Source organism: Ascidiella aspersa, chromosome 7, assembly GCF_963924565.1.
Source record: "Ascidiella aspersa chromosome 7, kaAscAspe10.2, whole genome shotgun sequence".
In the NCBI taxonomy this organism is placed as follows: Eukaryota; Metazoa; Chordata; class Ascidiacea; order Phlebobranchia; family Ascidiidae; genus Ascidiella; species Ascidiella aspersa.
Genome location: NC_139453.1, coordinates 30584972 through 31042857, shown reverse-complemented (window position 1 = coordinate 31042857; position 457886 = coordinate 30584972). Strand labels below are relative to the sequence as shown.

Here is a 457886-nt window from a genome sequence, read left to right as displayed (position 1 = left end):
AAATTTAAAAGCAGGGCAAATAATTATATGTAGCCTACCATTAATTAAAACTGTTTACGTTAAGGTTTTGTATATAAATCATCTAGGTTTTGTAAAAGTAGTCTACAAGCGTGTGACTAAGCCCTGGTTGAAAGTATATCCACAATTGCTTAATGCAAGATCCTGATTTAATATCAAGTTCCATGTAGGAACATTATGCAGCAGGCAATGAGCCTATGGTTGGCCATCAACCTGCTTTATAGGTAAAGGTGTCTGATATATTGGATTAAATCATAGCTGTAGAGCACGGGTTCTTGAACTTTTTTTACCGTGGACCCCTCTCTAATTTTCCTTTTGCTTCGCGTCGACCCTGGGAGGCGAGAAATTTTCAAAAATGACTCACAATTAAATAGACTTTAAGAAATATGCTGATGATTTAACCAAAATGGAGTCAAATACATTCAGTTGTAAAACGTTTTATTCTACATTAAACTATTTTTATGTAAAATTGATTACTTCTTAAATCTACATTAACTATTCAATTTGAATTAGCCCAAAATTAGTTCACGGACCCTCAAGGGGTTCATGGACATGGACCCCAGTTTAGGAACCCTTCCTGTAGAGTGTAGATGATACTATCCACTCATCTGATACCAGGGTGTTATGATTGCCAATCCGAAACTAAATTGAACTGATTGCAGCCATAATTTTTGACGAATCGAAGTGATTTTAAACTTGACAGTAAGTTTAACAAACTACAGTAAGTTAAATAAACTTCTTGTCATTAGAGCAACGTAGGGCCTAATATTATTTTGGAAGAACTAGCTTTGTACAGTTTAACTTAATCTATTTTGCTTGTTTGAGTATAAAAGCAACAATATTTGATTGTATTTGATTTGGCAGTAGTTTTTACCTAAACTATCAGGTTGGAGTATTTCAATGAAAAGTAAATTATCGGACATTGTCATTTCTGCATAGCTCAATCAGTAGAGCTGCGCTATAACCAAACTTGTGAATCCAACCTCAACACAGGTTAGCTGTTTTTTTCACCATGTGTGTCAAACTAAGTGTTTTTGAATGTCTATTTTGGAAACACATTTAGAATTAATTTAAACAGGAGATGTTTATTTTTTCGGTGGATCGAAATCTCGCATTTAAAAATCACAAAAATTGTATAGAAAACAGAAATTTTCTCACAGTGGAAATGTCAGGAAGAATATTGTTTATTTTTGTCACGATTTGGGACTTCGCGATGGCCTGTCTTTTTTTCTTGATTTTTCATCAGGGTTTCTTGGATCTTTGCGACTTTGTGATTTTTTGTCAGGATGCTTTGGGGTTTTGTCTGGATTCTTTGATTGCTTGTCAGCTTTTACTTTCCGCGAACCTTTTTCTTTAGTCTGTAAATGAGCATGATTTTATTTTTATTCTGTCAAACTTAACTGTGTATTACAACAGAGAGACATTACAGTTAAAAACTTAAGGGTGAAAATTACTAATATATAAATTAAAATCATATGGTGGTGACAATAAAATTCAATTTACATTTATTTTACAAGCTAACACCTTTGGCATAAAGATGCATTTTTTTCATATCAATTAAAACCTGACCTTTTTTGCATCTGCTTGCATTCTCTCTTCAGCTGATTCTAGGCCTTGTATGTCAGTTGGTTGCTTTCCTTAAAACATAACATTAAGATTAGGGATGTCTGATAATACCGGATTGGATCAGATACCGATGCCAAGTGATAATATCGGCGCTCGTCCAATAATAGTTTGCACCAGTACCAAATTAGTTTGTGCATTACAACCATATTTTGCAAACTAATGTGGAGTTTTGAACTTAAAAGTAAACATTATGGGTTAACAATAAAGATTAATCACTAAACCAAATGTTGGCCAAATAACTTGAATATATTACCCTTGAAAAGTTAAATTTCATCTATTTTGGTTTCTTGAACATTAAACAAAAATAATGACGTCATTTGGTCATGGATCAAATCATGATAATTTTCGTCAAAAAATACCAGATATCGCAATAAATGTCAAGTATGGGATTTTGCTACTTATGAATAAAGTGAAGTAAAAAAAACTTCCTACTAGTATATTATTGACAATATTTAAACATAACAATACAACCTCTAGAAGTTTTTCTAGCATTGCTGGGTCTTTTTGTCCTGAAATAAAAAGCAAAAACCAATACATATATATATATATATATTTTTTTTTTTAAATCATTTTCTTAGATGATCCTTTCATTAATAGCGCATATTTTACTATTCTTGGAGGTAGTCAGTATGCAGTAAATTAAAGATATGCTATTTACTTTGAACATGATGGAGTTTACATTGAATAGCCTAACTATCTAGTAATCACCTGTAACATAGAAGTGCTGCCACTCCTCCAAGCAGAAGAACCACACCTCCAGCCCCTCCGATTATCGCAAATAATACTGAAACAAAAATTCAGTAAAATAAGCGCTTGTGGAAAAATAATAAATTTAGTTTTACAACAAATAATAGAACCTATTAAAAACTTTTCCTCTCATATATATCACTACTGAGTAAATTTCAAATTAAATCTTGGTTAATTTAACACAAAACAGGTAACACTCTGCATCACATTTTTGATGTTTAAAGGCGAAATGGGTTTCTCAAATTTGTCCCAACTGTTTAAAATACAACCTTATTCTAACACAGAGAATTAGCAGTTGGTTTTGGACGAAATAGCAGTGTTGTAAATAATTACGATAATGAGAAATAACTGAACTAAAAAATAAGCAAAACACAACATATGGCAAGCTAATGTGCAAAAATTAGGATTAACAGCACAATTTTATAAAAAGATACCTAATAAAAAGATTTGATTTCAATCAAAGTCATGTGTCCCAAAAGACTTTGATCAAGTCAAGTAATTTGAAAACAGTGACTTAAGTCAAGTCGTTGAAGTCATTATACACTGCAAAATAACTGCGATTTAATTTCTCACTGGTCACCCAAGCAAAACCTTAAACACCCTGGAGATACGGCAGATAATTTGCTTACCATATTTGTCATTGTTTGTGCCGTTTGGAATCTCTATTATGTCAATTTCATCCTCCCCACTTTGAATGTTGATGTCGGTGAGATTTGCATCACCTGTGCCGTTAGCTGTGGAATATCAAGCCATTAGTTAATAATGGAAGCAATATAGGTTAAAAAACATAAGGTAATGGTAGAAAATCAAGACGGTGCGGAGCACAATGGCTGGAGGTTGTAGTTAGACATAGAATGAATATCAACGCTCATAAAGAAGTTGGTAGCATTTTTAAATATTTTAAACAAGTCTTTATTTAACAACGCTTACTACTTATGCATGGGCTTTCAAATTGTTTTCTAAAATGGTTATTTAATAGCCAAATTAATCTTCAGTTTTGACAAAGGTTTTCTAAACATACTTTGAAAAAGGTGATTAAAACCGGAATTTTACTTAAACCTTTACCGGGTTAACGTTGCTTAACTGGCGCAAATAGAGCGGTCTACAAGGACCACAGGCAAACATTATTTTAATAATTAGGCAGTTTAACTAAAGATTGTGGATTTCAATAGAACTTCAGAGACCTTTCTAGGACATATTTCTTCAATATTTCAGCAGAGCAGCACAAATTGTTAAAGAATCCATGAAATTGGGCACAAAAAAGTTAAGAAACACTGTTTTACGCAAAGCTTACATATTTTACCTGGTGTTGTTTCTACAGTTGTTGCTGTGCTGTTTGTTTCTGTTGTTGTCATGATTACCAGGGAATGCGTACATTGACCTTTGACCTGTATAGGGTTGCTTTGGCCTTCGCACGAAAAAACTTGCAGCTGGAATTAAAAAATTGGCAGTAAATATTTGTAATCTCAAAACCGTAAAGTCAATTAATTATTTTGAAAAGTTTGTTTGATTAACAAAAACTAAAAAGAGGTAAAATTAGGTTTAAGAAGCACTCCACTTTGAAATAAAATCAGTCAGCAAGGTTTTACAAATTATAAGTATTTTGCCAGGTTGGTTATAAATCTTCAGTATTTTTTTAAGGTTTTTTTAAATGAACTTTCTGACAGAATTCTGGGGTGTTGGGCAGTAGTTAGCGAAATCGGCATACTTGATTTTAAGTGCAAAATTTACAGAATATCATATGTTGGTTACTGTAATTCCTTACCGTGATGTTAATGAAGCTCCCCTTTTCATGTGCGCTTGTGTCTACTTGAAGACTTGACAAGGTGCTAACCCCTTCGCGTGTTCCACTTGTCGTAGCACTCTCACTAGTGGCTATCAGCTGAACAAGCGTTTATATATTGTATTGCAAATTACTTCCTGTTTACCAGTAGAATAGGATTATCAAACACTAATATTTTAAATTTTAGCCACTTTCAAAATGATACTTTCTTCTGTATGGCCTTTGAAACTCATTCTGTGAAAAAGTTTGTCTTCTAGTAACTTTTAACATTTTATTCTTTTGAATTTTTGTTGAGGTTTTACTGAATTAACAGCAGTGAAGTTAAATATGAAAATACATAAAAAGTAAAAAAAACAAAAAAAAAACTTTTTACCAACTCCACTGATATTTGCCTAACGGAACTAAAACCAAATTTTAAAAGACAAAAATGTTAACATAAATGGGAAGACGATTTCTCAAAAATAAGTTTCGAAAGCCATACAGAATTATGCAGCATTGAACAGTTTGAATAATAATTTGTTAACATTACAATCACAAACACATTCATACACAAGTGTGTACAACCGAGATTCGGCCCTTCAGAAGTTGTACTGCCCAATGATAACGACACACACACATTATGTATGCGGCGAACCTTCAAAGGCATCAACATTTAAAAGAACCGTTTGCACTTTTTTATTTCAGAAAGTTTTCAACCGCACGAAACAAGCACAGTAAGTTTGCAACCTTTAGTTTTCCCTTTTTGTGAAATACCGATATAAAACAGATAGCTTAATCTGCAATGAACCATCGAGAGACTAAATTACTGTAACGCATAATTGGGCGCACCAGCTTAATGGTTACTGTATTATACATAATGAAAAATGATAATTTGCACCATTTTCAATCTGCACAAGTGTGCACCATCCCACGGATTGAAAAGCACTGGCCTAACTGATAAAAATGTTACCGGTTGCCCCTCGGAAAGCTCCTGTTGTGACAATTCCTTATATTGCTTGCCTTGTATGAGAATCCTTCCACTTGATTTGAAGTAAGTTGTACAGTACAAGGGGAACTTATGCTTACAATTGCGTTGGTTGTGTCTTCTGGGATGCCTACTCCTGTTGTAAGGTTTAAGCTGGTTTGTACTGTGAAGTCGTTACATCCTGTGAACTTGGCCATCACCTTTGTGATAAAGTGTTTCTAGTGTATGGCTACAACTTTTGTATTTCCTTCCAATACCAATTTAAAACATTTTTGGAAAAAGGTTTTATAGAGGCGAGCTAGGAAACAATGTCACCGCCGAATAAAAAACTCAAAAGGAGAAGCCACAAATATCATATCACACCACGAGCCTTCAGCAAGGTTATTGTTGTGTGATTATCCATGTCATGTCAGTTTAGAGCTGATACCTGATGCCAAGTGCTAGTACCAGGACTTCAGATGATACCAAATAATGTTATTTGCTTGTTACAGCCTCTACATTCATCATTATGACAGTAACAACATTTTTTTCAATGAAAATGTACCTTTTTTAAAACAAAGGGACATTTTGAGGTAACTAGTACACTTGAACAAGCAATAACAATAAGGTAAAATGATGTAAATGACGTAATTCAGCCATAGTTGCTTGAAATAGTCTAAATATTTTTCAGTTAAAATAGTCTAAATATATATTTTCATTATTCTGACAAAAGTACTATCTCAAGATAATTTGCTGACAGGGTATAGGACCTGCACAACACAAGTATTAGACAACTTTAAATACCATGCTATGAATTATCTTGGATTTCATAATGTCAGAGCTTTAATATGTTTGTAATTTAGTATCAGTGTTGTAAACAAGGCATTTTGAAATGACTCAAAAGTCTAAGTCCAATTCAAGTCTTTTAGGAAAAAGTCCAAGTCATCAGTTACCCAAAGCAAGTCCTAGTCAAGTCATTATTAGAGCAAGTCAACTTCAAGTCATGGACATTAAAATAAAACGTTCTATTAAAATAAATATTTATCGATTATGAACAATAACTCAAATAAAAACAAAATGCAATATGCAGCAAATTAATTGTTTTATTCAACAAATTAGAGATAAATAACCCAACTGTAATACCAAATATTTCATCAAAACATCTATATTTAACCAATGTTATTAGACACTAGACAAGAGGTGATGAACACGTGGCCCGCGCGAAATAATTTTGTGTTGGCCGCGAAGCATACGGGTGAGACCACGGCAGTCTTAAAGTTTCTTTAACCCGCTTCTACTCTTTGCGATGCGATATCAAAAGCTGATAAATGTTTATTTGTTATTTGTTATTTGTTATATTTCAATATTGCGTTAAATAATTTCAGCTGTAAGCTTCGCATGGGTTTTGATTAGTTTCGTTTGGTGAACAATTGTTTATGATTTTAACAGGTTTTATAGTATGAGTAAAAAGTTGTGCGACACGCTTGCTCAGCGGTAACTGACAAAGTGGCTCGCGACAGCAAATAGGTTTATCACCCCTGCGCTAGACCAAGTCGATTTCACAAGTCGTTCGAAAACAGTTGCTCAATTCAAGGTATTGACCTAATCATTACAACACTGTTTAATATAGACAATATTTACCTTTATATTATAGTAGGTCCGTGGTTTAAGTTCACTTAGCCAGCCTTGCCCATCACTAAGTAAAAAAGTTCTTACAGAAAATTCATTTTTAGCTTCTGCTTGAACTTCAATGTTCTAAAAAAATCCAAGCAGGTTAGAAAAATGTTTTATTTTGGATCATAATGTTTGAAGGTTGTAGTAAAAATATCAAAGCCGATACAGAAGCAGGTTGCAGTTTGTGAAGGTTTGATGAAAACCAATAAAGAGTTATTCCAAACATTCAAAATGTTACCTCTTCTTTAAGGGTGTTGATATCTTCGCTTTTATTTTTATTTACAGTTTTATAATAATTTAAAAGAAAGGTTCGTTTACCAACCTGAACAGTTATGTTTTGTGTCGTATCTGCAAACAACTTATCAAACTGGTTCCTTTCCCAACTTATGAGTGCAAATGTTGCGTTGCATGGGCCGGTATCGATGCTGGCTGAAACTATAGAAAAATAGTGGGCAAATATTAGATCGATGTCAAAAAACATAAATGAACATAAAAGCTAAGAAATGACTTAAAATGGTAGATATATTGCAGTATTGGAACTTAAATCATTGGTATTAATTGAATTAAATTTGAGTCAGTTTAGCAAATACCTTAGACTGAAATAAAGTGTTTTAATTGATAACATTTTGATAAAATTTACATTTTTTACCTTATTTTTTTTCGTAAAACAGTTTGCTTTTTATCTGTTTTAATATAGTTGTTGTCAAGTGAAATGTTGCTTAAGATGGAATAAGTCCATCCATTTTTTAGGTTTAAAATTACTACAACTTTCAATTGATCTGTTATGGCAATGACTTGGACTTCAGTAAGAATACTTACAATGAAATTTAATTTTTGAATCTTTAAATCTGACGCAAAACTTTTCAGAAAAAATAAAATAAAAAACAAATGTACATAGTTGCAGAACTAGTCTGTAATCACATAAGGAAAGCAAACATATGGACGACCAAACTTAAAGTAACACTTAAACATCATAGAGCTAAACATTTATATCCAGAAGGAGAAAGTACAGAATGATAGGTTAGCATTCTCACATTCTACTTCACATGCGTAGTAAGCTGTTTCATTGCAGTACATGTTTTTTATGTTCACTCCTTCAGGAGAATAATCCAACACTTTTTGTGCACAAATTGCTGAGTTAAGTGGAATAAAGTTTGCTGGTATTCCATCACTCCACAACCATTTGTTGGAAAACCACTTTGCTCCAATAAATACTTTAATAAGCAGGTCTGAATGAAAAAGTATTTGTGTAGTTAAACTATTAGCCTGTAACTAAAAAAAACAGATATTTTTTAGGCCATAAAATTTGTTTTACCACTTGAAGGCTAAATTGCACTTTTATAAAAACACTTAATATTAGAGATTGGTCGCTATCCGATTTTTTGTACCTAATTTAAAGAATACTTCCCTTTCTTAACCAGTCTTGTAGTTTATCCTATAAATATAGTAACCTGTGGTTAGGTCGATGGGAGTTAACCCCATTATCATTTCTGTGAGTGCTTCATTGACTTCCTTGTCCGTATTAATCACCAAACGACCCCCCAACGACGAACATTGGTTCTCTGCTTGTTGCACATTCAGAAGATCATTGGAAAGTTGCAACAAACTTGAACCACCCCCTGATAAAGCTGGACTACATTTTGCTGCATTTAAAAGTACAAGTAGATGAATTATACTTCAAAATACCTAAACTATATACAAGTTACAAGTTTATTACCTTAAAAGTATATACCTTTATTGAATATTGGGCGCTGGTCTAGTATCTTATCACATTTATTTAAACAGTAATCTGTTGTTACAATTTAAATTCAAGGAAGAGATAAATAAGGGAAAAAAATGTTGAAAATTTGGTTGTATTGTTTTAAATGTGGATCAGTGTCTTTGCTTACCTGAACATTGCTTTGCAAAAATAAAGACAATCAGCAGTTTTATGAAATATTTAACTACGAAAATCATGGTTGTACAACAAGTGGCTAGGAAAGAATATTTGTTTAATCGTTCCTTTAATTGCTGAAAATTCAATTTCAACTATTTTTGATCATAGTTGCCACTTAAATTATGCAACTTAAACCTCTTTATTGTTTTTTTTGGCAATTTTAACGTTTAATTTATTTAAAACGAAAACTGAGCAGACAACAATGGATGTATTGTGACGTATTACCTGTTTAAACTGGATAAAAACATAGAAATCACGTTATTTTTTTATTTTTAAAAGGGGTAAATTAAAGTAGCTAAGTTGCTAACTTTTTTATATGAGCCTTATCTGACTTGAAGTTTTACATTTACCAGGTCGACCTGTTTTAAATCTACTACTAGCCTTACTTATTCATACACAAAATTAAAACATATCGAGGTTTTGCAAAATCGCGCGATCCAACTCATTAGCAGCTATCCCCTCCAAGAACAAAGTTATTACCTCTGTATTATGAACATAAAATTATAAAAATTACTCATATAATAAAGTTAGAAATTTTAAAATTTGTGCACAAATTTCAAAATAACAACTTACCAGATGCATTTCAAAACTTTGATTTTTTTTTAGCTGTTGCTCTGTTGTTGTTGTTAATTACTGTTGCTGTTTTTTTTTTGTTTGTTTTGTTTTTTTCATTGTTAGTTTGTTTTTTGTTTTTTTGATTTTCATTTTTGTTTCGCAGTTCCTAAGTGTAGTAACGTGTCCTGCCTATTTATATTTGTTTTCTTTTTTGTATGCAGTAAGGTGTAATGTTTTTACGTCTTGTTGTCCTTCCTATGTAGTTTATATAAAATTCTTTCCTTACAACATTTTTTAATGCGAATAGAACCACTACCAGGGGGCAGCTGACTCGATGTACCTCACGGTCTTTCGCTGCCCCCTGGGAACTCCGAACCATAATTCTCGTAGCTGTGTGTTTGTATTAATCTATTTATCTATCTTATTCACTGGGCCGCAAATTTACACAGGATATGTAGCGTAGCTTATTTATACGTTTTGGTGCTAAATTTCATATCGGATTTTAAAACAATCTTATACCACTTTATAACGACCACTCCTAGCAGCGCGTAACAGAATCTACAAACTTTGGAGCATAATGGTTGGAGGTTGTAGTAAGTCGTAATAAGAATATCAAAGCCCATACATACAATAAAGAGTTATTCGAAACGTCCAAAATGATACCTACTTCTGTATGGGCTTTGATATTCTTATTAGAATCTACAAAATTCTGTTTAAATGAAATGTGTAGGACTTATTCCGACAGGTTTAGGTCTTATTTAGACGATTTAAATCTTATCCTGTCGTGGATATTATGTCGTTGGTCTTAAGACTGGTATTACGGCAGTGGTTCTCATCCTTTTTAGCTCACGGACCGGTAAAATTTCAAAATAAATTTTGCGTGCGGCACCGGTGGACCTTCAAAAATCAAAATTAACCCAAAATGTAATTACGCAACAGTAGGCAACTAAAACTCTTCTTAGCTTTTACATACAACTGGTCTTAAAGTTTAAGACTTAAACGAGTTGTAGCCTACTCTTAAACAGTTGGACGCACAACCAAGAAGTCCAAAGTAGACCATCAACTCTAAGTTACGTCACAATGTTGCTAATTACGAAGCTGGCGAAGTTCTAAATTTGACGGATAAGCCTCCAACATCTTGAATTTTGTAATTGAGATATAAAATTGTTAAACCTATATTTGGCGGACCGGCAGGAAAGCACCGTCCGCGGACCGGCGGTTGAGAATCACTGTCTTATGGTGTGTTCCCGCTTTTTCTCCAGGGTAATTCCAACAGCTTAGCCACGGTGGAGTTCTCGCCAGGAGAAAACGGTTGCGAACTTGTAGCATAGAAACTAAAAAGCTTGAACGGGTTGACACTAAATAAAGGGTTGCCAAATGCTTTTATGAAACAAATTTCAATGTTTGTGCTTGGAGGCCACTTGTTTTGACAAACGAAAATCTGGAGTTTACTGCTAATATTGCCTAATTATTTTTTCCTTATTTTTCTTCATTAAAAATTAAAAATAAATTGCATAGAAGAGTTTTTTTTCAGTGAAATTGTATCTGTTTAAAAATTAGATTGCGCACCAATACTACTTCCCATTGTGTTGTTCTTCTAGTTTTCCTATGCATTTATATCCACTAAACACGTGAATATTTTTGTTCCCACTAAGGTTTTTGTTGCTTATTTATCTATGAGTTGCTTATTTACATCGAAAAAGCTGAGTCACTAGGTGACGTTATTGAGACAAAGCAACTCACAGTGCCAAATTGGTTGCAATTGAAATAATAAACTTCTTGGTAGCAAAACGGAAGGTAGACAATGAACTTTTGTTGGACGAACATAAAGTGACTTCCATTTAACGCCTAAAATGCCCGACAAACAGAAAATATAGTCATTGTAGCTAATTTAATGGTAGGGTCTAAAGATTCCTCCAATGAAAGCAAAAGCATTTTTTGTAAGGAACATTTTTACCTAACTTGGAAAACGACATGAATCGGTTAAAACTAGCCACTGATTTGAGTTCCGGTTGTAAATTTAAATAAATTTTATCGCGTCTGTTTTATGCGATGATTAGCTGTAGTTTATTCCATAACGTTAGGTTTTTCGGCCTTTAGATTTTCAGCTTTTTTAAAGCATTTAAATTATTTATTTTCTTAGAACATGTCACTCAACCTGCAGCTCGAAATAGAGTATTATTTTTTTACTTTAGTTTTTTGCGCATTTAACGATTTTTTATGTGATTATATTATTTTAACTTCTAAAATATTACGTAGGCTACTTTATTATCCTGTAGTGCTGTTTTTTAGGTTTTTCATTGGCGTAAATATATGTTGTCTTATATTGAACCAGAACTTGTTACGGCAAAACAGCTCAAGGCTGTCATTGAATCAAAATTGTGATAAATTTTTATTACTGAACATTTGTTTTAAGGCCGGTCCGTGATAAAGTTTTACTTATAATTCGGTCCGCAGTGCAAAAAAATTGCCAAACCCTGCTTTTTTTCTTTTTCGCGGGTAACTTTTGGGGTTGTGTGTGGGTAAGGAATCGAGAAAAGTTATCGGAATTAATCATGCGAATTTCCCCATGTTCCATCTTGGTTACCTGGCTCCAAACCAGCTTCGTGATACAAGAGTGGGTCACGAAACATCCAACTCACCACGCACCAGACGATACATCAGTTTATTTCCTGGAACAAGGTTTGGTTTCTCGCCAAAGCAAGTTCCGTTTGAAAAGTCGCAAAAATAAATAAAACAAGGCGGTTTTTAAATCACGATTTAACCAAGTCGTGCTACCAGCCGATTATTACGAATGATGAAACTGACCCGGTAATAAACTGGGCCAATTTTTTTCTGCTTTTAGGCCAACCTTTTTTTTAAAAAGGAGTTTTATGTCTTCTAAAACATTTCTTATTTAGAACCAAAAATATAATTTGTGATTTTAGCATTGCGGTTCGTTTTGCCTTGCACCAGTGGTCGGAAAATTTAAGCCGGGGCATTCAATGAAAAAAGTTGTTAAAAATTGCATTTTAGATGCATCCTACAGCAACTGGAGTTTAAATGAAATTACCATTCAATTTAGGATTCAGCTGCTATTCTGGCTGTTTACTAAACAAGTCAAAAACGCTGAAACGCGATTCCTTTCGGAAAAGTTTGAAGATTACCTTCGTCATATGTCTTTATAAAAAATAAACAAGTAGGTACATAAAAATGGCAAATGAACTGTTTGTAAACCCATAAAAATGACACAAAAAACTCTGTTTGGCACTCTGTAAAATCAATTATACATTTACGTAATAAGAATATCAAAGCCCATACAGAAGTAGGTATCATTTTGAACGTTTCGAATAACTCTTTATTCATTTTCAGCAACTGAAAGACATAAAAAATTAAGCTTAAACACTTAATAATTTTGGCTTTATCTGATCATCATTAAATACACCATGTTGGACGTTGGTGTTTTGCCAGATCACAAAACTTCACGTTTTCAGGTAAATATACGTTAAAGGTTACGAGTCGGCAAAAACAAACGAAAAAACGTGCGACATTTTCCATCGGAAGGCACGCCTGGATACCGGGCAATCCAATTGTGACGTAACAACGACTGCACGTGGAAATCGTGACGTCAATCCAGAACCAAGGTTTCTAGAATTACGATGATTCTGGTAAAAGTTCTAAAAAATTCGGAACCTCAAGGCTCCCGAAGTGCTTTGTTACGTCATAAATAAAGTAAATACTTTTAATTTCGGAAAAATTAGAAATCTGTGAGTTAAATTTTACAATTGCCAAATAAAGTTGCTGTGACCATTTTTTTAAAGTGCGAGTAAAATTGAAAGCCTTATTTTAAATCAAACTTCTAAATTACTGAGTAAAATTCTCTTATAGGGTCACGCAAAAACATAACTAAAATATTAAATTTGTCCGTAAACCTACGAAAAGTAGCAAAATCATTTTAAATAATATCATTAGCTCTGGTATATAAGTTATATGGGAATAGGATTAGCTCACCCTAGCACCTAATATAGCCCTAATGGGTCACTGGCCCAGTTAAGTAACCACGCCCCAAAACGTTCCTACGGTCATTAATCTTATCGCCTTGTAATTTGCTGCCGAGTGTTTTGGCTCCGGTTTAAATCTCGTGCGTTTTTTCGCTCCTCTCTTTAATTCATCGCTAATTGAAATCGATTTGTATTTTGCCAGAGAGATGAGTTGGTTTTAGCGCATTTTAAACGCAGAGGTGAAAGTAGAATAATTTCCTCATCGGAACGAAACGATGAAAAGTTTTCTTAGCTGAACGCATATTTTTTAGATCCGTTTGAATATATTGTTCAAAGATGTTCGATATTATCGGATCGGAGTCGATACCCGATGCCAAGTGGAATTATCGGTACTCGTCCGATACTCATCTGGTATCGCTACTGTGATCAAACGCAATAATCAATTAAAAACATCAGGATTACAACTGAAATAACTAGACTTTCTGAACTCTATGACTTCTCTAAGGTATACGTTAGATGAGAAGGCGTCTAAAACCAACCTATACCTTTTAAAACCTGAGGTTATCGTTCGATGTCCTGCACAAATATGCAACTGAAATAAATACTTTCAAGAAGATTCCAGGATAGCCTGTTTAAAAAAAATACATTTTTTAACCAACCCAGACTGTCTCAACAAAATTATTCTCAGGAACGCCGTTTTGTCTTACTTCCACCACCGCTTAAATGCGAATTAAGTGCGTACTTTTCTGCGCCAACTTGCTTATCTTCCTAGATGTTGTTTTCATGATTTATTTAAAGGAGTGTTTTTTAACATGTTCCGTTATGTGTTTTGGTGTTAACATGGTGTAACAACTTGTTTAAGAAAAAAAAAATAGTAATTCCCAAACATGGTGCTATTTCTTATGCTCAAGGGTGCCTGAACAATATTAACATTCTGATTTTTCTCTTGGTAAGCTTCTTTGATACAACTGTCAGTGTGTGATTAAAGTGCAATGAATATGTTTTTCCAACGGTATCTTGTGTAGAGTTGATGCGCGTTATTTCAGTTTCGTTTATCTTGATATTACAAATGTAAAAGCTCGTAGGGGTGCCACAATATATTAATCATTTCTGGAAGTGCCGTTAGCCATAAAAGGTTTAAAAAGCCTTGTAGTATTTATCAAGAGGTTTTAAAATGTTTTGGATGAAAGGATTTCAGAACGGTGTTTACAAAAAACAGAAGAAAATATACACATAATTTTACCAATTTTAACAAAATAGTGCACTTATCAGCAAAAATAAATAAATCTCTATAAGTTATGGTTTAATTAGGGACGCCTTATCCATGAACTGAATTTTAGTCGAATGCTGACATCATTTTAAACTAAAATAAAAATAAAATATGTAGAAGGTTAGAAGTGCTTGGCCAAGAATATCGACACGCTAGAAAGTTTAACAAAAAACTTAACTTATTATCTTGACCTTAAAACTTAAAAAAATGTCATATTTTTCGGAAGGAAGTTTATGACTGGCATCCTAACACATAAACGAGCAAATTAATGCGGGGATTTTCGCGACTTCTTGTAGTGATAATGCTGGTCATCCTGGTAGTACATCCGTGTACACGATTTATGTTCAGCAAAGCTATTAGTGGCTTGATCGATGGACCTTGACTCGTTTCTCGAACAATACGAGTGATTCTTTACAGATTTTGTCAATTCTTATGAAAGTCTTGTCAATTAGGGCTAAAAATTATATTAATTTCATTTCATATCATTGCCATAAACTCAAAATAAGAAATATAATACGTGTTTTACTCAACATTTTGGCTTACGCATTGCAATATAGATTTAAAGTGCTAACAAATTTAATTTGAAAAATTTAAGAAATTGGTTTTCACATGTTTTGTGTACTTCAGTGACTTCGGTGTGTAACATTAAAACATGCTTTCTTCTTAAAGCTTTTTTTAAACCTAAACCGCTTGAGAATGACGTATTTGACATTTTAAAGAAGTTACCATTTAAAACTTGTTTATTTGAAAAGATTTTGAGTTTAACTTTTTCTAACCTCCTGTGCACCGCACGTTTATGACGTAACAGTAAACGCGGGCGTCAAATGGCAGAACGATTTTCCCGGTATAAGTTCTGCAAACTCACCTTTTATAATAAGTAAAAAGCGAATTCACAGTGATTCCAGGAAACCTACAGTTTATCTTACAATAACCCTTCGTGTGACTAAGTTCACAAACTGCGCCAAATGATAGTTAAGCAAAGTCCTGAGACTTAAACCAAAGCGATTAGAGGCCGCAGGATTTCGCACTCGCCTAGAAATATGCTACTGTGGTGTTTACACAGTGTTTGCTTTTTTGTAGCGACTATAGAGTAGCTACTTGAGCCATGTCTTTATGTTTAATGGCCCTTTGCGTTAATTTCAGTTTTTAGCTGCATGTTTTGGAACAGTAGGGCATAATAATAAAATTATTTATTTATACAAACTACTACAGTGCTTAAATAAATAAAATTACTTATTTTTGTAATAAAAAAAACAGTTTCTAACCAACTTTGGGGTCTTTACAACATGTACAACCAGTGGTAAAAGTTCCCCTAAAAGATTTTATACAGTTGGGCTACGCCACAGTCTTACGTTGTTCATCCAATACCTGTTTTGAAAAAAAAACATTTTTTTTCTTGGTATGTATATCTGAAAGTTTACTCTTAAATCAACCACATATTAATTAGGTTAATTTTGGACATAGTAATCTGTATCTAGCTACAGCGTATCAGCTTAAGTTATAATTAATTTCAGCTTGCTTCAAAATCGGTTCGCAACGACAGGTTATTTCTGTAGCAGCGACCAATTGTGATATATAGCGTATGTCGGAAGCCCTTCTATGAAGCTGCCAATTAACGAACTGCTAACATTATCGCTGTAATATTACTGGCGGCGGTGCAGTTTGCAAATGCAGAATTGTTTCCAATTAAATTAGTTCATTATTTAACTTTCTATGATGACTGAGTCAAATTAGCCTAAACAATAACTCTTTATTACGTCACTAAGAATGCGAGGAATAAGTTAACCAGTTGAAAATACAGTTGTAAGGTAAAGTTATAGCAGCGATAAAATAAACAGTTAAGCTGAAATTACTGGTTAATTTATGACATGGTAACTAAATTATATTTTATATTTTACTTTAGTTTTACTGTAATAATAGAATATGCGGTACAGATGTACCGGTGTTGCATTTATTTCAAAATTGAGAACTTACAGTTTAATCTATAAAAAGGGGTTCATAATGCTTTTATTTAAAGGCTGGAATCGATGTCACTTTTAGAGGGCAACTAATAACTTTCAGCCTTAGTTAGCATTTACTTGGGTAGGGACTTTATAGCGTAGCTACATTATAGAAGTAAAAACATACAAGACTAGTTTAGGCTTGAAGTTATAATAAAGGCAGTATAAGAAAACGGTTTTACTTTTAACGTCGCACTTACTATAACGTTTTTAGAGCACTATATATTTATTAATACTCTACCGACTACAAAATACCGATGAATAAAATAGGTCAACAAAGGAGCTATCAGTTGTAAACGTAAAACGCATAACATAAACAAAACATGTTACGTTGTGGATTGTCTGCACGGTTCTTTAAAACGATATGTGGAGACGGGTTACTTTTAACATCGCTTAAAGCAATCACTCATTCGCAGCAGAGATACTGCAATTTTTAAAAAGTGGGGAATAATAAGGGCTGTGGTGCCTTTGGTCTTGCACAGATATTTATAGATTTCGCGTCGGAAAAAATGAAAGTTTTTTTTAATGTGAGGCAATCTTACATTTTCCTACTCTTACCAGATTGTCAGAATAATTCTATCTCCAGATATTTGGAAATTGAAATAACAAAGTTATGCAAGTTTTGTGGCAATAGCTACTTACAACTCCGTAGCCAAAACGCGCGAAACTCAGTCACGCCTTAACGTCTTACGCCGGTCGCACAGAGTAAAGAAAAAAAGGGAAAAATCCCCCTTAATTGATCTCCTCGCTGTGCCTTGTCACATTCCCTGCAACGCGCGATGCGCATTGTTACGTTACAATGCTAATTGACCTAAAGAAGAATAATGCTGATTGTTTTAGCTGGATTTATGGCTTGTAGTATTCAGGGTGAACAATGTGGCATTTGAAGCGGAAATAAATGAGTTAATTGCAGTTTGTGTGTTTTGGTGGCTACAGTGCTGCATTAGCTTGCTTTAAGACGTTTTACAAAGAGGTTTACCCTAATGTGTAGGTTTATTAAGTAGTTTGCCAGTTGAAGATGCATTGTGGCATGTTGGAATGCATATTGCATAAGTAGGCTATGTGTTTGTGGGAGTAAGCTGTCTAGAGTGCTGCATATTAATATAGTGTTTGTTTTGTTGACCTAAATTAGTCATAAAATATGAAACTGCGAATAAAATAAGTCTACCTTCTAGTATAAGATAATCTTTACAAACTCGGTTCACCTTATTATCAAATACGAAAAATACGGTCTTTAGAAAGGTTTGAAACGTGTATAAATGCTTTTTAAAATAACGCACTTTAGTTGCGTGTTTGTTTTGTTGACCGAAATAACTCATAAAATTCTAGAAGTTCGCGATGTTTTGGTTGTTGGGTGAGAATGTGCAAGTATATTTGTGATCCGCACTTTAGAAAAACGTAAACACATCAACATATAGCTGAGTGCAATTGACGTAAGTCTATCTTTAAAATAATACATAATCTTTACAAACCCGGTTCACCTTATTAGAGATTTAAAGCCACTATACAACGTTGTGGATTGCCATCAAATAACTAACGATCTTTACAAAGGTGTAAACTGTGTTAAATTATAGTGCATCTCACTTATTGCAATGAACCACGTATTTTGAAGCATAATGACTGGAGGTTGTAGTAAGACGTGGTAGATATATTAAGCGCAATGCAAAAAGTAAAACTTTAAAGGTTTTGAATAAATCGTCATTAATTTTGTTTCTCCTATTTTAAAATTGTTTTTCCATTCTAAAGTAGTTTAGTTACAAAAAACGGACTCTCGCGGAAAAAGTGAATCTTTCTGTCAAGCTTCAGTTAATTGCTCTGAACCAAACGTCGGCGCTTAATATAAAAATCTGTGACAGAACCATTTATAATTGACAAAATCTGGCATATTTTTGACGTTTCAAGACTATATTTAATTCTTTACATTGTCTTGCTTGTTTTATTTGGCACAAAAAATTACAAATTTCACAAACACTTTTCACACCTGCAGCTGGTTTTAATGCACTTTATGTTCGTGTGTTTTAAGACATCTTGTTGTTTTGAAAATTCCGTCGGCCATATTTTAGTTTGCCAAAGCTTTCTATTTTTGGCACAATTTCTGCCCTTAACATGGGATTTTAAATATGTGGAGTGAAAAAGTGAAAAACTAGAATATTTTTATCGTTTACGTGTATTAGATGACAGGCAAAAATTGATAAGTAGGTATAATGTGTGTTTTTGTGTTGGCCTTTATTTGTTTTTGCTGCTGTGGCATGGCGGCTAACGTAATCCTTTAACGCCCAATATTGTTCACAAAATCCTCAATTTAGTTATCCAGCATTTTATCAACTTTTAAACAAGATTGTCGGCTCTCGTCTACAGAGCCAGCGCCTCTTATCCCTAACTACAGACCTCAATACGCTACAAAGTGTTGTTATAAGAAAATGCACAAATCTAGTTTAAACAACTTTTACCGGTCAGCCGAAAAAGCTTGAATTTTCAACATTTTTCAGCCAAACCTTCATTAATACCTCAGAAATCAAAACTTTAAGTATCTGCATCTGAATCACTTCTGGTCATTTTCCAAACAGCCTTTTTTCAATCCGTGACCAAAAAACAGAAATCGTGAAACGGATTTTTGTGCTCACAGCGGTTAAAAATGCAATTAGCAGCGCTTTATTTGCATATAACATCAACCAAGAGTTATAAACCACGCACTCACGCAAAAAAGTTTGTGGGGCACATTTTTTCTTGACCACTGCTATTTGTGATGAGGTAGGATACTAATACAGCGCCCGTCATGAACAACCCGCATTTGCTGGAGGATAAAGGTTCACTTATGTGCTTATGTTGACCTGGCGCCTGTTTATAAGAGTCAAATTTGTTTTAAACAGTGATATTCAGTGTAATGTGGTATATTTTGGATTTTATATTGTTATACCTGAAAGACCCGCAGTAAGCATATTTAAGTATATATTTGACAAAATAAAATTTTATTTGGAGTTAGGATTTGCAAAGGCTTTACTTAGCAATAATGTTTCTTTGTCAAGTACGAAAAGCTAATAAGCGATTTTTGTTTGTTTTATAAAATATACTAAATCATTGGTAATAAGATTGCATTCTTGTTTTATACAGCTGGAAATTTTTTGATAAACCACGCGAGAATAACGCCGCGTAGAAGCCATTTCAAAAAAATATAAAACAGTTTCAATTGTTGTTTTGTTTTATTGTCGCTGAACAAATTTGATATATCTAATCGTCGCTTGCCTTGCCAATAGATAAATGTGTTACAAAATGCCATTCGTTTCAATTAATGTACTTTTCATCATATTTAGGGTGAAAGGTTTGTCTATTTAGTTATATTGGCCACATATAAACTTACCTGAATTCCACAAAACTAAGAAAAAAAAATACTTCACAGTGTTGGAATGTATTCCCAATTAGCACAAGTTGTTTTTTCCGTTTAAATCTAAATTAAATCTAAATTCAAAATGTCGAACGGTGTTATGTGGAAGTTAAACGTTAAAATATATACCCAAATAGTACAAGTTGTTTTCCCATATATTAAAAGGGTAAAAATTACCTTTTGTGCGAAATTTAACCTGAAATCCATATTTTACAAAGGTATTAGGTGGAATTTAGTCGTAAAAAGTTAAACTTTTGTCATTCCTTAATCTTTCTCCTGCATCAGAAAAAAGAAATTCGCCCAAAGCGCTCATCAAATGACGCAGGGAGCCGACTAGTTGGTGACAGAAAACGGAAAGTCGACGATTAAGCTTCTAGGTAAGCAACTTGGTGAACCGGCGACGGTCGACTTTAAATTTCTGGTGAAACGTGCGACCTTCCTGCGTATAATGAACACGATACGACAGAGCTGCTGCTTTTTTAAGTTCACAAACATAAGGCCAATCAACTGGTTTAACTAAAGCCAAAAGTCAGGTTGTGTGGGTTAAACCGGTTTGACACAGTCGACTTGCCAATTAAACATCTGAATACCCGTAAAATAGTTTTAACTCAAAACATAGACGATATATATACTCATATTTGTACAATGGCATTCCGGGTTTTGTTAATGCAAAATAAGCGTCCAAATAAGATGTAAATGCAAAGGTCTAACTCAAAAGAAACGTATATAGACATTTTTAAATTGCATTAATTCCACGGGCCTCCAAAAATCATTTTAACAAACGTTTGACCAACTTATCTACATTAAACACATTTGTATTTTAATATTTATTCTACTAATTTGTTGCATTTATTGCCTCTTTTAAATTGGATACCCCAGGCTCTAACCTCATTTACCCCCAGTTTGTTTATACCTTAAGACACGTGAAATGTCTTTTTCTGCTACTTAAACTAAGAGCAATTTGCTTGCAATCCTTACCTAATTTTTCGTGCAGGGAACTTAAAAACGAAAGCAGAACCGTTCGTGACTAAGACTTTTCCAAATTTAGCAGTAGTTTAAAATTGACCATGCTTTGCAAAACATTATATTCCCACAACAATTTGTTGAGTAATTTCAGCAAAAAAAAAAACTTTCGTGTCATTTCAAAAAATAATTTCTAGGTAATTAAACAAAACACGGTTGTTGTTCAGTAAAAACGCTCAATTTTTAGTTGTTTTTATCGTAATGCAATTGAAATTCGATTAGCTGTCACCTTATTTTAGGTCACCGCGTGATTATGAGCAACAACTTCATCCTGTCAACATTTGGGTTATTACTCTGTTCGTTAAAATGGCCTGTTGCTGTTTGGTTTCAATGCTTTAGGTCAGTCTTCCTGTAAACCACACCCACATACAGGAACACAAGGTTGTTTGTTGCGCCTGTGTGACGAAACAATGCCTGCCTGCCGTGTGCGGTTTGAATGTAAACAACAGTAAATTGTGTGGTTTAAGTTGCTGACCTTTGCGGGGAATAGGACGCTAAATTCCCGAAGACTGCCAATTCATTACCGGTGTTTTAGATGTCAGCAGAATCGTATTACACAATTATTTCGGTGCGACATGAAACTGACGAAAATTTAAAAAGATATGTTTCACAAAAAATGTGTGTTAAAAAAATGTAATTTGGAATGATTAAAATAATTGATTTGAGCAAACCAACCGAATTAAACAACAGGTTGAGGTAGTTTTAAATATTTCAACACGCGTCACTTTCTACCTAAGACAAATGGTTTTGAATGGCAAGCACAAGTGTTTGATACTTCGAGAATGAAAGCATTCAAACACCCGACACCCATTCAATGTTGTGGATTAAAATATTGATAATGTCGTTATAGTTGACATTTAAGGCCTTCCTCAAGTTAAAAGTGGCATACGCTCAAGGGCGGATGTTTGACCTTCAACCTTGAGTGATTGTGACGATTGGAAAATATGTTTGTCGCTAAAAGATGCGACATAGAAATGCAGAAAGCGCAACCTTGATGTTATGGTTTACAAAACGACAGTTTTAAATAAAAAAATAACCCTTTTTTGACAAAAGGCAAAATGATCTTATGTACATGTCTTTCTGAAAAGTGAAGTTAAAGCTTTTTAGGTTTAAAGCAGTGTCATGAAGAAAACAATATTTGCATCAGTCGTGCTATTTTTTTTAATACCTTTATATTTAAAAAGGTCTAAAACCTAAACCGAACTTAAGTTTACAGAATGAATGTCAAAGCCCAAACAGAAGTTGGTAGCATTTTGAACGTTTCAAATAAATCTTTGCGTTCGCAGACAACTTTGCCAGCTCTTTGGTGTATTTGACATTCATAAAAAGCGGACATTGTCAACAGTAACATCACGAAACACCTCCTATCCCCACATTTGACCTTATCCAACCACCTTTCCTGTTTCAAACTTCCTAGTTAAATCACGATTATTTACCCATCAAGTCGATGTCAAAAGCGTCACATTTATGGCAATAGAACAAAATAGCGATGTTTTTTTAGCTTTCCAAACCCACAAACCACGCACTTCTCCAAAATTTCCTGCAACTTTTCAAACCGTATTATTTTTGGAAGGCGATAAAGTTACACTTGATCCTTTTAGGCCTCCTGTCACACAATCTGCATCGCTTGAGGAAATCATGACGAGCAAACGCTTCCGACTCTGCTTAATCCTATTCTCAATTCTTATCGCTATTGCTCTAATCATCATTATCACCTTACTAACTGTCAAATGTAAGTGTTTGAAGTTTAAAAAGTGTTTTGTATTTCATTTATTTGATTTTTTAGGGTGTTAGATGTTTTAAATTTGACGATTCCGAAGCAGAACCATTTAGGTTTAAAACGTATAACTTTATTTTTTGGTTCAAAACTAAGGCCAAGGGCAATATGATTTTTGGTATATACTATTTTTCTAACATAAGAGGCTAAATATTATGTTTTAAACATCAAAAAACGCCGAAAAATTCAAGCAAATCACTGAATAACTTACTTAAATACAACGTATTTATTTACTTCAGTTTGAACGTTAGGCGAACTTTATAGGATTAAATGTGTCAAACTGTTTCGAGAATTTTCAGTTGTGTCAAACTAATTTGATTACAATCACATTAAAAGGATCATTTTAAACAAATTGTTATTTGTTTGAAGATTTTTTTGAAAGGCCAACAAATTTTCAATGTATTTTCGTCTCATATTTGAATATTCTTAACTTTATATTGTTGATTGTTTATTTCATTTTTCCTAATATAAAGGGTTAATTTGACACACTTGAAACTGCATGTTGGGCACACTAGCGACAATTTTATAGTTGTTTAAAACACCGAAAGGGTAAAAACAAACCACTAAATGACTAAAATACAGCGTATTTATTTACTTCAGTTGAAATTGAATATTAGGCAAATTTTAACATACTAAAAAAATCGAAATGTTTCGTAAACGTTAAAATTTTAATTGTATGCCAATCTAAAATGTTTAAAATTACGTTAAAAGGAAGCACTGTTGACAAATCATGATTTTTTTGAAGATTTCTTTTGAAAAGCCAACATTTTGTATTTTCGTCTCATTGTTTGAATATTCTTAACTCATTGTTCATGTATTGTTGTCTCATTGTTCTCGCATTGTTGACGATTGTTTCATGCTGACCCTGTTTCTCGCAGCAATTGATGACGTCACACCGGAAAGCAACTTCCTTTGTGACGTCAATGAGACCATTAATTTGGGTAAGTTATGACGTAACAATGTAAACATTGTCTCTCCCCTTAAATGTGCATTTTTGCGCAAATCAACAAAAAATATGTTTTTGTGTTACAAATGTATATTTGCAAAAACTTTTTAATTTTTCTATTGAAATTATTTAGTAAAGGGATATAAATTAAATGTTGAAAAAATAAATTATCATATTTCTTTAGATATCTGTTTTTTATTAAAATAAAGCGGAAGGAATTATGAATTATTATTTGCCTCACGTATTATCATACGATTACTCGGTTTAATTGAATAGCCCAGTAATTGCATTTTTGTGTTCTTCTAAGAAAAGTTAATTGTATTTTTATTGTTATGGTTTTGAAAAGGGGAGACAAATAATAGCAAGTTGGGTTTTCAATGTCTGTCTTAAATAAAACAAAGCGGAAATAATGATAAATGATGTATCTCACGTAATTTACTCGATTTTCTCATTTATTTACTTACCAGGCTTCTCAGTAATTGTTTGTTTGTGTTCTTTTGAGAAATGTTGATTATAAATTCCTGTTATAAGTAGCAATAAAACATCAGGGGCACAGAATGAGATTTAGTTCATGTTTATTAATAAGCGCTTGAGATATTAACATATCGTGCCATCAATGACAGTTATTGCACGGTAGTTGTCTAGACAAGATGTCAATCGCTTGAATGTTGGCTTGCTTAGGATAACATGTCAATCTTATCATGAATTTTCACTCTGTGCGAACCACGATAGGAATATAATGAAGAATTGCAGCAACCAGTGTTTAACATTAACTAAATATTTAACTTACTACAGTATTTCTTGATGTAAAAAGTAACAAAAAAAACATTTTCAATACCTCGTAAGGCAATATTTTTCTGATACGGATATTTTTTATATTAGGACACAAAATAGTTAAAAGTAATCATAATGCCAAGAAATATCAATTCCATTTTTTTATCATTATATATATATTTTTACACTTTAATATTCACAATACATTTTACGTACAATAAATAAGCCTTACTTTGTTAACGTTAAAACTGAAATACAATGTTTTGGCTTAAAAAAGAATGAGTAATTTGATATATTTTAAATTGCCTATTATGCTGCAATGGCCAATTGTTGTTTGTGCGTTTTTGCTACCGATAATAATAACCCAGTGGTTCTCAGACTTTTTTACCAGACTCCAGCTTATGAAAGAATCGCGAATTATTTTCATTTTAATTCAATAAAAATTTGTAAATTATATGCCCAGGTTATATAATCCATCATTCAGTAAATTTAATTTAAGCATTCTGTGCGGGATCGTTAAAGATGCAAGTTTAAGAAAACAGAGCTTTTTAAAATAGCACAAAATTAAGGTATAGCCCATAACTTTCTTTAAATGTGACGTAAACTGGCTAATTGTGTGTTTATTGTCACAACAAAACAAGTATCGCAATCTTCTAGTACACATTTAAAAACCTTGAATCTAGTTTTCTCACGCGAGCTTTGCATTGAAACGCAAATTATTCATTTCAAGATACGCAAGTGTTGCTTTTTTTAACCTTACTAGACGTAAGCAGAAATCGTACCGACGAAAAATAGGAATTCGTGTCCGATTAAATGAAGACTGGAATAGAAACGACAAGCCAAGTCCCGGTCATGAAAATGCTATTTATGAATTACGCGCTTCTTCAATCCATGTTTGTGACGCAGATTTGTCGTCCATTGCCGATAAAATGGCCACGTTTACATTAGGATTTGGAAAAAACGTCATTCGATCTGATCCATATGACGTCATTACTGTGATCAAATTGATCAAATTGAAAAGCGCCATGTTAATGGATTTTGAAAAACGTATAGCCTATTACGATGTTAAAAAAATATGAAAAAAATAGTACGGTTTTTGAAAAAAAAGGACGGTGTTAAAACTATATTTACTTTTTTAAATGTTATTTTTTTGCTTTAAATGTTAATGTGTTTTTTTTTTATTTTAAATTTTGTTTAGAATGCTGAGATTGTAAAAAAATATCGATTTGTTGTATAAAAACTGAGTTGTCTTTATTTTAGTACGGTGTAAAAAAACAGTATAGTTTATTTAAAAAAGTAATTTTGAAATTTATATCAATGTTTTTCAACATATTTTAAACTTTGCAAACTTGTAGAAACCTCTTCGGACTTCCACATTCCTTGTTCTACTTCAGTGAACATCGTGGAAAGCTGTGCCAAGGTCAAATATCCCACGTGGAGGTCATTCACTGCCGAGTCTCAAGGTGAAATATTAGATAGAAGGTTAAAAGTGTAATATTAAAGTCACAGCTAAGAGATTACACGAAAAAATATATTTGCACAACGTTAAAAACATATAATATGAATTTAAATAATAAAGATTGGAGATTTTTGGGATATTTACTTTTAATATATTACAAACTTAGAGGCAAATTACTGCAAGGAAATTACTTTTTGTTAAGTGAAATATATAGATGCAAGGTATACGACCACCATTCGATAACAGTTGCTGCATTCGTTTCAATAAATTAGCATTTTGCAAAATAAGTTTGCAGCAATCCACAAATCCCAAACGTCACCTTTCACCTCTTTCCTTTCTCTTTTTTTATTCCCTTCGTTTTCCCTTTTTCTTTTCTTTAAATTTATTTTTGTCTCTTGAACGTTAATCTCGGGCAAATCTGTTCCTGGTATTAACTTTCGTGGAATTACCACGCGGATGAATACGGGTGGTTAGATTAGCACGGCGGATGGATACCAAATATAGCAACCTTTGGTTTAAACATAAATAAAACGGAGTTACTTTAAGTCTGTTGTGTATTCGAAAAACAAACAAACAAGTACAGACATTATAAAAGTTGTAATAAAATGCAAATCGATTGTATATCAACACAAAACGTGTATCATTGAGTTTAATTGTATTTAAATAAGAAACAAATGGTGGTACTTTTTATCGTTTTTGCTTGATAATTTAAATAAAGTATATAGCTTTAGCATTTTATTGGCTTTTCACGCACGTTCTCTCATTTATTTTGATGGACACGTGAATATCGTGTTCCTGAAAACAGAATTCGTTCATTCGTAAATCCAAGGTTTTACATATTAATGCGATTGCCTAAAGAATCGACCCGTACACGATCCAAGGTTTTATCCAAAACTGTCAAGCAGGGAAAAAATTTGCATATAACTTTGCTTCAGTGATTAATTACTTCCAACGTCCTAATGGAATTAAGGATATAAATTGAAATGTTTGTTACAAAGAAGATGTGACGTTTTGAGAGAGGATTGATTTAAATTAGTGTTTCTCAACCTTTTTCCGCGCGGCCTTTTTTTACTAAGCATAAGTTTATCAGTGAACCTTCGGCGATTATTTCTATATTCAATGAAGTTTTTTATGGTTAAAGTGAACGGAACAAATACATCATAATTTTAAGTACGAATTTCAAAATTATGATCTATTTCTTTGTGTTGCTTTCGCAGTTTTCTTAAATTTTGGTGAAGCTCAGGACAAGTCTCAATAAATCTAATATTGTGAAATAGTGCAGTCGGCCCCCCAACCAAATCCAACTCTAGCTAACTTACCACGCCGAGATTTATATAGAGCAATATCTCCGAAAAATGCTACTTTTATTGCGAAGGGCATTTTTTTAACCTCAGCAGTTGCCGTAAAAAAATAGCGCAACAATGTACCACGGCACTTTTACAATTATTGAATTATGCGAATGTTCCTTAATGCACGACACATTAAGGGAAAGAAAGTGCGACGTTTTCAAATCTTACCAAACGCACATCAACGCAGGTGCCAACTCCCACGTATAGTTGTGGAAGACCTTTCATTGTTCTACAGTTTACGCGAGACGTTTGCACGTCATAATCAACCATGTGACTCGAACGACGGGCTGTCATTGTGACGAGATAATAGGCGTGCAAAGGTCAGTCTTTGTGCGGTAACAATTAGCCTGACAGATTCCGGAACGTCGTAACAAAGGGAAACAATCGGCGATGTTTCGAGAAGCGTAAAGAGTGATTGTGATGTCATATTTGGAGACGCGCTTGTCAAAAATGGATATTTAATGTTGAACGAAGATTGTGGGATTAGAATTCCACGGATTGTCTTTTTACAAAAAACATATTTATATGAAATCCCCATTATTTTGAACGTTTCGAATAGATTTTATTTTCAACATCTGAGTTATTTAAAGCGTTCAAAATGCTCCCTTCTTCTGTATCGACTTTGATATTATTACTACGTGAAACTACAACTCCCAACTTTTTTGCTACAAAGATTTTTATGAGATTTAGACACGATGTCCATATCACGGTTCCCATCAGCAACTAAAGTTTCCGAACAACCATTAATCTATTTTAAGCTTTCACGTGCGCTATTTAATAAAATCATCCCTTATCGAACGAACTACGTCACCACCAATGACGTCACACTTTTTATTTTCCAGAATGGAGTTCTGTGGTTGGCCTAGTGCCCCCTAGTGGCACAAACTTCACCACCTTCTTGGTCTCCCCCTACTTCGCGCTCACCAAGGAAAGTTGCTCCCTCCACTTCTCCTTCAACCTGCGATCGCAATCGCCACTTCGCGCTTTCATTGTGACGTCATCCAACGTCACAGAGCACGCGGTGGGGGCTTCTGGAACTTGCGGCGCCAACTTCTTCGACCACCGGCGCCTGGTTTCCAACGAGGGGGATCCCCGGGTCAGAATCGTCATCGCTTCTACGTCATCAATCGACGCCGACGCGAACGTAACAGTGACGTCACAATCGTGCGTCGGATTCGAGGGTTTGCGGATGAGCGGGCGGTCAGCGGCGCCGGGTCGGTCCCGTCGGGTCCGGGGGGGCACCAGGAACACTTGCTCCCTCGAAGTGCTCAACGGAACCAAGGTCAGCTGTGATTGGCTGAACGCTCGTGGCGTCGACAATGCCGACTTCGCGCGTGTCGACACGCATCAGTGCGTAGAGACCGGGGTCAACTTCGAGCTGGTGGAGACTTGGTTCCTGGCCCTGGGGCCAAACGCCCCCGGGAAAGCACCGGCCCGAGCCCTGCTGGTCTCCCCTGTTTTGGAGGGGGGAGCGTCACACCTGCTAATTTCACTCTGGTTCATGATCAAGTGCGCCGGGCCTTACTTGAGGGTGTACCTGGTTCCGAGTGAGGGACAGGGAGGTTGGTTTGGGGGGGCAGAAGTGGCCGAGGTATCGGATCCGGGGATTTCCAACGGGTGGCACGCAAAGTCTTTCAAGGTTCCGATCCCCAAGGAATACAAAAACTTCCAGGTTCGTAAAAATGTGGTTTTGTAGTGGTTACATGTATTTTTGGCATTGGTAAAGTAACAGGCATTTTCAGGAAATTGTGTTACATTAGTTTCTTTAAAAATAATTTTTAAACTCCAGTACGTTTCTTTTAATCGGAAATTTTATATAAAATGTTCGCTGAATTGATTAACTCATGTTAAACAAGTTTAACAAGATATGTCCCGAAAATAAATTTTCGGCCCATATAACTAGTTAGAAACAGGAGCAGTAATTCCGCTTAAGGAAATGTACAGTTCTGCCCGAGAAATTTTAGTGTAGCTTGATACTTAATTGCAAAGCAAAAAAGGGGGATTTGAGATTTATTATTAACCTACATTACAGATCCGTGCATAGTGTACCCAATTTTACTGTACATTTTGCCACTATTAGAAGTACATCATAACCCACTGGTTTAAAAACTTTACCCTTCTGTGTACTAAATTGTTTAATAGGCTCGTTTTTTTCCCAGATATTAGTTATATTTTTACTGGAAAATAAGTTCAGTCATAAATCATAATGTGGTTTTGTCACATTTCCACACGTGACAAGTTACCTCCTGTGATAAATGTTGTGTTGTAATTGCAAAACACGCTAATATACGCCGTAAGGGTTGCATATGACATTGTATGTATTGAAAAACTTAAACCTAGTAATCCCCAATTGGCATCGTACTTACCATGATGTCAGTATCATAAACCCCCCAAACACAAATTATGGACCACATGACAAATATCCTAAAACAGTCGCAATACACTTGCTTGACCCACAACTTACCATTACCAGGCCGCATTTAAAGCAAGTAATCCGTCATATAACAACACACAGCAAAGTGACAAGGCTTCAAGTTGAACTCGGGTGACCCGCACGCCCTTTGTTGCGTCGCTATACGTCACAAAGCGCCTCTATTGATCTCACAGTTTGATTGACGTGTTTTTTTACGCTGCTCTGGTCACTGACCTTGAAGATTGAATCGTTTCGATAGAACGAAAAAGTTCTAATTGCTTATTTTATTGGGGGGTTAGATCTTTCGCTGTTTTGTATCTTGAAAAATCAAACTTGTTTTACTAAAAAAAAACAGAAATGAAAAAAAGATGGTCAAAATTGATAAATTAAACTAATTTTTTAGCCTTAAATTGTCTAATATAAAAATTCAAGTAGCATAAGATTTTTTTTTTATATGAAAACATTAAAATATCTTAATACTACTTGCTGTTTTTCTACCCAGGTTCTACTTAATTGTAGCTTTATTAAAGTATTAATTAATTTTAAGTAATATACATTAGTATTACGTTCTAATTGGTTCAAATATTTTTTAATTTTGTTCTACCTTCATACTGTCGATTACAAAGAAATAATGCGCCAGAGTCCAACTGCCACAATGGAATTCACATATATCGCCGCCAATTTAGAATCCCGACGCTAGAAATCCAATTTATCGATTGAAAAGCGAACAAATCGATTTTTATCGTCTCTGGATCTTGTTTCCAGCGCCATTATCCTCTTGTTTTCACACAAGGGAATTAGACAAAGCTGATTTGTGACGTCACATTTGGTTTGTTGCAAATAAAGATAATTGTGACGTGATGATAAATGAAATTCGCAAGCTGATTGATATAACATCACGCAAAAGTTGTTTGATTATAAATGTGCACGAATTTACCTGATTATAAAGGATTTAAAATGTTTATGCTAAGTTATATCAGTGCTAAATTATTCTAATGTTGTTTCTTATCATATGAGGTACAAAAAAGTATCACCACTTAAACAAAATACTTTCATTTATGTTTTCCTTTATTGAAATATTGACTTTACCTAAAAAAGAAACACTTAAAAATATAAACCAACACTACAGAAAGTTATAAAATGAACTTTGAATTAGAAACCCTAAAAACCATTGACAGTTAGACGTAGTAGAGCTTTCAAAGCCTTATAGAAGTAGTGTAAATCTTTTTTTTCATTTTCAACATCGTTTTCAACACGTTTAAAACGCTACCTACTTTTAGATGGGCTTTGGTATTCTCACTACGTCTCAAGTACAACCCCCAACAAAATATGTCAATTAAAAATTGTTTTTAAAAACATACTTATTATTTTTCGATATATTGTTTCAACGTATTTTCTTTTAATATCGCATGTGGCGTTCGAACTACCACAAATGATCAAATGTCTGGTATTTAATAATTTATACTCTTAAGCCTGAAATGCATCTTTAAGTAATAAGGAAAGGTTGAACGCTTTTGCCAAAAGGTCAAATAAAATATTTACGTTTACCAACCTTGCAAAGTGCGATATACAATATTACTAAGACAACACTCGCTTTTAAGTAGCAATTCTTTCGCACGAAAACATTGCTGTAATGACATTTAGGTATAATTATATCAAACTCAGATGATTTTACCAACGTTTTATAAGTCAATATTCCAGTTTTAAACTGCGTTCTTGAAAATAGTAATTATTGTTTTACTTTTGAATATAAGTTTATAATTTCTTTTTAGCTTTTATTGGCCGAAACTATACATGAAGCCATGTTGTTAACTGAAGTAATTTTTTTCAGATTTCTTATGTTTACGTTCGTCGAACCAATGCAATTTTACTTTTCGTTTTTCTCTTTCACCTTTAAGTGAAATTGATTTAATTGAGACGCTTACAGGCAGGATTTAGGTTTACAAAACAGCATACATATGGTTTAGGCCTACGCCCTCTTTTAGAAGAATTTGTCCTTTTTTCTCAAGAAAGGTGAATGGTCGCTCAAAAATATTATTTTTTTGGTTTGCCAAGCACGTTTTATTAAACGCTCGCAGCAGATACTTTTCCTTGATTTTGCAAATTACAAATGTGATTCATTTCATAGAATTATGATAATGTCATAAATATGAGCGTTTTACAATTTCAACTCTCCCAGAAAAAAATTCTGAGAACTTGTGCAAACCAACTTCATGTATTTTATCACGCATTTGACTTTAATTATTGGAAATCGCCTTGTAGGTAAATCCAGCTTATTTTAGGTAAGGTCGTGTTAAAATTACGCCAATACCTGATTGAATAGCTCCAAAATTTACATGCAACTTCATTAAGTGCAGAATGCTGACTTGGCTAGCGGCACGATTGTTGGAAATAGAACAACGTTGTGGCGGTTGCAGTAAAACGATTAAGTTGCGCGATTAGGAAATAATTTTAAGCGATTTGACGCATTCTTATAATTACAAATTTATGAAATGTGGATCCGGTAAATTATCAAATTGCTGCCAAGGTTCTTGGAATTATTTTTTAATTACAAAAGAAACACATTACGGGCTAAATTATTGAGTAAACTATACAATTTTTGACAATCTTATTAATTATATCCTACTATAGTGATTCTTAAACTTTTCATCTTGTGACGCCTTCGGGAAATTTGTTATTCTTGCGACGCAGCACGCGATTATTTTTATGTATTTATTCACATGCGGTGTTTGAAAATCAATTGGAGCAGTTTTCTCGTAACAATGAATTAAAATGCGCATTCAGGACGCACATCATTTGACAACTAGTCACTTACTTTGTTAACTATCCCACACATTTTTTTTAAACAATTAGTTGCAGAAATGTTTGGAAAAACTGTTTTGCAAATTTATATCTTTCTCTATGTTATTGAAAACTCGCAAAATGACACGTGCTGAATCCAAAAATAACAAACTACATTTCAACTCAACCTGTTGGGTACTGTTTTTTAGTTATTTGATTTGAGAAGATTATTCCAATATCTGCAAATTAAAAAAACGAATCTTTGTAGCACTATTAGATACCAGTGATGTGAAATATATTACTTTATATGATGTTTTCGTGTTGTTCTAGTTAATCCAGCATAAACAGGACGAATATTAAAATGCGCTTATATGTCCTGGAATTTGTCAGGCAAGCCACAAGCTTCTAATATGCCACACGTGTGTGTTTATGTATCTTGCGCATTTTGTATACATACAAAGTAAAAATGCATTACATTATTCATAACACAGCTTGAAAAAGGACGATAAGAATACCAAATTATCATGCAGAATTTTTGAATAAAAAGGCATTTTGCCTTTTGTTTAGTCACACCTTTATTGTTGCGTCATAGTGGCTTTATGACATATTGTCCACAATTCCAGGGCTTTCAAACATATTAGTTTGCGACTGATTTTAGTTTATTGAAACATTCGTTAAGGTATTACGGCAAAGCAATGATCAAACATATGCAGTGCCTAATTCTATATGACGTCACAATGTCCAAACAAGTGGTGTTTGGAATCGTCACACAAGCGTAAATTAACGCATAAAGTGGCTAACGTTGGTTGCAAAAACGCTTATTGAAAATGGAGGGGAACAAAATGAAGGAAATACTTTATTATTTATGAGCTTGTGATTGATAAACGCGATTAAAGCAACGATATGAGATTGAAGTTTGATTTTGTTTTCTGCTTCTTATGTGACCTTCCTTGACTGACATCTAATCTGTTAACTGACATTTTTGTAACTCGGAAAACATTTTGTAAAACTTCAGCGTTATTTTCCTAACAATGTTTTTTTTTATATATTTTTTTTAACAAAAAACAAAATCATTTTGTTTTCCAACCACAGTTTAAATGTGATGATTTTTAACTTGATTTCAAAACATTCTATTCTGTCGAAAAAAACAACGTTGTTTTTGCTTCGTTTAATTTATCCAAAAAATATTTTTCCTTTAAAAATCGCAAAATTAATATTTACACGAATTTACTTTTATCCGCTAGGTGGTGATCGAGGGAGTGGTGCCGAGCGGGGGTTCTTGCGCAAACCACTATTGTTACGTCATAGACTCGTCATGGAGGAACGCGAGCGGACCGCTTCTGGTGTTGGACGATATTGTGCTGGAGGCACTAAACGAAGAATGTGAATTAAATGGTAAGACAATGTTTTCAAGCAGGGGCTTTAGGAAAGTGATTTAGTTTAAAATTTCCACAAATTCCAACAATTTTGGTAATAAAGTAATAATAACTGTATTTTAGTATCAATTTGTAAAAAATCTCGCCGGTTGAAAAAAATGGTATTCTGCTTTAAACAAATTCGCGAACTGATTTCTATTTTTATTTGTAATTTCCGTGCTTGATAGATTAAAACAGCATTACGCTACCAACGCATACAATATGGCATCGGCTATAATCCTATAGTATCAGGCAATACATGAACCATATTCACCAATTCACAAGAGATGTACATATGTGATAAGCAGTGTATTTGTGACTAACTGTGCATAAAACAGCATTTGTCTATGTGATACAACATTACATCAGCTATCTGTCTAATCTTGTATTATCATACAATACATTAACAGCATTTCACGTAATCTGCACATAGAGACATGTATTTCACCATAACTTGCCACTTTATCACAGATAGCAGAACCCCAGCCAAGATCGACTGTACGTTCGACGACCACGACAACTCATCTACCTACTGTAACTGGACGTCATCCTGTCCAGCAACTCCATGCTTTGAATCCTTCCAAGAGTGGCAAACCACCAGGAAACCTGGTAAATGACAGTAGTTTTTAAATACGAGAATATATCTTTGGAGCATTATGGTTGGTGGTTGGAGTTAACGTAGAATGAATACCAAATCCCATGCACAAGTAGGTATCATACGTTGAAAATGAATAAAGATATATTAGAAACGTTCAAAATGCTTTCTACTTCTGCATTGGCTTTGATATTTCTAATCAAACTTAAACTGCGCGTAAATGTTCAATTTTTTTTTGTGTATCTTTTGCGACAATGCGCACATTTTTTGTCCAGAATAACGGGTGTCGGTATTGAAAGTATCATAGACCCAACCCATGGGTGGTGAAGCTTTTCTTTCAACTTCTTACAACGTCTTGTTGTGAAATAAGTTGAAGCGATTGATTTAATTCGGAATCCGATATTTTTAATCGATTCCGTCTGTTGCTAAAACAAGGCTATGACCTCATTTCAATTAAAACGATCTGTTTGTTCAGTTTAGCTTTTTTAATCAAATTTTATTTGCAATTTGCTATTTGTCGTCTGCCAATCACAGTTTTGTTTATTAGAAACGTTAATTTTAAAGTGCAAAAATAAAGATAAATAACTCAATTTGACAAAAAAAAAATGGTTATTAAAAAGTAAACACTTCGCTTAAACCCAAGTCATTTTGCCCGAAAACTCAGGTCAAATCAAGTCATTTTGCCCAAACAATATAAGTCAAGTCAATGTGAAAACAGTGACTTAAGTCATTAAATCAAAGTTTATCATTGAATTGCGTCATTACAACACTTGTGATTGTCTTTTCATCAGAATGTTGAACACAAAGACAAGTTAAAAAAGTGTTACCGCCTTTTTAAAATTACTGTCCATTCTATAAACAAGCTACAAGCTCAGTACACTTTGTATACATCCATTGCAAGCTACATGATAATAACAACCTCTAATTGGGGTCCAAACAAATTGTGAAAGCGACATTATATAACCTCAGTGGTACGGTCGGTCGTGCGAAAGTTTACTAAAGTTCACCTTGTAACCCCAGGTCAACTAATTAGCCAATATTTGGCAAAGTTCTGCTAAACGTTAATGGTTAATCCAATGAATTTTGAAGCCACTAATTGCAACGCATGCCATACAAGATAATATGATGCAATCGTTAAATTTATAATTGCCATCTCCAGGGAAAATGCGCCAACTATAGAGATTAATGCTTCTTGTGAAAAGTAGTAAAGTCGTAAAACTGTATGCTTGTTGATTTATTTGTTTATTTTGAAATCGGTAAGTCATATTGAACTGTTAAAAGTAAATGTTTCAATTTCGACAAGGTTGCCCACAACCATTATTTGTTCTTGTATTCGCCAGATGAAGCACGGTTGTTTAAAAGTTTGTCGATGATAAAAAGTATTTCAACGGTACATCTCAGATAAAGCTCATTTACTTATACTTTATTTAAAGATAAAAACTTTTTGATTTTAAATATTGTGGCATATTTACCGATAAACCTACCATTGATAAAAATCCTAGTTGCTTTTGCGAGGTAAAGTTTCAAAATGTTTCATTAAAAAGCAGTTTATTTACCACGTGATTAACTTCCACACTTTGTTGTTGTGACGTAACAAGGCTATACGAGCATTTTTGTTTTGGTTCAAATGCGAGGAAATGAGAGTGGATTACGTCACCCAGCGGATAGATTTAGGCCATTATTGGTTGTAAAAAATTGCAGGAAAAACTTGTACTAAAAACAATTAATGTGTTAGTTTGATATGAAAATACATTAAAAGGTAATTAGAAGTAGCCAAATATTTTATTTTTGGCTTATAAAATTTGTAAGCATGCAGTTACGCAAATCTAGGCATCTTATGTGTCAAAACTTTTTCTTCTAAAGATTTTTCTTTAAATCTATCTAAATTTCGGAGACACTCTGTATGTCTGCATGGATTTAATATTTTCTTTTTCCAACCACAGTTAGAGTGGCTATTACCGAAATGAGTTGGTCTAACGTGAGTTCGCTAATAACCTTTCCGAAAGTACCTGAATATAATTGTGTTTTCAGCAGGGTTAAACCACAGAATATACACATGTGGATAGCATCATTCATCCCTCTTTATTGTACTTTTTTTTTAGTACATTAAAAAACTCATTTTTATTCTTAGGTTAAGTTCCATATTATATTATTAATATTGTGTGTATGTCAGAATTTGTTGCTGCAAGGCATAATATTGGCAGAATCGTTGGATAGTATTACTTTACCAAGGCTTTTCATGGCTCTGTTAGATCTCTTCTTAATGTATTTTTCATATTTATCTCCAGGAGGTGACCACGCTCTCACCCTGCAGAACAGATTCGGTGGATCTGAAGCAAAATACTTCCGCAGCCCCCTCGTGGTTGCCAATAGCAACTGCGCATGCACCCTCACGTTTCGTTACCTCATCAGGGGATTTTTGGTGAGTCCTATATCTTTTATGTGTATAAATAAACACACTACTTTTTTTAAATGTTCGAATCAATACAATACAAATTTACCTAAACGAAATCTGACAATATCGAACGATTTGCTTTTCTGTAATTGGGTTCAAGTTAAAAACGAAAATATGAAGCAATTTTAAGTGCTTAAATGTTTTTCAAAAAAAAAACTAAAATTTCTTGACTCTACGTGGACCCGTAATTGTTTCCCTATAATATAAAAAACAAAAATTTATCATAATTTCTATCCTGAACCTAAACTATAAAGTAGCTTTAATGAGGTTCGAACCTATACCCTTTGGAATACGCGATCGTTGCTTCGGCAATCAAGTCAAAATTTTATAAAAACCTAATTTCTTAAACTTTTTTTAAAGATTCCAAACCTTGAGGTGAACCTTGTTGTTGCTGATGACGTCAGCGACACGATGCGGCGCCGAGTGCGCCAGTGGTGGTTCCACGGGGGCCTCGGGACCGATTCCTGGCGCACCTCGAGTGTGGTGCTGAACTTGTGGCGAGGCAAGCCTTTCCAGGTCGAACTGAGTGCGACCTTGAGCGACGTCGCTACAATGACTCAAGTCCAAGTGGACGACCTGACCTTTAATGGATGCGGTGAGTCGATAGGAAGGTTAAAGTTTATTAATTTTACAATTGTTTGGAGCATAATGGTTGGAGGTTGTAGTTAGAGGTAGAAAGAATATCAAAGCCTTTTTGTAAGTTACATTTTGAACATTTCGGGTATATCTTTATTCATTTTTAACATCAAAATGATACTTAGTCCTGTATGGGCTTTGATGATTTTCCACATCTAACTACAACCTCCAGCCATTAACTTAAGATTTATTCGAAGCGTTCAAAACTTCTGTTAGGAATTTGATATCCGTACTGTGTTGTACGAAATACAAAAATGTTTATTTGACAAAAGAAAGAAAATTTTTACAACTGATACAATGCCTGGCACCATCAGCATATTTTCAAAAAGTTTATTAGTACTGGGTATACGGGGTGTTCGATAATATTGGACTAATATCGCTTCGGTAGCAATGCCCGATACCAAGTGATAGCATCGGTACTCGTCCGATACTAAATAAATAAATGAAACAACTAAGGTTCGCGGTCCAACGTAGCGATTCTACTACAAGGAAATTAATTAAAACAATCTGCAGCCGTGGCAAGGCTTGCATAAAGCACAAACTTGCTGATCCATAGCGCCACTAAGCGTCGGCTGCCTTTCCATTGTTGGCCATTTAAATCCAGTGGTCCTTTAACATTTTGATAATTTTTTTAATGAATAACCACTACCGTACTACAGTTTTTGTTGCACATTTCCTTCGTTTAACGATAATTAGATCAATAAATCTGAAAATCTGGTGGCACTGTTTACTACAAACTTTATTAAAATCTTGACAAGCTTTCGCACAACCATGCTATCAGGTTGTAAAAAACTGTTGTGCAAAAGCTTGTCATGATTTTAATAATCTTTGTAAATGGCTGTATTCATCTAATTCTAAACAGAGTGATCAGATGACACTATATAAAGACAAATCGCATTAAACTCTCGACATTTTTACTTCGCCCTGATGAAGCACGGTTGTGAGAATGTTTGTCGAGACATTTCGTCGTTGAAAAGTGCCAGCCCTGATTTCCAGATTTAGAATTTCACCAATACGGCTATCTACAAAGATTAAGTCAATAAATGGCGACACCAATTAATTTCCGGCTCACGAACGCTATGTCTTACATATCCGGCCATTTGGAATAAGTTAGAATACCCCTGATATAAACCATGCGATTGTTTGCCTTTTAATAAACCATGTTGCGCAACAAAATGATCTGTTGTGAAATTTTTGTTCCGTTTGCGTTCTAACCTTATTATATTTTCTTTCGATTTTAGACATCAGTCACTATTGAAACCAACGCACCGGATTTTACAACGAACAAAAAAAGAACAAATAATAGAAGATGACGTAAGAGCCGTGACGTCAGTAAACAGCAGAGAGTCGCGAAATCCGGACCAAAAACTCAAACTCACAAAATATTCAATAAAACATACTGTACATTCTCGGATTTGAAAAATTTCCGTAATATTTCAAGTTGGAATGTGGAACGGCGTTTCCTCAGAGTTAAAGGCGTCTATTCACCGTTTTGCATGTAACTGTCCTAATTTTTCAAGTTAATTTTGAGAAGTTGGACCGAAAGTCGTTAGAAATATCCCTGTTTTAACTGGTTTTGGTTAAACTTGTCAGCTGTTTGGTAAGGGGAATCTCCATCTATTGTTAATTACTTGTCACTGTAAAGTTCAAACTCACCTCTTTTTATTTCCGCGTTACTTCTACTTTTTGTTTATTATCTTTGATGCGCCGTATTGTTATTTTAATAATTCGAAGCAAAATGGGTTGAGCTGGATATAACAGTTGAAAACCATACAGAAGTAGGTTAATTAAAAAAATTAAGTCAGCTTTCATGTTTCCCAGCTAATATATAGGGTAGCGTTGCTTTGAATCGAGTTTCATATTTTTTACAAAGCGTCGCGACATGAATGACGTCATATATATTTGTAAAATTCGATTTTTCGTTTCATCTTGCAACCATGCGATACTGCAAAGGGTAGAGTAATTTGTAGGTAGGGTAAAGTTACTACCCTTACCTTACTATTGATATGTTAAAACAAAATTTGACGCAGTGGGCTTGCTTTTTCGCCTTTTTCTGATAATTGCGTTTAAATGTTTTCATTTTATTTGTTCTCACTTACTACCTTTTGTTTATTTTGTTATCTCTTGGTACGAATCTTTAATTTTTGTCGCTCGATCGTTTATTTTTTGCAACGCCACCAACAATTGTTTTACCGCTAGACGGCGTACTTAAGCATATAATATTGCTTTTAAGATTCTTAAAAACATCTCAACACCATATAACATTTAAAGCAACTGTCATCTTACTAAAGCTACATATTGAAAATGCAACTTCTACTTATCTACGTTTGTATACTTGCGAAAACGTGATACGTACGGCCGTACGTGGTGTCGCATACAATACGCAACGTACCTTCGTAAATGAGTTTACATTTTAGTGCCTCAATTTTCATGAATAACGATCGAAGTTTAATGCACTGGGAAAAAAATAGTTAAGCTATTAATTAACTTCGCCCTAATCTTTCTATATTATTGTATTTTCAATGTAACGGTGATTGGGGAAGTACCATCAACGCAACTTTATTTATTTTACAATTTGTCAACATTGCCGTTTGATTTTAAATGTTTTTTTGTCACATAACAAATTTAGAGTAGACGTTTTTTAAATACCAAATATTCATTTAAAATGAAATGGCAATGTTGACAAATTGTAAAATGCAACATAAAACCTGAAATGATTCCAATAGCTTCGATAAACGGCGATTTTTGGAATTTAGAATCTTTCCAAACCACAAAAAAGCGTCCAGATTGTTCCGAGCAAGTTTCAGTCCGAAGTGTTTGTTTTCCGCAAGTTCTCGCCTTTGCACTTTTTGTTCTCGGTTCATCTTCTCGCGTTTTACTCGCTCGTGCAATTAAACCTAATTTACTCGCCTATATCGCGGTTGATTGCGGTAGCAGCGCTCTTACGAATGAGGTTTCTGGTGATTGTATTTTTAAATTAAAAGTAAGCTGAATAATTAAAGCTTTAAAACTTTCTAAAACCACCTAATGATTGTATTTTTTGTTTTGGTAAAAACCTTATAATGTATTTAACAAGGATAACATTTTAAAGGTAAATTCTGTTTACAAGAAATCATATTTTTCAGCTAAGCTCTTTTTTTGAAAAACTGTTTCCAGTTTTTAAATTATAGGAGCTACACCAAGATTTCAATTAGGCTTTCTGGAACCCATAAAGCTAGTTTAAAAGAAGTCCGCGCAACCTTAACAGCGCCTTATTTGGATAAAAAATGCCAGTGCGCCTGTAAGACATATAAACATCATACATATGCCAACAGGCCTTGCATGTACTTTGCAACGCTGGAAAATCCCTCACGATAACGATTTTAACGATTTTATTCTGAGTTTTTGCCTAAAAAAAGTTCTTTTGCAACGCAAACCACACACCTATAAAGTGTATTATTATACAGACTTCATGGTCGTTTTCAGTTACCATGAATGATACGTTGCAAAGTAGCATGTCCTGAAAAGTGTAACTTACTTTGTCAGAGGTAAAATGACGTTCACACACTTTTTGTCCCCAGCCTGTTAAGAAAATAAATTTTAATTGCAAACTCTGTGTAGCCTTGAAAAAAATGGATCTAAGGTAGGACTTTCTTAGTCTAATTCAAAAATTAGCGTATTCATATATAAATAAATCTGTGCTTTTTCAAAATTATTATTTAATAAATGGCTTATCTTTTGGGATTCCCATACTTTTTGACACCTTAACCTGTCTATATGTAATTGATTGCCGAAAACCACGTTTAAGCAACATGTGGCGCGTAAAACACGGATCTATTATTAGATACAGACATCCTTAACGCCCCAAGTTGATTAATAGCTTTGACGTTTATAGGATTACAAACTTTCTTATATTGCTTAATATGCCTTGGGATGGCAAAACATATTTTAATGGATTCACCTTTTTGTTTTGTGTTGAAATAATCAAGGACTTGGCTTAAGTGCACCAAGTTTACTGTTTTTAAAGGAGTTAGCCTGACTCAGGTATTTTGGGAAAATTACTCGATAAGTCCGTTGGAATAATCATTTGGGTTAAAATTGATTGTTTTTATAAAACAATTTTTTTGTAAATTGTGTTGTTTTCTTAATCTTTGCTCCTAAAGCAAATTACCTACACTCTTGTAATCTTTTATTTGAGGTTGCTGATTATTGGAGGTTAAAAATTCACTCCATCATTTTGGTTAAAAGGCTTTTTACATCCGCATGTTAAACCTTAATACGACTCTCTATTTATATCAATCTTGCTTAGTTATTTGAAGTATTTTTACACGCAACAAGGTTTGAAACAACGTGATGCGATTTGGAAACCCCGAATCTAGCCAAAAATGCCGCATGACCTGCAGGACGTGACGTTTCCGCTGCTGTGACGTAACAGGGCGTTGTAGCGTGAAATTCAATCTTGGTTTTGTGGAACCTGGGGCGATAAGTTTAACCTCGAAAGTACAGCGTTAAAAACTAGAAAACTGGAGTCAGTTGTGTTTTTGCTGCAGGTTGATTCAGGTAAAGTCACAAAACTAGTAGAAATTTACAAAATTTAAATTGTACAAAAAAAAAAGGTGATTGAATAACACATCCATGTTGAAAAACGTATATAAATATGTGGTATTTTGGAAAAATAGTTTTTTATCAGTTTAGGTAGGATTCAAAATGTTCGGTTATAAAATCGCTTTTTTAACAAGTCAATGATGTATTGGCGATAAAACGAAATCCAAAACCTTAAAAGAGATTTGTTTTTTATGCTAATAGCAAGAGGTCTAAAACAATTCACAGGAATCCAAGATAAGTGTAAGTTATTTCAGCACCAAGTGCGAATTATTAGGAGTTTCGAGCAATATGTCATATCTCAAGTTAAGTATTATTTAAACTGAAGGTGAAAATTGTTGAATAGTGGTGACCTGACATAGAAACGTTACACAATAAAGCAGTGATTGATGATTTTCGGTCGTGATCGTTGTTTAACACTGGATGTGTAACTATTCGTCTTGGTGAGTTTAAACGCCGGTACAAGACAACACCCTGCTGTTGCCAGCACACAACCAAGGACACACCCCTGTTGTAGTTTGGTATTTTAGCTTGTTTGTGTCAAAGACAAAAGTAGGTAAACGTCAAAAAGCATTTTCGGGTGTTACACAATTCCCCACTGGTTAACATAAGATACAAGTTTAGAACGTATGTGCGTTAAAACATTTATATTCATGGCAACTCATGTAGCGCTTTAAAACATTTATAAAACTCACCATATTTTTGGTTAGTTTATTTTAAAACTACGCCTAAGAAATAGAACATTGTCCTATATTTTCCATGTTTATAACTACCCCGATTAAAGCGATTTTTTAAATAAATTTCTTATGTTTGATTGAAAGTTGTGTCAGTTGCCTTGCTTCAAACAGCGTCACACCTGTCACTTTGCTCAAATGCACGTTGCAGACAAATGATTGCAGCAGCAAGATTTGCAGCGCTTTCTTGCAGTTTCTGCAAACTTCTGCATCAGCTCCACAATCAGCCTTTGTGCCGAATATGAAATCACAACCGGCTTTGTCACGACAATGCGTGTGTGTGTGTGTGTGTGTGTGTTTCTTGTGACGAAACAATAGCTTACCTGGTTTGAATCCGGGTGGCTTTTGATTTCAAACAACAACATACTGCTATCAATTATTCAATCGTGCGCGTTCTATTGGGCGGTTGGGAATATAAGCCTAAGGAATATATACGAGACGCAGAGAGAATAATTAGGCACTAATTAAATTGCGGCAAATCAAATGTCAGGATAGAGAATAGAGGCGTTGGTGATTGGAAACAAGGGCTAGCTTTTTCGCAAATTTTGCTCAAAACTGCGCAAAAATTTGCATTTAGGGAATCAACGCGTTTAAATCACAGATATCTTCAGAACAGACGCTTTGAAAAGAAAAAAGCACGTGGTTATTTTAAATTATACCAAGAAATAACTAGCTGTGTGACAAATAAGTCTAACAGTTCCAAACATCTCGCTGTGCATTGAGAATTCAAATCCTGCCTCGGACAGTTGTATGATGCCTGGCAAATCTTGATATCCTGCCTTCCATTGAAATTCGCGCTTCGAGGAAAATGATTTGAGTACTTGAGTTCGAAAGAAGTTTCTCCCAATGCCAGAATGCTAGATTCAATGCTGTTTGTTTAAGTTAGAAGCTTATGTAGCATAATGGCTCGAGGTTGTAGTAAAACGAAGTAGGACAATCGAAGCCCATAAGTGTTTCGGAAATTCTTTATTCATTTTCAACTATTCGAAATGCTCAAAATGCTACCTACTTGTGTATGGGTTTTTATATTCTTAATAAGCCTATGTGTTTATTAAACAGTCGTGTGCACTGTAGCTAGAACATTTGGTGTCGCGTGGTTTTGATGATTTTTTTGTTTTGTATAAATTAAATTTGTTTATTTTTTGGGAATGTATCTTGCATTGTGCCACTGTAGTTTCGTTTTTAGTTTTTAACGAGCAGAGAGTAGATATAAATTCAAAACAGAATTAAAACCATTTAACGAATGGTACTTGTAAACAGACTTGAAACTACATAATGTAACGTTTAACAAAAAAGATTTAAACATCGTGTTTAACGCCATTGCATAATCCCTGCAGTTTGCAAACATTAAGTGGTAGTTGAGGTAAGGTTAGCGCCGCTAAATTAGCAAGCCAACGCTAATAAAAGTATGAATATTTTATCATTTATGAGGTCCACACGTTTTATGGGGCTATAAAGGTTTCAGTGCATTGCGTTTCAATAAATTAACGCAAAAAATATATTACAGCTTGCCAACCAAAGTTTACCTTGGTAAAAGTATAACACAACTTAAAAATATCTACCTATATTTAAAGCAACTTTAAATTACTTTTGAAATGTCAGCACTAAAGAGTTTATTTTGAAAACCGCAGTTTGCTAAAATTGTTTTGGCGACTATGCCTTCAATGTTGCTACCGTACCTTCCCCCAGTAACGCGCGACTTCTAGCGTTCTTCGAGACGCGACAAAGACATTTCGAACAACGGAAACGCGACAAAACAAATCAAGTCAGAGCACGAGAAAAATGGGGCGTCAAAAATCACAGACGGTGGCAAGAAATTTGCTCATTTTGTGGCGTTTAAAGCTGCAGGTTGCAGCAGATTAGCAGCAGTTTTGTAAGATGTACAGCAGCAGCCTAAGGGTTGTAAGTGAGTGGCCAAGAAACTACGATAAATCAAGGAAGTTGTAGAGTTGCAAGCAAGCAACACAAGGCAGGAAAGACTGCTTGCTTGCTTGATTTTGCTGCCAACAGCTGCTAGTTACTGGTAGCTAGGAGCCTTGCTATTTGCACCACTAGCCCTTCCCAGTAATTTCGACGAAGCTCAGATTTCGAGAAACAGCTCCGCGAATATTAGCGTCGAGGTTTTGAAGAAACGCTAGATTGTAGATTGTAAGGTGTTAACCTATGGTGGATTGAAATCCCCACAAATATTGCAGTTTAGCTATTCTATGCACGGACCTTTAGTGTAGCTTAAAGATCGATGGTCAAAGGCAAATAGTTCGAGTGAGTGAATCGGCAAAAAAAGACAAATTAACTGATGATGATACAAGTTCGTATCTAAACGTTTTGATGTCGATTTACTCGACTTTCTTGGCTTAGGAATTTATTTTCAAGCTATTTTAGTTTAGATTTTAGAGTTTATGTAATTAATAAGCGTCGGTTTTGGACATTAAAATAAGTTTTAGTCTTGTTGAGAAACGTATTTGTTCTATATAAAAACTAGAAAACAAGTGGCACTGTATATAAATGTGTTATTGGCGAGCTTTCACGCAACCGTGCTTCATTGATTCGGATTAAGAATAAGAAAGTTTGAACCAGTAAATCGCAGGTGCTACTCGTATTTATCAAAAACTGTAAATCAGAGGACACTATTGTAAGACAATTGTTGGAGTTTTATTTTAGTATTTGAGCTTTTTAATTTGATAATAAATTGCAAAGCCAAGAAGGTCGAGTGGATCGACATCATCTCGATTCAGACGTTTCGATACTAGCTCGTCATTATCAGTGGATGTCGATTTCCTCAAACTTTTTGGCTTTATTGCTTACCAAGCTACGTCACAGATCCGTGCATATAGTGTACCCTAGCTTCTGAATTCCCTTTAGCATTTGACCTAATAAAATGTGCTTGCCAGCTAACTTTCATAAACCTTGCTTTTCTGTAGATAATTAGGTTTTCAAGGGGATACTCGCGTTTTTCTAAAACGTTGTAGGTTTTTGTCAAATTACCAAGTTTTCAAACAAAGGTGCTTTATGTATCAACGTTAACGTTTTCGGAAACTTTACTTCGAACTGACGAAGCATATTTGTGCGAAACTTAAGCCACTTATTCGGGGTTTTTGAATACGAATAATGACGCGTATTATTTGGTTGATTAGGGTTGTGGTTTTATTGTTTCGGGGAAAATTATTAACAAGTAGTGGTTATGTCACAATATCCCGCTGTATAGTAGTATTATAAGCTATAAACTAGGTTAGACGCGTTTTTGAATACGTACGCAATAAAAACTCATTGGTATATTTGAATCTTTGGACGTAGAGCATAATGGCTGGAGGTTATGGTTAGACGTACAATGAATATCAAAGCCCTAAAAGAAGTTGGTAGCATTTTGTGAATATTTCGAATAAATCTTTTTTTGAAAATGAATAAAGAAATGTTAGAAACGTACAAAATGTTACCTACTTTGATATTTGTATTATATTATAAAGTATTTATGTTCAATCAAGAAAACGAATTAACTGATTTAAATATATATTTTAATTTAAGTTATCTGACGCAAAAATAGCGAAATAATACGTTTGATCTAAAGGAAAGATTTCCTTTTTATTGTGGTCGGTAATAAGGGATTAAATCCTGATAAGAGCTCAGTCAAAATGCCTTTTTCTGTCGCTTTTATATTATGAGCCAGCGAATCAAAAGCGAAGTAAATAAATTTTGGTTCATTAAGTGGCTTGGGTAGTTCACAAAAGATCAACCTGCAGGTGTCAGCTTTTAAACTGTTTTAATTTTTTGATTTTAATTAGGGAAGTTTTTTTACGCTGTAAGAGCGAACTATTCGCTTTTGTGTATTTTGTGCGAATTACGGTAGAAAGAGTTTTGTCCCATAACCTCTTTTGTAAACTGTGAAGTTATGCAGTTTTGTAATAGTTTTAGCTTTCCTATAATCATAAAAAGGATTCCTAGTCATGGTTTGTCTTTGGCTAATTGGCCACAATTACCTGGTATTACAACCCTGGTGGTAATTTATAACACAACGATGGAAACCACCTGCACGTATTCAGGTTCTCGGTTGAAACCGTGGGTCGAAAAAGTTTTAAAAAAATTTATGCGTATTTTCGTCTTTTATCTTGGTGGTGGAATTTACAGCTTTTCACAATACCCAAATTATCCTTAAGTTACTTAGGTTTATTGATTGGGATCTCTTTTTTATTTTTCCTTAAAACCGATTTATGGTTATTATAATTTGCTCCATTAAACTGGTATCTGCTGCCGAAACGTTGGTTTATAACTTCGTTTACAACAAAAGAGCGATTGTTATCTAACATTTTATTGTATTTTAAACCCCTAACCATGTGTTACACCTTGCAGCTTTAACCAGCATTCAATGCATAGCTAGGTGTGATCGTAATGTGAATACGCAATGACCGAGTCAAGCCAACAACCGCAGAATGCGACGAGCCAGCAACAAACAAGCGTGTTCATTACCCAGCCTAATGGCGGATTCAACGGAGGTAAGTTAAAGTACATGAGGTAAAAACATGAGAAAATAACGTGCTGGTAAAGGATCCTACCACATTTTGGTCCCAGGGTTTATATGCTAACATTATTTAAGTTAGGGTGTCGCTTAGTGTTTGGTTGATGGTGGGTCACAATTATAATTTGCGCTGGTCTAGAACCCTACTACAAGCCTCAACGTACATTATTTGAGTTGGGCTGCGAGTTAGCGTTTGGGTTTTCGTGGGTCAAGAAGTATTATTATATTTATTCCCCCATATTTATCTCTTTCTATTTAAATTTTGAAATCTTTTCTATTTAAACCTTGCAATTTAAATTTTGACAACCAGTTTGCCATTGAGATTTGAGAACCACTGCAATACATTGTAGACTTATCTTGTTTTATTTTATTGTTTCTATTAATTTTGCAGCAAATTGATCACCCTGACCCTCGTCAGTGTTTCTTATCCAAATATATATTAAGATATACTGACATTCTGTTTAAATAAGACATACTGACGATGCCTTTGCCGGTGAAAAATATATATTTGTCAGCATCTTTATAAAGTGGCCTTTACACTAGCCAGAGGCGTATCTAAGGGGGTGCGGTGGGGTACATATGTCGCCGGGCGCCAAGGTACAGGGGCGCCAAAATGAGGCTTTCAAAAGCCAAAATGACACTAGCTTTGTTACAACATTCTGGTGTTATCTTGTTCCAGATCACTTATTAACGTTCTGTTAAAACTCATTATTACCATCAACTTTGGAGCAAATTTATTTTACCCCCAGAACACAAGAGCCCCAGCGACAACCTGCTTTCACCCAGCGCCTCGATGAAAAGTCCCCGCCCCTCGGGGTACAGGGGAACCCCCGTAAGGTGGAAGATCTTGTTGGGGTTGTGCATCTTCGCTGCTCTGCTTGTCATCATAATTGTGCTGGTTATAACACTAAGAAGTGAATCGTCGTTTGGTAAGATTGGTTTGGGTGTTAAAACTGTTTGGCTTATAGGTGAACTTAGTTAATGACTATAAGATTGGCGTTGTTAGTAACAGTTTTTGCATATTGCTTATAAGGCTAAGAAGTACGGCCTTATATTTTTTTCAAATTTTTATGTATACTTTGTTGCAATCTCTTTTCACAGCAGTCACCCAAGTACTCCTAAAAACCCGACTGGTAACCTAAATAAGTGTTTGTCTACACTTTCCTGAGTTGTCCAACTAGTAACCTAAGCGACTTTAAAGTCTACGGTTGCTCACTGCAAACCCTTAAATTGCTACCCATAGGGTTTCAAATTGGCGGCTCACTTAATTTCTTTCGGCCAAAATTTGTTCGACTATGTCGTCCGCTCTTCAATTTTAGGAAAACGTAGAACTTTCAAATAAAGTGACTTCGGTTTGACTAGTTTGAATGATTTGGGGCAGTTGCCTCCGATGCGACACTCACACTACAAAAATATTTCTACAAGTTTATGTTTAATTTAAAGTGATTTATATTTTAATTTAAAGTGATTTATATTTTATTCTGTCAATATTTTAACATCCAGCATTGCTTCTCCAGTATTCAGCAAACCACCAAAGCAATTTAACAAATTGGACTCATTTTGTGCAAATCGGACGAATCCCATTCCTATAGGTGAGTCCTATTAGTATTATAAGCAAGCTTCTAATGTTCTATTACAACAAAGTAGAAGCCAAACTGGACACAGCCAAGGATTGTTGAAAGGAATAAATAGAATCGAAAGGTTGCTTGGTAAAACACCGTATCACGACAAACTTGTAGGAAAAATAAACTCTGCCGAGCTGATCACTAGGGTGTTTTGTATACCTTGCTAAAACATGTAGATCATCCCAGAACAAGAGTGCTATAAAACTAAGTTAAAAGTTACGAAACTGTGCATTCCATAGCAAAACTTAACCTCGCTAAACTTAACCAAATGCTCACATGTCAAAACATGCAATGACATATGCATTCGAAATAATTGTTTGTTACAAAATGCGGCAATTGATGATTATGATTTTCTTTAACAAACAAACAAATTAATTGGCTTTTATGTACGAATTCTAAATTTATTAAAATTTCCATTGTTTGGTGCGTCGCAAGTTCATCAAACTTTTTCAAGTTTAAAAACCAATGCCCTAACTAACTGAAGCACAAAACGAAAAGCTTGCAAAACATCCATTGGCTACAAGCAAGATTATAACGAGCATAAAGTCCGTCCATATTTGTTTAAACGTTTAGGAAAGCGTAATTAAAAAGTAATTTGCAAAAATGTTGCAGACAAATGAGGCTCCTTCTATTAATAGCGACTGGCGTCTTTAAATAATTTGCTAAAAACCGAAATTTCACGTCGAGCAATTTCTTTAAGCCACAACTGGTTTCTGATACATAGAAATCATACACAAAATGAACACTTTATTCAATTTGAACCTTTGTTTAATTTTATCTGTTGAAAATGAATAAAAATATATTCGAAAGGTTTAAAATGCGACCTACTTTTATTTAGACTTTGATATCCTAAAACCATCAACCATTTTGCTTTAAAAAATAAACAGATTTTTTGCTCAGTGGTTTACTGTCACAATAAACGAAATGCTAACATTAACTGTTTACAATATAGGAAACTCATTCTTCATTTGTAGTTATATTATTTCTTAATTTTTTCAACACAACTTGTTAACATAACAATTGTTTTGATGGCCAAAACAGCAGCAAATGAAATGTTAGTAACTGTTAAAAGTCATTTCTACATACTTGAGCTTAAGCTTGGAAACTAATATCCCAATTTTCTGTAGCATTTTACCAACCCACCCAAATGTCAGTTGCAACTACTTTAAACTTAATTTCAAGATTCTCATCAACCGCTTCCTTTGTTTACGTTTAAAATCTCGTGACCTCTTTGCGTAGTAGTGTCGAGTTCAATACATTGTTGTCATTTCAAGTATCCCTGTTATTATTGTTGGTTAAGAAAGTTCCAAGCTCGCCTTGCAATGGTCCTGGCATTTAATTGAAGACTTTTTTAACTCAAGCAGAATACTTAAAAAATCTATATCCCCCTCCCCCCCTGTTTGACTATTTCTTTTATTAAATTTGATTGAACTTTTCCAAAGCATCCGTTGTGTCAACCGATCAGTTATACTCTTATCGGAACTTTAGAAAATTAAAATCACGCTTTATACATATATTAATGTATAGTTCAGTAGTATGCACGATGAATAACTCTTTTGTGATAGCTACAGGTTGTTTTTATCGATATAAATTATATTCCTTAAATTTTGATGATTTAAGTTGGTGTACTTTAAACTTGTTTTTCTGTGACGCTTTTTGGCCAATTGGAAAGATATTTCTTCCCCTGGTAACTAAATCTTCGTAACCACCTGTTTTCTTTAATGGCTTTTGGCAAACTGTTGTTGTTTGTCAGTGATAAGTTGTTAGTGCAACTTCACAGATATGCACGTGTAAATGATTTTTACAGTATTGTTGTGTCAGTATGTTGTTTGAAAATCGCTATATTTGATTATGTTACGATATATTTTTAGCAAGACTAAAGATCTTGTCCTAAAGTTTAGGAATTTCCCGTCGTAATCTCTTCAAACACTTTGCCCACGAGCACTTTGATCATCAGTCCAACGCCTTGAAAATTCCCGAGAACGTTTTGTCATCTGCTGCATTAAAACTTGATTAATGAGTTTTTTGTCTCGAGATTTGCCCTTGTCTGCAATCATTGGGATTGTTTTTGCAATAATTTGAATTTTTTCCTTTTTTGGCGAAATTTTGCATTTTGTAATTTGTATTTTTTGGGTGTTTTTATGATTGTTGGAATTTTTTTTTAAAAGTTTAAATTTTTTCAGGAATCTAAATATAATATAAGAATGGGCCAAATTATACTAAAATATTGTCAGTTTCTAAAAATACATCTTTCAACTCTGTTCATGATAAAACTAGTTTTTTGCATTTGCACGATTTTCTTTCGTGGACGGTTTCCACTTTTTATAGTTTTTGTAAAGTTGAACATCGTCTTTAAATTGCACTTAACCAGGGTTCATCAAACTGCGGCAAGATCCACTCGGTCAGCAGAGTTAACTTTACATGCACGCGACATGTTTTATAAATAAATAGTACAGTTCAAATGTTGTCCAATGTAATCACAAACTACATTCTAATGAACCTAAACGATAATTCTTTGCTCACTACAGCTTTTGATTAAAATTATTTATATTCCCTTTAATTTACGATAAAGTTAATAAAGTTCGACAAAAATGTTATATTCTGCAAAAGTTTGCTAGCCGCTTATTTAAACCATGTATGTTATTGTATAAACTAAATCCACACGAATCGTGAGACTTTAGTTGCTTAAAAGTACAGTAACCTTCAGGGTGACCGCATATATAAACCGATTCTTCAACCTCTTTATGACGTAACACACGACGCGCGAGCCGCGTTTGATGGATGTTCCCAGGAACAGAGATTCGTCGAACTTAGACGATTTCAGCTTTTCTCAGGTGATGACTTCACGAGAAACTAGAGCAGGGTTCGAACTGACAGAATGTGTTGATTATCGGGCACAGGGGTCGAAATATCACTTGCTGTTAAGAATGTCTGATATTTGATATTTTACCCGATAATTTGGACAAAAAGTATCGCGATCCGCCCTGATATTAAATGACGTTATTTCTATGTTCTAATAAGCAATATAGATAAAAATTAAATGTTTGTAGGTAATTTTATCAGGTTATTTTGGCAAAGTTTGATTATATCCAGCTATTAACTTGTTTTTTATGATAAATTTACCTTTCAAGGTAAAATCCGCTGCATTAGATCGCAAAATAGTTGCTGAACTCCCTTTGGTAATTTGGTAAGCGACCACTCTATAGTATCGGACGCTTGGTATCGGTTATCGACAACGACCCGATATTGTCGAACACCCAAAGTTGCTATAAATTGCCTAAAATATCTGTATAAAACTGCATGTTTTAAAGAGTGTTTTTTAGATTGCAAAATGTTGTTTAAGTTTGTGTGTCAAGCGAGAATTGTGTTTCGCGCCTTATTGTTCTCATGCAAAATCGTGTCTTACCGTCACTATCAATTCACTTTTAGCCTTAGTTAATATTGCGTCATGCAAGCTTTTGGTAAATATGCAATATCACGATGTTCAAATAACATGGCATGTGTATATCACAAAACATAAATAACTGAACTAAATCAGCTTCTATTTAGCAGAATATTTACATCACGTATTTAGAACGCTCTAGCATTGCAAACTTTAACGACAATGATAAAACAAGCTCGAAGCAAGGTGACACTTTCGACGGAAATTTTGACCAGCATGTTTTTTTTCAGTTTGTGAATGTTTAGTTAGATTTGGCAAATTTAAGTAAAATTATTGTGTAATTTTCTTTCAATCAGTCAAAAGTGTTTCTCTTGCTACCCTTTACGTTTTATTGACTATCGGCTACACATTTTTTAAAAATTTAAAAGATTAATCTCTTACATTGTATTTAGATCGGGAGTTTTTGTCTAAAAATATCCCGTTTTTATTTAGTAACAGAGTATTTCCAGTGCATGTCCTCACGTTACCCACTTTTACGGCCTTTGCCCAGTTTGATTTGACCAATTCGTCCGCACTCCAGCACGTTTAAACTGGCAAGAGGTCACATATTTGTTTTCTTCTGTCCAACTCATGCAACAAATCACCTGTCAGTCATGTCACGCTCTGCTGCGCACCAATCACGAGCTTCCATTCCCGGCACTTTTCATTGCATGAGTGGGTAATCGAATGTCGTTTTTATGTCGCTGAAATCGTCACGACGCGCGAAGCGTGCGCAGTTGGAGTCTGCGCACGTCCTTTATTAAACGTGTCACGAAACTGAACCGAATTCGTGAGGTCGCGAAATTTTGTTCTGGGGTCCACAACCTCTTAAATTGATCGCGAAATGCTACAATTGTTGGGAACCTTTGTCACTGGTATTTGAATAAGGAATCCACTTGTTTAAGCCTTTTCGTGTTTTAATAAATTCCTGTACGTGTACACTGATAAAGACTTCAGTATCGGATCGGATCCATTAGTTTTCATGGTAGCAGAAGATGGTTACAGGAAACCAGTTGTAAACACGAAAAATGGCAACAAGTGCAAAGAGATCTCCACCAAAGTTTAAAGACGACTTGACTTATTCTGCATGGAAGAACAAGGTAGAAATGTGGCAGCTTGTCACGGGCGTCGTCAAAAAACCATGAAAGCTAATGGATCCGATCCGATACTGAAGTCTTTATCAGTGTACACGTACAGGAATTTATTAAAACACGAAAAGGCTTAAACAAGTGGATTCCTTATTCAAATAGAATTCAGTACAAAACAATGTTAATAAAACAGAAACAGAATCAGTAAGTTAAACATCATTGCCCAACACTTACAAGTAACTAACAAAATGAGCTCCTACCGCGACAAGGTAGTAACACCAACTGCCGTAAGGACAACTACAATGTCAAGGCACCATGTGCTCAGTGACCTTTGACCGCAAGTCATAGAATGATCACACAATTAACAGGTCATAAAGTGCTTACATAAACACGCGGTTTAGCAAGCTCACTGTTAATCTTAACAACTGGTATTTACCAAAGCGTGTTAGCCCTTAAATTGTTGAAATGTTTAGATCCAATTGGAAGAATAGTTAAAAGTAACAAGAATATCAAAGCCCATACCGAAGTAGGTCATTTTGAACATTTTGAATTACTCTGATTTTCGAAATTCGTTAAAAATGAATAAGCAATTATTTGAAACGTTTTAAATGTTTCCTACTTCTGTATGGACTTTGATATTCTTACTACGTAATAAACCAAGAATATGCTAAAGTCCACGTATCCCCATAGACCCCAGTTTAGGAACCCTGTTTCAATGTTCTTCACGCTTTAAAATCACTTCCTTTTGTTTAAACTATTTTATCCACTGGAGAGTTAAACATTTTATTTCATGACTCAATGTTTCCGTCAGGTCATTCTACGACCTTTGTTAGGCATTTGTTCAAATAAAACTGGACCAAACCCTTAAAAAACACTTTATTTTCCGGTTAATAGTTTTTCCCTTGATATGTGGCAGTTGCCTGGATTTTATTACATTTCAAAGTGTATCGATTTTCGCTGCAATTGTCCCACAGAAAGATTTATCACTTTCGAGATAAAAAGACAAACAACTCTGTTCGCTAAAAGAGGATTTCTGTTTAATGTATTTTGATCTCGCTTGAAATCGATGAAATAAACCGCGAATCGATATCGCCTACGTCGATTTCGCCAATTACCTGCGGCTGTGACGTATTCTCGATAATTGACGTGAAATTTCAAGACATTCGAGTGAAATTTCAAGACATAAAGTAAAATCTCATTTTATTCTAAATCACTGACCACAAAAATCAACACTTATTTCACCGCTTAAACGGAGTTTCCCGTCTATAAGGCATTCGCGGCACACTTGCTTAACCGTGAAAAAAAAATTGGAATTCTTTAAAATGCATTTTTTCTATTAGGTGCATATCAAGAATATTTCTTTAGTAAGCTTATTGACTTTATGAATATCATCCTGCAATATGCAAAGGTCGTCAATTTTATTCACGCTTTAATGATCGTGATGTCACAACATCCCATTTCGCGAAAAGTTTACAAGGCTGTCCAAGATATACATGCTTATGTAAACCGAAAAGTCCAGGGTTAGTTGTTTGTGCAATCTTAAATTGTTATAAATTGGACCACCGTTGAAAAACCCTGGTTTAGTGGAAGCTTTTATGATTAAATGTTTAGTTTTAGTTTTTTTTGGAGTAAATCTAATGCTGCCAAGACACTAACATTTCTGTGCCAGTGTACAACTATCGTTGGAGGATATCTAGAATATATATGTACAAAGCCAATTAATATCAATATTATAAGGTTTATCATGTTTATTCATGTTTCATTGACTGTAATGTAACAACAAACCAATTCGAAAATGTCAGTAAAGCTTCCGTAATATATATTTTTTCTGTGAGTTATTGTAAGGACATAAATCCTATCGAGCTCCCAAGGTTAGTTGTTCGTGTAATCTTTGATAATTTGTTATTTGCTTCGTGCAGAAATGACGTATGGACTTCATGAGCGATGTTCGGCCATTGTCAACGTCACAGAGGAATGTGTGAGCGAAAACGAAACGTTTCTGCTTTTGACTCCAACAACAGAAGGTGTGTGTTTGTTTGTGTAAGAATGTGTGTTTGTATGTGTGTGTAAGAGGCAGTATTGTAGTAACTTAAGACAGTGTACTTAAGTAATTCTAATCATTAAGTCAAAGACATTGGTTAAAATTAATTATTACTATTCAACTGAGACATTTTCAAGAAATAATGCAATGTTAAAGCGTTTTTTATAACGTATTGACGTATTACATTGACCAAATGCTCTCTTTCCCAAGCTATTAAAGAAAGGTTCCACCTTGCAACATACTGCGTTAAACCAAATAAATGTCATGCGGTCTTCCATTTTATCCGCCATTTTAATCGATTTTAAATTTTTTTTACATTCTTGCTAAAATAAAGCTTGTTAAAACCCACATGATACTGGTAGTTGTGCAGAAGATTATTTGTAGCTGGCTATAACATTTAACAAATTATGATTATATTTTCCTAAAAACTATATATTATATAACACTTCAAACTTGCAAAATTTTAATCTTTTAAAATAAAAATTAAGCTGTGTTAACTACCGTGCCCAAAGAGTTAAAATCCCCTTCGTATAAAAAACCTCGTCGCATTTAAAAAAGCTCCAATTAGTTTCTCGGAACATTCCAGACATTGGTGAAAGACAATCCCCCAACACACGTCTATTATGTCGTAATAATAGACTAATAGGCTCGTTTAGCTAGAAACTGCCTTTGTTCGCTCACAATATGCAGAATGAGCCAATCACATTTGTCTTTATTCCCGGGGCTTAGATTGGATTGATTCAGAGTACAACCAGCTATTTGTTATGAACCAAGCTATAAGCTGTGTGCAGCGGTTTAATGATTGGGATTGACAATTATTAACTCATTCACAAAATGATGCCTGCTTCAGCATGGGCTTACACATATTATTTGCATATTTCACTTAGCAAACTACAACATCTTACCATATCGCTAAAACTATTTGGTTAATTTAATCATTTTAAACCAATATATTTATTGTCTTAGTAAAAATATTAAACCAATGTATTTCATTTATTTAACAAACAGTTTTAAACCAATATTTTTTATTTTTTTAGCAAAACTGTTAAACCATTGTATTTCATTTTTAACCAACATTTTGAAATTTGTAATTCATTTCTATTTGAGCTATCAAAAACCCATTAAATATGTTTTGTCATTTAAACACGAATGACACGATGAATATCACTGTTAATTCTGCGGTTAGCTTATTAGCTTATAAACGTCTGCTTGGCCTAGCTTTCGTGATTGATCATAATAACTTCCTACTGTGATACAAGATACCTCCCTTCAATAGGATTTGCATCGTCTAATACGGGCTTGTGTACCACTGCGCTTGACTGAATTAATTTAACAAAAAATCTCATTTTAATGACACAAATTGCTTACCGTTTTTTGCTGATCCTTCGCTACTGTTTCGCATTTTTAAAACAAACAAAGAGTTATTGTTTTTATTTTATTTGTTTTTGTGTAAAAAGGTATAGCCACATTTTTGTTTTGTGATACTAAAGGTTGTTAAGAAAACAACACAAACAACTGAAGAGTATTTTCCTGTAAACGTAACCAATAAATAAAGAACAAATATTTTAAAGTAAAAACCAAACATGTATTTTTAATTGGCGCCAGTCCTTGTACAATACGCCTCTTACATGTTCATGAATAAAGAATTCCTTTTTACATTATGATGCAATAAATTATTCAAAGGTTTTGTGTTTTAAGAGGTCCAATGAACACTATACGACTCTGTAGATGTTAAACCTGAAGTATTTGTAATAACTTTTTCTCACTTTATTTTTTCCCGAAAGCGTGTATTGATGTAACTGTCGGGCACCAGCGTAGTCACAAACCGTTCATAAAAAGGCGACACCATTCCACTGGGCGCCAACCACATAATTTATTAAAAATATTGTACTTGTTGTTTCAGACTGGGGGAATACCCTCGACATGCTTGGCGTCGACCAAAACAAGACACAATCTCTCCTGGTATCTCCCCTCTTCACTTTGTCCCCCCAAACTTGCTCCCTACACATCTCCTACAACTTCTCCCCCTCGCAGACACTCTATTACGTCACAGAGCACAACGCGACGCTCATCCCTGCCCAGTATACGTCACAATCGGGGTGCCAATACGTCACAGAGAAGCGCTTCAGACCGGGCGTCGCGTTCTCTCTGGTGATCGCGTCGCAAACAAACGCCCCGACGTCGGTGTCGCGATTTCTTATGACGTCACAAGCGTGTGTGGGCTTCTCGAACATCGAGACAATGGCGTCGGTGTCGCGACCGAATTTTACAAAAGTTGGGAAAGCGGAAAGGAACTTTTGCTCGTTCGGTTTGTTGGAGAAGGTTTTTGCGTGTGATTGGTTCGGGGTGAGGGGTCCAGTCGACCTGGGGTTCAAACGAAGGGAGGAGCACAACTGCCCCGTGGCGGGGGTTTCCCTACAGGACGGGGGCTTCTTCGTCACATTCACCCCCCAAGAAAACCCATCCCGGGCCCTTATGGTCTCCCCTGTGGTCCAGGGGGGTATCGGTGACGTCATCTTTTCTTTTTGGCACGTGATGTTCTGCGAGGGGTTCTGGGTGAAAGTGTGGGTGGTCCCCTACGACCCGGGAAACCCCCTTTTCTGGTTGGGGTCTGTGGGGAGGGGTGACTTGGTGTTTGAGATGAACAACACGGGGAGAAATGATTATAGGTGGGCGAATACTGTGGTCAGGATCAACACAAGCAACTTCACACTATTCCAGGTTAGTTGATTCATATATTGGAAAAAGTAACTTAAAGTCCGACTCGGTCAATTTGCCGATTCCGTCGAGTCCCGACTCTACCATCTGTATTACAATCATTTTAATGTATAAGTTGGTAATGTGATGTAAATACGTTTTTAAGCAAGTTGTACTTGTGGAGGGACTGAGTTAGGAAAAGTATTGGCCGTCCTTTAACTTCTGGTAAACCTTCTTGTTTTTCTTAGTGAGATATCAAAGCCCATGCAGAAGTAGGTAGCATTGCAAACGTTTCGAATAACTTTTTATCGATTTTCTACAATATAAAGAGTGATTCAAAATAATGTTTCAAAAGAATGTTTTTAGGGGTCGCCGCAAACATAGGTTAAAAAACACTGTTTTACTGTAGAAGAACACAACAGTTGGCTGGTAACTACTTTGTGCTTTAAAATTAAAATAGAGCAGATCTGGTTTCACTATTGCACCACACATTAGCAAAACCCCCCTAAGCCCCAGAAGGTTGGAGCTTTGCTTGGATGAGTTGCACCTTGCCTGGGAAATGTCCGCTCCAAATCGCGTAACTTGAAACACGCGAAGCGCATTGTTCTAAAGGGGGGATCACCTTACTGATTGCTCACTAATATAAAACAATCTTCCAAGAAATTGATTGCGTAAAAAATTATAACAGGGGCTGTTACAACGGTCGGTGTTGGGTTATGTCTACTCTAGATTTAAGTTTTGTGAATGCGGTGCTAACAGGGTAAACAAAAAATACCTAATAAGTAAGGTATAACCAATAATAAAACTTTAGGCGTTTTTATAATCGTAATTTTAATTTATAGGTCTATAGCTGATGTAAATATGGCGAAGAGATTTTTGATTATTTAACTTTTGTTCGATGTTAGTTTGGTGTATTAAGGATACCTATTCGAAGTACGAATGCTCATTTTTTAACTTGTAAACAATATTATCGTATATTGTAGTTCGATCCAATTTAAATTAGTTCGATCAAACCCATAGCATAGCGCGCGTGGAAAAATATAATTTTTAAACATTTTTTTAAACATTTTTTATAGTATTTGACTAATCATATTCATTTCAGCCAATCAGAACTCGCATCTAAGTCACGTGTCGACAGAAACCCCGAATCACAATTTTCCACGTGGTGGCGCACTTTGTCCTTGCAGCGTCCAACTTATTTTTTTGTCAACTTGTAAACAATATTCTTGCCTATGGTAGTTATTGTTGATCATTATGACTTTTGTAAGGCTAACCACAGATTGGCACATGCGCAAAATTGGTTCCCTTACCTTCACACATGAGATATCCACTTCCGTTATAGTGAGGTATGGCCGTGAATGTGTTTTGTGGCAGCTAATCATTTCCTCTTGCGATATATTAAGCTCGCAATATAATAAGCCAGCCATGGTCATAACATGCCAATCAAGGAACTGCTAAAAACAGCAACAAAGGCACAATGCACTTAAAACTTTTTATTATCGGGGTAAAACCCTGAGATTTAGGGGTAAATTTAACACAGTGTTTAACTATTTTGTATCTATTTGGATTTAGAGGAACCCGTGTTAACAGCGGACATTTTATTATTATATACCTATAATTCAATTTAAGTAACATAAGAAAAAATTGGTTTTATCAATACTAAGTGTTTGAAAAAATAGGAATTAGTTAACGAAGAATACTTTTAATGCAACATTTGGATTCTCAGTAGACAATTTACGGTAGTAGACAATTGGAGTTGTTTTTGAAACCAAAAAAAAACGTATTTTGATGTTTTGAGAAATATAATTTGCTTGAAGGATTCTAGCATTTTTCATTTTTGTTTTCCTTTATGGTAATCTAGCTGGCATAGGTTTAGCTGCAAAAAAAACAAATGCAACTATGGAATGCAAACTGTAGCGTTACTAAATGTAACTTGTTCCAGTGATTATAACTATAACAATTTTTCACCAAAGTTCCTTCCAACTGTTGACTAAATAGCGTATGCTTAACTGAAAACATCCATATGCAAGTTAGAAATGCAAAATGCAGCAGCAATGAATAACTGAAGCTTCTGGAACTTGAATTGGTTCCAGGAAAGTGCAACTTGCGACCAAATTAGCAATCACGCCATCTCACGCCACTCTTTTAAAGCTTTACTGAAACACTATGTTGTACATTATAAGTTGCACAAATATATAGACAAAGAATAATTATGCAAACTGTAGCGAGTTAACAGAAAAGTTTCGAGTAATTCTGTGTATTAGTTTCACAACAACATTTCATTTTCGATTCTCGTCATTCTACGCTTTTAGAAATGTCATGAATGAAAAGTTAATAACTTTGTTCGAACATTTCTTTAAATAAGTATTTAAATAAGCGCTTATGAGCCGATGTGGCATGGAACGTTGCCAGGTGCGCCACATTTTGGAAGTCTACAGGTGCGCCGTGAGGTAAAAAGATTAAGAAACACTACTTTCGAAATGACGAGAATAAAAAGATACAATGTGTTAAGTAAACAAGAAGCCAAAAGTAAAGAAATTATTTACCATCTTATGACAGATGTTCAATCGCCTATTTTTATTGTCGGGGGTGAAAGTGAAGTATTGTTTATCTCAGTTTGAACTTGTTGTTTCTCATAATTTAAAATGCCGTGGTTTAAAATTCAAAATGCCGATCCAAACTTAGCAAGTATCAGAGAAACAAAACCTTTATATTTTTAATCAATGTCAAACAGAAAATCGTGATTAAATGTTGAGACAATCAACCAGCGCGCGCGTTCCATTGTTATTTTTCTTGGAAGGGAACAAACTACTTCTTGCTCAAGGATGAAGTCTTCTTGGAAGTTTTTACATTTTTAAAGTCCAAAACCACCCAACACCGCCCTTTGCTGCTTGCAAACATACTGTGTTGCAAGATGTGACGCTTAGTACTTTAATCCCTATTTCAGTCATTCTTTTTTGCCCCTTTACTAGTTGCCAGTACACAAGACCACTTCTAAATTACCAGGCTCCGTTTAAAGCAATTTTAACAGTTTGCTTTACCAATTTTAAAGTATTTTATTTCAGGCATTTTTTTCCTTAAGGCTTTAGTTCCCTTTCAAGCCACAATTCTGTATTTTTTAAACTTTATCCAGATGAATAGCCACCTCTGTAGAGGTTTCTTACTTTTGAAGATTACTTTTCATCTATTTTACGTCGTATTTAGTTTAGTTTTTTAAAAGCATCTGGTTCTTTTTTCGGCGATGTTTTTACATTTTTTCCATGAGCTACGTTTAAATAGTCCTAAAAATCAGACGGTTTGGTTTTTAGTCTATTTTGAAAAAAGTAGTCGTTAAGCGTTACACAAGTATAGCCCTGTCTAAGAAAGTGAATCGACATACCCAAGGTTTCTGAAAGAAAATCTGTTAATTTCTACATTTCCTACATGTTTCAAATCAACTCTGTTTAACATTTTGTCAGAAGCTTTCCAAATATCAACCACTGATAATAGCTTAGCAGCTTGTAGCCAAGCACATCAGTGCTTTCAGTTCAAATGTTAAACAAATGTGTCGCAAATACAACACTACACTTTTTTCTCACATTTAAATTCACCACAACCATGTTAAATAAAAAAGAGTACTTCATTTTAACACAGCTGCTTATTTGCATACAGCTAAGCATGTTTTTTTACCGGAACAATATTGCGATCTAGGAAGCACGTTTAAAACTCGCCATCTAGAAACCAACCATAAGTCTGATCTTTCATATATTTCATACAGTTTGTTTCGAATATTTTCAAACTTTGCCGATAAATGTTGAAACTAAATTAAAGCTTATATTTTGCATTTAGTTGAACATTAGTGTTGAAAACATTTATTAAATAATTTTTGCAGGTACGCCTTATCGGTGGCCAATAGCCAGACCTCCCATAATATTATTTTTTTGCCTATTTAACTATAATTGTAATGAAAAATTTAATAACATAAACGAACTGTGTAGTCTTCTTAAGATTACTGCTTTATGTGGTCACGTTAGGTACAACTTTGTGACGTCACGTTATGACGTAACTTTGTGTCATTATGCCCGAAAAAAACTCATTATGCCCGAAAACTAAAAAAATCTTAGATCTGCGCCTGATCACACATATCAAGGCTAAATGACACATTGCGCTATTTATGCAAACTATGCTCTACTATCTACAGACTTCAGTAAAGCAAAATATATATTTTTCTTACTAAATCCCTGACAAAATGCCATGATCTGTTATATGTAGATCCTGGCTGTTTTTGATATATACTTAATTTTCCATAGAATTGGTAAAGCAATACTTTACATTTTCTATTATATCTGTAGATCCTGATTGAAGCGAGTGGATCAGTGAACGGAAGTTGTGCCGAGCATCTTGAATGCGCGCAACCAGGGGATAACAACAAGCCGAAGTCACCTGTGCTTGCCTTGGACGATCTGCTGATTGAATCACTCGATGAACCTTGCAATGTAACTGCTCCAGGTGAGAGAAGAATCATGTCAAAACGATGGTCAAGCTTGTTCCGTAGCAACCAACAGGCGCCGATCCAGGATTTTTTGGGTCTTAAAATATTTCAGACGTTACATCACAAAGTTACTCCATAGGTTTTTATATTGTTTAAGTTGCAAAAACTTAATTCTCGAGCGCGCGATGAGACGCACGGCGCCTTCATGCTTGAACCCGTTTCACAAAATGGTCATATGCGTATACTAGAAGCATAAAAAGATTCGGGAGAAGCCCTAAAAAAGTTTTGCATTTACGTCGTAAAAAACGGCAAAAACGGGCATCACCTCCCACATTTTTTTTTTGAATTGAAAGAAATATTGCTTAAAACTTATCTCTATAAATATAACCATATAAAACAGTACTGCAGCCTGGTTGGGGCAAACTAACCAAATTAAACTGCGATCCAATTCGTATTCGCGGCCCATGGGTTAAGAAACGCTGTACTACACGTTCTATTGTTTTCATAATTCGACCAGAACAATAACTACAGTCTACGTCACAATGTCTTTCATCCTCAGGCTCAAACAGCTCCAGTGTGTTGGATTGTTACTTCCAAGACTCCAGTGGCTCCGGAACGACTTGTTTGTGGCAGAAGAAGGGGGGTGATGAACCAAGTGCCCCGGAAATCCCCATTTTTCCGGGGTACGAGTCCACAGAGCTGGGGTGGGCTTCAGTCGATTCGGTCTATTATGACGACACAACTGACCACGGACCCCTGCCAATACACTTTGAAGGTGATTCACTAAATGTTTGCTTTCTTTGCTAAAACGTACGTTTTTTGTGGTTTAAGAGCTTTGAACTAAATTGGAAATTCACTTATTTTGTCGACTGAAACTTTTCAGTTTCACTCAAAATAAACGGTAGTGTGAAAATTATGCTAAACTTTTTAACATGTTTAATTTGAGAGATTTAGTGGGTATAAGCTTTTTCCTAAATTAATCAATTAAACCGTTATTAAAACTTGTGCATAATGTTGAATGCATTGATGTAATAGGTTCTTAAACGTGCATACACACGATTTGTATTCTGTGGTCAAACTCTTGTAAAGTCGTACCAGCCAACGGTAACGTCACATATGATGACCAGTACGACTAACAAGGGCTTGATCACAGGATACACATTGTGCATATGTATGTTTCAGTTGTTAAATGTATGTATTAATAGATTTCTTTACATCAGTTTCTGTAAGTATATTATATTTAATTACGTTGTCCAATGTGTGTAGTTGTATATGGAACGTTGAATACCTTACTGGTCAACGATAACGTCACTCATTATCCGAATGCACCCATCTTCCTTTATCTTACGTGTGTAACAATATTATGGCAGGTCGTGGCTACATTCTGTTGTTGGACGGCAGTGGAGTTTTGGAGGCTTCAGTGTTTACAAGTTTTCTTGCTGCAAACAAAGCTTGTTCTTGTCGCATCTCCTTCATGTATCTACTCAGAGGCGCAGCGGTAAGTTAACTGTTATAACTGAACTATATTACTGATCAGTAATTTGGACTGGGGTGCGTGGACTAGTTCAAGGGGGGTCCATAAAGGCATAATTAAAATTTCGGTGTAAAAAAATCCTAATCAAATAGCTTTAAAACTCAAATTTAAACCATTTTATAAATTCCACACATGAGCGACGTCTAGCGGTTATTTTTTGGCAATAAAACCGTATATTAAAAAATTCAGATCCAAAAGTCAAACGAATAATTATAAATATAGTTTACACTGAAAAGAAAAATAAAGTCACACGTTATTGTGGTTAAAATTTAACACAGGTAAAATCCTCATTAATTTACAATAAACACAACCCCCTATTAACAAATCTAATCTTATTTTTTTATTTTCCGCGAATAAAACTTTATAAATAAAAGTATTTTTACATAAAAGTAAACTAACCACTTCTAATCTTATTTTGTTTCAAAACTCTAAAATTCAAGGTAGGGCCTAACTTACAAATCTTTCTTTTAGTCTCCTCGAATTAAACTCTCGCTGCTCACCGGCCCAGAGAGCGACACCAAGCGACCGGCCCGCATTCTTTGGTCCCTGCACGGGCACCGAGGCCCCGACTGGCTCCAGGCCAGCGTACCTCTCAACCTCAGGCCAGGGGTCAACTTCCAGCTCGAGTTCAAGGCCGAGGAGTTCGCGGATTCTCGGGGGGAGGCCGCTCTTGATGACGTCGTATTTCACGACTGCGGTTAGAATGGGATTTATATTATTTTTTTCAATTATTTCAATTTTATTTTTTATTTTTTTTAATTATCTTTTTAAACTAACTTTTTTTCTAATAGTACATTTTGTTAAAATTATTGTTTTCAGTTTTTTAATTTATTTTTTATTAATTTTTTAATTTTTTTATTATATATTTTTTGTTTACTTAACGTTTTTTTTTCAGGTTAAAAAATTGTTTATCATTTCCAACATTCAATACTCCTTTAGTCACATAAACGTATAATTTTGTATTTACGAATATTTTTTTGTCTTTTTGGGCTGCGTAAGACATTTTACTAGGTAACAAACTTACTAACGACCTTACAAACAAAAGTTTTTTAGTTTTCTTCGTCTAGTAGAGTGCTTCTCAACCTATTGGTCGTGAATTTTTTAATTTGTGTCTGTTTGATTTGGTTTGGTCGCCGACTGAAGTAGTGTCACATGCTAAGGTTTCTTGAGATTGGTTCTGTGCAAAATTTCTCCATTACCTGCAATTTACTGAAGTAATACGAAAGCATGGCTCATATTTTATTTTACATTTCGAACATATTCATGTCTTATGTTTTGTACGCTTGTAAAAGTTTAGTGAAGAGACTTGGGTTGCCAAATCTTCTCTTTCATATACTAAGAAAACATTGGTCTACACTGCTGAAGTAAATATCATTATTGGGTTTCTGAAATATTAATCTTATTCTAACATATTTATTGTATTTAATCTCTATTTAAATTTACAAATATCCTATCTTATGTTAGGGTTTTGACTTTTGTATTCTGCAACCAAGAATCATTTTTCAAGAAAAAATCTTTATAAAGGAACATTTTCATTCAGATCTTCGCCTCGCGGCCAGCCACAACAGTACAGCGGTGTGATGTCATCACGGGTGACGTAATAACAACGCAGCGATCTTTCGACGATTTGCACTCTTGTAGCAGCATTCCCATCAGTTCAAACGACGAAGAATTGGCCGCCATTTTTGTTCCATTTCCGCCATTTCTAATCCTTAGTTGTGGTATCATTAAGCCACTGTTTAAATCCTGTTTGTGTTTTCGCATTCATTTTAATATTTTAGCTTTTTAGTTTATCATTCCTGTTTTATTTGTTGTATGCGATGAACTCTACAACATTAATGTCCTTGACAAGTTGTCTAATACCACAATTAAACAGCATATAGTAAAAATGACGAGTTTGTTCAAAATATCACTTTTCATTTCTTCCATAATATGGAAAGATATTATCTTTGTTATAAACTTATTAGCAAATTATCACGTAGCTGTCAATTTGTTATCTTTAACAATTTCGTATAAATACACCTGAAGAACGAGGGCATCAAACATGCTACATATCAAAATTCACGTACACTTCACCAGTTTATTTAAATACCAGATACATAGGTTTTCAACAACGAAAAAAAAACGTTCCACTGGAGTTCCAAACCATAAATCCACCATCTTTTTTGATTTGTTCCAAGATGTCGCATTTCCTCAGCCCGCATATTATCAGCATGTACAAAGGCATGTATTTTCACCGCTATTTCATAATATCTTGCATTTACCGATGTTGAATATGACGTCATAGTATGTTGACGTATAGCAAATGTGACATCACTAACAAGCAAACCCGATTTATTTCGGTAGAAAATAGCAAATATCGATGTTCGATTTAGATTCGTTTGTTTGTATTTAACAAAACAGGTTTATAGATTGAAAACAAGTTTGCAAGTTGTATTGTCCTCAACAGTGCTTCTTGTTTTTAGTTTTTGAAATACGACTTTCAACCAATATTATTGATAAATGCTTTTCTAACACACAGACCCATTAAAATCCAATTAAAAATAGATTAAAGACAAATTATTTCAATCAAATTTCAATCCATGGTAAATATACCAAACTATCCTCAAAACTCAATATATTTTACGTTCGTATTTCATCGAGGTACAAGAAAACAATCATTTGCGAATATTATTCACCATATAATTATCGTGTCTTGGTACAATGAAGAGTCACTTCAAAATATCACCGTCCAAACATATATATGCACCCTGCACCGCTTTTAACATATTTCTCAAGTTCCGTAGTTTTTGTGCGTTTTTGTTCGGCATAACTTCTTCCAAACATTGCTTTCTTTATTTGAATTACTTCTTCTTGAATGTTAAAGTTAAAAAGGTGATTTAACCGATATTTTGTATGTTACTACCTCGTTAGAAACTCTTTCACAAAGTTTTCCAGCTTGTTCCATCGCAACCTTATTCTACGGTATTTCTTTGACTGGTTTAGCGCACATGTATGATTATAAAAACAACGACAAAAGGGGTTTCAACGCCTTGAATTTTGGGTGATTTGCAGTTTTTACACAAGGTTAAGCGGATTGTTTAAGTATGATTCTATAAATTGGTACACCTTGATATGTCACAATATGAATTAAAATATTCTAATATTACATTGTTTTTTTATAATATTACATTTGTTTACGCATCGTTTTTCTATAGATTACTGACATTTTCTTCAAATGTTTAAAGGTAATTCTTTTTTTTCAACTTGAAGATCTGTAATTTTACATTCAATACAATTTTACGTTGATTCCTTTCCATTTTTAATGTTTGTTGTGATGCAGTCTTAAAATATTCCATATAACTGCTTCAATGTCAGTACATTCCCAGCAGTTTCTGCTTGAATTTGCATTTCCCCTATCCCCGTATTAAACCGCGTATTTATTCATTGCACCTTTTGCTGCGTTTTATTCGTCACACAATCCTGCTTTCTGCGCCATTTGTGAGTTCGCTGCCGCTTTTTTGCTGTATTGATGCGCGTTTTGCTTTTTGCTTTTGCTATGTTTTTGCCACAAAATAAACCTAAAAATACTTGATTTACGTTTTGTTTGTGCTGTTCGTGCATTATTCGTTTTTTTAGTTGGATGCCCGCTATAGGAAGGATGCCCGCTATAGATATGTCAAGCCTAATACTTGTAAAAATGCAAGTAACTGTTTAAAAATCTCAAAGTGTGCGTGCTCGCCATGCAGTGGCCAAAGCAAGAATAAATAACCATTTTTTAATTGTATCACCTACTAGAAAAAAGCAATGTTTTGATATTTCTAAGTCATAATGCAGTTGTCTTATCGATGGAAACAGGGCATTGGTTATAAAAATTGTATTATTGCATCGAAAACGAATAAGTTATGTCTTCAACTTAAACGGAAACACCACATCCCCTATTGCAAATTCAATATGTTTACCACACAACAACGTTTGTATAATAAACCACTAATTACTTCTTTTATGACGTAAAAGCATGTGATATAAAGTTGAATTTGATTATATACTGCGCTTAATTACTTTATAACACTGTGCTGTACATTTTTAGTCATTTCGCGTAAACTTTACGAAGGAAACGCGAGTTGCGCTCCCCAGTTGAAATAAAGTGTAGCGCTAACCTTTCCGAATTAGGTACAGGATACCAGCGGAGGGTGGAACCTGAAAAACGAGAAATGCTATAAATTTTCGCAAGTTTGGGATTTTTTGTTTTTGCAAGCCTAGTAGTTTAGCATTTTGTGCTATATTTGGTTCTTAAATTTAAAAAAACTATGCCCAAAAGCCAAAAAGTTGAGTTTTAAGAAGATTCAATTTCACAAAACACGTGATTAAACACTGGCGTTAACCTTTTTGTTTATTTTAGTTTATTTTTAGCAGATCACATTGTTTTTGTAAAATAAACGCTTCATAACTTTAAAATATGGTAAAATAAAAGTTTTGTAGTTTAATTTTGCTATTGATAAAAACGAAGCAATTTTCTGTATCTGTTAAGTTAACCTTTTGTTTGTGTTTTTTTGTTTAATGTGGACAGATCAAACTATTTTTTTACAACTTAAATATAAAAACTACTGAATGTTTTTAGAATTGTTTGAAAATCACAATATCTCTGCAATAAATGAAGGCGGCTTGCATAGGTTGCAGAAACGTTGGTAAATAATTAGAATTACCAGAGGAGCTGTTTTTAAATGATATTCCTATGCCTGGTAACAAGTAGCAACACTTTATATATCTCTGTTATAATGTTTGTATCTTTAAAAAATTGGCGCTGGTCTAGAATGCTACCACATTTTCATCTAGGGGTTAATTTGCCAAGTTAATTGTTGGAGTAATAGTGTGAGTTTGTGTTTGGTAGGTCGGGTATTATTATCATTGTATTTATTACCCCATATTTATTTGTTTTTTGCAATAGCAGTTTCAGCAACTTGTTTTCGTTACATTGAAAAAAGTGGTTCTAGACCAGCGCCAAAAAGTGTATTTTTAGCAACTGCATTTAGCCTTATATTTAAACTAAATACTTGCATTTTTATAATTATTCCATGATAAGTGTGTTTCAATGCGAAACAAAAGTATGTGATTTAATCCCTCTATATTCAATCAAAAATGTGTACAAATTTTGCTGTATCATGACATAATACTTGCAGCGCCAAATGTTGGTGTTTGCAAGTGTGCAATTATATTTTATGCACACTTTAAGTTATGGAATTTAGAGCAGCTGTTTTTTTTTAGATTTAGATGTGTATTCTACCAATTTGAGTGTACACATAAATTAAAAAAAAATGTTATTGTGTACCGGAACAGACTCAATGGTACATAAAATCCTAATGCAAACCTACACACCTGAAAACTACCAAGATCTCTGTGATAAGTGCTATGAAATGCAAACTGTAGCCAGGTTTGAATGTTTGACCGGCAGTTGCATGCCCAGCCATAGCTGCGCATTTCTTGGAAAATGGCCTTAGAAGTATGTAGTCGCTAAATATCACTTAAATGCGCAAAGTTTCTATCGTGATTACGGTTTTCAGAACAGTTCTTTACTTTTTTATACTATAAATCTTAAAAAACGCTATTGCAGCTGCACAAATTTTTTTTTTCATTAACTTTATAACAGCCACACAATATCCAAAGTTTATAATCTGAGGGCCGAACACAACTTTATTTTACTTTATCGTATTTTAGGTAAAAAGCAGCATTAATCTTGAAACTATGGCCCAACGGATCAAACATTAAAAAAAAAAGTGTCTATGTGTGTAAAGAAAGAAGCACTTTAAAGTCTCTTTTTGGCGCCTTACAAATTGCTAATCGACATATTTATCAGTTCTAATAAATAAACAAAATATTGAGCTCTTCCCATATTATAAAAATTGGGGATTTGTGGAAGTAATTACAAACGTCTGGGATGCATTGGAGACATGTCTCACATTGCTGCATTGCACAGATTTGTTGGAACTGACAAAAAACGGCTGTAGATTAACAAACCTTTTAACCTGGGTATAACAACTTTTTCACATATCTTTTTTAAAGCTGTGCATTGCAACCTGTTAAAATATTTATGTGAAAGTATATATTATGTATGTCCTTTTGTAAGCTGCATATAGCTGCTTTATGTATGTTGCGCACTTGCGGTGTGTATTGAGGACAAGGTAAATGACTACAAAATTGTGCTGGTGTAAAACTTACCTAGAAAGGATGTAAGAAATGATTAAGCCTAACTGTGATTTATCATAACAAATAGAATATCATGATGTTTAGTCTAAGATGTTCAATCAAGCATAATAGTTATATTAGATCTCAGAACCATTGGATTTATATTATTGTTGTTTTTAAATTAAATACAAGCAATGAGTACAATTTAGACATTTTTTAGTTTATTTTTGATTTCTTTATTAAAAAATACTTTTACCCTAATTAAAATTTGCCATGATCATATAGATTTTTTCCAATTTTGTTTAAATATACAATAACTGGTAGTGTAAATGTAATAAGGATGTGTAGACTTGATTTAAACAATTTTGTTAGTACAAAAAATGTTTAGATTTAAAAAAAACATTAAAACATATTTTTTTACTTGTTTTTTTATTTCTATATTAAACAATACATTTTCACTCTCATTTAAAAAATTTCCAATTTTTGTTTTATTACATAATTTAGTGTTCCTGTAATAAAGATATGAAACTTGATTTAAACCATATTTTTTACAACCAACTCTTGTTGTTTTAAGATAGCAATGACGATTTACTGCTAGGTTTAATTTAGTTAGTTCAAGATAGAAATTGCCACTTGTCATGGTAGAAAAGACCTAAAGAACTAAGAAATGCCGCTTGTTAAGAGGTCCGTATCACCGTCCGATCTGTGCCGGCAAAAAATACCAGCAAATATCAGGAATGAACTGGAATGCGTTACGAACAACACACTATCTGGTAAGTTCTACTTGTCCTTGTTGTGTTGAGGTACATTAGCTATGGCCTGGAGACATAATTGGTTACTTGTGTATGTTTATGGGATAAACAATTTTAAAACTTCTGTGTGTGCTCTAAGTAAGGCCAAAGTTTTAAAAGTATTTGATGTGATAACTGTAGAACGGTAATTCAACACTGTTGTTTGGAAAAAAGCAAAAAAATGGTCGTTTTTATATTAAATGCATTTGCTTTATAATTATTTTAAGACATGATTGGTTACCTTTAACTCGGTCTTTTCTGTCTATATCCATATTCCATACTTGTTTTTTTACATAATTGTTGTGTATTATTGGTTGAAAAAAGCAGAACAGGGTTATTTTTGTATGTAATGCTGTTGATTGTTAAACAGAAAGTTTTTAATTTTAATAAAAGAATAAAGAAAAATGAAAGCCCAAACTTTTATATTTAATGGTTGATGGAAAAATAATATATGACAATTTTTGTGTTAGAGATTTATTTTCTTTAATTCATAACTTTACTGAGAACAGTTGACTTTGTATATATCAAAATTTCCACAACAAATATTAACTTGAATAAAAATTGAACAATATTATATCTGTGTAAATTCTGTAAAGGTGATTTGCTTCACAAAAGTTCAGGGCGCCAAATTTCAGTTTATCCAAGTTGTAAGATTTGAACAGTGGGTATTTTTCTGTGTAATTTGTGGTCACAATCTCCCTTACTGTTGTTTGTTCTCTAGCTTCACAGGTTAAATAAGGTTAGCTTTATCCCCTTATTAACTTGAATTGACAGTTGATGTTTAACAGCTACACAATTTAATTTCCAGCACATTGTAACAACTCGCAAGTACAGTGGCTTACATGGTTAACGTTTCCCATTAGGTGATTACCTAGACCAGTGGACGTTGGTCTTTTGTTTCACTTCTTGTTTGGATGCACCCACCTTTGACAATTACTGCCATCTTTTAATTTAGTAAATCTCAGTAAAACTAGCTTCTAACTGTAAGTAACATAAAAACTTTTGTTTTATCTTACTTTCCAAAGCTGTAATTTTAATTCAGAAATATTAAAAAAAATGTAAGCGAGTAGTATAACAAAGTTTTTAGTTGATATTCTTGATGTCGCAATTCACTAAGTGGCTCCTGGCATCAATATTTTATGCGTCCTAAACCTTCCCAATGAATATTTTATCTTTTACACCGTCACTGATTGTTTTTGTCTCAAAGAACCACCCCCTTGAAACATGACATCACAATATCTAAGGTCATAAATAAAATTCAAATCACAAAATACCCTTTGATTTTACAAATAAAACCGGAATGGTCATAAAAAAATCCATTAGGGCTAAGGTTTAGTAGAATCTTAATAATTTTAATTCACAATTGTTTTTTTTTTGCTAAAATGCTTAAATAAATGATTTTTTTTGAAAAACAATGAAAAAATGTGTTTGTGTGTGTTTGCATATTAAAATATCTTCTGCTTATTACCTTAGAGAAATAGAAGTTCCTTTCAAAAAGCATGATTGGAAATGTAAAAGTAATATACACAATACACATACTATGATACATCCAATGTATCAATCAACTTAATAAGGCAGTTATGTAGAGTAATGTTACAACCAGTATGATATGTACACAGCCCACTACTGGAATGTTGTTTACTTAATTTAATAGTTCAGGATAAGAATTGGGCGTGGCATGTAAGGTGACCCAAAGATATTTCCTCAACTTTAACATTTGTTGAAACCAGCACAGATGGACAGATTTTTATGTGTCTAATTGTTGATTTTTGACAGCTATACCTCCCTGTCATTTTATAAAATTAACAGCCCAATCATCCTGGAATTTTAAACAAATAGTTGAATTTAAGTTTAAAACGTTTCACTTTTAATCAAGCACCTTTTTGGGTTGTTAGGTTCTTTGCTCACATTCTAACCTTTTATTAAAATATTATTTAATTTTTTAATTTTTATTACATAGTCAAAAGTAATTAAAAAAATGCAAGAACTATGCCATCATTAGAAAATTATCTATCATTTCTTCTCCATCTCTGCATCTATTTTTAAAAGTTTGAAGTTTGTTAAATCCCACTTTAATAACAACTACTTTGATCATGCTTAGTTTCAATACAAATTGGAGGGTCATTTTCAATGGGTGTTTGAAGGTCATTACTTCTCCGTTTGTCCGTTGATTAGGCTGGTAAATCAAACTTCAATAACAACTACTTAATTCATGCTAAAGTTCAATAATAATTTGACCTCTTTTCAATACAAGATGACAAATGGTTGTATTGACTAATGTGGTTTGACTCTTTGAATATTTGATAGTAATTTAAAGCTGCTTTAAAACTTAAAGAAATGTGTTATTTTGTTAATTCCAGGAGTTATATTACAACTGTCGTCGTTATCAGTTCATGCAGAAGATGTTTTTGGCGAGCTTTTCACCGAGGCCAACAGTTTCTACTCGAGAGCCACGAAACTTCAAGACAGAATCGACAATCTTTCGGTGAAAGTAACACAACTAGATTCAACTGTGGAAGAAGGTTAGGCCTTGTTTCACACTTAAATTGCTGTGCAATAATAAACCTGTAATACTAGGGATTGTTAATTACTAGAAGGGAAATCTTTTTGAAAGTGAATTTATATTAAAATATATCATTTTAGATTGAGCAAATCTGTAATAACAAGGCTAGTGATTTGAAAAAGGCCAAACTATAATTTTATTTTAAATTTTTTTGTTTTGTCTTAAACTACCTCTATGTTACTCTTAAAGTGCCTGTGTTTTAGTAAAAGTGTAATACTGATCTATCTTAAACAAAATGCGAAATTTATTTAACTTATTCAATCTGCCATAGTTAGTGGCCTAGTTGTAACATAATATATTTATTTTTTTCCACCATTATCTTTTAGCAATCTTAAGGCACTTTTCACACTAAATAAATTAGACCAGTTGTCTTTAAAAGATCTGATATAAAAAAACAACATATTTTTTATTTTTTGTTACCAGTTTTAGACTGACTGCATTTCTATAACTAAAAAAACAAGATTTGCATTTTAAACCACTCGCAGGATACCACCATGTTTGTTGAAGTATATAAAGTTATTAATAGAATTCCTATTCCTTTATTGTTTGGCTCACAGAGTTTTTAAGCTGTAAAACACTCTAATCATTTAAATCAATTTTATCTTCATCATCCCTAATTTTATAAATCTCTTTCTGATACAAAAACAGACTAAATTTTACTGAAATGTAATTAAATTTCACACAAATAAAGATAGCTTAAGATTAAATAACCCATCTCTATTTATTATTTTAATCTGTTTTAAGTTTTGTGTAGTTATTTACAAACACATAAGTTAGCATTCTTTTTGTTGTGGTATACCCTTACACACCCCCTTTTAAATTTTATCCCCTTTTAAGTAAATGCCATATTTTGCATTGCTATTAAATATTTTTCTGCTGGTGTATAACCCCTAACCACCTGTAACACGGCTGGGTTCAGTTGTGGTTATTCATGACCGTGTACTCATGTTTCGAAACACACATTGTCGTGTACTTCCTGTGATTGTGAACGCTTTTTGACTGCTGTTAGGTATTACGAACATACCGCCAAAAAGTTCAATCAACTTCTAACACTTATGTCAAATGTTTGATTTGCTTTTAAAACATTGGTGAATGGTCTTGTGTAAAAACTAAAATGGTTGATCTGTTGGTTTATATTTTTTCTGAATATTATTGCATTAAATATAGCTTAACCTCTTGTTGGCATGTTTCCTTACAAAAGTATAAAGCTTTTATCATAATTTATTATTTTTTTATTAATCTGTGCTTTAAATTCTAAAGAAGGTTTTCCCATAATTTAAACAGAATTGTGATTCAAATTTACATTAAATTTGCTAATTTTTTCGTGAAATACATTATTTGTGTGGCCACTATAGTTCTTCCATTTGCAAACTTATCACGAAATATGCAAAACTTACTGAATTGTTTTGCTCTTTATTCACATTCTAGAGTTTAATTGCATATTTTACTCACATACATCTATAATGATTTTTTAAATCTTGTTTTTCTATACGACCCATCACTATGTTTCTTTAAACTTTGGCTAACCCACCACAGGAAACATAAGACCATTATCTTTAAAATGCCACATACAATTCCAAGAAAGATGCTAACTCCTTTACAACTTGTAACATGTTAACCACATTTTGCGTTAGTTCTAACCAAGCAAGCTGGTAAAACCTGTAGATTACAATGGTTTGGTTTGTAAAGGTATAACATTAACATTTTTTGAAATAAGCACTATTTTAAAGCTTATGTCAGGTAAAGGTATTCCCCTGGATTATTTTAATTAAGTTGTTATTGTGCTTTACAGCATAACTTCACTTGTACTACATAAATGCACTTTTCACGCTCATATAAAAATATACCGTCGTCCAATAATAAAAAAATAATATACAAAACATTTTTTTATAATATTATTTAGTATATTTACTATTATGTAATATTTTGTCATTTTGGCATTTAGATACAAATAAGATAAAGTCCAAACATGCTTTTTAGTGTCATCGATTTTTGGACACAGTACAAGATTTATATTGTTGTCTACATCACAAAACTGATGCGGCATAGTTTTTACAAAACGGATAAGTTTTCTCTTTCGATGATTTATGCTTACAAAGCAATCTGATCAAAGTACAGAAAGTGACTTTAGTCATTCTGATTTCCCTCTAGTTTTTGTTTCCTTGTTTTTGCTTGATATTTAGAATTTCAAATTCTGGAAGACTAGCTCTATACCAGTTTTTTTATTTTGTGTATAAGAAACTTCACAACCTTTGAAGAAACAATACTTTTATGTTTACATAATGCCACCTCCAGCATCACAATATTTTTACAAATAATAAAGTTCTACCAGGAAAATCAGTAAGTTTCCGTTAAGGTCTTGATATAAAACAATCACAAATGTTATGCAGTTGCCTAAAGCCTATTACAAATAAAAAAAAAAACTTCTAAAAATGCTACCAATATATACTATCCCTAGTCCCAATTACACCCATTTCTGTACATAACATGCAGTTCTTCATTTAGTGATTTTGGTAAAAAAATATTGGTTTCAACTTCCCTAAAAGTATTTAGTCTATGATGCAAGTTGAATAATTCAACTTTACTTTGTTTTATTTAAAGAACTTTTGTCCAATATATATTATGCTTACTATCTGGAAATGAGGTGACAATGCTAAGCGACAATTTTCATTGTAATTTAAAAAAAATCTGATAAAGCACCGTTTTGTAAAAGCCTTTTCAACTTTAAAAAAAAGTATCTCGTTAAACACCTAATTTCTAGATTAGATTTTCTAGATTAGAAATTAGACAAATATGTCTATCACCAAACAGTGTTTATATATGTTTTGTGTAATAACTAATGAAATATTTGAACAAGTCTTTTATTACTGTTTAGTTTCGCTTCATGATATTAACATGAGGAAAGCGTTTCACTCAAGCACGACCACCGACCAGCAAGTCGTGTCGCGAGAATCTCTTCCCAAAACCTTGATAACGACTTACAACCGCGCAAATAAACCACCACCGTTGCAAGAACTCAACAAATTCAGGTAACTTTTATAAGTTGAAAGCTTTCTAATACTAAAAGTTTTAAATCTTGCTGTATTACTTGTTATTTTGGTTGACATAACATGAAATCTAAAGGTCGGTAAAATATATATATAAACTTAAAACAGATGAATAATATTTAGACTTTCTTGTCTTAACCAAAGTCAGTCATTTATAAGTTTTTATATTTTGCCACAAAAAAGTGCCTAAGAGAAATATATATTTATAGATAAAAATAGTCCTTATCATATACTTATTGTCGTCATTAACCAGTAAGGGAGGGTGGGTTCCTTTTTTTACACATTCAGTTTGCCTTTAAACAGATGCACTTAGAGAAAAGGATTTCAAGCATTTACAAGTCACTTGCTCCAATTATTTTATGACCATCATTTAGTTAGATGCCTACATTGTAAACCCTGGCCATGGTACAAATATTTTGTCAAAGCAAAGATGATTTCAGTTTGCTAAATCTTGTTTAGAACCTGGATGTTTATTAAAATACCGTCCAAATAAGTAACAATGCATTTTTAATTGACTGCGCTCCACACAAGTGTTTACTGAAGTCCCAAAAAATGTATGAAATCACTGTTAACAGATAAATCACTGTTAATAAATTAAAGCAAAAAACGCTTATAAATTTGTTTGTTTGCAGAATTTATTTAATTGTTAACTCCTAAATACCACTTATACATCATTTCAATTGCTTTTAAATAGAGTAAATTGTTTGAAGCAGTTTGGTTTTATTTCCTTTTCATGAAATGACGTCAAATCCACTTTTGCTTAATGTGGAAGCAGTTTTCACACCTCTCACTTAACACACCTGTCACTCATTTCTGCAGTGGTCGCCTGATTTATAAATAAGCATTTTAAATAAGTATGTTTTACACTTTGTTGTTTTGTTTTAGATCTAATACAAATAACAGTTAAGCTTGCTGTAAATAAAATTTTTAAAATACAAAAAATTTTTTTTAACTTAATGTTATATATAAACAACTACTATTCGTAAATGATTTTTTGTCAGATTCAAAAATAATAAACAGAAACGCAGTATGTTCTCACTTAAGGGTTTCAAAGTCCAGTAATGGGTCGGCAATGACAATACCAATTAAAGTGTATAAACACATTAAAACTTCAAATGTATTCACAGCACACATGATAAATTAAACCACAAATTTTCTTAATTAAAACATCTAATACAGTGGTTCTCAACCTTTTTTTTTTCGTGGCCCAATTTTGTTCCTCAAAAATTCTGTGACCCCAATTTTTTTTATGAATGGACAAACTATAAAAAGGTTTAGAACAAAATATAGCGAAGCATATAACAATAAATATACGTTTCATTTACATTCCTACTCAATTCCTCCCCAAGCCATTATTCCTGTAAAATTACAGTGACACAAATGAAACTAAATTCTTTAATAAATCTAGCTTTTTTAAATTGGTCTGCGGCTCATCTAAAAAGTTTCCATGGCCCACTGGTTGAGAGCCGCAGATCTAATAGAAGACAAGACAATGAGTTTAAGTTTTTTTTATTCGATAGTGTGCATTTAAGTTTTTCTTACTTGACTGCATGACTATGTGTAATACAAAAATACTTAAAGGCACAGTTTGAAAGACACTTTTTTAAACTAGCAACAAATTATTATATAATGCATCTAAAATAGATTCAGATTTGTTTTTAAAATGTAACCTGCGAAATAAATAAACTTGTCCTACAAATTGAGCTGTACATTGGTTGTCACCACAGATTTAAGTCCTTAAGTGTGTTCTGGCCGCAAACCTTGTGCTAATACCTTAGGGACGACGACCGCGATGCGTTGAAGATTTACACCGACCCTGACTACTTCTTCAATTTGTGGAGAGACGCAATGCAGAAAGAAATGAGGGATGCTAAGGAAAAGAGAAGAGAACAAAGGAAAAAAGAGGTAAAAAATAAAAGATCTTCTCAAGAACACAACGAAAATTATAAGTTTGTCTTTTTTTTAAAAATTTTTTTTTAATTTTTGGCTTTTGAAAAACCTACTATAGCCAATAAAAACATTGCCATGATATATAAAAAAATCTACATCGACATTTTTTTTAAATTGTTTAGAATGAGTGTTATGTTTAAAAAAACCAGCCTATATGAATTAAGGAATTGGGGACAGAAATATACTTATAATTGATATGCACAACTAGCAATAAATAGTTGGTGTGGTAATTGCGGTGATATATGTTTTTGATAACATATATATTGGTTTGAATTTAAAACAAAATGCAATACACACATATTGTAGATGGTAGCAACCAAGAAGGTATTTAGATGAAACATAAAGTTGTTTCTTACAAACCCTACAGCTGTTGCCACAATTAATATGATTATTTTAGGCAACTGTGCTGGAGTGCTGCTAACTTATATTTTTTTTGCTAATATTCAATTCAAACCTTAAAATGTCCTGATATATGAACTTTTTAACCATTATTGTATCACCAAGATATGTTTTGCAGCTTAGTAGTTTGTTCTTCTTTCAACTAAAATTGTTCTGATTTTATTTTTTCTACGATAACCAATATATAGGCAGTTTTCTTATATTTTTTAAACCTCAAAACTTTGTTCTTAAATTAGTCTGAATTTTGGCACAGATCAGGAAAACATTCTTTGAAGTAGCTTCGGCACTTTTCCCCAAATATGGTGCAAATGTGATAATGAGATATTAATTTCCGATCAAGGTTCAATGGTGTTGTATCCGTTACCAAAATGACCATCAAAATTTAAAGTTTTTTAGTGAATGGTGCTAGTTGCATTAGATTAATGTGTAATTTTATCCTTGCAAAGAGAAAAATCTTTAGATTTGTCAAACCCTGTTTGATTTATTGATCAGTTAAAAAAATACAATTTTTCATATTTAATATTAAGTAATTTTTTATTTAACTAAGTGCAAAACTAGAAGCCCAAAATAATTTTTTTAATGTTAAGTTTTGTTCTATTGTGATCATAGTCACTTCATGCAACCAGGATCGTTTGTTTTTAACCATTCGCTTTAATATTCATCATTAATAGTTTTAACCTAAAATCATCAAGCAGCAATAGTCTGTCAATATTTCTTTACAGTATTTAACTAGCTGTGTATTGGCAATACGATTTTTGGCCTATTGTGCCACCGAGTCTCCACCGCTTATTGTACTTCCTGACTGCTGTGCTGTGTATAGCTGAGTCAGCCCACTAAAGCTTTGCCTGGGTAAACTAATACAACAAAGGTCTTTCGATTTGACTAAATTGCAATTGCCTATCAGACAAAAATTTTGAAACGACCTTAAATTACAAGGCTAAAAAATTGTTTTTTAAATAAAAAATATATATTCCTGCTGTGTAGATGCTAGAATGTGGTATCGCCGGTCACATAAATACACGTTCTTATGAATTTATTAAACTTTAATTTAAACTAAGCTTAATTTTTTAATAACTATTAAAATTTGTTTTATATTGTTTAAAATAGCATGTTCCCTTTGAATGACAAATTATTAAAAAGCATTTTTACTTGAAAATGTATGCATCTTGTGGATTCTGGTTGTTTCATATACTTGAAAAAACAGATAAATTGTTTGGTATAGATTGAATAATTTATCAATTATTATTCACAAGTATTTTATCCTGTTAAAGTCTTACTGCCCAGCAATAATGGCGCCTTAGTATGAATATTATTACGTGAGGCGCCTTAGTAAAACATTTCTTTCTTTTGCTTAAATATAAGGACTGGTTATTGCTGGGCGTGAGATTTTAAGTCATAAAGTTTGAATTGTTTCGAAATTTAGTTTATATTTGCGTCCAACTAACATTTCTTTTAAGAAACTCTTCATAACTATAGTTTAGCTTTATTATAAAAGTATGTGGTTGGCGAATGGATTGACCCCATAATATTTTTTAGCGCCGAGCGAACCCAAACTATCGTCAAGGCAACAAGGTGAAGGCTGCAATCCCGAAGTCACGCTTGAAAGCACAGCAGATGCAGCAGGGCGCGGAGTTCATGGACTCGAATAAACCCGAGGCACCTGCTCAACAAACCTATGTTCCGTCTAATGACACAGGCATTCAAAAGTAAGTTCGATAAAAACATAATTAATATTTTTTTAAATTTATATCATAACTGTAGAACCCAGACTATGATTGTGTCTGAAAGGATTTCAAATTTAAAAAAGTTTTGGTAGCTGTAGTTGTTTTTGTGAAGTAAATCCTAAGGGGCGTTTATGTTAAATTTAAGATTTGCACCAAATATACAATTTTTTTTTATATATAACGCTTTAAAACATTGCTCCATACCTAAAAACACTTTTAGTTCCCCTGATTTATAAGGCTCTGTTTAAAACAACTAGCAAATATTTTAAAACTTAAACAAAACTTTTTTTTTGTAATGCCATCTTAACAACCATTGTTCAGTACGACCGGAAGTGTTACGTAGCTTTATTAAAGTCCAGAGTACAATCTCATCTCCAACAAAATAAACTGAATCTGTTGAGTCCAAAGTCTGACTTTGACTTTAAAAAACTGACTCAGATTAACTCGAATCTGACTCCAAAGAAATAAATCAGCGCCACAGTAAGGCTGTTAATGTGTCATTGTCAAACTCGCAAACATTTTACAACTTTTAATAAAATTACAGAAACCACCTTTAACATCTAACCATCGATATCTTCCTCATTTCAGCTCGATGTCAACACCGAGTTTTCACCAGGACCACCCTCCCCCACCTACTGCCAACCACATGCCCCCACCCCCAGAACCGGAGCCCCAAACAGCCCCCTACGATCCCTACGCGGGCATGGCCACACCCCCTCCCCCACCACCTCCCCCCACAGACATCCAGATGGACCATTACGCCCCACCACCCCAAAACACACACTTACCCACACCACCCCCACCCCCTAGTTTCCCCAACGGGGGTTTACCTGATTACCCCCATAATAATGACATGATACCTCCCCCGCCACCGTCGGGTATTCCTCCTCCCCCCATGGGGTCCTCGATACCCCCGCCCCCAATGGGGGGTAACATACCCCCACCACCTCCTGCCCCAGGTAAGTTCTTGTTTTTTGTATATTTAAAAAAAATAATAGGTTTATTTTGGAACCCAGGTAATTTCTTGTTTATTTGTAATGTTTAAATAATTAATAGTTTGATTATAAATATCAAAGCTAAAAAGGTCGAGTAGATCGACATCCTCTTGATTATTACAACGTTTCGGTGTGAACTTGTAGTTAACTGAAGATGATACAAGCTCGTATCGAAACGTCTTAATCAATATGCTGCCCATCTACTCGACCTTTTTGGCTTTGAAATTTATTATTAAGCTACATTACAGATCCGGGCTTAGCTGTTTAGCGTGCTCAATTAATAGTTTTGTTTTAGACATAGAATGAATATCAAAGCCCAGAAGTATAGGTAACATTTTGAACGTTTTGCGTAATCTTTATAAATACACAGTTTTACTACGTCTGTCGTCTAGGCTTTGATATTCTCACTACGTCTAACTAAAATCTCCAACCATTATCTTCCTAAATGCTTGCAATAAATATCAAAGCATGAATTAAACTTTATTCAGTTTGATGTGAAAGCGAAATAAGTAAAATTTATGTAACTTTACCAAACCTGAAATAAATGTATTTTCACTTCGACAGTGATATAAACTTTGGGTATATGTACTTTTATTAGACTATAGCTGTGTGATTTGCATTTATGTTTAGTTTGCCTGGTAAACACAGTTTGTGAAACCTTAAGTACTTCAAAAAATGACAATAAACAATGTTTAACCTAATTTACGTTTTAAAACCATAACTATACATCCACGACATATGAATTGCTTTGTATAATTGTCACAGTGACAGGCCTTTATCTGAACTTGCCACTTGACTAGCGTTTGTACAATTATGCGCAACAATCGGCGGTAAAACATTAAATTATATCGTTTCCAATTACCCGAAATAAACGGCAGAATTAGCTACGAATCCAATTTAAATCTAAGGATTCGAAATACTACTTAAGGAATCCCTAATGACAACAACATTGAACCAAATCAAACTCTATTGTCCTTAAGTTAGTCTCGTTAGTGATTCATTCATAAATCCACCACTCAACTTTCGTTCTATTCATATACGATGTAACAATTGTGAAAGTTGTGATCTCATAAACGCAACAACTTTACGTCACAGCGTATAGCAGCAGCTTTAAATCAACTTACCCAGTCACAACAATGGCTGTATAATATATACATACTACTACAATAGTTAACAGCAAACTTGCCGTGTTTTCATTCTGACCATGAAATTACATGTTTATTACATTGGACTTTGAAGCATAATGGTTGTAGCCTACAACTTGTAGGTTTTAGACGTAGGAGGAATATCAGAGCTCAAATGTTAAACAAAATGTTACCTACTGCTGTGTGGGTTGATATTCTTACTATATTCGACTTTCGTAACTGTGTTGCACATCATTCAAAGCTAATATTTCAAAAACAGTTGTATGTTTAAATTTGTAGATAAAATGTAATCAGTGTTATATTTTCAATGAAATAAAGTTGTTACTGTAGCTATTTAAAAAAATTGGCTATCGTTATATGGGATTGGTTGGTAAAACATAAAAAGTGGAACCGGCATCGGTCAAAATGCGGTGTCGGCAGACCTCTGGCAGTAAGAGTAATAGGCGATTGTTTGTTCGTCAAAAGCTTAGTTATCCCAGCTCATTGCGCAATACACAGAAGGATGTCGCAACCGTCTAATTCGATTTCGTTGAAATGGAGGCCAATACTTTAAACGAAGCCAACTCATCAATTAGTAAAACAAATCTTTTCTGACAAGAAAGGTAATTGCTATAAGCAGAAGAAACGTCACGTGATCCATGAATAAATAATATCTCCTTCCGTTGAGCTTTCCACTTCAGTTGCCAAACCAATCTCACAATAAAGACTGTGTCATTTCAATAAAAATATGATCGCCATTATATTCGATTTTATTTGTTAATTTTTGCTGTCGATGTTATCGAATATAATGGCTACATTTTTCTCAACCCATGACCAAAAATGGTGCTCGTTTATTTTTTGCCCTTTTTCATATTTTTTGTCAGTTCTTAAAACACAAAGTTGCCAAATTAAATTACTACATATTAATCAACCATTGGATTGAAAACTGGTTCCCGTTTAGTTTTGGAAGCTGTCTGAAATGTCTAGATTTATTATCGATTGAGTTTGATAAAAACGATTACCGCCGTCATTTCAAAGACTCGTATGTTCTTTACCTACAAAAATACAAACAGCCGCCTAAAATGTACTAAGTATATAAAAAAAATGCGTACTCGTTACAAAATGCAGTGGTTTTCAGCATCAAGTTCAAAGTTCCGAATCGACATTTTATAATTCCATTCACTAGGATTGTTTTTATTTAGTTAAGCAGAAAAATACAACTTTTGCCCTAATTAGTTCTTTACCGAAATAACAAGCGACTTCTGTATGGGTTTAATGGTTTTTTAAGCAAAAACTCTAGCTGGCAGTTGGTAGTTGAAGTAAAACAGAATGGATTGCATTATTCAAATGTTGAGAACATTATTCATTCAGATGACGACAAAAGTCATTGTAAAAAACATTTTGTTTTATTAAATAAATTGATTGTCACAGCGGTTTAATTTGATGATTTACTTATTCATATGTAAACCTTATTCTTTACCAAATCCTTTTTGTGTGAACAACAGCCTTCATTCAGATTGTAACAACTTTATGTCATCGAGCACAACAGAGCTTGCTTCCATGCATTGATGCACTTGTGGTTTGCCGATACACACAGCTTAACTATAATAGCTTGCAAAGGAGTTATATCCAACTTGTTTAAGCATATATTTTGCTCTCTAGTGGCAGCTAGTGGTCTGGCGGGAGCGCTGCAAGGAGTGAGCTTAAAGAAGAGTGAACCTGCCCCGCCACCTCCTGTAGATGACAGAAGCAACCTCCTATCCGCAATTAGAGTTGGTAAGTTCATCAAACAAGCAATATTATTGGTGCTGGCTACTCGTTACTATAGAGCAGGGGTTTTTAAACTTTTTTACTATAGAGGTTCTTTAAGGCATTTTGCTATGGGCCAATCTCAATGAATCTAAACCATATGTTAACTACTGCCGGCGGCGACCCAACCAAACGGCCACCCAATTTGTGGCCGCGGCTAGATTGAGAAAGTGTTTTTATCTCAAAGGCAAAATATATGATTTTCTTTAATAATAAATCCGTCGTACAATGATTCATTTTCGCATTTTTCCACTGCAGATAAAACAAACATATTGGATTTCGTGTACGAATTTAAGTAAAAATTGATAAATTCATATCGCTTTGCGCGTCGCAAGCCCAACAAATGTGTTTAAAGACGTCACAAGAAAAAAAAGTTTAAAAATCACTTGCTCACTCTATAGTTAATACGTGATGTTCATGATGGCTAGACGTTGCTGGCTATTGGTTAGTTGCTACTCACACAAAATCGTTCAATTCAAATCTAACGACAAATAATTTAATTTCTAAAATCTAAAGTATGTAAGAAATACAACTGTATCCACTCATGCCGCAACTGTGTTACAATTGTTTGGCACAAAACCTTAATACTCTCTGCATTCATCTGCGAAACCTGCCCTCGACTTTTTCTTTTAATTACGTCACGTGACTTGATGTGCAGCCGTGCGTGAAGCTGCCGCGTTCCAATTGATTATCTAATTAAACGTGGTGCGCGTGGTGCTTAGAATAACTTTGGGCTGAACTATAGGCCAGCTGTGAAATCAATCTTCACAATGCGGCACAAACTTGGAATGCTTACAACTCATGGCTGTGGGCTGTTGTGCAAAAGTTAAGTAAGATTGTGGCAACATTCAGGAAAGCTGTATACTGTTGCACTGGTACAACGGAACCAAAAAACACCAAAGCTTTAATGTGTTTTTAAACTGAAATCCTTGAAGTTGTATTAAAAGCCATGGATAATATTGAGTTGCCACATCGGGATACAAAATGCTAGTATTTGCGTGCTTTTATTTTTTCTCTTGTAAGGTTTTTTCATACTGATAATTCTCCCATTTGAGTGGAATATTTGTTTATTTTACACCTAAACGAACTAACATTACTTGTTTCGCAAGTTATTGTTCTTATAATTCTGCATCGCAATTGATGTGTGTTTACTGAACATTTCGAATAAGGTTTTCTATTTACAAATTTAACTGAAAAACTCGCAACTTATAAAAAAACGAAACTAAATAATATTTCTATCGGGGGTACTTAAACTGTTTAACAGAGAAATGTTACCCCAGAGAATATTTTGACATTTTTTTGACTATATATTTTGGTCTGCATGGATTTTTCAGGTAACGTCATTAATTGACTTCAATTAACTTATGCGCAAATATGGAATTAAATCCCTGGTTTAAAAAAAAAAAAATAAGGTTTAAAGCCAAAAACTTGAATATTCACATCAAAAGAATCAACTTAAAGAAAGTCCAAACGGGATTGTATTGAAACACACAGATAAAAGTCAAAATTAGGTAACTTTAATTTATTGTAAACTTTGTGGAAAATAAGAGAAAAAAAAATTTCGCTTAAAAAAATTACAAAACAGCAGAATATAGATAAAAGTCAGAACAAGGTTTCAATCCACTCTATTTCCTATAAAATTAACCCCAAAATGTTTTTCCCAGGAATCAACTTGAAGAAAGTCGAGCAGCAAGAACAGACGGCCGCCGCAGCGACGTCTAGCGGCAAGAACGACGTGGCTTCAATCCTCGCTAGGAGGATCGCAGTCGAGTTCTCCGACTCAGAGGACGACTCTTTCGACGACGATGACGACGGTGACTGGGACTGATGACGTCATTACAACCGGTTGTGACGTCATCACACGAGCGCCGCGGCAAGGGGTTGTGACGCAACAGAGGGCGACGCTAAGACGCGAGCGCTTTTGTTGTTTTTATGCGTTTTTTTTTCTCTCTCTGAAAAGTCAACTTTAGGGTTTTTGCGTTGTTATGAGCTAGTCGCTCTGTTCCCGTAAAAAATAAAAAACTCAAAGTTGAAATGAAATGCTAAAAAAAGTAGGTAATTGGCCAAGCTGATTTTTCCTCGTTAGGAAATTAGTTGTGCTCTTAAAAAAATCCGAAAATTAGTAAATTTCGAGTTAAAATCGTGACACGTTAAAACAAATTGGTGATTAAAACGTTGCAAGTTATATCCAGGGATACCATCGCTCTAACACCAAAATTAAGGACTTCTAGACAATAATAACTATCCCTTAAAATTCAGGTTAATACAAATCTTTGTATTTCCATTGCTGCAAAAAAAACAAAAAAAAAATAAACCAAGGCGTAAAGTAAAATTTCTCAAAAAATTAGAACTATATTTTTTAAGTTCTGAAAATGTCTTTTAATGTTGACAAGCTTTCGCACAACCGTGCTTTATCAGGTCGCAGTGGAAATAGTTGCATAAAATAGGCCTACCAAAAAAATTTCTATAGACCTAGCACTTAAAGAAAAGGACAATATGGTATTCCTGGTTATATCTTATAACATTTTCTCCCAAGTTAAGCGTTTTGCTGCTTTGTGCATTTTGGTTGTTTAGTTTCAAAGACGGTTCGTAATGGTACAAAGTCACCAAAGTCTCTTCATATTTGCCATGAAATGCTGCCTCGACTTATGCTGCTTACAGCTGGTTAATCGTGTCAACCTTCCTATAACACAGGGTTCTTAATCTTAAACCTTTTTTTCGCGGCCCCCTAAAATTTGTTTGGCTTCACGTCGACCATGTCATAAATTGACGTCACAATACAAATAAACTACATAAATCTGTTGATTTTGGTCTCAAAAATTAAACTCTTTTCTTTGAAAAAATGATTGTATACTTTTTTAAATATACTCTAATATTTCAGGCCTTCATAGACCCCCTAAACCCAATTCACGGACCCCAGTATAACAACCCCTTCTATAACACAGCCCTTGACTTGTTTGGTGTTCAAACCTCGCTGCGTTAGCCCACTTATATTGTGTAAAGTGATTTTGTTGACTTATAGTGGAATTAATTAGCACTTAACCCTTGTTCGCATTATTTAAAACGCAAAACAAGACTTGCTTTTAATTAAACGGAAATCAAAATGTTTTCTTTCAACAAAAATTGTTTTTTCGCCCAATTATTTCGGTGGTAATAAATCCTCGCACATTTAAAGCAAATTTTCAAAATTTAATTTCGTTTCACCACTGATTAAAACCGTGACGTAATGCCTACTTTGTTACGCAATATTGCCGTATTTGTTGTATATTTGTCCATCAATATCGCATATAAGCAATTTTCTGTAAATAATTTAATTGTTTTTGGCTTTTGTCGAAAAAAACATATTTAATTGTGCTCGCTTATTTTTCAAGTGGATTATGACGCAACCTTGCCTCGCGTGTTGCGTCATAAAGCCGTCGTTTATCGCTAATTATTACGTCACAATCAGATCTTTGCCCTGTTATATTTTTAAAAGTTTCACCTGATACTGTTTTTTAAATGTTATTTGTAATTTGCGCGTGTGTGTAAAAGATGTGTTGTGACGCCTCACCAGAAATGAGTTTTGTTGACAGGTTTGAGTTTTATTTTATAACTCTGCCATGATTATTATAAACGCGAAAAAATGAAGTTTGCTATTTCCTTACCAAGATGTTAAAGGCCATAAACCAACACACATATAGCTCTGATCTTAATTGCCAAACATTTTGCTGGTTTTTCAACGCTTACAAATATACAGTGAAATGCTTCATTTCGTTTCAAGTAAAACCCAATTCGAATATCTTCCGTGAAAATATTTTTTACTCTGCGAATTTTTCTTTGGTGCATCGCAATCCGGTTTTCTTATAAATATTTTATTTTTAGGTCATTTGCATTTCGTCAGGATATTCATTTTAAATTTAAATATGGAAATCATTATCGTACAACATTCTTTCTTTTACATTTTTTGACAACTGATAATTCAATTTTAAAACCGCTTGATATAGATGTAATGCTGTTAAATAATTTAAAAGTAGATTCTGGTGATAGGCCATGTTTTTTTACCTTATCCAGTATGAAACAGTTTGCTTTAATTTGTTAACTCCGTCATATTAGTATTTCAATCTACCTAAACCAGAAGCTCCTGTGTTACCAATATTGTGTTGTTCAGTGTTGGGTTAAGTCTAGGTGTTGCGAGTTGCCAATTTCGGCAAAACTAATATAATAAAATTGAAATATTTATGGTTGCAACCCTTTTAACTAATCGTAACCCAACACTGACAACTGAATATACTTTATTTATGCAGTAAAACTACCAGTTTGAAACAATATAAAATTTTTGAAAAAATCAAGACTTTTGGAATTATTTTATGACATTTTGGCCAAATCTAATATAAACGACTAATTTTTTTTACGGTGTTGAACAAATTTATTTTTTTGCCTGAAACGAGGGCGCCCCCTAGCGTATATTGTGTTTTAACCGGAAGCGTAAAAATATTCTCTTTATTACCGACGTTATTCTTATTCTTTGTCGTGTTCGCGCTTTCTTTGTGTACGTCATAATACGCGCCACGGGTGATTAACAAACACTTATTATTAACGAACACAGCTGCTCTCGCGATTTGTCGCCTCTTGTTTTCCAGCTATTCCCGGCGCCGCGCGTTCCCCTCTGTGACCCAACAATAGGCAGCGTCGATTAGCGGCACGTGCGAAAATATGGCGGCCGGTAATTAATGAACTTGGATTTTTTTGCTACACAGTCAATGCGTAGGATTGCGCAACCTTCCGCAATACGGCGCGAGTTTGGTAAACTTTAAAAATCCAAAAAAATAAGTAAGGTTTTTCGCCGGAAAACGGAAAGCTAGGATTTCAGTTCCGCAGCTATTAATAGATTTAATATATATATATTGCAGCAAAGTCGACGTCATTTTAATTCGAATAAATACGGCTTAATATTAATAACGAAAGAAGCAAGCAAAAACGCTTCTTGTCAAATTGCCTTGATTTTAATAAAATTAACTTAAGTGTTTAGGGTTAGAAAAATAATCTTGTTCTATACATGACTATTTTTTAATAAAACGGCGAAAAAAACAACAAATTATAATGCAGCCAACGACCATTTACTTTTGTGTATCGCCATAAATCGTCTTTTCAAAGCCGAGTATTGCTCGGAAGTTCGCACAGAAGACATCGCGAAAAAGCGTAACATAGTCGGCAATGAATTACAAATTTGCATGAAGAAGCCGCATGCCTTTAGCTCCCTCTTGCGACGTTAAAGTGAAATTGTTATGCATGTTTTCCGATCACTAGTTAAAAACGCACGACAAAAATTCCTAGTTTCTTGAACAGCTAGCGCCGCGTAATGAAATTTTAAGTCACGCCATTTCGCATAAAGTCTATGTACTTGCTTTACGAAGATCAACTAAGACGATTGGGTTAACGCAAATAATTCGCCTAAACGCCATTTTTAAATGTCATTTCACCAACACAATCTTTATTCGACTTTTAATCTTTTTTTGTTTAATATGCAATCCGTAGCCCAGTTGACGTCATTTTATTTAATTGTTCGGTTCATTTAAACTCAGTGTTCCACAGCCCAAGGGTCACAACCCCGTAATTGGGTGTCGCTTTGATATGGTTTGTTGCCGACTGTAGTACAGGTTTACATGGTTAGATTTATTAAGATTGGGTTCGAGCCAGATTAAAATTTTAGTTTTTCGTATTTGACTGTTCAGCAACGCTTTGTTAGTTTATTATTTTAGAAAAAACAAAAAAAATTCCAAACGCAGTTGTAGAGACGGCTGCAAAAATTACGTTGCCATTAATCGCATTGACGCAAAGAATTGACGCACGTTAAAGTTATCGGGCTTTCGCAGGTGTTCAAACGCTTTCGTCACAATTAAAGCGCCACATTAACAATGGAACGCGCGCGAATGTTCAAAGGAATTGAACTAAATTAGCAGCGGAACCGTTTGGAATCCAAGTTAACCGTGGCAGGTGCGATATTAATATCAACGTTTTAAAACAACGTGGAATCAAATGCGCTTATGTAGTTATTGTCCTTAAGTAACTCAGCGTTGAACTAATTTATCGGCGCTTTTCAAAGCCAGCTAAAACAACATTGGGACCCGGGTATAAATTCATGGAAATCTCAACCAGCCCTCACTGTCCGCTGAAAGTTTTACCGATATTTTACTGGAAACAAATTCAAGATGAAGTTCTTGACTTTGGTTTTCCTTGGTGAGTGAAAGTTTGCTGTTTTTCAATTTTTGAAAAATTAGACAACCGCTTTTCTGTCCTGCCTTGTATTACATTTTATGATTGAAAACAATTACTTTTTAGTAAATTGCTCAAAACTAACTGGAAACTTAAACTAACCCACTTGATGTTTTTTAACAATTACGAAATAGGGTGATTTTATACAGTGTTATAAACATTTGCTTGCAGTTTGTCTACTTAAAAAAACGAATCAAAGAGTTTCGCACTATGGGACAAAGTTCTGCCCATGCAAGAAATTTAACATTAGGCAGCAAAATTTAGCAAACCTTTGTATTATTTTACTTTGCCTTCCAGAATGCTCACCAGAATGATACATTTTCCGGCCTTTGTTAAATACGATTTTTTTCTGATTATTAATTTAAAAATTTAACTTATGTGTTTTATTCGCAGGGATTTTGGGAGGACAACTTACAAGGTAAGAAACTTCAATTAAATTTCATTTTAATATATTTCAAGTTGTTGCTTACTAGCTGGTAATTTTAATTCTAACCTCTTTTTTACCCAGGGGTCAATTTTTCTTCGAAACTGGATCCGGAGATAACATCGGTGAGTTATTGTGTATTTATTTATATTCCCATTTTTAAAATACATTCAGGTCATCCTTCATTTCCTTCAAGTCATTCGTTTTAGTAATGGCGCCAAAAATATTTCGTGAAATTCTTTTGTAAATTAATATTTTGCTTTTTCACTTATTTTAAAGTTTTCTGACGTCGTTTTGTTAAAAAAACAAACAATTTTATCTTCAGATATCAGCGATGAATTCACCTTTGACCCCGACGTGACTTCGGAATGTATGAACGGCTACGTTGGAAAAGACTGCTCATACAGTAAGTGCATTTTATCCTCAGTGTGAAGTTAAAGTACAAATGTGGTGATTTGCGTTTTCCAGTCTGCATTCTGGTAGGTTCATACTTCACACTCGAGATTTTTTTACCGCAAAATTGTATTTTTTAGTACAGTGAATGACCCATTATTTATCATTTCGGGTAACGTTTAATAAAAATGAAGCTTTAATATGCGTGGCTGGAATAACTTTTTTGTAGAATTTTCGCGTCTCGAACAACTTTAGTTTCGAAATTTGCGCAGCTGAAAATAAAGTACTATATCGAAAACAGAGCGACGGAAGATTTAGCGGCATTTTATGTTGTTTTACACGAAATGTGGGGCTATAATTATGACTACGACTGAGAGCCTAACTTTTTAACCTGGCTTGTCTGCATTCTGTGGCAGGTCCACACCCGACATTTTTAAACTTATTTGTGTACACAGCTGAATTGTTAAATTGCACACCTGAATTTCGTAAAAAAAAGTAAAAAAAAAAACCTTAATTTCTGATCTCCGCATGAAATGCGGGCTGGCCCTGGTCAATTATATCTTTATGACCAATTAGCGTAAAACACCTCCTGCGTACATAAAATATAATTGCACCCCGGGAAATGTTGCCATTCTGCATTATGTGGCAGGCCACTGTAGAAAGTATGGCAAGTGCACCCGCTAGTTTTTTTCAACCTTTTAAAAGTGCACCCTGAAAAAATCTGAAAAAAATGTAAAACGCTTGTGGAGCTTCCGTTTACAGTGCAATGTATGCAATACAGAGTGCTTTGCAAAAGGAAATTTAAAAGTGCACCGGGGTATACTTTTTTTACCTTTGTTGCACCTGGTCACCCAGATTTTTTCAGCTCCGCACCCGCGAGATCTCGTCCATATACTTTCCAGACTGGGTGGCAAGTACCCACCCAATAATTTTCGAACAAAATTTTTGTGCACACTTTAATCAGAATATTACTCATTTAAATTTCAAAATAGGTTTAATTTTTCTCAGGGAAACCTTTAAATTTATGAAATTATTTGGTAATTCCATGGCTTTGTTTATTTCCCAGAATTTCATCTTGTGGAATGAAATACCTCGCACTAAACATCCAAATTGTAACTCATCCTCTCAATTAATCAAAATTAGACTAAAGAAAAAAATGAATTGTTAATAGAGCCACCCAGATTGAAAACTTTAAATTTTACGCGGACGAGCAGGTTTTGCAGCTTGAATTTGCGCGGCTGCAATAACATTTCTGCCCAAATTTGAGAGGCCGTAATAATGCTATTTGTAAAATTTGCACGGCTGAAAATGAAGAACTATACTGAAAAAGACTCCATTTACTTGGATTTTACATGAAATGCGTGGTTATGACCATGGCCGAGCCGGATTAATCCCCCGCGCAGGTCTTACTTTCCTGGAGCACCACTGTAGTCTGGCAAACTTTGATTAGTTTTGAGTTACCCAAACTTTATATTATATGCTCAAGCTTTGGAAAAAATTAAATTGAAAATTGTTACCCAACGCCTACCTCTGTTCCTAAATTGAAAATTGAATTAAGTTAATATGAATTGACAATAACATGACTTATTTTACCCTAGTCAACCACAATTTTGTTATATTTTCGGGTGTTAAAAGACTTCCATTTGTAATCTAATCTTTACATTTAATCGTAAAACCCTGAATTGAAAAAAATGTATGTGCACAGTTTGGATTTGACAATACCATGACTAGTTTAAGACCACACAAGAAACCTTCATAAAGGCTTACTGAACTCAGTCGGCTACTCAGGATTTTCGTGCAAGCAAAGCTGTTGTCAATGATCAGTATGACTCAAAATGGCTTTATTACTTTTTGTGTATACAAAATCCAATGTGAAATTACATGTACTAGCAGAAAAGCATTAATGTATGGTTGTTTCTTGACTACTGAGCCTGTGTAGATCAGTTGGTAGAGCGACGGTTGCGGTATAACCGAGGTTGTGAGTTCCAACCCCTCCGCAGGTTAGTTGTATTTCTAGCCTGCCTTGCTTGCATCATTGGTCGACTGATTCGGTGAGTCGGTGCTGGCTTTCGGTGTCCAGTTAGTTTTACACTACATTTACTTATATTTTTCGGATGTTAAAATGAGTCGCATAGAATCTCCAACTTGTAACCCAAGCCATCAATTTATTGTTAGGGCTCTACACCGAGGTTACTGACCGTTCTTATGGTTCTGTGGACTTCAACCAACCCACTTGTGCTATGTATGGCATTGCGTCAGTAAAGACGTTCGACAATCTTGAATATATGCACAGTGGAGTTTGCAAATACACAATGATGCGCAGAGTGGACGATGGCATGTCTACCCTGTCGGTGAGTTAGTTTGAAAGGTGGAAAGGCTAACCAAGGTGCTGTTTTTAACCTTACAATTGTTATATCAAGATGTACTAGGCATAATTATATATTAAGCAAAATGAACAAAAATCGTTTCTTATTTCATAATATAACTAATATTTGTAAGATTAATCAAAAACAGTTCCTCTTGTTATTGTAATTTTTAACCAGCGTTTCACCAACCTTGGATAGGAGATTTTAATAAGGTATTGAAACATTGGTTAAAAATACAATTACCAGAGGAGCTGTTTTTGAATAATCTTACAAAATTACTTTTATTATAAAATTTTAAACGATTTTTGTGCATTTTGCCAAAGATTTTACCAAATTTTTTTAAAGCTTTTAGCAAGTCAAAAAATAATTGCCCCGGGCATCGTATATTAATTTAAACAACTTTTTTGTCTGGTAAATAGCGCCTCCTAATAAATCTAAGAGGATTATTAGTTTATAGAAATAATACAACAAATCTTGCAATTAAAAATAAAAGTAAAATTACAGTAGAACCTAAAGTAACATTTGTGGGATTAAATGTAGGTTAAATATTAAGACAGAAATGTCTTAAAATATATTTCTCCGATTTGATTTTATTGTTGTCATTCACATGTAAGGGCGAGGAGGTATCTTGTTTTACACCAGTGATCAACAAACTTTGGGCCATGGCGCCATTTTTAGTGGGCTTTTGAATAGCTTGGTGTTATCATGTAGTTGTGGGCCGCGTGAATGCCGTACATTCATTGCACTTTATTTTAAAAGCTGGCGTGGCATGGAATTTTCAAATTGGCTCTGCTTGGAAATGCTCATGTGCCCAATGTGGTCCTGAAATTATATTTTGCCAATTAAACTGTATGTAATTGAAAATTTTTTCGCGCTTCGCGCTATTAGGCTTTTTTTATATTATGTTTAACATTATAGCATGACAGTGTTTTGGGCATCAAGGCGCCGTGAAATATTTCACCTTAAAACCAAATATTTTGAATCTGCCACTGTTTTGGTAGTTGTTGTACGTAGTGGGCCTTTAACAGTTCTGAAATAAATACTTTTGGGCCGCGACAAAAAATGTCGGCCACTGTTTTTTAAAGGCATAAATCAAAGGTTTTTTTTATGGATTCAGAAAGTAGGTTTCTTACACTTAGGGTTTGCAGTCCTTCAGAAATTGTTTGGTCCTGCATTCTTTAGATGTCAAATCTTAAATGTTTAACTTCAAAACTTGAGTGATATACCATGAAAAGTTTGGAACTTTGACAAATAGTATGTTGTAATAATCCAATCCTAATTGCGATATTTGACCTTTTTGTTGAATATTGGTAGTAGTGTGATAATGTAACTTTAAACGACCTTGAATGTTTCTCAAGATCGACGTGACTCGCAAACCTGATTGCAGCAAACACGGTGACTGCGTTCGTAGTGTGCAAATCACACATGCGATGTGTGACATCACCCTCTACCCCAACACCACGATCCTGGACTTCAGACAACAAGGAATAAAAGAAGTCGGAATCAAGTAAGCCACGGTTCTGTAACGGCTTTGAATGTCTTCAAGTAAATTTGCATATTGAAAAGTTTTTGAATGTCTTTAAATGTTTTTTAATGGATTTAAGTATTGAAAAGTTGTTAAAATTGTTTTTTTAAAAGGCTTTAAAAATATTTTATGTCCAGTTAAAATTACATATTTTGAAAGTGTCATTTAAAAAAAATATATATAATTTTTTTTTATTAAATGTGGTAATGTGTCAATTTAAACTTCATGTGTAAGCCACAGTTCTCCTAAATTGTGTATAATTTATGCAAAATCAAATTGCTTATGTTATTTAGTTTGAGCATTATCAGGGAACAAACTGGGGTTGCATGTAAATGCTAATTTTATTTTATTCACTTTGGGGTCAGTTAACTAAAAAGTTGCAGCCCACTAAAATATCTTAATTTTCTGAGTTATCTAGAAGTTTGATTTTCATGCTTGCACTTTGTTTACAAACCGGTGATATTTTGAAATTACTTAAGGGTAGTTGACAAGTTATAATGTTAGCAGAAACTGTCTCACGAAATATTATAATTTTTAAAGTATACCAAAGTTAAAGAGTTTTTGAAACACTGCTTTAAAAGCTAGATTAATTCGGCAGTGCTCAGTATGAACATCAGGCAGAATAATTCAAAAATAAATTACAGTAGCAATAAAATAAAAAGCGATTAAATTCTAGTAACTTCCGGTATGCAGAACCGCTGTCCAAACTAAAAACGTAGAGTTTAGAAGGTTTGGGCAAATTCATTTGATTACTTCTTCTTAAATATACGCTAATATTTCAATTACGCCTTAAATGACCCCTAAAAACTATTCCAGGAACCCCCAAGGGGCCCATGGACCCCAGTTTAGCAACCTCAACATTAGAGAACTTATAAACCTGTCAGTTAACAGCAGTTGACATAATTTTATTGTTTTCAGCGAGCGTTTCGAAGGGGAAGGTTTAGAGATTGTACCCGGCTCCATGCGCAAGGTCAGACTCCCCAACGCAGAAATCACGCTTCTTTATGACGGAAGGTCTGACGTCATAATCTACCTGTGGCCGGATTTCGGCGGTAATGTGGAAGGACTTTGCGGCAACCTTAACGGAATCGATGTCGACGATCAGGAAGGTAAATCTGTCACAGTAGAGAACCGTTTATTGATGTCACAATAAAGAACCTTTTAGTGTCGTCAAATAGAGAAATATTTACTGAGTTACACTACAGAACTGTTTATTGATGTCACAGAAGAAGACAATGCCATTTAAAGGTTTTGCCGGTTTAATTTTGTTTAATGGTACACAGATACTGATATACAGAAGGTTGATTCTTCTGTATATACTGATATATACTGATATACAGCATGGATATACAGCTCTTACCCCACAACCAGTTTTCTCGTGAATGGTAATCAGGGTACATCAAACTATGGCGCCGGGGATAGACGGGGTGGGGTTGGTTCTTCTGGCCCAAAAAATATGTTTAATGAACTAAAATATGTGTTTAAAATAGTTTGTCAACCGAAATGCATGTCGGATTCCAATCTAAGCTATTTTTTTTTTCAAATAATAAACAAAATGGCATTTTGCCTGTTTTTCTGTGCTTTGTGACACTAGTCTAATGTTACCCCGTAATAAACCTCACTAATGATGTTTGTGTTGCAGAAATTTCTGGCGAGCGTTTTCGTGAGTATGGTTGCACTGAATCGTACCAAGTCCCCGTTGAGGACACCGAATGCGTGGATTTCTCTACCGTAAGTGTGTCTCACTTACTTAATACTGTTCAAAGGCCTTTACCGGTTGGCTTTAAGTTTAATTTATTGTAAAGTGCTATTGTAAATACAAAAAATAAAAATGTTTTTTTTTAATTTAATTTATGCCCAGTCTAAGTGATTTATCAAGTGCCAATGTACAGTAAAAAAAAGGTTATTTTTGAAAAGCCTTTAAATCACTGGTTCTCAACCTTTTTTCACCGCGTACAACCTGAAGCATAAAATATTTAACTATACAATCATAACAATGAATGTATAGTTTATTACAATGGGAAAAAATGCTAAACTTTTTTGTAAAACTGTAATTTTATTTAAAAACATACTGCGTCCAACCCAAAATGACTTCGTACCACTAGTGGTACGCGTACCCAGGTTGAGAACCACTACTTTAAATGGTCTTCTAGTAGTTTATCAATGTTGTAAATACAAAAAAAAAATGATTTTTTTTTTAAAGTGTTTTAAATAGTCTTTAAACTTGATTAATATCCGGTTTAAGTGATTGTAAAGTGCTGTTGTGAAATTAAAAAACCTATGTTTTTTAACAAGGACGTACTCAACGCTTGCTACATAATGACAAGTGAAAGCTTTGCGTATTGCAATGAATGGATCGACCCACGGCCCTTCATAAAGCAGTGTGTGAAGGAGATGTGCATGTGCAACTACATGGAGAATGCCCACTGTATGTGTGACATCATCCAGCAATACACTAGAATGTGTGCTCTTGTAATGGCGCCCGTGTATGATTGGAGGACCAGCGCCTGTGGTAAGTTATAGGTTGGAATAAATACCTATGGAGAGAACTAAAAACAATTTTGAAAATTAATATTTTTCGACTAAAACACATTTGAAAATTTATAGATTTTTTCTAAGGAGTTTATTGCCATGAAAATGTTTTTTATTAAAAATATTAGGTAAGATTTAAAGTAAGTTACAAAACCAAATATTTGTAAAAAAAAACTACGAATTAAGGTAAATTGTATAAAAAAATTTGTTTTAAGTTTTACTTTTTGAAAGAAAAAAAACTTTTAAGTTCTTTTTTATGTTGAAAATAATAAAAACCCTAAAATGAATCTGTAATACGAAGTTACCTTTTGATTGTAGTTTAAATGTTTTTCGCCCTTTTCTCCCCTTAATTCTTTAATGAACTTATATATTTTAAAAGAACAAAACATTTTTTTCGGGAGAAGAGCACATAAAATGTAAATCTTTAAAGTAAAGTAAAAAAAACAACAACGTAAATAGTAAGAATATCAATTATCCATACAGAAGTAGGTAACGTTTTGAACGTTTCGAATAACTCTTTATTTATTTTCAACACTTATTCATTTTTCTGATGTCAAAAATGAACGAAGATTTATGTGAAACGTTCAAAGTGCTACCTACTTCTGTATGGGCTTCTATTTAGTAAAAAAAAATTGTAAAAAATAAAAAATATTTTTTTCCAATTTCTTTGTAATAATTTAATCCTATCTTCTTTATACTTTACCAGTTGTTGACAAATTATTTTCGCGCAGAGGTTGATTGTTTGTATGGAATGAAATACACAGAATGCGGATGGGGTTTAGCACCTACGTGTGCCAACAAGTACATCGCAATGGCGTGGAGTAGGAGTTGTTCACCAAGATGCGAATGCGCAGGCGGTGAGTGAATATTAACAATGTTATATTTCAGGCCACTTTGCTGGATGATTTTAGTTCGAAGCGGCGCTCTTCTCAAGTCATTAAAAACAATTCTAAAACTTTAATCAACGGCATAATGTGTTCTGTTGTATAGGACAAGTACCTGTTATTGAGAAAAATAACACGACTTTTAACCTTCCAGTTTTTCCGTGAAACAAAATGTTATAAACTTTGCTAGGTTTGACTGAAATTAACGCAGACATGTTTTTTGTCTGTCGACTTAAGAGAAAGGACCTAAAAGTTACCAAAGTAGGTATGGGTTGTGGCTGGGGTTATCGCGTCGTTTTGTTGATGAACGCCACATTTCTTGTTGCTTATTTGATTTTATTTCAAACTAAAACTAATTTTGGAGCATAATGGTTTTAGTAAGACGTAGTAAGAATATCAAAGCCCATACAGAAGTGACGTTTTTCGGAACATTAAAAATGCCACCCACTTCTGTATGGGCTTTAATATTCTTAAAATCATAAAAAAAAAAATTAGCTTTTGCAAGTAGGGCAAGGCGAAAAAAACAGACATAAAACCAAAATATTGGCACATAGAGACGCAAACCATGAAGTTTGTTAGAATAAAAGCTACAAACGACATCTTATGGCTTAAAAACAAACACATAACAAATACCACATCGCAAGTATTTGTGAGTAATCAGAATTGTTAAACTTAACAGTTAGTTCAGGGCCTCTTATAACATTTTTTTACCGCCAACCCCTTATTTATTTTTTGCTTCGCGTGGAACACGGTGGGCGAGATATATTTAGAGATGACGTCATAAATTGACGTCACAATACAAACACCAAAATAGCGAACTTCGATCCAAAAATGTTTAAGTAAAACAGAGTCGAAATGCATTCAATGATAAAACGTTTTATTTTTAATTAAACTTAAAAAAAATAATAAATACTTTTTAAACATAAACTATCATTTCAATTGGGCCTTCCTTCATGGACCCCCTAAAACTATTCCACGAGACCAAGAGTAGGAGCCCCTGGTATAGGATAAACAAGCTCAAGTGAACTTTTCTTGCCAGGCACCTACTGGGATCCTCTCTCCAACGCTTGTATCGACGGAGACAAATGTTCTTGTGAAATGGACAGTGAGGTTTTCCCACATGGACACGTCATCATTGTCGGCCGTGAACAATCGTGAGTATTAAACTCCAGTAGAATGACGCAAGCTTATGAAATCCAAAACCATTGGAAGCAGTTTCTGCTTTGGAGTATAATGGTTGGAGTTTGTAGTAAGTCGGAATAAGAATATCAAAGCCCATACAGAAGTAGGCAGCATTTTGAACGTTTCGAAATGATACCTACTTCTGTATGGGCTTTGATATTTTTATTAGGTTCGGCTTGTTGATCACTGTTCCGCTGACGCTTATATTAACAAAAGATTTTCCAAATAGTTTTTCTTACATTGCCTGAAGATTTCTAAAATGCGAAACTGATGCTTTTGAGCCTAATAAGCGATACAACTCAAAGTTTAAAAAATCCGAGTAAAACCAGGATCAGACACTTTTTGAGACATAGAAGTCTATTTGAATAAGGAACTGACGCGCAAATTTATATTCCTTTTGATCCTTGTTTTACTCGGGTGTTAAAACTTTGAGTTTTATTGTTTATTTGGCCCAAAAGCAGCACTTTTCCATTTAAATCTTTAGAGCCTGAAGATGTAGGCATAGTGAGAAAAAATAGGACAGCTCAGCGGAGTTAAACGCTGATAGATTTGTATAACAATATAAATTGTATAACAATAGCTATGTTGAAAATGAATAAAGAGTTATTCGAAACGTCCAAAATGATACCTACTTCTGTATGGGCTTTGATATTCTTATTACGTCTTACTACAACCTCCAACCATTATGCTCCAAAATATAAATCTAGCTTGATAATGAATTGCAAAGCCAAAAAGGTCAAGTAAATTGACATCATCTTGATCAAGACCTGCGATACGAACTTGGTGATCAAAACATTATTTAATAGTAGGTGGGACGCACTTCATTTGTACATAGTCAACATGAGTATAAATCTAGTTACAATAAGAAATATGGGCGCACAATAATATCGGGTTGCAACCAGAAGTGTGTACTACAATCCAACACTTTCTTCTTTATTATAGCTTTATCGTTTTTATTGATGTTAAATAGTTATTAATTGTAGAGTTTGCCGTAAACTAACCCCACCCTTGTAACTTTACCACAGCACTTGCAACGCTGGTTGGTGGGAAAGTGAGATCTTACCCCTTCCCGGTATAGCGATGGCTTACGGCCACAACCACTACAAGTCCTTCGATGGAACTTACTTCACACAGGGAGAGGAATGTGCTTTGCTATTCGCTCAGGATGAGGACGCTTCGTTTATGGTCTACATCCAGACTTACTCGGTAGGAAATGCTTCTGTCCACTAACTAGTAAATTGTATGCTGTTCTTAAACTGTAAGTCTTCAAGAAATAGGGATATTTAGAAAATTATAAAAGAAATAATAGCAAAACTCTACATCCAGACTTTTCTACAGATCAACCATTAAATTGTTTTCTGGTTTGCTGTTCTTAAACTGTGAGTCTTCATAAAAAAATAAGGATATTTTGAACAATATAAAAAAACGAAAAAATAGCCAAAACTATTCATCAAGGCTTACACGTTGGAAGTGATCTCTAGAGAGCTGCAATCGTTAGAAGTGCTACCGTCATCAGTTGGCGTTAACTTTAAACTGTTTATAATACAAGCTAGTACTGTGACGTCTTAATCAAGTTGATGTCGGTGTACTCGTTCTTTTTGGGTTTAAAATGCATTATCAAGCTAAATTACTGATCCTTGTGTAGTGTACCTAAGTATATTGACTAAATGTCCCTTTGAAATGTTCAAAAAATCGAGAATTACACCTACTTCTGTATGGGCCTTGATATTCCTGCTAAATAGTATTTGACTAAATGTCAACATCGTTTTGAACCCGTCCCACTTGTTAGGATGGAACCTGCGCGGAGACTTATACCTATACTTCCGTTTCGATAAGAAGGTGTACCATGGTCATTCCTCAGTTTATAATTAGTTTTAACTCGTCCCACTTGTTAGGATGGAACCTTCTACGCGGAGAAGGATGTTCACGTGATGGTGTTGAGTGGTGGCATCTACTACCACTACTTACTTGAACGTAACGGACTCCTGTCGCTTCATGTCCACGATGGGTCGGTGGGAATGAACAGTCAAGCGTTGCCTCATTTCAAACGTAAGAAGAAATCCATAAACTTTAGGCGTTACTTGATGGAAATAATAATTAGGTCAAAAACAATAAGAAAAATTAAATAGGTCGAAACACTAAATAAATATGTTGCAAAAAGCCCAGTATTTTAGACAGTATACTTACATCCCTTGATATTTAAAATTTTTTTAAACTATTTTAACTTTGACAAAGTGCTGCTGAAGCGATATTAATAAACAGAAAAAACAACAAAAAAATAAACAGCGTTATTTTCAAATAGGACAAAATCACTTGAGTAATGATCAATTATTGTAGAATTATTTTAAAATTAGTTTGTACAAACAATTGAGGTCCAATCTTTGTAAAACGATTTCATATCGATTAGTTTCGAAAAAAAAAAACGAACGAAACAAGACATAAAAATAATTTACGGCCATCTGGTCAAGGTGCAATAAGTAAATAAAACTCATTAAAAAACGTATTAAATATTAAATTTTTTGTTTGTCCAACAGCTTTCACTATGCACTAACATTTCAATTTGGCCTTCATGGACCCCCTAACACTAGTTCGCGTACCCCCAAGGGCTCCATGGACCCCAGTTTAAGAACCCCTGCTATACGTAATTAACAAAAACACATTTTACAGCTTATCTGTGTCAGTATTCATTTAGAAGTGCGATTTATTGAGTTTTTCTTGGCAAACAATTGCTGCTGTTCATTGAAAGCCCCATTCTATAGTAACTGACAATACAGAATTCTCAGTTGAAGCGAAGGACATATGTAAATCGTACCGTATGACATTTTGTGTGACTGTAAATTATTTCATTAAAGTTATAACGGACTCAAATTTTAAAACTTTTATAACTGGACCCTTGCTAAAGATAGTTGAGTAGCAATTAACAAAAACACTTTTCACAGCTGGAATCGCGGACATCACTCGCTTTGGTGATCGTGGTTTCGACTTGCTCCTGGTCGAGTCCAAGGTTCGCGTTCAGTTCGACGGGCTTGGTTTCGTGTCATTGGTCGTCCCCGGAAAGTACAGCGGCAAAATGCGAGGTTTGGCCGGCAACTTCAACGGTGATATGAGTGACGATATGAAGATGCCGTCTAAAGAACTGGCCGTAAGTTGTTTGGCTTGGTTAACTCGGTCAATAATAACAGAATAACGCACCACGGTCAGACTTAGACAACTAAATAATTCTAGTAATCTGATTTAATTATTTGGAGCAAAATGATTCTAGTTCTATAATCTAAATCGTGAATTGCTTGTGCGCTAATTTTAGTTCTAATCTAATTCGGATTTTAGCAAAAATCCTACTTTATCTAACGGATTTTTTAGTTAATCAGCTAAAACGAAGAATTTAAAATAAAACTCCTTGATCGGAACGACCTGTTGGTGATTTGTACATTCTTAAAAGCATAGGCTATGCTAAAACCTATAAAAATATAATGTAATTCAAATTCGTTGTTTTGTGAATTAGATAATTCTAATTCTAATCTAATTTGAAAAACTCAAATTTTCTAATTTTATGTCTTATTTAATTTTAAAATGCTGAATAAGTCTAGTTGTCTAAGTCTACCACAGTTAAGTATTATGAATCTCCAACGCAGTTCACAGCACAATTACGCAAACCTTTTTTTTCTTGCACCCAGTACACTACCGACTTCGTACGTTCCTGGAAGAAGGACACTCAGTGTGAAGGAACATTCCTCTACCATCCTTCAATCTGCTGGTGTAAGTAGATCAATCACTTTTTACACATATTTTGGTTAGATCCAGTTCGTGCAGAACAATATATATTACCCAAGTTAAAAGGTATGGCAAGCCATAAGGACATTAAAATTAGAAAGCTAAAAAGCGCCCTATAGTAAAAATATAGGTTTTTATTTATTTTTTGGAATATTGTGCATATATACATATTTTAAAATCTATAAAAAATGTATATTTATGTACCTTTTAACATATATATATGTTAAATAATTAGTAAAAAATGTCTGACCTGAATTATTAGTAAAAAATGTCTGACCTGAATTACTAATCGACATTATTTGACCGATATATTATTCAACAGCTGAAGATATTGAGGCGATTTGTGAAACGATCATCCGCGATAGTCTGTCGGAATGCGGCAACTTTGTTGACCTTGACCAGCTTCAGCAGATGTGCGTTGAGGACGCGTGCAATGCAAACTTGGACAACCAGGACGAAATAACTTGCCAGTTCGTCAAGTCGGTCGACAACTTGTGCGCTCTTTATGAAGTGCACAGCCCAACACCTGAGATACTAGAATCGCAATGCCGTAAGTGCTGAAACACTTTAGGGAGTAAGGGGTCTCCCGCAGGCAATAAAATATGAAGAAAGATTTTTTTTCTATCAGATAATCTCCAACTGTTTATTAAAACAGGTAAAATAATTTCAAAAACATAAAATAATTTCTTAAATTTTTAAGAGAAATATACATTTTGCCTATATAAGGTATCATCAGTTCCTGTACAAAAAGCAAACATTTAAAACTTCTATTATTAGCATTTTTACATGTTTGTTCTGTTTTATAAACAGTTCAAGATTGTCGTGAGTGCTGTCACAAGTTTATACCATGTTTCTTTTTTTTCTTGGGGCTTTTTTGATGTTTAATTTTTAAATTACAGATAACAACCTTTTTTAATTAAAATTTCGCGAGTTTATACACATAAAGTTTTTTTTGTGTCCTTAAATTTAAAATATTTATTTTTCCCGCTAATTCGAAAGTCAATAACAAATTCTTTATTTCATTCTTGTTTCATTTGGTGATCTCGGTAGGAAAAATACGATTGTTTTAATGTAACAAAAATTTGATCAATTGACACTAAGTTTAAAATTTTACCCTTACATGCATTTCTTGACATGTTGAACTCTTTTATTTTGGCAGCCATTTTGTGTCCCGCGAGCAAGGTTTTGAGTGAATGTTCCAGCAGCTGTCAATCATCCTGCTCCTCAATCGGACTCTTTTGCGCCACCCAGTGCTACAAGGGATGCTTCTGCCCAGAGGGAACTTACGAGAACTTTGACGGTGAGTATTCTTAAATCGACCGATATCACTTTTTGATCCAATACCTGATTTTTTACAGTTTTGTCAACTTATACCCGATATCGATTTTTTTTATAAACCTGGGAAATTTTCAAAATTTGAATAAACTGAAAATAAAATTCAAATCACGTTTTAGATGAAATGCCTTTACTAATTATTAAACTAATCTTTTGCATATTAACTTGGCGTGATGCTAAAACCCATTTTTTTAATTAAAAAAATGTATGTATTTTTTTCAAGTTGTTTGTTATACAGGAAAAATTATATTATATTTTCGCACTAAAATATCGGCCTACATTTACCGATACCGATATATCGGTAGAAGCCAAATATCGGCCGATATTATCGGTAAACCGATATGTCGGTCTATTTATAATTATTTATATCAAGTTGCAGTTTTGTGTTTGTTGTGCATCAAATTTCCACCCCGATTTAAAAATAATCTGCCCCAAGGCGATAATATCGGATCGGAGCCGATACCCGATGTCAAGTGATTCCTAATTAATATAGAAGTTTTAAATATGGTTTGTGACCAAAGCGGCGATTTTTTACAAAAGGTAAATTAATTTTGGGGTTAGTAAACTTCGTAACATTTTCGGAAAATTTAAGCTGAACAACCTTAAAAATACCTCTGAACTTTTCATTTTTTTCGCTTGTTTAAGCATAGTATTGATTTTATTTGTCATTGAGAAAAATGTCCAATATCGGACACCCTCCATCACATGTCATATGTCGTGTTAAGAAATAACGTTTGTTGATGCAAGAGATAATAACTTGTGTTTGAACAGTCCACACGTTTGTCTAGTCCAGCGGTTCTCAACCAGTGGGCCATAAGAACATTTGAAGTGGGCCACAGATCAATTTAAAGCTAGATTTAGTTTCATTTGTGTCACTATATTTAATTTTACAGGAATGGCTTGTGGCTAAATTAAAAAGGAATGTAAATTTATTGTTCAGCCGCAAGTATCTCACTAATGCACGGTTGAATAAACATTCTGTTTTGAAATATGTTCTGCTGCGTTTTGTTCTAAACCTATTTTAAAGTTTTTTCTTTCATAAAAAAATATTGGGCCACAGGATTTTTTGCAACGTAAATGGGCCACGAAAGAAAAAAGGTTGAGAACCACTGGCCTAGTCGGCCTTTTATGGCTGGAGTCCGCTATTTTGTTTATCCTATCTTAAGGTGTAAAAAATAAAATTACAATAAACGGTAACGTTTATAAACTGTATCTTGGTAGCCTTGACAGTGTTTTTGGAGTTTACGATTCGACTAGAAGAGCCGCAAAAAACATGCAGGAGAGCCGCAGTTTGCCCACCCCTGATATAGCTTTAAAGAGCTTTTAATACTGCCAGGCCTGAATTGCTAGCTTTCCTAGAGTATTCTGCTGTTCCACCTGTATTTAGTATTTTATTTTTTAATTTGTATTCTCAACAGATGTATAACAACTTGTGTTTGTCCAGGTTCTTGTGTTCCTGAAGAGGGCTGTGGATGCTTTTATGAAGGAGAATGGTTTGCTCACGAAAGTCAAAACAGCTTCAACAATGATAGCAAGGAATGGTGAGGATTTGAGCAGAATTACCGGCTTCTTCGCAAAAATGTTGTCTGAAAGGTTTACACTAAAACTGTACAAAGTCTAAGTTCTTCCTACATTCAATGAAACATATGTACACACATATGTGTGTTAACAACTGGAATCTAGCCCTGCTGAAGCTGCTTTTAGACCAACGATTACGGCTACGTGTTAGCCGGATTCAAGTAGCATTTTACGGACCACGTGAACGAAATTGCGTGTCAAAGGTTTACGAAAATTGTACAAAATATCCGCAAGTGGATTACAGCAATAATAAACGCCTTTTATCATCTGGTAGAAAACGCATCCTTTATATTACTTAATTCTCTACAAAAGTTGTACTAAAAGTTCACGTCGTTTTTCTTTATTTAATCTGTTCATTTTTAGTTGTCTGGTGAATTGTTTCAAATGTAGCTTGTTAAAATGTCAAAACCTTTACTTTTCAGCACTTGTGTTGGAGGAAAGATGGACTGCAGGGCAATATGTAAGAAACATGTGATTGTTAACGTTATACAATATCAACTAACATAAAATAATAGATAAAAAACATAGAAGAATAGATAAATCTCTCTAAACTGCGCGGAAATATACTGTTGCTGCCAGGCTTTGTTTCAAATATAAGATTGTTCGTTCCGCTAATTTAAAAATCATTTAAGAAAAAAAGTTTTGACAAAAAATATATTTAATTTTTTAAATGTCGAAAGAAAATTTTGCAGTTTTTTTATTTGTTGAAATGTACTTCCGGCCAATGTTTTTAACTTTTAAGTTTATTTTCAATATTTCCTATAAGTAAAGAAATATATAGCGACAGCAGATACCAGCTGACCTCATCAGGGTTAGAAATTAAAACGAGAATATCCTTAAGAGTTTAAACATTTCTTGCCCCCCCCAGATGTCGAGTGTTCAGGGGAGATGGAGTACTACGACTGCGCAGGCGCACAAGCCGGTTTCTCGGGCACTGCTGCCATGGCAACATGTGAGCAACCGTTCAGGATTGCGATGAGCGAAGAATGCGCTTCTGGTGAGGAATTCGTTATTTTTTAATTTATTTTATTTTCTGTTGGTTTAACGACATTCAATACCTTTTGTCCTGCCATCTAATGTTAAAGCATCTCTAAGGAAATCGCCTCGGTAAGGATTATTAATTATTCGTGATTTAACGCAGGTTTACGCGTACATGACACAATACATTCGTATAAAGAGAGTAATTTTTCTAAATTAAAAAAAAAAAGATTTTTTTGAAGTTTTCTGCGACGAATACACATATATTGGTGTTCTTCACAACTTGAATTGACGTGTTTTTTTTGTGATTTACCAAACATTTGTCAAAGATTTATTTCAGAAAACACTAATGCAAGGTTTGTGGTAAACTAACTTACGAACGATTTAAAAAATCACATCGGCTATTCACACTGAAAACAAACATACAAATGCAAGTTTTGTGAAAAGTGTTTTGTCCCTGGGAGGAACTGTGTTTAAAAGCATTTTAAATTTTACCCTTTTTCGAATATGGATTACGTCATAATGATGTATTGACTCGATAAATTTGTGGGATTTGTTTCGAAGAGATCATAAAGTTTTTTTTAAAGAGTTCATAAAGTTAAATCAAAAGCAGCTATATTATTCCATTCATTTGCATTTGCATTATGCAAACATTATTTAAATGCGTAAAGCGTATTCCCTTATTTACAATAACGTCATCAGGGTTTTTTTAAGGTTTGGTTTGGGTGACCGCTAAGTAGTTTTAAGAGACCGCAAGTGTTTCATTTAAATACCAAAAAGTTGCAAGTCCAAAATTTTGGGAAACCGCTGGAGAAATTTGGCACCTTAAAAAAACACTGAACGTCATCTCTTTGTTGTACAGGCTGCGCATGCGCACCAGGCACGTATATGACCCCCGACCACCGATGTGTTCCCCTTGCTGAGTGCGGATGTGTTGGGGCGAACAACAAATACTACCAACCAGGGGAGGGATACACCGACGAATGCAACCAATGGTGAGACTCGGTTTATTTATTTCTTATTTTTTCTCTTATACTTACAAAAATAAAAAAATATTTTTTCTTAACTTATTTTGTTTGTCTAAAATCCTTGATATATTTTTGTCCGGGTTTTTATATTGCTAACAATATTTGATTTATGGTGAGATTTAGCGTTTGGGTTTGGGTAGGTCAAGTAATATTATTATATTTATTCTTCCATATTTATGCTGACTTACAATTTAATTTTGGCAACTCGTTTCGTTACTGTGAAAAAAGTGGTAGGATTCTAGGCCAGCGCGTACTTTTTTGTATTAGATTCGTCTATAATCCTCTAAGCCAATAGAGATAGTTCACATTTGATTGCGAACTATAGTATTATATTTTTATCTCCTTATGGTCAACTTTTAACTTTCTTGCAGCACTTGTAACGCTGGTCAGTTCGTTTGCACGGACGAACCTTGCCCCAAGACTTGCTCCTCTAGTGGCGGATCCCACTACCAAACATTCGACGGGCTCATGTATGATTTCCATGGAGAGTGCGAGTACGTCCTGGCATCTGTAAGTACACATCTACCTACGACTGTATATGACCGAAGCTGTTTACCTTTTGTTAAATGAAGTTAGGAAATTTGGCGCTCGTCTAGCATCCTGCCAGGCGTACGAGTTTATTAAACCAACGCACATTATTTGTATCAGGGTACGAGTTAGTGTTTGGGTTCAGGTGGGTCAAGCATTATAAAATTTAATCTCCCAGATGTGGTAGGATTGTAGACCAGCGCCGGAAATTTAATATATTCTGAGTGGTTTGATTGTAAATCCTAAATAGAAATTTAATATGGAAAAATGAAATGCACTGTTGCAAATTTCAATTGTGCTAAAAAAATTGTTTTCGAATTTTATTCAAAACGATCCAATTTTGGGTCTTTGAAAACCTTCAGTAACAGTGTAATTAAATCAACGTTTCATACAACACATAAACCACATCCTAACCAACTAGCCGTATGCTTCGCTACGCTACCTTACCCTTGCCACTTTCACCCAGGATTTCTGCCCCAACAATCCCGGAGGTGGCCTTTTCAGCATTATCACCAAGAACCAGCGATGCGGAACCACTGGAATCACGTGTTCCAAGGAAGTCACCATCACCATCAAGGTAAATACCCTAAAGCAAAACTAAGTCCAGCTGTTAACCTTTTTTCGCCACCACCAAAATATTAAGCGTAATTTACAGTAAACTTTGGCGACCTAATATTCTTCACTAAGCATTTTTGTAAGCTTAAAGTAAACAAAGAACAAACAAGACAATTTAGCATAAATATGTTTAAATTTAATGAATATGAGCCATTTCTTCACCTCTCGCAATTTTCTTAAATTTTATAGTATTCTTGCTCAGAACGCCAGTCAATAAATTAAACCATGTAAACTTCTGCCGTCGGCGACCAACCAAAGTCTGTTAATATTTTTTTATTTATTTCATGTCCGTCTTAAGTTATAGGTTTTGAAAAAAATGTTTACCGCTTGTTTTTCACATTTTTATTCAAATAACGTCGAGCGATCCCATTTTGGTCAAAACCAACAAAATTAATTTTGAAAAATCTTTGGATTTTCTTTTTCCTATCACAAATCACAAACGCTCCAAAATTTTCCACAGAACAAACAGATCGTTCTCAGGAAGGGTGCTTCCCCCAACATCCTGACGGTTCCAGGGGCGTCCCGATTCCGCCGGGCCATCACCGGTTCCACCGACTACTCTGCGGCCGAGATCTTCCTGATCAAGCAAAAGGGTCTCTTCACGGAGATTACAACTTGCATCGGCATCACTGTGCTTTGGGATAATGGAACTAGGATCTACGTCAGACTCACGCCAGAATATCAAGTAAGTTTAAAAGTTGTCGCTTTTTGCTGTTGCTTTTAGCACAGTCGGTTTGCCAACCTTACGAGAAAACACAGAAATTTTAATGTGATTTTACTTCACGTAGGAAATTTGTGATTTATTTTTTGATATCTTGGCCTATTTTACTTCACAGAAAACACCTTAAAATCATTTTTCTTTAATAACATTACAGATTTATTGCCTAAAACTACAATTTATTCATGCTTTGCACGGACGACATGGCATTTTCACAAACTTTGTCACCTGAGTAACAAATATGACCGTGTTAAATTTTGTCCTCCAGGTTAAAGGTATAAACTTATAAGTTGTATCCCAGTTAAGTGTCTTATCAAAATAATGTATAACTAAGTTAAAATTCCGACCAGCTTAATTTTGACCCCCAGATTAGGATGTAATCAAGTAAAAAATTATTTCTAGAGCAGTGTTGTTTTTTTACATTTTTTCAACAGAACCCTAAAGTAATCTAGAGTAACGTTTAATGAATAATGACCAAGTTCTTTTTTCCCCCAGGGCAAGGTTTGCGGAATGTGCGGAAACTTCGACGGGCACGATTCGAACGATCTCACCACAAGCTCAGGAAACCTGGGAACCGTTATCCAGGCTGGGAACAGCTGGAAGGTATTGTGACGTGTTTTAAGTCATTGTGACGTGTTTAACGCTCTTGTGACGTGTTTCATGGTATTGTGACGTGTTGCTTAGTAATGCTGCTCATTTACTTTCAATTATTATTTGTAATCTAAGTATGGAAAAATATAGTAAAACTGTAGGTCTACTTTTTTATCCAGGTTATATAAAAATAAGTTTTAAAGTATAATTCTATTGAGAAACTATCTTTTCCGGCACTATTTACATGTTTGATCTGGACATTTTCTGTAATATCAGCTCATAGCCGATACCTGATGCCAAGCGTAGTATCGGTATTAGTTCGATTCCAGGGTAGCATCGATACCGACATCCCTAATTAAAGTAAGTCCTTCTTAATGTACCTTTGCCAATTTAGTCATGTCCTCGTCCTTCTCCAACTACAGTCATGTCCCTCTTACTTTTAGCCATGTCCCTCCTATCGCTTAACACTCATGTCCTTCTTAACCTTAAAATTTGTCTAAGCGTTAAAAAGTTTAGTTACCTTCAGTTTTTCATCCACTATTTTTGATATATTTAAATTTAAATTTCGCCTGGTTTGATAACAAATCGTTCTTACCCACAGGCGAGCGACTCCAGCGATTGCAAGGACGCCACAAGGTCATCTCAGGTTAACGACTCCTGCTCGTTACGTCCAGAACGCAGGGAGTGGGCTGAGAAGAAGTGTGCACTCATCCTTGACAACAAGCTCTTTGGAGAATGTCACTCAAAGGTAACGCAAGGTTTAACGTTTGGCCGCCATTTTGTGTCGCGATGTGTAAAGTGGAATATATGAACTAACTTATAATTGCTGGCGTTTTTTTGCACTTAATTAATATATTTTTGTGTGTGCAATTTGTTGATATGTTATTGTTTCAAAGTTATGTACATTGTTAGCTGTGAATAGGCCCTCTGTTTGAAAAAAAAACATCAAATTCGCAAGAAATACAAAGCTATAGAAATCTACTTATCTCCACAATTATAATATTCGGATTTTACAAAACTTTTACCATTTTTATTGCAACGCTGCCAGCGTGTGTGTGTGACATCACTGAAAGAAAAAAAAACAATAACTGGCAAACGATGATCGGCTGAAATCGGTTCTAACCCGTTTCTCTTTATACCAGAAAAAAAACATTTATTATTAGGACGTTACCAACTTTAAAATATAACTACCAAACAACCAAAGTTAAAAAAGTAACCTACAGACAAAACTATATCGAGTTACAACCATTACACATTCAATGCACCGACATTGACGCAATTTCCTCCCCCCCCCCCCCCAGGTGAACCCACAGAAGTACTACCAGGCTTTTGTGCTTGATACTTGCGTGTTAAAGTTTTACAATGTTAATTAAGCCGTTTACTCACATTCAGAAAACACTAAAAGCTTAAAATCTTTACCCAACTAACAACTGTTTAAACTGGTCAAAATACCTGTATTCCAACAAGTTAATTCAATGCATTAAGTTGCAAAACTAACACCCCACCGTAAAACGCGCAAAGTGCGCTTTGGGGTTACTCATTAACACCATTCAAATCAGTCAAAAACAACAAGAATCAAAGTTTTTTTTATCTCTTGCAGGTGAATCCGCAGAAGTACTACCAGGCTTGTGTGCTTGACACCTGCGGATGTGATTCCGGTGGTGATTGTGAATGCAGATGCACAGCTGTTGCTCACTACGCTCACTTGTGCGCACAGAAGGGCGTCGTTGTTGAGTGGAGAAACATGAAAACATGCCGTGAGTTGGTCTAATAATATATATATTATATATAGGTTATTAGATTTCCTTGGCTTTTTTGAACGGAAAATAGGAAATGTTATGCTCAACAGAGGCTTAAAAAACGATTTATGATTTAAATTTTTATTTCCTACAACTTTTTCATATAGATTTTTTTTAGGACAAAAGGTTTTTTTTGGGGGAGGATGGGGCGTATGGTTATAATTGTTTGGTTGTTTCTTGTTCACCAAAGAAAACGGAAGTTTTTGTTTTGATTTACCGTTTTATTAACTACTTTGTTTTAAAATTACCCACAATTAGTCAAAATGCAGTTTTCAGTTCTTTTATGTAAGTTTATTTTACATATTACCCCCAATCGCCGTTATATAATCTAGGTTTTAATCTTTTTACCTAAATTTCAGGTTAAGTTGCACACCACACCACAATATTATAGAGTGGTTAAAATTGCTCTAATTTTAAACAAAACCCCATTTTACGTTAATAAACAATCGTACGCTTGCTCTCTAGCGCTGATGTGCGAGAGCTACAACGAGGAAGGAGAGGACTGTAGGTGGCACTACAGAGCATGCGACACTTGCATCACAGACACTTGTTGTCCCTGTCAATCACCAAGCGATACCAACTGGTGCGTGGAAGGCTGCTTCCCCAAGTGCCCCGAGGTAAGCAATATATTTAAGCGTCTTTGTATAATACAGCTTTTCTTAACCTTTATAGCGCTCGTACCCTTAAGCTTTCATAAAATTTTCTCGTACCCCCAATCCACAATGGTCGACGGAAGTAAATAAAATTGTAACAATAGAAATCAAACTTAATGCATTTATAACTTATGTATTGAATGCATGCAATAAAAAAGTCTTGTAAATTTAACAATACTTACAACACACAAACAATCAGTAAATAATATCGGATTAGCCAAAATTCTATCCCAAGTTGTACCATCGGTGATCATCTGGTTCTTGGGTGGCATCGGTTCCAATCCGATTTTTTTTATTTGTTTTTAGCCTTAGTTTGTGTTCTAGCGCTGCGAGTTTTGTCCTGATTTGTATGTTTTCAAAAATAGTTAAACAGCTAGCAACTAAGCCTAAAAAACATCAATTTTTGTCATACAACTTAAAAAAATCGTTTTGAATGTTTCGATTTTATGTATTTTACTTATTTGAGCCCAGTAATGACGTCATTCAGTATCGCATCGCTTTAAACATTCGGCGCAACAACTAACCTAATTAAATGAATGTAATCAGTTTAATTTGTCGTTCTTAACTCGTTCTTTGATTGAAGGGTTACATCTTGGACGAGATGACGCAAAAGTGTTTGTTGAAGGAAAACGCAGACCAGGAATGCACTCCTTACTCCGCAGAGAACAAGTGCAGAGTTTGCGGTGAGTACAACAATTAATACAGCTTCTTGTGTACCTTTGTGGTTTGATACTGTACCTTACTCCAAGTGGAGTACCTTATGTACGTTATAGTAATTTGATACTGTACCTTATGCACGTTATAGTAATTTGATACTGTACCTTAACGTATGTTTTAGCGAATTGATACTTTACCTTAATAGCGAATTGATACTTACCTCCACTTTAAGTAGCTTGATGCCGTACCTTATGCACCCTTAGTATTTTCAACAGATGTTAAAAATGAATAAAGCTTAATTATCAAAATAGTATAAGAAGGTTACCAACTTGAAACTTAACTTTCGTAACACTTAGTAACTTTTGGCGTAACCACTTTAAAAAATACCTGTGTACGTTCCTATGTTACCTATTTTGCTTGTTTTGAGCATTGTGATGACGTCATTTGGTTTTGGTTCAGATCACGAAACTTTTTGTCCACAATATCGGTTATCGGCATCGGAAAAATATGTCAAATATCGGGCATTTCTATTCAAAACGCATGAAATTTAACCTACTCGTAGATGGGCTTCGATATTTCCACTATAATTTAATATGTAGGTAAATCATTCATGATTGTTGACATGAAAAAAAAGCTTTTAAATGTATGGTCGTATATATAAGGCACTAAAGCGGGAAATTGTGCTTCAGACTATTAAAAGATGTTGCATCGAATCTTAACTTGTCCTATTTTTCAGAAACTTGCGATGTTTGCAAAACCAAGTCTGGAGCAACTCTTAGGATCGAGGTTTGTGGGATTTTATTTGGTAATTAGGGGGTTTGAATTACTGTATTCTGCTATTTCAACTCCAATGCCGATATTTGACATTATGGGCCACAACATGGCGATTTCAGCTATTATTTGTAAACAAAATCAACTTTTCCATCTTAAAAATTAAATTTATCATAATATTCGGTTTATAACTTGGTGTAACTTAAGCTCTTTTAAACAAAGGATAACGCAATTTTAACTGAAACCCTTATTAAGAGCAGCTGTCAGGTCACAACCTGTGCTTTATCAAGTCGAGATAATAACCTAAACCAGTGTGACATAATTTCAAGTAAAATCCGTATTTAGGGCAACGCTTAAGTCCCAAATAACCATACTTACTTTACCCACAGCCCGGCCAAACTATATTCTTCCCACTTGACACGGACACATGCGAACGTGAATGGTGCGCCGCTACGACCGACGGTGACCTGTGCTATAACGGGACTGTAGATCTGTACATCTGCGCTGAGGAGGAGAAACCAATCCCTGACTACGACCCGATCTTTTACGAACTGACCTGTGTCAATTCGACCACGTCCGTCTGCAAGAACTGCAGGGACTGCGAGAAGAGTAAGGACATGACCTCATATGGACTTAACTTATTGTTAAATGACACGACACATATTGACGTGACACATTGTTTATTGTCACGACCACATTTTAACGTTTCACTTTGTCAAATGATATGACCATATTTGGACGTTACACATTTATTTTGACACTGCCGCATAGAGGACTTAACATATTGTCAAATGACAATGTCACATTTGGACGTCACACATTGTTTAACACGACTTTATTTGGACAATATAAGTTGTTTATTGACAGGGCTAAGTTTTGAACTTGCAGTTTAACGAATTGGTCTTTTCACTACAGATTGCATCATTCGTGAGGATTCTTGCGAAGATGAAAGAACTATCGGTGATTCGTGGAGCAAAACTTTCAAGTAAGTTGCAAAATAATATAACCTGTTGTAACTTAAACAAACAAAAAAAGGCTAAGTTTACAAACCCGAGAAAAAACAGGGTCAGACATTTTTAAGGAATATATTTCGCCTTTACCGGCATCGCCAGTTCCTTAATTCGAATCTGTTGTAACTCGACCGTGGTATTCAAAAAAGTTTAATATTGGTTTTCTATTGGCAACTAGTTTTCAAAAGCCTGACGTGTTTAAACGAAATGTTAAAGTATGGTATGGTTGGTTTTTCAATAATATTAAATTGCTCTGTTAATGTATGTCAGTGAACAATGACTAAATGTGGAAATGTGACAACACAAGCATTTAGGGCTCCTTGACGCTCGCTTGTGTATACAGATCATGAACAATTTTAGCGTACTCTTCTAAACAGACTTTTGCTTGTTTGTTTGCTTGTAGTTACGACCCAGTTCCCAGCATTGGACCGAAGACTTACTGCAAGAACTACAGATGCGTGGCTCACCCAGATGCCACAGAACCACAATGTAACAAACAGGTAAGTCAACGTAAAACTAGTGTATGCAACGAGAGGATAATGAAACCAACATAAGTGTAGCGGTTGGACGCTTTTTTTACTTTTTTGTTTTAATAGAGTAATGGTGATACAAGTGGCCAGCACAACTTTAGAATGTTTCTTAAAATGTTGTTTTATTTGATGGATTTCTTTTGCATAAATGTGTAATTTAATGTTTGAAGAGATTGTTTAATTTTTTCAATTCCTTAAACCATTAGGTGAATATCTATTGTTGAATATTCCAACTTGTGTTACCTCTTCATAGGCTAAATTTTCATGCCATGATTACCCTCAAAGCTACTATCATTATGTCTACCTTGCACTTATAGGAGGAAGATGTCCAAGGTTGTGTTGATAGCGGGAAGGACAAAGTGTGCGAGTGGTTTGAGGAACTGAGGGAATATCCAACTGGGGATCCTTGCTGCCCTGTCAAGTACGAATGCGGTAAGTGCAGGACAAATAAGGTGGTTTAACAAGGGTCTTAAAATAATACTAATGTTATTATTTATACTGTTTATATTGGACGTAAGCCTGCTCCAACAAAGGTAGTTAGTTGACCTTTAATCCATACTGTAAGATCTACTAAACAGAATCACGAAGGTTGGAAAATATCAGGAGGTATAAGAAAAATCATTTTTGAAGTTTTACATAAATATATATTTCGCCTTATAAATAGGCATTACCTAAAAACAAGTTATTATCCTATTATTAAGCTATTTTTTCTTCCAGTTTGTATTACTTGCCAATTCGCTGAGACCGGAGAAATGGATTCAACCATTCAGGTGATTAACTCAATTCTTACACGTGTTTACGTTTTAATTGCGAATGTGAAGTTGACAGAATGGTCTATTTATTATTTTGTAGGACGTTTTTGTCTATTTAAATTCAAACTGTTGGCATATTTGACCCCAGGTCAACGCTTCTCCTACTGGTGTCGCAAACTCGTCTAGTTTTAACCCCAGGTCACGTATTTAACCCGAGGTCATAATTTTTACCCCACGTCATAATTATTTAACCCCAGGTCCGATTTTAACCCCATGTCAATATTTTAACCCTAGGTCACGTATTTTAACCCCAGGTAAAAATTTTCATGATTTTTAACCCCAGGTCACGTATTTTAACCCCAGGTCAATGCTTCCCGCTACTGGTGCCGCAAACCCGCCTAGTTTTAACCCCAGGTCACGTGTTTTTAACCCCAGGTCAATGCTTCCCGCTACTGGTGTCGCGAACCCGCCGAGTCGAATTGTTGCTACACTGACACTTGTTACGAGAAAAGCACAGAGTGGGACTGCCCCCAGATCAAGAAGGTCCAGGAGGCGTGTACGACCGGCCCCACCCCAACATGCACCCCTGGGTACGTGTGGGTCAACAAGACAAGGACTGAGGATTGCTGCCCCTGGGGAGAATGCGGTATGTGAAGGCTGGAGGGTTTTGTGTTTTTTGCGCATTTGTGGTGATTTTTTATAATGTTTTTGCGTTTTTTGTGATCATCAGTTAAGTGTTTTTTTTCATTTTTTAACTTTTTTTAAAAATGTTCTTATGGTTTGAGAGGTAAATTGCTCGCAAAAATATTGTAAATTAACCAATTGCTTGTACTAAAGTTTCTAAACTACTTTATGTTTAACTTATTTTCCCCAAATTAACTATGATTAACTTGTCCCCAAAATTGACTATTTTATGTTTAATTTATATAAATTTTTTAATATTCAAACTTAACCACGGATAAGTTTATGGAAAGTTATTTGTAACATTTAATTGTTTCAACAGAATGTGATTCTTGCGTTGATTACAACATCCAGAACAACAAAGTGCTAAGAGCCGTAAGTGATCGTTTCATTTTAAACTTCATTTTACATTTACCTTTTTTAGCTTGATTTGTACAATTCAACCGACGTGTAATTTTGGAACTTCATAAAAAGCAGACATTTTTTTTATTTTTCATCAAAATAAAGCCAAAATAACCAAATAAATGCATATTTGCTATGATTGTGCTGATGTAACAAGCTAAATTCCTTGTAGCCAAATTAAGTAACTTGTTTTAAATTCTAGTCATGGAAACATATCATTTCATTCCCCAATCCATTGCTTTGTTACATAAACTAACAAAGGCCATTTTGACATAGATCGGAGTTTAAAAAAATTGAAAACTCAAAATAACTTATTAAACTGTTTTTATTTTTAAATTATTACGTTCATAATTACAAAACTAAGGGGTTAAATTCCCGAAAAAAGCAAAAAAGCAACTTGTATCCGGAAAAAGCAAGCGTTTTAAAACACAATGCCCTTAAAATTGTTTTGTCACAGTAGCTAACAATAGCCGTTATGACGTAGATCGGAGACACGTGGAACAAACAATGCCTCAAGTTCAAATGTATCCGCGGCGTCAGGGCTGAGGACGGATGCTTCAAAACAATCAACTACGCCAACGAGACGTGCTCTGCCGCCCCGGATTGCCCGGATAGAATGCATAGTGTGATCACAGGGAAAGACCAGTTCGGGTGCTGCGATACATTCAGATGCGGTAAGTTATTACAGTGCTCTTCAACCTTTTTTGATTTGGTTTTGGATCGGTGACTTAAAGTTGTAGTGACGAACTCGTGCACCCTGTTAACTTAACAGGTAAACTGAGGTAAGAAGCGATATAAAAATCAATAGGCATATCAATATCATCACGTTAATTAAACCGAGCGGAAGTTTTACACACTGTCGGTGAAAGTTCGAATATGGCTGCAGGCTGCTTGCGAGTACTATTGCATATCATACAACAGTATTCAAACTTTACACAGCTTGCGCCACGGCAGTCAGGCAAAAAAGAAAAAATGCATGTATCAAAAAGTTAGTTCACAACGATTACAGCACATTTTCTCATAGAAATCGGCAATTACTGGCAAAGATGATGTAACATTAATAGTTCACAAAATGTTGTGAATACCTCTTATATACGGTGGACAACTATACCCGACTATCAGTGCTGGAATAAGCTGGGCGTTACTCTAGCATCTTACCTTTACTAGCAGAAAGCTTGCTTAGTATTTTATCCTAAATTTGTTGTCAGTTTTTTAGGTTGGTAATTGTTTATTATAATGATTTATTATTTACCTAAACCAAGGTTTTATTAACTTTGGATATCACGTACTGTGTGTCTAACGTTTGTCGCTTTAAGTCAGTGCATCTCAACCTATAGGTCACAACCAGTGTTTTCTTTAAAGGTGTTTCCCAAATTTCTCCAGCGGTTTCCCAAATTTTGGAATTGCAACATTTTGGCATTTAAATGAAACACTTGCGGTCTCTTAAAACTAATTAGCGGTCAGCCAAACTAAACCTTAAAAAAACCTACGTCACGACCCATAATTAGGTCGGCGTTTGATTTAGTTCACATAGTTAGATTTGTTGAGATTGGTTCAGATCAAGATTCCCTAATACTTGAGAAATTGCGTAAACAATACAAAAATCATTACTCGTATTAATTGTTACTCCACAGAATGCGACGAAAAGTGCTTCGTCACCGACAATGGGACCACCAGCGTTTACCCTGTGAGTATTTCTTGTAGATTTTGAGATAATTCACTCTAATTAAAGTGTTTATGAATGGAAGTATTATTTCTCTTTGTGGAATTATTTTATTTAAATTAGTTATAAAAGTCGCAAAAAGTCGTATTTTTGTCATTAATTATTCGTTCTGTCAAAATAAAAATGTATAGAAAACGTAATTCACACAGTAACTTCCAAATTTCTACTTTTTAACAACAGTTGTTTTTTAATTTAATTATATTTACTTGAAAATTATATCGGTGTACCCAATTTACTTTCTGGACTAACAAAATTGTGAGCAATCCACAATTCTTGTTACGTTTTAACAAATAATAATAACATTTATCGGTTTTCTTAATCTAATTTTAGGCAAGATTACAAATAATGGTCCAATTAACGAATTACGCATTATGTTCACATTTCACCCCGAAACAACCATTATTTTTTGGTATTTTTTTTACACGAAGAGCAATTTCTATCTATTGATGTATTGCCTGTTGTAGATAATTCTATTTGCAACTTTATTTTTCGTTAATTTTCAGCCCAACACGGAATGGCAAATGAACGGTTGTTGGCACCACTGCACCGATCCGTTAGATGGCGCCACAGGACCTCGTCTCAACCAATCAGAATGCCCGTTCCACGAGCAGATCTGCCACAAGCCCGACCCGTGCCCCACTTGTCACGTCATAGTCGGCGAGACAAAGGACGATTGTGGATGCACGAAGTACATCTGTGGTGAGTTATTTGCGGGTTTAATTTTAGTTCTGACTTTTTTAAAGAAATTTGCAAATATTTTTAATTCTTTCTTCGTGTACTTATCTTGCACTTTTTTCCTTTTTTATTTTAGCTTGATGAATTTTCTTCTCACGTCATGTATTTAACGATGAAAATCATTTTTCTATTTTTCTTTATAAACTTATTCTTAACTTTTTTTGTCTTTAAAGGATTTAACCCAGCAAATAAAATAAGTCAAAATCTAAATGTAATTGTAAAGTGTCAAGTCTAGAAGGTAGCTTGGATTTTTTGACACAGGATGTTTTCTGTCATACCTATTATATTTTGAAAAAACAAATTGGATCCCAATTGGCGTAAATTCCAAGAATAAACGCCTTTATCAAAAGTTAGTTACGTTAACTTTCTAAGAAGTAATACTCTAATAATACCTTCACTGGAACATGACTTTTTTCCTAAAAATACTTGCCTTGGATTTAGTTCAAAATTATAGGAGAGATACGCGAGTGTTAAAGTGCTTCATGTCATAGCTGCGTAAACATATCTGTGGACTCGGTTGATTAATAACAATTTACGACTTTTTTGCGCGCTAGATTTAAAATTGCCTATATCACCACCCCCCCCCCTGTTTTAACAAAGCGAATACCCCTTACTTTATTGCAGAGGAGATTGCCCGCTGTCCCCTGATAAAGTGCGACTACCCTTACCAGCGTGACATCGTAGCATCTGACCCGTGCAAAGCTCCTTGCTACAACTGCACGTGTGATCATGTCTGCTGGGACCAGTTCGACAACAGGACATACGGGGTAAAGTATACAATAAACAATAAACAATGTGTAATGTATAAATACATACAGGATGAGTACTAAGTAAATTAAATAACCCAATAAACAATGAAAAAATAAATAAATGGGAATGGACTTGTTTTGAACTGATTCGTACAAGTTAAGTTTCTTTTTAAATCAAGGATGGCACTAAAATTATTAATTTATAATTATTTTTATTTTTAATTTATTATACTAAAATAAACTGACGTTACCTGAGATCATCATTTTAAAATTGAATTTATTTTGAATCTTTAAACATAAAATTATCTGCTGACCACAATTTATACAACAACTTCTGTAAATATAATGAGAATATGCATTTAATTTTGATATAAACTAACTTTCTTTTCAGGTCTGACGACACCTTTTATTCAAACAGGCCTATTTTATTTTCAGCCCGACGAGCAATGGCGTCGAATCTACCGCCAGGGGGAGCGCAAGTGCGAGGATTGTGTTTGTAACAATGACGAGGATGAAGATGGTTGCAGGAAGGAGGTATGTTGACCCCCTGTACATTCATATAAACAGACATACAGAGAGAAACACATACATACAAACATACACACTTACATAAGCAGTAATGAAGAACACGAAGACAGGTGCAGGAAGGAGGTTTGTTGACCCCCTCGTACATAAAGAGACGGAGAAATATAGGCTTACCCACACTTACACATAGGCATAATATACCCACGCCGGGAAACACATACACATACAGAAACACATACACATACAGAAACACATACACATACAGAAACACATACACATGCAGAAACACATACACATGCAGGAACACATACACATGCAGAAACGAAGTATGTGCCCCTTACATACAGGCAGAGACACGTTACACAAACAAACACACTTACATACGCCTACATTGCACACAGAAAAAACTCCAATACTTTGCACAGTCGCACTGAGCACATGGATTAAAAAAGCAAAATAATTAATAACAAAGGAATTGAGATACGCATACGCAGATTGATCCTGTTATTGAAATTGTGTTCATTGGTTTCCTTAAGATACCCCAAAGTCAGAACTGAAACAATACTACAAATATTTATCTCTATAATGTTAGATCTACAATTAAAATATGTAAAAATGGCATGTGGTCACGTGTCACGTGAGCTACTTTCACTCACATACTCACGGTTACTTTAGTCATATGATTGTATTTGCCGTGATCATAATCTTAATCACGAATACTCATTACAGTAATGACATAATTGTACTAATTGTGTTTAACGGCAAATTTGACTAACCCTCACGATTATTATATGATTCTATTCACATTGACGTATGATTGTACTCTCTATGTTCATATGATACTCACGATGATCATATGTTTGCAGGCGTGCACACGAGTTCCATGCAAGGAAGTCGAGAAATGCCCGAGTCCATATGATGAGGCGATCACGGATGTGGATGAATGCGGATGCACATTCCTCATCGAATGCCGTGAGTTGCATCACCATATCATATGATAAGGCCTATCACGAGGGTCAGAGGGTTTATGAATTTCAGAAACCCAAAAACTGACTGTTAGTAGTTTATTTTAGCTCTATAAAAAGACCTTTTGTGGCACAATGAAAATTCGCATTGGGTTTATGTTTCTGGTAATTTTGGTTACCTTTTATACTTTTTGTTAACTAAACTTTAGTAGAGTATTTGAAACTATGCGTTTAGTATTATGAGCTTTTTTGTAAAATTTAAATGTTACGTATAATAAGAATCTCAAAACCAATTTAGAAGTAGTTACCATTTTAAACAGTTCGAATAACTCTTATTCATTTTCAACACTTAAATGTTTTCGTGAGTGCAACTTTATTCCAACTTCATAGTCAATAACCACTCTTAACCCATATAAATCAGTATAGAGTCTCTCTATGACACGTGCGTCTGTCTGTACGAGTTAAACTATAGGAAGCTTTAGTATCTTCTGAAACCCAAGCAATTACCACAGCACCCCAACGCTTAATATAGTCTCTCTGTAACACGCATGTCTGTATGTGGCAGGCTGCCCTTACTGCAAGTTCGAGCAAGATGTGCTTATGGACAAGACGGTCGGCTCCACTTGGACTGAAGGAAATGTAGAACTTGGATGCTACGATACTTACAAGTGCTTCGCTGTTAAGGTAAGTGTTAGAATCTCGCTGTTGTAGCATCTAGAAATTTAGCTACAATGGGTTATTTCAGGTCAACTATCCTCAAAGGGTCGTTCTGGGTCACTTGGCCCATCATGAGATACATAGGGATTAGAGTTCCAATTTGAATTAAACTGGTTTTGAGTTACTTAAGTCAGTATTTCTTAAACTTTTATAAGTCACGGTGCACTATAGATCTTTAAAAATGTGGCGGCGCACCTGGCGAGCAAAACGAGTGTGAATTAATTTTTGGCAGATGTAAATGCGTAAAAAATGTTTTTTTAGTTATATATAGATAATATGGGAACCAATTAAATAGGTGGTGTTTTTTTCTATTTATCTGCCTGTGAAACATTAATTAGTTATATGCAGGGGGTCACGGTGTATATTTAAAAGGAGACACAACGAAATAAAAGTTGATATCTAATGTATTGTATTGCTTATTTGCCAACTTGCTTGTAGAACGTCGGTAAGGACAAGTAAAAAATGTCGTTGAACAAATATAGGTTTTTAGTTATAGTTAGAAAGGCACGGGTGGCAAGCGTATCATGTAAAGTAGGTCTAATACATCTACGATCCAATGTAATATATTGTACTGTTTATATAAACTTGTCAACTTACTTGCAGGACGTTGGTAAGGACAAGGAATGCCACAACGTCACTGTTGAACGCAACCCATGTCCTAAAGAAGTCGAATGCCATCCCGACTACAAGAAGGTTAAGGATGAGGAGAAGAGTTGCTGCTACCCTGACCAGAAGTGCTGTGATGTCTTCAAGTGCAGTAAGTATTGATAAACATTGTAAAAAAAACTGTTAATGCAAATAATGATTATAAAAAAAACGGATACTTATATTACTTATAGCAAATTTTTCACCTTAAGTGGGAAACAAAGCTAGATTTTACCATTATAGTAACATGATTGAAAGTTGTATTTAAACATAAAAAAATTTACAAATGTATATTCATTTTAATTAGTTTATTGCGATTTTAGCAATTAAAAAATAAAATAAAATGCCTTCTAGGAATTGTATACTTACCTGCTTAAAAAATTAAATTAATTTTGTCTTTTAAGCATAATTGTTGGTGGTTGTAGTAAGACGTGGTAGGAATATTAAAGCCCATACAGAGGTAGTCTATGTTTAAAATGAATAAATATTTATTCAAAACGTCCAACATGATACTTACCTCTGTATGGACTTTGATAATTTTGTCCTAATTTTTCCTTTTCGCGCCGCCTCACCGTTTGTCCGTCTCTTTGTGTTCCAGTCTGCAACGTGTGTATGTTCGAGGGTGAGTCGTACAAGGTTGGTGACAAGTGGACGAAGGACTGTCGCAATTACGTGTGCACCGACACCGTGGATGAACAGGACCCTGAAAAGTGCTTCCTGGAAACTTACGAAGATGTACCTTGCTTGGAACCAAAGCCTAACTGCACTGACTGCTACTAGTGAGTGGGAAACGTGTTTAGAAACTTGACTTTTATATTTGTTGTTGTTTTTAAGCCGATATACATTTCAAAGTTTTATGTTAAAACTTATAGTTTTTAAACCAAAAAAAGCCTGACTTGTTAAACTAACAACATCATGTTAAACAAAAAGTGCCATATTATTACTGAATTTGACATTTTTTTAATAAGGCCCTGCACAGAAATTCGAATGCTATTGATACTTTTGTCGATCACCTTTCGTTTATGAAGCCACGTGTTTTCGTTTATGACGTCATTTGTTCCCGTGTGTGACGTCAATATATATTTCCACAGCTCGTACCTTCGTCAGCCGCGCACAGTGCCAGAGTTCTGCTGCGATATTTTCGATTGCAAGCCTGAGTTGATCTGCAAGCATAACGGCGACAAGATTGCGGTGAGTTGGTGGCAAGTGGATCTAATAGCGACACACATTTACAAAACTTAGGCTGATCCTAAAGGTACAATGTTGCGCTCATTGCTGACTTCACATTCGGACGCCTCATGACCTAATATCTACTTATTTTAGGAAAGCATAACTTTGCCAAAAACTCTCTTATTTCCAATAACATTTTGTTTTTCGGGTATTTTAACAAAAATAGGCAAAAACAAATGTGTTTTGTTCAAAAAATATTTACAAATTGAAAAAGCATTATATATTTTAATCAGATTTGCTTATAAACGAGCAAATTAATTTAAACTTCACCAAAAAAATCTCTTGTTTTCAGAACACTTAGTATAATAGGTAGTTTAAGTTGAAATAGTGTTTATTAGAGAATAATTTTAAAAAATTGAAAAAGGAGCAATATAAATCGCATTTAGGAATGAAAAACCTACAACAAAAGCAAAAAATCATAATTTTTTTCTTTAGAACGGCAAATGTTCACAAATTAAAAAAAGTAACAATAGCAATCGCATTTATTTAGAAATGAGAAACCTAGCACAAATAACAAAAAATCAACAAATATATTGTTTCCTTCAGAACGGCACTGAATGGTACGATTACGAGGAAGACCCTAACGGTTGCGTGAAGCGTCAGTGCTACGTGTCAGATGCTGATTGGTCGGAGGGCAAGTGCCCCACCAAAGAACTTCGAGATCCTTGCGTTGTTGACACCAAAGAATGCGAGAAATGCCAGAACAAGACGATCAAGTTGGATGTGTGCGAGTGTGAATACGTCACCTGCCGTAAGTACAACTTGGAGTGTTGAATAAAGTGTGTGCGCATATCGTCGCTGGAAAACCAAAAAGCTTTATGTCCATTTTTCCACTTTTACCGCCTTCCAAAAAACTTGAAATGTGTTTTTTGAAAAGACTTATGTCCGGACATAAATCTCTTTGAGTGGTGCATCTTTATAAAGATGTTTCAGTGCCATAAAATGGCTTTATGTCCAAATATTACAAAACTACCTTAACCCAGTTTTATCAAAAATTGGACATAAGTCTCTTTGGTTTTCCAGTGACGATATAACCATGATTTATGCAAAATAATTACATTGATATATATATTGTTTACATTTTGTTTATGTTTGGTATGATTTTTTTTTCTGTGGTTTATCAAGATTTTTTTTACAGTTTTGAGAAAGTGTAACTGTTTAAAATTAGTTTGTATCTATATGTTCAGTATTTAAAGAAAATATTTCAAACCAGGTCTATAAAACTACCAACTTTTTGCTGAAGAAGTAAAATCACTATTTTTTTTTATTAAAATGCCAGTTATTTAGAATTTTTTATTCGCCTTTCTACATTTATATTCAAAGCATTGTATTTCTGTGAGTGATAACAGATAAAGTAAACATAATCTTGCGTCATTTGAAAGTAAACACAAAGCTATTATGACGTCACAACACCCTTATGTTTAAATCACGCAGCACCCCTAAACGACCCCGTACAATGCGTGGAGCCAGCAGCCAATCAGAAGATCGTTTCCCTGGCAACCGAGGACGAATGCTTCCCCAGCCGAAACTGTTGCGGTAAGTTGTGGTAAAATGCGGCAACTGCTGCGGTTGTTAGTGGTTATTAGTGGTGTAACGTTGGACTTTGTTTAAAAATGTTGCCTTATGTTGCATTTACAAAAAACAGCTGCTAGCCAGCTTTGCTGTTTTTTTATCAAAATGTTCATTTTATTTTTCAGTTTGTGACAGCCAATGCTTGTACAAGGGAATCAGACGCAAGGTCAGTAATTTATAAGAGGGAAAAAATATTTGAAAAAACTATCACAGAAAACAGGTTTATAATTTTTTGCCTTCTCCTGAAGCAAATAAAAGTCTTATGGAAGTTTGTTAAGCGAGGTTGTGAGTTTTTACCTTTGTACGGCTATTCTCACATGGCAACTCAATTTTTGGGCAATTTTCAAGCCACCCGTTCTACTATTTTTTGCTGTAAATAAACGTTTGAATTTATTTACAAACATTCATAGTTTGGTAGAGGTCATTGGTTCGAATCTCATTCAAGACTAGTTTTACCGGGCTATAAGTAAAACTTCTGAATCTCAGATTACAGTTTGTTAATTTTTTGGGGCAATTTTAGTTTAAATTTGTAACGTGACTTCTAAAGATTATGTTTACATACACATCGCATATTTTCTTGATTCGTTTTATTGTTTAACTCGCTTACCGTGTGTTTTTACATGCTCAGCCGTACGAGGTTTGGTGGGATTACGAGAGTTGCGAGCGCATGAGATGTGAGATTCCAGGAGCAGCTCTAGATATGATGCAACTTGGTCCTGACCAGATCGACGACATCAAGGATAATCTGGATTACCGGTAAGGTTCGGGTTTTAAATGAAGAGGGTTGGGTTTATCGTTTAAAATGTGATTCATTTGAGCCTAATTAACGATAAAATGCAAGTTAAAGGTGGTGCTACGCACAATTTCCTTGTTTAAAGAATATTTAATTGATTTATATTCAAATAATACTGGTAAATCTTAAAAAAAAATATTTTACATTGTAAGACGAAAATCACATCAAGTAAAATTTACGCCACTAAACAAATAGACTTTCAGAAATATGTTGATGATTTACCAAAAATGTGTAGTCTAAATACGTTTAGCGTTAAAACGTTTTTTTTATTAAACACTTTTTGAAAACTATCTAGGTAAATATTTTCTTTATATTTTCCTATAAAAATCCAGGTAGTTTCCCTGAAATGTTTCTTTTTACCCTAAATTTTAAATATTCCCCCGTTTAAACTAATTTCCCCCACTCAGTACGATGATGGAAGGCACACGCCTCGCTACCTTCATATACTCGAAGTGCCAGCAAGATCCTTTCCATCAATGTAGTCTAACTACGTACAATGCTAAAAAGTTTTTTAAAAGTTTTAAAAAGTTTTACCATATTCCCCCGAACTTTACATACTCCCCCGTTTAAACTAATTTCCCCCACTCAGTACGATGATGGAAGGCACACGCCTGGCAACCTTCATATACTCGGAGTGCCAGCAAGATCCCTCCATGTGTCCAGTAGCTCGCGCAATCGGTTGCCCACTGCCCAAGAACTGCAGCGAGTGTCAGACAACCACCATCGTTAAGGACAAGTGCAACTGCCCTGTCAGCGTCTGTGGTGAGAATATGAATTGGGGTTGATTTGTGGGTTTTAAATTAGGGTGAATTGGTGGGTTTAAATACCATTTTAAAAATTTAAAAAGATTTGGCTAACAGATTAAAGCGCATTAAATGTTTCAATTATGTGAAAACATGTGGATTGGAATTTGGTTCTAAAAATATACCAACAAAGTGTTTGTGAATTTAAATAATTTTGAACGAATTTTTAAAGGAAGTCTGAATTTAGTTTTGTTTTTTAGATAGATTTTTTCTTTGTTTAAAAGTTCGCAACATAGTCTACAGGTTTGTTTTCAATTTATTTCAATTTAGATTCATTTGCCGGTAATTGTACTGTATGTACAAACTTTTTTCACATTATCGCCAAATAGTGTAGACATTTTCACGTTAAACCTTTAAATAAAACATAATTTATTTTTTTTACATTTTACCAAACAAACCTAATGTAGGAGTGTTTCGTTATAGTTTAAAATAATAAATTACGAACCAGACCTTAGTGCTAACAACCCCTGTTTTTTCGCAGAGGACTACAAATGCCCCCCCTACCCCTTCAACCGAACCACCTGCCCTCCCCCTAAGTCAAGGGTCGTCGAAGTCACCCTCAAAGGTAATTGTGACGTCATAATGCAGACATTGTAACAAAACAATACTTACAAAGTCCCAGCAATACATTTGTTGAATTAATATCTTTGTATTCGTTTTTGACTTTATTTACTTATTTTTAGTTTTTTACATATTTTGTCAAAAATTTTAAGAGTATTGTTTTTTCCTCAAACTTTATTTTTTGCTCGTTTCTGGGCCATTATTTAACTGTGCATAACTCGACTTTTTAACAATAGGACCCGAAAAAAAAACTTTTCCCTCCAGATTTGCACGAATAACCCCCTTTTTACCCCAGATTTGCACGAATAACCCCTTTTTACCCCAGATTTGCACGAATAACCTCCTTTTTAACCCCAGATTTGCACGAATAACCCCCTTTTTACCCCAGATTTGCACGAATAACCCCTTTTTACCCCAGATTTGCACGAATAACCTCCTTTTTACCCCAGATTTGCACGAATAACTTCCTTTTTACCCCAGATTTGCACGAATACTACCCCTGCTGTCCGGTTGGAAACGTGTGCGAATGTCCTCTCGGCTGTTACGACACAAACGGAACACTCAGGGATGTTGGACAACAATGGGAGGAGTTTGAAGATCAAGAATGCGGAACTAAGAGGAGGTTTGTTGTCCTTTGTTCACGTCACAAGGGGTTTGTGTTAAAAGTTAAAACACCAAAAAGTGTTAAATAAGCAATGTTAAGTGCCTCCACATTTTATCCATGAATAATGAATATAGTAATGCATTGCTACAAAACTGTGACCAACGTTTTATGTAATGTTTATTAATAAAGATATTCTTATCTTTTTCCTGTATTTTTATATTTATTTAAATGCTACGAATTTCAATAATATACAAGAAGCCACTTTGTTGTTTCTTAACAACAACCAAAGTAAACAAAATTAGAATTTCAACTTACATTCTCTGCTTTATTTTAAAAATAAATTCTTGTTGAGAAAACCCTTCATGAGAAAATCGGTGTTTTATGCTAATTTAAGTCAGGCAAATGTTCACAGAACCCTGTTACCCCTTTAAGCTTTACAATGTAGTTTACTATCAATATGCTATTTCAAAAAAGTATTATAAAATGAAAGTTATATTTAAAATTTTGCGTACTTGGAATAAAAATAGTTTTAAAGTTTCACCCCCCTAACAGACTTTAAAAATGTAACCCCCTCACCGACTTTAGAAGTTTCACCCCCAGACACACTTGCCGCTTCTCGAGGGAGGGAAAAAGTTTTGGTCGTCTTTTATTTCATGAATATGTTTGGCAAGCTTGTACAGAACAATTAATTTTCGTTATAATACAAGCTGGACAAATACTTCACAAAAGCCCGTTAACCTTTACAATATTTTAGGTTATTATCAATTATACTTTATTGAAATTACTAAGTTAAATATAAATCTTGTTGTTTTCCAAGTGTCGTTGTTTTTAAAATTAGGTAGATTAATGGGTTTTTTTTGTATTTGGTGTTGTTTTTAAAATTAGGTGGATTAATTGTTTTTTTGTATTTTTGGTTGTTTTTAAAATTAGGTGGATTAATTGTTTTTTGTATTTTTGGTTGTTTTAAAATTAGGTGGATTAATTGTTTTTTTGTATTTTTGGTTGTTTTAAAATTAGGTGGATTATTTTTAGGTTATTATCCAAACGGACAAAACTTCTCTTTAGTAATTCAGTGTTTTTGTAATAATACAAGTTGGGCAAATATGACCACCCTCCTTTTGCCACCCCCTAAACCCACTTTTTTGCCCCCCAGATACACATGTCGCTTCTCGAGGGAGGGTGACCCCGACGAGTGCCCTCAAGTGGAGGGAGTACCCTGCCAAGAACCCACCCCTTGCCCCAACTGTCACGTCACAATGAGCAGCAAGGACGAGTATTGCTGCACACAACTTGAGTGCGGTGAGGGGCAATGTGTTTGAAAAAATTTATTCATTTTTTTTAAAGTGAGCTAATTTATTTTGTTTTAACTGGTTCGCCCGACAGAGATTTTTATCATACTTGCCGACTTTTTGTAGCAAAAAGTATATTATATATAGGAAATGTGTTTCCAGTTGAAACTAAGATAATTAAAGCGTTAGGGTACCAATCCCAAAATAGTAAGGCTAATATTATTTCACGTTTTAAATTAGTTTATTTTTGTTTGTTTAAATTAAAAGCAATGACTTTTCATCAGTGCATCTAAAAATTAAAAACGACATTTTTATTTAAAAAATAATTCAAAAGTGGCAGATTTTTTTTAGTAAAAAATCGTTTTATTAGCATCGTTTTTATAAAGCGAAAACTTAGTTAGTTAAAACACATATTTTTGCATCTATTAAAATTAAATGACATGCATTTCCTAAAGTCAAATTTTGCCTGAAGAATAATTTTACGATTCAAACAATACCTGGTAGCAACAGTATGTTCATTTAACCCTAAAAATATTGTAAAACAAAAATAATTATTAACATCCTAGTTTTACCTTTGCAGTGCCGATGGTTTGCAATGTGACGTCACAAGCGGACTGCGAGGAGAAGTACTTCCCCTTCACTGTGATGAAGACTGACGCTGTGAAGACGAAGAACGAATGCTGCCCTCACTATTGCGAGTGCCCCGATGTCTGCGTGGACGAGTTCGACCAACAAGAGCACGATAGTGGGTTGATAAGGATAAAAAAAACGTGTTTGTGCAGAATATACGGAAATAAAAATCATTTATTTACTGAATAGAAGTAATTTGAGGCAAAACAATAATTAGGCAAATAAATCAATAATTCTCGTGAAAAATCATTGTTTTATTAGTGTGCAAAAAATTGTAATTTGCGGGAAGGAGCATTGAGTAAGAAAATAAATCATTAATTTGCTAAATATATCTGTAATAAGGGATTCTTCGAGTCTTCAGTATACATGTTCTACTCTGTAATCTGCTAAAAGGCAAAAATCCATACTATACGGAGAAAAACATTTATATATGTTTTATATTTACCATTTTGCTTGATTTGCTTCGCCGAATATGGTATTTGAAAACAAAGCTGTTTATTGAGTATCACTAAAAGAAATAACCACTTCAGTCTAAGTTTTTTTTACAAATATATACAAACGCTTTCCACCCTTGTTATGCTGTTGATGAATACATTTGCGGTATAAAAGTTAAAAACTGTTTAAGAAAAACAGATAAAAGCAGGAATATTACTTGAAATCTTGTATAACACCAAAAATAAACAAGTCATAAAAAAATATTTTATACTTTTACCTTTTTTAATAAACTATTTAAATATTCCTTCCAACAACAACACACATTGTTAAATGTGACATGATTTAAATTGTTCAAATATTCACATTACGTCATCACGTTTCTTGTATTCATCCGCAGAGAACGAGAAGTGGATTCATCCGCGTTCTGAATGTTGGGATCGATTCTGTCTCGTCGACAAGTCCAAGGTCATCAAGCAAGGTTGTCCCTACATCGTCAACAAGACCGTGTGCGTCGAACCGGAACCATGTGACGTATGCTACCACAAGGTCGATGACGTCGATAATTGCGGTTGCGTGCAAAGACAATGCGGTGAGTTGTTGCGTCATAATGACGATTGTTGGGACAAATGTTTTGAAACAATGTTTATTTTTGTTTTATGCTTTAATATTACCATCAATACGAAACATACTTTCAATATTTAATCGTTTGTAATGCTATTTTTAGGTTGAACATGCTTTTTTACCAAGCTAGTATTTTGCATACAATAGTTTTGTTCAAGAACATGTAAATAACAATATGTCTTTCGATTAAACGTTTGCTTGATCGCTCATTTGCTAGCGCAATGGTCGCCTATTACAATGGTCGCTAGTTCGAATCTTACCTAAGAACTTGTTTTAAATTTGGGTTAATGTGTTGTAGGACAGAATTATTCTATAATTGTTAGAACGTTTTCAAAGAATGGTTTGTTATGTGAAAAAAAATTGTGTTATTTTATTAGTTTATTTATTATTACAGGTGGAATTTCTTAATTAGCTATTATAATGGAATTTTAAACGTCTGATAAAAATTAAAAAAAATCAAGTTTTTCGTTTATGATAATTAATATATAAAAAAATATGGTGTTTACTTCTAATAACTAACAGTAGTAAAATTTAGACTGGTCTACAGCTGCTCGTTTAATTTTTAAAGCACAAAAATACTGGATTTTTTTTATGAAATTAAAGTGTAGCAAATACACTTCAATTAATGAGCAAACCTTTTTCCTTTCTTTATAGTTAAGGATGACTGCCCACGACCGAATTGCACGCATGAGTGCAAGGAGATAGTGGACTCTGGTTTGAAGGATAGTTGTGACTGCCCGGTTCTCGAATGCAGTGAGTACACCACTTTTATAACTTGTGCGAACGATTGATAAAACTTAGTTCTCTTTATCGCGTTTTTCATTGTTAATAACATTCGATAAATGTTTAAATCGCCAACTTGTGTACATAACTCCAGTGTTTACTATTTATATGATCATATAATAGTATTCGCATTAAATCAAGTTAGTTTGCTTTAATAAAGTATACCGTTAGGATTATTAAACTCAGTGTGTATTATTTTAGTTTTTTGATGTTAAACGCCAAAGTAGACATGTAAAAAATCCATCTGTGCCAGCTTTTGTGGATTTTCCCTGTTTTTCGTGACGTTTACCCATGGCTGAAATTAGAATAATTTTCTTATTGGAACGCAAATAAATGTTCAGAGATGACGTCACAAAGTTACGTCATAACAAGACATTTATACAAGTAACCTTGGGAAAACTAAGTTGATCGCTCGGCGTAGTGCACAAATATGCAACTAAAATCTAATTTAACCACATTTGAGAAAATGTCGGGATGGACTGGTGACCGAAAATACATAACAAAAATTATTATAAGTAGACGGCGTTCCATTTTTGCTTTCATCACTTTAACCTGAATATCGCTGCAGAGTTGAAGAAATGCCCGCAGACGAACTTGACTTGTGACGATCCTGAGATGGATGTTTTCCAGTGGATGGAGCCAGACCTCAACGTTTGCTGCCCACAATTTGGATGCCGTAAGTCCAAGCTAACACAATAAAAATAATGAAAAAATAATGGAAATATATATCGAGATTATATTCGGATGCCGTAAGTAGCACAAGAAAAAATATTAAAGATAATATTTGAGAGATAAATGGAATAAACAGGGAATAGAAAGCTTCATTCCTAATTTCGTTTTATAAAAAATAGATTTTGAGAATGACTAATAAATTACTGAGGTGTCGTGAAAAATATTGTAATACTCTGCATGTTTTACGCACTTATTTTACCAACCTTTAATCCTCACACCTATTGACTCGTCACACCTACCTCTACACACAGGCTGCAACTTCACTCGCTGTGAGGAGGCCCAGTGCGCCCCAGGTGAGGTGGCGGTCAGGAACCTTACTGACGCCAGGTGCTGCTGTCCCAAGTACGACTGCATCAGTGAACCACCGGCCGGAGATTTCTGCATGATCGGGTCGAAGAAGATGAAGGTAACAATACGAGGGAGTTGGGAGTGTTGTAAATAAGTAGTTGTAGGACTCCAATGTAGTCATTTGCGCAGAATATTAAGTAAAGTTATGAACAAAATGCTTTACATTCTCGATTCTGAGCAATATTATGAAATTACTTGTGTCTAAATAACTTATTGTAAAGTAACTTTTGCAAATAATTTGCCCAATAACTCAAAGTCAACGTCTATGCGGAAAATAGCAGCTTTTTTCGCCTCAGTTAAAATCACACACAATTTGAATAAAAAAGAGCGCGTTCCTTTAAACTGCCTTTAAACTATTATTCAGCGATTCAGTTTATGTGTAGGGAATAAGGACCCAAAAACATAAATCACACATCCATTGAGCCTCATTTTTTACGTACAACTTAAAAAAGGAAGAAACGCACAAAATCTGAAGGGACAAGGTTAATCTTGCTAGCTTGGCTTTATCGCCTAGTTTTCGTTGCATCAACGACATCTTACAGCCACGGGGCTTGAGCCTTTAATAAATTCCGTGCAACCGAGCTAGTCATTCCCAGGGGGTTAATAGAGGTAAATTCAGACTTGGACAACAAGATTTGATTTTGCCTTTTCAAATTATATAGGAATTAAAGCATTTTAGTGTTTTTCAAATTACAGAATTAAAAGTAGACCATTTAAGTTTCACAATTATAATTGAATTAAAATTACCGAAAACTTAGTATTTACTCATTTCTTCTTATCATCTGCTTATTTTTTTTATTTTTTGGTTCTAAGTCTCTAGTGCAGTCATTTGCACAAAACAGCCCAGTCAAGTGATGAACAAAATGCTATACACGCCTGATTCTGAGCAATATTATGAACTGCTTGTATTTTATGTAATTTATTGAGAAATAACTGAAATTTTAAGTCAATTTCGGACAATATTTTTCGCTGACATTCACATTTTGTTGGATTTAGATAACAAAAACTGAACAATTAGATAAAAACAACGCCTTTCGTTTAGTTAGGCTACATTCTTTTCAAGATTTCAATTTAACTTACCATTTACTCGCGTGCTTATTTTCTCCTTAGATCGGTGAGAAATGGATCAACAAAGACAACCACTGTGAGATGATGCAGTGTATGTACGTCAACCCACACTCCAAGAAGACAAAGATCGACATCTTCCCTCGCCACACGTGCTCCAAGGACGGCTCAAGGTCAGCCAGGTCCACGTGTTCGAACAACGAGGACAGCTACTGGGCTGATACCAAGGAGGGATGTTGCAGGGAATCCGTATGCCCATGTAAGTCGTATGCGTAAATATCATGTAAAAATGGAATACCAATATAGTTACTATCTTTATTAAAAAATGAAAGATCCAAACACAATACACATACAAGTACATTGTACAACAACTATGATTTAGCCCTTATGAAGTGGTTGTTTGTTCGTTAATAGGATGCAAGCAATAGTGCTATGGATACCAATATAGTTACTACTGTATAAAAACAGTCTCGCAGAACCACAAAGGTTATAAATAAAGATCTAAAACCACTTTTTCAAAAAAGAGCAGATTCTATAATTACGCAAAATGCATCATCAGTTCTACTTAAAAACTTATTCAAACAGAATTACTTAAAAACTTACGTTTAAAATTTACTCATTATGTCTTTATGATCAAACTTTACAAACATTGCACAAAACAATTTTCAAGTAATGAGTCTCTAGTTGAGGTTAAAGAGAAAAAACTCTTATTAAGTTCTAATATAATCATTAATTTACATGTATGCAAAAACAAGAAAAGGTCGAACCGCATTACAATAAGCTACAAGAAAAACCACCATTGAGCAGAATGTTAGATGTTTTCTTGGTACGCAGACTTTAAACCACCACTGAATATGTACATTTTTACACTTACACTGATTCATGCAGGCACTTCTCAGTTGGACAACTGCTGTAGTCTGCATTTTTGTTATGACTTAAAGTATTATTTGTTGTTACTTGCCAACCAAATAGAGTACTTGAAAAAAATGTTAACTTTATAACTTTATCCACCCGAAACGTTAATCTATAGCTTACTGTAACATATATTTTATTACAGGCACTTGCCAGTTATACGGCGATCCTCATTACACAACCATGTTAACATATCAACCTAAAAAGACGTATAATGTAGTTTTATCGGATTATAAAAAGGGGTGGATTAAATGTGGGTTACCTATGCAAAACTAAAGGTCAATTAAACATCAGCCTTATAACTAGAAGATACTAGTTCGATTTAAAGTTGCTAATTGCAGTTACAAACTTGTGTGATGTAAAAGTTAAACCACAAAATAATAAACGGTCTTAAAAATGAAGGGCAAAATGCTAAAATGTTTTATTTGAACGCATAATTAGACTTTAAACCACCAATATTTATACTGATTTATCGCAGGCACTTGTCAGTTGTACGGTGACCCTCATTACACAACCTTCGACGGATTCAACTTCGACTTCCAAGGCAAGTGTGCCTACACATTGATGAAGGAATACAAGTACAACGAGACTGAGATCATTGTCGACAATGAGCTGTGCAGGTTCTGGTCTGCGAGGAATAAGGATCTTTCTTGCCTCAAGACTCTGGTTGTGCTTCACAAGGGAGTCAACTACACATTCTCGTTCGGTCAACAGGTGCTTTCACTAGGCTTTCACTATAACACGGTGGGAATTTCTACGCTATACATCTCATACTATTCGTGTTGGTGGAAAATTCCACGCTAAGGAGTGTTATGTCCACCTTTTTTAACATGATGGTGGCACTTAACACCATTTTTTTTACAAATTTTCACCCCAGGGTGAATAATTACAACCTCCAATGTTTACAGGTGGCGTATAACTAGTGTTGTAAATAAGTTTGACTTGAGACTTAAAAAAAATATGTCAAAAAAAGAACAAATAAATAGTAAAATATAGAGGAATGAAAATTTGACCAGAAAATACATGATTCATCCACAGTCCAGGTTTAGTCAAGAATGATGGATCTAAAAAAATGTACAACATTTATTTTCACAACCAATGGTTTTCTTAAAAGGAATTTTGTCTAGGTTATTAGGCCCAAATTAACTTAAGCGTTTGAAATCTCAATTAACTTTCGTTGGTAATTTACCATTTTCTAAATAAAATACTTTCTAATATAAAAATCGTTGATTTAGATCACAAACGTTAAAACTCAGTAAAAACAAACCAAACTTTTTCTTGTTCAGTTCTTCTTGGACGGCGTTCTAACCGTGGTCAATGATGCGTGGCAACCTGAGGGCAGTGACGTCAGGATTGAGTCGTACGGATACAAGACTCTTCAACTCAGGATCCTGTCGCTTGGGATTGAGTTGATTTACAAGACCCGGACCAGCCACCAATCTCTCATCTTGAAAATGCCTTATGAGACTTACGAAGGGAAAATGTCTGGACTCTGTGGTGAGTTGACAAATATTTAATTAAATAATTAAGCTTAACTGCTGCAGTCTTGTAATGACTCAAGTCCTCTTAAGTGATTGTTTTCAAATTACTGGTTACCCTAATTGTTTTGGGACGAACCTTGAAGTGGCCTTCACATAAATTAGGTATAACCATGACCTTAAAATGACCTTCATTACAAACTTAATTTTACAATGTGTAAAAACGACCTTGAAATGACCTTTGTAATTTAAACCTACCGCTTGCAAAACGACCTTGGTGATGACCTTAACATAAATAAAACCTAACCACGCGTAAAAACGACCTTAAAATGACCTTCACAACCAATTAAACATCACTGCGTGTAGCAACAACCTTCAATTGACCTTCAACATAAATTAAACATCTACCACGTGCTCGTGCAGGAACTTGCAACAACAACCTTGGTGATGACCTTATCGGTCGTTCGCGACAATTGTTCACCGCGGACGCGACAGGCGACATTGACAAGTTCGCGGTTTCCTGGATGGCGAATATGGAAGACCTTGACCATGACCAGTGCCTCCCTGTGGAACCAGAATGCCCGTCGGAACCCGAGTACCCCAACTGCCCCACCACCCTACCTATTGATGATTGTGTGAATTGTGAGAACAAATGTCATCTCGCGCATGAGAAGTGCCAGGTTTGCGAGGAAGATCCTTGTGAGGTGAAAACATGTTTTTTGTACTTTCAGCTAATATTGTTTGCTTGGTGTTGTTTCAACCAGTGGTTCTCAACCTTTTTAGCTTACGGACCAGTAAAACCTAAAAACATTTTTTTAGCTTTTACACACAACTGGTCTTAAATTTTAAGGCTGGGCACAACACTTGCAGCATTGTGACGTAAGATAAAGTCCAAATAGACCATTAACTCTATATTACGTGACAATGCTGCAAATTACATAACTGGCGAAGTTCTAAATTAAATAGACATTCCTTTAATATCTTCCATTTTGCAATTGGTATTTGAAATTGTAATATATTTGGTGGACCGGCAGGAAAGTTGATGCGGACCGGCGGTTGAGAACCACTGGTCTGAACAAGATTTATCAATCAAATTTTTGGTAAAAAACAACTTTTAAGTCGTCAGAAGAAATAATTTGTCAGACTTTCCAGGAATCGCTTTATGTTTTAATAAAACAGCAAGATAAATCTCTTTAACGTTTATCCCTCGCAGTAATATTTTACGTTTACTGCTTTTTCACTATTAATTTGTTACAAGTTTGGTGATTTTTTATTAGTAAGCTTAATATGATGTTTTTTTACTAAAATGTATTAAAATCCCTTATAGTAATTAACAGCAGTCACTTATTCGTAAAATAATTAAATGAATTACGCTTTCAAGGCTAGAAAATGAAGGTGAATGGAATAAACACCGCCAAACTTTGGGAACTTTAATTTTAAACTAATATTGAAGTCGCATTTTTATGTAGCGTCGTTTAAATTTATTTTAAGTGACGTATACACACCCGATTGTTTCGCTTAACCCTGGCATTGTGACGTCAGGTGATGGTTGACCACGCGGCGTTCGAAGATTGTCGCCTCCAGGTGCCGCCAGAGGGCTACCTCCCCCAGTGCAGATTTGACCTTTCCCTCGTCATCAACGTGACCTCTGTGAAGTGCGACCCTTGCAACTCTCCAGCTGTTGTTCAGTACGCCACCATGTGTGAAACTGTGGGCAAGTGCTCGTACTGGAGATCTGCTCTGGGATGTGACGGTGAGTAGAGTAATGGTTGGTGCAGATTTCGTTAAGCATGTATTTATATCTAGTTAATATTTTATATTTTTGAGCCACCTTAGTTGTTTTTTTGCCATATTTTCCACCCTTTAAATGAGTTTAAACCTAAGTCCCTTCAAATTTTTTCCTAATAACCTAAAAAAATGGCCTTTAAACATTTTAATTTCAATTCACGGTGGCAGAGGGTTAAAAGTCATAAAAGGATGTATACTGGACCACCTAATAAATTTCAGCCACCTTAGTTGTTTTTTGCCCGCTTTAAATTGGTTAAACTTAGTGTTATGGTTGGCTGAGAGCTGAGAGCTGTGACCCCCCATCGGAACCACTATTTTGCATTGATTTTTTGAATGTTAGCTTTTTTACCAATAGTTCTAACTCCAACCATTACGAAGACAAAAGTTGGTGCACAGATTTGTCAAGACTAGACATACAAAAATATTTGCGACCCGTTAAAGATGATTATTTGACATTATTTAGATAATTCCTTTTTTCAACAAAAAACTTTTTACCTAAAATATTTTACGTCGCTAATGACAAAGCCAAGGAATATAAATCATCTTAACTTGTTATTTGTCAATCAAGGAAAATTGACTGACACAAATGTTTGTTAATTAATACAGATCTTTATTTTAAACAACACTTCAAGACAATTTTACCATATTGTCTAACTCCAAACAAGCTTCACCTTCGACTTGTGTTGCTTCTTGCAGAGATCGAGTGCCCAGCCAACCAGGAGTTCCGCGAGTGTGAGATGGATTCCCTCAAGTACATGTCTTGCGACAACCTGACTGTGTACGACAGCGGTGTGAGGGTGGAAGGTTGCTTCTGCCCTGAGGGAACCGTCAGGGAAAACGCTCAATCGCAGAACTGCGTGCCAACCCAATGTAAGTGTTGTATAGATGGTTGCAATCTTGTGAGCATATGAGCGTTTGTTTGAATGTTACATACATCTTAATGATGTAGGATTTTTTCATCTTTTGTCTGACTGGTTTACATTTCTTACTGTTGTATAAGAAACAATCCCAGTGGTCAAATATTCGTTTTTGGCCTTTTTGCTTTATGTAAAGATTAATTTTAAATATTGTTTTAAATGAACAAAGAGGGGGCCCCAAAGATATAAATTCGGTTAGCCTCTCTGGAGGTCTCATATGTACGATATAACGTGTGCTGTTATATTGGCTGGTACGACTTTCCAGTTCGCAGTTGCACACACTTGTGAAGGTCTCAGTTAGAGATACCTGGTAATATCGGATCGGTGCCGATACCCGATGTCAAGCGGCGATATTGATACTCGTCCGATAATATCGGATCGGAGTTGATACCCGATGTCAAGCGGCGATATCGATACTCGTCCGATACTAGGCTGGTAATTAGTGCATCTCAGCCATGTTTTGCTATCAAACGTAGAGTGTTCTAATTGAAAAGGTAACTTTTAGAAAAATTTTTACATTATATATCTAAGGTAAACAGGCTCTCTTAGGCAAATGCAACTTTCCGCCTAATACCCTGAAAATATTGGCATTGCGCGCACCAAGTTGATCACCTTTGCTGGTTTTATCATAGTAAGAACGTCATGTTGGTCAGATTGACGGTACTTCACTTTTAGTCAAAATATCGGATGCGGAAATAAAATACTAAATATCACACGTCCCTATTCACCCTGAATTTATTGCAGGTTGCTTTGCTTGCTATGTGTACTATATAACTTGTGCCGTTATAGTTGGTCAGTAATACTTCTGGTGGATCAGTCCGCAGTTGTGAACACTTGTGTATGATGTTAAAACGTTTTTTTAATGTTAATCTCCCAGGTTGCTTTGATTGCCGACCAGCCCCCGAATGTGAGGGTGACGCCGTACTTCAAACCCAGGGTGAAGATGAATGTGGTTGCCCCATACACTACTGCCAGAGTGGTAAGTGGACTACAACAGGCTGTTAATGGGGTTGGGGTAGTAGAACTTTTTTCAAATTGACTAAAAATCTATTTTTAAAGTATTTTTTTTTTGTTTTTTCAAAAGTGTTGTGAAAATGAAGTACGCCACCCAACGTTCTAAACGACAAGGACCTCTGTTCATAAAAGGCTCCGATTTTTTAATTTACATATAATGCGCTTCAACCGACTAAGCATACATTTTCACTGGATATTTTTATTGTATATTAAAAAACACACAAAAAAACAGTTAACATATTACAACAAAAGAACTGTTTTGTAGCTTGATAATAAATTGCAAAGCCACAAAGGTGGATCGACATCATCTTCATTAAGACGTTTCGATACGAGCTTGTACCATCTTCAGTTAATTTCTACTCGATCTTTTTGGCTTTGTAATTTGTTATCAAGTTACATTACTTATCCATGCATTGTGAACCCAAGGACTGTTCTGCTATATACAATCAGTTTCTCTTATTTTCGCGTATAAAACCTATAAAAAGAAGGAAAAGATTACAACATTTCTGTAAATACTCACGGCAGCCATCTAGCGGCCAATCCTAATACGTACTTTCATCCGTTAGGTGGCGGTGGTGGAGAGGCATGTGGATCGGTTGAGCAGCGCCAGGATGCGCTAACCACATTTGCTGACGGCAATATGTGCTACACAACCGACCCTGTTACAACTAGTTTGTGTGCTGGTACATGCGGGTAAGTTGATTTATTTGTCGCAGCTGGCCTCATACTTGGGATTAGGGATGTATGATTATAAAGCAAGGGTTTATAATCAGGGGTACATGTACCCCTTGGTGGTACGATGCACTAAAGCAGGGGGTACGACATGCGGTGTGGAATTATGCGCTATTTAGGTATATATGCGAAATTTACGAAAGCAACAACAAAAATACCGTTAGTAAATTGACCGAAAGTCTGGGTGGTGTAAGTATTGTTAAATTTACAAGACTGTTTGAAATACATGTGTTTAACACAGAAGTGATAAATACACTGAGTTTAATTTCTATTATTACAATTTTATTTACTTCCATCGGCCATTGTAGACAGGGGGTGCGGGGAAATTTCATGAAAGCAAGGGTACGAGCGCTAAAAAGGTTAAGAAACACTGTTATATAGGATCGGAACCGACACCCGATACCAAGTGGTAGTATCGATACTCGTCCGATACTAGGGTGGTATCGGTGCCGATCCGATACCAGATTGATACAGCTATATCTTAAATTCCAACCTCTTTACGATATAGCAGCGGTTCCAAAACATTTCTACAAATTTTGCCTGGTGGACCCGACCTGAAAGCGCATAGCTTATATATTTTACTTGTCGCAGTGTTGTTCAACCCCTGGGCCGCGAGTCTCGCAACCACAAATTGTGTGGTTTGGGTCGCCGATTAAAGTAGTTCAAATGTTTGATTTGTTGCGATTGGTTCTCAGCAAAATTTATCTAACACTTGAATTGTGGAAGCAATACAGAGACACGCGCCATGTTTCTTAAATGTGGATTCATTTATGTTAATGCTTTATTTGTGGTTTGTTCACTTTTAGCTACAAAAAGTTCAGTGAAGAGAATTGAGTCGCAACACCTCTTTCTTATACTTACGCTTAGTATTTTGGTCTCCACGAAAAAGGTTGAGAAACACTGACTTCACTATTCCCAGGCCCTAGATAAAAATATAATGCAGGTGAATACAACATGCGGGCCTAAAACCGTAACTTATACATTTGACTTCACACGGGGTTTCCCAACGCATCTGTTGCCGACTTCATTACTATATTGTTAAATTTATTGAAATTGGTTCCGGGAAAGATTTCACCAATTTTTTTTTACTCATATGTTAGTGCCTTATCTGTGTTTTGTTAACTTTAAGCTTACAAAAATGAAGAGAATTGTGCCACCAAACCTTCGCTAACAAACACGCCTGTAGATGACATGGCTAGATTTAGTAAGATTGGTTCTAATAAAGACTTATCTTACTCGAGGAAATTGAAACCAATATAAAGACTCCATTTAAACTTCCTTTCTGTTCCTTTTCTTTCCAGTTCGGAGATAACATTGGCAGTAAGTGGAGAAATCACCCAACAGTGTTCATCCTGTCTTCCTGTCCAACTTGATGTGAAGAAAGTAACCATGAGGTGCCTTGACGGATCCAGGAAGGAACTTGAGATTGAAGACCACATCTCTTGCGCCTGCTCAGCTACTCCTTGCGAGTAGATCCGACGAGAGCGTAGAAATATCCCCTACTTTTACCCCCCCCCCCCCCCGGCGACCGACCTTAGGAACTGAAATCACGACCACGAAATCTCACAAGAGCGAGGCGATTTTAAATTTTAACTATGGTTTTAATTTAGAAAAAAAAATTAGACAAAAAGTTAAAAAATTATAATTTCTATTATGTGTTTATTGTTTCTGTCAAACTCTTGTTTTTCTCCAAAAATTTGTTCCTGATTTCATTTAACTCCATAACTTGTTATGAATTTTATTTGTTTGATGTTCCTATCTTAATTTGTTAAAACTCTTTATGACTTAAAACGTGCAATATTTTCACTTAATTCCAAAAGTTCAACTATCATTTAAGTTCCGTGTGTAAAGTTTAATCGCAATGTGAGATATTTTTTATTTTTTGCTTTATTTCGGCCTTATTTTTGTGCTCTATATGTTGTTCGTCCCCTTGCATAGCGGTGTACCTTCAAGCACTTTCTGTACATTTTGCACAAGCAATCACTAAATTTAATGCAAGCATCAAAACAAATACTGGTAATTTTTTGCAGTGGAAGTGAGTCATCATTTGGGGTGTTACAAGCTATTTTTAGGTATTTTTTTAAAAGTTATTTATGAGAAAAAGCAGTTTAAAAAGTTGTTCGTTAGTAAAGTGTTTTGCGGGTTTGCGTTAATCTCAGCAAACGAAAAAACTGTAGGCCTACCGCGAACTGTATTTATTAGTGAGGTATAATCACAGTAGATTAAAGATTCGCATTATAGGACGGTGTGTACTTAACCGTTTTCTCACCAAACCGAAACTAAATGTGATCCATCCCCGCTAATGAAATAACTTTTATCCAATCCTATAAGGCAACTCACAAAAGTTGTGGTCCGCATTAACGCGTAAAAGTCCTTTGTTCATTGCATAGTCAGATTCGATTTATATTTTTCTAATTTAAGAAAAGTGATGCGAAGTTATATTACTTAGAGCTGCATATCTCAACAAATATATATATTTAATAGGCAATAAATTACTATACAACTTCCAAATTCAACTTTTCCGCTACCTCACTTTTTGACACAAAATGGCTTCATTAGTTCAACTCTTTGGTACACGTGTTGCACAACTTAAGTTTCTATTGAACTAGATTCATTCAAATCCACATGCAGATGTTTGTATGCAATAAAAGAATTACATTTTACTGATGAAGTTCATTTTACTGTCAAGTCTGGAGTATTTTTCGTTCTTATACTGAGATTTATTAAACACGGGGCTTTGAAATCGTTTGCTGATTTTTTTGAAACTGACGTGAAATTTGTGCACAACTTTAACTTTTAGAAATCATAAAATTTGGCGTAGACCAGTCTGCATTCGTGGCAGTTGCTCACCCGATATTATTATAAGGAATTCATAAGCGCACTTAAATATCGAACAAAAGCTGACTTATGGTAGGTTTTCCAATATATATAAGTGTTCAAAAACCTAATTGCATACGTGCTGTAACCTGCACAACATAAAATTTAGTTTCTGCGCACCTGAGATTTTACTGGTTGGGATCTAGTATACAAGTAAATAACTAAAACTTACTATTTTGATTAACACCAAATTCTAAGATTTGTGTGTCGTTTTTCTAGGCCGCTAGATGTAAGTCCATTTATGCTTCAACTATGTTTTTTGCACACCTTAGGTTGGGAATCCTACGACAATTTACTTTTTTTTTTTCTAAGTTTATATGTGCAATATACCAATTAGGTGTGCACACAAATTGCTTTAGAAACAATATCAATGTGTGTCGCCACAAAATGCAGACTGGTTTACTGTAATTACATAACCGTTGTGATGTTACAAAATATTTTTTATTGACAATGAAAAAATTCTCCATTTTTACATCGTTATACAATGCATAGCGATTTTTACAATAAAATATTGCCATTGTTGACATAATTATGCTGCAGAATAAAGGCAGCATGATTTATCATGAATCTTGGCCTCCTGATTTTATTTAAACTAAATCTGTTGTTCTGTTCAAATTACATATATCTGCAAAACGTTGTTGTTTTCCCTGTTTTACAGAAATTGTGTGCTGAAATTCCCATTCTAATTATTGCATAGGAATCTGCAAATTTTTGATAAACATGGGTCGTGGAATGACTCATGGTTCGCCTTTTCGGAAGTTCTACGGGGGTCCGTGGAAACGGTTACGCTTGTTACAATCGCTCGTAACTGGCCTTATCCATTACGAGCGGTTGGAAACGTCATTCGGGAAAGCACAAGAAGCGCAGAAGTACGTCAACAGGCTCGTCGAAATTGCAAAGCGGGGAACGGGCAGCACTTACGAGAAGGACATGATTGAATTTTGGACAAAAGGGAATGAAGACATAAAAAATAAACTTCTGAATGTTCTTGTGCCAAGATATAGCGAGCACAGTGGTGAGTACACTCGCGTTGCCATTATTTCGAAAGAGTACAGAAACTTGAAAAACGACATGTACCTGAGGCACGCAGTGCTGGAACTAAAAGGCAACCCTTTGCCACCTTTGCCAATCACAGAAAAAAATCCTCACGCGCTTCAAAATGTGCTCATCGCTGCCGCAAAACAAGAATGGCAACAAAATAAGAAAGAAAAAGTGGCAACAGATAGTTGATTTATGTGCATACAGTTGCTTGTGGGATAAAACCTGTTTTGCAATACTTTTGCAAGTAAAAGACGATGGAAAAAGTGTTTCAACATTGAAACACATGCTAACTGTGCAACGATTACTTTTTAGACACTTTCATAACATTTTTGACGTACAATTTATGTTTGATTTAATTCTTATGTCTCTGAGTAATGTAGGTAAAGCATTTTTTGTTAAAATAATGTATGAACAAAATTGTGGTGACTTAATATATAAATTTCAAATTGTGTTTCTTTATCTTGTTTTCAGATTGTTTACAAAATTAGTGGCGAGTAATTGTTTAAAATGGAGGATCATTTTAAATTGCCGTTTACTAAAGAACTAGAAGAGGCTTATGCAGCAAATGAAGTCTGCGTTGTTGGAGTATTTGGTAAAAGTGGATGGGGCCACACTTCGAAAGGCTGCATCATAAACAAGCTCTCCAACAGTTCTTCGTTCATGCCACATTACCCCGACTTTCTGAAGCACAATGGAGCCAATTTAAGTGACGATGTTCAGAGCATAATGCCAAGCATAGAGTGCTACTTTGACAAGCAAAAGCACATCCTATATCTCCATCTTACCACAACTCTTGACGTGGCGACTTTATCGCGAGCTTGTGCGCTCACCGTCGACAAACTTGAAACTCACAGCGATTTTCACGACTTTTGGAAAAATCAAGAGTCCGAGATCGCTTTTGCAATCCTTTATCTGTTTTCGGTGTGCCACGTACTTATGCTTGTGCATCCGGTATCGATATTCGACATCAGCTACGACAAACTTTTTCACCATATCTCTGACCTTAGAACAAGCTTTCTTCCCTCGATTAAGGACGTTTTAAAGGGGTGTTCTGTGGGTCGTGATTGGTGGGTTAATGGTCGTCCTTGCCCTCCGAGGTTGCTTCTTGTGATGCAACGATGTCATCTTCCCAATCTTCAACCTCCAGAAGCACAAAGTGGTGAAGGAAGCAGCAGCAAGAAAAAGAAACCACCGCTGAAACGGCTGCAGCACACAATTGAGGACCAGGTTTACAAAATACTTCGCAAAAGTCACGTTTTGACGAACAGCGCCGTCAACTGCCTCTTCACGGTTCCGCCGAACCAAGCGTTTGTTCACATCATGACGGAGCAGTTTGAGCGAGTGAAGAATGATGAAGATCCGGTGAGGAGTATGCTTCAGCTTCTCAGGAAGTCGTGCGAGACACACAGGGATCCAACTGCGAGGTCCAGAGCTTACCGATTACTCACGAATCCTCCGACACAATGGAAAGATGAAGAGAATGAAGAGCAGGAAGATTCAAGCAACCCTCTTTGGACTTTCCTCTCACAACACACAAATCTCATCCTGGAGAAAAAAGGATTTAAGGACAGCGTTGGACGTAATCCGCTGCCGACACATTTTGAAGTTCCAACTTTAAAGCAGTGGCTAAAAGTTGCAAACAACCTTTACGAATTGTTTTTTCTTAAAAAGTTAACCGTTGACGCTGGGGAAACTTCAAAAGCGGAGAGTAAAAAGATGGCACAGATACGACAGGATTTTTTGGTGCAACTCGATCCAGAGTCACGTTTTAGCGAGGCAAGGTGCAGCAAACTTGTTTCACTTGCAAGCGCAGCGTACCAAAGCAACCTCCCAATGCATTACACAAGCAAAGTGCACAACAATCAGCTCGCACAAGCGCTATCGACGTACTCACTCCACGCTCGTGGCCCTGCAAGAGACAAGTACGAGGCTTGTGTGCAAGCAGAGTGCGAAGCATTCTGGAACGACGGAAGACGATTGTGCGAAGTCCACTCATTAACCGGTCGTCATTGTGTTCATCGATTCCACGATCTACCGACGGATTCAAAATCACAACCTGATTCAATTCCTCCGAAGATGCACCACTCCTCACGATCGAGGACGGTCGCCGCTAGCAGTTGCGGTAGGATCCAGGGTCCCCGTGATGACCCGTTCACGCTTCAGGAGGCAAACTATGATTTCTATCTTCGTCTTGATGTACAAGCGATCCCACCGATCTCCGAGTTAGACATTTTCAAGTTTCCGGTGCATGAAAGAGCTGATAAGGAACCAGTTATATCGCCGGCGTTACATTGTCTCGTTGAGCAACTCCACATTGGAACGGAAGCTAACAGCCAAAAGGATTTATCGGGAAGAGTGAGGCACCGAACAATCAGCGGAGACAGCGAATGCCAAGTATCGACTCAAGAAAGCGGGAACGATTCTCAAGTCGAAGAAGCAAAGAAGCCGTCGACACAAGATCGACAACGAACGACCTCAGCAAATTATGAGTTTAGTTTGAACTCGGAAACAATGCAAGAAGTTCAAAGTGTCGATTACACCGAAGAAATTCCGCAAAGACAAACTTTCACCGAAGGAATGATCCACTCCGGGTTGGACGAAGATGTTCTTCCTTTGTTCTCGTCATGGAGTTTAGTGCGACTCGGGTCCTCCTCGTCTTACATCCCAGGACACGGACTTGATCTTCCAGGATTCTTACCGGGAACCGGATTCCTGGTTTCGTGGGATATTTCACTCCAAGGAGACGAAGCGTGCGCTACGCACTGGCCGGTTCCGGGAGAAGCTCGCAAGTTGTCGCTGAAAGAAACGAAGCTGATGCAGCAGGAAATAACGAAGGCCTACGTCGGGTACGAGTACGAAACTCCAAGGGGTCAAAGGTTTATCTGTTCGGCCCCTGAGAAGCCCGTGAAGGTCGGGAACAATGGGATTGTACGAGATCCGATTCAGCCACTTCTTGACATGGATATGCCGCTTTATTGTGCCAGTCCGGTTTCGGCACGCAACGGAAAACCACTTCTTGGACAGTTGATGCGAGTTTACATTATAACGCCGCCCGAGAGCAACGTACACATCACTATAAAGCCTAAAGTGATTCCGGGACCAAACCCAACCCCGACTTTTTACCCAAGCCAGCAAGAAATAGCGCTACGTCACAATTCGATGTGGGTGTTACGCTTTCCGTATGTGTACGTTAGCGAAACTGGGTCACATTCTCCATCGAAAGACTTGAACCAAATTAGCGCGTGGCGTGTGTTGAAGATGATTTCTATTGAAATAGATCGTTAGAATAAATTGTTTTGTCAGAAATATTTCACCGCATTACTATTAAAAGGATTTAAAACTTCTAGGTATTTTTGTGTTTTTAAATCTTTTATATTTGTTACTTTTTCCAATTGTATAAAACATTTATGTTCCAAATTCTTTATTTGCGGTTCATTCCCCCTGATAATTGGTTGTTGGTTTAATTTCTAGCAATGCCTTACAATTATTCCAAATATGAGCTAGAAATTTAACAAATATTTCAGTTTCTTTCACCTTAAACTGTGTTCTGTTTTGAGGTTCAAATTGTTAGGTGTTGAAAATGGCGGAGAGTTTGAGTTTTGTTTCTCAAAAGATCAATCGCGTCAGATGGCAACCTGTTGTATCAAGTTTACAGAAAGCTGAGTCATTTGCTTGTGGAAGCTATGAAGATATGGTAAACTTTAATTATCTACCCAGCAATCTAACGTGTGTTTCGAAATACAGGATATATGCAGGCTGGACATATCTTTTAATAATTTTAAATTGTTTATGGCAAATCAATATAAGTACTCTATGCATAGATCTGTAATGTAGCTTAAAAATAAACGAAAAGACAAAAATGTCTAGTAAATCGACATCATGTTAAAAAGATGTTTCAATATGCACTTGTATTAAATTTTTTTTTAGGATGTTGATTTACTCGACCTAATTGCGTTTGACACTCTTCAGGCAAATCAATTTATTTGAATAGTTTTGTAGTTAAGCACCAGCAAATATGCATATATTACTGTTAAAAACAAAAAATAAAAATGCTAACATTATGTTAATTGGATCTTACCAATGTTCAGTTGAAAAATATTTTTATCTTGCAGAACAACAGTATTTCTGTGTGGGCAGTTGGGCACATGGCTCACAATGTCAACCAACAAATAGACAGCTACATGGATGATATTGAGAACAGCCAACCACAAAAAATATGTGAATATCACACAAACAGTAAGTAATGCAAAATATGTAGGATCATACAATTTTTAAATAATACCACTAACAATCCAATAATCAGTCTGTAAAGAGTGTTTCTCAACCTCTGGGTGGCTGTTTGGTTTGGTTGGGTCGCCAACTACAGTATTTCATAATTAGATTAAGTGAGATTATAAAATTAAGAAATACATTGACAATTAGATATTACACACCGTAATTAAATTCAGGTTTTTTCATGCCATTTGTCTTATGTTTTGTTCACTTACAAAAAGTAAAAAGAATCAGTAGTGAGAAATGGGTCATCAAAGCTTTAATGTAATTTCCACTAGTATATTGGTTGCCGCGAAAAATGGTTAAGTAACAATGTTTTAAAGGCTAATAACTCCTATTTAGAGTATTGTTTTTGATATGCATGAAAAACACATTGGACATTTATCTGCTGCTATCAATATAATGCAGTTAAAATATTGTTTTGTTTGAATGCAGGCAGTGTTGGTGGGATGGAATATGTCGATAAAGACAGTTTAGTCGTTGGAACTTTGTCGGGAAAAGTTAACATTCTAAGAATCAACCAGCATCAGCAGGTAAGATTAAAGTTAAATGGTAAAGGTTTTGTCTATGAATGTGACAAAATGTTTGTTGTTTTGGCATGATGAGAAAGTTAAGAAAGTCCTATACCATGAAGTTAATAGCGATATACTAGTTTTCAGCATTGTATTTTGGACTGCCAAAGGTTTTGACAGTTAATAAATGTTTTTGCAATAAATATAATAGATCTATTGCTTTATTGTCACTGAAACAGTCATATACACAAGTATTCCGTGATCTAGCCCTTCTGGAGTCGTTCTGGTCAACGATAACGGCATACACAATATAGTACACAAGATGCCTTCTAAGAGGCTTACTGAAATCAGTCGGCCTGTTCAGGATTTTGTGCAAACAAGGCCAGGCCAGAAAAGCAACTAGCCTGCAGTGAGGTTCGAACTCGCGACCCTTGGTCATACCGGGACCGTCGCTCTACCAACTGAGCTACACAGGCTCAGAGGGGAGCGATTCGAGATACATAGTACCGTTGCCTGCTGCATCCTGTTTGTTCAAAAGACAACCTTAACACCTACCATCAAACAACCGCAATATGTGAACGTTTCATTCGCTTTAGTGTGTTTATAATTCAATTAAACCCACACTTTTTTATGTGTTAATCAAAAGATGATAGTTGAACAGCAATGCTGGGATGACGCGCATTGTGGGTCAAAGGTCACAGATGTAGCTGCTCAGAATCCTAACGTGGCTTCGGTTGATGAAGACGGATCTATTTGCTTGATGCGAATCGACAGCAAGGAACCGCTAAGGATTTATGGTGGGATGTTTTGGTATCTTTACTTTTTAAACCCCCTGGCTAAAAATACATATATAAATATTTATAATCAGCAGAATGCAATTATTATTTTTTATTTTTTTAACTCAGGTGTTAAAAGGCTAAATTTTAAAATAATTTTAATTTTTTTCTATAAATGCGATAATTAATACCATTTGGGGGTTACTCAACAAACATGTCATGTGAGATATAACAAACTTTAGGCCAATTTGTTTATTTCAATTAGTAAAAATTGTCAATGTTTATTAAAAAAAATGTCAATGTTTATTTTTTGTTTAAATTAAAGTTGTATGACTGTTTTGTGTCATATTTTATATATTACAGACTCTGTTGACAGCAGCCCAATAACATCTGTTCATTACCTTTCCACCAATGAAATCTGCACAACAAATATGGCAGGTAATCACTAACTATCAACCAGCATTCTTTTGTCTTTAATTTATTATATTTTTTGTATCTTTACCTAACTTAAGCAACATAAAACTGAAATATCGGTAGTTAATAAAACAGATATAAATGTTAAATAAATATGTTTACTAAATTTTTATTTTGTAGTCTTCGAAATCTGATTGAAACTGATGTCCTTGTTTTTTGTACCCATATAATTTAGATTTAGTGTGAATATCAAAATCCATACAGAAGTAGGTTTTGTGAACATTTCAAATAAATCTTAAAATAATGGCTGGATGTTGTAGTTAGACGTAGAATGATATCAAGCCCATACAGAAGTAGGTAAGATTTTGACCAAGTCAGTTTTATGGATGTTAAGAATAAATAAACAATGCTCCCTACTTTTGTGTGGGCTTTAATTTTTATTCTATGTTTAGTTACAACCTCCGCGATTATGTTGAAAATAATTTAATTTTAACACATATTTTTAGGTCAGTTACGTTTATACGATGTCCGGTCACCATCTGATTCCCCATCGCGAACTATGATATCGAGCGAAACACTTGTCGGATTATGTTCGGTCGACCACCACCCTACACAGGGCCACATACTGGCCACCGGGGGAGCCGATGGGTGTGTGATGTTGTTCGATGCGAGGAAAGATTGCACGCCGGTCACCAAGCTGCAAATACACGATGAAGATGGTAGGAGTTTAATTTGTAGCGATTGTATTGGATCTATTTTGGACTTTTTTTATCCCTCTATCTCGGATTATACATTTTTTTTGATAAATGCTGCTGATAATCCTGACTATTTATTTGTGTTTTTATTCTTGAGATTTTTTTTATTGAGAATTATTTATCATTTTCTATCATTTGTTCAGTTTGAGTGGATGCTAAATTTGGATCTTTAGGTTCTCCTTGAAATGTGCTTGGGGCGCCTAGGGGGCGAGGGCATTGTTTTAAACGTTGACTTATAGAAGTGGTTCTCAACCGGGGTGCCGCGGCACTCTGGGGTGCCATTTTTAATGCTTACGGGTGCCGAGAGATATTTCAAATTATTTTTTTATTCCAATTTTTGCTCGATTGGTAAGCTTCTTTGTAGGCTCCTACAATTTTTGTGTACGATAAAAGCAGCAAAATTAAAAAGATTTTTTCAACCTTGTTGCACAGTTAATGTGCTGTTTTAATCTCGCTTATTGTAACGTTAGCTACAGTTAACCACTCAGCAAAATACGAGCAAGGGCGCCGCGAACTATTTATAATTTCTGTAGAGGACCACAAGCCGAAAAAGGTTGCGAAACACTGACTTATAAAAGTACTCTTTCTCCAGTTTGGGAAGTTCATTTCCATCAAACCTCGCCGGAACATTTATTCACTTGTTCACAAGACGGTTGCGTTCGAAGGATGGACACAAGTTTTGACGCAAAGTCCTTGTCCAGTGACCTCTCGGGAACTTCACCCATAGAAGTATCGGAACTCTTGCCCCAATGTGGGACTTCAATCAACTCTTTGGACACCAGCGCAAACCTCCTGTTGTGTTGTAGCGACGCTGAAGCCGTTTATATAATCGACAACGCGGTGTGAATTTTAAATCTCCTATAGCAGTGCTTCTCAACCCATGAGCGCGACCCAAAGTCTGGTCGCCGTTAGATTTGGTTGGATCTCCGACTGCAGTAGTTGATATGGTTATATTCATTAAGATTGGTCCAGAGAAAGATTTCTTCTTAATTTAAAAAAACTGGCGCAAGCAACACGAAGTCAATATTTAAAATAGAACTATTTAATGCTGTTGTTTTCATTGATGTATTTTGTTCACATTAAGCTTAGAGAGAATTGGTTCGCCGAACATTTAATGTTATATTTTTGCTTAGGATTTGGGTCGCCGGGAAAACATTTTGAGCAACGCTGTCCTATAGGGTAGGGCAGATTCCCAAAATGAGTCACACGTCATTGAAGGGCGGCTGTATACGACCTTAAGATGTATACGATAGAATCAGTAGAGGAGGTCTGTTTCCTGTTAAACGTGTAATCACGAACTTTTTTGTATTTTTGCTCACTGTTTTTTCACCCCCACTGATATCTGTTCAACACCCTAAGGAAAAAATACTTGCCTACCCCTGCTCTGGGGCCTAAATCAATGTTCTCAGCTTTGTGACTGTAGGCCTCTATAATGTGACAGCTGGAGTGCTTGGTCCAGCCTTTCCACCAACATATCAGGCTACAAAGTGTTGTAAGCCAATAGAAGAGGGCACGACACAGAAAAGATTGAGAAAAAACTCCTCTAAACTTTGGCAATCATAAATGTATGCTTAGAATTGTAAAGCTGTGTTTTTATAACCTGCAATTTAAGATGATATCTTTAGTTGAAAGGTAATTATAATTGGTGCAATTTAAAATTTGGAAGGCTGAACCGAATCCCTAACATGCGCCTTCTAACTAAATTAACAACAACGTTTCGTAAGTTGAGACCACTTTAGTAAAAATAATTGTGTCTTTGATTAGGGCTGTCTAGTTATATGATAGTGATATTGAAGTGCATTTTAAATTTTTCCTGTCAAAAAGTCTCTTATGACCGTGTCGTCTGTTTTTTCGTAACGAACTAGTTCTCTTTTTCTCTTGTTGCAATCATATTTGTTAAAGAAATAAAGTTCCCCTATTTTGTGTTGTCTTTATTCGAAGTCCTAACCAGTTAAAACTGGTTTATTCAGCAGTTGCTAACCTTTTTAGTGAACCATGTCACAAGATTATAAAGTTTAATTCCCCGAACGACATATAAAGAGATTTTTATGTCGTTTGATTCCCCCCATTTTTTTAATCTGACATAATAATTTATAATAAATACTCTGCCTTTGTAACACTAGGTAACTTTAAGTACTGTACAATATTTGGCGCTGGTTTAGGATCCTACCACAACGCACATTATTTGGGTTAGGGTGCAAGTTAGTGTTTGGGTGAGGGTGGGTCAAGTACTATTATTAAATGAAAAATATAATAATACTTGACTTAACCAAACGCTTACTCGCACGATAACCCAAATAATATGCGTTGATTTAATAATTGTGGTAGGATTGTATACCAGCGCCCAATATTTTAGTCAAATTAAAACAAAAAGTACTGCTACCTCAATTTAAGTAAATTCTATTTATTTTTTTAACCGTTTATCATTACCACTGGTTAAAATCTCTTCTAGTCGTCAGGCCAACCTTGATTATCGAAAGTTTTTTAGGTAAGTATCAACAGTGTTATGAACGCTTAGGAATAAACGGTATGTTTAGAAGATTTTAGTTGTTTAATAATCCTGTTGAACGACTTGTTTCGTTTTTATTGGTTAAACACGAGCTGACTAGACAAAATTGAATGAATCACTGTTTTTTAGCACAATGAGGAAGTGTTTGCGTAACGCGCGCTATGTATTGTTAATCAATCACTCAAGTAGAAACTATTTTCTTTTAAACCTCAATGTAGCTTCAACCTTGAAACATAGAACGTGTGTTTTGAAAAAGCGTTTGTTAAAAACAAAAAAAACAAAGCAATGTCAGAACAAAATTACCAGAAGAAGGTACCATACACAAAATGTTGTTAAGTTTCTGTTTTTGTGTTTGACCAAACTGACTTGACTTGAGTCTTTTAGTTTTGAACAAGTGACTTGGCGTAAAATATAGTGTTTTCATTAATTTTTTAGTTATTTTCTCAACTTTTGTACCTAAAACAATTTGCTGGCCAAATGTTAAGTTTTAGTTTAGTTAGTGTTCATTATTAGAATGTTAACAGTGTTATGGTTCAACGGTTAGTTTTTATCACAAGGACTTGACTTTGAGTTGATGACTTGGACTGGGATTAACTCAACTTGAATTATTGTTTTTTAAATGACTTAATTGAACTTAAGGTATTGTTTACAACACTGGCCAAATGTACTTTTGGGTAACTTTGAATCGCACTAGTTTAGTAATGCAGAAGGTGCTTGTACTTTTGTTTATTTTTTATTTTATTCTTCAAACAAATCTAATTGCTAGGTTAATTCCGACAGCATTTTACATTATTTGTCAAAGTGTTTTCAGTACAGAACAGATAATACATCGTAGAAAAAGTTCAAAATGACTTACCTGTATTATAATTTTTAATTTTGAAAAAAGGCAACTGAACTTGAGCAACAAAGTTGTTTAAATTGATATTTAATCACTAGTGGGTGTATGTGTACTCGAATGAGCCAGTAAAATAGCAAATATGCACTTCTTGGGGCAATTTGCCTGGCCAACAAGGTAATTTGAATAGATTAAGTAAAGAATCATGGAATTGATGGCGCTTTACTGTACTTGTTGGGCAATATTTATCAACAAATATGTTTTCTTGTTAACAGAATGTAGATTAAAGGACACCATCTGTAGCTGTGGCTTTTGTTACTAGTAAAAATATTGAGAAAAATGTTGTGCTGTAAATAGATTCTGTTGTATATAGCTGTGTAATACAAGATGACTTCCGACATGTATGAGTTTAGGTAAGTAAAAAAACATATGTATCAGCGTTTCCCAAACTGGGTTCCGCGGACAAACTGGGGTCCGTACAACAGTTTCAGACGGTCCACAAGGAGTCTTTTTTAAACATTAGTCATTAGCGAATGTTTTTAAACATTAGAATTAGGCTATGTTTAAAACATTTTTAGTCTTTAGTTATGCTTAATTATTCGATAATATTGCATGTTTGTTGATGTCTCTTGTGAAATCATAAATAATCTATTAGGCTGAACTACCTGCTATCAGCGAATCGTTGGCATTAGTTAGAAAGTTGCATTAGAAAGAATCGTGACTGCAGTAGTGTACTAAAAGAAACATGGGTTAACTGACCCTTCAATTTTTATAGGGGCGCGAAATATCAAAATAATTGCAAAGGGTCCGCCAGGCAAATTTTTTATAAAAGTTTGGAAACCGCTGATATAGATTATATATGTGTACAATTGTTTAGAATATAAAACTTACATAAAGACTAAATGTTCTATTGGCATAAAGCACATAAATGTTATAATTATGCTGACATATTTAGTGGAATCTTTAAACAAAAGTATGTTTTGTTGTCTTTTTTTAGTCTTTCTATTCGTTCTGTGAAAAGTGATGGTGTTACGGTTTTAAAAGATGAAGATAATCCAATTACCGTTGATGGTAAATTAAGAAATTATTTATATTTGTATCACTATTTCTATTTCTTTGGTGACAGAATAAATACCATATATTATTCGTAACCTTTGATATATTGAGCTGATGTCCCTGTTTTTGAAATATTTTGTGAACTATTTAAACTAAAAGGGGTACTTAGCCTTCTAAAACAATCAAAATGTATTTTTTCTTTAGGTGAAATCCGATTAGAAAGATTTTATGTACACACTTGTGCTATTTTATAATGAACATTATTTAGTTCAAATTTATTTAATTCTCCTGAAGGGCCAATAGCAGGTTGGGAGAACATTTCAAGCCTTCTGGTGACAAGCATTTTGGGCCCAAATGTATTTTTGTCTTGTCTCGATAATTAAATTTATTTATTGCACTAATTTCTTCGGTTTTCTGGCTGATTCTTCGCTGATTGCCAGAATTTTACCATACTGATACTCCCATAGTTTATAAAACTCTATCTATCCCAGTTTTTTGATGAGTTTGATACAGATGTTTTAGTTTTTTAGGCATTTTAGTTTTAGTACATTTAATTTTTTGAGAAACGTATTCCCCAATTTAAAATTAAACTGTTTGCGAATATGTTTGTTATTACCATTGAAACATTTTTTGTTATCTTTTTTATAGAAAGGGCAAAGAGAGAAAGTTTTCGAATGGCATCGTTTGAAGATTACAAAGGACCAATAGATGCAGTTTCCTTGGCAACATCTGGCTTTTACCACATCGGAGACCAGCTAGTAATGTGCTTCAGGTAAATTTGTAAAATGTGTGTAAATAGCGGTTTCCTACTTTCAAGTTTAAAACATTGGGATTGATTTGAATAAAATTAAATAAACAAATAAAATATAGATGACCTTTATGTAAATGTTTTAGATAAATCTCATGCTTTTACAATATCCAATGCTTATCAAAAAACAGACTGTGCGAAATTTCTATCAAAATATTTATTCCAGTAATTCATTTAATCAAAGGATTACTAAATATATTTAGGAAAATTCTGAGTTTTTTCAATTTTCATTTGGTAATGGACATCATTATTACAAAGGCTCAGAATGCAAATATAAAATAAAACAGTTGGCCGTTTTGTTTTGTCTAAATTAGCTGTATATGTCTTTAGATTGGTGAATAAAGATGTATGTTGCATAATACGTCATACAATGACTCCTTCATTAGGAACCGTGATTCATTTGCTTTACAATGGCTGAGTCAGTTTCTTTTCAAAATTATGTGGCAGGAGTGTTTTTATGGCCTGGTAATTATTAACTACCGTAACGATACGGTGATCATACTGGTGTGGAGTCAACAGTCATTAGATTTTAAGAGTGGGAGGCAAGTAGCTACATAAAAACAACCTAGACACATAATTATATAGCATGTGCCCATAATTATGTACAAATGTACCTCTATTTTTATTCCATTTCACAAATTTACATCTTTTTTTTTTCCAATAATAATTATTGGTGTTTTTATGTTTGTATTTTTACATCATATTGCCCAAATTTAAGAACATATATATATTAGACATATATTTATGCTTTAATTTTAATTTAATATATGAAGCTAGCTATAATTATACAAGCTTTACATATAACAAAATGCAAATTAAATTATATTAAAAAGGATAAATCATTTAAATTGACCACATTTATCAAGAAAATGTGTTGTTGTTGTTTTCAGTTGTCAGACGCGAGTGAAAGATTTTACATCTGATGACAATCCATATTCAATAAAATGGCACCAACCAGATTGTAAATATATTTTGGGGAAAGAATGTGGCAATGTTTCCATTGGTAAGTTTATTTTCCACTGGTGTATAATCCTATCACATTTTCATCTGTGGGTTTCTATTTTTTACCTTTATTTGGGTTAGGGTTGATCAAGTATTTTTATTATTCTATTTATCTTCCCGTATTTTACCTTTTTGCAATTTAATTTATGACAACTTGTTTCATTAAATGTAAAAAAAGTGGTAGGATTCTAGACCAGCGCCGTTTATTTTAGTGTGTTTATGTTGTAACTTTACCCTTTGTTAGAACCACTGGAAATTTATGAGTTTCATTTCGATTCTATGAGTAGAAATTTAAAAAACATTCCAAATGATGACTACTTCTTTATGGGCTTTGATATTCTAACTAGTACATATGTGTATATTGTTTTAATGCATTTTGTACGTTATCCCCTTTTTACTGTTTATTACCACAATAATGCAGAAAAACTAACAAAAATGTATATTTTATATTATTTGTAATGTTGGTGTAGGTTTGAAACCCCCTCCTAAACGCTATGGTACACCATCCAAGTTGGAAGTCATGCCCACTACATGGACACCTGAAGAAGAACATGATTCCAATGTGGGTGGTTTAGCACTGATTTTTAACTTCTGAATATTTTTATCCTGCAGAATAATTAATATATATGTATTATGATATGTCTCAAATGTCAGATAGCATGTCTCTATAATATATTCTACCTGTAACATCACTGTTGATTTGCTGCAAATAAATATGCACAAGTTTTTAACCAACAAATACATCTCACCAGTTTCAAAATTTGGTAAACATCCGACTGTTTTTCTAACATTTTCTATTTTTGTCATATTATCCCTGACCAGTTTTTTTTTAAGGTTTGGTTTGGGTGACCGCTAAGTAGTTTTAAGAGACCGCAAGTGTTTCATTTAAACCAAAAAAAAGTCCAAAATTTGAGAAACCGCTGGAGAAATTTAAAACACACCTTTAAAAAATACCTTAAAAAAAAGACTGTCCCTGACTATAAATGATAATGATGAAATATGTTTGTGTAAAAAATTTTGATGTCATTTAATAGACAAATTACCATGTCTCCTATTAAGAAAAGTTTCTGTTATACTTTGTATATTTCTTTGTTTTACTGCAGGTACAAAAAGTTGAGTTGTTTGGCAACATACCTCAAGATCAGAAATTATTTTTATTGAAGCTTAATTTGTACAAAGAATTTGATAGAAGGTGAGTACTGCGTAGAAGCTGTGTGCAGCTAAGTAAAATAAACATGTCATGAAAAAGTTTAGGCATTAAAGCAAATAAGATTACCACTCATCAAAATAACCTTTGTAACGTTATCTTAAATTCCTATTATTTTTACCTATTGGAAAAATATATTTACATCAAAAAAACATTCGCTTTACTGGATACCGTAAACAATTATATTTGAACTAATAGTGCGTCTGTTTAAAACTTGTCTTCTAAATTAAAAATGCTTTTTAGTTGCAAGAAATGACACAAAACAAAACTAAAGCACTTTCTCATTAAATTGCATATTTTTAGACGATCATTTACATCTGATTGGCCACTGAGTGGCAGCATAGAGTTCACTGATAACCTTGCCCGAAAAGGATTTTTTTTTGTTGGCAATGGTAAGCGCACACAATGTTTTTCTTGCCATTCTACTTTACGTTGGCTTCCGGATGATGACGTTGATGAAATCCACTCCGAAGCAAGCCCAAACTGCAGGTACTTGGTTTATCACCGTTAGTCTTAGATTTAGATTTGTGTACCTTGAACTTAGGAGCCAAAACAATGGCTGGTGAGTCACGTATTCAAATATACACATGACCTTTCCTGTGCTTGTAAGCTTGACTTGGACTTCTAGGTTCTAGTTTAATTTTGTCTAATTTTTACCAGCTTAGTTTTACTTTTTGTGTTACGTTTCTTGCTAGCTCTTTATGGCATATTGATATTTTTAAACAATGGTTATAAATGTTGTTACAGTGACGGCAATGGTATTTTGAGGCCAATAGTAGAAACCAAAGTATAATGCTGCTGCCTTAATTAAAGCAAACTTGCAGATGTGATTTGTAAAGCAAATCCAAACTATAGGTGCTTGCAATTTGCGTTCTCAACTTTTCATTATTCTAAAGTTCAGATGAGTGTTTTCCTGAACTTTTCACCTGTAAAGTATCTTTTGTTTCCTAGAAACAATGGCTGACCTCTTCACTTTTTATATAACAAAAAATACTCACTGTTTAAAAATTTTTAAGTCCCTTTTTATTTATGTACATACTTATTAAGCATTTTTGGGCGAAAAACAAAGAAGTGCGTAGTTTACTGAAACTACCTGAAAATGTTTTTTTATTGCAATTTTTGCTGTTGTTACTCTAAAGGTTTTAGATTGGTGTTATTCTAAAGGTTTAGAACTTTTTCCCTCTAGGACGCCTTTTTGTTCCCTTGAAACAAAGGTTGAACCATTTACTTTTATGTAGCCCAAAAATGTTAAAAGTCCCTGTTTACAAAATATTTTTAATAGAAAAGTTTTGAAAGTCTCTGTTTTATTTTTATATTTACATACTTAATATACATTTTTGGTAAAAAAATTGCATAGTTCACTGAAACTAGCTGAAAACCTTTTTTACATTAATGTGTTACGTTTTAGAATGCTAAATGATGATGAAGATATGAATATTCCTCTGAATCCAGAGAAAGAAAGGTAAATCAAAAATTCTATTGCCCTTTTCATTGACAAAAAAACTTTTCAGTCCCGTTTAAAACAATGACTTATGTCTTTGCAACATTGTTTTTTATGAAAATACCTCATTTAAACAAGGTATTTTTACATATATTGAAGGGGCAATGATTAGTTTACTTGTTTACTCACTTTTATAGTTAATAAATAACAAAGATTTACATGTATGTTTGTTCAAACAAGGGCATTTTGTAACCGCTCATACAGAACACACTTGTTTTGCCAATGTTATTGTGCTATTATACATAAAAACAAATTACCAACTCAAAAGTTAAAAAATACAAAATTTGTTTGTTTTTTTAAGGAAATCGTTATATATTTTCGTAGCTAAGTATATTCAGGTATTATCTGTAAACTGATATATTAGCCTATCACTACTAATAAGTGTAAATTATCTACACCACTCTTGTGAAAACACTTATTTAGAACTCGTAACAATTTGTTTATCTTCAGAAGCTCTTCTGTTCATTTGTCGGAGAGGATCCAAAAACGACCAAGACTTTCTGGTGCCCAGTTTAGTATAAGGTTGGCAACTATTTAAATATGAATACTTTGCAAGTCCATTAGTCTTAATTGCATTTCAATCCTTGTAAATTAAGCATAGAGTTGTTACGGTTATTGTGTCATTAATATTTGCATATAAATTGAAATTTACGTATTTGATTTTGGTTACTCAGTAACATTTCTTTTTAGTTTACCGCAATTTATTTGGTAGAGTTTTTTAATGTTATAATAAAATGTTAAATGTAGCAATAATAATTAAAAATTAAATAAATTGATTTTAAGTGATTCAAACTTAAAAGATTGCAAACTTGTAACTTGACAAACATGCTTTTGTATACCACATGTGTGTGTTTGATAATACTTTTTACTTCTTAGTTAAACAAAATCTATTTGATAGGGTTCACTAAATATAATAAAATAAAAAAAATAAAAAACTCAGGAAAATAAAATCTGAAAAAAAAACCGGTTCCTATTTGATTTAAAGCTAAAACATTGCAAATTTTTTCCAGCGGTCAGGTACCAAAAGACATGATGATACAAATGAGGATGTTATCGGACATCCCTGGACCGAGCGGACTTCAATCGAGGGAAGTAACTAGCCTCAAAACAGCCCTACCGTCGGGCCCGATAAGTTCGAGTGTGCTGAGCTCGTACCAACCTGAGATTTCTGACGAAGACCTCGCTGAGTTTGTTTGGAAAAAGCAGCAGCAAAATCTCCCGAGTATGTCCAATTCTGAGCGTCATTACGGCGTATTAAGCAAAAAGTCAGCTTATCAAACCCATAAAGATCCGTTTCTAGTGGATACGCTTTCGGAACGAAGTGTGTCGCGAGAAAGCAACGAATATCAGCTCACAACTAGGAAATCTTCTCCGTTTGTTCCAATTTCACCCAAATCAACTTACCCACCCTATTCTACATTCGGGAGCAAGCAGGTTCTATCACCCCTTCTCTCCCCTGAATTAAACCCACATAATGTCACCCCTACATCAAAACCCCACACTTACCCTGGTGATTCCCCTGTCAGATCATCACCCATACGTCCAGCGAGGTTCACAAGTCCAAGACATTCACCCATCTCAAGAAACCAAGGCCCCAAGTCCCCTATTCACCCCTCCACCCAGTCCCCATTCACTGTCGTTTCACCCAAACCAAGAAGTTCATCACGGAGTCCGTTGGTTTCACAAAGCAGTGCTGAAAATACAGACGAAAACATCAATAAACTAACTTTAGGTGAGGTTGGATCACATACAACTGTACCTTCAACAAAGCCGGTGCAAATTTCTACGGCTGTATCAGCTCAGAAAGTTTTACAGAAAGAATTTCCCCCCAAAAAGCGTCAACCGCTTCCAAAACCATTAACATCTGGAGTTCCTAAACAGACAGCTGGAACATCGTCCAATTTTGGAGCTCTAATGTTTTCAGAAAGCGATTTACGAAGTCAATTTCCTTCTCAAAGTCAGCCAAAAGAACCAAGCCCAGAAACTTCTCCAAACACTGACGACTTCCTTAAATCGCTGGATCCCTTACGCGCGACCCAATCAACAAGGGAACCTACTCCAACCCCGGAACCGAAAGCCCCTGTGGTGCCCCAACTGGACGTGGGTGATTACATCCTGGAGCCGTTTAAAACCATCTTAACGGAGCAGTTTCCGTGCGATTCGCCCGTTCGTCCGGACATGGGAAGGATTGGATTAAGGTTGGAAACGTTTGGAGATAGTTGGCCGTACTATGAGAGCTCAACCACCATTACTGAGGTCGCTGAAGCTGGATTTTTCTCTATTGGTAAGCAATTTTTAAACCTTAATAGACTTGATGTTGCAGTATTGGTTAACATAGTCAATAATTTTGAATAATTTCACCATTTTTTATCAACTTTACAAAATTTGAAGACTGCCAACAATAATTGTAGTATTTGTTAGCAGTAGAATGTTGTAACATTTCAGGGTGCTAAGAAAATACATAATGCAATTTTTTTGAAACGTAGCATTAGCAATAGGTTAGCTTCTCAAAAAATTGATACTCTTAACAAAACCAAAAATAAGGGTTAACTTTTACTCAATTTTTATTATACTGAAAATGTTCAATAGGAAAGGGACTAAATCTCTCTTAAGGCATTATCAGTGCCACAATACCTTGAATGAAAGTATTTTTATTTCATCCTTAACCTACATTTTGAGAAAATTTTTCAAAGTTTGAGAGACTTTTTTAGGCATGATTATAACTAGTGCAACGATAACTTGAACAAAAATATTTGACCCTTAACTTACATTTTCAGGTGACAAGGACATGGTGAAATGCTGGTACTGCGGCGCCGAGGCCATAAACTGGTCATTGAACCTTGGCTCGTGGGTTAAACACTGCTTCATCTCACCCAGTTGTGCGTTCCTACTTCGTAACCGTGGGGCAGACTACGTACAGGAGGTAGTCAGCAACCCGATTTGGATGCGAGCTAACGAAGCTGGATCACAAGTCGTCAGGGAAGAATCAAACACTGAGAGCTCGTTACCTGCCGTAGATGCTGAACAATTCAGGTTTGGAGAATTGATTTCTAAGTTAAATTGTTTATAAGTTTGAAAAAAAACAGGGTTGTAACTAGTATTTCAGTATTAGTTAGCCAAAATCAGCAGTTAACCATTTTCCAGCATTTATTTTATTTCACAAAACATAATTGGTTAATTTGTTTTACTGTAATATGTAATAAAACTATTAAATTGTGTGGATTAAGTTGTATTTACATTTTAATAGTTTATAAGCTAATTGTATTTCCTTAAAAGTTTTTTTGGTTTTGTTTTTATCAGTGACAAAGTTTTGAACTGGAAATTAAAAAGTGTTGGTAATTTGTCTAAACTTTTAAAATTTGAAATCATTAAGATAAAAAACTATTAGTTTTAAAACAAATTAAGGTTCCTAGAAACATATTTTCGATATTTTTTGTTATGTAACATAGTGTGATTCATGATTTTTTTCTTAATGTTTATATTTTGAATAATTTTTGAAAACCCAAAGAACTGCCAAAATAAATAGAAAACAATATTTCCTATGCAGGGAAATTTTGATCTCCTGCCTTCGATCGGATGTTGCCAAGCAACTGGTTCAGCTTGGTTTCGATCGGAAGACCATCGTTCACGAGATGAAAGAGCGGATTAAGAAGGTGGGGAGGGGTTTTGAGAGCGTCGATGAAGCGCTTGATGACCTTGAGGATAAAGAACAGGATCTCATTGACCTTGGATTGTCATCTTCTGATTCTGACGAAGAGCTAACAAGTAGGATTTGCGGAAGTAATAGACCCTAGTAGGGATGTCTGGTAGTTGATATTTAAACTCGGGTGGTATCAGTGCCGATCCAAACAACTTAGTTTGTGCATTACCACAGAAATCCACAGAAATTGACTGATAAAGAGAAAACCTTAATTTCATTCTTGATCGTAGATTTATTTTTTTTTGCACGCTTGTGTGTGTTCGTCCAGACCGATGGTCCAGACCGTTTGACGTCTTCTCAGAAATCCAGGGCGCCTAGGAACTCAATTTAAGTAAACTTGAAATAACTTTATTGATGTAAAAAATAATTATAAAATCACTAACTCAATTGTCTTCAGTGTCACAGCCGGGAGTTGAAGATGCTGAAAATTTTCTTAAAATTTTAAAATGCCCAAAAAGTTTATGTTTTATTGGCTGTAAACATTTTAATTACTCCAAGCCGCTTAAAGTCACTGAAGACAATATTTTTGAAAAACAACAATTCTCTTCAGTTCCAGAGCCAGAAGTTGAAGAAACTCCTGGACCTTCAGAAGAGCAGGTGGGAGCATCCGGAGCGGGAGGGCTGGGGGAAATAGCAAGAGGAGAGGAGCGTGGTACGATGTCGATGCACGAGGAGCTTGAGGTGAAGCGCGAACTTCATCGTTTGAAGGAGGAGAAGCGATGCAAAGTTTGTTTGGATCGCGACTCTTCCATGATCTTCATCCCATGTGGGCACATCTGTTCGTGTCGCATCTGCTCGCAATCCTTGAGGAGGTGTCCCGTGTGTAGGGAACAGATACAGAACTCGTACCAAACTTATACATCTTAAAATATCGATCTGTAGTCATTTTACAATAATTGCTTCAAGGATTTGTTTTTTAAGGGGTTTTCAAAGTATGTTTTCCGTTTTTAATGGATTGGAGCAGATACTAAAGTCCTTTTAAACTTACACATCTTAAAAATATGAATCTGGAGTCATTTTACTAGCATCTTAGCCATAATTGCTTCAAGCTGTTGTTTTAAAGTTTTTTTTATTCTTTTTTGATTGGAACAGATAATAAAGTTGTTTTAAACATACAACTACTAAAACTCAATATTTTTGGCATTTTGGATTAAATCCATTCAAAAATCGCAGTTAATTTAAAACCACCTAAGCTCTATTCAAAAAATATTGTGTTGTATATCAAAAACGGATTGTTTTTATGCTTTTTTTTTTGAGAGTTTTAGTCTTTTTTTCATTTTCCAATAATACTGCAAAGCATCTAGTTCAAATGAAGTCCTTCCAATTCAAACCTACACCTCCTGAAAATATTGATCAGAATTTAAAATTGTAGTTTCAAGTCTTTATTGTTTTGTTTTCAACGAATGTTTTCAAATCTTTGTTTCTATTTTACTTGTTTTTTTTAGGATTTTAGAAAAGTTTTTAGAAAGTTATTTGACTGAACAGTAACAGTAAAACTTCAAACTCAATCGTTTTTGTGTGTTGTATCATTATTTTGATTTGGGCAGAAAGCATGTGCGCTTGTTTTATTGAAGCTGTTCCAACTTTTAAACGCCCTATAGTGTGTTATGCATATTAATATGGTAGAATTTGAATTATCCAATTGTGTATATCATTAATTAACCTTTTATTAATTGTTTATAGCTGAGAGGTAGTTGCTTTCTGATTTTTTACTATTATTTGTAAGGATCATGTTGATGTAGAAACCAACTTGTTTTGTGAAATGTATCTTTTAAAATGCACTGTATTTAGTAATTAAAGTATTTTTGTGTTTGTGTTGCACCATGCTAAAACAAATGGTCTTTATTTGTCGCCTAATAATATTGTTATAAACATCACTTTATATTGATTACAAGTTCGTTTTCAGTTTCGTGTTTTTATCATTTCGGTTCCAAATGTCAATGTTTTCGTTTTTACAAACTCGAATTTTCTATTGTTACCCTTCCTTCAAAATATACCGTGTTTCCTATGTAATTTGAATTTTTTTATAAATGTGTCCAATACACAACTGTCAAAGGCCCTAAATAGACTAGTAGAGTAATTGCTGGGTTTTCTAACAGCAATCATTGTTTTGATTGGCGTCCTCAATTGGTTTGAATTAACCAGCGTAAAATTATCTGTCGGTAAAATTAGTGGAATTTGGCGAGAAATATTAAGCAGGCTATTGCCTTTGCCTTTTAATTGGATTGCTTCTTGTAGGTGAACTGTTATGACGTGACTTCTTGTGCGCGCAACAACATTTTTTTGCCTGATTACATCTGCAACGTGCCGCTTTTTATATCGGCTAATTATTTCATAAACAGTTGTGTATCGTTGGTATAACGCACAAAAAACTACAACCGCTATCTATTTGTAATCTTATTTGTTAAGAGTAATACACGAGTTGTCCAATCGTTAATATATAAATATAGTGAAAGACTGTATCAAGATACGGCCACAAAGGACTATAGTGTAGCCTAGGTATAATTATAACCCACGTCAATGCAAATGAGGTTTACTTCCGTTTCGAAAATCAGAAATAACCTTTGCTGTAATATTCAGTCCAACTATATCTACTCTGGATGAATTGGTTCAATTTTGCGCATCTCACTTCAGTGAATGGCCGAAACCAACAGAGTTTGTTTTTACATAACTGTTAATTAAAAATAATCATAGGCGGGTGCAATTGCCCCTTCTGGAATTTCAAAATGTGATAATAAAATCGTATGTACATATTAATATCATAGGTATTTAAGGTAAATTATGTGTATATATTCATATTACCCCCCAACCCTGTACTAATAAAAAAAAAAGGCCCCCCATCCTGTACTAATGAAAGCAGGACGCTAACTCCAGGATTTTAATATAATCGAACTTTTACTTTTGCGTTAGAATTCTTAAAATCCATCGTAAACGGGAATACGTTCATTTAACATTCAGATAAAAATATAAACTTCGTCACACAAATTTTTCGTAACAATTCTGGTTTGTCAACAGCAACTTGGACAGATATGGGCAACAAATATTTATCTGAAATCTCATTGTTATGTACTCTGTAAAATGAAAGCGCCCGAACCGTTGTGTCGATGGAGCGGTTCAAGCGGCGGGGTCATAGGTCACCGGTTCTTGGCTTGTGACGAGCTGCGTGTTTTGCTCGAAAAATGAAGTGAATTAAAAATCGTCTATAATCGCAGTTATTTGCCTTAACTTCGGGTTGTTTTGGCTGTTTGCGGTTACTCTAGGCTGCACTTAAGCACTGGGGCGATATTGGTGCGAGATATTAATGTTTTGCCTCGTCACAGGCATTTTATAACAGGTGAGTTTCGCTGTAACTGCATTAATTGTGTTGGTCATATCACAGCGTTATAACAATTATTAAACAACGCACGATATTTGGGGAAGGGTGTGTCCAGTAAATTTATCTTATAGTAATAATATTTGACCTACGCAATGTTCGCTGTTGTAGGAATCTATACCAGTGAAAAAGTTCGAGCCCCTGGTCTAGAATCCGGCGCTCTTTCACTATTGTACGTGAAAAGTTATGCAAAAAAAAAATAAAAATAATACCGCATACCACAACTCGTGTTGTTTGGGTTAGGGTGCGGGTTAGCGTTTGGGTGAGGGTGGGTCAAGTAATATTATGTTTATTATTAATAATAACTTGACCCACCTCAACCAAACGCTAACCCAAACAATATGTGTTGTGGTATACGGCATTTAAAGAAAAATTTTTTTTATCAATTTTTACAATAGTGAAAGAGCACCTAGAATCCTACCACAACACACATTATTTGGGTGAGGGTGGGTCAAGCATTTACTCACCCAAACGCTAACTCGACCCTAACCCAAATAATGTGCATTGTTTTAATAATTATGGTAAGATTCTAAACCATTAAAAAATAAAACTTTTACATTGCAGTGGTAACCAGTTAATCCAACTGCCAAAATGGATGCCGTTAAAGCTTTCAATGAAGAGGTAAGGATAAAACATTTTTTATCTTTTGTATATTTGTGATTGTAAATGCCATTCCCAACTTTAATGAATTGACTTTTTTAGCTTTCAAAGAGTGCAAATAGTTTTATCATTCAGCTTCTGAGATTTTAAACTTTTAATTTTTTTAGCTGTCTGGCATCTATGAGACAAAGCCTCCGATCTCGAGAGCCAAAATGACACTTCTCACAAAAAAGGCAATAAAAGGAATAAAGTTCTACAAACACATCGTTCAAAGTGTGGAGAAATTTATTCAAAAGGTAAAAGCTTTTATACATTCCTGCTGTTTAATTATCCTTGATTGCAAGTGCGTCCAGTAACCTTTTAATAGTCATAAAATTTCTTTAAATAATTTTGGCTCTATTTGGTTTTGTTAAAAGTTAGCTACAGAAATCAGTTTAGTTTTAAATGTTTTTTTAACTGCAAAGTTAGGTTGTTCAAAAAACCTTGAGCGGTCTGATTTTGAGTCTTAAAAACCTACAAATTTTCTTCAAAAATTTTTGCATGAAATTGCATGACAAGTATAAAATAGGTCAGTACAAAATAGATTTTAATGTCATTTAAATCATAAAAACGATTGCACTACTGACATTTTAAAATTTGTCGAACACTGTTCTGCTATTAAGAAGTGTATGTAAGTTGGTTTGTTATCTATAATGTATTTTTACTTTCTTTGTTTTTAGTGTCGCCCCGAATATAAAGTACCGGGTCTTTATGTGATGGACTCGGTTGTGCGGCAATCACGTCACCAATTTGGTCCCGAGAAAGATGTTTTTATGCCGCGTCTATGCAAGAACATGCTCACAACGTTTCAGCATATCTACAAATGCCCACAGGAAGACAAGGTAATAAAAAATAAATAATAACAAATTTGTCAAAGCACGAACAACAATTCAGTTGGGTTAATGAGAATCAATTGACCTGTTTAAAATCGTTCTTTTTAAATCTGAAATGTATTTAGACAGGGGTATTGTGTGAAATTATGAATTTACTTAAAAAATTGACTTGGTAAATTATGTTCATCTTTTTGTGTTTTCAGCCTCGTGTTTTGCGAGTGCTCAACCTGTGGCAGAAGAACAACGTGTTTCCTCAAGATATTGTTCAACAACTCATGGTTATGGGTGGTGCCCCTACACCAGGCGGCGCTGGAGATCTGGCGGTAGCTAAAGCACAAAACGAGGTTCGTAAACAAATGTATTACATTTACATGCAATAATACCAAAACATTTTACTTTTATTTTGTGAATTTTTAGGCAAATTTTAATCGGTATACTAACTAACTCAATTTGTTATTACAGTTATTTAACATGATTTTTCCACTCAGAAGTCCGGAGATGCCCCAACAGACCCGACAAACCTTACAAACATCCTGGCTAACCTAATTGCTAACCCTGACGCCGGAAAGATCCAAAGTCTTGCCGGACTCCTTTCATCATCGCAACAAAACCAACTACAGGAACTACTGCAGCAAGTCAAGGGCAACGAACAGGTGTGTAACTGGCTGGGCCAGTGCTTAAACTTTTTTAGTTTTGTTAACCCCTAGCATCGATCTCCAGATTTCATTCATCGTTGTCTAATGATATAATAAAACTATCTTGTCTAATGATATAACAGCACAAAATGATTTAGGTTGTTTCATTTTTTGTTAAGGTCAACTAAAGCTAAGTTTTACCATTGCAAATCTACAATATCTCAAGTCTCGAAATATAAACCTACAAAACACAGTCACCAATTTTTGTACTTGAAAATACCAAAAAACAACAGTTCAGTAGTGGATTTACTGTAGATCTATCATCCATTTCTGACGGTTCACCCTTTTTCACCCCTTTTGGTTGGTTCACCCCTGCAAAAATTTTATTCACCCTGGGGTGAACCATTTAACATTTTAAGAAACACTGGGCTAGGAGACTTCCAATAATATCAGATCGGAGCCCATTTCTGATACCAAATAGTACTTGTCTGATACCAAATTAATATATGAATTTCAACAACGAAAATGTGGCGATTTTTATTTTCTATAATGTAAAATTATTAAACATTAGTAAAGCAATTAAACATATCAACACTAAAGCAAGTTTTGGCATAATGGCCTGGAAAAATTACTTGTGAACGCTTTAATTTCATTTGTTTCGCTTGTTTAAGCAACATTATGCCTTCGACTATTGGTATCGGAATAAAATGCCAATCGGATAGCGAACCTATAACTTGCCATGTTAAGTTTTTAGTTTAAAGTTTTTTTCTAGGTTAAGTGTAGTGTCCGAACTAACAGTAGAGAAGTGCTGTCAACATGAATAATTACTAGAATTGAATTAACCTAAAATATGTGTAGTTTAACATATCTGCCACCATTTTATTCATCATAGCTGGAAAATTTATTTTGAATAATACATATTTCAAAGTTTTTCCCTTTTTGGGTTACAAGGACCTTAGAAAATACTATTACTATCGTGGAATGCTAAAGTTTTAACTTTGTTTTATATAACTTTTCAGCTGGATGTTGAAATAGAAGAAGAAGTAGTGGAAGAATATATGGACAACGAGGTTTGTTCATTTCTATAGTAAACGTAGAAAATTTAGGTCTGGTCTAAGGAAAAAGTTATAAAAATAAATGACACTTTTTCAGCCTAGCAGTTATAAAAACAAACTTAGTTTTTGTAACTCTCTGCACTCGAGGTTATCAAATTTATTATTCTATCATATCTGATATTGTTAAAGTGTATAACAAAAAGGGCACAAAGTTGAATGGCATCACTGTTATGTAGTGCTATGTATAATTCAGCAAGTGTTGTGTTTAGCATGCGAATAACATCCCACCAGCCCCTAATAAACAACACCCGATGTTTCAACAACCTCCCTCAAGTTCAGCTCATCAACCACCCTTCCTCGCACAACAGGTAAAAATTAAACAACTAATGCTACAAAAGTAAAAAAATTGAACAGGAAATATAGTGTTAAAGTCATAAGACAGGATATAGTGGTGGATTTTAACTAGGTTCATGCCTTCAAAAATGACAAAATTATGACTCGCAGTTAAATAACATACAAGAGGAATATTAAAAAAAACTAAATCCAATAAAATTGTGTAAAAATTTATTCAACAGTCTTTTACCATTTTTTAACAAATAAATGCCCCAAAATAGCATTTTAATGATTGGTAGAAACAATCTCCTAAGGGTTATTTACTAATAAGGGTAAAGCATTTTTTGACGATATTCATTATGTTTTAATTGTGACTGCTAGATAATAGTTTTCTCTGCAGTTTGTAAAGTAATGTTTATGTGTTACAGTTTGTGCCCACTGCCCACATAAAAACAAGGTTCTAATTTATTACTTCCTGTTAATAGTCAGATATCCTTACTCATTTATATGTGTGCAAATCTTACTAATTTTTAAGGTAGTATTCTTGTTTGGAAAACTATAATGTTTATAGACCAACATTGCGATTATTTTTACCTTATAGACAGGATGCTTACTTGGCGACTGTGTGTTTTTTGTCATCCGCCCCTATTACTGTTATAAGTGCAACAATAACTTTATAGTTTTTGCACCTGCTGAATCTGTATTTTTTCAAGAGTATTTTTTTACACCTGTTTTAATGTGCAGAGCATGGGAATGAACCAGAACCAACCACACAAACCTACGTTCAACCGAGCTGTTCTCGATTACGATTACAGTGACGATGAACAAACACCTCCAAACAACGTCAAAATAAACCAACAAAGTGCAATGTAAGTTGTAATATACATTAAAAAAAACACGATTGTACAGAAAAACTTTTAAATGGTCAAACAATTGTCCAGATTTTATTTGTATTCTCTTGCAAAGCATGATGAAGTTTTTATTGTGAATTATTGAATGATTTTCAATGTGTATTAGCTTCTGATTATGGCAAGAAATACACTAATAGGATAAAATTGTGAATTGACCACCATTATGCTTTAGCACTCATAAAAGATTTGTTATTTAAAGTAAAACTTAATTCCTCAGCATTTTACTTTTCTGCATGTAACGATGTACCACGAGATGTTTATCCACCTAATGTGTTGAAACTTATACCTTTCTATATATTGTTTTCCTTAAAAATACAGAAATTTAGTCTTGAGTATAGACTCATAAAGGGTGTTATACAAGTTGAGAGTATTCTAACCATGTACTATTCCACCTTTACAATTTATTGCTTGTGGCATTATTAGTTCAGAAATTTTAAAATGCGCATCGGGACTCTTGTAGTCTTAATAAACAAACTCCGTTGAGGTCCAAGTCAGAACGACTCCGCAACCCTCTTTATAAATCCGCCCATTCATTAGCTCTGAACCGTTAAATTTACCCCAGTGACCCGGATCTCCTTGCGAAGCTCCCGACCCCCGACCAAATCCATCAACTGACCGCCCCCAATGGGGGAATCCCCCACCGGTTGAACCCCGATGAAGAGAGGAGGAGAAGACTCGAGGAGGAACAAGAAAACTTTAACAAAGAAATACAAGAGTAAGGCTAGAAAGTGCTTCCAAAAAACTTTATTATAAAGCCTTTATTGGTTTAAACCTTAAGTAAGTTTTTAATCATTGTTTCCAAATGTTTTTAGTCTACTTTTGAGTAAATTATACTTTCCCAATACAGCAAAGATTTCATTCTTTTTAAATTACAAGAGTGTGTGGCACTATACTGTTTCAAAATATGGTTTTAGAGTATTTGCTAAAGCTTTAAAAGTTTTAGACAGACACTAAAGTTTAAACCCTAAATTCTCCTGAAATTGTGTTTTATGCTTCTAATTTAAGCAAGGTTCTTACCAAGGGAAATTTAAATAGTGTTTTTAAACAATTTTATTACAAATTTTAGGTTTTTTTTATATTTTCACCCTTTTTGTTTTCTCAAGAGTCTGTTTCAAACAATTGACTTTTTGAATTAATTTTTTCTACTTCTAGAAGTATTTTAATTAGAAAGTAAAAATGTATTATCTTGGCTTTCATATAATGATGGATAAATTATATGTTGACTTCATGGATGATCAATTTGTATTAGCTTCTGAATATGTAAGCCAATTCATAGTAATGCTGATTATTCCTGGTGTATCAACTTATTGTGTTGATTTTAACATCTTGATCGTCACAGAATGTCTTCAAGAAGCAGGGATCGAAGCGAAGGATCTCAACGTAACAACAGAAGACGACACAGCAGATCAAGGTAAAGTAAATTCACAGGACACATCACTATGTAAGACAAACCTTAGTAACTGTCTTACTACTGTTTGGCCTATATTTTGTGTTCGTAACTGCATTCTGTTATTTAAATAAGTTTTTCCCTACCAAAGTACACAATGATGATGTTATGATAGGGACAACTGAAAGTTTGTGATTATTTATCTGTTAATCTGAGTGTACTTTGCCGTAAAATATTATCTGCCCCAAACCCCCAAGCTCAATATACTTTATAAATCCAGAAGTAACACGTTTAGGCAATTATCACACAGCTCAATCTTTTATGAATATTAAACAGTAAAAATCTTTTGCAAAGGTTCTAGCTTTCCATGTAAGGAGAAATTAAACAAATACTTTTAATTGATCAAAGATTTAAAAGTGATCAGTGAGGAAAAATAATTTAATTATTTTAATTTAAAATAAAAATCCTTGTTTTTTTTTACATAATTTTATTGAAATTTAATTCTTGTCTTGTGTCATTTTATGTAGATCACGTGACAGAAGACATAACCGACGTGGTTCTCACGACAGAGGCCATCGCTCACGGAGGTCAAGGTCACGATCCCGAGATCGCAGCAGCCGAAGGTCAAAGAGGTCCCGCTCAAGGTCAAGGGAACGAAGAAGGGCAAATGACAAGGGAATTCCCCCAGTTAGAGAGGGATGCTACAGTGGTAAGATTTCTATGTTTTACTGGTTAAAACTTTAAATTTTTAAAAACAACTTTATTAGTTTGTTTTTTTAGGTATTTTTTTTCAAGTTTTTTTCTTTTTTATTTAAATGCACAATGATGATACTTAGATAGGGACATATGATCATTCTGATTATTTATCAGTTCTGAGTGCATTCTTATAAGTTTAATTACATTTTTACCAACAGTATTTCTAATTTTTATGAAACCATCTTGCAAACTTTAGTTTTAAGTTATGCTTTTTATTTAGTTTGCACAACTACCCTCTGGATTGGAAACATTTCGTCTAAGGTGATGCAACATGAACTACAAGGCTTGGTGGAAGAATATGGACAAGTGGAGTCCATCAATGTAAGTACAGAATTGAAATAATAATGATTTTACAATATTTTATTCTTTGGTGCATAATAGTTAGAGGTTGCGGTAAGACACAGTATAAATATCAAAGCTCATACAGAAGTAGGTAGCATTTTGAACGTTTTTAATAGTTTGTTCATTTTCAACAATCATAAATAAAGAGTTAATTTGAAGCGTTTACAATTCTACCTACCACTTAAAACATGGTATGAATTTCAAGTTATTTTGGCTCTTTCTAACAACATTCATTCCATTGTTAAATAATACACAAAGATTTCAAGTTGGCCTTTATGGACCACCAATAACTTCTCCACAGACCCATGTTTAAGAAGCCCTGATTTAAAACAAGGGTGACCTTATTATTGTTTGAGCTTCTTATACCACAGTAAAAGGGTCAGATGAAGCAGGGCATGAGTTTTAAGTTTTATTGAACCTAGTACATTGTGATTTCAGATGATTCCACCTCGCGGTTGTGCTTACATTTGCATGAAGCAACGAGCCGATGCATCCAAAGCACTCTACAAGATCAGGCACGCAAGGATGGGAGGCAAAGTAAGTGGCTTCTACCTCGTACTATGCCATTCATCATTATAATTTGCACTATAAGAATTATTTGGATATAAAATTCTTGAAAGGTGCACATTTGACCCAAATGCTTAGTATCCAACAAAAATGGTGGATAAATCTAATTTTTTTAACCAGTTTGTTATGCTGCAACCACATTTTACCACATTTTATTAGGAAATATTTTGAAATCTTGGTTTTGTTGGGTGAAACCACAATTGTTCAGAACTTCAAATTATGTTTTGTATTCATAAGTCGTTTTTTAATTACTATACTTGCCAAATTTGTTCAAATATGACGTTTTGAGCAAAGATGGTTAAATATTGCACTTTTAATAAAACTATTGAATGCTGAGTTAATTGCCCGTATTTTTAGTTCTCATTTATATTACATAAAGTCAGAAGTCAATTACAACACTTAACCTTTAACTTTCTCATTTTAGTCGCTCAAGTGTGACTGGGCGCCAAGCAAGGAAATGCCCGAAGACCAGAAACCAACGTGGGTGAAGGAAGATGGAGTCAACTACGTCCCCGTGACCCCTGACCCCAGCCAGCTGAGGATGTTGACCTTGTGGGGGTTCGTTGACCCCGAAACTGTCCCCGCTGATAAGAAAGGTCGGCAAAACATATTTCAAGTTCAACTAAACTCAAAATGTTTTTTTCAGGAGACTTCTCACTGATAAAAAACCTGTTTAACTTTCTTGAAGTCTTTCCTGTAGCAGTTAGAGAAGTTAGAAGAGCTAAATAATTTAATGTCTGTGAACTGTTCTAACCATAAAATTTGGATGTTAGCCTGAAATATTGGGATTTTCCACCGAGGATATTTTGCTGTAAGACTCTTGTCAGCTCAATATATTTTTTTAGTGAAATGCACAATGATGATACTTAGATAGGGACATATGATCATTCTGATTATTTATCAGTTCTGAGTGCATTCCAAATTCCTGTTTTATCAAACAATATCTTGGTTCGTTTCTGAACTTCGTTAGTAAAAATTGTCATATTTTTATACTTTATTTTTTAGTTTTATGACATTTTTACAGTTTTGAGGAACAAAATAAAATCTTTTTTATTTTCGAATTTTTTTGTTACAAAAAAATTTAAACATATTTTTTTACAATTCTATTTTTAGCTGAATTCACTGCCCTAACAGCCCCTGCTAATGAACTCATCCAAGCGGAACCAAAGGACCCAGTGGAACAGATGGCTCCACCCCAGGCCATGGTTCCACAGCAGATGATGGCCACCCCGGTTCCGCCAGCCAGTTTTGGTATCCCCCCGGCAATGCAGATGGCACCGAGACCGTCAATGCAGATGCTAATGAGACCTGGATTCCCTGTGGCTGGCATGAACCCATTTGAAGGTGGTTTAAATTAAATGTTTGTTTATGGTTTGGTAGTACTTTTAGTCCAAATTTTATTTAACTGTGTTTTTCGACAAAAAGCAGAACCGGAAAATAATGCTATGAAGCGTTTTTTAAACCCATTAGAGGGAGTCAACTCAAATATTTAAAACGTTTTGCAATTTTTTCAATTTAGTTGGTAATAACGATGAATAACAAGTGGTGCTTTTTAGGCAAATCTTTACAAATTATAACCTGCTTTTGTATCACTAATCATCGTTATTACCAACTAAATTGAAAAAATTGCAAAACGTTTTACACCTATTATTTTAGGCTGCATTTTTTGACGAAAAACAATAACGTTTAACACAGAAAATTTTAGTGGAGGTGATTCCAAACCGTGGTATTTTTGCCAAGTATTGCAAATATTTGAGTTAAAATGATAAAATAACAGAATGCCACTATTTAGTTATTTTATCATTTTTTGGCAACTATAAACAATTTGTTTACTTTATAAGTTAACTTTCTACAGTTCGTCAACGCCTTGGTATGCCCCCTCAACAACAACAACAACCCCCTGAGGTTAAACCGGAGCCAAAATTGGGTGAAACGACCCCCACGAGGGACGAGCAGGGTGAAGAGGCCCCCCGTCAGCCCCAGCAAGCATTCCCACCCCACTTTGCCCCAGCTTCCATGGCACAACGATTCCCAGGGCAGATGCCCGTCATTCAAATGATGCCTGGAGGTCTGTTGTGCAGAATTTTTGTACTTTTTTAAGATTTTTCAGAAGTGTTCACATGCAAAAGTCATTAAAATTATTTTTTAGTTGAAAAAATAACATTTTAAATTTTAAACCATGACCCAGAGGTATGTTATGAATAGGTTTCCATAATTTAAATGTAGTTGTAATTTATTTTAAATAAAAAAGACTGCAAACCCTGGATAAAGAGAAATCCTAGCAGTATAAAAAGGTTAAAGACCACTGCTCTAAACACCCCCATTTGGTAAATAAGATTAACAGCTTAACCTTTTTATTTAAAATATTATTTCAATAATGTATTTAAATATATTATCGGCAACAATGATGACCAAATCTTCATGACAATTCTTGAATGAGTGTTTGATCGATAGGACTGAGTTGCCAGAAAGTTATGCATTTTTCAACCAAACATTTTTAATATATTGTTTAACAAACACAATTAAGTAAAATGTTTTAGAAGCTCCTACAGATTTTGTCACTGTTATATTTTATTTCCAGGCATGATGCAGCCACGCATGGGTGTGATGCCAATAAGGATGGGAGTTCCAATGCAACTCCGACCTGGATTCCACCCTGCGATGGGAGCTAGGTAACCCTTTTATGCATCAATAACCTATTACAGATGTGTTTCTTGAAAAACGATTTGTTATTCAAGTATAGGAATGACAAAAAAAACATTTCCAAACACCAATAAATTTATTGTTTATCTGGATTTATTTTAACATCCCATAGATGTATTTCAACTGTTATTTTTTGTTTTGTAAAATTTGCAAGCCATAATTCGAAAATTATAACTTAAAGATCTTCTGTTTTGGTCTTTTTTTAGTATTAACACTGACCATTGACCAACCATCTTCATATATGTTAAACAAGCCGGCTAATGATAGTATCGTTTTCAGCAATTACAATACAGGTTTTACTGCTGGAACCTGTTAGCAGTGTGAAACTCTTTACTTGTTGTTCAGAATGCAGTTTCCTGGTGGTCCCCAAATGATGGCAGGTCCTATGCAACCCCAGCTTCGTGCAATGCACCAGGTAGTTGTCCACTTTTAGATTTGTTTTAGGGAAAATGTTGTTATAATGTTTAGTGAACAACATTTACCATAATAGTTCGTAGGACGTAGATATTCTTTGCACTTTCCTGTTTTAATTAAAGTCAGTCATTTACAAGTTCCTAAGAGAACTATTTTTCGCCACAAAATAAGGCATCATCAGTGTTTAATTCGAAATAAATGTGATATTTCTCTTTTTACGCGTTCAGTAATAATGTAGTTGTTCAGGATCTTGCATAAACGGCTAAATTGTCGACTGCTGGGTAAAGTACACTTACACAGGGTTTGGGTCGGCAAAAAAAAAAAGATGCAGATTTTTACCTTTTTTTGATGCAGATTTTTACCTTTTTTCCACTTTTTACAGTTGCCTCCCCAGCAAGGAGGGGGGTTCCCCGGTGGCATGCGGCTCCGCTTGATGCAAGTGGAACCCCCGCCCCAGAACCCCACAGCCCCCCTAGGAATGCCCCCTCATATCCGAGCCCCAATGCACCTGGAGATGGATATTGAGAGGGATGTTCCAACTGAAAGGTGACCACTAACTATATTAAGTTATTTGGAAATGTGGAAATATATTTTCACTTTGCGTGGCAGTGTGTTTTAACCTTTTTTCGCAGCACCAAAATATTAGACTTGGTGTAACAGAACTTCATTTTATAAGTTTTATTGCTTACTTATTATTCTGTGTCATTATTACCAAGTTTTAAAACAAAATCTAATAAATTTTGGCAACTATGATGACCAAATCTTCATGACTTACTATGAGTGTTTGATCGATAGGACTGAGTTGCCGTATTTAAGTAAAATCATGTAAGAAAAATTTTGAAGTTTGAAGCAAAGATTTTACACACTTTCAATACTTGTTTTTTGAATAAAAACTAGCAATCTATATTTGCAGTGATTAGATTTAGCATTAATCTTTTATCACAAACGATACCAATAAAGAATGTCCGCCAAACTTTTACTTTTGTAAACCTGTGGACTGAAAATGAGCAGCTGAATGAAAAAAATATATAAAAAAACTGAGCAGAAATCTCAAAAGAACAATAAAAATAGCAATATTTTCAACATCATTTTGTCCTTACAGACCCGACGACCGCCCTGTGCTTGAAAAACCTCCACCGAGGGAACCAGAGGACCGGCCCACCCCGGGACGCCCGGATGACTTTCCCCACCCTCGTGAAACCCCCCGGGAATTTGACCGGCCCCCTCCCGACTTCAACCGACAGCGAAGTTTCGAAAACGACAACCAAAGGCCCGAGAGGGGGGGTGGTCGACCCCCCTTTGATAGGGACCGAGAGCGCCGGTTCGACAGGGACCGCAACTTCGACCGGGGCTTCAGTCGAGGGGAACGGTTCCGTGGGGACCGGGACATGGAGTGGGGCGGAAGGGGTCGGGGGAGAGGCGGGGAGCGAAGAAACTTCGACAGAGATCGTCGCGACAGAGGAGGAAGGTAAATGACGCTGTTACATTGTTGAACTTTCTGATTAAACAGGCTAAACAAAATTTTAGAACGATTAAAAATTATATTTCATAATTATCTAAAATTCCCGTTACGTTTTTCATTTTTAAACCTTCATACCAAGAGCTGACCTTAGCTTTATGGTTTACGAACATCAAAAAATGTGTTTTGTTTTATTTGGAGTCCAGCAACTGTTGCTTGAGACAATTCTAACATTTCAAATTTAGCCGCAATTGTTGGTCTGTAGGTTTTTGATCAAAGAACATCATTTTTCGAATACTCTGAACCTTTCTCTGCAGCTTCATTCTTATTTTTATCCTTAAAATACCACAGATGTTAATACTCATTCACATCTGGTGTTCAATATCCTATTGCCCCCAACTCTTTTATAAGTCTCTTGCTATGGTATGTTTGCCGTTATCGTTGGTCCGTACGACTTCTAAAATCTTAGATAGCATTTACGTATAAGTGTATCAGCAACCTAACGTTATTAACCCCTTACTTTGCAGGGATTTTGATCGCGATCGCAACGGACCACCTCCCCGCGAGTTTGACCGAAGGGACCGCGACAGGGACGGAAGGGGCCGTGGTCCCCCCTGGGGCGGTTCCAGGGGGCGCGGGGGTGATGATAGAGGCTGGAGGGGTAAGTAACTAATGTAATAAAGTATTGTTGTTAAGGTTTATATTATACTAATTATTGGACTGGTATGCTTACGACCAGTCGACCACTCGTATTTGTCGAATGCTAAATAGGATAATCAGGTGGCACTCTGTAAATACAAATTGTATTGAAATCTCGACGCACAACCGTGCTTTGACCTAATGAACCTTGTTTGTATGAAAGCTTCTCGAGAATACAATATATACTTGTCTTTATAGTACCACCTGATTACCCTATTTAATAAACACAAGTGATGGTTGAAACATCCAGTTTAAACTTTAGCTGTTAGAACAAAGTCACGTCTGAAATGAAGTAAACGAAGGAGACAAGTTTCTCCGACATGGGTTTAAAGTTATATTTCTGATGTTTAACTCTCAACTAATGTATATTAAAAAAAAAGTATTTCTCCCCGTGCATACAAGTAGACCACGGCACAACTAATCAATGTCTTGCTGTGGGGGATATTGTGATGCAACAATACAATGAAGGGGTTTCTGTGTGCAAGACTTTACACAAGTTTCGCCAGCCCAAACCTCTTACAATAAACTATAACAAGAAATAAACCAATGTGCTTGTGATGGAAAACCAAGAATAAGCTAGACTTGTGGCAAACTTCTTATAACAACCCAGCGCTAGTCGCAGATTTTTGAAATTTACTCGATTCAATGTTTGGAGAAAACACAAGTTACGGTGGCACACTCGCGTTATTCTTTCGTAAACTGAAGACCGAAATACTCAGTGTTGACCAATTGGCACTCAACTAAACGAAATAACACTTAAAAAAATGTCGGCACGCTGTCTTTTTCGTGAACTATGTCAAAACTCATTTATTTGGAAATTGCGTGGTTCTAATTAAATACTATATGCACATTGCATATGCAGTACGCACCGTTGAGAAACGATGATTAAATATTCCGTCAAATCCTGATTTTATTGTGCTTTCTATCAACTGCACTAAAATTATAATTCCGAATCTAAACATGATCCTCCTACTTAGGAGGTCGTGGTGGATTATTATAGTTTTTATGTTCAAACATAATTATTCTCCTTCTTAGGATCTCGTGGTGGAGGTCCTCCTCGTGGTAGCTGGGGAAGAGACGGAGGTAGCGATAGAAGAGAGGATCGTAGAGATGATAGGAGGGAAGAAGGCAGAAGGAGGTCTCCGTTCGATCCTGAGGAAGAAGAATATCAGCGGAAGAGACAAGAAACTCTCAAGAGGAGACGCGAGGGAGAAGATGATTATGTGGCGGAGAATGTAAACCTCGCTTCGTTCGGCTTGCCCAGTGGATTCGGGGATAATACCGCTCCTGCTGCTGATGAAGGTAAAGTATCAAACGGAAAGAAGTAAAGTTTAAAATATAGAATCGATCTTTTTTCGGTTTTTCTATGTTTTATTTTAAAAGATTTCTCTTATTAGGGCTCACCAAACTTTTTTTGAAAAAAATACCGGAAAAACTTTTTTTGAAAAAATAACTGTATGGGCTAAAGTTCGCTGCCGTGATTTAAAATTTATGCTCAACTTTGACTTTAATGTAGTAAAAAGAAAGAAAAAAATAAATGGACCTTCTTCCCGACAAAAACTTCCATTAAACTATTAATAACGTTGTTTGATCACGATTAAGGAAATACAGTGCCGGCCGCAATAATAAATTACGTAGTCGTCCGTATTTTAATGACCCCCTTCTCCAACCAAAACCTCTGGAATATCGTGCATTTTTTCCTCGTTATCAAATTAAAAATGAATTCCTCTCCCCTGCATACAAGTAGACCACGGCACAACTAATTAATGTCTTGCTGTGGGGGATATTGTGATGCAACAATACAAACGAGAGGTTTCTGTGTGCAAGACTTTACACAAGTTTCGCCAGCCCAAACCTCTTACAATAAACTATGTGATTATCGGTGGATAAAGACGCATTACGATTACACACTACTAAACAGTATTTTCCCTTGCCCAAACCTCTTACAAACAATAAACTATAACAAGAAATACTTTATAAATATGTCTTTGGTGCACTGGTTACCAAACTGCAAGGCCTGACGATCGCCGGATTTTGTGTCAAACATTTATTGACTTGATTTTTATAAAAAAAACGAATAAAACATAAAATAGGCGATGGTTCCCTGTATAGAATGGTACGTAAGCCGTAATCGTTGCCTAAAAGTGACTTCAGAAATGCTTCCATCAAAATTTAGCTTAGCTTGCAAAAAATGTCTTTATTAATAATAATAACAGTATTTTCGAACTTAACAATTTTGAACAGTTTGTCAATTCTTTAAAAGTTTATCATCAATTTTTGTTTTTATATTACCTAAAATCTATCTAGTTTTTATATTACCTAAAATCTATCTTGTTTCAGGTGCTCCAACAGAAACGAAGCCAAAGACCAGGGTTTCGCGGTGGTCGGCACCAAACGAGTAAGTTGACTTAAAAGTAAGACTTTAACACAGGGGTTCTTAAACTGGTGTCCATGGACCCCTTGGGGGTACGTGAACTAGTTTTGGGGGTCCATGAAGGCCTAATTGAACTATTAGTATATCTTCAAGCAATCTATTTTTCAAAGAAAAGAGTTGGCTTTAGTTACAAATAAAACGTTTTGGCCCTGAATATACTTTGACTTATATCTTTGTATGTGTAGACTTTGAACCGAAAACATCAAATTTCTGAAGTCTGTTTTTATTATGACGTCATCACTCAAAATTTCTTGCCTACACTGGTCCGCGGTAAAAATAGTTTAAGAACCCTTGATTTAACAGGATTTCCACGGGGTTTTTGAATCTTTAAAAGTATTTGACAAACCCTTTCCGAAAGTATTTGAATAGATTCAGTTTAATGCCAAATTTGCTCTAAAAGGAAATTGAATTGTTTTATAAAATTGTGTGGCAACCCTATTAAGTAGCTAAAAGAAATAATTCAAAGGAAGTTTTCAGTTCCAGTTGGTTGAGTCGTCTTTCTTTACTTTCTAAAACCAAATGCCGTTAAATAAAACCTCGACAAGAAAACTTAAAAACATCATATATTTTAAACAAACCCACGAGACTTCACTTATGCTGGCATTTTGCTTATGCTGGCATCATCTGTATCTGTTGGTTTAAATAGATATTTATTTTTAACATTTTTAAGCAGAGTTTCTTATTGTTATGAAAATACAGCAGCAATTTATTTTATTATATAAGCAAATACAAATTAGTGAAATTCCTACCACTGGGTGAAACGCAAGTCCAACAAACACTTTTCCAAAGGCGTGAGAGGAAAAAGTTTAGGACAACCGGTTTAAAGTAAAACATTTGTTGTACTTTAGACCTTACCCTGATAAAAGTTCTGCCCCTCCTGCAACTACTGAGCCTGAAGCTGTCGAAGATATTCCTGACAATATTGAAGCTCCACAGCCACAAGAAGATGCACCAACTGATGAAGCCGCACAACCGATTAACAACCGTATGTTGAATAAAGCCGGTAGTTTAGTTAGCACAGTGCTTTTATCTGCCTTTTTAGTGCATTTACCTTTTTTGGGGGGCGACCCAAATGCTAAGCGTAAGTATGACACCGAAGCTATTGCGATCTAATTCTATTAAATAGATTAAAAAAGTGAACAAAAGATAAAACAGCAGAGAAATTGGAATTTAATTAATATAATCCCTTGTAAAAATAGAGATGTGAACTACTTAAGTCGGCGGCCCAACCAGGTCAAACGGAAACACAATTATAAGCCGCGACCCATGGGTTGAGAAACACTGTATTAACAGAAGGATTAATATTGCGTTCAGTCATCACTAGTTCTTCTGGACTAAAGCAGTCTCCTAGCTTATTTCATCAGTCTCTAAAAATTTGCTACGTAGCTGCAGCAGAACAGTTATTTATATTTTATATTTTAACACAATTTCGCTCCTGAAATTAACCACGCAACAGCATAAAAAATGATCGTTTTTCATACTAACATAATTAGCTTTTTTATTATTCTTGTTTCAGTTTTTAATGTAGAAATATAATGAAATCAAATTGAATTGAGAACTAATTGAGCATAGTTAAAATGTCAATTTTCCCTGCATACAAGTAGACCACGGCACAACAAATCAATGTCTTGCTGTGGGGGATATTGTGATGCAACAATACAATGAAGGGGTTTCTGTGTGCAAGACTTGATCAAAAGTTTCGCCAGCCCAAACCTCTTACAATAAGTAAAAAGCTATGTGTTTAACACATATAAACACAAATTGCACACTGATTTTTAGTCTTAGCAAATAAGGGAAATTATGTTTGTAGTAAATAAATGATTAACTTAAAGTAGATTTACTACAAACATCGAATATCCTTACATTTGATTAATTTTAGTAAGGTGATGCTGAAATAGAAATGCATTAGTGCACAGTACGACCGTGTTTTAAAATATATAATTCTTGAAGTTTAAGGATTAAGCTACGCAGAGAGTAGACAAATAAAACTACAACAATAACAAGTTGGCTTGTTTTAAATGATATTTAGACTTGTGTACCTAAACGCTTTAATATAAAAAATAACACTACCTCTTTCTGGAAGGCTTGAGATCATTTGGTCTCGTATCCGAAGTTGTGCGTTCGATTCCCACCACCAGCTAGTAGTCTTGCTCGTACGAAAATATTTTCTGGTTAATTGTTGCACCTCTTAATACATCCATACAAGTATTATTTTCAACTCTCTCTTATTTTCGCAGAACCCTCGCCACCGCCTCCCGCACAAGAACCAGCAGTTGTACATGAAGAAGCAGAACCCGCCCAAGACGTTCTAATGGAGCAAAGTCCTGGCACTCCAACTCACGACGAGCAAGCTAAAGTTAAGTTGTGCCAAGAAACAGAACTCAGTGAACCAACTGCTGAGGCGCAAGAAAGCACTGGGGACGTGGCGAGCCAAGAACCAGAGTTTAATGATGAAACCCCGGCAGAAGACAGCTGAATTTCTACACTTTTTACCGCCACTGCTGGACTGCCTCCTTACAATTCAGCTGCGTTCTGTCCACAGTTATTTTTGTCAAACGACTAGCAAGATTCTATGCCATTCTCTTTTTTAATAAAATCCATTTTTTAAGTTACAAACGTTCTGTTGTTGTATTCATTTAAACATGGATATGATAGCTTTCTTCACGCTAGCCTTCCAACAACTGGTTATCAGAAGATACTTAGGCATTCCAATCTTTCTCGGAGGAAAAGACGACTTGAAAACACACAAATAATCAGGTTTTGCTTATTTGTAAATCTATGTGCTTGGCAAAGGGCTCAAGCGAAGTTTGAAGTAAACAACTTTCGTCGGAAAGTCCAAACAAAGTGTTTGGCATCTTAACAGTGTGCTCCGCAAATGGCAGGAGCGAAGACACCCAACTTTTCTTTCGCAAAAGTCCAACAAATTGTTGGCGGATCGCCGCTAAAGACCAGGCAAATAGTCTGGCAACATTTGCATGTGCGTTTGTATTTGTGATAATATTTGTATAGAGTTATCGTGCCCTTAGTAGCAGGTCAAGATGTAAAACAGGAACATTTTGATGGAACTTCCCAACAAAGTTGATTCTGACCGAAGTAACCTGGATTTAGATTTGTGAAATGCGTAATTTTAGTGTAACTTCATATATGCACAAATTTCATCAGTTCTAGTTTTCATATGTACTGTTGTAAAGAAATGAGGTAATTTCATAGGACTCGTTTACTTCTGTTAAATCTAAATGTTACATGTTAATTTTCATAATGTACTATTGTATACAAATACGGTAATTTTATAGGAATGGTTTACTTTAAAAATCTGAATATTACAAGGATATTTTGTTTTACGTTTAGCTAAGTTCACCATTCGTCTTGTTTATCCTCTGCATGCAGTTAGCCTATTACCGACTCATGTCCACTATATTCGGCGTATATCGAGGTGTTCTGTATATATTGGAAATCCTGACTTCTACTTCGCCAGTAAGTATACAACTGATTTACAGCAATAAACTTACAACACCAAGCACTTTGTTCCTTTTATAATTTCGTGTTTCTCGACATTTTGCGGCATAGCGAAGGCTGAGCGTTAGTACAACAACCAAGCTGTGGCCATCCATTTTGGTTCACTGCGTTTTGTAGGTGAACATGATATAGAACAGATGACAAATTCTCCCATAGTATTACTAAAGAGAGCCTGTCCAAAACCAATCCTAACAAACTGCAGTCGGTGACCTAACTAATTAAAACGGCCATAATGTTTAGTCGCGACCCAGGCTCGTTGCACAGAACTTTTAATTGTTTCTTGCCCCCTCAGATGGAGAAATGCTTTGTGAAATGTTTTTAAAGGATAAAAAGAGGAACAGACTAAAAAGTTTTGGAACCAACCTTGAAAAGTCAGCAGAAAACTAAAATGTCTATCGCGTTTTAAACTTACTTTACCACGCCAATCTATATAGCTTTACGAATCAGCAAGTTCTGATTACTGTTTAAATACTAAGCTGCCTCAACATAGTTTGTAAACATGTTGCTAAAATACTGCTCTCTCTAATAAGACAATTAGCAAATGATTGAGCATCAGCAAATAATGAGGGATTCCATTATTATTTGTTACGCACAAAAACGATTGTTACGCATGAGGTTAAATTTATATCATACAGAGGTAAATAAACATAGCTAAAATGGTTTTATTGAGTCATATTGATTGTTTTGCTTTACTATACGTTTAACATAATTAAATAAAAGACAATATTGATTTTTAAATATACGCTGATTGCAGGCGCGGATCTAGGATTTCAGTTTGGGGAGGGCCATGAAATTTTTTCAGATATGACGTCACAATTTTTTCAGATATGACGTCACAAAACTATACCATTGCGTGACGTCATAATTCAGGTAAAAATAACATCGGCTGGCCGAATAAACTAACTCCTGCAAAATAACGCGAAAAACAGACCTTTTGATAGCACGAAAAAGTAATAAGGTTAGCCTCTACAGTGGGCCGGTTTCCTAGTTTGACCCGGTATGAAGAATATCGCTGAAAGACGCTACCATGTCTATTGTCTACACATCTTGCTTTATCCCGAAAAGGCGTGAGCAACCGCACATGCCGAAAAAGCGCCGAGGTCACGTCGCAATAAAATCCTAGCGTTGTCTGCTGCGGTCAGCTGTGTTTCTTTCATGACACTTCTCTCAATTTTAAGTTACTGTAGTTGGTTTTTGCCAAATAAGGTTGCTGAAATGAGCAAAACTCTATGCAGAGTTAATCCTAACATTGGATAGGTTATTCAAATCCGTACACAAGGGTCGGCAACCTTTGTGTAGTAGTCGCGGGCTAAAACCAAACTCAGAAAGGTCTCTGCGGGCCGCACAACATATGTTAAATGAGATTTTGTGTTATTACAACTTTATAACAATTGTGAATCAGGTGGGCCTCGGATTTTTTTGCAGTTTGAAAACGTGTTTTTAATTACTTTTAAGGAGGCAGTAAAGTCTTGGCGCAAATTCGCTAAAAAAAGCGTATACTTGGTTTAAAATTCCAGTCCACACGTTGTCATCCCCCTACTACTATTAAAAAAGTGTAATAAAACTATTTTGAGAAAACACGATAAATTTTATAGTTAATATATTTTAGTGCTTGTTAACCATTTGGGGCACACCTGGCTAGCGAAGCGAGCGCGATTTTTTTGGTATACCGGTATTTCTTTTAAATGTCTTGTTTTTGTTACATTTAAAAAAAAATGGTTAAAAAATATTTGTCGATTATGTTTGAATACGTTTTTCGTTTGTCCGCGACGCACTTGGCAGCTTTCCACGGCGCAACAGTAAAGAAGCGCTGATCTAGTTCAAAAAGAGCATCAAAACGTAAACACACTGGATGTATAAAGATCATTAGCGCAAAGCGCGAAAATTTTTTGCATTTACACACTTAAAATAGTCAAAAAGTATTTAAAATGGAGTCGTGTCTAATTTGTCAAAGAGGCGGCGGGCCGGATCAGGTATATTGGCAGGCTGGTTCTGATACAGATTTGCATTAACAAAAAAAGCTTTTAATTGTACTTGGATATAAGTTAGTTATTATATAGACGAGGTCAGCGTACGGTCACAAGCCGTCTCTGCAAATCTGAAAAACGCCGCTTTGCGCGAGTGCGCGAAACGAATTTTACCATTATTTTGAAATATTCATTATATGGCGCCATAAGCTCGAACACCACTACAAAGCTTAAAAATATGTCTTTTTTGGCGAAAATAGGCCATATTACCTAGGGAACCGCGGAAATAAGCTGCCTATTAAGTAAAAAAAATGTACATATTTTTTAGTTTGGGGGGGGGGCATGGCCATATCGCCCCCCCCCCTCTAGATCCGCCTCTGGCTGATTGTCTCACAACCTCTACCTTCAGTTTCAGGGGTGTTTTCACCATTTAGGCCTTTAGGCCTTAGTCTGATGAATGTAGAACTTCTTGCCAAATTTTCTAATTTTACTCCAAATCGTTTTTGATCTAACTTGGCCCCGAAAATAGATAGAACCAGTTAAAGGCGGTTCTAACCGGTTTCCGACAAAAAGTTCGGCAAATTTTCTATGCAACTTGTTAAAACTCATTGCCTAATTTTCACTTTTAACTGGAAACTTGTTTGCTTCTAATTGGCCAAAACTCTAAATTAAACCAGTTTAAGGTGGTTATAACAGGTAATTGCCTTTCATAATTGAACTTAATGTGAACCGTTTCAATATTTTTACCGAACCATCCCGTTTCTTGAATGTAGTGCGATTTCAGTTGCATATTTGTGAAGGACATCAAACGATAACCTCCAGTTTCTTAAAGTGACTTGTTTTATTTATACGCCCTGCTAAGACGTACTTTTGTGACGTCTCCAATATCTTGGTAAGAAATTTATTCTCACACTTGATTGTATAGTTGTAAAATAACTAGTTTTGCGTAACATATACACTATACAGTCTAAAAGGTAAATTAAACCACAAATCGAGTTTTCTTAACAATCTTATTCAATTAAGCAACTCCGTTTTTGGTTAATTGAACTGAATTATTTCGCGGTCGTTGGTGCATTTTATCAGCAACCGATTGTAAAAATTGCCGTGTGCTTAAATATTTGCCCCAACGTATCTCCCTCTTTCATAAGATTTACGACAGACATTGTGGTGACTGAAGTGGTGAAACGCACAAAACATAAAGTTAATGTTTGCTGTTAAAGTTTAATCCGTTGTGCTGCCGCCTACTGCTGACTACACGCGCTTGGTCTATTTTAACATTTTGCGCTAGGCGAGCCTGAGATTAGTGCGTTAAAACAAGAGTTTCATTTAAATTATTTGTTTAAATCAAGATGATAGAGCAATTCATGAATTAGATTAGATTAGATTTGTCACATTATGCTGTAACTGACTAAATTCGGAAGCAGAATAATCTAGTTGTCCCAATGTGGACTGGAGACTCTAATTTTTAAAGGTGTTTGGTAGCAGTTGCACTTCTTTTTATTCAAACATTTTAAATGTTTTACATTAATGGAAAAAAGAGGTTGTTAATGTTTCAATAAAATGTCATTTGTTATTTGTGGATTTAGACCCAGTTCGCGTTCAGGAGAGGAACTATTTTCGTTCATGTTTTTATAACACCGTGTTTTTTAAGCTGGAGTTGATCTGGTGTAATGAGATGTTGTCCTCCTATCTAATTGAAACATTTAGCTTTCCATATTTCTTACTTACTTCTTATGTTCACTTTCCTAGCTTTCTAACTTTGTTAAAACCCGATCTTCAAATTAGACCAAAAATGGCGGCCAATGAAAACGAAGCAGACAATCGAGAAACTGTGGATGCGGTAAATACGTTCGCCAGGGTTTTCGGTGTTGTAATAACTTAAGTCAAAAACTTTTTAATGACATGACTTGAATTAAGTTACTGCTGTTTTTATTAGTTGAATTATTTCTCGTAATCAGACGATTTTACCAATTTTCATTACTTATCTTTTTTATTTTTACGGTATATCAGTGACTTGACTTGAATTTGACTTATTCTCAGCGACTTGACTTGCACCGAGACTTTTTTTAATTAGTTTACGTTTTAACAGGACCCTATACCCAGTCCAAGCCAGCCGATTAACGCCCAGTATGCAATCTTGGGTGATGCATATTTTCAAACACCACCTGTACCAGAAAACCAACCAGCACCAATTCAACCAGCACGAAGGAACCAACCAAATCGTATTTGGATGGTTCCTGTTGCCGTTGGCATCTTAGCAATCCTTGCGAGCGATTGGTTCATAAATCAACCAACCCCTCCACAACCACTTCATGCACAACTGGACACATTCGACCATGGTAAGTGCGTTGTTTGGTGAATATGGGAAAATCCAACAAGAGATTCCGAACTTAAGCAACTTTACATCATTATTATTTAAAACTAGCAAATTAAATAATTAAATGATATTCAGCCACATTTTATTGTTTATTTACAGTTCATCTGTAAGTAAACAAATTTCCCTAGTCGAAAGTTTATTAAGGAATACAATGATTGGTTTCACTTACAAACAACCCAATGAGATATAAGGGAAAGCGGTGCAAAACGGACCCCTCACTTTTCTATTTAACGAAAATTGCCAGAGTCAATATTTGTTTTGCTGAACATGACTTATCGTCGAAAAATGTTTGTGGCCAAAAATTAGGCAGATTCGATTTTGCACAAACCAGGGTGCCGTTATTACTCAAGTTTATAACGACAGAGTTTACTTTTTTCCTAAATATTTGTAGGTAAGAGTCTGCTTATTAATCCGAAAAAGTTGGCTATTTAAGTTGAAAGATATAAAAGAAATCAGGTTTTCATGCGATAGATAGTGTTGGGGCAAAACGGACCCCTCACTAGTCACTCTGTTTTACTGGCGTATAACTGAACTTAAAACTGCACTGTTTGTTTTATTGATAGCTTTTCAGTAAGACATTTTGGAATTGCTATTTGTTTTAATACTGATGAGTTGGTATACATCAAGAGAAATATAAGGCAGTTTAAGTACGGCTTATTTATAACCATGTAATGTATATATAGTTGCAATGCTACTTAGCATTGAGGTTTTGTGGTTTTCTTGTGTATTTGACAAACTTTCGAAAATATTTTTAACCTATAAGGCGTAATGTATATCATTACTTAAATTATGACGTCACGTTGTGACGTAACTTGTGACAGTATCTCTGACACAAATCCTCGATCCGGCATTTTCACACAACAAAGCATTTAAATTATATTTTATTAGTCGAGTCCGTCTTGAACTGTGTAAAAATCGACAACAAAAGTTAATTTATTCAAAAGGTATGCTTCTTTTTAGTTGTTTTTAAGCATAGGAGTAACTTTCAGTAACACTTTTCAGTTGCTACCCTACTCATCAAAAAAATGTTTTGTCAAACCCGGAATCTAGCATTTATTCCTTAAGGCAGGGGTGGGCAATTATTTTTGAACGCGGGCCGCATGAGAAACTTAAAATGTTGTGGCGGGCCGGGTCAAAAATAGGATCTAAAATACACGCAATATGACGTCAGAAACTCTGATGGTATAAAACGAATAAGGTAACGATTTGTTATTAGTTATTACGTTTGAAGTAATGTGAAATTGTGCAATCTAAAGAAGGCTACAAAACGTCGCGTGAAGCGTGAAAAATGTTTGACTATGTTTGTTTTGAACTGCAAAGTTTAATTTAGATTTAGAGGAGGACGTGAAGCATTAAGAACAGACAAAAATGGTACATTGCTTGATATATTGGCGTTTATAAAGTTGTGGGGCGCGTTGACCCAAAAGTTAAGATTAAAATACGAAAAAATTTAATACAAAAAAACTAACAATGTTTTTTTGGCTTTTTAAAGCTTTAAGTTACAGATGTGTTATTTGCGGTACAATATAAATCGGATATGGCATTAACTAAAACACAACATGGCATTAACCTAAATTAGGTTAACAAAATGCGAATCGGTATATTTCAGAGTTTAGAAAACTGTCGATTTTTCGCTCATACTTTAAAGACGGAATACTTTTGATGCGCTAAAAACATATAATAGTATTTATGCTAAGGTTGTTTAACATTTTGGAGAGAGTGTCACAGTGCAGAGGACGCTATTTTGTCTGTAAAGTTGCCGAAAATATACGAGAAAGAGATTCGTATTTCGTGCAAAAGCGCGAAAACAATTTCTGTTTTAGTATTTCAAACAGGCTAAAAATCGAATTTGGCGGGTCATGAGTCATGACTACATCCGTCCATGGAAAGAGTGTTTACGACACCACCCAACATGTAGAAACTCGTCCTTGTTTTCGCTTAGCCTATGTATGGAAAATAGGCCACGGGCCGGATTAAACTGCTTGGCGGGCCGGATCCGGCCCGCGGGCCGTATGTTGCCCAGGTCTCCTCTAAGGGGTCGGTTTTGCCCCGCCTTCCCCTATATATTAAGGGTGGCCTTTGTTTGGAGACATCGAAATTTCAACCAATTAACACAGTAAAGCCTTAGAGCGGAACTTCCAAAGCAGGGGTTCTTAAGTTCGTAAATTGATTTTGGGGTTTCTTGAGGTGATTTTTAGTTATCAATTTAAAAAACTTTCGAAAGTTCAAAGTTAGTTAAAGGAAAGACAGCTTTTCCTTTAATGTAAATCTAATCAATGGTTTCATATTTGGGCATGAGTTGGACCTGAAACATCAAGTCTACTTTATGGCGTCATCAATTTTATTACGACTGTGGTACACGCGAACCAATGATTTTTAGGTATAGGTTAAAATGAGTTCTGATTTAAACTAATAAATTAACAGCATATCCAAATGCATTAAATCTGATTTGCAAATTAAGTGTTGGGAAAATCATCGAGCAAATTATTGAGTTCTCAAATGCTGTAGGTAATTTAGGCTTGTTTTTGTTTTAAGTTCTTCTTTTATTGATACAGACGAACCAATATTGTGACAAATATCGAAGTTAATAAGGAACACTTTCTCTGCTATTTTTAGCGTAAATCGTTGATTTCAGATTTTGTTTTGCAAAAATCGTTGAGCAGAAAAGCTGACGTCATCATTGAATCTCTGCCAACTGATCCAGGACCTCTTGACGTCATCAGAGAGCATCTACAAACGTTGGAGAAGTTTGGGACAAAAGAAGTGTTTTTTAAGGAAACAAATACCATTTCTTTGAAGAATCTGTTTCTTGAAGCAAAGAACAATTCGATTCAAGAAGCAAAATCAAAATATCTCGGTCAAGCAAGTTTCAATGATCATGTTGAGAAATATGGCAACACAGTTGGTGTGGTTGGTATCGCTGGTATCGGTAAAACCACACTTGTCAAGCAGTTTCTCAAGAATATTAGAGATGAACTATACACGATAGACAACTCCTTTTTGTTTTTTATCGATCTAAAGAAGCTTGACAGGAATAAGGAGATCAACGTCTTGGAATTCCTGGTAAAGTCAACCAACATCAACTGGAAACACCAAAAGGACAAAGACAATGCAATTCTGGATAAGCTATCAGAATCATCCAATGTCTACATCTTAATGGATGGTTTGGATGAAGCTAGATTAACGGATCTTTCAATAGAAGCCCCAGTAATCGGTTTGTATGATCGTGCTAAGCCAGTTGTCATTCTCCAAAACCTTCTACGAGGCGACATTCTTCCAAATGCTCACAAGCTGCTTGCTTCACGACCGGGGGCTTATCACAAGCTACACCCAAGTTTCAAGCCACACTTTACAGTCCGGGTAATCGGCTTTAATGAAATATCCCAAAAATTGTTTTTCGAACAACTTTATCCAAACCAAGTAGAAAATGAAAAGATTAAAAAGTCACTCGAACAAAACCCATCAGCCAAGGCTTTGTGTTTTATTCCAATTTTTGCCAAAACTTTTTCATCTTATATTGTGAAACATGGTTCAAGTGATGGTTTATTCACAGTTACTGATGTTTTTGCATCTTTTGTGACTGATTGTATTCGTTCTCCTAAGTTTCAACATAACCCCATTATTTTGCGAAACCTTTCGCACTTGGCTTTAAACGGAATGCTTCAAGATAAGTTAATCTTTGAAACCGAAGATTTTTATGAAGTTGGACTAAATGTTGATGATTTGGAGGATTTTATCCAATTCCAAGCTTACTCAGACAACCAAGATTTCAAACTATTAGAGGGAGACAAAAATTACTTCTTTGTTCATCTCCTCTGGCAGGAATTCTTTGTAGCACTCAAGCTCATGTTTGACACTGATATCGGGACATTTTCACAGTTGCTTCCACAAATGGAAAGTGATCAATGGGAAATGGTTGTAAAATTTCTATTCGGGTTGCTCAATCCGGACCTACCCGGTAAACTACGACCGATATTTCAGATTTCTCAAACTGAAGTTGCTGAAAAGAAAGAGTTTCTCACAAACCTCGCCACTTCACTTGCTTTACAACTGTCAGTCGATCAAAAGTGGGCGAAGTCCGACACAGCCAAGTTGTTCAAGGTTTGTGCTTTTGCTTGTGAATCAGTCAATAATGACATCATCACCTTAGTGGGGAATTCCCTTCCTGGAGAGCTAAAATTATATTTACATGAAACGATCTTTCCAAGTCACGTGACAAGTTTCAGTCACGTGTTCCGAGCAACCAGAAGAAAGTTTATCTTTAACATCAGCGCAAGACCGTCCATATTCACCGGCAACGCTTTAGAAATGCTGATGGTCACAATGAAGAACTTGCATCATAAGGTCTGTGGATGTTGTTTTTTTTGTTGGTTTTTAAAATAAGAGTTTTGCGTGAATTAGGTATTTATGCTGCGTTAAAAAGAATGTGCGATGCTTCATAGTTGATTACGATACCAAAATTTAATTTGATGAAAGAAAAGCGGACGAGTAGCGATACTACCACTAAGTATCGGCTATCGTATACTATCTCATGTCATCGGACATTCCTAGTTGGAACTTTAAAAAAAACTTTTCAGAGTGGAGAAGGATATTTGTCCGAGTGTGGATGATTATTACAAAGTTAGTGTGACCAAAGTTATATGGGGTTTGTAAAAATATTACAAATACGAACTGGTAAAACACACTTGGTATAAGTTACCAAACATAGGCACAATACAGAAAGTTTACACCATAACTCACCGGGGTGCCGCGGCGCCCTGTGTCCCATTTCTAATGCCCCAGGAGGACGATAGGTATTTGAGAAATTTTTAGAACCTGATTTCTGCTCAATTTGTAAGCTTCGTGATACAACTATTTGTGAACGATTAGAGACCATTAAATCAAATAACTTTTTCCTACATGTTTTAAGTTGGATGTGTTGTTCCAGTTCCATCTATAATGACATTTCAGTGAAATACTTGAAAATTCCAGTCAGGGTGCCGCAATCTATTTATTATTTTTGAGGGGTGCCGTAAGCCATAAAAGGTTGAGAATCACTGGTCTAACTTGTTGGCAAAGTTTTATGAAATACAATATTTTGTTTGATTTCGAATGACCTTTTATGTGCACGTTTATATAACTTTTACAGATGGGAAAAGTTCATGTTGTCACCAACAAAGCGAGTGACTTCACTGCTCTCTTCTCCTGTGCTCATAAAATCGATTATCTGTCGCTACATTGCCACAAGATCTCACTGTCTGATCTAAAAGTTCTCACTGATGGAATTAACAATTTGCCTGAACCGGTAATTAACGTTGGTTTGTAAAATAAGTTGCTTGTACTAGTGCTAGGGATGTCCGATATTTGAGATTTTATTCTGACGCCGATACCCGATATTTTGGGCACAAAGTATCGCGACCTGATCCGATAAAAAATGACGTCATTACTATGACCAAACAAAAAATATTAAAAACGTTTAAAGGCCATTTTTCTAGGTTATAGGCCGAAATTCGTTTTAGCGCAAAGAAGTTTAATTACCAACAGATTGTAACTTCTATTTTTGACTAAATCACCTTTCAAGATAGGAATTGCTGCATTAGGTGGAAATTTATGTTTATAAAACCTTTACTACTTAGTATTGGATCGGCACCGATACAAGCCTAGGACGAGTATCGATACTTCCACTTTGTATCGGGCATCGGCTTCGATCCGGTATTATCAGACAACCCTTATTAAAGTTTTTCAACCAGTGAAACAACGAATAACGCTTGTCTACCACTGCATGGTGCGTAACATCGCCGCAAAAAAAATATTCTTTTATTGATGCCGTGTCAGTGCAGCAATTATTTTACCGGACAACCGCTCCAAACCGTTCCGGCTTACTTCACCATCTGAATATAACACAAGCTGCAAACATAAACGATAATTGGTAAGTCTGTAAGCCGCTTGTGCCAAGTATGAACTAATACCTTGTTCTTGTAGATGGAGATGTTGTACCTGTATAACAGCAAGCTTGGATCGGATGAACTTGCTCTACTGGCAGAATCTATCCACAACCTAAAGATTCTGGGTTTGTGGAACTGTGACTTCTATGGACCAGATTTACGACCTCTAACCGATGCCATATCTCGCTTGGATCGGCCTGTAAGTTTACGACTACATGGTGCTTAAGTAACATTAGCTCCAAAACTGGGAGTGCAAAAAACAACCGTGTAGGGGGGGGGGGGGGGGAATGATTTTGTTTTTGACTTAATATTGTAGCCTGAGTGTGTTTATGAGGAAACTAAGTGTTGCGTATATTTCGCTGTTTGTGATGTGCTATGTATACTTTGGGAAGTTTTCCCCCTTTAAAAACCGATTGGATGGAACGATTGGAGGCAACCTGTAACAATATAAACCTAACAAACACTGGCTTATGTAGATTGAGTTATTGGTCCTGTATAACACCAAGCTTGGATCCGATGAACTTGCTCTGCTGGCAAAATCTATTCACAAAGTAAAGCGGCTGTATTTGCTTCACTGCGACATTTATGGACCAGATTTTAGACCTCTAACCCATGCCATATCTCGCTTGGATCGACCTGTAAGTTTAGGCTATGTATATTAACGACCACTAGGTGCGCTGTATGCGGACTACTCACACTGACCCCCTAAAACCGGGGGTGCACGTTTTGAAACGGGGAATCCCCAATGTGTAAACAGACACCCAAAACGTACTTCATGATTCGCAAAACCTTACTTTTGTCGTTAAGTTACTTTGTGTGGGAGGCAATTGTTGGGTTGCCCTTGATCAAAAATATTAAACGTAACTGAAATAACATTGTAACTCTGACTTTTCAACAACGTCATGAAATTTTTAGAATTCTTCCAACATCGGTTTTTTTATTGTTAGCTTGCGGATCGCGATGTGACGCTGCAGGATTTTGTTTAGGCCAAGAGACATGACGTCACACAACAATGTTATGTTGACGTCATGAATCAAATAAGTTGAACAAACACTCTGTGTTATTTTTTCACACAAAAATATTTGCTATATGTTGCGTTTTTGTTATTTTCGGTTATTTTATTTTAAAATTTTACCAAATCCGCCAAACTTACAAATTTAAATGGGTTCATAAAATTTTTACCATATTTCTAAGGATGCAAAAAGCGGTCCAGGTAATGTTTGAGATCCACTCGGCTACAGCAAAAATCCCGGTTTAAAAACAAGATCGCTCGGCGAAGCTTGTTGTTGTTTGGCAAATGTACAACCTAATTATTTTTTTAAATAAACCTTTTTTTTGTGGTGAAGTCCCAAAATAGTTCCCCTAAAACCTTCTCCACAGCTACGATTTGTGTTTTAATTTTTCTTCGATTTTAGTTCGGTAGCTTATATAATAAGGCCGTTGATCACAGACTTATAAAGTAATATTTTGCGAAACATTTATTGCGACATAAACACGTCATCATAATTGTTACGTAATGGACTCAATGTAGCTTACACTTCTAGTGTCGTACATTAACAAAAAACGTGTTTATGTAGATGGAGGTTTTAAACCTAAAAGGCAACAATCTTGGAAGTGAAGGAGCGGCTTTGCTAAGAACTTGTGCTCATAACGTGAAGGAACTGGAGTTAACTGAAAAATACATCGATAAAGATGATTTGGAATCTTTACGCAAGGTAAGTTAAACATTTTCTCATAAATACCTCACAATCAACCAACAAAAAGCCTAATTTATAAGAGCATAATTCCGGTCTAATCCGGTATTTGAATGTAGTTTTTAGTTGCAGATGCACTCCAAGCCCGTATTATACTTTGGGGTATTGCTTTCCCAAATACCGTCGCGCTATTTATTATATTCATGTTTTAAACAAATGCATCGTAAATCTCCTGCATGAAGCGAAAGGCTTTTAAAATAAACAACATTCCACTTTAATAATTGTGTGTGGACTTTTTTGTTTTCTCTTTATACGCGAAGGAAGTTTAACTTGTTTCATTCCATCTATCTGCAGAAATACTGGGTAAATGAGCTCAAGCTCACCGAGTTATGTTTTAAAGGATGTAAAACACACTGTTGTAATGAGTTAAGTAACTGCTTTTAAATGACTTGACTCGACTTAAGTCATTGAGTCAAATGACTTTGCTTGAAATTAAGTGTTTTTATTTCAAATGTGACTATAAAATTGAGCTATTTATAACAAGTTTTGTACGTAAACAATATATTGAATTGATACATGCTGTGTTTTTGTTTTGTTTTCTCATTGAATTACTGCTCATAATAATCGGACTAGTTTCCATTTTTTAATGGTTTATCGTTTAAGACTTGACTTGGACTTAATTTATTTCTAAAAACGACTTAACTCGGACTTAAGTCATTTCAAAATGACTTGTTTACAATACTGAAAAACACTCCTGTATGTTTTACAGCTAACACACAAAGGGAATTAATAACAACCTTGACATTCGAATCAACTTCGATCCACTGACCATCTTCCACCAACATATGTTTTTTAAGTTACAACAAGATTTGCGATAATTGTGCATTTAAATTATTATCACGATCTAAACCAGTGGTTCTCAAACTTTTAAAAAAAATTACGCAACGGTCCGCCCAATTTTTTTTAAATTGCTCACGGTCCCTTGAAAAAATAAACATATAAACACAAAATAACACGTTGTTTTTAATGGTATCAAAATGGGACGGGTGCACTTGCTTCTTTGCTATCAGCTCGGCTATATTACCCTTAACCAAAGAATCGCTTTATTTAAGTAAAGCAATCATGTACAATTTTAAAACCGTTACTGTACAGCTTACAGTGGCAACGCAGCAGCTGTAAAAACGTAATTCTCAATAGCACAATGCAACACTATGACGTCACAATGGACAATTTAACTCGAAGCGTACAAAAACGTGAATGAACAACTAATCAGCTTGTTTGAAAAAGTAAGTTGCCTGAAAATTTTAATGGACAAAAAATTTCTTCTTTAGAAGCGTCGTGTTGATTTTTTGTTAGGTGCTTCGCGGTCCCAGGAAATTGTCTCGCGGACCCAAAAGGACCGCGGACCCCAGTTTGAGAACCACTGATCTAAACACTGTAGGTTTAGCAAAAACTTTTCGCATATAACCTCTGATAAACCCTCTTAGTGTGGCACGAAGTTTAACTTTTTTTGTTTTAACCTGATTGCTCTTTAATGTAATTTATGGCGCTCATGATATCTACGATACAGTTGACATATAGTTAAAGTTATTCCATCAAATCAAAAAAATAATAATAATAATTTGTTCCTTTTATTGTAGCTTTATATTAAGCCTTATTTGTGTTTTGTTGTGCCTGTTCTTTGTGTGTATATAAAAAGGTGATTTTGAAGCCAATGTAGAACAAGAGGCCTTAAACATATTTCTGCACGCTTATTTTGTTGTGTTTTAGTAGTGGTTTAGAGTAGGAGAAGTTGTTTACAATAACTCATGGATCAACACATTGTTTCATTAAGTGCCGAATAACTGTACGGATTAATGATTGCGGGCCGAATTTAAAAGTTTGTGTTAATAACTTTATAATTTTATTAAACGAAGGAAACATAAAAATTATCGAATAGAACAGAGGCGTGAAACATACGGCCCGCGGGCCACAGCTCGGCCCGCGCTACCTTTTTACGTGGCCCGCACAGACTCCGTCAAGTAGCCCATTCATTTTTAATACTTTTGAAAGTAATTTTTGTAACGAAATCGTTAGCATTTTTCAATTTGTATTACGTCACACTGACGGAACCTCCATTATTGCGTCATAGTGTGCATTGTAGTAAAACTGCCTTGTTCTGCTGGCAATGATTCAGTGACATGATCTTACTTTATGGGTGGAGTGTTTTGAATATATATTAATATTTCACGGTGTTTTTTAATAAAAACTGTAAATGCTGTTCGATTGTTTGGCCCGCAGCACCATCATAACTATACATTGTAGCCCGTTGCGATAAACAGTTGCACGCCCATGGAATAGAATATATAGACTTGACTTTAAAATTAGTTTTGATTTCCACCCGATAAAACGCTTCCATTTATATGTTTAATTATCGTGCTTTAATTTACTGAGGCAATTTGCCCCGGATCTTAGTAATTAACCCTTTGGTCTTTGTTTTTGACCACTGAGCAAAATGCTTGATCGATATAATTTGGCTAATGTGTGGTTTACTTTGTGTTTATTGTCTGTTGCAAGTGATTTACAAATCAAGCTCAATTTGCACAAAACTTCACATGTTTCAGGAACTCTGAAAGTTCGCACAACTTTCTAAGTATTTCTTGTTTGGTAAATATGGAATTGAAAAAAAAAATTGGAAAATAAACACTGATAAAAGCTCTTCCCTGTATACTGTTGTGTTCAAAGATGCCAGTAACACCCATAAGAATGGCGTTTCATTTTATGTCATTTTCAAACGACTTTATATTGATGTAAGTTATTGCACAAATAGTTTGAGCTTGATTTAAATATTTTTGCAAACAGCTTACTATGACAGAGTTTAGTTTGAAAAACGATAAACTAGTATTTTTAATCTTGTGAAAATTATCACAAACTATTAGACTCAAACTTAAGGCGACTTCACTAAGACTAATGTGATTTTCAAAAATAGGTGCATTATCAAAGTTGGGTTATTTTACATACCGGTACTTAATGTTCCCGTATTAATAATTAAACAAAACATTGGAAAAATTTAAATGCGAATATTTTAAAAACCTGATGTGCGAGAATTTTTTTCCTTAATAAATAACCGCGGTTAGACGAAAACTCACCGGTTCACCCACAAGGTAAAGTTTGTATTGCATCACTTAGTCAGCAAATAAACAAAAAAATCGGCCTGGGAACTTTTTGTTACTGAATATCAAACATTCGGCCCAACTTACAGACCAGACAAGCAACCTTTGTGATCTAATGAACGTATCGTATGTGTTTACCATCCTCAGTATATTACGGGTTTCCCACAAAGATTGAGTTTTTCTCATATTTATGTTATTTATACTCTTGAGCATTTATTGGTCGCGGTCATTTTTTTTGTGCGTAAATTTAATTATCGGAATTTTCTACAACAAGTTTCGGCATTGTGTTTATTTCTTTCGTCTCGTTATTATTGTCCCGCTAATTTTTGTTTAGTTTAGTTTTGAAGGTTTAATTTCACTCGTTGCTTTGTTGTCGTTCGTTTTCGCAGCGAACATGAATAAATCAACATTACTCCTTTTTTTGTGACGTATTTTCATACATTTCACTTTTTGCTACCAATTGCCCGAAGCTGGATTGAACCAGTTTAAGGCGGTTCTAACAAGTTGTTTAAAAATTTATCGTCTATAGAATCGATATTCAGTGATGTTTCGGTGTATGAGTTTGTGTTGTGATGTTACACATGCGCGCAATATGGAACAACAAAATACTTTTAGTTAAGAAAATTTTGGTTATATGATAAAAAATCAATTTGACCAAATTCTTAGTAATACTGGTCCCAGGTGAAAGTACACGAAGGAGTGTAGATTATTAATATCAATTGCTTTGAGAACTCTAAAATAAAATAACAATTTTACACAAAACTCATTTACACTTTTTGCCCATGAAAGTACCTAACACTACTCTGTGTTTTATTGGATCTAAAAAATAAAATTAAGTGCTTAAAGGCAGTTTACCAGAAAATAATTAAGGCGCGGCGCGAAATTCCTGCGTTGATTGATTGCGCAACTGACTCGTCCAAACACGTGCGCGAGAAAAGGTTTGCCATTTGTCAAGTTGGATTTGAAGAAGCAACATGTTTCTGAGGTACCGGAGCCAAACAAACAGAAAGAAGCAGCACGTTTGGAGAATGATGTGTACGTTTGTTGGGAAGATCTCGTCTTTACGCCACTGGGGCGTACAACTATTATGAGGTGCTGTAACAAATAGTGGCTGTCGTCACGCACGTCAATCTCGACTGTGGGAGATAGGCTTTAGTATTAACCTCTTTGACGCAGGGAAACCGCTTGGGTCAAAGCAAGGTTCGGGCAGGGAACCTTGCTTGATCTTGGCGGTGCAACGTAGTTCTGGTGCCACGAGAAAGCTAAGGTGCCTTGTAGGTGGCCCATAGAAGAACTCGTGGCACCATTTTGAATAAATAGGCTGCATTTTTAGCTTCGCCTTAAATAGTGGGATATTCCGCCATTTATTTCCGTAGGATATAGTTTGCATGGCGGTTTCAACTCAATAGTTATTAGGGTTTTAGATTTCGACGGTTGTGTTCACGGGCTTGTCTTGTGTCCGTGTAATGCAAGTCAATACAAACCGGTATTGGCACCCAACCTCGCGTAGGGCATAGGATCCCCCACCCCTGGCTTTAGATTTTAAATGCAGATTTAATGCCCATTAATAGGTTGTGTTGGGGTAAAATGTCCGCAAAAAAGAACGGTGCTGTGTGGAATTCTTTTTAAGGTTGCGCTGTTTTGCAACGTTCATAAAAAAGTCGTGTTAACCAAATATTGTGTTTTAGTTCTTTTTCTATGGAGCTAAATGGCCGCATCCCGTAGGCACTGGTTTTCAAGATAGCTTAATGTCCTGGAGCAGCAATAACCAGTGATTTTGGAAAAACGTTTGCATGAAAAATGGCAAACCAAAAATACGTAGTAAAATCGCATTATGACGAGACGTTTACTGCAAAACCTCTCGCCCGGTCTTTAGCTCTATTTTCTTTGCTTCTGTCATTTTGTGTTTTTAGCAGATATAAATATAATATACAAACTCCACACCCCACAGTCGTTAATGACGTTGCTAAATGCGGTAAATGTTTACAAAATAATGTTAAAAAATATATACCAGTACTTGTACCGATATATACCGCAACTGGCAAATTCGCGTGACAGCCATGCCTTCTATTGTAGATGTTTTGCACTTATAATTGTTATTGTGTTATAAAAGCAGGAAGTGTCCGGATTGGTTCATAGATTTTCACTTAATACTGCAATTTATATTTAAAGCACACTGCACAGATTTGAACCAATTTAGTGAGGTTATCGGCAACAACACATTTTATGTAACTTTTAATGCTTCCAAAACTAGAAGTGAACTCTAACCTAAAAATCGAACTCAATTTGGACAAAATTTGTTCAAACTAGTTGTTGTGCTTAACACTTCAACTCGATGAGACGATGGAATTCTTCCCCGACGAAAGAACTGTGTGTTGTGTTTGCACTTATTAAGTCTGCCACATAATAAAACAAATCCCGCACGAACATCCGAGTCAGTTGCACTAATTTAAATTTGTTGCCGATATATATTGTGGAAGGGAAGGTCTAGGAGTTCAGAAAGTTAAGTCAACTGTTTTGTGAATTTTTTAATGTTGACTTTGTTATCGACAAAAGCCTTTCAGTTATAGTAATTTTCGCTGTTTTTAACGCTTTTCTCCTACAGGTTTTTTTTTCAGTGTTTTGCAAACGCGCACACTTATACGCATTACCAACCAACAAATAAAACTCCACAAATGCTGGCAACCCACTTGTGTATTATTGCTATAGGTTTCAACACGGCGAGGAGTTATTGGCTTATTGTGTTAGTGATGCATTTTCCAAACAAACACAAAATAGGGATTTAAACGTGTCTTTAGGAATAGGGAGTAGGGTTGTAATTGAACAAAGTAGGATCTAGGATGAAGTTGCCCCCTTAGGGCGTAAGAAATAGGAATAGGTTGTGAACCAAAACCACGACGACTAGGGGTAGGACCTTAAGGCTTAACTTAAGGTTTTAAGGATTAAGGATGAAGGTTTAAGGATAGGCGCACTAAAGTGTATAGCCATTCAATTATAGAAGATGATGTTTTAACCTTTTTTTCTGTAGTTTCATGAAACACTTTTCGAGTACGAAGATGACCACGTGACCTGAACGAACCACACGTTCATGACGTCATAGTGGCCAATCATCTCGGGGGTCCACAACGATCGACCACTAAATAAATTCACGTCCTGTTCGATCTCCATCTACGTCATCCCTGGGTATGACATCATTGATACGTCATCGTGACTCAACAACCAAGCGGACTTGACGTCACTCATGTGTTTTCCAACAACTGACGTCATCTTGTTGGGACTTTGCTCAATGAAAGATTTTTTGCTTGTTTTCATCTGGTACTATCAGTTATTTTATCTTATGTGTTATGCCATTTAGTAGTTTCGCAGTGTCTTACGCGATTTATATCCAGAAAATATAAATTTTCTTTATTATTCTTTGGTGATTGCTCGGTGAGGGTTATGATGCCATATACTGACGTCACTCATCCCAAAACGTCATATTTGACGTTTAAACATTTATAAGAGTTTTTGTTTTCATTTGTCGCTGTGTGTTTGCTGTGTGATTTATCGTCGCATTTTTGTGTAAGTGTTTCCGCGTAACCTATTGCGCTTAATATGAAAGTAATTTTCGAAAACCTGTGCTTTCTTTTCCAGCTGCAAATAATTCAAAGGGTGAATGTTTAGTGATTTTTGAAGTTCTTAAGGAAAAATTGTTTAAAACTCGTTAGGGATTTTAACTACTTTAATCAATCTTTAAAAAAAAAAAAACGCGCACTTGATAATTTTACTCAATCTTTTTTTTATAATTTTACTCATCTCGAAATAGCCTAGGTTAAACCTGTTTAAACCGCCTTAAACCAGTTTAATCAAGAATCTGGGGCAATTACAATATAAAAAGTTTATCGGAAAATATTTCCGGGGGAATTTACCGGATTTTTCAGCATAAACCGGTTAGAACCGCCTTAAACTGGTTTAATCAAGATTTTGAGGCAATTTGAAGCAAAATGATTTTTCGGTAAAATTTGAAAATTTGGCAAGGCTATATAGCCTTGGTGTTTTTTCCATTTTTGACGATTTAAAAAAAAACACATATTTCATGGGAATTTACCGGAATTTTCAACAAAAACCGGTTAGAACCGCCTTAAACTGGTTTAATCAAGATTTTGGGGCAATTTGAAGCAAAATGATTTTTCGGTAAAATTTGAAAATTTGGCAAGGCTATATAGCCTTGGTGTTTTTTCCATTTTTGACGATTTAAAAAAAAACACATATTTCATGGGAATTTACCGGAATTTTCAACAAAAACCGGTTAGAACCGCCTTAAACTGGTTTAATCAAGATTTTGAGGCAATTTGAAGCAAAATGATTTTTCGGTAAAATTTGAAAATTTGGCAAGGCTATATAGCCTTGGTGTTTTTTCCATTTTTGACGATTTAAAAAAAAACACATATTTCATGGGAATTTACCGGAATTTTCAACAAAAACCGGTTAGAACCGCCTTAAACTGGTTTAATCAAGATTTTGGGGCAATTTGAAGCAAAATGATTTTTCGGTAAAATTTGAAAATTTGGCAAGGCTATATAGCCTTGGTGTTTTTTCCATTTTTGACGATTTAAAAAAAAACACATATTTCATGGGAATTTACCGGAATTTTCAACAAAAACCGGTTAGAACCGCCTTAAACTGGTTTAATCAAGATTTTGAGGCAATTTGAAGCAAAATGATTTTTCGGTAAAATTTGAAAATTTGGCAAGGCTATATAGCCTTGGTGTTTTTTCCATTTTTGACGATTAAAAAAAAAACACATATTTCATGGGAATTTACCGGTTTTTTCAACAAAAACCGTTTGGAACCGCCTTAAACTGGTTTAATCAAGATTTTGGGGCAATTTGAAGCAAAATTATTTTTCGGCAAAATTTGAAAATTTGGCAAATATAGCCTTGGTGTTTTTTCCATTTTTGACGATTTAAAAAAAAAATATATTTCATGGGGAATTTACCGGATTTTTCAACATAAACCGGTTAGAACCGCCTTAAACTGGTTTAATCAAGATTTTGGGGCAATTTGAAGCAAAATTATTTTTCGGCAAAATTTGAAAATTTGGCAAATATAGCCTTGGTGTTTTTTCCATTTTTGACGATTTAAAAAAAAAAACATATTTCAGGGGGAATTTACCGGTTTTTTCAACAAAAACCGTTTGGAACCGCCTTAAACTGGTTTAATCAAGATTTTGGGGCAATTTGAAGCAAAATTATTTTTCGGCAAAATTTGAAAATTTGGCAAATATAGCCTTGGTGTTTTTTCCATTTTTGACGATTTAAAAAAAAATATATTTCATGGGGAATTTACCGGATTTTTCAACATAAACCGGTTAGAACCGCCTTAAACTGGTTTAATCAAGATTTTGGGGCAATTTAAAGCAAAATTATTTTTCGGCAAAATTTGAAAATTTGGCAAGGCTATATAGCCTTGGTGTTTTTTTCAATTTTTGACGATTTAAAAAAAAAACATATTTCAGGAGGAATTTACCGGATTTTTCAACAAAAACCGGTTGGAACCGCCTTAAACTGGTTTAATCAAGATTTTGGGGCAATTTGAAGCAAAATGATTTTTCGGTAAAATTTGAAAATTTGGCAAGGCTATAGCCTTAGTGTTTTTTTCCATTTTTGACGATTTAAAAATATACATATTTTGTGGGGAATTTACCGGATTTTTCAACAAAAACCGGTTAGAACCGCCTTAAACTGGTTTAATCAAGATTTTGGGGCAATTTGAAGCAAAATTATTTTTCGGCAAAATTTGAAAATTTGGCAAGGCTATAGCCTTGCTGTGTTTTCCACTTTTGACGATTTTAAAAGTATACATATTTCAGGGGGAATTTACCGGATTTTTCAACATAAACCGGTTAGAACCGCCTTAAACTGGTTTAATCAAGATTTTGAGGCAATTTGAAGCAAAATTATTTTTCGGCAAAATTTGAAAATTTGGCAAGGCTATAGCCTTGCTGTTTTTTCTATTTTTGGCGATTTTAAAAGTGCACATATTTCATAGGGAATTTACCGGATTTTTCAACATAAACCGGTTAGAACCGCCTTAAACTGATTTAATAAAGATTTTGGCAATGATTTTTCGGCAAAATTTGAAAATTTGGCAAGGCTGGTTTAAAAGCTTATTTGCCACTATTTTTAGCTTGTTAATTCATTATTTTACAAGCCAGGTCTGCAGAAAAGAACAAATTTATTTTTGAAAATTGCTTCCATATTAAGCGCAATAGGTTACGCGGAAACACTTCCACAAAAATGCGACGATAAAGGACACAGCAAACACACAGCGACAAATAAAAAATTAAACGTCAAATGAGACGTTTTGGGATGAGTGACGTCAGTATGAGATCATAACCCTTTCATAGAGCATTATCCTAACAGTATGACGTCAGTTGTTGGAAGCAAGTTGACGTCAAGTAGAGGCGGTGTTGACGTCATTCCCGCTTAGTGGTTGTACGCTGATGACGTAGCAGTGATGTCATCACACAGAGATGACATGTGACGTGATTAAAATTCAAACTTGACGTTGATGTGGTCGGTCGATCGTTGTGGACTCCCGGAGATGCGAAGTCATTTTGACGTCATAACCTGGTTTGTTCGTCATAATGTCAACCGGTCACGTGGTCCTTTCCCGATCGTACTTGACGGTGTTTCATGAAAATACAGAAAAAAGGTTAAAATATCATCTTCTACTATTCAGTGGCTTTGTTTATTGCGCCTATCCTTATCCCTAAACCTTAAACCCTAGGCGCGGTGGTTTTGGTTCACAACCTATTGCTACTCCTTAAGCCCTATATGGGGCCTTAAGCCTTACACCTTGCTTATCCTATTCCTATAGCCGTTGAGGTTTTTGTTCACAACCTATTGCTACTCCTATTCCTTAAGCCTATATACATGGGGGCAACTGTCCGCTGGTTTCCTACTACAGTGAGCAATCGCGAACATACCTATTCCCTAAACACTCTTTAAGCCCTATGTGGAAAAATGTTACCTATCAAACCTTAAAACTCTTAGCCTTAAGGCCCTATATGGGGGAACAGCCCCCTAGTTTCAACGGATGAGTGACTGTTTTTTCACGAACATCCCTATAACCCTATTCTCTTTAAAAAGACTTGTAAAAGTATTTTTTTGTTGGTGGCAAAATGCATCACTGACACCTATAACCCAAACACAATGCGGGAAAATGTTACGGAAACGTGTAGTGGTCTGTTTGTAGTGTTTTGTTTGTTGGGCGAAAAACTGAAAATCAAGCCTGTAGGAAAAATGGTTAAAAGAAACTGCAAAAAATCGCTACATTGAAAGTCATTTGTCGACGATCAAGTCGACATTAAAAAAGACAAAACATTCAACCGAACTTTCTGAACTTCTAAGACTTTCCCTTCCACAATATATATCGGCAACAAATTTAAATTAGTGCAACTGACTCAAATGTTCGTGCAAAGTGCAAACACAACATACAGTTCTTTCGTCGGAATTCCATCGTCTCATCGCATCGTGGTCACAGGTTGTGAAGTGTTAAGCACAACATTTGAGCAAATTTTGTCCAAATTGAGTTCGATTCTTAGGTTATAGTTCACTTCTAGTTGAAGTTCGAATTGATAGCATTAAAAGTTACATAAAATGTGTTGTTGCCGATAACCTCACTAAATTGGTTCAGAGCTGTGCAGTGTGCTTAAGTATAAAGTGCAGTTTTATGTGAAAAAGCTCTGAAAAACAATCCGGACACTTTTTGCTTTTGCCAGTTGCGGATTTGCCAGTTGCGGTATGTGGTTTAAACAAGAAATATTTTTTAACATTTTTGTAAAGTTTATAAATTTACCGTATTTAGCAACGTCATTAACGACTGGTGTGCGAGAGGTTTTGCAGAAAACAACCCTTCAAAATTCGATTTTACTAATTTTTTTTGATTAGCCATTTTAGTGCAAACTAATGCCAACATCACTGGTTTTCAAGTGGTTTTGTCCGGCATTTTTATGGCTACCATTTGAAGGAAAGAAAAAAGTGTATAAAAATGCACGGACAAGGCCTATTGCTCTCACATAACGTGTTTGCTAAATAAATTTCTAAGCTAACTTGAAAACCAGAGCCTATGGGATTCGGTCATTTAGCTCCAAAGAAAAAGAAAAAGAAACTAAAATGCAATATTTGGTTAACACGACTTTTTTTATGAACGGTACAAAACAGCGCAGCCCTAAAAAGAATTCCACACAGCACCGTTCTTTTTTCAAACTTTTTACCCAAACTCAACCTATAAATGGGCATTAAATCTGCATTTGAAAGCTAAAGCCAGGGGGTGGGGATCCTATGCCCTACGCGAGGTTTGGTGCCAATACCGGTTTGTATTGACTTGCGTTACACGGACACAAGACACGCCCGTGAACACAACCGTCGGAATCTAAAATCCTAATCCTTATTTAGTTGTAACCGCCATACAAACTATATCCTACGAAATTAAATGGCGGAGTATCCCACTATGTAAGGCGAAGCTAAATGAAACCTATTTATTCAACACGGTGCCACGACCTCATCTATGGGCCACCTACAACGCACCCTAACCTTCTCTTGGCACCAGAACTACGTTGCACCGCCAAGATCAAGCAAGGTTCCCTGCCCGAACCTTGCTTTGACCCAAGCGGTTTCCCTGCGTCAAAAGAGGTTTATGCTAAAGCCTATCTCCCACAGCCGAGATTGACGCGCGTGACAGCCACTAGTTGTTACAGCACCTCATAATAGTTGTACGCCCCAGTGGCGTTAAAACGAGATCTTCCCAACAAACGTACAACATCATTCCTCCAGACTGTTGCTCCTTCAAATCCAACTTGGCAAATGGCAAACTTTTTCGCGCGCACGTGTTTGGACGAGTCAGTTGCGCAATCAATCAACGCAGGAATTTTGCGCCGCGCTTAAATTATTATCTGGTAAACTACCTTTAAGCAATGGCTTATTTTTATTCTTAAGGGGCTTAAGAGTAAATGAGTTGTGTAATACTTCTGTATTTAATTTTTTTTTCGGTTTTAAATAAAAATTTGGCAAAGCCTTGACGTGCTTTCGATTTTTGATGATTTAAAAAAAATTGTTTTTTATTAAATATAGTCTTTCCAATTTGTCAAGTTTTAAAATGTTTAAAATAAGAATTTTCAGAGTTCCTGAAACATGTTAAGTTTTGTGCTGTTCGAAATGGATTTGTAAACCATTTGCAACAGACAACAAACACAAAAGTAAACACACATATTTGTGAAAAATATTTGTGAAATAACTTAAGTCCAAGTCAAGTCATTTGTTAAAGACTTAAGTCAAGTAATTTTATCAAAACGACTTAATTCAAGTCAATTAAAAACAGTGACATACACTTGAGTCAAGTCATTGGCTTCAGTCATTACAACACCGGAATCCAAACTGATTTTTTAAAGCTAAGTCTATATATTTTATTCGATAATTTTTATGTTTCTTTCGTTTAATATTATTAAAGTTATTAGCACAAACTTTTAAACCCTACCCGCAATCATTAATCCGTACAGTTATTCGGCACTTAATGAAATAATTTGTTGATCTTTGAGTTAATCTAAGCAACTTCTCCAACTCTATACCACGCCTTACTACTCAAAATCAACAAAATAAGCGTGCAGAAATATGTATAAAGGACTCAATTGTTCTACATTATTTTTAAAATCGCCTTTTTTTACACACACAACAAACAAGCACAGCAAAATAAAAATAAGGCTCAATATAAATCTACAATAAAAGGAACAAATTAGGATTTGTTAAATTTTGCCAAAATATTTTTTTATATTGACAAATTAATTTAGACTATATGTCAACTGTATCGTGGATATCATGAGCACCATAACTTACATTAAAGAGCAATCAGGTTAAAACAAAAAAAGTTAAACTTCGTGCCTCACTAAGAGGGTTTATCAGAGGTTATATGCGAAAAGTTGTTTGCTGAACCTTACAGTTTTAAATCAGGCGTTCTTAAACTTTTTTTTTATCGCGGATATCTAAATTTGTTTTTGCTTCGCATGGACCACGGAGGAAGGGAATTTTACAGATGACGTCATAAATTCACATCACAACACAAAAATGGAGTCTAAATACATTCAGTGCAAAATCGTTTTATTTAATTAAACTTTTATTTGAAAAATTGATTACTTTTTAAATATACACTAATATTTGAATTAGGCCTTCATGGACCCCGTAAACATTATACACTTACCACCAAGTTTAAACAACCCGGGTTTAGATTGTGGCAATAAGGTAAATACACAAATGCCGATTGGTGGTGAGATCAAATTATCGCAAATCTGTTGAAACTTAAAAACGTTTAGGGTTCCTAAATAAGTAAACAAGTATAAGGCGGCGAAACCAGTTGGTGGAAGATAAAACGAAGTTCATTTAGATGTCAAGGTTGTTAGTGTTCCTTTAATTCCACCGTTGTTAGCTGTAAAACATATAAGAGTGTTTAACAGCCTCAAATATAAAAAACAAGTATATTAGAGCCTTGAAATGCATCGCCATCTAAAAGCTACAAATTCTATGAAATTAGTTTGCGGGACTTATGTTCGCATTAAACGAGGCTTTTCATTTGTGAGTCTGTTACTTATTATAAAATTTGCAAACTTACCTTGCGCAAAGATTCCAAATCAACTTCACTGATATCGTTTTCACGTAACCACAGCAGCTTCACTTTATGAGCACAACTTCTAAGCAAAGCCGCTCCTTCACTTCCAATATTGTTGCCTCCCAAATCCAAAGCTTTCATCTACATAAACACGTTGTTAGTTCATCTACGACGCTAGAAGTGTAAGCTACATTGCGTCTATCGTGGTTATGAAGAAGTTTGCAGAATTATTTTGGGCAAATAACTCAGGTTTATTTAAAAAATAATTAGGTTGTGCATTTGTTCAGCTTGGCACAACTTGTTTGTTCAATTAACACGACGCCACGTTATAACGCTGTTGTGTGACGTCATGTCTACTGACCCATTAAACAAAATCCTGCAGCGCCCCTCGCGATCCGCAAGCTAACAATAAAAAGTCTGATGTTGTAAGATTATTGCAGTTTTGCGTCCGATATTTTTGTGAATCACAAACTAGGTTTTGGTTGTCTATGGGGAATTCCCTGTTTCAAAATATGCACCCCCGGTTTTAGGGGGTCAGTGTGAGTAGTCCGCATGCAGCGCACCTAGTGGTCGTTAATATACATAGGCCAAACTTACAGGTTGATCCAAGCGAGATATGGCATCGGTTAGAGGTTGTAGATCGGTTTCTTTAATGTAGCAGTTCCTTAAAAATAGCTTCTTAACGTTGTGAATAGATTTTGCCAGTAGAGCAAGTTCATTTGATCCAAGCTTGGTGTAATACAGGCCCAATCCTTTCATCTACATAAACAAGTGTTTGTTTGGTTAATATTGTTACAGGTTGCCTCCAATCATTTCATGCAATCGGTGTTTAAAAAGGGATAGCTTAATATTAACTTTAACTACTCCAAGTATAGACAGCACATCACAAACAATGAAATAAACGGGACATTTTTTCCCCATAAACACACTCGGGCGACAGCTAGTGGTGACATCACAACAATAACAAGTTAAAAAACATAATTATTCACTGCTCGCCGTTGGTGACACCCGCCCACAAAATGTGCACCCTCAGTTTTAATGGCTAGTGTTACTTGAGCACTGTGTGGTCGTAAACTTACAGGGCGATCCAAGCGAGATATGGCATCGGTTAGAGGTCGTGAATCTGGTCCATAGAAGTCACAGTTCCACAAACTCAGAATCTTTAGGTTGTGAATAGATTTTGCCAGTAGAGCAAGTCCATTTGATCCAAGCTTGGTGTTATACAGGAACAATCCTTCCATCTACATAAACAAGGTATTAGTTGATACTTGGTACAAGCGGCTTCCAGTCATCTCAATTAACGTTTCTGTTGGCAGCTTGTGTTATATTCAGAGGTTAAAGTAAGCAGGAAATATCCAGAACGGGGTTAAAACAATTGCTGCAGTGATAAACAATGTTATTTTCATGAGGTGATATCACGCACCATGCAGTGGCGTTATGTGTTGTTATAATGGTTGTAAAACCCTGATTAGAGATCGAAGCCAAGCGGTTGTATCGATACTCGTCCCAGGCTTGTATCGGTGCCGATCCAATACTAATCAGTAAAGGTTTTATAAACATGAATTTCCACATAATGCAGCAATTCCTATCTTGAAAGGTAAGTTCATCAAAAATAGAAGTTACAATCTGTTGGTAATTTAACTTCTTCGCGCTAAACCGAATTTTGACCAATAACCTAGAAAAATGGCCTTGAAACGTTTTTAATCTATTTTTTTGATTGGGTAACAACGTCATTTTTTTTTTTTTTTTTTTATACTTAATGTCCAAAATTTTGAGTATCGGCATCAGAATAAAATATCAAGTATCAGGCATCCCAACATCTATAACAAGCAAATTACGATTATTTACAAACCAACGTTAATTACCGGTTCAGGCAAATTGGTAATTCCATCAGTGAGAACTTTTAGATCGGGCAGAGCGATGTTTGGGCAACTTAACGACAGCTCGTCGATTTTATGAGCACAGGAGAAGAGAGCAGTGAAGTCACTCGCTTTCTTGGTGACAATATATACGTTTCCCATCTGTAAAAGTTATATAAACGTGCACATGAAAGGTCATTCGAAATCAAACAAAATATTGCATTTCATAAAACTTTGCCAACCAGTTAGGCCAGTGATTCTCAACCTTTTATGGCTTACGGCACCCCTCGAAAATAATAAATAGATTCTCGGCATCCCGACTAGATTTTTCGTTGAGTATTTTACTGAAATGAACTACACAATCAACTTAAAACATGTAGGAAAATGTCATTTATTAAAATGGTCTGTATTCGGACACAAATAGTTGTATCACGAAGCTTACAAATTGAGCAGAAATCAGATTCTTAAAATTTTTCAAATACCTATCGTCCTCCTTGAGCATTAGAAATGGCGCACTAGGGCGCGGCGGCATCCCGGTTGAGAACCACTAAGTTAGGCTGTATATACACTTTCTCTATTGTGCCTATGTTTGGTAACTTATACAACATTCTGTTTTTTCCCGTATTTGTAGTATTTTTACAAACCCCATACAACTATGTTTACACTAACTTTGTATTAATCATTCACACTCGGACAAATATGTTTTACCACTTTCAAATTTCCACTTTAAAGGTTGCAACTAGGGATGATAATATCGGATCGTTTACGATAGCCGATACCAAATGGCAGTAACACTACTCGTTCGCTTTTTCTCATAACATTAAATTTTGGTATCGTAATAAAATATATGTTAATGTGACCAGTAACTTTGGTATCATCGATCAAATATCCTTCACCACTTTAAAAACTGTTTCCACTTTAAAGATTGTAACTAGGGTTGTACGATAATATCAGGTCAAACATTACATTTTGGTTCCCAAATAAACTGTGGTGTATTAGACAATCCTATTAACGCAACGAAAATAAATAATTTATGCGCAACTTAAAAAAAAGACGAAAAAGAAAAAGACTAAAATGCACTTCTACAAACCTTATGGTCATTTTGCTTTATTGTGTCCATCAACATTTCCAAAGCGTTGCTGGTAAATTTGGTGCGGTATAAAACTTTATCGCCCATTCTTCCGATGTTGATGATAAACTTTCTTTTAGTCGCTCGTAACACGTGACTGAGAGATGTCACGTGACTTGGAAGGATCGTTCCATCTAAATGTAACTTTCCAGGAAAGAAATTTCCCACTGAAGTGATGATGTCTTCATCGCCTGATTCATGAGCGAAAGCACAAACCTTGAACAACTTGGCTGTTACGGACTTCGCCCACTTTTGATCGACTGGTACTTTTGAAGCAAGTGAAGTGGCGAGGTTTGTGAGAAGCCCTTTCTTTATAGCAACTTCAGTTTGAGAAATCTGAAATATCGGTCGTAGTTTACCTTGTAGGTCCGGATTGAGCAACCCGAATAGAAATCTTAGAACCATTTCCCATTGATCACTTTCCATGCGTTGAATAAATTGTGAAAATGTCCCGATATCAGTGTCAAACATGAGCTTGAGTGCTGCAAAGAATTCCTGCCAGAGGAGATGAACAAAGAAGTAAACTTTGTCTCCTTCCAATAGTTTTAGCTCTTTGTTGTCTGAGAAAGCTTGAAATTTGATAAAATCCTCCAATTGAGTAACATTAAGCCCAACTTCATTGAAGTCTTTCATTTCGAAGATGAACTTATCTTGGAGCATTCCGTTTAAAGCCAAGTGCGAAAGGTTTCGCAAAATAATGGCGTCATTCTGAAACTTAGGGGAACGAATACAATCAGCCACAAACGACGCCAAAACATCAGTTACTGTAAATAAACCATCACTTGAACCATGTTTTATAATATAAGATGCAAGAGTTTTGGGAAAAATTGGAATAAAACACAAGGCCTTGGCTGATGGGTTTTGTTCGAGTGACATTTTAACCTTTTCATTCTCTTCTTTGTTTATACCAATTTTTTGGAAAAACCATTCTTGGGATATTTCGTTAAAGCCGATTACCCGGACTGTAAAGTGGGGCTTGCAACTTGGGTGTAGCTTGTGATAAGCTCCCGGTCGTGAAGCAAGCAGCTTGTAAGCAGTTGCAAGAATGTCGCCTCGTAGAAGGTTCTCGAGAATGACAACTGGCTTAGCACGATCATACAAACCAATTACTGGGGCTTCAGTTGAAAGATCTGTGAATCTAGCTTCATCCAACCCATCCATTATAATGTAGACATTGGATGATTTTGAAAGTTTGGTCAGAAGTAATTTATCTTTGTCCTTTTTAAACTCCCAGTGTGTTATGATTGACTTAACTAGAAACTCAAAAACATTGATTTCCTTATTCTTGTCCAGCTTTTTTAGATCGATAAAAAACAAATAGAATTTGTCCTTTGCGAAAAGAATGCTTCTTAAAAAATCCCAAAATGATTCATCTCTAATATTCTTGAGAAACTGCTTGGCAAGTGTGGTTTTGCCGATACCAGCGATACCAGCGATACCAACCACACCAACTGTGTTGCCATATTTCTCAACATATTCATTAAAACTTGCTTGACCGAGATATTTTGATTTTGCTTCTTCAATCGAATTGTTCTTTGCTTCAAGAAACAGATTTTTCAAAGGAACGAGACTTGTTTCTTTTATAAACAACTCTTTTGTCCCAAACTTCTCCAACATTTGTAGATGCTCTATGATGACGTCAAGAGGTACCGGGTCAGCTGGCAGAGATTCAGTGATGACGTCAGCTTTTTTGGTCAATGATTCCCGCAAAATAAAATCTGAAAATAACTTAAGATTTTTGCAATATTGTTCTGTCTTTGTTACTGAAAAAATACCTTAAAAATACAACAAAAAGTAGCTGGAATACCCACAGCGTATCGAGAAACTCTATAATTTGCTTGCCTAATGTACCAACACTTGAACTGCAAATCTGATATAACGAATCTGCTAATGCTATAAATTCCTTCGTTTTAAACAAAACTCATTTCAACGTGGCCCGATCGTCATAAAATTGATGACGTCATAAAGCAAGTAAACTCAGTCATACCCAAATATGGAATCGATTGTATTTACATTATAGGAGGTGTTTTACATTTAATTAATTTTAAACTTTTAAAAAGTGACCATATTTTTTAAATTATAACTAAAGATCACTTCATGTAACCCTTAAAATTAATCCACATACTCAAGAACCCCTGGTTTTAAGTTACGAAATAGATTATATTTACATTAGAGGAGAAGGTGTTCTACATTTAATTAATTTTCAACTTTCGAAAACTGACTACTTTTTTTAACTAATAACTAAACAAGCCCCACGTTCAACGGATACATCTCCTTGAATTGTTTTTTCATTAAACAACACACTTACCGTGGTCGAATGTATCCAGTTGTGCACGAGGTGGTTGTTGCGGGTTTGGTTGATTTATGAACCAAACGCCTGCTAGGATTGCTAAGACGCCAACAGCAACAGGAACCATCCAACTACGGTTTGGTTGGTTCCTTCGTGCTGGTTGAATTGCTGCTGGTTGGTTTTCTGGTACAGATGGTGGATGAAAATGTGCATCACCCAAGATTGCATACTGGGCGTTGAATGGTTGGCCTGGGATGGTCGGAGCGTCCTGTTAAAGCGTAAAACGTAACTAATATAAACCTTCAATTTAATATTTGTCATTAATTTACATTATTTTATTGTGGCTGACCATCGAAAAAGGATTGACTAAAGTAAGATAATTTTTCCATGTGGACAGTTTAAGACTTTATTAAGAATAAACAGATTTTTTTGAGGGGGAGTTAGTTTTTGCTGCTGTAGGGGGGAAGAAAAAAGTAGGAGGGAAGAAAGAAAGAAAAAAAACGCTAATGTTAAGATCCACAGATGGATATTAATGTTCAAAGAAGGACTTAATTGTAACAATATCTGTCTTATAACTGTTTTTTTTTCAAAGAAATGGTCTCCAACCGTTTACCAACCGATCCAAATTTATAGAAAATGAAATCAGTAAAGGTGCGACCCGAGTTTGTTTCCCGAAAAGTAACTAAATTACATTTGCGATTGATTATGCCTTAATTATACACAATATACCTTACATATAAAACACAAAAGTTTCAATTGTTTTAACATTTTTATTATTATTATTGCGCTCATTTAAACAAACACCAAGGCGCAATAAAACCGCTTAAACTGCAGCGGTGGCAGTCCGCTGCTTTAAAGTATATAACAATAACAGCAACGAAGGAATCTGAGTAAACTGTAATAATTTTAAGTTTTAATTTAAGTCCTGCAAACCGTGTCCCCAAATCAGACGATATTTCTAGGGGTGACCCGAGTATTACTGTCTTCAACAATAATAATTGATCATTCGCTGGAGACGGGGATGCGAACATTTTTTGCACAATGCACGCAAAAATGTGCAAAAAATGTGCGAACATTTCGGCCTTAAACAATGTACGCACTTTTTTAACAATCTGCGCACATTTTTAAGTTAATTTGGTTAGGGTTAGAGTTTAGTTCTCTAACTTTAACTGTAAAAACGCATACTCTCACATTTTTGCGCACATTGTGAAAAATAACGCCACCTCCCCTGTTGATTCGCTTCTTAACACGTGATCAAAACAAAGTATGTTTCATCACGTCATAATAATACTTTATCCTTTATCACCAACAAAAGTAAAAATTATATTTACCGATTCCACGCCTGTGTTAACTTCATCTTCATTTTCACTGTCCGACATTTTTGGTCTGAGGTGGCTTATAAAAGGTTTTATCAAAATGTGAAGCAAAACTAATTATAAAAGTAATTATAAAGAATACCAAGAAAGTTAAATGTTGTAAAATATGAATGAAACAAACAAATGGGTTTTACGATATATATTTGTCAATGCACACCAGTGTAAAAATCAATTTGTTTAACACAAAATATTCAGTAAATACTACGTTTCCTTCGTAATTGTGTTAGTTTAAACATGAAAACACTTCTTGCCAAACAAACTTTCATCACATATATTTGTGCCTTTTAATCAAAAAAATAAAATTTATTTTGGATATATTGATCGATGTAACCGACATTAAAAACAATTTGTTTGATTAACTAAACACTACTTGCCCTTCATAAAAGCTCATTAAATATAGCGAATATTAAACTGACTTCACTGACTGCTACAACTTGAAACACTGTATTTCCTTACCAACTTGCTTGAGAGCAGACGAAACAAGCAAGTTACAGTTGATAGAAGTGGGAATGAGCCCTAGTGTAAAACGATGCTTTGTGAAAAGAACAAACAACTTCTTTCACGTAAACAATGGAGACGCGCGTCACCTGTTGCTGTGTGTTGGGAAAACCGCACAACAGTCGATCGTCTGTCATAAAATACTTAGACTTTTATTTCTCGCGGCAAGTTTTGAGTCAAATCAAAGGTGTTTTTACTCCCAAAAAAGGTAACAAATATTTTTCGGACTTAGGAATGAATTACCTTCAAAACTTAAAATCTATTTCATCATAAGTTAAAAAGTAAATGTAAACTCAATTAACATAACGCTTTATTTTTTTTTATCGTTTTTATTTTTGTGTTAGAATATAAAAAAATTAAAACCAGACAGACCTTACTGTATTTGTTCGGTCATCTATTTTACACGAACTCCTAAAAAAAATAATAACTTTGCTAAGGCGACAGATAACAGCTAGAACAACTTTCGGTGATATAGAACTAAGCAAGTAAAGTGTTGCTTCTGAATACATATTGTGAAAAACCGAAATCCCACAAGTTCAATTTTTCTGTTTTAAAATCCAATCACTAATTAAGTAATTTGCTACATGTTTGGCTTGGTCGTGGCCTTTTTGGTTGTTCAAAAACTCCAAAACTATGTTCAAGGGATGATTTACGCAAGACTGGAAAGCTCGGCCAGAAACTGCTGCTTTTGTAGGTAGCTGTAACGCGATCCGGTTTATTGCGTCACAATGAAACAAAAAAAAGCGCGCGCCGCGATTCCATAGCTCTTCAATTAAAAACATTATTGCCAAAAGTGTTGAACGATAAAAAATGTGGCATAGAAAATAAATAATTATTTCACATTTAAAACGAAACAACTTTGGAAGTCTGTCAATATTAATGACGTTATTTAGTATGGGATCAGAATGGCCATGATTTTTGCCAAAATATCGAATAGCTCAATTAAACAAGCATCGGACATAACTAGCAGTTAGAGGTTACTCAATTAAAACTGAGATATACTCGGCAATTCACATCACAGCAGATTAAATTGCCAAGTATAAAAAGTGCAGAATGCCCAGCAATGTAAAGTGATAGGTTTGGAGATAAACGAAGTAGTAAACAATGAAGTCAATTTACCAAAAAAATATAGTTGCGCCTATTACAAACGTATGACATTTAATGATTCGTGTTTGTCGACAAACTTAATGAATAATCAATAGGTTTTTAGTATTTTTTTTATATTTTGCAAACTCTCTGTTGTATTAAAAGTACGCTACCTAGCGGCCAGTAATTTATGTTTAGGCTGATGCGAGACTAGTGTTGCTTAGCAAAAATCACTAGCTCAAGAGAGACACCGCGTGGTTAATTATTTTGAAAACGTTGTGAATTGAAATTCAACATTACTTTCAAAATGAAGCATCACTGTTTGTAAATAACTTGACGTTAGACATTTAGAACAAGTCTATTCCAAGTTACGAATCGTTATAACATTTTACGTTAAACTAAAAAATTGGTAAACTCGTCCGAATATGAGAGAGTAACTCAACTAGAACATAACACAAATAAATATACAAGCACATTATTTTATGTGCAAATCAAGATAAATACCCCAATTTTATAAAAAAAAAGTAATTTGGACCTAAGAAATTAGCCAAGGTCCAAGAGATTTAATTTAAGTAATTTTTTCCAACATACTGAAGTCAATTCATTTACACTGCTGGTATTTCCCAAGACACATAAACATATAAATCTCTAGAACGGATAAGAAAGTCAAAAAGAACACATTTGGACATTTTTCAGTGTCTTTAAGAACCATCTTTGTTAAATTAAAAGAAGCTATCCAAATCTGCTTGCTACATAAAACAGCTTCATCCTAAGTTAACCGATTGACAAACAGTTTTCTGCTGTTACTAAAATCATGCAATTTTCTTTCGTGCAGCTGAAAGTATGTTTAGACTTGTATCCCACCTATTTAATGAGTCTACTGCTAAATATGTAAAATATTAAAAAGCAAAATAGATTCTCTAAAAATTTTTTTAAATCCTAAAAATTACAAAACATTTTTCAGTTTTGCCAGTAGTTTACGTTCAAAATAGGCAAACTTTTGAACAGTTTTGTAACAAGTCTTCACATAAACACACTTCCAACTTTTTTTTTAAACAGTAATCACACTCTGGAGGTGTACACAACACACGATACTTCAAGAGGTTGATAGGCAGGAAGTTTTTATTTTTGATAAAAGAGCAACTTGTAGTCAACTCAAACCAGCGACTTCCAAAAGTAAGTACACTCTGAAAGCGAGCGTAATTATAAAAGTTTAACAAACATGATTGTCATTGCATAGCGACCAAATAGAAGGCAGTAATAATCTGAATTTCATGTGCGGTGATTTTTTAACGATGTTTAAAAACAAAAATGTGCACAAATGGAAAGTTAAGAACAGAAGCGCAATAAAGCAAAATTTACAACTAGGGATGCTCAAAGTAAAATATCGAATCCTGGGATTCGAATCCAATTCTGCCGTTTATTTCGGGTAATTGGAACCGATATAATTTAATGTTTTACCGCGGATTGTTGCGCCTAATTGCACAAACGCGTGTGGTAAGTTGGCCTGTCGCTGCGGCGACCAATTTATAGTGCTTGCTTTAAATGTAACCTCGTAGTGCAGTGTCAGCGTTTTTTCGGGCGACCAATTACCGCGTCTCGCGATAAAGTTCGTCTAATAATTAAGTGTCAATCAAGCGTTATTGGGCGAGCGGCTAACGTGTAATGTCAGGTTTGTAGTTCGCAATTTCCCTAAATGCGTTAAGTTGCAAAAGTAACATAGCGTTGCAAAACGTGCTGGCCGTCAACAAAATGCGCTATGGGGTTACTTAAGGTCAACTTTAGGCCAATATTCAGGGAAGTTATGCAGTTATGCACAACGTAATTGTCAAGAATTCGTTATGTCAATAATAACTTTGTATTCTTTGCAGTACATCATTTGACTGCATAACAGATCATGTTAGTCAAAAAAGAAGCAATAAGACTTAACAATGCTTTCAAAATCAGGACCGAATTGCTTAAGACTTCTGTGTGGAGTGTTGCATTTTCTCACTATTGGCAAAAATATAAGTTTTGGACATAACCTGGACAGTTGACATATTACAGTTTACAGAACGGCTTCAGATGACAGTTGTTAAGAATGTTAAACATATGAGAGAGTTTTTTAATTATAATGTACACATGTTAGAAAATTGTTTGGGCGATTTATTGCTGTGATTGTGGGCCCTGTAGGGTAGATTAAGATTAATCCCTTCCCCAAACAAAATCGAGGTTAAATAATTTAATAAAAATATACTAGGATTCGCTATTCTGGATTCGTTATTCTAGATTCGAAACCTATTATTCTAGAATACCTTGGGATTCTACTTTGAACATCCCTATTTACAAAGCATATGTACAAAAAATAAAAGGACAGAGTCAAGTGATACTATCGTGGCATTGATTAAAATTGAGAAAACAAGATTGGTAAAAGTAGCCTATTTGATTAAAAGCAATTAAATCTATACGATTACATATTTTTATAAAAACATAATACATAGGCTACACAATACACATCTTTGTCTTGTTGCTGTCAAAAATGATCCTTTTTTAATCCCTTTAAAATACCATTCTGTAGTTTATTTTGCAAATCTGTAAACAATTTTTTTTTAATGTATAAAATCAGTCTATTACCCAAAGTATGAAAAGTTATTTTTTTGAAACACAAATTATAAGAAAAGTAAATAATTTTAATTATCTGTTAAAAAAATATACATACCAGTGTCACTTATTATCTTCAGGTCTAGATTCTCTAGTCAAACACTCATCTGTAAAAAAACGATAAAATTCAAACACAGCAGGGCAAGAACTACTACAGAACATATAATCTGAACTATTCTTCGAATAACAGAATCTGCCTGAATCCGAATAGATAAAAACAAACGACGGCAATTAGCTTTTAGTAGCGAAATCTAGTTATCAAATAACATCCAAAAAACTGATTATCGGTTTACTTAGTTCTGTATTTAGTTTAACCTTTATCATTTCACAAATTTGCCAAAATGACTTTATTTACATTTACAACATCAACTGACTTGAACAACAGTGCAGATGATAGTGGTGGTGATTAATGTTGACAGTCATATTTCGGCTCGAGAAGTGAGGACCATCACCAAAATAGAAACTGTCCCCGCCACCACTGGAGCTATTGCCACTATGAGGGCTGGTCCTGTTGATAAAACAAATGTAAAATCAGGGAGTTGAACCGTTTGAATTTTGCGGTTTAGTTACGGTTCGGGTTTAAGGTTTATTTTGAGCATCCAGTTCCGGATCAATTTAAAAGTCCCGATTCAGCCCCGGTTTAACCATGGTTAATTAAAACCAGTTTATAAATTTTCGGTTTCTTGAAATCTTATAAAAATGGTTCAGATAGGTTACGGTCAGGAAAACGTTAGCACGAATACGGTTTATAAAAATCCAGTTCAACTGCCTGGTAAAAATACAACAATATTAATGAAACAAATAGTTGATAAAAAATATTAAAAAAATATATCCTTGATTTTATTAGGCAATAACGATTGTTTTACAATTTTTATTTCAAACTGATATTCACAAAACCCAAATTAAAATCAAAATTTCAATAACATTGTTATATTCATTCTATTAAAATTTAAAAAAATGGTAAACAACTTGGCAATTCGTACTAACCCTTTGGAAGAATCTTCACTAAACAAGCAACTTCTGCTTCTTTTAAGACCTTCTGTGCTTTGGTTGCTTGTTGGGGTCTTTCGTTTGCCAGAACCTGACAAAAAAAGATTAAAAATGCTATTTAGATATTTAGAAGGAGGTTGTATGCTTGACCACAATGCAACTAAAGGTTGTTTCTCGACTTCAAACCTTACCACAGGTTAGTTTACGTACACGATGCAGCAGGCAACTGTGCTATGGTTGTTTCTCGACTTGCTCCCCTCTGAGCCTGTGTAGCTCAGTTGGTAGACCGACGGTCCCGGTATGACTGAGGTCGTGAGTTCGAACCTCACCACAGACTAGTTTTATGAACATGATGCAGCATGCAACAGTACTATGGTTGTTTCTCGACTTGCTCCCCTCTAAGCCTGTGTAGCTCAGTTGGCAGAGCAACGGTCCCGGTATGACCGAGGTCGTGAGTTCGAACCTTAAAATTGTTTTTGTCTGATTCGAACAAAAAGTATGCGGCTCTTTAGCGTTAATTAATCAGCACTTTGAACAAACTGTTACCAGCATGGTCTTGCTTGCACGAAAATCCTTCAAATTAACTGGCTATTCTTGGTTCAAATATTGTTTATTACCTGGTCCAGCCATTAACTTATTAGAGCAACTTATTCCACAGAAAATCAGGGTTGCTACACAATTTTATAAAAAAAAATGCAAAGATATTCTTAGACTTTCGTAAATTTATAAATTTTTTGACCTAAATTTGGATTTACTTCACCACGTGTTTTAAATATATTTGAAAATAAAACACTGTTGATCAACACATAACAAATGGTTTAAAAAAATGTTTTAACATGAAAACCAAGCTCATTAGATAGTCCTCAATAAAACGTGATTGTGTTAATTAAACCTTTTAAACTGATTAAAAACGAATCCACTAAAATGTTAACCTAGTAAAAATACTTACTTGGTGGTGCAGAGCGGTTGGGGTTGGAGGAACTTGGGGTGTTTTGGAGATTGGAGGGCAAATTTTCCAAAGCAGCCTGTTGACAGTAAAATATATAAACAATAGTTCACAAGAGCAGTTTTGTAAACCAGACGTTTTGAAATGACTCAAGTCCACGTCAAGGCTTAATTAGAGCAAAATTATGAAGTAATCTCCAAGTCAAATACCTCATGTAAAAAATGATAAATTTTAATTGTCGCCTACTTTTAAACAAATGGGCACAACACTTGCAGCATTGTGACGTACCATAAAGTCCAACGTAGACGATATATTACGTCACAATGCTGCAAATGAAGAAACTGGCGAAGTTCTAAATTTGATGGACAAGCCTTCAACATTTAGTATTTGCAAATGAGATATAAAAATTTAATATATTTGGCGGACCGGCGGTTGAGCACCACAGGCTTAGTCCACAATGATATAAGGCCTGTGGTTTTGTTTTCAAATTTACTAAAAGTTCCATTGCACGATTAGAACCCTATTGCAGAATCACTGGTTTAGGTTGAAATCAAGTTAAAATCAGAATACTGACCGCAAGGTTTCTATCAATACTTGGCGATTCGGGGATGTTTTGTTGTTTCGGAGGACAAGCTTCTTTCTCCGACAGAGAAATCGGAATATTGGTCGGAGAACCTCCAATCCTTCTGTAAATAGTGGGGGTGTTAGAATTTGACTGAATCGACTTATTGGGTTGAAAAATATTGCATATTCGGCCTTCAAGCTGTTCAGTGGATATCTACTGATCTACAGGTCTGCTCTCGTAGAATAGTTATGCCAAATATTTATGGATATATTATGGACATAAATCATAAATAAAATTACCCAATTTTTTAAGGAGTGCGATTCGTTTTAATAATGCTAACCCAGACACTGAAAAATTCATTTTAAAGTACATGAAGAAAAATAGCATTTTAATTAAAATTAGGTTTTATAGAGGGGTGTCCTAAACGTATAAAACAAAACACTGTATGAGCTGCTTGCTAAAAGTTAACTTTACTGGACATTAAACATCAAAATGCACACTTATTGGTATGAGCAAAATTTGCCCAATGAATAAGCTTGTTTAGAATGACATGACCGCATAAATCCATATATTATCTTCATCAGCAGAAAAGCATCTTATTCTCGGATTTAAAGCCAAAAAGTAACATTTTAACGCGTCATTAAAATTCGTCAGAATTTTATTGATACACCGAAAAGCCATTGCAGACTCACCGAATCTGTCGATCAATGATGCAAGCAGAGCAGACTAGAAAAACAACTAGCCTGCAGTGAGGTTCGAACTCAATTTTATTGATATATTATTTCTACTAGCAGAACAGCAATTATATAATACATGGCTTGAAGGCTGAAGTTTTTAACACAATTTTCAAAAGTAGTCAGATGGGTGGAGGCTAACCACTTTGTAAAATGCAATTAGTGTTATAATTTCTCGCAGAATGCACACAGTGCACTTCCCCTTGAGAGGTTTAAAGGCTTTACTTATTTCTTACACATTGCTAGACTAAAAAAGTTGGAATATATTTAAGTACAAACCCGCATTGAGGTGAGAGTTCTTTATGCCTTGACTGTATATCTTCTTCAGCGTGAAGCCAATCTTCAAACACATGTTTACAAAAGAAGCACTGGACACGATCCAAGTTTCCTAGGTAAAAGAAACCAGCTTCTGATAAAAGTTCCCTCGTCTTTTTGAGGAATGGAAATTCATAGAAAGTTTTCCTGCAAAGAAAGATCATCAGTTAAAAAAAAACAAAGTGGCTAAGTTAATCTGAAGTGGTTATCTCTGTACATTTTTTTTAAACATCTATGTACATTTAAAAGCAATGCATATATTAAACTTATATTAAATAATCAAAAGTAACAAACAATTTAGTTCAAACACAATGATATGTAAGACATCCCTCTAAAATGCCAAGAATAATAATAGGAAATAATTTATGTTTTTTCTAGTTTTGTCAAACAGGTGTATAGATTAAACTTACACTCTATCATCTAGGTTTGCAAGTGACAGTTTATTAACCAGAGCTTGGTGGCGGGCATATGGAATTTCAGCTTCCTCTATATTCTGTGTTTCTTGGCCCTCCTGAAAATTTGAAATAACTCAACTTTTTACCACAAGAATTAAACTAAAAATATAAAATTTGGTTAATAGACAGTTGCACTGTTTAATCCTAGCATAGTGACTTCTTAATTTGCAAAAAAATACTTAGTAGCCCATTGCAATTATAAGGTCGACACCATAAAAAATAAATTGAAAAACAAAAACATGTCACTAAATAAAGCATGCCATATAAAAAATAAGTAAGTAATACAATACTTGCTTCATTTCATGTCTATCTTTATTTTTTTACATGGTTAAATTAAACTATAACAAAAATACTGGAGTTTTTTTTCTGTTTAAACATTAGTTCTAAAATTTTTTTATAAACCGTTGGAGGTTGTTAAATTATTCACAATTGCAAAGAAAGTTAAAATACTTTTCAATGTGGGTAGTAGTTATATTACAGTATTCTAGAATTTTAGAGTTTTAAGTTTGATAATTTTTGTTTAATTGACTATCATATATATATTTTAATTTTATAAAAGATAAAATTATATCGGTTTATTAGAATTTGTTCAGTTATTTGGTGCTTGGATTGTTTTGCGCTGACACTTTTCCTGGTCTTCCTAGCAACTTTGCTGGATAACTTGGAAAAAGATTTTGAAAGCATTCCTGAGTAGAAGTCCTAAACAAACACAAACAGAAAATATTATTAACCCTAATATTTTATTTAAAGTTGGGTCTAGTAAAGGGCCACATACAGGTTATATAAATAAAATATACCCAAAAAATAAAACATTTTATGTAAAATTTGATAACTTGACTATGGTTAAATGAAGAAAATTTATACAGTTATTTTACAAAACTCAAAGAGATTATAACCATGAGGACAAACTGTGACGTAGCCCATTGTTCTACTTTCGACAGCGTTCCGCTCTAGTGCATAATAGTAAAACGTAAACAACTGGGCTTCACTTGTATGTTGGTGAGCTAAAATTTTGGAGCAATCGGCTTATATATACATTTCTGACAGGTTAAAAGTTATGTTTGAATTAGGTGTCAAACTTTCATTGCCGAGTTTCGTGTAAACACACTTAAAAATATCTGTAGGGCATACAATATCAGTTAACCATAAGTACTATATAATATGCACTCGTCGGCGCGCCAACGTCGTCTAGTTAATGACTGCGGAAGCGTACAACGCGTTTCTGTAGAGTAGACCAGTGGTTCCAAACCGGGGTGCCGGAGAGGAATTTACATTTTTTATTATTACTAGTAAGCCTTTTGGTACAACTTTTTGTGTTTGCTTTTATAGTACAATAAACAAAATATTACAATATTGCTTAAAGTTATTTTTATTGCCCCAGTTTCGTTTATTTTAGCATTACAGTAAAAAACTTAAAGAAAATTAGAGTAGGGATCTTGTAATATATTCAATTATTCTCTATTTTTGGTGTTAAGGAATATTAACATTACACATTTTGGTACTCGATAGGGTTCGGTGAACACAAACTTAGTGTGTAATATTGTTCATTGAAAAAGAAAATCACCAGATTATGCAGCTTTGTAATCTGTTGAAATTAAATGGAATAATAACCTTTATTCTTTTAATACCAGTTATCCAATCAAGTTTAAACTGAATAAAGATATATATATATTTAAGCTGTTTACAAGATGTCACCTATTTCTATACATGGGCTTAATATTCATTCAACTACATCCTCCAGCAGTTAAGCTCCAAACTTTTGTTATCAGCTATTAGGGAGAAAATAGATGAGAAGCACTCAAGGTAAAAAAATACTTTTCGCAAACTTACATTGAAAATGACAAAAAATATCTATTTCAAACAGGGCTGCGGAGTCGGTTAAAAATAACCCGAGTCCGACTCCGGTTAAATGTGGCATTTCATTGAGTCCCGAGTCTCGCCCTGACTAAACAGCCTGTTTAACAATGGATATTCAGCTATACACGTATAGGGGTGTCATATAATTCATTCATTCATAATACATGGTTGGAAAATATTCCACCACATGCTATATTCCACCTTTACAATTTTCAGTTGGCGATCATATTAGTTTACTGCGCATGTCAGACTTGGGAGTCGGGTAATTTTACATGGTCTTACTCGAGTCCCGAGCCTGACTCCAGCAAAACAAACCGACTCCTCGAGGCAGACTCCACAGTCCTGATTTCAAACCTGTACAATATGCTACCTAGTTCTGTGTGGAATTTTTTATTTACTCTAAATTAAGCCACTATACTTTTACAGTCTATAATTTATTTCCTGAAATTTATTCAGAATAAGTAATAACTCAACAACTCTTTTGACGACAAAGTAAAAATTTATAAAGATTTTATTCATATAAAACAAAACGTTTACTATGTAATACACACTTGGAAATATAAATATAATAAATCAGTGCAAAGAGAGATAATTTAATTAAATTATAAAAAACATTTGTAATATATTGGTCGATAAATTGTGTTCTTACAGACGCTGTTGACCAGGTACTACACAAAAGAGTACAATACTGAAATGGCCTCTGGAATCTAGTGTCAATCAAGAACTTTATTCATTCCTTAAATTGATTGATTCCTGCCATGTTTAACCAAATAAATTTTCAATAAACATTATTTTGTTTTGCTTGCCTGAGTTTGCATATTACCAAAGAAGTAGGAAAATAATGACACTTTTAACAAAAATTGATTACTTAAGACAGGGTGGTCCAAAACCCAGGCCAGACATCATTGTTTGTGGCCCGCGAAGCACTGTTGAATTGTTGTAATGCGTACAGGGTTTATTTTAAAGAAATATAAGTGACCAACAATCAGTAAGCATACTGCAATGGTTTGGTTAGGGTTACATTTTTGCGATTACACTATTAAATAAACCAGTTTACTATAACTTGGCAAAAAAAGTCTAATTTTTTGTGTGTGTCAGACAGGTTTGAAAGTCGCAGTGCGTCCTATATGGAACTTTCGCAAGTTATATTTGTGTTCACTTATAAATGCAGTCTTTTTCGAAATTAAGTGTTGTCAAATATGCAATTTTGCGTGTTTGGAGCGCACCAGTCTGCTAGTCTGATTAGTATTGCTCGATTTTATTTGTGCACAATTTGGTGATAGCAGAAAGTTTGTGCAGTTTATATATCTTTCGACAGTTACTTTTTGACAATGCTTTGTGCCGTCATCTGTAAACCCCTTCATGCTCCGACCTAACGAAAATCGTTTATCCGCTCCTGGCATGCATGTAGCCTGCTTTGTGGCCCGTAAAGAATATGTAAGAAATATTGTGCAACCTTGGACCACCCTGACTTAAGAAATACAAATCAAAAGCCGTCAACAATTGCCAGTAGGAATTTGTGTAAAGCAGTGTCATATGTTATCCACAAGAGAATAAAGTTTCACATTAATTAATAGGCTTCTTGCAGCACAACAAATGGTAAAAGGGTGGAAAATTTGAAGGAATTTATTGTGTTTTACTCTTTAATCTGCTCATTCTGTGACCAGAACTTTTTAAGTGGAGGTTCCCGATCAGTTTTCCAACCTGTATAATAGAAAAATAGTGTAACATATTAAAATAAAAAAATATTTTAAATAAATAAATACTTAAAATATGCCAGTAAGTCACAAACAAAACATTGGTAAAAGTACTCGGAAGTTTTGTTTAACTAGACCAGGGCTTTCCAAACTGGGGGTTGCTCATGGAGTTAAATTTTATACAAAGTGCTACATGCTACATTTATAAAATTGTTTTTTTTTGTTTGGTATGTTAATGGCAAATTATTTAATGCACATTAGCCTACTTCAATAAATACATGCCAAAGCAGACATCGAGAAATGTTATGTTTTAAAATGTTAAACCTAGTGGGTCAAAAAGTTTAATACAATAAAAGCAGTCACAGACTGAACAGTTTGGGTAGCCCTAAACTAGATAGGCCTAAACTTTACCCATGGACAGATGGCAGTTTAAAGTTTTGTTTATAAGTAAAATAAATACTCTATAATGGTTTGCATTACACTATGATCTCATTGTCACAATAATCTTACCAGAGATTTGTTGTATCTTTGAGGAATAGACTGACTATTTTTTTATTTTCCCAGTGTACTGTTGATATGTCTTTAAGCAATGTCCAACATAATCCCAGAATGGCTGAATCACAGTTATAGATGAATATGTGTTCTTATTATAGTTTAACTAGTAAATACGAGCTAGTTCTATAAAAATAAAGTGGAGAAGTTTAACATTATTATAACATACTCCAATACTGAGCAATCAAATATAATATAATTTGCAAAATTATTAACTGAATTCAGTGACATTTGGTAACTACTGATTTCGAATGTGACTACCTTTTTTAAATGTAACTACAAATGCTAATTGCTTGCTTCACTCGCACAAACAGCACACCACCAATAATATTTGCTAGTTAAATATTACACACAGCAAACTGAGGTGTAAAAACTTTTTGTTTGAACGATGTTTTCAAAGAATTTGGTATTAATTTTCAGTTTATGGTATCAATTTCAATGTGTCTTAATTTGTAACACTGGAACTAGCATATAGAAGACTATTGAGAGCAGCAGTACAGCATAAATTTATTTTGCGCACTGAACACTGGCATACTAAAGAAAAATTACTGTATGGAAAGTATTCTTTAGGATAAGGATATATTTGCGTAAAGAACATTTCCTAAATGAACAAGGGCTGTTACCATTTACCAAGCAGAGCAATTTTTTTTATTTAAATTAAATTGGTATACAACCAAATATTACTCCAACTTACTTTATGTAAGAAAACCTGGAATTACCACCAAGGGGCAGACAAAATTTGCACTTCAAAAAATTGTTCGCAAGCTGCATAGCACTACTGCGCCCCACCGCTAAATTTGGGATCTTAAACAGTAGTATAGAAATAGATACATTTGTATTCCAATAGTAATGTAAGGCAGTGGTTCGCAAACTTTTTTTGCGACGCCCTCAAAAAAGAATTTTGATTTGCGGCACACTTATCAAATTTGGAATTCTACAATTTTTACTAAAATTTATACACTAAAGTCAATTCATTTATGGGTTTGGTTTACCAAAAGTTTATTTTTCTGTAATAGGCTCTGTAGTGTACAGTGTACAATGCAAAATACCTATATCATTTACATTAAACATTAAGAAGCTAACAATTAACACCGCCATACTGTTAAGTTTAATGAGTTCGGCACCTTGAGATTAACAAGAAACTAAGTGATATTAATTTAATTTATACGCCAACTCCTCACATAAATCTTAACGTAGAAAGTAACGCAAAAAACGGTCAACAAATACCGCATACGGCAACGGGTTACGGTGCGGGTTTGAGTTTGGGTTGGTAGAGCATTATTATTAATAATAAAATAATGATGTGCGTTGCGTTATGCGGCATTTGTAGACCGTTTTTTTGCGTTACTTTCTACGTACCAAATGGAAAGAGCCCAGAAATCAACGACATAGCTCAATCGCGTACATTTTAACAGTAACACGTCTTTCAAAAAAGTACAGTAGGGTCCTAAGAAAGTGTCACGCAACTTGTGATAACCTTGCCTGTCCTACCAAGTCAATTTTGTAAACAGAAAACGGTTTAAATTAGGACTAGGGGTCATTAAACAACAAATTACGCCAAAAGCGTACATTTTTATAACAGGCTTAAATGGGAAAGATGATGTTTTTCTTATTGTGAATCAGACCGTAACGGCTGTCGAAAGTAGAATGCATTGCTTAAAGGCAAAAGAAAAAAGGCAAAAGTGAGAGTTTGTCCTCATGGTTATAATCTCTTTGACAAAACTGTATCAAGCAGCTAATAAAAGAGGGCATATATGGCATAGGCCAGAATCAACCCAGCATCTGTCCAACTGGCTGTAATTTGGAAAACCCTAATAAAAATTATTGCATTCCAAAACAAGACAAGTCCAGCTGCATTATTTTACCGTCAGGCGCTAAAACACAATAAAACATGTGCTCTTTTATGTTTTTAATTTCATGTTAGTTGTAAGTTTTAGTAGCCAGTCAAATCAAGGTAAATTATCATAGTTTGTTTTTAAAATAAAATTACCAATAAGATTGAGCTGATCCAATAGCTTGTGGAAAAACAGGGGGACACTGATTTCCAATTTCCACTAATGGTCTTACAGAGCTCTGTAAAAAGTAACAATTTGTTATGACAGGTTAAACGTATATAGCAGCGCTTCTTAACCATAACAAATAGAAAAAAATTGCAAAACATTAAACATCTATTTTTTATTTTCTCTTTCGACTTAGTTCATTTTAAACTTACATTAATTAACAAAAACCGAGTACTAGAAATACATGCAACTATGAGGCCTATGTTAAAAAAAACTTGCAGCCAATTTAAGGTGAAAGGGTATAATATAACCACAAAATATTAATAACGCTTCGCTAACTAGGTACGCAACCATGTTTTTAAAAGTCCACCCATGCGAACTGACATAAAAAGGGTAGTGTACAGTAACAGACTCTAAAAAACATGATTTATATACAACCTAAAACAAATAATGAAAAGTTTTAAATTAAAAAGATAAAATCAGTATTTAAAGCGATTGATCCAAACTGTGTTCTGCTAAACTTTTCATAAATTTACTAAAGAACTTGCTAATATTTCAAATTTGCATGTAGGCAAGCATGCACAACTATGAATTTTTGAGCGGCGCGCAGACAGTTTCCCGTTGTAAAATAATGTGGCCCGCGGTAACAGTCTGCCGCAATCCCCCACTACTTGCTTACTACGTCAAATAATGGTTATTGTAAGTTATTCTTTGGTTCTTTGTTTTGGGTTAAAATTATAGGTCTCCAGCCATAAGATCGAAATAAGAACAACATTAATGTCGGAATACCACACAGTTCCGAATAAGATAAGGCTAATACCTAATAGTCGTAGTACAATCTAAATCGGAATAAGTCACAAACCCGTCGGAATAAGACCTAAATGGCCACATTTAGGCCGATAAAACAGTTTAACTAACCCTAAACCCCGCCCGTAAGTTAATCACTAACTCCCCTAATAATTTCAACCCTAACCCATTACCCACCAATAACCCCAAAGAGGGCCAGAAAATCAGGTGCCATAACTGCGCCCTTATAAAGTAAAGCGCCCAATATTCGACACCAAAACGAACAATGCCATTATACACATGGCCCCCGATCTTCACATACCCTCGCCCTACAGTTTCAGGCGTTGTATTGGTCATTTAGGCCTTTTCGACAGATTTATGTCTTATTCAGACGATGCAGTTCTTATTCTGTCGTACATATTACTGCGTGTTTGGCTTTATTATGTCGTTGGTGTTAATACTATGGTTTTATTGATTGATTCTGCTTTAGGTATTGGTCCTTTTTAGGTCTTATCGTGTGTTCTCAAATTAGATTTAGAATTTACAATCAATATTTTCCCTTGGATTTTGCCAAGAAACGTAAAGTTGCAAATTTAACAAGGATTGGATGCCGAAGTACTTTTTCACTCAGATCGGCAAGAAAGCAGTAGCCTATGTTTGCAGTGCAATGAAAGTGTTGCCTTATTTAAAGACTACAACATTAGCTGTCATTATGCGACTTCATTTATCGATTAGGAATCCGGCCCGCCAAGTACTTTATTTTCCCATATCAGGCCCACCGACTGGAGAAGTTGCCCGCCCCTCGTCTATGTATTTACCAATGACATTGATCATGAAGTGGATGGCTGTCTTTGCTTTGCATAAACTATGTAGAAAATCAGTGCCCCGGAAGTTATAAATTTTTTAGCTTTAAAAGTTGGTTGGACTTAAAAATGTCAGGTTGGCTTACGTTTTGCAGTGTGCTACTTGAAGGTTTCTGAGAAATACGCCGACGTTGTGAAACCATGCTGTTTTCATCGACCACAGGGTGTTGTTTGTCATGTCTATCACTAAAAACACAATCAAGCTGTATTGGTCAAGAGAAAGCAGTCAAATTAAACAAAAACACAAGATTTTTCTACATAAAAGGCTGACACGTACCTGACAGAAAACCTCCTAAACAACTTACTATACAAAAATAAAAATGTTATTAAGACACTAGCAAATTTTAGAAAATAATCTAACATGTCATACATATACAGTATGCTAGTAAAAACTTTTTTCTTGATCCCAAAACAAATCTACAAAAATGACTACAAAATTTGTTACTGAACATATTATGACATGTGTAAGAGATGTTAAAAGAGTCAACTATATTAAATTTAACTGGGATATATATTCAAACCTTGTAGGTTGTTATTTAGAATTACTTTTCTGTAATGGGCCTTAAAGCTGTTACTGGTCACTCTTTAAACAACACTTTTAAAGGTCTATTTTATGTCAATTTAATAATTTCAAAAATATATAAAAAAAAAAAAAAAAATACACTTTTAGCCATTGAAACACGTCCCGGCTTGACCGGAGGTCTTGAGTTCGAACCTCACTGCCGTCTAGTTGTTTTTCTAGTCTGCTCTGCTTGCATCATTGATCGACAGATTCGGTGAGTCTGCAATGGCTTTTCGGTGTACTTTTAGCCATTATGTTAATTTCACATAAACTTAAAACAATATCAGTCCTACTTTCGATTGTTCATTTTTTCCTTTTATCCCGTTTCAAAATGACAGAATTAAGACTTGTAGGGTGGTTTCAGCAGTTTGACATGTGTAGACATTTGTTTAAAAAACTATCTACATCTAATATTTACAGCATTCTTCAGCGTAATTAATAGATAACACATAAAATATTCTATAGATAATAGAGATATATAAAAAAAAACAGTGAAGATAAAAAAATGACGCACCAAAATTTTTTTGCAGGTAATATGTTTCCGGGTCACATTTCTTTCCTCTGCAGCTTGCGTGTTTTCTAGGACATGACAATATTTGGTTTGTCGAAGGTATGTTAAACGTTGCATTTAAACTGTTTGGAATCCATTCTGGACTGCAGGTAATATAAGGAGCCTAACAACAATTAAAACAAATTTTACTTTCTATAAAGGCAAGAACATAAAACAATGCTGATAACTGTAAACTGGTACAGAATCTTATCACTTTTTTTATATAGAAAAAGTTTTCAAAATCAAAACGACAAGGGAGAGTGAAATATAATAGCGTAATAAATATAAAAATAATAATACTTGACCCACAGAACCTAAACTCACACCCTAACCCAAATAATGTCAGCCATATAAACCCCATTTCACAACGAATTGACCACCCCATCCGTCAGAAATCAGTGCAGTTCTAAGCAAAAAGGTCTACGGCAATCAGTGCATTCAAAGGATCAAAAAGTCCGACTTTTAGACTCTGAGGTCTTGGACAATGCACTAATTTGCATTAACAAATGTGCATGAGAAGATTAAGTTTAACAATACTTGACCCAACCAAACCCAAACGCTAACCAGCGCCCTAACCCAAATAATGTGCGATAATTTAATAATTATAACGCTTCAGGCCCCAATACCTCAATTTGTGACGTAATAATCTTAAATACAATGGACGAGAAACCATCCGAGTTTGGGCTTTTTTCCCCAGCATTTAAAGAATTATTAAAATAACGCACATTATTTGGGTTAGGATTCGGGTTAGCGTTAGGGTTTAGGTGGGTCAAGTGTTATTAATCCTATCTCATATTTTTTGTTATCTTTTCTGAACTTTTAATGAATATATTTAATTTATCTTCGCCGGGAGTTTACCTAAAGGTCCAAATCAGTGCATTGCCAGGACCTCAAGGTCTAAAAGTCTAGACTTTTCTGCCATTGGATGCCCTGATTGTCGTAGACCTTTGTGCTTAGAAATGCACTGATTTCTAACGGATCGGGTGAATTGACAGATTTGGTCAATAAGCTTTTAACATCGTCCATCGCTAGCGCCATTGTTTGCATGTGTATCTTACATATTTGACAATTTAACGGTGCGTTATTTGTGTAAAATTGTTACAGTGCAAGCGTCCTATGAACCTAAAGGTTTTTGTTTTAAAGTTTGGCTACTTTGGTCTAACTCAGTGGTCAGCAAACTTTTTTCATAAAGGCCCAGATAACTGTGAAAAATTACGATCGCCAACCGGACGAAACATTCTGTGTCGAACTTTATCAACTTGAATATTATCACTAAACGAAAAAAATATAAACAACTATGCAATAAAAACTGTAGTGAGCCTTAATAGATTGTCGTACTGCTGTAGCGACTCTAGTCTAGGGTTACCATATTTTCGTGGCCTAAAATCCGGATACTTTTTAGTCCAGTGGTTCTCAACCTTTTTTAGCTTACGGACCGGTAAAATTTCAAAAAAAGTTTTGCGGACCGGTGGACCTTCAAAAATCAAAATCAACTCAAAATGTAATTACGACAAAAGTATATGCAACTTAAAGCAAATAAGGGAAACGTCAAAAAAGCAATTTGCTTCGGTCTTTTCGATATCATCGGCATTTTACGTACAACACTTGCACCATTGTGACGAACAATAAAGTCCCAAGTAGACTATTAACGTTATGTTGCGTCACAAAGCATCAAATTACGTAACTTTCGAAGTTCTACATTTAATGGACAAGCTTTTAACATCTTATATAAAATTGTAATATATTTGGCGGACCGGCGGGGAAGTTGATGCGGACCGGCGGTTGAGAACCACTGCTTTAGTCCACACTAGCGGTTTTTAAAATGAGGTATGAACACATTGTCTTGTCAATATGACGTCACACTGGCAATGCTTTGCCTATCCATTGTATACCGGAGCGGATTTTTGAACATAGTGTAGTGAATTTACTAGACTATAGTTGGGTCATCTCCAGTGCTGCCACTCCTTGGGATTTTTCCCAAGATCTTGGGATTTCAGCCTAAACCTTCTTGGGATCTGGGGATATCAGTTCCATATCTTGGGAATTTCAATTCATTTCATAATTGCAAATTTTTTTTTGCTTATATTTAAGGACCTATTTTATAAAAATAATAAGGAAGTGGCTTTTTGCCTGGCTCGTGCTGGTACGCATAAACTCATTAGTGATTTTATACGTTGTGTTAGAGCGAGAAACTTGGTTTGCTTTCTATGCGTTTACTTCTGTGACGTAACAATGCTATTTACTTGCTTGTGTGACGAAACCATTAATTTATTAGCTTATGCGACAGCCTAAATGCTCCAGGGTCCATTTCACACCCAATCAAGGATAATAATGAGAGCTATTAGCAGGGTTCGGCAACCCTATACAAAATTGGGTATTCAATACCCAAAATCATTGGGTACTTTTTTGTCAAACAGGGTACGCTCGTGGGGATTCCCAATAAATATTTTTGGGTAATTGATACCCAAAATACCTTGGGTACCACTGATATCTACCTAATCTAAATTATTGGGTATCACATTATTTTACCTAAATTACATGGGTAACATAAGCCTGTACCTAATTTAATTTTCTGGGTACGCTTGTGGGGATTCCCAATAAATATTTTTTGGTATCGCTTTGTTCCACCCAAATGCTATATTGGGTAATTTTAGTTCGTGCCATACATAATATTCAAGGTACATTTGTTGAGAAATTCAACATTGTTGGGTAGAAAAAGAATTCACCCAAATAATTTTGCGTTCACCACAATTTCTAAGAAGCAAATAAGAAAGTGTATTAGAAAGAACACTGTTGTAACAAATGGAACTTGACAAATAAAAATACAAAAGAAAAAAACAACATAAGGAAAAATACTTTAAAATTACAATGAAAATAGCATTATTTTGCAAACAATAATTATAATCCACGTATCACTAACATTTAAGAACGTTTCACCAAAAAGACTATAAAAAATGAAGTGCTAAACGTACATGTGGGGACATCACTCATATTAAACACAAAATGGTATATACAGAAGTGGGGTTAGATTTTTACAACAGTAGTTTTTTTCTGCACTGACAAACACTGCTATAAATGGTTATTTGGGAGTCCTGGACAGCCCTCGTAACATGATATGTGGTTGTCTTTTTCTACAAAAACAAAATATGTCCTTCACTTAATGCAAACTAAGTTTTGTGATCCTTCTCAAAAGCCATTAGACAAATATATTCTACTAATCTAAACATATATGAATTATAAAATAAGTAATGTTAACAGTATCAATTTTAGGCAACATTAGTCTTTATTGTTTGGAGTTATTTTATTGTATATTATCACTTAACAGGAGCTATAAACATATTTCTTACCAGGAGAATAGTTCTTTGTTTTTCAATGGCGTTTGGTTAATTTGCTTCACCTGACCAGATACGGTCCGTTGTTAAGCATAGTGGACACTGCTGATAATAATCCTTGCTTGTCTGTAAAAAAACACATGAAGTTAAAAAGAAATTATAGTGCCGTAGTCTGTATGTGCCTATACTTTAAAATAATATCACTTACTACATGCATATTTGTGTTTTTATACTTAAAATTAGGAATTTCTAATACAAGAAAATTTAATTAAAATGTACCGGGATCTGATCCAATACCAAATTACGTCATTACTATATTAAAATGAGCAAAACAAATTTATAAGTGTGCATTTACAGGAAAGACTCTTTAGTGATTTTTAATGTAAAATTTTCTCAGAAATTTAACTTCAAATTAGAAAACACTACAGTGGATTGAAAAACATGGCAAAGTGCATAAATTAATATGATGAGAAGTACCGATACTAATGGAATTTGGTTTATCAGCAACCTATAGTTCCAATAAGTGCAATAGTTAATGTTACAAAACTATTTAGGTAAACAAAATTGGGCGCTCTTTCACTATCGTACGTAAAAATTAATAAAAAAAAAATTTCTTCAAATGCCGCATACCACAACACATATTGTTTTGGTTAGGGTGCGGGTTAGCGTGGTTGAGGGTGGGTCTATTAATAATAAACATAATATTACTTGACCCACCCTCAGCAAAACGCTAACCCGCACCCTAACCCAAACAATATGGGTTGTGGTATGCAGTATTATTATCATTTTTTTTTTGCATAACTTTTCACGTACAATAGTGAAAGAGCGCCCAAAATTGCCTCATGTAAAGCATTTTACTATATAAAGCACACTTGTACAAATAAAGGTAATATCTAAAAACAACATTGACAATTATTACCATATAAAATAGCAAAATATTGCAAATATTAATTTTGTACCTCTAATGGCTTTTTGTAACTCTTATCCACGGAGACAACTTCATTTTTTGCAGTTTGGGATTGCTGAAAGATGAAAATAAAAACTAAAATAAATGATTTAACAAAAGAGAAATTGTCTTTTTATTTGGATAAGGGTGGGTCAAATAGTATTATATTAATTATTTATTAACATTGCTTAACCTACAAGTTTTTGGTGTGAACTAGACTGGGTCCAACAATAAGATCACCAAAAAGGTAAAGTAGTAAATATCAGTGGGGTATATTTTCTTGTTTGTTTTTCAACATAAGTGTTGAGATATAAATTAAATATAAAACAGTAATGTTTTAACTTACCATAAAAGGCTTGACCTAGACATATCCACCTTCCTTTTCTTTTTTATCCTAATCTTTTTAAAGTTGAGAACACGATAACTGCAACTGGCTGATGTTTATCACACTTCTCACATACACATAACTTATGTGGTTCGCAAACTAACTTTTAGACGCGCGCTTGGCGAGACAAAGGCGTTTTTAGAAGCGCGCTTGGCGAAAGAATGCCTCTCGCTTAACGGAGTGTAACGTATCGCGCCGACTTTCAAAATTTAAAATCGACGCACCAATTTGCCGTTATTTAAATATTTGTACACCTAATAAGCGTTATAACAAACTGGAGTATTTAATGTATGTTAGGCTCTAAGCTACTGAACTAACTCATAACGGTATGCCTAATAGATTAATAAGTGAAATAGGACGTTATGGTCCGCCGATTTTTCATCTTAAAACAGTCGCATTAATCACTGTCATAACTAGTTATATTTCTAACATAACCACTATCGAACAAGTTTTGTGTTGATCAGTACGATGAACAATAAAATGTATGATCCATTAATTTGTTTTTTATACCCGGTGCTAAACTTTACCCAAGTTTGTTTTGGGTTAAATCTATGAATACCCAAAGTTCCCAAACCCAATTATGTGAACATTCCTTACCCAACATTCTACCGATATTATTTGGGTACATGTTGACTATACCCAATTTATTTATTTTGGGTACAAATCTCGGCTCTGAATTTGGGTATAAAATCCTACTACCCAATAATATATTTTTCTTTAATTGGGTAGCATGTTTTTTTACCCAAGAAAAAATCAAAACTATATTAAGTAATTCTACTTGGGTTGTTTTTTAGGGTACCCAAATTATTTTGCTGTTTTTCGAGGTAAACTCATGCATTACCCAAACTGAATGAAGTAACCATTATTTTTTTCCTCGCCCTTTATGTATAGTATCCCCATTTGGTTCATTTGAGGAATTTGTTTGTCCAAAATTTAGGTTAGAATCCTTGAAACAGTCTGCTTGTGTGTATTTAATTTTTAGGAAGTCATAAGTACCCAATTTGTTAATTAGGTATTTATTAACTTTACCCAATTCACCGATTTTTGTGTATTTAAGTTGACTTGATTTTGTAAATAAACCAAACTGTACGGTTTAAAATTTGCTTTGGAGTCTTGTTTTATGCTAAGCTGAAACCACTGTTTTTAGGAAGTTAAGAGTACCCAATTTGTTAATTAGGTATTTGTTAACCTTACCCAATTCACCGATTTTGGGTACATGCGTTTTGGGTATAAAAGCTCATACCTAATTCTTTTAGGGTGTTATGATTACCCAATTCGAGAAATTGGAATTGGGTACTTGTGATTAATACCCAATTTTCTTGTTTTGGGTAGAAACGTTCCATGAATAATTGGGTATGAAATCTTACTACCCAAAAAAACATTTTCTTCCAATTGGGTAGCATGTTTTTTTACCCAACAAAAAAGGGAAATTTCTTATGAAAAACACGCTACCCAATTCTACTTGGGTAGGTTTTAAGGGCACCCAAATATGTTGGCCCTGTTTCGGGGTAAACTGTTGCACTACCCAAAACTTTTTCAATGAAGTACCCAATATTTTTAACAGTGTATACGGTCGGATTCGGCCCGCAAATGTAATTCATCCGGCCAGACGCGGATCTAGGATTTCAGTTTGGGGAAGGCCATGAAATTTTTTCAGATATGACGTCACAAAAGTATACCATTGCGTGACGTCATAATTCAGGTAAAAATAACATCGGCTGGCCGAATAAACTAACTCCTGCAAAATAACGCGAAAAACAGACCTTTTGAAAGCACGAAAAAGTAATAAGGTTAGCCTCTACAGTGGGCCGGTTTCCTAGTTTGACCCGGTATGAAGAATATCGCTGAAAGACGCTACCATGTCTATTGTCTACACATCTTGCTTTTTCCCGAAATGGCGAGAGCAACCGCACATGCCACCGAAAAAGCGCCGAGGCCAAGTCGCAATAAAACCATAGCGTTGTCTGCTGCGGTCAGCTGTGGTTCTTTCATGACACTTCTCTCAATTTTTAAGTTACTGTAGTTGGTTTTTGCCAAATAAGGTTGCTGAAATGAACAAAACTCTATGCAGAGTTAATGCTAACATTGGATAGGTTATTCAAATCCTTACACAAGGGTCGGCAACCTTTGTGTAGTAGTCGCGGGCTAAAACCAAACTCAGAAAGGTCTCTGCGGGCCGCACAACATATGTTAAATGAGGTTTTGTGTTATTACAACTTTATAACAATTGTGAATCAGGTGGGCCTCGGATTTTTTTGCAGTTTGAAAACGTGTTTTTAATTACTTTTAAGGAGGCAGTAAAGTCTTGGCGCAAATTCGCTAAAAAAAGCGTATACTTGGTTTAAAATTCCAGTCCACACGTTGTCATCCCCCTACTACTATTAAAAAAGTGTAATAAAACTACTTTGAGAAAACACGATAAATTTTATAGTTAATCTATTTTAGTGCTTGTTAACCATTTGGGGCACACCTGGCTAGCGAAGCGAGCGCGATTTTTTTGGTATACCGGTATTTCTTTTAAATGTCTTGTTTTTGTTACATTTAAAAAAAAATGGTTAAAAAATATTTGTCGATTATGTTTGAATACGTTTTTCGTTTGTCCGCGACGCACTTGGCAGCTTTCCACGGCGCAACAGTAAAGAAGCGCTGATCTAGTTCAAAAAGAGCTTAAAACGTAAACACACTGGATGTATAAAGATCATTAGCGCAAAGCGCGAAAATTTTTTGCATTTACACACTTAAAATAGTCAAAAAGTATTTAAAATGGAGTCGTGTCTAATTTGTCAAAGAGGCGGCGGGCCGGATGAAGTATATTGGCAGGCTGGTTCTGATACAGATTTGCATTAACAAAAAAAAAGCTTTTAATTGTACTTGGATAGAAGTTAGTTATTATATGTCGAGGTCAGCGTACGGTCACTTAAGCCGTCTCTGCAAATCTGAAAAACGCCGCTTTGCGCGAGTGCGCGAAACGAATTTTACCATTTTTTTGAAATATTCATTATATGGCGCCATAAGCTCGAACACCACTACAAAGCTTAAAAATATGTATTTTTTTGGCGAAAATAGGCCATATTACCTAGGGAACCGCGAAAATAAGCTGCCTATTAAGTAAAAAAATGTACATATTTTTTAGTTTGGGGGGGGGGGGTCATGGCCATATCGCCCCCCCCCCCTAGATCCTCCCCTGGATGATTGTCTCACACCCTCTACCTTCAGTTTCAGGGGTGCTTTCACCATTTAGGCCTTTAGGCCTTAGTCTGATGAATGTAGAACTTCTTGCCAAATTTTCTAATTTTACTCCAAATCGTTTTTGATCTAACTTGGCCCCGAAGATGGATAGAACCAGTTAAAGGCGGTTCTAACCGGTTTCCGACAAAAAGTTCGGCAAATTTTCTATGCAACTTGTTAAAACTCATTGCCTAATTTTCACTTTTAACTGGAAACTTGTTTTGGTTCTAATTGGCCAAAACTCTAAATTAAACCAGTTTAAGGTGGTTCTAACAGGTAATTGCCTTTCATAATTGAACTTAATGTGAACCGTTTCAATATTTTTACCGAACCATCCCGTTTCTTGAATGTAGTGCGATTTCAGTTGCGTATTTGTGAAGGACATCAAACGATAACCTCCAGTTTCTTAAAGTGGCTTGTTTTATTTATACGCACTGTTAAGACGTACTTTTGTGACGTCTCCAATATCTTGGTAAGAAATTTATTCTCACACTTGATTGTATAGTTGTAAAATAACTAGTTTTGCGTAACATATACACTATACAGTCTAAAAGGTAAATTAAACCACAAATCGAGTTTTCGCAACAATCTTATTCTATTAAGCAACTCCGTTTTTGGTTAATTGAACTGAATTATTTCGCGGTCGTTGGTGCATTTTATCAGCATCCGATTGTAAAAATTGCCGTGTGTTTAAATATTTGCCCCAACGTATCTCCCTCTTTCATAAGATTTACGACAGACATTGTGGTGACTGAAGTGATTAAACGCACGAAACATAAAGTTGATGTTTGTTGTTAAAGTTTAATCCGTTGAGCTGCCGCCTGCTGCTGATTACACGCGCTTGGTCGATTGAATTTAACAGTTTGTACTAGGCGAGCCTGAGATTGTGCGTTAAAACAAGAGTTTCATTTAAATTATTTGTTTAAATCAAGATTATAGAGCAATTCATGAATTAGATTTGATTATATTTAGTCGCATTATGCTGTAACTGGTTGAATTCGGCAACAGAATAATCTAGTTGTCCCAATGTGGACTGGAGACTCGTAGCAGTTACACTTCTTTTTAATCAAACATATTAAATGTTTTACATTAATGGAAAAAAGAGGTTGCTAGTGTTTCAATAAAATATCATTTGTGATTTGTGGATTTAGAACCAGTTCGCACTCAGGATAGGAATTATTTCCGTTTGTGTTTTTTTTATAAGACCGTTTTTTTTTAAGCGGGAATTGATCTTGTGTAATGAGATGTTGTCCTCCTATCTAATTGAAACATTTAGCTTTCCATATTTCTTACATACTTCTCATGTTCAATTTCCTAGCTTTTTAAGTTTGTTAAATCTTCAAATTGGACCAAAAATGGCGGCCAATGGAAAGGAAGCAGAGAATCGAGAAGCTGTGGATGCGGTAAATAACGTTCGCCAGGGTTCCGGTGTTGTATTAACTTAAGTCAATGACTTTTTATGACGTGACTTGAATTAAGTCACTGTTGTTTTTATTATTTTAGTTATTTCTTATAATAGAACGATTTTATCAATTTTCATTATTTATCTTTTTATTTTCCCGGTATATTAGTGACTTGACTTGAATTTGACTTATTCTTATAACGACTTGACTGGAACTTGACGACTTGCACCGAGACTTTTTTTAATTAGTTTACGTTTTAACAGGACCCTAGACCCAGTCCAAGCCAACCGATCAACGCCCAGAATTTACAAATCGGTGACAAACATTACCATCTTCATCCACCAGCAAACCAACCAGCAGTTCCTGCAATTCAACCAGCACCAAATCGCAGTTGGATGGTTCCTGTTGCTGTTGCCATATTAGCAATCCTTGCAGGCGTTTGTTACAACTATCCAGTCGACCACGGTAAGTGTGTTGTTTGGTGAAGTATGTGAAGCAACACAAGAACTTAGATTCGTATGTTAAAGGGGTGAAGCTTGTTGGGGAGACATCAAACTTTTCACAAACACACTGGAGGCTTGGTCTATGAACAAGAGTCAATAAAAATCACATTTAAAAATAGACAAAATTCAAATTGAAAAAAAAACTAGACGGATTGCATCAAAATTTAGCTAAAATGTCCGGATTGACTGATCCATTTATATATAGTCTAGCCTTGCTTGCATTATTGATCAACAGATTCGGTAAGATCGCTTTCGGTGTACAAACAGTTTCAACTAATTTAAGGTTCACCTATGTTCAGAACAAACTTGATCTTCGTTTTACTCTGTGCATATTATTTAAACGAAACAACATTTTTGCAAATCATGCTCAGGTAGTTAGAAATACCTCTCGTTTTTCGTTGTTTTCAGATTCCTTTCTTCGAGAATCGTTGAAGAAAAAAGCTGACGTTATCATTGAATCTCTGCCAACTGATCCGGTACCTCTTGACGTCATCACGGAACTTCTACAGACGTTGGAAAAGTTTTGGACAAAAGAGATGTTTTCTAAAGGAATAGGTCGCGTTCCTTTGGAGAATCTGTTTCTTGAAGCAAAGAACAATTCGATTCAAGAAGCAAAATCAAAGTATTTAGGTCAAGCAAGTTTTAATGAATATGTTGAGAAATATGGCAACACAGTTGGTGTAGTTGGTATCGCTGGTATCGGCAAAACCACACTTGTCAAGCAGTTTCTCAAGCATATTAGAGATGAACTATACACGATAGACAACTCCTATTTGTTTTTCATCGATCTGAAGAAGTTGGACAAAAATGTAAAGATAAATGTTCTAGAGTTTCTAGTTAAGTCAATCATTCCACACTGGCAGTTTGAGACGGACAACAATAAGTTACTTCTGACTGAACTTTCAAAATCATGCAATGTGTACATCTTGATGGATGGTTTGGATGAAGCTAAATTTACGGATCTTTCAATTGAAGCCCCAGTAATCGGTTTGTACGATCGTGCCAAGCCAGTTGTCATTCTCCAAAACCTTCTACGAGGCGACATTCTTGCAAATGCTCACAAGCTGCTTGCTTCACGACCGGGGGCTTATCACAAGCTACACCCAAGTTGCAAGCCCCACTTTACAGTCCGGGTAATCGGCTTTAATGAAATCTCACAAGATTTGTTCTTCAAACAACTTTATCCAAACATAGAAAAAAATGAAAAGGTTAAAAAGTCACTGGAACAAAACCCATCAGCTAAAGCTTTGTGTTTTATTCCAATTTCTGCCGAAACTCTTGCATCCTATAATGTAAAACATAGTTTTACTGGTGCTTTATTTACAGTTACTGATGTTTTTGCATCTTTTGTAACTGATTGTATTCGTTCCCCTAAGTTTCAGAATGACGCCATTATGTTGCGAAACCTTTCGCACTTGGCTTTAACCGGAATGCTTCAAGATAAGTTCATCTTCGAAATGAAAGACGTTGCTATACTTGGGCTTAATGTTACTGAATTGGAGGACTTTATTAAATCCCAAGCTTTCTCAGACAAAAAAAAGTTAAAACATTTGGAAGGAGACAAAGTTTATCTCCTCTGGCAGGAATTCTTCGCAGCACTCAAGCTCATGTTTGACACCAATATCGGGACATTTTCACAGTTGATCAAACGCATGGAAAGTGATCAATGGGAAATGGTTTTACGATTTCAATTCGGGTTGTTCAATCCGGACCTACACGGTAAACTGCGACCGATGTTTCAGATTTGCAAAACTGAAGTTGATAAAAAGAAAGAGTTTCTCAAAAACCTCATCACTTTAATTGCTTCCAAACTACCATTTGGTGTCCGGTGGGTGGAGAGTGACACAGCCAAGTTGTTCAAGGTTTGTGCTTTGGCTTGTGAATCAGGCGATAATGACATCATCACCTCAGTGGGGAATTCCCTTCCTGGAGAGTTGCACGTAATGCAAATGGGAACCATCCTTCCAAGTCAGGTGACAAGTCTCAATCAAGTGCTTCAAACAACTGAAAGGAAGTTTATTATCAACATCAGTGAAATGTCGTCCACATTCACCGGCAACGCTTTAGAAATGCTGATGGACACAATAAAGAACTTGAATTATAAGGTCTGTGAATGTTTTTTTTGAGTTGAATTTATGCTGCGTTTTTAAGAATGTGCGATACTTTATATTTTATTCCGATACCAAAATGTAATTTTATGGGAGAAAAGCGAACAAGTAGCGATACTACCACTTTGTATCGGGTATCGTAAACGATCTGATGTTATCAGACATCTCTAGTTGCAAACTTTAAAAAAAACTTTTCAAACTAGTGAAGATTATTTGTCTGAGTGTGGATGATTAAAGCAAAGTTAATGTGACCAAAGTTGTATAGGGTTTGTAAAATTACCACAAATACGAGCTGGTAAAAAACAGTTGGTATAAGTTCCAAAACATAGGCACAATACAGAAAGTGTATATACAGCCGAACTCAGTGGTTCTCAACCGGGGTGCCGCCGCGCCCCTGTGTTCCATTTGTAGTTTCCTACATGTTTTAAGTTGATTGTGTTGTTCCAGTTCCATCTATAGTGACATTTCAGTAAAATACTTAAAAATTCCACTCGGGGTGCCGCAATCCATTTATTATTTTCGAGGGGTGCCATAAACCATAAAAGGTTGAGAATCACTGGCCTAACTGGTTGGCAAAGTTTTATGAAATACATTATTTTGTTTGATTTCGAATGACCTTTCATGTGCACCTTTATATAACTTTTACAGATGGGAAAAGTATATGTTGAGACCAACAAAGCGAGTGACTTCACTGCTCTGTTCTCCTGTGTTCATAAAATCGACAAGCTGTGGTTACGTTGCCAAAACATCTCACTGTCCGATCTGAAAGTTCTCACTGATGGAATCAAACTTTCGCCAAAACCGGTAAATAACATCAGTATTGTAAATAATCGTAATTTGCTTATAATAGAAATAGTGATGCCGATACTTGAGATTTCATCTCATACCGATATCCGACATTTTGGAAACAAAGTACAGCGACTCTATCCGAATACAAATGACGTCATTATTATGCCCAATCAAACAAAATAGATTAAAAAGTTTCAAGGCCATTTTTCTAGGTTATTGGTCAAAATTCGTTTTAGCGCGAAGAAGTTAAATTACCAACAGATTGTAACTTCTATTTTTGATGAACTTACCTTTCAAAATAGGAATTGCTGCATTATGTGGAAATTTATGTTTATAAAACCTTTACTGATTAGTATTGGATCGGCACCGATACAAGCCTAGGACGAGTATCGATAATACCGCTTGGCTTCGGGTATCGGGTTTGGTCCGATATTATCGTACATCCCTACTTAGAGGTGTTCAACCAGTGAAACAACGCACAACGCCTGTCTACCACTTCATGGTGCGTCACATCGGCTTATTAAAATAACATTGTTTAATCGATGCCGCGTCACTGCAGCGTTATTTTACCGGAACACCGTTATAAACCATTCCTGCTCACTTTCATCTTTTTAATATAACATAAGCTGCCAACAGTAACGCTAATAGAGATGACTGGAAGCTTGTGCCATGTATGAATTAATAATTTGTTTATGTAGATGTGGTGGTTGAGCTTGCAAGACACAAAGCTTGGATCAGATGAACTTGCTCTACTGGCACAATCTATTCACAACGTAAAAAAGCTGACGTTGGTTAACTGCGGCATTTATGGACCAAATTTAAGACTTCTAAGCGATGCCATATCTCGCTTGGGTCGACCTGTAAGTTGGTGCTATTACGCTTACTATAGATGCGCTGCATACGACTCTAGCCCCTAAAACTGGGGGTGCGAAAAAATTACCGTGGGTGCACATTTTGTTGGCGGGGATTCACCAACGGCGAGCAGCGAATGGTTATGTTTTTTACTTGTTATTGTAGCCTAAGTGTGTTCATGGGGGAAACAAAATGTTGCGTGTATTTCATTGTTTGCGATGCGCTATGTATACTTTGGGGAGTTTTCCCCCTTTAAAAAGAACGATTAAAGGCAACCTGTAACAATATTAACCTAACAAACACTGGCTTATGTAGATGGCAGAGTTGAGCCTGTATAACACCAAGCTTGGATCACATCGAGTTGCTCTACTGGCAAAATCTATTCACAACGTAAAAGAGCTGACGTTGGCTAATTGCAATATTTATGGACCAAATTTACAACCTCTAACCGATGCCATATCTCGCTTGGATCGACCTGTAAGTTTACTCTAAGTATGTTAACGACCACTAGGTGCGCTGTATGCGGACAACTCACACTGACCCCCTAAAACCGGGGTGCACCTTTTGAAACGGGGAATCCCCATTGTGTAAACAGACACCAAAACTACTTTGCGATTCACAAAACAACACTTTTGTCGTTAAGTTACTTTTGCGTGAAAGGAAATTGTTGGGCTACCCTTGATCAGAAAATAACAAACGTAACTGATATTAATGTAACTCTGACTTTTCAACAAGGTCCTAGAAATTGCAGAATCCCAACAACATCGGGCTTTTTATCGTTAGCTTGCGGATTGCCAGTGGTGCTGCAGGATTTTGTTTAATAGGCCAGTAGACATGACGTCACACAACAGTGTTGACGTCATGAATCAAATTGATTGAACAAACAACGCTGTGCCAAGCTGAACAAATGTGCAACCTAATTAATTTTTAAATAAACCTGAGTTGTTTGCGGTAAAGTCCCAAATCGTTCTGATAACTTCTCCACAGCCATGATTTGCGTTTTTACTTCCATTTTAGTTTAGTAGCTTATATAATAAGTCCGTTAAGCAGAGACGTATAAACTAACATTTTGCCAAACAGCTATTGCGACATAAACACGTCATGGTCATGTGACGTCATCATAATTATGACGTAATGAACTCAACGTAGCTTACACTTCTGGCCTCGTAGATTAACGAAAAACGTGTTTATGTAGATGGATTTGTTGAACTTAAGAGGCAACAAACTTGAAAGGAAAAGTGTGGCTTTGCTTAAAAGTTGCGCTCATAAAGTGAGGGAACTGTGGTTGACTAATAAATACATCGGCGAAGGTGATTTGAAATCTTTACAAAAAGTAAGTTAACAAAGGTGATAATAAGTAACCGACTCACAAAAATCTACAAATAAAAAGCGTTATTTATTGAGAACGTAAAACTCGTACTTAGAGGGGAGAGTTTACATTGATTTCATAGAATTTGTAGCTTATAGTTGCCGATTCACGATGCCCGTAATATACGTTGAGGTGTTTTGCCTTCCCAAATACCGTCGCGCTATTTACTATTGTTCATGTTTCTAACAAATGAATCATAAATTTCCTGCATGAAGCGAGAAGCTTTTAAAATAGACAATATTTCACTTTAATGGTCGTATAAAGACTTTTTGTTTTCTTTATTATGTGAAGGCAGTTCGACAAGTTGCATTCCATTAATTTTCATGTTTCAAAGCACCAAGTTATTATTTGTGGTCGTGATAACCTGTTGTTTGTTTTGCAGATAACGGAGGTGTCAGCATGGCGTAACGATCGTTGGAACTAAACGACAATTGAAACAACTTTGCTCAAACTTTTCTCCACAACTTTTCCAGAACCATTTGTTACAAGAAAAACCTGTTTCTGTTAATTGCCGTATTGTTCCAATCTAAGCACTTCCTAAATTTAGGAAAGTAATCTGGCGAAAATGTTACTTGGTACTAGTTACTGCGATGTCCATAATATCATTTACACATGAAGCATTTTTTTAATTTAAAAAGCTCTGTACAGCAAGGACGATTCAAGACACCAAGCAACATGTGTTTTCCATTTTGAACAACGCAAATATGACTTTTCTTTGTAAAAGTTTTACGTAAATACGAAAATCAAAGGCATAACGTCGTTATAGCAATCACTGTTTTAGGTTTTTGTCACCAATAAGCTAGCTCAGCGGTGTATTAGGCATTTACCGAAATGTATATTTATTTTCCGAGTTTATCCAGCTTAACTTCGCTCTATTTCTTTTTGTGCTTTGCAAAAAAATTTCACGTGGCTTCTGTACAGTTTTTGGGTCAATGGATTCGACATTACATCGGGCAAAGCGTGTTTTATATTTCCAATGTGTTACGTCTTCTCTAAAAATAAATATTTGTCAATTTAAACTGAATAACTTGCCCAATATCTTTAACATATTTACATCAAATTTCAGTTGCACTTTTGCGCACGAGTTCGACAGGGAACTGATTGTTTCTTGCTACTTCTATCATGACGTCACCTTATGACGTAACTCTGTGACGCCGTTTATGAACTTTTTTTACACCTACAAAATCTTAGATGCGCCCCTGATCCACGTGTATATTTGTCCCTTTATTTTAGATTTGAGTTGAGTAAATGCATGTATTTGGCTGTGCTTGTTTTTCAAAGGGTCCAAATAGAAAACTTGGTTTTAAAACCAGTTGTGGAAAACTTGAAACACAGATCACCTACGATGCTCAACCCAAAGTCCGCAGACTCATTAAGCCCGCTAAAGGTTCTAGGTGGATTTGGGAGCACATGAACCTTGCACTTCTGTTCTAAAACTATCTGAACAAACTATAAAGTAAATGTTACAAAGCAGCGATTGGTGCATTTGAAGCTAAAAAGAAATTGCAAGCGTGTCACTGAATGTCTCTTAAATTTATTGTTATAGTGTCAAAACATTTTTTGACTCAAGTTGTTTAATATTAACTACTTAAGTCATTTTTATTGTTATAGTAAATTAGTCCTTGCGCTAAATCGATTGAGAACCCTGGAATGGCAACGATGTGCTGTTGTACGTTCTGGATTACAATCTTGTTACATAAAAAGAATAAAAAAGCTTGAGTTCTGGTGTAAATAGATTGCCGTATAATATAGTGCGTTTTAATAAAGTAATCAAACATGTTGCCTACATTATGAAAATACAATGGCACCGGTCGTTCATTAGCTGTTTGCCACTGATTGTATACCCCACAATAAAAAAGACGTATTATAAGTATACGGCCTGTGTGGAAGCGGCATTTAATCGACTGGCGTGATATTCAATACAAACAAGTAACACCGGTCATTTTCGGTTTAATAAAGAGGCGCTAACGCAAACCTTGTCAAACTTAAAGAAAACCAGGGATGGTTTAAACGTGAAATATTAAAACAAACAGGTTTCCACAGTTACCTGTTATACTGGAGCGTTTAATAGACTTCTGGCACCTTTTGTTTTATCCGATACATGATATTTTGAGGATTAAGTGTGCCTTGGTTTTTCGCAAAAATTACGATTTAACTAGAACCTTACAGTTGTATCCCAACTTGTCCTCTATGATTAAGGATCATCGCTAAAATGCTCATTTATAAAAAAATACTTTTTAAATTTGCCCACAATACATGGGCACCATCTTCACAAACAAACCGGTAATCACCTTTCTAAACCCGCAATGAAACTTTAACTTTGCTTTACACATTTTCGATAGGCGCCAATATATTTGACGAAAGTTTTGTTTGGCAAGGTGTTTTACTGGAAAAGTGTTTTTATGTTTGAACTAACACAATTATGAAGGAAACGTAGCTCTTAGTTAAGATTTATTGTTGAACAAATTGCTTTTTAACTAGTGTGCATTGACAAATATATCGAAAGGTAATCAGCCATTTATATGATAGAACGAACAAATCATCTTTTTTAAATACTTTAATATATTCTATAAATGCTCTTGTTGTTTTTGATTGTATAAAGCTCGTTGGTAAAGTAACTTTGCCTAGTTTAACAAAACATATCGTCATGGTGTTGAACAAAAGCAGGTTTTCCTTAAACTAAGAATTCATCGGCGTTTGCTTAAGGCAAGCGTTCATGCAGAGAGCAGATTTGATTAACCGCTAGCAGGCGCAGCTGAGTTATATAATAAATAATAATGGATTTCTCTACTGCGGTTTTAAGTTTAAAATTGTAGTTTTCCTAGTAAGTTTGTAGGCGACCTATGTGACCCATTTGACGAATTTTGTTTTATTTCTGATTCAAATATACTTTTGCTGACTGTTTTCAATTTAAATTGTGTAAACATTATCACTTTGAAAGTGTTGCCTAAATGTTATTTTACTTAGCTTATTTCATCCACAGCATTTAATTTACTTGGTATTGTAATTATAGAGTTTTGCCTCACATTTTGATAAAACGTTTTGTAAGCCACCTCAGACCAAAAATGTCGGACAGTGAAAATGAAGAAGTTAACAATGGCGTGGAATCGGTGAATATAATTTTTACTTCTGTTGCGTGATAAGGCAATATTGTGACGTAAATAAAGAAGCTTTGTTTTGGTCACGTGCTAAGAATTCGAAACGAATAATCAGTTGATTTTTTCGTCCGCAGAAAAATGGATGAAGCTAGATTCAAGCATCTTTCAATTGAAGCCCCAGTTATTGGTTTGTATGATCGTGCTAAGCCAGTTGTCATTCTCCAAAACCTTCTACGAGGCGACATTCTTGCAACTGCTTACAAGCTGCTTGCTTCACGACCGGGAGCTTATCACAAGCTACACCCAAGTTGCAAGCCCCACTTTACAGTCCGGGTAATCGGCTTTAATGAAATATCCCAAGAGTTGTTCTTTAAACAACTTTATCCAAACCAAGTAGAAAATGAAAAAATGAAAAAGTCACTCGAACAAAATCCATCGGCCAAGGCTTTGTGTTTTATTCCAATTTTTGCCAAAACTCTTTCATCTTATATTGTGAACCATGGTTCAAGTAAAGGTTTATTCACAGTTACTGATGTTTTTGCGTCTTTTGTGGCTTCTACTGTTCGCTCTACTAAGTTTACATCTAACCCTAGTATTTTGCGAGACCTTTCGCACTTGGCTTTTATCGGAATGCTTCATGATAAGTTCATCTTCGAAATGAAAGACTTCAATGTAGTTGGGCTTAATGTTACTGAATTGGAAGACTTTGTCAAATTTCAAGCTTACTCAGACAACAAAGAGCTAAAACTATTAGAAGGAGACAAAGTCTACTTCTTTATTCATCTCCTCTGGTAGGAATTCTTCGCAGCACTCAAGCTCATGTTTGACACTGATATCGAGAGATTTTCACAGTTGCTTCCTCTCATGGAAAGTGATCAATGGGAAATGGTTCTAAGATTTCTATTCGGGTTGCTCAATCCGGACCTACACAGTAAACTACGACCGATGTTTCAAATTTCTCAAACTGAAGTTGCTAAAAAGAAAGAGTTTCTCACAAACCTCGTCACTTCACTTGCTTCACAACTGCCAGTCGATCAAAAGTGGGCGAAGTCCGACAGAGCCAAGTTGTTCAAGGTTTGTGCTTTTGCTTCTGGATCCGGCGATAATGACATCATCACCTCAGTGGGGAATTCCCTTCCTGGAGAGCTGTACTTACGTGGAGCAATCCTTCCAAGTCACGTGGTAAGTCTCAGTCAAGTGCTTCAAGCCACTCAAAGGAAGCTTATCATCAACATCAGTGCCACTGCAATGAACGATATTGCTGCATACCTCGCCACATTCATTGGTAACGCTTTCGAAATTTTGATGAACGCAATGAAGCATAACGACCATAAGGTTTGTGCCTGTTGTTGTTCTTCTTTCAGTTTCTTTTGAACTTCGCGTGAATTACTTATTTTTCTTGCGTTTAAACAAATGCTTCTTTTATAAGAATGTTCAAAACTTTATGTTTTATTCCGATACCAAAATGTAATATTATGGGAGAAAATCAAACGAGGAGCGATACTAACACTTTGTATCGGGTATCGTAAACGATCTGATGTTATCGGACATCCCTAGTTGCAAACTTTAAAGTGAAAAAAAAATCAGTAGTGAAGGTTATTTGTCCGGGTGTGGATGTTTAATACAAAGTTAATGTGGCCAAAGTTGTATGGGGGTTGTAAAAACCACAAATACCACAAATGTGCAAAAAACGTAGACACTATACAGAAAGTTTGATGGAAACATTGTTTTGTTTGATTTCGAATGACCTTTCATGTGCACGTTTATATAACTTTTACAGATGGGAAAAGTATATGTTGAGACCAACAAAGCGAGTGACTTCACTGCTCTGTTCTCCTGTGCTCATAAAATCGACAAGCTGTGGTTACATCACTACAACATCTCACTGTCCGATCTGAAAGTTCTCACTGAAGGAATCAAACATTTGCCAAAACCGGTAATTAACATCAGTATTGTAAATTAAGTAATTTGCTTAAAGTAGAGCTAGGAATGCCCGATACGATTTTATTCTGATACCGATATTTTGGAAACAAAGTGTCGCGAACCGATCCCAAGCAAACCAAATTGAGTAAATTAAAATGTACAAAAGTATTTTTTGGGGTTATGGGACAAAATTTGGTTTAGTGCAAAAAGTTATTTTAACTGCTGTTCTTTGATGAATTTACCTTTGAAGGTAGACATTTCTGCATTAGGTAAAAATTCACGTTTAAAAAACCTATACGTATTACCGGCACCGATACAAGCCTAGGACGAGTATCGATACAACCGCTTGGCATCGGGTATCGGCTCCGTCTATCTATTTCATCAATGCCGCGTCACTTATTTAACCAGACAACCGTTCTTGACCGTTACTTCCACCCTCTGAATATAGCACATGTTACCAACAGAAACTCTAATTGAGATGTCTGGAAGCCGCTTATGCCAAGTATGAACTAATAACTTGTTTATGTAGATGATGATGTTGGACCTGTTTAGAACCAAGCTTGGATCAGATGGACTTCATCTGCTGGCAGAAAGTCTTCACAACTTAAAGAGCCTAAGGTTGGATCACTGCGATATTCATGGACCAAATTTACAACCTCTAACCGATGCCATATCTCGCTTAGATCGACCTGTAAGTTTATGCTATGTATGTTTACGACCACTAGGTGCGCTATATGTAAATCTTATTGTGTGAAACGGGGAATCCCCTTTGTCAGTTCATTCCAAGTCTGGCGCTCGTGGAGTGCGGAGCGAGAAACGGCAAGCAGAGCAAGTTAAGTTATGCTTAGGCAGTGAATAAGAATGCGGCCAGCTTTAAGAGGCTGAATTGTTTAAGTATAAGAACAGTGAACAAATGAAAAGAGACGGAATTCTGAACCTTTTAAAAAGCATGGATTATCCGCTGAAGAAATTGGTCGGGATTGCAGAAATGTGAGGCCAAGGCGTCGACATAACTTGCACCAATAGACAGAGTATGACCAGCTGAACAAATGTGCAAATTAATTATTTTCAAATAAACCTGAGTTGTTAACGGTGAAGTCCCACAATAATTCCCCTAACAACTTATCCACAGCCACGATTAGCTTTTACTTCCATTTTAGTTCAGTAGCTTTTATAATCATGCCGTTAAGCAAAAACTTAATATTTTGCAAAACAAGTAATATTTTGCAAAACATCCATTGCGACATAAACACGTCGTGGCAACCGTCACGTGACGTCATCATAATGATTACGTAATGGACTCAATGTAGCTTACACTTTTAGGATCGTAAATTGACGAACAACATGTTTATGCAGATGGAGGTTTTGGACTTAAGAGGCAACAATCGTGGAAGTGATGGGGCGGCTTTGCTAAGAAGTTGCGCTCATAAAGCGAAGCTGCTGGCGTTAAATAAAAACGATATCGGCAAAGATGATTTGGAATCTCTAAGCAAGGTAAGTTAACAGCTGGGATAATAAGTAGCCAACTCACAACAACCTAGGAGGAGGGTTGGTGAACTTCACATTTTGCCGGCCCGCGCAGTTCACACTGGTTTCATGGGATTTGTAGCTTTAAGTTGCCGATGCACGATGCCCGTAATATACTTAGGGCGTTGTTTTTCCAAATAATGTTGCGCCATTTATGATGTTGTAGTTTGTATTTTTAACAAATGGAACGTAAATCTCCTGCATAAAGCAAAATACTTTACCATTAAAAGAATATTTCACTAATAGATGTTTTTGTTTTATCTTTTTACCTAAAGGGAGTTTAACAAGTTGCATTCCATTCATTTTCATGTTTCAAAGCACCAAGTTGATATTTGTGATCGTAATAAACGTGATAAACTGTTGTTTGCTTTTCAGATAACAAGGGTAGAAACATTTTACAACATTCGTTGGAACTAAACGACAATTGAAACAGCTTTGCTCAAACTTTTCTCCACAACTTTTCAAGCTAGAACCATTTGTAAAAAAATTCTCTCACTAAAACCTGCTTTCTGTTAAATTACCTTTATATTATAACCTGCGACAAACCCTCTTAGTGTAACATCATTAACACATAATTAGGCATTTTTTAAATTTAAATAGATTTCTACAGCAGGTCCGGTTTGAGTACCAAGAAACTTATGTCATTTTTATCCACGGAAATATTTACGTTTCTTTTTTGTAAATCTTACACACAAATACGAAAATCAAGAACATAAAGTCGATATTGAAATTACCAAATTATCGCTCCGAAAAATGTTTCCTTTGTTGCGCATTTTCTCCCACTAAGCTAGCTCACTGGTGCATCAGGTTCTTACCGAAATGATTCTTCCAAGTTTATCCGCTTGTCGCATTTATTTCTACCAAAATCAGGCCTTATTGGAACTTAAAAACAAACAGAGCTATCTCCCCAAATAATCTTTATAAATGCCATTACATCGGACAATGCGTTTTTCATATTCCCAATGCGTCACGTCTTCTCCTAAAAAACTATTTGCCAATTTAAACGAATTAACAAATGTTTCGCGCTATCGTTTGTCCCATCTTCTTTAATATATTTTACTCAACTTTCAGTTAAACTTTTGCGCACGAGTTCGATCGGGAACAGCAACGTCACCTTATGACGTAACGTCGTTTCTAAAAATTTATCACCACAAACAAAATCCTAAATGCGCCGCTGATCGACGTGTATATTTGTCCCTTTATTGTAGAATTAGAGTGGAGTTTAATCAGCTGTATTTTGCTGTGCTTGTTTTTTAAGTGGTTCAAATAATTAAGTTGGTTTTAAAACTTTGTCGTAGAAGGCTTGAAGCACAGATCTGCATAGATGAAAATACATCGATCGATTATAGCAGTGTTCCTCAACGCCGAGTCCGCAAACTCATTTAAGCCCGTTAAAGGTTCTAGGTTGGTCCGCTAGCACATTAACTTTATATGCACAAACTACAAAATAAATGTTACAAAGCAGCGATTGATGCAAGCTAATATGACATTCTTGCATAGCGAGTTTGTAGTAAAAATAATTGTGTATTTTTGTTTTTTTACCGACAATCTTTTTGCTTTTTTCTGCGATTTTTCAGTTTTGTTATGTTTACGTTATTATTGGAATTTATCGTCTACTCTCCAGGATCGATATTCATTGATGTTTCGGTGTTTGTGTTGTTACACATGCGCGCAATATTTAAAAAAACACCATATTGTTCAACTGTTAGTTACGAAAGGGTTCAATAAAATAATAAAAAAATTAATTTTAATAATTGTGTCGCTTAGTAAACAATGGTAACCGGTTAAAAGTACGAAGGAGTGTAAAATTAATTTTAATAAAATTTCGTTGGAATTATTTTGTTTAAGGCATTGGTGAAATCGGTAAAACGAGAAAATTATGAAGTCAAGTTATTCCATTGATATAAGCAACTGGATCAATGACAGATTAAAATAGTAGTTGAATTTGGCAGCTTAAAAAAAGTTATATTTTAGCTATAATCAATTGCCTTAAAATAACCGGGAAAAGTTGATTAAGTTGTGTAAAATAATAAATATCTGCTAAACTAAAATACAAAAATTTTACAAAACTAATCGGCTCTTTTAGCTGAGGAATATAACTAGCACTACCCTGTATTTTATTAGACCTAAAAAATCGAAACCCAAATAAATGAAAACAAGCTATTGCTTAAAGGTAGTTTATCAGAAAATAATTTAAGCCCGGCGCAAAATTCCTGCGTTGATTGATTGAAACACGTGCGCGAGGAAAGGTTTGCCATTTGGTAAGTTGGATTTGAGGGAGCAACATGTTTGTGAAATACCTGAGCGAAACCAAACAAAAAGAAGCAGCACGTTTGGAGGAATGATGTGTACGTTTCTTGGGATGATCTCGTTTAATGCGCCACTGGGGCGTACAACTATTACAAGGTGCTGTAACAACTAGTGGCTGTCACGCGCGTCAATCTCGACTGTGGGAGATAGGCTTTAATATTAACCTCTTTTGACGCAGGGAAACCGCTTGGGTCAAAGCAAGGTTCGGGCAGGGAACATTGCTTGATCTTGGCGGTGCAACGTAGTTCTGGTGCCACGAGAAGGTTAGGGTGCGTTGTAGGTGGCCCATAGATGAGGTCGTGGCACCGTGTTGAATAAATAGGTTTCATTTTTAGCTTCGCCTTAAATAGTGGGATATTCCGCCATTTATTTCCGTAGGATATAGTTTGCATGGCGGTTTCAACTAAATAGTTATTTATTAGAGTTTTAGATTTCGAACGGTTGTGTTCATGGGCTTGTCTTGTGTCCGTGTAACGCAAGTCAATACAAACCGGTATTGACACCAAACCTCGCGTAGGGCATAGGATCCCCCACCCCTGGCTTTAGATTTTAAATGCAGATTTAATGCCCATTAATAGGTTGGGTTGGGGTAAAAATGTCCGCAAAAAAGAACGGTGCTGTGTGGAATTCTTCTTAAGGTTGCGCTGTTTTGCACCGTTCATAAAAAAAGTCGTGTTAACCAAATATTGTGTTTTAGTTCTTTATCTTTGGAGCTAAATGGCCGCATCCCATAGGCACTGGTTTTCAAGATAGCTTAATGTCTTGGAGCAGCAATAGGCCTTGTCCGTGCATTTTTATACACTTTTTTCTTCCCTTCCAATCCTGTGTAACTATAGGTAGCCATAAAAATGCCGGACAAGAAACCACTTGAAAACCAGTGATTTTGGAAAAACGTTTGCATGAAAAATGGCAAACCAAAAATACGTAGTAAAATCGAATTATGACGAGACGTTTACTGCAAAACCTCTCGCCCGGTCTTTAGCTCCATTTTCTTTGCTTCTGTCATTTTTCGTTTTTACAAATATAAATATAATATACAAACTCCACACCCCACAGTCGTTAATGACGTTGCTAAATGCGGTAAATGTTTACAAAATAATGTTAAAAAATATATACCAGTACTTATACCAATATATACCGCAACTGGCAAATTCGCGTGACAGCCACGCCTTCTATTGTAGATGTTTTGCACTTATAATTGTTATTGTGTTATAAAAGCAGGAAGTGTCCGGATTGGTTCATAGATTTTCACTTAATACTGCAATTTATATTTAAAGCACACTGCACAGATTTGAACCAATTTAGTGAGGTTATCGGCAACAACACATTTTATGTAAATTTTAATGCTTCCAAAATTAGAAGTGAATTCTAACCTAAAAATCGAACTCAATTTGGACAAAATTTGCTCAAATGTTGTGCTTAACACTTCATAACCTTTAACCAGGATGCGATGAGACGATGGAATTCTTCCCCGACGAAAGAACTGTGTGTTGTGTTTGCACTTAGTAAGGCTGTCACATAATAAAAACAAATCCCGCACGAACATCTGAGTCAGTTGCACTAATTTACATTTGTTGCCGATATATATTGTGGAAGGGAAGGTCTAGGAGTTCAGAAAACTGTTTTATCGACAAAAGCCTTTCAGTTATAGTAATTTTCGCTGTTTTTAACCCTTTTCTCCTACAGGTTTTATTTTTCGGTGTTTTGCAAACGCGCACACTTATACGCATTACCACCCAACAAATAAAACTCCACAAATGCTGGCAACCCACTTGTGTATTATTGCTATAGGTTTCAACACGGCGAGGAGTTATTGGCTTATTGTGTTAGTGATGCATTTTCCAAACAAACACAAAATAGGAATTTAAACGTGTCTTTAGGAATAGGGAATAGGGTTGTAATTGAACAAAGTAGGATCTAGGATGAAGTTACCCCTTTAGGGCGTAAGAAATAGGAATAGGTTGTGAACCAAAACCACGACGACTAGGGGTAGGGCCTTAAGGCTTAACTTAAGGTTTTAAGGATGAATGTTTAAGGATAGGCGCACTAAACTATAAAGCCATTTAATTATAGAAGATGATGTTTTAACCTTTTTTCTGTATTTTCATGAAACATTTTTGAGTACGAAGATGACCACGTGACCTGTTGCCATTATGACGAACGAACCACACGTTCATGACGTCATAGTGGCCAATCATCTCGGGGGTCCACAACGATCGACCACTAAATAAATTCACGTCCTGTTCGATCTCCATCTACGTCATCCCTGGGTATGACATCATTGATACATCATCGTGACTCAACAACCAAGCGGACTTGACGTCACTTGTGTTTTCCAACAACTGACGTCATCTTGTTGGGACTTTGCTCAATGAAAGAACTTTTTTGTTTGTTTTCATCTGGTACTGTCAGTTATTTTATCTTATGTGTTATGCCATTTAGCAGTTTCGCAGTGTCTTACGCGATTTATATCCAGAAAATATATATTTTCTTTAATATTCTTTGGTGATTGCTCGGTGAGGGTTATGATGTCATATACTGACGTCACTCATCCCAAAACGTCATATTTGACGTTTAAACATTTATAAGAGTTTTTGTTTTCATTTGTCGCTGTGTGTTTGCTGTGTGATTTATCGTCGCATTTTTGTGTAAGTGTTTCCGCGAAACCTATTGCGCTTAATATGAAAGTAATTTTCGAAAACCTGTGCTTTCTTTTCCAGCTGCAAATAATTCAAAGGGTGAATGTTTAGTGATTTTTGAAGTTCTTAAGGAAAAATTGTTTAAAACTCGTTAGGGATTTTAACTACTTTAATCAATCTTTAAAAAAAAAAAACGCGCACTTGATAATTTTACTCAATCTTTTTTTTATAATTTTACTCCTCTCGAAATAGCCTAGGTTAAACCTGTTTAAACCGCCTTAAACCAGTTTAATCAAGAATCTGGGGCAATTACAATATAAAAAGTTTATCGGAAAATATTTCAGGGGGAATTTACCGGATCTTTCAGCATAAACCGGTTAGAACCGCCTTAAACTGGTTTAATCAAGATTTTGAGGCAATTTGAAGCAAAATGATTTTTCGGTATAATTGGAAAATTTGGCAAGGCCTTGGTGTTTTTTTCTATTTTTGACGATTTAAAAATATACATATTTCATGGGAATTTACCGGAATTTTCAACAAAAACCGGTTAGAACCGCCTTAAACTGGTTTAATCAAGATTTTGGGGCAATTTGAGGCAAAAAGATTTTTCGGTAAAATTTGAAAATTTGGCAAGGCTATATATAGCCTTGGTGTTTTTTCCATTTTTGACGATTTAAAAATATACATATTTTGTGGGGAATTTACCGGATTTTTCAACAAAAACCGGTTAGAACCGCCTTAAACTGGTTTAATCAAGATTTTGGGGCAATTTGAAGCAAAATTATTTTTCGGAAAATTTGAAAATTTGGCAAATATAGCCTTGGTGTTTTTTTCAATTTTTGACGATTTAAAAAAAAAACATATTACAGGAGGAATTTACCGGATTTTTCAACACAAACCGGTTGGAACCGCCTTAAACTGGTTTAATCAAGATTTTGGGGCAATTTGAAACAAAATGATTTTTCGGCAAAATTTGAAAATTTGGCAAGGCATAGCCTTGGTGTTTTTTCCATTTTTGACGATTTAAAAAAAAAACATATTTCATGGGAATTTACCGGATTTTTCAACATAAACCGGTTAGAACCGCCTTAAACTGGTTTAATCAAGATTTTGAGGCAATTTGAAGCAAAATGATTTTTCGGTAAAATTTGAAAATTTGGCAAGGCTATATATTTTTGGCGATTTAAAAATATACATATTTTGTGGGGAATTTACCGGATTTTTCAACAAAAACCGGTTAGAACCGCCTTAAACTGGTTTAATCAAGATTTTGGGGCAATTTGAAGCAAAATTATTTTTCGGCAAAATTTGAAAATTTGGCAAGGCTATATATAGCCTTGCTGTTTTTTCTATTTTTGGCGATTTTAAAAGTGTACATATTTCATGGGGAATTTACCGGATTTTTCAACAAAAACCGGTTAGAACCGCCTTAAACTGGTTTAATCAAGATTTTGGGGCAATTTGAAGCAAAATTATTTTTCGGCAAAATTTGAAAATTTGGCAAATATAGCCTTGGTGTTTTTTCCATTTTTGACGATTTAAAAAAAAAAACATATTTCATGGGGAATTTACCGGTTTTTTCAACAAAAACCGGTTAGAACCGCCTTAAACTGGTTTAATCAAGATTTTGAGGCAATTTGAAGCAAAATGATTTTTCGGCAAAATTTGAAAATTTGGCAAGACTATATATAGCCTTGCTGTTTTTTCCACTTTTGACGATTTTAAAACTATACATATTTCAGGGGGAATTTACCGGATTTTTCAACAAAAACCGGTTAGAACCGCCTTAAACTGGTTTAATCAAGATTTTGGGGCAATTTGAGGCAAAATGATTTTTCGGTAAAATTTGAAAATTTGGCAAGGCTATATAGCCTTGGTGTTTTTTCCATTTTTGACGATTTAAAAAAAAACACATATTTCATGGGAGTTTACCGGATTTTTCAACAAAAACCGGTTAGAACCGCCTTAAACTGGTTTAATCAAGATTTTGGGGCAATTTGAAGCAAAATGATTTTTCGGTAAAATTTGAAAATTTGGCAAGGCTATAGCCTTAGTGTTTTTTTCCATTTTTGACGATTTAAAAATATACATATTTTGTGGGGAATTTACCGGATTTTTCAACAAAAACCGGTTAGAACCGCCTTAAACTGGTTTAATCAAGATTTTGGGGCAATTTGAAGCAAAATGATTTTTCGGCAAAATTTGAAAATTTGGCAAGGCTATAAATAGCCTTGGTGTTTTTTCCATTTTTGACGATTTAAAAAAAAAACATATTTCATGGGAATTTACCGGATTTTTCAACAAAAACCAGTTAGAACCGCCTTAAACTGGTTTAATCAAGATTTTGGGGCAATTTAAAGCAAAATGATTTTTCGGTAAAATTTGAAAATTTGGCAAGGCTATATATAGCCTTGCTGTTTTTTCTATTTTTGGCGATTTTAAAAGTATACATATTTCATGGGGAATTTACCGGATTTTTCAACAAAAAACGGTTGGAACCGCCTTAAACTGGTTTAATCAAGATTTTGGGGCAATTTGAAGAAAAATGATTTTTCGGCAAAATTTGAAAATTTGGCAAGGCTATAAATAGCCTTGGTGTTTTTTCCATTTTTGACGATTTAAAAAAAAACACATATTTCATGGGGAATTTACCGGATTTTTCAACAAAAACCGGTTAGAACCGCCTTAAACTGGTTTAATCAAGATTTTGGGGCAATTTGAGGCAAAATGATTTTTCGGTAAAATTTGAAAATTTGGCAAGGCTATATATAGCCTTGCTGTGTTTTCCACTTTTGACGATTTTAAAAGTATACATATTTCAGGGGGAATTTACCGGATTTTTCAACATAAACCGGTTAGAACCGCCTTAAACTGGTTTAATCAAGATTTTGAGGCAATTTGAAGCAAAATAATTTTTCGGTAAAATTTGAAAATTTGGCAAGGCTATAGGCTTGCTGTTTTTTCCATTTTTGACGATTGAAAACAAAAACATATTTCAGTGGAATTTACCGGATTTTTCAACATAAACCGGTTAGAACCGCCTTAAACTGGTTTAATCAAGATTTTGGGGCAATTTGAAGCAAAATGATTTTTCGGTAAAATTTGAAAATTTGGCAAGGCTATATAGCCTTGGTGTTTTTTCCATTTTTGACGATTTAAAAAAAAACACATATTTCATGGGAGTTTACCGGAATTTTCAACAAAAACCGGTTAGAACCGCCTTAAACTGGTTTAATCAAGATTTTGGGGCAATTTGAAGCAAAATGATTTTTCGGTAAAATTTGAAAATTTGGCAAGGCTATATAGCCTTAGTGTTTTTTTCCATTTTTGACGATTTAAAAAAAAAAACATATTTCATGGGAATTTACCGGATTTTTAAACAAAAACCGGTTAGAACCGCCTTAAACTGGTTTAATCAAGATTTTGGGGCAATTTGAAGCAAAACGATTTTTCGGTAAAATTTGAAAATTTGGCAAGGCTATTAGCCTTACTGTTTTTTTCCATTTTTGACGATTTAAAAATATACATATTTTGTGGGGAATTTACCGGATTTTTCAACAAAAACCGGTTAGAACCGCCTTAAACTGGTTTAATCAAGATTTTGGGGCAATTTGAAGCAAAATGATTTTTCGGCAAAATTTGAAAATTTGGCAAGGCTATAAATAGCCTTGGTGTTTTTTCCATTTTTGACGATTTAAAAAAAAAACATATTTCATGGGAATTTACCGGATTTTTCAACAAAAACCAGTTAGAACCGCCTTAAACTGGTTTAATCAAGATTTTGGGGCAATTTAAAGCAAAATGATTTTTCGGTAAAATTTGAAAATTTGGCAAGGCTATATATAGCCTTGCTGTTTTTTCCATTTTTGACGATTTTGAAAATATACATATTTCATGGGGAATTTACCGGATTTTTCAACAAAAAACGGTTGGAACCGCCTTAAACTGGTTTAATCAAGATTTTGGGGCAATTTGAAGCAAAATGATTTTTCGGCAAAATTTGAAAATTTGGCAAGGCTATATAGCCTTGGTGTTTTTTCCATTTTTGACGATTTAAAAAAAAACACATATTTCATGGGGAATTTACCGGATTTTTCAACAAAAACCGGTTAGAACCGCCTTAAACTGGTTTAATCAAGATTTTGGGGCAATTTGAGGCAAAATGATTTTTCGGTAAAATTTGAAAATTTGGCAAGGCTATATATAGCCTTGCTGTGTTTTCCACTTTTGACGATTTTAAAAGTATACATATTTCAGGGGGAATTTACCGGATTTTTCAACATAAACCGGTTAGAACCGCCTTAAACTGGTTTAATCAAGATTTTGAGGCAATTTGAAGCAAAATAATTTTTCGGTAAAATTTGAAAATTTGGCAAGGCTATAGGCTTGGTGTTTTTTCCATTTTTGACGATTGAAAACAAAAACATATTTCAGTGGAATTTACCGGATTTTTCAACAAAAACCGGTTAGAACCGCCTTAAACTGGTTTAATCAAGATTTTGGGGCAATTTGAAGCAAAATGATTTTTCGGTTAAATTTGAAAATTTGGCAAGGCTATATATAGCCTTGCTGTTTTTTCACATATTTCATGGGGAATTTACCGGATTTTTCAACAAAAACCGGTTAGAACCGCCTTGATGTTTTATCCATTTTTGACGATTTTAAAATTATACATATTTCATGGGGAATTTACCGGATTTTTCAACATAAACCGGTTAGAACCGCCTTAAACTGATTTAATAAAGATTTTGGGCAATGATTTTTCGGCAAAATTTGAAAATTTGGCAAGGCTGGTTTAAAAGCTTATTTGCCACTATTTTTAGCTTGTTAATTCATTATTTTACAAGCCAGGTCTGCAGAAAAGAACAAATTTATTTTTGAAAATTGCTTCCATATTAAGCGCAATAGGTTACGCGGAAACACTTCCACAAAAATGCGACGATAAAGGACACAGCAAACACACAGCGACAAATAAAAAATTAAACGTCAAATGAGACGTTTTGGGATGAGTGACGTCAGTATGACATCATAACCCTTTCATAGAGCATTATCCTAACAGTATGACGTCAGTTGTTGGAAGCAAGTTGACGTCAAGTAGAGGCGGTGTTGACGTCATTCCCGCTTAGTGGTTGTACGCTGATGACGTAGCAGTGATGTCATCACACAGAGATGACATGTGACGTGATTGAATTGAAGTTCAAACTTGACGTTGATCTGGTCGGTCGATCGTTGTGGACTCCCGGAGATGCGAAGTCATTTTGACGTCATAACCTGGTTTGTTCGTCATAATGTCAACCGGTCACGTGGTCCTTTCCCGATCGTACTTACGGTGTTTCATGAAAATACAGAAAAAAGGTTAAAATATCATCTTCTACTATTCAGTGGCTTTGTTTATTGCGCCTATCCTTATCCCTAAACCTTAAACCCTAGGCGCGGTGGTTTTGGTTCACAACCTATTGCTACTCCTTAAGCCCTATATGGGGGGCCTTAAATCTTAAACCTTGCTTATCCTATTCATATAGCCGTTGAGGTTTTTGTTCACAACCTATTGCTACTCCTATTCCTTAAGCCTATATACATGGGGGCAACTGTCCGCTGGTTTCCTACTACAGTGAGCAATCGCGAACATACCTATTCCCTAAACACTCTTTAAGCCCTATGTGGAAAAATGTTACCTATCAAACCTTAAAACTCTTAGCCTAAGGCCCTATATGGGGGAACAGCCCCCTAGTTTCAACGGATGAGTGACTGTTTTTTCACGAACATCCCTATAACCCTATTCTCTTTAAAAAGACTTGTAAAAGTATTTTTTTGTTGGTGGCAAAATGCATCACTGACACATTAAACCTATAACCCAAACACAATGCGGGAAAATGTTGCGGAAACGTGTAGTGTTTTGTTTGTTGGGCGAAAAACTGAAAATCAAGCCTGTAGGAAAAATGGTAAAAGAAACTGCAAAAAATCGCTACATTGAAAGTCATTTGTCGACGATCAAGTCGACATTAAAAAAGACAAAACATTCAACCGAACTTTCTGAACTTCTAAGACTTTCCCTTCCACAATATATATCGGCAACAAATTTAAATTAGTGCAACTGACTCAAATGTTCGTGCAAAGTGCAAACACAACACACAGTTCTTTCGTCGGAATTCCATCGTCTCATCGCATCGTGGTTACAGGTTATGAAGTGTTAAGCACAACATTTGAGCAAATTTTGTCCAAATTGAGTTCGATTCTTAGGTTATAGTTCACTTCTAGTTGAAGTTCGAATTGAAAGCATTAAAATTTACATAAAATGTGTTGTTGCCGATAACCTCACTAAATTGGTTCAGAGCTGTGCAGTGTGCTTAAGTATAAAGTGCAGTTTTATGTGAAAAAGCTCTGAAAAACAATCCGGACACTTTTTGCTTTTGCCAGTTGCGGATTTGCCAGTTGCGGTATGTGGTTTAAACAAGAAATATTTTTTAACATTTTTGTAAAGTTTATAAATTTACCGTATTTAGCAACGTCATTAACGACTGGTGTGCGAGAGGTTTTGCAGAAAACAACCCTTCAAAATTCGATTTTACTAATTTTTTTTGATTAGCCATTTTAGTGCAAACTAATGCCAACATCACTGGTTTTCAAGTGTTTTTGTCCGGCATTTTTATGGCTACCATTTGAAGGAAAGAAAAAAGTGTATAAAAATGCACGGACAAGGCCTATTGCTCTCACATAACGTGTTTGCTAAATAAATTTCTAAGCTAACTTGAAAACCAGAGCCTATGGGATTCGGTCATTTAGCTCCAAAGAAAAAGAAAAAGAAACTAAAATGCAATATTTGGTTAACACGACTTTTTTTATGAACGGTACAAAACAGCGCAGCCCTAAAAAGAATTCCACACAGCACCGTTCTTTTTTCAAACTTTTTACCCAAACCCAACCTATAAATGGGCATTAAATCTGCATTTAAAAGCTAAAGCCAGGGGTTGGGGGATCCTATGCCCTACGCGAGGTTGGGTGCCAATACCGGTTTGTATTGACTTGCGTTACACGGACACAAGACACGCCCGTGAACACAACCGTCGGAATCTAAAATCCTAATCCTTATTTAGTTGTAACCGCCATACAAACTATATCCTACGAAATTAAATGGCGGAGTATCCCACTATGTAAGGCGAAGCTAAATGAAACCTATTTATTCAACACGGTGCCACGACCTCATCTATGGGCCACCTACAACGCACCCTAACCTTCTCTTGGCACCAGAACTACGTTGCACCGCCAAGATCAAGCAAGGTTCCCTGCCCGAACCTTGCTTTGACCCAAGCGGTTTCCCTGCGTCAAAAGAGGTTTATGCTAAAGCCTATCTCCCACAGCCGAGATTGACGCGCGTGACAGCCACTAGTTGTTACAGCACCTCATAATAGTTGTACGCCCCAGTGGCGTTAAAACGAGATCTTCCCAACAAACGTACAACATCATTCCTCCAGACTGTTGCTCCTTCACATCCAACTTGGCAAATGGCAAACTTTTTCGCGCGCACGTGTTTGGACGAGTCAGTTGCGCAATCAATCAACGCAGGAATTTTGCGCCGCGCTTAAATTATTATCTGGTAAACTACCTTTAAGCAATGGCTTATTTTTATTCTTAAGGGGCTTAAGAGTAAATGAGTTGTGTAATACTTCTGTATTTAATTTTTTTTTCGGTTTTAAATAAAAATTTGGCAAAGCCTTGACGTGCTTTCGATTTTTGATGATTTAAAAAAAATTGTTTTTTATTAAATATAGTCTTTCCGATTTGTCAAGTTTTAAAATGTTTAAAATAAGAATTTTCAGAGTTCCTGAAACATGTTAAGTTTTGTGCTGTTCGAAATGGATTTGTAAACCATTTGCAACAGACAACAAACACAAAAGTAAACACACATATTTGTGAAAAATATTTGTGAAATAACTTAAGTCCAAGTCAAGTCATTTGTTAAAGACTTAAGTCAAGTAATTTTATCAAAACGACTTAATTCAAGTCAATTAAAAACAGTGACATACACTTGAATCAAGTCATTGGCTTCAGTCATTACAACACCGGAATCCAAACTGATTTTTTAAAGCTAAGTCTATATATTTTATTCGATAATTTTTATGTTTCTTTTCGTTTAATATTATTAAAGTTATTAGCACAAACTTTTAAACCCTACCCGCAATCATTAATCCGTACAGTTACTCGTCACTTTATGAAATAATTTGTTGATCTTTGAGTTAATCTAAGCAACTTCTCCAACTCTATACCACGCCTTACTACTCAAAATCAACAAAATAAGCGTGCAGAAATATGTATAAAGGACTCAATTGTTCTACATTATTTTTACAATTACCTTTTTTTACACACACAACAAACAAGCACAGCAAAATAAAAATAAGGCTCAATATAAATCTACAATAAAAGGAACAAATTAGGATTTGTTTTAAATTTGCCAAATATTTTTTTTATATTGACAAATTAATTTCGACTATATGTCAACTGTATCGTGGATATCATGAGCGCCATAAATTACATTAAAGATCAATCAGGTTAAAACAAAAAAAGTTAAACTTCGAGCCACACTAAGAGGGTTTATCAGAGGTTTTATGCGAAAAGTTGTTTGCTGAACCTTACAGTTTTAAATCAGGCGTTCTTAAACTTTTTTTTTTGCGGATATATCTAAAATTTGTTTTTGCTTCGCATGGACCACGGAGGAAGGGAATTTTACAGATGACGTCATAAATTCACATCACAACACAAAAATGGAGTCTGAATACATTCAGTGCAAAATCGTTTTATTTAATTAAACTTTTTTTTGAAAAATTGATTACTTTTTAAACATACACTAATATTTTAATTAGGCCTTCATGGACCCCCTAAAAATTATACACTTAACACCAAGTTTAAACAACCCGGGTTTAGATTGTGGCAATAAGGTAAATACACAAATGCCGATTGGTGGTGAGATCCAATTATTGCAAATCTGTTGAAACTTAAAAACGTTTAGGGCTCCCAAATAAGTAAACAAGTATAAGGCGGCGAAACCAGTTGGTGGAAGATGAACGAAGTTCATTTAGATGTCAAGGTTGTTAGTATTTCTTTAATTCCACCGTTGTTAGCTGTAAAACATACAAGAGTGTTTAACAGCCTCAAATATAAAAAACAAGTATATTAGAGCCTTGAAATGCATCGCCAACTGAAAGCTACAAATTCTATGAAATTAGTTTGCGGGACTTATGTTCGCATTAAACGAGGCTTTTCATTTGTGAGTCTGTTACTTATTATAAAATTTGCAAACTTACCTTGCGCAAAGATTCCAAATCAACTTCACTGATATCGTTTTCACGTAACATTAGCAGCTTGACTTTACGAGCACAACTTCTAAGCAAAGCAACCCCTTTACTTTCAATATTGTTGCCTCCCAAATCCAAAACTTTCATCTACATAAACACGTTGTTAGTTAATCTACGACGCTAGAAGTGTAAGCTACATTGCGTCTATCGTGGCTATGAAGAAGTTTGCAGAATTATTTTGGGCAAATAACTCAGGTTTATTTAAAAAATAATTAGGTTGTACATTTGTTCAGCTTGGCACAACTTGTTTGTTCAATTAACACGACGCCACGTTATAACGCTGTTGTGTGACGTCATGTCTACTGACCCATTAAACAAAATCCTGCAGCGCCCCTCGCGATCCGCAAGCTAACAATAAAAAGTCTGATGTTGTAAGAATTTTACAATCTCTTGGACCTTGTGGGACGCATTTCGAAAATTCAGAGAATTACATTATTATTGCAGTTTTGCGTCCGATATTTTTGTGAATCACAAACTAGGTTTTGGATGTCTATGGGGAATTCCCTATTTCAAAATGTGCACCCCCGGTTTTAGGGGGTCAGTGTGAGTAGTCCGCATACAGCGCACCTAGTGGTGGATAATATACATAGAGTAAACTTACAGGTCGATCCAAGCGAGATATGGCATCGGTTAGAGGTTGTAGACCGGTCTCTTTAATGTAACAGTTCCTTAAAGATAGGTTCTTAACGTTGTGAATAGATTTTGCCAGTAGAGCAAGTTCATCTGATCCAAGCTTGGTGAAATACAGGGCCAATCCTTCCATCTACATAAACAAGTGTTTGTTAGGTTAATATTGTTACAGGTGGCCTCCAATCATTTCATGCAGTCGGTGTTTAAAGGGGGAAAGCTTAATATTAACTCTAACTACCCCAAGTATTGTCAGCACATCTCAAACAATCAAATACATGTGACATTTTGTTCCCCATAAACACACTCGGGCGACAGCTAGTGGCAACATCTCAACAATAACAAGTTAAAAAACATAATCATTCACTGCTCGCCGTTGGTGACACCCGCCCACAAAATGTGCACTCCCCCCCCCCCCACGCGGTTATTTTTTTGCACTCTCAGTTTTGGAGCTAATGTTACTTAAGCACTGTGTGGTCATAAACTTACAGGGCAATCCATTTGAGATATGGCATCGGTTGGTGTCATGCAAGCTCAACCACCAAGGTTGGTGTCATGCAAGCTCAACCACCACATCTACATAAACAAGTTATTAGTTGATACTTGGTACAAGCGGCTTCCAGTCATCTCAATTAGCGTTCCTGATGGCAGCTTGTGCTGGTAAGCAGGAAATATCCAGAACGGGGTTAAAACAATTGCTGCAGTGATAAACAATGTTATTTTCATGAGGTGGTATCACGCACCATGCAGTGGTAGACAAGCGTTATGTGTTGTTATAATGGTTGTAAAACCCTGATTAGAGATCGGAGCCGATGCCCGATACAAAGTGGAAGTATCGGTACTCGTCCCAGGCTTGTATCGGTGCCGATCCAATACTAAGCAGTAAAGGTTTTATAAACATGAATTTCCACATAATGCAGCAATTCCTATTTTGAAAGGTAAGTTCATCAAAAATAGAAGTTACAATCTGTTGGTAATTTAACTTCTTCGCGCTAAAACGAATTTTGACCAATAACCTAGAAAAATGGCCTTGAAACGTATTTAATCTATTTTTTTGATTGGGCATAGTAATGACGTCATTATTTAACGGATCGTTATACTGTGTGTCCAAAATTTTGAGTATCGGCATCAGAATAAAATATCAAGTATCAGGCATCACAACATCTATAATAAGCAAATTACGATTATTTACCAACCAACGTTAATTACCGGTTCAGCCAAATTGTTAATTCCATCAGTGAGAACTTTCAGATCGGGCAGAGCGATGTGCACGCAATGTAACACCAGCTTGTCGATTTTATGAACGCAGGAGAAGAGAGCAGTGAAGTCACTTCCTTTGCTGGTGCCAATATGAACTTCTCCCATCTGTAAAAGTTATATAAAGGTGCACATGAAAGGTCAATCAAAAACATACAAAATAATGCATTTCATAAACTTTTGCCAACCAGTTAGCCCAGTGAACCCCTCGAAAATAATAAATAGATTCTCGGCATCCCGACTAGATTTTTCGTTGAGTATTTTACTGAAATGAACTACACAATCAACTTAAAACATGTAGGAAAATGTCATTTATATAATGGTCTGTATTCGGACACAAATAGTTCTATCAAGAAGCTTACAAATTGAGCAGAAATCAGATTCTAAAAATTTCTTAAATATCTCTCGGCACCCTTAAGCATTAGAAACGGAACACAGGGGCGCCGCGGCAATCCGGTTGAGAACCACTGGGTTAGGCTGTATATACACTTTCTCTATTGCGCCTATGTTTGGTAACTTATGTTTTTCACCAGTTCGTATTTGTGGTATTGTTACAAACCCCATACAACTATGTTCACACTAACTTTGTATTAATCATCCACACTCGGACAAATATGTTTTACCACTTTCAAATTTCCACTTTAAAGGTTGCAACTAGGGATGATAATATCGGATCGTTTACGATAGCCGATACCAAATGGCAGTAACACTACTCGTTCGCTTTTTCCCATAACATTACATTTTCCTATCGTAATAAAATATATTAATGTGACTGTTAAATGTGACCAGTAACTTTGGTATCATCGATCAAATATCCTTAACCACTTTAGAAAGTGTTTCCACTTTAAAGATTGCAACAAGGGTTGTACGATAATATCAGGTCAAACATTAAATTTTGGTTTCCAAATAAAATGTGGTGTATTGGACAATCCTATTAACGCAACGAAAATAAATAATTCACGCGCAACTTAAAAAAAAGACTAAAAAGAAAAAAAACTAAAAAGCACTTCTACAAACCTTATGGTCATTTTGCTTTATTGTGTCCATCAAAATTTCCAAAGCGTTGCTAGTAAATACGGTGGGGTATAAAACTTTATCGACCATTCCTCCGGTGTTGATGATAAACATTCTTTCAGTCGCTCGTAACACGTGACTGAGAGATGTCACGTGACTTGGAAGGATCGTTCCATTTAAATGTAGCTTTCCAGGAAGGAAATTCCCCACTGTGGTGATGATGTCACTATCGCCTGATTCATGAGCGAAAGCACAAACCTTGAACAACTTGGCTGTGTCTCTCTCGTACCACTCTCGACGGACAAGCAGTTGTGAAGCAAGTGAAGTGACGAGGTTTGTGAGAAACTTTTTCTTTCTAGCAACTTCAGTTTGAGAAATTTGAAACATCGGTCGTAGTTTACCGTGTAGGTCCGGATTAAGCAACCCGAATAGAAATCTTAGAACCATTTCCCATTGATCACTTTCCTTGCGTTGAATAAATTGTGAAAATTTCCCGATATCAGTGTCAAACATGAGCTTGAGTGCTGCGAAGAATTCCTGCCAGAGGAGATGGACAAAGAAGTAAACTTTGTCACCGTCCAAGATTTTTAGCTCATTGCTATCTGAAAAAGCTTGAAATTTAATAAAGTCTTCCAATTCAGTAACTTTAAGTCCAACTCCATTAAAATCTTCTGTTTCGAAGATAAACTTATCTTGGAGCATTCTGTTTAAAGCCAATTTCGAAAGCTGACACAAAACATCAGGGTTAGATGTAAACTTAGTAGAGCGAATAGTAGAAGCCACAAAAGCCGCAAAAACATCAGTAACTGTGAATAAACCTTTACTTGAACCATGGTTCACAATATAAGATGAAAGAGTTTTGGCAAAAATTGGAATATAACACAAAGCCTTGGCTGATGGGTTTTGTTCGAGTGACTTTTTAACCTTTTCATTTTCTACTTGGTTTGGATAAAGTTGTTCAAAGAACAATTCTAAGGAGATTTCATTAAAGCCGATTACCCGGACTGTAAAGTGTGGCTTGAAACTTGGGTGTAGCTTGTGATAAGCCCCCGGTCGTGAAGCAAGCAGCTTGTGAGCATTTGCAAGAATGTCGCCTCGTAGAAGGTTTTGGAGAATGACAACTGGCTTAGCACGATCATACAAACCTATTACTGGGGCTTCAATTGAAAGATCCCTGAATCTAGCTTCATCCAAACCATCCATCATGATGTAGGCTTTGGATGATTCTGATAATTTGTCCAGAATTGCATCATCTTTGTCCTTTCGGTGTTTCCAATTGATTTTGGTCGACTTAACTAGAAACTCCAAAACATTTATTTTGTTAGTCTTGTCCAAATTCTTAATATCAAGAAAAAACAAATAGAAGTTGTCCGTTGTGGATAGTTCATCTTTAATATGCTTGAGAAACTGCTTGGCAAGTGTGGTTTTACCGATACCAGCATCACCAACCACACCAACTGTGTTTCCATATTTCTTAACATGTTCATTAAAACTTGCTTGACCGAGATATTTTGATTTTGCTTCTTGAATCGAATTGTTCTTTGCTTCAAGAAACAATTTCTCCAAAGAAACGAGACTGGTTTCCACAAAAATCATTTCTTTTGTCCCAAACTTCTCCAACGTTTCTAGATGCTCTTTGATGACGTCAAGAGGTACCGGGTCAGTGGGCAGAGATTCAATGATGACGTCAGCCTTTCTGTCCAACGATTCTCGCAAAAAATAATCTAAATACAACGAAATTAGCAAAGGAGGTTTATTAGAATATAATACGTTAGCAAAAAAAAAACAGCTAACTTAAAAACTCAACAATTTGCCCGCCTTATTACGCTAAACTTGCAAACCTGACTTTACTAAATTTGGTATTTAAGTTTTTTTTAAATGCTTTAAATTCGATAAAGAGCAGAGGTTCCTAAACTCATTTTAACGTGGACCCTAAAGATTTTTAATTCGCTTGAAACAAAGTAAACATGAAATTGATGATGTCATAAATCAAGATAACTTCAAAAGCCTGATGTTTTAGGTCTGACTTATGCCCAAATATGAAACCATCGATTATAATTACTTTAAAGGCGATTTTATTTCAATTATCTTTCAACTTTTAATAAAACAATTACATTTTTATAAATATAAAATAAAAATCGTTGGGGCGTAATCGAACCTTCAAAACTAATTCACATTAGTTCGGCAACCTCTGGTGAAGCTACTCTGTACCTTTGTCTTGCCGCAACTTTATCTGCCAAACGATATCCCTGTTACATAATATATATCACCTTCTTCTCGTGTCTGATTATGTGATCTGTATAGACTACTCACTACTGTGTTGGGCTGAGATTCCCTGTCTCTCGTCCTGGTCAAAACAAACTTTTTCTTGTCTCCTTGCTTGCCTTCTATTTTACGGCCTTCTGTGATGGAATAAACTATAAATAAGCTAACAGAACCATAGTAGTCGGTAAAATATAGGTTACTCTAGTCTACAATTATATAGAAATTTTCGCTCTAAGCGTTCACTGTTTTGTTGGAAAACTTTGATGCCTCCCAACAAGCCCCATCACTCACATACACATCTTAGACCCGGTGACATAATTCGTCAAACAACGCACTTACGGTGGTCGAATGTATACAGTTGAGGATAGTTGAACCAGACGCCCGAAAGAATTGCTAAGATGACAACAGCGACAGGAACCATCCATCTACGATTTGGTTGAATTGCTGGTACTGCTGGTGGATGAAGATGGTAATGTCTGTCCCCGATTTGTAGATTCTGGGCGTTGATTGACTGGCTAGGGCCGGGTATAGGGTCCTGTTAGAAAAGTAAATTAATAAACACTTTAACTGTCCGCTATTTAACACTATTTTAAAGTTGGTAAATCATGAAGTAAGGTAATGCTTGAGAGTTTTATGTTTTGCTGCAGTAAGGTATTATCAAAAAAAAAAACAAGAACCTTAAGGACGAACTCCAAGTAAAGCTACAGGTCACATTTTGATCATATTGGTGCTGTACTTGTATCTGTGCTAAATGATTTCTGATGTTTGTAAACGGGTTTAGTCGTGACAATGTTTATTGATTAGAAATAAAAACAAAATTCATTAAACGCACTTTAAATAGTTGATACACTGATTGCTTTATATCTGTTTCTTTTAAAAGATGCGACATTCGCCGCAATGAAACAATACGAGTAAATGGAGATCATGTTCGGTTCTGTCCAAACTTATCCCTTAGCTTAGGCCTTAGATGACGAGGGTGACAAAAGATTTATTGAACTAAATTCATTGTTTACCCTTAAATATCGTTATGGAGCTGTTTTTCTACGGACGAAAAAATCAACTGATCATTTGCTTGACCATAGCACAAGACCATAACAAATTCGCTATAAACACGCATTAATAATACTTAATCCTTTATAAAGCAACAAAAGTTATATTTACCGATTCCACGCGATTGTTAACTTCTTCGGTTTCACTGACCGACATCTTTGGTCTGAGGTGGCTTACAAAAGGTTTTATCTAAAATATCTTTAGGTAAAATAACATTTAGGCAACACTCTAAACTTAGCTATGTTTACACAATTCAGTTTTATAAATGAGTTAAAACAAAACACTTTGCAAAAGTATATTTGCATCTGAAATAACATAACATTTGTCCACGGAGTGATTGTGCATAGGTCGTCTACAAAGTCAACTAACTAAGACAACACAGTTTTAAACTTAAATGTCACAAAGCGAAGTCCGTCATCATTTTTCAGGAAGTTACTGATATAACTCAGCTGCGAAGTCTGGCGGTAATTCAAATCTGCTCTGTGCAATTAACGCTTGCCCGAAACGAGACCGCTGATATATAGTTTAAGGCAGCTGTGGATGGGAAAACCTGCTACTCTTCGACATTATGTCGATTAAGTTTGGTCAAATTAGGCAAGTTACTTTACTAACGATCTCTCTGTTAAAAACAATCATCGAGCAACAACAGCATTTAAAAAACAATTTAAGCAAAAAAAACGATTTGTTCTTTCTATCAGATAAATGGCTATTACTTTTTCTTAGCTTTGTCAATGTACACGAGTGTAAAAAGCAAACTGTTCGACACAAAATCGTAACTAAATACTATGTTTCCTTTAAAAACGTGTTAGTTCGAACATAAAACCACTTTTGCCAAACAAAACATATATTTGTGCGTTCAATTAAAAATGTGTAACATTTATTATGAAAATATTTATTAATGTACCGCCTGAAGATACAACTTGTTTAATGACTAAACACTACTTGTCCTTCATAAAAGCCAACCATTATAGCAAATATTAAACGGACTGAAACAACTTTCTTGAAAGCAGAACAACTAAGCAAGTTACAGTTCATAAAAATGGGAATAAGCCTTGATGTAAATCTAAACGATAGGCCTACTTTGTGAAAAGAACAAAGAACTCCATTCAAGCAAATAATGAAGTCGCGCTTTAACTGTTGCTGTGTCGTGATGTCAACCGTCAAACAGTGAATCGTCTGTGATAAAATACTTCTCTGGACACGTTTTTCGTCAAAATCAAAGTTTTACTGCGGGTTTAGAAAAAGTGATCAGATAACAGCTAGTACTTTCAGTGATAAAATTAACCAAGTTCGCGCTTTTTTGTGCAATCCGGTTTTGGCAATTTATGAATTTGTTACATCAGTGGTTAGAATTAAAGTTTTGCTTCTGAATACATATTGTGGAAAACCGAAATTACACAAGTTTATTTTTTGTGTTTTAAATTCCCACCACTGGTTACATTATTTCTTACATGTTTGGTCGAGGCAGTTTCGGTTTTTCCGAAACTCCAAAACCATATTGTTGGGATGATTTACGCAAGACTGGAAGACTCGGCCAGAATTTGCGAAGCTACCTTTGTAGGCAGGTGTAACGTCATCCGGTTTATTGCGTCACAATGGAACAAAAGAGAGAGCTCGCCGCGATTCAATAGCGTTTGTCGAAAAGAAAACTCTCCAGTTAAAAACATTATTGCCAAAGTGTTGAACGATGAAATTGTGGCATAGAAAATACATAATTATTTCACATTTAATATGAAACAATTTTGGAAGTCTGTCAATATTAATGACGTCATTTAGTATTGGATTGGAAAGGCCGATATGTTTGGCCAAATATCGGACATCGCAATAAAGCAAGCATCGGACATAACTAACAGTTAAAGATTACTCAATCAAAACTGATATATATTCAGCAATTCGCACCACAGCAGATCAAATTCCCAATTATAAAAAGTGCAGAATGCCCAGCAATGTAAAGTGATAGGTTTGGAGATAAACTAAGTAATAACAATTAACTCCATTTACCAAATAAATGAAGTCGTGCGTATTAAAAAGGTATGACATTTAATGACTTGTGTTTGACAACAAACTTGATGATGTTTACGCATTTACTATTTAAAAACAGGAAAAGTTGATGTTTATTAAAAAAATATGTCGTTAAACAACAGGGTTGAAAAGCGTATTTTTACATTTTTAAATTTATTAAAATATAAATTTTGGCAAAATCTTAAAATTCAAAATTCAGCTTTTCAGTTTCTTTATATTTTGTAAACTATTTGTTGTATTTAAAGTGCGCTTTCTAGCGGCCAGCAATTTATGTTTAGGCTGCTGCTGCGAGACTAAAAATTGCTTAGCAACAAGCACTAGCTCAAGAGAGACACCACGTGGTGTACTATTTTGAAAACGTTGTAAATTGAAATTCAACATTACTTTCAAAATAAAGCATCACTGTCTTGTTTTAATATTTGCGACAAGTCTAAAATAGGCCTACTATGCTTTCAGCGCTCAAAAAGTAAAACACAAATGGATTTTAATTTAAAAATAATACTTCCCCTTCATAATTATGCGCTTGTTCAGCAATAGTAACAATAAAAGACACAAAACGAGGCCAATTTATAATAACAAACTAGAATATTTCCCAGAAGACTAATAAATTGGTAAACCCGTCCGAAAAAGTAACTCAACTAAAGCATAACACAAATTAAACTTTAAGCACATTATTTTATGTGCAAAACAAGATAAATCCAAATTTTATAAAAAAAATGCATAATTAAAGCACGTCAAGTAATTTCAAGTCAAAGTCACTAGTCTAAAAAGATTTAAGTAATGTAATTTTGCCCAACAGACTTAAGTCAAGTCATTACAACACTACTGGTGTTTCCTTTACTTTTCATGGGATGCATTGTCAGAAAAATGATTAGAACTGAAGTCTAGGGCATATTTGCTGAAAAGTCACATAAAAATATAAATCTCCTAACAGGATAAGGAAGGCGATAAGGACATTTTTCAGTGTCTTTGAGGACCATTTTTGTTTTGTTAAATTAGAAGAAACTCTCCAAATCTGATTGCTTCATAAAACCATAAAACAGTTTTACCTTTAGCCTAATTTAACAGACTGAAAAACAATTTTCTGTTGTTACTAAAATCATACAATTGTTTTTCGTGCAACGTAAAGTATGTTTTGACTTTACATATTTAATAAGTCTAATGCTAATTTGTAAAATATTAAAAAGTAAAATAGATTCTCTCAAATTTTTTTAATTTGAAAAATTACAAAACTTCTTCAGTTCTGCAGCAATCTGGCTCTGAAACTGTACACAACACGCAATACTTCAATAGGTTGATGAAGGCAGGAAGTTTTTATTTTTGATAAAAGAGAAACTTGTAGTCAACTTAAACCAGCGTAATTATGAAAGTTCAACAAAAATGATTGTCATTGCATAGCGACCAAATTGAAAGCAGTAATAATATGAATTTCATGTGCGGTGATTTTTTAACGATGTTTAAAAACAAAAATGTGCACAAATGGAAAGTTTGAAGAACAAAAGCAATAAAGCAAAATTTACAAAGAAGCATATTTACAAGTAGAAGGACAGAGTCAATCCATAGCCAAGTAATACTATCGTGACATGGTTTAAAAATGAGAAAATAAGATTGGTAAAAGTATTTCATTGAAAGCAATTAAATCTATACGATTACATATTTTTGTAAAAACATAATACATACACAATACAAATCCTTTGTCTTGTTGTTGTCAAAAATGATCCTTTTTCAATCCCTTTAAAATATCATTCTGTAGTTTATTTTGGAAATCTGTGAACATTTTTTTTATTTATAAAAGCAGTTTTCACCCAAAGTACGAAAAGTTAGTTTTTTGAAACACAAATTATAAAAAAGTAAATAATTTTAAGTGTCTGTTACAAAAAAATACATACCAGTGTCACTCATTATCTTCAGGTTTAGATTCTCTAGTCAAACTCTCATCTGTGAAAAAACGATAAAATTGAAACATTTTCTAGATTAATTATTTTGGAGTACTGATACACACGCATAAATTAGAGTAGCTAAAAAAAGTTGAAGAACCCCTGCTTTAGAGAAACATTTTAAAACTAGTAGCTGTGATGCCCTCTTTTGTGAAGTATATTTTGAAATCAGTATTTCAGCCTCCTATTCTTAATTTATTGAAAACTTTTGGCTTAAGCAAATAACTTTTACCATAATGGAACTTTGTCTTTCTACTCTCAACTTAAAGTGGGTTTTTGTATAACAGAATCTGAACAACAGAATCTGCCTGAATCCGAATAGTGAAAAACAAACTACAGCAATTAGCTTTTAGTAGCGAAATATAGTTATCATATAACATCCAAACAAATTGATAATTATCGGTTTACTAAGTTCTGTATTTAGTTTAATCTTTACAAGAGATCATTTCACAAATTTGCCAAAATGACTTTATTTACATTTACAACATCAACTAACTTGCACAATAGTAGTAGTTGTTGTTGATAATGGTGACATTCATATGTTGGCTCGATAAATTAGGACCATCTCCACAATAGAAAACGTCGCCACCACTAGAGCTATTGCTGCCATGAGGGCTTGTTCTGTTGATGAAAAAGAATGTAAAATCAAATGTCGAACCGTTTGAATTTTCTGGGTTCGGTTTAGGTTTCAGGTATTTAATCTGGTTTCGGTTCGGGGCAATCAAAATGTTCTGATCTAGCTCCAGTTTAAACATAGATATTTAAAACCAGTTTGTAAAAAAGTTTGTATAAAAAACGGTTCAGGTTATGGTTCGAAAAATAAGAACAAAACTGATTTGTAAAGATTCGGTTCGACTACCTGGTAAAAACACAACAATATTCATGGAAAAAATATTGAATAAAAAATAATAATAAAATAACTATCCTTGATTTAAATTTAACATTTACGATTTGTTTATAATTTTTTAATTCATGCAATATACACAAAAACCAAATCAAAATTCAAATCTGAATAATATTGGTAAATTAATTCTATTAAAATATGAAAAAAAGATGGTAAATAATTTGGTATTTAGTACTAACCCTTGGGAAGAATCATCTTTCCTAAACAAGCAACTCCTGCTTCGTTTAATACCTTCTGTGCTTTGGTTGCTTGTTGGGGTCTTTTGTTTGCCAGATGAACCTGACACAAACAAAACAAGATTTAAAATGCTATGTAGATATTTAAAATGATCTTGTATTTACGAACAGGAAACAGGCAACGGTACTATGATTGTTTCTTGACTTGCTCCCCTCTGAGTCTGTGTAGCTCAGTTGGTAGAGCGACGGTCCCGGTATGGCCGAGGTCATGAGTTCGAACCTCACCACAGGCCAACTATTTTAGGTTCCAATGGATTGTTTTTTGTCTGATTCAATAAAAAAGCATACAGTATTTTAGAGTTAATTAACCAGTACTTGAAATAGAAAAGCCTCTTAAAAAAATAAGGTGTACCCTGGCTTGCACAAAAATGCCTTAAGATTAACAGGATTTACTTCAATAAATATATTTGAAATAAAACACTGTTGATCAACACATAACAGATGGTTACAAAAATGTTTTAACATGAAAACTGAGCATTAGTTAGTTCCCAGTAAAATGTGATTGTGAACTATTAAAACCTAATTAAACCCTTCAAACTGACCAAACACGAATCCACTAAAATGTTAACCTAGTAAAAATACTTACTTGGTGGTGCAGAGCGGTTGGGGTTGGAGGAACTTGGGGTGTTTTGGAGATTGGAGAGCAAATTTGCCAAGGCAGCCTGTTGACAGAAAAATATATAAACAATAGTTCACAAAAGCAGTTTTGTAAACCAGACGTTTTGAAATGACTAAGTCCCAGTCAAGGCTTAATTAGAGCAAAATTATGAAGTAATCTCCTCCCATCTCCAAGTCGACGTGACATAAAAATTATAAACTATAAATTAAATCGGTAAACTTGTTCTATTTGGAGTGATAAGACAACTAAAAGCTAGAAAAAACACAGTGTCGCAATCTGATCGTTTTATGTGCAACAACTGAGATAAACAACTCAATTTATAACAAATTGTAAAATAAAAACTTAATTTCAACTAAAGTCAATTGGTTTAAATATATTAAATATTATAGTTGGTTTGGGCAATTGTCTCTGAAATCTTTTCCTCAAAACTTGCTACGCACTAAAATAAGAAAACGAATTCGCTAACAACAATTTACAAAATACTGTTTAAAATCTCATAAACTAAATAAAAAGGCACTAGGTAAATATCAACAATATTAACATTTATCAAAGCATTAAATCTTGCATGCACAACTGTTTGGTGTATAAATTGATTATTTTTCCAAATTTACAAAAAGTTTCATGGAACAATTAGAACTCTGTTGAAGAACTAAAGGTTTAGGTTGTAATCAACTCAAAATCAGAATACTGACCGCAAGATTTCTATCAAAACTCGGTGATTCTGGGATATTTTGTTGTTTCGGAGGACAAGTTTTTTTCTCCGGCAAAGAAATTGGAATATTGGTGGGAGAACCTCCAATCCTTCTGTAAATAGTGGGGGTGTTAGAATTTGACTCATTCCACTACACATTGGGTTGAAGTAGAGTTAAAAAATATTGCATATTGGGCCTTCAAGCTGTTCAGTAGATATCTGCTGATCTACAGGTCTACTCTCATTGAATTGTTACGCCAAACATTTATGGATATTTTATGGACATACATTAAAAATAAAATTATCCGAATTTTTTACGGGTTGCAATTAGTTTTATTAATAATAATCAAGACAGCTAAAAGTTGATCTTAAAGCAAATAAAGAAATAGCATTTTTATGAAAATTAGGTTTTATAGAGGCATGTCCCAAATATTTAAAAAAAATCTCTGCTATATGTGCTACTTGCTTGAAGTGTATACTAATGAGCATTCAACATGAAAATTCACAATTATTTCTATTGAATTTGTCCATCAATGATGCAAGCAAGGCAGGTTAGAAAAACAACTAGTCTGTAGTGTTCGAAACTCACTGCAGGCGAGTTTGCTTTTTTCTGAGCGAGCTCAATTTGCACAATGCACGAGCACAACTAGGACAGGTGACTTCATCAAGCCATATACTATTATACTATTAATAATGCTTACAGAATGACATCACAACACTTGTACTTTCCGCATTTGCATTTGTAGGGTCCAATGCAGGGTAAAAGCAGAATAATTTTCTTAGCGGGACGCATAAAAATTTTAAGAGATGGAGAAGGGCAGGGGTTCTTAAACTGGGGAACATGGACCCCTTGGGGTCTGTGAACTGGTTTTAGGGGGTCCATAAAGGTCAAATCGAAATATCAGTGTACATTTAAGAAGTAATGTAATTGTCAAAGAAAACATTTTCAATAAAAATAAGACGGTTTTGCACTGAATGCATCAAGACTCCATTTAACTTTTACATTTTTGGACCTAAATCAGCAGATTTATGAAGTCTATTTGTATATTGTGGCGTAAATTTATGATGTCATTTTTGATTTTTTTTCTTACCATGGTAAACGCGAGGCAAAAAAAAACTTAGGGTCAGCTGTAGAAAAAGTTTAAGACACCCTGGTGTAGGGGTAACGTCATCACAAAACATCTAAAATCAGTAACCTTAAACAACTTTGGGTTATTATTTGATGTGGTGCAAAAAAGGCAACTGAAATCTAAGTTTAAGTAAAAATTTAAGGAATAAAAGGAAAAATGGATATGTCGCGGTAACAAAAAATAAATTGTTTTAAAAAACTCATTTTTTATCACTTCTGGGCCATTACAGCTTACTTTAATCCTCGGTTTAAAGGTTTAACTAGCAAAATATACTTATAGGAGAACCACAAGCTACGTTTACGGTTGTCCTGCTTTCAATCAAAGACCGACCAGACATTCATTAACAGATTGCTAGACTAAAAAAGATGAAATATATTTAAGTACAAACCCGCATTGAGGTGAGAGTTCTTTATGTCTGGACTGTATATCCTCCTCAGCGTGAAGCCAATCTTCAAACACTTGTTTACAGAAGCAACACTGGACGCGATCCCAGTTTCCGAGATAAAAGAAACCAGCTTCTGATAAAAGTTTTCTTGTTTTTTCGTGGAATGGAAATTTAGAGAAAGTTTTCCTGCAAAGAAAAAAAAACAAGTTACCAAGTTAATCTAAAGTAGTTAATTCTGTACTTTTCAACATCTATTCATTTAAAAGCAATTCTTATATAAAACTTATATTAAATAATCCATAACAAACAACCTAGACTAGATCAAACACCATCCATTGTATGTGAGCAATCCCTCTAAAATGACAAGTACGATATGATTTACATTTTTTCCTATTTTTTCATTAAACAGGTGTACATATTGAACTTACATTCTATCATCTATGTTTGAAAGTGACAGTTTCTTGATCAATGCTTGGTGGCGAGCGTAAGGAATTTCAGGTTCCTGTGTATTTTGTGTTTCTTGGCCCTCCTGAAAATTTAAAATAACTCAACTTTTTACCACAAGAATTAAACTAAAAATATAAAATTTGGTTAATAGACAGTTGCACTGTTTAATCCTAGCACAGCGACTTCTTAATTTGCAAACAACAAATAAATACTTGGTGTGCCATTGCAAAATAAAGTCAATATCATAAAAATAATTTGAAAAGTAAACACGTCACTACATAAAGTCTGAAATAACAAAAAAAAAAAAAGTAAGTGATACAATACTTGCTTCACTTCATTATTTATCCTAATTTTCACTCAGGGTAATTTAAACTATAACAAAAATACTTGAGCTGTCTTTTTTGTTTAAACATTTGTTCTAACAGTGTTTTAAAGGTTGGGTGGTGTTTAATCATTCACAATTGCACAGGAAATTAAAGATTTTTTAATGTGGGTAGTAGTTATAATACAGTAATTTAGCGTTTTATGTTTGAAGCTTTTTGTTTAATTGACTATTATATATATATTTTAATTTTATCAAAGATAAAATTATATTGGTTCATTAGAATTTGTTCAGTTATTTGGTGCTTGGATTGTTTTGCGCTGATACTTTTCCTGGTCTTCCTAGCAACTCTGCTGGATAACGATTTTGAAAGCATTCCTGAGTAGAAGTCCTAAAAAAACACAAACACAAAATATTATTAACCCTAATATTTTATTTAAAGTTGGGTGTAGTACAGGGTCACATACAGGTTATATAATTAAAATATACCCAAAAAAATAAAACATTTTATGTAAAATTTAATTAACTTGACTATGGTTAAATGAAGAAAATTTATAGAGTCATTTTACAAAATTGTATCAAGCAGCTAATAAAATAGGGCAAATATGGCATGGGCCAGAATCAACCCAGCATATGTCCAACTGGCTGTAATTTGGAAAACCCTAATAAAAATTATTGCATTCCAAAATAAGACAAGTCCAGCTGCATATTTTTACCGTCAGGCGCTAAAACACTAAACAATGTGCTCTTTTATGTTTTTAATTCCTTGTTGGTTGTAATTTTTAGTAGCCAGTCAAACAAGGTGAATTATCACAGTTTGTTTTTACAATCAAGGTACCGATTAGATTGAGCTGATCCAACCGCTTGTGGAAAAACAGGGGGACACTGATTTCCAATTTTCCTCAATGGTCTCACAGAGCGCTGTAAAAAGTAACAATTCGTTTAACAGATTAGACGCTTCTTAACCATGACAAATGGAAAAAAGTTATGTCTATTTTATTTCTGACTTTCTCTTTCGGCTTAGTTCATTAGGCTTACATTACCTAACAAAAACCGAGTACTAGAAATACATGCGACTGTGAGACCTTTGGTATAAAAACTTGCAAGCAATTTAAGGTGAAAGGGTATAGCCACACAATATCAAGCTCGCTTCGCTTGCTAGGTGCACCACCATGCTTTTAGAGGTCTACCGATGCTCCAGGACATAAAAATGGTTAGGAAACACTTGTGTACAGTAACAGACTAAAATACGGTGTATATACAACTAAAAACAAACAAAAAATGTTTAAATTAAAAAAAATCACCAGTTGATCTCAAACAGTGTTCTGCTAAAACTAATACTACAATGCTTTTTACCAATGGACACCGAGTTTGGGGTACTTAAGGGAGTAAAAACTTGGGTTGCTTAGCCCCCCTAAAATGATAAATATTCACACAAAATACTTTATATTTTTGTTGATGCGTACAACTTGAGGTACTATTTCCTCATATACTGATTGTTAGTCAATTATTTTCCATAACTTAAAAGACATTTTGATTCTTTCCCCACTCTGCATAAAAACTCATCTTTTCAGTTGGGTGACGTCATATATTGCACAAAATTGTCAATCGTCACATTTAGCACAAAATTTTGAGCACTTCTTTGAAAAAACAAAAGTCTGCGTCTATATATTTACCAATGACACTGTGCTTTAAAAGCTGGTTTAGGGTTAAAAATGTCAGATAAGACTTACGTTTTGAATTGTGCTACTTGATGATTTCTGTGGAATAGGCCGACGTTGTGAAACCATGCTGTTTTCATCGACCACGAGAGGATGTTGTTTGTCATGTCTATCACTAAAAACACAATCAAGCTGTATTGGTCAACAGAAAGCAGTCAAATTCAACAAAAACACAAGATTGTTTTGCAATTGCATGAAGGGCTCACACATACCAAGACTATAAACACTTAAACCTACTTACTTTAAATTAAAGAAGTGTTTTGAAGGCACTGGTAAATCAGAGGAAAAACACGATCCAACAGGCCTGCTTATACATAATTGTAAAAACTTTTTGTTTGTTATAATAAAAAGCACTATAAACGTGATTTCTAACATGTAATTTTAATTTCTGAACTGGTTCGCTATGGAAGATTGCAGGTGCACCGCCGTGAAATGGAAAAGCTTTACATATATATAAATTTTTATTCACCTTACTGTGTTAATATTGAGTCAACTATAACTGGGATATTATATATATTCATGCTTTTTAGGTGGTTATTTAGATTAACTTTTTAGCTATAGGCCTTAAAGCTGTTCTTGATCAGTCTTTGTAAAGTTTTAATAATACGTTTAAAAGGTTTATTTTATCAAAATTTAATTGTTTCAAAAATAATATAGAAAACCCAATACACTTAATATAAGTACGTGTCACATAAACATAAAAATATCAGTCTCACTTTTCATTGTTCATCTTTGCCTTTTATCCAGTTCCAAAATGACAGAATTAAAACTTGTGGGTAGGTATTCGGTTTTAGAAGTATGACATGTGTAGACATTTATTTAAAAAACTATCTACATGTATTGTAATTATTGCTTATCTATTAACAGCATTCTGCAGTTTAAAGAAGACAATTAAGCAACTCAACAAACATGCAAGTATAGATGCATTAATATATAGATGCATTAATTTGGAATAAAGCGCAAAATTAAAAAATGAACAGCTACCAAAAATCAGGGTTCTGAGTTTGCAGAGCGCCACTTTACTTTTTTATGGCACTTTTTACAGAAACAGAACCACATTTTGAAGGGTGCATGTGTGCAATAAACAATTTAAACCTTTTTTATGTGTACTTGCCACAGGCAGAGTGCAGACTGGCCAGGGAGAAGTTAAAGACTGTTAGTTTTAGTAAAATTAAATAAGCTACCCCCTGCTTGTAAGGGTGTTGAATTGTTTATATTAAATTTTAGGGTGCTCTTTCACTTATGTATGTGAAAATTCTTCAAATGCTGCATACTTGACTCACCCAAACGCTAACCCGCACCCTAACCCAAACAATATGTGTTGTGGTATGCGGTATTATTTTGTTTTGTTTTTTGCATAACTTTTCACGTACATAAGTGAAAGAACGCCTAAATTTTAGGGTGCTCGTTAATGGTGGGTAACCTTCACAGAGAATTTATTGTAAATCGTTCGTTTAATTACTACAAATTAAACTTGATTGCCAGCTAATTGCATACTATGCAAATTTACTACAACATAGTACCATAATTTAAAGGTCTACTTCGTCAATCTGACTATTTTAGTTGGTGCACTGTTTACTGACAAACTCATTTTGCTTGTTTGTCTTAAAAACACTTTCATTTTATTTCCAAACAAAAAGTTTTGATGCTGGTCCAGGACCCTACCACATTTTTGCCTGGGGTTTATATTGCTAACATTCATTGAGTTGGGGTGCAAACCAGTCTGTATTTCATGGAACTTTTTGAAGATCTTTGGTGGATAGTTATACGTTTTTTTAAGTATTAGGGGAGTAAATCTGAAATTTACAAGAATATAAAACAGTAAATTAAATTTTACGTAGAAACTATTCAATGGTGCATATTGCCACATTAATCTTAACGCTTTTTTTAGAAGTTTGTCTCACATGGGTCATAAGAGAGTAGGACCAAAAATGATTTTAAAAAGCAAAGATTTACATCTTGTTTAACATTTCTTTAAATAATACTTGACCCACCCACACCCAAACGTTAATTCGCACACCAAATCAAAATTTGTGCGTTGGTTTTAGAACTGTGCTAGGATTCTAGACAAGCGCCGGATTCTGGACTAGCGCCCTAAACACGACCGAGTGAAGTGCTGGTATTGCAACGGAGGTTTGCAGAACTGGGATCCACAAGACGAACCCTGGACCGAACACGCAAAGTGGTATCCAACGAAAGATAAAATTGGTGTAAAATACTTTTTTAATTATAATTGCGTTATTTTGGTAAAAATATAGGATTAATAAACAATAAATGCAAATTTTAGCAAAAATTATTTTTTTAAGCATCTTAAATTTCGTGCGTACTTACCACCTAGTGGTAGATAGTGATACGTTTTTTAAGTATTAAGGGAGTAAAAATTGTTAATTTACTGGTCCGCCGAAATTTCCGAAAAATGTAAAAAGGTAAATTAAGTTTTACTCAGAAACTATTTAATTGTGTATATTACAACGTTGATTTAAACACTTTTTTGGAAATTGCCTCATAAAAATCGTGCCAAAAAATAATTTTAAAAAGCATTTTTAAATCTTGTTCAATATATTTTTTAAATTTGTTTGAAATTTAGTGGCTGTTACGTGTTCACCAACACATTAATTTAGGTGTTTATTAGTTTAATATTAATGTGTTAGTGAACACGTAACAGTGGCCAAAAAAACGTTTTTTTATTACGTATATAATTGTATAGGTCTTGATTAAACCAACCGTTACAAATGATTTTCACTAAACGCTGTTCCTCCTCAAAAGCCTAAAAATACACCATATCGCTACGTTCGATGCAGTTTTTTTGTATTTTACATAATTTCCTTTGTCAGAATATAGCGTACAAGCCAAACACAAATATCCGAAAGAACTACGACACTATACGAATAGCAAATAAATCTTTTTATTTTTTTTGATTCACGTTTTAGATATAAAAAAAAACGGGTGAATGACCACCTCGCTCGTTGACAGGTAGCGTATTACAGCAAGGCTAGCGCAGAGTTGGACAATAATAAGCCGCAACTCTAGTACTAGCGATGCTCCACGGTAGTGAGTGCAGAGCGGGGTGGTTAGGTTATGTAGGTGCGGATAGCCTTGTCGAACTTGCGTCTGCACAGCGGGCACTTGCTGGTCTTGCTCGTACAGCTTGTGCAGATGCAGAGGTGCCCGCATGGAACGAGCACGTTGTCCGCTTCCTCGATGTGGCACAACTTGCACTTACGCTCGTCCTGGAGATCGTGAATGCGCTGGAGCATCGATGGGCTCGTTTCTGGAAGAAATTGGTTCTTTTTATAGAACTTCAGGGTACGATTTTTTACTAGTTTTTGGCAAGAAATTTGATTTTTTAAGACTTTTTTTTTTTACTCGTTTGTTGGAAGAAATTGATTGTTTTAAGGACTTTAGGTTCCAATTTTTACTCGGGAAGAAGTTTTAAATTTTTAGTTACTTTAGATGGGGATTTTTGACTTTTTACAAAAAGAACGTTATCTTGGAAAGTTTTGACTGTTTTTCATAAACGTTCGTTGTTTTGCAAAGTCGAGTTAAAATTAGGTTTGAAAAACTAGAAAGCAAAGTTTAACACAGTAGGCACGGAGGGAATTAACGGCTTTATGTAAAAGTTGTGCTCGTCTTGAAGCTCGTGAATTCGGCGGAGCATCAAAGACTCGTTTCGGGGAAGAAATTTGATTTGTTTTTAACTTTAGAACTCAAGGTGGCGTTTGTCATAAAATTCTAAAATCATTTTGCTGCTTCAATAAAAACTGACGAGGAAAATAGAAATGGAATGTACGGCAATTATAAGATTTCTGATGGCTAAGTGTGCATATTGTGTTTTTTTGCAGAAAGCTTAATAAGCAACTTTACCTTCTGATGTTTCCGCTTCCATTGCTTGGCTTGTTGAAGCAACTGCAAAAAAAAATTATTCAATAGAGAAATTTTAAGTATTTACTTCAAATCTTTACAATAATCTTGACAACGCAAGACACCGAGACAACATTCTTAAATGCAACAAAACTGAAATCATTAAATTAAAGGGATTTTAGCGTATTTTGAACAATCTTAAAGCAACAAAGCAAAATGCAATCCGGATAAACAACTTTGTAAAGTTAAACTAGTAGAGAAAAGTGACGCAAGTGTTAAAAACAACGTCTTCCTACAACAATTGAAACGGTGATTTTGCAGGTTTGCCGGCCTTAAAAAAAATGTTCAGTAAAGGAAATTTATTAGAACTTTTTTCCATGCGAACTTTAATCTCGTTTTGCCGCAAAGTGATACCCCCATCTAGAAATTATTTGGACTTAATGAAACCCGCGGCATCCGGCCCGCTATGTGATTTAATCAACCCGAAGCTCATTTGAAACTTAAATCGAATAAAAGCCAGTCAAATCGACACAAAAAAAAGAAGGTATCATAAAAAGAATAAATTTAACATAAAAACAAAATGTCACCTGCACTTGATGACGTCATTTCCTCCTCGTCGTCACTTCCGTTCTCCCTTTCCTCGATAGTGACGTCATCGATGAGGTCAGCAACTGACGTGTACATTGCGGTGCGTCGAATTCGCCTGGAAGCAAAAAAATTGTTTTACGCACGAGATGACCACTAGTAACGCCAGAGAGCTGTGTGACGTCAAATTAAATTCTTGGCTTTGTTCGACTTATAAAAATTGGCGGAAAAAAACTAACTTTGACCAAAAGACCTTAATGTTTTTTTTAAAACATATTCACAACGTTTTGCAAAAATAAAATCCGTGAAGAATGAACTTTTTTAACTTAACACCATATAATTCTTTAACCGTTTGTAGAAATATTTGTTAAAATACGCGGCAAAGAAATAGGAGGTCTTTTTAAGCAGTTTGAAAGTTCAGAAAAGGGTCGCTATGGTTGCTAATCTCTTGTTTCTTTTTGTTAGATATATTTGTTGTGGGTAACAAAGATTGATAACAAGACTAAAGGAAATACCCATGATAAATAAGGAGTTACACTAGTTTGTTTGGAAAAAGTCAGACTTGCAAGAATACGAAATTATTGGGTTTATTAAAATTGTTAAAAAGCGTGACTGAAAAATTGATTCCGTAGGTTAATATTTGTTGTTAAAACTGGAAAATTTGGGATTGTTACTTAAATGTAAAACGGAATCACCAAACAGTAAAAGTCTTGTCAATAATGTATTGACGCTAGGTGACTAACAACCACGTTTGGACTTTGGAAGTATGCATTACACGAAATGCTTGTAATAAAACGACTACTGCGTATGCTTTACGTACTGTAAATTACGGGATATGTTTAAATACTGGGTTTTAACCAAGATTACAGTTGAATAAGCCATTTTGAAACAGCATATTGACCAGAAGGTATACATTACAACCATGACATGCACAGACGCGAATACCAATACAAAGTTTTGTAAACAAGTTATTCTGAAATAACTTAAGTGAAGTACAGCATTTGAAAATTAACTTAAGTCCCAAGTCTTTTAAATAGATCACAAGTAAATCCTATTTATAGCAAGTCAATGCCAAGTCCTTGGCATGAATATCAAACGTTCAACTATTCAAATTGGTAAATTCCTCCGATTATGAGCAATAATTTAACTAAAAAGTACAACGCAACAGATAACTGGAAAATGGTTTGATGTGAAAAACTTACGAAATATATAACCCAATTTTACAAAAAGTGAGACTTAAGTCATTACAACACTACATAGCCGCCAAAATCTCGGCCACCTTCAAAGCTTGGAACTATGGAATCTACAAACACGTTTAGACTTTGGAACTTCACGAGGCGCAACATTTGCATCCAATATGACCATGGAGAAATGCAAACACAAGGATTACAAGAAATAACCGCTTCTGTGTAGTTTAACTGGCCGCTGAAGGCAAGAGATGTTAACGTTGCTATGTTCATGAGAGTTTACGAGACCGTTTTGATTCCTGAAAACACCTTGAAATTCACTGGCTTTGGTCTTTTTCGCTTTGCTGTATTTTAGCACTTGTGTTCAAAGAACGCTAAAACCACAACTTGTATGCTTAATAACTTCAAATGATCTGAAAAATACACTTTTGCTCTGATTATATATTTTTCTGGTTAAATGTAAATGCCCTGACCTCTGTACGACTTTAAATACGAGCCTTCCACGAAAACCAAAATCAAGTGTAATTAAACATTAACGAACAACAAAATAAGTCCATCCCATGATTTATAATTTCAAAGTTGCCCGTTTTTACGACCTTGAAAAACATAGTTTAAGTATTCTATGTTTTCCTAGCTTCCGTGTAATTCTTGGTTTGTCTTAATTTTATATTAACCTTAAACGGTGAATAGCTGTATCCTTTGTACTATAGTTACGTCCATCCTATGATTCTAATTCCAAAGATTTTGGTTTTCTTACCTTCGTACGACAGCTAGGCAATACAAATTCCATAATATTTATTATTTTATATTAAATATCGTGCGATCACGTACGCTTGACTTTATGCCGAATTATAAGATAAAAAATTATTTTCCGAATTTACAAAAAAATTTTGGGAACACATAAAAGTTCTCGATTGAGAAATTACTGCATTAAACAGGTATAATCAACGTACACCAAAAAAAGTTTGTCGGACCTTATTTATTTCAAATCAACCCTAGTTGTTTTCTGATTAGTTTAATTCCTTATTAAAAAGTGCTCTGACCTTCGTACGACCTTGCGAACCAGCCTCGTGCTGAAGCCAAAGTCAAGAGCTGCCCTCACGATCTCTGACGTCATCGCGTGGTCAACACGTTCCTCTTCCCGACGAAGTTCGGCCTGAATTAAATTTTTGTGAAAAAGTTAGGCATAAAGGGTAAATGTTAAAAATGTTAGGCATAAAGGGTAAAGTAAATCTGGCCAGTGTTATCTTGTATCTCGATGTACTTTGAGATTTACGGCCCGTTTACACTACAGCTGCAGTGAGCTGCGCTGGGCGTAAAAATCGCCCCAAAACGTGTTTCTATAGCTGCACGGGGCTTGAGTTTAGCAAAGCGTGAAATGCTCGCTACAATATAATTTAAATGCAAATTACGCTTAACTCAGCTCAGTGCAGCTGTAGAATAAACGGGCCTTTAAACCACGTCTTTAATACACAATGTCAGTGGTTCTCAACCTTTTATGGCAAGCGGCACCCCTTAGAAATAACAACTAGATTGCGGAACCCCTACAAGATTTTCCGTTGGTAGTTTAGTATAATGCAGTCATAAACGGAACTGGAATAACACACATCAACTCTACACAAAGTAGAAAGTTATAATTGGATTTATTTCACTCTAATCTTTACAAAAAAGGTTGTAAGAATTGAGCAAAAATCAGATTCTTGGATTCTCAAATATTTGCGGCACCCTTGAGCATTAGAAATGGCACACCAGTTGAGAACCACTGCACTATGCATATGCTTTACTTTGTTGATTGATTTGATTTTATGCCATTATTTTATTGTTGCCATGTTTGTGGAAAAACATCAGTCTGTTCATCTAAATATTATTTTGTTCAATACTAAGCTGTTAAGTGGGAAAACGAGTTGTTTTTTAGTTTTGTTTAAAAGGGTATTTACAACACGCGTTTATGCGGGTGAATAGCAATGTATCGTACTTATTTTTATTTGTAGCTGAAATACGCTTCGATCAAGGAAAAATTAAAAAGTAACTACATGTCGAAGAGAAAGAAATTAAAAACACGCAACTGTTCACCTTTTCAAAAAAAAAGAATATTCAAAAGAATTTTCAAAAAACATTCAAAGACCTGGTGTCTATAATCAGATTTTTGACTGCAGAAGATTCTCTACATAAAAGGGTTTCGTTTATCTACAAAGTGTTACAAAATAGAAAAAAAAATCGTTTACCTGCGGGTCAATGATTTCCGGGGGCGGTGTTGGGGCTCGGGCCGAGTTGGTCCCAAACTGGATCCTGGTGCCCCCCTGGGTCGGGGGTACATCGAAGGGACCCCTGAGCAGTGGCCGGGGTAAGTTGGGGAACATGGAAACCATTCGGTGGACAAAGTCGGGGCCTTTGCGTTGGAGCAGGAATTCACAACTGGGAAAAGTGGATTGAAAATATTTACCTAACTTTGGAGCATGATGGTTTGAGGTTGTTAAGACGTAGTTAAAATATCAAAACTCATACAGAAGTAGGAAGCATTTTGAACGTTTCAAATAAATCTTCATTCATTTTCAATAAAGTGAGAAGGCAATCGTACTTACTTTGTATGGGCTTTGATATTCTTATTACCTTTAACTTTGCTTCATCAAAAAGACAAGAAAGTTTTATTCACATTTGTGCATATATCGTTTATATATATGGTCGGGAAATTCTATGGGCTTTGTTTATGGACAGGAGATCCTAATCGACAAACGTTGCTAAGAAAGTCAATGTGGGTTCGAAAAAGGAATTTAATGTGGGAAAGAACCCACAAAAGTTATTACTCCCTTGCTTCCCTCTGAGCATGTGCATTCCATTTTGTAGAGCGACGGTCCCCGTATGGCCGAGGTCGTGAGTTCGAACCCACTACAGGCTAGTTATTCTTCGAGCCTGACCTTGTTTGCAGAAAAAAACCTTAATAGATAAATCTGGTTTCGGTTGACCTCCGAAAGGCTCCCAGCGTCACTGAAGGTTATACGTTTCTTATTTGCAATCAATATTTAGTGGATTACTTGAGTAAGATTTGAACTGCCAACCCTCTAACTTACGTTGGAAACCACTTTGCATGTTCCGTCCAGGGCTCGTCTTGTGGATCCCAGTTCTGCAAACCTCCGTTGCAATACCAGCACTTCACTCGGTCGCGTTCACCTGATATAAAGTAATAACAAATTAGCACAAATAAAATTCGACCTTTGCGCCCATTCAAAGCTTGTGTAAGCAAGGACAAATGTTGCAGATGACACATTAAATTCATGACAGGGTCGCTTTTTTAAAGCAACAAAGTTCTTTCCCTTGAAAAATATAAGTTGGGTGACAATTAGTTCCTACTTTTCGACTGGGCCCGATTTCTTTGAGAAAATCGGATTTTTTATTTTTGCGTTCCCCTAAATAAACCAAATCAAAGCATACAAAATTTTGCAAAGCTACTTTTTCGGGGAAAATTGTCACACAACAACATTTGGACTTAAAGCCAAGGCTGCGGAGTCGTACTATGGACTCGAGTAAGACCACGTAAAACTACCCGAGTCCGACGTGCGCATGCGCAGTACCCAATTCTGAATTAATAAGGCGCAGGCTGTAAATCGTAAAGGTGGAATAACGAATGGTAGAATATTTTCTCTTTATTCTCAGTGGGTCAGTTGTGTGTCAACTCTTTAATGGATTGCTAAATATCCATTATCCACCTTAATTTAATTACGTAAATTGCGGAATACAGGCTGTAAAGTCAGAACCGGACCCGGGACTCGACGAAATCGCACATTTGAACGGAGTCGGACTCGGGACTCGGATTATTTTATAAGCCGACATCGGGCTCTAGTTGTTACAAACCCACTTCGCAGTAGAATATAGTTGTATACCCAAAGAACCACAAAAATGCCTCACAACAAATTTGTTTTATGATGTCATGTTATCATGTTCTGACGTCATGAGTAACATACAAATTGAAAGAGTACCAACCTACAAAAGTTAAACAGATATAATTTGGTAAAGTTGGTAAAGTTGCGAAACTATGTACACGTATTGCCAGTTACTTTGGTAAATATTAGGTTGTTAGAACAAACAACTTGAACAGTTTAAATGGGTTTGGCTCCTTTAGAAAGCCTCAGGTCACCAAATAAATGTGGTCAACGTCACAAGAACTTTTCCAAGGGGGTACGCCCCCAGTTTAAATTTGGAACAGACGTGGTGCGTGTAGATAAAGGACAAGTGCTTTTGCTGACGACAGTTGTTGATTAGTATGTGAATGTCATGGCAGATCAGCAATTTTTCTTGGCGCGCCTTACTTACAATATGCAAAGGAGAATTTAACTTTTATTTCAACATTAACTACACCAAATGCCGAATACACATTGGTATTTTTCTCTCTTTTTCACCGTACGTCTCAGTTTTACACACACAGTTTGCAGCCCTATAAGTTAAATTGGTAGAGCGCCTGCGCACGCCGGACTTCGAAATCGGGTATGCTTACGTGGTCTTACTCGTGACCCGAGCCCGAATACTTAGCCATGATTTAAGCTTTGCATAAAAATAAAGCAATTAGGTCTGGTTGTACTTCATCCAAAAATCCTATTTACCGAGATAGAAGAATCCAGCCTTCGATATTTGCTGTGGTGTGGCTTGCACGTTGTTGGCCGACCAACGCTCGTCAAATGTTTGAAACCTCGAGTCTTCGTTTCTCATGTGAGGACTCACCGGGTATTCGCACGGGAACATGGCACGAAGATCTTGCTGCAAAACCAAACAGAACACAAATAATTAGTGAAGCAACATTTCGTGACCAACCCCTCTTAAACTGTATTTATTCTATTTTGCCTATACGTAAAAGCAGAAAAAAATCGCGAAACTAAACCATGTTTCTATAGAATGTCCCGCTTTTGTTAAAATTGGTTTAACCCGAATGCGTTTGGTAAACTAAAGTGTTTATGAACGCTGTTTGCTACTGTTTTTCGTGTTTTTAACACAAAAATACAAAACGTTTTGAAGTAAATGTATGCATCAACCTGATTTTTTTTCTATAATTGAAAACGACATTTTTTAACGTTTTTGTTCATTTTTTTAACGTGATTTAAAACTGTATAAAACTAAATAGAAATCCTAAGAGACCGTTAACATGCTTAAACGATGGTTAAGGCTTCAAAACTATTCTAAATATGCCCAACAATGCCTACGTGAGGTATGAGGGAGATTTTGGTTTGGACAAGTAGGGTAAACCCCTTCAGGAGAAGTAAAATAACACCCCACCTTTTTGTTGGCACTGTAAGCCACTCAGACCCCTCATGTTTGAACAGGTTGTTACGACACAATGCCAATTGTTCAACACGTCTAGCGTTAGGACGCCTATCGAAATATTTTAAAGTAGGGAAGATATTTTAAGGTAGTGGAGAAAAAATGTTTTTCAAAAACAATTCGTTCAACAGGATACAAACTGCCCAAGAACCAATTATTACAATGATAATATTTATTTGAATCGACAGAGCCTTGTTATATTGGTATAGATATTATATGAACTGTGCGTACACAACTTTTGAAAAATCACTGGCTTTTTGCATTGCTTTGTAAATAACAACCTGACAAGTTAAAGTACTTAGGGCTGTTGCTTTTAGTGGGAGATTGGGCTAAGTAGACTTTAACATTGTTGATAAACAAAACTTGTTTTTTCCAGTTCCCTTTGTTTTGGGCGAAGTGTACGTTGGAGCAAGATGTAGTCTAAGGCTTCGTGTTAATTAAGAATGATATGCTGGGCCAATTCACAAGGTAAAAATAACCAGAATAACTTTATTATCGGGTATGGTCTGACATCTTTACGCATTTCGCCAATACCACAATGCCTTTTTACTCAGCAATCCAATGTCACACATTAACAGCTGGACGAAACTTCAGTTTTGCTTGTTTTACTGACAAGCAATTAACCACTTCGGTCGTAAGATTAAAGTAGAACGACGTCAAACTAAACACTCGCTTCTCGAAATAAGCAATAAAGTTGCGACAGAGTGATTAATCACACCATGTAATAAAGACAAAAGTATTAAAAAAATCACCGCGATGGTATGGGTTGTACGACATTTCCATATAATGCTAGGCAGGGTGTATTTAGGTTTTGGCTTTGGTGACTTGAAGAAATTTTGAAGGGCGCAATAAATTGCACCGCTTATGAATCAAAGTCGGAGATAAAAAAACTAATTATTGCAATGTTTTAATGAAACGGCTGTGTTTAGTTGTGTAACGTCAAACATTATTTAGACACTTCATTCGTTTCTTATTGTTGATAAGCATCCGCAATTTGAAAATATATTTTGCGATCACTGATAAATTCAAACCGCTGGAGGAATTTGAAAGACCGTTTCGGTACCTTAAGTAAACACTGCCCACTGTGCCCAAGTTGCATACTATACAAAGGTATAGCACTTTGCTTGCATTCACTTCATTGCCTGTTACTTTTTGGGAAATATTGAAATGTTTGGAATGCGGGGAAACTTTTTTCAGAAATACGATAAATTCACGAGGTTTACATCAAAAGAAAACGGAATGGGAGAAAATGATTCGAACCAACTGAAAAACCACCTGAGGTTGCCAGAATGCGGAACTCCGTTACGCCAGAGTTTCATTGTTTGTATTAAACCAAGGAAAATATGCGGAACTAAACTAATAAAAGAACGTTCTAGTGCAGACAAACTACGGCCCGCGGTTCAATTTTCATATATTTTAAGCAAAATGAAATCTTTATCTTTTTTTTCCTGATTTAAGAATATTTTTCTTAAATAAATTACACTGGTAAGGTAGCTTGACTTTTCCCTATTTCCACCAGCTTGTTAAAACAATGCCTTATAAAAATATATTTACACATTGCATTATGTGTATTTCAAATCCTTTTTATCCCGACCCTTCAAGTTATTTTCAATTTCTCATGCGTATAATGAGGGATGTCCGATAACATCGGATGGTAGTTATACCCGATGCAAGTGTTAGTATCTCCACCAATAATAAACTATAAACCAAGTCTAACCAAACCCATCACCACCCCCTAACCAAGAGTGCAGTGCCAGAACGGCGACACCCAAACGTTCAATAACATCTCCCTATAATTTTAGATGTTATTTAGATTATTTTGTAGTGTAGGACGAATCATGTCAGGTTTATGTCTTATTCAGACGATTTAACATATTATTCTGTCGTGGCTACCCGGCATTTGATATTGCTGCTTTGTAGGTCTTTCGATGTATTCTCGTTTTCAATGCTCATATGTCTACAAAGATAGTTCAGTTATACATCAGAGAGTTGTTGTTTTTGGTCTTAATACTATGTATTTTAGATTTTTCTGCTTTATGTATTCTTGCTTTATAATTCTTACAGTGTTTTCTTTTATAAATGCTCAAAATGTTATATATCTGCTTGAAATACTAAAAAAAAATAATTCAGTAAAATGAGAGTTTGTGATTTCCTGCTTTGCTGGTAGATACTTTGGAATCATTAATTTTTATCAGCTCCAAACGAATGACAGAGTTAGACTATTTAAATAGATTTTTTAAAAACTTATTAATATGAGAGATTAGTTGTTCACCTGCTCTGACTGAGGTGGGTCGGGAGGTTCGGTGAAGATCGGTTGCTGGGGGTTGTTTGCCGCCCTCTCATCCGACGTAAGCGGAATGTTGCGAGTCTCCGATCCTTGAACCATACTAAGAGGGGAGAAGGGTTTCTAACATTTACTAGCAAAATTGTGGGAAAAATGTCACAAGACAACTCCTCTATTACTTGCACCAAGTTAAGAGTGAATATGGGGAATGTGTTGTTTTTGTGTTCCAAGACGAACTGTATATAGGGTTTACAACATCTGTACTTTATCGTATCCATAAAAGGGTAAAAGCAAATATACTAAACAAAGTTTGGGAAATGTTTGCGTTATTCCACTGGTATAAATGCGGAAAGTGTCACAATACAGCGCCGTTTATTAGTTAAACAATTAAGAGTAAATGGATAACAAATTATTAACTGGAAAAACTAGAATCTAAAGAAAAAATTATTGTTATTATCTAGAGTCTAGACTCTAGACTTTGTATGTGTTAAAAATACTACCTTTTCCGGTAATTAGAAAGCGTTTTAAATGCCTGTTATTTATCAGGACAAGAAAGAATAAAAACAAATTAAAAAATGTAATAAAGATAAAATTTTGTACAAAATTTAACAATAAGTTAGAAAAAGGGTATTATCTAGTAAAAAATTAAAATGTTACCAAAGTGTTTATGTTAGAAGAAAAACTGTATTGAGTAAAATAAGAGTTCAATAACAGCAGAGCATTATCGTGTCAAAATATGGATAAATAAGATAAAAAAGTTTAAATAAAAGTATATAAGTAAAATGCCGGCGAAAAAGCGTTTGTTAAACGATAAAAAAATAGTTACACACTTTAAGAGGTATTGTTTTTCTTCGCAAGATGGCAGTAAGTAAGTTAGTCAGTAATTTACTGATGATTATGCAGTTTAAAGATACATTACCTATTCGTGCATACTTAAGAGTATGGGTAAACCTACCCGCAAGTGGGAAAGTGTCTCCTGTGTTCTGACTGTACGCTGTCGCCGTAATTCCAGTTCCTGAGCACTCCTCCGCACGAAAAGCACTGGACGCGATCCAAGTTTCCCAGGTAGAAGAATCCAGATCTGGCCAAGTCGTGTGTCGTCACTGTTGGACTCGACGTGGGGAAATGCTCGTATGTTCGACTGTGAGATATTGACAAAAAAGTTAAATACATTGTAAGAAGGATGACAGAACGTGTGATCCTTTTTAAATTAGCCCCCATGATGGCTAAATTACATTGATTAGATTTAGAAAGCAGGAGTAGAAAAATTAACAAAATTATAAAAATATTTATACACGATGGTACATTTTTTAAATACTTTTTGTGGTCATTTAAAAGATTAGGTTCAGTTGTTAAAAAAATTGGCATACAGTTAACCTAAAAGCCTTTTAACGATTCTTAACCTGTGAGCGTTAATTTGCTAGCCAATGCAAAAGCTAGCACATCCTGTTTGTAAAGCTTATGGTGAGGTTCGAACTCACGACCTTGGTCATACCGATACCGTCGTTCTACCAACTGAGGTAATTTAGCTAGTCAATACTGAATAACGCAGCTTAATGTAAACGTACCGTGGTAAAATTGAGCAATCAGCTTAAGCAACTCACAGTCTCTCAGATTCTTTCCTCAGATCCAGGTTCTTGACGAAATTTTCGTGATAAGCTGAAGCTATGGTGGCGAATTTGACCGTCTATGCACAAAAAAGCTGTTAAAATGTTAAGCAAAAATACAGAAATAGAACGAAAATACTTCGACTGCAAAACGGAAAACAAAACTTTCGTTGTGTTTTTACCTAGGACATCTAAAAACGAGTTTGTCTGCCTGGGAACTTACAAAACGCATAATTTTGCAGCGGTAATTTTTTTCCCCGGTGTAAAATATTTTATTTGTTAATTCTACAAACTGAAATAAAATCATCCATCAAAAAACAAGTCAAAAATCACCTTTAAAAGATAAAAAGTTAAAATCTAATAAAAAAAGGTACGTGAAATGAAGATAAATAAAACAAATGTTTAACGTACAAGTGTTTTCTAAAGTGGGGTTTACCCCAAATAGTACTTTCGAAGGGCCGTGAAAAATAAGTTTGTTGTCCCTAAAAATAGACTCGGTGATTAAAGCGAGTGAAGTTTTCCATCCCATTAAACATAGCTATGGTGTTGTTTATAAAATAATAAAAAGCCTGTGACTTATTTTCAAGGGGTATATTGCGCGAATTCTTCTAAAGAGAACCGACAAGGCCTGGTTACTTTTAGGTTAAAAGCCTGACATCTTGATAAAAGCATTCCGACATGTACGTCAACTCCAGTTTAGAGAACCTCCCATCAAAACTACTTATCAATAATTATGGAATAGCCGTGACGTAATGGTTTGTTTTTAGTTGTGAGGAAATAGTTGAAAATATCACGTGGTTTATTGAGTGATAGATAACTAGGGGTGCCCGATATGATACGAGTATCCCTACAGAGCACAAAAACTATGGTAAATAGTCTATAGCGCTGTGGCGAATGACATTTTGCATTTTGTAACAAATTGCATTATATATTGTTTCATACAATTCAGCAAAACGTAGTATATCCTTAATTTCAAATAAAAAAACTAAAATAAAACAGACGCAACTATATGTTACAACAAAAAGAAAAGCATTTCCAGCATGTATGTCAACTCCACTTTAGATAGCTCCCTATCGAAACTACTTATGACTGGAATTATGGAATGACCATGACGTAAAGGTAAAACTTTTGTGATGAAATAGTTGGAAAGCACCACGTGGTTTATTGGGCGATAAATGTCTCGTTGAGTGGTTATAACTGGTGCCAAGTGGTGAACTTCTTAAAAGTGTGTTTGTATGTCAAAATACACTCCCAGGGTTTGGTCGTCTGAAAATAAACATGGGGATTTCCGAAATTTGATGTTCCAAGTCTGTGGTTCCCAGCTTTTTCCAGTGCGATCCAAATTTAAGTTAGGTTTAATTTAACTTCCAACCAAGACACAGGGAAGTAGTATGTAATTCGCTTTTTTTAGTGATTTTCCTCAATTTTTAGCCAACATTTTAAAATGTTTTAATGGCGCATTATTACAGCGACTTTTTTCAGGAATGACGTCACAAATAATGTTATAAAACAATTAGTCTTAAAAACCTGTCGTTTTCTAAGCAACATGTGTGAACCAAGATTAGGTCGCGAAACATGTTTTTGGAAACGTTATATGTTCCAAGTGATGGTTCGAAACATCAGGAATGTATGAACCCCCCCTATTTATATAATAAACGGGGGGCATTTACGATATTATTGGCCTGAATTAACACATTTGAGACCAGTGATGGTGCGAAACATGTCAGGAATGCTGCTAAACCTCAAATATTCTCAAATGCGACTAACAACTGTCCAACTTCCATGGTTTGGCCCTCAGAAAAACATGGGTATTTCCTAGATGAGTTGGCCTGAATTGGCACGAAATATGTCAGGAATGTTGTGAAACATTCTTAACCAGATCCAACGAACCTTTGTTATGCCAAAATTAAACAAACGTGTCACTGTGGATTGTTGAATGATCCAAACGTTTCATATATGCGCAACGTGGTTACGTATTTTAATGATTACAAAACATTAAATCAAATTTAGCACATTACAGGGAATTTTTGTTGCTATTTTGCTGTGAGTTAATTCAACAAAAATGTCCCAACCGGACCTCATAGAAACCTTATCATTATTTTCGCTCCTAGTATTATTTTTATAAACGTTCAGTTTTTACATTCTTTGGTTATTAGAGGCTTTGAAAAATACTTTCCATTAAAGCAGGTTGCAACATAAAAATCATGATGTCATTGGAATTCCTTTTTGAGGTTTACTGTTAAGTCAGCAAAATTGGCCCACAAATGATTATCATATCATTATTAAGTTTACAAGAACAAGTAATTTTTCATTTGATTGTTAAGCACAAAAGGTCTTGTGACGTTATAAACTCCACAGTGCTCAATAACCATAAACACACCATTGTGATGCGAGAATTGCGCCATAACGACCGGTAACATAAAGAGAAATTCTTTATCGGCTTGGTTTTAAAAGAGGAAGTGAACACATAACAAGTGTTGTAATACTTCCTCGTATGTTTGCACATTGTTATTGCGTGTGTGTGTGATGACAATAACGCATGAATTACGAAGAACCAATAGGGTGAATACTAAAATACAGGATGTTTAAGGGCAATTTATCTTCAGACAGAACTAAATATTATCCAGCATTTAATGGTATATTTAAACAGGAAGGCGTTTAACGAGAAGATGGCCTTTAACAGTTTATAAAAAAAGTTAGTGTTACAAATATGGTAAAAATTATCTTTAAAAAACGAAAAAAAAACAAAAAAAAAAAGAAATTATCTTAAATGAGATGAAGGTAACCTCAACTAACGGCTTGAGATGTTACCACTAGAGGCAGCACCAAGCTATTTGTGCCAAACACATTTATAATATATTTTCGATACTATTTTTGAACCTTGAGTTGTATAAGTTCACCTTACGTATTGCCTTCAAACCTTAAGGGCCACAACAACCCCTAACAAAATTATTAGTTTGGACCCGACTCACACAAGCGTATCTAAACCGGTAAGTAAGCGATGGATCTAGGGCGGGTTCTCAACCGGGGCTTTACAGTCCCCTAGGGGCCATGGAGAACACAAGCAAATTATAACTCTCCAAACTTAAATACGCTGTTTTTTATTATATTCGTAGACTCGTAGACCTTCCTTTCGACTTTCCGTAACGTATTTTTCCGAAAGGGTCACATGTTAAAACCCCATGGCAGGGCACAACTCATTGAGAAGCATTAATATAAACATGATTTTTCACACAGCTGGGAAACCAACTCACGTTGATTGAAGAAGTTTGATTGGGAGCTCTGGCCGTCATATGTGGTCTGTGACTTGAAGCTGCAAGAAAACACGTACCTTAACCGGTTGCCACACGTTTTTATAGAATAAAATATATTCAAGAACTTTTCAAAACAAATTTATAGGCTTTCAAAGATTAAAAAATGTTTCACCAGACTCGTTTTAAATATAATTTCGAAACATTATAAATGTTATGATAACAAATGGTTTAAAAGTTTGTTTAGCGGCACTTTCTAAACACATAACTTAAGGTGCACATAAAACAAAACACATTGAGTTTTGAAGGACTTCAATACGCGAACCAATCCAAAGACAATCAAAGTTAAAAAAATTCCTTCAGATAATTTTTTTAACGCGTTGCGGTGAGTTTACAAACATAATAATAGTGCAAATCTTTGATCACCAAATAAAAAAACATCTAATAAAAACAAACAGCGTTTCAACAACAATACATTTCCTTAACAGTTCATCCGCAAGGTGGAGCTACCACTCACCGGGAGCGCGCGAGTTTACGGCGCTCTGATTGGTCGAAGCTCTTGCCGCACTCGGGGGCCACGTTTCCATGGCAACAGGGGGCGAGGGGTGACGGGGTAATCCCCCAATCGGAGTCGACTGTGTGAAAATCAACATAAAGGTTTACTAAGAGAATATTCGTCGTGACGTAATCAGTAGTATTGTTACGTCATCATACTAGTTTCTTTAGCAAAATAGAAATCAAACATTTTATCGCCGGAACATCAAAAAACGTTATTTTTCGGACAAATAGTTAAATTTTACATCGCTTAGCAAAGGAGGCGTAGAAATGAAACAACCTTATTTACATCAACGCATATCATAAATTGAAAAACATTTAAAGAACTTTCAAAATAAATTCGTAGGTTTTTTAAAACCTAAAATTGGGTCACTTCACTTGACGTGTTTTTACTATAATTCATTATAAAAGCAAAGTTTTTCGAACTGTGTCCCATGATTGAGAATTTGAAAACACAAATGTCGAAAAATTTCGTGAAAAAATACAATTATTTCGTTGGTCGTATAGAGCTTAAATTTTTGCAGTAAATCCCCAACCTCTGGGATCCTTGTTATGAAATGTTGTGCATTTTGGTGTAATGCGTTAAAATATAAGCGAATAGTTATCCCGAAAAATTATGGTAAATTATTGTCCAGTAGAATTTTATTGATTTAAGTTTGTGTTATCCTAGTAGCAAACATTTTAAATTCTTTTGAAAAAGCCAAAACAAACAACAGCGGAATTAGGGCGTTTTGGGGAAAGTCGATTAAAGCTACAAGCTAAAACGCTTAAGCACGTTTAGGGCGAAAAGTGACGTGATGGATTTTCCCAAGCTAATATCCTAATAATATCATATTATCCAGACATGAAATTTCCTAAAGCTACGCTGTTGCGAACAGCTGCGCATTTTAACGTTGATATACAAATCTGCATAGGAAAGACCAATGCCGATCAGAAACAAGAACAAATAACTAGAAATAATCATTCCTGCCCTGGTTTGCGAGTAAATGAAGTGTTCTACCTTAAAAAGGTAAACCTCATAGAAAGTAGAAATTACCAATCGAAGGTTTTTTAGTAATTTAAACCTAACTTTGGCTAAAAACCTGGGAAATATTTCCATTAAACTTTTAAATTTCAAAATTATTGTTTTTGACTGACTTAATTTGGGTGTTATTGCCCAAACAATGGAATATCGGTCTGTCAAAAAATGAGAGTATTAAACATACTTAATCCTACCTATAGAGGTGTACACACGATGTTTTACAGTTTAAGCTCCCATGTGTTTCGTAATACAACAATCGATATCAATCTGGCAAAAAATAAGAGCATCGGGCAATCCCTGATTCCAGTTACAAAACGTACATATGGATAACAAAAATGTACACACACTACACCAGCGTTTCTCAACCGGGGCGCCACACCCTAAGGTGCCATTTCTAATGCTCAAGGGTGCCAAGAGATATTTGAGAATCTTTAAAAATCTGATTTTTCCTTGACTCATACAACTTTTTTGTAAAGGTTAGAGTGGAATAAATCCAATTATATCTTCCCACGTTGTGTAGAGTTGAGGTGTGTTCTTCAAGTTTCATGTATTGTGGCATTCTTGTGAATTACCTGCGGGGAAAATGGTATAGGGGGCCGCAATCTATTTGTTATTTCCATGGGGCGCTAGACATAAAAGGTTAAGAACCACTGCACTACACAGTTAAAGTTGCTATCCTTGTGGATCGTAATACACTTACCAGTCCACGTGGAATCAAAAACCTTGCGATCCCTCCGCCACCTAAACAAGAAATCAGTTGTTAAATTCCGTTTTATAAACCTAAAAAAACCCAACTGAACACAAGTCATTTTGTGTTTTTGATCCTTTACAAAGTAACTTGATGAAACGACAATTTTTCTTGGTTACACAATGCATCAATCTGTAATGTGCTTGATGACAAACTTCAAAGCCAAAAAAGTCAAGTAAATCGACATTATCTTGATTAAGACGTTTCGGTAACTTATATCATCGTCAGTTAATGGCAAATTCTAGTTCTTTGCTTACCCAATCTAAATTACTAGCGCGTATATGACAATAAGTATAGTCCGTAATAAGGTACAATTCCACGTTTTACCGATGGGAACGTTCCCACTTTCTGTTCCGCGGATGTGGTCGCAGTCGCTTCGGTGCCACCTAGTGGACGTGACGTCATCACCGACGGCCCAATCCTCAACACATAATCCACAACTGGAAGTAAACGAAGGAATGGTAAAAATAAAGGGGTATTGAGGAAATAGATGCAATTATGCCTTCAACCCATAATCCACAACTGGAAGTAAACAACGAAATAACGAAATGTTAATAAAGAGAAAATGGGGAAAATATGTATTAGAAAGCTATAGCTAAAAAATAAATAGTGTGAGCTATGGAGATATTGTAAAAAACAGGAATTGCTTGAGAGATAGGATTCATAATCCACAACTGGAAATAAATGATAAATGGTGTAGGTAAAGAGATATTGAAAAATATATGTATTTACAAGCACAAATTATCGCTTGAAAATAATAAATAGATAGTGTAAAATATAGAGGTATTGGAGGAATAGGATTTGTTTAAAAGTAGGCGTCAACGAATAATCCACAGCTGGGAGTAAACGATAAATGGTGTAAACAAAGAGTTAATGGAAAAATATGTATTGCGTATTTACCAGCACAAGTCATCTCTAAAAAATAAATCGTGTAAAATTATCGGGTGTTATAGAAGCAAGATTTGTTTGAAAGTAGGTTTTAACTAATAGTATACAGATTGAAGTAAAGAGTAGGAATAAAGCAGCACTTATTATCAACAAATTGTCCAAAAATAAAGTAATTAACCGCAGAAAGTAACTGTTTAAATCCAAAGCAAACTATGATTCGGTGATAAAAGTCTAATACGACATTTGTGTATTTCAAATATTTTGTTTTCTTTGCCATAGTAATAACAAGGAATGTCCGATAATATCGCAAGTTGTTGTATCGTTATTCGTCCGATACAAGGGTGGTATCGGTGCCGATCCGATTCTGAATTAATGTAGGTATTTTAGCTATGATCTGTCACCCTCGCAGCAATTTCTATTTTAAAGGTATATTCATTAAATAAATAGTAGGTTTATTTCTTAAAATTAAAAAAAAATTCATCTAATAACCTGAGAAAAATGATCCTTTAACGTTATAATTTAAACTCTTCTGTTTGTTTAAGTAAAGTTATGACGTCATTTGGTATCGGCGATACTTTTTGTCCAAAATATCGGGCATCGGAATAAACAAAAGTATCGGGCTACCTACTACAGACATTCCGGAGCAATTAAATGTTGCAAAAATCCACTTTGTATTCTTTAAGTTCGAGTTTGTTGCAAAATTGTATCAAATGCTGCCACATCCTCTTTATCTTGCAAGTGTGGTCGTGACTTCGACGTAAAGCTGACAAAATTCGCACAATGGTGCGTAGGTGGGAAACGCGATACGGGCCTTCTTAAAAACAATGGGTCGCTTTTTACGACATAATCGACAATTTCGATGCAATACACATTTGTAGTTTGTTGCAGAATTGTATCAAAATGCTGCCACACCCTCTTTATCTTGCAAGCGTGGTCGTGACTTCGAACAGGGTGATATCAGTGTTTTGAGGTTTAAATTGAATCTATTTTGTTCGTTTGAGCATAGTAATGACGTCATTGGTATCAGATCGCGATACTTTTGTTTAAATTATCGGTATCGGAATAAAATGCCAAGTATCGGACACAAATTAAGAGAGTAGCGAATATAAGTGCCTCATTTTGCGGATCGAACCGTTTTCTTTGAATCTAGTCAACTTTAATCAACGTAAGCAGAACCGAAAAGCTGAGAGGGAACTTGTGGTTATAAATGAGGCAAAGCTGTGCGACCTATAGAATATCTCTTTTGAGTCAGCAATACATTTCAGTAGGTACCCGGATTGTTTACAATGGGTAAATAATATGATTATTTGAGAAAATTTTGCCAAGAATAAGCTGGCGAAAGTGCTAACAAAACGTCTTTCATTGCGAAATATTGCACCAGGCACACAACTTAGCGCGCAATCTGAATCCAAAAACTTAGTGTTTTAACAGCATGTTTTCACACTGATATCGACCTGATGAAGCACGTTTGTGCGAAACTACAAAAATGAACACGTGGAACTACACGTTGCAAAGCACGTGGCTTCGAGAGAGAGACACGCGTTAGGGGTGTGTAGGAGGCGTGGCCACGGTTCTGGTAAATTTGATGCGAGGTTGCGAAATCCTGTTTCTGTTAAGTTAAGCACATTCAGCTATGTGTGTGTATTTATGGGGAACCTAAGCAATTAAACCGCTATATTGCGCAGCACTTCAACATAGCTGATTAGGCGCCCTTCACTTGACAACAATTATTAATAACTGCTAATAAAGTTGTTTCTAAAAACGTTCGTTGAAGTGAAATAGTTAACTCACATTTAGCCTCTATCATTCATCCCTATCACGAGAATGATGATGCATCTTTTTGTTGTGAAATATATTTTGGTAACAACTTATGAATGGTGAACTTAGATTACGACAACAAAAGGTCTGAATAAGATTTACTTAAATTTAAAGCCATGGTGGTCATCAACTTGCAAGGGCGGATAGATTTCTTGTTTTAGACATTTCTCTAAATTCGTTTGTTTGCTTATTTACATTTATAACAAATCATCGTGGTGTCAATATGACTTATTTGTCACCTGTTCACAAAATGTTATTTAATGACCTGGTACATTCAAACAAAAATCCTGGATTCTTTCCAGTAGGCGATTATTCTTAATATTAGTTCATTCAGAATTAAAAATCACGGGAACTTAACATATACCGGTCGAGTGTTGAAAGTACTTTGGACAGAAAAATCCCTGCACAAATACAAATTGTGTCGCAAGCGAGCAAAGTGCAGTCGATTGTTTGGATTCCAATCGTGACAATAGCTTATTGTTGCGCAACAAGCGCAAAGTATGAGCAAAGGTTAATATGAGTGTCAGATTAGGAGTTTGAAACATCCGAGTTTAAAATTGGATTGAAATTTGATACACATTACCAAGACCGCAACTTAAAATACCAACATTCGCATGTTTTCCATACTGGATTAGAGCAAGGGTGGGAAACATTTAAGATGTGTTTGTCCATTTCAGAAAATATTTGTTCATTCAGCAAGCGGGCTGTAATAAAAATATTTGTTTGATATAAGACGTAGCAACGATATCGAGGCTACAGAAGTAGGCATATAACTCTTTGAAGAAAACGTTTAAAATGCTGACTATTTCTGTATGGGCTTCGATATTTTTACTGTCTTACAACCAGACGTAGTAAGAATGACTGCGGAGTCGCACTAGAGACTCGAGTAAGATTACGTTGTTTACCATTACGCCGTACCCGCAAATATTATTTAACCGGGACGCCGTTCCGGCTTACTTTCACTACTGTATGACATAAAGGTGAAACCCCCATCAACTGTAAATCAAAACGAACCGTTATAAAAGCCTTTATAGACCACACATATAAATCAAGCGCACGCCAAACAGCATAGAAATCCTTATTTGGCCAAATTCGTAAAAGGTTTCGCTTAGGCATATTTAGAGCAAGGGATAAATAAGGGTTTATTGGCTTAATGTTGCAACACACTTTGCAAAGACATTTAAATGTATATATCGCTTTTGGTGGGATCTATGTATAGCTGTATACTTGGTAGTCGGGCTATATAAAGCAGTAAAACCTAATATAGAAGCCTGACGATTTTTTGTTCTGCTTACGTCATTTGAGTCAGCAAGTGCAAATTAGCAAATACGCAAAGCCGACCGATAAATTGGGTTAATTATAGATTAAAAACAATTACGCGTTTGCAGAGAAGCTATACGCAGGCGATAAGGAGACTGGTTAATTTTTAAAGCCCATACAGAAATGGTTTGCATTTTAAACGTCTCTAACAACTATAAATAATTGCTTGAGGTTTTAGTTCACGTCATCTCTACATCTCTACGCAGAACCGCGCATAAAGCAACAAGGAAGTAATTTAATAACATCACCAATGTTGCAACACAATAAGTAACTAGTTGCCGTATGATTCATGGTGGTTTCGTTTATTACCATGGTTTATGTTGCCTGCCAACTGGTTGCCAATAATAGCAGCGCGTATCACAGTTAAGTATATATAAGAACAGTGGCGCAACAGAGGTTAACTCCGGTACTATTGACAACTGTTTAAATAGCAACTAATTGCGTAAAGTATATTCACTACCGAAAGAGTTCACATCCGACCTGTGACAATTAACAACTAGTAGTTTGTCGCAATATCCAAAGCATTTGAAGCGGCTTAGCAGAGTAGAGCAACGCGCACAAATTTCGCTTTAGTGAACGTTTCCCTTGGGTTCCAGATCTCATTGAAAATCCCACGCCCATTATTGCTTTGTAATTTCCTCTTTTGTAAACGGCAGTGTTGTAAACAAGTCATTCCATTTCAATACAAGGTATTTGCACAGTCCCAGTCCAGTGGCACAACAGATTTTTTTAACATAAGTGCCTGTATAGTTGAATCTATAAACCTACTGGTCTAACATGACTAAAAAAATTCTCAAAAAAAGTTTAAAAAAATTTAAAAGGAAACACAAGAGGTATTTTCACTACCAAGCAAAAAATTTCCATAGTGCAGTTACCTGGTTGAATCTGTAAACCTACTCACATAACCGAAAGAAGTTCAAAACTTAGCTGCTATACGCTGTAGCAGGGGTCGGCAACCTTTTCCTGGTCGCCGGCCAAACCAAATTCAACAAGTTCTCGGCGGGCCGTACTGAATTTCCACTAACAATTTTAAAATAGAAACGTGTGGCTTTTAAGCACTACGAATTAGGTGTTTTATACTTTTATGCAAAAAAAAGTTTTATACTTTTATGCAAAAGTTCAATTGAATATAAATGTCAATTTTACACTGAAAAAGTATCAACGCGCGAAGTGCTAAAAAATTGCGTATGGTTTTAATTGGAAAACTTTTAATTGGCAGAAAAATGTGAGGAATTGCGCACACACAAAATAAAATATAAACTTAATTGTGGTACCCCTTTTGTTAATGTTTATTATGAAAGACGGAATACATGAAAAAAGATTAGGTTGGCGAAACTTTCATTTTAGAGAGTTCCATTCTACGAACAGTTTGCACTTCGATAGTTTTCGTGCGCACGGTCCTTTGTCTGAGACCTCAGACGGAAAATGTATCTTAAAGTGGAAAAAGATAAAAAAAAATGTTTTTGCATTTTTGTATGGTTAAAATAGTTAAAAAAATATGGCCTTTGTGTACAGTTTGAAAAAGGGGTCGCGGGCCGGATGATTTAAACTAGCGGGCCGGAGTAGGTTGCCGACCCCTGCGCTATAGGATCACAAGTTGTACATTTCACTAAGTAAGGTATTATTAGTGGTACATTACCTGAAGCACTTTACTCTGTCTTTGTAGCCAGTATAGAGAAAACCAGCGGACGCGAGTTGTCTTGGATTTACAGGGATTTGGTCGGGAAAGCGTAGAAATGTTGACAATCGGTAGGATTCTTGGTACGAGTCTCCAGGGGGTATGTACACACTGCGCTGGCCTGGGGGGTCTTTGGCTCTATAAAACACAAAATCACAAAATAGGAAAAACACTAAAAAGTGAAATGAATAATACAAATGTGTAATTCCCACAAAAATCGAAAATGAGAAAAAAATATAACAATTAGAAAATACCAAAAAAGAATGTAAATAACACAAAAATTGAAAATATGGTTCTACATTTTGCTTTTATGCTTAACAAAATACATGAAAAAAATCATTTTATAGTTCCCTCTAAAAATGTGATCCAAACCAAAAAACATGGTTTTAATTGCATTTTACTGTCAGTGCTAAACAAAAAAAAAATCAGGTTCTTGTTTTTTTTCTTTAAACCTAGAAATGCTAAACAGTATTTAGTTTACATGGTTTGTTGGAAACATTTTAAAGAAAACCTACATTTATATTTGTTTTTTATAAATTAAAAACAACATTGAATTTCATATAAAAAGGACTAATTGCATGAAGACAACAGTTTAAAGGCACAGCACAAATTCCTCAATGGCCAACAATTTGATGTACATAAACCTTTAAGAATGCAAAGCAACTGAACTTTGCTTGGGACGATTCGTAATTCTCGTAAACCTTCACCGTCCTGTAATCCCTAGGGTCGGTTGGGCACCTTGTAAGTATGGGCTTGGTGAACGCGGAAACATTAACAAGGAAACCAGCTTTGCTCTGGGAAGTTTATAATAAGGTCAAAAGTCTGCAATTGGAAAGCTTATATGGGTATTTTATGGACTTCAAGATATTATCTGCTCAAAGCATTTTATATTCCACTAAAGATTTAATTAAAGAAGTAGAATTTAATTTATTTACAACAGTTAGCCTTCTAAAAAAATATATGGTTTTTAAGAAGAAATTTTTTTTCATCCAAAAACTTATACAATTTAATAAATTTCTAAAACAATTTGCCTCCACAGATGTAATAAGACATTTAACCAACAAAATAAATGATACATTAGATTTTTATGGTTAATACCTATCATAAATCATTCCATCATAATCAGTGTTGTGAAGTTCCAACTTTAAACAAATGCCAGGCCAACAACATATTTTTGTGACATCTGGCATTTGACATACTGCACCGTAACCAGGTGGAAAATAGAAGGAGTCTTCTAAATTTTGAAGACACTCCACATAGAATTGGTCATGAGCATTACCTAAAATATTGAACAAAATTACACCTGCTTTAAGGGGGTAACTACATATCTACTGAGAATAATACCTACCTTTTAATTGGTCATTTATAAATTCTACTAAAATTTCCTGCTTAGTTGCATATTTTTCATTCAGGTCTTCATGCAATTCTGTTATAAATGACAGGCATTTTGCCAAATGCCAATTATGCGCATTAAGAAGCCATGAAGTAGCTAGTAAAGTCTGTTTGCTTTTGTGTGACTTATTCCAATCTGTTTCTTCAAAGTCTCTTATTGAAAGACAATTGGCAAAATATAATGATGCTAGAATAATGTCTGTATCACTGTCTTTAAAACCATTAAAGGCGAACTTCATTAGGTTTATAATGGTTTGTGAAACAATTTGAGAACTAACTGAATCCTCTTGAAATATAATTTGGGCTGTTACATAACAGTCTAGAATTACATTCCTAAATAGACTAGAAAACCTATTTGAATGAATTGAAATTTCTTTTTTGCTCTTAATGTCAATTTTCTTCAATTCTCCAACCAGTTGCTTCTCCTTAATTAAATCTGCATTTTTTAAAATAAATGTTTTATACATAAATAAATGTTAGTCATTTAAAAATTAAAATTGTATTTACCAATGGCAGTTAGGTCTTTATTGGAATGTGGTATTAAAGAACCAAATTTTTGAAAAACTTTACTTGGAAAGATTTTTGAATAATAAACCATGGAATGAAATTCTTGCAAAATATGAAACAGCTTTAGTTTTTTCTTTAGCATTTCCATGGACACTTTTTTGACACCTTCTTTTATGTTTTTGTTTGTTTTTCTTTTTACAAATAAACAACCATTTTGTATAAACTGTGAAATAACTAAGTGATAAATAGTTTGGAGACTTTGTGGATGTTCACCAAAACCGTTATATATTTTTGAAAGAGTTGTTTTTCCAATACCAGCTTGTCCCACAACAGAAATCCATTGTTGATGCTGCCCAAATGTTTTATCTTTGTCTTGCATTGTGTATTTTTGTTTAATATACTGTTAAATAAAAATTAGTAGCACCAGTAGCTAAATATCTTGGCCTGCTAAAACAAGGTTCAGAATAATTGGTTTCAGTGAAATATGATAGTTAGGCAAAATTACCAAATTTGAATCGGCAAAATCCCCAACACATTCTTAACAGCTGAGATACCTACACGTAGCAGCACTAATAATATTTAGGAAATACTTCAATTAGATAGAACCGAACCATATGAATTTTGCATGCTAAACAGGATTGAACAAGGAAAATATTCCCTTGATTATCGTAACTTTTTCTTTAGATGTCAAACTGTAAAGCAGGTGTTTTATATTATGTATATTGCAGGTCAGAATTTTTACCGCTGGTCTAGAATCCTACCACAATGAACAATATTTGGGTTAGGGTGTCGGTTAGTGTAGGTTAAGCAATATTATTAAATAATTATAATACTTGACCCACCCGCACCCAAACCGAGACACCCTAACCCAGGGGCAGGGAACTATTTCAACTATAAGGGAGCAACAAAAGTGACACACTACAAATGATACACCAGTATACTTCACAAATAATAATATTCATTTTTATGTTCCAGTCGAATAGTTAGAATCGTTATATTCATGTATTTATACTTTTGATTAAACAGAGTTCCTAGCAAACCAAGATACGGCGCTGGTCTAGAATCCTACCACAACAAACATTATTTGGGTTAGGGTGAGAGTTAGCTTTTGGGTGTGGGTGGGTGAAGTATTATCATACTTATTATTTAATAATAATACTTGACCCAACCTAACCCAAACACTAACCGACAAATAATGTTCGTTGTGGTAGGATTCTAGACCAGCGCCGCATTTTTAGAAACGATTGGGTTCGGGTATTCTTCACTTATTTAATTAAATTTCCTGGTTATTTTAAGGGTGGCTTTGTATTAAAGTGTGTTTTTATATAGTATGTCGCATATTACGAATCTATGGTCGTTTCGTTGATTTAAAAAATTCAATTTTAATTTTGCCCGCCAAAAGTAAAATCAGGGGTTTTCCCCAGATTATGTAGTCCATATAAAATTTATTGCCCTTTTTCTGTCCTGGAGCCCATGTAATCACACGGGATACATATGGTTTTAATTTCTAAAGCGATAGAAGGGTAGTTTTAAAATTAATCTCTTTACCAGGTGTAAGATCATTACAAAGTTGTTGCCGATGAAAGAAGAAGTGACATGCCAAATAACTTAAAATGCACCAGACCAAGACGGGCGTTTATTTTGCGTCACAACTTTGAAATGATTTACATGAAATTTACTTCAAAAACGCCAGATGCAGCCCTGAATGGCAACTGTCGCATTTGACAATTGTCACTTTTTAGTTTTCACAAATCGCAACTATTCCATAGGCTTACTATACATATACACTTGGAATAAATATAATAATCTATACACAACAAGCTACTTAAAGTTTTTCCAGAATGGGCCCAAATTATGTATCAATCTTTGGCGTTGCCCACAGCAGTAAATCATGAATTTTTTAGAAAATACGTCACAAAGTTACGTCATAGCTAGACGTCTAGAACAAGTAACCTAAGATAACCTGAAGTTATAGTTGACAAATATGCAACTGAAGACTCAGTTTAAATGCATTTAAGTAGATGGTGGGATGGCGTGATGAAAAAGAAAATTTTATTACTGATGCCGCATACCTGCAAAACTTGTTTTACCGAAACGTTCCGGCTTTACACCACTGTCTGACAGTTGTTATGGATAGGCAGGTCTGAAAGAGATTTCGGTTTTATAAAGATATCCATATCGCTATCAAATTATAAAAGGTAAGTCAATCAACGAATACAAAAAGTTATTGCGCCATATTTTGTCAACCAAAGATATAATAAACCCAAGATAAACATAGCACTCATGTAACTGTGGCATGCGACACCCTGTAATAACAACTGCGGTGTTATATATTTGTTTGAAAGAATGTAAAAGTATAAAGGAGTTTTTATTGTTACTGCCTTATTATTTGTTCGTCGTGTTCTTTGGAAAACTGAATGGTTTCTGTCAAAACATATACAGGTTAATTAAATATTTTCACGATTTAGTCCTGTCACATTGATCGGACAAGTGCGACTTGAAACATAAATTACATCAGTTCTAACTCCAATAATGAAAGAGCCTGACAGAGCTTATCGAAACCAGTGTGTGCTTGTAAATGTTTAACTTTTTCTGGCGATAACCTCTGAAAGCAGACACTAGAATTGCGATTTCAAACATTAGCCTAAGTGTCACAAAATAAAAAAAAAGTTTATATGTTTTTTCGACCGCTGAACATACTAGGTTTAGATTTTTAAAATGCTATATTAATGAGCTGAAATGGCTGTTTTTACAGTAATTTGTTCATAGGGGAAAAAATTTGATTTGTATTTGGTTCTTCGGTGGACATTTAAGTCATTCCATTTGCATCGTTTTTATTTAAATTGCGCATTTTTTGCGTTTGAAAACATTAACATTTGAGCGGGCGCCAAAGCCACCATATTGCTTTGCTTGTATGAATGCTGCTTGTATGCTAACAGAAGTATACTTTTGAATGCGCATCTACGCTGCACATTTGGCATAACTGCTTTAAATATAGGTAATTTCAAAACATTTTTTGTTTTTTATTCTGTTAGTGCAGCACACTGATCAAAGTTCTCATATAACTTCAGTAAAATCCTGTGCTAACCTTTTCTCTGCACAAATACAGACAAGCGCTTTATATTTTGTCAAATTACAAAGATTCCCCAAGGGGCTTTCCCTTAGGACGATTCCTCTCTCGGTGAGTCTAAACTAGGGTTGCCATACGTCCGGATTTCCCCGGACATGTCCGGAATTTTAGTGTTCAAACTGCGTCCGAGGGGAAATGCAAAAATATGCTTAAATGTCCGGAATTTTTTTAAATTGTTTGTTGCGTTGCGGGTAATAATTTCATTGTTACGTCAAAAACGACAATACAACGCTTATTTGGGATACATGGATGAGTGGAGCTGGGCTAGTAGCTGAAGGCCTTATATCTTGGTCGATATTGCAAAATTTAGAACATGTCTAAAACGATAAGAGCGTGAAAAGAATTATAAAGCAGTAGAAAAATAGCGCAACAAGAAGTCTGTTGCAGACCAAATGAGAATACCAAGGAAATTGCCGTTTTGTTTAATGCTTAATGAGAACTTGCATTCGTGTATTGTACTGTAACCAGGGCCGCCCGCAGAAAATTTTCCAGGGGGGGCAACCAGGGGCGTAACCACAAAATCAAAAAGAGAGGTCCTGAATTTTCAACTTAGGGAATTCCCCTATTTTTCGTATGACGTTAATGAATAATGACGCCATAAAACAGTGACACTATGTCGTCATAGAATGGTGATTGCAAGACGTGATAAAAAAACTAATCAGAAACAACCAAATACGTCCAGCAATAGCGACCACGTGCGTCGTCGACAATCCTGTCAGGCGCCAGCTGCAAAATCACAGTGTGCAATCGTTAACATTAAGCAAAAAAACAAACCAAGACCTTAAAATATATGTGTTTAATTGTAGTAGAATCACAAATAATTTGACTATCAGCTGCGCAGTTTTCAAGTTCCATGAACGGAACGAGCGCTAAATTACAAGTTCACCACCTGCAATACTAAACGAAGATCGTTTTTTCCGGGTGTTATTATGCCGCGATTAGCGCAACATCTGTGCCGAGCTGTGTGCCAAGTCAGCTAAATTACAAGCTGCGGTTGAGGGGAAATAAGTTGTGTCCATTGCACACTTAGTACGTGGTCTTAGAGTATGCATAAAGAGCATCATTTTGCGTTAACTATCATTACTTAAAAATTTATACTTTAAAACGCGCACGACAGTCACCATTATACCTCCTTTTAAAAATCTGCTTCAGTTAAACAAATGGCGATGACCAACATCGGATATTAGCGCAGAGACCGAACAGCGAGGAACATACTCCGTATAACTCGACGTTTTTCAGCGAGAAAAAAAGAAAGAAGGTTTGACTTAGCGTTGTCATTTGTCGAATACACACTTGCTAATCAGTCAACCTAAACAAATAACGAAAGAGAAAAAAACTTGCGTTTACGGTCGACCAAACAAAAGACGAAAAACGGCGTTTTGCTCTCGATTTTGGTTTCGCATTAGATTAAGACGCGCGACCCAATTACTTATAAAGCACGCCGCTTCGAACAGTTTGTTAAACCATGACAAAAACGAACAAAAAACGATAATATCACTTCCAAAAAGGGGGTAAGAACTCCCGTTCCCTGGATACGCCACTGGGTGCAATGGATAACGTACAATATTTTTAACCGTCATAAGTAATATATATTACACTTATAAGTAATAAAAATAATACTAATAATCGCATTTTGAAATTCCAGGGGGGCAAGTGCCCCCCTCTCCGCCCCGTGCGGGCGCCCATGACTACAACATTTATTTTCTGTTCGTGTATAGTTTCTTGTTTATCCTTCTTTCACAAAAAAAAAACAATGGCGGTAAAGTACTTTGGTAATATTCTAAAGTTGGTTTACCATGCAACTGAGGTAAATTTGTTATGGATTGCGCAGTATCAAATATAGTAACCCTAGCCTAGAGATCAAATCAGAGATGACCCAATAGTCTAGTGAATTCACTACACTATGTTAAAAAATCCGCTTCGGTATACAATGGATAGGCAAAGCATTGCCAGTGTGACGTCATATTGACAGACAATGTGTTCATGCCTCATTTTAAAAACCGCTAGTGGGGACTAAAGAGTGTCCGGATTTTAGGCCACGGAAATATGGTAACCCTAGTCTAAACTATGTTTGGGCCGCTTACGGAACTTCGCTTTTTTGCGAACAGTAAATATTTGATCTACAGAAAAGTTGAACCAACATCGTTTAACGCAGTAGGGTTAATGCCCATATAGATTTGGGTGCCAGTAATATTTTTGTTCGTTTCTAATAACTCCTTATTCATTTTCAACTTTTGAACGGGCTTTGCAATTTTGATCAAATAGGAAGTCCCAGTTTACTTCATTGATAAAAAGTCAAATCCAAGCCATAGCATTGCAAAAAAATAAATTTTAAACTTAATATGAGCGTGTCCTATTCTGAGCAATATTTCGCACAGCAAACACCAAATAGCAAGTTAACATTAAATGTACTTAAACACGGCCTAAATAACCGAATTTTATTAAAATGTATTCAATTAAAACACTTTTCTTGAGCCAAGCCACTTTGTCTTAAGTCTAAGTCAATCCAGAGTTATTTGCTTATAATACTTCAGTCATGTCATTACAACATTGTATATATTTGCCAAACCACATGCCTCGAGGTCCAATACCAAGACATGTAAACAACACGGCATTTCTTATATACAACTCAAGGGTTAACTTTTTGTTGGGTATACTTAACAACACTACACAATTACTAACACAAACCTGGGAATTTCAAACACAGCAATACAATTTATAAATTTCCCCTTTAAAAATACCACGAGCATGTTTTCGGCAGACAATTTAATTTTATGTATCATAAATAAACGATAAATGGTTTCTCGGCCTTCACTGCTTAAAAAAAGATTACTTTTATCACAAGCCAGTGTTTTGTATTCATATTATACAAATGTTACAACAGCGGTAATAAACAATAAGTTTAATATAGTTTTGTATGTTTACGCCTGGCGCAGTACAACACTACAAAGTGCAACAACGCTTATTTACAGTGCCTTGGGAAACTATTTCAAGCATAATTGACAGATTTTTTTTTGAAGGTAAGTGTTTTTTTTAATGTAATCAAATAAGCGCCAATTTAAAATCGCTAGTAGAAGAGCAGAAAATTGCATTTTTTTGATTGTAGAAGCAGGTTTGCGTTAAAAAAGACAGGGTTGTGCAACCTTTTAAACTGGCGGGCAAGTATATGTATACAGATTGTAGCTTACCGCAGGCCCACGCGTTTCTTATCGGCCAGATTCATCTTAACCAAAGTTATGTCAACCAAAGTCCATTCTCTATTAGACTATTTCTAGGAGTTTGAAAATGTCCGCCCATGAACGGTAGGTTAAACCAGGGTGACCGACACGACCCGTGGCATATTTCCATGGATGTGGAGAAAAACTAAATTTTAATGAAAGTGTAAACTGTACGACGATTTATTAGGCTCGATTCAGTTTTTTTGTTTACTGATAATCAAGTTAATAATCTTCAGTAAAAAATGGCCCGAATAGATAATAAAAGATTTATTCTTTTATTTGCTTTCGTTTCGGTAGTGGTTACGCCAACTTCAGTGCGGCAATTATTTTTTCGCCGGTTGCGCACCCCTTGACTAAGATACTCTTAAAATCCCCGGTGTGGTGGAATTTTCCCGGCTGGTTTAACCAACATTTAACATTTGAGCACAATAAAGCCACACAAACAAATAATAGGGGTTAAAGTTGACAAAAAATAAAATGAAAGACAAAAATACACCATTAATAAAACTTGTAAATAGATATATTCTGCTAACATTACAACATTGAACTTTATGGTGCAACCAGGCTACAAAGAAGAAATAATAAAATAAATAAAGATTTGCAAAGTATTTGTAATTAGTGCAAAAGTGAAAAACAATCATTCGGAGTTATCAAACAACTCAAATGAGCGGCACATAAATTGAAACAATAATATTTATAGTTAAGTACATTTCATAAAACACAATCTGTTATTAAATAAACACAAATCAATGTTGTAATATTTAGTTTTTAAATATTTGGCCAAGAAACTTCATATATAATGTTAACAACTAAAAACATGATAGATGAATCGACAAACACCAAATAATTTGCACGATTAATTTATTTCTCTAATTGCCAAACAAATAGCAAAAATATATTCTTTAGCAAAAAAAAATATATATTCATTTGTTGCTTTAAAACGTTTGTCTGCGTGAAGTTTTAACACTAATATAAAACAAGCGACTAAAACGAATAACTCGGCAAAACGTAAGTATCTTACAAAATACTGAATTTGATATTTCTTTTCAAAATGTTGCTGAAGTTCTATACATTGCACAAGCTTTTAAAAAGATAAACCAAGTTAAAAGTGCACAATTAAATACTACAAATTCAAGCAAAAGAGCAATTAATGTATACTATTGCACATTTAAAGGAGATAAGTCAGGTTCTTCGGAAATTTGTTATTCCGTTTGGAAATCTGAAGATAAAAAACAAGAGTTTCACTTTCTTTGGCATCCTATGTAGAAACTCAAAAATATTCAAAACAACATACACGAATACAGTTTCTTCTATACAAGCTACACATAATGCATGCATATAAATTAACACTATATACCAACCTTGTATCATTATTAATTTATTTGTGTAGCTTAGTACTCAATTTCACCTCGAAATACATTGTGGCTTCAGGCTTGGAAATTTCCAAATTGCAGTTAAACATTTCCACTTAACAAGCACAGTAAAAGCAATTCTAAGCACAGACATGCAAGTCTAAGCGAGATATCTAGAAGGTCGCACACCTTCAACATACCAAACATGCCGTCACGTCTACAAAATTTAAAATGCTATGAAAGCATTTTAAATAAATGTGCAAGCAAGACAGAAAAAATTTTGTGTGATATTTAGTTGATTAAAGTTTATAACTGAAAACAAGGTTTTAAACAAGCTGACAACGAAGAGTAAGTAAACTTTACTTTCTAAGTAAAAAAGACAACCTCATATCAGAGTCGCACAAAATTTTACATTCAAAGAAAAAAAAACAGTCGTCTTTAAGAAACTTAAATTTGTTCAGCCAATGAATTTTTTTGTAATACAGAAAAGTCTAAATGCCATTGTTAACACGATAAAGAGTAGCCTTGTTGGAAATGCGTTTTACAATGGCACTTTCCAAATATATTTTTTAGGCTGCACATAAAAAAATAGGGTTTTTCAGAAGACTTCTTAATATCACAATTTAAAGATTTTTACAGATTTAAGACTTTGTGGCAATAAATAAGCTTGAGAACAACAAATGTGGTCTAGGTGTGAGGTTTGTATTTATTTGTACACGGTGAAAGTTTACCAGGTTGAAATCAAATTCTAATTGCATATTAATAAAACAATTGAACAGAATACAAAAAGTAATTACTATATGAAACACATTTCGTAAATAAATCAAAAATGCTATGAAAGAAAAGACAATAACAAAATGGTGTATGGAAGTTTAAATAAATAGTAATAAACGAGATTGATAATGGAGTAGACAACTACAGAATGAAATAAACCTTCAAACACAGAAAAAATAAATTTTACGATCATGAATGAAAATGTTTTTATTAATTTAAAAAATGTACACAAAACAAAATCACGCGAAAAAAATTGAAAGTATTGAGAAACATTTTTTTTAATTTTTTTGATTTTTGTGGTATTTCAGCAGGGAATTGTTGCAACTTATCTTTTTGTCAAGATTTTTGAAATTCTTTCAGTTGTTTCTGTATAGGAAAGAAGCAACTTAAAAACAGCCTAAAAAGAGAAAAAAGAACAAAAATATAAAATGGTCTTTAGCATCTTAGATTAGCAAACTAGAAATCACTAAATTAATTAAGAAAACACCTTCAAAAAGTTAAAGAAAAACATATAGATGAAATAGCATTAGCTTACAGCAGCTTGCATAAGCTGAAATAAAAATCAGAATTAAGCACGAAATTAAATCACTAAAAAATAATATTTCTGGCTTAAGTTTAGCACATGCGAAAGTAAGCTGACACGCACAACATTTAATCTGAACATAAAGATGCAAAAAGGCAAAGTTTAGGTTTTGATCCAGCAACTTTATTACAAGCTACAAATAGCGCTGGTTAAAAGAAAAACGGCAAACTCTAGCCACCAAAAGCAGCATGCTTTAAACTAGGGATGTCCGATAATATCGGATCGGAGCCGATACCCGATTCCCAAAGTGGTAGTATCGGTACTCGTCCTAGGCTTGGGTGATACCGATTTGACATATAAATATTAGCCATGATTTGCGATATCACGCAGTGATTTTAGGGTACATTTATCACAAAAAATGTTTCAATGTGTTCTGTTTTACTTGTTTAAGCACATAAATGACGTCATTTGGTACCGGATCGCGATACTTTTGTCCATAATATCGGGTATCGGAATGTCAAGTATCGGGCAACCTACTTACATCAAAGCACTATTTGAATACCAAAGCGCATACAGAAGTAGGGAACATTTTGAAGGTTTCGACAGAGGTATTTGAACAGTTCAAAATGCTACCTACTTCGTCTAATTAAACTTTATTTGTGCTGCAAATTACCTATTAACTTGCAATTCACGACATGTAAGTCCTGATGGCTTTGTCGATCTTTTTGCGGCACATCGGGCATTTCTTGACAGAGGTGGCGCAGTTATCGCAGCAGCAGAGATGTCCGCACGGAACGAACACGATGTCGGCCAAACGATCCAAGCAGATCTTGCACTTGCGTTCTTCTTGCAGCTCGCGAATGCGATCTTGCATCGACTCCGTGTCTAAACAACATCAATATACAGTAACTACATGAATATTTGCATATATACTAAAATAAGGCTACCATAATTTCCTATTTTCCAAAGAATGATGAATGGTGTGCCGACAACTGACTTAACACATGTTATCTTAGTAGTTGTGTCTTGTTATCTAAACACGATAATTTATAAAGTAAAAATTGCTTGACATCATAACATGGCCAAAATTGCTGCATTAATTGTCGACTCCGTGTCTAAACAACAGCAATATGTAACAACTACATGCATATATACAAACATAGGCCTAATGCATTAATGAATGGTCCTCCTACAATTTACTTGATACATGTCATCTTAATAGTTGTGTATTGTTATCTAAACACACGATAATTTGTTAAGTAAAAAATTGCTTGACATCATAACATGACCAAGATTGCAACATTAATTGTGTTTTCTTAGCAAGATAATATTTGAAGTAAAAACGCCTAACTAGTTTTCTCATCATGACCAAAATTGTTGCATTAATTTAATATCGGCGCCGATACCACCCTAGCATCGGACGATACTACGATCTGGTATCGGGTTAAATACGGTATTATCGATATTATCGGTCACCCCTGGCTTCTTACCACCGCCTGGTAGAGATTCCATTGGTTCGTGTGACGTTGAAGGAACAGCTGCGAATAAAATAATAAGTTGAGAAACCTTACAATAATCTGCATTTAAAACGGAGATAAATAAAAAAGGTTCATTTAAAAATCATTTTTTGTTTATAATTGGTTCTAATAAGACGCAATGGAATCATTGTATATGAAGAAGGTGTGGAATCTCAATCAAAACCATTAATAATTTTTATTTGCCTAAAATATTTAGTAAGTTTGCCGATAAAAAACTGTACCTTTGCTATTCCTTTTAGTAACCAACCAATTTTTTTTGCTTATAAAAAATATATATTAAAATATTTACCATCAAAGTTACCTTTTAGAACCGTTATAATAGTTTTTTTTATTCACACCTGGTGTAGAACTTTGTATAGCAAAAAATTATTTTTAAAACTTTGTATAGCGAACCAAGCATTTGAAGTGCAAAGAAATATGTTCAGTTGCTCATAAAGTTACTACTGAAAAAAATTCGTATTTAAGTATTTACATGCACCCGGTGAAGCAGGGTTGGAAGCCTCACTGTCCGAGTCGTTAACTTCATTTTCAGCTGTCAGATCACTCACAAGATCTTCAGTTGTTCGGTACATCTCTGTACGGTGGATTCGCCTGATCAATTGACGAAAACATGTGTTCTACAGCTGTTTATCAGTTAAAAATTAAACCCAGTTTGTAACACTTGTGAATATATATTCATTCATTTCAGTAAACAGAAGATTACAATATATATTTCCACTAAAAATTATATATTTAGATTGAATATTAGGGCGGGTCGCGGAAAACACTTTTTTTCAAATCCACCTGCCTCATATGGATTTTAATAGATAGATAGACACCTAAAACCATTGTATACAAAATTTAAGCTCATTTGAACATGTATTGGTGTGAGGAAATCAAGTTAAATTTTTGCCGAAAATCACAAAATTGGGTAAAAATGAGATATTTTGGGTTATGTGTAATCTATGTTTTTTAAATGAAATTTGTTTGCTGTGACCTTTTCCTCACACCGATACATGTTCAAATGAGCTTAAACTTTGTATATAACGGTTTTAGGTGTCTATCTATTAAAATCCATATGAGGCAGGTGGATTTGAAAAAAAGTGTTTTCGCGACCCGCCCTATTGAATATATTATGTGAGCTTCCAACCATTTTTTTACAAAATGGAGTAAGGCACATAAATAATAATGATTAATAAAATAATTTGGCTGATAAAAACAAATGTTCAAGTCATAAAAAACATGATTTTCTTTATGTTACAGCCGTTTTTGCCAAATCTTTCTACTTACATCCAGGAAACCAACTCCTTTTACTAGTTTTTAAATGTCTAGGCACATATCTCTTGACAACTTCTCTGACAAGCTGATATGCATTTTCAAATTAAATGAAACAAAACTAAATAAATGTCATAATACACATTTCTTATAAATTTTAAATTCTGCTTCTATATGCTTCACACATCCAATCACGGCACACACCTCTTGACAACTTTCCTGACGAGTCTATCTGCAAAGCCTAGTTCCAGTGCAGCTTTAACGATGTCCAGTTGCATGGCAGCGTTCACTCGTTCTTGCTCTCGACGTATTTCCTCCTGAAAATAACATATCATAAGTAATATTAGCAAGTACTGATGGTATAACCCTTAAAATTCCACAGTAGATATTTTTTTAAATGAACCAGCTGCATTGTACAGTTTATTGATGATGTAATAGGTAAGGTAGAGCAATGCATCTCGTCAAGTGATCTGGCGACTAACTCAGTTTTACATGAAATCAGGCCAGGGTCGGACATAAGGGAAGCTAGTGTGTATGTCAGCCATATGTGGCATTTCAATTTATTCCTATTCAACCAAAAACATGATTTGTTATATGTTTTTGAACCTGTGGGTCGATGATTTGTGGGGGTGGGGTCGGTGCCCGGTTCGACTGGCTTCCAAACTGGATCCTGGCGCCCCCCTGGGTCGGAGGTACATCGAAGGGACCCCTGAGCAGTGGCCGGGGTAAATTGGGGAACATGGAAACCATTCGGTGGACAAAGTCGGGGCCTTTGCGTTGGAGCAGGAATTCACAACTGAAAAAAACACAGTAAATTTAATTTTTAAGCCGACATCCTCGTTAATATATTAGAAATACAGAGAAAATATACACTAAAATCTGTCTAAATAAACTATTTTAGCAAACTTTTAGTGCTAAAAGTCCTCTTATGAAAGAATTTTACTTTCTAAGCCGACAACGTTTAATTTTTTAAAGACAAGATTATTTGTAAATACGGAGAAAAAAATTCTGAATAAAATGCAAAATTCACAAAAAAAATATATACAAAATACTGTGTAAACAAAACTACTTTAGCAAGCTTTAAGTGATAAAATTACACTAATAAATGGATGCATGAAAAAAAATATCTTTTCTGCATTTTCTAGTAAAAACTCACGTTGAAAACCACTTTGCGTGTTTAGTTTGATGGTAAAGTTGGAATATCTTATACGCCTAGATAAAGGGAATTAATAAGGGGTTTGGGTGAAATTCGAACTACCGGCCCTCTAACTTACGTTGGGAACCAATTTAAACGAAAAACGAACGATTGGCCGAAAGATTTTTTAAGACAAAAGGTTACTTTTAGCGGCTTTTGTCTTATTCGCAACCATTATTTAGATATTGGAGCATTGTGCTTAAGTAAGATTTGAACTGCTGACCCTCTAACTTACGTTGGAAACCACTTTGCGTGTTCGGTCCAGGGCTCGTCTTGTGGATCCCAGTTCTGCAAACCTCCGTTGCAATACCAGCACTTCACTCGGTCGCGTTCACCTAAATAAAGTAATAAAAAATTAGCACAAATAAAAAAAACGTACTGTCAACCTATTCACAAGATTACCAGACGTTTATAGCTTTTAAAACACCTAAAATTTACACTTTTCAAAACAAAAAGTATAAAAATATATTTTTAACACAAGACCAAGTACTTTAAAAATGGTTTTATACAACACTCTATAAAACGATAACTCAGCTGCCCATAAAATAAATTGAAACACTATTCAAAAACTTTGGAAAAACATAAGGATTTTAACTTTCCAATAGAAATAAATTCAAACAAAGACTATGCCCCATATAAAATACCCCAACTGCTTCGCAATTTAATATATAAAACTGTATATATTTTTATAACGAAAATGTCTTATACAAAAAACTTAAATTTAATTCACATTCCTTCTCCACTAATGCCAAAAAATCCTATTTATAATAATTTTGCAGGAACTAATTTTGCTAGCAATGCTTACTTGTAAAAAACCTTATGCACTCTTCAAGGCAAATAGAGAAGCAATTACTATCAATTTTTAAACAAAACTTAATCAATATGACCAAATGCCGAATGCTAATTTTGTAGTAAGTATTTCTAGTTGGCAACATTTCATATAAACCTATTTACCGAGATAGAAGAATCCAGCTTTTGATATTTGCTGTGGTGTGGCTTGCACGTTGTTGGCCGACCAACGCTCATCAAATGTTTGAAACCTCGAGTCTTCGTTTCTCATGTGAGGACTCACCGGGTATTCGCACGGGAACATCGCGCGAAGATCTTGCTGCAAAATCAAACCATACGACAAATTTTATTAATTAACTGCCATGAGAACTTGTCTTAATCTCAGTTGCTGTTAAGGTATGGCTATGCATCTCTGTTGTTCTTTAGTAACTGGTAAGTTGTTCAAACCCAGTTTAGAAGAGCCCTACACCGTTTTAAGAAAAGGAGTGCTTAATAACCCTATTGTTTTTCAAAAGTGTGTTACTGAAGTTTGTGTTTGGCAAGCCCAAAGTTCAATTCAAAAAAGGGAAGACCATTACTCTTTCTCAGATTAAGTGCAAATCTAGTACTGTTCGACGTAAAATTGAACATAAAAAAATAATGCCCTAGCCCTAAAGGACTCCCAGATTGTTTAAAACACGAAAAGCTTTTAAGTGGTTTAAACTGAAACTTTATACAAATGTGTTGGTATACTAGTGGTACAGTTTGATGTACATTATTAAGAACTAATATTTCAACCCAATTGGTTTTACTTTTAATGGTGGCCTTTAGTTTTTAAACTAACTAAACAAAAAAGAGCCTTTTCAAAGTGGTTCAAACTGAACTTTGCACAAGTGGGTTGGTATATTGCAACACAGTTCTTTGTAGAGTGGTACAGTTTAATGCAGATACTGCTAATAATTTCAAACGATTTGTTTAATGAAGGCCGTTATTTTAGAATAAAATACACAAAAACCTTTTCAAAGTGGTTTAAACCGGATCTTTATACAACTGGGTCGGTATATTGCAACACACAGTGCAGTTCAATGTAGATTGCGCCCTTCCTTCCTTATTACTTTACAAAGTGTGAGAAGGTTGCCATTTAAATATTGCATCAGCATGAACTCACATGCAAAGCAATTTAAATAATACTAGGACCGTGAAAGCCAAACAAGCAAACGTCTGTCATCTACAAATAATGTTCTAATACAGCAAGTTTAGAAAATACAAATATAAATTGATTTAACTGCAATCTGAAAAGTATTTGAGGATTTTAAACTGGAAACCCTAAAACTAAGATTCTGTCTGGGCCAGTCATTCTCAAGAAATCTAACTCAAGTATGTAAAGTTCCATATCTCAGATGTGTTTATAAAAAGGCTATATTTTAAAAGACCGTTGTGAAAGTTTGAGAGACCTTCACAAAAAATTTGCCTAAAAAAATACCCTACACAATATCTTCATTTTCTTCACAGATTCACCTTCTACCACGTAGTATCTTTAACTACCGGTGTGTACTACCTTGTTTAAAAGCAACCATTTTTCTTGAAACTACTTCTGATAGTTAAGCAAGTATAAAAAAAACTCTCAAGAAGCAGGGTTCGATTAGAGATTCATTTTAATGGTGAAAATAACGGCCCAAATAGACATAAAAAGCGACATGCTTTATTGTTCAAACGTTTCGGCAAATGGCAAATAAAGCATGTCGCTTTTTATGTCTATTTGGGCCGTTGTTTTCACCATTAAACTTATGAACAGATCCATATATATATATAGTGTTCCAAGACCCATTTTAATGTGGCAAAAAAGCAAGACAGAACTGTATTTTAACCTTCTCTGTGAAACAATTAGTTTTATAGTAGCAGATTTTTTCCTGTTGCCCACCAAAGAAAAAAAAAATTCTATATAAATGTTAAATTATTAATTAGTTAAAATATAAATAATTTTCAAGTTAAAATTATAAAGAATTTTTAAATATTTTAAAATGCTACAAAAGCAATATTGCTGCTGAAATCTGTTACACTTTTGTTAAATTAACCTAATTTCTTGAAAACTACTCGCATACTAAATGAAAAGCCTTGTTGTAGCACTAATGGGACAACAGGTTAAGAACCACTGCTCTAGATATTAAGGACTCTCGAAATGTGAAAAGTAAACTTACCTGCGAACCTTGGTATATGCTAGAATACCTAAATTTAAACCAAGTATCTATTCATGATATTTGTCCAGTTTGTGTGCAAACTGATTGCATTTAAATACTACCGACTAATAAGATGTGTATATGTTATATCTAAATTTAAACAATGTATCTTATAAAATATTTGCATTCAAATACTACCGACTAATAACATGATTTTCAGAAAATACAAATTCTACATTTGTTGTACAGCACTACAATTTTACAAACATTAGTGACCAGAACTTACTTGTGGAACTCTTTTATTCCTAAGATAGAGAATTAATTTGTCTATATTTAGAACCGAACATTTAAGTTAGGCCTGTAATAATTATTTTTCTGGTTTCACTGGTTTAGATGGTAACTACATTTTAAACTTGCTTATTTGGTATCTTGTAATTAAATTTTAAGCTTGTTTTTGGGTTAAATTGCCTGATAAGTTTGTAATTCATTTTTAACCTTACTGCAGCCTGTGATTACACTTTACCCTTGCTTTTGTGATAATATATTACCCTTGCTTTTCTGTTATTTCGCCTGCTCAGCTTGTTATTAAATTTTAACATTGTTTTTGCTGTTATTTGTTTTACCCGTTCAGCTTGTGGTGGATCTGGAGGTTCGGTGAAAATTGGTGTTTGTTGCGGAATAGCGGCCCTCTCATCCGATGTAAGCGGCACATTGCGAGGCTCGTTGTTTTGAACCAACCTACAAAAAAATATGTTTTAAACGACAAAAAATGATTGCAAACCTAATAAGTAAGTTTGGAGCATAATGGTTGAGGTTGTGGTAAGATCTAGCAATAACAAAACCCATACAGAAGATCATTATGTTAAGAATGAATAAAGAGTTATTCGAAACATTCAAAATGATATTTCTGTATGAGCTGTGAAATTTCTACTAATCACAAGTGTTTGTTGAAAATTCCTGGAAATTATTTCAATGCGCACCTATACTTTTACTTTTTGTTTGAAGAACATTAACATTTTAAAGCACAAACAGAAAATTGAAAATATCGGTTGAATGATTGATCATACAGTTGTCACTTGGTAGAGATACAAATACAGTTTGTGAGTTCAAACCTCACCAAAGACTAGATTTTTTACCTTTACCATATAAGTAGGGAGTCAGGTAATTTTGGATTGGAGTCAATATAATGTTTGTACCAGTGCCGACCTGATCTCAAATTAATGTAGAAATTCAAGATATGATTTGCGAGTTAACGCAGCAATTCTAACATTTGATACTAGTTGAACTCACTTGCAAGAAGGAAAGTGTCTCCTGTGTTCCGACTGTACGCTGTCGCCGTAATTCCAGTTCCTGAGCACTCCTCCGCACGAAAAGCACTGGACGCGATCCAAGTTTCCCAGGTAGAAGAATCCAGATCTCGCCAAGTCGTGAGTTGTCACTGTTGGAGCGTCAGTTGGGAAATGCTCAAATGTGCGACTAGAAAAAACACAAAATTATAAACTGCAATTTTTTATTTCAATTAGAAAACTAATGGTAATAATCTGTTTTCTCTATAATTATTTGGTAATTTACGTTTCCAAATTTGAAAAATGCTGAAAACAAGCAGATTTTCTGCAAAATATTAAGCTAAGAGTTTATGGGCCAGATCAAAACCTTGTAATGCAAAAAATTGAAAAAAGGGATAGATACATACTGTGACAAGTGATTGTTATATTAATGAACCTTAAACCAGGTTATATGTTAAATTTGTTTTATATTTGTTCAATGAGCCGGAATATTTGCATTTATTCAATTATAAACCGTAAAATTTCAGTTAAAAAAACACGTATTTTTAGTCAAACCAAAAAAATAATAATAATAATTTATCAAAACGTTGTTTTGCACAGCAACTGTATAATGCTACCATCAGAAAATTTCACCACCTAAAGTAATTTGATTTGCACAGTAGTGTGAATCACCAGCTCATGATGAGGTCACATGTATGTGCTATTTGCACAAACGATTGCACCAATGAAGGAAATAATTAAATTCTATTTAGGTTTAGCAATTTCAAACAGCAACAAATTGTTTTTTTATTGGGAAGTCGTAATATAAACAGTAATGCTCTTGAATCAAAAACGTTTTATTTTTGCATTATTCATACTATAAACCATCTTTATACACTATAAACCATCACAAACAGTTGATTTAGGATTTTAAAACCAACTATGCATTAATGAACAAAATATTGTGAAACCTATGCGGAGTAAAACAAAGGTGCTGACATTAAGAGCAATGCTGTTGTCTCAAAACTAAATTAATTTGAGTTATAGATTAAAAGGGAGTGAAAAGGCAACCACTTTTCACAAAAATCTGGCATATTGTCTGGCATTCAAATAAATCTATTGTTGCAAAAGCAAAATAAACAGTTCATGGAAGCAATAAAAAACGGTTTTAAAACCAGACACAGATTTTATGTACGCCCAAAGGATTTGGCGTAACATTGATGTCTCTAAGCTGCGAAATCATCCCATGTCAGGGTAATTTATTTTTCCATTTAGAATCAAATAGCAGTAACAAGATTATGGAGATTAAGTGGTAATCACAATTTGTAAATTGAACTTTAAGCCACACAAGAGATTCAAAGCAATAGTAACAACTCTAAACAACATTTAAATTCATCGCATGATGGTAATAGGATTAAATGTTGTGTAATGTGCAGTTCCCAATTTATTAAATTAGAACTTATAAGCTCCAGTGGGTTTAAATAGTATGGCGCAATAATTAAAGCACTATGTTTGTTGCATTCTTTTATGGGTTGTGCTATTGTACAACAATGTTTAATCTTTAAAACAAGTAACAGAGAAACATATATAAAACTAACAAAGTCAATTTTGTTGAACGCTATTTATAAAGCGTATTATAAAAACTTTAACACATATTAAAAGCTGATTATATAACCGCAATCAAAATTCACCAATAGGTTTAGTACATGGAACATAAAGCATTCATATTAGGTTCACTATTTGATCACAGGACAACAATTAAAGAGACAAAGTACTCCAAAATAGCAGGTGTTACATTTAAAATATTTCAATGTTCTGTGTCAACCTGAAAATTGGATTGCAACATTTGAAGAATAGTTTCAAACAAAGCAACACAATCTTGTATATGATGTTTCACAAATATTGCATAGGTAAGCTAAAATAAAATGTGTGACAACGCAATATTCTTATAAATCAGTTGAAAATGAAAGTAAAAATTATATTATTGAAAATTGAATATGTTATTTTACTCTTAATTAACTCCACTAGCAAAAAAAGAGAGAAAGTTTCAATTATATCTTTTACTAGGCACTAAAGCCGATATATGCTGCATTTGAAATATTGAAATGTTTTTTGTTATCCTAAAACTGACTTGCAACATTTAAAGAAACGTTCTGAACAAAGTTGTGTAACATCGCATATCGTGTTGCACTGTTTACCACATGGATTAGGTAAACAAAAATCAATTGTCTCACAATTCATTGATCTCTTAAAAATAATGAAATGTAACCCTTAAAACTGATTGCAACATTGAAAGAAACGTTCTTGCAATGTTGATGTTATGTTATCAATTTAAGATATACTGAATAAGTATATAAATATAAAAGTAAAAAATTAATTCAGTGCAACATTTATTTTTAGTATCTTTTGTTGCATCATTTAAAGACCTGATTCAAACACATAATGTAACACATGATATCGTGTTACAAATTGTACAACATAAAAGGGGGAAATATAAATTTAATAAAATCTTATATAGATTCCCATATGAAAACAGATGTTCTATGGATTACCCCATAAACTGTGAAAAAACATTACATAACTTGAAGAAACGTTATGAACAACAGTTGTGCAATCATTTTTAGTTTTTAGTTTCATCATTTAAAAATATGTTTAAAATGATGTCAGGTTACACTTTGCACAACATGAGATGTGTAAACAAATAATAAATTGACACATGTCACACACAGGACTACACCACGAGGCTGTAAGATGTAGCACTCAGCTAGATTTAAGTTTCACGTTTCACAGTGGTAGGCCATACAAGGAATGTATAGATATAAAAACCAAAAAAAGATACCTAAAAGTTTATGTAATGTTGGTTACAAATTTAAATACATGCATAAATACAAGAATTTTGAAATGGTTAATTGCTGGAACCAGCATATTTAAATTTCAACAAAACAAATTCAACAATCTAAAATCAAAAAAAAAAAAAAATAAGAATAACACACTATTATGGGCCAGACTTTAGTGACAAGTGAATCATTTAAAGATTTTTTTTAATTATTGTTTGTAGAAACTAAAAACAAATAGTAAATTGAAAGTGTTGGCAGGAAAAGTGGTTTACAAAATGTGCCTCTTATCTACTTCAGCATTACAATAAATATGGTAAATAAAAAAAAAAATACAATATTAAAAAAGGAGCGAAGATAAAGTGTTAATTATACCTACGTAAATGAATGATGTAATACTTGATGTCAGGTTACACTTTGCACAACATGAGATGTGTAAATAAATAATAAATTGACACATGTCACACATTACACCGTGAGGCTGTAAGATCTCACACTCAGCTAGGTTTAAGTTTCACGTTTCACAGTGGTAGGCCATACAAGGAATGTATAGCTTGATATAAAAAAAAATTGATTGATATCTAAAGCTTATGTTACAAATTCAAAAACATAAATACATTATTTTTAATTGGATAGTTGGTGAAACCAGCATATTTAACTTATCGTCGAATTAATTTAAAAAAAGGACCTGGGATTTATAGCATATAAAGAAAACAAAATAAAATCTTGACAGAATTAAACAATTTCTGTTAAGAGGTCACAATACTAAACCCAAACCACATAGTGTGACAGATTCAATATTTTATCAGGAAGACACAAACACCTAATTTTTTTCACAAAATAACCAAGAGTGCCAGTTTGAATCTCACCACAGACTAAATTTTTTTACCTTACTTTATTAAAATTGCCAATATAAAAACAATCGTAATAAACTAAAACTTTCTGCCATATTCCCGCACGATACAAACAACACATGACCAAAGCAATTTGTAATTTCAATTAAATGCCTGATATTGAGAAAGTAATTTTACAGAATTAATGATCTTCATTATCATATCATTCATCAAGTATGCATAACCTAAACACAAATTCATAACAAAAAGAAATTTTACTAACATTCTTTCCGACTCTTTTCTTAGATCGATACTTTTCAAGAAATGTTCATGATATGCAGATGCAATTGTTGCAAATTCAACAATCTAAAAATATAAAAAAAAATAAGAATAACGTGCACTATTATGGGCAACCTATCTACTTCAGTAAACAATTACAATGGAATTTAAGCTTTATTATATGTTTTGATTGAACAAATACCAAAGAAACATTTATATTGCACAGATTAGAATTAAAAAAAACAAGCATCAATTAGGCCAAGCCGGCAAAAATATATATCCCCAAAAAACCTTGATAGGCCTAATAAGCAATATAAAGAAGTTAGTAATAAATTGTTTTGTCAGTAGATTTTTATATAATGATGACATCAGCATTTACACAACATATATACTTAATCAGTAAAGTAACCGAATAAAAACCCATGTTAGGGAGCTTTAATTAAGGAGATAAATACAATAAACTGTTTGCTGAGCTTGTTTTGTCATTTATTAACTGGCATTTACACATGATACATACTTGGTTAGAACAATATTAAAAAAATATTTACCAAAAGTCGAGATAGGAAGCATTTAATTGTGCTTGGCCAGCTTTTAAGCTGTTAAATAATGAATTAAAACCGAGAAAACCTATAAGATTTAGTGACAATTTATATGTTTTAGGGACAATAGTAGATTGAGGGGCTACCTGATCCAATCGTACTCGGGCACACCAAACAAAAGGTTTGTTGTTCAACCATTTGCATACTAGTTTGGGCAAAGCTAGTAAATAAGTTGTTTCTTGTCACTGACATTTGTTCTTCACTTACTGAAAAGGTAGCAGCTAGTTTGCCAGCAAGCTATTTGAAAGTATACAAACTTAATTGTATGGAATCAGGAAATTTCTACAAACTTATTGCACAGTTAATGAACAGCTTTGCCAATCAAAAGTTTTAAAATTGTTTGCAGTCTATATTTTTGTTATTTTTTTACTGTGCCGCTTAAGCTAGAAAGGTGTGAGATAACTAGTGTAGCAGAATACAAAAAGTTACTAACTGATTGGCTGTATTTTTACTTTAAAAAACTACCAATAAAAATAATTTTGGTTTAGGTTAATCAGTTAATCCAAAATAAAAATAAAGTTATGTAATTAAGACTAAATTTTAGCTATTGAGAAACTAAATAACATATTTTAAGTTTTTACTTCATAAACCCTAATTAAATTACCCTTTCTTAAAATATTTGAAGCATGACTCCTACAATTACCGGATTTTGGATGAGTGGTATGACATTACAACAATATGAAAACAGGAACCATTTTTCTATTGTGCCTACAGTACTTAAAACCATTACTGTCTGCGTTTAAAATTTAACTGTATAAACAAAAGATGAAATATCGTAGCTAGGAATTTAAATTAAGTAGGTAGCAGTTTTAAGCAACAGAAAAGCAAGTCTACACTTATTTGAAAACAACATAATAAAATATGAAACGTCCGGTTTTAAAATGTTGTGTATCCTGTATGTTGTGCAGAGTTGACAGAAAGATATATAACAATGCCTTCACATAATAGCTTGGACAAATAATTGCAAAGTGTTTTCAATAATAATATTATTTGTTAAAATGAGTTTTTACCTTAAATGTTGACTTAAACAAATATGATCGCTATACAGTTAACAAAATAGAAACTTAGACTGTTAATATCGACAAAATAAAAAAACTAAAATTGCCAAAATGATAACTCTGTGGCATACCTGGTATATTGAAGCCGACTGAGGTGGTGGTCTTGCTGTTTGTTGTCTCACAAAACCACCTGCAATAATAAACAGGTACTTAACATTTAAGCAGCATATGATAATTAAAGTAAGCATTTTGTTTAAAAAACAAGACCTTTTTCAGTTTCAAGCATATGTCATATCTAGATCCAACTTTGTCAATTTTAACTTGATATTTGAGTTATTCTTATTGAAAGAAAAATTAATTATTTGTAAAAGCATAAAACTGTCCTGGTAGTAATTAACACTTGCATAATATATATATGTAACACTTTATTTACCATACACCAGTGGTTTTCAACTAGAGAGTTCCAAAAAAAATAAAGCATTGGTTGCTAAAGTTTAACCTTTGGGTCTTTTTATGTCAATTAAATAACTTGATTTTTACAGTAAATATTACATTTCTTAACAGAGTTGTCACAAACTTTAAAAAAAACAAAATCAAGACATATAAAACTTTCCAAAGACCTAAAACTTTAACACTTGATGTGAGTTAAATTTCATTCAAAAAAATAAACATAATTACTTTGTAGCAGAGGGTTTGATCTTGTTGTTGGTGTAGTCTGCGTTCTGCTTGGGTGACCGGCTGTTATTGGGGTGTTTGAGAAGCTAGGGGCAGTCTGCAAAACAATGTACAAAGGTGAGTTAAATAAAGGAATTAATATTTACATTAATTTCTGCAGGCATATAATGTTATATCAACTATTAGGCCTAATGTTCATAGTTGTGTTTCGTGAAGTTAGATGTATTTTACCCATACCTAAAGAAATCATGTAAAGAAGTATGCTGAATTAAAGGATGATGCTGATAATGTATAAACATTTGACACACAGTTTAAAAATCACAGCTATACATGCTTAGTGCAAATATTACTTTATTTCAACATAGAAATCAACATTCCATATCACCTGTGCAGTCGTTGGAACGAGAAACCTCGCAAGCCCTCCCCCACCTAGTGGTAAGAAACAAGAGGTTAACTTAATGTAGCTTCGAAAACTGTGGTTGCTTATCAAAACATAGGCTGGTGTGAAGAAATAAGAATAGGGAGGTCTAGTGCACATGTAAACCACATAATGTTGGATTATATGCTGGAATACATGTACTGGCACTGTTCTCAACAATAGTATCTTAGCTTTATCAGGATTGCCAAGAACTTCGTGAAATGAATTCAAATTAAAAAAAAATTTAACAGAAAATTTATAGGATTTTTTAAGAACTTTTAATTGGATGACTTTTTTTTGTATATCCTTTAAACAAAAAGGTACAAATACCAACAAATAGTTAAAAAAAATGGTGTTACAATCACACTTTCTAAATACATAACTAACTGCACAAAAAATAAATTTAAAGTCTATTCAAAAACTTTGGGACAAAACATTAGGTTTGTCAAAAACTTTTCAATATGGAAATCAAAACAAAGACAGGCTGTTCAACTATATTTAGTTAGACATGTGCATAAAAATGTTTGTAGACATTTTCCATGCTTGTTAGGCCGCGTCGAACATTACAACAACTAAAAAAATTGTTGTTTAAAATATACAACCAATAAATCAGATAAATTAAAGGCATTTTGTATAACAGAACCACACTTTAAGTTTCAACCTTTAAGCTCTATCAAACTTGTTAAAAATTGTTTTAATTAAAATGTAATATAGCCATGGAAATACAGAATCTTGTCGCCAAATTCTTAAAGCATAAAACACAGTTTTGCATATATGCTATGACAATATAAGTTAAACCAGAAGTTCTAAAACTTTCTGTGCTTTGCACCGCCACACACTGTTTGGAAACCACTAGTTAAAACAAACATGCAACTTATATTGCTACCATTTAATTTTGTTTAGATATAACTAACCGATAGGAACATTTCCGCTGTCCCCTCCATGCGCATGTGCACAATCACTTCGATGCCATCTCGGTGATCGGACGTCATCTCCCACAACCCAGTTCTCAACACACAGACCACAGCTGAAAAAATAAAAACAGGGTGGGTTTATAATCAAAGAATAATTAAAAACACAAATTAATCCAAAACACCAGTGCATTGGCTTTGTATTACTAGAGGCCGTTCTAAAGCAATGCTTTCATTTTGTACTTTATTTCAAACCTGAAATATCCAACATGAATCACTTTACTCTGTCTTCGTAGCCAGTGTACAGAAAACCAGTGGCTAAAATACCATGGTTGGTTCTTAATTAAGCAATACCCAACACAACATAAGTCTTTTAGAGACTTGCCGAATTATTCGATCAATTATAAGCTTAAAAAAAATAATCTTATAAGAACATTTAGCCTAGGTCCTTCTGAAATAGTCATATAACCAACTGAGCTTCACAGGCTAACAACAATAGCGCTGTAGATTCTAACTCACAACTTTTGGCCATACCAGGACCGTCGCTTTACCAACTGAGCTACACAGGCTCAGATGGAAGCAAGTCGAGAAACAACCATAGCACCGTTGCCTGTTGCATCCTGTTCTTAAAACAAGCCTGCAATGAGGTTCGAACTCACGACCTCTGTCATACCGGGACCGTCATTCTACCAACTGAGCTACACAGGCTCAGAGGGGAGCGAGTCGAGAAACAACCATAGCACCGTTGCCTGCTGTATCATGTTCGTAAAACAAGCCTGCAATGAGGTTCGAACTCACGACCTCTGTCATACTGGGACCGTCATTCTACCAACTGAGCTACACAGGCTCAGAGGGGAGCGAGTCGAGAAACAACCATAGCACCGTTGCCTGCTGTATCCTGTTCGTAAAACAAGCCTGTGGTAAAGTTCGAACTCACGACCTCTGTCATACCGGGACCGTCATTCTACCAACTGAGCTACACAGGCTCAGAGGGGAGCGAGTCGAGAAACAACCATAGCACTGTTGCCTGTTGCATCCTGTTCTTAAAACAAGCCTGCAATGAGGTTCGAACTCACGACCTCGGTCATACCGGGACCGTCATTCTACCAACTGAGCTACACAGGCTCAGAGGGGAGCGAGTCGAGAAACAACCATAGCACTGTTGCCTGTTGCATCCTGTTCTTAAAACAAGCCTGCAATGAGGTTCGAACTCACGACCTCTGTCATACCGGGACCGTCATTCTACCAACTGAGCTACACAGGCTCAGAGGGGAGCGAGTCGAGAAACAACCATAGCACCGTTGCCTGCTGTATCATGTTCGTAAAACAAGCCTGCAATGAGGTTCGAACTCACGACCTCTGTCATACCGGGACCGTCATTCTATCAACTGAGCTACAATGGCTTAGAGGGGAGTGAGTCAAGATGTAACCAAAAACAGGATGCAACATGAAATGGGTACAACTTACCAAAAGCACTTCACTCTGTCTTTATAGCCAGTGTAAAAGAACCCAGAGTTTGCAAGATGTCTTGGATTCACTGGCACTTCAACTGGGAACTTGATGAATGTGCTGAGTCGGTATGACTCGTTATATTGGTCGCCGGGTGCGATGTACACTGACCTTTGACCTGGCGGGTCACGCTCTCTGTAAATATTAAAAAAAAATTACTTCGTGAAACAGAGCCGTGGAATTTAAGTTTTTGGTTTCCATCTATTTTTCATAGATTTTTCTTCCATTTACATATATTAGTTATATTTGAAAAAATTAAGACTTTGTTTGGCAGAAAAGTAAAAAAAAATTGCCCTGAAAGAAAAGGTAATTATTAGGGCGTTTATGAGATGAGCATTTATTGTCTAAATTAGGGATCAGCCAACAATTTTCACAGTGAGTCGGATAACTAAAAGGCCTGATAGGCCAGACATAAATGTTTGTGTCAAACTTTATTAACTTGATTAAATGAAGGAAATATAAATCACTTTGCAATAAAAACTAAATCCTGTTTTTTTTATATCTTTTTTTTTAATAGCAAACCTTTTTTTATCAACAGCGATTCTAGTACCATGTAAAGCGCAATTGTTTTTTTGTTTCACTTTATAATTTAACAGTTAACAAATTACATTTAAGGAGTAAAAAACTAAAAAAGACAATCTAGTTTAATATTTTAGTTGGTGAAATGATTTGTACCTGTCATAAATAGTTCCATCGGCGCATATAAGTTGAAGGGTAGAATTAAAATTCTTAGTTGCAATCGATTGTTTACAACTTAACATAGGACTAAAGTTGTTTTGTATGACACCTCCCCATTTTTTCAACAACTTTTTCTCGGCTGATGTGCAACCTGGTGGTAAAAATGTAAAAAAGTTAATCACATTAAAAAAATTAAAACCACATTTAATCCTAAACTGTATTTTTTACCATAGTAGGAATATCAACATTAGATGTAAATAGTTAATGAAAGAGTGATTCGAAACTTACATAAAATGCAACCTACTTCTATATAGGCTGGGATATTCCTACTACGTCCAAATAAAACCATTTGTTTAAAGCAGTAATGTTATGAAAATAATTTAATATATTTGGGCACAAGTTAAAAAATATTTAGAGTAAAAATGACCTGAAACGGCAAAGGAAATGTCATTTACCTTTTAGGCGCTGCTGTAAAATTTCAATGGCCATTTCCCTTTTTTCCTCCAAATTTTCGAAGTTGTTTGTTAACGACAAAGACAAAACTAAATCTTGATTTTTCTTTTGTAAAAGCTTGGCGACTATATCAAATACTCTTCGATTTCTTCGCAAATTAGAGCCACAGATATCCTCAAATTGGGAAAACGAAGCGAAATTTACAATAAACAATGCAGACAAAAAGCTCAAATCATAATTGCTTGGCTCCGCAAGATTAAACGCTTCCTTTGAAATTGCTTTAAGCACAGCAAAGCTAATATTTTTAGTCACACATATTCCACCACAAATGCAAGAATCTTCACGTTCAAATGTTACAAACATAGTTTGCATTAGTTGGTTAACATAAAACAGTGATTTTCTGAAGTCATTTTTGTACAAGTCACAAAATAACTTTCTTGCAACATCAATAGAATACGGGCTCAAATATCCAGCAATAGTTTCAAAGAATTTTTCTTTGCAGCTCTTAAATTCTGGCACAGTTTTTCCCCATTTTACTAAAAAAATAAATAAAATAACCATCCGATAAAATTTAAGTTTTTATTTTAGAGAATATAACAAGTTTATACTGTGAGTTGTATTATCAATGTTGTAACTTTTTCACATGACATGTTAAAGAATATATATTATTCCAGCTTACTAAAGGTTAACAAACACAAAAAATTACAACCATATCAAACTGTTTGTTGCTATTTTAATAGAGCAAGGCAGTGCTTTTAATGTAATTAATAGATAACATAAAATATTCTATAGATAATAGAGATATATATAAAAAACAGTGAAGATAAAAAATGACGCACCAAAATTTTTTTGCAGGTAATATGTTTCCGGGTCACATTTCTTTCCTCTGTAGCTTGCGTGTTTTCCAGGACATGACAATATTTGGTTTGTCGGAGGTATGTTAAACGTTGTATTTAACCTGTTTGGAATCCATTCTGGACTGCAGGTAATATAAGGAGCCTAACAACAATTAAAACAAACTTTACTTTCAAACAGCACCAAACCAAACTTTTTATAACCATCCAAACCAGTGGCGTATCCAGGGGGGGTTGGGGGGGTTCGGACAACCCCCTTTTCGTAAATGACAATATCGTTTTTGACAGGTTTTACTCACTGTCGAAGCTGCATGTTTTTTAAATGTTGGGTCACGCGTCTTAAGCTAATGCAAAACCAAAATGAACGCAAAACGCTGTTTTTCGTTTTTTGTTTGGTCGACAGTAAACCCATGATAGTTTCGCCGTTTAGTATTCGTTCGGGTTGGCTGATCAGCAAGTGTGTGTTCAACAATTAATAATAATAAATCGAGCGGTTCGTGCTTTTTTCTCTGAAAACGTTGAGTTAGACGGTGCTAATGTTTCTCGCTGTTTGTTTGTCCGCGTTAATATGAGATGTTGGTGTAAAACAGGGGTCGGCAACCTACCGCCCGTGGGCCTATCTAATTCATCGGGCCCGCCGCTTCTGACAAACTATACACAAGTTCATTTCGAATACTTTGACTATTTGAACTACGTAAGTGCGAAAAATTTTCGCGCTTCATGCGAACATGCCGTTATACCTAAAAAAAGCAGGCTCAGAAGGGAAAGCTTAGTTGGTAGAGCGACGGTCCCGGCTTGACCGGAGGTCGTGAGTTCGAACCTCACTGCAGGCTAGTTGTTTTTCTAGTCTGACCTGCTTGCATCATAGATCAATAGATTTGGTGAGTCTGCGATGGCTTTCGGTGTACTAATTATACGTAAGCCGTAGTCGTTGGTCACAAAAAAAAAACTTGGAAGGGCTAGATCTCAGGTATTAACACACATATGTGTGAATGTTTCATTGAATAAATGATATGGTACTGTGGATCCCCTTCAATGAGGTTGTTGTACTAACAAATTGAGCAAGCATTGGCGTATGGTTGTTTCTCGACTCGTTCCCTTCTGAGCCTGCATAGCTCAGTTGGTAGAGCGACGGTCCCGGCTTGACTGGAGGTCATGAGTTCGAACCTCACTGCAGGCTAGTTGTTTTTCTAGTCTGCCCTGCTTGCATCATAGATCAACAGATTCGGTGTGTCTGCGATGGCTCTCGGTGTACTAATTATACGTAAGCCGTAGTCGTTGGTCAAAAAGCAGCTTCAAAGGGCTAGATCTCAGATATTAACACACATATGTGTGAATGTTTCATTGAATACCTAAAGGTTATCAAACACTGTACTAGATAAACTGACTATTAAAGTTATCGCGTTTCTTCAAAGTAGTTTTATATGTCGCGCTAATCAAAACACCCGGGATAACAATCTTCGTTTAGTATTGCAGGTGGCGAGAGACGTGCTTGTAATGTACCGTAGTCCCGTACATGGATCTACCAAAATTAATCACATAAGTTAACGATTGCACGCTAAGCAGTTTCGCAGCTGGCGCCTGGCAGGATTGTTAACAACGCATGTGTTTGCTTTTGCGTTTAAATGTTCGCTTTTGCTGGACGTTAATTGACTGTTCCTGATGATTTTTTTTCTTATTTATGAAGTCATTACCATCGCTATTTTATGACGCCATATACGTCACTATTTTATGACATCATTAACGCCAGACTAAAAAAAGTTGAAAATTCGGGACCCCATCTTTAGAATTTCTGGATACGCCCCTGATCCAAACTATTTGAATTGTTCTTAGTAAACCGGATAGCACAGTGATTCCAAAACTTAAAAAGTCTAAGTGGCAGACCCCTTACCCTTTTTTTATTATGTAAAGAAAATAATCTGATGAATAACTATTTAAAGACATAGCAAAAAAAAATGATAAAATTACCTAATGTAAATCAAATTTATTGAGAATAGTTAATTTGAACCAAAAACTTGTTATTCAAGAAAACCTAAAACTCAGTGTTTGGTAATTAGAAGGGTCACAACCATACAAGGTTAAGAACCACTGGCCTAGACCAAAGTTTAAAAGTGAAATGTGGAAAACACAGTAAGTTACGACATACCTCTTCTTGTTCAATAGCTTTGGATTTCAGTATTCCTCGCATAAAACTAGGCTTGTTTTCGGAAATACTACTAATAGGTTCAACTTTAGGGCCACTGTTCAAGAAAAAACAATCGATAGAAAGATATGACCTATCTTGATAGAAATAAGTTGAAACTTTGGGCTGCAAAAAAAAACATGATTTTTTGTAACTTTTATTAAAAAATGTAATTTTTTTCAAACCAAGTTGGCATACCGCAAATTTTGGTGCTGGTGTAAAATCCTAACATAGCGAACATGATTTGGGTTGGGGTGCAGGTTAGCATTTGGGTGGGTTAATCACTACTATTATAACAATAAATATAATAATACTTGACCCACCCCAACCCAAACGCTAACCCTAACCTAAATAACGTGCGTTGATTTAATAGTTGTTTGTAGGATTCTAGACCAGCGCCGTAGTTTTAGACAACTATTACCAAAATGGGAAATTTTAATTTTCTAATCAACCACCAGGAAAAGTCCGCCAAGTGCTTACATATTTTTTTGAAAAGAATAACCTGTACCCCTAAAAATCACCCCTGACTGAATTTCATAACTTGTTGTTGCCGAAAATAGCCGTTAAAATTTTCAGCTAAAATAATTTTGCATTTTAAAACCTATTTTTTGTTGTAATACCAAACTATTTTATAACAAATAACGTCACTGGAGTGGTTTTAAACAACATTTTACGCCAAACATCTTTGGCGGAAAGGCAGTGGAATATAATTGAGCATTCACCCAGATTAATGCGTTATATATTGTGTCCGTCATACTTTCCAGACTGGCTCAAATCCTATTATTAAAAAATAAAACACAAACCATTACCTCAACCAAGAATGCCTTATGAAACCGATGCAAATCAAGGTTGATGGTTGAGCAATACAAACTTAAATCTGAAAAAAATAATTCGTGAAATATTGAAAAAAAAACATTTCATGAAAAGACTTGTGGTTCTCATAGAAACCAATACATCATTAGATTTTAGGTACAAAGGGTTAAATTTTAGAAGGTATATTTGAGAAATTTAGGCACTGGTACAGAATCTTATCACTTTTTTTATATAGAAAAAGTTTTCAAATTTAAAACGCAAGGGAGAGTGAAATATAATAGCGTAATAAATATGAAAATAATAATACTTGACCCACAGAACCTTAACTCACACCCTAACCCAAATAATGTCAGCAATATAAACCCCAGACGAAAATGTGGTAGGATTCTAGAACAGCGCCGAAATTTAGTATATTACCTTTGCAACGCTAAACTAAAACATTTATTCAGGCTTAACGCTATAATTACAACCAAAAAAGTTAAGGTCTTGTTTAGCATTTTTTTAAATACAGGATACAAAAATATTAACCCCTTTAAAACTTTTCGTGTAGAACCATAAAGTTTAAAAAATAGTTACAATTTACCTTAAAATAACAAACAAAAAGTTATATAATCATACAAAAGTACAGTACTTCCTAAGATTTTATTTGTTTAGAGTTCTTCAATACAGTATTTTTAAACTCAGTTTACATATTTTAAATGTTTGTAAACTTGGTTAACATAAAACATCTTTACCGAAGAAATCCTAAAAAAAAACGATAACAAAACACCAATACCTTCAAATGTACTAGAAACTTCGCTAGATAGGAACGGTACTGCCATCTCGGCTATTCTGAAGCCTAATAAATATAACAAGGCATGTATGCTTTTATATAATAACGATGACTTTTTTTTAATTTCACAAGAATTGACAGATTTGGCCAATGCTTATCACGATGAAAAGATATAAGCAAAGTCGCTATAGAAATCACAAGTTGCGCAGCTAACTCGCTCTTAGTTATAGCGACATGGACGCCATCTTGTTTCCCAAATTACAATAGACGCTTATGGCGGAAAAGCAAAAAATCGCAATTTATTAACGATTTTGACCAATTAAAAACATTTGGATGAGTGGCAATAATTAATACTAGTCAAACTAAACATTTTAGATCAGAATAAATATAATTTGCCTAAAAATGGCCGAAATATAGTCGATATTAGCGTGTCGTGTCAGGATCATGATTTGTCGTCCTCAATACTTTGTTAACCAATTAACCATGCACACAAAAATATGAGAAACTTATGTAAAGTTTAATGAAAATAAAGAAAAAGTTTGATTGATGCTATTGGTTGAACAAGAATTTAAATTTTTACGTAACTTGTTCCTATTTAAAGCCTGCATTAAGGAGACCTAATACATTAAAAGGTAGTGCTGTCCATTGGAATATATTTAATTATTGGTTTGTTAATGGACAAGAGCTTTGTGTGTGTTGTAAGCAAACTTTTATTTTTCGTCTTTTTACAGCGGGATTAAAAAATCGATGGATTTACAACTTGATAATAGGGTAATAGTGTAGCGTTTGCGCTCCATATTGCTACCGAGTTGAATCTCCGGTCATTCAATTGAAACAGCCGGGTGGACTGCGTCGTCGCCTCGCCAGCCTGCTGTGTGTATTCATTAATTTGACAGCATTTTGCTGATCGTGTTTCCGAAATTTCCTGTTTTTTGCTGCGTCGCCGAACCGCATTGTCACGATATTTAATTACCGCCAGCTGGAATGCTGTATATAAGTGATTTCATTATATACCAAAAGCAGCAGTGCCTACTGTTCAATTGTGGAGTCCAGATCGCGTACGTTACGGAGGTATATTTGTTGTACGTATATCGTAAGTACCTGTAAGTACTGTTTGTCGTTCGTTTGTTTATTTGCAATAAACATTCTTTCTTTGTGCTTAAACCCACAATAGAAACAATATTTTTTATATGAAATTTCTCTAAAAATGAAACAATTTTGAAAACTGAATTTATGGACGACATATCTCTGAAGGTTAATCGCAGTGTCTTCTGTTTCTAGTCAACCTTTGCAGCATATTTTCTGTCTAACAAGACTTATTTAGTTATTGGCATAAGCTTGCTTCAAAGTGGAATTTGCAGAGCACAACATTCCTAAATTACAAAGGGTGTGGCCAAAGCATCAAGTAATGGAACAAATAGACTCTATCACTAGGAAGCAATTTATCAACTGAGGTCTCAAGCTGAAGTTATATGTTGTGGGTTTACCTTGCCAGCTATGTCTATTGTAACTGATTTTATACCACACCACTTCTGTAGTCATTTGGTTTCCCCTTATTTAGTTTGTTTGTGTTGCATTTTGTTTTTATTATTTATTTTATGCATTGTTTTTACTATTTGTGAAAGAATAGAATTTATAATAAAATGAACCAAATTGATTTTTCTTTTTAACAGCCTTTGGTAAGTGCTTTTATATCATGGCAAGTTTTAATCTTCAACTAAAATAAATTACAAAATCACAATAATTGCAAGCATTTGTTATAATTTCACATAAACACACAATTTTATTAAAAATGAATGTAAATAAACACCAAAAATCAAACTTAAATAAAGGAAGTTTACTTTTCATGTTTACAGTGCAGCTTAAAAACAATGTTGAACAATTTTTTTGTTAAATCCTCTTGATGCAGTAAAGATATCTTGCAAATCTTAGAGCGGGGAGTCCGGTAACAGCAGGATTTTAAATATTTTTACTATTCTGTTAAAAACAGGGGTACATCTGCTGTAAGGCAATGTGCTAAGTTTTATTTTAAACATATTCAGATATTTTGTTATCGATTCATAGGAAAACTTCAAAAATAATTGGCCATTTTAATTTTCCGATAATTGCATTATTTTCATGATTAATTTTCCAACTCATTTAAATAAATTTCTTAGCCAGGTAAATAACCAAAACTGTACATATTGGCTATTAGCCTGGCACCCCACACTGGAGTAGGCATACACTATAATCCTACCACAGTCATGCAATTTCCGCACAAAATTTGGGTTAAGGTGTGAGTTAGCGTTTGGGTGTAGGTGGGTCAAATATTATTTATTTAATTATAATACTTGACCCACCTTAACCCCAACGCTAATCTGCACCCTAACCCAAATAATGCTTCTTGTGGTAGGATTCTAGACCAACGCCCCACTTGTAATTATATATGCATTTACCTACTCAGTAATCCGGGTAAATAGCGTCTTACCTAACTAAAATGCCTAAACCTATAGTTGCTATTTTTTCGTTCGAACGCCAATATAACCAATACCTATACAATCTTGATCTAACCAAAGAGATTATAACCATGAGGACAAACTCTCACTTTTGCCTTTTTTCTTTTGCCTTTAAGCAATGCATTCTACTTTCGACAGCCGTTACGGTCTGATTCACAATAAGAAAAATATCATCTTTCCCATTTAAGCCTGTTATAAAAATGTACGCTTTTGGCGTAATTTGTTGTTTAATGACCCCTAGTCCTAATTTAAACCGTTTTCTGTTTACAAAATTGACTTGGTAGGACAGGCAAGGTTATCACAAGTTGCGTGACACTTTCTTAGGACCCTACTGTACTTTTTTGAAAGGCGTGTTACTGTTAAAATATACGCGATTGAGCTATGTCGTTGATTTCGGGGCTCTTTCCATTTGGTACGTAGAAAGTAACGCAAAAAACGGTCTACAAATGCCGCATAACGCAACGCACATCATTATTTATTATTAATAATAATGCTCTACCAACCCAAACTCAAACCCGCACCGTAACCCGTTGCGGTATGCGGTATTGTTTGACCGTTTTTTTGCGTTACTTTCTACGTTAAGATTTATTTGAGGAATTGGCGTATAAATTAAATTAATATCACTTAGTTTATTGTTAATCTCAAGGTGCCGAACTCATTAAACTTAACTGTATGGCGGTGTTAATTGTTAGCTTTTTAATGTAAATGATATAGGTATTTTGCATTGTACACTGTACACTACAGAGCCTATTACAGAAAAAGAAACTTTTGGTAAACCAAACCCATAAATGAATTGGCTTTAGTGTACAAATTTTAGTAAAAATTTGTAGAATTCCAAATTTGATAAGTGTGCCGCAAATCAAAATTCTTTTTTAAGAGCGTCGCAAAAAAAGTTTGCGAACCACTGCCTTACATTACTATTGGAATACAAATGTATCTATTTCTATACTACTGTTTAAGATCCCAAATTTAGCAGTGGGGCGCAGTAGTGCTATGCAGCTTGCGAACAATTTTTTGAAGTGCAAATTTTGTCTGCCCCTTGGTGGTAATTCCAGCTTTTCTTACATAAAGTAAGTTGGAGTAATATTTGGTTGTATACCAATTTAATTTAAATAAAAAAAATTGCTGTGCTTGGTAAATGGTAACAGCCATTGCTCATTTAGGAAACGTTCTTTACGCAAATATATCCTTATCCTAAAGAATACTTTCCATACAGTAATTTTTCTTTAGTATGCCAGTGTTCAGTGCGCAAAATAAATTTATGCTGTACTGCTGCTCTAAATAGTCTTCTATATACTTGTTCCAGTGTTACAAATTAAGACACATAGAAATTGATACCATAAACTGAAAATTAATACCAAATTCTTTGAAAACATCGTTCAAACAAAAAGTTTTTGCACCCTCAGTTTTGTAATATTTAACTAGCAAATATTATTGGTTGTGTGCTGTTTGTACGAGTGAAGCAAGCAATTAGCATTTGTAGTTACATTTAAAAAAGGTAGTTACATTTGAAATCAGTAGTTACCAAATGTCACTGAATTCAGTTAATAATTTTGCAAATTATATTATATTTGATTGCTCAGTATTGGAGTATGTTATTATAATGTTAAACTTCTCCACTTGGTTTATTTTTATAGAACTTGCTTGTATTTACTAGTTAAACTATAATAAGAACACATATTCGTCTATAACTGTGATTCAGCCATTCTGGGATTATCAATAAATATAAAGCGCTCTTCTGGTGTAAACGAAGTATAAACCGACGTTTCGGCAGCAGATACCAGCTGACCTCATCAGGGTTAATAATATTTCTTAAGTCAGGGGTGGTCCAAGGTGGCACAATATTTCTTACATATTCTTTATGGGCCACAAAGCAGGCTACATGCATGCCAGGAGCGGATAAACGATTTTCGTTAGGTCGGAGCATGTAGGGGTTTACAGATGACGGCACAAAGCATTGTCAAAAAGTAACTGTCGAAAGATATATAAACTGCACAATCTTTCTGCTAACACCAAATTGTGCACAAATAAAATCGAGCGATAATAATCAGACTGGCAGAATGGTGCGCTCCAAACACGCAAAATTGCATATTTGACAAGACTTAATTTCGAAAAAGACTGCATTTATAAGTGAACGCAAATATAACTTGCATTGCAAAACAGCTTTTTTTTAAATTAGGCTTTTTTTGCTAAGTTATAGTAAACTGGTTGATTTAATAGTGTAATCGGAAAAATTCAACCCTAACCAAACCATTGCAGTATGCTCACTGGTTGTTGGTCACTTATATTTCTTTAAAATAAACCCTGGACGCATTACAATAATTCAACAGTGCTTCGCGGGCCACAAACAATGATGTCGGACCTGGGTTTTGGACCACCCTGTCTTAAGTAATCAATTCTTGTTAAAAGTGTCATTATTTTCCTACTTCCTGGTATACCTAATATGCAAACTCAGGCAAGCAAAACAAAATAATGTTTATTTAAAATTTATTTGGTTAAACATGGCAGGAATCAATCAATTTAAGGAATGAATAAAGTTCTTGATTGACACCGGATTCCAGAGGCCATTTCAGTATTGTACTCTTTTGTGTAGTACCTGGTCAACAGCGTCTGTATGAACACAATTTATCGACCAATATATTACAAATGTTTTTTATAATTTTATTAAATTATCTCTCTTTGCACTGATTTATTATATTTATATTTCCAAGTGTGTATTACATAGTAAACATTTTGTTTTATATGAATAAAATATTTATAAATTTTTACTTTGTCGTCAAAAGAGTTGTTGAGTTATTACTTATTCTGAATAAATTTCAGGAAATAAATTATAGACTGTAAAAGTATAGTGGCTTAATTTAGAGTAAATAAAAAAAACACACAGAACTAGGTAGCATATTGTACAGGTTTGAAATCAGGACTGCGGGTCTGCCTCGAGGAGTCGGTTTGTTTTGCTGGAGTCAGGCTCGGGACTCGAGTAAGACCATGTAAAACTACCCGACTCCCAAGTCTGACAAGCGCAGTAAACTAATATGATCGCCAACTGAAAATTGTAAAGGTGGAATATAGCATGTGGTGGAATATTTTTCAACCATGTATTATGAGTGAATGAATTATATGACACCCCTATAAGTGTATAGCTGAATATCCATTGTTAAACAGGCTGTTTAGTCAGGGCCAGACTCGGGACTCAATGAAATGCCACATTTAACTGGAGTCGGACTCGGGTTATTTTTAAATGACTCCGCAGCCCTGTTTTTTTTGTCATTTTCAATGTAAGTTTGCGAAAAGTATTTTTTACCTTGAGTGCTTCTCATCTCTTTTCTCCCTAATAGCTGATAACAAAAGTTTGGAGCTTAACTGCTGGAGGATGTAGTTGAATATATCAAAGCCCATGTATAGAAGTAGGTGACATCTTGTAAACAGCTTAAATTAATATATCTTTATTCAGTTTAAACTTGATTGGATAACTGGTAGCAAAAGAATAAAGGTCATTATTACATTTAATTTCAACAGATTACAAAGCTGCATAATCTGATGCTTTCCTTTTTCAAATGAACAATATTACACACTAAGTTTGTGTTCACCGAACCCTATCCAGTACCAAAATGTGTAATGTTAATATTCCTTAACACCAAAAATAAAGAATAATTGAATATATTACAAGATCCCTACTCTAATTTTCTTTAAGTTTTTTACTGTAATGCTAAAATAAACGAAACTGGGGCAATAAAAATAACTTTAAACAATATTGTAATATTTTGTTTATTGTACTATATAAGCAAACACAAAAAGTTGTACCAAAAGGCTTACTAGTAATAATAAAAAATGTAAATTCCTCTCCGGCACCCCGGTTTTCGAACCACTGGTCTACTCTAGAGCAACGCATTGTACGCTTCCGCAGTCATTAACTGGACGACGTTGGCGCGCCAACGAGTGTGTTAACCATATTATATAGTACTTATGGTCAACTGATATTGTATGCCCTACAGGCATTTTTGAGTGTGTTTACACGAAACTCGGCAATGAAAGTTTGACACCTAATTCAAACATAACTTTTAACCTGTCAGAAATGTCGAACCTTAATATATATAAGCCGGTTGCTCCAAAAGGACCTAAGTCATTAAGTTGTGGTGGCAGTGGCCATTTTTAGATGTTTAATTAATCGTTTTAAGTAATTAACGAATAACAAAAACATGCGTCCCTTTATTATTCCTTGTCTATTTATCAAAATTGTCATAACGCATCCTTACCAAAAACATCCTGTTGTATATTTATCAAAATTGTAATAATATATCTATTTATCAAAGAGCTTTATGTGTCTAAACTCGAAAATGTAATGTTGACGAATTGCTACTGTGTGCGTTTTTAGTGAAAACTTCCGGTAAATTACCAGTGCCTTGCGAAACAGCTCGGCCACTTGTTCACAGATGACGAATAGCAAAATTGACACATATCCTTCCTTATATTGTCCTCGAATGTGCGACCTCAAATCGCCGCTTTGAGAATTGGCACATTAGCCGCATCTCAAAACAATGATTCGAAATTGTGTTTACAGTTAGAGAAGCCGCTTTTCGTGTACTAATATGGACAAATTCTAACTTCCCTGTAGAAGATATGTTGAGGAAGAAAGGCGATAAGCCAACACCCGTGTGACGTAGTTACTATTAAATAATATAACAATTGGCCGTGTCATTTCTGCGTCATAATCTTTTTCTCGCACATAATATTTCTCTTCTGAATTTTGTGTATAAAAAGGATTGCTCACTAAATAAAAATGTCCAGTTCTCAGGATCAATTTACAAGTTGTTCTGCTGTTGAACCAATCCAGTCTTGTCTAGTCAATACGGCGAGTGGTTGTGCTTGCCGGCATTAGCCGGTTTGCCCATAATATCCAACACAAACTTTGTGGATTTGTAATCAGACAACAGCAATACTTTTTGAAGCAATAGCGAGGTTGATTGCCGAGGCAAATTAGTTTAATGAGACTTGCAATTAAACACCGCCTGCGTCAAAGTCAAATGACTTGTGTTGAAGTTAGGTGTTTACATTAAACATTTTGTTATAAAATTGAGCTATTTATCTCAATTTTGGCAGTAGAACCATTGCTTGCCACATGTTGCTTTTTGTTGTTAATTGATTGCTCATAAACGAAAGAGTTTACCAATTTTAAGGGTGCATAAAAAATCTGAAGTCATGTAGTAACGTCAATACGTTACGTATTTTTATATTATAAAGACGGAAAAATCGCGCGTAAACTTATTTCAACACAATGGGCTTAAGACACACTAGAAACAGAATTTAGATTTGCCTGGAGCGCAATAAATGCAAAAATAAACTTTTTGGGGCACGACCTCGTTTATTAAACAAGTATAAATAATCAAAAGTATCTCCTATCGTAAAAATGATTTATAAAACTACAGGCCTACAGTTATTTTACTGGTGTGATATTTGTTTATATTTAGATAAATATAGAAGTAATTCAATCTCTTTAGACGACTTATTTAGTTTAGCGCTATTTAATTGTCGGAGCAGCAAAAAAAGCTCTCTTTATTTGAGATCATATATGTATGTATGAAGTATTAGTCGTTGTGCGGCCAAATAAGCAAAATGTTTTTCGTTCGAAGGCGTCGTACGTTTTATCAAATCCTCATATAAAACATTTGGCAACTTAACAATTTATTGGCGTTTTTCGTTTTGCGCGAATCGATTACATCCTTATAATTTGGTTTCGTAACAACTCTCCAACCAAAAATCTAAATATTAAACGAACTTAAACATTTCAAAAATCAGCATAAAACATCATTCTACTTTCGTTTTACTTTCCGGTAAAATATGTCTTCTTTTTGGGTGCTGAAAATACGGTAGCCCTAACTTAGACTCAGCAGCCCTTGCCCCGCGTTTTTATTTTACGTACAGGGGCACAAGCGAAGATATGGGACCGCCAAGTTAGAAAAAAGTTAATTTATTTATTTTTTTTAGATATTTTAATATTCAGCTGCTTGTTTCTTAATACGTCACGTGACTTAAATTTAATAAATATTCTTTACATTTATTGACCCACATTTTTAGATTTAGCGCAACCAATATTGTATCCGAACCGGAACTTTATAAACCGGTTTTAAAAATAAATTTAGTCGAACTGGAGCTGAACCGGAACTTTTAAAATGCTCGAAACCGAAACCGGAACTGAACCGAATTCCAAAAAAATCCTTGAACCCGAACCGAACCTGAACCGGAAAAGTCAAACGGTTCGACTCCCTGGTTAAAAGCAGTATAACAAGAGTGATAATGCTTTGGCTTTCGAAAAACTTAAACATCAAATAGGCTTGGCAACTACGCCGCAAGGTGTCAGTCTCGAGCAGGTACACATATGAAGTAAAGTGCTTTTAACCAGCCGCTTATAAAACTAAAACTATTTCAGGTGCGCTGCAAAACTTGAGTGAATGCTGAAGTCTTATATTAATACATTGATGCGTATTCGTGACATAATTGTTATACACAAATAGAATTATGCGTAATTGTCAGCAAAAGAAAATTACAAATAAAAAATACCTAAATAAATAAATGTAAAAAAAGTAACATAAAGAATAAAAAAAATAAAATTGTGATTTGCCACAAAATGCACAGGTTTGGGGCCAAATATTATAACCGAATAAAAGCTACCTGATAAAACAAATAACAGTAATAAAACATCAAAATTTACCATTTGGCTTCGTAGTGTTGTACAGATGGCAGGAGAAAGGTTTTAGGAATAAACCGGTATTGTTTTGACATTTTCATTCGATTGATCACTTGGATTCTAAAAAAGAAAAACAAAGATTGTTTTCCTTAGTATGACATACATACAAAAAAAACATATGTAAAAATGCGTTAATATAATATTGTTTTTGCCGAAAACAGATATTCAGCTGCTTAATAAAATAGTTTTTCCTGTAATTCACTGTATGAAATATTGCGTCATGGACTCTAAAGTTAAATTATTTTCGCATAACTTTATGCCGAATCGAATTGCTGACATTCGCTTTGCGTGGACTATTTCCGTACAATCAAGCATAGATGTATGAATGCACAATTTTGCATTGCTTAAGATGTTATGTGTATGGTACAAAGTGCTAAAGCATGTAGTGTTCTTACACGATAAATCTACACGAGTTTAGAAAGCTTTGGCTGAAACTTAAACAAGAATATTACAATAACGGGGTTAAAAAGTAAAAGGGTTAAACACATTTGAAAAGAAGAATATATTTCGAGCTATGTAACACGACGAAAATTTATGACTAGTCTAGGTCAGTCGTAGGTTTTTACATTGCCCTTTCAAAGCACCGACCAATTCTCACACCCTCTTCTAGAATTGCTTAAATATTAAAACCACTGTAGTTTAATTTCTGTACATGTAAGAAGTAACTGATAACACAGTAACACAATAACAAAATGTAAGTTACTAGTCCAGTGGTTTTACTGCTTTTATGCCCCTTCAAAAGCTACAACACTTTGTGGACGATAGCTTATTATTGGAAAAAATTGTTTTGGGCAGAATAAAATAAAAACGCATAAAAAAGAAAAAAACATCATTCCAGTCATCCAAGAAATGTGCACTTTAAACGTTAAACGCCATGTACACAAATATCTGGCCCAAAAAGAAGTGAAGATCAACAAAACACACTGAACTGCGATATTTGTATGTTAGTTAATGGAAGTGTTTGCAGTGGGATGAGAAATGAAACGAATGAATGCTACTTCAATGTTGCCCAGAAAACATGAAGCAGACTACATACATCAGCTACAACGAAGCAAGCTTGCTTACGTTTTTCTTGTTATATTGAATCCAACGAGATGAAAATTGTGCATTTTTTGTTCCAATACGTGAAAACCAATTTCATGTCGTGGTCGGATGTTTTTTGAGTTTTCTTGTGTTATCTTGGTTGGCATTTACAACACAAGTTCAAAGTGAAAGCAAATGTACAAAATTTAAGATAAATTGAAATCGCAAAAGTGCATAAAAATACTTTTTATGTGCTAAATAGTAATGCTTTACATGGTAAGTAAGTTTGGTGACATTAAAGACAGAATATGGGCTGGAGTAGGTCAAGAAATCACTGATGCTTGGAAAAGTATTAGGATTTGAGTCAAAGTAAATTCGAACATATACACGCCAAAAAGAAAACAACAATCGTGGGACATTCGTTGTACAAAGAGATTCAAAGAGATTCAATTAATTATTAGCAAAATATTTTCGTGACTGCATTTCTGTTCTATCACGATTAATACGAGTTCACAAAAATGCTTCGGCAAATCAATTTAAATCAAATTTTTCAGGTATTTTTTGGTTTGACGCGATCTTAATTTTGCAAATATTTGTACGGTACTTAAAAATACGATTTAATAAATTGCACAACATGAACCGGCCGATAAAGGTGATATGTTGGCTAAACAGGGTTTTTACAAGATTCTGAATTAGTAAAATTTGCTAAACGCCATTATCTTTGAACAAACGCTAAACACTCATTGGAAGGATTTCTGTAATTTTCCACAAGGACTGGCGAAAGGGCGAAATATCACTTGTAGGGAGATCCCCTACTGGTGCTACTGCTACAAGGCATGTCGAGATGGCGTGATCAGATTTATTGCAATTCGTTCTTGGCAAGATTGCTCCTAAATGTGGAAAATTGGCTAAATAAGTACAAAGACATGGTAAATATTCATTAAAATCGAACTTAATTATAGGAATATCTCTTACAAAATGTTCAACGAAGGTAATTGGGTCGCCAAAGCTTCTCTGGTATGCCTAACGCTTAATACTTGGGTGGCCGCGAGAAAAGGGCAAAAACACTGCACTAAAGTTCAAAATGTTTACAAAATTGAAAAAGCCTGCGAAAAAACGCGAAAGTTTAGTGGCCACAATGATGTCCAATGACATTTTACTTTGTTACCGATAACCGATATTTTGTACAAAGGTATCGCGATACGATACTAAATCACGCCATAACTATGCCAAATTTAAAATGTCAGCTTTTCAGGTCATAGGCCAAAGTTTTCTGTTAGTGCTAAGTTTAGTTACCTCAAGTTGGGTGGGGCATAATGCATAAGAAATCAGTCTATTCAACCCAAAGACGCCAACGCAGAATTATAACAACTTTAACTTTCCCCAAAATATACGAAAACAAACATAATGTATCAAAAAAAAAAAAAATTAAAAAACGATTCCTTTTTGCAAAATCCTTTTAGTTTTACTTGGCAGTACCGGTAATACCGTGATTTTTCCGTGATTTTTATCGCAAAGCATATTTTTGACGTTAACAATTTGTGTTTAAGTGGAACGCTGTAACTTCGAAATATAAAAAAATGTAATTATTGATTTAAAAACTGTTCCGCGGAAACATATAATGATGCCACTGGCCACATGCTGCCCGTGGACCTGGGTTTTTACCATTAGATCACGTACGCATTTTAAAAGGGAAATCATCAGAAAAACACAGTAAAACAAACAAATATCAATATTCGGTTTAAATTCATTTTACCCTATAAATTAAATGCGATTCACCCTACAACATAAACCGTAGACCCCCAAAATATGGTTTTGCAAAGCTATGGACCCCGGAACTAGATCTAAGGTTCCAGCGTCAATAAACCGCCAACACAGCTCTTACAAGTTCACCCTTGTCAAGCAAATATTTAATTACCGACCGTCACGAGTCTTTGAACCAAATGACATCGGCAATACATTGCTTTCACCTGTGTTATTCTCCCATGATACATAGAAAACGAAATCTAATACCAATTTGGAATACGTTTTTGCTATTTGACCAAAAAATACGTTTAAACAAGCACAATTTTGATACAAAACATAATATTTTGCATGACAAACATATTTGGTTCACTAAGGTGAAATCATTTGACTCGTTCAGTTAATAATGTTAATTCATTATATAATTGTCAAAGCCTTGGTATCATTATATATAAACTGCCACACAACAAATATGAACAACACATTTTAAGCGTTTCACGGAAATACAGCGGATGACTGTCACTTTATACAAAGTAGTTTAACTGAAAGCTTGTTCACAGCAAATTGAAAGCGTTTAAAATAGCACATTAAACGTTATATAGAGAAATAAATTTTATGAGCTACACTTGGGTTTCATAAAACTCATTGCGCAATAATGCATTTTAAATCAAACAGAAAATAAAACCTGACTATTGAAACTAAATTTTTTGTATTTTAATTATGTACTTATTTCTAATATATGTATATATATATACAGACTACTTTAAGATTCCATCACCGTATGAACACCAAAAATATAAAGTAGCAAGCTAATTAATAAGATATTCAAAAGTTGCTGTCTAGCAGAATTTCTCACATGTGAGGGTCGTTAACAAGGCTACATCAATTCGACATAAATTCTCACTTTTCTCTGCCTTTCCAAAATGCAAATTCACAACTATTAAAACACAAATTGAGTTGCGCATTAATTCAACAAATATGCAAAAGCAAGAAACGAACGTTTTGCTCGATACTTAGTCCGGAATATCGGGTGCCCGATACTTGACATTTATTCCGATACCGATATTTTAGGGAAATATTCACGATTCGATCCGATGCCGAATGACGTCACTGCTACGCTAACATAAGCAAAATAAAGAAATTAAAACGGTTAAAGGTATAAGAATATCAAAGCCCATACAGAAGTAAGTATCATTTTGAACGTTTCAAATATATCTTTATTCATTTTCAACATCAAAAAATAGAGGTATTCGAAACGTTCACAATGCTACCTACTTCTGTATGGGCTTTGATATTCTTACTACGTCTTACTACAACCTCAAACCATTATGATCTAAAGTTTAAAGATTTAATTTATGAAGTTTAGTTACCTCCCGTTGTTAACTTACGATTGTTTAATAACTTTCACTTCAAGGTAAAATTGCTGCTTTGGATCGCAACGCATAGCTTCCTATGTTAAGTTTGTACCAAAACAGCACAGATACTACCTTCGTATCGGACGAGTATCGATATTACCACTTGGTATCGCGTATCGGCTCCGATCCGATATTATCAGACATCCCTAATTCGAGGATCGCAAACCTAAGAATTCTAAGAAACCCTGCTGTATTATGTTAAACACAAACTTTTTACCAACAACCTATAGTTGCAAGAGTATTGTACAATCGCTGCATTTACAGCAGTGACGAATGCAAGAAAAACCACAAAAGACGAATAAGTTTAGAGCAGCATTTGGTGACTGTTTTTTATTTAAAACGACCGTTGGTCGTACAACACCTAAATTATTTGTATTTTTGTTTTAAATCCCAAACAGAAGTGATTTTAAACGTTTCGGAACTCTTTATTCGAAACGTTTAACTTTTGTATGGGCTTTGCCTTTTTTATTGCGTCTTACTACAATCGCCAACCATTATGCTTCAAAATTTGTTATTTTGGTAATTGGTTAATAGTTTTCTTCACTTTTTTTAATATTTATTTTATTTTTATTTTCGCAGATGTCATTAATGTCGCGTCATACCATGGTGGTATACTTGGGGCATAATTTGTTTGGTACTATTTTTTTGATTACATGTTATTTTGTGGCAAATTGTATGAAAATTGGCCGCTGTAGGCTTCAATGGTATATTTGCTATTTTTTTCTTGGTAGTTTTACCATTGGTTGTTTTATGCTAGTTTCGCATTTTATTTTGTTGAACGATGTGTTAAAAACAGCATGTGTCAAGCTTCGAGCTTTGTTATTTTTTTTATGTTACAAATAAAATCCTATCTAACAATATATTCATCTATATTGGAATATATGGGGTTATGTGTAATATTTACGAAGAATAACCGCACTAGTTTCATTACAATAAATTAAACTTAAACATACATCATAGTCTTATATTTATTTTCATTTGTAACAGTAGTTTCCCAGCCATATATACATAATATAATATAGAAATTATCATATAGCACTCTGCGTTACTTTGCAAACCCATGGTGTGAACTGTACACCCATTACTGGTTATATTTATCATATGACTTGGAAAAAATACGTTAAAAGCATTAAGTAAAATACCTTTTTCATGATGCTTGACGGCGACGATTGTTTGTGAAGATTTGTTATTGAGAAAAGAGCAACTGTCCTGCAGCAAAGATTGTTGCAACATCACAAAATTCATGAATACCGAACGAACTGACGTGTTACGTGTCAGCCTGGCTAAGGTCACGAAACATGAAAAAGGCGAACGTCGATCGGAGTACGTCGAGTGGCGAAACTTTAAGTGTGGCTTAATTCAATAAATATCAACTTTAAAAGATGACCAACCAAGGTGAGGTAATGCACAATTTGTAAGGCAGAAGAAACTAAGTTTGCATTTAATTTTGTTTATTGCTGCGTCTGTAGGGGATAAAGCACATTAGGGGATGCGTATATGTAGGTTGTATGAATAAGAGGCAGCACTTTTTAGAAATACGAGGTAGCATCTGCACAAATAAGTTTAAAGATTGGTGTTTAGGCTGTTTTAGTTATTAGCGCATTTGTTATAATTTTAGAGAGATTTTATGACTAAATGTTGATTTACTGAACAACATACGAAACTTACATATAACATGTCGGTAGTTTTTATTAGGGGAATAACCGTACGGTACTGGTGGGCGTTCCCGAAACGCCCCTTTTTTTGCAAATCGATCATAGACATAAAGCACACAACTCAGAAATTGTACGATTACTTAATAATAATGCTTTAACATGGATAATTAAAATATTGTCAGTATTGCTAACAGCCGCTGATTTTGTTCGAGTTAAACTAGAAGGGAGGTTTATTTGGTTTTACAAATGCCTTCAGCTAAATGACGAAGTCAATTGAAAGCAGAATTGTTGCTCCTACACCACTTAGCGGTAGGATTTATATTACATTTGCTCATAAATAGGGACCAAATGGTAGAGTCCGTATTCGACATTGGTTGTCTTTTTACCCTTTTTTACCGAACCGAAAGGTCCCAAAGGCTAAATAATTCAGCTAAAAAAATTTATTTCGTAGTATGTTTTTTGGTTATATTATTATCCCAGACTTTTTACGCCATTTACAATAACCCATACTAAGTGATAGTATCGGGTATCGGAGTAAATTGAAAACACTACAAATGAGAAATACAATTTTGCACTTTTTTTGATATTTTCTTGCCTTTCCTTGAAAGCGTTTTTAAACCCAGCTGTGATAATAATAAATTACCGGGTATTTCCGATCTAAGAAAATCAGACCAAGAAAAACGAGCTTCTTGGGGGCAATGGTGGCACACATAAATAGAAACAACCCTTTGTTCGTCACAATAGACACACGCGTGATCCCGAACAAAAAAAGAATCTCTTCTACTGAGATTAAAGGGGCGTGTCTATTTGTGAAGGGGGTGTGTCTATGTGTTCCCACCTGTGCTATGTAGTGGCAATACTTGTCCGAAGAATGCCAGAGAAATTGCAACATTCTGAAGTTTAAATTTAGCTTTCCTGTAGCGAAAGGGGGAGTGAAGTGTTTATATCATATACACCAACAGCGTGTTCTGTTGTAACCGAACGGTCTCGACAACACTACCTGCATAACTCTATCATAGAACTAGCAGTTGTCTTTACACATGCGCTGGTCTCGAATCTTACCACAATTTCGCCTAGAATTGCCAAACTCATTTGGGTTAGGGTGCGGGTTAGTGTTTGGGTTTGAGTGGGTCAAGTTTTATTCTCCCATAATTATTTCTTCCTTGCAATTTCAATTTTGGCAAATCGTTTTATAAGATGTTTTAATGAACCGAACGGTCTCAAAATGTTACTTACTTATATAAGTAGGCCTGTATCGGAGAATTAGCAGTTAGTAGCTACTCAGATGGGCACTGCTGGTCTGAAATTCTACCACATTTTCATTCAATGGTTTTATTGCTAACGTTATTAATGTTGTTAGGGTGCAGGTTAGCGTTTGAGTTTGGATGGGTGAAGTAATAATACTAGTGTATTTATTCCCCCATAATTATTTCCTTACAATTACTTTTTAGGAAAGTCGTTTCGTTACTGTACTGTTAAAAAATTGTGGGATTCTCGGCCAGCGTCCTTACTGCTTGAAAGCAAAGCAAATTTGTTACCTGTGGGCTATTGGAGTATTAGAGCAAAACATGTTGCGCCACCCGAATAGGCAAACGTTTTCGAGCAGAACAGCATCGCTATTTACACATTACGTAGACAGCCAGACAAGAAAAAGTTTGTAATACAAAAGGCGTGTCAAGAACGCTCGGCTGCCAGCTGATTTTTTAGTTGTGTAAGCCAGGCATTAGCAATTTGCAAATGTTTATTGACAACTTTATCGTAATTAGGTAGTTAAGAGAAGTTAGCGATGTTTCTAACACGCATTTGTTTTAAATAACTGCTGTCATCTGTGGAATATGCTCAGCTCGAATGCAGTTTTATAGTCGGGAGTATATTAGCACCAAACAGTTACATTAATAAAAAAAAAAAACGTGATGCTATTGAACCCCTTATTTTTAGACCTAAAGGTTCGCTAAGTATTCATCAAAAATGTGTAGCAATAACTATAGTTGTTGTTGTAACATTGCGTTGGTCAAAGCCGTGGCTAGCAAACCGTGTTGTGTTTACTTGTATTTTCGCTTCTCACAACTTTAAACGCTTCAGACGGAGTCTTGCTTTCTCACTTTCTAAATCGTATGTTTTGCCTGTTATGGCATGGTGGATTCTATTTCAATAAGACTTTTAAGTGGTGCTAAGAGGTGCACTTATTTCTGTTAATTTGTTCATTAAGAGGAGATCAGGTTAACTGCGCAACCAGGCCAGTTTTAAGAAATTCAAGTAAACAAAAAAAAATTAAAAATTGAGCTAGCTATCCCACAAATTATATACAAAGGTTAAGTTAAAACGTATGGGATTGCTTGGGTATTTGCCGACAGGGTGCCAGGCTTTGGGGAATTCCTCGGCGTTTTCTTTTGTACAGAAACCCCGTGACTTGAATACTCGTTGTAGCTTAAGCCACGCCCTTATCATTAGTCAAAACATAATTTCTAGTTTTAGATGCAGACTTGCATTTCGTGCGAGGTGAAGAAAAAATTGTTGAGTAATTCATTAGTGCGGTTGTGGTATAATTGTTTATCAAATTTTGGAGCTGTGTAATCGAAGGTCAAGGCAAAACTAATGTTTCTGTCTGTAGGAACCTTTTAATAATTAATCTTTAATAATATACCGCGATAACGAACGCTAATTTATAACTAAATAGGGACTTTCCCGTTTTACATATCGAATTTTTTTTAATATTCATATTTACTTTTTAAAATTTATTTGCCTAAATAAAAAAATATACATTTATTTCAGAAAATGTCAAGGCCATGTATCAAACAAATAAACTGAAAAACAAAATTGAAAATTGCATAGCTACAAAGTTTTGCAATTTTCTAATACAAATTGAAAAAAATGGTGGGGATTTAAATGATCTACGTCTTCAATTCATGAAACAATGCGAAGCCTCACTAAATTGCAAGAGCTGTGCAGAAATTTTAACAAAGGATAATGTTTGGGGAGGTTTCTATGTTGCTCTGTTTATGAGCAGCCATCAAATTAAGACTGAGCTGCTGAAGTTTTTAGCCGAAAACTCGAACGTAGTCCAAGTGGCTTGTTTTCTGTTGAATGATAAAAACGTCTGCTACCGGGAAATATTTCGTAGCTTCCTAATTACAAACAGAAGGAGAAAAAACAGTTTGGGTGAAGTTCTACGAAATGAACTTGCAGGTAAATTTATGTTGATGCAAAACCATTTACACTTAAAGCAGTGGTGGCCAGTTGGCAACCTTTTTCGACGCTGGTTTACAATCCTACCACCGTATAACGCGTTCAAATAATTATTAAATCAACGCACATTATTTGGGTTAGGGTGCGAACAGGTAAAGTATTATTATATTTATTATTTAATTATAATGCTTAATCCACCCAAACTCAAACCCGCACCCTAATCCCAAAGTTATATGCGTCATGTATGAGTCTAGACCAGGGCCTCCTAAAAACTTGTTGTCTTATGTTATGTTCGATTACAAAATGTTCACAATTGGATTATCAAAGCTTTACTGTATTATTTACGCTGATTTTTGGATCACCTTGATAAAAGAAATAGTTTAAAAAGGTTTTCGGACCATAAAAAACAATAACAAGAAAACAACATTTTAAATTGAAGAGTCTTCATGTTCTGAAGTGACAAGGTGTCGGGTAGAAAATTTCCTTAAAGAACTGACAACCCCAAACTTGCAAGGAATTACCCAGATCTTTCCGGTAATTTATTTTGTTTAAATGTGTGTTTTGTCTTCAAAGGCATTCTGTAAATATAAGCTATTTGTTTTTGCTTTAAAAAGGTTTGTTTGTCACAAAACTGTTGTTAATTGCAACTTTTGCTTAGTTTGCATATATTCAAGCTGTTTAAATTGTAATCTTATTTTAATAGAATGATGGACTTATTGGAGTTGATCGCAATGTTTATCAAATACCTGGGTGAGAAAAATAAAATGCTTATTTACCAAGATGAAAATATATTTTTATATTAAAAATTGTTTTATTGCATACTAATTGAAAATATTTTCATTTGTTTTTCACTCTAATCTGACAACAATTAGTTTATTTCCAAATTTTATAAAATTAACTACTATCTTACTTAAAAAAGTTTAAAATCAATTAATTTAAAGATTTAAAGTCCTGGCTTATTTGCTAAAATTTTCAAAGTGAGTTTATTTTAAAAGATTTGGAAAGACACTAAATGTATATTTACAAAACCCCTCAACACCATTTCCAGTACTATAAACTTTTGCTACTTAAGACAATCTTCTTTTCTAGAGAACGATTTTTACCACCGGTGGCACACAGTAGCTTATGTGGGAGAGTTTCGAGTTTCATCTCATTTGATCATGACGTGATTGCCCCACACACGCCAACCGACTTTGCAAAAAGTGGATTCTATTGCAGCGGAAAAAACCACAACCTAATTTGCTATTGGTAAACTTATTTTTTAGAAACCCTAGACAATTTGCATTTTATTTGTTTTGGCTGTGTATGAGGAAATGTTTGATTCTTTTTTTACTGAACTGATTTCAAATGATGTCATTAATTTGCTGAAATAAGCAAAATTGTTGACAATAAAAATAAAAAATATATGTTTGCCAGGTTATTAAGACAAAATGTTGTGTTAAGAAGCACACTTACCGGAGATATTAATATATAATTTTGTGAGAAATTAAAGTTTCAAGATAAAACCGTGATATTAAATGTCATATATTGATTTCTTATATTGATTTTGCCACCCTTGTAGAATAGACAAATATCAAAACTATCACTTGACATCCAGTATGAGCTCCAAACTAATACAATCAATCCTAATTTATAATACTGGTTCCCCCAAAAATATCTGATAGTTTTAGGTTGTGGTTAGGTTCATTTATGTTTAATGTGAAACAACATTTTGTATTTAAAGTTGCGGTTGTAAAGAAACTCATCCTGAATGTTACACTGCAACTTTCAAATCATGGCATCTGGAAAATTGTTGCTTCAAATCAAATACAGAATGCTGCTGCAGTCTACCTAAAGGACAGGTACTGAGGTTTTTCTCATGCTGAATTTTATTTAGATAAAGTAGGTTAAACAAATAACATATTTTGAGTATCCGAAAAAGCACTTTTTGTAAAGTATTATTTTTGTTTTGACTTTGAGAGTTGTTCAAAAAATGTTACTCAAAGAAGCCAAATTTAATTTGAAGTTTAGGGGAATATTTTTCAGTGCATTAGATTTTTTTCTAAATATATTTGGGTATCATTTTATTTCCCAAAATGATGGTGTAACTTATTAAAAAATAAAATGGCAATTTGCAGGTTAAATACTCCTGCAAATATCCTTGCCACAAAACACTCACATCAACACCTGAGCGAAAGAGGACATTTCCAAAAGAATTTGACAACTACGATGCTCCACATTCGAGCAAGCAACAATTTGCAGATGCTGGGTTCTGCTTTATTGGTAAATTGTGTTTTATTGGCACTTTGTTTCACTATAATTATAAAAAATAATTGTTGTGAATAATTGTGTTCATTTTTGAAGCCATCGGTGCCGAAAATTTCACTTTTTTGGCTCTGTTGTGCCTTTTTTATAAAGATCATGTTTTATGACAGGTTTAACACATGACTCTTAGGTGAAGTAAACACAAAAGTCTTGAATTACTCTTAACAAACACCATGAGTCACATTGGAAACTATATTTTTACCTCAGGTGGTTGCATGAGATGTTTCTATTGCCGCTGCAATTTGAAATCCTGGGAAACATGCCAGCACCCTTGGGAGGCACATGCTATTTGCTTTCCTGTGTAAGTGACAATCAAAGGGTTATAAGGAGTTTTTGTACTTAAATAATTTTTTTAATATGCAATTTTTTAAAGGAATTTGCAATATTACATTTATGTACTAAAACAATAGAAGAAATGAAGTGAAATAATAAATTTCCCCAAATAAGTGACAATATGTTCTTTTAATCAGGAAATAAGTTATTTGAACAAGTTTTTACTTTTGTTTTTGTTATGTAAAAACTTTTGCATTGAACTTATTGTGAAAATTTGTTGTTTTTCAGTTGCAAGTTCTTGTTACATCACAAAGGACCAGACTTCATGACACAAACAAACAAAAGACACATAAAAAGAACAAGGTAAATCATAAAATGTACCTGTTTTTTTTAATAGTTCCATTTAGATTTTTAATTGCATTTTATAAAAGTCCTAAAAATGACCGATACTAGAAATGTTTGATGCTTGAATTTTATTTTGGTACCTATACCTAATATTTTTAGGAGAAGCATCACAATCTGATACCAAATGTCGTTTTTAAGCCCAGGCAAACAAGTAGATAAAATTGAAAACGTTCAATAATATTTTTTAAGTTACAAGATCCTAATTTTCTTTGGCTTATATAAGTTTAGTTACCTCTAGTCGTGAAATTACTATTTTTTGATAAATTTACTTTTCAAGGTTCTGCATTTAATCATAAATTATGGCACAAGTACTCATTCATTTGTTATCAGATTGTCACTGGTGTTATCCTAGTACTAGATGAGTAGCGATACCATCACTTTTATCGGGTAAATGTTGCAATATTTTTGTGTTTTTTTAACGGTGTGTAAAACTGTTTACAGGATTTTAAAGAAATGGAAACATGTGCTTGGAAATGTGTCTATTATGCTGAAGTTTGTGGCACAAACCAAACAATGTGTGCAAAAACACAGGTATTTATGTTATAATATTCAACCTTATTATCCGACAAAGAAACACAACAAATAAATTGTAGTTGACTTTCGGTTTTATCTGTTTAAATTTTGCTGCCATTTGAAATAAATCAAAATGATTTGTTGATGTTATCTGCATTATATTTGAGCATATTGGCTGGAGGTTGTAGGTGGGCATAGAATAAATAACCCATGAAGAAATAGGTATCTAGAATATCAAAGCACGTACAAAAGTAGGTATCATTTTGAACGTTTCAAATAACTCCTTATTTATTTTGAAAGTGCTTTGATATTCTTACTACAACCTCCTTATAGGTATCTTTTTTTGAACGTTTCCAACAAATCTTAGTTTGTTTTCAACAAAATAGATACTTTTGAATAGGCTTTTAATTAATCTTACATTTAACTTTTCCAATTTTCTAATTGGTAGCATATTTTTCTCCATAGAATTGCAAGAAATTGGAGGCGTGCATACAACACTCTGATGTTTGTCACAAGAACTAGATCACGCGCAAACCACAGAAGGTATTAAATATTAAAATTACTAAATTTATTTATTTCTATTTGCCTAACAACCAAACAGCCTTTTAAAAAAAATGGTGAAATATGAACTCAGATTTAGTCAGTACTGTGGAATACCATTATTGTTACCACAAGATGTACTGTTATTGATATGTGAGCCACATGAATACTCTCAACACAACTCAAGAAGTGCCAGATCACAAAAGCACACACGTGTAGAAATATTTAGAAAAAATAGTTTGATTGGGGTAAATGGACATTTTTTCGAGTAATATTGTCAAATATCTATATATTCTTTTCAAAGGGCAGAGTTGTTTTTTTACTATTTCTCATATGAGTCAGTGTTTTAGTTTTTTGGCCAAGACCTAATTATTTATCCTTTTATGAAGCAATTGCATTTTGTTACAGAAACAAAAGACATTGGCGTGGTGCGGTGCTGGCCATAAAATTCATCAACAGATTATCAACTCCCAACTAGGATTACAACAAAAAGGTGATTAAATTACTGGTTTATGTGTTATCCCGTTAAACAATGGTGTTTAAGTTATGTACAATAGTTTACTTTGGGCGCTTTTTACTAAAACTGTATAAAAATAAGTTTAATGGTGAAAATAACGGCCCAAATTGACATAAAAAGCGACATGCTTTATTATTCAAACGTTTCGGCAAATGCTCATGTCATCATCAGTGATATGAAGGCCACATCAGTTACACCCGTTTATATACCGAAACGTTTGAAAATAAAGCATGTCGCTTTTTATGTCTGTTTGGGCCGTTATTTTTACCATTAAGCTTATGAACAGATCCGTATATAGTGTTCCAATGTATAAAAATAAATACTGAAACGAAAATATTGAATTAAACTCGCTTTTTGGCTATAACAAGTAATAAAACACAGTTTTGACTGAAGGGTAAGTTCTAGAATAGAGTTTGATTGTATCTGCTGCTTAAACAAAAGATTATAACATGGTTTACATCACCCCTTTAATTTTTTTTTTTTAAATATTATGTTTCCCGATGAAGGTATCTCTATCTAACTAATATATAAATATTGGCCATTGTTTACCTAACAATGTGTATTGTTGTGTGCGTGTCGATGTTTTTAAACAAAAACAGTTTTCTAATAATGGCACTTTTTGTTTCAGTTCTTTTGCAAAGTGATTCATCGTAATTTTCAGAAGTAGCCATTCAGTGTGCTTTTAAATGTATGATTTGAAATGTATGTTTTGCTGCTGTATTCTTATATTATGTGTCTTTTTGTAGAGGCTTGCCCAGATTTTTTCTTTCTAATATCGAATTTACCTCGACAAATTACGTTTTCTTAACACCACAACAGACTATTAACGTTTTACAATATATGCCTCAATTGTTTAAACAGTTTTTTTATTTTTTAAAATTATGAACAATGACCCATTTTTTTCTTTAAAAGCTTGTTTAATTGCATTTTACAAGGTGGAATATATTTTTTTTAAATATTTTGACAGTTTTTAATATTGCCCTTAGTCATTTAAATAGACCCATGACATATAAACGTATTCCAGTTCGTTGTAACTATTGCACGTAAGCCTGCTGTGTATATTGCCGGTAGTTTTTAAGCTTGACTGCCTATTTACAAACTTCTTGTCTCGTTTTTTAAACATGTATTGGTTCTCTGCCTGTGTAATGTTTCTATCTCCTTGTGGTTCTCAAACTTATAAGAACAAATTCGCACACTTTTTACAAACACTTGTGTACATTTATCATTACTACATTACAAGATAATAGGTGATTACCGTAATATCAATTATTTAATAGGCAATTAACTGGATGATATCAGTTATTAATTGATTGCATTCGACTTTTGATTTAACTAGGTTATTTTTAAGTCCATAATGTTGAATATCGTTCAGCGGTTATGCTAAATTGCGATTTTATACTCATTTTGTTGCACGTAAATCGCACACAATTCATTCCTCGTTTTTTTACTTGTTTTGCATACTGGATATGTTACTGAAATAATGGCAATTATAGCAACCTTGTCATTTCTGTGATCTTTTAACCCTGCTTTCATACTTTTTAAGCCTATTTTCCTACGTATCCTATGTGGCTTGCACTTTCTTAATTATTTTGTATCTATATGCGCGTTATTATGCAAAAGCTTGGCGTAGTTTGAAATAAATTTCAGGAAAACAAATCTAATGTTTTGTATTGCTTTTGCAATTGAATGTTTCTTAGCTTTCCGTATATTCAAATCATTTTTAAAGATGGTTAACTCACTAAGCTGTATTGAGCAAAGAAATAAATTACAGTAATATATTTTCTGTGTTTGATTCAGCATTTCCTCACCCCCGTGAAACAATTTAAAATTAAAAAAGGGGAATTAAAAAAAAAAATAAAAATAAAACGTTGCTTTATTTTGCCGACATATAAGCGGCAGGCGTTTCTACCATAATTACAATTCTACCCATAATTATATTAGATAACGTCTTTTAAACTTGAAAAAAGTGGTGTATTTTTAATGTAACACATTATTTTTTTAAATGTGCTTTGCAGAAACTGATGTTAACACTCGATCTTAGCAAATAAACTATATAACCGAAAGGTCACTAATCAAGATTATGACTTTTAAAATACCAAGCAAACAGGCGCCGCACGAGTAAGTAAAAATGTGATGATGACATAACGTTTGACGTCATGTTTGCCAGAGGCAATGACGCAATAGATAGCAGTGATCAGACTTGGACAACTAGATTTATTTTAGCTTTTTAAAATTAGATTAGAATTAAAATTAGAGCATTTTAGTTTTTCTAAATTAGATTAGAACTAAAATTAGATTGTTTTAAGTTTTTTCAAATTAGATTAGAATTACCGAATTCCTGAAAAAACAAATTTCAACTAGAATCACATTTATTTATTTACAACCAATTTAATTTAATCGCAAAGTATTCTTATAAGAATGTGAATGGTAAATATGTGTGTCCTAATTTTTAAACCTTTTTATGTTTTTTAGACTGTACAAATTATATACAAGTCGTTCCAACCAAAGAGTTTTAATTGAAATTCTGTGTTTTAACTGAGTGACTAAAAATGTCGTTGGACAAAGTAGCATTTTTGGTAAAATCCGAATTAGATTAGAACTAGAATTAGAGTACACAAGCAATTCATAAATTAGATTAGAATTAGAATTAACCGCATTTTGCTCTAATTCAATGAATTAGAAAACTAGAATAATCTAGTTGTCCAAGTCTGGCAGTGATGTGCTATTTTGGATTCTTGGCGAAAGAGCAGTTTGTCTCTGACCAATCGATTAGCGTATGAGCGCCGTCTAGCGACAAGATTTTAAAATAAGTTTTTACCACGCGAGGTTGTATTTATAAAAAATTGTTTTTTAGATTTTTTTGCAGGTGAAAAAAAGGTTTTATTCAAAGCTGAATCAATTATATTCCTTTCCAAAAATTTTTACATCGCTAAAAACATCTTTTGCAGTTTGATATTATATAAAAGGTAAATAAATCTCTTTAATTTGGATTTAAAAAAAGTAGGGATTTAAAGTTACAAAGATTTGATGAGTTTGTAGAAGCCATTTTGTCATATTGTGTTTACACAGAGAATTTTTGTTTTAATCGATGTGTCGTAACGGAAAATTTTCAGTAAAAATCTATGGCCTAAATTCTTTGTAACCATATTCTAATGTTTACGTTACTCCTTGCAGCCAATGTGCAAACGATACGCGGAAAGTTTTCGGTAAAATTCCGTTACGTAGATTTCTTGCAACCACATAATATTTGCAGCGAATTTGCAAAATTCAAATTGTTGACACCAATTTTTATGCGTCAAGTTATTTACATCCGTTTTTTTGTATATGTTTCAAAACACCGCGGTCTGAACATTAGTCGGTTTCCCCGGTTGTGTGATTTTTAAACTGTTGACATTTTAACTGCAGACAGAGGCTGTTTCGCAATCGCATTTTGACGTAAAATTTGTATGTTTCGCGTCAGAAATAAGTGTGAAAAAGGTTTAAACCACGCCTTGTTATCACGTGATATTTTGTTAAGTATTATAAGAATTAATGACGTAAATCTTTCTTTATCGCAGAAATTTTCTTAACTGATTCTCGTCTATAAATAGCGTGTTCAATCAATATAAAAAAAGAGAGAGAGATAGAGGCTTTTATAGCTTCTACTCAGACAGCAAAATTGACTGTTCATGTATCTGAACTAAAGGAAAGAATTGGACCTGAATGGCCTCACGAAGACAGGCCATCTCAAATCTTGTAGGAGTGTGGTCGATTCATCTTGGCAATTATATAAATGAAGACTCATTAATCAGACCCATACACATACCTCTACAAATTGATGCCCGCGTGTGAGGAACGAACCACCTGCAAACTACTTTCCCAAGAAGACTACAAACAGCCGCATAAAAACTGTCATGTTTGGAACTTGCAAGAAGCCAGCTTTAGAAGAAATTAATCTCATCGAAAGATACGTGAAGAGACGCTCCATAGCGTCAGCAAAGCATTTGCTTGGAATTCGAAACACGAAATACAAACAAGCGTTGTCGATAAAGACATCACCACCGTTTGGAATCATGGAAAACGAAACGGAATTATGGATTTCACAATAACTGATTCTGCCTAGTTTATCAGGTGAAAATCTTATACTTTTAATATATATATGTATAATTATTAAAATACCGACCGAAAGGTCTGTAAATTGTTTTAGTGCGACTGTTTATCAAACCATTATGTATCGCATTTCGCAAATTATGTATAGTCTATATCTATGAAGTCTAAGCTTAAACGTCGATCGCACGATCTTTTGACAAATGTTAAAAGAGCTTAATTTTTGTTCTTGGAGCTCAATAGTTTGAAATCAACGCGTTAAACTTGTGAATCACGACTTAATTTTGTTGTGCACGAAATAATTTCGTGTTAAATTTCCGAATTCTTTAAAACATTTGGTACGTTTTGGGTTTTTGTCTGTTTTTCTCTCATCACGCAGCCGCGTTTACACACGAGTTTAAATACCTCGTATCAAAAAGCATAATGATTTATCCACACGCGAAACATTAGCTTTCAAATCACAACTTTAGGAACACCCCATTTCCTGCCTTTTGTTGAAAGCAATAGTGAATAAGCAGCAACTTCAAAGCGTATTTTCTTGTGATGCGTCGTTATTTTAAAACTTACATTGAACGAATTGTGCAAACTAAAAAAAAAAAAAAAAAATGCAAATTTTTAAGAAAATGTTGCTCAATGTTAAAAATCAATAAAATTTAAAATTGTATTGAATTGCAAAAGATGTGTAACGTGAGTAAATATATATTCCAGTAATTAATTGTCTCAAACTTTAAATGTAACCTGTCGCGCCTATATATATATATATAAGTATAGAAAATATGTGTGTCTATAACCAAAATGTTAATAACCTAAGTTTGAAGTGTTGCAATAAAAATGTTCAAGACATACGAACACACATCTGCCGAAAAATATTTCGCATTTTTCAGAATACAAAAGCACGTTGGACAGCGAAAGGTCACAGCACAGCGCAGCGCACAATGAATGGCTTTCCGGTGACGTTAAAATTACAACGCACCAAACAGGGAGTTTCCCCTGCTGCCGCACAGATCGCCTGAAAAGCTCAATCCACAGCAATGCAATGGTGTGTCAAGCACACAACAATTTCGAGCAACTCAGCGAACGCTGACATCAAAGTCCTCGGTTGCTAATTCAGGCACCAAAGAGAAAACTTTCTCGAGGAATCAGGAATCTGACTAAAACAATTGCGCAAATGCGTTATGTGATCGAACAATTTTCGCGTCCACGTGTCCACACACATTTCACAAACAAATAACCAGCTTTTAATATGCAAGCTGTTCCAAAATCTAGCGTGGGAATATTTGTAGAAGCCATTTTGTCATATTGTGTTTACACAGAGAATTTTTGTTTTAATCGATGTGTCGTAACGGAAAATTTTCAGTAAAAATCTATGGCCTAAATTCTTTGTAACCATATTCTAATGTTTACGTTACTCCTTGCAGCCAATGTGCAAACGATACGCGGAAAGTTTTCGGTAAAATTCCGTTACGTAGATTTCTTGCAACCACATAATATTTGCAGCGAATTTGCAAAATTCAAATTGTTGACACCAATTTTTATGCGTCAAGTTATTTACATCCGTTTTTTTGTATATGTTTCAAAACACCGCGGTCTGAACATTAGTCGGTTTCCCCGGTTGTGTGATTTTTAAACTGTTGACATTTTAACTGCAGACAGAGGCTGTTTCGCAATCGCATTTTGACGTAAAATTTGTATGTTTCGCGTCAGAAATAAGTGTGAAAAAGGTTTAAACCACGCCTTGTTATCACGTGATATTTTGTTAAGTATTATAAGAATTAATGACGTAAATCTTTCTTTATCGCAGAAATTTTCTTAACTGATTCTCGTCTATAAATAGCGTGTTCAATCAATATAAACCAGAGAGAGGGAGAGATAGAGGCTTTTATAGCTTCTACTCAGACAGCAAACTTGAGTGCTTTTGTGACTGAACCAGTATCAACCAGTATCAACCAGTATCACCCAGTACTGCCTAGTGCGGAGAGGCTTTTACAGCTTTGACTGAATACAGCAAAATTGACTGTTCATGTATCTGAACTAAAAGAAAGAATTGGACCTGTCTGGCCTCACGAAGACAGGCCACCTCAAATCTTGTAGGAGTGTGGTCGATTCATCTTGGCAATTATATAAATGAAGACTCATTAATCTGACCCATAACCCCACAAGTTCAAACCGCAGATAAATACTTGGCTTGACCTTCAATCTACATTTAAAACTAATCAGGGCTGCGGAGTCGGTTAAAAATAACCCGAGTCCAACTCCTGAGTCCGGACTCCGGCCAAAAGTGCGATTTCGTTGAGTCCCGATTTCGGTTTCGACTTTTCTGTATTTTGCCAAAGTCACCTTAACTAAATGTGTCATTTAAAGCTTCCACTCACAATACTTACTTTGGAAAATACTTTGGTAAAATATCCACCAAATGTTATTCCGCCTTTACAATTTACAGTTTGCGGTCACGTCATTTTGGAAATTTGGTACCGCCCGTGCTCACGTTGGACTCGGGACTCGAGTAGTTTTGCGTAATCTTACTCGAGTCCCGAGTTCCAAGTCCGACTCGACTCCGACTCCGACTCCGCAGCCATGGAACTAATCACTCAAATCTGCCGTTTCTTATTACGTAAACAATCATTTTGATTGTGGCCAGTTAATTGTTTTTGGCTAAAATGTATGAAATTACGCCAAAATTATGCACAACTGGTTAACGTTACTCTTTAAGCCTCTATTTGTCGCATTACAATTTCATTCGACAACTTTGTTTGAATAAAGCAGGGCCGAGAACCATTTTAGCTAAAAGGTCATAAAAGTTGAATACTTAGGCCTATGGTTGTATTTTCGTGTTAGGATAGGATAGGTAGGATAGGATAATATTTTATTTGGAACGTCAAAAAAAAAAAAAAAAAAAAAAAAACGAGAATCGCCGAAATCACAATGTTTTGAAATATTTGACGTTCCCAGGAGACAGCGAAAGACCGTAAGGTTCATCGAGTCAGCTGTCTCCTGGTTTAGATTCAGTTCGAAAAAACGATAAAATTGGAATGCTAAATTCAAATTACATAATTGACATTACTTGTGAGCGGATAATGAAAGTATATAAAACGAACAAAGAATTGAAATAGTTAGAAACAACAAAAAGAGCATAATTTTAAATTGCAGACACATCTATTTCGCGATAAGGCTGGCGCTTTTCTTTGGAGGAGGGGTCGTGACTTTTTTAGTGACACCTGTCACTACTACCTGTCAGTGACAGGTGTCAGTAAACTACTGACAGTTTGAGCCCAAACTGTCACTACTACTGCCAGCTGTCAGTAGGGTGACATGCGGCTGCTTTGAGACTAGTGACAGGTAAATGTTCTGTAGTGACAGGTAAAGTTTCTTAACGTCCTGTCACTACAATATTACAGTTTTTTTTGATAATTTACTTTGATAGAAGTGCTGGTTATCGCATCCCAGATCACATCAGTACGAAAAATGTGAATACTATTTGTTAGGAAGGTAGTAAACTCTCGCAGTGACAGTTCAGCCGATGTGAACAACTTTTAACAGCCTGTCACTATGAAATTTAGCTCGTATTTGCGGCTTAATGCAACTTTTATAAGTTTATAGTAATGTTATACCTCAATACTATTATAGGTAATATATTTCACTAAAAAGTAGGATAAACATGTGTTTAAATGTCGATATTCTACAGTGACAGGTAAAAAACAGAAACACTTTATTACCAGCCTGTCACTATTATATTTAGCTAGTTTTTGCAGTTTAATACAACTTTTGTGATATTGTAGTTATGTTATACCCTAATGAGACTGTATAATTATCATATTTTAATAAAAAAAGTAGGAAATATCTGTTTTAAGTTTCAATATTGTGCGGTAACAGGTAAAATAGCAAAAGCACACTTGACCAGCCTGTCACTACGATATTTAGCTAATTTTTTGCAGTTTAATGTAACTGTCATGATATTTTAGTTATGTTAATAATATCTTTATAAGATTAAAGTAAGAAAATATGTGTTTCAAGAGTAATATTCTGCAGTGACAGGTAAAACAGCATAATTTTAGTAGCCTGTCACTATTATATTTAGCTTGTTTTTTCAGTTTATTGTAACTTTTATAAGATTATCGTAAGGCTATGCTTAGATAGGATGTTTATGTTTACATTACCATTTAGAAGTTAAAATATAACTAATAATCGATCATAATTTACAAAAATATTTTCAGCAGCCTGTCACCATAGAGTTTGGATTTTTTTGCATTTTATGGTATTGAACAGAGTCATGTTATATACCTTGATAGGATATTACCAAATGTAAAACTCCAGTTTTGTAACAGTGATAATATTCATTTGGTAAGTTGGTTTATCTCCAAATAGGTTTGTTGCAATAATTTGATTCCCTGTTTGTTTTAGAATTAATTAACTAGGGTTTGGTAACTAAAAACATGTTTATGTTTTAACTTCATTAATAACACTGCTTCTGATTTGGATTAATTAGTTATATGGTAAGTGCTATTTTTATGCTTTTGAAATTACTTGGGTAAAATAATTTGTTCTTTTAGTAAAACCTAATCAAAAAGGTTTGGTTAATCTAATATGGTGTTTTTTAGTATTACAAGATTTGAATGACAATGCAGTGATACTATTGTTGTCATTTTATTTTATCCAGTTGGAGCAAATCAAGTTGAATTTGTTTTACAAAGCATTCCCAATCCCTTGAATGATGATCCTGGTCTAAGTTACCGAGTTTGGCTTTCTTAAAGTGCTTGGTTACTACCAAAACTTTGTTTGTATCATGGAATGACAAGGTTTGTTTATTTTCCAGCTTTTAATGGGAATTTAAAAAATTATTTCAAATTGAATAATATTGCAATTTATCGTTGTAAATTAAACTACATATAAATTTAAAATCAGCTCCGCTCAAATAATCAACATTAAATTGAGACTTTTTTTGTGAAACTAGGTGGTGGTTGACTAGAAGAGGTTAAGAGCCGCTGCTGTACATCAAGGCACATAAATAAAGGTATAATAATACCATTTAATTTCCTAAACTGTAAAACAAAGTTTTAGCTGTTATTTAATTGTATATAAACAACTATCCTTATATTTGTAGGAAGGTCTGGCTACTACTTTTAGTCTGAAGAATACTAACAAAATTCAATCAGATAAGAAGAGCATGCACAACTATTCAACTTTACAGGACCCACCTAAGCAGTTGTTTTTTGTGTAATGACTCTAACACTTTTTTTAATAATCTTGGGACTTCAAAGTTTATAAAAGAAACCCAAACTAAATTTGTTTATGTTTAATAATACTGTATTTTATTTATATGTTGTGTTTATGACAGACGCTGGTAATACCAACAGGGGTCGTGATTTTTTTTCCAGAATAAATATAATGTTATCCAAAATGCCCTTGAGAACTGAACTGATTATGCATCTGTTTTTCTGTTTGAAATAATGCACTATAGTAGTGTTAACCAACTCTTTTACCTTTCAATAAACAAAGTTAAATGGTGTAGCTATTCTTTTATTTCATGGACCATAACGAATAATAACAGAATCAACAATTGACATAATACAACATCTGCAGGGAAGAGGGCCAGAGGTTTTTAGTAGCGAGAGCAAAGTGCCATGCCGAAACTAATCGCTTGCTTTACCAAGAATGGTTATGTTTGCAGAAGTAAGCATCAAGATTCTGTAATAACTCTTAATCTCAAATCAATTAGGTCATCTTTACTGAGATTGGCATCACTAATGTTGTTCAAGTCAAAAAGAAAAGGATTTTGAATCCATGTTTCAACTTGCCAATCCTGATTTGATTGACATGCGTTGTGGTAGATGTAGTATTGTAGTGTAAACGTGCAAACGGTAGGCAGCAGCAGATTTATTATAATGCATACCGGTACAGTTTATTCTTGAGCTTGACACATGAGCATTGAGAGAAATCTCGCAGGTGCACTGCCGAAAAAATCCGGGTGACCGGGTGCAACAAACGTCAAAAAAGTACACTTGGGGTGCACTTTATGATTTTCCAAAACTCTCTGTATTGCACACATTGCACTGTAAACGTATGTGGGGTGCAGTTTCGATTAGTTTAGAAGTGCACTTTTGAAAGGTTGAAAAAAACTTGTGGGTGCACTTGCCATACTTTCCACAGTTGCCTGTCATTACAGAATATTGTATTTACAAAGTTGTATTGAACTGCAAAAGCAAGCTAAATATTAGAGTGACAGGCTGATAAAAGTTTTTGTTTACCTGTCACTACAGAATAATGTAGTTACAAAGTTGTATTAAACTGCAAAAGCAAGATAAATATTGTCGTGACAGTGCCACTGCATAATATCAAAGTTTAAAACACATGTTTTTTGAGTAAAATAGGCTAAATTCATAGTGACAGGCTGTTAAAAGTTGTTCGCATCGGCTGAACTGTCACTGCGAGAGTTTACTACCTTCCTAACGGATAGTATTCACCTTTTTCGTACTGGTGTGATCTGGGATGCGATAACCAGCACTTCGATCAAAGTAAATTATCAAAACTATTCCTTCAAAGTTTCGTTTTACTATAAAGAAAACTGTAATATTGTAGTGACAGGACGTTAGGAAACTTTACCTGTCACTACAGAACATTTACCTGTCACTAGTCTCAAAGCAGCCGCATGTCACCCTACTGACAGCTGGCAGTAGTAGTGACAGTTTGGGCTCAAACTGTCAGTAGTTTACTGACACCTGTCACTGACAGGTAGTAGTGACAGGTGTCACTGAAAAAGTCACGACCCCTGTTGTTTCTTTGTGTGTAAATATTTTTATATTTTTGTCAAAATACGTCACAGTTCGTGATTTCACACGCACGTTTTCAGCAGCAGCTGTTTTATTCTTATCTTTCTTATCTGTTTAATTATGATTATTCTTTCGTGCTTAGAGCTTGTTTTGATTGTTTGTTTACCTTTTTAAACTAGGTAGGCTTGAATGAATTGTTCCTTGATTTTTTTAACAAATTGAGTATATGGCAGCGTTTTAACATCTAATCTTATATTTTCCCATTGTTTGGAACCCAAAAAAGCTAATGTTTTTTTTCCAGAATTTGTTTGCACACCAGCCCTAAAGTAATTTTGATTTACCCGCAGTCTTGTTTCATAGGAGTGTATGTTTTGTATTGGTGCCATAAGGTTTAGAAAGGTTTCAGGTAATTCATTGCTTTTAAATTTGTGTATCAATTTAAGAATTTCAAGCTTAAATATATCATTCAAATTTAAAATGGAATGTTTATGGTATAGGGGAAGTAGCCTAGTTTTTGGAGGGGTACTGCTTAGGATTTGGATAGCCCTATTTTGTAGGACCCTAATATGATTTAATTTTGTTGGATTTGCCCTTCCCCAAGCAACTATGCAATATTGAAGGTGGGTGTGAATTAAACTATAGTATAGTAGATGTAGTGCATGATTGTCTAAGTAGAATCTCATTTTTGCTATTAGACCTATTGCCCTAGATATTTTTTGCTCTATCATTTTTATGTGTGGTAACCATGAAAGTTTGTCATCTATAATAAGTCCCAAGTATTTTGCTGAATTAATTTGTTTTATTTTGTAGTCCCCAATTTTAATTTTGACTTGACCAGTTTGGTTCTTACCTTCAACTAAAAGGAAATGGGTTTTTGAGTAATTTATGGATAATTTGTTAGCTCGAAACCAATGATCAATTTCAGTTAATTCAGATTGTAATATATTTTCCAGTTGTTTTTTATCGGAATGGGAAGCAAAAAGAACAGTATCATCAGCATACAAGCTGCAATTTAGTTTTGTGTTAGATGGTAAATCATTAATATAAATTTGGAAAAGTAGTGGAGCCAAAATGCAACCTTGAGGAACTCCGTATGAGGCACCTGTGGATTAGATTTTGTTGTCCCATTTTTTGTAATATGTTTTCGGCCAGTTAGGAAATTTTTAATTAACAAAAGGGGTAGTCCTCTGACACCGTAATGATTAAGTTTTTGTAGTAAAATTTTATGGTCTACGGTGTCAAAGGCCTTAGCAAGATCCAACAGGATAATGCAGGTGTGATTATGATTATCTTTTTTTAATAATAAATTTTCATAAAGTTCAGTTGTAGAATGTGAAGTGGAGTGACCTTTTCTAAATCCGTGTTACATCTCTTTTAAAGTTGGGAAATATTCTTAATTTTAGTTGATGTTTGGATGACTAGAAATGTTGGTAGATGGTCTGATATATGGTATTCTATTATACCTGGTGTGATATGATTTAATATAGCATTGGAATAGAAGTGGTCAAGTAAATAATTTTTCGAATGTTGGTCAAATCGTGTGGGTTTGTTAATATAGATGTTTGTTCCTGTACTTATAATGTTGCTAATGTATGCATTGATTTTTCTCTCCTTTGTATTTAATAGGTTTATATTAAGGTCCCCCCCGACATAAAACTCTTTTTAGCCACATAATATTTTTCAACGTTTAGTTTGAGGTGGAAAAACTGTGATTTTACATAGGGCCGTCTATTTAGTTTCGTAAGGCAGAACATATGAATTGCGAAAATAAATATTTGCTAAACTTTTTTCAAAGAGTGCCACAATGGACTTTTGAGCGAAAAAATTCAAAATAGGCCAAAAGATACTACACAACCAAATTAGTTCGCGTGAATCGCTTGTTATAGCATGCTTTAAATATGTTAAAAAGTACAGTTTGCAAAGGGGCAATGGCCGTGTGTGGTTTATTCGTAACAGTCATGTTAAGAAATAATAGCTTAGACCAGGGGTTCTTAAACTTCTGTTCACGCGAATCCCTTAAACAACCTGGTTCGCTTGGAACAGGGCCGGCATGACATTCTAGAGATGAAGTCACAAACAAACCATTTTCTAGATGTGATATACTGAAAATAGGTGGTGCAGTCACTAGTAGGGATGCTCAAAGTAGAATATCGAATCCTTGGATTCGAATCCAGATGGGATTCGAATCCAATTCTGCCGTTTATTTCGGGTAATTGGAACCGATATAATTTCATGTTTAACCGCGGATTGTCGCGCCTAATTGTACAAACGCGTGTGGTAAGTTGGCCTGTCACTGAGGCGACAAATATATAGTGCTTGCTTTAAATGTAACCTCGTAGAGCAGTGTCAGCGTTTTTTCGGGCGACCAATTACCGCGTCTCGCGATAACGTTCGTCTAATAATTAAGTGTCAATCAAGCGTTATTGGGCGAGCGGCTAACGTGTAATGTCAGGTGTGGAGTTCGCAATTTCCCTAAATGCGTTAAGTTGCAAAAGTAACATAGCGTTGCAAAACGTGCTGGCCGTCCACAAAATGCGCTATGGGGTTACTTAAGGTCAACTTTAGGCCAATATCCAGGGAAGTTATGCAGTTATGCACAACGTAATTGTCAAGAATTCGTAATGTCAATAATAACTTTGTATTCTTTGCAGTACATCATTTGACTGCATAACAGATCATGTTAGTCAAAAAAGAAGCAATAAGACTTAACAATGCTTTCAAAAACAGGACCGAATTGCTTAAGACTTCTGTGTGCACTGTTGCATTTTCTCACTATTGGCAAAAATATAAGTTTTGGACACAACCTGGATAGTTGACATATTACAGTTTACAGAACGGCTTCAGATGACAGTTGTTAAGAATGTTAAACATATGAGAGATTTTTTTTATTATAATGTACACATGTTAGAAAATTGTTTGGGCGATTTATTGCTGTGATTGTGGGCCCTGTAGGGTAGATTAAGATTAATCCCTTCCCCAAACAAAATCGAGGTTAAATAATTTAATAAAAATATACTAGGATTCGCTATTCTGGATTCGTTATTCTAGATTCTAAACCTATTATTCTAGAATACCTTGGGAATCTACTTTGAACATCCCTATTCACTAGTGTACAATTTTGCGAACAACGCGACAAAATGTGTTTTCTTAAAAAAATGATAAACAATATATGTGCTTTATAACTTATTTTTTCTTTTTTTTTTTTTAAAAAAGCAAGCAAAAAAAAAGTAAAATGTAAAAGAAACGTAAGGTGTGGTGGCGTATTCTTTCCATTGACCAAAAAGTAGGTCGGGAAAGCCTGAAGTGTCAGTATAAGTTGAGGCCCAGTCCTCGGACCACCATAAGGGAGACGGTGCCGCCACTTGGAGGTAGGGCTAGAGTTGAACTGCGCATCAGCAGAATTTGTTTAGTATTTATACTGGGGAAAAATAATGCCAGGACACAAACCCCACAGTGATCCGGTTAAAGACCCCCGATAGGTCAGTATAATATGTGTATTATATCGCTTTTTTTGTGTATTATATCTCTTTGAACACATTTAGTGTTTACAACACTAGAGACACCTAGTGAAAAAATTATATTTATCAAAATCCACGTGGTGTCTCGCTGGAGTACTTTCGTAGAGTAGGCTCTCTTTGCCAACATCACGGGAAAGCTGAAATCTCTCGCGAGGAGAGCCTCTTTGAAAGCATTCTGGCTTGGCTTGGTGCCGAATGTCGCTTTTCAGTCCTTCAACTGAAGGAAGCACCTTTTGTCGTGACTAGGGATGTTCAAAGTAGAATCCCAAGGTATTCTAGAATAATAGGTTTCAAATCTAGAATAACGAATCCAGAATAGCGAATCCTAGTATATTTTTATTAAATAAAACAACCTTGGTTTTGTTTGGGGAAGGGATTAATCTTAATCTACCCCACAGAGCCTACAATCACAGCAATAAATCGCCTAAACAATTTGCTAACATGTGTACATTATAATAAAAAAATCTCCCATATGTTTAACATTCTTAACAACTGTCATTTGAAGCAGTTCTGTAAACTGTATTATATCAACTGTCCAGGTTGTTGCCAAAACTTATATTTTTGCCAATAGTGAGTACAATGAAACACTGCACACAGAAGTCTTAAGCAATTCGGTCCTGTTTTTTAAAGCATTGTTGGGTTTTAGTGCTTCTTTATGGACTAACATGATCTGTTATGCAGTCAAATAATGTACTGCAAAGAATACAAAGTTACTATTGACATAACGAATTCTTGACAATTACGCTGTGCATAACTGCATAACCTCGCTGAATATTGGCCTAAAGTTGACCTTAAGTAACCCTATAGCGCATTTTGTAGACGGCCAGCATGTTTTACAACGTACTATTACTTTTGCGACTTAACGCATTTAGGGCAATTGCGAACTCCACATCAGACATTACACGTTAGTCGCTCGCCCGATAATGCTTGATTGACACTTAATTATTAGACGAACGTTATCGCGAGACGCGGTAATTGGTCACCCGAAAAAACGCTGACACTGCACTACAAGGTTACATTTAAAGCAAGCACTATAAATTGGTCGCCGCAGCGACAGGCCAACTTGCCACACGCGTTTGTACAATTAGGCCCTTCTGGATTCGAATCAAAGGATTCGATATTCTACTTTGAGCATCCCTAGTCATGACTGCAAACACAACGAGTAAAACGTCAAAGCAGTGTTTCCAACATGGGCGTTATAGGGTTACATTGCGAGGCGTCTCATGATTTTAGAGGGCGTTTGACTTTTTGGGAGCATTATTTGGTTCGCCTAATTTTTGTAAAGTGTTTTGTCATGTTTTTGCTTCAAAGTTAAAATGTTCGTCTATTTAAACTAGGTTTGTTTTCTTTCTATAGGCGTGGAATTCATTACGCCCACTCACGAATTCGCTGAATATATTTAAACTTGATTTAAGTTACTTGTTTTATGGCGTAAGTTTTCAACGTCATGTTTTAAATTTGTAATGTCGCCTTCCAATCAAGCATCTTTCATCCCCGGGTTTGTTGTAACATTGGGGCATATAAAGAACCTGTCGAGCCAAAGTGGGCGCTCGTACAAAGAAGGTTGGGAAAGACTGGTGTATAGGGACAACACTTTTAACAATCACAAGTAACTCTCGTTCATTTCACCTTTGTTTGAATGGAATCCTAGATACGAGCAGTCACTCTTGGTGGCTTATTTGAATTACCTTCGTTAAAAAGAATATTACTGTAAAGTGTAGCAGACTAGAAATCCTTGGGTCTGTTATTGTAAAACAGTATTTCTAAACCTACGGGTCGCGGCCCAGATTGTGTCGCTGTTTGATTTGGTTGTGTCACCGATTAAAGTAGCTTTGTTATATGTTCAGATTTATTGAGATTGGTTTTGAGCGAAATTTATCCATAATTCTAGTAAATTGCGGTAGCAATATGAATACATGGATCAATCAATTAAATTCAAACTGACTATTGCTAATTTATTATGTTTTACTACTAGGACAAATACGAAGACAGGACTCATATAAATAAATTGGAATTTATTTATGCTAATGCCTTTTTGATCACTTATCTAATCTAAAGAAGTGAATTGAGTCGCCCATTCTTCGCTGTTAAACTTACGCTTTAAAAGTTTGGTGGTTGCGATAAAATGTTGCAAGACACTGGAAATATTTCTTTTAAATATTGTTCAATGAAACATTATATCCCAGGTCTTTCATTGGATTAGGTCCCCAGAGTGTCAGACATCAACGAATAGAAACCGTTTTGAAAAACAACAATTAACAATATCACGAGTCTGTATTGTTTCGTGACAGTGCCTATATTCGAGTTTCGTGATCTCGCGGCAATACACTTTAGTTTGCTGTCTCGAACAGTTACATTTAAACCTTACTGAAAGATTTATTGCAGGGAATTATCGAGTCGAATGTTACTTGCATCAAACCAATTTTACTTCTATAGACCTTTGTAGGACAATGTTAGTTTAGTAGAAGTATCTGCAACGCTAATGAGTTATATTGAGACAAAAAAACAAGAAAACTATTGATTTCCGGAATAAGTAACTCAAGTATTCTACCAATAGTTACAATGAAATTATTACTTGTCTGTAGAATAGTCGTAAAACACAAATTCTTATGAATTTCTCGGCATGGCGGGTTTATCTGACTGGCCACTAAAGATAGCCTAGGTGGTGTGTTTTTATGAGCTGTGCATTTTATTTTTCGTGTTCAATTTAAGCCGACACTTTTGTTTAATTAAAAAGCTGTTGAAAACAAATGAAAGTGTTCGAAAGTAAGTTTAAGATAAATAACAATAAAATAGTAGGCCTATTACTAATTATAAGAAATCTATGAATTTGGCAAAAAATATGGAAATAGTACGAACTCAAGCATTTACTCTTAAAATTAATTTATTTCTCCTCAAATATATAAGTTCATATTTTAGACTATTTTAATAAGATGAAATGTCACTCATGTAAATACGCCAAGATAAAAATCGACATATTTGCAACTATATATTTTTTTATTTATTTGGTGCATGCGAGAGAATAGACGTCAATCAGGTGACCCTACCATCTAATAAAGATGTAGGTCATCTTATAATGTATAGCCGACTACTACTTTACTGTTGGATTGTTGTAGTTCAGTGTTTCCCAACCTTTTTTACACTAGTGCCCCTTGGGCTCAATATTATTTCATATCGACCGCCTCATCTTGCGTTACAGTAAAGTATTATATTAATCGTTGTCTAACATCATGTTGACTTCACTTTCGTTTCGATAAGCTGTCAGTCATATTTTAGGTTGTTTAACATACATTCAATACGGGAATTTATACATACATTATTTCACCAGGTTATGTCATTACCAGGAAAAATTCAACTGTCTGCACCAAGAATTGAAATCAGGGGTCGGCACTCGGCAACCTTTAGTCGCGGGCACCAACCAAACTCAGACAGGTCTTTGCGGGCCGCACAAAAATGTTAACTAAGAATTGTGTTATTTAAATATTAGAACAACTGTGAATCAGGCGGGCCACGTTGTCTTATACCACTTAAAAGTTTAATCGTTTTAAGGCAGTTAAAAGCTATATTTTTCGAACTTCTGCTTTTGCACCATTTCTCTTGAGAAGCAATGCTTTGTAGATTTTTTTTAGCTTTTTGACGTTATTCTAAAAAATTATTCACAGCCCAAACAAAAAACCCTGGATCCGCCCTGCTGTTAAATGATGTCATTTTTTGCCGCCGGATCTGTTGCTTACAAATGGTTTTGCAAATAAAATGATAACATAAATGTGTTTTGTATTAATGAAAACAAGACCCCGGCTCCGAGAAACATTAATTCAGGCTTCGCACACAAATAAAACCGGTAACTTAATAGTCTCTTAAACTTTTGTGTTCAATCTTTCAATGTTTCTATTTGTTGCAAGCTGAACAACTTTATGCAAATTTCTTAAAATGCTACCCGGATGAAAACTCATTTATCCGATAAATAAGAAGAATTAATGTAAACGAGCATTTAGCTAAGATGGCTTACATAGCACTGTTTGAGTGGTATCAGAATTTCCAATAAGTTGTTATTATGACAACCTCGCAAATGTGTAACTGCTGCCCTTACCGATGTGGTTTAAAGCAAAGATGTACAAATGTAAATTGAAAATTAAATGGGGCAATACGCTTATTAATGTGTTCATCAGGTTGGTCATTTTTTATTATAAGCATGTTTTTATTTCTATTGCAAAAACTAATTTTTTCACAGTGCATTCAAATTATTTCGTTTGAAAAGGTTTTACTATTAATTGTATCTTGACCAACAATACGTTGTATTAAATTGCAATTAAGCTTTACTTTTCGTGAATCGTCTTTTGATGCCTTTGATAAAGCCTTCGTCATTCTACTTTTTCCCAATATCGCGGTTACTCTTGACCAGTGGTCACCCAAACTACAGCCCGACGGTTTTGTTCAACCGGCATATTTTTTTCAGAAAATCAAAACACGGTCGTTAATAGTTTATTAACAGAAAAGTTTATCGGATGCAAGTCCGATAAACTTTTGATGAAACTTTAAACCAGGGAGTCGAACCGGAACCGAACCGGAACTTTATGAACCGATTTTGGGTCAAATTTTTCCGAACCCGAACCGGTTTATGTAAGATTTTAAGGAACTGAACCGAATAATTTGAAAGTACCTGAACCTTAACCGAACCCGAACCTGTAAATAAATCCACAAGTTTGGTGACCCCTGCTCTTCATAAATCATTCATCTTTAAAGTATATTTTCTGTTATTTCATGATGGATTTTAACCACAGTTTCCACGCCCGGTATTGTTTCTGTGTCTGTACGCTTTATTACAATTAACAACTTCTGCTTTAATAGACAAATAGGCTATATTTTAAAAAACAACTATTAACGAAATGAGTAACCTAACTCAGAAAGGCAGACGTTTTGTGGAGGAACCGATGAAAGGCAAACTCATCACAGACGTGCCCGGAATTGGGCCGAAAATAGGAGGGAGATTTACAAAGCAACAAATTAATTGTGTGAGTATTTCAATGAGATGAAGTTATGTGATTTACTATAGGCCAGTGTTTAACGAGTTGTATTGCACGCACATCGTTTACATAAAAGTAAGCAAATATTTGCAAGTATATGTTTACAAATGGCGTTAATTATTTTTTGCGTGCTAAAGTACCTTAAGAAACGATTATGGTGAAAATCGCAGAAAATTGAAGAATAAATATTTCATATAATGCTTATTGATTTTATGTTGGGTGACTGTTGCATTTAACCCAGTCTGCTTCTTGTGTTTAGGCCCACCAACTCTACGGGCAGTGCTTAGCGCTTAACATGGACAAACAGAAATGTGTGCAGTACATACACCATTTTGGAGCGAACAGCGGCCAGGCGATGCAGGCTTACAACGGAATGTACCAATGGTACAACAATAACCAGTAAACGTCATACATACCAAACTCGATACATTTGTTTTTGTACAGCACAATTAAGTTTGATAGTGGATGTTTAATTAATCGTTTTAAGTAATTAACGAATAACAAAAACATGCGCCCCTTTATTATTCCTTGTCTATTTATCAAAATTGTCACAACGCATCCTTACCAAAAACATCCTGTTGTATATTTATCAAAAATGTAATAATATATCTATTTATCAAAGAGCATTATGTGTCTAAACTCGAAAATGTAATGTTGACGAATTGCTACTGTGTGCGTTTGCGTTTGTGTTTACAGTTAGAGAAGCCGTTTTCGTGTACTAATATGGACAGATTCTAACTTCCTTGTAAGAGATATGTTGAGAAAGAAAGGCGATAAGCCAACACCCGTGTGACGAAATTACTATTAAATAATGTAACAATTTGCCGTGTCATTGCTGCGTCATAATCTTTTTCTCGCACAGAAAATTTCTCTTCTGAATTTTGTGTATAAAAAGGATTGCTTACTAAATAAAAATGCTTGCCGGCATTAGCCGGTTTGCCGATAATAGCCAACACAAACTGTGTGGAATTGTAATCAGACAACAGCAATACTTATTGAAGCAATAGCGAGGTTGATTGCCGAGGCAAATTAGTTTAATGAGACTTGCAATTAAGCCCCGCCTGCCACAAATTGGTGCAGCCGACTTCAGGAAAGTCGAAGAGCAATAGACAATACTTCAACATCGAAAGTGGACGTCTTGGTCAAATACTACGCGGTCAACTACGGAACTTCAACTCACCGTCGACTCGACTGCACGAGGAAGATCATCTACACCTTCCTCGCCAACAGCCCAACTTATCGAGATTATATTGAGCCTACGTTTGCTTCGTCGCGAAATTAGTAAGTGTATGTTTGAATTTATAGTGCATGTCGCGTGAAGTGCAGTTCTCTTTTAAAAACATCAGACAAAAAGCAGTAAAAAAATCTAAGTTTACGCCTAGAGTAACACGAAGTAAAACTAGGAGTAAAATGGCGTCAGGTGAAACCTCTGAAACTTCAGATCCTGACATGGGGGGTCTATTAGACGCGCAAAACAAAACTGTTACCGCAGAAAATCAGGACGTTACAATACAAGCAAATGAGGCCCCGTTGGTGAGCGATAATACCCCGTCTACTTCGGGTATAAACCCGCAAAATGGAGATTCAAGTTCTAACAATGAACGAGAGGGTGATTTGGGTATAAGTAGTTTAAGAAATTCCCTTTTAAAGATTCCAGCTGTCTGGACGAGCAATAAAATTAAGTCATACTTTGTGTTTTTGGATAAATTTTATGAATCAAATGGAATTGTTGATGAAAATACTAGATTCACCTTATTAGCCGCATCTTTTACGTCCGACCAGTCTAGTAAATATGCCACCCAGCTTGCGGAGGCTAGTCTCGCTACAAATCCTTATAACACATTAAAGAAAGCAATTTTAAGTCATGTGTTTGGCACTAACCCCACCGAATGGGTCAGAAGAGTAAATGCACAGGGTGCAGAATTAAATGAAAGGCCGTCACTATTGTTAGCACGCTTAATGGCATTGTGCCCCTTGGATCCCGAAAAGGACTTAACAGCAAAAGCTATGTTACATAGTCGATTTATAGATTTACTGCCAGAGGTAATACGCCCAACTATACAAGCACAAAAAGGCAAAACCTTAAGGGGACTTGGAAAATACGCAGATGAATTCCATGACATAACAAAAAAGAGCAATAGTATTCCAAAACAAGATGAAGAGGTTGATAATTTAGCTTCTTTAACCGCTAAAGTAAACGAACTCATGACTGCCCAGCGATCGGTAACAAATAAAGCTAACATAGGGCATCAAAATAATCAACGAGCGAATTGGAAACCTAGCTATCCGGAAAACGGCATGCGTAAATCAGAGCGCACATTTTATCAAACTGCCAGACGGGACTTCCCGGCGCGTGACCAACGATATGGCGATGCACGCCCAACTACAAGCTATTCAAGTAGACCTTTTCAAAGAAATTACGGTGCGGGTTTTCAGAGAGTAAATGATCCTCGTGTACAGCAGGAAAGTAAACAAATATGCTGGTACCACGAAACGTTCGGAGATAGGGCAATTCGTTGCAAACCACCGTGCAATCATAAAAAGCCGAATGTAAATCATTTAGGGAAAAGAATCAGTACGTTTCGTTAGAAGCAAATCAGACGCTGCCTTACGTTTTGGATAAAATTTCAAACCAAGTGTATTTAGTTGATAGCGGCGCGGTAGAAAGCTTCATGCCAAAAACCGACTTTGATAACACCGAATATCCATCACGCTTTAGCACAGCGAGCGGTGCACAAATAAAAAGTTTTGGAAAGAAACAAATCAATATCGACATAGGTTTTGGAGCTATGAAAGGAAATTTTAACATATGTGAGGTTAAAACGCCAATATTAGGGTATGATTTCCTAAAAGAGTATGAATTGGTATTACATTCGGCGACTAACCTCTTGGAATGTACAAAATTACAGACGCAATTAAAAGTCGTCCATCATGTAAAGTGCACAGACGAAACTGAGCTCCCAATTCAAATTCAATATGAAAATTTGGTTAAGGAATTTCCAGAGTTAATGTCACCCGTAGATTTTCACGCAGAAGTGAAGCATAATTTTGTGCAGTACCTTCCCACAATGCCTGGTCGACCCCCTTCCGCCCGTGCACAAAGGGTCCACCCAGAACGCTACGCGCAATTAAAAAAACAAATAGCCCAGATGGTTGACTCTGGCTTGCTAGTGCCAAGTTGTTCCAATTTTTCTACACGTATGCATGCAGTCCCAAAAGCGGGAACTGACGAGTTAAGAATTGTAGGGGATTATAGGGAATTAAACAAACTACTAATTGACGACAAGTATAACCTACCAAATTTGAGAACAAGCTATGACCTTTTACATGGATCATCTATATATTCATGTCTAGACCTTAAGTCGGCATTTCACCAGATCCCGATTGCAAAGGATCACATGCACAAGACAGCGCTGGCTACCCCCCTAGGGTTATTCCATTTCGTAAGGAGCCCTTTTGGACTTAAAACCTCTGCTCAAAATTTTCAGAGATTAATAGATTGCGCCATGAGAGGACTCACTTTTGTATTCTGTTATGTAGACGACATCCTAGTGTTCAGTAGAAATGAGCAAAGAGCACATACAACACCTGAAAGAAGTTTTTCAACGCCTAAGCGATTTTGGCTTAAAACTAAATCCTAAGAAGTGTGCCTATGTAAGAAAATGCGTAACTTTTCTAGGGCACGTAATAAGTCCCGAAGGGATCCGACCTACACCTGATAAGGTCGAGGCTATCAAGAACTTTCCAAGACCTAGTGACACGAAAGGTCTTCGCCGATTTATCGGAATGGAGAACTACTATAGTCCACTGGTTCCTTGTCTTTCAAAAACCTTAGCTCCACTATACAACCTCATAAAAGGTAAAAATTCAAGACGCAATGCTATTGTCCAATGGACTGAGGAGGCCAATTCAGCATTTGAGAAGGCCAAGCAGTGCTTAATGAATTACACACTGCTTGCTTATCCAAATCCTGAGGCTGAAATCTCTTTAGTTACGGACGCTTCCGATAAAAGCGTCGGCGCTGTTTTGCAACAGAAAATCGGAGAAAAAGTACAGCCCCTAGGTTTCTTTTCAAAATCCCTCAATAAGTGCGAGCTTAATAACGCAACGTATGATCGAGAGCTATTAGCAATAGTAAAAGCAATAAAACATTTCCGTTATTTCCTTGAAGGTAGAAAATTCACCTGTTTTTGCGACCACAAACCGATTGTTTCCGCATTCAATTCGGAACGCGTATCAGATAACAATAGACAAGCGAGACATCTAGTGTTCATCTCTGAATTCACGACAGATATAAGGTACCTGCCTGGCATCTCTAATATCGTTGCTGATTTAATGTCACGGCCTGAAGTAAATCATATTTTCAGGCATGCAGCCCAGATAAATTGGAATGAAATTGCAAAATCGCAAAGACAAGACGTAAGATTGTTAGAATTCCTTGATGGAACACATTCTTTAAAGATAGAACGCAAACCCGTACCAGATTCTAGTGAAACGTTACTTTGTGACATAAGTGCACCTAACCGAAGCCGGCCGATAATCCCCACAGGATTTAGACGAATGATATTCGACAGCGTCCATAATATGTCCCATGCAGGAACTAAGAAAACGATAAAAATGATAGCAGAGCGATACGTTTGGCCTGGTTTGCGAAAGGATGTAACATTATGGGCTACTACTTGTAATGCTTGCCAACGAACAAAAGTAACTAGGCATACAATCTCACCTTTTCAACAATACCCTGATATGACAAGTAAATTTCAACAAGTTAATTGCGACTTAGCCGGCCCTTTGCCTGAGTCATATGGATATTCCTACCTTCTAGTGATGGTAGATAGATTTTCACGATATCCAGTTGCGGCACCTATTCCGGACATGCGCGCTGAAACCGTGCTAAATGCTTTTATGCACGCTTGGGTTGCGAATTATGGGGTCCCAGAAATTCTAACAACTGATAAAGGAAGCCAATTTATGGGTACAGAATGGGCCTCAGCAATGAAATTCCTCGGCATACGCCATATACACACAACTGCGTATAACCCACAAGCGAATGGCGCCGCGGAGAGAAACATTCAGATAATAAAAAAGGCATTAAAAGCAGCCTTAAATACTGACGACTGGTATCACTGCCTTCCAATGGCAATGTTAGCAATACGGTCCTCTTGCAAGGAGGAATTAGAGGCAACACCAGCCGAAATAATTTACGGCGCAAGTCTCAGATTACCAGGCCAATTCTTTGAAGGAAATGGCGAGTGCAACGAACCAGATAGTCAATTTATGACACGACAGCAAGAATATTTAGGACGTTTCAAATACCGTCAGCCGAGACAACCAACCAATCAAACAACATATGTTGACCCACGCTTGCAAACCTGCAAGCAGGTGTATTTACGACATGACGCTGTCAGGCGACCCTTACAACCAATGTTCAATGGTCCATATCGCGTAATAAATCGAACGCCAAAATACTTTACGATTCTCAGAAATGCAAAACCTTACGTCGTTTCAATAAATCGCTTAAAAGCAGCGCGGACGCTAAATGAGACAATACAAGATTCGATTGGTGATAATGAACCATTTGAAAACGAGACTCAAACCGATTTCCAACATTCTGCTTCACAGACCAAACGCAAACGAACCAAAAATCGGAAACAGAGGGTTAGAAGTCATCCCCCAGAGCCAGCACCTCAAACTCAGCGGCGTGCAGGCGCACGAATTCCTAGAACACCCGCCTATCTGGAGGACTACTCCCCTTAAACACCACAATGAAAGTCTTAACCCCGTTAGTAATCTGTTTAGTATGTTTTGTAAATAATTTAAGCGCATCCCTTACTCTAGTGCTCCCAGTGTGCAACCCGCAATTAAACAAGGCTGAATATGATATCCAATCTTCTCCTCCGTGTTATAGACACACACCCAATACAGTAAAGCGTTGCCGTGTGGCCGTGTACAAACCAGATCACCATTTTCTAAAAATCCCAATGGTCACATGCCAACGCATAGTGACGAAAGTTCAAACAACGCACTACTGTTTCGGTGCAAAAACGCACTCTGAAACGACCGACTATGACAACACGCCATCAACTATTGAATGTGACCTTTGGAATAAAAGCTTAAATGCAAATAACATTGGAAAATTACAACCAAACGAGGAAGGTGTGTTTAAAACACACAACCGCCCGAAATACGAATATAAATGGCCGACTACGACCCACGAAACTATAACCAACGCCGTGTTAACGCGCTCAACAATTCTTTATGACCATCAAAACGATAAATTAATATCGCCCTACCAGGAATTAACGCACTGCAACGTCCGAAGCGGACACGCGAGTTAAACCATAATCAGTTTCATATGCGAGTTAAACCATATCAGTTTCATATGGCAACCCCCTCGCAACCTAAAATGCCCGCAAATAAAATTTGTGCAAAATACGACATTGTCGTTACATTTCTCCGACAATGGAATGCCTTACCGTTTGGAGATAAAAAGCCTCTCAATATCAATACATCACTGGGCCCCATGTTCAGCAAAATCTCAATGCGTCGATCGCGACGCCATTTGTGGTTTCGGCGATTTCGTCATGATACCATACGACTGCGAACTTCACTCATTCAAGAGTGTATTTCCCCTCGCAGAAACAAGAAATGTACCCAAACTCTTCCTGTCATATTTACAGGAATTACAAGACGATTTTTCAGATACTATAAAATCGCAAGCAAGCCAAATAAACTATATCGAGTGCAAACTTCAACGTCTCATTTCTTTAAGCTTAAAAAATCAAGCTGCGATATTTCCTTCGCAGATACTATCAATACTCACAGGGACACAAAGGTTCGCAACACGAACAGGTGACACCATTTCGGAGATAACTTGTTCCCCCCAAACGTTGCGTTTAAAGCGGTCTCTAGGTTACGGTGGCTATTTTGCCACGAGGCCACTTTTGGAAAAAGTAGGAGGTCGCGACTCTAGCAAACCCCAAAAGCAGGTTTTTCAGTATACCACTGCAGGCTACGCATCAACCATGGTCCTTCACTTAGAAACGTACAAACCCAATCGCATCTTACGTTTCAAAATAAAAGGAATATTTTATCTTTTCCTAAATTACACGCTCGTACATGCATCGAACGATGTGATGCAACTCTCACCCACACTAATGCCCATAAATGAAACTCATGTAGCCAATGATTTTGCTGTGACGTCAACTATTCTAGGATATGACTCAAATCAAGCAAACGATTTAGAAGCAATAATCGCTACTTTAAGAACCTCAAGTCTGCAAACAGAGCGCTTAAAATACTTCATAGAAAGCCAGCAAATCAATGAATCATCAAATCAAATAACAAATCCTTTGCACGCGAATCCTGAAAAACTATTAAGAAATAGTTTCTTAATGCTACTATCAACGGTCACAAATCCAATTCTAAATGCCATTTTCTCATTTTTGACAATATTGTCCTTGTCATGGGGACTAATTCTAACAATATCCACAATAAGGAATTGTCTAATACGCCTAAGGCCCATTTTAAGACCACACTTACAGAATCGGTGGCAGAATTTTCAGCACCGTTTCCCGATTTTCAATAGAAACCCACAAATCGCTGAGGCACAAAACGAAAATGAAATTCCAATTGACTTGGAGGAAGTAATTGAGCAATAAATAGCGAGAACTGCATGAATCGGGAGCACTGGATCAACTTGTGTGAATCATTATAACCTAATCGTTGCAATTATCGCCCATTAATCGCAAATAACCGAGATTGAAAATATATGTGTAATCGCTATAATATATGTGTAATTTCATTAAATCGCAAAGAGATGTGTAATGTGAGTAATTATGAATTGTAATTTGTGTGTATTTGAAATGAAACCTAAAGCGCCTATATATATAAAAAAAAAAAAAAAAAAAAAAAAAAAAAATGATATATATAAAGAGTAAAGAATATATTCGCAATCAAAGTGTAAGTGTTTGAATGGCCTAAATTGCCACAGAGTACTCCCCAATATTTGGACAACATATCTGCCGAAAATTATTTTAATTTTCAGAAACAAACACAAACAAGCGTTGGGCGCTGCAGAGATCAAACGCAAGGCGCGGATCGGTTTTCAAAAGAACACCGAACGGGGTTTTCCCCCAGATGCTTCATAAATTTCGACGGCAAAAGGGAAACAGCACTGCTCTGTCATGGCGAACATTGAGTTCGAACAGCAAGCAAACGATGTTTCAAACAATCAGCGAATGCTGACGTCAAAATGCGAACATTGAGTTCGAACAGCAAGCAAACGATGGTTCAAGCAATCAGCAAATGATGACGTCAAGATCATCGTTGCAACACAAAAGAAGCGTGCCACCTGGCACACAAGAATAATGAAACAAATGCCGAAGAAGCATGAATTGAAGCATAAAAAAAAACAATCGCGCAAACGCGTTCAATGATCGGACAATTCGCGACCAACGCTCCACGAGCATTCCACAAACAAAAAAAACATAACAACACAAACAAGGAAACAAATAGCCAGGGCTTTATATGCACCCTGGCCAAAAATTTAGCGGCCGAGTATCTGTGGTGGCAGTGGCCATTTTTACATGTTTAATTAATCGTTTTAAGTAATTAACGAATAACAAAAACATGCGCCCCTTTATTATTTCTTGTCTAATTATCAAAATTGTCATAACGCATCTGTAGTGTTTAGCTGGCGAATTTATTTGTTAAGTTTATAATTATTTGTTAAGTTTTTGAAAATGCATATGGTTGAATCGTTTTGTGCACTGTTTTGAGTTATTAGCGGTTTTAAGCAAAGCTTCCTGTAATCTGACAAGCCTGCCCTAGTTTTTAAGTTCTGCGCGCGTTCGTGCTCCTATGGCTTCCTAAGCCATTTTCCGGACCAGCCTCTCCACGCGCTTCGTGACCACATGTTTTTTCATCGACCTTTTTCTCGCGTTTATCTGCTCGCAATCCCAACTTCTCTCCCTCTTTCACTTCACATTTTTCTGAGTCTTAAGTTAGACGTGTTACTTTTTATCTGTTGTACCGGAGTCTTGTTGGAGCGAAGTTCTGTCAATCAAAGTGAGTACTGTATATTATAACGCTATTATAATTGCATGAAATAAATCAGATTTGACCCCCTTGTTATACGAGTTTCTTTTTATTCTAAAAGAGCTTAAACACCTCACATCCTTACCAAAAACATCCTGTTGTATATTTATCAAAATTGTAATAATATATCTATTTATCAAAGAGCTTTATGTGTCTAAACTCGAAAATGTAATGTTGACAATTGCTACTGTGTGCGTTTTTAGTGAAAACTTCCGGTAAATTGCCAGTGCCTTGCGAAACAGTTCGGCCACTTGTTCACAGATGACAAATAGCAAAAATTGAAAGGATTTGCTTACAAAAATAAAAAGTCCAGTAATCAGGATCAATTTACAAGTTGTTCGGCTGTTAAATCTAGTTCAGGTTACAGTCCACAAAGTTTAGTAGAAAACAAACAGTTAGACGAATGGGACGCTGTTAGCCCTTCGTCAGAAGATTCATCAGCGCATTCAGCAAAAAGGACTCTCAACCCATTTGTAGATTTGGGTAGTGATTGGCCATCAAGCTCGACATTTGGACGAGTGAAAAGACCAACGCCCATACCAAGTGCTCAAGCTAAGTCTAGGGAAAGTTCACCAGAAGACAGAAGAACCCAATCAGATTCAGATTATTATCCTGATAGTTATAGTCGTCGCCAAAGAAGAAGAACCAGAGAAACTTCAAGACAAAGAACATTTTACAACCGACAAACTGATTCCAGGCAAATTCATCCATTCATTGATCTCTATGCACGAATCCGTGCACCAAGCATTCAACAAATACGACTTCAAAACAGATCGTTTGAAGCACGCGTTGTAAGAACAACTTTCGATTACTTCGAGACCGCAAGAGCAGAAGAATTTCGTCATATCAGTTCAATAGACAATTTGTGTATATCAACTCTCCACGCTTTGAGGCTCAACAACTCTGAAGGAGACATTTTTGCAAGACAGACGTCTCACCTTCCGTCTATGCTCGGAGACAAGAACCACGTTGAAGAATATATCGCCTTGAGATTGTACTTAGGAGTCCCGTCCCATCTTATACGTGATCTCGTACTCACAAAGCCACGCCCTTATCATTAGTCAAAACATAATTTCTAGTTTTAGATGCAGACTTTTGTTGAGTAATTTATCAGTGCGGTTGTGGTATAATTGTTTATCAAATTTTGGAGCTGTGAAATCGAAGGTCAAGGCAAAACTATTGTTTCTGTCTGTAGGAACCTTTTAATAATTAATCTTTAATAATATCCCGCGATAACGAACGCTAATTTATAACTAAATAGGGACTTTCCCGTTTTTCAAATCGAATTTTTTTAATATTTATATTTACTTTTTAAAATTTATTTGCCTAAATAAAAAATATATACATTTATTTCAGAAAATGTCAAGGCCATGTATCAAACAAATAGACTGAAAAACAAAATTGGGCGCTCGTCTAGAATCCTACCACAACGAACATTATTAGGGTTAGGGTGCTGGTTAGCGTTTGGGTTTGGGTGCAACAGGACTCAAAACCAAAACGTGCACATTGTGCGCACAATGTGCACTTGCGATATGTGCACGGTTCGGTGCACATTCCAAGGTGCACATTGTGCGCACATTGTGCACTTGTGATATGTACGCAAACCGAAATGTGCACATTGTGCGCACAATGTGCACTTGCGATATGTGACGATCAAGTGCACATTGTGCACTATCGCTCAATGTGCAACTTACAATGTATCAGTGAACGTTATACAGAAAAATAAATAACTTCATATTAAACGATTTTTCCGATGATGTTTTTGTATGGAAAAGATCAAGTAATACATGTTATCTTTCGTGCCATTCTTTTTATTATGATATATTTTTTATTTGAGTTCCACTTTTATGGATTTCCGATTATATGGAGTGGATTTATTATGCATGTTATTTTTCGATCGATTCTTTTTATAATTCTTTTTTTTTAATTGAGTCTCAATTGTATGGATTTTCGATTATATGGGTTAAATTTACCAAACAAATAAGTTAACAACTGGAGGTAACTAAACCTGCAAATTTAGCCTTAAAACCCGTAAAAGTATTTTTAAACGTTCATAATTTTTAACTACTCTGCTTATGTGGGCATGGTTATGACGTCATTGGGTATCGGATTGTGATACTTTTTGTTCACGATATTGGTTATCGGAAAAAATGTCACGTTTTGGGCACCCCAAACCAATTGCATGTTAATAGGACATTTTAAACGTAAGGCAACACTTCTTGTATTTAAAGATCTATGTTTGACCATTTTTAATCTAATTCAACTGCACTATTGCATTTTAATTTTGTTAACTTAGAAAAAAATTGGTTAGAATTAGTTGAACATTGAATAGCGATACGTCTGCTTAGATTGTTTGTGTTTGTTTTTAAATGATCAATGAATCCTAAAAATAGCTTTCGTAATTAGTGGCTCTATCGACCTCGTAATTAGTGGCTCTATCGAATTTAAAAAACTTCAACACAAAAGTTTATTTTATAAAACCAGAAAATTGAAGGCGTCACGGCACACATATAGAACAAAAGCAATTAGGGAACAAAACAATACTCACTTCAGGGCGAAATACCAATCGTAAGATATAAAGTTGGAAATGGTTGAATAGAAAAATTTTAAACGGAAAACTGCAGCAGCAATATTTGTGAAATACTTTAAGCAAGATTATAAACGAAATACTATCGATAGGTAGGTAATATAAAAATGCGACAGAAACAAATTAAATATAACCTCAAATGACAAAGGAAAATGAAATTATAGTAAAGTAAATAAAAAATGAATAAAAAAGGAAAGGCTTTCGAAATAAAAAAATTAAAAATCCATACACTAAAGAAAAGTTAAAGACGACCGTAAAAAAATGCTACAGAAACATAAAAAATATATAATGTTAGATTACAGAGAAAAATATAATCACTGAAAATAAAAAGTAAAGGCATAGGCCTACATTTATGCAACATCCAAAAAGGTAAAGAATGCTGAACTGTTACCGAATCACCGTTTTTTGTAAAATTTTAAGGACAGAACCGGAACTGAATGGAATAATTTGAAAGAACATAAACCTTAACCGAACCCCAACCTGTAAACAAAAGCGGTTCACTCCAGCATGACGTCACAACTTGTATTTTACAGAGTAAAGTTAACGCCATGTTCGTAATTTTCTGACAAAAATATGAATATTGATTAAATAAAACGTTGATTTTTCATTTTTTCCATATATTATCAATCAGTTGCTGTTTTTTTAATACGTCACGTAACTTAGCTTAAATGACTTCACAATTCAAAAATTATTCTTGCCTCTAACCAACGAAATTGCAAACCGTGCTCAAAATGCGTCCGATTCTCTCGGTATCAACCCGACGAATGACAATGCAACACAACGCCATCCAAAACGCAACCGCACACAAAGTTGTCAGCAGCGCTAGAAAAACTGAGACTTCGAAATTCACACAAAGTCCTGTCCCTGAGGGAAAACCAAGTCGGTGGGTAGCTGACCCGAACGGCGATTCCCGCGGACAAACGCATTAGTCCGGAACAAAGGGCCTACAATAATTAAATTTGTGACAATCTGTCTATCTTCTGGTAAGTAAGAAAAGTACAAATCCTACATCTGCCTGTCTGTCTGTTTTTAAGTTCGATAATAATAATCGGCTGCCGGACAAATAGCGCCTTACCATCACACGCGGTGGATAAAGTGATCACGGAAAACAGAGTGTGCAACTTTTTAGCCACCTTTGCCGCACCGGCACATTAATAGCACATCAAATTCAAGTGAGGTGCACATTAGATGCAGATTTAGTGTACATTTGGCGCAAATATCGCAAGTGCACAATGTGCACCTTCGAATGCGGTGCACATATAACAAGTGCACATTGTGCGCACAATGTGCACATTTTGGTTCGTGCACATATGACAAGTGCACATTGTGCGCACAATGTGCACCTTCGAATGCGGTGCACATATAGCAAGTGCACATTGTGCGCACAATGTGCACATTTTGGTTTTGAGCCCGTCTCTTTGGGTGAGTCCAGTAATAGTGTTAAACAATATTACTTGACCTACCCACACCCAAACACTAACCGACACCCTAACCCACATATTATGCATTGCTTAATAATCATTTCAACGTTGTGGTAGGATTCTAGACCAGCGCCCAAAATTGAAAATTGCATAGCTACAAAGTTTTGCAATTTTCAAATAGAAATTGAAAAAAATGGTTGGGATTTTAATGATCTACGTCTTCAATTCATGAAACAATGCAAAGCCTCACTAAATTGCAAGAGCTGTGCAGGCCTTTTAACAAAGGATAATGTTTGGGGAGATTTCTACGTAGCTCTGTTTATGAGCAGCCAACAAATTAAGACCGAGCTGCTGAAGTTTTTAGCCGAAAACTCAAACGTAGTCCAAGTGGCTTGTTTTCTGTTGAATGATGAAAAGTTTGCTACCAGGAAATATTTCGTAGCTTCCTAGTTACAAACAAAAGGAGAAAAAACAGTTTGGGTGAAGTTCTACGAAATGAACTTGCAGGTAAATTTATGTTGAAGCAAAACCATTTACACTTAAAGCAGTGGTGGTGGCCGGTGGGCAACCTTTTTTAAAGCTGGTCTACAATCCTACCACCGTATAACACGTTCAAATAATTATCAAATCAGCGCACATTATATGGGTTAGGGTGCGAACAGGTAAAGTATTATTATATTTATTATTTAATTATAATGCTTAATCCACCCAAACTCAAACCCGCACCCTAATCCCAAAGTTATATGCGTCATGTATGAGTCTAGACCAGGGCCTCCTAAAAACTTGTTGTCTTATGTTATGTTCGCTTACAAAATGTTCAGAATTGGATTACCAAAGCTTTACTGTATTATTTACACTTATTTTTGGATCACCTTGATAAAAGAAATAGTTTAAAAAGGTTTTCGGACCATAAAAAACAATAACAAGAAAACAACATTTTAAATTGAAGAGTCTTCATGTTCTGAAGTGACAAGGTGTCGGGTAGAAAATTTCCTTAAAGAACTGACAACCCCAAACTTGCAAGGAATTACCCAGATCTTTCCGGTAATTTATTTTGTTTAAATGTGTGTTTTGTCTTCAAAGGCATTCTTGTAAATATAAGCTATTTGTTTTTGCTTTTAAAAGGTTTGTTTGTCACAAAACTGTTGTTAATTGCAACTTTTGCTTAGTTTGCATATATTCAATTTGTTTTAAATTGTAATCTTATTTTAATAGAATGATGGACTTATTGGAGTTGATCGCAATGTTTATCAAATACCTGGGTGAGAAAAATAAAATGCTTATTTACCAAGATGAAAATATATTTTTATATTAAAAATTGTTTTATTGCATACTAATTGAAAATATTTTCATTTGTTTTTCACTCTAATCTGACAACAATTAGTTTATTTCCAAATTTTATAAAATTAACTACTATCTTACTTAAAAAAGTTTAAAATCAATTAATTTAAAGATTTAAAGTCCTGGCTTATTTGCTAAAATTTTCAAAGTGAGTTTATTTTAAAAGATTTGGAAAGACACTAAATGTATATTTACAAAACCCCTCAACACCATTTCCAGTACTATAAACTTTTGCTACTTAAGACAATCTTCTTTTCTAGAGAACGATTTTTACCACCGGTGGCACACAGTAGCTTATATGGGAGAGTTTCGAGTTTCATCTCATTTGATCACGACGTGATTGCCCCACACACGCCAACCGACTTTGCAAAAAGTGGATTCTATTGCAGCGGAAAAAACCACAACATAACTTGCTATTGGTAAACTTATTTTTTAGAAACCCTAGACAATTTGCATTTTATTTGTTTTGGCTGTGTATGAGGAAATGTTTGATTCTTTTTTTACTGAACTGATTTCAAATGATGTCATTAATTTGCTGAAATAAGCAAAATTGTTGACAATAAAAATAAAAAATATATGTTTGCCAGGTTATTAAGACAAAATGTTGTGTTAAGAAGCACACTTACCGGAGATATTAATATATAATTTTGTGAGAAATTAAAGTTTCAAGATAAAACCGTGATATTAAATGTCATATATTGATTTCTTATATTGATTTTGCCACCCTTGTAGAATAGACAAATATCAAAACTATCACTTGACATCCAGTATGAGCTCCAAACTAATACAATCAATCCTAATTTATAATACTGGTTCCCCCAAAAATATCTGATAGTTTTAGGTTGTGGTTAGGTTCATTTATGTTTAATGTGAAACAACATTTTGTATTTAAAGTTGCGGTTGTAAAGAAACTCATCCTGAATGTTACACTGCAACTTTCAAATCATGGCATCTGGAAAATTGTTGCTTCAAATCAAATACAGAATGCTGCTGCAGTCTACCTAAAGGACAGGTACTGAGGTTTTTCTCATGCTGAATTTTATTTAGATAAAGTAGGTTAAACAAATAACATATTTTGAGTATCCGAAAAAGCACTTTTTGTAAAGTATTATTTTTGTTTTGACTTTGAGAGTTGTTCAAAAAATGTTACTCAAAGAAGCCAAATTTAATTTGAAGTTTAGGGGAATATTTTTCAGTGCATTAGATTTTTTTCTAAATATATTTGGGTATCATTTTATTTCCCAAAATGATGGTGTAACTTATTAAAAAATAAAATGGCAATTTGCAGGTTAAATACTCCTGCAAATATCCTTGCCACAAAACACTCACATCAACACCTGAGCGAAAGAGGACATTTCCAATAGAATTTGACAACTACGATGCTCCACATTCGAGCAAGCAACAATTTGCAGATGCTGGGTTCTGCTTTATTGGTAAATTGTGTTTTATTGGCACTTTGTTTCACTATAATTATAAAAAATAATTGTTGTGAATAATTGTGTTCATTTTTGAAGCCATCGGTGCCGAACATTTTACTTTTTTGGCTCTGTTGTGCCTTTTTTATAAAGATCATGTTTTATGACAGGTTTAACACATGACTCTTAGGTGAAGTAAACACAAAAGTCTTGAATTACTCTTAACAAACACCATGAGTCACATTGGAAACTATATTTTTACCTCAGGTGGTTGCATGAGATGTTTCTATTGCAGCTGCAATTTGAAATCCTGGGAAACATGCCAGCACCCTTGGGAGGCACATGCTATTTGCTTTCCTGTGTAAGTGACAATCAAAGGGTTATAAGGAGTTTTTGTACTTAAATAATTTTTTTAATATGCAATTTTTTAAAGGAATTTGCAATATTACATTTATGTACTAAAACAATAGAAGAAATGAAGTGAAATAATCAATTTCCCCAAATAAGTGACAATATGTTCTTTTAATCAGGAAATAAGTTATTTGAACAAGTTTTTACTTTTGTTTTTGTTATGTAAAAACTTTTGCATTGAACTTATTGTGAAAATTTGTTGTTTTTCAGTTGCAAGTTCTTGTTACATCACAAAGGACCAGACTTCATGACACAAACAAACAAAAGACACATAAAAAGAACAAGGTAAATCATAAAATGTACCTGTTTTTTTTAATAGTTCCATTTAGATTTTTAATTGCATTTTATAAAAGTCCTAAAAATGACCGATACTAGAAATGTTTGATGCTTGAATTTTATTTTGGTACCTATACCTAATATTTTTAGGAGAAGTATCACAATCTGATACCAAATGTCGTTTTTAAGCCCAGGCAAACAAGTAGATAAAATTGGAAACGTTCAATATTATTTTTTAGGTTACAAGATCCTAATTTTCTTTGGCTTATATAAGTTTAGTTACCTCTAGTCGTGAAATTACTATTTTTTGATAAATTTACTTTTCAAGGTTCTGCATTTAATCATAAATCATGGCACAAGTACTCATTCATTTGTTATCAGATTGTCACTGGTGTTATCCTAGTACTAGATGAGTAGCGATACCATCACTTTTATCGGGTAAATGTTGCAATATTTTTGTGTTTTTTTAACGGTGTGTAAAACTGTTTACAGGATTTTAAAGAAATGGAAACATGTGCTTGGAAATGTGTCTATTATGCTGAAGTTTGTGGCACAAACCAAACAATGTGTGCAAAAACACAGGTATTTATGTTATAATATTCTACCTTATTATCCGACAAAGAAACACAACAAATAAATTGTAGTTGACTTTCGGTTTTATCTGTTTAAATTTTGCTGCCATTTGAAATAAATCAAAATGATTGTTAATGTTATCTGCATTATATTTGAGCATATTGGCTGGAGGTTGTAGGTGGACATAAAATAAATAACCCATAAAGAAAGAGGTATCTAGAAAAAAGAAAGTAGGTATCATTTTGAACGTTTCAAATAACTCTTTATTCATTTTGAAAGTGCATTTGATATTCTTACTACAACCTCCAACAACTTTGCTCCAAAATAGGTATCCATTTGTAAAGGTATTGAATAAATCTTTATTTTCAACAAAATGGATAATTCTGAATGGGCTTTGAAATTTATTTTACATTAAACTTCCCTAATTTTCTAATTGCTTGCATATTTTTCTCCATAGAATTGCAAGAAATTGGAGGCGTGCGTACAACACACTGATGTTTGTCACAAGAACTAGATCACGCGCAAACCACAGAAGGTATTAAAAACAATAAAATATTTACTTCTATTCACCAAACAGCAGTGTTGTGATGCACTAAAGCCATTGTTTTCAAATGACTTGACTTAAGTTATAGAATGAGGACAATATGCTTGTTATATATGTTGCGTTTTTTGTTATTTTTTAGCTAGTTTAACTTTCTTTTTCAAAATGATTTGTTTACAACACTGCCAAACAGCCTGATGAAATACACTGGTGAAATATAAATTCAAATTTAGTCATTACTGTGGAATGCCATTAATATTACCACAAGATGTACTATTATTGTTATGTGTACCACATCAATACTCCTAATAAAACTTCAGATGTGCCAGATCATAAAAGCACACACGTGTAGAAATATTTAGAAAAAATAGTTTGATTGGGGTAAATGGACATTTTTTCGAGTAATACTGTCAAATATCTATATATTCTTTTCAAAGGGCAGAGTTGTTTTTTACAATTTTTCATATGAGCCAGTGTTTTAGTTTTTTGGCCAAGACCTAATTATTTATCCTTTTATGAAGCAATTACATTTTGTTACAGAAACAAAAGACATTGGCGTGGTGCGGTGCTGGCCATTAAGTTCATCAACAGACTATCAACTCCCAACTAGGATTACAACAAAAAGGTGATTAAATTACTGGTTTATGTTTTATCCCGTTAGACAAAGGTGTTTAAGTTATGTACAATAGTTTACTTCGGGCGCTTTTTACTAAAACTTTATATAAATAAATACTGAATTCAGACTTAGTGTGTAAAGAACATATAGGGAACATTTAAGCAAGTCAAACAAAACAGTGAACAAATATTGAAATAAACTCGCTTTCTGGTTATAACAAGTAATAAAACACAGTTTTGACTGAAGGGTAAGTTCTAGAATAGAGTTTGATTGTATTTGCTGCTTAAACAAAAGATTCTAACATGGTTTACATCACTCCTTTAATTTTTTTTTAAATATGATGTTTCCCGATGAAGCTATCTCTAATATATAAATATTGGCCATTGTTTACCTAACAATGTGTATTGTTGTGTGCGTGTCGATGTTTTTAAACAAAAACAGTTTTCTAATAATGGCACTTTTTGTTTCAGTTCTTTTGCAAAGTGATTCATCCTCAAGTGATTTTCAGAAGTAGCCATTCAGTGTGCTTTTAAATGTATGATTTGAAATGTATGTTTTGCTGCTGTATTATTATATTATGTGTCTTTTTGTGGAGGCTTGCCCAGATTTTTTCTTTCTATCATCGAATTTACCTCGAGAAAGTACATTTCCTTAAGACCACAACAAACTATTAACGTTTTACAATATATGCCTCAATTGTTTAAAGAGTTTTTTTATTTTTAAAACTTATGAACAATGACCCATTTTTTTCTTTAAAAGCTTGTTTAATTGCATTTTACAAGGTGGAATATATTTTTATGTGGCCCGAAAAAAAAAATTTTTTTTTGGACACATGTTGTTTTTTTCCGAATTATTTTTTTTTTTTTTTTTTTTTTTCAGTCAATTTTTTATGGCTCACTTTTGACAAGGAAAAAAACATGGTTGGAACATGAAATTTTCACAACTGTTAAATACCCTCCCAAAGTTGTTTCTAATATAAAAAAAAATTGCCTAGGTTCTAAGGGGTGGTTTTTAGGGGGGTAAAACTATCATTTTTTGGTAATTTTGGTTTTCGGCACTTTTCAGAGATGAAAAAATGTAAAAAAAATCGGATATATTTATGGATGATGGATACATGACATATACAATGCTAAGTAACAAAATTTTAAACATTAGCCCTGAACTGTTTATCCGGGGGGTCAAAATGCACAACACTTTAGGAAATTTCAATGATATATTTACACTAGAAGGAAATGACATAAAAATCTGAAAATTTCACAAATGTTAGAGAACCATTTAAAGCTGATGTTAAAATAAACATTTTACCTCTTGAAAATAGGGGAGTATTTTAGGGGGGCAAAATTAAAATTCGTCCATTTTTGTGTTTAGAGGTGTCTAAAAAACTAAAGAAAACATTGTTAAATAGTTTTCAATTGTAAAGACAAACTATAGGTTGCTTCACAGCAAAATTTTGACCTTCAACTCAAAATAATTAACCCATGGGGGAAAATAATTAACCAAAAATATAGAAATTAAAGTGATTTTTTGATGGAAAAAAAATTGCAAACAAAGTGGTGTACACTGCCTGGCAGATTTTTTATTTAAACTTGCGGCGGTAAAATATGTTGTTTTGTAAGAGCAATAAGTTAATTCACTAAGACGAGACACTTTGCACAATGGATGTTGCACGCGCTGGACAAAAAAAGCACAGCAGGGAGCCAGCCGCTTCGCGGCCAGAATAAGGCAAGCGATATGAACTAATTCTGTATTGAAGGTTTTCTGCCGCTAGATTAGAGTAGATAGCTGTAAAGAACTTAATCGAACACATCACACTATTGATTTTTGTCTCCAATTAGAGGCGTATAGGGGTGCAAGAAAAAATTGTCAAATATTTTTTAATTATAAAGACAAGTTGTAGGTTTGCTTCGCAGCCAAATTTATATTAAGACCACTGGCAATCAATCTTGTAAAAGTGCACCATGTCCAACCTATAACACGCAACTTCGGGCCACATCCGCTTTTGCCTGCTAAAGCACCGAAACTGGAAGCACAACATTGGGAGTATATGGACACTGACAAATAAGACCCGTTGAAAGAATATAGAATAACCAAGGAATAACACCCTGGTAAAGTATAGTGGAACTGCGCTATACCCCCCCTGGTATAATATAGTAGAACCGCGCTATAACCCTCTAGCAAAATATACAAAAACCGCACACCCCGTCTAGTTTTTTAATATTTTGACAGTTTTTAATATTGCCCTTAGTCATTTAAATAGACCCATGACATATAAACGTATTCCAGTTCGTTGTAATTACCTGCTGTATTGCACGTAAGCCTGCTGTGTATATTGCCGGTAGTTTTAAAGCTTGACTGCCTATTTACAAACTTCTTGTCTCGTATTTTAAACATGTATTGGTTCTCTGCCTGTGTAATGTTTCTATCTCCTTGTGGTTCTCAAACTTATACGAACAAATTCGCACACTTTTTACAAACACTTGTGTACATTTATCACTACTACATTACAAGATAATAGGTGATTACCGTAATATCAATTATTTAATAGGCAATTAACTGGATGATATCAGTTATTAATTGCATTCTTCTTTTGATTTTTGCATTCTTCTTTTGATTTAACTAGGTTATTTTTAAGTCTATAATGTTGAATATCGTTTTGCGGTTGTGCTAAATTGCGATTTTATACTTATTGTATTGCACGTAAATCGCACACAATTCATTCCTCGTTTTTTTTACTTGTTTCGCATACTGGATATGTTACTGAAACAATGTCCATCCAAGCAACCTTGTCCTTTGAAACATTCTGTGATCTTTATAGACCTTACTTTTGTACATTTAAAAAGCGTTTTTTTTACGTACAGTATTCTATGTGGCTTGTACTTTTTAAATTACTTTGTATCTATATGCGCGTAATTATGCAAACGCTTGGCGTAGTTTAAAATAAATTTCAGAAAAACCAATCTTCTGTTTTGTATTGCTTTGCAATAGGATGTTTTTAGCTTTCCGTATATTTATATTTTTAATCATGGTTAATTCACTAAATGCAAATGTCGTGTTTAAATGAACTGTATTGTTTAAGTCCCGCCAGTTGTTTCGCGATTTTATTCATTTAGACAAAAAAATAGAAAAATTAAACAAAAAGGAGTAAAATTAAACACATCCTCACACCAGCAAGGACACTAAGCTATTTTATCGGAAATATTTCCCTAATTTAATTATAGGCGCAAAATATTGTTATCACTTAAAAACAAAAAAGTACGACGTAAATCGAGTTTTGTTTTGAATAATTATACGCATATAAACTCAAATTATCAGCAAAAAAAAAAAAAAAATTATTTGGCAGATCCGACGTTAGATTTACATTTAATAAGCAAAGAAATAAATTACAGTCATACTTTTTCTGTGTCTGATTCAGCATCTCCACACAGCCCCTTGGTGAGTTTAAAGCAAGTGCGAAAAAAAATAAAACGTTGCTTTATTTAGCCGACACATATGCGTGAAATTCTACCCATAATTACAATAAGAGAACGTTTTGAAAACTTGGGAAAAATGGTGTATATTTAAAATAACACATGATTTTTTTTAAATGTGCGTTGCAGAAACTAATCTATAAAACCTAAAGGTCACTATCAAGATTATGACTTTTAAATTACTAAGCAAACGATCAGCGCACGATTAATTAAAAATGTGATGACGTCATGTTTGCCAAAGGCAATGACGCAATACGTGGCGTCGTGGCGGTGATGTGTTATTCTTGCACCTTGATGCAGTTTAACTCTGATAAATCAAACAGCGCGCGGGCGTCTTCTAGCGGCAGGATTTCAATCAAGATTTTGCCACGCGAGGTTGTATTTATTAAAGTTACTTTGATTGTTCGCAGGTAAAAAAAACAGGTTTTATTCAAAGCTGAATTAATTTTAGTCTTTTCCAAAAATTTTCACATCGCTAAAAAACATCTTTTGCAGTTTGATATTATGTAAAAGGTAAATAAATCTCTTTAATTTGGATTTAAAGAAATAGGAATTTAAAGTTACAAACATTTGATGAATTCAAACCGCAATTAAATACTTGGCTTGACCTTCAATCCACATTTAAAACTAATCAGGGCTGCGGAGTCGGTTAAAAATAACCCGAGTCCAACTCCCGAGTCCAACTCCGGTCAAAAGTGCGATTTCGTTGAGTCCCGATTTCGGCTCCGACTTCCCAGCCTGTATTTTGCCAAAATCACCCTAAATTAAGGTGGATTTCGTAAGAGTTTCATCTAATGCTTCCACTCACAATACTTACTTTGGAAAATACTTTGGTAAAATATCCACCAAATGTTATACAATTTACAGTTTGCGGCCACGTCATTTTGGAAATTTGGTACCGCCCGTGCTCACGTTGGACTCTGGACTCGAGTAGTTCCAACTCCGCAGCCCTGGAAATAATCACTTAAATCTGCCGTTTCTTATTATTTAAACAATCTTTTTGGTTGTGGCCTGTTAATTGTTTTTGGCTAAAATGTATGAAATTACGCCAAAATTATGCACAACTGGTTAACGCTACTCTTTAAGCCTCTATTCGTCGCATTACAATTTCATTCGACAACTTTGTTTGACTAAAGCAGGGCCGAGAACCATTTTAACTAAAAGGTCACAAAACTTGAATACTTATGGTTGTATTTTCGTGTTAGCCACATAATATTTTTTACATAGGGCCGTCTATTTTGTTTCGTAAGGCAGAACATATGAATTGCGAAAATAAATATTTGTTAAACTTTTTTCAAAGAGTGCCGCAATGGACCTTTGAGCGAAAAAACTCCTCAAAATAGGCTAAAAGATACTACACAACCAAATTAGTTCGCGTGAATCGCTCGTTAAAAAAATATGTAAAAAAGTACAGTTTGCAAAGGGGCAATGTCCGTGTGTAGTTTATTCGTAACAGTCATGTTAAGAAATAATAGCTTAGACCAGGGGTTCTTAAACTTCTGTTCACGCGAATCCCTTAAACAACCTGGTTCGCTTGGAACAGGGCCGGCATGACATTTTAGAGATGAAGCCACAAACAAACCATTTTCTAGATGTGATATACTGAAAATAGGTGGTGCAGTCACTAGTGTACAATTTTGCGAACAACGCGACAAAATGTGTTTTCTTAAAAAAATGATAAACAATATATGTGCGTTATAACTTTATTTTTTTTTTTTTTTATAAAAGCAAGCAAAAAAAAAGTAGAATGTGAAAGAAACGTAAGGTGTGGTGGCGTATTCTTTCCATTGACCAAAAAGTAGGTCGGGAAAGCCTGAAGTTTCAGTATAAGTTGAGGCCCAGGGACAACCATTTCCAAATGGAGATGGTGCCGCCACTTGGAGGTAGGGCTAGAGTTGAACTGCGCATCAGCAGAATTTGTTTAGTATTTATACTGGGGAAAAATAATGCCAGGACACAAACCCCACTGTGATCTGGTTGAAGACCCCCGATAGGTCAGTATAATATGTGTATTATATCGCTTTTTTTGTGTATTATATCTCTTTGGGCACATTCAGTGTTTACAATACTAGAGACACCTAGTGGAAGATCTATATTTATCATAATCCACGTGGTGTCTCGCTGGAGCACTTTCGTAGTGTAGGCTCTCTTTGCCAACATCACGGGAAAGCTAAAATCTCTCGCGAGGAGAGCCTCTTTAAAAGCATTCTGGCTTGGCTTGGTGTCGAATGTCGCTTTTCAGTCCCTTCAACTGAAGGAAGCACCTTTTGTCGTGACAGCAAACACAACGAGTCAAACTTCAAAGCAGTGTTTCCAACATGGGCGTTATAGAGTTACATTGCGAGGCGTCTCATGATTTTAGAGGGCGTTTTGACTTTTTGGGAGCATGATTTGGTTCGCCTAATTTTTGTAAAGTGTTTTGTCATGTTTTTGCTTCAAATTTAAAATGTTTTTCTATTTAAACTAGGTTTGTTTTCTTTCTAGGCGTGGAATTCATTACGCCCACTCACGAATTCGCTGAATACATTTAAACTTGATTTAAGTTACTTGTTTTATGGCGTAAGTTTCCAACGTCATGTTTTAAATTTGTAATGTCGCCTCCCAATCAAGCATCTTTCATCCCCGGGTTTGTTGTAACATTGGGGCATATAAAGAACCTGCCGAGCCAAAGTGGGCGCTCGTACAAAGAAGGTTGGGAAAGACTGGTGTATAGGAACAACACTTTAACAATCACAAGTAAATCTCGTTCATTTCACCTTTGTTTGAATGGAATCCTAGATACGAGCAGCCATTCTTGGTGGCTTATTTGAATTACCTTCGTTAAAAACAATATTAGTGTAAAGTGTAGCAGACTATAAATCCTTGGGTCTGTTATTGTAAAACAGTGTTTCTAAACCTCCGGGTCGCGGCCCAAATTGAGTCGCTGTTTGATTTGGTTGTGTCACCGATTAAAGTAGCTTTGTTATATGGTCAGATTTATTGAGATTGGTTTTGAGCGACATTTATCCCTAATTCTAGTAAATTGCGGCAGCAATATGAATACATGGATCAATCAATTAAATTCGAACTGACTATTGCTAATTTATTATGTTTTACTTGTAGGACAAATACGAAGACAGGACTCGTATAAATAAATTGGAATTTATTTATGCTAATGCCTTTTTGATCACTTATCTGAAGAAGTGAATTGACTCGCCCATTCTTCGCTGTTAAACTTACGCTTTAAAAGTTTGGTGGTTGCGATAAAATGTTGCAAGACACTGGAAATATTTCTTTTAAATATTGTTCAATGAAACATTATATCCCAGGTCTTTCAATGGATTAGAGTGTCAGACATCAACTGTAGAAACCGTTTTGAAAAACAACAATTAACAATATCACGAGTCTGTATTGTTTCGTGACAATGCCAAACAACCTGTATTCGAGTTTCATGATCTCGCGGCAATACACTTTAGTTTGCTGTCTTGAACAGTTACATTTAAACTTTACTGAAAGATTTATTGCAGGGAATTATCCAGTCGAATGTTACTTGCATTAAACCAATTTTACTTCTATAGACCTTTTTAGGACAATGTTAGTTTAGTACAAGTATCTGCAACGCTAATGAGTTATATTGAGACAAAAAAACACGAAAACTATTGATTTCCGGAATAGGTAACTCGAGTACTCTACCAATAGTTACAATGTAATTATTACTTGTCTGTAGAATAGTCGTAAAAAACAAATTCTTATGAATTTCTCGGCATGGCGGGTTTATCTGACTGGCCACTAAAGATAGCCTAGGTGGTGTGTTTTTATGAGCTGCGCATTTTATTTTTCGTGTTCAATTTAAGCCGACACTTTTGTTTAATTAAAAAGTTGTTGAAAACAAATGAAAGTGTTCGAAAGTAAGTTTAAGATAAATAACAATAAAATAGTAGGCCTATTGCTAATTATAATGAAATCTATGAATTTGGCAAAAAATATGGAAATAGTACAAACTCAAGCATTTACTCTTAAAATTAATTTATTTCTCCTCAAATATATAAGTTCATATTTTAGACCATTTATTTTATTAAAATGAAATGTCACTCATGTAAATACGCCGAGTTTCAAATTGATTGAATAATTGCAGCTCGATACTAAATTAAAACTGAACGGGCTAAGCTGAATTTTTGGCTTGTTGTTGTTTTTTTTTTGTTTTTTTTTTGGCTTGTTTTTTGTTTTGTTTAATGTTGAAGTGGTAAATTGTTACCTTTTGAGATTTCGTTGAAACTGCAGATTTGTGTTGAGAGATGGCTATTAAAACGCGGTTTTAGCAAGTGGACAAGTTGATGGCTTCGTGGGGTTTACGCCGGCTTAATTTTCCAAGTTAAACTTTATCTGAAAGCTTCTCAGTTTGTTTTCGATTGTTGAATTGTAGAGGTTGCGGTAAATTTTCTCCCATGGCAGACGTGCATTCCCGCAATTTAAGGTCCAGTGCCATTTTAATTGAGCTTTTGGAGGAAAGAGAATTGTTGTTTGTGTATTATATCTCTTTGGGCACATTCAGTGTTTACAACACTAGAGACACCTAGTGGAAGATCTATATTTATCATAATCCACGTGGTGTCTCGCTGGAGCACTTTCGTAGTGTAGGCTCTCTTTGCCAACATCACGGGAAAGCTAAAATCTCTCGCGAGGAGAGCCTATTTGAAAGCATTCTGGCTTGGCTTGGTGTCGAATGTCGCTTTTCAGTCCCTTCAACTGAAGGAAGCATCTTTTGTCGTGACAGCAAACACAACGAGTAAAACTTCAAAGCAGTGTTTCCAACATGGGCGTTATAGGGTTACATTGCGAGGCGTCTCATGATTTTAGAGGGCGTTTGACTTTTTTGGAGCATGATTTGGTTCGCCTAATTTTTGTAAAGTGTTTTGTCATGTTTTTGCTTCAAATTTAAAATGTTTTTCTATTTAAACTAGGTTTGTTTTCTTTCTAGGCGTGGAATTCATTACGCCCACTCACGAATTCGCTGAATACATTTAAACTTGATTTAAGTTACTTGTTTTATGGCGTAAGTTTCCAACGTCATGTTTTAAATTTGATATGTCGCCTTCCAATCAAGCATCTTTCATCCCCGGGTTTGTTGTAACATTGGGGCATATAAAGAACCTGTCAAGCCAAAGTGGGCGCTCGTACAAAGAAGGTTGGGAAAGACTGGTGTATAGGGACAACACTTTAACAATCACAAGTAACTCTCCCACATTTCACCTTTGTTTGAATGGAATCCTAGATACGAGCAGTCACTCTTGGTGGCTTGTTTGAATTACCTTCGTTAAAAAGAATATTACTGTAAAGTGTAGCAGACTATAAATCCTTGGGTTGGTTATTGTAAAACAGTGTTTCTAAACCTATGGGTCGCGACCCAAATTGTGTCGCTGTTTGATTTGGTTGTGTCACCGATTAAAGTAGCTTTGTTATATGGTTAGGCTTATTGAGATTGGTTTTGAGCGACATTTATCCATAATTCTAGTAAATTGCGGCATCAATATGAATACATGGATCAATCAATTAAATTCGAACTGACTATTGCTAATTTATTATGTTTTACTTGTAGGACAAATACGAAGGCAGGACTCGTATAAATAAATTGGAATTTATTTATGCTAATGCCTTTTTGATCACTTATCTAAAGAAGTGAATTGACTCGCCCATTCTTCGCTGTTAAACTTACGCTTTAAAACTTTGGTGGTTGCGATAAAATGTTGCAAGACACTGGAAATATTTCTTTTAAATATTGTTCAATGAAACATTATATCCCAGGTCTTTCATTGGATTAGGTCCCCAGAGTGTCAGACATCAACGAATAGAAACCGTTTTGAAAAACAACAATTAACAATATCAAGAGACTGTATTGTTTCGTGACAATGCCTAACAACCTGTATTCGAGTTTCATGATCTCGCGGCAATACACTTTAGTTTGCTGTCTCGAACATAAACCTTACTGAAAGATTTATTGCAGGGAATTATCGAGTCGAATGTTACTTGCATTAAACCAGTTTTACTTCTATAGACCTTTGTAGGACAATGTTAGTTTAGTAGAAGTATCTGCAACTCTAATGAGTTATATTGAGACAAAAAAACACGAAAACTATTGATTTCCGGAATAGGTAACTCGAGTACTCTACCAATAGTTACAATGTAATTATTACTTGTCTGTAGAATAGTCGTAAAAAACAAATTCTTATGAATTTCTCGGCATGGCGGGTTTATCTGACTGGCCCGTAAAGATAGCCTAGGTGGTGTGTTTTTATGAGCTGCGCATTTTATTTTTCGTGTTCAATTTAAGCCGACACTTTTGTTTAATTAAAAAGTTGTTGAAAACAAATGAAAGTGTTCGAAAGTAAGTTTAAGATAAATAACAATAAAATAGTAGGCCTATTACTAATTATAGTGAAATCTATGAATTTGGCAAAAAATATGGAAATAGTACAAACTCAAGCATTTACTCTTAAAATTAATTTATTTCTCCTCAAATAAATAGGTTCATATTTTAGACTATTTTATTAAAATGAAATGTCACTCATGTAAATACGCCAAGATAAAAATCGACATATTTGCAACTATATATTTTTTTAATTTGGTGCATGCGAGAGAATAAACGTCAATCAAGTGACCCGACCATCTAATAAAGATGTAGGTCATCTTATAATGTATAGCCGACTACTAGTTTACTGTTGGATTGTTGTAGTTCAGTGTTTCCCAACCTTTTTTACACTAGTGCCCCTTGGGCTCAATATTATTTCATATCGACCACCTCATCTTGCGTTACAGTAAAGTATTATATTAATCGTTGTCTAACATCATATTGTCTTCACTTTCGTTTCGATGAGCTGTCAGTCATATTTTAGGTTGTTTAACATACATTCACTACGGGAATTTATACATACATTATTTTACCAGGTTATGTCATTACCAGGAAAAATTCAACTGTCTGCACCAAGAATTGAAATCAGGGGTCGGCAACCTTTAATCGCGGGCACCAACCAAACTCAGACAGGTCTTTGCGGGCCGCACAAAAATGTTAACTAAGAATTGTGTTATTTAAATATTAGAACAACTGTGAATCAGGCGGGCCACGTTGTCTTATACCACTTAAAAGCTTAATCGTTTTAAGGCAGTTAAAAGCTATATTTTTCGAACTTCTGCTTTTGCACCATTTCTCTTGAGAAGCAGTGCTTTGTAGATTTTTTTTAGCTTTTTGACGTTATTCTAAAAAATTATTCACAGCCCAAACAAAAAACCCTGGATCCGCCCTGCTGTTAAATGATGTCATTTTTTGCCGCCGGATCTGTTGCTTACAAATGGTTTTGCAAATAAAATGATAACATAAATGTGTTTTGTATTAATGAAAACAAGACCCCGGCTCCGAGAAACATTAATTCAGGCTTCGCACACAAATAAAACCGGTAACTTAATAGACTCTTAAACTTGTGTTCAATCTTTCAATGTTTCTATTTGTTGCAGGCTAAACAACTTTATGCAAAGTTCTTAAATTACTACCGGGATGAAAACTCATTTATCCAATAAATAAGAAGCATTAATGTAAACGAGCATTTAGCTAAGATGGCTTACATAGCACTGTTTGAGTGGTATCAGAATTTCCAAAAGTTGTTATTATGACAACCTCGCAAATGTGTAACTGCTGCCCTTACCGATGTGGTTTAAAGCAAAGATGTACAAATGTAAATTGAAAATTAAATGTGGCAATACGCTTATTAATGTGTTCATCAGGTTGGTCATTTTTTATTATAAGCATGTTTTTATTTTTATTGCAAAAACTAATTTTTTCACCGTGCATTCAAATTATTTCGTTTGAAAAGGTTTTACTATTAATTGTATCTTGACCAACAATACGTTGTATTAAATTGCAATTAAGCTTTACTTTTCATAAATAGTGTTTTGATACCTTTGATAAAGCCTTCGTCATTCTACCTTTTTTCCAATATCGCTGTTACTTCTAAGTGGTCACCAAACTACGGCCCGACGGTTTTGTTTAACCGGCATATTTTTTTCAGAAAATCAAAACACGGTCGTTAATAGTTTATTAACAGAAAAGTTTATCGGATGCAAGTCCGATAAACTTTTGATGAAACTTTAAACCAGGGAGTCGAACCGGAACTTTATGAACCGGTTTTGGTCAATTTTGTCCTAACCGTAACCGAACCTGAACCGGTTTTTATAAGATTTTAAGGAGCCGAACCGGAACTGAACCGAATAATTTAAAAGTACCTGAACCTTAATCGAACCCAAACCTGTAAATAAATCCACAAGTTTGGTGACCCCTGCTCTTTATAAATCATTCATCTTTAAAGTATATTTTCTGTTATTTCATGAGGGATTTTAACCGCAGTTTCCACACGCGGTATTGTTTCTGTGTCTGTACGCTATATTACAACTAACAACTTGTGCTTTAATAGTCAAATAGGCTATATTTTAAAAAACAACTATTAACGCAATGAGTAGCGCAACTGAGAAAAGCAGAGTTTTTGTGGAGGAACCGATGAAACGCAAACTCATCACAGACGTGCCCGGAATTGGGCCGGAAATTGGAGGAAATTTTACAAACAAACAAATTAATTATGTGAGTATTTCAATGAGATGAAGTTATGTGATTTACTATAGGCCAGTGTTTAACGAGTTGTATTGCACGCACATCGTTGACATGAAAGTAAGCAAATATTTGCAAGTATATGTTTATAAATGGCGTTAATTATTTTTGGCGTGCTAAAGTACCTTAACGATTATGGTGAAAACGGTCGCACAGAATTTAAGAATAAATATTCCATATAATGTTTATTAATTTTATGTTGGGTGACTGTTGCATTTAACACAGTCTGCTTCTTGTGTTTAGGCCTACCAACTCTACGGGCAGTGCTTAGTGCTCAACATGGACAAACTGAATTGTGTGGAGTACATCCAAGGTTTTGGAGCGAACAGCGGCCAAGCAACGCAGGCTTACAACGGAATGTACCAATGGCACAACAATTTCCAGTAAACGTCATACATACCAAACTCGATACATTTGTTTTTGTACAGCACAATTAAGTTTGATAGTTTACTTCTTTTTTCTGTAAATATGTTTCCTTGGTGTTTTATCATTATCTCGTAATTACCAATAAGTTGCTTTTCCAAACTTTTCAATCACTAACTTTTCTTTAAAGGAGTTCTGAAAAATTCAAGGTAGATTTGCGAGTTTAATTACATGTTTTTACCAATTTAGTTAGTTCAATGTTTTATTTTTAGTTTAGCCATTTGTACTAACGCAAGTTAAGGAGCCTATGGGTCGGCCGAATATAAAACTTTTTCCGATGCATCAACATCAGTAACATATGATTTAGAAAAAATACTAGACAAAAAACACGTTTTTTTTCAGTTTTAGGCATTTGACAGTTTTAATGTTTCAATATTTATTGGTTATCCAATTCCCACGAGTTGTGCCTTCTACAACAGTTCTTTAAAAAACCTCGGACTGTGTGTTGTTTAATTTATTACATCAAAGAATATTTACTTCATTACATCCTCTTTGCATAATTATATAAAAAAGGCGATGTTCGTAACGGCATGTGGCGGTAGAGATTAGCAATGGTGAAATAAAAATGCTTCGTGTTTGTTTTGCCTTTGGTCGCTTGTACAGCACGCTAATCAACAACAAAACGACTGGCTTCACGCTTATTTCTCCCTGGGGAAACACCTGCGCGCGCGACGTTCATTGTGCGAAGTGGCTCGCTTCAATTAAACAGCTTATTGCTCTTACAATACAACATATTTGACCGCCGCAAATTTAAAACGATATCTGGGCGGTAAGCTCTCGGTACCTAATCAATAGATAAAAATCGCTCTTCTGGTGTGCATCAAGTATAAAGTATATAAGCTGGCATTCTCGTTTTAAATATTAACCCTGATAAGGTTAATATTTATTTTTTGGGCGCAGTGTCTTAGAAAACACAAATGTGCTTATTTCTAAGAAACCTGCTTATTTTAGAGGTGTGTGCTTATGTTGTCTTATTTTAGTTTCTAAAAGCGTTCTTTCTCAATTTTGTATTTATATTTACCAAGTTATTTAACCCAGATTATAACGAATTAAATAACATAATAACAATGTGTTGTGATTGCTTATTCTAAATCTAAAAAGTACATTGTAGCCTATAGAATTGTGGTAAATTGCTTTAGCAATCAAATAAACTTTCGGCTTGACGTAAGGACTGTCTTTTTTGTGTCAGTACAGACAAAATGCTAAATCAGCCCAGAGGCTATGGAAAACACAATGTTACTACAAAAAAAATTGCTAGATGCATTACAGTAAATCATTCAATGAGTAATTTTATTACAAGCCAAATGCCGCCAAGTGAACCAAACTTAGCTACCAGGCAGGGCAATTAGGCGTTTCATGCTGCCATGCACCACGGTTTAAAAGGTGTATAACTGGTGCGCTCTGACGCGAAAAAATTTACAAAGCTTGCATTAAACAAGGGTGGTTAACTTGCCAATTTCAACCTAATAAACACATTTTTTTGCGCTTCGCGCGATTAAGCTATGTTTTGCGCATACAAAAATAGCTGTTTTTCAAGTTTTTATTTTATTTTATAATGTTATTTCTGAAACCTTGGAATTCACCCCGGAGTCCTGGATCTGTCTCTGATCTTTAGTAGCGTGCTTATTGTTTTGGAGTAGCGTGCTTATTTTTGGTCTGAGCAGATGGTAACCCTGCATATATTGCTAAAATTGAAAGGGTCGGTCTCTTTGTATAACCACTTGTGGTTCAAGGCTGGTCCTTCCCTAAATCCGGTAACGTTATTTACTTTTCTATTTTGCGTGTGTATGTATTAAGCGTGGATGGGAAGAAAAATAAAAACTTGAAACTTAAAAAAATTGGTGAAGCTAATTCATTTTTTAAGTATATCAACTAAGTGTTGGTAAACTCAGACTGATAACAATTGCGTCCCATCTCTTATTAGTGATGCTTGAATTGCTTCTCAGTCACATTAACTGAAGATGATACAAACTCGTATCGAAACGTCTTAATCAAGATGATGTCGATCTACTCGACCTTTTTGGCTTTGCAATTTATTATCAAGAAACGTATATATATAATAAAATAAATAAAAACAATGCATTTATGTAATGTGATCCAGTGTATACGCATTATCTACATACAGTCCGTTTATCAAATTTATTTTTCGAACATTCTGCAATTAACTCGTATTTATTGAATTTAATATAAAGAGGCGAGGCCATATAAAGTCCCACTCATCGTTAACGCAGGGAAGGGGCTTTTGGCGAGATACGCTGCTGTTGTTGTTGCTATTAAACAAAACACTTTTGCCTAAGACAATCCCGACCGACTTCCAGAGTGATTTGGCAATTTCCCGGCTCCGACCCCCTCTTCCACGCGCGCCTATTGATACCTTTTACGTTTGGGGGGATGCTAGTAATACTTTTTGATTTTTTTTTTTGATTCGGAGGGCTGTCAAGAAATTTGTGGTGGATAAAACAAATTTAAATGGATATTATCCGGCGGGTGCTGGGGTATAGTTTTGAGGGAGGTACAATTTTTTATTCTTTTTACGGGGGAGAAAAATATTTTTTTAAAGACGTACTATTTTTACTTTGGATGTAGGGAGATATTTTTTGCTGTTCCCCTTCGGGGCCCTGAATTTGGGAACAAAAGTCGTAAAATAAGTGTGGTATCATCGTATAAGCTTCAAGCTCTATATCCCTATCGAGCAGTAGCAATATCTCGTAAACAGAGCTAGATTTTCAATTTCGTAATAGTGTAGTGGGTTTGTATTCCAATAAGCGCTGAAAATAATATTATTTTGTTACATATTTATATTGTTACTATTACGTATTAATGTTTAGTTTTACCTAAAGACCGTTACTTAAACAAGCCAGGGAAAAGTACAACTTAATACATAACCGAAAAACAACAAACCAAAGTGTAATACATAATTTACCAAAACTAAACTTCTAAATAACCCTATTTATGATGACCCTATTACTTTGACCAACCACCTTTAATTATATGGGCCGAAAATTTATTTTCGGGATGTATATTGTTTTGGGCGTTATTCTTTTTTGGTTTGCTTTGGTTTGTAAAAACCTAAAATAGTGTGACGTCATCGTTTTAGTTTTTTACAGCTATCTACTCCTACCTAGCGGTAGCAATATTTCCGATGCGGGATTCGTTTATTTTCGCCTGTTTGCTCAGCTCGCGAAGCAAGCGACTAGCGCCATGCTGTGCGCATATTCTCACTGGAGAAATCAGCCGCGCGTGCGACTTGCCATTTAGAAAGAGGCTGATTTTAGTATAAAAACGTACTGCACCAGGGGTCGGCAACCTTTCGTATGCAGTGTGCTAGGTTATGAATAATGTCAAAATATCAACACCTCCCGAGCCAAACATTTTATGTTCTGCACCGGCTACCTCCGGAGTCGGTTAAAAACAACCAGAGTCCAATTCCGGCTAAATGTGCAATTTCATCGAGTCCCGAGTCAGGCTCATACTCTACAGCCTGTCACCGATTTACTAAAATAAGATGGATATTCAGCTTCAGCAATCCACTCATAGGGGTCATGGAAAATATTCAACTATTTGCTTTTCCAGTTTAACAACTTACAGTTATCAGTTTCCAAATTTGGTACTGCTCATGCGGACACGTCGGACTCGGGTAGTTTTACCTGGTCTTACTCGAGTCCCGAGTCTGACTCCGCAGCTCTGCTGTGATCTGACATCTAATTTACGTATCTTGGGAGACGCCCTAATTAAGTTAAAAAACGAACTGACACGAACACAATACTGTGCCCGCTTTTTTGGAATGGACTTCGATCTTCGATAGTTGAAGATTGGCTTTTGTTTGCTGGGTGTTTAATAACCCACCTTAATAAAATTTGCTCTATTGATGCCCATTGTACAACAAAAGTACACACCAAGAAGAATAATCGTAAAATCTCTAATTGTTCTTCTTTTCTCCTAATTCAATATCCCATTCATATTCAAACCCGCAATTGCAGTTATATGGCCGGCTCGGTTCAATAACCTCGGCTATTTTTCCCGCAACTGCAGTGCATCAGTTTTTATTTCAATAAGTGATTAAACATTTTACCTTGTGCATTGGATGCACTCGAACATATTGCCGTCCATTCGAAACTCCGGTTGGATTTCCTCACAGCATCGGGGCATAAGTCTTATTTTGGCCTGGCACTTGGGGCAGTCCGCCATTGTGAAGTGACTAACAATAAACGACGTCAAGTTTACTTAGCTTTAAACAACAAATTACAACATGTTGCTGTAACAAAAAATAGCGTTAAATATAACGAAATAGTTGTCCCTAAGTAAAGAACCAAGCAAAGACTGGTGAAAACATAATGAATTGACACAAGGTAAAAAGAGAGGAAAGGAATGTAAAACAAGACACGGGACTCATAATACGGAGAGAGACAACACTGTAAGGAGAAACGCACGAAATTAAACAGCATAGAAATCAGAATTAAGATGGAAACATAAATCATTGCATATTGTTTCCTCCCAAAGACTCCAAAACATGATAGCGTCCCCACAGCATGCGTTGGTAACCCCGTATTCATGTTTACATTTGCAGCAGTAAAAATGTCGGCATTGGTGATCCAGAAGACTGTCCGTGTGACAATTTGGGCAGTCCAGTGAGACGGTAACTTCGCTCATGCTTCTAATGAGTCGTTATTGTGATCAGGCGTTTTTGTAACATTTTCCAAACCGTCCTAGCACTCTCCGTTGCAATGAGTCTGAGTTAAATCAAGAATATGTTTGTTAATCTATTGTTTAGTTCCCATTTACATAAGCTTGCCTTCCGTAATCTATTTGCGTTGGAATTTGTCGAAAAAGTATATTTTTATTTATTTGCCTCCTCCCAATTGAATTATTTTAAAAGCGCTGCAGTTTCGTCACCCGCTTTTGAGCGCAGAGGCGTTGATGAGCTGGTAATCTTGCCTGGCGCAATTATCGGCGGTTGAGTTGCTGATTGCTTTCCCTCACTGTGAAGCTGCGGGTAATCAGATTTTTGCTTGGCGCAATCAGCTTGTTTGTGGCCAGTTTCGCCACAACACTTGCATGTCATCTTTTCCGTGGTAGGTAACATAAAATTAACAACCGTAGAACTTCGGTTCTCAGTGCACTTTCGCCTGCCGCTTGTGCATAACTAACTTTTCAAATATTTTTGCTTTGTACTCTAGGAGCGCGAGTCTCGAATGCCGATAAATGCGACCATTTTTCTTTTTTTGCTGTGAAACATTCATTTTATGACAGGCATAGTACATAATAACAAAATTAACAGGCAGTATTTACAATGCTACGTTTCACTAAATAACAAAATTTCTTTGGAATGCAGAAACTGCAATAGTTTTCCCAGAGCAATCACAAAATTTTACTCCGCAAATTCGTGAATCGGTTGCACAACAGTTCCATTCATGGGTAACATGAATTGTATTTGTTTGGGACACTTTCCATACGCGAATAAAACTATCCTCACTTCCAGATACAATTAAGTTGTTGTTCTCATTTCCAGTGTTGCAATAGTCCAACCCAGAAACAGCTCGAACATGAGCAGCTATCTCGGCCAGAACAGTAGAAGTATTTGGGTTAAAAATTCGTAAGTGACCAGATAAATAGCCACATACAGCAAGCTGGTTTTTCAAAAGTTTGATGGAAGTGCACATATCACTGGTCCCTGAAATAAATGATACAAACTGAAACTTTGGGCCACTTTTATAGCAATATATGATTCCACTTTCATCAACACTGGCCATATCCACCTCTGCACTTTTCTCTAATCCATCAATTGCAGACACAGGCTGAGCATGTCCTTTTAAGGTTTCTGTTATATGAAAAGAATTCTTAGAAAAAAGAAGAACCAATGTGCTTCCATTGTGTGCTTCCACCAACACATACATATTTTCCAACAATTTCAGAAATTCCCCTGCAAAAAGGCATAACACTATTGTCATTACTTTCACCGAGTTTTGAATTGTGCCAAAACATAGGTAATTGACCAGATACATCATATATCAAAATGCCATTGTGATTTGCAATAACCAAAACATCCTGAGAAGACAATTTGCACCACTTTGCTTGCATAACATTGCATTTATTTATAGGCCCACCCTTGTCTTGAACTACCTGATTGGTTCTAATGCTTTGATCTGAGTTGCAATAAACCATGTTGACACGGTCTTTATGAACTGATAAAAAAGCTTTGCTGTTATCACCTGTTCCATCACTCGTGTTTAAAACATCCAAATTGTTGAAAAGACTGGAGCTGCTTTCCTTTAAAAAAATACTTTTTTGTCGTGTAAACATGTTTACTGGACATCAGACTTTTGAAAAATCTGTATTTTGTAGGCGACCCAGTCTTTTTGTCGCCTGAAATGTTTGACCCAAATTTTGGGGCAAGAATTTTCAAAATCCTTTCTTAAACTTTTACAGTTTTTATCTGTTTCTTCTACGGAATTGTACTTTTCAGCACAAGAAAGATATCTATCGCGAGATTTCCAGCAAATGCGTCTTTTATTTGCGTTTGGAGCAACGTTACTTTCCATAGCATTTACGTTTACCCCTTAAATGCGACCAAATGGCCGCAAAGTACATAATTGTTGCAAGGCGACACCACGTGGAAACAACACAACACATAAACGTTTCGCTAGGGGTCGCTAGCATTTTTTCAATGAACTTCAATTTAAAAGCAACGAAATACAAAATGTAAAGCGAAAAAAACAACAATTAATCAGATTTTTGAGCAACTAAGGTGATGGAGCATTGGAGTATGTCATAAAACGTATCTGGACATCCGCAAAGCTGCCGTAATCTCCAATGTGGCAAAGGTTGACATTAATTTTCATCAAAGCGTAGCCACCGCCTCCCCAACCAGTTACCCAACTGTTAAAATAAACAGACAAGTTTGTTAAAAAAGTAAATTTTAAACTACTTGGTGACGTATAGGCTTTTGTCTCTGAGAAGTTTATAAAGTTAAAAGACACCTCTGCATCTTTTGAGTAGTCCTGCTTTTCATAAGCCTATGGATTTATGGCTCTAGTGAAGGGGTGTTCAAATGATTTCTGCCATGATCCACCATAGCTAAACCTGACAAAATGATGATCCACCAAATACGAATAGTAAACATATTGGACATGCTTTAATTATTATGGTGCTTTATTTATGTAAACGCGATAACTTTAATATTTAATCTTGTTTAGTGTTTGTTAACCTGTCTAAGTCAGGGCGCACGTGGCGAGCGAAGCGAGCTCGATTTTTTTATGTATATCGGCATTTCTTTTAAATTTCTTGCAAGTTTTTATTACATTGGCGCAAATACAAAATGTTAAAAAATATATGTCCAATATTTTTTAATGCGTTTCCATTAACGGTAACGAAGCGCTGATCTAGTTCAAAAGACCGCATCAAAACGTAAACAAGCAGGACGCAGAAAGATGATTCGCTTTGGTACAAAGGGTTATAGCAGCGACACGAATACAGTATTCACATGTTAAGTTTTTTTTAAATAGGCTTTTACTTGATAATAAATGTCAAAGCCAAAAAGGTCGAGTAGATCGACATAATATAGATTAAGATGTTTCGATACGAGCTTGTATTATCTTCAGTTGACATTAACTGGGGAAAATCCCTTTCACACAACTTGTGCACTTTCAGCAACAAAATACATACACAGACATTTGTGCAGCTTTGTTTTGTTGATAGTTCACATTCGTGTGGAATTATTTCCGCTTTCTGCTTCCGTCAACCATCGAATTTTTGAAGAATTGTTGGCTCAAAATTATGAACTAGAACTGTTACCGGCGCTCGTCTAGAATCCTACCACAACGAACATTATTTTGGTTAGGGTGCCGGTTAGCGTTTGGGTTTGGGTGAGTCCAGTAATAGTGTTAAACAATATTACTTGACCTACCCACACCCAAACACTAACCGACACCCTAACCCACATATTATGCATTGCTTAATAATCATTTCAACGTTGTGGTAGGATTCTAGACCAGCGCCCTGTTACCAGCTACTGCAGAAATTGTTCAATGGTTGTTTTAAATTAACAATAGGACAACAAAAGGTTATCGTTTAAGGCGATTTTAATCGAGGAGGTATTATAATTCTTTACGGTAAAAATGACCGTTGGCGGTAATTTATGGTAAATCGATTCCTACCTCATACTGTGGTTATTCTAATAAACTAAAAATTGAAAAAGGTGACCTAGGCTAAAAAGGTGACCTAGACTTGGCAAAAGTCAGTAAGTTGTAATATTCTAACAGTTACCTAAGCGGAGATATAAGCGATTAAAAATCCGGGACGTTCAAAATGACGCACCGGTAATTCTAGTGTTAACGCCCCAGTATAATAAGCTGTCATGTGCGTATATATGCGTCGTGCATGAGGGTCTTCGAAACTTTTTGGCGTAGCATGTGGTGTCATTTGTAAGTGAAGAATGCACACACGTCACACGCGTTTCCGTTCATGAACGTCGGTTCTGGCATGTAGCTAGAGCCAGAAAGTACCACGCCCGTTAAGCAGACTTTTTTGTAGTTCTAGTTGTACAATTCAAACAGGAAGTACAAACTGCAGATATTCCTAACCTAATTTAAGAACAGCTTATACGTAATGGTATTTTTTGTAGTAACAAAGGTGGTATGTAGTAACAGAGTGCCAAACCTTTAAGCAGATTTTTTTCTTCTTTTTTCTTTCCATCGCGACTTGTCCTTATCGAGTGTCACGTCATGTTTTGTCTGTGCGCTGCTGCTTTGCATTAGATAGTTTTCTTCTGACAGCCAGATGTTTTGTTTTTAAACTTTTTTACTTAAACCTATACTTGATTTCTTAATTTTGTGACTTTTTTATTAATTTATTATTATTTTGCTTTGCATATTATGTATTTTACTTTACTTATAGGAACTGACAATGCCAGCATAGGCGAAATATATATTCCTTTTTAAAAAAACTGTTAGATCCTGGTTTTACTCTGGTTTTTAAACTTTGAGTTTTATTGTTTTACTTTAGTAGGCCAAGAAGAAATTTCGGCGCTCGTTTAGATTTCTACTCCAACACACATTATTTGCGTAAGGGTGCGGGTTAGCGTTTGGGTTTGGGTTTGGGTAGGTTAAGCATTATGATCAATAATAGTGCTTGACCCTCTCTCACCCAAACACTAACCGACAACCTAACCCAAATAATGTGCTGCATTGATATAATAATTTCTTTCAAAGGATTTGGGACCAGCGCCGAAATTTCTGAATATTCTAATTGTAAACTAATTATGAATAACATATGTGCACTTCGGAGCATAATGGCTGGAGGTTGTAGCAAGACGTAATAGGAGTATCAAGCAGTTTGAACTTTTCTGATAAACTAAATTAAACCAACTTTTTTTTAAATTGAAAAAAAACTTTAACTTTTTTTTAGCAATTTGATCCTGTTAATTTTTGTAACTATACAATTAGTTTTGTTTAAATTATTTAAAATGAGTGAAGCGCAACATTCCAAAGATGAAACAGAAAATATAACCTGGGAATCATGGAAAAAAGAGTATGGTAAGAGTTGTACCACTTGGGGAAACGTGAACTACTTTTATGGGACAGTGAAGCCTATAATTAAAAACTTGGCGCATAACTTAATAATTGAAAATAATTTTCCAAAGAAAAAGATTTAATTAAGAAAAACGTTTTTGCGGCCCTTCTCGTTTAGTTTTTTGTTAGACTTAATAATAAAAACACTCGCAATGCTATTATTCCTATGTACGAAGCAACCAAATCTTTTTTTGATTAGTTTTTTTGTTGGACTCTGTTTAGATTAGACCCTAGTCAAGGTACACTTATGGCCTTTAATATATCTCAATTTAAATTTCACATATTCAAATGAAAAACAGAAGGTTTCTTAAATCCTCTTGTTTGAGACGTGAACCCTTAAACGCCGTACCAACCCTGGTGCTCCAGACAAAACCAGTTTTTAGAGGTCTGTGTAAAAAAGTTAGAAACCGTCGTGTAGACGATTAATCTTTTCCTGTCTCCTTTCAACAACTTAAAACTTTTATTCAAAATTTTCACAAAATGTCACTTACTTCTGTGTGGGTTTTGATATTCATTTTACGACAGCTACAACCTCCAACCATTGTTTAAGATTTATTTGAACTGTTACAAAATGCTTCCGACTTCTGCATGGGCTTTAATATTCATTCAACGTCTAACTACAACCTCCAGTCATTCTCTTTAGAACTATTCGAAACGTTTACAAAATGCTACCTTCTTCAGTATGGGCTTTACAACTTATTCTACGTCTCAACAATACATCTAGCTATTGTAAAACTGCTGTATACTACTTCGGGCCTTTCTTTACCGTAAATGTCAATTAGTGTTTTGCCTGATCAGGAAATTTTCTGGTCTGAAAATAATATTATTTCATTGTATTATAATTTTCCTGTTTAGGAAAGAAATACTCGAAAGCAGAAGATGCAGAGAAGAAGCTAGTGTGGGAAGAAACTCTTGCCTTTGTGACAGCTCACAACAAACGGTATGAACAGGGTCTGGAATCCTTTGTAGTCGGAATGAACATGTTTGCCGTAGAGGTAACTATTTTTCTTAGGCAATTATTTTTCATGTCATTAACCTTGCACTTAATTTTTGGTCATATTTTAGCAAAACCACGAGTAGATAAACATAGGATTTTTTCAGGGAGTCGAACCGTTTGACTTTTCTGGTTCAGGCTCAGGTTCAAGGATTTTTTTGGAATCTGGTTCAGGTCCGGTTTCGGTTCGGAGCAATTTAGAAGTTCCGGTTCGGATACAATATTAGTTGCGTTAAATGTAAAAATGAAGTTGTGGCGTCATGATGGAGCGAACCGCTTTTGTTGACAGGTGCGGGTTCGGTTAAGGTTCCGGTACTTTCAAATTATTCGGTTCAGTTCTGGTTCGGCCCCTTAAAATCATACAAAAAACGGTTCGGGTTCGGTTACGGTTCGGAAAAAATTGACCCCAAATCGGTTCATTAAGTTCCGGTTCGGTACCGGTTCGACTCCCTGGATTTTGTCAGACTTACGCCGTTATTTGAAATTTTATGTTGTTGTTTATCAGGGCCCACCCATAAACCATGCTTTTGATAAAGAATATGAGAGCAAGACAGAAAACGCCAAACAGAAGTCTGCCAAGCAATCTAAATTTGCCAAGTGGATTGCAAGGTTCAGATAAGTTAGTTCATCCAGAGCTAACCAAACCAATGTTTCCCGGGGAAATCAGTTTAAAAACTGTTACGTTATTTACTGCCTTTTTATTATACATTTTAAAACAACCACCGAAATACATTCTAGAGCAGCGGTTCTTAACCGGGGGGCACGCCCCCCTAGGGGGGCGCCAAGCAATTCTAAGGGGAACGCGAGCTCGACTTCAATATTCTAACTTTTTGCAGTGATTTTAATGGTTTCGTTTGGGTTAGGCATAATTCCTACATACAAACTCTGTTTTTTGCCAACTTTAACATTAAAACTGCAAAAATTTTTCGCGCTGCGCGCCAATCTTCTAATCCTTTTTAGAAAATCCACGCTATCACCGCCCTATTAAATTAACTTATAAATAAACGATAAAAGCTATCGCCCTTTCGGACTAATTTTCATCCATATTTTATACATGATAACAAGCTATAGCAACAGGGGGAGTCGAACTTTATTGCCGTTGTATTGTGTGTCGTTACATCTTTTGAAACACGATAACGCAATGTTTAATATTTGCGCTTGACATTTTTTGCGCTCGACATCATACAACTCTTACAACTGTGGAGTCAATGCCCTCGCAACACGTTCGTCAAAATCAGCTCGATGAAATCAATGTGTCGAGCTCGCGCAATTTGTTGAGTGCCCAATGCGAAACTCCTCTTCGGGTGCAGTTTAGCCAATTCGACCAAATAAAACTCAAAATTTTTCTCGCTTCGCGCGACCAACAACATCCTTCACTTTTTTCCTGTTTTCTCAGTGATATTTAATTGCAAAATGTCGAAATATTTTCATAGGGGGGCGCAAGGCATGAGAAAATTACCAAAGGGGGGCGCGGCTGAAAAAAGGTTAAGAACCACTGTTCTAGAGTCTTGCTTTGGTAACTTAGTTTATTATCTCTTTACCTCCTTTTTCTGAATGCTTTCTGTTACTTCGATGTTACACTATTATTTAAATGCGCTTTAATACTGAAATAACTTTATCTACTTGCCATAGCCAGGGGTTGCCAAGCATTAAGAGATTTCTTAGTTGGTTCACTGCAAAGAGCTAAACCTTACACATGGGCAGAAATAAATTCACTTTGTTTTTTCCTTACTCACACACATACCTTTGTACAGCAACACTTTAATAAAAGTTGTACCCCTACAATATTGTGGAATGGATTACCTTTAGCGAATTTTTATTGAAGGATTTCTTTAAAAATGCCTTTGCGCTGTCAAAGTTTTTAAAATCTGTTAACTTTATTCTAAGAATTAAAGAAAATTTGTAATTATGGTTGATACCGGTATTTTGTTTGAGGGGTCATGGTGAAAGCATGACGTCATAAAATAAGTCAGGCAAATATGCAACAAAATCAAGCATAAATTCATTAGACCCAAGCCTTTTTCCGTTATAAGTTAGTAAACAGCCATAAAATGCACGACGTTTCTTATCTCACAAAATTTCCCAAACATGTTGAGGCATAGTAGAAAGTTAAGTGTTCTAAGGAAAAGTTTTGTTGCACCAAATATTTCAAAATTAAAAAACAAAAGATCTGATGCGGCTTGTGGTTTGGCCACCCCTGGTTTAATCAAATATATTCACTATTTTTTTGCTGGAAAGTTTCAGTAATTGCGATCTACATTTGTGTTTATTGTTGTTTTTAATGACTTTGTGTATAGATTGCTATTTTGAAGAAAAATAACCATTTTTTTTAATTGATCAAATATTTATGCTTTTGATGATATTTCTCTCTTCGAAGTATTTTTCTTGTCGTTGCAGTAATTTATGCATGAAACATCTGTATGTACATATCCTCGTACAATATATTTATGAATACATCCATATTGTTCTCTTGTTCAAGTAACGCTGAATAGCCAGTAGTGTAGTACGCGCTTTTAGTCTTACTGATATTAGCATGGCGTATGCTTTACTAAGTAACCAAGAATTCAGTCCATTACAGAGAAAAGGCCAGGTTGCATCAGTAAAGGACCAAAGTCAGTGTGGAAGCTGCTACGCCTTCGCTGCTGTAAGTTTTAGGCCCTTTAAAGATTTCGCTATTAGTTGTTGATGTCAATATTTACTTATTACTTGAAAAATATTTAGCACGCTTCAAAAAGTACCTTTTTTTCTTTTTGTGTTTTATGTTTTGTTAAAACAAAAATTAAAATATTGTGAAAGGAGGTACTATCTAGAAATGCTTCAAATACGCTAAGGGTGGTTTGGATTGTGATGCCGACTACCATTTTAGTAGAAGTCATCTTGATGGATTCTACGTTTCGGCAAAAAATTGTGAACTTTGTGAATTTTAGGCTCTTGGCAATTTAGTGCCGTTATGTTGAAACCTGTCAAGCGGATAAAACTACTGTGACCAAATAAGTTCTATTGATGCTTCCCACGTGACTTTAATCAGCCAATCACAACCCACATGGTGTGAGCAATTAAAATAAACAATGTTTGACTGAAATGTTTGGCTGCGGTAAAAGCGGAGCAACCCACTAACAATAACTTCCTTTGGATTGGAGTGTTTCATATTTATTCCAAAGAACCGCGCGATGGTTTCAATTAAAACCTGTGATACGATTTCTTAATCCATTTTACCTCACGGCGCACCTGTAAAACCTGACACTGCACAATAAAGTTCTTATTCTGACGTAGATATTACTGCGTTTTCGGCATTATCATGTCGTTGGTCTTAATACTTTGTATTATAGACTTTTCTGCTTTAGACACTGTTGCTTTTAAGGTCTTATTGTGTGTTTCCAAAGAATTGGTTTGACCGAACGAAAAAAATAAAATGTTTTTTCTATTCCAGAATAGTTTTTCTACTTCTATGACGCAACAATTCGCCGCGGCGCGCCGGTCAGGAAGCGCTGGCCTAGTCCATCAAAAAAAAGCACCTGAGAAACAGTTAAACCTGGTTTGGAAACGTCAAAAGCGCAATAAACCATTTAAATTTGCCGTAATGTACTTGGCAATGTCAACCTTAAGTTTCCTTTCCTTAATTACTGTGGCAAAATCAAAGTGCAACAAACTAGTTACAGTAACAACCAGGTTTGTTGAACAGGGGGCAAGTGGCCTATTTTAACTATACGTAAATGTAGAAGGTTCTCGCGCTTTAAAAGGCTGGCAGGTTGTTACCATTTACAACTAAGGATAGCTGTTCGAATATTTTATTGACGCAAGTTTAGAAAATAATTCAGACAGCAATATTTATACCAGTCATTCACCCATCCCCGTTGGTTCAACCTTGCACAATATTCATTCACCCTGTGATGAACCATTCGACACTTTAAAAACACTTGTTACGTGTTGACTAACACGTTAGACACCTAAATTAATTAATTGCCATCTGCCAAATCTTAGATTCGCATTATCATTAAGTCATATTACGAATTGATAAATAGGGTTTTAGATTAGCGCGTTCTAGCTTTTACCTAACCATATCTATTATCGGCTGCATAATATAATATTTCAAGGTTTAATGTTTTGCGTATTGTTGCGCCGGTAAGGCAGTGGTCGGCCAACTGTGGGCCGCGGCCCAAATGTGGGTCGCAGAGTCATTTTTGATCGGCCCCGATCAAGTTACTTTTGAATAGCTTAGTGTTATAATGTAGTTGTGGGCCGCGTGAATGCCATTGCACTTTATTAAAAATGTTGGTGTGGCATGGAATTTCTAAACTGACTCAGCTTGGAAAGGCCCACGCGCCAAATGTTGTCCTGGGAGCCTGTCGAACTATATTTTTTGCCAAGTTTAACTACTGTATATGCGAACGAATTTTTTTTGCGCTTTGCGCGTTTATTCTTCGTTTTATAGTATGTTTTGCATTATGACATGGCAGTGTTTTGGGCATCAATGCGTCGTGTAATATTCAACCTTTAAATTAAATATCCTGAATCCGCAACTGTTTCGTTGTGGTTTTGCGTAGTGGGCCTTCAATAGCTCTGGAAAGAGTACTTTGGGCCGCGACAAAAAAAGTTTGCCGACCACTGCGGTAAAGCAATTCGTCGATTTTTCGTGCGTCCGCTCGCCTCGTTTCAAACTTAACATTTAACCAATTTTCTCTTATCTATAAACAGTGGGCTGTGTTTAACACGCCTTACTGCCGCAGCAAATTGGCCTTAAAATGGCCGCCTTCAACTTAAAAGAATGGCTAGCCATGTTAACAACGTGCCGGCCAGTCTTATTGGCCAAATATGACGCAACTTCCGTGTTCTTTTCGTTCTACGTAATGGCTATATAAGCCGTGTCTTAGAGGTTTTTCGTGCAGTCTTTAAGCCGACAGTGGCCGAAATAGGCGGTGACTGCCTCACATTAACGTGAAAACAAATATACGTTCAGTACTGCTTTTTGATAAGGTTTTGTTTTGTTGGTAGTGAATATACTTCCGCTTTCTGCTTCCGTCAATCATCGAACTTTGTTAAGAATTTTGGCTCAAAATTATGAAACTAGAACTGTTACCAGCTGCGGCAGCAATTGGTCAATGGTTGTTTTAAAATAACAATAGCACAACAAAAGGTTATCGTTTAAGACAATTTTAATCGTGTAGGAATTAGAATTTGCTTTACGGTCAAAATGACCGTTGGCGGTAATTCAAGGTAAATCGATTCCTACGTCATATTGTGGTTATTATAATAAACTAAAGATTACCATGCTTAAATGACGCACCGGTAATTCTAGCGTTAACGCCCCAGTATAATGAGCTGTCATGTGCGTATAAGAGCGTCGTGCATAAGGGTCTTTGAAACTTTGTGGCGTAATATGTGGTTTCATGTATAAGAATGTACACACGTCACACGCATTTCCGTTCGTGAACGTCGGTTCTGGGTAGCTACAACTAGAAAGTGCCACACCCGTTAGGCAGACCTTTAAGAAGTTGTTTACTTTAGCAGGCTAAGAAGAAATTTCGGCGCTCGTCTAGATTCCTACTCCATAACTCATTTTTAAAGTAAGGGTGAGGGTTAGCGTTGGGGTTTGGGTAGGTTAAAAATTATTATTAAATAATAGTACTTGACCCTCTCTCACCCAAAAACTAACCAACACCCTAACCCAAATAATGTGCGTTGATTTAATAATTCTTTCAACACTGTGGTAGGATTCTAGACCAGCGTCGGAATTTCAGATCATTCTAATGGTAAACTAATTATGAATAACATATGTGCACTTCGGAGCATAATGGCTGGAGGTTGTAGTAAGACGTAATAAGAGTATCAAGCAGTTTGAACTTTTCTGATAAACTAAATTAAACCAACGTTTTTTTTTAATTGAAAAAACACTTCAATCTTTTTTTAGCAATTCGATCCTGTTAATTTTTGTAACTATACAATTAGTTTTGTTTGAATTATTTGAAATGAGCAAAGCGCAACATTCCAAAGATGAAACAGAAAAAATAACCTGGGAATCATGGAAAAAAGAGTATGGTAAGAGTTGTACCACTTGGGGGAACGTGGACTACCTTTATGGGACAGTGAAGCCTATAATTAAAAACTTGGCGCATAACTTAATAATTAAAAATAATTTTCCAAAGAAAACAATTTAATTAAGAAAAACATTTTGCGCCCCCTTCTGTTTAGTTTTTTGTTGGACTTTATAAAAAAAACACTCGCAAGATTATTATCCCTATGTATGAAGCAACCAAATCTTTATTTGTTTATTTTTTTTGTTGGACTATTAGACCCTAATCAAGGTACACTTATGGCCTTTAATATATCTCAATTTAAATTTCACATATTGAAATGAAAAACAGAAGGTTTCTTAAATCCTCTTGTTTGAGACGTGAACCCTTAAACGCCGTACCAACCCTGGTGCTCCAGGCAAAACCAGTTTTTAGAGGTCTGTGTAAAAAAGGTTAGAAACCGTCCTGTAGACGATTATTTATCTGCACAAATTTGTCTAGTCGGAAGTACAGCGTTTGAAAAGTGATATGACAGTGAAGTTTGGTGAGTATAGTTTCAGTTTTTTGAAGCAATTTTAGAGTGAATTTTAATTTTCAAATCTGATAAAAAAATATATGTGTCACTTATTGATATGTGGCAAATATTGTCAAATACTTGGAAATCCAAATTTCTACACGGGCCGCACAAAATGTTCTCGCGGGCCGCGTGTTTGAGACCCTTTTTAGTCTTTTGGCTGGATATTTCACGTAAAAGACTAACTTGGACAACATTTTAAAATAAAAAAAAAAGCATTCAGTCGTTTTCCTGTCTCCTTTCAAGAACTTGAAAAAAACTTTTTTCTTTTTTTACTAAATGTCACTTACTTCTGTGTGGGTTTTGATATTCATTTTACGATAGCTACAACCTCCAACCATTGTTTAAGATTTATTCAAAATGTTACAAAATGCTTCCGACTTCTGCATGGGCTTTAATATTCATTCAACGTCTAACTACAACCTCCAGTCATTCTCTTTAGAACTATTCGAAACGTTTACAAAATGCTACCTTCTTCTGCATGGGCTTTACAACTTATTCTACGTCTCAACAATACATCTAGTTATTGTAAAACTGCTGTATACTACTTCGGGCCTTTCTTTACCCTAAATGTCAATTAGTGTTTTGCCTGATCAGGAAATTTTCTGGTCTGAAAATAATGTTATTTAATTGTATTATAATTTTCCTGTTTAGGAAAGAAATACTCGAAAGCAGAAGATGCAGAGAAGAAGCTAGTGTGGGAAGAAACTCTTGCCTTTGTGACAGCTCATAACAAACGGTATGAACAGGGTCTGGAATCCTTTGTAGTCGGAATGAACATTTTTGCCGTAGAGGTAACTATTTTTCTTGGGCAATTACTTTTCATGTTATTAACCTTGCACTTAATTTTTGGTCATATTTTAGCAAAACCACGAGTAGATAAACATAGGATTTTTTCAGGGAGTCGAACCGTTTGACTTTTCCGGTTCAGGTTCGGTTCGGGTTCAAGGATTTTTTTGGAATCTGGTTCAGTTCCGGTTTCGGTTGCGAGCAATTTAAAAGTTCCGGTTCGGATACAATATTAGTTGCGTTAAATGTAAAAATGAAGTTGTGGCGTCATGCTGGAGCGAACCGCATTTGTTGACAGGTGCGGGTTCGGTTAAGGTTCAGGTATTTTCAAATTATTCGGTTCAGTTCCGGTTCGGCTCCTTAAAATCTTACAAAACCGGTTCGGGTTCGGTTACGGTTCGGAAAAAATTGACCCCAAATCGGTTCATTAAGTTCCGGTTCGGTACCGGTTCGACTCCCTGGAATTTGTCAGACTTACGCCGTTATTTGAAATTTTATGTTGTTGTTTATCAGGGCCCACCCATAAACCATGCTTTTGATAAAGAATATGAGAGCAAGACAGAAAACGCCAAACAGAAGTCTGCCAAGCAATCTAAATTTGCCAAGTGGATTGCAAGGTTCAGATAAGTTAGCTCATCCAGAGCTAACCAAACCAATGTTTCCCGGGGAAATGAGTTTAAATCTGTTACGTTATTTACTGCCTTTTTATTATACATTTTAAAACAACCACCGAAATACATTCTAGAGCAGCGGTTCTTAACCGGGGGGGCACCAACTTAACCGGGGGGGCACCAGGGGGCGCCAAGCAATTCTAAGGGGGGCGCGAGCTCGACTTCAATATTTTAACTTTTTGCAGTGATTTTAATGGTTTCGTTTGGGTTAGGCATAATTCCTACATACAAACTCTGTTTTTTGCCAACTTTAACATTAAAACTGAAAAAATTTTTCGCGCTGCGCGCGAATCTTCTAATCCTTTTTAGAAAATCCACGCTATCACCGCCCTATTAAATTAACTTATAAACAAACGATAAAAGCTATCGCCCTTTCGGACTAATTTTCATCCATATTTTATATATGATAACAAGCTATAGCAACAGGGGGATTCGAACTTTATTGCCGTTGTATTGTGTGTCGTTACATCTTTTGAAACACGATAACGTAATGTTTAATATTTGCGCTTGACATTTTTTGCGCTCGACATCATACAACTCACAAATGTGGAGTAAATACCCTCGCAACACGTTTGTCAAAATCAGCTCGATAAAATCAATGTGTCGAGCTCGCGCAATTTGTTTAGTGCCCATGCGAAACGCCTCTTCGGGTGCAGTTTAGCCAATTCGACCAAATAAAACTCAAAATTTTTCTCGCTTCGCACGACCAACAACATACTTCACTATTTTCCTGTTTTCTCAGTGATATTTAATTGCAAAATGTCGAAATATTTTCATAGGGGGGCGCAAGGCATGAGAAAATTACCAAAGGGAGGCGCGGCTGAAAAAAGGTTAAGAACCACTGTCCTAGAGTCTTGCTTTGGTAACTTAGTTTATTATCTCTTTACCTCCTTTTTCTGAATGCTTTCTGTTACTTCGATGTTACATTATTATTTAAATGCGCTTTAATACTGAAATAACTTTATCTACTTGCTATAGCCAGGGGTTGCCAAGCATTAAGAGATTTCTTAGTTGGTTCACTGCAAAGAGCTAAACCTTACACATGGGCAGAAATAAATTCACTTTGTTTTTTCCTTACTCACACACATACTTTGTACAGCAACACTTATTATAAAAGTTGTACCCCTACAATATTGTGGAATGGATTACCTTTAGCGAATTTTTATTGAAGGATTTCTTTAAAAATGCCTTTGCGCTGACAAAGTTTTTAAAATCTATTAACTTTATTCTAAGAATTAAAGAAAATCTATAATTGTTTGATCCCGGTATTTTGTTTGAAGGGTCATGGTAAAAACATGACGTCATAAAATAAGTCAGGCAAATATGCAACAAAAACCAAGCATAAATTCATTATACCCAAGCCTTTTCCGTTATAATTTAGCAAACAGCCATAATATGCACATCGTTTCTTTTCTCACAACATTTCACAAACATGGCAGAAAGTCACAAGTATTGCACCAAAGAAAATTTTGTTGCCCCATTATTTCAAAAAGAAAAAAAAACAAAAGAGCTGCTGGCAGCTTGTGGTTTGGCCACCCCTGGTTTAGTCACATACGCTTTCAGTTTTCACTTGTTTTTGCTGTAAAATTTCCGTTTTTGCGATAGACATTTGTGTTTATGGGTGTTTTTGGTGGGTTTGTGTATATACTTGCTATATATACACAAACCGCGTTGTAAAAAAAACAATACACATTTTCTTTTAATTAACCAAATATTTACGGTTTGTCGATAGAGATTCTTCTTTCCAATGTATTTTTCTTGTCGTTGCAATCCGTAATTTATGCATGGTAAACAGTATTTATCATCTATAACGTTTTATATATAATAATTTTTATAATAAAAAAGGCAATAGTAAGATAATTGGTAAAGGCAGTGTAACAATAAAGCAACATCGAAATAAACTAGATAATAAATATATAGTATACGCTTAAGATCCGGTGGCCATTTTACTTTCCATGGCTTTTACCAGTTTAATCCTGTGTGCGTTTTGGGGGAATACTTCAAGTAACGTAATAAGGCAGAGCCCCGAAGTTTTAAATAAAAAAACACACATTACGTTAATTAAATGATGGGTTTCGGTAAATTGCATCATAGACCGCAGCCCAAAACGTGTAAGGTCCCCTGATATAAGATGTGTTGGGGAGACCTTCATTGCCGAGATCTCCATGACATTCCTAACGTCTTTGGGCTTCAAAGATTCCCACAAATAACCCAGAAAGTCAATTACTTTTGGTAATATATCCAAGTCATTTGGCCAATGCCTCGTGTTAAACGTAATTGCATTTAATGGTCATAATATCTAAAGTCATATATGCTTACCACTGCTTCCCTAGTGGAGCCTAAGGTCGCATTTGAGAAACGCTGTTTTTAAATTAACTGACGTACCGGTAATTATTTATTCCTTAGTGGGAATAAAACGGGGATTATTTGGAAAGTTTCGAAAACAAACCAAGATAAAAAAAGCGAAACTCCAGCTGTATAGCGACGATTTCATCGCTGAAACCTGATATTACAAAGAACCCCAATGACTCATTCTTGTTAAAACAGTGACCGTTTAAGGCTTCCATTACAATTTTACGAAATTATGTTGGAGTTATTTTTATTGTTTTGTTTTCAAATTACAGCGTTGTTTGTTTTAGAGATTTTCCAAAAGTTACATTTGTAATCTTGTTTAAATTTGGAAAAAAAATATACCGTACCAAGAATATTGGTCTACAAATTAAAAAATATATTTCTATAGGGACAACACAATGTAGTCTGCATCATACCGAGTCAAAAGCATCAAACATTAGTTTTACCACCAACACTCTCTCCCCCGCTTTGCAGCCTGATACCACATAATGTTATCTGAAAACATGCAATATTCTGGCTTTTGTTGAATTAAGGAAAAATTATCTTTTCGTAGTTTGCTTAGATTAAGCATGGGCAAAAAATGATGTATTAGCATATTTTAGATATATTTTGGTCAAAGTGTTGTTCGTTTTAAAGATTTTCACAGAAGCTCCATTTGTAATGTTGTTCAAATTTGGAAAACAATTCTACCAAGAAACCTTACTCTATAAATCCAAAACAATTTTTTCTAGGGACAAGACGACGTAATGTGGAAAGCTACCTAAAGACAACAAAAGCGTAAAGCTTTAGTTTTTCCACCAACACTTTCTTCCCGCTGTGTAACATGATATCACATAAACGTTGTCTCAAAACATCAACGCGTTCCGACCACTTGTCTTTAAGTTATTGTTAAAAACATTGGTGCTTTCCAATGAATTGTTATTTCTTGTTGGCACAATACATCACATCTCTAATCTTTACTGACGATTTCCTGTGACACTTAACCCAAGTCACCAAACTATACACTTTCTCCTAAAGCTAAAATAAGGTTTTCCCAGTTTCTTAACAAAATGTTTGTAAAATCAATGTATGAACGTTTTAAAAAGCTGAAACACAATCTGTGAAAAATGTTGCTTAGATTTAACGGGTTCTGGTGTCAAAGAACCGTAAAAAAAGTTAATAATGTGCACCAATATTTGATGCAGTAAACCTTTTAAATGGAAACTTCTTTTTGAAGAAGATGTTCCCCTTTGGTTTATTTATGAAACGGTTATTATTTTCAAAAGTGTGAAATCGAATTGCAGTTATAAAAAATCAAAACATTACGAGCCTCTATATCATAGTTATGAAAGATTGGCCAAACCGCCAATTTAGAACCGTTGCTATAATTACAGGCGCCCATACCTGGTAAGATGATATCAAGTCTTTTGTAATGTGGGACTTTACTGAATAGCTGTAAGGAGAAAGTATCTGTGTGTAACTCGCCACCGAGGTTGTATAAAAAGGACAGGACAGGCTTCAACTCAACTAACAGATTGGAAGCACCACAGAGCAAATTCAGGTTGGCAAGCCTATGCTTTAATTGCCTGTGGGCAAATGAAGTTTGGTGTGATGTTCAAAAAAAAAGTATAAAAAGCACGACAGGTTATCTCGATCAGCGGTTGCGAAAATAGTTTTGTGGTACGATTCAAAATTACTAGTCCTGAAATTGTCGTGACCCAAATACTTCTCGAGTTGTTTTTAGTAAAATAGCTTTGCTAAAACTGTATGTTTTGTAAATGTTAGTGTAAGTTATTGTGTCTCAATTCGTCATTCTGCGTTTGTTTATTTTAAAAGACCTACGGTAAGCCTCTGCAACATAACTAAGCCTATAAGCAAATGTAGCCTTAAGTTTATGACTTAGTATACTGAGCGTACTGTAATATAACCAGGTAAAGTGTGAAATACTTTTTGGCGCGACGGTCATAAATATTCACATAGCAAACCTTTTGAGAAACAATCAAATCAACAGTAAACACAAGCGACATACATGGGTCTAATAAATCTTTCAAGACATTTGGTAAAAAATTACGTGAAAACGCGTAACACAAGTCATTTGGGTCGCGACCCACTATTAGTGACCCCTGATCTAGAAGCTAGGTGAGTTAATAATTAATGATAATTTCATTCAGACAGTATTGTTTTAAGAATATTCTGATTTAGACAGGGCTACTAACTGCTATGAGCAGTGGTTATAGTGTTTCAGCATGCAGTCTTTAAAAGTTTTTATTTTTACATATAACCATCGAATACTGTTATCTCTCTTACTATATACGGCAAGGCAAAAGACAATAACGCTTAACAGTATCAATCAGTAGTTTAAATGGAATGATTGGTGTAAATCCCTTTTTTGTAATGGATAGCGTATGTTTTACCTTTGAACAATAAGTTTTACAATTTTAAGTTTTACAAAAAGTCTACAAACCCTCAATCGAAACAATTAAGTAGCAGTGTTAAAGATATATACATTTTTCTAATCTATCATTCAAAAGTTCTTTAGAGAATGAGTGTTATTTACAAGTGAAGTGAGACACGACAAAAATCAAATTCTTTAGTTATGTAGACAAGAATGTTTTGAGAAATGGAAGCTTTCAGATTTATAAAAAATTGGGTAAACAATATTACGTAGAATATAATTTAATTATCCGACTTTTTGCAATGTTTTTCTTATTTGAAGATTTATTTCATATTTTCTGCGTAAAAATAAAGTGCTTAGCCTTTCTAACCGACCACATATTGCAACAAAATGGAATGGGAATCATGGAAACAACAATTTCGTAAGAATTTAATCACAATCATTTTAACATGAATTAATAAGATAAGATACCTAGCTGTTGACTTGTCGCTTCAAATCAAACAATAGCAAAGAATCAACGAATAATTTATAAATGGCTATCGAGTCAGTTGACCCTAAAGGTTTAAGGTATTCAGGTTACAACAGAAAATAGAAATACATTAATAAAATATATTAGAAAACCTTCATACAAAATGCCCTCCTTTCTAAAAAGAGGAAACCCTGTAAATATTCTGGAGGACTTAATTCTGGAGGACTTCTTAAACAGTTTGTACACTGGTCACACTTGGAAACCTTGCATTTGATGCAATAAAACCTTTTATAAATCGTTTTGTTTAGGAAAGAGCTACTCGGAAGCAGAAGATGCAGAGAAGAAGCGAGTGTGGGAAGCAACTCATGCTAAAGTGACAGCTCACAACCTAAAGTACGACCAGGGTCTGGTTTCCTATCGACTTGGGATGAACAAGTTTGCTGTTGAGGTAACTAATAGCAGTTTAAATGCCAAAAATCAGAAAAGAAATGTTATAAATTTTTTGGTTTAACTTTTGTATTCTTTGGTAAGGGTTTTTTGTTTATGAGTAAAATAGAAACAACACAAAGACCGTAGAAGATGTAAGTAATGCTTTTGCTTTACAACATACGCATTTTCTTCATTAATACTTTTAATATTATAGTTAAACTATGTTTCGTTTATTCCTCCTATAAATGTGCGAACTTTTTTGATGGGACAAACTAAAAAAGCTTACAGTGCAATAGACAGCCGGCATATACTTTAGGATGCCCTACAATATGATGGACCCAATCAAAACTGAACCGGGTTAAGTAAAAGCAACACATTCTTCCCAGAGTCTACGCCTCAGTCAGACTCGGGTTATTTTTAACTTGGCAGCCCTGGTTTCTACGCCAAGGCCAGAACAACCTTTTCTAATTTTCTCGCTTCTCCTTTCAATGTGCGACCTTGTGTTATGGAATAAATTAAACGAGCTACCAGGCCAATGAACATTGTGCAATAATTTTAACATGCCCTAGAATAGCATGGACCCTGTCAAAATTAAAATAGCTTAGTAAAAAGTGCGCGGTAGACCAAAAAAATCTTAAAAATATCCCACCGGTTAAGCGACGATTTGGCAAAATACAAACAATATCTAGACTAATGATTTTTAAACTGTTCGTCAAGAGAGAAGTTTAAGAGATAAACTAAACAAACTAACAGTACAACGAGTAGGGGGAATATACTTTAAGATTCCCTAATAGCATGGACCCAGTCAAAACTATAATGTCTCAATAAATAAATCTTAAAAATATTCAACCGGTTGAGTAAACTCAAACTCATTCTACCCAGGGTCCTCGTCTCATGAGCACACCGATGGGAAACTCAGGCGATCCAAGTGCACCTCCCTTTGAAGAAACGCTATCCTCAGTGTCTTCACAAGACCAAGAACTACCATTGTCGATCGACTATAGGGGCAAGGGAATGGTAACATCTGTAAAGGACCAAGGCAGCTGTGGATGCTGCTACGCTTTTGCTGCGGTAAGTGAGAATTAAGATCGATGTTACAACCTCTGGTAGAAATCAGATATAAGGAGTCTCAGGGATTTGTAAGTGTGATGCCCCACAGGCATCACACTAAACCCGCTACAGTACATCATAACGTTGAAATGAAAAAGAAAAATTCAAAACGTTCAAAATACTACTTATGTATGGGCCTTGATTTTTATTGTACTTACTACAATCTCCAGCCATTTCTTAAAATTTATTCAAACTGTCAGATATTGCTACCTCCTTCTATATGGGCTAGCAAATTTATTCTACGTCTAACTAAAACCTCCAGCCATTATCTCAAATATAATTTAAAACGTTCACAAAATGCTACCCACTTCTGTATGGGCTTTGATATTCTTACTACGTCTAACTAAAGTGTTGTTTCAGGTTGGAGTTCTAGAGGCAGCGCACTGTGAGACCAGCGGTAAGCTTGTGAGCCTGAGCGCCCAGCAACTTGTTGATTGTTCTGACAACAATGGTTGTGATGGTGGCCGTGTGGACAAATGCTTTGTATATGCCGAACACGGTTTGGCCACAGATGAAGAATATCCTTTCCAGGAACAGGTAAAAGCCCTACATTGCCACAAAGTTTTATGAAGGAAATTTAAGAATTTGAAGAGAAAATTTCCAGCCTTTCAAAAACCTAAAATTAGATACCTCAACGTTTTTCTGATATAAATGCCAAAACAAAATGGCATAAATAACTTGGTCAACATAATAACAAATAGTTTACAATTTTCTTTTACAGTAGCACTTTTTAAACACATCTTTTGAGCTGCGTTTAAAATAATTTTAAAGTAAGACTTCTGGAAAAACATAGGGTTTTAAAACTTGTAAAGTGGCCTACTGCTGTTCTCTCGCGAAATGAAGTATTTACAATTTTGCAACAGCTACATTTGTATAAACGTTTTCCAGTGTTGTAATGACTTAAGTCAATGACTTGACTTAAGTGCACTTAAGTCACTGTTTTTAAATGACTTGACTTTACTTAAATCTTTTGCGCAAATGACTTGACTTGACTTAAGTCATTTGGACAAATGACTTGGGTTAAAATAAATTGCTTTAATTAAACAATTATTTATAAAATTACGTTATTTAGCGCAATCTTTGCACATAAAAGAATTTGCTTGTAGTATGTTGCTTTTATGTTATTTTTGACTTGAGATGCTCATAATAATCGGAGGAGTTTGCCGGTTTTCATAATTTAAAGTTTTATTTTTTTGACAAGGGCTGGACTTGAAGTTGACTTGCTCTAACTTTGACTTTGACTGGGACTTGACTTGTTATTTATTCAAAAAGACTTGACTTGGACTTAAGTTATTTTACAAATGATTCGAATGGGACTTAAGTCATTTCAAAATGACTTGTTTACAACACTGACGTTTTCCCAATGGTGGCGGGCTAAGTAAATATGTAATTTTCAAAGATAAATTGCATTTAATACATCACGTGTAATAACCGATTAAAACAGGGGTCGGCAACCTACGGCCCGCCGCCTTTTTGACAAATTACACAATATTTCACATACTTTTTGATTATTTCAACTATATAAGTGCGAAAAATTTTAGCGCTTTGCGTGAATTATCTTTCTACGTCCGCTTTGTTTAAGTTTTGATGTTGTCTTTTAAATTGATCACCACTTCTTTACAGTTGCGCGGTGGACAGCTGCCAAAGTGCGTCACGGAAAACGTATTTACAACTATTCGACATATCTTTTTTAACACACCGAAAAGCCATTGCAGACTTACCGAATCTGTCGATCAATGATGCAAGCAGAGCAGACTAGAAAAACAACTAGCCTGCAGTGAGGTTCGAACTCACGACCTCCGGTCAAGCCGGGACCGTCGCTCTACCAACTGAGCTATCATATATGTGTGTACATATGTTTCATCTTTTTTAACATTTTTTTATCTTTCATTTTCGGCAATGTAGTAAAAACTTGCAAGAATTTAAAACAGTTCAACGTGCAAAGTGAATATCCTTAAGTAATAAGCTAATTCAGTTAGTCTGTCGAAGGCTTACGATGTTGACAAATGCTTAACTTAATTAAAAACCTTTTTAGCCAGGGCCTTGTCGCAACGACGTGTTTCCCGAGGTTCGAACGCAGGACTATTATCTCGTGGATGACGAATCACTGCTGGAAATCGCAGTTGGCCAGATTGCTCCGGTAGCCGTTGGTTTGCATATTCCTGATGACTTCACCCTGATCGACAACGACGTCGGTAAGTAATGAGTTTTACCAATTGCTAAAATATTTATTTTGCAGTGAATGACTTGACATAAGTGCACTTAAGTCACTGTTTTCCAATGATTTGACTTAAGCCTATTTAGTATACTTAAGTACTTGGGGTAAATGACTCGACCGAGACTTGATTCATTGAGTCAAGAGACTAGGGTTGAAACAAAGTGTTTTTATTATAAAATATATCTATTAAACTAAAGTTACGCACTTTACTTAGCTTGTTTTTTTTTGTTATTTAAGTAGGACTTGACTTGTTATTTTTAGCGAAAGACTTGACTTTGTCGTAATTGAAAAATAACGATAGCAACACTTCGTGAAAATAGACTTTATTCGTGGAAATTTCGCCATTTGCGATGCGAGAAAACTTAAGCTTTTGTGGTTAAATGATTTGTAAGTCGCAGATGCACACGGTCCACAACAACTTTTGATAACCTGGTATGCTGTTTATTGATTCCACGTATTTTGGATTACTTTGTAGATTATTCAATCATTTATTTTTAATGTTAATTCTCAGATGTCTACGACAATCAAGAACCAGGGACAGGCTGGCATGCTGTGCTGGTCGTTGGATACGGAAGCAATGATCAAAACGTTGATTACTGGATCATCAAAAACAGGTGAGCATAAGCTTGTTACGGTAATACACAGTAAAGCTGCTTCTAAACAATGTTGTACTGAATGTGCTAAATCTCCTTGATCCTTTCAAACGAAAATCTCCAGATGGTGGAGGTAAATTAAAAAAGTTTAGGAGTCAATTAATTAAGTCAGTGGTTTTCAACCGGGGTGCCGCGGTGCACTGGTGTGCCATATCCAGGGCTGCGGAGTCGGAGTCGGACTCGGGTCTCGGGACTCGACGGAGTCGGCTTGTTTTGCCGAAGTCGGACTCGGGACTCGAGTAAGACCGCGTAAAACTACCCGAGTCCCGTGTCCGACGTGCGCATGCGCAATGTCAAATTTTAAAACTGTTAAGGCGGTAAAATGTTGTAAAAGTGTAATAGCAAATGTTGAAATATTTTTAAACCATGTAATGCGGGTGGATCAATTATGACACCAATATGAGTGGATTGCAGAAAATCCACCTTAATTTAGTTGCGTAAATGGGTAAAATACAGGCTGTAAAGTCGGAGCTGGACTCGGGACTCGGACTCGGGTTTATTTTTAACCGACTCCACAGCCCTGGCCATATCTAATGCTCAAGGCTGCCGATAGGTATTTGAGAATGTTTCAGAATCTGATTTTTGCTACAAATGGTTGTATCAAGCTTCTTGATACAACCATTTGTGTACAATTATAGACCAGTATCTCAAATGACATTTTCCTTCATGTTTTAAATCTAACATTTAAAAAATGAAAAACAGATATAAAAAAATTCAAAAATATTAACAAAAAACAATAAAATAAATAAATTGAATAAAGCCATATTTTCTCCTCAGTTTGGTATAGTGAGCTGGGGCGGTCACACATTTTTACTCTAATTGCCGCAGGTAACACAGCTCTGTTTAAACCCTATAGAATTTATTTTAATTTTTTTCATAAAAATTTTAATAAAAATTTCTTTCCTTTTTAGCTGGGGAGTGAGCTGGGGAGGTCGCGGATACGCCAGGATTAAAAAGGGAGTCAACCTTCTTAAGATTGGAAACGACGGATGTATCGCCTCTGTCAAATAAAAATAAATACACTTGTGCAAGTAACAATCTGTCCAAATATATTTTGACTTTGTCCCCAATTTTTGCATATACTATTTTTGATATTTGTATTATGATTTATTTTATGGTTATTTAATAGTCCATTGAAAAATTAGGTAAAATTGTTTTGTAATTTGGTAAAAAATGTTTTAATACTTTGCATTTTATTACGATTTCGTTTTTGCGAAACGAATCACTGTAGCCTACAAATTGATGTTTATTTCATTTAACTCAGTGAGAAATCAAGTTTTGTACGATCTAACTGGTGACAATTGTAATATCCAATGTCAACCAACTGAATTGAGTAATGAAGACTACTTAAACTTTATTGATGAACGTGGTGTACTAAAACACTAAAAGTCTTTAAATGTACCATCCAAGTATCGAACAAACCGTAATTTTTGCAACCATTTTTCTGTTTGAAAATATTTGTTTGCTACTTTCTGAAAACATTCACTTCCGTAAGTTTAGTGTGAGAATAACATTTAATTGAATAAAGTGACCGGTTCGATAAGTTATGCGTTTGACTGTCTTGCAACTAAACATTAAAAATCAATAAAATAAATTTGAACGTTGCTTTTAAGATTGTTAAAATATCTCATATGGCCTTACAAAACCGTAAAAATATTCAAAAAAAATTGGTTTAGCAAGCACCCATAGAATGAAAGATAAACACACGTGTCATATGTGTTCAACAACTGTTTTTTTCTAGCCTGCCCTGATTGCATCATTGACCGACAGATTCGGCGAGTCTGCAATGGCATTTTGGGGTATTAATTAACACAGGATGTATTTTTTCAGTTTAAATTAAAGCTCTATTAAATGACCTATTTGAAGCTGCTTTTTGACTAATGATTTAATGTGAAATTGCTCGTGACGGTCCCGGCTTGGCCGGAGGTCGTGAGTTCGAACCTCACTGCAGGCTTGTTGTTTTTCTAGCCTGCCTGCCTTGCATCATTGATCGACTGATTCGGTTGTTTGCGAAGGCTTTCGGTGTACTAATGATACGGAAGCCGTTATCGTAAAATCGTTTCTTTGAAATTGTCTAAGTATCATATGATTCTAAAACATTTCGTTTACATTTTGTCTGCGGGAAATTCCTTACATTCGAAACTGTTTCAAACGGATCATGCGTCTTTTTTATCCGACGAGAGATTAATTTCAATAAAATTTGTACACACAATGGTTTATAGATTCAAGAATTGATCTTACGTTTCGTACCTGTGTAAACAGTCTAAATATCATATTTACGCTGAATGGCCGATAATATCGAATCTGAGCCGATAAACGATACAACGTTATAGTAATGGTAGTGGTTCGAAAAAGTCTAAAATAGTAATTTTCGTTAACACTAGCGACAGTTTAAAATTTCTTTAAATTTAACAGGATTTCAATTATAGAATTTTACAACACGAGAGACACCTACTGGAACATTTTCTATTTATTAAAATCCACGTGGTGTCTCGCTTGAGTATAATAGTTTGCAGTAAATCAGTAAAGACCTAGGTTTGAAGGTGTTAACCACGAAGAAAGTATAACACAATAATCAAGGAAAAAATGCCACTGCTACTACTAGCGACCTAAATACATCACATAAACCAGACTGAATAAAACGTAACTTGTTAATAAACGATACTTGAAGCAGCTAAAGTGCCTAATCTGGTGGGTTCCTGTCAAAAATAGCAAACTTTGAGCATTTGTCAGAAATATTCACCCAGCATTTTAAGAATATCAGCCGTAAAAACACGGAAAACTCTTATGGTCGTAAGTTGTAAACAAAACTACGAAATGCGGTAAAAAGTCACAAGAAGCCTAAGTACTACATTTCACCTTTGTATGCACTGAATTCTACATTTTAAACAGTCACTCTTGGCTTATCTGCATTAATTTTGTTGAAATGCAGTTGTGTAAAGCGTAGAGGACTAAAAATCCTTGGGTCTGTTATCGTAAGACAGTGTTTCTCAGCCTACCGTTCCAAAATTGTGTTGCAGTTTAACTTGGTTGGGTCGCCAACTGTGGTAGTTTTATATGGTTAGGTTTATTGAGATTGGTTTTGAGCAAAATTTATCCAAAATTCTAGTAAATTGCAGTAGCAATATGAAGACATGGACTATATTACTTAAATTCAAACTGACTATTGCTAATTTCTTATGTTTTAATTGTAAGGCCAATACGAAGACAGGACTTATATAAATTAAACTAAAATTTATTTATGTTAATGTTATTTGTTTTGATTATTTAATTAAAGTTCAGTGAAGTGAATCGAGTCGTCAAATTTTCGCAGTTAAGCTCATGGTTCAAAAGTTGGGGCGCTGGGATAAAAGGTGGTGAAATGCTGTTTTAAGTAAAATGATTCTATTGAAGAATGTCGTGCAATGAAACCATATGAAATATTATATACCAGGTACATGTTGTGTTTTTGTTGGGTTCGTTGCCAGGGTGAAACCAAATATCACCGACGCCACTTGTTTGTTGATTTAACGACCATCAGGTTGCAGAGTCTTACGACTGAAGAAAACCTTTTGTCGTGACACCAATAACAACAAGTAACAAACAATTTTCAGGAACAACACGTCAACAATGAATCAATAGTGTACACTGAGAAGAATTTTACGTTAAAACCTACGAGTGCTTAGCAGAAAGTCCTTCCGGAATTCGTTTTTTTTGTTTTTAAAATACAAAAGCACGCCAATGTATAAAGTTTAAATAGCCGTCGTTGATTGAGGAACAATATACTAGCTTGAAGAAATGTTGCAACATCATCAAACCTAATTGAACAGCGCAGCTTGCAACTTGATATCCTAATCAGTACTTGCATTTAGTCTTCTGCTTATAAAACTTCACCGTGCCTCTCTCTAAGGGTGTACATCTTGGTTTAAGGGCGTATAACACGTTTATTGTTTGTATTGAGGAAAAGTTTCTTAACTCAACCAACAGAAGCTGGCCGATTTGACAAGAGCTGCCAGTGTTAGCACAAACGGTAAGTTGAGAATGACTAATGTCTGTTTTCTTTCGTGACAATGCCCAGTAACTCGATATTTTTAACCAAGCTGTATGTGCTTAAAAAAAGCTCGCTACAATACACTGCTGTTTGCTGTCTCTAACAGTTACATTTACAACTTACTGTAAGATTTATTGCAGGGTATAGGGTAAAAATTTATAGGGTCAAAATTGTACTTGCATTAAACCAATTTCAGGCCTTTGTAGGACAATGTTAGTTTAGTAGCAGTATCGGCAACTCTAATGAGTTAACCGTTGTCTATCTTGTTTATTAAGACTGCGGAATACAAAATCGTTGGATATCGAAACAATGACTCGAGTATTTTACCAATAGTTACACTGTAATAATAACTTGGCTAAAGAATAATCATAAAAAACAAATTCTTATGAATTTTCTGGCCTAGCGGGTTTATCTGACTGGACCGTAAAGAGGCATATAGGTTGTGCGTTGCTTTTATTTATAAGATGCCCATTTTGTTTTTTGTGTTCAGTTTCAGTACAACGCTTTTGACTAATTAAAAAATTAGTTACACTCACTTTCATTTGCCTTTTTAACAACATTGCCCGCATGTTGAAAACAAATGCAAGTGTTCGAAAGTAAGTTTAAGATAAATAACAATAAAATAGTAGGCCTATTACTAATTATAATGAAATCTATGAATTTGTCAAAAAATATGGAAATAGCAGCCTACTTTAGGCAATGAATTTCTTTCTCCTCAAATAAATAGGTTCATATTTTAGACTATTTTATTAAAATGAAATGTCACTCATGTAAATGCGCCGAGTTTCAAATCGAATAATTGCAGCTAGATATTAAATTAAAACCGCACGGGCTAAGCTGATGTTTTCTTGGTGCATGAGAGAGAATAGACGACAATCAGCTGATCCGACCATCTAGTAAAGCTGTAGGAAATCTTATAATGTATAGCCGGCTACTCAGTGTACTGTTAGATTGTTTTAATTTATTCCATTACATAATGTCGCAGAGTAGAAGAGAAAGCAAGGAGATCAGAGTAGGTTATTCTTTCCTGGGTGAAAAACAGCCACAGGGTACGTGGCGTTGTTTTGCACAATGTGTAAAACATTTGCACATTTTGAAATGAAAACAACTCTAACTAACTCTAACTCTATAAACACCAACTAAAAAATGTGCGCAATTTTTTTTTAAAGCATTTTAAAATGTGCGCGCATTTTTGCAAAAAATTCTCGCATCCCCGTTTCCGCCAGGGCTGTTTTTCGCGAAGATAGTAAGTATAAATGATTTAAGCATACACAAGAAGACGCGCTTACAACATAACAAGAATATGATCGCTATAAACAGACCTACAGATTCACTACAAAGCCAACGGTAACGTTTTGTAGCATAATCAAACGTTCGTGGCTTTTAGTATACGAGCTGATTTTGACAAACATGTTGTAAAGACATTGACTCCAAAGTTATAAGGCTACATGGAAATCACTTAAAAATTTCGCCAGAAGAGCAAAACTTAACAGTTGCCCGGCGTTAACCAATTGTGATATATGAGGACAGATCGCGCCAAGCGCAAAAAAAAAATCTCGCAGTTTTATTGTTAAAGTTGGCAAAAACATTTTAGGGAAGGGTCGTATGGTACCCAAGCCCTGTGCAGAACTTACATCTTAACCAACCATATCATACTGTTCTGAGTAAACATATAGCCTAAATCGGCCATAATAAATAGCAAATTTCCGAAAAAAAAGAGTTAAATATTGGAGTACAGCTCGCCCCCTCCCCCCTAGAAATTGGTTGGTGCTCCCTAGGGAAACGACCCCCGGTGAAGAACCACATATAAACACACATAGTCACTACAAAGCCAACAGTTACTCTTTGTGCTATAATCAAACGTCTGTGGCTTTTAGCACTTGGCAGTATATTCATGTTAGCAAACTAACGTAAAGGCGTGATCATGGCAAAAGTGAAATCCGACAGCGATACATTGGAGGCATGGAATTCATGGAAACGCCAATACGGTAGGTTTTACGCTTTACCTAACAAAACATGAAGTAAAAAAAACATTTTTATTTTTGTTATTTATTTCTAAGCGATTCACCCAAATTTACCAATAATAGGCAAAAGGCTGAAAAGCATGAAATTCGGTTAAAAGAGGCACAGCCTGTGAATTTAACACAACTTGTGCCTTTAAAATAAAAACAACTTTTCTCGTTTAGGAAAGAGCTACTCGGAAGCAGAAGATGCAGAGAAGAAGCGAGTGTGGGAAGCAACTCTTGCTGAAGTTACAGCTCACAACCTAAAGTACGATCAGGGTCTGGTTTCCT

The 457886-nt window shown here is 35.0% G+C and overlaps 21 protein-coding genes, 2 long non-coding RNA genes, 1 other non-coding gene and 1 pseudogene across 25 annotated transcripts in view; 17 read left to right on the top strand and 8 right to left on the bottom strand.

Moving 5' to 3' along the window:
* Positions 1 to 11837: 11837 nt before the first annotated feature.
* On the top strand, positions 11838 to 38152 carry LOC146138957 (uncharacterized). The gene is made up of 10 exons (XM_083394747.1): positions 11838 to 11964; positions 22511 to 22669; positions 23593 to 23655; positions 25790 to 25897; positions 28085 to 28914; positions 33681 to 33831; positions 34323 to 34460; positions 36735 to 36868; positions 37262 to 37496; positions 38094 to 38152. The coding sequence occupies exons 1-10, from the start codon at positions 11838 to 11840 to the stop codon at positions 38150 to 38152; spliced, it is 2004 nt and encodes a 667-aa protein (XP_083250873.1).
* A 32837-nt stretch (positions 38153 to 70989) lies between these two features.
* On the top strand, positions 70990 to 89394 carry LOC146138956 (actin-binding protein WASF3-like). Its single transcript, XM_083393363.1, has 8 exons — positions 70990 to 71174; positions 73553 to 73714; positions 76631 to 76784; positions 78581 to 78707; positions 80688 to 80857; positions 81464 to 81834; positions 84657 to 84770; positions 86468 to 89394. The coding sequence occupies exons 1-8, from the start codon at positions 71069 to 71071 to the stop codon at positions 86629 to 86631; spliced, it is 1368 nt and encodes a 455-aa protein (XP_083249489.1). The 5' UTR covers positions 70990 to 71068; the 3' UTR covers positions 86632 to 89394.
* A 1562-nt stretch (positions 89395 to 90956) lies between these two features.
* On the top strand, positions 90957 to 145129 carry LOC146138955 (uncharacterized). The gene is made up of 70 exons (XM_083394746.1): positions 90957 to 91019; positions 91449 to 91473; positions 91564 to 91604; positions 91805 to 91885; positions 94048 to 94223; positions 95597 to 95745; positions 96682 to 96872; positions 97406 to 97494; positions 98059 to 98275; positions 99027 to 99152; positions 100219 to 100333; positions 101387 to 101567; positions 102257 to 102410; positions 103301 to 103503; positions 104036 to 104121; positions 104157 to 104161; positions 104455 to 104682; positions 105292 to 105432; positions 106912 to 107008; positions 107468 to 107505; positions 107914 to 108042; positions 108886 to 109018; positions 109423 to 109561; positions 110046 to 110156; positions 110655 to 110879; positions 111408 to 111515; positions 112105 to 112251; positions 113104 to 113260; positions 113768 to 113919; positions 114539 to 114638; positions 115349 to 115398; positions 115773 to 115992; positions 116299 to 116368; positions 116797 to 116893; positions 117241 to 117355; positions 117641 to 117693; positions 118111 to 118321; positions 118679 to 118731; positions 119243 to 119432; positions 120393 to 120445; positions 120985 to 121180; positions 121841 to 121983; positions 122401 to 122499; positions 123357 to 123462; positions 124021 to 124139; positions 124776 to 124929; positions 125416 to 125596; positions 125909 to 126008; positions 126594 to 126798; positions 127482 to 127583; positions 127745 to 127785; positions 128248 to 128375; positions 129002 to 129174; positions 129697 to 129780; positions 130257 to 130398; positions 131534 to 131679; positions 132250 to 132414; positions 133132 to 133323; positions 134010 to 134108; positions 134707 to 134814; positions 135122 to 135276; positions 136329 to 136542; positions 137674 to 137909; positions 138482 to 138692; positions 139097 to 139377; positions 140216 to 140426; positions 141158 to 141331; positions 142256 to 142357; positions 142959 to 143085; positions 144426 to 145129. Exons 1-70 carry the CDS (start codon positions 90992 to 90994, stop codon positions 144595 to 144597), a joined length of 9450 nt encoding a protein of 3149 aa, XP_083250872.1. The 5' UTR covers positions 90957 to 90991; the 3' UTR covers positions 144598 to 145129.
* A 1534-nt stretch (positions 145130 to 146663) lies between these two features.
* Positions 146664 to 147514, top strand: LOC146138954 (large ribosomal subunit protein bL17m-like). The gene has a single exon (XM_083393616.1). The coding sequence runs from the start codon at positions 146722 to 146724 to the stop codon at positions 147229 to 147231; it is 510 nt and encodes a 169-aa protein (XP_083249742.1). The 5' UTR covers positions 146664 to 146721; the 3' UTR covers positions 147232 to 147514.
* On the top strand, positions 147514 to 150599 carry LOC146138953 (nonsense-mediated mRNA decay factor SMG8-like). The gene has a single exon (XM_083393614.1). It carries the CDS (start codon positions 147550 to 147552, stop codon positions 150325 to 150327), a length of 2778 nt encoding a protein of 925 aa, XP_083249740.1. The 5' UTR covers positions 147514 to 147549; the 3' UTR covers positions 150328 to 150599.
* LOC146138952 (nucleoporin Nup43-like) lies at positions 150600 to 155688 on the top strand. The gene is made up of 7 exons (XM_083393615.1): positions 150600 to 150736; positions 151155 to 151278; positions 151750 to 151847; positions 152473 to 152623; positions 152966 to 153040; positions 153523 to 153735; positions 154364 to 155688. Exons 1-7 carry the CDS (start codon positions 150623 to 150625, stop codon positions 154615 to 154617), a joined length of 1029 nt encoding a protein of 342 aa, XP_083249741.1. The 5' UTR covers positions 150600 to 150622; the 3' UTR covers positions 154618 to 155688.
* A 1700-nt stretch (positions 155689 to 157388) lies between these two features.
* On the top strand, positions 157389 to 168767 carry LOC146138951 (uncharacterized). Of its 2 annotated transcripts, none has more exons than XM_083393422.1 (13): positions 157389 to 157528; positions 158113 to 158186; positions 158820 to 158943; positions 159870 to 159982; positions 160452 to 160543; positions 161085 to 161173; positions 161492 to 161677; positions 162597 to 162650; positions 163143 to 163211; positions 163700 to 164973; positions 165467 to 165722; positions 166237 to 166454; positions 166940 to 168767. In XM_083393422.1, exons 1-13 carry the CDS (start codon positions 157503 to 157505, stop codon positions 167254 to 167256), a joined length of 2892 nt encoding a protein of 963 aa, XP_083249548.1. In that variant the 5' UTR covers positions 157389 to 157502; the 3' UTR covers positions 167257 to 168767. The 2 variants fall into 2 exon arrangements, with proteins under 2 accessions (XP_083249548.1, XP_083249547.1); XM_083393421.1 differs by having other exon boundaries at positions 163140 to 163211.
* A 794-nt stretch (positions 168768 to 169561) lies between these two features.
* Positions 169562 to 188432, top strand: LOC146138950 (SR-related and CTD-associated factor 8-like). The gene is made up of 26 exons (XM_083394745.1): positions 169562 to 169723; positions 170327 to 170383; positions 170530 to 170658; positions 171082 to 171243; positions 171438 to 171578; positions 171723 to 171887; positions 172889 to 172939; positions 173194 to 173292; positions 174002 to 174126; positions 174731 to 174883; positions 175508 to 175579; positions 176083 to 176264; positions 176532 to 176632; positions 177092 to 177190; positions 177645 to 177816; positions 178334 to 178564; positions 179076 to 179288; positions 179802 to 179892; positions 180269 to 180338; positions 180720 to 180883; positions 181440 to 181805; positions 182324 to 182457; positions 183531 to 183797; positions 184836 to 184893; positions 185778 to 185914; positions 187167 to 188432. The coding sequence occupies exons 2-26, from the start codon at positions 170354 to 170356 to the stop codon at positions 187403 to 187405; spliced, it is 3651 nt and encodes a 1216-aa protein (XP_083250871.1). The 5' UTR covers positions 169562 to 169723; positions 170327 to 170353; the 3' UTR covers positions 187406 to 188432.
* A 3772-nt stretch (positions 188433 to 192204) lies between these two features.
* On the top strand, positions 192205 to 212274 carry LOC146138949 (NACHT, LRR and PYD domains-containing protein 3-like). The gene is made up of 8 exons (XM_083394744.1): positions 192205 to 192252; positions 192502 to 192751; positions 195425 to 197133; positions 197918 to 198073; positions 198751 to 198912; positions 199190 to 199351; positions 200291 to 200428; positions 212155 to 212274. The coding sequence occupies exons 1-8, from the start codon at positions 192205 to 192207 to the stop codon at positions 212272 to 212274; spliced, it is 2745 nt and encodes a 914-aa protein (XP_083250870.1).
* Positions 212275 to 213990: 1716 nt separating this feature from the next.
* LOC146138948 (NACHT, LRR and PYD domains-containing protein 3-like) lies at positions 213991 to 220902 on the bottom strand. Its single transcript, XM_083394743.1, has 8 exons — positions 220810 to 220902; positions 219497 to 219746; positions 217150 to 218906; positions 216066 to 216221; positions 215280 to 215441; positions 214798 to 214959; positions 214204 to 214341; positions 213991 to 214020 (listed from the first exon to the last, which is right to left on the bottom strand). Exons 1-8 carry the CDS (start codon positions 220855 to 220857, stop codon positions 213991 to 213993), a joined length of 2703 nt encoding a protein of 900 aa, XP_083250869.1. The 5' UTR covers positions 220858 to 220902.
* A 3862-nt stretch (positions 220903 to 224764) lies between these two features.
* On the bottom strand, positions 224765 to 290184 carry LOC146138943 (E3 ubiquitin-protein ligase XIAP-like). Its single transcript, XM_083394742.1, has 11 exons — positions 290149 to 290184; positions 289457 to 289539; positions 229710 to 229782; positions 229039 to 229139; positions 228593 to 228775; positions 227589 to 227700; positions 227018 to 227093; positions 226066 to 226159; positions 225453 to 225586; positions 225137 to 225185; positions 224765 to 225009 (listed from the first exon to the last, which is right to left on the bottom strand). The coding sequence occupies exons 1-10, from the start codon at positions 290182 to 290184 to the stop codon at positions 225142 to 225144; spliced, it is 936 nt and encodes a 311-aa protein (XP_083250868.1). The 3' UTR covers positions 224765 to 225009; positions 225137 to 225141.
* LOC146138947 (uncharacterized) lies at positions 240918 to 242741 on the bottom strand. The gene is made up of 4 exons (XR_014501431.1): positions 242575 to 242741; positions 242242 to 242304; positions 241298 to 241408; positions 240918 to 241081 (listed from the first exon to the last, which is right to left on the bottom strand). It is a non-coding gene; the product is annotated as an uncharacterized LOC146138947 (long non-coding RNA).
* LOC146138946 (NACHT, LRR and PYD domains-containing protein 3-like) lies at positions 273449 to 280081 on the bottom strand. Its single transcript, XM_083393733.1, has 8 exons — positions 280037 to 280081; positions 279215 to 279410; positions 276614 to 278334; positions 275549 to 275704; positions 274943 to 274996; positions 274314 to 274475; positions 273662 to 273799; positions 273449 to 273478 (listed from the first exon to the last, which is right to left on the bottom strand). Exons 1-8 carry the CDS (start codon positions 280079 to 280081, stop codon positions 273449 to 273451), a joined length of 2502 nt encoding a protein of 833 aa, XP_083249859.1.
* LOC146138944 (uncharacterized) lies at positions 283264 to 287068 on the bottom strand. Its single transcript, XM_083393732.1, has 7 exons — positions 287060 to 287068; positions 286336 to 286485; positions 285611 to 285686; positions 284968 to 285067; positions 284381 to 284505; positions 283837 to 283885; positions 283264 to 283714 (listed from the first exon to the last, which is right to left on the bottom strand). Exons 1-6 carry the CDS (start codon positions 287066 to 287068, stop codon positions 283842 to 283844), a joined length of 504 nt encoding a protein of 167 aa, XP_083249858.1. The 3' UTR covers positions 283264 to 283714; positions 283837 to 283841.
* Trnat-ggu (transfer RNA threonine (anticodon GGU)) lies at positions 285184 to 285257 on the top strand. Its single transcript has one exon. It is a non-coding gene; the product is annotated as a tRNA-Thr (tRNA).
* Positions 290185 to 293410: 3226 nt separating the features above from the next.
* On the bottom strand, positions 293411 to 356241 carry LOC146138941 (E3 ubiquitin-protein ligase XIAP-like). Its single transcript, XM_083394741.1, has 20 exons — positions 356147 to 356241; positions 348730 to 348823; positions 346569 to 346728; positions 345732 to 346265; positions 345274 to 345427; positions 344557 to 344733; positions 343093 to 343205; positions 342146 to 342189; positions 341764 to 341857; positions 341217 to 341275; positions 339493 to 339575; positions 335568 to 335753; positions 334901 to 335015; positions 300568 to 300721; positions 299041 to 299140; positions 298198 to 298387; positions 297016 to 297128; positions 294788 to 294903; positions 294204 to 294245; positions 293411 to 293610 (listed from the first exon to the last, which is right to left on the bottom strand). The coding sequence occupies exons 1-20, from the start codon at positions 356239 to 356241 to the stop codon at positions 293411 to 293413; spliced, it is 2823 nt and encodes a 940-aa protein (XP_083250867.1).
* On the bottom strand, positions 304600 to 318407 carry LOC146138942 (uncharacterized). The gene is made up of 8 exons (XM_083394108.1): positions 317548 to 318407; positions 316411 to 316587; positions 311073 to 311185; positions 310698 to 310738; positions 308939 to 309056; positions 308425 to 308483; positions 305132 to 305250; positions 304600 to 304704 (listed from the first exon to the last, which is right to left on the bottom strand). The coding sequence occupies exons 1-7, from the start codon at positions 317637 to 317639 to the stop codon at positions 305164 to 305166; spliced, it is 687 nt and encodes a 228-aa protein (XP_083250234.1). The 5' UTR covers positions 317640 to 318407; the 3' UTR covers positions 304600 to 304704; positions 305132 to 305163.
* A 12067-nt stretch (positions 356242 to 368308) lies between the features above and the next one.
* On the top strand, positions 368309 to 369861 carry LOC146138940 (uncharacterized). The gene is made up of 4 exons (XM_083394740.1): positions 368309 to 368609; positions 369049 to 369143; positions 369313 to 369359; positions 369699 to 369861. Exons 1-4 carry the CDS (start codon positions 368330 to 368332, stop codon positions 369859 to 369861), a joined length of 585 nt encoding a protein of 194 aa, XP_083250866.1. The 5' UTR covers positions 368309 to 368329.
* An 11705-nt stretch (positions 369862 to 381566) lies between these two features.
* LOC146138939 (uncharacterized) lies at positions 381567 to 382812 on the top strand. Its single transcript, XR_014501424.1, has 4 exons — positions 381567 to 381737; positions 381902 to 382040; positions 382196 to 382255; positions 382346 to 382812. It is a non-coding gene; the product is annotated as an uncharacterized LOC146138939 (long non-coding RNA).
* Positions 382813 to 393963: 11151 nt separating this feature from the next.
* On the top strand, positions 393964 to 410827 carry LOC146138938 (uncharacterized). The gene is made up of 12 exons (XM_083394739.1): positions 393964 to 394086; positions 406089 to 406167; positions 406610 to 406704; positions 406876 to 406922; positions 407262 to 407420; positions 407896 to 408013; positions 408290 to 408434; positions 408684 to 408777; positions 409038 to 409112; positions 409596 to 409685; positions 410134 to 410211; positions 410758 to 410827. Exons 1-12 carry the CDS (start codon positions 393964 to 393966, stop codon positions 410825 to 410827), a joined length of 1173 nt encoding a protein of 390 aa, XP_083250865.1.
* Positions 410828 to 428634: 17807 nt separating this feature from the next.
* LOC146138937 (WD repeat-containing protein 54-like) lies at positions 428635 to 429796 on the bottom strand (annotated as a pseudogene).
* A 2642-nt stretch (positions 429797 to 432438) lies between these two features.
* Positions 432439 to 434531, top strand: LOC146138936 (protein CTLA-2-beta-like). Its single transcript, XM_083394738.1, has 3 exons — positions 432439 to 432882; positions 433774 to 433913; positions 434418 to 434531. Exons 1-3 carry the CDS (start codon positions 432813 to 432815, stop codon positions 434529 to 434531), a joined length of 324 nt encoding a protein of 107 aa, XP_083250864.1. The 5' UTR covers positions 432439 to 432812.
* Positions 434532 to 439824: 5293 nt separating this feature from the next.
* Positions 439825 to 442027, top strand: LOC146138935 (protein CTLA-2-beta-like). The gene is made up of 3 exons (XM_083394197.1): positions 439825 to 439948; positions 441152 to 441291; positions 441831 to 442027. The coding sequence occupies exons 1-3, from the start codon at positions 439879 to 439881 to the stop codon at positions 442005 to 442007; spliced, it is 387 nt and encodes a 128-aa protein (XP_083250323.1). The 5' UTR covers positions 439825 to 439878; the 3' UTR covers positions 442008 to 442027.
* Positions 442028 to 446786: 4759 nt separating this feature from the next.
* On the top strand, positions 446787 to 453040 carry LOC146138934 (cathepsin L-like proteinase). Its single transcript, XM_083393676.1, has 7 exons — positions 446787 to 447104; positions 447461 to 447600; positions 448464 to 448652; positions 449052 to 449228; positions 450727 to 450886; positions 451421 to 451523; positions 452474 to 453040. Exons 1-7 carry the CDS (start codon positions 447074 to 447076, stop codon positions 452571 to 452573), a joined length of 900 nt encoding a protein of 299 aa, XP_083249802.1. The 5' UTR covers positions 446787 to 447073; the 3' UTR covers positions 452574 to 453040.
* A 4427-nt stretch (positions 453041 to 457467) lies between these two features.
* The window catches only part of LOC146138933 (cathepsin L-like proteinase), a 4988-nt gene continuing 4569 nt past the window's right edge, over positions 457468 to 457886 (top strand). Inside the window, exons 1-2 of the mRNA XM_083394737.1 lie at positions 457468 to 457580; positions 457779 to 457886. The exon at positions 457779 to 457886 is cut by the window's right edge and continues 32 nt beyond it. Of these exons, the coding sequence (XP_083250863.1) occupies positions 457517 to 457580; positions 457779 to 457886 (172 nt within the window). The 5' untranslated portion in view covers positions 457468 to 457516. The remainder of the gene's footprint in view (positions 457581 to 457778) is intronic.

What these genes read in the sequence shown, in the direction of transcription:
- LOC146138957 (XM_083394747.1), top strand. Translation starts at nt 11,838, where the DNA reads ATGCGAATTTCCCCATGTTCCATCTTGGTTACCTGGCTCCAAACCAGC. An exon ending in ATTCACTGCCGAGTCTCAAG is followed by an intron (nt 25,898 to 28,084) that starts GTGAAATATTAG and finishes TTTATTTTCCAG; the next exon opens with AATGGAGTTCTGTGGTTGGC. An exon ending in CGAAGAATGTGAATTAAATG is followed by an intron (nt 33,832 to 34,322) that starts GTAAGACAATGT and finishes ACTTTATCACAG; the next exon opens with ATAGCAGAACCCCAGCCAAG.
- LOC146138956 (XM_083393363.1), top strand. Translation starts at nt 71,069, where the DNA reads ATGCCGCTTGTTAAGAGGTCCGTATCACCGTCCGATCTGTGCCGGCAA. An exon ending in AGATTCAACTGTGGAAGAAG is followed by an intron (nt 73,715 to 76,630) that starts GTTAGGCCTTGT and finishes ATTACTGTTTAG; the next exon opens with TTTCGCTTCATGATATTAAC. An exon ending in CCTATCCGCAATTAGAGTTG is followed by an intron (nt 84,771 to 86,467) that starts GTAAGTTCATCA and finishes TGTTTTTCCCAG; the next exon opens with GAATCAACTTGAAGAAAGTC.
- LOC146138955 (XM_083394746.1), top strand. Translation starts at nt 90,992, where the DNA reads ATGAAGTTCTTGACTTTGGTTTTCCTTG. An exon ending in AAGATGGTTGCAGGAAGGAG is followed by an intron (nt 122,500 to 123,356) that starts GTATGTTGACCC and finishes ATATGTTTGCAG; the next exon opens with GCGTGCACACGAGTTCCATG. An exon ending in ATAACGGCGACAAGATTGCG is followed by an intron (nt 126,009 to 126,593) that starts GTGAGTTGGTGG and finishes TGTTTCCTTCAG; the next exon opens with AACGGCACTGAATGGTACGA.
- LOC146138954 (XM_083393616.1), top strand. Translation starts at nt 146,722, where the DNA reads ATGGGTCGTGGAATGACTCATGGTTCGCCTTTTCGGAAGTTCTACGGG.
- LOC146138953 (XM_083393614.1), top strand. Translation starts at nt 147,550, where the DNA reads ATGGAGGATCATTTTAAATTGCCGTTTACTAAAGAACTAGAAGAGGCT.
- LOC146138952 (XM_083393615.1), top strand. Translation starts at nt 150,623, where the DNA reads ATGGCGGAGAGTTTGAGTTTTGTTTCTCAAAAGATCAATCGCGTCAGA. An exon ending in GTGGAAGCTATGAAGATATG is followed by an intron (nt 150,737 to 151,154) that starts GTAAACTTTAAT and finishes TTTATCTTGCAG; the next exon opens with AACAACAGTATTTCTGTGTG. An exon ending in GCAAATACACGATGAAGATG is followed by an intron (nt 153,736 to 154,363) that starts GTAGGAGTTTAA and finishes CTCTTTCTCCAG; the next exon opens with TTTGGGAAGTTCATTTCCAT.
- LOC146138951 (XM_083393421.1), top strand. Translation starts at nt 157,503, where the DNA reads ATGACTTCCGACATGTATGAGTTTAG. An exon ending in CTGAATCCAGAGAAAGAAAG is followed by an intron (nt 162,651 to 163,139) that starts GTAAATCAAAAA and finishes GTTTATCTTCAG; the next exon opens with AAGCTCTTCTGTTCATTTGT. An exon ending in GGTGCCCAGTTTAGTATAAG is followed by an intron (nt 163,212 to 163,699) that starts GTTGGCAACTAT and finishes AATTTTTTCCAG; the next exon opens with CGGTCAGGTACCAAAAGACA.
- LOC146138950 (XM_083394745.1), top strand. Translation starts at nt 170,354, where the DNA reads ATGGATGCCGTTAAAGCTTTCAATGAAGAG. An exon ending in TGTCCCCGCTGATAAGAAAG is followed by an intron (nt 177,817 to 178,333) that starts GTCGGCAAAACA and finishes TTCTATTTTTAG; the next exon opens with CTGAATTCACTGCCCTAACA. An exon ending in CGCTCCTGCTGCTGATGAAG is followed by an intron (nt 183,798 to 184,835) that starts GTAAAGTATCAA and finishes ATCTTGTTTCAG; the next exon opens with GTGCTCCAACAGAAACGAAG.
- LOC146138949 (XM_083394744.1), top strand. Translation starts at nt 192,205, where the DNA reads ATGGCGGCCAATGAAAACGAAGCAGACAATCGAGAAACTGTGGATGCG. An exon ending in TTAACAATTTGCCTGAACCG is followed by an intron (nt 198,074 to 198,750) that starts GTAATTAACGTT and finishes TTGTTCTTGTAG; the next exon opens with ATGGAGATGTTGTACCTGTA. An exon ending in TATCTCGCTTGGATCGACCT is followed by an intron (nt 199,352 to 200,290) that starts GTAAGTTTAGGC and finishes GTGTTTATGTAG; the next exon opens with ATGGAGGTTTTAAACCTAAA.
- LOC146138948 (XM_083394743.1), bottom strand. Translation starts at nt 220,857, where the DNA reads ATGTCGGACAGTGAAAATGAAGATGAAGTTAACACAGGCGTGGAATCG. An exon ending in TATCTCGCTTGGATCAACCT is followed by an intron (nt 214,342 to 214,797) that starts GTAAGTTTGGCC and finishes GTGTTTATGTAG; the next exon opens with ATGAAAGCTTTGGATTTGGG. An exon ending in ATTTGGAATCTTTGCGCAAG is followed by an intron (nt 214,021 to 214,203) that starts GTAAGTTTGCAA and finishes TATGTTTTACAG; the next exon opens with CTAACAACGGTGGAATTAAA.
- LOC146138946 (XM_083393733.1), bottom strand. Translation starts at nt 280,081, where the DNA reads ATGTCGGTCAGTGAAACCGAAGAAGTTAACAATCGCGTGGAATCG. An exon ending in TTAACAATTTGGCTGAACCG is followed by an intron (nt 274,997 to 275,548) that starts GTAATTAACGTT and finishes CCTGCTTACCAG; the next exon opens with CACAAGCTGCCATCAGGAAC. An exon ending in CTGGAAGCCGCTTGTACCAA is followed by an intron (nt 274,476 to 274,942) that starts GTATCAACTAAT and finishes TTGTTTATGTAG; the next exon opens with ATGGAAGGATTGGCCCTGTA.
- LOC146138944 (XM_083393732.1), bottom strand. An exon ending in CAACCGCTCTGCACCACCAA is followed by an intron (nt 285,068 to 285,610) that starts GTAAGTATTTTT and finishes TGTTTGTGTCAG; the next exon opens with GTTCATCTGGCAAACAAAAG. An exon ending in AAAGATGATTCTTCCCAAGG is followed by an intron (nt 284,506 to 284,967) that starts GTTAGTACTAAA and finishes TTTCATCAACAG; the next exon opens with AACAAGCCCTCATGGCAGCA.
- LOC146138943 (XM_083394742.1), bottom strand. Translation starts at nt 290,184, where the DNA reads ATGAGTTTTTATGCAGAGTGGGGAAAGAATCAAAAT. An exon ending in GGATCAGCTCAATCTAATCG is followed by an intron (nt 229,783 to 289,456) that starts GTACCTTGATTG and finishes GTGTTTGTTTAG; the next exon opens with GACTTCTACTCAGGAATGCT. An exon ending in TCATCTGCACTGTTGTTCAA is followed by an intron (nt 225,186 to 225,452) that starts GTCAGTTGATGT and finishes GTTTTTTTACAG; the next exon opens with ATGAGTGTTTGACTAGAGAA.
- LOC146138942 (XM_083394108.1), bottom strand. Translation starts at nt 317,639, where the DNA reads ATGCCAGATGTCACAAAAATATGTTGTTGGCCTGGCATTTGTTTAAAG. An exon ending in GATGGAATGATTTATGATAG is followed by an intron (nt 316,588 to 317,547) that starts GTATTAACCATA and finishes TGTGTTTTATAG; the next exon opens with AGCCAAAGACCCCCCAGGCC. An exon ending in GACAGAGTAAAGTGCTTCAG is followed by an intron (nt 311,186 to 316,410) that starts GTAATGTACCAC and finishes GTTTACTTCCAG; the next exon opens with TTGTGGATTATGTGTTGAGG.
- LOC146138941 (XM_083394741.1), bottom strand. Translation starts at nt 356,241, where the DNA reads ATGGGCTTTGATATATTCAACTACATCCTCCAGCAGTTAAGCTCCAAA. An exon ending in ATCAAACCCTCTGCTACAAA is followed by an intron (nt 341,276 to 341,763) that starts GTAATTATGTTT and finishes TTATTATTGCAG; the next exon opens with GTGGTTTTGTGAGACAACAA. An exon ending in GGAAGCGGAAACATCAGAAG is followed by an intron (nt 293,611 to 294,203) that starts GTAAAGTTGCTT and finishes AATTTCTTCCAG; the next exon opens with AAACGAGCCCATCGATGCTC.
- LOC146138940 (XM_083394740.1), top strand. Translation starts at nt 368,330, where the DNA reads ATGAAACAATGCGAAGCCTCACTAAATTGCAAGAGCTGTGCAGAAATT. An exon ending in GAATTACCCAGATCTTTCCG is followed by an intron (nt 369,144 to 369,312) that starts GTAATTTATTTT and finishes TTATTTTAATAG; the next exon opens with AATGATGGACTTATTGGAGT. An exon ending in AATGTTTATCAAATACCTGG is followed by an intron (nt 369,360 to 369,698) that starts GTGAGAAAAATA and finishes CTTCTTTTCTAG; the next exon opens with AGAACGATTTTTACCACCGG.
- LOC146138938 (XM_083394739.1), top strand. Translation starts at nt 393,964, where the DNA reads ATGGCGTCAGGTGAAACCTCTGAAACTTCAGATCCTGACATGGGGGGT. An exon ending in CACAACATAACTTGCTATTG is followed by an intron (nt 407,421 to 407,895) that starts GTAAACTTATTT and finishes TTGTATTTAAAG; the next exon opens with TTGCGGTTGTAAAGAAACTC. An exon ending in CAATGTGTGCAAAAACACAG is followed by an intron (nt 409,686 to 410,133) that starts GTATTTATGTTA and finishes TTTTCTCCATAG; the next exon opens with AATTGCAAGAAATTGGAGGC.
- LOC146138936 (XM_083394738.1), top strand. Translation starts at nt 432,813, where the DNA reads ATGAGTGAAGCGCAACATTCCAAAGATGAAACAGAAAATATAACCTGG. An exon ending in ATCATGGAAAAAAGAGTATG is followed by an intron (nt 432,883 to 433,773) that starts GTAAGAGTTGTA and finishes TTTCCTGTTTAG; the next exon opens with GAAAGAAATACTCGAAAGCA. An exon ending in TGAACATGTTTGCCGTAGAG is followed by an intron (nt 433,914 to 434,417) that starts GTAACTATTTTT and finishes GTTGTTTATCAG; the next exon opens with GGCCCACCCATAAACCATGC.
- LOC146138935 (XM_083394197.1), top strand. Translation starts at nt 439,879, where the DNA reads ATGAGCAAAGCGCAACATTCCAAAGATGAAACAGAAAAAATAACCTGG. An exon ending in ATCATGGAAAAAAGAGTATG is followed by an intron (nt 439,949 to 441,151) that starts GTAAGAGTTGTA and finishes TTTCCTGTTTAG; the next exon opens with GAAAGAAATACTCGAAAGCA. An exon ending in TGAACATTTTTGCCGTAGAG is followed by an intron (nt 441,292 to 441,830) that starts GTAACTATTTTT and finishes CTTTTGATAAAG; the next exon opens with AATATGAGAGCAAGACAGAA.
- LOC146138934 (XM_083393676.1), top strand. Translation starts at nt 447,074, where the DNA reads ATGGAATGGGAATCATGGAAACAACAATTTC. An exon ending in CCTGATCGACAACGACGTCG is followed by an intron (nt 450,887 to 451,420) that starts GTAAGTAATGAG and finishes GTTAATTCTCAG; the next exon opens with ATGTCTACGACAATCAAGAA. An exon ending in TACTGGATCATCAAAAACAG is followed by an intron (nt 451,524 to 452,473) that starts GTGAGCATAAGC and finishes TTTCCTTTTTAG; the next exon opens with CTGGGGAGTGAGCTGGGGAG.